At 44.8% G+C, this 560,400-nt stretch overlaps 6 protein-coding genes and 1 long non-coding RNA gene across 15 annotated transcripts; 4 read left to right on the forward strand and 3 right to left on the reverse strand.

Annotated features, from left to right (window-relative positions):
- Nucleotides 1-395: 395 nt before the first annotated feature.
- On the reverse strand, nt 396-183,209 carry VSTM5 (V-set and transmembrane domain containing 5). Of its 4 annotated transcripts, XM_056561475.1 has the most exons (7): nt 182,963-183,209; nt 182,769-182,878; nt 25,965-26,242; nt 23,391-23,452; nt 8,353-8,679; nt 8,130-8,267; nt 396-1,029 (listed from the first exon to the last, which is right to left on the reverse strand). In XM_056561475.1, the coding sequence occupies exons 3-7, from the start codon at nt 26,051-26,053 to the stop codon at nt 995-997; spliced, it is 651 nt and encodes a 216-aa protein (XP_056417450.1). In that variant the 5' UTR covers nt 26,054-26,242; nt 182,769-182,878; nt 182,963-183,209; the 3' UTR covers nt 396-994. The 4 variants fall into 4 exon arrangements, with proteins under 4 accessions (XP_056417450.1, XP_056417451.1, XP_056417453.1 ...); XM_056561476.1 differs by having other exon boundaries at nt 182,769-183,209; XM_056561478.1 differs by lacking the exon at nt 23,391-23,452 and having other exon boundaries at nt 182,963-183,183.
- On the forward strand, nt 85,865-87,246 carry LOC130358338 (uncharacterized). The gene is made up of 2 exons (XM_056561474.1): nt 85,865-86,428; nt 86,515-87,246. The coding sequence occupies exons 1-2, from the start codon at nt 86,304-86,306 to the stop codon at nt 87,113-87,115; spliced, it is 726 nt and encodes a 241-aa protein (XP_056417449.1). The 5' UTR covers nt 85,865-86,303; the 3' UTR covers nt 87,116-87,246.
- A 5,902-nt stretch (nt 183,210-189,111) lies between the features above and the next one.
- On the forward strand, nt 189,112-227,383 carry LOC130358341 (high affinity choline transporter 1-like). Its single transcript, XM_056561480.1, has 8 exons — nt 189,112-189,464; nt 209,654-209,767; nt 215,571-215,726; nt 216,887-217,035; nt 219,123-219,266; nt 222,187-222,340; nt 223,381-223,598; nt 226,120-227,383. The coding sequence occupies exons 1-8, from the start codon at nt 189,287-189,289 to the stop codon at nt 226,618-226,620; spliced, it is 1,614 nt and encodes a 537-aa protein (XP_056417455.1). The 5' UTR covers nt 189,112-189,286; the 3' UTR covers nt 226,621-227,383.
- Nucleotides 227,384-234,987: 7,604 nt separating this feature from the next.
- Nucleotides 234,988-311,522, reverse strand: LOC130357599 (high-affinity choline transporter 1-like). Its single transcript, XM_056560318.1, has 8 exons — nt 311,341-311,522; nt 271,092-271,205; nt 269,708-269,869; nt 269,014-269,162; nt 252,546-252,689; nt 243,279-243,432; nt 242,797-243,014; nt 234,988-235,639 (listed from the first exon to the last, which is right to left on the reverse strand). The coding sequence occupies exons 1-8, from the start codon at nt 311,516-311,518 to the stop codon at nt 235,121-235,123; spliced, it is 1,638 nt and encodes a 545-aa protein (XP_056416293.1). The 5' UTR covers nt 311,519-311,522; the 3' UTR covers nt 234,988-235,120.
- A 6,876-nt stretch (nt 311,523-318,398) lies between these two features.
- On the reverse strand, nt 318,399-393,105 carry LOC130358343 (transmembrane 4 L6 family member 1-like). 4 transcript variants are annotated; one of them, XM_056561483.1, is made up of 6 exons: nt 392,928-393,105; nt 332,972-333,149; nt 330,044-330,109; nt 325,386-325,531; nt 322,669-322,861; nt 318,399-318,665 (listed from the first exon to the last, which is right to left on the reverse strand). In XM_056561483.1, exons 2-6 carry the CDS (start codon nt 333,140-333,142, stop codon nt 318,651-318,653), a joined length of 591 nt encoding a protein of 196 aa, XP_056417458.1. In that variant the 5' UTR covers nt 333,143-333,149; nt 392,928-393,105; the 3' UTR covers nt 318,399-318,650. The 4 variants fall into 4 exon arrangements, with proteins under 4 accessions (XP_056417458.1, XP_056417457.1, XP_056417459.1 ...); XM_056561482.1 differs by lacking the exon at nt 392,928-393,105 and adding an exon at nt 390,791-391,432; XM_056561484.1 differs by lacking the exon at nt 392,928-393,105 and adding an exon at nt 354,636-354,664.
- On the forward strand, nt 321,575-325,524 carry LOC130358344 (uncharacterized). Of its 3 annotated transcripts, none has more exons than XR_008889480.1 (4): nt 321,575-321,664; nt 322,690-322,851; nt 323,556-323,793; nt 325,333-325,524. It is a non-coding gene; the product is annotated as an uncharacterized LOC130358344 (long non-coding RNA). The 3 variants fall into 3 exon arrangements; XR_008889479.1 differs by lacking the exon at nt 321,575-321,664 and adding an exon at nt 322,376-322,503; XR_008889481.1 differs by lacking the exon at nt 321,575-321,664 and adding an exon at nt 322,376-322,503 and having other exon boundaries at nt 323,559-323,793.
- Nucleotides 393,106-429,157: 36,052 nt separating the features above from the next.
- On the forward strand, nt 429,158-541,651 carry HEPHL1 (hephaestin like 1). The gene is made up of 20 exons (XM_056561481.1): nt 429,158-429,527; nt 458,305-458,549; nt 464,577-464,789; nt 471,932-472,108; nt 475,689-475,943; nt 494,635-494,800; nt 495,554-495,693; nt 499,702-499,833; nt 503,290-503,504; nt 504,455-504,605; nt 512,016-512,228; nt 513,971-514,187; nt 520,380-520,519; nt 521,639-521,779; nt 522,832-522,938; nt 528,764-528,986; nt 530,093-530,232; nt 538,317-538,479; nt 540,562-540,588; nt 541,087-541,651. Exons 1-20 carry the CDS (start codon nt 429,358-429,360, stop codon nt 541,287-541,289), a joined length of 3,438 nt encoding a protein of 1,145 aa, XP_056417456.1. The 5' UTR covers nt 429,158-429,357; the 3' UTR covers nt 541,290-541,651.
- Nucleotides 541,652-560,400: the final 18,749 nt, after the last annotated feature.

A 560,400-nucleotide genomic window follows, 5' to 3' on the forward strand; every position in this document is an offset into this window, starting at 1 on the left:
AAATACATTAGGAAAAGTGTGAACATGCTGTAAACGTTACAAACACTACTGTTTATAGGGGTGAGAGCCACAATGAAACCGCAACTACATTCTCATGTATGTGGAATCACCCTATTGGGGGTGGGGATATTCAGTCCTAGTGCCTGGGGCAGTGTGGGCTGTAAATACAGACATGGCTGGGATCTACTCTTGCAATGGGCAGCATATTTGGGAAATGAATGCCTCCATGTAATCAGGAATCCGGGTGACATGTTACATTGAGTGACAGCCAGCACTGGCGGCAACCATCAGTAACAGATACCCATCTAGCTATCTACTTGGCATCTGCCCACTACCTACTGGTAGAACTGGGATTTACACTTGTAGCTTCCAAATACATCAGAGACCAGAGAATGTTTGGTTCACAGTTACATTTATAAAACGTACGTATCTATAAGTGCATTATCACAATTCAGTAGCACATTTCCAAGCATTGATGCCCATTATTCATTGACTCCAACAAAGTAACAACTGAAACATTAGACTGTAAACAAAAGGCTCCATCCAGTGCATATAATACAATATAAATGTACACACAGACCCTGTCATTACCATGCAGAGCTGGAGATTGTGTACCAATAGTACAGCACGTGTTATAACAGGTCACCGAAGAGCGCGGCTTCGCTGTACGGTCATGGAATCTCCACTGACTGGTTGTATCACTGATAAGACTCTGGATAACAATGGTGAAGACCGGTCGCTCTAGTTTACGTTGACTTCTCTCTTGGTAGCAAACTCCAATACATCAGATGTATCGTTCACATTTTAATGACAAATACTGCAGAACAGGCTCAGATGTGCCGCATCCAGTGCGTATAGTCCGTTACCATGCCAGCATTACTGCACAATGATCAATGGCCTCCCCCACACCACCCACCATCACTGGCAAACATGACTGTAGACTGGACAATAGTCTCTGTAATGGCTTGAGGTAGGTGGCCCATGGCGATGTTCCTTAGGCTGAAATTATACGTAGCTCAATCTCTTCTGCTGCAAATAACAAAGGAGAGTTATTATAGCCTATTAAACTGCATAAGGTGTCACCTGGAGGAGAATAAAATTATACAGCACAATATACAGTATATACATTCCTATGCCCACAAACCAGTAGGATTCAAATAACAAAGAAATACTTTGCCCCACACGCTGACCTGAAGAATGGATGCTAAATTTACATCCATTGATTTCCATATTACTCCAATCCGATAATTGAGTAGATAAAGAATTCCCACCTACAGCCACAATCCCCAAGATAGACTTCACACACAGTCATATTATGGCTCTATTTTTTAAAGGGGTGTTTCAGGACTTTGTATTGATGGCCTATCCTCAGGATCTTCGGGTACTGACACCTGGAAGGTCAGCTCTCAGAGAAGTGAATGGGAGCTGAGCTTCAGTAGCACAACATGGCCACCATACAATGAACAGAGCCAATGACTCTACCGAATAGGTAATTGGTGTGGTGGCTGGTGTTGGCACCTCACCAATCCTAAAGATGGGTCTATACATTTTCCTGGCCTATCAATTGCTGATAAGTGGGGGGTGCCGATACCAGGCCCCCCTGCCAATCAGTTTTTCCCCGCACTGCACAGTATATGGGGCTGGAAGTCCTGCACCATTTATTGTATAGTGGTGGTGCTAGGTAACTGCAGCTCAACGCCCATTCACTTGAATAGGAGCTGAGCTGCAGGTACCTGGTGCCATCAGCACCCTACCGGCCAGCGATTCATGGTCTAGTCTGAGAATAGACCACAGATCACATAACAGCACATGACAGAGCATGGTATGCACATAAAAAATCCACAAGACTTTAAAGGGTATCTCTCATTAAAACTAATTTTTGCTATTGCACTCCTTATGGTAAATAAAAAATATTTCTAATATACTTTGTTTAAAAAAAAAAAAAAGAAGTTTTCTATGTTTTATTTGTGCTTAAAAAAGCACAAACACAGGAAGTGCAGCCTGGAGTGCTGAGGGGGGGGGGGGGGTGTCCAACCAACAGCATATGGCAGTTAAATGTGAGAGGAGCTATGATTGGATGAGGCTGGACACACCCCCCTCAGCACTCCAGGCTGCACTTCCTGTGTTTGGGCTTTGGTCCAAAGTCTGTGTATAAGATGGGGGAAAATGTGCTCTTGAGCTTTTTTAAGCACAAATAAAACATAGAAAACTTCATTTTATTTAAACAAAGTATATTAGAAATAGTTTTTTATTTACCATAAGGAGTGCAATAGCAAAAATACATTTTAACCCCTTAACGACGCAGGACGTATATTTACGTCCTGCGCCGGCTCCCGCGATATGAAGCGGGATCGCGCCGCGATCCCGCATCATATCGCGTGGGTCCCGGCGCTAATCAACGGCCGGGACCCGCGGCTAATACCACACATCGCCGATCGCGGCGATGTGCGGTATTAACCCTTTAGAAGCGGCGGTCAAAGCTGACCGCCGCTTCTAAAGTGAAAGTGAAAGTGACCCGGCTGCTCAGTCGGGCTGTTCGGGACCGCGGCGTCCCGAACAGCTGACAGGACACCGGGAGGGCCCCTACCTGCCTCCTCGGTGTCCGATCGGCGAATGACTGCTCCGTGCCTGAGATCCAGGCAGGAGCAGTCAAGCGCCGATAACACTGATCACAGGCGTGTTAATACACGCCAGTGATCAGCATAGGAGATCAGTGTGTGCAGTGTTATAGGTCCCTATGGGAGAGATCAGTGTGTGCAGTGTTATAGGTCCCTATGGGAGAGATCAGTGTGTGCAGTGTTATAGGTCCCTATGGGAGAGATTAGTGTGTGCAGTGTTATAGGTCCCTATGGGAGAGATCAGTGTGTGCAGTGTTATAGGTCCCTATGGGAGAGATCAGTGTGTGCAGTGTTATAGGTCCCTATGGGAGAGATCAGTGTGTGCAGTGTTATAGGTCCCTATGGGAGAGATCAGTGTGTGCAGTGTTATAGGTCCCTATGGGAGAGATCAGTGTGTGCAGTGTTATAGGTCCCTATGGGAGAGATCAGTGTGTGCAGTGTTATAGGTCCCTATGGGAGAGATCAGTGTGTGCAGTGTTATAGGTCCCTATGGGAGAGATCAGTGTATGCAGTGTTATAGGTCCCTATGGGAGAGATCAGTGTGTGCAGTGTTATAGGTCCCTATGGGAGAGATCAGTGTGTGCAGTGTTATAAGTCCCTATGGGAGAGATCAGTGTGTGCAGTGTTATAGGTCCCTATGGGAGAGATCAGTGTGTGCAGTGTTATAGGTCCCTATGGGAGAGATCAGTGTGTGCAGTGTTATAGGTCCCTATGGGAGAGATCAGTGTGTGCAGTGTTATAGCAGTGTTATAGGTCCCTATGGGACCTATAACACTGCAAAAAAAAAAGTAAAAAAAAAAGTGTTAATAAAGGTCATTTAACCCCTTCCCTAATAAAAGTTTGAATCACCCCCCTTTTCCCATAAAAAAAATAAAACAGTGTAAAAAAAATAAAAATAAACATATGTGGTATCGCCGCGTGCGTAAATGTCCGAACTATAAAAATATATCATTAATTAAACCGCACGGTCAATGGTGTATGCGCAAAAAAATTCCAAAGTCAAAAAAAGCAAATTTTTGGTCACTTTTTATACCATTAAAAAATGAATAAAAAGTGATCAAAAAGTCAGATCAAAACAAAAATCATACCGATAAAATCTTCAGATCACGGCGCAAAAAATGAGTCCTCGTACCGCCCTGTACGTGGAAAAATAAAAAAAGTTATAGGGGTCAGAAGATGACATTTTTAAACGTATAAATTTTCCTGCATGTAGTTATGATTTTTTCCAGAAGTGCGACAAAATCAAACCTATATAAGTAGGGTATTATTTTAACCGTATGGACCTACAGAATAATGATAAGGTGTAATTTTTACCGAAATATGCACTGCGTAGAAACGAAAGCCCCCAAAAGTTACAAAATGGCGTTTTTTCTTAGATTTTGTCGCACAATGATTTTTTTTCTGTTTCGTCATGAATTTTTGGGTAAAATGACCGATGTCACTGCAAAGTAGAATTGGTGACGCAAAAAATAAGCCATAATATGGATTTTTAGGTGGAAAATTGAAAAGGTTATGATTTTTAAAAGGTAAGGAGGAAAAAACGAAAGTGCAAAAACGGTAAAAACCCTGAGTCCTTAAGGGGTTAAAGCAATGGGTCACTAGATCCCTTTACAGGGGTATCCCTTTCTCATAAATCTCTAGGGTGTTCCATTACAGTATGATAAATGGGGATAACTCTTCCTAAAGCTGCCGCCCCATGATACTAAATAACCAGGGCAGAAAGGCCTGGGTCCGAGAAGTGAACAATAATCCAATGGCTGAACTCCAACGATCCTGTGTACAGATGGGAGAAAGTTCCAGCAGGTCAATCATCAATCAGTCAATGCAATATTCATTTTTTTTCTTTTAACCCCTTAAGGACTCAGCCCATTTTGGCCTTAAGGACTCAGACAATTTAATTTTTACGTTTTCATTTTTTCCTCCTCGCCTTCTAAAAATCATAACTCTTTTATATTTTCATCCACAGACTATTATGAGGGCTTGTTTTTTGCGCGACCAGTTGTCCTTTGTAATGACATCACTCATTATATCATAAAATGTATGGCGCAACCAAAAAACACTATTTTTGTGGGGAAATTAAAACGAAAAACGCAATTTTGCTAATTTTGGAAGGTTTTGTTTTCACGCCGTACAATTTATGGTAAAAATGACGTGTTCTTTATTCTGAGGGTCAATACGATTAAAATGATACCCATTATTATATACTTTTATATTATTGTTGCGCTTAAAAAAAATCACAAACTTTTAAACCAAATTAGTACGTTTATAATCCCTTTATTTTGATGACCTCTAACTTTTTTATTTTTCCGTATAAGCGGCGGTATGGGGGCTAATTTTTTGCGCCATGATCTGTACTTTTTTTTTATACCACATTTGCATATAAAAAACTTTTAATACATTTTTTATAATTTTTTTTAAATAAAATGTATTAAAAAAGTAGGAATTTTGGACTTTTTTTTTTTTTCGCTCACGCCGTTCACCGTACGGGATCATTAACATTTTATTTTAATAGTTCGGACATTTACGCACGCGGCGATACCAAATATGTCTATAAAAAATGTTTTTCACGCTTTTTGGGGGTAAAATAGGAAAAAACTGACGTTTTACTTTTTTATTGGGGAGGGGACTATTCATAGCAATACCATGATTGCTAATACTGATCTGTTCTATGTATAGGACATAGAACAGATCAGTATTATCGGTCATCTCCTGCTCTGGTCTGCTCGATCACAGACCAGAGCAGGAGACGCCGGGAGCCGCACGGAGGAAGGAGAGGGGACCTCCGTTCGGCGTTCAGAATGATCGGATCCCCGCAGCAGCGCTGCGGGCGATCCGATCGTTCATTTAAATCGCGAACTGCCGCAGATGCCTGGATCTGTATTGATCCCGGCACCTGAGGGGTTAATGGCGGACGCCCGCGAGACCGCGGGCGTCGGCCATTGCCGGCGGGTCCCTGGCTGCGATCAGCAGCCGGGATCAGCCGCGCATGACACGGGCATCGCTCCGATGCCCGCGGTTATGCTTAGGACGTAAATGTACGTCCTGGTGCGTTAAGTACCACCTCACCAGGACGTACATTTATGTCCTGCGTCCTTAAGGGGTTAAATAAATTAGCAAATATTTTTAACATTCTGTTTTTAATTCTGTTCTTATTATGTGGTATTGCGTACAGAATGATGGGGGAAACGTTAATATTTTTTAAAAATTTTAGCACAAGGCCACATCATGGAAAAAAAATGGAATGATCTAAAAACTTTCTGAATGCAATGGATTTGTGTCTATAGTTCTTACGCAGACCACACAAACGCTAACCCCGAGTAGTCTGATTCGGCAGTCATACTCCTATGCATCTCTCCCCTACCCATCATACCCAAAGATGTAAGTTAGAAAGAAGTGGAAGCGAGACAGGACTGTAGATCAGTCTACACGGGATTTGTATGTAATCTGTTACCATGGAGACATTTAGGTTTACATAGGAATTGTGGACACAAAAGGATGATATATTTGTAGGAGACATTAAAAAGATATATACAGTGGTCCCCCAAGTTACAATATTAATTGGTTCTGGGACGACCATTGTATGTTGAAACCGTTGTATGTTGAGACCCTAACTCTATGGAAACCTGGTAATTGGTTCTAAAGATCCAAAATGTCATCCAAAAATAGGAAAAAGGGAGAATTAAAGAAAAATAAGTAGATAAATAATATAGATAAAGCAATATAATATACATATAAAAGTAATAAAGATCTGCTGGGAGCTGTAAATCACTGTCTATGTCAGTGTTTGCCAAGCAGGGAGCCTCCAGCTGTTGCAAAACTACAACTCCCAGCATGCCCGGACAGCCAAAGGCTGTCCGGGCATGCTGGGAGTTGTAGTTTTGCAACAGCTGGGGGCACTCGGCTTGGGAAACCCTGGTCTATGTAGAGGACAGGAGCTTCTTCAGGGTCCTGTACAGTACACGCAATGTCCTAAAAAAGTAACATGGAGCCGCCCCCACCTGGTGTCCAAAGGAGCAGGTAACCCTGGTACAGGTAAAGTGTACAGAACATGTAATACCTCCCTGTACTGTAGGGGGTGCTACCAGACACCAGTCAGTGTATACACTTCAGTAATACAGGTAAAGAGTACAGAAGATGTAATACCTCCCTGTACTGTAGGGGGCGCTACCAGACACCAGTCAGTGCATACACTTCAGTAATACAGGTAAAGAGTACAGAAGATGTAATACCTCCCTGTACTGTAGGGGGCGCTACCAGACACCAGTCAGTGCATACACTTCAGTAATACAGGTGTTTTACCAGTAAATTGCCCATTCTGATTGGTCATTTCTTCCGGCAATTGACACGTTTCACAGATCTGGACTGTCTGTACATTGTATGTTGAGTCTGGTTTCAACTTACAATGGTCCAGAAAAGACCATTGCATGTTGAAACTATTGTATGTTGATGCCATTGTAAGTTGAGGGATCACTGTAGTTCTGCCTAATTTAAAATAAAAGTGATTTCTTCAGGACTTGGGATGGGCCATCAGTATTTTATCTGTGATCAGGGATCCAAATCCCAACACCCCCTACAGTCAGCTGCGTGAAGGGGCCTCTTCCTTGTTTACCCAGACACAGTGTAAACTGGAAGGTTATTACAGTGCCTTGTACTACAGTCCAGTCCTATGGACATGAAGGAGACTACTCTCCAGTGAGTTACAGCATCAGGCTTGGTATTTACCACATCTACAGCACTGTGCCAGGGTAAACAATGGAGAGGTTGTGGCTATTTCAGCTGCCCACCTATCTAATGGGTATCTAAAAATCTAGTAATCCAATGAAGGGGGAAGGGAATAGGCAGTCGCTTAGCGATTCGGGTTGTGTACCTGCATACACAACAATGGAGAGCGTATGGGAAGCAGATATCCCGTCTGCGTCCTTCCTGATATGAACATATATTGTAAACCAAGACTTCAGAGGAGCTCAGGAATTAACTGGCACTGACCAGGATAAGAACAACGGGAGTCCAAGATCGTCGGGATGAATGCTTTATTGACCAAGATGCAACGCATTTTGCTGCGCATGGATCCTGGACTCCCGTTGTTCTTCTCAGCGCCGGTTAATTCCTGAGCTCTTCTGAAGTCTTGGTTTACAACACCTATCTAATAGTAAACACGCAGAAAACCCCAGATCTCCCCGTTGCATGCAGCACCGGAGATACATTAGCGCTATACTCTTGTACTTCTGACACTCCCATAAAGAATGCACAGATTTTGTGCAGACCGATCGCTCCAAGAAGCGGGAAGATTCTGAGGCCTGTTCTGGGGATCGCGGGGGTCCCAGTGGTTGGCCCTCTGGAATCAGACACTAATGTAATATTTATACCAATACATCATCAAAAGCACCACAACCCCCCCCCCCCCCCCCCCCTCAGGCCAAATCTGATTCTGCTGCTTGCAACCCCTACAGCTACTCCATTGATGCCCATGCCAGTGCAGCTATTTATGTAAACATTTGGGTATACAATTACCTCTCCGATGCTGCTTTTTCCTCTGGGCAATGTTAATACATTTGTTGCAGATCCACATAAGGCAGACCAGCACGGCGGATCCCGCAGCTAGAAATGCAATGAACACAGCCACAAAGTAGAACTCTTCATAGCGGATTTCTGAAACGAGAAAGAATCATGAAGAAAACTGCGAACAAAGCTCAACACAAGAAAAAACACCAAGAGAAAAGGAGAGAGTTTCTACCATGAACATTGAGGATTATTGTGCTCTGCTTGGTACTTCCAAAGTCATCACTCACTGTGATCATATAGAAACCAGTGTCTTTCACTTCCACATTCTGGAGCTGTATGGAGCCGTTCTCAAACTTGTGAACCCGACCGGCGTAACTGCTGGAAACATTAACGTAAGAGTTCACCTTCCACTGAATGATACACTGCGACTTCCAGCTCGACATATATTTCCATTGTATCCATGGCGTTCCGTTACTTGCGTAGTCGATGGACAGGAGGACATTTTGGGTCACTGTTGCATTTATTATGGGGTCAGGAACCAGAAGTATAATTCCTTTACCTGGAAAGAAATGAGAAAAAGTTATGTGGACTTATATGCATATTCCCTCTAACAGAGTATGTAAGGTTGGAAAAAAGAAGACAGTCCATCAAGTTCAACCTACAACCTTACTGTGTTGATCCAGAGGAAGGCAAAAAAAAAAAAAAAAAAAAAAGAGGCTTATGCCAAGAGGGAAAACCCTATATCAACGTTCTATCCCCATAAATCTAGAATCCATAACCTGTAATATTATATTTTTTGAGAAACACATCCAGGCCTCTCTTGAAATTGTTTATTGAGTCAGACATCACAACATCCTGTGGCAGAGAGGCCCATAGTCTCACTGCTCTTACAGTAAAGAATCTCCGTCTGTGATGATGGACCATAATGGACATATAAAATTGGGTCATATCCACCCTCTGTTGGTCAATCATACATGTCTCTGCACAAAGAAGGAGAGTTCTCTCCGAGCTGAGACAATGAGGGTGGAGGACTCTATTAGTGACTGGGTGACAGATAAGACAACCCTATCACAGCTAACATGGCTGACAATAGTATCTGGTGGCTACTTCCTTGTCTACAAAATCTACACAGGAGCATGGAGGGGCAAGCTGTGCATAACTAGCTTGCCCCCTGACTGGTGAGCAGTAAGAGGTTAAGAAATATACAGGCAAGGTTTTTAGCCCCCTCCCCCGCCTGTAAAACTTGCAAATGGCTACAGTGGTATGTCCCATGGGTGGGGGGGGAAGGAGTGCACCAATCAGGGGTTTAATAGTTTCCCGGGCTTTCAGAGGCCCTCCCCTGGGTATTTATAGCTGTGGTGCCTCCCTTCCCCCCTCAATCTGCCCAGGACCCGGAGTTTTGTCTGCCGGTTGGTATGTATCTGCCCCTTATATTATGGCCCGGATGGAGCAGGAGGGTGAGGGTTGGCATGCTCGCTTGTGGCTAGCTGGCCTCCCCTCCTGTTGCACCCTGGCGTTAGGTTCGGGAGGCTGGCGGACCTCTCGCCCTCTCACAGTCCCGCTCTCCTTTGCCAACCCCCCCCCCCCCCCGTCCGCCTGTCCTGCCCGTTCCTTTACTCCTCTTCCCTGCCCCGTTCCTTTAATCCCCTTCCCGTACCTTTAATCCTTTTCCTTGCCCGTTCCTCCAATCCACTTCTCTGCCCCTGGCCCGAGCCCCTTTGCCAGGCGTGCTCCTTATGTGCGCGCTTTGCCTCCTTCCCCTTTGCTGTCCCCTCCGTCTGCGGTGGCGGCCCCTGGGTTGCTGCGGCTGTTTTGTATAGCCTTGCGCAAATGGACGTTTATTAACGTCCATTTGCGTGTTCCCAGCTGTAATGCGCGCTCACAAGGCGAGCGCGCATCATAGCCGTCGGGTCCCAGTTGCTATTAGCAACCAGGACCCGTGCTAATGCCGGACATCGCCGATCGGGCAGATGTCCGGCATTACCTTCTTGGATGCGGCGATCAAAGTTGATCGCCGCATCTGAATGTATGTATAGGCGTCCCGGCTGCTCAGTCGGGCTGATTGGGACCATCGCGATTAAATCGCGATGTCCCGATCAGCTGGAACGCAGCAGGAGGGTCACTCACCTGCCTCCTGCGCGTCCGCTCGTGGATTGATTGCTCCAAGCCTGAAATTCAGGCTTGAGCAATCAATCACTGACAACCCAGATCATTGCCATGTTAATACATGGCAAGTGATCTGTGTGTGCAGTGTTATGGCTCCCTATGGAGCTATAGCATTGCGCACAAAAAAAATAAAAAATAAAAAAAAAAATTTAACCCTTGCCATGATAAATGTTTGGATCACTCCTCCCCCCCCCTTTTTCCCCCATACATAAAAACATGAATTAAAATATAAATACATAACTAATAATAATTAAATAAATAAATAAAATAAAAACTGTATTACATCAAGCATGTATATGGTATCGCTGCGTGCGTACATGTCCGTACTATCTAAATATGTCTTCGATTGCAGCATTCCTTCAATGGCGTATGCGCAAAAAAAAAAAAAAAAAAAAAAAAAAAAATTTACTTAATTAATTAATTTAAAAAATAAATAATTAAATAAATAAATAAAAAAAAAAAAAAAAAAAAAAGAAAAATTACAATAAAAAAAAAAAAAAGTACAAACTGTGTAGATTTCAATACACAGGCACATGTGGTATTGCCACGTGCGTCAATGTCCGCACTATCAAGTTATATATCCTCATTTGATCCGCGTGTAAGCGCGAATTAAAAATGTTATATATAAATGCTACAGTCCCATATAGCGTATTTTGGTCGCTTTTCATACCTGTAAAAAAAAAAAATAATAAAAAATAATAATAAATAATATATATATATATATATATATATATATATATATATATATATATATTTATATCGCAACTCTGTTTGACACGACAATTGTATCGCTGTAAACTTCGGATCACGGCGCATGGTTCAGGCAGCCACTGCACCCCAAACCCTCTTGTCCCTCTTCCTGAGTTCTCTGCTGCTGGTTTCCCGGCGCCATTCCGGGCGGCGGCAGAGTACCCGCAACCAGGTGGTCTCCAGCGTGCCTTGTTCAACGCCTGCGGTGGTGAAGTGGTTCCTCCTGTTTTTGTGCCTTCTCCATCTTCTGGACTTAGTGAGTGTGCTGTTGAGGGGGGGCAGGGGGGGCTCTATTTTCGTGCCTGCCCTTGGTGCTTTGGCAGGCCAGTTGTCTTCAACTGGCTAGCTGGGTTGGTTCCCTCTCCTTCCCCGGTTAGTGTGCTTATGGCTGTTCTGGTAGTTTCCACCTTTTGTTCCTGTGTGTTTGGTGGGTTTGGGTCTCGGATATAGGTGTATGTCTATGTTGGTCTCTGGTTGTGAGTTGGGTACGTCTCTTCTTGACGGGGTGCTTTGGTGTGGTATCAATTTCTGCGGTGCACGCTTAGGTGAGTGGTCTTTTGGCCTTACGCTCTGGATGACCGGGTTTTGTGGATTTAGCTCCTGAGGCTTGTTCCTTATCCTGAATCGGTGGCACCCAGTTACGGTTTTGTTTCTTTTGGTTTTCTCCCCCTTTGTTTGGTGTTTCTCTCCGTCACTGGTTGTAGTCCCTCTCCGCTGCTCTGTTTGTCCTAGTGTATTGTCTGATGTTTTCTCCTGTTTTGCTCCCGATCTTTGGTAGGCATGGGACTCCTGTATGTCGTGCTGGGTGCTTTAGCTGATGTGGCGGTGGGTAGGTTTCGCTTTGAGTCTCAGTTTGTCTTTCCTCGTGGTTTCTTTTGTTTGTGGTGGTTTTCCGGAGGGGGATACTCCTGTGCTCTACGCTTGTTGGGGTGTGGTTTGTTGCAGTCTTCCGCATGCCGCGTTGGCGTTGGTCTGCAGTTTTCCTGTGGACGGGGAGTGATTGCGTTTTCTCTGCTTTGGTTTCCTCGGGGCTCGCTAGGTGCCCCTGTTCCGGTCCTTGCTGGTTTACTGTAAGTTCCGCATGGAATATGGTTCTGGGCGGAGTTTTTTCCTGCAGGTTGTCTTTGGCCGCCGAGGGTGTCTGGTATTTGGGCCCCCGCATATGTGCCCCTGGTACGCTTTGGGCTGACATTTCGGTTGGTTGGGGTTTTTTCAAGGGTCATGCGGTGGCCTGGCCTGCTTTCAGTTCCCTGCATGGGGAGCTCGCTTTGTTCTCGGATGTGGCTGGTTTGGTCGGTTGTTGGTGTGGTGTTTGGTTTTCCAGTGGTGCTGTGGGGTGGTTTACCCCTGGGTCTTGGTAGTCAGTGGGTTTCTGCCATGCTTGGGGTTTTGTTTGTGCTTCTCCCTTGGTGTTGGTTGTGGGACTTTGGGTGCTTGCTTCGGCAGCTCATGTTCTAGGCTTGTAACGTTACTGTGTGGGTTGCAAGTCCCCTGCGCTTGGTTGCGTGCTAATTTTGTGATGCTTTTCTTCTTTTCTAGTGTGTGATTTGAGTGATCACGGGGCGTGTTTTTCTTCCTGTGCTCTGTCTGTTGCATCTAGTGCTTCGCTGTTTGGAGTTACAATTTCTTTCAGGGCTATGCTCCCTGGGTCGGTATTGGGTGTTGACGCTTTGTCCTGTTTTCTCTGGCTGTAGTTCCGGAGGGTTGCTTGTGTGGCCGGCCCGTGGGTCATCGGGGAGAGTGGTGTAATTTGTGGTCCGCTTTGGTGGCTCCTGCGACTTGGTCGCACTCACGGTACGGTACTTGCGAGTGGTTGGTGTTGGTGTGGAGGCCGGGATGTCTATCTACAGTCGTGGAGGGTCCCGGAGGTTCTAAAGGGTCTGTGGACAGGGGATAAAAACGAAAAAAAAAAAAACAAAAAAAAAAAAAAACAAAAAAAAAAAAGTAATAAATAAATATTGGTTTCGGTACCTGGAATGCCCTTTGAAGTGACCTTACGAGGCTAATGTTTGATTTCCTGTTTCGTTTTAATAGGATGTGATAACGGAAGTTACCTGCTGTGTCACCTCTCCAAGGAGGTTCGAGATTTGGGCAGTGTTCTCAGTGTATCCAAATATCATTCTGAGTATGTGATGCTGGGATCTTCACCTGTTCATGTGAATCAGCTAAAAATAAAAATAAAATAAAAATAATAAATAATCTAAAAAAATAAATAAATAAAAAGTTGGGTGGCTTTCCCGCTGTGCTGCACGGCACATGGCAGGGGGTGATTTTCTTTCTGCTTTGCGGGTGGTGTATACATAGGGGCTGGGCCCGCGAGTGGGTGGCCTTGCTGTCGGCGACCGGTTTTTCCTATCTGTTTTTGGGTCGCTTAGTGGCGGCTGCAGGTTTTTGGTTGTCGCTTTTGGTGGCTGGGTTTCCGGAGAGGGTAGCGCTGCACGACGGCCGCGGGCGATCTGCATGTTGTGTTGCTATATTCGCCCAGTTTGATGTTTCCCAGGTGTGTTTTTGTTTTGAGAGCGGCTTTCGAGGTGGTGCGAGTGCTGCAGCACCCTTCGGTGTATGGGCGAGTCTGAGAGATGAGTTCACACGGGTTATAAAAAAGAAAATAAAAAAAAAGAAAAAAAAAAAAAAATAAATTAAAAAAATTGGTCTTGGTGGCAGGTACCCGGATTTCCTGGAGAGGAAAAGTGTTGAGCGGATTTCCTGGAGAGGGAAAGTGTTGAGCGGATTTCCTGGAGAGGGAAAGTGTTGAGCGGATTTCCTGGAGAGGAAAAGTGTTGAGCGGATTTCCTGGAGAGGAAAAGCGCTGAGCGGATTTCCTGGAGAGGAAATGTGTTGGGTGTGCTGGGGGGCTGGAGGTGGCCCCAGGTGTTGGCTATCCACTATCTCTTGGGTGGGGGTCGGAGCCCAGTGTAGGGCTAACTGGTCTCCTCCGTGGCGGTAAGAAGACGGTGAAAGCGGGGTCAACCCGGGGTAGACCTCCACACAGGACGGTGTGGCAGCACCTCTCGGGTTGGTAAGAAGCCAATCGGTGTCTTTGTTACAGTTAAATTGTTATTTATATAAGTAATTTTATAAATAAAGCTGTGGCCGATCCCCACCCACGGAAAAGTTAAATTGTTGTTGTGTCAGTTATTATTTAAGTATTTATTGTAGTAAGGGGGAGGGGTAGTTATAGCCTGCTAGGAGCTAATTGGGTCTCAGCAGTCTGGAGGGGCAAGCTGTGCATAACTAGCTTGCCCCCTGACTGGTGAGCAGTAAGAGGTTAAGAAATATACAGGCAAGGTTTTTAGCCCCCTCCCCCGCCTGTAAAACTTGCAAATGGCTACAGTGGTATGTCCCATGGGTGGGGGGGGAAGGAGTGCACCAATCAGGGGTTTAATAGTTTCCCGGGCTTTCAGAGGCCCTCCCCTGGGTATTTATAGCTGTGGTGCCTCCCTTCCCCACTCAATCTGCCCAGGACCCGGAGTTTTGCCCTCCCTCCCTCCCTTTTTGTATCTTTGTTTATTGTAAGTCACAGCTTGGCGGTAAGAAGACGGTGAAAGCGGGGTCAACCCGGGGTAGACCTCCACACAGGACGGTGTGGCAGCACCTCTCGGGTTGGTAAGAAGCCAATCGGTGTCTTTGTTACAGTTAAATTGTTATTTATATAAGTAATTTTATAAATAAAGCTGTGGCCGATCCCCACCCACGGAAAAGTTAAATTGTTGTTGTGTCAGTTATTATTTAATTAATTATTGTAATAAGGGGGAGGGGTAGTTATAGCCTGCTAGGAGCTAATTGTGTCTCAGCAGTCTGCAGGAGCCTGGACGGTTACTGCCGAGATGTATGTTTAGATATCAGGAATATACTGGAACATATTCATCAATGCATTGACACCAATGTTTTGAAATGACTGAACTGAAAAGAGTAATGCTCAGGCTGAAGTACAGGTGAGGGGAGAGCACAGGCGGAGGTCTTGAGAGGATCGGAGATTAGTTGAGGGGCCATAATGGGAGATCAGATCAGAGTTGTATGGAGGGTTGTGGATGGCCGGGTATGTCATGGTTACCAGTTTAAACTAAATTCATTGGGGAACGGGTAGCCAGTGATGGTATTGGCAGAGGGGTTAGGCAGAAGAGTAATGGGACAGGTGAGGTACAACCTGTCATAAGATCTGCTGAGTATTAGCCCTTAGTTGTGGTGCACTGTGGAATATACTACATTCTATCCTAACATTCTCATTGTTTTTTAATACTTCACCATTTTCAAGGTTTCTTCTCGCTGGCAGGGAAAAAGAACATTCTTATTAAGAGAATTAAACCTGTCCAACCTAATAACATCAATCAAATGAGAGTTTGTTACAATTGTACCAAGTCTAGACTATCTTCCAATTTTGTGATCTCATTGGGGGAGATTTATCAAAACCTGTCCAAAGGAAAAGAAGCTGAGTTGCCCATAGCAACCAATCAGATGGCTTATTTCATTTTTAAAAAAAGGCCCCCTCCCATAGACTTGCATTGAGTGGGTGGGGCCTGACATCATGAGGGGGTGGGGCTATGATGTCACGAGGTCCCAGCGCCGGCTCCAGCGTTCAGAACAGTTTGTTCCAAACGCTGAGCAGCGGAGTACCCCTTTAATCATCCAATATGGTAGCCCACAAAGGTTAATGAAACCATGTTGATTCCTCCTACTTTTGGATAACAGATTAGTATTCCAAATAGAGCAATACTGACTGTTATGCTTTTACAGGTAATAATCTTACATCACTTTATGCATAACTAATACTGATTTGTATTTTATCTCTTATCTACCACTAGAATAAAATTAAAAATAAACAGGTGTCAGCGTGTAGTGTAGGTCACAATAAAATCAGTTTTGTTTTTTATTTTAGTTGATGAAAGGATTGGCAACCAATTAAATAGTTGAATTCCCCATAAAATAACAATTCTGGAGCCTATTGGGCATTACCACTGAATTGCAACGTTTGAAAGATCCATAGAGATTGAATGGAGCACTGACCAAGCATGTGCACTGCTACTCTGTTCACAAAATCTTTGACCCCTAAGTGGGCGGAGCCAAGCTTAAATACAAATTGCACACCCTAAATGAGAAGAGAATGTGGTAGGTGACCTACTTGTTACCAATACATGAAGGGCTGTCATTACAATGTTATGTATTCGCTTTAATCTAAAGCACAATTGAAATGAATGAAAAGGGGAAATCCATTGTTTTGGACTTTGTTTTATTTATGAATCTACAGTCAGTAATTGATGTTCTAAAATACGACGCTTCCTGGCAGGAAATTAAAGGAATGCATTATTGAGTGGAGATAGTCCAATACCGCTAAGTGCAAGACGTGCTGAAGTGTAAGTTCAGTTCTGAGGAGTCTAGAAAAGAACTCACCAGGGGATAGAGCTCCTTGACCTTTCTTCAGTTAGGGTGATAGGGGTTATCCTGTGTTTTTTATATTTTTGCATTCTGCCCGGGCTGCCGCAATGAAAATGCCAAACCTTAACTTACCTGCTGCCGCTCCCCCTGGTGTCGCTGGAATCGGTTTCCCACCCTCCAGCCAGGGCCAGCCTGGCCTACCGAGATTCCGGGAAAATTTCTGGTAGCCCGCCCACCCTAATGCGGAAAGTAGCACAGGCTGGCCGCTGCCTGTCCAACTCCAGCAAACAAGGTCCTGACACTGGTATCAGGACCTTGTATGCAGGGGCAGACTGACTGGCCAGTCCATTCGGACATGGTCAGAGGGCCCGGCCGAGTAAAGGGCCTGCCGCCACAACTGCTACTGAGGATCCAGGACACTCATCCCAGATCCCCAGTGCTTTCTGCTGTGTGTGCGGCTCACACACATACAGCAGAAAGCGACCTCTCTGTATGAGCTGCATCGCTGATCGCTGCGTGGGATATAATCAGGTGAGCATCATTTTTTTTAACATCCTGGAAAGGAGAGGGAATGGGGGAGTTTGTTGGGGCTGGAGGGGACGATGACTCTGCTGCCCACACCTACTGTGGGGGGAACTCTGCTGCTTACACCTACTGTGGGGGGAACTCTGCTGCCTACACCTACTGTGGGGGAACTCTGCTGCCTACACCTACTGTGGGGGAACTCTGCTGCCTACACCTACTGTGGGGGAACTCTGCTGCCTACACCTACTGTGGGGGAACTCTGCTGCCCACACCTAATGTGGGGGACCTCTGCTGCCTACCCTACTGTGGGAGGAACTCTGCTGCTTACACCTAATGTGGGGGAACTCTGCTGCCCACACTTAATGTGGGGGAACTCTGCTGCCTAGCTAATGTGGGGGAACTCTGCTGCCTAGCCAATGTGGGGGATTCCTGTCTAGCTAATATGAGGACAAACTACAAAACTAATAGGTAGTTTGTTATATTGGTAAGATATACAATATACATATATATATATATCACATAAACAGATCACACTGTGAACAGGGGGGTACAGGTCAGCGGATGTAGGAAGGAGCGACACGTGTTTCACGCTATTCAGCGCATTGTCTGGCTCTACTTACCTGTCACCACACCTCTCCTTATATACCCGCCCTCTATGCTCAACTGTTTCATAATTGCCTGACGTTCCAGTGTGTCTCCAATGCGCAGACTCCTCCTTATCCCCGGGATCCCAGGTAATCCTCGCACCGCCGCCTCCTCTGATGTCACGCGATCCGACTCATGTTCAGCACCTCAGTGACGCTGGCATAGCCTATCCAGGGACAGGGATTTTCCCCGCCCTGGGTGGGCGTGTCAGCTGTCACATGAGTCGGATCGCGTGACATCAGAGGAGGTGGCGGTGCGAGGATTACCTGGGATCCCGGGGAAAAGGAGAAGTCTGTGCATTGGAGACACACTGGAACGTCAGGCAATTATGAAACAGGCGAGCATAGAGGGCGGGAATTTAAGGAGAGGTGTGGTGACAGGTAAGTAGAGCCAGACGATGCGCTGAATAGCGTGAAACACGTGTCGCTCCTTTCTGCACCGGCTGAACTGTACCCCCCCCGTTCACATGAAATAAAGTACACTTATGAAGAATGAAGATTAGTGAGTGCAATCTGATTCTTTTCTACATTGAAGATTGATTGCCATTTGTTCTGAACGTTCACGGTCAGCACCACCACATTGTGCACATTAGCCTCCCACCTGTATAGCAGATACTCCACGTTGTTGCTACCAAGGGACTTAGAAGCTAAGTAGTGCCAGTTCGCATCTACTACATACATATATATATATATATGCATTAATATTGGATGCGTGTATATGTATAATATATATATATATGTATGTATATATATATATATATATATATATATATATATATATAGCCACATAAAGTGATACTCCTGCACTTGCCGTCCAATGGCTGGCACAATGACGCAGTGCAATAATGCCTCCATGGTATGGTATGCCTCCAGCCCAGGTCTTCTTTCGGCCTCTGGGGATCGACACAAAACACTACACTGAGCTGATTGCAGGCCACAGCGATGTGTTGCCTTGGGCCTACTTGTAAGAAAGGGCACTTGACAGACAGTTGGTTACAATGCGTGTGTCCCACCACCCACTGGTACCCCCAGGGTCCTAGCTTTCCAAACTTTTCATGTTGTTAATACCCTTTTTAGACGTACAGAGTTTGGTGACACACCCCTCACCATACCGCCAATTTGAACATATAACCTTGCGCATCCTACGACCAGTATCCAGAACCAGCATTAGAAATGTGGCTGCTACCCCCCTCTGCAATTTAATTTCCCTCCTTCATCAGCCCCTGTGTCATAGCATTATGGGAAAAGTTTTGATCAGTGGGTGTGCGGGTGCTGATTCTTTCACAATCCCTAATTAAATGGGCCCTGTCAGGATCAAAAACCTTTTATATGTTGTACATCTTCATATTATGCTTTCTAATATACCTAATAGAAAAAAATGATATCCTTTTAAAAGAAATTATGGCTAATAAAAAAGACCACTAGGGGTCCCCATACCATCCAGAACCTAATTCTTTCCGGCTGCATCATCATCTTTGTCCCAGCTGGAGCACAAGCTGGGACAAAGTCCATGAAGTGAGGGCGGGAGTAGCACTCCTTTGTGATCACTCCTGTCCTATCAGACTGCAGCATAAAAACAGAGAGGAGGGGGTTACAGAGCAGCCTGCAGTGATTGGATGAAAAGAGCCAGCACTACACAGAAGACTCAAGGAGGAAATGAATGCATAGGGAATGAGGGCGGGCCCAGTGCTTGCCTCAGACACGCCCCTTCCTGAGCAGTGGATGTCAGAATTAATGGGCAGAAGAACAGAGGGATTTTTGAGTCAAGTACAGAAGCTAGACACATAAAAAAGACATGTAAAGAATCTACACAACCTAGTGAGTAACATATAGAAGCATTATTTCATTTTCTGTAACATGACAGGTACGCTTTAAATTAACTCATTCCTGCTATAACGTAGAAGTAGCAGTAAAAGAAGTATCAGTTCAAATGAGTAAAGGTCTGACTGTAAACCACAGTCCCATACCATGTAGTAATATTCTTTTTTAGCTTGGGATATAGGACAAGAAAACAAAATCTGCTAAATCAACACCAAATAAGTTAAGCTATGTACATGTAAAATTATTATTATTATTTTTTTTTAAATGCAAACTTTATATGTTGAGATAAACTGTAAAACGTTGTAAAGAGATAAGACTTCATGTTTGTCAGTCTTACAATAGACCATGTGTTCCTGGACTGTACAGTTCTTCCTGTAATCCTCCTGTACTGTAAAACAAACACGTAGCCCATCCCAGCCTTATCTGGAGGTGTAGCCGTAGCGGAGTATGAGAAGGATGTGAGGGGCGTGGGCACTTCTCATGGTGAAAGTAATTTCCCACTATCTCCACCCTGGTAGATACACACGAGGTGATCACAGACACAACAGAGCAAGGTTGACTTTATGTTGACATTATTGCAGGAGTTAATATGTACGTGGAGTTAGCATACATGGGTTTATATTCGTAAGTTTTCACTACTAGTGTATGGACTTTGCTTTTTATACTAGAGCAAACAAAAATAAGCTGGCGTTTTCTATTTTCAGCAGCTTATTAGTGGGCTTTGCTCTGTAGGCTGGGACCAGTCAGCAGAGTCATCTCATCATTAGATGGTGGACATGTTAATGACAGCTCATGTGTATTGTTTGAGCCTGAAAAGTAGAATAATAAGGCTGGATGCACACCAAGTTTTAGCTTCTCATCACAGGTATACATTGGCATCCCACCAAGAATGGAGTGCCGACATTTACTGTGTCGGACAGCAGAGGGTGCCATTCATTTCAATGGCCTGAACTGAGTTAGGCTGGGTTCACACTACGTTTTCTCCCATACGGGAGCGCATACGGCAGGGGGGAGCTAAAACCTCGCGCTCCCGTATGTCACCGTATGCGCTCCCGTATGTCATTCATTTCAATGAGCCGACCGGAGTGAAACGTTCGGTCCGGTCGGCTCATTTTTGCGCCGTATGCGCTTTTACAACCGGACCTAAAACCGTGGTTGACCACAGTTTTAGGTCCGGTTGTAAAAGCGCATACGGCGCAAAAATGAGCCGACCGGACCGAACGTTTCACTCCGGTCGGCTCATTGAAATGAATGGCATACGGTGACATACGGGAGCGCGAGCTTTTAGCTCCCCCCTGCCGTATGCGCTCCCGTATGGGAGAAAACGTAGTGTGAACCCAGCCTTACCTATTGAGTCAGTTCTGGCCTTATACAGTAACTTAATAGGACTTATTAGTGCAGGAGACTGTGTTATTGAGTCTCATTACAATAATGTATATTATAGAAAATTATACCCAGCACTCACCAGTGAGGCTTAACCAACGAAGGTTTATTGAATCATGTTGCAGAAATACAGGCAACGCATTTCGGCGTATGCCGAAATGCGTCGCCTGTATTTCTGCAACATGGTTCAATAAACCTTCATTGGTTAAGCATCACTGGTGAGTGCTGGGTATATGCTGACTTTTCTCCACCACCACGGGCACCACCACAAAAGACAGAAGTGCTGACCTACTAACCTTTAAAACTAATGTATACCAGCAGAAAGCACTAAGTGACTGCATTTGAGTTTATCCAGGTATTACTTAAAAAAAACAGCACCACTCCTGTGCTCAGGTTGTGTGTGGTATTGCAGCTCAGCTCCATTAAAGCAAATGTAGCCAAGTTATAATACCAGACACAACCTCAGGATAGGTGTGGTGCTGTTTTAAAAAAAAAAAAAAAAAAAAAAAAAGCTCAGTGTTTCTAATTACTGTTAATGGCACCCACTGCTGGATTCAGAGGGTATGAACATGAAGTTAAGGGGTATGACTAATGTGGTTAGTTAAGCATTTACACCTCATTTTGAAAAACAGTTCCCTCCCACCTGACTATTCAGTAAAAAGCACAAATAGTCAGCCAAATAGTAAAACCCTTTATACTAGGATATCCGCCATTAACCCCCTCAGATGCCGTGATCAATACAGATCACGGCATCTGCAGCATTGCGGACACTAAAATGGCTGATCGGATCGCTTGCAGCGCTGCCGCGGGGATCCGATCATCCAGCGTTGCAGCCGGAGGTCCCCTCACCTACCTCCGCTGCCTTCCATGGGTCTTCTGCTCTCATCTGCGTTCGAGCAGACCAGAGCAGAAGATGACCGATAATACTGATCAGTGCTGTGTCCTATACATAGCACTGAACAGTATTAGCAATCGAATGATTGCTATAAATAGTCCCCTATGGGGACTATTAAAGTGTAAAAATAAAAGTTAAAAAAATGTGAAAAACCCCTCCCCCCAATAAAAACTGAAATTGTCCCATTTTCCCTATTTCACCCCCAAAAAGTGTAAAAAATATTTTATATACATATTTGGTATCACCGCATGCATAAATATCCCAACTATTAAAATAAAATGTTAACGATACCGTATGGTGAACGGCTCCAGAGCTGTACTTACTATTCTGCTGGTGAGGTAACTGTGTACATACATTACATTACTTATCCTGTACTGATCCTGAGTTATATCCTGTATTAAACTCCAGAGCTACAGTCACTATTCTGCTGGTGAGGTCACTGTGTACATACATTACATTACTTATCCTGTACTGATCCTGAGTTATATCCTGTATTCTACTCCAGAGCTACACTCACTATTCTGCTGGTAAATTCACTGTATAGATACATTACATTACTTATCCTGTACTGATCCGGAGTTATATCCTGTAATATACTCCAGAGCTGTACTCACTATTCTGTTGGTGGGGTCACTGTCTACATACATTACATAACTTACCCTGTACTGATCCTGAGTTATATCCTGTAATATACTCCAGAGCTGTACTCACTATTCTGCTGGTAAATTCACTGTATAGATACATTACATAACTTATCCTGTACTGATTCTGAGTTATATCCTGTAATATACTCCAGAGCTGTACTCACTATTCTGCTGGTGAGGTCACTGTGTGCATACATTACATAACTTACCCTGTACTGATCCTGAGTTATATCCTGTAATATACTCCAGAGCTGTACTCACTATTCTGCTGGTGAGGTCACTGTGTACATACATTACATAACTTACCCTGTACTGATCCTGAGTTATATCCTGTATTATACTCCAGAACCACTTTTCAAACTTCTTTTTTTTTTTTGGCCCTTTAAAATCAGGAATACCAAAACAGAGCTGATCGTTTTTTTTTTTTTTTTTTTAAAACAGCGCCACCTCTGTTCTCAGGTTTTGTGTAGTATTGCATCTTAGTTCAAGTTGTAATACTGCACAACACCTGAAGACAGGGTTGATGCTATCCCTGGGTAACCCCTTTGATAGCACCCTTGATACAGACTGTGTGAATATGAGCTTGAGGGAGCAAGACTAATGTTCAGGGGGGTGTGGTTACTTTAACAGTTCCCTCCCACCTGACTATTCAGTGAAATGCACAGATAACCAAATAGTAAAACCTTTATATCTTGGGAACTAGGGGGCGTAAAAAGGAAGTAAATACACCATTGGAATCGGGGGAACCCAGAACTAATGATACTGATATAAAATGATATTAAAAACTACCAGGGGTGGTCTTTAAGCGAGAACATCAGTATATATGTATAATAAGTATATTGTAATACATAATATACAATTTGTAGTATTTTACACCTCACTTAACATAAAAAGGGGCTGCATATCGTCCATTACAATGTAGGTCTCTGCTATTTATGAAGACAGGAGACCATGACAGCATAATGATCCGGCATATTCTGCAGCTCCGTGCAGGCGACCTGTTAGATGAAAAGCATCATCCATTAGAGAGCTCTCAATGGTTTCCCTCAGATGATGGGCTGATACTTACATAGCATTAGGATTTCTAGGCTGAAATTACACAGGGGCAAATGCCTCAAGGAGACGGATGTCCTGATAATAAATCATAGAGGCAACTTTCACATGGACTGATTGGTTGAAGTGATTATTAAAAAATTAAATAACAAAAAAGAAAAATAATATTAATGATAATAATATATATATTATTTATTTATTCAATGTATTTATTTATACTATATAAATAAATACATTTATATATATGTATCTATACATATATATATATACATACACACATATATATATATATATATATATATATATATATAAAATATCTTTTTTATAAACACACAAATATATATATATATAAATGTTGTCTCCATAATTTTACATTCAAATTGCAGCGATCATAGTGATTAGATTGATGCAATAGGACGGTCATATGACTGGATCGACTGTACAGTTGGATCTTAGCAAATAATAATATGCATAAACAGCTTACTATTGCATACTATGCGATACGGCAATATTGCATTTTTAGCGTGAAAATCGGGATTGGCGCCAAAAATACATAAAGCAGTCCTAAATTTTCCATTTCTTTATAGCAGTGTTTCTCAATTAAAGTTGCAAAACTACAACTCCCAGCATGCCCGGACAGCTTTCAGCTGTCCGAGCATGCTGGGAGTTGTAGTTTTGCAACAACTAGGGACGTCCTGGTTGGCAAACCATATGGATGAATCAAAGACATACCACTGAGGGTTGCGCCAATTAACAATCTTAGCCCTACTACATTTAACAAACTCATCTCTGCTACATCATAATGAAAATATTGACATTTTGATAAAGCTGTAGTGTAGATGAACTGGTTGAATGCAGCAGAGCTAAGATTGTTATTTTGGGCAAAATCCTCTCTGACACATCTTTATCAAAATATTAATATTTTGACAAAGAAAGCAGCATAGATGATTTGCTTCGATGTAGCAGTGCTAAGATTGTTAACTGACGCAACCCTCAGTGGCTTGTCTTTGTGTCATCTATATCGTTACATAGGACTGCATAAAAGAGCAAATTGAATGGTGCTGTTCAGGAATGCTGGGAGTTGTAGTTTTGCTATAGCTAGAGGCACCCTGGTTGGAAAACACCGACCTATAGTATGTTTACCTGCAGTCCTATGTAAGCATATAGATGACACAAAGACATGCCACTGAGGGTTGTGGCAGTTAACAATCCTAGCCCTGTTGCATGGAACAAACTTTTCTCTGCTTCATCATCATCATCATCATCATCACAATACCTATATTCTGATAGAGATGTAGCATAGATGAGTTTGTTAGGTGTTACAGGGCTGGCACAACCCCTCAGTGGCATGTCTTTATGTCATCTGTATGGTTACATAGGACTGCAGAGTAGAGTCATTTAAATGGTTTTATATAACGTTTACCTGCAGTCCTATGTAACTGTGTAGATGACCTATAGGACCATCATAGGATGAGGTATAGATGATACATAGGACTGCAGAGTAGAGTCATTTAAATGGTTTTATATTACGTTTACCTGCAGTCCTATGTAACTGTGTAGATGACCTATAGGGCCATCATAGGATGAGGTATAGATGATACATAGGACTGCAGAGTAGAGTCATTTAAAATGGTTTTATATTACGTTTACCTGCAGTCCTATGTAACTGTGTAGATGACCTATAGGACCATCATAGGATGAGGTATAGATGATACATAGGACTGCAGAGTAGAGTCATTTAAAATGGTTTTATATTACGTTTACCTGCAGTCCTATGTAACTGTGTAGATGACCTATAGGACCATCATAGGATGAGGTATAGATGATACATAGGACTGCAGAGTAGAGTCATTTAAAATGGTTTTATATTACGTTTACCTGCAGTCCTATGTAACTGTGTAGATGACCTATAGGACCATCATAGGATGAGGTATAGATGATACATAGGACTGCAGAGTAGAGTCATTTAAATGGTTTTATATTACGTTTACCTGCAGTCCTATGTAACTGTGTAGATGACCTATAGGACCATCATAGGATGAGGTATAGATGATACATAGGACTGCAGAGTAGAGTAATTTAAATGGTTTTATATTACGTTTACCTGCAGTCCTATGTAACTGTGTAGATGACCTATAGGACCATCATAGGATGAGGTATAGATGATACATAGGACTGCAGAGTAGAGTCATTTAAATGGTTTTATATTACGTTTACCTGCAGTCCTATGTAACTGTGTAGATGACCTATAAGACCATCATAGGATGAGATATAGATGATACATAGGACTGCAGAGTAGAGTCATTTAAATGGTTTTATATTACGTTTACCTGCAGTCCTATGTAACTGTGTAGATGACCTATAAGACCATCATAGGATGAGATATAGATGATACATAGGACTGCAGAGTGAATGGATGCAACATGTTGCTGTGTAAACTGCAAGAAAATGCTGGCACTTGTGGTCCCACAATGGCCACTCGCACCGCAGGGCACTGTGCAGCAACATGTGGCCTTCCTCTCTACAATGTATGTACTGCAGGGTATTGCTGGCACTTGTGGTCCCACAGTGACAAGTCATGGGCACTTACTTTGATGGATGTGATGAATGAGACATAGCGTGAAGAACAGCGGGCTCCAGGCTTTGAGATTCTTCATGGGAGAGATGGCGAGGGCACATGTCAGCAGGCTCCTTTGTATCTGGTGTGGCAGTACAGCATGGTGGTGAGGATGGCGGAGACGTTATGGTGTCTTCATAGATGGATGCAGCACCTGCTCTCTGCACTTTACTCCTCACCGCTCCTTATATCTGTTGCTGAGGAGCCGCAGTCGCTCAGACTCTGGTCAGACCAGTTCTCGCAGGCACGTCCTTTAAAAGGAATAGAAACACACACAGCAAATGCAGCGAGCAGCCTGTGTGCAGCACATGCCCAGTTATTGATTTATGGATATGGCTGCACTACAATGACTGTGTCTGTATACAAGAGGCGACAATGCTACTGCCAATATTATGGGCCAAAAAGTGTATGCACCCCCCACACACATACACAACAGTGGTCTAGATTGGGGGGGGTCACTTACTTAGTCTAGCATTTCCCAACCAGGGTGCCTCCAGCTGTTGCAAAACTGCAACTCCCAGCATGCCCAGACAGCCTTTGGCTGTCCGGGCATGCTGGGAGTTGTAGTTTTGCAACAGCTGGAGGCACCCTGGTTGGGAAACACCGACTTGTCTCTTTTTATTCAGATGCCGGAGTCAGTAGCAACCAGACTACCCCCATAATATCTCCTATAAGACCGCTATCTGCGGTGAATCATACCACCGCCTAATACGCTTTTAATGTGGACCGTAATAACAGCTACAGACACTGGGGGAGATTTATCAAAACCTGTCCAGAGGAAAAGTTGCCCAGTTGCCCATAGCAACCAATCAGATCGCTTCTTTCATTTTGAAAAGGCCCTCTGAAAAATGAAAGAAGTGATCTGATTGGTTGCTATGGGCAACTCAGCAACTTTTCCTCTGGACGGGTTTCGATAAATCTCCCCCATTGTGTTTTATTGATTGCATATCATTGCTTGCCAGAGTGTCCCCATAACACGACTTGTTTCTTATTCAGATGACAGTAGCAGCTGCAGGACCCCCACAACAGCACCTATCACATTGCTCTCTGAACCCCACATCGCAGTGAACACCACTTGCTACACTTCTACTGTGAACCATACTAGCTGCAGCCACTCTGCTTTATTGCCTCGTTGACTGAATATCACAGCCTACCAGAGTACCCCCATAACAGCAGCAGCCACAACACCCCAATGGTCTGCCAGAGAACCTGTCACATCATTGTTATAGTGCAATCTGCCAGAGAGTCCCCATAACATAATGAATTGTTCACTTTCTTCTCATTCAGATGAATGCAACTTAAGAACCCCCACAACAGCACCTTTCACGTCGCTCTATAAATCCCCACATAACACACCCTGCTACACTCCCACTGTGAACCATACTAGCTGCAGCCACTCTCCCTTATTGCCTTGCTGATTGGATATCACAGCCTGTCAGAGTACCTCCATAACAACAGCAGCAGCCACAACAACCCAATAGAAAGCCCCAGAATGGCACATGACAGGGGGAGACTGGCAGGCAGAAGAAGGGTTAAAGGGGTCAGAGTAAAGGCAGGGAGTTGTTGGACGAAGGTGGGGGGGGGGGGGGGGAGCTAGGATGTTATAAAAGGCAGAGGGATGGGGGATAGGGACAGTTGGCACGTGGCCACAGAAGAAGAAGTGTTGGTGTGTGGCTGAAGAAGGTTCACCTTTGGAGATGATGTCCCTCAGCTCCATTTTGGACCGGATTCGGGAGGAGGCGCTGCGCCGGGGCCCAGGAAGGTTGGAGGCCCAATTTGCTGCCCTGATGCCGGAGGTTCCACAGTCTGTGGCTGCACAGGCTACCCGGACCAGTGGTCGCGGGATCCAGCTCATTTGTTGGCCAAAACGGCCATTTAGGAGGCATTCCGCCTTTTGCCAGTGCAGCTGGATAGTTTTTTCCTGCTGGGGTGTTCACTGGGGGGGGGGGGGGGGGGGGGCGTTTTTTGTTGATTTGTGTTTGCCCATGGGTTGTTCTATTTTCTGCGCTTATTTGTTACAGTTCAGCACGTCTTTGGAATAGGTGGAGCGGCAGGAGGCGCAGGAGGACTCCGTGTTGCACTACCTGGACGACTTTTTGTTTGTGGGCCCGACGGGGTCTTGAGTTTGTGTGATTTTGTTGCAGGTCATGGAGCAGATGGCGCGCTGGTTCGGGGTTCCGTTGGCCCTGGATAAGACCGAGGGGCCCACCACATCGGTTACATTTTTGGGGATTGTGATCGACACTGTGGCCATGGAGTGTCGGTACCCTGAGGACAAGCTGGCGTAGTTGAGGGATGTGGTGGCGCGCGGTTGTAGGTCAGGGAAGGTTCAGCCCTTGCTGGGCCGTCTTAGTTTTGCTTGCCACATCATGCCTATGGGGAGGATATTTTGCCGGCGCCTGGCGGCTGCTATGGCCTCGCCACGGCCTCGCCATTTTGTGCACCGGTCAGCCGAGGTGAGGGAAGATCTGAGGGTTTGGAGGGATTTTCTGGGGGGTTACAATGGGCGGTCTTTGGTGATGGGGCAGCCGGTTGCTAGTGGGGAGTTGGAGTTGTACATGGATGCGGCTAGTGGGTTTGGTTTTGGGGCCTACTTTCAAGGTCAGTGGTGAGCGGATCGGTGGCCGGAGACTTGGAGGGAGGAGGGTCTGACAAGGAATTTAACTTTGTTGGAATTGTTCCCGATAGTGGTAGCTGTTGAGGTCTGGGGGGTCCCAGCTGGATAATCGCAGGGTTTGTTTCCACTGTGATAATCTGGGTGTGGTTCCGGCTATTAACAGTCAGACGGTGTCTTCGCCGCCAGTGGTGCGGCTGATGTGCCATTTAGTTTTGAAGGGGTTGGAACTTAATGCTCATTTTGTCGCTGCTCATGTGCCGGGGGTTGAGAACTCCATTGCTGATGCCATTTCTCATTTTCAGTGGGGGCGTTTCTGGGAGTTGGCACCAGCCGCGGAGGCTCAGGGGATCCCTTGTCTGGTGAGGTTATGGAGTCTGGTCTAGGGGTGGCTTGGGGCTTGGTTTGCAGGTCTGTGAGCGGGGCGATGTGGGCTACTTACCGGCGGTGGTGGACAGATTGGGAGTCTTTGAATGGGCAGTTGGGAGTGTTGATTTCGTGGGCTGACTGGGAGGCGGCTGTGCTTTTTTATGTGGGGAGGGCTTTTAGTCAAGGGGTCTCCCCGTCCAGCTTTAGCATTTTGGTTCAAGGCCTGGATTTCGGAGCTGGTTGCTCCTAGTCGGTGTGTCACGGGCGGTCTTTTATTTACGGATGTCCGTTTGCAGGAGGGGTTGTTGGTGTGTCTGGTTCATCGGTCCAAGACAGATCAATTGGGGTGGGGTATGGTGGTGCGGTTGGCTCCGTTAGCGAGTTCAGGTATGGGTCCGGTAGCTTGTTATCTTGTTTTCCTGGAGGTGCGCCCGGAAGGGGGTGGGCCTCTGCTGATACATGCGGATGGTATTTTCTTTCACGTTTTCAGTTCATTCAGGTTTTTCGGCGATGTTTGTCGGCTGCAGGGTGTGCGGCGGGGTAATACAGTTCTCATTCCTTCCGCATTGGGGCGGCCACTGAGGCATCGCGGTGGGTTTGCGGCTGGAGGTGATTAGGCACATTGGGAGGTGGGACAGATATCGGATTTACGTTCGGCCGCATTTATTGTGATGTTTGTGCTTTGTTTAGTTTCCTTGTATTGTGTGCTGTTCTCTTTTCATTTTCAGGTGCAGAGCCCTGCCTGGTATGGATCGTTGGTCACTCCTATGTGGCAAGGGGAGGGGTCCGGCCAAATGGTCGCCAGTTGGGGTTGTCCCGCTCGGAGGCGCGGGCTCGGTGGCTGGGAAAAGGGGAGTTGCTGTGGGCAGGCTTGTTGGGGCATTTGCAGCATTATGTAGCTGTTGATCGGGCTCCAGATATGCTGGTGGTGCATTTTGGGGGTAATGACCTCGGGTTTCGGAGGTCCAGGGTTTTAATTGAATTTAAGCTTGCAGGCTTCTTTTCCTGGTCTGATTCTGATTTTGGTCAGATATTGTGGCGAGGAGGAACTGGTGAAGAGTGAGATCAGTGGCTGGTTTGAACCGGGCCCGTGCTAAGGTCAACAAGGTGGTGGGGTGCTTTGTGGCGTGCACTGGGGGCCTAGTAGTCCGGCACCAGGAATTGGAGTCGGGTGATCCTGAGTTTTTGACTCCTGATGGTGGGTGTTCATCTTAACACCATTGAGATGGATTTGTGGATGTTGGGTATTCGTGAGGTGGTGGAAAGGGGTGTGCTGTTGTAGTGGAAAGGGGGGAGGGGTCACACGCTACCATTGTGGAGGTTGCAGGATAGGGACTTGGAGGCACGGGTGGTAATTGTGGCAGTTGGTATGGTGGTCTGAGGTGGGCTGGGGACGGTATTCAGCCCTGGTGGATAGTTTCCTTGTGGGCACAGGGCCACAGGGACTGTTGTGAGTCTCTGGAAATTGGTGCCCTCGGGTCTGGTGATGCACTGCTGCGGTTAATCAGGAGACCCTTGATTATTGTTGGTATTTTCCTGCAATTACATGCAGTGTCCAGTAGATGGCGGACTGCACAGGCAAATGAACCAAGCAGTGACTAAAACTAGGGAAGAAGGAGTTTTGTAGTCATGTGCTAAGGAATCTGCAAGCAGGTTGGACCAGATCCAATGCTGGTAGCAGGATTTTATGTGGGCTCCATCTATTCAATGTGCATCAAGTGAAGGTACCCAACGGCCACTAGGACAAAGACTAGGATGGGCCACAGGTGTGCTTGTGGGTGGGTGAGGCCTATATACGCACTACCTTTGTCTGATTTTTGTGTTAAACTACATCTTACTGTTTATTATGTTATACATGGTTGTTTTTCTTTATGCAATACAAAGTTAGTTTCAAGTTAGCTTTGATTCAGTCTTATTGTTTTCTCAAAGATGTTCCCAATGGGATCCCACATCCATACCCAGGAGGATCCGTTGGGTGGAGGCAATCTGTAGGGAAACCTAGTGTTCCATCTCTCTGCAGCGCCCCCACAGAAGAAATGCAGTATCACTCACCTCTCAATAAAATGAATTGTGTAGTGATCGGATGGGTCTTTCTATGCAATAAGGCTCTTTGTGGCTGTTTTCCCCTCTAATAGATAAAGGTCCTAAGTGAGTTATCGCCCCCTATTAAAGGGGTACTCTGCTGGAAAACATTATTTTTTTTAAATCAACTGGTGCCAGAAAGTTAAACAGAATTTTAAATTCCTTCTATTTAAAAATCGTAATCCTTCCAGTACTTATCAGCTGCTGTATGCTCCACAGGAAGTTCTGTGCTCTTTGCTCACACCTCTGTCCATTTTAGGAACTATTCATATTAGGAGCAAATCTCCATAACAAACCTATCCTGCTCTGGACAGTTCCTAAAATGGACAGAGGTGTCAGCAGAGAGCTCTGTGGTCAGACAGAAAGGAAATTCAAACAGGAAAAAGAACTTCCTGTGGAGCATACAGCATCTGATAAATACTGGAAGGATTAAGATTTTTAAATAGAAGTAATTTACAAATCTGTGTAACTTTCTGCCACCAGTTGATGACATTTTTTTTTTCCAATGGAGTACCCCTTTGACTTGGAATTTCCTAGGGTATTTCAATGGGGTTTTAACCAAAGATCTCTTTAAATATTAAAAGGAACCTGTCATCCCTTTCCTGTTGCCTAAATCAAACTCAATGGGGCGGTCCCTGGTGGATTCTCCCAACCTCATTGCTTTGGATCAGTGGTCTCAAACTGTGGCACTCCAGATGTTGCAAAAGTTCAACTCCCAGCATGCCCGGACAGCCGTTGGCTGTCCGGGCATGCTGGGAGTTGAACTTTTACAACATCTGGAGGGCCACAGTTTTAGACCTCTGGTCTGGATTGATAGATCTCTTCTTGTTTGGGTATAAGGAGCGATCTATCGATCAAGGCCGGCAGGACTGGGAGAATCCGTCGGGGGGGCCACCCTGAAGAATCGCGGTTCAGGCAGCGGGAAAGTGATGACAGGTTCCCTTTAAATAAGCCTTATCTTATATCAAACACAAAAGGGACACTATCTAAGAGTTGTCACCAGCTTCTTATTTCCAGATACAGATATTTTACCGGTGGCCATGGCAGTTCCGGTTTTCTCCATGTAAGATGTAATTATCTCTTTGTGCTTCCTAAACCCAGAGCTTTATAATGTAATAGTTATTGAGTAGGTCTGGTCTAAAAATATATAGATTAATATTAAGTTCAGTAAACATAATAAATAGGAGTAGTAGTCCTCCAAGGTCCACCTGGGCAGGATCAACATCATATGCCTGTTTGGCTTTGACTATTAGAATTAATATAACACTTTACAGAGATTATCCAAACTCTATTATCAGGATACAACATTAATATTAGATCGATGGGGATTTGACTCCTGGCACCCCCCCCCACTGATCCACTGTTTAAAGGGGTACTCCGGTGGAAAACTTTTTATTTTTAAATCAACTGGTGCCAGAAAGTTAAACAGATTTGTAAATTACTTCTATTAAAAAATATTAATCCTTCCAGTACGTATTAGCTGCTGAATACTACAGAGGAAATTATTTTCTTTTTGGGACACAGAGCTCTCTGCTGACATCACGAGCACAGTGCTCTCTGCTGACATCTCTGTCCATTTTAGGAACGGTCCGGAGTAGGAGAAAATCCCCATAGCAAACATATGCTGCTCTGGAAAGTTCCTAAAATGGACAGAGGTGTCAGCAGAGAGCACTGTTCTCGTGATGTCAGCAGAGAGCTCTGTGTTCCAAAAAGAAACTAATTTCCTCTGTAGTATTCAGCAGCTAATAAGTACTGGAAGGATTAAGAGTTTTTTTTTATAGAAATCATTTACAAATCTGTTTAACTTTCTGGCACCAGTTGATTTAAAAAAAAAAAAAAAAAAGAGTTTTCCACCAGAGTACCCCCCTTTAAATGGACACTGACAGAATCAAAAACTTTTCAGTTATTGTACATCTTGGCAAAACATTAATCTTTCTAATATACTTCATAAAAAAAAAAATGTTATCTCCTTTTTATAGAAATCATGGCTTATAAAAAAAAGTCCACTAGGGGTCCCCATACCATCCAGAACATAATCCTGTCCAGCTGCAGTGTTATCATTGTCCCAGTTAAAGCACAGGCTCGGACAAAGTCCAGGAAGGGAGGGTGGGGGATAGCACTCCTCTGTGCTCACTCCTGTCTTATTAGACTCCTGTCTGAAAAAAGAAGGGAGGGGATTACAGAGCAACGTGCAGTGATTGGATGAATAGACCTAGCACAGCACAGCAGACTCAGGGAGGAAGTGAATACATGATGAGTGAAGGCAGGCTCAGTGCTTGCCTCGGACACGCCCTTTCCTGAGCAGTGGATGTCAGAATGAGTGAGCCGTGGAACGGAATGATTTGTGAGTTACAGTTACAGTTAGACACATAAAAGACATGTAAAGCACCTGCATTATTTTTTTCTGTGATATGACAGGTATGCTCTTCAATGTATAACACTTTTACTAGTGGGGGGAAGTGAATGGAACAATGCTGCAGCACTTTAACCACTGCAACTAAAAGTGGACAGTGGTTTTTATATGCATTTTTCATAAGATTCGTTTATTTTATACATTTTTTTAAGTTTTGTTTTTACGGTGATGTAAGAATGCATGCATCCAGAAAGGTAAGGAGCCTTAAAGGGGTACTCCGATGGAAAATATTTATTTTCATATCATACTGGCCACAGAAAGTTAAACAGATTTGTAAATTATATAGAAGAGTTGGAGAGGCTCTTGTCTGACTACCCACCAAATAAACCCGGGCTACCTAATTAGACACTTATACCCAAGGTGTCAGATTGTAGTTTGTCTGTAGAAATATATATATTAGGGCTCAGGGTTTGAGACAACTGGACAGGTTGTGTTTAAAGTAATATTTCAATTTATTGATCGTATATAATGTGACAATTGAATATTAGATAAAATGTAAATAGCAGCAACTGCGTCTCACAGGGCCCTTGTGTAGGCGCAGCACCAACTATTAAGAACTATAGCATATGTATAGTACAGTATATAAAATATAAAAATATACTTGTAAAAAATTATAAAAGATATAAAATAAGAATATAGAGACCACCATAAACATATATATAGAGAGGGATCTGGGTGGGAGAGTCTTAGACCATCCTCTATGGTAAATAATCTCCTCTCATAAAAAAGTCCTGCTCATATAGACCGATTCTGGTATTGTGGTAACCAATGGCAACCATAAGGTTAGTAACCCGTAGCAACCGTTCAGATGAGTCCGGCTATTTAAGCACTTCAACGTTTAAGTAGAAGATAAACTTGATATTTGTAGACAATATTCAACATGAAGAGCTAGTGTGCAGTTACTGTTAATATGCATGCATATTTGTATGATACTTTGTATCTCACCGCTCCCGAACACTGATGCGCTGAACTTCACGGGGATGCTGCGATCTCCTCCTGATGCGCTGTGTAATCCTGCAGTGTATTAGCACTGAGTAGCTGTCTTGGTAAGCGGCAGCATCACCGGAGACTCGGCCGTCTCCCACAGTGGTGATGTTGGTAGATGGTGGGTTGCGGGTGGTGTTGTCGCAGCGGTTCTGCGGATGCGCACGTACATGTGCCGGTGGCGTCCTCGTGGCAGCGAGGCACGGATGTCTCCTTCACCGGGTGTCGGGTGATTGACAGTTTATTGTCCGGTATCGGACTGCTATTGACTTAAGCAGGGCAAATATACTGGTGGTCTCAATAGTTATTGAGGGGACGCTGGACGCGTTTCAGGACTGTCTCAGTCCTTTCTTCAGCAGCAAAGAATAAGTGTATTATAAGTATAAGTATATTGTATTATAAGTGTATTATAAGTATAAGTATACTTATTCTTTGCTGCTGAAGAAAGGACTGAGACAGTCCTGAAACGCGTCCAGCGTCCCCTCAATACCTATTGAGACCATCAGTATATTTGCCCTGCTTAAGTCAATAGCAGTCCGATACCGGACAATAAACTGTCAATCACCCGACACCCGGTGAAGGAGACATCCGCGCCTCGCTGCCACGAGGACGCCACCGGCACATGTACGTGCGCATCCGCAGAACCGCTGCGACAACACCACCTGCAACCCACCATCTACCAACATCACCACTGTGGGAGACGGCCGAGTCTCCGGTGATGCTGCCGCTTACCAAGACAGCTACTCAGTGCTAATACACTGCAGGATTACACAGCGCATCAGGAGGAGATCGCAGCATCCCCGTGAAGTTCAGCGCATCAGTGTTCGGGAGCGGTGAGATACAAAGTATCATACAAATATGCATGCATATTAACAGTAACTGCACACTAGCTCTTCATGTTGAATATTGTCTACAAATATCAAGTTTATCTTCTACTTAAATGTTGAAGTGCTTAAATAGCCGGACTCATCAGAACGGTTGCTACGGGTTACTAACCTTATGGTTGCCATTGGTTACCACAATACCAGAATCGGTCTATATGAGCAGGACTTTTTTTATGAGAGGAGATTATTTACCATAGAGGATGGTCTAAGACTCTCCCACCCAGATCCCTCTCTATATATATGTTTATGGTGGTCTCTATATTCTTATTTTATATATTTTATAATTTTTTACAAGTATATTTTTATATTTTATATACTGTACTATACATATGCTATAGTTCTTAATAGTTGTTGCTGCGCCTACACAAGGGCCCTGTGAGACGCAGTTGCTGCTATTTACATTTTATCTAATATTCAATTGTCACATTATATACAATCAATAAATTGAAATATTACTTTAAACACAACCTGTCCAGTTGTCTCAAACCCTGAGCCCTAATATATATATTTCTACAGATTTGTAAATTACTTCTATTAAAAATATTAACCCTTCCAGTACTTATCAGATGCTATATACTACAGAGGAAGTTGAGTTGTTCTTTTCTGTCTGACCACAGTGCTCTCTGCTAACACCTCTGTCCATGTCAGGAACTGTCCAGAGCAGGAGAGGTTTGCTATGGGGATTTGCTCCTACTCCTAGTTCCTGATATGGACAGAGGTGTCAGCAGAGAGCACTGTGGTCAGATTGGAAAGAACGACACAACTTCCTCTGGAGCATACAGCTGCTGATAAGTACTGGAAGAATTAAGACTTTTAATCTGTATATCTTTCTGGCACCATTTGATTATAATTTTTGTTCCCCCACCATAGTACCCCTTTAACCCAAGCTTGCTATTGTGCGAAATTACAGGTCCCAGCTGGCCCTCTGCATAATATCTGCACATTCCTGGCTGCATGCTGCACATTGACAGTATTCAGTAACCCATAACTGTTGTTGGGAGACTAAAACACTCATTATGTCTCTGTAGAAATGTAAATGTTAACCTGCCTCTTGTTAACGTCTATTCAAAGTCAATGATACAAGGCGGATGAATTTCAATGAAGCCATAAATGTCAGTGATGAGTGCGCAGTCTGTCACCTGTACATCACGTTGTCCTTGTTATCTCTATAAAGCTGTAATTTGAATTGCTCTGTTAATTAGTAATAGCAGCTTCTCTCGTTTGCACTTAATTTCATTGCCTGGTTAGTGGAAATGGAGTTAATAATTTTCGCCAGGAGGCGCGGGGCACAAGAAGATATCCTGAAAGGTCTTATCATTTCTTGATGTTGTCACATGACTGTATCGATGACAACCAGAGCTGAGATTTCTGCACTGCGTGTTGCTTGTCTCAGTCCCTAATTGTTTCACACAAAATGGTCACTGTTCTAAGGCCACAGAACGTCTACACTTTAGTGTTTCTTTCAAATGTTCCTCCATTCTAGTAGTCATACAAATGAAGCCATAGGATAAGGCATGCTTAAAGCATACCTGTCATATCCCACAAAAAAAAAAAAAAAAAAACATTTTATATGTTACTCAGTACCTAATCCTGATCATGTACATATAATGATTACATGTCTAGCACCTATATTTCTCTCACAAATACCTTCTATCTGTTGCTCACTTGGTTTGTCATCCTGTGATTTGGAGGCGGCGTGTCCTCACTCTGCATGACTGCTGGGTCTATTCATCGAATCACTACAGGCTGTTATGTAACCCCCTCTTCCTTGCTGCAGTCTGATAGAACAGGAGTGAGCACAGAGGGGTGCTAGGTAAAAGTTGAGGTACACTTTAACTGTCAAGCCCTTTTTTGGCTATATTTTGGCACATATTTTGGCTTGTAATTCAGAACATATTTTTGACTGTAAACTCATAAAAAGTTGTCTTAAATTGAAATAGGGATTTTTTGAGTAATAGATATTGGTGAAGAGATGCTTCAGCTCCTAAAATATTTGATGCTGGCCCTGCCTGTTGTTGTCACGTTTAAAAAACTGCTTCTGAGACTCTAAGGAGAAATGGCCCCCACTGGTTCCATGACCAAATCAATGCAATGTCAAGCTGTTTGTGTACCTGGAATGAAGATTAGAAAGGTCCAGTTACCATACATTATGCCGTCCTACAACATAATCCTGAAAGTAGGACCGGTGTGATGTTCTCTCGTGAAGGCCTCTTTATGACAGTGGCCATGTGGGCTCCTGACCAACCTCTGACTATCATTGTGGGACAAAAGCAGGACTCATTGCTGAAAAGGATAGATTGGGAGGATGAATGGGATGGGGAGTTTTATCAATGACATTTGTCTTTTCTACCTAGGGCACTAACCCCTTGGAGCAGCCCTATCTATAGTTATCTCCATTTTTTTGGCCAAAAAGTGTGTAAAAATATACAGTTTTAGTCATTTATGCAATGTGTGTGTCTTATCTATTTAGAGAGTCCATATAGAAGAAATTCCCTTAAAGGGGTTGTGCAACGGGAGTTTTTTTTTTTAATTCCCGTTCAGCTTCCTAGACCAAATACCTCAAAGTGTGCCCCAGTACCAGGAAGAAGACAATGGCCTGGCCCCTATATGTCACATTGCCACTTAGTCAGTCACTGGCTGAGACAGGACAAAAAACAGAGATCCCACAGTATATCAACAGAGCATAGATACAAGTGCATAGCAACGATCACAGTGGTATAAAAACGTATCCTGAGAAGACTCCGCCAACACTAATAACAAAGTTTAAAGGGGTATTCTGGCCATAGACATTGTCACGATTCGGCTGGCAGGAGGTGGATCCTCTGTGCCAGAGAGGGATTGGCGTGGACCGTGCTAGTGGACCGGTTCTAAGCTGCTACTGGTTTTCACCAGAGCCCGCCGCAAAGCGGGATGGTCTTGCAGCGGCGGTAGCAACCAGGTCGTATCCACTAGCAACGGCTCAACCTCTCTGACTGCTGAAGATAGGCGCGGTACAAGGGAGTAGACAAGAGCAAGGTCGGACGTAGCAGAAGGTCGGGGCAGGCAGCAAGGATCGTAGTCAGGGGCAACGGCAGGAGGTCTGGAACACAGGCTAGGAACACACTGGGAAACGCTTTCACTGGCACGATGGCAACAAGATCCGGCAAGGAAGGGAAGGGGAAGTGAGGTTATATAGGGAAAAGCACAGGTGAATTCACTAATTAGAACCAGGCGCCAATCAGCGGCACACTGGCCCTTTAAATCGCAGAGACCCGGCGCGCGCGCGCCCTAGGGAGCGGGGCCGCGCGCACCGGGACAAGACCGACGGAGAGCGAGTCAGGTACGGGAGCCGGGATGCGCATCGCGAGCGGGCGCCTGCCGCATAGCGAATCGCATCCCGGCTGGGAGAGGTATCGCAGCGCACCCGGTCAGCAGGTCTGACCGGGGCGCTGCAATTGCGAGAATGTTGCGAGCGCTCCGGGGAGGAGCGGGGACCCGGAGCGCTCGGCGTAACAGACATCTTATTCCCTATCCAAAGGATAGGGGATAAGATGTCTGATCGTGGGGGGCCTGCCGCTGGGACCCCTCTCCATGGAGCACCCACATTCTATGCGGAGCTGGTGCTCCAGTCTCTGAAACCTCTTTGTTTCCGGGACTGAAGATGTGATGTCACCAGGGCCGGACTGGGCATAAAAAGCAGTCCTGGAAATAATTTCATACCAGCCCCACAGCATTGCGGCACTATGGCAGACGCCAGCAGGGCTGCCATCAGAAATTTTGGGGCCCCTTACACAGCTTAAGGCATGGGCCCCTCCACTTGACTCCCCCCCCCCCCCCAAGGGCTTGCCTGCTATTTTCCCAATTATCAATAATAAAAAAAATGTAAACCACAGGACAAGAAAAACAAGAGCCCTTTAGTTCAATGGAGAAAGACGGAGGAAATATTATCACCATGCATATTACCATCATACTGTTACTAACCAAATACTGTATAGTGATGCAAAAAATTGCAAAAAAATTGGTCTGCAGTGGCGCTGCCTTGTAGAGAACGGAATGAAGTTTCAGTCTTATAATTTAAAATCTCATTTATTGAAACATAAACTGAGATGTGGGAATGCAAAACGCGTTTCGAGGGTAAGTTCCCTCTTTCTCAATTGCAAGGAATAATATTATAAGGTACATACAGTCGGGCGCCATTTATATAAGGAAAAAAGGCGCAAAAAACAAAAACTCTGTACTGCCCACAAAGGGGCGTTTTCAATAAAATTCACATTCACTGTTAAAAAATGCATATGATCAGTTTTCTACACATATTATACAAAGACTTATAAAAGAACAATGCAAGTATAAAAAGCATGTGATTGCGTAGAATTATGTTAATATTCTATATATCTGTAGTCTTTTATGAGCGAGCGTTGTATTACAGTGTATAAGTCCAGAAAACAGGGTTGGACTTTGGGATAACCAAGACGAGGCTTGGAGCCGGATGTATACGTCATATCTAGCGCTGGTACGCTGGTTCATTCACAAACCACAGCGACCAATCATCATAGAGCCGCACATGACGTCAAAATAGTTAGTAGCCAATAGAGCACGTTATCGGCTGGGGGAATGTACGTCGTAAAGGTCGCTTCGTATGTGATAAATACGCCGACCAATCGCTATGAAGTGCAGAGCGAGGTGGCCAATCAGAATCACTTGTATTCTGTCAATGGATTGTGCAAGATTCAGATTTCAAAAAACGGCTGCTAAGCCATTCAGATCTTTTGCCGGATTGTTTGGTATTATCTGGTAAGGTGCTCGTATGTGTACGTAGCTACTTTTTGGTATACGCCATTGGTCTGGGCGATTGGCCTATCAGTGACAGGCCGGTATCTGTGTAACTTTTCAATGGTATTTGTGAAGGTCCCCGCTGTGAGTTTCGTAGGTCCAGTGACTGCTCTCTGTCCTGCTCCTGCCGCGGTGACCAATAGGAGTGGATCCCGATATGAACTTGGTCGTGGGACCCGAGGGAAAAAAAGAGAGAGGTTTCTTCTAGCACTGGTAGGTATGTATTTCTTAGATTAAATTGAGTGTTCGATATAATCATTCAAGCCTAGTGGGTTTAAAGTTTTCAGCTTGAAAATCCAGTAGTTCTCCCTCCTGCACAACTGCGTGTAGCGACGATGGCTGGTGGCCGGAATATGTTCTATGGGTAATACAGAGAAATCAGAAAACTTACATTCGTGTCGTAGTGCAGCATGACGAGATACGCTATGTTGTTGATAACCTTTTTTCACATTGGATCGATGGTTATTGAGTCTTGTGCTGAGCATTTGTGTGGTTCTGCCAACATATTGGGTGCCGCAGGTACATTCCAGGAGGTAAATTACATATTCAGTTTTGCAGGTCATTAGAGTTTTAATCTTAAATGTTTCACCAGTGGTTTTGGAGGTGAAGGCTTTGCAGAAAGAAATGTCAGTCCTTTTGGACAAAGGACTGAAGGATGGTATAATCAATAAACAAGAGTATAACTTTATCAAAATATCTGAACCTGATGTCCCCATATTCTATCATCTACCGAAAATACACAAATGCCTCAATAACCCTCCTGGACGTCCAATAATCTCTGGAATCAATTCACTTACATCCAATCTGTCGCAATACATTGATCTCCATCTCCAGAAATATGTCTGCCAATTACCTTCCTACACCCGTGATACTAGTGATTTTATCAACTCCATTATTAATCTGAAATGGGAAGATAATTTCTCCTTCCTTACCATGGACATAATGACACTTTATACTATCATTCAACATGATCAAGGAATCGCTGCAGTGTCGCGATACCTAGACCGCGACAAACAGATGCCCAGCGAACAACAGGAATTTATACTAGCCGCAATAAAATTCATTTTAGAACATAATTTTTTCAGATTCAATGGGACCATTTACAAACAACACTGTGGCACAGCGATGGGCTCTAAATTCGCACCCAGTTTAGCAAACCTGTTTATGGGAGCATTTGAGGAGCAGTATATCTATGAGCACCCCCTGTTCCGGCATTGTATTATTTACAAAAGGTATATCGATGATATATTCATCGTATGGGACAACAATACAACGGATCTTACAGAATTCATCTCCTGTTTAAACAAAAATCCATGCAACGTTCGTTTCACATATACACACTATGCAAATAATGCTGAGTTTCTCGATGTAATTGTCTCACATGACAATCGCGGACACATTAATACGAAAACCTTCTTTAAAGCCGTGGACGGAAATAGTTACCTTAATTTTAAAAGCTGTCATTCAGACAAATGGACCAAGAATATCCCTTTCGGACAGTATAAGAGAATCTGCCGGAACTGTACGACGGACCAAGACTACAAAGAGCAGAGCAAAATCCTGGATAATAGATTTAAGGAAAAAGGCTATCCGAAATCTTTGATCAGAAATAGTAAGCTAAAAGCGAGCCACCTTGGCCAGAAAACCTGCCTTCAACCTAAAACTACGAACCCAACAAATATAACAGAAGATAAAACCTATACATATAACCACTTACTCTACAGACCATCGGAACATTAAACAAATACTACAATCGCACTGGGATATATTACTACTAGATCCCTTCTTAAAAGACATCTTACCAGCACGCCCAAAAATCACCTTCAGAAGGAATCAATCTCTGAAGAACATGCTGGCCCCGAGCAAGCTGAGGAATATAAGGAAACCTACATTAACAACTAGCACTATCACAGGGGCTTTCCGATGCGGGACGGCAAATTGCAAATGTTGTTCCAACATAAAAAATCGATGCAAAGCCTTCACCTCCAAAACCACTGGTGAAACATTTAAGATTAAAACTCTAATGACCTGCAAAACTGAATATGTAATTTACCTCCTGGAATGTACCTGCGGCACCCAATATGTTGGCAGAACCACACAAATGCTCAGCACAAGACTCAATAACCATCCATCCAATGTGAAAAGAGGTTATCAACAACATAGCGTATCTCGTCATGCTGCACTACGACACGAATGTAAGTTTTCTGATTTCTCTGTATTACCCATAGAACATATTCCGGCCACCAGCCATCGTCGCTACACGCAGTTGTGCAGGAGGGAGAACTACTGGATTTTCAAGCTGAAAACTTTAAACCCACTAGGCTTGAATGATTATATCGAACACTCAATTTAATCTAAGAAATACATACCTACCAGTGCTAGAAGAAACCTCTCTCTTTTTTCCCCTCGGGTCCCACGACCAAGTTCATATCGGGATCCACTCCTATTGGTCACCACGGCAGGAGCAGGACAGAGAGCAGTCACTGGACCTACGAAACTCACAGCGGGGACCTTCACAAATACCATTGAAAAGTTACACAGATACCGGCCTGTCACTGATAGGCCAATCGCCCAGACCAATGGCGTATACCAAAAAGTAGCTACGTACACATACGAGCACCTTACCAGATAATACCAAACAATCCGGCAAAAGATCTGAATGGCTTAGCAGCCGTTTTTTGAAATCTGAATCTTGCACAATCCATTGACAGAATACAAGTGATTCTGATTGGCCACCTCGCTCTGCACTTCATAGCGATTGGTCGGCGTATTTATCACATACGAAGCGACCTTTACGACGTACATTCCCCCAGCCGATAACGTGCTCTATTGGCTACTAACTATTTTGACGTCATGTGCGGCTCTATGATGATTGGTCGCTGTGGTTTGTGAATGAACCAGCGTACCAGCGCTAGATATGACGTATACATCCGGCTCCAAGCCTCGTCTTGGTTATCCCAAAGTCCAACCCTGTTTTCTGGACTTATACACTGTAATACAACGCTCGCTCATAAAAGACTACAGATATATAGAATATTAACATAATTCTACGCAATCACATGCTTTTTATACTTGCATTGTTCTTTTATAAGTCTTTGTATAATATGTGTAGAAAACTGATCATATGCATTTTTTAACAGTGAATGTGAATTTTATTGAAAACGCCCCTTTGTGGGCAGTACAGAGTTTTTGTTTTTTGCGCCTTTTTTCCTTATATAAATGGCGCCCGACTGTATGTACCTTATAATATTATTCCTTGCAATTGAGAAAGAGGGAACTTACCCTCGAAACGCGTTTTGCATTCCCACATCTCAGTTTATGTTTCAATAAATGAGATTTTAAATTATAAGACTGAAACTTCATTCCGTTCTCTACACGGCAGCGCCACTGCAGACCAATTTTTTTGCAATTTTTTGCATCACTCCACAAGTTTATTGCCGATCTCTCATCGAGGACCCGGCTGGACCCTGCAGGCTGCAGCCAGAGACCATCTGACCCCATACGGAGGGGAGATATGCACATGTCAAGCTATACCCCAGGTGAGTACCACTAATACTGGGGTTGCGGACCGGGATTATCCCACTGAATTACGCGAGGCGCTATCCTCTCCCTGTCTCTTTTATCTTTTTTCCACACAAATACTGTATACTGAGACCAATATTACCAATAATACCAGTATACAAGGAGTAATATTATCACCATTCATATTGCCATCATACTGTTACTAACCAAATCCTGTATACTGAGACCAATATTACCAATAATACCAGTATACAATGAGGAATAGTACCACTATACATAATACCATCATACTGTTAGTAACCAAATCCTGTATACTTAGACCAGAGGATGGAAGCCCGGGCCAGCAGCAGCCCCCTTAAGGTAGTGAGAGCCAGCAGCAGAAGCCCCCTTTAGGCAGTGATAGCCAGCAGCAGCAGCCCCCTTTAGGTAGTGATAGCCAGCAGCAGCAGCCCCCTTTAGGAAGTGATAGCCAGCAGCAGCAGCAGCCCCCTTTAGGTAGTGATAGCCAGCAGCAGCAGCCCCCTTTAGGCAGTGATAGCCAGCAGCAGCCCCCTTTAGGAAGTGATAGCCAGCAGCAGCAGCCCCCTTTATGTAGTGATAGCCAGCAGCAGCAGCCCCCTTTAGGCAGTGAGAGCCAGCAGCAGCAGCCCCCTTTAGGTAGTGATAGCCAGCAGCAGCAGCCCCCTTTAGGATGTGATAGCCAGCAGCAGCAGCCCCCTTTAGGTAGTGATAGCCAGCAGCAGCAGCCCCCTTTAGGTAGTGATAGCCAGCAACAGCAGCAGCCCCCTTTAGGAAGTGATAGCCAGCAGCAGCTCCCTTTAGGTAGTGATAGCCAGCAGCAGAAGCCCCCTTTAAGTAGTGATAGCCAGCAGCAGCAGCCCCCTTTAGGTAGTGATAGCCAGCAGCAGCCCCCTTTAGGTAGTGATAGCCAGCAGCAGCCCCCTTTAGGTAGTGATAGCCAGCAGCAGCAGCCCCCTTTAGGTAGTGATAGCCAGCAGCAGAAGCCCCCTTTAGGTAGTGATAGCCAGCAGCAGCAGCCCCCTTTAGGTAGTGATAGCCAGCAGCAGCCCCCTTAGGTTGTTATAAGTAGCCCCCTTAGGAAGGAATAGAAGGAAAAAAAACATATTTACCTGGCTCCCGCGCGGTCCATGGCCTCTTCTCTTCTGTCTTCTTCACCAGTCTGTGATCCGGCACATGATGATGATGTCATTCATGTGCCGAAGCGCAGAGGATGGAAGCCCGGGCCAGCAGCAGCCCCCTTTAGGTAGTGATAGCCAGCAGCAGCCCCCTTTAGGCAGTGATAGCCAGCAGCAGCCCCCTTTAGGCAATGATAGCCAGCAGCAGCCCCCTTTAGGTAGTGATAGCCAGCAGCAGCCCCCTTTAGGTAGTGATAGCCAGCAGCAGCCCCCTTTAGGTAGTGATAGCCAGCAGCAGCAGCAGCAGCCCCCTTTAGGTAGTGATAGCCAGAATCAGCAGCCCCCTTTAGGTAGTGATAGCCAGCAGCAGAAGCCCCCTTTATGTAGTGATAGCCAGCAGCAGCAGCCCCCTTTAGATAGTGATAGCAAGCAGCAGCCCCCTTAGGTTGTTATAAGTAGCCCCCTTAGGAAGGAATAGAAGGAAAAAAAACATATTTACCTGGCTCCCGCGCGGTTCATGGCCTCTTCTCTTCTGTCTTCTTCACCAGTCTGTGATCCGGCACATGATGATGACGTCATTCATGTGCCGGAGCGCAGAGGATGGAAGCCCGGGCCAGCAGCAGCCCCCTTTAGGTAGTGAGAGCCAGCAGCAGAAGCCCCCTTTAGGCAGTGATAGCCAGCAGCTGCAGCCCCCTTTAGGTAGTGATAGCCAGCAGCAGCAGCCCCCTTTAGGAAGCGATAGCCAGCAGCAGCAGCAGCCCCCTTTAGGTAGTGATAGCCAGCAGCAGCAGCCCCTTTTAGGCAGTGATAGCCAGCAGCAGCCCCCTTTAGGAAGTGATAGCCAGCAGCAGCAGCAGCCCCCTTTAGGTAGTGATAGCCAGCAGCAGCAGCAGCCCCCTTTAGGCAGTGATAGCCAGCAGCAGCAGCCCCCTTTAGGTAGTGATAGCCAGCAGCAGCAGCCCCCTTTAGGATGTGATAGCCAGCAGCAGCAGCAGCCCCCTTTAGGTAGTGATAGCCAGCAGCAGCAGCCCCCTTTAGGTAGTGATAGCCAGCAACAGCAGCAGCCCCCTTTAGGAAGTGATAGCCAGCAGCAGCCCCCTTTAGGCAGTGATAGCCAGCAGCAGCCCCCTTTAGGCAATGATAGCCAGCAGCAGCCCCCTTTAGGTAGTGATAGCCAGCAACAGCAGCAGCCCCCTTTAGGAAGTGATAGCCAGCAGCAGCCCCCTTTAGGTAGTGATAGCCAGCAGCAGCCCCCTTTAGGTAGTGATAGCCAGCAGCAGCAGCCCGCTTTAGGTAGTGATAGCCAGCAGCAGAAGCCCCCTTTAGGTAGTGATAGCCAGCAGCAGCAGCCCCCTTTAGGTAGTGATAGCCAGCAGCAGCAGCCCCCTTTAGGTAGTGATAGCAAGCAGCAGCCCCCTTAGGTTGTTATAAGTAGCCCCCTTAGGAAGGAATAGAAGGAAAAAAAACATATTTTCCTGGCTCCTGCGCGGTCCATGGCCTCTTCTCTTCTGTCTTCTTCACCAGTCTGTGATCCGGCACATGATGATGACGTCATTCATGTGCCGGAGCACAGAGGATGGAAGCCCGGGCCTCTTATCGGCGTCTGCACAATGTGGGCGGCCCACAAGAGTGATTGACAGGGCGAGGAGCCAATGGCTCTTCGCTCTGTCAATCAGCCGAGCCTGAGCGCCGCATTGAACTATACAGACACGCTTATAGTTCAGTCATAGGCGTGCGCAGTCTATTGCATTAGGGTGTGCACCCTAAAGCACAAACTCACGCCGCACACGCGTGTGTGTGTTTATATAGATATATATATATATATATATATATATATATATATATAAATGTCCAAAAAAATGCAGCACTACTTTACCACAGTAGGCGGGTGCCAGCTCCTCAGACTCGATCACAGCCAATTGATAACTTCAAAAATGGTGCGGCACTCCAAATATCCAAAAAATAACTATTTATTCCACATGTCAAACAGTGCGACGTTTCAGCCCCTCTTGCTTGCATGCACACATACATAAACAGACCTACACTCATATAAATATCAATACAAACAAAATGAAAAACTTTATTAAAACTTTTTGGGGGATTGAAGGCTTTTTTTTTTAGATTGGAGGCTCCATTATACATACACTGTACAGCAATCATACCTCCATTATACATACACTGTACAGCAATCATACCTCCATTATACATAAACTGTACAGCAATCATACATCCATTATACATACACTGTACAACAATCATACCTCCATTATACATACACTGTACAGCAATCATACATTCATTATACATACACTGTACAGCAATCATACATCCATTATACATACACTGTACAGCAATCATACCTCCAATATACATACACTGTACAGCAATCATACATTCATTATACATACACTGTACAGCAATCATACCTCCATTATACATACACTGTACAGCAATCATACATCCATTATACATACACTGTACAGCAATCATACCTCCATTATACATACACTGTACAGCAATCATACATTCATTATACATACACTGTACAGCAATCATACATCCATTATACATACACTGTACAGCAATCATACATTCATTATACATACACTGTACAGCAATCATACATCCATTATACATACACTGTACAGCAATCATACATCCATTATACATACACTGTACAGCAATCATACATCCATTATACATACACTGTACAGCAATCATACATCCATTATACATACACTGTACAGCAATCATACATCCATTATACATACACTGTACAGCAAGCATACATTCATTATACATACACAGTGACTGTACAGCAATCATACATCCATTATACATACACTGTACAGCAATCATACATTCATTATACATACACTGTACAGCAATCATACATCCATTATACATACACTGTGTCTGTACAGCAATCATACATCCATTATACATACACTGTACAGCAATCATACATTCATTATACATACACTGTACAGCAATCATACATCCATTATACATACACTGTACAGCAATCATACATCCATTATACATACACTGTGACTGTACAGCAATCATACATCCATTATACATACACTGTACAGCAATCATACATCCATTATACATACACTGACTGTACAGCAATCATACATCCATTATACATACACTGACTGTACAGCAATCATACCTCCATTATACATACACTGTGACTGTACAGCAATCATACATCCATTATACATACACTGTACAGCAAGCATACATCCATTATACATACACTGTACAGCAAGCATACCTCCATTATACATACACTGTACAGCAATCATACCTCCATTATACATACACTGTACAGCAATCATACCTCCATTATACATACACTGTGACTGTACAGCAATCATACCTCCATTATACATACACTGTACAGCAATCATACCTCCATTATACATACACTGTACAGCAAGCATACCTCCATTATACATACACTGTACAGCAAGCATACCTCCATTATACATACACTGTGACTGTACAGCAATCATACATCCATTATACATACACTGTACAGCAAGCATACCTCCATTATACATAAACTGTACAGCAATCATACATCCATTATACATACACTGTGACTGTGCAGCAATCATACATCCATTATACATACACTGTACAGCAAGCATACCTCCATTATACATACACTGTACAGCAAGCATACCTCCATTATACATACACTGTACAGCAAGCATACCTCCATTATACATACACTGTACAGCAATCATACCTCCATTATACATACACTGTGACTGTACAGCAATCATACATCCATTATACATACACTGTGACTGTACAGCAAGCATACCTCCATTATACATACACTGACTGTACAGCAATCATACATCCATTATACATACACTATACAGCAAGCATACCTCCATTATACATACACTGTACAGCAAGCATACCTCCATTATACATACACTGTACAGCAAGCATACCTCCATTATACATACACTGTACAGCAATCATACCTCCATTATACATACACTGTGACTGTACAGCAATCATACCTCCATTATACATACACTGTGACTGTACAGCAATCATACATCCAATCCATTAATAATGGATTGGATGTATGATTGTTGTACAGTCACAGACACAGTGTATGTATAATGGATGTATGATTGCTGTACAGTGTATGTATAATGGACAGGGCCGTCTTTAATTTTGATTGGACCCTGGGCAAGCAATTTTTTTTTCGGGCCCCCCGGTCCCCCACCCCCATCCCACACACACTCGGGATCAGTACAGGATCAGTAATGTAATGTATGTACACAGTGACCTCACCAGCAGAATAGTGAGTACAGCTCTGGAGTGCTGACCAATTAGTTGCGGGTGTGGTCGTGCTTCAGCTGTGCTGTGTGTCTGCTGTGTCTCCTGAGCTCCAGGGAATTACCATCTGTTCCACCTGGGGCCTGCTTCCTCCTCCCCAGGGAGGGAGTGGGTTTCCAGACATGAGTGAGGGAGGTGAGGCCCAGGCTTCTGCTCCTCGGACTAGGCCGCAGGGGAGCAGTAGAAGCCAGCAAGCGGCCGGAACATCGGAGGATTTGGGGGTGAGGCGTTCCACCAGGAGTCGCAGCAATGCTGCTCCAACTCCCCCCACAGAGGCGAGAAGCTCCAAGGTGGGATCCTCCTTGGGAAAGCTGGGTGCTGCCAGTGGAAAGCTGGGTTCGTCCGGAAGAAGGCAGAGTGCTCACGGAGGTGAAGCCGACCTCAGTGAGGAAGGCTGGGGAGTGCTGAGGACCCGGGAGTCTATTTCCACCTATACCTCCCGGGTAAAAAGTCACCTCCGTGAGTATGAAGACGCCTGTAAGGCCATCAGGAGGCTCCGAGAGGAACTGCGCTGTGCCCGGGCCAGAGCCAAGGTATCTCCTAAACGGAAAAAAACTGAGATCCAGTCAGAGATAAAAAGACTTATGGCTGACATGCAAGTTTTGGAGGAGAGGAGAGCAGCATTACTGGAGAAGAGTGGGCCATTTAAAGAAAAATTGGAAAATGAGGAGCGCTTCAGGGTGACAGAAGAAGAAAAAAATAAAAGGTTGATGGGGCTGCAACCTGAGAGCCAGGTGGATGATGCGGAGGAGATGGAGGAAGAACTACAGCCAGATCTACCTGGTGGCCTGCGGCAACAGCAGCAGGCCCCGTACAGTGGGCCCCCTGCACAGCAGCCAGCAGTATCACCTGCCGACTCAGGGGAGGACAGTGACAGCAGCTACCAGGGAGGGGCGCTAATGGCCCAGATACGTATGCTGGAATCCCCAGTGTGTCCTCAGAACCTGGTGTTTGGAGATGAGCTCCCAAATGAGGCACCTGGGGGTAAGAAGAAAAAGAAGACCAAGCCAAAGCAGCAAGAAGTGGTGAGTTACATCTACACCCCCCTCCCTGTAAATCCTGAGTCGGCCGCAGGGTCAGCTCATTGTGCAAGCCCCGTTACCCAGCCCAGCCCGTGTTCTGTGGTGGACTCGGTGCAAAGGTGCGGGGAGAGTACAGATACTAAAAGGGCGCAGAGCTCCATGCCTGTTTGCAGTAGCAGGGATGGAGCAGAGAAGGCATCGGCCGCAAGGCCGTACAGTGAGGGCGGCTCAGCGGTGGGCAGAGAGGCAGACTCCGGTGCTGTAGTTCGCTCCCCTGTGGGAGAGGGGGGTGACTCAGTGCCGGAGGTAACAAAGGGCATAACAGACACTCCTAAAAGTAAAGAAAAACGTTTATTTTGCATTGGTGCCGCTGATCCCATTGATCAGCGGCGCCATGAGAAGACTGGAGATGATGCTGATGAGGCGGAGGGCACTAATAAGAACAGGGCTGGGGCCTCCTCTAGACCGGGCAAGCATGCTGCCCGGTCCCTTAAAGGGCCAGCGGAGGTTGTCCCAGCCCCAGTGCCCCGTGATGCTGAGGCAAAACAGGGAAAAACATCATCATCATCCTCGTTTCCCGGATTTGCTATTTCTGGTCCAGCCAGTGTGAATGAGAAGGTAAATGGGGGTGCGGGGTGTATGACTGGGGAGCGGATGGAGGTTAATGTTATTGGAGAAGGTGATTTTGCTGTTGCTGTAATTGGGGGTGGTGGTGATGGGACTACAGATGAGGCTATTGGAAACAATGTTGTTGGGGGAAGTGCTAATGTTGTTATTGGGGGTGGTGGATATGTTGTCATTGGCAGTGGTGTAGGTGTAGGGTCTGGTCCGGTTGCCCCCCCAGTGGTGACAGACCATAGGAGTTATGCCAATGTCACTGCTGGGGGAAGTAGAATATTTTCCTCGTCTCCTGACTCTAGGGACGGTTTATTGCAGCGATGTCTCCTGGAGGCTCTGAAAAAGGGGGAAAGGTCGATTAATGTAGAGGGTAGAGCAGTTGATCTGTCCTTCTGGATAGAGAGACACGGTCTCTCTGCCTTCCGAGAGGAAAGAGGGGGCGATACTGTGTGGTCCCTCCCAACAGCCGGGGCAGGTAGTAACCGTAGGAATGTGGTCCGTCTTCGGTGGCAGGGCGAAGATATGTGTCCTTCAAGGACCAAAGTGGTTGAGCTCTTGCTAAAGATGGGCTTCAAGGCAGTCGATATCTTCGCCTTGATACATCCCTACGGTGCTCCTGAATTCGATATCAGTTTTGTTCGGCCAGAGGGGCTTGAGCTTTTCTGGTCGAATTATGAATTGGTAAAGAATGAGCCCGGCTGGCGAGACTTTGCCGTACAGGCATTGTCTCGTCAAAACGAAATAAAAAAAGTGACCGTTTTGACCCGTAACGAATCACTCTCTTGTGTTGACATCATCACCTGGTTAGGACGGTATGGCGAGGTAATGGGGGTCCCGCAGAAGAACAGGGACGAGTTTGGCATCTGGTCAGGAGCCTGGACGTTTTTGGTAAAACTTAAGCGTTCAGGAAATACAGTTACCCATATTCCATCCTCTGCCTTTCTCGGCAGGGATCGTATCCAGATTTTCTACCGGGGTCAGCCGAAGCTCTGTCACAGATGTGGTGACCCCACACACTTCAGTGCAAACTGTACGGTGCAGAAATGTGCCTTGTGTGGGGGTGTAGGCCATCTTGCCGCATCTTGTGCAGAGATTAGGTGTCACCTGTGTGGTGACTTAGGTCACCCATTCAGTCGTTGTCCTCGTTCTTTCGCTAATGCGGTCTTGTCCCCAGCGGGTGAAGATCACGAGCCGGAATCTGCTGGGGAGGGGACTAGCAGGGGTGGAGGAACTGAGGGGTCAGTGAGGATCAGCAAGAGAAAGACACCAGCCCAAATAAGACGTCTTGATAAACGCCAAAGGGATAGGGTGATGGGGAAAGCCCGGGTCACCGGGACGACCTCTCATTCTGTCCCAGAGGCCAACCTTGCTGCTGAGACCCCGAGGGATGGCGAGTTGAATGAGGAGGTCAGGAGGATCCAGAATGAGGAAGGTGCCATCTCCTCAGATAGCGTGGAGGAGGATGATGGGGGATGGCAGAAGGAGACACGAAAGCGGGGTACAAGTAGAAAAAAGGGAGATTTAAGATCTTCTCCCACCCTGGTCCAGGTGCCAAAGGAAGGCAAAACTGACTCCCCTCTGGTTGGCCTTTCCAATCGATTCCGACCCCTCAGGGACATCTCCTCCTCTTCTTCGGAAGGGGAGGATGAGGGGGAGGTGGCAGAGGGGCTTCCAGGGGGCGCCGAGTCCTCTTCCCCTGGGGAGGTTATGTCCTCAGGGGAAGGGACTGGCCTAGAATCCGGAGATGAGGAAAGTAAAACGACGACTGGTGAGATGGACACTTCTATTTCTCTAAAAAGGGTGAAGAGTTCTTCTGATGTGGAGGGTGAGAAGGGGAGTGGGAAAAAGAAAGCTGTTTAACTCAATCACCCTCGATGGCGGCACCCTCTCCGTTGACGCTGGCGTCCATTAATGTCGCCAGCATTAAGTCAGATACAGCTCGTTTTGCTGCCTATGATTTTTTTGCCCATATTAATGCTGATATTTTATTTTTGCAGGAGACCAGGCTAACAGATATGTCATCTATCTACAAGGCTAAAAGAGAGTGGAGGAATGGGCCCTCCTACTGGTCTCTTGGGGCCGAGCCGTATAGCGGAGTGGCGGTCCTTTTTACCGCAGCGGTAGAATGCCGACGGGTTATCGAGTTAGAAATGGGGAGGTGCCTGATCTTAGATGTCCTCATGAGGGGACATGAACTTCGCCTTATTAACATCTACGGCCCACAGTCTAAGTGGGACCGGAAGTGTCTCTTTATGAGGATCAAGCCCTATCTTTTTACAAGTCGGCAGGTGGTCTTTGGAGGGGACTTTAATGCTGTCACGAGGCCCCAAGACAGGGGAGGTGCCAGAGACAAGCTGACTTATGATAGCGTCGCCCTTAATAGCATAGCGAGTGAGGCTCGCCTGGTGGATGTCCACATCCGGCACACCCCAGGCCACGCGGGATTCACCTATCATAGGGGTAGTTGTAGGTCTAGGATAGACAGGTTTTATTTAAAGGAGGAAGCCGTCTCTTCAGCAGTGTCTGTTGTTGAGGTGGAGTTCTCCGATCACTGTTTAATTTTGTTTTCTCTGAATGTCACAGAGACCCCCCGGATGGGCAGAGGCTATTGGAAGTTGAATTCGTCTCTCTTGGAAGAAGCGGAGATAAGACAGTCCTTTGAGGATTTTCTTCAGAGCCAGGTACCATTGCTGGGCCTTTGTAGCAGTAAGTCAGAGTGGTGGGAGATCTTCAAGGAAAGGGTTGCGAGATTCTTCCGCCAGCTCTCGGGCCTCAGAAGCCTAAACAGGTACCGCTTGTACCAGGGCCTGAGGAAGAAACTTGAGAACCTTGTCTCGACTGGAGGTAGTCGTGATGATATCTCCAGAGTGAAGTCCTTGCTGATGAAGTGCCAGTACGATAGGCACGCATCTTTGGTTTTTGAGAGGGATTACGGGAAGTACCGCTCGCCCGACCCTTACAGAAACTGCAAGATGTCAGTGAATAGTAAAGTAGTTTCAGGACTGATTGATAGTACGGGATCCTTGAAAAGGTCCAGATCAGGGATCTTGGAGGTCGTCAGATCCTTCTACTCGCACCTCTTGGGAAGGAAGGATCTAGATCGAGATAAGGTATCAGCTTTCTTGGCTGAAGCCCTCCCTGAACCAGGAGTAGACCCCTCTCTTGACGTTTTGACAGAGATGATCCGGGAAGAGGAAGTCAGGATGGCTATTGATGGGCTTGCCCTCAAGAAGTCACCCGGTCCGGATGGCTTAACATCTGAGTTCTATAAGACCTTTAAGGACACTTTGGTTCCCCTCTTGACCGCGGTTTTTAATGAGTGTCTATCCTCGGGCACTCTGCCAAAGTCAATGAGGAGGTCAGCGCTGATCATCCTGTCAAAGGGTAAAGACCCGTCCCACATTGAGAATTGGCGTCCCATAGCACTTCTCAATGCGGACAGAAAGATTCTGGCAAAAGTGCTGTTTAACCGGTTGGTGGAGTTTGCACCCCGGCTCCTTTCGGGGGCTCAGCATTGCTCTGTTCCGGGCCGCAGTACATTTAGTGCTGTACTCAGTGTCCGGGAGGCTGTGGAGCAGGGTAGGGCTGGCCACTGGAAGGGGTACTTGATGTCCTTGGATCAGGCAAAAGCGTTTGATCGGGTTAACCATGAGTACCTCTGGTCTGTCCTTCTGAGATATGGTCTGCCAGGGGGGTTTGTTGATTGGCTTAAGACCTTGTATGTAGGGGCAGAGAGTTTCCCGCTTGTGAATGGTTGGATTGGCTGCTCTTTTGAGGTTGGGTCTGGTGTCCGTCAGGGTTGTCCTTTGAGCCCTTTGCTGTACGTGTTTGCAATCGATCCTTTCCTTAGAAGAATTGATTGTGGACCGTTGGCGGGGGTGAGAATGGACCTGGTGGTGCCGGATTTGGCTCTGAGGGCGGTAGCGTATGCTGATGATGTCACCGTGTTTGTCTCCTCACAAGAGGAAGGCCAATGGGTGATGTCAGAGGTGGACCGCTACTCGGAGGCATCCGGGTCCAAGATCAATCAGGATAAGTGTGAGAGTCTCTGGCTGGGAGGGGGAGATCCTGATTTTGATCTCCCGGACGCCCTTCCAGAGCCCCAGGAATCCGCAAAAGTCCTCGGCATCGAATTTGGTCAAGGGGATTACCCCAAACAAAACTGGGAAAGCAGGCTTAAGATCGCCGCTCAGAAGGTGGATCAGTGGAAGGGTTGGTCTTTGACCCTCTGGGAAAGGGTTAACCTGATGAAAACTTTCCTGCTCCCTTTGCTGATATATCTGGGCAGTGTATGCATGTTGCCAGAACCTCTTTGGACCCGGGTCTACAGTGTGTTCTTCCAAATGTTATGGGGGAATAGACTGAACCTAGTGAAGAGGGAGGTTACTTACCGTACGAGGAGACTAGGGGGGTTGTGTATGGTCAACCCTGTGGTGTTCTTAGTGAATACCTTTCTTAAGACCAATATAGCAAACCTCTGGTCAGAGAGGGCTCCTCCGTGGGTATCCTCCTGTAGGGGATGGTTTCGGCCTTTCTTCCAGGAATGGGAGACAGGAGGGCAAGTGAAGGATCTTCGCACACCACACGGGCATCTCCCGGCTTATGCTACCCCGGTTCTGAAGGTTATTCGTCGGTGGGGTCTGGGGATGTGGGAGATTAGGACTCTGTCGAGGAAATTCCTTGACAAGAGGGTCCTGTCTTCTCTTTTCCAGAGGCCATTGGCGCTCAAGGATTGCCCAAGTCGGGATCTGGAGGTGGGTTTAGAGCTTTTGAATTCTATCAGGATCCCCTTGAAGTTTTGGGACTTGACTTGGCGCTGCTTCCATGGGAAACTGTGTGTGAGGGACAATCTGAAGTGCAGGAGCTCTGATGACCGGGGATGTCCCCGCGAAGAGTGTGGAGGCATGCTGGAAAGCATGGAGCATTTTCTGCTTCATTGTCCCTTTAACACAGAGGTTTACAACAGGGTGGGCGCTTCCATTGGTTGGCCTCGGCTGGCCAGTCTCTCCTATGCGGAATGGGCCTATGGGGCATTCAGAAATCTTGGAGGCTGGGACCGGTGCACTTTATTCCTAGTCAGCTCAGTGGTCAGGTATTACACGTGGAACGCACGGTGTTTAGTGTCGACGCAGCGTAAAATCCTCCCTGTGGGTGAGGTGGTTAGGAACATTCTCGGTGACCTGGTGAAGGTGCGTTCTCTGGAGTACGAGAGGCTGGGTGCTGGCAGGGCCTCTCGTCTGTGGAGGGGCTCTGCCTTTAAAGTGCCTTAGCCTGTTGTCTCCCCCTGGTGGTGGGCTGATGCTGGCACATTAGTCTTTTTGTTTTGTGCTGTAGATATATGGTGATATAGGGCTTGCAGGCACTGAACTTGAGCTTTAGGGGTTTGTGTGATTGAAAAACCTTATTGTTGTTTGTTGTTTGGTTTGTATAGTTTGCATTATTTTGTATATATTTGTTTTGTTTGTACATTTATGTATATGTGTATATATATATATATATATATATATATATATATATATTGTGTTTTTTTTCTAGGGGTTGTGTTGTGTTGGGGTTCAGTGTTAGGTTGGGTGGTGGGTAGATGGGGGGAGGGGGGTTTCTGTGTGGGACTTTTTATAAAAAAAAAAAAAAAAAAAAAAAAAAAAATCCTGGACTGGTTCATGGACGTCTGTTATCATGTACTGGGGGCATGGGATGCGGGACCAGCTCAGGGCCCAAAAAAAAAAAAAAAAAAAAAAAAAAAAAAAAAACATTGTATATTCTGTTTTTCTGTTTGCGGTGTTTGTTGGTGGTTTGACATATTTATTATTTTGGGTGGGGAAATGCAACCGGACCAGTTTTTAGTTATTATTGTTGTTATTATTATTACTGTTATTATTATTATTACTGTAAGTATTATTATTATTGTAGAGTGTTTAGTAGTTGTTGTTATTATAGCGGTGTGTTTGGTGAGAATGAGGCTGGACCAGAAGATACTTGGTTGGACATTTTTGGACTAATATGGACTCATTTTTGTATATATTATACAGGTGTATGTTGTTTGTATTATTGTTATGGTGATGTTTGTTCTTTTTGTAATGTTTTATATTTTTTAATAAAAGATCTACAGGATATAACTCAGGATCAATACAGGATAAGTAATGTAATGTATGTACACAGTGACCTCACCAGCAGAATAGTGAGTACAGCTCTGGAGAGAAGGTGTGTTCTGCTGAGCTCCAGAGTTTCCCAGAGAAGCAGTGATTTTCTTCCACCCCTCCCCAGGTGTGTGGCAGACACCTGGGTAGGTTTTCCTGCTATGGAGCCCCGGGAAGCTGGGGCTTCATCTTGCACCCGCCGTTCTCGGCTGGCGGGGTGTGCAAAGGAAAATGCAACAGCCAGTAGTCAGGATGGGGTGAGGAGATCCACCAGGGTCCACAGCCATGTGGGGCCCCCTCCCCTGACCTCAGCTGGGAGCTGCAAAGCTTCCAGCAGAAGCTCATCCAGGCAGCGGAGTGGAAAGTCTGCATCTGTTTCCTCAGAACCCCAGCAATGGGGGGTAAAGGGGCCCAGAGAATCCCTGGCCAGCTTTGGGTCCAAAATCCAGGCCAAGATGGCTCAGTATGAACAGCTCGGAAAACAACTAAGAGGCCTCAGAGAGGAGCTGAAGTTTGCAAGCTACCAAGCAAACAATGCAGCAAAGACCAAGAGGGCAGCATTTTCCACCAAGGTGAGAGCTCTGAAGAAACAGGTGGATGAGATTGTGAGGCTGAGATCGGACATTGTGGAGGGAGGTGGTATACTCAGCGAGAGACTTGTCAACAAGGATCGTTTCTCCAGCATGAAGGTCTCAGGACAAGTGAGTAACCAAGATGACTGCCAGAGTGAGGAGGAGGAGATGGAGGGAGGTGAGGAGGGGGATGTGAGTGAGGGGGATATGGATACTGGACCTATGTGTACCACCACTACTGTTACCCCAGACCCCCCACTTACCCTCAGTGAGGACTATGTAAACCCGGCTCAGGTGGCCTTACCTCCCTCCAGTGAGGAGGATGATGATGATGATGACGGCAGTGACTGCAGTGATGGAAGCGGCTTGGCAGATGGGGGTCTCCTGCGGGCAATTGTTATGCAGGAGTCCCCCACCCATCTGGAAAACTTTTCCTTTGGGGATGATTTGGGCCCAGAGGAGAAGGGAAAGAAGAAGAAGAAAGGAAAGGGCAAGAAGAGGAAGAAGACACAAGGAGTTAAGTTTGTCTTTTCTCCCTTCCAGCAGTCTGGGTCGGCTGAAAAGTTGGTTCAGGGTGCTGGGTCCCCCAATCTGCCAGACCCCGTTTCTGTAGTGGAGCGGGGCCAGCATGGGGGATACAGTAGCGCACCCAAAATGGCCGCGGGTGCTATAGAAAAAAAAGGGCGCCCTCCTGTGAGGGGGGAGGGTGTCCAGGCACCGGAAAATGGCGGCAGATTCACCCGTTCGGGGGGCGGTCCCCTGGTTGAAGTGGGCGGTACAGGTCCTGGCACCGCAGGGCACTCTCCTGTGAGGGGGGGGAGTGTCCGGGCGCCGGACCTTGTTGGTTCAGGGGGCGGTCCCCTAGGTGGCGTTGTTGATACTGGTTCTGGCGCCAGGGGGCACTCCGCTATAAAGTGGGAGGTTCCCTGCACATCAGCTGTAGCGGGAGTTAGTCCGGAGGGACAGTCTTTTTGTGAGGGGGCGTGGCCACCCATGTCAGAGGCGGAGCCTGTGTCTGCACCCAAAGACACAGGAAGAAAGAACTATGCAGCACCAATCCTGAAACCGGCAACCCTTAAACATGAAGCAAAAGACCCAGCCAGCCCAGTCTGTAACACTCCAAGGGAGAGTGAACGCAAGAGTGAAAGTGAAAGGAAAAATGTGAATAAAAATGGTAATGTGCAGAATGTGAGTTATGGTGGTGATGAGGGGGGTGCAAGTAGTGTGCAAGAGAGGGGTGCAAGTAGTGTGCAAGAGAGGGGTGCAAGAGGAGTGCAAGAGAGGGGTGCAAGTGTAGTGCAAGAGAGGGGTGCTAGTGAAATACAGGTGAGGAGTGGTAGTGGAATGACAGAGAGAGGTGTTATGGCTGTTAAGAATAAGGGTCCAGGTTTGGCCTCTGGGTCAGTTCCTGGTTCGACTGCCCACCCGGTAGTGGCTGCTTCTCCCAGAAGCTATGCCAGCGTCACTGCCGGGGGATCAGGGGGATCCCCATCTCCGTCTGGCTCTGGGGGTCACTTGCAAGAGCGCCTCCTGGAGGCTCTACGTAGGGGAGACAGGTCAATCCATGTAGAGGGGAGGGGTGAGGTTGACCTGTCTTTTTGGATAGAAAGACATGGCTTAGGCGCCTTCCGAGAACAAAACGGGGAGGTGGTCTGGCCCCTCCCGACATCCGGGCAGGAAAGTGGCCGTAGGAATGTGGTCCGTTTAGTGTGGAGGGGCGAAGATGCGTGTCCGCCTCGGGGTAAGGTGGTTGAGCTCCTCCTCCGGATGGAATTCAGGGCAAGTGACATCTTTGCCCTGATCCACCCCTATGGTACTTCCGAGTTTGACATCAGCTTTGTTCGGCCAGAGGGTCTGGAACTTTTCTGGTCGAATTATGAGGTGGTGAAAAGCGAGCCCGGCTGGCGGGATTTCGCCGTAAAGGCGATATCCCGTCAGAATCTGGCCAAGAAAGTGACCGTTTTGACACGTAACGAGTCACTATCTTGCTATGACATTATGACCTGGCTTAGCCGATATGGGGATGTGACGGACATGCCAAAAAAGAACTATGACGAACATGGGATCTGGTCTGGGGCCTGGACGTTTTCCATCAAACTGAAGCGTTCGGGAAGCACTGTTGCCCACATCTCATCAGCTGCTTTTCTTGGGAGAGACAGAATCCAAGTTTTCTACCAGGGGCAGCCCAAGGTCTGTCACAGGTGTGGCAGCCCCACTCACTTTAGCGCAGGTCTGTGCACTGTGCGGTGGGGTAGGTCATCTTGCCGCATCCTGTAGGCAGATCAGGTGTCATCTTTGTGGTGTCTTAGGACACCCTTTCAGCCGTTGTCCTAGCGCCTTTGCCCGTGCGACGGTCACCTTGGCTGGGGAGAGCAGTAATGTTGCCTCAGCTGGGGAGGGCACGGGTGCGGGTGAAGGTGCAACAGGGTCAGTGAAGAGGAAAAGTCCCGCCAGGCTGAGGCGGGAGGCTAATCGGAGAAGGAGCAGGGAACTGGAGAGTTCCCATGTGGCAGGGGTAGCTTCTGGCCCTGCTCCTGAGGTTAGTCCTGAAACTGCTGAGACCCTGGGGGAGAATGTGCTGGAAGAGGAAATGGGGAGAATCTGTAAAGAAGAGGGCAGCAAGGCCGATCTTTCCGATTCCTCCCACTGTGAAAGTGTGGATGAGGAGGGTGAAGAGAGGCCAAAAAAGAAGGGCAGTAAAGGGAGAAAGAAGAGGTCGGAGCCCTCTAGTCCCCGTGCTGCGGACCAGGTCCCAAGCGGAAGCTTACCTGCCCCCCCTCTGATTGATCTGTCTAACCGGTACTCTGTCCTTGAAGACATCTCCTCTCCCTCCTTGAAGGGGGGGGTCAGGGATGGGGTGCCTGAAGTGGGGGAGCCTCCAGGGGGAACTGGGCCCTGTCCTGATGGGGCAATTTCCGCAGGGGATGGGGCCAAATCGGAGCCAGGCGGAGATGGGGATTATAAAATGGACCAGTCAGAATCAAAAAAACGGTCCAAAGACAAGGAAGCCTCCTCATCTGGGGATGAGGGGGTAAAGAAGAAACAAAAATGAGGGGGTTAGGGCCGTCTATCTCAATCACCCATGATGGTGGCACTCACCCCATTGACACTGGCATCTATTAACTGTGCCAGTATAAAGTCTGATACGGCTAGATTCGCAGCCTTTGATTTTCTCGGCAGTGTTTTTTCTTTTTACAAGAGACCAGGTTGTCAGATCTTGCCTCCCTGATAAAAGCCAGAAGAGAGTGGAGGCGCGGGCCCTTCCCACTGGTCTCTTGCGGCTGAGCCGTATAGTGGGGTGGCGGTCCTTTTTACCGCTCCTGTTGAATGCAGACGGGTTATTGAGTTAGAAATGGGGAGGTGCCTGATCTTAGATGTCCTCATGAAGGGGCAAGAGCTCCGGCTTATTAACATCTACGCTCCACAAACCAAGTGGGGACGAAAAGATCTCTTTATGAGGATTAAGCCCTTTCTTTTTACAAGCCGACAGGTTATCTTTGGAGGGGATTTCAATACTGTCACGAGATCCCAAGATAGGAGAGGCTCCAATGATCGGTTGGCTTATGATAGCATAGCTCTCAATGTCACGATTCGGCTTACGGGTTGTGGATCCGCTGTGTCAGCGAGGGATTGGCGTGGACCGTGCTAGTGGACCGGTTCTAAGAGGCTACTGGTTTTCACCAGAGCCCGCCGCAAAGCGGGATGGTCTTGCTGCGGCAGTAGCAACCAGGTCGTATCCACTAGCAACGGCTCTACCTCGCTGACTGCTGAGAAGGCGTGGGACAGAAGGACTAGGCAGAGGCAAGGTCAGACGTAGCAGAAGGTCGGGGGCAGGCGGCAAGGTTCGTAGTCAGGATGGATAGCAGAAGTTCAGGTAACACAGGCTTTGGACACACTAAACGCTTTCACTGGCACAAGGCAACAAGATCCGGCAAGGGAGTGCAGGGGAAGTGAACAGATATAGTCTGGGAGCAGATGGAAGCCAATTAAGCTAATTGGGCCAGGCACCAATCATTGGTGCACTGGCCCTTTAAGTCTCAGAGAGCTGGCGCGCGCGCGCCCTAGAGAGCGGAGCCGCGCGCGCCAGCACATGACAGCAGGGGACCGGGACGGGTAAGTGACCTGGGATGCGATTCGCGAGCGGGCGCGTCCCGCTGTGCGAATCGCATCCCCGACGGCCATGACAGTGCAGCGCTCCCGGTCAGCGGGACTGACCGGGGAGCTGCAGGGAGAAAGACGCCGTGAGCGCTCCGGGGAGGAGCGGGGACCCGGAGCGCTAGGCGTAACAGTACCCCCCCCCCTTAGGTCTCCCCTTTTTTTTGTCCGGTGACTGCCTCCCCTGGGATGAGGACACCGGGAAAGAATGGATGGTTTCCTCAACGGCAGGCAGTACAGCAGGAGTTGGAATGGGGAGGGAGGGCAGAGGGTGAAGCTTGGCACGGGGCAGGGAGACACAAGGACGGGAGCCAAGAGGAGGCACAGAGGCTTGCCTGACGGGACTGGGAGGGGGGGAGAGGCACTTCCTGTGGCAGGCAGAGTCCCAGTACTTGATCTCCCCGGTGGTCCAATCAAGGGTGGGCGAATGAAGCCGGAGCCATGGCAGACCGAGGAGGACCTCAGAGGTACAGTTGGGGAGAACGAAGAGCTCAATCCTTTCGTGGTGGGGTCCAATACGCATCAGGAGGGGTTCTGTGCGGTAACGCACGGTGCAATCCAGTCTGACTCCATTGACCGCGGAAATGTAGAGCGGCTTGACGAGACGGGTCACCGGGATGCTGAATTTATTCACAAACGACTCCAAAATAAAATTTCCAGAGGCACCAGAGTCCAAGCAGGCCACGGCTGAGAGGAAGGAGTTGGCTGAAGGAGAAATCCGCACGGGCACCGTGAGACGTGGAGAAGCAGACTTAGAGCCAAGAGACGCCACACCCACGTGAGCTGGGTGCGTGCGTGCGTTTCCCAGGCGTGGAGGACGGATAGGGCAATCCACCAAGAAATGCTCGGTACTGGCACAGTACAGACAGAGATTTTCTTCTCTACGGCGATTCCTCTCTTCCTGGGTCAGGCGAGACCGATCCACTTGCATGGCCTCCTCGGCGGGAGGCCCAGGCGTAGACTGCAAAGGATGCTGTGGGAGAGGTGCCCAGAGATCTAAGTCTTTTTCCTGGCGGAGCTCTTGGTGTCGCTCAGAAAAACGCATGTCAATGCGGGTAGCCAAATGGATGAGTTCTTGGAGGTTGGCAGGAATCTCTCGTGCGGCCAGCACATCCTTGATGCGACTGGATAGGCCTTTTTTAAAGGTCGCGCAGAGAGCCTCGTTATTCCATGATAACTCGGAAGCAAGAGTACGAAATTGGATGGCGTACTCGCCCACTGAAGAATTACCCTGGACCAGGTTCAACAGGGCAGTCTCGGCAGAAGAAGCTCGGGCTGGCTCCTCGAAGACACTCCGGACTTCAGCGAAGAAGGACTGGACTGTGGCTGTGGCAGGATCATTGCGGTCCCAGAGCGGTGTGGCCCACGACAAGGCCTTTCCTGAAAGAAGGCTCACTACGAACGCCACCTTAGACCGTTCTGTAGGAAACAAGTCCGACAACATCTCCATATGCAGGGAACACTGAGACAAAAATCCACGGCAGAGTTTAGAGTCCCCATCAAATTTGTCCGGCAGGGACAAGCGGAGGTTAGGAGCGGCCACTCGCTGCGGAGGAGGTGCAGGAGCTGGCGGAGGAGATGGTTGCTGCTGTAGCAGAGGCAGAAGTTGCTGTAACATGGCGGTCAACTGCGACAGCTGCTGTCCTTGTTGGGCAATCTGCTGCGATTGCTGAGCGACCACCGTGGGAAGATCAGCGAGACTTGGCAGCGGCACCTCAGCGGGATCCATGGCCGGATCTACTGTCACGATTCGGCTTACGGGTTGTGGATCCGCTGTGTCAGCGAGGGATTGGCGTGGACCGTGCTAGTGGACCGGTTCTAAGAGGCTACTGGTTTTCACCAGAGCCCGCCGCAAAGCGGGATGGTCTTGCTGCGGCAGTAGCAACCAGGTCGTATCCACTAGCAACGGCTCTACCTCGCTGACTGCTGAGAAGGCGTGGGACAGAAGGACTAGGCAGAGGCAAGGTCAGACGTAGCAGAAGGTCGGGGGCAGGCGGCAAGGTTCGTAGTCAGGATGGATAGCAGAAGTTCAGGTAACACAGGCTTTGGACACACTAAACGCTTTCACTGGCACAAGGCAACAAGATCCGGCAAGGGAGAGCAGGGGAAGTGAACAGATATAGTCTGGGAGCAGATGGAAGCCAATTAAGCTAATTGGGCCAGGCACCAATCATTGGTGCACTGGCCCTTTAAGTCTCAGAGAGCTGGCGCGCGCGCGCCCTAGTGAGCGGAGCCGCGCGCGCCAGCACATGACAGCAGGGGACCGGGACGGGTAAGTGACCTGGGATGCGATTCGCGAGCGGGCGCGTCCCGCTGTGCGAATCGCATCCCCGACGGCCATGACAGTGCAGCGCTCCCGGTCAGCGGGACTGACCGAGGAGCTGCAGGGAGAAAGACGCCGTGAGCGCTCCGGGGAGGAGCGGGGACCCGGAGCGCTAGGCGTAACACTCAATAGTATAGTTAGGGAAGCTCGCCTAGAGGACGCCCACATCCGGAGCCCCTCAGGCCACGCGGGTTTCACCTATCATCGAGGTAGCTGCAGGTCTAGAATAGACAGGTTTTATTTGAAGGAGGAAGCCGTCTCTTCCGCAGTGTCCGTGGTTGAGGTGGAGTTCTCCGATCACTGTATGATTTTGTTTTCCCTGAATGTTTCAGAGACCCCTCGGATGGGTAAAGGTTATTGGAAGCTGAATTCGTCCCTCCTGGAGGAAGCGGAGGTAAGACAGTTCTTTGAGGATTTTCTTCAGAGTCAGGTACCTTTACTGGACCTTTGTAGTAGTAAGTCAGAGTGGTGGGAGATATTCAAGAAGAGGGTTGCGGGGTTCTTCCGCCAGCTCTCGAGCCTCAGATCCCTGAACAGGTATCGCCTGTATCAGGACTGAGGAGGAAACTCGAGCTTCTCATCTCGACTGGAGGTAGCCGAGAGGATATCTCCAGAGTGAAATCCTTGCTGATGATGTGTCAGTACGATAGGCACGCATCTTTGGTTTTTGAGAGGGATTTCGGGAAGTACCGCTCGCCCGACCCTTACAGAAACTGTAAGATGTCAGTGAGTAGTAAAGTCATTTCAGGACTGATTGATAGTACAGGATCTCTGAATCGGTCCAGATCAGGGATCTTGGAGGTCGTCAGATCCTTCTACTCGCATCTCTTGGGAAGGAACGATCTAGATCGAGACGGGATGTCGGCTTTCCTGGCTGAAACCATTCCTGAGCCAGGGGTAGACCCCTCTCTTGATGTTTTGGCAGAAAAAATCAGGGAAGAGGAAGTGAGACTGGCGATTGAGGGGCTTGCCTCCAAGAAGTCACCAGGTCCGGATGGCTTAACATCCGAGTGGTACAGGACCTTTAAGGAGTCTTTAGCTCCCCTCTTGACTGAGGTATTCAATGAGTGTCTCTCCTCGGGCACTCTGCCAAAGTCAATGAGGAGGTCAGCCCTGATTCTTCTCTCAAAGGGTAAAGATCCTAGCCGGATTGAGAATTGGAGGCCCATAGCTCTTCTTAATACGGACAGGAAGCTTCTGGCCAAGATACTGTTTAATCGGCTGGTGAAGTTTGCACCCCGGCTCCTTTCGGGGGCCCAGCACTGCTCTGTTCCAGGCCGAAGCACCTTAAGTGCTGTTCTCGGTGTCCGGGAGGCAGTGGAGCGGAGTAGTGCAGGTCTCTGGAAGGGGTACTTGCTGACCCTGGATCAGGCCAAAGCATTTGATCGGGTGAACCATGAGTACCTCTGGTCCGTCCTTCTGAGATCTGACTTACCGTGTGCTTTTATTAATTGGCTTAAGACCTTATATGCAGGGGCAGAGAGTTTCCCGCTGGTGAACGGGTGGTCTGGCCGCTCTTTTGAGGTGGGGTCCGGAGTCCGTCAGGGTTGTCCTTTGAGCCCGCTTTTATATGTGTTCGCAATTGATCCCTTCGTCCGGAGGGTAGATTGTGGGCCGTTGGCGGAAGTCAGGATGAGTCTGGCGGAGCTGGATGTCGCCCAGAGAGTGGTGGCGTACGCTGATGATGTCACCATTTTCGTGTCCTCGAGAGAGGAGGTCGATGTGGTGATGTTGGAGGTGGAACGCTACTCGGAGGCATCCGGGTCTAAGATCAACCGGGATAAGTGTGAAAGTCTCTGGCTGGGAGGGGGAGATCCCACTTTTGATCTCCCGGACACCCTCCCAGGGCCCCAAGACTCAGCAAAATCTCTGGGCATCACATTCGGCCAGGATTATTATCCCACCAAAAACTGGGACGGTAAGCTACAGGATGCCACTCATAAGGTGGATCAGTGGAAGGGTTGGTCTATGACCCTCAGGGAAAGGGTACACCTGATCAAATCGTACCTGCTCCCCTTGTTTATCTATCTGGGCAGCGTATGTATCTTGCCAGAGGCTTACTACACTAGGATCTACAGCCTGTTTTTCCAACTGTTATGGGGGAACAGGATGAACCTAGTCAAGAGAGAGGTTACGTACCGCACAAGGAGACTAGGGGGTTTATCTATGGTAAACCCTGTGGTGTTCTTAACAAACACCTTCTTGAAAGCCAACATCTCAAACCTCTGGTCAGAGAGGGCTCCTCCGTGGGTACTCTCCTGCAGAGAATGGTTTCGGCCTTTCTTCCAGGAATGGGAGACAGGAGGGCAAGTGAAGGACCTCCGTACGCCTCATGGATATCTTCCGGCTTACGCTACCCCGACTCTGAAGGCGATACATCGGTGGGGTCTGGGAGTGTGGGAGATCAGGACCCAGTCAAGGCAGTTCCTTGACAAACGGGTTCTGTTGACCCACTTCCAGAAGCCTCTGGCGCTCAGGGACTGCCCAGGTCGGGATCTGAGGGTGGGGTTGTATCTTTTAAATATGAAAAGGATCCCCCAGAAGTTTTGGGACTTGGCCTGGCGCTGCTTTCAGGGGAAGCTATATGTGAGGGACAATTTGAAGTGTAGGAGATCTGATGACCGGGGATGTCCCCGAGAAGAGTGCGGGGACATGCTGGAAAGCATGGACCATTTCCTGCTTCATTGCCCCTTTAATATAAGGGTCTACAACCGGGTGGGTCAACTTGCCGGCCTTACCTATCCAGAGTGGGCTTATGGGGCATTCAGGAACCTGGGTGGCCGTGATCGGGGCACTTTATTTTTAGTCAGTTTAGTGGTTAGGTACTACACGTGGAATGCACGGTGTTTAGTGTCTACACAGCGCAAAGTCCTCTCCGAGGTGGAGGTCTGTAGGAACATCACCGGTGACCTCGGGAAGATCAGGTCTTTGGAGTATGGCAGTCTTGGTACCAGTAGGGCTTCTCTCCTATGGAGAGGGTTTTCTTTTGATGTGCCCTAGGTACTAGACCTTTTGGGTAGAGTACCCTTGATTTGGTTAGGGACAGTGATGCAGGGACAGGGTTAGGGTGATAGTAGGGTCAGTTTATCTTTAGGGATAATGGTAGGGTGAGAGGTAGGGTGCAGTTAGGGAAAGAATGTAATTTTTGTATGTATCAGGATTGCCATCCTTCTTCCTGGTGGTGGGCTAATGCATGTGCACCATAGCTTTTTGTTTTGTTTTCAGATGCTATGGTTATGAAGGGCTTACAGGCACCGAACTTGGGCCTAAAGTGGGTTGTATTGTTTGCTTATGTATGTTAAAGCTGGTAATGGTTAAGTTGGTTGGGAGGAGTTCTAGGTTGGGAGGGTATATTTGTGGGTGGTGGTGGTCTTTTCTTTTGGTGGACCTGGCATGGGCGAGTCGTGGACTGGACATTGAGGACTATGAACTGTATGGAAAAAACTCTGACCCATGTACAGGAGGGCGGGTGGTGTGGGTGAAGGGTCAGTTTAGTGTAGAACGTTCTTTTATATTTGTAGGTGAGTTTTCTCTTTATTTATAGGTGTATATAGTTTGTGTATAGTATTGTATATAGTAGTGTATATAGTTAGTTATGTATATAGTATGTATAATGTATGTTATATCATTATAATTGTTTTTTTTTTTTTTTTTTTTATATAGTAGAGATGGCAGTCGAACCAGTTTTGTTTTTGTAGTAATGTTTCTTTAGTATCCCGTTGTGGATTTATTTTCTTTGGTTTATATATGTAGTATGTAGTAAAGATGTGTGTAAGCATGTGTGTATTGTGTTTTCTGTGATATTTTCCCGAGTTTGGGTATTTTGAGTTGAATTTAATTTATTTATTTATTTTTGGTTTCTTGGTTAAATGTAGTTAATAAACATATATATATATATATATATATATATATATATATATATATATATATATATGTGTGTGTGCATGTGTGTGGTATAGTGTTATTATTATTATTAATATTATTATAAAAAAAAAACAAAAAAAACAAACATGGTGTGCAGTGTGAGTGCTTGTTGTGTTTTCTATTTGTAATGTATCATTTTTCCCGAGTTTGGGTGTTTTGAGTTAAAGCGAAATAGTGCTATATTTATGTTTCTTATGAGTGTGTTGTTTGGCTATGAAAGGTGAAGTTGTAATATTTATAGTTCTAGTAGGAAAGCTGGGCTGGCCGGTTAGGCAGGATTTTTGTTCTTTTATTTAAATGTAAAGTTTGGGTTTATGTTATTTCATGTTGTTGTTTTCCGTTATGGCAAAGTTGTGCTGGTTTATGTTTTGTTATTATTTATATTTTTCTAATAAAAGATTTACAGGATATAACTCAGGATCAGTACAGGATAAGTAATGTAATGTATGTACACAGTGACCGCACCAGCAGAATAGTGAGTACAGCTCTGGAGTGCTGACCAATTAGTTGCGGGTGTGGTCGTGCTTCAGCTGTGCTGTGTGTGTCTGCTGTGTCTCCTGAGCTCCAGGGAATTACCATCTGTTCCACCTGGGGCCTGCTTCCTCCTCCCCAGGGAGGGAGTGGGTTTCCAGGCATGAGTGAGGGAGGCGAGGCCCAGGCTTCTGCTCCTCGGAATAGGCCGCAGGGGAGCAGTAGAAGCCAGCAAGCGGCCGGAACATCGGAGGATTTGGGGGTGAGGCGTTCCACCAGGAGTCGCAGCAATGCTGCTCCAACTCCCCCCACAGAGGCGAGAAGCTCCAAGGCTGGATCCACCTCGGGAAAGCTGGGTGCTTCCAGCGGAAAGCTGGGTTCATCAGGAAGAAGGCAGAGTGCTCACGGAGGTGAAGCCGACCTCAGTGAGGAAGGCTGGGGAGTGCTGAGGACCCGGGAGTCTATTTCCACCTATACCTCCCGGGTAAAAAGTCACCTCCGTGAGTATGAAGACGCCTGTAAGGCCATCAGGAGGCTCCGAGAGGAACTGCGCTGTGCCCGTGCCAGGGCTAAGGTAACTCCAAAAAAGAAAAAGACGGAGATCCAGGGGCAGATAAAGACACTAATGTCTGAAATACAAGTTTTGGAGGAGAGGAGAGCCGAATTATTGGAGAAGAGTGGTCCATTTAAAGAGAAACTGGAAAATGAGGAGCGCTTCAGGGTGAAAGAAGAAGATAAAAATAAAAGGTTGATGGGGCTGCAACCTGAGAGCCAGGTGGATGATGTGGAGGAGATGGAGGAAGAACAACAGCCAGATCCACCTGGTGGCCTGCGGCAACAGCAGCAGGCCCCGTACAGTGGGCCCCCTGCACAGCAACCAGCAGTATCACCTGCCGACTCAGGGGAGGACAGTGACAGCAGCTACTAGGGAGGGGCGCTAATGGCCCAGATCCGCATGCTGGAATCCCCAGTGTGTACTCAGAACCTGATGTTTGGAGATGAGCTCCCAAATGAGGCACCTGGGGGTAAGAAGAAAAAGAAGACCAAGCCAAAGCAGCAAGAAGTGGTGAGTTACATCTACACCCCCCTCCCTGTATACCCTGAGTCGGCCGCAGGGTCAGCTCATTGTGCAAGCCCCGTTACCCAGCCCAGCCCGTGTTCTGTGGTGGACTCGGTGCAAAGGTGCGGGGAGAGTACAGATACTAAAAGGGCGCAGAGCTCCATGCCTGTTTGCAGTAGCAGGGATGGAGCAGAGAAGGCATCGGCCGAAAGGCCGTACAGTGAGGGCGGCCCAGCGGTGGGCAGAGAGGCAGACTCCGGTGCTGTAGTTCGCTCCCCTGTGGGAGAGGGGGGTGACTCAGTGCCGGAGGTAGCAAAGGGCATAACGGACACTCCCAAAAGTGAAGAAAAACGTTTGTTTTGTATTGGTGCCGCTGATCCCATTGATCAGCGGCGCCATGAAAAGACTGGAGATGATGCTGATGAGGCGGAGGGCACTAATAAGAACAGGGCTGGGGCCTCCTCTAGACCGGGCAAGCATGCTGCCCGGTCCCTTAAAGGGCCAGCGGAGGTTGTCCCAGCCCTAGTGCCCCGTGATGCTGAGGCCGGATTATCTGTTTCTGGTCCAGCCAGTGTGAATGAGAAGGTAAATGGGGGTACGGGGTGTATGACTGGGGAGCGGATGGAGGTTAATATTATTGGAGAAGGTGATTTTGCTGTTGCTGAAATTAGGGGTGGTGATGGGACTACAGATGATGTTATTGGAAACAATGTTGTTGGGGGAAGTGCTAATGTTGTTATTGGGGGTGGTGGGGATGTTGTCATTAGAAGTGGTGTAGGTGTAGGGTCTGGTCCGGTTGCCCCCCCAGTGGTGACAGATCATAGGAGTTATGCCAATGTCACTGCTGGGGGAAGTAGAATACTTTCCTCGTCTCCTGACTCTAGGGACGGTTTATTGCAGCGACGTCTCCTGGAGGCTCTGAAAAAGGGGGAAAGGTCGATTAATGTAGAGGGTAGAGCAGTTGATCTGTCCTTCTGGATAGAGAGACACGGTCTCTCTGCCTTCCGAGAGGAAAGAGGGGGCGATACTGTGTGGTCCCTCCCAACAGCCGGGGCAGGTAGTAACCGTAGGAATGTGGTCCGTCTTCGGTGGCAGGGCGAAGATATGTGTCCTTCAAGGACCAAAGTGGTTGAGCTCTTGCTAAAGATGGGCTTCAAGGCAGTTGATATCTTTGCCTTGATACATCCCTACGGTGCTCCTGAATTCGATATCAGTTTTGTTCGGCCAGAGGGGCTTGAGCTTTTCTGGTCGAATTATGAATTGGTAAAGAATGAGCCCGGCTGGCGAGACTTTGCCGTACAGGCATTGTCTCGTCAAAACGAAATCAAGAGAGTGACCGTTTTGACCCGTAACGAATCACTCTCTTGTGTTGACATCATCACCTGGTTAGGACGGTATGGCGAGGTAATGGGGGTCCCGCAGAAGAACAGGGACGAGTTTGGCATCTGGTCAGGAGCCTGGACGTTTCTGGTAAAACTTAAACGTTCAGGAAATACAGTTACCCATATTCCATCCTCTGCCTTTCTCGGCAGGGATCGTATCCAGATTTTCTACCGGGGTCAGCCGAAGCTCTGTCACAGATGTGGTGACCCCACACACTTCAGTGCAAACTGTACGGTGCAGAAATGTGCCTTGTGTGGGGGTGTAGGCCATCTTGCCGCATCTTGTGCGGAGATTAGGTGTCACCTGTGTGGTGACTTAGGTCACCCATTCAGTCGTTGTCCTCGTTCTTTCGCTAATGCGGTCTTGTCCCCAGCGGGTGAAGATCACGAGCCGGAATCTGCTGGGGAGGGGACTAGCAGGGGTGGAGGAACTGAGGGGTCAGTGAGGAACAGGAAGAGAAAGACACCAGCCCAACTAAGACGTCTTGATAAACGCCAAAGGGATAGGGTGATGGGGAAAGCCCGGGTTACTGGGACGACCTCTCATTCTGTCCCAGAGGCCAACCTTGCTGCTGAGACCCTGAGGGATGGCGAGCTGAATGAGGAGGTCAGGAGGATCCAGAATGAGGAAGGTGCCATCTCCTCAGATAGCGTGGAGGAGGATGATGTGGGATGGCAGAAGGAGACACGAAAGCGGGGTACAAGTATAAAAAAAAAAGGGAGATTTAAGATCTTCTCCCACCCTGGTCCAGGTGCCAAAGGAAGGCAAAACTGACTCCCCTCTGGTTGGCCTTTCCAATCGATTCCGACCCCTCAGGGACATCTCCTCCTCTTCTTCGGAAGGGGAGGATGAGGGGGATGTGGCAGAGGGGCTTCCAGGGGGCGCCGAGTCCTCTTCCCCTGGGGAGGTTATGTCCTCGGGGGAAGGGACTGGCCTAGAATCCGGAGACGAGGAAAGTAAAACGACGTCTGGTGAGATGGACACTTCCATTTCTCTAAAGAGGGTGAAGAGTTCTTCTGATGTGGAGGGTGAGAAGGGGAGTGGGAAAAAGAAAGCTGTTTAACTCAATCACCCTTGATGGCGGCACCCTCTCCGTTGACGCTGGCGTCCATTAATGTCGCCAGCATTAAGTCAGATACAGCTCGTTTTGCTGCCTATGATTTTTTTGCCCATATTAATGCTGATATTTTATTTTTGCAGGAGACCAGGCTTACAGATATGTCATCTATCTACAAGGCTAAAAGAGAGTGGAGGAATGGGCCCTCCTACTGGTCTCTTGGGGCCGAGCCGTATAGCGGAGTGGCGGTCCTTTTTACCGCAGCGGTAGAATGCCGACGGGTTATCGAGTTAGAAATGGGGAGGTGCCTGATCTTAGATGTCCTCATGAGGGGACAAGAACTTCGCCTTATTAACATCTACGGCCCACAGTCTAAGTGGGACCGGAAGTGCCTCTTTATGAGGATCAAGCCCTATCTTTTTACAAGTCGGCAGGTGGTCTTTGGAGGGGACTTCAATGCTGTCACGAGGCCCCAAGATAGGGGAGGTTCCAGAGACAAGCTGACTTATGATAGCGTCGCCCTTAATAGCATAGCGAGTGAGGCTCGCCTGGTGGATGTCCACATCCGGCACACCCCAGGCCACGCGGGATTCACCTATCATAGGGGTAGTTGTAGGTCTAGGATAGACAGGTTTTATTTAAAGGAGGAAGCCGTCTCTTCAGCAGTGTCTGTTGTTGAGGTGGAGTTCTCCGATCACTGTTTAATTTTGTTTTCTCTGAATGTCACAGAGACCCCCCGGATGGGCAGAGGCTATTGGAAGCTGAATTCGTCTCTCTTGGAAGAAGCGGAGATAAGACAGTCCTTTGAGGATTTTCTTCAGAGCCAGGTACCATTGCTGGGCCTTTGTAACAGTAAGTCAGAGTGGTGGGAGATCTTCAAGGAAAGGGTTGCGAGATTCTTCCGCCAGCTCTCGGGCCTCAGAAGCCTAAACAGGTACCGCTTGTACCAGGGCCTGAGGAAGAAACTTGAGAACCTTGTCTCGACTGGAGGTAGTCATGATGATATCTCCAGAGTGATGTCCTTGCTGATGAAGTGCCAGTACGATAGGCACGCATCTTTGGTTTTTGAGAGGGATTACGGGAAGTACCGCTCGCCCGACCCTTACAGAAACTGCAAGATGTCAGTGAGTAGTAAAGTGGTCTCAGGACTGATTGATAGTACGGGATCCTTGAAGAGGTCCAGATCAGGGATCCTGGAGGTCGTCAGATCCTTCTACTCGCACCTCTTGGGAAGGAAGGATCTAGATCGAGATAAGGTATCAGCTTTCTTGGCTGAAACCATCCCTGAACCAGGAGTAGACCCCTCTCTTGACGTTTTGACAGAGATGATCCGGGAAGAGGAAGTCAGGATGGCTATTGATGGGCTTGCCCTCAAGAAGTCACCCGGTCCGGATGGCTTAACATCTGAGTTCTATAAGACCTTTAAGGACCCTTTGGTTCCCCTCTTGACTGCGGTTTTTAATGAGTGTCTTTCCTCGGGCACTTTGCCAAAGTCAATGAGGAGGTCAGCGCTGATCATCCTGTCAAAGGGTAAAGACCCGTCCCACATTGAGAATTGGCGTCCCATAGCACTTCTCAATGCGGACAGAAAGATTCTGGCAAAAGTGCTGTTTAACCGGCTGGTGGAGTTTGCACCCCGGCTCCTTTCGGGGGCTCAGCATTGCTCTGTTCCGGGCCGCAGTACATTTAGTGCTGTGCTCAGTGTCCGAGAGGCTGTGGAGCAGGGTAGGGCTGGCCACTGGAAGGGGTACTTGCTGTCCTTGGATCAGGCAAAAGCGTTTGATCGGGTTAACCATGAGTACCTCTGGTCTGTCCTTCTGAGATATGGCCTGCCAGGGGGTTTTGTTGATTGGCTTAAGACCTTGTATGTAGGGGCAGAGAGTTTCCCGCTTGTGAATGGTTGGATTGGCCGCTCTTTTGAGGTTGGGTCTGGTGTCCGTCAGGGTTGTCCTTTGAGCCCTTTGCTGTACGTGTTTGCAATCGATCCTTTCCTTAGAAGGATTGATTGTGGACCGTTGGCGGGGGTGAGAATGGACCTGGCGGTGCCGGATTCGGCTCTGAGGGCGGTAGCGTACGCTGATGATATCACCGTGTTTGTCTCCTCACAAGAGGAGGGCAGATGGGTGGTGTCAGAGGTGGACCGCTACTCGGAGGTAGCCGGGTCCAAGATCAATCAGGATAAGTGTGAGAGTCTCTGGCTGGGAGGGGGAGATCCTGATTTTAACCTCCCGGACGCCCTTCCAGAGCCCCAGGAATCCGCAAAAGTCCTCGGCATCGAATTTGGTCACGGGGATTACCCCAAACAAAACTGGGACAGCAGGCTTAAGATCGCCGCTCAGAAGGTGGATCAGTGGAAGGGTTGGTCTTTGATCCTCCGGGAAAGGGTTAACCTGATGAAAACTTTCCTGCTCCCTTTGCTGATATATCTGGGCAGTGTATGCATGTTGCCAGAACCTCTTTGGACCCGGGTCTACAGTGTGTTCTTCCAAATGTTATGGGGGAATAGACTGAACCTAGTGAAGAGGGAGGTTACTTACCGTACAAGGAGACTAGGGGGGTTGTGTATGGTCAACCCCGTGGTATTCCTAGTGAATACCTTTCTTAAGACCAATATAGCAAACCTCTGGTCAGAGAGGGCTCCTCCGTGGGTATCCTCCTGTAGGGGATGGTTTCGGCCTTTCTTCCAGGAATGGGAGACAGGAGGGCAAGTGAAGGATCTTCGCACACCACACGGGCATCTCCCGGCTTACGCTACCCCGGTTCTGAAGGTTATTCGTCGGTGGGGTCTGGGGATGTGGGAGATTAGGACTCTGTCGAGGAAATTCCTTGACAAGAGGGTCCTGTCTTCTCATTTCCAGAGGCCATTGGCGCTCAAGGACTGCCCAAGTCGGGATCTGGAGGTGGGTTTAGAGCTTTTGAATTCTATCAGGATCCCCTTGAAGTTTTGGGACTTGACTTGGCGCTGCTTCCATGGGAAACTGTGTGTGAGGGACAATCTGAAGTGCAGGAGCTCTGATGACCGGGGATGTCCCCGCGAAGAGTGTGGAGGCATGCTGGAAAGCATGGAGCATTTTCTGCTTCATTGTCCCTTTAACACAGAGGTTTATAACAGGGTGGGCGCTTCCATTGGTTGGCCTCGGCTGGCCAGTCTCTCCTATGCGGAATGGGCCTATGGGGCATTCAGAAACCTTGGAGGCTGGGACCGGTGCACTTTATTCCTAGTCAGCTCAGTGGTCAGGTATTACACGTGGAACGCACGGTGTTTAGTGTCGACGCAGCGTAAAATCCTCCCTGTGGGTGAGGTGGTTAGGAACATTCTTGGTGACCTGGTGAAGGTGCGTTCTCTGGAGTACGAGAGGCTGGGTGCTGGCAGGGCCTCTCGTCTGTGGAGGGGCTCTGCCTTTAAAGTGCCTTAGCCTGTCGTCTCCCCCTGGTGGTGGGCTGATGCTGGCACATGAGTCTTTTTGTTTTGTGCTGTAGATATATGGTGATATAGGGCTTGCAGGCACTGAACTTGAGCTTTAGGGGTTTGTGTGATTGAAAAGCCTTATTGTTGTTTGTTGTTTGGTTTGTATAGTTTGTATTATTTTGTATATATTTGTTTTGTTTGTACATTTATGTATATGTGTATATATGTATATATATTGTATTTTTTTTTTCTAGGGGTTGTGTTGTGTTGGGGTTTAGTGTTAGGTTGGGTGGTGGGTAGATGGGGGGAGGGGGGATTCTGTGTGGGACTTTTTATTTAAAAAAATAAATAAGTAAAATCCTGGACTGGTTCATGGACGTCTGTTATCATGTACTGGGGGCATGGGATGCGGGACCAGCTCAGGGCCAAAAAAAAAAAAAAAAAAAAAAAAAAAATTTGTATATTCTGTTTTTCTGTTTGCGGTGTTTGTTGGTGGTTTGACACATATTTATTATTTTGGGTGGTGAAATGCAACCGGACCAGTTTTTAGTTATTATTGTTGTTATTATTATTACTGTAAGTATTATTATTATTGTAGAGTGTTTAGTAGTGGTTGTTATTATAGCGGTGTGTTTGGTGAGAATGAGGCTGGACCAGAAGATACTTGGTTGGACATTTTTGGACTAATATGGACTCATTATTGTATATATTATACAGGTGTATGTTGTTTGTATTATTGTTATGGTGATGTTCGTTCTTTTTGTAATGTTTTATATTTTTTAATAAAAGATCTACAGGATATAACTCAGGATCAGTACAGAATAAGTAATGTATGTACACAGTGACCTCACCAGCAGAATAGTGAGTACAGCTCTTTAGAATAATACAGGATATAACTCAGGATCAGTACAGGATAAGTAATGTAATGTATGTACATAGTGACCTCACCAGCAGAATAGTGAGTACAGCTCTTTAGAATAATACAGGATATAACTCAGGATCAGTACAGGATACGTACGAGGGAGGGGATTATCAGATTATGCAAGTGAGGGGAGGATACCCCCGGCGGTGGGTCCCTTGCTGCGGCCTTGATCCTGGAAGCGGCCGTGTGGGGACTGAGAGGAGCGGGAGACTCTCTCTGCTCCGCTCCTCTCCTCTCTATGAAGCCGCCCGTGACGTTGCACCACACGTCACGTGACCATCTCCCAGACAGCCATTGCGGTACTGGCTGCCTGGGAATGAGTGACGGCGGCGGCGGCGAACATAAAAAGGTAGCGTGCGGCGCAAACCCGCCCCCCCCGCCCACTCCTACTAACATTTTGGCCGGGCCCCTGACGCCTGGCCCACCAGCCTTTATCAGCTTTATGGGGCAAAAGGGGAGAGCTGCTTTTGGGCCCCCAGGAATTACAGGGCCCGGGGCAGCTGCCCCTTTTGCTCCACGGCCACGGTGATTAGGGTGTGCCTGGGCACACCCGGCACACCCTGTGCGCACGCCTATGTACATGGGTGACAGAGGGGTGTAGAGGAGTGTACATGAGTGACAGAGGGGTATAGAGGAGTGTACATGGGTGACAGAGGGGTGTAGAGGAGTGTACATGGGTGATAGATGAGTGTAGAGGAGTGTACATGGGTGACAGAGGGGTAGAGAGGAGTGTACATGGGTGACAGAGGGGTGTAGAGGAGTGTACATGAGTGACAGAGGGGTGTAGAGGAGTGTACATGGGTGATAGATGGGTGTAGAGGAGTATACATGGGTGACAGAGGGGTAGAGAGGAGTGTACATGGGTGACAGAGGGGTATAGAGGAGTGTACATGGGTGACAGAGGGGTGTAGAGGAGTGTACATGGGTGACAGAGGGGTGTAGAGGAGTGTACATGAGTGACAGAGGGGTGTAGAGGAGTGTACATGGGTGACAGAGGGGTATAGAGGAGTGTACATGGGTGACAGAGGGGTGTAGAGGAGTGTACATCGGTGACAGAGGGGTGTAGAGGAGTGTACATGGGTGATAGATGGGTGTAGAGGAGTGTACATGAGTGACAGAGGGGTGTAGAGGAGTGTACATGGGTGACAGAGGGGTATAGAGGAGTGTACATGGGTGACAGAGGGGTGTACATGGGTGACAGGTGTGTAGAGGAGTGTACATGGGTGGCAGAGGGGTACAGAGGAGTGTACATGGGTGACAGATGGGTGTACATGGGTGACAGAGGGTTGTAGAGAAGTGTAAATGGGTGACAGAGGGGTGTAGAGAGGTGTACAAGGGTGATAGATGGGTGTAGAAGAGTGAACATGGGTGACGGGGGCATAGGGGTGACAGAGGGGTGGACAGGGGGTGGACATGGGTGACAGGAGGGTGGAGAGGGGAGACAGGGGGTCAGAGGGGTGGACAAGGGGGTAAAAGAGGGACAGGAGTGACAGAGAGGGGTGGACTGGGGTAACAAAGGGACAGATGGGTGAACAGGAGGGTGGACATGGGTGACAGAGTGGGGGTGGACATGGGTGACGGGGGGTGGACATGGGTGACGGGGGGATTACATGGGTGACGGGGGAGGGATTACATGGGTGACGGGGGAGGGATTACATGGGTGACAGGGAGGGTGGACATGGGTGACAGGGAGGGTGGACATGGGTGACAGGGAGGGTGGACATGGGTGACAGGGGGGGTGGACATGGGTGATAGGGGGGGTGGACATGGGTGACAGGGGGGTGGACATGGGTGACAGGGGGGGTGGACATGGGTGACAGGGGGGGTGGACATGGGTGACAGGGAGGGATTACATGGGTGACAGGGAGGGATTACATGGGTGACAGGGAGGGATTACATGGGTGACAGGGAGGGATTACATGGGTGACTGAGGGGGTGGACATGGGTGACAGGGGGGGATTACATGGGTGACAGGGAGGGATTACATGGGTGACAGGGAGGGATTACATGGGTGACGGGGAGGTGGACATGGGTGACAGGGGGGGTGGACATGGGTGACGGGGGGTGGACATGGGTGACTGGGGGGGTGGACATGGGTGACAGGGAGGGTGGACATGGGTGACAGGGAGGGTGGAAATGGGTGACAGGGGGGGTGGACATGGGTGACAGGGGGGGTGGACATGGGTGACAGGGGGGGTGGACATGGGTGACAGGGGGGGTGGACATGAGTGACAGGGGGGGGTGGACATGGGTGACTGGGGGGTGGACATGGGTGACTTAGGGGTGGACATGGGTGACTGGGGGGGTGCACATGGGTGACTGGGGGGGTGCACATGGGTGACTGGGGGGTGGACATGGGTGACAGGGAGGGTGGACATGGATGACAGGGGGGGATTACATGGGTGACATGGAGGGATTACATGGGTGACAGGGAGGGATTACATGGGTGATAGAGATGGACAGGGAGGTAAACAAGGCAGACATGGCTGACAGGGGGGGGTGGACATGGGTGATAGAGATGGACAGGGAGGTAAACAAGGCAGACATGGCTGACAGGGGGGGTGGACATGAGTGACGGGGTCGGGGGGGGGGGGGGGTAGAGGGTGGACCTGGGTGACGGTGGGGGGATTTAGACAGGGTTGAGATGGTGAACAGAGGGGTGGAAAGGGTACGGTACCTTCAGCAAGCCGGCCCGCACAGCTTGCAGTTCCACAGGAGGCACGGGAGTCCGGTGCTGGTGCAGCTCGTTCCGCCCCAGGGCACCATATCCGGCTCACTGCGCCGCAAGGGAGAGGGGGACGGAGGGGGACACAGGAGACGGAGAGTGAAGGAGGGGGATGCGGGGGACGCAGGGAACAGATGGGGAAGGAGGGGAACACGGGTCACGCGGCAGACGCAGGGGACGGAGGGGAACACAGGAAACGCAGGAGATGCAGGGGGACGCTGTGTGCGCAGTGCGCACGCAGACTTCGCTTCCCCCCTGCGCCGTCAGGCCGGGGCGGGACATTTAAAAAAAAATAATAGTAAAAAATTTAAAAAATCACGGCAAAATCCCGCGGCACCACGGGCAGTGCTGAACGGCACACACGTGTGCCGCGGCACCGCGGTTGGGAATCACTGCTATATACTGACCCCCATATATATGAATGTATACTATATACTGACCACATATATATGAATGTATACTATATACTGACCCCCGTATATATGAATGTATACTATATACTGACCCCCATATATGAATGTATATTATATACTGACCCCCATATATATGAATGTATACTATATGCTGACCCCCATATATATGAATGTATACTATATACTGACCCCCATATATGAATGTATACTATATGCTGACCCCCATATATGAATGTATACTATATGCTGACCACATATATATGAATGTATACTATATGCTGACCCCCATATATATGAATGTATACTATATACTGATCCCATATATATGAATGTATACTATATACTGACCCCCATATATATGAATGTATACTATATACTGACCCCCATATATGAATGTATACTATATACTGACCCCCATATATATGAATGTATACTATATACTGACCCCCATATATATGAATGTATACTATATACTGACCACATATATATGAATGTATACTATATACTGACCCCCGTATATATGAATGTATACTATATACTGACCCCCATATATGAATGTATATTATATACTGACCCCTATATATATGAATGTATACTATATACTGACCACATATATATGAATGTATACTATATACTGACCCCATATATATGAATGTATACTATATACTGACCCCCATATATGAATGTATACTATATACTGACCCCCATATATATGAATGTATACTATATACTGACCCCCATATATATGAATGTATACTTTATACTGACCCCATATATATGAATGTATGCTATATACTGACCCCCATATATATATGAATGCATACTATATACTGACCCCCATATATATGAATGTATAGTTACATAGTTACATAGTTAGTACGGTCGAAAAAAGACATATATCCATCAAGTTCAACCAGGGAATTAAGGGGTAGGGGTGTGGCGCGATATTGGGGAAGGGATGGGATTTTATATTTCTTCATAAGCATTAATGTTATTTTGTTCCATGAATGTATCTAATCCTGTTTTAAAGCTGTTAATTGTTCCTGCTGTGACCAGTTCCTGAGGTAGACCGTTCCATAAATTCACAGTCCTCACGGTAAAGAAGGCGTGTCGCCCCTTGAGACTAAACTTTTTCTTCTCCAGACGGAGGGAGTGCCCCCTCGTCCTTTGGGGGGGTTTAACCTGGAACAGTTTTTCTCCATATTTTTTGTATGGGCCATTAATATACTTATATATGTTTATCATATCCCCCCTTAAACGTCTCTTCTCAAGACTAAACAATTGTAACTCCTTTAATCGCTCCTCATAGCTAAGATGTTCCATGCCCCATATTAGTTTAGTCGCGCGTCTCTGCACCCTTTCCAACTCCGCAGTGTTCCTTTTATGGACAGGTGCCCAAAACTGAACAGCATATTCCAGGTGAGGCCGTACCAATGCTTTATAAAGGGGGAGTATTATGTCCCTGTCCCTTGAGTCCATCCCTCTTTTGATACATGACAATATCCTGCTGGCCTTGGAAGCAGCAGCCTGACATTGTGCTATTCTGTAGTCTGTGATCTACAAGTACACCCAGATCCTTCTCTACCAGTGACTCTGCCAGTTTAATCCCCCCTAAGACATACGATGCATGCAGGTTATTAGTACCCAGATGCATAACTTTACATTTATCCACATTGAACCTCATTTGCCAAGTGGATGCCCAGACACTTAGTCTATCCAAGTCATCTTGTAACTTATGCACATCCTCTATAGACTGTACTGTGCTACAAAGCTTGGTGCCATCTGCAAAGATAGAAACAGAGCTGTTAATACCATCCTCTATATCATTGATAAATAAATTAAACAACAGCGGGCCCAGTACTGAACCTTGGGGTACACCACTAATTACCGGGGACCAATCAGAGTACGAATCATTGACCACCACTCTCTGGGTACGATCCATGAGCCAGTGTTCAATCCAGTTACAAACTAAAATTTCCAAACCCAAAGACCTTAACTTACCTGTCAGACGTCTATGAGGGACAGTATCAAACGCTTTAGCAAAATCCAGAAACACTATATCCACAGCCATTCCTCTATATACAGAGCCCCCCTCTATATACACAGCCCCCCTCTATATACAGAGCCATTCCTCTGTCAAGGCTTCTACTCACCTCTTCATAAAAGCAAATTAGATTGGTTTGACAACTTCTATCCTTAGTAAACCCATGCTGGCTATCACTTATAATACTATTATCCCCTATGTCTTCCTGTATGTAATCCCTTATAAGTCCTTCAAACAATTTACCCACAATGCACGTTAAACTTACCGGTCTATAGTTTCCTGGGGAAGACCTAGAGCCCTTTTTGAAGATTGGCACCACATTCGCCTTGCGCCAGTCCCTTGGCACAATACCAGACACCAGAGAATCTCTAAATATCATGAACAGGGGTACAGATATTACTGAACTTACCTCTCTAAGAACTCTTGGGTGTAGTCCATCCGGTCCTGGGGATTTGCTTACATTTATATCACTTAACTTACCTTGTACCATCTCTACATTAAGCCAGTTCAGTACATTACATGATGTGTTACCAGCACTGACCTGGCCAATGTCAGCTCCTTCTTCCATAGTATATACAGAACTAAAGAACCCATTCAGTAGTTCCGCCTTCTCTTGATCGCCTGTGACAACCTCCCCATTATCATTATTAAGGGGTCCTACATGCTCTGTCCTTGGTTTTTTTGCATTTATATATCTAAAAAAAATATTTAGGATTAGTTTTGCTTTCTTTGGCCACCTGTCTCTCGTTTTGAATTTTTGCTGTTTTTATTACATTTTTACAGATTTTATTAAGCTCCTTGTACTGTTTAAATGTTATCGCTGACCCATCAGATTTGTATTTTTTGAAGGCAATTTTTTTGTTGTTTATTGCTCTTTTAACCTCATGTGTCAGCCATGTAGGATTTAGTTTTAATCGTTTACATTGGTTCCCCTTTGGTATATATTTAGCTGTATAGTTATTTAGTGTTGATTTAAAGATGTCCCATTTACCTTCTGTATCAGTATTTGACAACACCTCCCCCCAGTCTATGTCCTGTAGTGCAGCTCTCAGCCCAGGGAAGTTTGCCTTTTTAAAGTTATATGTTTTTGCTTTCCCCGTCTGTCTTTGTTTTCTACATTTTAAGTCAAAAGTAACTATATTGTGGTCGCTATTACCAAGGTTTTCCCGCACAGTTACATTACCAACCAGCTCTGCGTTGTTGGAAATGATCAGATCCAACAAGGCATCACTTCTTGTTGGGTCCTCCACAAACTGGCCCATAAAATTATCCTGCAATAAATTTAGGAATTGTCGCCCCTTTGTAGTTTTAGCCAACCCCGGACCCCAATCTATATCTGGATAGTTAAAATCTCCCATTATTACCACTGTACCTGCCCGGGCGGCCCTCTCTAGTTGTTTATGCAGCCGACCTTCTATCTCTTCAGTGATATTAGGGGGTCTGTAGATTACACCAAATACTATTTTTTCAGTATTTCCCTCCTTTTGTAATTCTACCCACAGTGATTCCACCTCCTCAGAATCATCACACACTATGGCATCGTTCACACTGACTTTCATACCACTTCTTACATACAGACAGACTCCACCACCTTTTCTGTTCATTCTATCCTTGTGAAACAAGGTAAACCCCTGCAGATTGACAGCCCAGTCATGCGAGGAGTCCAGCCATGTCTCAGTGACCCCAACTATATCAAATATACTGACCACACATATGAATGTATACTATATACTGACCACACATATGAATGTATAAAATATACTGACCACACATATGAATGTATAAAATATACTGACCACACATATGAATGTATACTATATACTGACCACACATATGAATGTATACTATATACTGACCACACATATGAATGTATACTATATACTGACCCCCATATATATGAATGTATACTATATACTGACCCCCATATATATGAATGTATACTATATACTGACGCCCATATATATGAATGTATACTATATACTGACCCCCATATATATGAATGTATACTATATACTGACCCCCATATATATGAATGTATACTATATACTGACCCCCATATATATGAATGTATACTATATACTGACCCCCATATATATGAATGCATACTATATACTGACCACACATATGAATGTATACTATATACTGACCACACATATGAATGTATGCTATATACTGACCACACATATGAATGTATACTATATACTGACCCCCATATATATGAATGTATACTATATACTGACCCCCATATATATGAATGTATACTATATACTGACCCCCATATATATGAATGTATACTATATACTGACCCCCATAAATGAATGTATACTATATATTGACCCCCATATATATGAATGTATACTATATACTGACCCCCATATATATGAATGTATACTATATACTGACCCCCATATATATGAATGTATACTATATACTGACCCCCATATATGAATGTATACTATATACTGACCCCCATATATATGAATGTATACTATATACTGACCCCCATATATATGAATGTATACTATATACTGACCCCATATATGAATGTATACTATATACTGACCACACATATGAATGTATACTATATACTGACCCCCATATATATGAATGTATACTATATACTGACCCCCATATATATGAATGTATACTATATACTGACCCCCATATATGAATGTATACTATATACTGACCACATATATGAATGTATACTATATACTGACCCCCATATATATGAATGTATACTATATACTGGCCCCCATATATATGAATGTATACTATATACTGACCCCCATATATGAATGTATACTATATACTGACCCCCATATATATGAATGTATACTATATACTTACCCCCATATATATGAACGTATACTATATATTGACCACATATATGAATGTTTACTATATACTTAGCAACCAATCAGATCGCTTCTTTCATTTTTGAAAAGGCCTCGGAAAAATGAAAGAAGCAATTTGATTGGTTGCTATGGGCAACTCAGCAGCTTTTCCAGGAAAGTAAAGTTTAACCACAACACTCTAACACTGTCCACCCTGGGACTCGAACCAGTGACGGTCTCCCATCCCACTGTACTGCCGAGACGGTCCTGCTTATCTTACATGCAGTGAGATCCCCATAGACCACAATTAGCCTATTGGTTTTATTGGGCAAAAAATCACAGAGTTGGTGCACTAGTCACAGTTCTCTATACCATTAATGAAGGGAGGGCTCAATATTCGCAAATTTGCGCATATGCGCACAAATTTTCACATATGCGCAAAAAAAGCGAATATTCGTAATTATGAATATATAGTGCTATATTTGCAATATTCGCAAATTCGCGAATATGCTATATTCGCGATTAAAATTTGAATTGCAATATTCGTGAGCAACACTAGTCGCTGCAAATACAGTGAAGGAGTTTAAACATGCATGGGATAGGCATAAGGCTATCCTTCATATAAGATAGGGCCAGGGACTATTGATAGGATTCAGATTATTGGGCAGACTAGATGGGCCAATTGGTTCTTATCTGCCGACACATTCTATGTTTCTATACTGTATGGATATCAGAAAAATGGTTCCAAGCTCTTATTTCTTTATTAAATTCACTACTTTGGGGCAGGAAAGCACGATAATGAAATATGGTTCTTTAACGTTAGCTGAGCACGATGGGGGTTGGGCACTTTGTTTTTTTTTAGGTACTTTTTAGCACTAAAATTGCAGACTATTATGAGAAGGAGGGAAAATGTAGTCCTATTTTTTCTCTCTAAGGGTATGTTCACACTACAGAATTCCCGCGGAATTCCACGGGCGGAATTCCGAGAGCCGAATTCCGCGGTGTGAACTTAACATTAGTGTGAATGGGTTTCCGCGAGACCCGTTCACACTGCGGAATTTCAGCGCCGCTGAAATTGTTCCGCCCAAAGAAAGAACATGTTCATTCTTTGTACGGAAGTCCGCGAGCACTGCATAGCTGTCAATGGTGACGGCTCAGTGCCGCCCGGTCCTACCGCCGCCGCCGGCTGCCAGTCTGAATCTTCGCTCGCTTAATTCAGCGAGCGGAGATTCCATTCACACACTGTAGTGTGAACATACCCTAATGGGTCGTTATAAGGATATTTTTGAGATTTTGGAAGCTGGGATACTCACTACACCCATGCATATCTATATAATTAAGTATGGGAGAAACTTAAAAATTTTTAAAATTACATGGAGATTTGACTTTACTTCATTATGGTCGAATAAAGCACTTAAAGAATTCCTTAAAATTAAAGATTCACTCTTTTGGATGAAAAGGGGCTTATTTATGTAAATCAATTATACGCTTTAGGTCAAATAAAGTCGTTTGAAGAGATAGCCCATAAGTGTGTGGGGGGAAGACAATCAGAAACATTGTTTTTTACAAATAAGTAACACAGATCATAAAGCAATAAAAGGAGAGATTGGAGATTTCAGGGATTCTATATATAAGAAAAGTTTAATTAGACTATTTCCTTATGCGAAGTTGCTGTCTGGGCATGCTGGGAGTTGTGGTTCTGCAGCGGTTGGGGGTTCACAGCTTGAAGACCACTGCTATAGAGGGTGCAAATGTATCTGAGCCCTGGAACTCAAATAATGTGAAATATGAGATGATCAAAATGGAGCCCCTGCACTAATTACTTGGGTTCTGGGGTCTGTAAGGTCCATAGTAAAAACATCAGGTTCTGTCTATAGCAGATACTAAATCATGGCAGCTCAAAGAAACAAGCAGTCATTCTGACATGTCACATGTGATGTCATAGACAGCTGGAGTCCTGACATTCTACTGACAGCCGCCCGAGCCTTCAGTCAGTTCCAGTGCGATTAGTGAGAATAGTGAGATTAGCGTCTTCTTCTTCTACTTGTCTGAAATGGAGCTAAAAGGACTGGGGTTCGTCCCCCTCCTGTTGGCGTTTTGGTGTGCGGCCTGGCTTGCCACCAGCTACATCATGAAGGTCGTCCTCGGCCATGCAGCCTCGCCACTGATGAGCATCAGGTAAGACAAACAAGCATATGATTCTTATTTCATGGGTTGGGAGTGAGGAAATATCCATAATAACATTGGTTTCTTTTCCTTCACAGTGACGTGGGAAATTTCTTTCCCGAAAGCATATTATTCAGAATTGGATTCATAGGGACGTCCATTGGCACTTTGGTACTAACCTTTCTTATTTATAAGTATATGGTTATGCATACTGAAGAGTTCAGGGGTCATCAGGTCCTGATCCAGAGGATCCTGCTGGCCATTGTGTGGGCCTCCTGTTTTTCCACAGCTGTTATGCATGTATTGTCCCCCGAAGAATATCCCAGGATACACTTTGTCAGCACGATAATTTCCATTACATGTGAAGCCTTATACTACCTTGGGCAGTCCATCCAGATGTATAAATTACCAGGAGCAAAAAAAGTCATCCACCATAGTAGATGCACCTGCTGTGGCCTGACTTTTGTCTGTGTAATTTTCTATTTTGGATATGAAACATTAAAGGAATTATTCTATAATGATGAAGACTGGGACGAGATCCGTGAAATCCCCATCATAATCATCGAGTGGGTGATGCTTCTACTGATCCTGATAAACATCGTGACCTATTATTCCACCATGCAGAGGTTATTGTTGACCGTCTCCAGAAACAGCTGCACACTCTCTCTTAGAGTAAAAATTGATGACTTCGGGGTGTAGACCACCACGTGGGCCATCAAGTGGACTTCTGGGAGAGATACTGCACAGGACACGGAAAACATCTAAAGAAGAATAACTGGGGGACTACATATGGTGCCAGTAATTATGACACAATAATATGAGCTGGTGATATTACCTATACAAAAAAAAAATAAAAAAAATAATAAAAAAATATTGGTGTGTGAAGTGTAATACCTAGTTAGAAAAACAGAATCAAATTCATCATTATAACCCCCCTCTGCATTACCCTGTTTATTATTTTTCAAGCAAGCACTTTGTTCTAATTCGTCCACTCTCTGGCGTGCTCCTTGTATAAGGGGTTTGGGATACCCTTTTTGTTTTAAACAATCCTCCAGGTTATCTAGTTGTTGTAGGTATTTTTGTGTGGAAGAACAATTCCTTCGGATTCTTTTCATTTGACCGAATGGAATGTTCTTCTTCCATTATTTAAGATGGCAACTGTTAAAGTCGAGGTATCTGTTTGCATCCACCTCCTTAAAATAGTTGGCAGTATGCGAACAGCCATCCTGAATATAGATATTTAAATCCAGGAACTCACATTTTTTGGGGGACTGATGCAGCGCTGCCTTTGGATATCTCTGGCTCTGCCATAGCGCTTTTTTTGAGGGGGCGTGTCGGCTGCCCCTTCGTCTGGTGGTCAACACTAGTGTTGCTCGCAAATATTCGCAATGCGCGAATTCGCGAATATTCACCAATATAGCACTATATATTCGAAATTATGAATATTGTTTTTTTTTTCACAGTACACATCACAGTGATCATCCCTCTCTGCTTCCAGCTTGTGTGGTGTAAAGAAGGCTCTAATACTGCTGTGTGAGACTGGCGTACAAATTTTCGCATATGGGAAAATTTGCATATGCAAATTTCCGTTTATGCTAATTTTTCACATATGGTAACTTTCGCCAATGCAAATTTTTGTTTATGATAATTTTTGCTTATGCGAAAATATAACGCGAATATTCCAAATATGCAAATTAAGTGAATATATGACGAATATTCGTCCATATATTCGCGAAATATTGCGAATTCGAATATGGCCTATGCCGCTCAACACTAATAATGACCCCACATAAAAATTTACTATATACTTGTCCCCACAAATGAATTTACTGACCCCCATATATATGAATGTATACTATATACTGACCCCCATATATATGAATGTATACTATATACTGACCCCCATATATATGAATGTATAGTATATACTGACCCCCATATATGAATGTATACTATATACTGACCCCATATATATGAATGTATACTATATACTGACCCCCATATATATGAATGTATACTATATACTGACCCCCATATATATGAATGTATACTATATACTGACCCCCATATATATGAATGTATACTATATACTGACCGCCATATATATGAATGTATACTATATACTGACCCCCATATATATGAATGTATACTATATACTGACCCCCATATATATGAATGTATACTATATACTGACCCCCATATGTATGAATGTATACTATATACTGACCCCCATATATATGAATGTATACTATATACTGACCCCATATATATATTAATGTATACTATATACTGACCACACATGAATGTATACTATATACTGATCCCCATATATATGAATGTATACTATATACTGACCCCCATATATATTAATGTATACTATATACTGACCACACATGAATGTATACTATATACTGACCCCCATATATATGAATGTATACTATATACTGACCCCCATATATATGAATGTATACTATATACTGACCCCCATATATATGAATGTATACTGTATACTGACCCCATATATATGAATGTATACTATATACTGACCCCCATATATATGAATGTATACTATATACTGACCCCCATATATATGAATGTATACTATATACTGACCCCCATATATATGAATGTATACTATATACTGACCCCCATATATATGAATGTATACTATATACTGACCACATATATATGAATGTATACTATATACTGACCCCCATATATATTAATGTATACTATATACTGACCACACATGAATGTATACTATATACTGACCCCCATATATATGAATGTATACTATATACTGACCCCCATATATATGAATGTATACTATATACTGACCCCCATATATATGAATGTATACTGTATACTGACCCCATATATATGAATGTATACTATATACTGACCCCCATATATATGAATGTATACTATATACTGACCCCCATATATATGAATGTATACTATATACTGACCACACTTGTGGCACTTGTAGTCCGCTGCAGGCATCCTCCATTGTATGCATTTTTATGCTGGGGATCGCCCCTAGCAACGGACTACAAGGGCAGGATCTGCTCCCCCAGTATAAATGCACAACCGCATTTGGGGTTGAGCACCTCCAGCCATTTGAGACCACGTTTTTTGTTATTTGTTTAAATTTTATATTTGGAGGTGTGTAAACTCCAACATTAATGCGCCTTGAATATCTACAAGGCAGCATTAAGGTAGCACCTGTGAGGCCAGGCACCCATATTAGCCAACTCAGGTGGGGCTTGCAGCTTGCCTCCCTCCTCCCATTGCATGTGTGCTCAGTCACGCTGGAGGGTATCTGGGAGGAAGTTGTGAGTCAACCGAATGCTGCCGTAATTGCCCACTGGCCCCTGTTCTGTTTATCAAGCACAGGTAGGACTAGCGTTAGGTCTCGCACAAATTTGAGAAACCTTGGCGTTGGTGTGCGGGCTCTGGTGTGTCCTTCATATAAGGATACTGTCACGATGCCGGCTGGCAGGTAGTGGATCCTCTGTGCCAGAGAGGGATTGGCGTGGACCGTGCTAGTGGATCGGTTCTAAGCCACTACTGGTTTTCACCAGAGCCCGCCGCAAAGCGGGATGGTCTTGCTGCGGCGGTAGTGACCAGGTCGTATCCACTAGCAACGGCTCACCTCTCTGGCTGCTGAAGATAGGCGCGGTACAAGGGAGTAGGCAGAAGCAAGGTCGGACGTAGCAGAAGGTCGGGGCAGGCAGCAAGGATCGTAGTCAGGGGCAACGGCAGAAGGTCTGGAACACAGGCTAGGAACACACAAGGAACGCTTTCACTGGCACAATGGCAACAAGATCCGGCAAGGGAGTGCAGGGGAAGTGAGGTGATATAGGGAAGTGCACAGGTGAACACACTAATTGTAACCACTGCGCCAATCAGCGGCGCAGTGGCCCTTTAAATCGCAGAGACCCGGCGCGCGCGCGCCCTAGGGAGCGGGGCCGCGCGCGCCGGGACAGAACAGACGGAGAGCGAGTCAGGTACGGGAGCCGGGGTGCGCATCGCGAGCGGGCGCTACCCGCATCGCGAATCGCATCCCGGCTGGCAGCGGAATCGCAGCGCCCCGGGTCAGAGGATGTGACCGGAGCGCTGCAGCGGGGAGAGTGAAGCGAGCGCTCCGGGGAGGAGCGGGGACCCGGAGCGCTCGGCGTAACAGTACCCCCCCCCTTGGGTCTCCCCCTCTTCTTAGAGCCTGAGAACCTGAGGAGCAGACTTTTGTCTAGGATGTTGTCCTCAGGTTCCCAGGATCTCTCTTCAGGACCACAACCCTCCCAGTCCACTAAAAAAAAAGTTTTACCTCTGACCTTTTTGGAAGCTAAGATCTCTTTGACAGAGAAGATGTCCGAGGAGCCGGAAACAGGAGTGGGAGGAACAGATTTGGGAGAAAAACGGTTGAGGATGAGTGGTTTGAGAAGAGAGACGTGAAAGGCATTAGGGATACGAAGAGAAGGAGGAAGAAGAAGTTTATAAGAGACAGGATTAATTTGACACAAAATTTTGAAAGGACCAAGATAGCGTGGTCCCAACTTGTAGCTAGGGACACGGAAGCGGACATATTTAGCGGAGAGCCATACCTTGTCTCCAGGGGAAAAAACGGGAGGAGCTCTTCTTTTCTTATCCGCGAACTTCTTCATGCGTGATGAAGCCTGTAAGAGAGAATCTTGGGTCTCTCTCCATATGATGGAAAGGTCACGAGAAATTTCATCCACAGCGGGCAGACCAGAGGGCAAGGGAGTAGGGAGGGGGGGAAGAGGGTGACGGCCGTACACCACGAAAAATGGGGATTTGGAGGAAGATTCAGAGACCCTGAAGTTATACGAGAATTCGGCCCATGGGAGGAGATCTGCCCAGTCATCCTGGCGGGAGGAAACAAAATGTCGCAAATAATCACCCAAGATCTGGTTAATTCTTTCTACTTGTCCATTGGACTGGGGATGATATGCAGAAGAAAAATTTAATTTAATCTTGAGTTGTTTACAGAGAGCCCTCCAGAATTTAGACACGAATTGGACGCCTCTATCCGAGACAATCTGCGTAGGCAACCCGTGAAGACGAAAAATGTGTACAAAAAATTGTTTAGCCAACTGAGGCGCAGAAGGAAGACCAGGAAGAGGGATGAAATGTGCCATTTTGGAGAATCGATCAACGACCACCCAAATAACAGTGTTGCCACGGGAAGGGGGTAAATCAGTAATAAAATCCATACCAATCAGAGACCAAGGCTGTTCGGGGACAGGCAGAGGATGAAGAAAACCAGCGGGCTTCTGGCGAGGAGTCTTATCCCGGGCACAGATAGTGCAGGCTCGCACAAAGTCCACAACATCCGTCTCCAGAGTCGGCCACCAATAGAAGCGGGAGATGAGTTGCACAGATTTCTTGATGCCCGCATGACCTGCGAGATGGGAGGAGTGACCCCATTTGAGGATTCCGAGGCGTTGGCGTGGAGAAACAAAGGTCTTTCCTGGAGGAGTCTGCCTGATGGAGGCAGGAGAAGTGGAGATCAGGCAGTCAGGTGGAATGATGTGTTGCGGAGAGAGTTCAACTTCTGAGGCATCCGAGGAACGAGAGAGAGCATCGGCCCTAATGTTCTTATCGGCAGGACGAAAGTGAATCTCAAAATTAAATCGGGCAAAGAACAGAGACCACCGGGCCTGGCGAGGATTCAGCCGTTGGGCAGACTGGAGGTAGGAGAGGTTCTTGTGGTCGGTGTAGATAATAACAGGAAAACTTGATCCCTCCAGCAGATGCCTCCATTCCTCAAGTGCTAATTTAATGGCTAGAAGCTCTCGATCCCCGATGGAGTAGTTCCTCTCCGCTGGAGAGAAGGTCCTAGAGAAAAAACCACAAGTGACAGCATGCCCGGAAGAATTTTTTTGTAGAAGAACAGCTCCAGCTCCCACTGAGGAGGCATCAACCTCCAATAGGAAGGGTTTGGAAGGGTCAGGTCTGGAGAGGACGGGAGCCGAAGAAAAGGCAGACTTGAGTCGTTTAAAGGCGTCTTCTGCTTGAGGAGGCCAGGACTTGGGATCAGCATTTTTTTTGGTTAAAGCCACGATAGGAGCCACAATGGTAGAAAAATGTGGAATAAATTGCCTGTAATAATTGGCGAACCCCAAAAAGCGTTGGATAGCACGGAGTCCGGAGGGGCGTGGCCAATCTAAGACGGCAGAGAGTTTGTCTGGATCCATCCGTAGTCCCTGGCCAGAGACCAAATATCCTAGAAAAGGAAGAGATTGGCATTCAAACAGACATTTCTCAATTTTGGCATAGAGTTGATTGTCACGAAGTCTCTGAAGAACCATACGGACATGCTGGCGGTGTTCTTCTAGATTGGCAGAAAAAATTAGGATATCGTCCAGATATACAACAACACAGGAGTATAACAGATCACGAAAAATTTCATTGACAAAGTCTTGGAAGACGGCAGGGGCGTTGCACAGGCCAAAGGGCATGACCAGATACTCAAAGTGTCCATCTCTGGTGTTAAATGCCGTTTTCCACTCATCCCCCTCTCTGATGCGCCTCTTAAGTCCAATTTAGTAAAGATGTGGGCACCTTGGAGGCGATCAAAGAGTTCAGAGATGAGGGGTAAGGGATAGCGGTTCTTAACCGTGATTTTATTAAGACCGCGGTAGTCAATGCAAGGACGTAGGGAGCCATCTTTTTTGGACACAAAGAAAAATCCGGCTCCGGCAGGAGAGGAGGATTTACGGATAAAGCCCTTTTTTAGATTCTCCTGGACGTATTCAGACATGGCAAGAGTCTCTGGGGCAGAGAGAGGATAAATTCTGCCCCGGGGTGGAGTAGTGCCCGGGAGGAGGTCGATAGGACAATCATAAGGCCTGTGAGGAGGTAGAGTCTCAGCTTGTTTTTTGCAGAAAACATCCGCGAAGTCCATATAGGCCTTAGGGAGACCGGTTACTGGAGGAACCACAGAGTTACGGCAAGGGTTACTGGGAACCGGTTTTAGACAGTTCTTGGAACAAGAGGACCCCCAACTCTTGATCTCCCCAGTGGACCAATCCAGGGTTGGGGAATGAAGTTGAAGCCAGGGAAGTCCAAGGAGAATTTCCGAGGTGCAATTGGGAAGGACCAAAAGTTCAATCCTCTCGTGATGAGATCCGATGCTCATAAGAAGGGGCTCCGTGCGGAAACGTATGGTACAGTCCAATCTTTCATTATTTACACAATTGATGTAGAGGGGTCTGGCGAGACTGGTCACCGGGATGTTGAACCTGTTGACGAGAGAGGCCAAAATAAAATTTCCTGCAGATCCAGAGTCCAAGAAGGCCACAGTAGAGAAGGAGAAGGCAGAGGCAGACATCCGCACAGGCACAGTAAGACGTGGAGAAGCAGAGTAGACATCAAGGACTGTCTCACCTTTGTGCGGAGTCAGCGTACGTCTTTCCAGGCGGGGAGGACGGATAGGACAATCCCTCAGGAAGTGTTCGGTACTAGCACAGTACAGGCAGAGGTTCTCCATACGGCGTCGTGTCCTCTCTTGAGGTGTCAGGCGAGACCGGTCGACCTGCATAGCCTCCACGGCGGGAGGCACAGGAAAAGATTGCAGGGGACCAGAGGAGAGAGGAGCCGAGGAGAAGAAACGCCTCGTGCGAACAGAGTCCATATCTTGGCGGAGTTCCTGACGCCTTTCGGAAAAACGCATGTCAATGCGAGTGGCTAGGTGAATAAGTTCATGTAGATTAGCAGGAATTTCTCGTGCGGCCAGAACATCTTTAATGTTGCTGGATAGGCCTTTTTTGAAGGTCGCGCAGAGGGCCTCATTATTCCAGGACAATTCTGAAGCAAGAGTACGGAATTGTACGGCATACTCGCCAACGGAAGAATTACCCTGGACCAGGTTCAACAGGGCAGTCTCAGCAGAAGAGGCTCGGGCAGGTTCCTCAAAGACACTTCGGATTTCCGAGAAGAAGGAGTGTACAGAGGCAGTGACGGGGTCATTGCGGTCCCAGAGCGGTGTGGCCCATGACAGGGCTTTTCCGGACAGAAGGCTGACTACGAAAGCCACCTTAGACCTTTCAGTGGGAAACAGGTCCGACATCATCTCCAGATGCAGGGAACATTGGGAAAGAAAGCCACGGCAGAACTTAGAGTCCCCATTAAATTTATCCGGCAAGGATAGGCGTAGCCCAGGAGCGGCCACTCGCTGCGGAGGAGGTGCAGGAGCTGGCGGAGGAGATGACTGCTGAAGCTGTGGTAGTAACTGTTGTAGCATAACGGTCAGTTGAGACAGCTGTTGGCCTTGTTGCGCTATCTGTTGTGACTGCTGGGCGACCACCGTGGTGAGGTCAGCGACAACTGGCAGAGGAACTTCAGCGGGATCCATGGCCGGATCTACTGTCACGATGCCGGCTGGCAGGTAGTGGATCCTCTGTGCCAGAGAGGGATTGGCGTGGACCGTGCTAGTGGATCGGTTCTAAGCCACTACTGGTTTTCACCAGAGCCCGCCGCAAAGCGGGATGGTCTTGCTGCGGCGGTAGTGACCAGGTCGTATCCACTAGCAACGGCTCACCTCTCTGGCTGCTGAAGATAGGCGCGGTACAAGGGAGTAGGCAGAAGCAAGGTCGGACGTAGCAGAAGGTCGGGGCAGGCAGCAAGGATCGTAGTCAGGGGCAACGGCAGAAGGTCTGGAACACAGGCTAGGAACACACAAGGAACGCTTTCACTGGCACAATGGCAACAAGATCCGGCAAGGGAGTGCAGGGGAAGTGAGGTGATATAGGGAAGTGCACAGGTGAACACACTAATTGGAACCACTGCGCCAATCAGCGGCGCAGTGGCCCTTTAAATCGCAGAGACCCGGCGCGCGCGCGCCCTAGGGAGCGGGGCCGCGCGCGCCGGGACAGAACAGACGGAGAGCGAGTCAGGTACGGGAGCCGGGGTGCGCATCGCGAGCGGGCGCTACCCGCATCGCGAATCGCATCCCGGCTGGCAGCGGAATCGCAGCGCCCCGGGTCAGAGGATGTGACCGGAGCGCTGCAGCGGGGAGAGTGAAGCGAGCGCTCCGGGGAGGAGCGGGGACCCGGAGCGCTCGGCGTAACAGATACACTGGCGAATGTCTCAATTTTAACATCAGTGTTGAGGGATAGCCAATGTATTGTTTACATCTACCACAGTAGTGCACCCATATTCCTGTATTGTATCCCATATATATGAATGTATGCTATATACCAGTGTTTCCCAACCTTTTTCGGGTCGGGGCACACCTTGGAAAAAAAATTTCCACGGGGAACCGCTACCGAGGTTGACGAGCAAGGAAAAAAAAAAAAAAAAGGATAAAACGGTAAAAAACGCAATGCACTATATCTATTTATCAGTGAGTATGTAGTTTAAAGTGCTGCTTTATACAGCAACTCACCAATGACGTCTTCTCTAATTTGCATCGTTGCCTTCTCTTCTCCATCTGATCTGGGCCATCATCACGATTTCTTCCACCCACAATTCTTCACCGTTAAACCTGCAAAACAAACCTATTAGGCGCCAAACTTTTTTTTTTTTTTTTTTTTTTACATGGGTGACAGAGGGGTGTAGAAGAGTGGACATGGGTGACAGAGGGGTGGACATGGGTGACAGAGGGGTGTAGAGGAGTGGAAATGGGTGACATAGGGGTGTAGAGGGGTGGACATGGGTGACAGAGGGGTTTAGAGGGGTGTAGAGGAGTGTACAGAGGGGTGTAGAGAGGGGTGTAGAGAAGCGTACATGGGTGACAGTGGTGTAGAGGAGCGTACATGGGTGACAGGGGTGTAGAGGAGCATACATGGGTGACAGGGGTGTAGAGGAGCATACATGGGTTACAGGGGTGTAGAGGAGCATACATGGGTGACAGGGGTGTAGAGGAGCATACATGGGTGACAGGGGTGTAGAGGAGCATACATGGGTGACAGGGGTGTAGAGGAACATACATGGGTGACAGGGGTGTAGAGGAGCATACATGGGTGACAGGGGTGTAGAGGAGCGTACATGGGTGACAGGGGTGTAGAGGAGTGTACAGAGGGGTTTAGAGGAGTGTACATGAGTGACAGATGGGTGTACATGGGTGACAGAGGGGTGTAGAGGAGTGACAGATGGGTGTACATGGGTGACAGAGGGGTGTAGAGGAGTGTACATGGGTGACAGATGGGTGTACATGGGTGACAGAGGGGTGTAGAGGAGTGTACATGGGTGACAGAGGGGTATAGAGGAGTGTACATGAGTGACAGAGGGGTATAGAGGAGTGTACATGGGTGACAGATGGGTGTACATGGGTGACAGAGGGGTGTAGAGGAGTGTACATGGGTGACAGATGGGTGTACATGGGTGACAGAAGGGTGTAGAGGAGTGTACATGGGTGAAAGAGGGGTGTAGAGGAGTGTACATGGGTGACAGATGGGTGTACATGGGTGACAGAGGGGTGTAGAGGAGTGTACATGAGTGACAGAGGGGTGCAGAAGAGTGTACATGGGTGACAGGGGTGTAGAGGAGTGTACATGGGTGACAGAGGAGTGCAGAAGAGTGTACATGGGTGACAGGGGTGTAGAGGAGTGTATATGGGTGACAGGGGTGTAGAGGAGCATACATGGGTGAAAGGGGTGTAGAGGAATGTACAAAGGGGTGTATAGGAGCATACATGGGTGACAGGGGTGTAGAGGAGTGTACATGGGTGACAGAGGGGTAGAGAGGAGTGTATATGGGTGACAGAGGGGTGTTGAGGAGTGTACATGGGTGACAGAGGAGTGTACATGTGTGATAGATGGGTGTACATGGGTGACAGAGGGGTGTAGAGGAGCGTACATGGGTGACAAAGGTGTGTAGAGAAGTGTACATGGGTGACAGAGGGGTGTAGAGGAGTGTACATGGGTGATAGATGGGTGTAGAGGAGTGTACATGGGTGACAGAGGGGTGTAGAGGAGTGTACATGGGTGATAGATGGGTGTAGAGGAGTGTACATGGGTGACAGAGGGGTAGAGAGGAGTGCATATGGGTGACAGAGGGGTATAGAGGAGTGTACATGGGTGACAGAGGGGTGTAGAGGAGTGTACATGGGTGATAGATGGGTGTAGAGGAGTGAACATGGGTGATAGATGGGTGTAGAGGAGTGTACATGGGTGACAGAGGGGTAGAGAGGAGTGTACATGGGTGACAGAGGGGTGTAGAGGAGTGTACATGGGTGACAGAGGGGTGTAGAGGAGTGTACATGGGTGACAGAGGGGTGTAGAGGAGTGTACATGGGTGACAGAGGGGTGTAGAGGAGTGTACGCATAGGCGTGCGCAGTCTATTGCATTAGGGTGTGCACCCTAAAGCACAAACTCATGCCGCACACGCGTGTGTGTGTTTATATAGATATATATATATATATATATATATATAAATGTCCCAAAAAATACAGCACTACTTTACCACAGTAGGCGGGTGCCAGCTCCTCAGGCTCGATCACAGCCAATTGATAACTTCAAAAATGGTGCGGCACTCCAAATATCCAAAAAATAACTATTTATTCCACATGTCAAACAGTGCGACGTTTCAGCCCCTCTTGCTTGCATGCACACATACATAAACAGACCTACACTCATATAAATATCAATACAAACAAAATGAAAAACTTTATTAAAACTTTTTTGGGGATTGGAGGCTTTTTTTTTAGATTGGAGGCTCCATTATACATACACTGTACAGCAATCATACCTCCATTATACATACACTGTACAGCAATCATACATTCATTATACATACACTGTACAGCAATCATACATTCATCATACATACACTGTACAGCAATCATACATCCATTATACATACACTGTACAGCAATCATACATTCATTATACATACACTGTACAGCAATCATACCTCCATTATACATACACTGTACAGCAATCATACCTCCATTATACATACACTGTACAGCAAGCATACCTCCATTATACATACACTGTACAGCAATCATACCTCCATTATACATACACTGTACAGCAATCATACCTCCATTATACATACACTGTACAGCAATCATACCTCCATTATACATACACTGTACAGCAATCATACATCCATTATACATACACTGTACAGCAATCATACATCCATTATACATACACTGTACAGCAATCATACCTCCATTATACATACACTGTACAGCAATCATACCTCCATTATACATACACTGTACAGCAATCATATATTCAGTATACATACACTGTACAGCAATCATACCTCCATTATACATACACTGTACAGCAATCATACCTCCATTATACATACACTGTACAGCAATCATACATTCATTATACATACACTGTACAGCAATCATACCTCCATTATACATACACTGTACAGCAATCATACCTCCATTATACATACACTGTACAGCAATCATACATTCAGTATACATACAATGTACAGCAATCATACCTCCATTATACATACACTGTACAGCAATCATACATTCATTATACATACACTGTACAGCAATCATACATCCATTATACATACACTGTACAGCAATCATACATTCATTATACATACACTGTACAGCAATTATACATCCATTATACATACACTGTACAGCAAGCATACATTCATTATACATACAGTCTGACTGTACAGCAATCATACATCCATTATACATACACTGTACAGCAATCATACATTCATTATACATACACTGTACAGCAATCATACATCCATTATACATACACTGTGTCTGTACAGCAATTATACATCCATTATACATACACTGTACAGCAATCATACATTCATTATACATACACTGTACAGCAATCATACATCCATTATACATACACTGTACAGCAATCATACCTCCATTATACATACACTGTGACTGTACAGCAATCATACATCCATTATACATACACTGTACAGCAATCATACATCCATTATACATACACTGACTGTACAGCAATCATACATCCATTATACATACACTGTGACTGTACAGCAATCATACATCCATTATACATACACTGTACAGCAAGCGTACATCCATTATACATACACTGTACAGCAAGCGTACCTCCATTATACATACACTGTACACCAATCATACCTCCATTATACATACACTGTGACTGTACAGCAATCATACATCCATTATACATACACTGTGACTGTACAGCAATCATACATCCATCATACACACTGTATACGATACGGTCTGAACATGACCCTATCATTATCCACATATAAAGTTACGTCTAGAAAATTTATTTTTTCTTTATTCAACTGTACAGTGAACTGTAGATTTAGATCATTATTGTTAATATAATGAACAAATTGTTCAAACTGACTGTCTGTACCCTTCCATACCATGAGTAGGTCGTCTATATAACGCCCTACCCATTGTATGCACTCAAGAAAAGGATTATTTTCTGTAAAAATATAATTAATTTCCCAAAATATCATATACAAATTTGCCAACGATGGCGAGTACTTAGCCCCCATCGGAGCTCCCCTGGCCTGAAGGAAAAACTTCTCATCAAACATGAAAAAATTGTGATTTAATAAAAAATCTACTGCCAATACGAGAAATTCCTTCAGGACAGGGGAGTATGTACTGAATTGATCTAAACAAAAAATGAGTGCATCCAATCCTTTATTCCATGGTATGGAAGGGTACAGAGCGACTACATCACATGTCACCCAAGTGTAACTTTTATCCCATTGCATATTTTCTAGCATCATGATTGTGTGCCCCGTGTCTTTTATATACGTTGGGGTGATTTTAGTTAGGGATTGGAGGTGAAAATCCACCCACTCGCCCAACCTTTCCACAAGGGACCCTATACCCGCCACAATAGGTCTTAAAGGTGGGGGGAAGAGTCCCTTGTGGACCTTGGGCAATGAGTGAAACACAGGGACTGTCGGATTTTCTACATACAGGAATTTTTCCAATTTCTCAGTTAAGACACCCATCTCCACCCCCTCTTTCAGTACCTTTTTTAATTTACATTTTATCCATTGTGTCGGATTTTCCTTTAATTTTCTATAGATGCTCACATTTTCCAACATTTCGAGGTTCAATTTGGCATAGAGATCAGCATCGAGAACTATGATATTGCCCCCCTTGTCAGCATTGTACGTCCAATACCATTTTTCTAGATGAAATGAAAAAACTTAATCAAAGAATGAGTGAAAGGGGCTATACAAAAAATTATCTAGACATAGCTAACAAGCGAGCACATGATAGAGATAGGAACACTCTGGTAACAAGTAAAAATAAAAATGAGAATGAGAACAAAAACTCTGTTAAAAAGAAAAAACCCACGTTCGTAACTGCATATAGTGCACAGTTTTCTACTATTAAACAAATTGTAACTAAATACCTACCGGTTCTAGAAGTAGATACAGTATTGAGAGAAGTCATCACGGGTGGTATTAATGTAACCCCTAGAAGAGGCCAAACATTGGGGTCAGTACTTTCACCCAGCTTATTTAGCAGTAAACCCAAGTCTGAACAGGGCAATATAAATTGGCTGAAATATAAAGGAAATGTGGGCTGTGGACACGGCAGATGTATAACATGCAATTATATGGAAAAAACAGACCATTTTACATCTTATACTACTAACATATCATATCCAATATTAAGCTACATAAATTGTAGTACGGAATATGTAGTATATCTTGCAGCCTGCACACAATGCAGACTGCAATATGTTGGATCTACTAGTAACCAATTAAAAGTCCGTGTCCGCAGACATATTTCAGATACCAAGGGTATGAAGGTAGGGGTATCTGCCTTAACCAAACATTTTAGTGAGTCTCATGGAGATAATACTGATACCCTGACCGTCAAAGGCATAGAGAGGGTTAAAAAACACCCAAGAGGGGGAGATCTTAGAAAACACTTGCTAAACAGGGAAACTTTCTGGATGTTTTGTTTGAAAACGATACATCCAGGTGGATTGAATCGGAGATTGGATTTAATCACTGTTTATTAAAATTACTACTTATTGGGTTCACAGTATAAATATAAATATAATTTATTAACCCCCTTTTTTGAAGAATAAATACAAAACTCTTTATTGGAAGAGATTTGTATTATAAAATAGTTTTCATGTATAATAACACATTAACAACAATATGAGGACTAAGATCTCAATACATGTATCTCTATCTTATATATTTTCCCGGTGTGTCTTTTACTTAAAAATATAGTATGTATTAATAAAGTGATGGACTATAATGTGGTTAAAACCCGGAGAAAGTACCAGAGAAAATCCGGACCACATTTTCCAACATATCTGATTTTCATCAGTCACGTGATTGTTCACAAACACTATTTTAATGTGTCTTTAATGTGAAGTCTTTATTCTATGACTAAGCGCATCTAAGCGCGAAACGCGTCAGAAAGACCACTTGTACCTGTTTGTCCTGTGCAACTTCAATAAACAGAAATTATTTTATTCGCATACCAAGTGCTGGACATTCGTTTGTGTTCCATTATACATACACTGTACAGCAATCAAACATCCATTATACATACACTGTGACTGTACAGCAATCATACATCCATTATACATACACTGTGACTGTACAGCAAGCATACCTCCATTATACATACACTGACTGTACAGCAATCATACATCCATTATACATACACTGTACAGCAAGCATACCTCCATTATACATACACTGTGACTGTACAGCAAACATACATCCATTATACATACACTGTACAGCAAGCATACCTCCATTATACATACACTGTGACTGTACAGCAATCATACATCCATTATACATACACTGTACAGCAATCATACATCCATTATACATACACTGTACAGCAAGCATACCTCCATTATACATACACTGTACAGCAATCATACCTCCATTATACATACACTGTACAGCAATCATAACTCCATTATACATACACTGTACAGCAATCATACCTCCATTATACATACACTGTACAGCAAGCATAACTCCATTATACCTACACTATACAGCAAGCATACCTCCATTATACATACACTGTGACTGTACAGCAATCATACATCCATTATACATACACTGTACAGCAAGCATACCTCCATTATACATACACTGTACAGCACTCATACATCCATTATACATACACTGTGACTGTACAGCAATCATACATCCATTATACATACACTGTGACTGTACAGCAAGCATACCTCCATTATACATACACTGACTGTACAGCAATCATACATCCATTATACATACACTGTACAGCAAGCATACCTCCATTATACACACACTGTACAGCAAGCATACCTCCATTATACATACACTGTGACTGTACAGCAATCATACATCCAATCCATTAATAATGGATTGGATGTATGATTGTTGTACAGTCACAGACACAGTGTATGTATAATGGATGTATGATTGCTGTACAGTGTATGTATAATGGACAGGGCCGTCTTTAATTTTGATTGGACCCTGGGCAAGCAATTTTTTTTTGGGCCCCCCCCCGGTCCCCCACCCCCATCCCACACACACTCGGGATACAAGGAGTGTACATGGGTGACAGAGGGGTATAGAGGAGTGTACATGGGTGACAGAGGGGTGTAGAGGAGTGTACATGGGTGACAGAGGGGTATAGAGGAGTGTACATGGGTGACAGAGGGGTGTAGAGGAGTGTACATGGGTGACAGAGGGGTGTAGAGGAGTGTACGCATAGGCGTGCTCAGTCTATTGCATTAGGGTGTGCACCCTAAAGCACAAACTCACGCCGCACACGCGTGTGTGTGTTTATATAGATATATATATATATATATAAATGTCCAAAAAAATGCAGCACTACTTTACCACAGTAGGCGGGTGCCAGCTCCTCAGGCTCGATCACAGCCAATTGATAACTTCAAAAATGGTGCGGCACTCCAAATATCCAAAAAATAACTATTTATTCCACATGTCAAACAGTGCGACGTTTCAGCCCCTCTTGCTTGCATGCACACATACATAAACAGACCTACACTCATATAAATATCAATACAAACAAAATGAAAAACTTTATTAAAACTTTTTTGGGGATTGAAGGCTTTTTTTTTAGATTGGAGGCTCCATTATACATACACTGTACAGCAATCATACCTCCATTATACATACACTGTACAGCAATCATACATTCATTATACATACACTGTACAGCAATCATACATTCATCATACATACACTGTACAGCAATCATACATCCATTATACATACACTGTACAGCAATCATACATTCATTATACATACACTGTACAGCAATCATACCTCCATTATACATACACTGTACAGCAATCATACATTCATTATACATACACTGTACAGCAATCATACATCCATTATACATACACTGTACAGCAAGCATACCTCCATTATACATACACTGTACAGCAATCATACATTCAGTATACATACACTGTACAGCAATCATACATCCATTATACATACACTGTACAGCAAGCATACCTCCATTATACATACAATGTACAGCAAGCATACCTCCATTATACATACACTGTACAGCAATCATACATCCATTATACATACACTGTACAGCAAGCATACCTCCATTATACATACACTGTACAGCAATCATACATTCATTATACATACACTGTACAGCAATCATACATCCATTATACATACACTGTACAGCAATCATACATCCATTATACATACACTGTACAGCAATCATACATCCATTATACATACACTGTACAGCAAGCATACCTCCATTATACATACACTGTACAGCAATCATACATTCATTATACATACACTGTACAGCAATCATACATCCATTATACATACACTGTACAGCAATCATACATTCATTATACATACACTGTACAGCAATCATACATTCATTATACATACACTGTACAGCAATCATACATCCATTATACATACACTGTACAGCAAGCATACCTCCATTATACATACACTGTACAGCAATCATACATTCAGTATACATACACTGTACAGCAATCATACATCCATTATACATACACTGTACAGCAATCATACATTCATTATACATACACTGTACAGCAATCATACATCCATTATACATACACTGTACAGCAATCATACATCCATTATACATACACTGTGACTGTACAGCAATCATACATCCATTATACATACACTGTACAGCAATCATACATCCATTATACATACACTGACTGTACAGCAATCATACATCCATTATACATACACTGTGACTGTACAGCAATCATACATCCATTATACATACACTGTACAGCAAGCGTACATCCATTATACATACACTGTACAGCAAGCGTACCTCCATTATACATACACTGTACAGCAAGCATACCTCCATTATACATACACTGTGACTGTACAGCAATCATACATCCATTATACATACACTGTACAGCAAGCATACATTCATTATACATACACTGTACAGCAATCATACATCCATTATACATACACTGTACAGCAAGCATACCTCTATTATACATACACTGTACAGCAATCATACATTCAGTATACATACACTGTACAGCAATCATACATCCATTATACATACACTGTACAGCAAGCATACCTCCATTATACATACACTGTACAGCAATCATACATTCATTATACATACACTGTACAGCAATCATACCTCCATTATACATACACTGTACAGCAATCATACATTCATTATACATACACTGTACAGCAATCATACATCCATTATACATACACTGTACAGCAAGCATACCTCCATTGTACATACACTGTACAGCAATCATACATTCAGTATACATACACTGTACAGCAATCATACATCCATTATACATACACTGTACAGCAAGCATACCTCCATTATACATACACTGTACAGCAAGCATACCTCCATTATACATACACTGTACAGCAATCATACATTCATTATACATGCACTGTACAGCAATCATACATCCATTATACATACACTGTACAGCAATCATACATTCATTATACATACACTGTACAGCAATCATACATCCATTATACATACACTGTACAGCAAGCATACCTCCATTATACATACACTGTACAGCAATCATACATGCATTATACATACACTGTACAGCAATCATACATCCATTATACATACACTGTACAGTAATCATACATTCATTATACATACACTGTACAGCAATCATATATCCATTATACATACACTGTACAGCAAGCATACGTTCATTATACATACACTGTGACTGTACAGCAATCATACATCCATTATACATACACTGTACAGCAAGCATACGTTCATTATGCATACACTGTGACTGTACAGCAATCATACATCCATTATACATACACTGTACAGCAATGATACATTCATTATACATACACTGTACAGCAATCATACATCCATTATACATACACTGTGTCTGTACAGCAATCATACATCCATTATACATACACTGTACAGCTATCATACATTCATTGTACATACACTGTACAGCAATCATACATCCATTATACATACACTTTACAGCAATCATACATCCATTATACATACACTGTGACTGTACAGCAATCATACATCCATTATACATACACTGTACAGCAATCATACATCCATTATACATACACTGTGACTGTACAGCAAGCATACCTCCATTATACATACACTGACTGTACAGCAATCATACATCCATTATACATACACTGTACAGCTATCATACATTCATTATACATACACTGTACAGCAATCATACATCCATTATACATACACTTTACAGCAATCATACATCCATTATACATACACTGTGACTGTACAGCAATCATACATCAATTATACATACACTGTACAGCAATCATACATCCATTATACATACACTGTACAGCAAGCATACCTCCATTATACATACACTGTACAGCAATCATACCTCCATTATACATACACTGTACAGCAATCATACCTCCATTATACATACACTGTGACTGTACAGCAATAATACATCCATTATACATACACTGTACAGCAAGCATACCTCCATTATACATACACTGTGACTGTACAGCAATCATACATCAATTATACATACACTGTACAGCAATCATACATCCATTATACATACACTGTACAGCAAGCATACCTCCATTATACATACACTGTACAGCAATCATACCTCCATTATACATACACTGTACAGCAATCATACCTCCATTATACATACACTGTACAGCAATCATACCTCCATTATACATACACTGTACAGCAAGCATACCTCCATTATACATACACTGTACAGCAAGCATACCTCTATTATACATACACTGTGACTGTACAGCAATCATACATCCATTATACATACACTGTACAGCAAGCATACCTCCATTATACATACACTGTACAGCAATCAAACATCCATTATACATACACTGTGACTGTACAGCAATCATACATCCATTATACATACACTGTGACTGTACAGCAAGCATACCTCCATTATACATACACTGACTGTACAGCAATCATACATCCATTATACATACACTGTACAGCAAGCATACCTCCATTATACATACACTGTGACTGTACAGCAATCATACATCCATTATACATACACTGTACAGCAAGCATACCTCCATTATACATACACTGTGACTGTACAGCAATCATACATCCATTATACATACACTGTACAGCAATCATACATCCATTATACATACACTGTACAGCAAGCATACCTCCATTATACATACACTGTACAGCAATCATACCTCCATTATACATACACTGTACAGCAATCATACCTCCATTATACATACACTGTACAGCAATCATACCTCCATTATACATACACTGTACAGCAAGCATAACTCCATTATACATACACTATACAGCAAGCATACCTCCATTATACATACACTGTGACTGTACAGCAATCATACATCCATTATACATACACTGTACAGCAAGCATACCTCCATTATACATACACTGTACAGCACTCATACATCCATTATACATACACTGTGACTGTACAGCAATCATACATCCATTATACATACACTGTGACTGTACAGCAAGCATACCTCCATTATACATACACTGACTGTACAGCAATCATACATCCATTATACATACACTGTACAGCAAGCATACCTCCATTATACACACACTGTACAGCAAGCATACCTCCATTATACATACACTGTGACTGTACAGCAATCATACATCCAATCCATTAATAATGGATTGGATGTATGATTGTTGTACAGTCACAGACACAGTGTATGTATAATGGATGTATGATTGCTGTACAGTGTATGTATAATGGACAGGGCCGTCTTTAATTTTGATTGGACCCTGGGCAAGCAATTTTTTTTTGGGCCCCCCCCCGGTCCCCCACCCCCATCCCACACACACTCGGGATACAAGGAGTGTACATGGGTGACAGAGGGGTATAGAGGAGTGTACATGGGTGACAGAGGGGTGTAGAGGAGTGTACATGGGTGACAGAGGGGTATAGAGGAGTGTACATGGGTGACAGAGGGGTGTAGAGGAGTGTACATGGGTGACAGAGGGGTGTAGAGGAGTGTACGCATAGGCGTGCTCAGTCTATTGCCTTAGGGTGTGCACCCTAAAGCACAAACTCACGCCGCACACGCGTGTGTGTGTTTATATAGATATATATATATATATATATATATATATAAATGTCCAAAAAAATGCAGCACTACTTTACCACAGTAGGCGGGTGCCAGCTCCTCAGGCTCGATCACAGCCAATTGATAACTTCAAAAATGGTGCGGCACTCCAAATATCCAAAAAATAACTATTTATTCCACATGTCAAACAGTGCGACGTTTCAGCCCCTCTTGCTTGCATGCACACATACATAAACAGACCTACACTCATATAAATATCAATACAAACAAAATGAAAAACTTTATTAAAACTTTTTTGGGGATTGAAGGCTTTTTTTTTAGATTGGAGGCTCCATTATACATACACTGTACAGCAATCATACCTCCATTATACATACACTGTACAGCAATCATACATTCATTATACATACACTGTACAGCAATCATACATTCATCATACATACACTGTACAGCAATCATACATCCATTATACATACACTGTACAGCAATCATACATTCATTATACATACACTGTACAGCAATCATACCTCCATTATACATACACTGTACAGCAATCATACATTCATTATACATACACTGTACAGCAATCATACATCCATTATACATACACTGTACAGCAAGCATACCTCCATTATACATACACTGTACAGCAATCATACATTCAGTATACATACACTGTACAGCAATCATACATCCATTATACATACACTGTACAGCAAGCATACCTCCATTATACATACAATGTACAGCAAGCATACCTCCATTATACATACACTGTACAGCAATCATACATCCATTATACATACACTGTACAGCAAGCATACCTACATTATACATACACTGTACAGCAATCATACATTCATTATACATACACTGTACAGCAATCATACATCCATTATACATACACTGTACAGCAATCATACATCCATTATACATACACTGTACAGCAAGCATACCTCCATTATACATACACTGTACAGCAATCATACATTCATTATACATACACTGTACAGCAATCATACATCCATTATACATACACTGTACAGCAATCATACATTCATTATACATACACTGTACAGCAATCATAAATACATTATACATACACTGTACAGCAAGCATACCTCCATTATACATACACGGTACAGCAATCATACATTCATTATACATACACTGTACAGCAATCATACCTCCATTATACATACACTGTACAGCAATCATACATCCATTATACATACACTGTACAGCAATCATACATTCATTATACATACACTGTACAGCAATCATACATCCATTATACATACACTGTACAGCAATCATACATTCATTATACATACACTGTACAGCAAGCATACATTCATTATACATACACTGTACAGCAATCATACCTCCATTATACATACACTGTACAGCAATCATACATTCATTATACATACACTGTACAGCAATCATACATCCATTATACATACACTGTACAGCAAGCATACCTCCATTATACATACACTGTACAGCAATCATACATTCAGTATACATACACTGTACAGCAATCATACATCCATTATACATACACTGTACAGCAAGCATACCTCCATTATACATACAATGTACAGCAAGCATACCTCCATTATACATACACTGTACAGCAATCATACATCCATTATACATACACTGTACAGCAAGCATACCTCCGTTATACATACACTGTACAGCAATCATACATTCATTATACATACACTGTACAGCAATCATACATCCATTATACATACACTGTACAGCAATCATACATCCATTATACATACACTGTACAGCAAGCATACCTCCATTATACATACACTGTACAGCAATCATACATTCATTATACATACACTGTACAGCAATCATACATCCATTATACATACACTGTACAGCAATCATACATTCATTATACATACACTGTACAGCAATCATAAATACATTATACATACACTGTACAGCAAGCATACCTCCATTATACATACACTATACAGCAATCATACATTCATTATACATACACTGTACAGCAATCATACCTCCATTATACATACACTGTACAGCAATCATACATCCATTATACATACACTGTACAGCAATCATACATTCATTATACATACACTGTACAGCAATCATACATCCATTATACATACACTGTACAGCAATCATACATCCATTATACATACACTGTACAGCAAGCATACATTCATTATACATACACTGTACAGCAATCATACATCCATTATACATACACTGTACAGCAATCATACATCCATTATACATACACTGTACAACAATCATACCTCCATTATACATACACTGTACAGCAAGCATACCTCCATTATACATACACTGTACAGCAATCATACATCCATTATACATACACTGTACAGCAATCATACATTCATTATACATACACTGTACAGCAATCATACATCCATTATACATACACTGTACAGCAAGCATACCTCCATTATACATACACTGTACAGCAATCATACATTCATTATACATACACTGTACAGCAATCATACATCCATTATACATACACTGTACAGTAATCATACATTCATTATACATACACTGTACAGCAATCATACATTCATTATACATACACTGTACAGCAATCATACATCCATTATACATACACTGTACAGCAAGCATACATCCATTATATATACACTGTACAACAATCATACCTCCATTATACATACACTGTACAGCAAGCATACCTCCATTATACATATACTGTACAGCAATCATACATCCATTATACATACACTGTACAGCAATCATACATCCATTATACATACATTGCACAGCAATCATACATCCATTATACATACACTGTACAACAATCATACATCCATTATACATACACTGTACAGCAAGCATACATTCATTATACATACACAGTGACTGTTGAGCAATCATACATCCATTATACATACACTGTACAGCAATCATACATTCATTATACATACACTGTACAGCAATCATACATCCATTATACCTACACTTCGTCTGTACAGCAATCATACATCCATTATACATACACTGTACAGCAATCATACATTCATTATACATACACTGTACAGCAATCATACATCCATTATACATACACTGTACAGCAATCATACATCCATTATACATACACTGTGACTGTACAGCAATCATACATCCATTATACATACACTGTACAGCAATCATACATCCATTATACATACACTGACTGTACAGCAATCATACATCCATTATACATACACTGTGACTGTACAGCAATCAAACATCCATTATACATACACTGTACAGCAAGCATACCTCCATTATACATACACTGTGACTGTAAAGCAATCATACATCCATTATACATACACTGTACAGCAAGCATACCTCCATTATACATACACTGTGACTGTACAGCAATCATACATCCATTATACATACACTGTACAGCAATCATACATCCATTATACATACACTGTACAGCAAGCATACCTCCATTATACATACACTGTACAGCAATCATACCTCCATTATACATACACTGTACAGCAATCATACCTCCATTATACATACACTGTACAGCAATCATACCTCCATTATACATACACTGTACAGCAAGCATACCTCCATTATACATACACTGTACAACAATCATACCTCCATTATACATACACTGTACAGCAAGCATACCTCCATTATACATACACTGTACAGCAATCATACATCCATTATACATACACTGTACAGCAATCATACATCCATTATACATACATTGCACAGCAATCATACATCCATTATACATACACTGTACAACAATCATACATCCATTATACATACACTGTACAGCAAGCATACATTCATTATACATACACAGTCACTGTAGAGCAATCATACATCCATTATACATACACTGTACAGCAATCATACATTCATTATACATACACTGTACAGCAATCATACATCCATTATACATACACTGTGTCTGTACAGCAATCATACATCCATTATACATACACTGTACAGCAATCATACATTCATTATACATACACTGTACAGCAATCATACATCCATTATACATACACTGTACAGCAATCATACATCCATTATACATACACTGTGACTGTACAGCAATCATACATCCATTATACATACACTGTACAGCAATCATACATCCATTATACATACACTGACTGTACAGCAATCATACATCCATTATATATACACTGTGACTGTACAGCAATCAAACATCCATTATACATACACTGTACAGCAAGCATACCTCCATTATACATACACTGTGACTGTAAAGCAATCATACATCCATTATACATACACTGTACAGCAAGCATACCTCCATTATACATACACTGTGACTGTACAGCAATCATACATCCATTATACATACACTGTACAGCAATCATACATCCATTATACATACACTGTACAGCAAGCATACCTCCATTATACATACACTGTACAGCAATCATACTTCCATTATACATACACTGTACAGCAATCATACCTCCATTATACATACACTGTACAGCAATCATACCTCCATTATACATACACTGTACAGCAAGCATACCTCCATTATACATACACTGTACAGCAAGCATACCTCCATTATACATACACTGTGACTGTACAGCAATCATACATCCATTATACATACACTGTACAGCAAGCATACCTCCATTATACATACACTCTACAGCAATCATACATCCATTATACATACACTGTGACTGTACAGCAATCATACATCCATTATACATACACTGTGACTGTACAGCAATCATACATCCATTATACATACACTGTGACTGTACAGCAATCATACATCCATTATACATACACTGTGACTGTACAGCAAGCATACCTCCATTATACATACACTGACTGTACAGCAATCATACATCCATTATACATACACTGTACAGCAAGCATACCTCCATTATACATACACTGTACAGCAAGCATACCTCCATTATACATACACTGTACAGCAAGCATACCTCCATTATACATACACTGTACAGCAATCATACCTCCATTATACATACACTGTGACTGTACAGCAATCATACATCCAATCCATTAATAATGGATTGGATGTATGATTGTTGTACAGTCACAGACACAGTGTATGTATAATGGATGTATGATTGCTGTACAGTGTATGTATAATGGACAGGGCCGTCTTTAATTTTGATTGGACCCTGGGCAAGCAATTTTTTTTGGGGGCCCCCCGGTCCCCCACCCCCATCCCACACACACTCGGGATCAGTACCGGATCAGTAATGTAATGTATGTACACAGTGACCTCACCAGCAGAATAGTGAGTACAGCTCTGGTGTATAATACAGGATATAACTCAGGATCAATACAGGATAAGTAATGTAATGTATGTACACAGTGACCTCACCAGCAGAATAGTGAGTACAGCTCTGGAGAGAAGGTGTGTTCTGCTGCGCTCCAGAGTTTCCCAGAGAAGCAGTGATTTTCTTCCACCCCTCCCCAGGTGTGTGGCAGACACCTGGGTAGGTTTTCCTGCTATGGAGCCCCGGGAAGCTGGGGCTTCATCTTGCACCCCCCGTTCTAGGCTGGCGGGGTGTGCAAAGGAACATGCAACAGCCAGTAGTCAGGATGGGGTGAGGAGATCCACCAGGGTCCACAGCCATGTGGGGCCCCCTCCCCCGACCTCAGCTGGGAGCTGCAAAGCTTCCAGCAGAAGCTCATCCAGGCAGCGGAGTGGAAAGTCTGCATCTGTTTCCTCAGAACCCCAGCAATGGGGGGTAAAGGGGCCCAGAGAATCCCTGGCCAGCTTTGGGTCCAGAATCCAGGCCAAGATGGCTCAGTATGAACAGCTCGGAAAACAACTAAGAGGCCTCAGAGAGGAGCTGAAGTTTGCAAGCTACCAAGCAAACAATGCAGCAAAGACCAAGAGGGCAGCATTTTCCACCAAGGTGAGAGCTCTGAAGAAACAGGTGGATGAGATTGTGAGGCTGAGATCGGACATTGTGGAGGGAGGTGGTATACTCAGCGAGAAACTTGTGAACAAGGATCGTTTCTCCAGCATGAAGGTCTCAGGACAAGTGAGTAACCAAGATGACTGCCAGAGTGAGGAGGAGGAGATGGAGGGAGGTGAGGAGGGGGATGTGAGTGAGGGGGATATGAATACTGGACCTGTGTGTACCACCACCACTGTTACCCCAGACCCCCCCACTTACCCTCAGTGAGGACTATGTAAACCCGGCTCAGGTGGCCTTACCTCCCTCCAGTGAGGAGGATGATGATGATGATGATGACTAGTGTTGCTCGCGAATATTCGCAATTCGAATTTTATTCGCGAATATCGCATATTCGCGAATTCGCGAATATTCGCGAATATAGCGCTATATATTCGTAATGACGAATATTGTTTTTTTGTTTTTTTTTCACAGTACACATCACATTGATCATCCCTCTCTGCTTCCAGCTTGTGTGGTGTAAGAAGGCTCTAATACTACTGTGTGAGACTGGTGTGCGAATTTTCGCATATGCGAATATTAGCATATGCTAATTTTCGCATATACAAATTTTCGCTTATGCAAATTTTTGTGTATGCACATTTTCACATAGGTTAATTTTCGCACACGCGAATATTCGCATATGCGAAAATATAACGAGAATATTACGAATATGCGAATATTCGCAAATATATGACGAATATTCGTCTATATATTCGCGAATTCGAATATGGCCTATGCCGCTCAACACTAATGATGACGGCAGTGACTGCAGTGATGGCAGCGGCTTGGCAGATGGGGGTCTCCTGCGGGCGATTGTTAAGCAGGAGTCCCCCACCCGTCTGGAAAACTTTTCCTTCGGGGATCATTTTGGCCCAGAGGAGAAGGGAAAGAAGAAGAAAGGAAAGGGCAAGAAGAGGAAGAAGACACAAGGAATTAAGTTTGTCTTTTCTCCCTTCCAGCGGTCTGAGTCGGCTGAAAAGTCGGTTCAGGGTGCTGGGTCCCCCAATCTGCCAGACCCCGTTTCTGTAGTGGAGCGGGGCCAGCATGGGGGATACAGTAGTGCACCCAAAATCGCCGCGGGTGCTATAGAAAAAAAAGGGCACCCTCCTGTGAGGGGGGAGGGTGTCCAGGCACCGGAAAATGGCGGCAGATTCACCCGTTCGGGGGGCGGTCCCCTGGTTAAAGTGGGCGGTACAGGTCCTGGCGCTGCAGGGCACTCTCCTGTGAGGGGGGGGAGTGTCCGGGCGCCGGACCTTGTTGGTTCAGGGGGCGGTCCCCTAGGTGGCGTGGTTGGTACTGGTTCTGGCGCCAGGGGGCACTCCACTATAAAGGGGGAGGTTCCCTGCACATCAGCTGTAGCGGGAGTTAGTCCGGAGGGACAGTCTTTTTGCGAGGGGGCGTGGCCACCCATGTCAGAGGCGGAGCCTGTGTCTGCACCCCAAGACACAGGAAGAAAGAACTATGCAGCACCAATCCTGAAACCGGCAACCCTTAAACATGAAGCAAAAGACCCAGCCAGCCCAGTCTGTAACACACCAAGGGAGAGTGAACGCAAGAGTGAAAGTGAAAGAAAAAATGTGAATAAAAATGGTAATGTGCAGAATGTGAGTTATGGTGGTGTGCATGGGAGGAGTTGTAGTAGCAGTGTGGATGAGGGGGGTGCAAGCGGAGTGCAAGAAAGGGGTGCAAGTAGTGTGCAAGAGAGGGGTGCAAGAGGAGTGCAAGAGAGGGGTGCAAGTGGAGTTCAAGAGAGGGGTGCAAGTGAAATACAGGTGAGGAGCGGTAGTGGAATGGCAGAGAGAGGTGTTATGGCTGATGATTCTGTTAAGAGTAAGGGTCCAGGTTTGGCCTCTGGGTCAGTTCCTGGTTCGACTGCCCCCCCGGTAGTGGCTGCTTCTCCCAGAAGCTATGCCAGCGTCACTGCCGGGGGATCAGGGGGATCCCCATCTCCATCTGGCTCTGGGGGTCACTTGCAACAGCGCCTCCTGGAGGCTCTACGTAGGGGAGACAGGTCAATCCATGTAGAGGGGAGGGGTGAGGTTGACCTGTCTTTTTGGATAGAAAGACATGGCTTAGACGCCTTCCGAGAACAAAACGGGGAGGTGGTCTGGTCCCTCCCGACATCCGGGCAGGAAAGTGGCCGTAGGAATGTGGTCCGTTTAGTGTGGAGGGGCGAAGATGCGTGTCCGCCTCGGGGTAAGGTGGTTGAGCTCCTCCTCCGGATGGAATTCAGGGCAAGTGACATCTTTGCCCTGATCCACCCCTATGGTACTTTCGAGTTTGACATCAGCTTTGTTCGTCCAGAGGGTTTGGAACTTTTCTGGTCGAATTATGAGGTGGTGAAAAAAGAGCCCGGCTGGCGGGATTTCGCCGTAAAGGCGATATCCCGTCAGAATCTGGCCAAGAAAGTGTCCGTTTTGACACGTAACGAGTCACTATCTTGCTATGACATTATGACCTGGCTTAGCCGATATGGGGATGTGACGGACATGCCAAAAAAGAACTATGACGAACATGGGATCTGGTCTGGGGCCTGGACGTTTTCCGTCAAACTGAAGCGTTCAGGGAGCACTGTTGCCCACATCCCATCAGCTGCTTTCCTTGGGAGAGACAGAATCCAAGTTTTCTACCAGGGGCAGCCCAAGGTCTGTCACAGGTGTGGCAGCCCCACCCACTTTAGCGCAGCCTGTACCGTGCAGGTCTGTGCACTGTGCGGTGGGGTAGGTCATCTTGCCGCATCCTGTAGGCAGATCCGGTGTCATCTGTGTGGTGTCTTAGGACACCCTTTCAGCCGTTGTCCTAGCGCCTTTGCCCGTGCGACGGTCACCTTGGCTGGGGAGAGCAGTAATGTTGCCTCAGCTGGGGAGGGCACGAGTGCGGGTGAAGGTGCAACAGGGTCAGTGAAGAGGAAAAGTCCGGCCAAGCTGAGGCGGGAGGCTAATCGGAGAAGGAGCAGGGAACTGGAGAGTTCCCATGTGGCAGGGGTAGCTTCTGACCCTGCTCCAGAGGTTAGTCCTGAAACTGCTGAAACCCTGGGGGAGAATGTGCTGGATGAGGAAATGGGGATAATTTGTAAAGAAGAGGGCAGCAAGGCCAATCTTTCCGATTACTCCCACTGTGAAAGTGTGGATGAGGAGGGTGAAGAGCGGCCAAAAAAGAAGGGCAGTAAAGGGAGAAAGAAGAGGTCGGAGCCCTCTAGTCCCCGTGCTGCAGACCAGGTCCATAGCGGAAGCTTACCTGCCCCCCCTCTCATTGATCTGTCTAACCGGTACTCTGTCCTTGAAGACATCTCCTCCCCCTCCTTGGAGGGGGGGGGGGGGTCAGGGATGGGGTGCCTGAAGTGGGGGAGCCTCCAGGGGGAACTGGGCCCTGTTCTGATGGGGCAATTTCCTCAGGGGATGGGGCCAAATCGGAGCCAGGCGGAGATGGTGATTCTAAAATGGACCAGTCAGAGTCTTAAAAACGGTCCAAAGAGAAGGAAGCCTCCTCATCTGGGGATGAGGGGGTAAAGAAGAAACAAAAATGAGGGGGTTAGGGCCGTCTATCTCAATCACCCATGATGGTGGCACTCACCCCATTGACGCTGGCATCTATTAACTGTGCCAGTATAAAGTCTGATACGGCTAGATTCGCAGCCTTTGATTTTCTCGGCCATGTTGAAGCCGATATTTTGTATCTGCAGGAGACCAGGTTGTCAGATCTTGCCTCTCTGGTAAAAGCCAGGAGAGAGTGGAGGCGTGGCCCTTCCCACTGGTCTCTTGCGGCTGAGCCGTATAGTGGGGTGGTGGTCCTTTTTACCGCTCCTGTTGAATGCAGACGGGTTATTGAGTTAGAAATGGGGAGGTGCCTGATCTTAGATGTCCTCATGAAGGGGCAAGAGCTCCGGCTTATTAACATCTACGCCCCACAAACCAAGTGGGGACGAAAAGATCTCTTTATGAGGATTAAGCCCTTTCTTTTTACAAGCCGACAGGTGATCTTTGGAGGGGATTTCAATACTGTCACGAGATCCCAAGATAGGAGAGGCTCCAATGATCGTTTGGCTTATGATAGCATAGCTCTCAATAGTATAGTTAGGGAAGCTCGCCTAGAGGATGCCCACATCCGGAGCCCCTCAGGCCACGCGGGTTTCACCTATCATCGAGGTAGTTGCAGGTCTAGAATAGACAGGTTTTATTTGAAGGAGGAAGCCGTCTCTTCTGCAGTGTCCGTGGTTGAGGTGGAGTTCTCCGATCACTGTATGATTTTGTTTTCCCTGAATGTTTCAGAGACCCCACGGATGGGTAAAGGTTATTGGAAGCTGAATTCGTCCCTCCTGGAGGAAGCGGAGATAAGACAGTCCTTTGAGGATTTTCTTCAGAGTCAGGTACCTTTACTGGACCTATGTAGTAGTAAGTCAGAGTGGTGGGAGATGTTCAAGAAGCGGGTTGCGGGGTTCTTCCGCCAGCTCTCGAGCCTCAGGTCCCTGAATAGGTATCGCCTGTATCAGGGACTGAGGAGGAAACTCGAGCTTCTCGTCTCGACTGGAGGTAGCCGGGAGGATATCTCCAGAGTGAAGTCCTTGCTGATGAGATGTCAGTACGATAGACACGCATCTTTGGTTTTTGAGAGGGATTTCGGGAAGTACCGCTCGCCCGACCCTTACAGAAACTGTAAGATGTCAGTGAGTAGTAAAGTCATTTCAGGACTGATTGATAGTACAGGATCTCTGAATCGGTCCAGATCAGGGATCTTGGAGGTCGTCAGATCCTTCTACTCGCATCTCTTGGGAAGGAAGGATCTAGATCGAGACGGGATGTCGGCTTTCCTGGCTGAAACCATTCCTGGATCAGGCCAAAGCATTTGATCGGGTGAACCACGAGTACTTCTGGTCCGTCCTCCTGAGATATGGCTTACCGTGTGCTTTTATTAATTGGCTTAAGACCTTATATGCAGGGGCAGAGAGTTTCCCGCTGGTGAACGGGTGGTCTGGCCGCTCTTTTGAGGCGGGGTCCGGAGTCCGTCAGGGTTGTCCTTTGAGCCCGCTTTTATACGTGTTCGCAATTGATCCCTTCGTCCGGAGGGTAGATTGTGGGCCATTGGCGGGAGTCGGGATGAGTCTGGCGGAGCTGGATGTCGCCCAGAGAGTGGTGGCGTACGCTGATGATGTCACCATTTTCGTGTCCTCGAGAGAGGAGGTCGATGTGGTAATGTCGGAGGTGGAACGCTACTCGGAGGCATCCGGGTCTAAGATCAACCGGGATGAGTGTGAAAGTCTCTGGCTGGGAGGGGGAGATCCCACTTTTGATCTCCCGGACACCCTCCCAGGGCCCCAAGACTCAGCAAAAATTCTGGGCATCACATTCGGCCAGGATGATTATCCCACCAAAAACTGGGACGGTAAGCTACACGATGCCACTCATAGGGTGGATCAGTGGAAGGGTTGGTCTATGACCCTCAGGGAAAGGGTACACCTGATCAAATCGTACCTGCTCCCCTTGTTTATCTATCTGGGCAGTGTATGTATCTTGCCAGATGCCTACTACACTAGGATCTACAGCCTGTTTTTCCAACTGTTATGGGGGAACAGGATGAACCTAGTCAAGAGAGAGGTTACATACCGCACAAGGAGACTAGGGGGTTTATCTATGGTAAACCCTGTGGTGTTCTTAACAAACACCTTCTTGAAAGCCAACATCTCAAACCTCTGGTCAGAGAGGGCTCCTCCGTGGGTACTCTCCTGCAGGGAATGGTTTCGGCCTTTCTTCCAGGAATGGGAGACAGGAGGGCAAGTGAAGGACCTCCGTACGCCCCATGGATATCTTCCGGCTTACGCTACCCCGACTCTGAAGGCGATACGTCGGTGGGGTCTTGGAGTGTGGGAGATCAGAACCCAGTCAAGGCAGTTCCTTGACAAACGGGTTCTGTTGACCCACTTCCAGAAGCCTCTGGCGCTCAGGGACTGCCCAGGTCGGGATTTGAGGGTGGGGTTGTATCTCTTAAATATGAAAAGGATCCCCCAGAAGTTTTGGGACTTGGCCTGGCGCTGCTTTCAAGGGAAGCTATATGTGAGGGACAATTTGAAGTGCAGGAGATCTGATGACCGGGGGTGTCCCCGAGAAGAGTGCGGGGACATGCTGGAAAGCATGGACCATTTCCTGCTTCATTGTCCCTTTAATATAAGGGTCTACAACCGGGTGGGTGCTTCCATCGGCTGGAGTCAACTTGCCGGCCTTACCTATCCAGAGTGGGCTTATGGGGCATTCAGGAACCTGGGTGGCCGAGATCGGGGCACTTTGTTTTTAGTCAGCTTAGTGGTTAGGTACTACACGTGGAATGCACGGTGTTTAGTGTCTAGTCAGCGCAAAGTCCTCTCCGAGGTGGAGGTCTGTAGGAACATCACCGGTGACCTCGGGAAGATCAGGTCTTTGGAGTATGGCAGTCTTGGTACCAGTAGGGCTTCTCTCCTATGGAGAGGGTTTTCTTTTGATGTGCCCTAGGTACTAGACCTTTTGGGTAGAGCACCCTTGTTTTTGTTAGGGACAGTGATGCAGGGACAGGGTTAGGGTGATAGTAGGGTCAGTTTATCTTTAGGGATAATGGTAGGGAGAGAGGTAGGGTGCAGTTAGGGAAAGAATATACATTTTGTATGTATCAGGATTGCCATCCTTCTTCCTGGTGGTGGGCTAATGCATGTGCACCCTAGCTTTTTGTTTTCAGATGCTATGGTTATGAAGGGCTTACAGGCACCGAACTTGGGCCTAAAGTGGGTTGTATTGTTTGCTTATGTATGTTAAAGCTGGTAATGGCTAAGTTGGTTGGGAGGAGTTCTAGGTTGGGAGGGTGTATTTGTGGGTGGTGGTGGTCTTTTCTTTTGGTGGACCTGGCATGGGTCAGTTGTGGACTGGACATTGAGGACTATGAACTGTATGGAAAAAACTCTGACCCATGTACAGGAGGGCGGGTGGTGTGGGTGAAGGGTCAGTTTAGTGTAGAATGTTCTTTTATATTTGTAGGTGTGTTTTCTGTTTATTTATAGGTGTATATAGTTTGTGTATTGTATTGTACATAGTAGTGTATATAGTTAGTTATGTATATAGTATGTATAATGTATGTTATATTATTATAAAAAAAAAAATTTTTTTTTTTTTTTAAGTATATAGTATTTATAGTAGAGATAGACATGGCAGTCGAACCAGTTTTGTTTTAGTAGTAATGTTTCTTTAGTATCCCGTTGTGGATTTATTTATTTTTTTTATTTTTTTTTGGTTTATATATGTAGTATGTAGTAAAGATGTGTGTAAGCATGTGTGTATTGTGTTTTCTGTGATATTTTCCCGAGTTTGGGTATTTTGAGTTGAATTTAATTTATTTATTTATTTATTTTTGGTTTCTTGGTTAAATCAAGTTAATATATTGATATATATGTGTGCATGTGTGAGTGTGGTATAGTGTTATTATTATTATTAATATTATTATTTAAAAAAAAAAAAAACATGGTGTGCAGTGTGAGTGCTTGTTGTGTTTTCTATGTATGATTTTTCCCGAGTTTGGGTGTTTTGAGTTAAAGCGAAATAGTGCTATATTTATGTTTCTTATGAGTGTGTTGTTTGGCTATGAAAGGTGTAGTTGTAATATTTCTAGTTCTAGTAGGAAAGCTGGGCTGGCCGGTTAGGCAGGATTTTTGTTCTTTTATTTAAATGTAAAGTTTGGGTTTATGTTATTTCATGTTGTTGTTTTCCGTTATGGCAAAGTTGTGCTGGTTTATGTTTTGTTATGATTTATATTTTTCTAATAAAAGATTTACAGGATATAACTCAGGATCAATACAGGATAAGTAATGTAATGTATGTACACAGTGACCTCACCAGCAGAATAGTGAGTACAGCTCTGGAGAGAAGGTGTGTTCTGCTGAGCTCCAGAGTTTCCCAGAGAAGCAGTGATTTTCTTCCACCCCTCCCCAGGTGTGTGGCAGACACCTGGGTAGGTTTTCCTGCTATGGAGCCCCGGGAAGCTGGGGCTTCATCTTGCACCCCCCGTTCTCGGCTGGCGGGGTGTGCAAAGGAAAATGCAACAGCCAGTAGTCAGGATGGGGTGAGGAGATCCACCAGGGTCCACAGCCATGTGGGGCCCCCTCCCCCGACCTCAGCTGGGAGCTGCAAAGCTTCCAGCAGAAGCTCATCCAGGCAGCGGAGTGGAAAGTCTGCATCTGTTTCCTCAGAACCCCAGCAATGGGGGGTAAAGGGGCCCAGAGAATCCCTGGCCAGCTTTGGGTCCAGAATCCAGGCCAAGATGGCTCAGTATGAACAGCTCGGAAAACAACTAAGAGGCCTCAGAGAGGAGCTGAAGTTTGCAAGCTACCAAGCAAACAATGCAGCAAAGACCAAGAGGGCAGCATTTTCCACCAAGGTGAGAGCTCTGAAGAAACAGGTGGATGAGCTTGTGAGGCTGAGATCGGACATTGTGGAGGGAGGTGGTATACTCAGCGAGAGACTTGTCAACAAGGATCGTTTCTCCAGCATGAAGGTCTCAGGACAAGTGAGTAACCAAGATGACTGCCAGAGTGAGGAGGAGGAGATGGAGGGAGGTGAGGAAGCGGATGTGAGTGAGGGGGATATGGATACTGGACCTGTGTGTACCACCACTACTGTTACCCCAGACCCCCCCACTTACCCTCAGTGAGGACTATGTAAACCCGGCTCAGGTGGCCTTACCTCCCTCCAGTGAGGAGGATGATGATGATGATGACGGCAGTGACTGCAGTGATGGAAGCGGCTTGGCAGATGGGGGTCTCCTGCGGGCAATTGTTATGCAGGAGTCCCCCACCCGTCTGGAAAACTTTTCCTTTGGGGATGATTTGGGCCCAGAGGAGAAGGGAAAGAAGAAGAAAGGAAAGGGCAAGAAGAGGAAGAAGACACAAGGAGTTAAGTTTGTCTTTTCTCCCTTCCAGCAGTCTGGGTCGGCTGAAAAGTCGGTTCAGGGTGCTGGGTCCCCCAATCTGCCAGACCCCGTTTCTGTAGTGGAGCGGGGCCAGCATGGGGGATACAGTAGCGCACCCAAAATGGCCGCGGGTGCTATAGAAAAAAAAGGGCACCCTCCTGTGAGGGGGGAGGGTGTCCAGGCACCGGAAAATGGCGGCAGATTCACCCGTTTGGGGGGCGGTCCCCTGGTTGAAGTGGGCGGTACAAGTCCTGGCACCGGAGGGCACTCTCCTGTGAGGGGGGGGAGTGTCCGGGCGCCGGACCTTGTTGGTTCAGGGGGCGGTCCCCTAGGTGGCGTGGTTGATACTGGTTCTGGCGCCAGGGGGCACTCCGCTATAAAGTGGGAGGTTCCCTGCACATCAGCTGTAGCGGGAGTTAGTCCGGAGGGACAGTCTTTTTGTGAGGGGGCGTGGCCACCCATGTCAGAGGCGGAGCCTGTGTCTGCACCCCAAGACACAGGAAGAAAGAACTATGCAGCACCAATCCTGAAACCGGCAACCCTTAAACATGAAGCAAAAGACCCAGCCAGCCCAGTCTGTAACACACCAAGGGAGAGTGAACGCAAGAGTGAAAGTGAAAGGAAAAATGTGAATAAAAATGGTAATGTGCAGAATGTGAGTTATGGTGGTGTGCATGGGAGGAGTTGTGGTAGCAGTGTTGATGAGGGGGGTGCAAGTAGTGTGCAAGAGAGGGGTGCAAGTAGTGTGCAAGAGAGGGGTGCAAGAGGAGTGCAAGAGAGGGGTGCAAGTGTAGTGCAAGAGAGGGGTGCTAGTGAAATACAGGTGAGGAGTGGTAGTGGAATGACAGAGAGAGGTGTTATGGCTGTTAAGAATAAGGGTCCAGGTTTGGCCTCTGGGTCAGTTCCTGGTTCGACTGCCCCCCCGGTAGTGGCTGCTTCTCCCAGAAGCTATGCCAGCGTCACTGCCGGGGGATCAGGGGGATCCCCATCTCCGTCTGGCTCTGGGGGTCACTTGCAACAGCGCCTCCTGGAGGCTCTACGTAGGGGAGACAGGTCAATCCATGTAGAGGGGAGGGGTGAGGTTGACCTGTCTTTTTGGATAGAAAGACATGGCTTAGGCGCCTTCCGAGAACAAAACGGGGAGGTGGTCTGGTCCCTCCCGACATCCGGGCAGGAAAGTGGCCGTAGGAATGTGGTCCGTTTAGTGTGGAGGGGCGAAGATGCGTGTCCGCCTCGTGGTAAGGTGGTTGAGCTCCTCCTCCGGATGGAATTCAGGGCAAGTGACATCTTTGCCCTGATCCACCCCTATGGTACTTCCGAGTTTGACATCAGCTTTGTTCGGCCAGAGGGTCTGGAACTTTTCTGGTCGAATTATGAGGTGGTGAAAAGCGAGCGCGGCTGGCGGGATTTCGCCGTAAAGGCGATATCCCATCAGAATCTGGCCAAGAAAGTGACCGTTTTGACACGTAACGAGTCACTATCTTGCTATGACATTATGACCTGGCTTAGCCCATATGGGGATGTGACGGACATGCCAATAAAGAACTATGACGAACATGGGATCTGGTCTGGGGCCTGGACGTTTTCCGTCAAACTGAAGCGTTCGGGGAGCGCTGTTGCCCACATCCCATCAGCTGCTTTTCTTGGGAGAGACAGAATCCAAGTTTTCTACCAGGGGCAGCCCAAGGTCTGTCACAGGTGTGGCAGCCCCACTCACTTTAGCGCAGCCTGTACCGTGCAGGTCTGTGCACTGTGCGGTGGGGTAGGTCATCTTGCCGCATCGTGTAGGCAGATCCGGTGTCATCTGTGTGGTGTCTTAGGACACCCTTTCAGCCGTTGTTCTAGCGCCTTTGCCCGTGCGACGGTCACCTTGGCTGGGGAGAGCAGTAATGTTGCCTCAGCTGGGGAGGGCACGGGTGCGGGTGAAGGTGCAACAGGGTCAGTGAAGAGGAAAAGTCCCGCCAGGCTGAGGCGGGAGGCTAATCGGAGAAGGAGCAGGGAACTGGAGAGTTCCCATGTGGCAGGAGTAGCTTCTGGCCCTGCTCCTGAGGTTAGTCCTGAAACTGCTGAGACCCTGGGGGAGAATGTGCTGGAAGAGGAAATGGGGAGAATCTGTAAAGAAGAGGGCAGCAAGGCCGATCTTTCCGATTCCTCCCACTGTGAAAGTGTGGATGAGGAGGGTGAAGAGAGGCCAAAAAAGAAGGGCAGTAAAGGGAGAAAGAAGAGGTCGGAGCCCTCTAGTCCCCGTGCTGCGGACCAGGTCCCAAGCGGAAGCTTACCTGCCCCCTCTCTGATTGATCTGTCTAACTGGTACTCTGTCCTTGAAGACATCTCCTCCCCCTCCTTGAAGGGGGGGGGGGGTCTGGGATGGGGTGCCTGAAGTGGGGGAGCCTCCAGGGGAACTTGGCCCTGTCCTGATGGGGCAATTTCCTCAGGGGATGGGGCCAAATCGGAGCCAGGCGGAGATGGGGATTATAAAATGGACCAGTCAGAATCAAAAAAACGGTCCAAAGACAAGGAAGCCTCCTCTTCCGGGGATGAGGGGGTAAAGAAAAAACAGAAATGAGGGGGTTAGGGCCATCTAACTCAATCACCCATGATGGCGGCACTCACCCCATTGACGCTGGCATCTATTAACTGTGCCAGCATAAAGTCTGATACGGCTAGATTCGCAGCCTTTGATTTTCTCGGCCGTGTAGAAGCCGCCATTTTCTTTTTACAGCAGACCAGGTTGTCAGATCTAGCCTCCCTGGTAAAAGCCAGGAGAGAGTGGAGTCACGGTCCCTCCCACTGGTCTCTTGCGGCTGAGCCGTATAGTGGGGTGGCGGTCCTTTTTACCGCTCCTGTTGAATGCCGACGGGTTATTTAGATGTCCTCATGAAGGGACAAGAGCTCCGGCTCATTAACATCTACGCCCCCACAAACCAAGTGGGGACGAAAAGATCTCTTTATGAGGATTAAGCCCTTTCTTTTTACAAGCCGACAGGTGATCTTTGGAGGGGATTTCAATAATGTCACGAGATCCCAAGATAGGAGAGGTTCCAATGATCGGTTGGCTTATGATAGCTTAGCTCTCAATAGTATAGTTAGGGAAGCTCGCCTAGAGGATGCCCACATGCCGGTGCTCCCTCAGGCCACGCGGGTTTCACCTATCATTCAGGTAGCTGCAGGTCTAGAATAGACAGGTTTTATTTGAAAGGAGGAAGCTGTCTCTTCCGCAGTGTCCGTGGTTGAGGTGGAGTTCTCCGATCACTGTATGATTTTGTTTTCCCTGAATGTTTCAGAGACCCCCCGGATAGGAAAAGGTTCATTGGAAGCTGAATTCGTCCCTCCTGGAGGAAGCGGAGATAAGGACAGTCCTTTGAGGATTTTCTTCAGAGCCAGGTACCTTTACTGGGCCCTATGTAGTAGTAAGTCAGAGTGGTGGGAGATGTTCAAGAAGCGGGTTGCGGGGTTCTTCCAGCCAGCTCTCGAGCCTCAGGTCCCTGAACAGGTACCGCTTGTATCAGGGTCTGAGGAGGAAACTCGAGCTTCTCGTCTCGACTGGAGGTAGCCGAGAGGATATCTCCAGAGTGAAGTCCTTGCTGATGAGGTGTCAGTACGATAGGCACGCATCTTTGGTTTTTGAGAGGGATTTCGGGAAGTACCGCTCACGCCCGACCCTTACAGGAACTGTAAGATGTCAGTGAGTAGTAAAGTCATTTAAGGACTGATTGATAGTACGGGATCTCTGAATCGGTCCAGATCAGGGATCTTGGAGGTCGTCAGATCCTTCTACTCACACCTCTTGGGAAGGAAGGATCTAGATCGAGACAGGATGTCGGCTTTCCTGGCTGAAACCATTCCTGAGCCAGGGGTGGACCCCCCCTCTTGATGTTTTGGCAGAAGAAATCAGGGAAGAGGAAGTGAGACTGGCGATCGAGGGGCTTGCCCCTAAGAAGTCACCAGGTCCGGATGGCTTAAATCCGAATCCGAGTGGTACAGGACCTTTAAGGAGTCTTTAGCTCCCCTCTTGACTGAGGTATTCAATGAGTGTCTCTCCTCGGGCACTCTACCGAAGTCAATGAGGAGGTCAGCCCTGATTCTTCTCTCAAAGGGTAAAGATCCTAGCCGTATTGAGAATTGGAGGCCCATAGCTCTTCTCAATACGGACAGGAAGCTTCTCGCCAAGATACTGTTTAATCGGCTGGTGAAGTTTGCACCCCGGCTCCTTTCGGGGGCTCAGCACTGCTCTGTTCCAGGCCGCAGCACCTTAAGTGCTGTTCTCGGTGTCCAGGAGGCAGTGGAGCTGGAGTAGTGCAGGTCTCTGGAAGGGGTACTTGCTGTCCCTGGATCAGGCCAAAGCATTTGATCGGGTGAACCACGAGTACCTCTGGTCCTTCCTCCTGAGATATGGCTTACCGTGTGCTTTTATTAATTGGCTTAAGACCTTATATGCAGGGGCAGAGAGTTTCCCGCTGGTGAACGGGTGGTCTGGCCGCTCTTTTGAGGTGGGGTACCGGAGTCCGTCAGGGTTGTCCTTTGAGCCCGCTTTTATACGTGTTCGCAATTGATCCCTTCGTCCGGAGGGTAGATTGTGGGCCGTTGGCGGGAGTCAGGATGAGTCTGGCGGAGCTGGATGTCGCCCAGAGAGTGGTGGCGTACGCTGATGATGTCACCATTTTCGTGTCCTCGAGAGAGGAGGTCGATGTGGTGATGTCGGAGGTGGAACGCTACTCGGAGGCATCTGGGTCTAAGATCAACCGGGGATAAGTGTGAAAGGTCTCTGGCTGGGAGGGGGAGATCCCACATTTGATCTCCCGGACACCCTCCCAGGGCCCCAAGACTCAGCAAAAATTCTGGGCATCACATTCGGCCAGGATGATTATCCACCAAAAACTGGGATGGTAAGCTCCAGGGATGCCCACTCATAAGGTGGACCAGTGGAAGGGTTGGTCTATGACCCCTCAGGGAAAGGGTGACACCTGATCAAATCGTACCTGCTCCCCTTGTTTATCTATCTGGGCAGCGTATGTATCTTGCCAGAGGCTTACTACACTAGGATCTACAGCCTGTTTTTCCAACTGTTATGGGGGAACAGGATGAACCTAGTCAAGAGGGAGGTTACGTACCGCACGAGGAGACTAGGGGGGTTTATCTATGGTAAACCCCGTGGTGTTCTTAACGAACACCTTCTTGAAAGCTAACATTTCAAACCTCTGGAAAGAGAGGGCTCCTCCGTGGGTACTCTCCAGCAGGGAATGGTTTCGGCCTTTCTTCCAGGAATGGGAGACAGGAGGGCAAGTGAAGGACCTCCGTACGCCCCATGGGCATCTTCCGGCTGACGCTACCCCGACTCACTGGTGACCTCGGGAAGATCAGGTCTTTGGAGTATGGCAGTCTTGGTACCAGTAGGGCTTCTCTCCTATGGAGAGGGTTTTCTTTTGATGTGCCCTAGGTACTAGGCCTTTTGGGTAGAGTACCCTTGTTTTGGTTAGGGACAGTGATGCAGGGACAGGGTTAGGGTGATAGTAGGGTCAGTTTATTTTTAGGGATAATGGTAGGGTGCAGTTAGGGAAAGAATGTAATTTTTGTATGTATCAGGATTGCCATCCTTCTTCCTGGTGGTGGGCTAATGCATGTGCACCATAGCTTTTTGTTTTGTTTTCAAATGTTAAGGTTATGAAGGGCTTACAGGCACCGAACTTGGGCCTAAAGTGTGTTGTATTGTTTTCTTATGTATGTTAAATCTGGTAATGGTTAAGTTGGTGTTACGCCGAGCGCTCCGGGTCCCCGCTCCTCCCCGGAGCGCTCGCTTCTCTCTCGCTACCGCAGCGCTCCGGGCAGCTCCACTGACCTGGTGCGCTGCGATACCGTCTCCAGCCGGGATGCGATTCGCGATGCGGGTAGCGCCCGCTCGCGATGCGCATCCCGGCTTCCCGTACCTGACTCGCTCTCCGTCTGTCCTGTCCCGGCGCGCGCGGCCCCGCTCCCTAGGGCGCGCGCGCGCCGGGTCTCTGCGATTTAAAGGGCCACTGCGCCGCTGATTGGCGCAGTGGTTCCAATTAGTGTGTTCACCTGTGCACTCCCTATTTATACCTCACTTCCCCTTCACTCCCTCGCCGGATCTTGTTGCCATTGTGCCAGTGAAAGCGTTTCCCTTGTGTGTTCCTAGCCTGTGTTCCAGACCTCCTGCCGTTGCCCCCGACTACGATCCTTGCTGCCTGCCCCGACCTTCTGCTACGTCCGACCTTGCTTCTGTCTACTCCCTTGTACCGCGCCTATCTTCAGCAGTCAGAGAGGTTGAGCCGTTGCTAGTGGATACGACCTGGTCACTTACCGCCGCAGCAAGACCATCCCGCTTTGCGGCGGGCTCTGGTGAAAACCAGTAGTGACTTAGAACCGATCCACTAGCACGGTCCACGCCAATCCCTCTCTGGCACAGAGGATCCACTACCTGCCAGCCGGCATCGTGACAGTAGATCCGGCCATGGATCCCGCTGAAGTTCCTCTGCCAGTTGTCGCCGACCTCACCCCGGTGGTCGCCCAGCAGTCACAACAGATAGCGCAACAAGGCCAACAGCTGTCTCAACTGACCCATGATGCTACAGCAGCTACTACCACAGCTTCAGCAATCATCTCCCTCCGCCAGCTCCTGCACCTCCTCCGCAGCGAGTGGCCGCTTCTGGTCTACGACTATCCTTGCCGGATAAATTTGATGGGGACTCTAAATTCTGCCGTGGCTTTCTTTCCCAATGTTCCCTGCACTTGGAGATGATGTCGGACCAGTTTCCTACTGAAAGGTCTAAGGTGGCTTTCGTAGTCAGCCTTCTGTCTGGAAAAGCTCTGTCATGGGCCACACCGCTCTGGGACCGCAATGACCCCGTCACTGCCTCTATACACTCCTTCTTCTCGGAAATTCGAAGTGTCTTTGAGGAACCTGCCCGAGCCTCTTCTGCTGAGACTGCCCTGTTGAACCTGGTCCAGGGTAATTCTTCCGTTGGCGAGTACGCCGTACAATTCCGTACTCTTGCTTCAGAATTATCCTGGAATAATGAGGCCCTCTGCGCGACCTTTAAAAAAGGCCTATCCAGCAACATTAAAGATGTTCTGGCCGCACGAGAAATCCCTGCTAACCTACATGAACTCATCCATCTTGCCACTCGCATTGACATGCGCTTTTCCGAAAGGCGTCAGGAGCTCCGCCAGGATATGGACTTTGTTCGCACAAGGCGTTTTTTCTCCCCGGCTCCTCTCTCCTCTGGTCCCCTGCAATCCGTTCCTGTGCCTCCCGCCGTGGAGGCTATGCAGGTCGACCGGTCTCGCCTGACACCTCAAGAGAGGACACGACGCCGCATGGAGAATCTCTGCCTGTACTGTGCCAGTACCGAACACTTCCTGAAGGATTGTCCTATCCGTCCTCCCCGCCTGCAAAGACGTACGCTGACTCCGCACAAAAGTGAGACAGTCCTTGATGTCTACTCTGCTTCTCCACGTCTTACTGTGCCTGTGCGGATATCTGCCTCTGCCTTCTCTTTCTCTACTATGGCCTTCTTGGATTCCGGATCTGCAGGAAATTTTATTTTGGCCTCTCTCGTCAACAGGTTCAACATCCCAGTGACCAGTCTCGCCAGATCCCTCTACATCAATTGTGTAAACAATGAAAGATTGGACTGTACCATACGTTTCCGCACGGAGCCCCTTCTAATGTGCATCGGACCTCATCACGAGAAGATTGAATTTTTGGTCCTCCCCAATTGCACTTCCGAAATCCTCCTTGGACTACCCTGGCTTCAACTCCATTCCCCAACCCTGGATTGGTCCACTGGGGAGATCAAGAGTTGGGGGCCCTCTTGTTTCAAGGACTGCCTAAAACCGGTTCCCAGTACCCCTTGCCGTGACTCTGTGGTTCCCCCTGTAACCGGTCTCCCTAAGGCCTATATGGACTTTGCGGATGTTTTTTGCAAAAAACAAGCTGAGACTCTACCTCCTCACAGGCCTTATGATTGTCCTATTGACCTCCTCCCGGGCACTACTCCACCCCGGGGCAGAATCTATCCTCTGTCCGGACTCTTGCTATGTCGGCAGTACATCCAGGAAAATTTAAAAAAAGGCTTTATCCGTAAATCCTCCTCTCCTGCCGGAGCCGGATTTTTCTTTGTGTCCAAAAAAGATGGCTCTCTACATCCTTGCATTGACTACCGCGGTCTTAATAAAATCACGGTAAAGAACCGCTACCCCTACCCCTCATCTCTGAACTCTTTGATCGCCTCCAAGGTGCCCACATCTTTACCAACTGGACTTAAGAGGTGCTTATAATCTCATCCGCATCAGAGAGGGGGATGAATGGAAAACGGCATTTACACTAGAGATGGACACTTTGAGTATCTGGTCATGCCCTTTGGCCTGTGCAACGCCCCTGCCGTCTTCCAAGACTTTGTTAATGAAATTTTTCGTGATCTCTTATACTCCAGGTGTTGTTGTATATCTGGACGATATCCTGATTTTTTCTGCCAATCTAGAGGACACCGCCAGCATGTCCGTATGGTTCTTCAGAGACTTCGTGACAATCAACTTTATGCCAAGATAGAGAAATGTCTGTTTGAATGCCAATTCTCTTCCTTTCCTAGGATACTTGGTCTCTGGCCAGGGACTACAAATGGATCCAGACAAACTCTCTGCCGTCTTAGATTGGCCACGCCCCTCCGGACTCCGTGCTATCCAACGTTTTTTGGGGGTTCGCCAATTATTACAGGCAATTTATTCCACATTTTTCTACCGTTGTGGCCCCTATCGTGGCTTTAACCAAAAAAAATGCCAATCCCAAGTCTTGGCCTCCTCAAGCGGAAGACGCCTTTAAACGGCTCAAGTCTGCCTTTTCTTCCAGCTCCCGTGCTCTCCAGACCTGACCCATCTAAACCCTTCCTATTGGAGGTGATGCCTCCTCTGTAGGAGCTGGAGCGGTCCTTCTACAAAAAAATTCTTCCGGGCAATGCTGTTACTTGTGGTTTTTTTTCTAGGACCTTCTCTCCGGCGGAGAGGAACTACTCCATCGGGGATCGAGAGCTTCTAGCCATTAAATTAGCACTTGAGGAATGGAGGCATCTGCTGGAGGGATTCAAGATTTCCAGATATTATTTACACCGATCACAAGAACCTCTCCTATCTCCAGTCTGCCCAACGGCTGAATCCTCGCCAGGCCCAGGTGGTCTCTGTTCTTTGCCCGATTTAATTTTGAAATTCACTTTCGGCCTGCCGATAAGAACATTAGGGCCGATGCTCTCTCTCGTTCCTCGGATGCCTCGGAAGTTGAACTCTCTCCGCAACACATCATTCCTCCTGACTGCCTGATTTCCACTTCTCCAGCCTCCATCAGGCAAACTCCTCCAGGAAAGACCTTAGTCTCTCTACGCCAACGCCTCGGAATCCTCAAATGGGGTCACTCCTCCCATCTCGCAGGTCATGCAGGCATCAAGAAATCTGTGCAACTCATCTCTCGCTTCTATTGGTGGCCGACTCTGGAGACGGATGTCGTGGACTTTGTGCGAGCCTGCACTGTCTGTGCCCGGGATAAGACTCCTCGCCAGAAGCCCGCTGGTTTTCTTCATCCTCTGCCTGTCCCGAACAGCCTTGGTCTCTGATTGTATGGATTTTATTACAGACCTACCCCCATCCCGTGGCAACACTGTTGTTTGGGTGGTCGTTGATCGATTCTCCAAGATGGCACATTTCATCCCTCTTCCTGGTCTTCCTTCAGCGCCTTCAGTTGGCTAAACAATTTTTTGTACACATTTTTTCGTCTTCAGCGGTTGCCCACACAGATAGTCTCGGATAGAGGCGTCCAATTCGTGTAAAAATTCTGGAGGGCTCTCTGTAAACAATCAAGATTAAATTAAACTTTTCTTCTGCATATTCATCCTCAATCCAATGGACAAGTAGAAAGAATTAACCAGGTCTTGGGTGATTATTTACGACATTTTGTTTCCTCCCGCCAGGATGATTGGGCAGATCTTCTACCATGGGCCGAATTCTCGTATAACTTAGAGTCTCTGAATCTTCCCTCCAAATCCCCATTTTCGTGGTGTACGGCCGTCACCCTCTTCCCCCCCTCCCTACTCCCTTGCCCTCTGGTTTGCCCGCTGTAGATGAAGTGACTCGTGATCTTTCCACCATATGGAAAGAGACCCAAGATTCTCTTTTACAGGCTTCATCTCGCATGAAAAAGTTTGCCGATAAGAAAAGAAGAGCTCCCCCCATTTTTGCTCCCGGAGACAAGGTATGGCTCTCCGCTTAATATGTCCGCTTTGGTGTCCCCAGTTACAAACTGGGTCCACGCTATCTTGGTCCTTTCAAAGTCTTGTGCCAAATTAATCCTGTCTCTTACAAACTTCTTCTTCCTCCTTCTCTCCGTATTCCTAATGCCTTTCATGTCTCTCTTCTTAAACCACTCATCCTCAACCGTTTCTCTCCCAAATTAGTTTCTCCCACTCCTGTCTCCGGTCTTCTGACGTCTTCTCAGTGAAAGAGATACTGGCCTCCAAGACGGTCAGAGGAAAAAGGTTCTTTTTGGTGGATTGGGAGGGCTGTGGACCTGAGAGAGATCCTGGGAACCTGAGGACAACATCCTAGACAAAAGTCTGCTCCTCAGGTTCTCAGGCTCTAAGAAGAGGGGGAGACCCAAGGGGGGGGTACTGTTACGCCGAGCGCTCCGGGTCCCCGCTCCTCCCCGGAGCGCTCGCTTCTCTCTCGCTACCGCAGCGCTCCGGGCAGCTCCACTGACCCGGTGCGCTGCGATACCGTCTCAGCCGGGATGCGATTCGCGATGCGGGTAGCGCCCGCTCGCGATGCGCATCCCGGCTCCCGTACCTGACTCGCTCTCCGTCTGTCCTGTCCCGGCGCGCGCGGCCCCGCTCCCTAGGGCGCGCAGCGCGCGCCGGGTCTCTGCGATTTAAAGGGCCACTGCGCCGCTGATTGGCGCAGTGGTTCCAATTAGTGTGTTCACCTGTGCACTCCCTATTTATACCTCACTTCCCCTTCACTCCCTCGCCGGATCTTGTTGCCATTGTGCCAGTGAAAGCGTTTCCTTGTGTGTTCCTAGCCTGTGTTCCAGACCTCCTGCAGTTGCCCCCGACTACGATCCTTGCTGCCTGCCCCGACCTTCTGCTACGTCCGACCTTGCTTCTGTCTACTCCCTTGTTACCGCGCCCTATCTTCAGCAGTCAGAGAGGTTGAGCCGTTGCTAGTGGATACGACCTGGTCACTACCGCCGCTGCAAGACCATCCCGCTTTGCGGCGGGCTCTGGTGAAAACAGTAGTGACTTAGAACCGATCCACTAGCACGGTCCACGCCAATCCCTCTCTGGCACAGAGGATCCACTACCTGCCCAGCCGGCATCGTGACAGTTGGTTGGGAGGAGTTCTAGGTTGGAGGGTATATTTGTGGGTGGTGGTGGTCTTTTCTTTTGGTGGACCTGGCATGGGTCAATTGTGGACTGGACATTGAGGACTATGAACTGTATGAAAAAAACTCTGACCCATGTACAGTAGGGCGGGTGGTGTGGGTGTGAAGGGGTCAGTTTAGTGTAGAACGTTCTTTTATATTTGTAGGTGTGTTTTCTGTTTATAGGTGTATATAGTTTGTGTATAGTATTGTATATAGTAGTGTATATAGTTAGTTATGTATATAGTATGTATAATGTATGTTATATTATAAAAAAAATTTTTTTTTATTATTATTATTATTTTTATTTATTTATTTATTTATTTATTTTTGAAGTACCGTATATAGTAATTTATAGTAGAGATAGACATGGCAGTCGAACCAGTTTTGTTTTTGTAGTAATGTTTCTTTAGTATCCCGTTGTGGATTTATTTTCTTTGGTTTATATATGTAGTATGTAGTAAAGATGTGTGTAAGCATGTGTGTATTGTGTTTTCTGTGATATTTTCCCGAGTTTGGGTATTTTGAGTTAATTATTTATTTATTTATTTATTTTCCGTTTGGTTTCTGGTTAAATGTAGTTAATATATTGATATATATGTGTGCATGGGTTGTTTAATAGTGTTATTATATTAATGTTATTATAAAAAAAAAAAAAAAAAAAAACATGGTGTGCAGTGTGAGTGCTTGTTGTGTTTTCTATTTGTAATGTATGATTTTTCCCGAGTTTGGGTGTTTTTGAGTTAAAGCGAAATAGTGCTATATTTATGTTTCTTATGAGTGTGTTGTTTGGCTATGCAAGTTTAGTTGTAATATTTCTAGTTCTAGTAGGAAAGCTGGGCTGGCCGGTTAGGCAGGATTTTTGTTCTTTTACTTAAATGTAATGTTTGGGTTTATGTTATTTCATGTATGTTGTTTTCCGTTATGGCAAAGTTGTGCTGGTTTATGTTTTGTTATGATTTATATTTTCTAATAAAGGATTTACAGGATATAACTCAGGATCAGTACAGGATAAGTAATGTATGTACACAGTGACCTCACCAGCAGAATAGTGAGTACAGCTCTTTAGAATAATACCAGGATATAACTCAGGATCAGTACAGGATAAGTAATGTAATGTATGTACATAGTGACCTCACCAGCAGAATAGTGAGTACAGCTCTTTAGAATAATACAGGATATAACTCCGGATCAGTACAGGATACGTACGGGGGAGGGGATTATCAGATTATGCAAGTGAGGGGAGGATACCCCCGGCGGTGGGTCCCTTGCTGCGGCCTTGATCCTGGAAGCGGCCATGTGGGGACTGAGAGGAGCGGGAGACCTCTCTCTGCTCCGCTCCTCTCTATGATGCCGCCCGTGACGTTACACCACACGTCACGTCACGTGACCATCTCCCAGACAGCCATTGCGGGTACTGGCTGCCTGGAATGAGTGACGGCGGCGGCGAACATAAAAAGGTAGCGTGCGGCGCAAACCCGCCCCCCCCGCCCACTCCTACTAACATTTTGGCCGGGCCCCTGACGCCTGGCCCACCAGCCTTTATCAGCTTTATGGGGCAAAAGGGGAGAGCTGCTTTTGGGCCCCCAGGAATTACAGGGCCCGGGGCAGCTGCCCCTTTTGCTCCACGGCCGCGGTGATTAGGGTGTGCCTGGGCACACCCGGCACACCCTGTGCGCACGCCTATGAGTTCAGTGCGTCCTGGGCCGCTGCTGCTGCTGTGTATACAGTGGTCCCCTGCTTCTGTGTTGTGGCATCTGCAGGGGGGTGCAGCGGGGGCCCGGCCCCTTACTGAGTACTGACTGTACCCCCCTAATGGCGGCCCTGCTGCATACAAGGTCCTGATACTAGTATCAGGCCCTTGTATGCAAGTGTGCATGGGCGGCCCGACCGCGCTCCGATCTATAAGAACGGGCCAGGTCGGGGACTGAGCACAGGCCGACCACTGCCGGCCCCAGGGTGAGCGGCCTATCGGGAATTTTCCCGGTATCCGGTAGGCCAGTCCAGCCCTGGATGTCACGCCACGCACCCTTGTGACATCACACCACGGCCGGACATGACGTCACGTCTCAGTCCCGGAAACACTGACATTTCTGAGACTGAAGCAGCAGGCCTGGCATAGAATGCGGGTGTTGCATGGTGATTGCGGAGGTCCCAGCGGCGCCCCCCCCCCCCTGTGGTCAAACATCTTATCCCCTATCCTCTGGATAGTGGATAAGATGTCTATGGCCGGAATAGCCCTTTAACCTTATCTAGGTAGTGTTGACAATGGAAAGAATAAAAACTTGCCTAAGTACAGTAACACCAAATCTGTGGTTTTTTATATTCTACTACTTTTGCACAACAGGGCCATGTTCACACCTTTTTTTTCAGGCTCATTTGAGCTGTAAACAACTGAAAAAAATAGATCAAAAGCAACAGATGGCCAAAAATTTTGAGTGAACAGGAAAATGAAGCATAGCCTAACCACACTTTTTAAAGAAATGTAGGTCAATAAAAATGATACCATTAAAATTGGCCTATTCTGACCCCTGTAAATGTTTTATTTTTCAGTATACAATGATCCTATTTTTTGGTCCTATTTTTGTTTTGATAGGACTTTTTTCTGATTAAAATTTCTATTAGAGGAGGGGCTTAATATAATTATAAAAAAACGTTTTATTTATTTATTTGACACTTTTTGCCAAGTCAATTTTAAGTAACTATTATATGTGGGGGGGGGGGGGGGGGGGGGGGCTATATTTACCAAGTCCTGTCGATTCGTCCGTAGTGACACCCCCTCGGTGTGATTGACGGCCCGTGTTATCGCTTTGCTCGCTAAGCAGATAGAGCACAATGGTAATGTGGGCTGTCAATCATGTCGTGGGGGCATCACTAAGGCCGGAGCAACAGGGCTTGGTAAGTACAGTTCCCCACCCAGGGGACTACTTATGGGGCAAACAGGGGTAACTCCGGCACATGATGATGACGTCATTCATGTGCCGGAGCGCAGAGGATGGAAGCCCGGGCCTCTTATCGGCGTCTGCACAATGTGGGCGTCCCACAAGAGTGATTGACAGGGCGAGGAGCCAATGGCTCTTCGCTCTGTCAATCAGCCGAGCCTGAGCGCCGCATTGAACTATACAGACTCGCTTTTAGTTCAGTGCGTCCTGGGCCGCTGCTGCTGCTGTGTATACAGTGGTCCCCTTGCTTCTGTGCTGTGGCATCTGCAGGGGGGTGCAGCGGGGGGCCCGGGCCCATCACTAAGGCCGGAGCAACAGGGCTTGGTAAGTACAGTTTCCCCACCCAGGGGACTACTTATGGGGCAACAGGGGTAACTCCGGCACATGATGATGACGTCATTCATGTGCCGGAGCGCAGAGGATGGAAGCCCGGGCCTCTTATCGGCGTCTGCACAATGTGGGTGGCCCACAAGAGTGATTGACAGGGCGAGGAGCCAATGGCTCTTCGCTCTGTCAATCAGCCGAGCCTGAGCGCCGCATTGAACTATTACAGACGCGCTTATAGTTCAGTGCGTCCTGGGCCGCTGCCTGCTGCTGTGTATACAGTGGTCCCCTGCTTCTGTGCTGTGGCATCTGCAGGGGGGTGCAGCGGGGGCCCGGGCCCATCACTAAGGCCGGAGCAACAGGGCTTGGTAAGTACAGTTCCCCACCCAGGGGACTACTTATGGGGCAACAGGGGTAACTCCGGCACATGATGATGACGTCCTTCATGTGCCGGAGCGCAGAGGATGGAAGCCCGGGCCTCTTATCGGCGTCTGCACAATGTGGACGGCCCAGCAACAGGCTTGGTAAGTACAGTTCCCCACCCAGGGGACTACTTATGGGGCAACAGGGGTAACTTACAAACTTCATATGCTCACCATCCCCGGGGACAAAAACTTTTGGTAAAAGCCAATGCTTGGTTCCCTTTAGGCCCCAGGGCTGCCATGACAAACCCATTGGCGTCCTGCACTTGCCATCCTAGGAAGAATGTGGAGTAACCTCTTCTTCCATGTAATCACTCAGATGCCACTGTTTGCATTGGCTGTGGCATCTAAGGGGTTGAACGGATGGAATGAGAGTTATTTCCAATCACAGCTGTAAGAGCAGGATGACAATGTGCAACGGATATTTAGTGATCAGTGTCAGGCAGCGGCTGCCAAGGCTAATACAGTTATGGGATGTATCAGGAGAGGATATAGGCTTGTGACAGGGACATAGTTTTGCCGCATTAGTCAGACCACATAAGGAGTATTCTGTCCAATCCTGGGCACCTGTATATAAGAAGGACATTGCTGAACTGGAGAGGGTGCAGAGGAGGGTGACAAACATAATTGATGTTGTGGGAGGATTACAGGACCAATACAGGTTATCACTTGGGGTTATTTAGTTTGGAGAAAAGACGTTTTAGGGCGATCTGATCACAATGTACAAATATATGAATGGACAGTACAGAGATCTTTCTAGTGATCTTTATACCTAGGCCGATAACCATGACAGGGGGGCAGCCTCTACGTCTAGAAGAAAGAAGGTTTCACCATCATCACAGACAGAGATTCTTTACTGTAAGAGCAGTGACACTATAGAACTCTCTGCCACATGATGTTGTGATGTCTGACTCAATAAACAAGTGGATGTTTTTCTAGAGATTAATAAAATTAAAGGTTATGGATACTAGATTTATGGGGATAGAACATTGATCCCGGGATTATTTCTGATGCCATACTGAGGTCGGAGGGAATTTTTCCTCTGTCATGGGGCAATTGGCATCAGCCATATGGGAGGGTTTTTGCCTTCCTCTAGATCAACACAGTAGGGTTATAGGATGAACTTGATGGACTTTTGTCTTTTTTTCAACTTTACAAACTATCTTACTATGTATGACAAGCACATCTCCTGTGCCATCACTGTGACATATATTTAAAGGGGTACTCCGGTGCTTAGACATCTTATCCCCTATCCAAAGGATAGGGGATAAGATGCCTGATCGCGGGAGTCCCGCCGCTAGGGACCTCTGGGATCTTGCACGCGGCACCCGTTTGTAATCAGTCCCCGGAGCGTGTTCGCTCGGGTTCTGATTACCGACGACCACTGGGCCGGCGGCGTGTGACGTCACGCCTCTGCCCCCATGTGACGTCACGCTCCGCCCCTCAATGTAAGTCTATGGGAGGGGGCGTGACAGCTATCACGCCCCCTCCCGTAGGCTAGCACCGGAGAACCCCTTTAAGTCAGTTTGCTGAAATGATTGCCTTTCCTCCATTTAAATGTACACCTTGGGCAGAGAAGAGGTTATAGGCAATATGACAGCAGTTAGAGTTCTTTTAGGACCATCTATAAGCTATCTTTACATGTGATTTACAACCCTCTGTGGGGGACTCTTGAGGTTTCTATTACTTCTCAGTAATGGCCAGAGGCTTAAAGAGATACTCCACTGCCCCAGTGGTCAGAACATTTAGTTACGAATGCTGGGCACGGAATGCGGGGGTCGTGATGTCACGACCATGCCCCTTGTGATGTCACGACCATGCCCCTTGTGATGTCACACAGCTGGCGTGGGGTGTTACACAAGGCCCCCCCTCAATGCAAGTCTAAAGAGGTGGCGTGGGGGCCCCCTCTCATAGACTTGCATTGAGGGGGCGTGATGTGACGTCGTGAGGGGCGTGTCCGTGATGTCACGACCTCCGCTTCCCACGCCCAGCATTCAGAACAAAATCCATAACAGGGCCCTCATCTATAATGCTTAATTTATAGGAATACTCTCCTTATATAAGAAAGAAAGACCTATTGGATCCTTTTGCTCCCCCTATAGTTATACCCCTGAATACAATGCTATTATTGCCATCATGAAAAAATCTATGGAACCCTGACAGACCCCACTTTAAGTTAATAAGTGTGTATTAGACAATTTATTTTAAAGCGTACCTGTTATATCACAGAAATAAGATACAGTATAATACTGATATATGTTACTCACTAGGTCATGCTGATGCTTTACATATCTTTACATGTTTTTTTATGTGTCTAGCTTTTGTATTTGGCTCACAAATCCCTCTGTTCTGCTGCTCACACTCATTCCGAGGCAAGCATTGAGCCCGCCCTCACCTACTATGCATTCAATTCCTTCCTGAGTCTGCTGTGCAGTGCTGGGTCCCTTCATCTAGTCACTGCAGGTTGCTCTGTAACCCCCTCCTCTGCTTTTATGCTGCAGTCTGATAGGACAGGAGTGAGCATAGAGAAGTGCTAGTCCCGCCCTCACTTCTTGGACATTGCAAAGTTTTATCTGTAATCCAAAACAAAGTAACGTTTCGGTCAATTCAGACCATAAGTCTAGGTAGAATAAACGGTCAAGTATATATGATGCAGCGACCAAAGATGTACAACATATAAAAAGTTTTTGATTCTAAAATTGTTCCTGCACGGTGTCATGTTTTTGTATAAAATGAAGCCATTTCACCAATGTGAACAGAGTCCTAGATGCTTTTTTACAAACTAATGCGGCAGATATTCTTAAAGGGGTACCCCGCCCCTAGACCTCTTATCCCCTATCCAAAGAATAGGGGATAAAATGTCTGATTGCAGGGGTCCCGTCGCTGGGGACCCCCGCAATCTTGGCTGCGGCACCCCAGACATCCGGTGCATGGAGTGAACTTTGCTCCGTGCCGGATGACTGCAATGCGGGGCGGAGGCTTGTGGCGTCACTGTCATGACCACGCGTGATGTCACTGCCACGCCCCCTCAATGCAAGTCTATGGGAGGGGGCATGATGGCCGTCACTCCCCCTCCCATAGACTTGCCTTGAGGGGCGTGGCTGTGACATCACAATCCTCTGGTGCTGCACACGATGCTCTAAAGGAACGCCGGGTGCAGCCAGCAGCAGGACCCCCACGATCAGACATCTTATCCCCTATAACCCCTTTAACTGTTTGAACAGCACTCTGTACGAGAGACTGAGTACTGTTCCAAAATTGCTATGTATGAATTATGGTCCCTCCAGTGTTTGGGGACGAACCCACCATAAACTCCTAAAAATTAGCACATTGGAAGGATGGAAAACCATAAGGTACTCAATAAATTGTTGCACATTTACAGATGGAAGGGAGGGGGTGGTGTGTAAGTGGGGACTGTTGTGTTTAAGTGAGAAATGGTGTTTTTGTGGACTCGATCACATCTCGTAAACCTGAGAAATATTTACCTAGAATCTGAAAATACATGGGATGTGTTGAATAATCCAATGAGTCACTGGGAGCGGCAGCCTGTAGCGGAGGAGACGGAGGGATGGTGGGCGGAGGGACGATCATCACATCGCTGTAATGGTGTAACATATACTATACAGTCACAGCCGCGCCATATGCTCTCACTTTCCAGGAAAATTCTTAGAATCCCTGCCGATTCCATAGACCAGCTTCAACTGGGATTAGAATTCTTATTGTAAATTAACCCCTTCTTGACACAGTTAATTTTTTTAGTTTCCATTTTATTTTCCTCTTCACCTTCTAGAATCCTTACCATTCTTATTTTTCTGTGGACGGAGCCATCTATGGGCTTATTTCTTTCCCGAACAGATTGTACCTTTTAATAATACCCTTTGATTGTGGTAAACAATAATAAATACCACATTTTTGTTATGTTTTAACAATAAAAAAAGTTTTATAATTTAGTTTTTTCATATGTATTTGCATTGCCATATATTCCCCTCCCTGTACTGTATTTTACATAGTTTTCCATCTATGGAGATGATAATTTTATTTTTGTATAGTGACCTTAAAGCAGTGGTTCTCAACCTTTTTGGCGACTGTACCCCCAAAGGCTGAAAGTATGTCCGCGGGTACCCCCTCGCACGGAACTTGCGCGCGAGGGGTACCCGCGGACAAAAGGCGTGTTCTTACCTTTATACTAATGCATCCCCCTCCATCTTTATCCCCCTGTGTTATTATTCCTCCTCCATCTTTATCCCCCTGTGTTATTATTCCTCCTCCATCTTTATCCCCTTGTGCTATTATTCCCTCCTTCATCTTTATCCCCTTGTGTTATTATTCCCCCTCCATCTTTATCCCCTTGTGTTATTATTCCTCCTCCTCCATCTTTATCCCCTTGTGATATTATTCCCTCCTCCATCTTTATCCCCTTGTGTTATTATTCCCTCCTCCATCTTTATCCCCTTGTGTTATTATTCCCTCCTCCATCTTTATCCCCTTGTGTTATTATTCCTCCTCCATCTTTATCCCCTTGTGTTATTATTCCTCCTCCATCTTTATCCCCTTGTGTTATTATTCCCCCCTCCATCTTTATCCCCTTGTGTTATTATTCCCCCTCCATCTTTATCCCCTTGTGTTATTATTCCCTCCTCCATCTTTATCCCCTTGTGTTATTATTCCTCCTCCATCTTTATCCCCTTGTGTTATTATTCCTCCTCCATCTTTATCCCCTTGTGTTATTATTCTTCCTCCATCTTTATCCCCTTGTGTTATTATTCCTTCTCCATCTTTATCCCCTTGTTTTATTATTCCTCCTCCATCTTTATCCCCCTGTATCATTATCCCTCCTCCATCTTTATCCCCTTGTGTTATTATTCCTCCTCCATCTTTATCCCCTTGTGTTATTATTCCTCCTCCATCTTTATCCCCTTGTGTCATTATTCCTCCTCCATCTTTATCCCCTTGTGTTATTATTCCTCCTCCATCTTTATCCCCTTGTGTTATTATTCCTCCTCCATCTTTATCCCCTTGTGTTATTATTCATCCTCCATCTTTATCCCCTTGTGTTATTATTCCTCCTCCATCTTTATCCCCTTGTGTCATTATTCCTCCTCCATCTTTATCCCCTTGTGTCATTATTCCTCCTCCATCTTTATCCCATTGTGTTATTATTCCTCCTCCATCTTTATCCCCTTGTGTTATTATTCCTCCTCCATCTTTATCCCCTTGTACTATTATTCCTCCTCCATCTTTATCCCCTTGTGTTATTATCCCTCCTCCATCTTTATCCCCTTGTGTTATTATTCCCCCCCTCCATCTTTATCCCCTTGTGCCATTATTCCTCCTCCATCTTTATCCCCTTGTGCCATTATTCCTCCTCCATCTTTATCCCCTTGTGTTATTATTCCCTCCTCCATCTTTATCCCCTTGTCCCATTATTCCCCCTCCATCTTTATCCCCTTGTGTTATTATTCCTCCTCCATCTTTATCCCCTTGTGTTATTATTCCTCCTCCATCTTTATCCCCCTGTGTTATTATTCCTCCTCCATCTTAATCCCCTTGTGTTATTATTCCTCCTCCATCTTTATCCCCTTGTGTTATTATTCCTCCTCCATCTTTATCCCCTTGTGTTATTATTCCTCCTCCATCTTTATCCCCTTGTGTTATTATTCCTCCTCCATCTTTATCCCCCTGTGTTATTATTCCTCCTCCATCTTTATCCCCTTGTGTTATTATTCCCCCTCAATCTTTATCCCCTTGTGTTATTATTCCTCCTCTTAATCCCCTTGTGCCATTATCATCCAATATGGCAAAAGGGGATAAGATGGAGGAGGAATAATGGGACAAGGGGATAAAGATGGAGGGGGAATAATAACACAAGGGGATAAAAATGGAGGAGGAATAATAACACAAGGGGATAAAGATGGAGGAGGAATAATAACACAAGGGGTTAAAGATGGAGGGGGAATAATAACACAAGGGGATAAAGATGGAGGAGGAATAATAACACAAGGGGATAAAGATGGAGGAGGAATAATAACACAAGGGGATAAAGATGGAGGAGGAGGAATAATAACACAAGGGGATAAAAATGGAGGAGGAATAATAACACAGGGGGATAAAGATGGAGGAGGAATAATAACAACACAAGGAGATAAAGATGGAGGAGGAATAATAACACAAGGGGATAAAGATGGAGGAGGAATAATAACACAAGGGGATAAAGATGGAGGAGGAAAAATAACACAAGGGGATAAAGATGGAGGAGGAGGAATAATAACACAAGGGGATAAAAATGGAGGAGGAATAATAACACAGGGGGATAAAGATGGAGGAGGAATAATAACAACAACACAAGGAGATAAAGATGGAGAAGGAATAATAACACAAGGGGATAAAGATGGAGGAGGGAATAATAACACAAGGGGATAAAGATGGAGGAGGAATAATAACACAAGGGGATAAAGATGGAGGAGGAGGAATAACACAAGGGGATAAAGATGGAGGCAGGAATAATAACACAAGGGGATAAAGATGGAGGAGGAATAATAACACAAGGGGATAAAGATGGAGGGGGAATAATAACACAAGGGGATAAAGATGGAGGAGGAGGAATAATAACACAAGGGGATAAAGATGGAGGAGGAATAATAACACAAGGGGATAAAGATGGAGGAGGAATAATAACACAAGGGGATAAAGATGGAGGAGGAGGAATAATAACACAAGGGGATAAAGATGGAGGAGGAATAATAACACAAGGGGATAAAGATGGAGGAGGAGGAATAATAACACAAGGGGATAAAGATGGAGGAGGAATAATAACACAAGGGGATAAAGATGGAGGAGGAATAATAGCACAAGGGGATAAAGATGGAGGGGGGAATAATAACACAAGGGGATGAAGATGGAGGAGGAATAATAACACAAGGGTATAAAGATGGAGGAGGAGGAATAATAACACAAGGGGATAAAAATGGAGGAGGAATAATAACACAGGGGGATAAAGATGGAGGAGGAATAATAACACAAGGGGATAAAGATGGAGGAGGAATAATAACACAAGGGGATAAAGATGGAGGAGGGAATAATAACACAAGGGGATAAAGATGGAGGAGGAATAATAACACAAGGGGATAAAGATGGAGGAAGAATAATAACACAAGGGGATAAAGATGGAGGCAGGAATAATAACACAAGGGGATAAAGATGGAGGAGGAATAATAACACAAGGGGATAAAGATGGAGGAGGAATAATAACACAAGGAGATAAAGATGGAGGAGGGAATAATAACACAAGGGGATAAAGATGGAGGAGGAATAATAACACAAGGGGATAAAGATGGAGGAAGAATAATAATACAAGGGGATAAAGATGGAGGCAGGAATAATAACACAAGGGGATAAAGATGGAGGAGGAATAATAACACAAGGGGATAAAGATGGAGGAGGAATAATAACACAAGGGGATAAAGATGGAGAAGGAATAATAACACAAGGGGATAAAGATGGAGGAGGAGGAATAATAACACAAGGGGATAAAGATGGAGGAGGAATAATAAGACAAGGGGATAAAGATGGAGGAGGAGGAATAATAACACAAGGGGATAAAGATGGAGGAGGAATAATAACACAAGGGGATAAAGATGGAGGAGGAGGAATAATAACACAAGGGGATAAAGATGGAGGAGGAATAATAGCACAAGGGGATAAAAATGGAGGAGGAATAATAACACAAGGGGATAAAGATGGAGGAGGAATAATAACACAAGGGGATAAAGATGGAGGAGGAATAATAACACAAGGGGATAAAAATGGAGGAGGAATAATAACACAAGGGGATAAAGATGGAGGAGGAATAATAACACAAGGGGATAAAGATGGAGGAGGGAATAATAACACAAGGGGATAAAGATGGAGGAGGAATAATAACACAAGGGGATAAAGATGGAGGAGGAATAATAACACAAGGGGATAAAGATGGAGGAGGAATAATAACACAAGGGGATAAAGATGGAGAAGGAATAATAGCACAAGGGGATAAAGATGGAGGGGGGAATAATAACACAAGGGGATAAAGATGGAGGCGGAATAATAACACAAGGGGATAAAGATGGAGGGGGGAATAATAACACAAGGGGATAAAGATGGAGGCGGAATAATAACACAAGGGGATAAAGATGGAGGGGGGAATAATAACACAAGGGGATAAAGATGGAGGAGGAATAATAACACAAGGGGATAAAGATGGAGGAGGAATAATAACACAAGGGGATAAAGATGGAGGGGGGATAATCAACCCTCCCACCTCCATATTAATCCCCTTGTGTTATTATTCCTCCTCCATCTTTATCCCCTTGTGTTATTGTTCCTCCTCCATCTTTATCCCCTTGTGTTATTATACCTCCTCCATCTTTATCCCCTTGTTTTATTATTCCTCCTCCATCTTTATCCCCTTGTGATATTATTCCCTCCTCCATCTTTATCCCCTTGTGTTATTATACCTCCTCCATCTTTATCCCCTTGTGATATTATTCCCTCCTCCATCTTTATCCCCTTGTGTTATTATTCCCTCCTCCATCTTTATCTCCTTGTGTTATTATTCCTCCTCCATCTTTATCCCCCTGTGTTATTATTCCTCCTCCATCTTTATCTCCTTGTGTTATTATACCTCCTCCATCTTTATCCCCTTGTGTTATTATTCCCTCCTCCATCTTTATCCCCTTGTGTTATTATTCCTCCTCCATCTTTATCCCCTTGTGTTATTATTCCTCCTTCATCTTTATCCCCTTGTGTTATTATTCCTCCATCTTATTCCCCTTGTGTCATTATCCCCCCTCCCTCTGATCCCCTTTTGCCATTTTCCCCCCTCCATCTTAATCCCCTTGTGCCATTATTATCCGATATGGCAAAAGGGGATCATAGGAAGGGGGAATGGCGCAAGGGGATTAAGATGGAAGGGGAGAGCGATAATGGTGGAGGGGGGATGGGGAGTAATAAAGCACCAGGCATTAAGATGGAGGGGGGAGAGGGATAATGGCGGAGGGGGGATAAGGGAGAACTAAAGCACAAGGCATTAAAATGTAATGCCTTGTGCTTTATTACTTCCCCCACCCCCGCCGCCATTATCCCTCTCCCCCTCCATCTTAATGCCTGGTGCTTTATCCCTCTCCCCCCTCCATCTTAATGCCTTGTGCTTTATTACTCCCCATCCCCCCTCCGCCATTATCCCTCTCCCCCCTCCATCTTAATTCCTGGTTCTTTATCCCTCTCCCCCCCTCCATCTTAATGCCTGGTGCTTTATCCCTCTCCCCCCTCCATCTTAATGCCTTGTGCTTTATTACTCCCCATCCCCCCTCCGCCATTATCCCTCTCCCCCCTCCATCTTAATGCCTGGTGCTTTATCCCTCTCCCCCCTCCATCTTAATGCCTTGTGCTTTATTACTCCCCATCCCCCCTCCGCCATTATCCCTCTCCCCCCTCCATCTTAATGCCTTGTGCTTTATCCCTCTCCCCCTCCATCTTAATGCCTTGTGCTCCGTCCAATACACTTCCCCCCCCCACCTCCAATACACTTCCCCCCTACCTCCAATACACTTCGCCACCTCGTCCAATACACTTCCCCCCCCCCCCCTGGCCCACACAGTTGTTAACTTTCTTTTTTACCTGGCCTCCGGCGGGACCCTGTTCGCTGCCGCTTGATGCAGTGCGACCCGTTCGGCGGGACTGCACTGACGTATGACGTCCTCCTGCGTTGTGCGGCAACTCCGCGCAACGTAAGGGGAGGTCACATGTCTCCACGGCAACCAGGCAGCTCACTCACAGTAGCATGGCCGGTATTTGACAGCGCTTTCGCATACCCCCGCTCAACCCGTGGCGCACCCCTTGGGGTACGCGTACCACGGGTTGAGAACCCAGGCCTTAAAGGACATCTGCAGCGAAACACAACTTATCTGATCGCGGGGGGTCTTTTCGCTGGGACCCACCGCGATCTCCTGCACGGGGCCATGGCTCTCCTATGCAGGAGGCGTGTTGTCCGCAGCATGACGTCACAGCCGACACGCCTCCTCCATTTATCTCTATGGGAGAGGTGGGGAGGCAGCATTTGTGCCTCCCCACCTCTCCCATAGAACTGTATGGGGAGGGGGAGTGGAGGGGGGCGTACCGTCAACCTCAGAGGGGTCGATGCTATACGCATTAGCCGCACACATAGAGCGGCAATGCGGGGCCCCGTTTGGGAGATCGCGTGGCGGGGTCCCAGTGGTCGGACCCCCCACGATCGAACACTTATCCCCTATCCTGTGGCTAGGGGATAAATTTTATCTTGCTGCAGATGTCCTCCAAAGGGGTACTCAACTGGTGCCAGAAAGTTAAACAGATTTGTAAATTATTTCTATTTAAAGGAGAAGTCCGATGCTCACAATAAAAAATAAACTAATCCCTAAATGTAGCCCCTGCTCATACCTTTTGATAGAGCCCCCAATCCTGTGATTTGGCCCAGCCGTTCGCTTGCAACGCCGCTCTGAAGTTCCCGGTACTTCCTGGTTCTGGTCACATGTTTTTCAGCCTGAATGACTACATCTCCCACAATGCCCTGGTAGTATGTCTGGTCCTATTCTCCCTCCCTCTCCCTCCCTCTGCTCTTCCCTAGCGATAGGCATTTGCTGAGCTGAGCCTATGGCAGCTCAGCTCAGTGCATAAATGAATAAATTACTTAGGGAGGAGAAGCCGATTCCGGGCTGGGAGGCCGGCACAGCCCGCAGTGACCCATTGGAACGATGAGTCACCGGGCTAAGATGGCGCCGAATCATGAAGAAAACGCGGTCGAGCGTCATCAAAGGACCCAGCTTCTGGCCGGATGGAAAAGCGAGGAGAAGTCCGGAAAGAAGACGATATGGATAACGTGAGTACATTACAATGTAATATAACTTTGCTTCATGCTCCATTTCCCCCATAAAAGGTTTGCGTCGGAGTACTCCTTTAAAAATCTTAATCCTTCCAGTACTTATCAGCTGCTGTATACTCCAGAGGAAGTTGTGTAGTTCTTTCATGTCTGATGCTCTCACCTGACACCTCTGTCCATGCTAGTGCAGCAGAGATTTGCTCTCTGTCCTGACATGGACAGGTGCAGCAGAGAGCACTGTGGTCAGACAGAAAAGAACTACACAACTTCCTCTGGAGCATACAGCATCTGATAAGTACTGGAAAGATTAAGATTTTTAAATAGAAGTAATTTACAAATCTGTATAACTTTCTGTCTCTAGTTGATATGAATTTTTTTTTTTTTATAAAACGTTTTCCACTAGAGTACCCCATTATTTTCTTTTAACCCTTTTGAGGAAATAGCCAATTTTATTTATTATTATTATTATTATTTTATTTATTTATTCATATTATATAGCTCTATTACTTTTCCTCCAACAGAGCTGTATTAAGGCTGAACAATTTTTTTTATCAACGAAACTGTGTTTGGGTTAATTTTTTTGCGCTGTGATTTTGTAGTTTTTATCAGTACAATTTTTGGGTAGATAGGTAATTTTGATCACTTTTTATATAAAAAAAAAGAACATTTGGAATTTGGTGAGACAAAAAAATCTGTAATTCTGCCATTGAGTATTTTCATTTGAATTCGATGTTCACTGTGTGGGTTATATAACAATAACATTTATTGGTCAGAAATGTCCATATGCAATGATACTAAATATTTAGTTTTGCAGCTTTGATTTTTCATTAGAAAAATGAATAAAGTGGGTAATTATAATTTCTATTAGGGGGGGATTTTTTATGTTTAAGAATAGTCCTCATGGAGATTTATATGAGCAAGCATACATACTGTATGTATTGCATTGATCTATTATATCAGGGGTTTCGTTTTGAGGTGAAAAAAAAAAAAAAGTTTTAAGCCCCCAAACTTTTCCCCCCATTTTCAATCAGACTGAATTAAAATATTTCATAATTTATTTATTTTTTACAGCCTTAAAAAGTTCCTGTCACATCCCACAAAAAAGTACCTAATCCTGATCATGTACATAATTATCTACATGTACATAATTTTTTTCAGCTAGCACCTATATTTCTCTCACAAATACCTACTTTCTGTTGCTCACTTGGCCTTTCATCCTGTGCTCTGGAGGAGCGTGTCCTCACTATGACTCATCTATAGAACTTCTGTCTCATATTTGTATTAGGGTCTTTTTACAATAAGTATACATAGTATATATGCTTATGCCACATATGCTGAACATGTCTATAGACGCTATTGGTCCTCCCTGATGCATGCTTTTTGTTTTTGACTGAGCAGATATTTTACTGTGATGTTCCTTTTTTTCCCTTCCTGTATAGAAAAGCAAATTTGTTAAAGGAATCTGTTAGTTCTGTGCCAGGTATGAAGCAGCAGATACCGACAGAGCAGTCACAAGGATTAACCCCATGGTGACCGGTCCACATTAAGTAACTGGCAGCAGAGATGGTTCTTGTGCCTACAGGCCATTAATTAACGTAGTTAGATCTGACAGCTCTGCACCCTGGTACACAGAGCTGCTGTAGGATTAGACTGTCACACTGACAGCTCGTCCCTGTACTGTGTCAGGGAACTGAAAAAATAAAATCACTTCTCTGTTGCTCAAAATACCCCTGAGCACAGCGCTCATATCTGCTTCTGCATCCAAGCACTTGCTGGGGAAGCCCTGACATCAATAATGACATCACAGGAATTCCCTCAGCAGAGGAGCCCAGAGGCATGAACACAAGATGTATCTTCTGCATCTTCTCTGCATGCCTGACTATATACATCTACATTAGCCATTACCTTTACTTAGAAGAACCTCAAGAGGTTCAAACCGTACATGTTATATATATATATATATATATGTTGTATGTTCCTCAACACCTAATCCGGACCATGTACATGTAATTTTGTATGTCTTGGACCTATATTTCTCCCATATTTCTTTTTTTTCTGTTGCTCACTTGGTTTGTAAATCTGTGCTTTAGAGGGGGAGTGTCCTCTCTCTGCATGATTCATCTTCCTCCTCGAGTCTGCTGTGCTGTCCTGGGTCTCTTCATCCAGTCACTGCAGGCTACTCTGTAACCCCCTCCTTCCTGCAGCAGTCTGATAGGATAGAAATGAGCACAGAGGAGTGCTAGTCCCACAGTTGTGGTGGCCCAGTACAGGAGTTGTCATCCTGTACATCTGTCCGTCCTGTGTGGTGGCTACCCTTTCAGTGTTCCCCTGGGTCCACATCCCTCCTTAGGACTCTAAAGTGTTAAATGCTCTCATGTTATATGCTGGTTAATCTTTTGAGGCATTTATCTCTTTAAATATTGTTTCTAAGGCCTCTGTTACCAAGGAAGGTGCAAATGAACAGGTAACTTGTTGGTTACCTTTGGGATTCCTCCAAATTGCTCCCATATATACTAGGGAGGAGCTAGCCTAGTCAGTTCAGTCTTAGATCTATGAGGTACAATCAAGTGAAGACCTGAGAGTTGTCTGGTGTTCCTGAGGGAGACCAAGGCCTAAACACGCAGCCACTGCAGCTACTACCAGTAACCCCTGCAGGTGAAAGTCAAAGCCTGGCGGTAAGCACTAATACAGGGGACAAGTCTAGTAAAGAAAGGCAAGTCTGTCAAGTCACTAAAGTAAACGTAGGTTGCACAATTCAGTCCAAGTCCACTACAAGTCCCAGCCAGCCAACAAGCTCCCTAAAGTTCACTGAGCATCTCCTTGGGCCTGAACTGAGCTGTAAAGACTTTAACATGTGTCTGCCTCAGTAAAATGCTGTTTTTCCGTAACCTTGCATCGGAGTGATTATTTGCCCAGCACCTGGCCCAGGAACCAGCGGCCATACCTTGGGTGGTGTAGAGGATAACCACGCCCTCATGTCACGAACACATAGGGTTAATACCATCTGCCCTAAGGGTTAACAACTTTGGCCCTTCCAACATCCTTAACACACACTCACTTACTAAACTTTGTCCATGCCTGTGGACAAAGATGATGCTGCAGCCATACAGGATCAGGCTCTGGATGGTATGGAGACCCATAGTGGTTTATGAGCCATAATTTCTATAAAAAGGGAGTAGCATTTTCTTATGAATTATATTAGAAAGGTTAATGTTTTGCAAAGATGTGCAACATGTAAAAAGTTTTTGAACCTGACAGTGCCCATTTAAGTAAAGTTCTTTCACAGAATACTACTATGTGCAATGTAAACTCTGTGTATAGTAAGCCATAACTATAGACTAGGGATGAGAGAATCGAATCTGATGAATCTGAATTCGTTACGAATTTCAGCAAAAATTTGATTCGTAACGAATGCGAATTTCGCGAATCGCTTCATTAAACTCCATTTAGTGCAGTCCAGGCTCCAGGGGCCAGGCATCTAAAATGGCGGATTCACATGTGAGGACATGGGGCAAAGAATCCTGGGAAGACGGGAACAAGGGTCGGAGGGATGACCCTGAATCACATGCGATTCACCTCCCAGTCACATCAGCATTCTATTGCAGGGAGGGACATAGAGCAGTGTGTTGCACAGAAAAGCTTTTTTACAGCAGCGATTCACCTCAAGCCCAAATCCAGCCCAGAAGCACTGATAGGGAAGGGAGTGAGATTGAGAGAGAAAGTGCAATTTTGGATGTAGTACACAGCAACTGTGTACTGCAGTACTGGTGTGTACAACAACTGAAAAGCTAATAGTAGCCAGCCAGTTAGGGTGAGCAGAGCACTAAAAGCGTATTTTCCTCTATTAAGTGTAACCTGTGCGTACATCTAAGTGGTGTACCATTTTGTTCCTGTTAAAGTCTTAAGGGCCTAGATACTGTGAAAGCTTAGGCAAAAGTACACACCTGCTGGTGTGGTAGACATATACTGTTTTAAGCGTAGTGGAGCTTATTGTACTAACCTCATATATGCACTAAGAATGTCAGGCAGAGAAGTGCCAGGACGTGCACAAAGGAGTGGCAGAGGCCTAAATTCATCAGGCAGAGGTCGCAGCAGACTAGGGGCCAGTGGCAGCAGGAGTCGCAGAGAGAGGCCTGAGCTCCCGATATCAGCTAGCGGTCGTGTCTCGACCAGCAATCCATCTGCCGTCATCGATTGGTTAACACGGTCATCCACTTCATCACAAGTGACATATATTACCCCCAGTAAACAATCGGTGGGTTCCTCAGACACAACCCTCAGTTGGCATGGTATTGTGCTGAGTATACTGTGGATCATTGTTTTCCAAACAGGGTGTCTCCAGCAGTTGCATAGCCCTTGCATTTTTTCCCCCTCCTGTCTGTAGCACACCTGGGGGAGGGGTTAATTGATTAACTGCTCTCAGGTGTATAAAACTAACTGGGAAACTCTGTGAGCCCTGCTCTGACTGAGTCTAACTGAAGCTGGGTCTGTATTCTAAAGTGTTGTATTATTAAGTGTTACATCTGAGAAGTTTAAAAAGCAGGCGTTGTAAGCAGGACCCACTGTAACTGTACGTATTACACTCCCTTGATAAAAGTAGTTTTTCTTAATAGTTAATAACAGCTGTTTTTCACCAAGGATATGGACAGCAGGATTGGAGGTTTTCTTCAGTGCACATTGTGCCACATGTATACATCTCTGGAGCAGCAGCTTCAGGGTGAATACCGCTGTGACAAATGTGAGCATGTTGCCCACCTGGAAGCTCGTATTAGAGATCTAGAGGAGCAAAATGCAACATTGAGGGCGATTGACAATCTTACAGAGCAAGCAGTTAGTGGGGTAGAAATGGAGGTTGGAGAAACTAGCCAGGAGGCCCAAGTAGGGAGCTGGGTTAATGTAGTTAGAGGGACTGGAAAGGGGGCAAGGAAAAGGAAGGTCACTTCTGCTTCTGATCTCCCAAGTAAAATTGCCAAGTTGGGCGATGATGCGAGGGCCTCAGTATCAGAGATGGCAACCCTAGTGGATACTGGTCTCCCTAACAGCCGGGGGAACAGCTCAACTAGTAGTGTGGGGGATGGTAACACAGGTAGGCCAAGACAGTTAGTTGTGGTAGGGGATTCTATAATCAGGAAGACGGATAGAATAATTTGTCGCCAAGACCACCTCAACAGAATGGTTTACTGTCTCCCTGTGCCAGGGTTCGTCATGTGGTGGAAAGGGTGGACAAATTACTAGGGGGGGCTGGGGATGACCCAGCTGTCGTGGTCCATGTGGGAACCAACGACAGAATACATGGTAGGTGGAGGTCCTTGAAGAATAATTACAAGGAACTAGGTGCCAAGCTGAAGGGAAGGACCTCTAAGGTTGTGTTATCTGGAATACTTCCTGTGCCATGCGCATCGCAGGAAAGACAGCGGGAGCTTAGGGAGTTAAATGCATGGCTTAAGTCGTGGTGTGAGGGGGAAGGGTTTTGGTTTTTAGAGCACTGGGCTGACTTTTCATTGGGGTACAAACTCTATTCTACGGATAATGTGCACCTGAATGGAAGGGGGTCTGCTGTGCTGGGGGAGAGAATCCTGGAAGGGGTGGCTGAGTATTTAAACTAGGTGAGTGGGGGGAGGATAATAAAGCAAAGAAAGCAGACAGTGGGATGGATAGGTTAGAGAGGGGTCAGGACATAATGGTGGGTGGAGAGGAGTCCTGTGGGGGGAGGTTAAGAGCAGTGGAAAAGGAGATTCATGTGTTACAAACCAGCTGTAAAAATAAATGTAGCCCGAAAAATTGTAATCCCAATAATTAAAAAAATTCCATTAGCCCCAATAACTCAATAACTACAATAAGCCCCATTAACTCAAAAAATACCGTTAGCCCCAATAACTTAAATAACAACGTTAGACGCAATAATGCAAAAAATCCCATTAGTCCCAATAACTTAAATAATAACGTTAGACCCAATAACTCAAAAAATCCCATAAGCCCCAATAACTTAAATAGTACAATTAACCCTTATAACTCAAAAAATGACATTAACCCCAATAACTCTGAAAATCCCATTAGTGAGACTATATGTGTAAAACTTAATGGAAATGTAAAGTGTATGTTCACAAATGCCAGAAGCCTAGCAAATAAAATGGGGGAGCTTGAGGCCTTGATACTGGAGGAACATATTGATATAGTTGGGGTCACTGAGACATGGCTGGTGATGTAGTTGGGGTCACTGAGACATGGCTGGACTCCTCGCATGACTGGGCTGTTAATCTGCAGGGGTTTACATTGTTTCGCAAGGATAGAATGAACAGAAAAGGTGGTGGAGTCTGTCTGTATGTAAGAAGTGGTATGAAAGTCAGTGTGAACGATGCCATAGTGTGTGATAATTCTGAGGAGGTGGAATCACTGTGGGTAGAATTACAAAAGGAGGGAAATACTGAAAAAATAATATTTGGTGTAATCTACAGACCCCCTAATAGCACTGAAGAGATAGAAGTTCGGCTTCATAAACAAATAGAGAGGGCCGCCCGGGCAGGTACAGTGGTAATAATGGGAGATTTTAACTATCCAGATATAGATTGGGGTCCGGGGTTGGCTAAAACTACAAAGGGGCGACAATTCCTAAATTTATTGCAGGATAATTTTATGGGCCAGTTTGTGGAGGACCCAACAAGAAGTGATGCCTTGTTGGATCTGATCATTTCCAACAACGCAGAGCTGGTTGGTAATGTAACTGTGCGGGAAAACCTTGGTAATAGCGACCACAATATAGTTACTTTTGACTTAAAATGTAGAATACAAAGACAGACGGGGAAGGCAAAAACATATAACTTTAACCCCTTAAGGACCAAGGACGTACCGGTACGTCCTTGGTCCTGCTCTCCTGATATAACGCGGGGTTACACAGTAACCCCGCGTCATATCACGGCTGGCCCGGCGTCATAGTGAAGCTGGGACCCGTCTTTAATAGCACGCTATTAACCCTTTAGCCGCTCGCTCAGAACTGAGCCGCGCGGCTAAAAGTGAAAGTGGCCGGCTAGCTCAGTCGGGCTGTTCAGGATAGCCGCGGCTAATCGTGGCATCCCGAACAGCTGACAGGACAGCGGGAGGGCCTCTTCCTGCCTCCTCGCTGTCCGATCGCCGAATGACTGCTCAGTGCCTGAGATCCAGGCCTGAGCAGTCATGCGGCAGAATCGTTGATCACTGGTTTCTTATGAGAAACCAGTGATCAATGATGAAGATCAGTGTGTGCAGTGTTATAGGTCCCTATGGGACCTATAACACTGCAAAAAAAAAGTGAAAAAAAAGTGAATAAAGATCATTTAACTCCTCCCCTATTAAAAGTTTGAATCACCCCCCTTTTCCAATAAAAAAAAAAACACAGTGTAAATAAAAATAAAACTAAACATATATGGCATCACCGCGTGCGGAAATGTCCGAATTATAAAAATATATAATTAATTAAACCGCTCGGTCAATGGCGTACGTGCAAAAAAATTCCAAAGTCCAAAATAGTGCATTTTTGGTCACTTTTTATATCATTTAAAAATGAATAAAAAGCGATCAATAAGTCCTATCAATGCAAAAATGGTAGCGTTAAAAACTTCAGATCACGGCGCAAAAAATTAGTCCTCATACCTCCCCATACACGGAAAAAAAAAAAGTTATAGGGGTCAGAAGATGACAATTTTAAACGTATTAATTTTCCTGCATGTAGTTATGATTTTTTTCCAGAAGTCCGACAAAATCAAACCTATATAAGTAGGGTATCATTTTAATCGTATGGACCTACAGAATAAATATCAGATGTCATTTTTACCGAAAAATTTACTACGTAGAAACGGAAGCCCCCAAAAGTTACAAAACAGGGTTTTTTTTTTATTTTGTCGCACAATGATTATTTTTCCCGTTTCACCGTAGATTTTTGGGCAAAATGACTGATGTCATTACAAAGTAGAATTGGTGGCGCAAAAAATAAGCCATCATATGGATTTTTAGGTGCAAAATTGAAAGAGTTATGATTTTTTAAAGGAAAGGAGCAAAAAACGAAAATGCAAAAACGGAAAAACACCCGATCCTTAAGGGGTTAAAAAGGCAAATTTGTCTGGGCTGAGAGCTGCACTACAGGACATAGACTGGGGGGAGGTGTTCTCAAATACTGATACAGAAGGTAAATGGGACATCTTTAAATCAACTCTAAATAACTATACAGCTAAATATATACCAAAGGGGAACCAATGTAAACGATTAAAACTAAATCCTACATGGCTGACAAATGAGGTTAAAAGAGCAATAAACAACAAAAAAAATAGCCTTCAAAAAATTCAAATCTGATGGGTCAGCTATAACATTTAAACAGTACAAGGAGCTTAATAAAATCTGTAAAAATGTAATAAAAACAGCAAAAATTCAAAATGAGAGACAGGTGGCCAAAGAAAGCAAAACTAATTCTAAATATTTTTTTAGATATATAAATACAAAAAAACCAAGGACAGAGCATGTAGGACCCCTTAATAATGATAATGGGGAGGTTGTCACAGGCGATCAAGAGAAGGCGGAGCTACTGAATGGGTTCTTTAGTTCTGTATATACTATGGAAGAAGGAGCTGACATTGGCCAAGTCAGTGCTGGTAACACATCATGTACAGGTCAGTGCTGGTAAGACATCATGTAATGTACTGAACTGGCTTAATGTAGAGATGGTACAAGGTAAGTTAAGTAAATGTAAGCAAATCTCCAGGGCCGGATGGACTACACCCAAGAGTTCTTAGAGAGGTAAGTTCAGTAATATCTGTACCCTTGTTCATGATAATTAGAGATTCTCTGGTGTCTGGTATTGTGCCAAGGGACTGGCGCAAGACGAATGTGGTACCAATCTTCAAGAAGGGCTCTAGGTCTTCGCCAGGCAATTATAGACCGGTAAGTCTAACGTGCATTGTGGGTAAATTGTTTGAAGGACTTACATACAGGAATACATAGGGGATACATGTATTATAAGTGATAGCCAGCATGGGTTTACTAAGGATAGAAGTTGTCAAACCAATCTAATTTGCTTTTCTGAAGAGGTGAGTAGAAGCCTTGACAGAGGAATGGCTGTGGATATAGTGTTTCTGGATTTTGCCAAAGCATTTGATACTGTCCCTCATAGACGTCTGACAGGTAAGTTCAGGTCTTTGGGTTTGGAAACTTTAGTTTGTAACTGGATTGAACACTGGCTCATGGATTGTACCCAGAGAGTGGTGGTCAATGATTCGTACTCTGATTGGTCCCTGGTTATTAGTGGTGTACCCCAAGGTTCAGTACTGGGCCCGCTGCTGTTTAATTTATTTATCAATGATATAGAGGATGGAATTAACAGCTGTGCTTCTATCTTTGCAGATGACAGCAAGCTTTGTAGCACGGTACAGCCTATAGAGGATGTGCATAAGTTACAAGATGACTTGGATAGACTAAGTGTCTGGGCATCCACTTGGCAAATGAGGTTCAATGTGGATAAATGTAAAGTTATGCATCTGGGTACTAAGAACCTGCATGCGTCGTATGTCTTAGGGGGGATTAAACTGGCAGAGTCACTGGTAGAGAAGGATCTGGGTGTACTTGTAGATCACAGACTACAGAATAGCACAATGTCAGGCTGCTGCTTCCAAAGCCGGCAGGATATTGTCATATATAAAAAGAGGCATGGACTCAAGGGACAGGGACATAATACTCCCCCTTTATAAAGCATTGGTACGGCCTCACCTGGAATATGCTGTTCAGTTTTGGTCGCCTGTTCATAAAAGGAACACTGCGGAGTTGGAAAGGGTGCAGAGACGCGCGACTAAACTAATATGGGGGCATGAAACATCTTAGCTATGAGGAGCGATTAAAGGAGTTACAATTGTTTAGTCTTGAGAAGAGACGTTTAAGGGGGGATATGATAATATATAAGTATATAAATGGCCCATACAAAAAATATGGAGAAAAAATGTTCCATGTTAAACCCCCCCAAAGGACGAGGGGGCACTCCCTCCGTCTGGAGAAGAAAAGGTTTAGTCTAAAGGGGCGACACGCCTTCTTTACCGTGAGGACTGTGAATTTATGGAACGGTCTACCTCAGGAACTGGTCACAGCAGAAACAATTAACAGCTTTAAAACAGGGTTAGATACATTCCTGGAACAAAATAACATTAATGCTTATGCAGAATTATAAAACTACATCCCTTTCCCTTATCCCCTTACACCCTTCCCTTCAATTCCCTGGTTGGACTTGATGGACGTATGTCTTTTTTCAACCATACTAACTATGTAACTATATGTAACTATGGCCCGGAAGCAATCCCTGTCCTCCCATTACCTCTGTCCTATGCTGGTATCTTATGCTGTGGGTTCAGCTACACTATTTAGTGAGGCAGATCTAGAGGACAGTCAGCAGCTACTGCCCAGCCAAGAAGTGGAGGAGACATCCGCCGCTTCTTCTGCTAGGTGGGCAAGTAGTGATGAGGAGAGTGGCATGGGAAGTGGTGTCGCGAGCGTTCAGGCTCCTGAAGCAGACACTGTTGAGGAACCTGAGGAGGACATCAGTGACGTGCAGACACAACTCGATGATGATGAAGCCGATCGCATTTGGGAGCCGGGTGCAAAAGGGGATTCCTCATCATCAGGAGAAGAGGGTTGCAGGTTGCTCATGGGACAGCAGCTTAGCCAGCAAGATGGTAGCATGGTTGGCAGTCAGCATGGTGGCAGAAGTGGAAAGTCTGGAGCCAAACGTTCCCAGGGTAGACCACCTGCTTTGCGGCAGCCTACCTTCCCGGGAGGTAGTGGAACAGGGGTTCCTGGAGTCGGCGGCAGTAGCAGTCAGTTAGTGCGGACTGTTAGTGAAAAAATCAGTTACTCGGCGGTGTGGCAGTTTTTCATCAAGCATCCGGAGGAGGTTAACCTTACCACATGCAAGATGTGTTGGCAAAAGCTGAAGTGTGGCCAGGGTCCCAATGTTGGCCCCACAGCCCTGCTTCAACATAAGCAGCATCACCATAAAGTGGCCCGGGAGAACCGTGGCTCCGATGTGGTTGTCCAGCTTGCTGCATCACCCAGTGGTACACCGCTCACTGTTTCAGCCAGACAAGGCTCTACCACCTCAGATGAAGGTAGCTGTGTGTCATACCCATCTTCTGTCTATCCAGATACTCCTGCTCCTCCTACTTCGAGTCAGTCATTCAGCCAGCAATCCATCAGCAAAGCCATGTCCAAGAGACCACAGTATGCGCCCACTCATCCAACGGTGCAGAAGCTGAATGTGCTTCTGTCCAAGTTGCTGGTGCTGCAGTCCCTCCCTTTTTTTCAAGTGGTGGACTCTGCACCTTTCAGAGAACTAATGGCTTGTGACGAGCTGAGGTGGAGAGTCCCAAGCCATCATTTCTTTGTGAAGAAGGCAGTACCAGCCCTGCACAATTTTGTGGAAGAGAAGGTGGACCAGTCCTTGAGCCTGTCGGTGTGTACCAAAGTGCATGGCAGCGCCGACGTGTGGAGCTGTAACTACGGTCAGGTACATTACATGTCCATTACGGCCTACTGGGTAAATGTGGTTCCTGCACAGCCACAAGAGCAACTTGGACAGGTCACGCCGCTTCCGCCTCCATGCTCTCAGACTGTTGGTCCTGTGACAGTGTGCGACTACGCCTCCTCATCCTCCACAGTGTTCTTGTTACGCCGAGCGCTCCGGGTCCCCGCTCCTCCCCGGAGCGCTCGCAACATCCTCGCTACTGCAGCGCCCCGGTCAGATCTACTGACCGGGTGCGCTGCGATACCGCCCCCAGCCGGGATGCGATTCGCGATGCGGGTGGCGCCCGCTCGCGATGCGCACCCCGGCTCCCGTACCTGACTCGCTCTCCGTCGGTCCTGTCCCGGCGCGCGCGGCCCCGCTCCCTAGGGCGCGCGCTCGCCGGGTCTCTGCGATTTAAAGGGCCACTGCGCCGCTGATTGGCGCAGTGGGTCTAATCAGTGTGTTCACCTGTGCACTCCCTATGTATACCTCACTTCCCCTGCACTCCCTCGCCGGATCTTGTTGCCATCGTGCCAGTGAAAGCGTTCCCTTGTGTGTTCCTAGCCTGTGTTCCAGACCTCCCGCCGTTGCCCCTGACTACGATCCTTGCTGCCTGCCCCGACCTTCTGCTACGTCCGACCTTGCTCTTGTCTACTCCCTTGTACCGCGTCTATCTTCAGCAGTCAGAGAGGTTGAGCCGTTGCTAGTGGATACGACCTGGTTACTACCGCCGCTGCAAGACCATCCCGCTTTGCGGCGGGCTCTGGTGAAAACCAGTAGTAACTTAGAACCGGTCCACTAGCACGGTCCACGCCAATCCCTCTCTGGCACAGAGGATCCACCTCCTGCCAGCCGAATCGTGACAGTTCTCAGTCTCAACTGCACAGACAAGTCTCAGTGCCCCTCCAGCATACCATGTGTTCAGGGCACTGCAGTGTCACGCTGTTCTTCACATGGTTTGCCTTGGCGAACGGAGTCACAAAAGTCATTCATCAAGAAATCGAATCATGGCTTACTCCACGAAAACTGGAAATGGGAACCATGGTGATCGACAACAGGAAGAACATCTTGCCTGCACTGCGTCAAGGAAGCCTGAGACATGTGCCCTGCATGGCACACATGTTCATTCTGGTTGTCAAACAATTCCTGAAGTGTTCCCCCCATCTGCAAGACATCCTAACAATGGGAAGGAAACTTTGCATGCACTTCAGCCACTCTTACACCGCAAAGCACACCATCCTTGAGCTGCAGCGTCAGAAAGGTTTCCCCCAACAAAGTCTGATTTGCAACATTTCCACACGTTGGAATTCCACCCTCCATATGTTGGACCGATTATAGGAACAGAGAAAAGCCATCACCGATTTCTTGATGATCCTAGCGGATAGGGTTACTCCCTTGTGTAACTTCAATGTGAACCAGTGAACCAGTGGCAGCTCATACGTGACACCTGCCGTTTGCTTATGCCCTTTGAGGAAGCCACATTATTAGTCAGTCGCCAGGATTACGGGATGAACAACGTCATTCCACTGCTTCATTTACTACAACACATGATGGAAACAATGGCTTCTCAGGGCACTGGAGACGTGGCGCCTACATCTCACGGCCAGATGAGCCTTGTGGGGGATGAACTGGAGGAGGGGGAGGGGCACAGTGGAGCACAGTTTAGGTTTAGCGAGATGGGTGGTTTTTCTAGTCATCTGACAGGAGAGGAGGAGCAGGAGCACCTAGAGGAGCTAGAGGGTTATAAGGAAGGCGAGACAGAGAACTCAGACACACCGTGGCAGTATGCAGTGGAGACAGGGAGTCCCTGCGAGTCACTTGCACAAATGGCACGATGCATGCTCACTTGCTTGCATAGTGACCACTGAATTGTCACCATTCCACAGCGGGATGACTTCTGGCTCTCCACCTTACTGGACCCTCACTACAGACACAAAATGGGGACCATTTTAACACCCACTGAGAGGGAAGACAAACTGACCTACTACAGAGACATCCTACGTAGTCAGTTGGCCGATGCCTATCTGCGCCATTGTCCATCCTCTCGCAGGTCTGACTTGGGGGGCCCTCTGCGCTCACCTTCCACTGCCATGTCTGCTGGGGAGGGGTGTCAGGAGCAGTACCAGCTCCATCAGCAGCAGCCTGAGTCTACAGTCGCTGATGAATAGCTGTCTTCACCCACATAGTGAAGCAACTCATCAGCAGCAGGTAGACCTGGAGCAGGACCTGAACCAGCAGGTGGTGACATACCTTGACATGACCATGCAACACACCTTGAAGATCCACTGGACTCCTTGGCAGCCAAACTTGATTTGTGGCTGCAACTAGCAGAATTTGCCCTGGAAAAGCTGTCCTCCCCGGCCAGAAGTGTGCCATCAGAGCGGGTGTTTTGTGCGGCGGAGGCCATAGTAACCCCAAGGAGAACTCATCTGTCCACGAAAAATGTGGAGAGACTGACCTTTGTGAAGATAAACCAGGCATGGATAAGCCAGGATTTCCTCCCACCAATGCCTGATGCATGAGAGTAGATTGACCATGGTGCAACACCAACACTTCACAAATATGGATGATGCAAAATAAGGTGCTGCTCCCCAGTTACACACATTCCTCGGCATCAGAACAAGTAAGTATTGAGGATATACATTAGCTAAAGCTTAACTTTTTTTTAGGATAAAATATATGTGCCCAAAATTCTTTTGAAATCAAACAAAAGGAAAGGTGTGCAAAAAACACCATGTGCCACCTACTTCACCAAGTATTGATGTGATGCAACGACCTCTAAAAGTTGGAAGGGAACAACGTATGGTCCATTGTAACCGGTGGGGGTAAAACTTCCCCTGTAAGGCCCTACGCTCGCCCTATTAATTCCCTTCTTGGCAAGTGTTACTCGCCCTAAAAGGGGTGACCCCACACAGGAACCTCTCCCTATTTCCACCTACAAACACTGCCATTTCCCAGGGTTTTTAGGTGGAAATTGGGAGTTTCCTTTGTGGGGCCGCCCTTTTTAGGGTGAGTAACACTTGCCAAGAACGGAATTAATAGGGCAAGAGTAGGGCCTTACAGGAGAAGTTTTTTTCCCCACCTGCTACAATTGACAATATGTTGTTCCTTTCCATCTTTTCGAGAAAGCGCAGGAGATTGGCGACGGGACCCGGCTGTTCATCACAGACGGAGTCCCGCCACAGCGCTGGTCCTGGCAGCATTAACCCCCTAGATGTTGTGATCAATCCTGATCACGGCATTTATGGTGTTGACAGGGGGAGCGCTCTCCCCCTGTTCACCGATGGCGGCGCAGCGATACAATCGCCGGTCGCCGTTGGTTGCTTAGATCATGACCTCCTGTATGCCTGCTACGGAAGCCTGTGAGATCCAGCCACAGGCTGGATCGCACAGGCTGTAGTGTGTGCAGCTGATCGGGTCATACTGTGCTGCAGTACAAATGTATTGCAGCATAGTATAACCTGTGAAAAGTGTAAACAAATGTAATACAAAGTTCTTCAATAAAAGTATGAAGTATAAAAAATAAATAAAAAAATGCCCCTTTCCCAATAAAAGCCCTGTATTATCACCAAAAAAGATCAAAAACACAAATCATATACATAATAGGTATTTCCACGTCCGTAATGACTTGTACTATAAAAATATAATGTAAATTATCCCGCAAGGTGAACGCCGTAAAAAAAAACATTAAAAAAGTGCAAAATTCGCCTATTTTGTTACAAATAGCGGAAAAAAAGATCAAAGGGTAGCACGTAGCACAAAAATGATACCAATAAAAAGTACAGCTCATCTCACAAAAAATAAGCTCTTACTCAATGGTATCAGACGAAAAATAAAAAAGTTACGTCTGTTGGAAAATGAATGGCAGAAGAAGAATTTTGCTCAGAAAAGGAAAAAGAACATAGAAAGCCATATAAAAGGGGTATCGCCATAATCGTACTGACCCACAGAAGAAATTTAACATCACTTTTACAGCACAGTGTACACCATAAATTTTTTTTTAAATGCCAGAAATGTTCCAGTTTTTCACAATATTTTGAAGTTTTTCACAAAAAATGCTGCATGTGCCAACAAAAATGCACCACTTATATAAAGTACAATATGTCACGAAAAAACTATCTCAGAATCGCTCTGCTCAGAAAAAGCGTTCTAAAGTTATTACCATTTAAAGAGATAACAACAAAAAAAGAAGGGATGACATTCAGCTCACCACCGTGGGACAATAATGGCTGATTGAAGTTCTTGTAGTAGTAGGAGAGCAGGGCAGGCAAACAGCGGGCCGGGTCCCGGGATTCAACTTGACAAAAGGAAGGCAAAAAAAGCAGGGGCCTCCAGCTGCTCCAAAAATTGAAAAACTTGAAAAATTAAAACTTCACATTTAATTCAACTTGTTAAAAACAGAGGCTATCCATAGTAAATAAAATGGTACAGGAAACCGTCGGTTTCCTGTACCATTTTATTTACTATGGATAGCCTCTGTTTTTAACAAGTTGAATTAAATGTGAAGTTTTAATTTTTCAAGTTTTTCAATTTTTGGAGCAGCTGGAGGCCCATGTTTTTTTGCCTTCCTTTTGTCATTTAAAGAGATGCATGTCAAATAAAAAAAAAAAGAGCCTGGTCATTGAGGTAAAAAATGGGTCCGTCCTTAAGGGGTTAACCTCTTAAGGACCAAGGACGTACCGCGTCATAGCGGGTCGGGCCCGCCCTCTAACAATGGCCGGGACCCGTGGCTAATAGCGTGCAGCAATGATCACGGTGCCGCGTGCTATTAACCCTTTAGAGTGAAAGTAAATCACTGCCGGTTAGCTCAGGGGGCTGTTCGGGATGTCCACGCGAAATCGTGGCATCCCGAACAGCTCTGGGACACGAGGAGGGTCTCCTACCTTGCCTCCTGGTGTCCAATCGCCGAATGACTGCTCAGTGCCTGAGATCCAGGCATGAGCAGTCAAGCGGCAGAATCATTGATCACTGGTTCCCTATGAGAAACCAGTGATCAATGTAAAAGATCAGTGTGTGCAGTGTTATAGGTCCCTATGGGAGCTATAACACTGCAAAAAAAAAGTGAATAAAGATCATTTTACACCTCCCCTAATAAAAGTTTGAATCATATAAACATATATGGTATCGCCGCGTGCGGAAATGGCCGAATTATAAAAATATATAATTAATTAAACCGCACACACAATGATGTATGCGCAAAAAAATTCCAAAGTCCAAAATAGTGTATTTTTGGTCACTTTTTATATCATGAAAAAATGAATAAAAAGCGATCAACAAGTCCGATCAATACAAAAATTGTACCGCTAAAAAGATGACAATTTTAGTTATGATTTTTTTTAGAAGTACTACAAAATCAAAACTATAAAAGTAGGGTATCATTTTAATCGTATGGACCTACAGAATAAATAGAATGTGTCCTTTTTACCGAAAAATGTACTGCGTAGAAACAGAAGCCCCCAAAAGTTACAAAATGGCGTTTTTTTTCCAATTTTGTCTCACAATGATTTTTTTTTCCCGTTTCGCCGTAGATTTTTGGGTAAAATGACTGAAGTCATTACAAATTAGAGTTGGTGGCGCAAAAAATAAGCCATCATATGGATTTTTAGGTGCAAAATTTAAAGAGTTATGATTTTTTAAAGGTAAGGAGGAAAAAATGAAAGTGCAAAATGGAAAAAACCCTGGTCCTTAAGGGGTTATAAAGGGCGGCCCCACACAGGAACCTCTCCCTATTTCCACCTAAAAACCCTGGGAAATGGCAGTGCTTGTAGGGGGAAATAGGGAGAGGTTCTTGTGTGGGGCCGCCCTTTTTAGGGCGAGTAACACTTGCCAAGAAGGGAATTAATAATGTGAAAGTAGGGCCTTACAGGGAAAGTTTTTACCCCACCAGTTACAATGGACCATACGTTGTTCCCTTCCACCTTTTAGAGGTCGTTGCATCACATCAATACTTGGTGGTGTAGGTGGCACATGGTGTTTTTTTTGCACATCTTTCCTTTTGTTTGATTTCAAAAAAATTTTGGGTACATATATTTTATCCTAAGAATATTATTAAGAGTTAAGTTTTACGTAATGCATATCCTCAATACTTACTTGTGCACACCACACTAACACTTTTGCAAAAGAGACTGCTTTCTTCTGCCTACCTGCCTCAGCTACTATTCTGATCCTGCCACCCGCCTGATGCCACACATCTGATGCCAAATTCTCCTTTCTTCACCCACCTTCGTCACCAGGTACTGGTATTGCCACCCACCGCCCCACTATGTTACCGGGTCACTTTCAGGACTCCTGATGATGCCACCTCCAGGCTGTCTCATACTGCCACCATATGTTCTCCTCATGCTGATGCCAGCTGCAGGCTTTCTCATTCTGCCATCATATGTTCTCCTCATGCTACTGCCACCTCCAAACTGTCTCATTCTGCAACTATATGGTCTCCTCATGCTTCCACCACCTTCAGGCTGTGTTATTCAGCCACTATATGGTCTCCTCATGCTGCTGCCAACTCCAGGCTGTGCCATTCAGCCACTAAATGGTCTCCTCATACTGATGCCACCTCCAGGTTCTGTCATTGTGCCGCACTGCGACAGTGATTCTAATAGCGACGCCTCTAATCTTCTAATCTGCATGTCATACTGAATAACAGTTTTATTTCACTAACTCAGCACACACCCTATGTGTGTTACAGCTAGGCAAAGTGTTCTACAATGTTCTATATGGGTTATTGAGGCTTTCGGTAGGCCAGAAATAGCCGTTTTCAAAAATTCGCTCATTTCTACTATAGACCATTATGTATTGGTCCAAAGTGTTTTGGCCATTGGTTAGGTGGACAGTATATCACAATGTTGCTGTTTTGTAGTAGTTTTTAATGGACTAAATAAAGTTGCTATTTTATGAAAGACGAACACCAGAGACACTTCCTAGCATAGGACACCATGTGGTAGCTTGGGGGGGGGGGGTGTAGGGTATGAGGAGTGTAGCTGTGCAGGTAATAAAGGGTGCTTGTTAACCCTTGCTATTCATGACACCAGGGTGAGGGCTCCTCAATAAAACTTTTCCTACCACCGCCCTTCCCAGGAACGATAGGGAGGTAGATGATACTGAGTTTAAGTAGATAGTAATAATGGATTGTCCACAACCAGAAAGCTTCTGTAAACAGCGTTAACTTTACTGAAGATTTTCTGTATACTTCAACAACATAACAGTCTCTCATCAATACAGCTTCCTTTTGGAGATTGACAATGGTTGGGACTTTAGCTTTAAGAGTCCCTAGACTATTGCACTGCTCCACTGGATTTGGAGAATTAGTTGCGATCCAGTAGTCAAGCTAGTATTAGAAGGAATTAGTATAAGACTCACAATTTTTGGTTCTGCTGAGGCCGTAGGTTTTGAGGCCTAGCGTGTCGTTGAAAGTTGCGTAGCACACCGTCCTGTTAGTACGGCATCCTCGAGAGCAGCAACCCAAGAGAGCAATAATTGGACGCAGCTCCCTTATATGGGCAGGGGCTGGACTAAAGCTAATTGGTCCATACTGATGTCAATCACCATTACAGAGAATGCTGGGTAACACGTGACTCAAGGACCTCCTAAGGTCCTGCAACATACTATAGAGGGTACTAGCTTGGTCACATGACCGAAGGTCCTGCGACGCTGAACAAGGTAAGTACCATACATTCCTATATAATATAGATAGAATTACTAATATATACATTTATTAATATACAGGTTAAACTTAAGGAGAGGCGACTAGGGGCTGTCCCACCTGAGGAACCCTACCTGAACGTAGTTACTCTGACTTTGGGGACCTCTACACTAGGTACTGGATGCAATACGGTACCGGGACACCACAACCATATCCAGCAGATCGTTTTCTTCTATGTGCTGTTGAAGTAGTGAATACCCCCAAAGTGAATGGGTGAGCATGGTTCATCTCTTTCTCTTTTGCAAATATGGTATGGTACTTGGTATGGAGCTGGCAGATTCCCTTTATTGTGTAACCTTTTTCATCATTGGTCTGCTGGTGGTGGTTTCTTCTTGAATAATAGACCTCTGACTGTTTTTGTGTTTTGTTAACATTTGACCTGATCAAAAGTTGTTTTTTGGTGGCGCTCGATGGACTCTTGTCTTTTTTTTCAACCTTACAAACTATGTTACTTTGTTATTATGTAGGTGCCCAGGGCTCATTGATACCAGCCCATCTAAACAGATGTCACGAAAGAGCTGCTATAGAGCAAAATGTCTGAAAAAGAACCTGTTGACTTTAACAGAAATGTGGAGGAACACACAAGGCATCACACTTTACACTGTATAGGGCTGCAGACCATTTGGAAAGCCAATGCTGATCCCTGTTCATCACTGAACATGTCTACTATTGGCGCATAAGCATTAAAAAAAAAAACAATAATAAAAAAAAAAAACAATAAAACATTAAAAGCCCCCACATCACAACAGGAGTTAAACATCTTGGTGCTGCCATCTACCATACCACAGGTCTTGTGGAGTCCACGTTTTGATGTGTTACAGCTATTTTGGAAGCATGAGAAGTACCTACACAATATTAAAGGGGTACTCTGGTACTCCAGCATTATGAACATTTTGTTCAGAGCGCTCGGAGCCGGAGGCTGGGAGTGTGATGTCATAGACATGCCCCCTCGTGACGTCATGCCACATCCCCTCCATTCATGTCTATGGGAGGGGGCGTGTTGGCTGACACGCCCCCTCCCATAGACATGAATGGAGGGGGCGTGGTGTGACGCCATGAGGGGGCATGGCCGTGACATCATATCCACTGCTGCAGGAACCTGGCATATGTTTAGAACGCCGGGTGCTGTGGGAGATAGCGGGGGGGGGGGGGGGGCAGAAGAGGGAACCCTGCAATCAGGCATCTTATCCCCTTAGAATCAGACATTTTATCCCCTTTGGATAGGGGATAAAATTTCTACCAGCGGAGTACCCCTTTAAGAAAGTGGGTTTAATGTTATGGATAATCGATGGATAAAAACCAATTTCAATAGTGTAAAAAGGTAAGTGACAACTGCTCTGAGGATGTTTCTGGCTCACAAATGTGGTTGCCAATTCCAAGCCCATTGGCCAGTCTATAGCACAAACTAAGCTGAATATCTGATTACTTTAATACTGTCCCCTGTAGACATGAATATGGATATGAATGGGAAAAGAGATCGCACTAAAACTCTACATTAATACAAATTTTACAGCAGTGGCGGATCCAGGGGGGGGGGGGGGGGCAATGGGGCAATTACCCCCCCGAGATTGCTGCCCCTCCCGATACTATGTTAGTGATGAGCGGGAGCTGTGGGGACACCATTCTCTGCAGGACACCATTCTCTGCAGGACACCATTCTCTGCAGGACACCATTCTCTGCAGGCTGTGCGGGCTGCCTGTCAGTGCTGAGGATGCTCCGGTCTCAGCATCATTCAGTCTGCAGCCATTACACTGTGCAGGGGCTGGGAAGAGATAAGCTCCTCCCCCTCTCACTCCTCTGTATTTCCTGCAGGCCGGGCTCAGCTTACTGCCCTCCACCACAGCCCCGGACACCCACCCAATGCCTCCAGACCCCCCCTGCCCACCCTGATGCTGCCCTTCATGGTAAGTAACTTTGGAGGAGGAGGGGGGGGGGGGGTCAGGCTCGGGAGACAGGTAAAGGGGAACTCTTATCAGTGTTTCCCAGCAGAGGCCTCTAACTATAGTAAAACTACAACTCCCAGCTCGTATTTGGCTTTGAGGGCATACTGGGAGGTGTAGTTTTAGAACAGCTGGAGGCACCCTGGTTGGGGAACACTGATCTATCTGTCTTTCTATCTCCTATCTATCTCTCATATCTATCTATCTATCTCATATCTATCTATCTATCTATCTCATATCTATATATCATCTATCTATCTATCTATCTATTATCTATCTATCTCATATCAATCTATATATTATCTATCTATCTATCTATCTATCTCATATCAATCTATATATCATCTATCTATCTATCTCATATCTATCTATCTCCTATCTATCTATCTATCTATCTCATTTCTATCTATCTATCTCATATCTATCTATCTATCTATCTATCTCATATCTATCTATCTATCTATCTATCTATCTATCTATCTATCTCATATCTATCTATCTATCTATCTATCTCATATCTATCTATCTATCTATCTATCTATCTATCATCTATCTATCTATCTCATATATCTATCTATCTATCTCATATCTATCTTTCTATCTATCCCACTGCTGCCAGCATCTATTTTTCATTTACTTACAGCCTATTTAGATGCCGAAACAGAGGATAAGTTATAGATTGTGGGGGATCCGAGCACTAGGACCCCCTACAATCTCCTGAACAGGGCCCCTGCAGTCTGCTGGAAGGGGGTGCTGAACCCTGCACGGAGCTTCCTGCGGGGGACATTGAAATGGCCACTTCCGGCAGACTGACAGGGCCCCGTTATGTGCCCCTCACTTATAATGCCCCCCTGTCATGTGCCCCTCACTTATAATGCCCCCCTGTCATGTGCCCCTCACTTATAATGCCCCCTGTCATGTGCCCCTCACTTATAATGCCCCCCTGTCATGTGCCGTTAACAAATAATGTGCTCTGATTTATAATGCCCTCCTTTTATGTGCCCCTTACTTAAAATGCCCCCTGGGGGTGCAGGACAGGGGGCATTATATGTGAGGGGAACATAACGGGGCATTATAAGTCGAAGCACATTATATATTAGCGGCCCAAGACAGGGGGGCATTATAAGTGAGGGGCACATGACAGGGGGGCATTATAAGTGAGGGGCACATGACAGGGGGGCATTATAAGTGAGCGGCCCAAGACAGGGGGGCATTATAAGTGAGGGGCACATGACAGGGGGGCATTATAAGTGAGGGGCACATGACAGGAGGGCATTATAAGTGAGGGGCACATGACAGGGGGGCATTATAAGTGAGGGGCACATGACAGGGGGGCATTATAAGTGAGGGGCACATGACAGGGGGGCTCCTCACATATAATGCCCCCCTGTCATGTGCCCCTCACATTTAATGCCCCTGTCATGAGCCCCTTACTTAAAATGCCCCCCGAGGGTGCAGGACAGGGGGCATTATAAGTTAGGGGCACATAACAGGGTGCATTAAATGTGCGGGGCACATGACAGGGGGCATTATAAGTTAGGGGCACATAACAGGGGGCACTAAATGTGAGGGGCACATGACAGGGGGCATTAAATGTGAGGGGCACATGACAGGGGGGCATTATAAGTGAGAGGCACATAACAAGCCCTCACTTATAATGCCCCCCTGTCTTGGGCCCCTCACTTATAATGCCCCCCTGTCTTGGGCCCCTCACTTTTAATGCCCCCCTGTCTTGGGCCGCTAACATATAATGTACTTCAACTTATAATGCCCCCTGTTATGTGCCCCTTAGTTATAATGCACCCTGAAGGGGCAGGACAGGGGGCATTATATGTGAGGGGAACATTACAGGGGCATTATATGTGAGGGGCACATGATAGGGGGCATTATAAGTGAGGAACCCCCTGCCATGTGCCCCTCACATATAATGCCCCCCTGTCATGTGCCCCTAACATATAATGTGCCCTGTCTTATAATGCCCCCCTGTTATGTTCCCCTCACTTATAATGCCCCCTGTGGGAGCAGGATTGGGGGGCATTATATGTGAGGGGAACATTGCAGGGGCATTATATGTGAGGGGCACAGCACAGGGGGCATTATTATTATGAGGGGGAACAGGACAGGTCATAGTTATATGTGGGGGCACAGGATGGGGCATTACTACTATATATGAGGGGCACAGAGTATAAGGAACTTCTGGGGGTAGTACGGTTTTCATAAGCCACAATACATCACGGTATTGTATTCAGAAAGATATTTAGAGGGTACAGTGTGTGGCAGTATTATATTCTGAGGGTACAGTGTGTGGGCAGTATTATATTCAGGGGTACAGTGTGTGGCAGTATTATATTCTGGGGTACAGTGTGTGGCAGTAGTATATTCTGAGGGTACAGTGTGTGGCATTATTATATTCTGAGGGTACAGTGTGTGGCAGTATTATATTCTGAGGTTACAGTGTGTGGCAGTATTATATTCATTGGGTACAGTGTGTGGCAGTATTATTCAGTGGGTACAGTGTGTGACAGTATTATATTCATTGGGTACAGTGTGTGGGCAGTATTATATTCAGTGGGTACAGTGTGTGGCAGTATTATATTCAGTTGGTACAGTGTGTGGCAGTATTATATTCAGTGGGTACAGTGTGTGGCAGTATTATATTCAGAGGGTACAGTGTGTGGCAGTATTATATTCAGTGGGTACAATGTGTGGATGTATTATATTCAATTGGTACAGTGTGTGGCAGTATTATATTCATTGGGTACAGTGTGTGGCAGTATTGTATTCAAAGGGTACAGTGTGTGGCATTATTATATTCTGAGGGTACAGTGTGTGGCAGTATTATATTCTGAGGTTACAGTGTGTGGCAGTATTATATTCATTGGGTACAGTGTGTGGCAGTATTATTCAGTGGGTACAGTGTGTAGCAGTATTATATTCATTGGGTACAGTGTGTGGGCAGTATTATATTCAGTGGGTACAGTGTGTGGCAGTATTATATTCAGTTGGTACAGTGTGTGGCAGTATTATATTCAGAGGGTACGGTGTGTGGCAGTATTATATTCAGTGGGTACAGTGTGTGGCAGTATTATATTCAGTGGGTACAGTGTGTGGCAGTATTATATTCAGAGGGTACAGTGTGTGGCAGTATTATATTCAGTGGGTACAATGTGTGGATGTATTATATTCAGTTGGTACAGTGTGTGGCAGTATTATATTCATTGGGTACAATGTGTGGCAGTATTGTATTCAAAGGGTAAAGTGAGTTGTAGTATATTCGGAGGGTACAGTGTGTCAGAATTATATTCAAAGGATATGGTGTTTGGCAGTATTATAATAATACTTTTTTCATATAGAGGATCAGAATCCGCTGACACAGTGAGGAGCCGTCTGGGCATCAAGTTCTTCAGCAAGAACATTTAGCTGGACCAGGCGGTATGTACCATCTGAATTAGATAAGGAAAGACTATAGAGAAGACGTCACCTATAGTCACTGATATCATTGTGTATTGTCCTGACTGTCCCATCAGAGCTGTAGTCAGTAATGATGGGTGAAACAACAACTCCCAGCATCTCCTCACCACTACTTAGGTCATACAGGGAGCTGTAGTTTTAAATGGTAAAAACTTCTTTAGCGCTTTCCCATTCTGTGGCAATTGGTATATTTGATTATTATACTGGATACATTTAATAATATTGTAAGTTCTTTAAGCAACACCTTATTTTATGTCCGCCAATGCAAAATTCTCTAATAGTGCCCCTCCCGAGACTAGACTCTGGATCCGCCCCTGTTTTACAGTCAGAGTAGGCAGGGAAGATGACATTTTCCCTAACTCTAATATTGACTCGCAAGCTGTAATGAAGTCAGTCTGCTGAACAAATAAACACTACCATATGGAGGACTCCTGCTGCAGCTGACTTATCTTAACACTAGTGTTCCCACCAGGACTGCAGGTGCATGGAATCCCCTTAGGCCATGAAGAAGGAAAATAATAATAAAAACAATGATCCTGCAATGCCACAAGGTCAAAGGGCCGGAAAGTCAAAACACAAGAAACATTTTTGTGACAAAGAGAAATGGTACAGTGCAATTGTTTGGTTTGTCAAATTGTTCTTGTTAGGATCTGTTATATAAATAACCTATACTTATTCTGACAGTTCTTATTTGCAGCATAAAGGGATACTCTGCTCCTAGACATCTTATCATCCATCCAAAGGATAGGGGATAAGATGTCTAATCGCGGGGGGTGGGGGTGAGGGTTGGGAATGTGGTGTTGGGGTTGGTGGGCCTGGCCAATGGGACCCCCGCGATCTTCTGGCCGGCACTGCCCCTTTCTAAACACGTCCACTCCCATAGACATGAATGGAGGGGGGAGGGTGGCGTGACGTCACCGCCACGCCCGCCCGAAGCCAGTGTTCTGAACATAATGTTCAGAATGCCAGTGTCTATGCTAGTATAAGATGGCTAGGGGCGGAGTACCCCTTTAAGCTTGCAACCACCACCAATATTATTAAAGGGGCTGTCCCATTAAGATAAATAGGTCTAGACTAATGCATTTTGTGGAATTAAGCATACTTTCAAGGTAAAAGCATTTCTGAAATATATTTGTGGCACTCCAGATGGTGTTGCCAGGGTCTGCTGGTCCTTATAGTCCCATGCTCGGTAGGAGACTTGGTTCGCAGTGGCAAAAGTAGAATGTAGACCCTAAATATGTCTCTGAGGAAAGACCACAAAACTTGTAAAGAGGGGCTGCACTGCAGATGTTACATTCTTATCCCTTGGTGGTTCATGTGCAGTAAATAACCAAGATCCCCGGATTCAAGCAGTTGCCACAGAATGGGTAACTTTACTAAAACAGAGTAACTTCATACATCGAGTAGAGGCACACAGCTTGAACAGTTCCATCAAGTGGTACCTGTGGGGGCAGATGGGAGCTGGTATTAATAGAAGTTCCTGTGTAAAGTCAGTGAGGTCAGATGAGTTAGTTCATGAGATGGAAGATTCCCCTGAGAGGACATGAAGAAACACTGTAGGTTGGCTCTCTGTAGCAGAAGAAAAGTCTGGCCAGATGGGACATCCACCACAGACAGCTAAGGGCCCCTTTAAACTGGTTATCCCCTAAGACTAGGAGTAAACTGAACAAGCTGGTACAAAGGATAACCTGAGCAAGTCAACATGGTAGCCAGCCAGGCTTGGTTCCACACTATCCTGGGTAAACCTTGACAACTACCTTCAGATTTTCGAATAGCCGAACTTGAAACATGTGATTATGGAGAAACTGGGTAACTATAGGGGTTAAAAAAGTTACTTAGTAAAGCTGGTTGAGTAAAAGGAAAACCTGCCATCCACTGTCCACTTCGTCTCCCAGTACCACCCCCCCCCCCCCCCCCCCCCCCCAGACAGAGATCCTGTGCCATCTTGTACTGGCCCTGTTCTGACGTCATATTGATGAGCCATGCCTCCTTTCTGCAAATCAAGCTACCCGCTCTCTATCATAGCTCATCAAGCCATGCCCCTTGTCATATCATAACGACAAGCTATGTAGATTTAAGAGGACAAAGCAGAGAGAAAATAGAACAGTGGACAGAGGAGGATGATGAGTATCAACTCCTTTTTATCATCTGCATGAATGTGGCACAATACAGAAATAACTTTTACTAATCTACATACACTTTACAGTAGTAATTCCAGTTATACTTCATCAGACCCTACAAAACCCTTGTAGTGCTTATTTGTATTAACCCCCTATTCCCCTTACTAATGTGCCTGCTTTGCTTATCTAACCTGCTGCCCTTTCAACTACCTTATGGAATCCACTTAGATGGGTCGCACATGCTCAGTTAAATCCAAGCCTCCTGGTCTGTCCTGGAAGTATTGGCAGTGTATGTAAGGCTACATTCCCACTGCGATTTGGGCATACGGCTGCCGGATCTGGCGGGGAAATTTAAAAATCACCGTCGCCGCATCTTATTCATTTGAGTGAGCCAAACAGAGTCAGATGGTTACTCCAGTTGGCTCATTTTGGACCATATCTGGTTTTATTGCCGGACTGAAAAGTGTGGTCTGCAGTGGTGGTAGTGGTTGTAGTTTTTAGTTTGCCAATTAAATTGATACGATTAAAAAATGAGCCGACCTGAGTCATCATTCATACAAATGAATGGGATGCAATGCAAGTCCGGCTGGGATATGGCAATGGACGATTTTTTAATTTCCCTTTCGGCAGCCATTTGCCCAAATCAAATTAGTAATGCACCCGAAGCAGAAAATATTTGTGGAAAAGTGTGCGCACAGCCACATGATCATAGTAGAGAGGAAACAAGGAAGTTATCAGATCCATGGGGAAACAGTACATTATTTTACCTACTTCTTTGCACTTTATGCATTATGTAGTACACATCAAATTTTACCAACTTTGCTCAGCAGGAAGACAATATTAACTTTAAGGAATATCTCTCATGAGTGGCTGTAGGATGACGTAGGTAGTGGTGTCCTCAACTGGTCCCGCTGCGTTTTATTGCACAAAAAATAAACCTACATTTGAGTACAAGATGTGGTGAGTGCCTCTTGTTTTTTTCTTATTACAAGCAGATTATGTATGGCACTGTTATTTGGTTGCTGCATATTGGTATTTCACAGTTGCCAACATTTGAAAATGTTTTTTAGAAACACTGTCTTTGACAGAGCATGGTAGGGATCGATGTCCAACCAAGTCACCAGTGTGACTGGAACTCACAGTGAGACACTGCATTATTATTGCAGTGTATGCTGGTGGCTAGACTTAAAGGGATTTCAGGAATGTTTTTTATTTGACTATGCTACAGGGTCTGTAAAGTTGGTGTAGTTCATAATGTAGTGTCTGTACCTGTGTTTGATGGTGGTTTCACAATTCTTATGTGATCTTTGGAACAATATTTATTTTTACCAGCATACAAAATGAGTGTTGTGTCAGGCTTTCCCAGGTTGCAGTGCAGCCCGAGACATAACATCACTAGTTAGGTGTTGAAAGAAAGCCTGTCTGTGCTTCAATGGGTGCAGCGACCGCAGGGTGGGAGGGAGAAAAGTGACCTCAAACATACAAACAAGGGATCCTGTGACTTGCAGAAAGCAGCAGTGTTTTGGTGGAATCACAACACAAACATTTAGCTCCAAGACAAGCACAAATCCTTCCTGAGCACATCCATTAATTTCTAGGAATGAAAATACTGAAGTCACCTTATGGTGGGTAACCCCTTTAACAGCATTATCATTTAGACAAGTGTATAGAAATGTTATTTGACTAATGTCTGGCATGGGCACCATCGTATATGACATTGTATACAGGAGGGTGCCAACAGAAGGTACTGTACATTTTTTTTTTATTTTTTTTTTACTTTTGTATGTTACCTTTATTTTCTCGAGTAAGGCATATCTATTAGGAGTGGGATGTAGGATGACGTAGGAAGAGCTTTTATGTTTATTTTTGGCCCTATGTAAAGCCCAGTATGATCCTGTGGTTATTTAATGGCAATGGCATTCCCCATCTATAACCCGAGCACTGACGGAGCAGAGCCAAGAAGTCAATTAGAAATCAGCCGACTCCCTGAGGAGCCGCTACCATTTGTGTAACAGGGATTAACATATTGAAGTCGATGGCTGTGTTCTCAGTAGGAGACTGTGCAAGAATGCATAAAACATCAATCATATTCATTAAAGGTAATTGCTTCCAAAGGAGGCCCGATCAGAAATATGAGTTGCTTTTAAGTTCAACCAAGAATATTTTTTTGTTGTTGTTTATTTGTTGAGAATGGAATAAAACATGCAAACTTGGCCATTTTAGTTTAGGTTACAGATGCAAACATTCAGGTTATTGGAGGATCAGAAAAACATGACTGCTTTCTTCTTAAAAAAAAAAAAATAGCGCCGCACCTGTTCACAGCTTAGACTTAGTCAATCAGAGGTCAGGTACAAGATGTGAACAGGTGTGGTGTCATTTGTAATGGAAACATATGGTGAGCCATGGCTGAGGGGGCCCAAACTGAACTTTTTCGTCAGGGCCTATGAGCCTTTTAGTTACGCCATTGGTGTCGTCTTTCATTAAAGGTTATGTGGTTATTTACCTGTAGTCCAATAAGAGATTACAGGGGTATTTATTAAGATTTTGTGTAACATTTCAGACTATACTATTAAATTGTGGTAGTGAGGGTCCACTATGCAGGGGTGTAATAGTCTCCTTGTCACCCAAACCCATAGCAGGATTACAAGTAGTACAAAGGGCCAAGTGATGGGTGGTTTATATCTCTTTACTTAGGCTATAATAGGCTTTTTATTACACCGTTACTTAGATATTATGGAGCTCTGTTATTTGTGCATTGTGGAGTTATTATTTTGTGCACTATATGAGCAGGGCCAGTAGTAGGGAGGGGAAAATGGATGATTACCAAGGGCCTTCATCACCATGGGGATCCCCTACAGGCAGGTTCATTCCTGTGTCAGGCATTGACACAAAGCAGGCACTCTAATTCATAAACTGCACTGATAAGGCCAGTCGTGCAAGTGTGGGAGGAGTGGTAATAGGGACAATACTGCTGCCAGTGTGGGAGGAGTGGTAATAGGGACAATACTGCTACCAGTGTGGGAGGAGTGGTAATAGGGACAATACTGCTGCCAGTGTGGGAGGAGTGGTAATAAGGACAATACTGCTACCAGTGTGGGAGGAGTGGTAATAGGGACAATACTGCTACCAGTGTGGGAGGAGTGGTAATAGGGACAATACTGCTGCTAGTGTGGGAGGAGTGGTAATAAGGACAATACTGCTACCAGTGTGGGAGGAGTGGTAATAGGGACAATACTGCTACCAGTGTGGGAGGAGTGGTAATAGGGACAATACTGCTGCTAGTGTGGGAGGAGTGGTAATAAGGACAATACTGCTACCAGTGTGGGAGGAGTGGTAATAAGGACAATACTGCTACCAGTGTGGTAGGGGTGGTAATAAGGACAATACTGCTACCAGTGTGGGAGGAGTGGTAATAAGGACAATACTGCTACCAGTGTGGGAGGAGTGGTAATAAGGACAATACTGCTACCAGTGTGGTAGGGGTGGAAATAGGGACAGTACTGCTGCTAGTGTTAAAGAGGTGGAATAGGGGACAGTACTGCTGCCAGCATGTAAGGGGTGGAAATAGGGACAGTACTGCTTCCAGTGTGTAAAGGGTGGAAATAGGGACAGTACTGGTGCTAGTGTGGGAGGGGTGGAAATAGGGACAGTACTGGTGCTAGTGTTGGAGGGGTGGAAATAGGGACAGTACTGCTGCCAGTGGGGGAGTAGTGGGAAGGGGGTCAGTACTGCTATTTTTTGCTGCACTGTGGTATATAGTTGGGGCCATTAGGGAGTATTGGTGGTATTTGACTGGCACTGATGGGCGTAATTTGGGAAATGCGTATAAACACCCTGGTATAGTATGGTTTAGTACGGCATTCATTATTTGGGGCCCTGCCGTTAATTTTGCCTAGAGCCACACTTAGTGTAAAGCCAGCTTTGTGTACAGGGTATTATTTGTACACCGCATTGATGACTATTGTACTTTTGTTTTTAAAGTTTTCATACATTATAGCTGTATAATATTCATCTTTCACCTGTTACATTAGTTACATAAGAAGGAAATGTTTTGTCCAATGACCAATGACTGAATAAAATATTTACAGGATGAAAACTCAGGACCTAATATTATTCAGTTTGTACCCTTGCTCTTACAGACTTGGTATCGTGCCCCTGGTGTTCTTTTAATTCTGCCTCAGAACATCACCTAATGGATGTGTCCAGATGTCCAATGTCAATCCAGTTTTTATCAGAATACCTAATACTTGGGACAGATAGAAAAACGTTGTTAATAACTAATACATGTCATACTATCAGGTTGTTATGCAGTCCATCCCTAGCAACCAGTCTGTCTCAGATTTTTTAGGGCAGAATATTAAAGTGTCAAAATCAAACTTTCAGCTTCTGCAGAGGAGGCTCAGGACAGGAAAGAAGGTGTCTGATACTCTGTGGATTATGGGCCGGACGTCACCGTGCACAGGGGAGCGTTCCCTGTGCACCAAGCAGGTAATTTCCATAAAAATAAGAACATGGATTGCAGCATAACAGAGGCTCGAAACAGGGACTACATGACACTCCTGTACCAACAGGTAAGTGCTGATGCTACTGATAACAAATTCCCTTTAAATAGTACCTGTCATATCCCACAAAAAATTTTACTCAGTACCTAATCCTGATCATGTAATTATAAACTTTATATGTCTAGCACCTATATTTCTTTCACAAATACCTTCTGTATAACCTCACTTGGTTTTTCTTTCTGTGCTTTGGAGGGGGCGTGGCTTCACTCTGCATGACTCATCTTCCTCCCTGAGTCTGCTGTGCTATGCTGTATCTCTTCATCCAATCGCTGCAAGATGCTCTGTAACCTCCTCCTCTCTATTTTCATGCTGCAGTCTGATAGAACAGGAGTGAACTTAGAAGAGAGCTAGTCCTGCCCTCACTTACTGGATTTTGTCCCAGTCTCTGCTTTAGATGATGCTGAGGCCGGACAGGATTGTGTTCTGGGTGTTATTGGGACCCCTAGTGGTGTTTTTTTTTTATAAGCCATAATTTCTATGTAAAGGAAATAAACATTTTTTATGTATATTAAAAAGGTAAATTTTTTTGCCAAGATGTACAACATATAAAACGTTTTTGAATCTGCCTTCTCTTTATGGATCTACAAGCTTCCTGAGGGAGTTTTCAAAGCTGTTATACTATTATTTTTGTCTGCCAGGCATATTTTGCCTTGGTTATCAGTTGCATTATTATCTACTTATGTCTGTGTTTAGGATCGATCTTGTGCATTTATGAGGGTTCATTTAGCAGCACTGTGGATTCGTATTGGTATAGTCATCTCTTTTATTATATCTAAGACATATGTGGCTGCAAATTTGTAGGTGAAGGAATGTATTGAGTAAACAGCCTGTATAACAGTGTTTATTGCTGTCTCCCCTCATAATAACTCTACACACAGCCAGTAATGTCTAAACCTTGGCAACAAAAGTGAGTACACCCTTAAGGGGAAATGTCCAAATTGGGCCCAAAGAGTCAATATTTTGTGTGGCCATTATTTTCCAGCACTGCCTTAAGCCTCTTGGGCATTGAACAACTATTTGCCTAAACCCCACAGTTGGGTATTGGAGAGTGTCTGTCATCCTATGGGTCAGAAGTGTCTGCCATGAGCCAATTTCTCCAGAAACCGCTTGGGAGAAACTTGGGCCTGTGAGTACATTTATCTGTCTAGAGAGCAGGAGAGAGAACCAGGGACCCCCATACAACAAACCAGCCTAACTTACAGTGTTTCCTTGCTCTGGCCCCATAATAAACAACAAAAAACGTGGTCTCAAATGGCTGGAGGTGCTCAACCCTAATGCAGTTGTGCTTTTATACTGGGGGAGCAGATCCTGCCCTTGTAGTCCGTTGCTGGGGGCAATCCCCAGCATAAAAATGCATACAATGGAGGATGCCTGAAGCGGACTACAAGTGCCACAATAGAATCCTACACCAAATAAACGGTGTGGATGTGTAACAATAAGAATAATACAATACAGGAATATGGGTGCACTACTAACTCCAAAATTAATGCGCCTTGAATATCTTCAAGGCAGCATTAAGGTAGCACCTGTGATTCTATGCACCCTGTTAGCCATCTCAGGTGGGGCTTGCAACTTGCCTCCATCCTCCCATTGCATGTGTGCTCAGTCACGCTGGAGGGTATCTGGGAGGAAGTTGTGAGTCGACCGAATGCTGCCGTAATTGCCCACTGGCCCCTGTTTTGCTTATCACGCACAGGTAGGATTAGCGTAGGTCCCGCGCCATTTTGAGAAACCTTGGCGTTGGTGTATGGGCTCTGGTATGTCCTTCATATAAGGATACACCGGCGAATGTCTCAATTTTAACATCAGTGTTGAGGGATAGCCAATATCATTGTATACATCTACCACAGTAGTGCATCCATATTCCTTCATCTGGCCTCATAATCCATGAAATGTGACTGTTCACCAAAATCTGGACTGTCTACTGTGCTTATAAATTTTGTGAATCCTGTTGCCTTTATTCAAGAAGTAAAGAAGCATAGATTGCCTTCTTTTCAAGTTATCTTGTGTCTATTATTCCTCCTGCACCATCTACACTTCCCTTTACTCTTCAGTGGACCTGCTAAAGCCCTATAGGATCAACGAAAACATACAGAAACCCTTTCAGCCTGTGGCAAGGCTGTGGCACCATAACGTCGAACGAAACCCACAGGTTTCCTTCACTACTAAGTAACGTTCTACCTGGCCTGTCCAGCTGGGGTGTTTACTCCAATATGGTCCCACCATATTATGACTGTTGTCAAGTCTGCAAGTCCTATAGGCTCCACAGCCATATGCACATGGGTTTTTTCCCCTAGAAGCAATGCTGATGTAGTCTGATGGCTCATGCCACAAAACCAGTAAAACTCTGTATACCACTGACATATCTACGAGGATCCGAGTACAGGTCTGTACCAAATGGGAACATATCACATGCGTAAGCCCTAGTATCTTTTTCCAACATACTTTGACTTACCTTCTTGAAGCAATCCCTTGTCCTCCCCCTTTCTTCATTTACTCCTATCTTCATTGCCGGCCAGGAGAACCAACAATCTGTCCAATGGACTTGGATCCCCGGTTTTATTACTGCAAAAAAAGACATGCCGACATCTTCTTGGTTGCCATGGGTAACCATGCTCTGTTTTTCTTCACCATTCTCCATAAACTAACCTTAATGTAACAGTTTTCTATCTCCGCAGCTTCATTTTTCATCACATTGTGTAACAGTGGTTTTTTTTGTTCAGTATGGCAGGAGGCCAGGCCAGCATTGTGTGGCCTGTTTCATGATTTCCCAAATGCAATGTGGATGTGATTTTCTACAATACGGTCTGACAAAGAATTCTTGTGCTTTTTGTTCGCCTGTTGCGAGGCTCGGCAGTCTGCAAAAAGTAAAAAAAGTCCCTCTTAATGGCTGGCAGCATTCTATATTTATAGATACTTCACGCATTATACCGATGAAGAGGATAATCCATCTACCCTGGTATCTACTACAGCGGGACAGACGGGGTCTGTAGATCATGCCATGTTTTTGGATTTTTTTTGGAAGTTGTGAAACTGCTTCTTTGTTACCATTCTCCGGGGTAATTACCATTCTGGGCATGTATCATGTAGCGGAGCCCAACTTCCTTGTCACAGTAAATTGTTGTAAATGAATACGGTTTCATCCTTTATTTGTGTAGTAAAGTAAGATGGAGTTTGTGATCTGAGAATGTTAAGTTCATTCACGGGATGCAGTTTTAAAAGGATACTTCAGGCAAAACTAAAACTGTCTTATGCCAAGGTGAAGCATGACACAAACCTACAAAGAACAATAAAGAAGTACTCCTTTATCATTCACTGTCTAATTAGACTGTATACTATATATATAATAAAATGGACAACCCCTTTAACTCAATTTGACAGGACAGTTGTGAGTAGAATTATAAAGAACCTTGTAAGCGTAGTGACCTAAAGCCATGGGCCAAGTGGTATGGGGAGGACACTAGCAAGGACTGGTCTATACACTATTCAAACGATACATGGTAGATGGGAAATATGGCACAAGTATACCCCAATAGAGAGGTACAACTCATAAAACAGTTGCAAAAGACTTCCTCAACAACTCAACTTGTAGGGCTGCTGTCCTTACACTACACTTTCTTCGCGTAGACCGGTACTCCAAGTAGGAAGGTCATTTGTCATGTCCAGGGTAGGGAGCAGTGCAGATCTGAGCTTGTCCCAAACCATTGTCTGTACCTACTTGGATTTTCTGCTTCCAAACAATCCGCCCCAACTGGATGATGGGCCCTACACTGGACTTAGTGTACATGGCATCAGGAAAGTCAGACAGGTCAGGTCAGCAACAAATGGACAGATAAGTCAAACAGGGGTCAAAACTGTCACAGGGATCGAAGGGGGTGCTGCAACTGGGTCAGGTAAGTACCTTCAAGGCAGTGTATTCCTTGTGGCGGAAAATTCCCCGTCTTTCACCATCTCCGGACCATGATTGCCACCGCTACTGCTGATGCACTAACATCTGAAGCTACTGAGTCTCCCTGATGAACCACTTTTAGGGGAAACACATTGAAAAAAGTCAATGTTATTGGGCATTTGGAGGAATTCATCAGTCTCTGCACCAGCACAGTGAAAAAAATGTTAATTTCTTTTTGCACAGGCTCCCACTTTGCACAAAATATTTTGCACAAAATCAACTTGCACAAGACATTTCGTGCAATTTGCGCATTTCCCCCCTTTATCTTTTTACTATAGATTGATAGGTTAGGGGTAGATTCCAGTGGTACAGGGTACAGGGTTGGCCTTCTTAGGGTGAGTGCCCTAGTTACCTACCACTAGATAAGGATCAGTATTGTAACCATGTGATTTAGGGAGAGAATTGGTGCCACTGCCCTTTGTGCTTGCGGCAAGGTTACATCATGTTAGGAATCACAGCAGGTGGACAGCAGGTGGTGGATTCTCTGGGCCTGTGTGGATGAAGACTTGAGCCGTGCCAGGTAGCGGAGTCTAAGGTGCCACTGGTTTTCACCAGAGCCCACCACAAAGCAGGATGGTCTTGCTGTGTCAGGTGCCACCCAGGTCACTACCCCTGGCACGACTCGTCCACACAGGTAGCTGGGGGGGGTGACGTGGCACTGACATCGACTGGCAGAACGTGGCTGGCAGGATGTGGCAGGATGGCAGAAGTACAGGGCTGAAACACAAGTGCAGGATAGGGTGGAACTAGGAACACATACACAGACTCTGGGAAACAGGACTTCACTAAGGCAAGACAACCAAAGATCAGGCTCAGGGAACAGGGAGGAGGAGATACTTATGGACAAGGGACAGGTGCAGACACTTTAATAAATTGGTACTGGCCTTTAAGAAACAGAGCTTCGGCGAGAACGCGCCCTGGGGGGCGAAGGCACGCACGCCGGAGCTGCAGGGGCACCAGGAAGCAAAGACACAAGAAGGTGAGTGACGGGCTGAGACTCGCATGCGGGTATTTCTCATACTGCTGAGAAACTGTTACATTGTATATATACCGTATTTATCGGTGTAGAACACGCACTTTTTAGGCTAAAATTTTTAGCCTAAAGTCTGTGTGCGTGTTATACCCCGATATACCCCCAGGAAAGGCAGGGGGAGAGAGGCCGTCGCTGCCCGCTTCTCTCCCCCTGCCTTTCCTGGGGTCTAGAGCGCTGCTGTCGGCCCTTTTCACCCCCTGGTTATCGGCGCCGCTGCCCGTTCTGTCCCCCTGACTATCGGTGCAGGCGCCGATAGCCAGGGAGAGAGAAGCGGCGCCGACAGCCAGGGGGAGAGAAGGGGCAGCGGCACCCATTGCCGGCGCCGCTGCCCCTTTGCCTCCCCCCATCCCTGGTGGCATAATTACCTGAGTCGGGTCCGCGCTGCTCCAGGCCTCCGTCGTGCGTCCCCGGCGTCGTTGCTATGCGCTGAACGGCACGGCGCATGACGTCAGAGCGCCGCGCCGTGCATAGCAACGACGCTGGGGACGCACGACGGAGGCCTGGAGCAGCGCGGACCCGACTCAGGTAATTATGCCACCGGGGATGGGGGGAGGCAAAGGGGCAGCGGCGCCGGCAATGGGTGCCGCTGCCCCTTCTCTCCCCCTGGCTGTCGGCGCCGCTTCTCTCCCCCTGGCTATCGGCCGATAGTCAGGGGGACAGAACGGGCAGCGGCGCCGATAACCAGGGGGTGAAAAGGGCCGACAGCAGCGCTCTAGACCCCAGGAAAGGCAGGGGGAGAGAAGCGGGCAGCGACGGCCTCTCTCCCCCTGCCTTTCCTGGGGGTATATCGGGGTATACACGCGCACACACGCACCCTCATTTTATCATGGATATTTGGGTAAAAAACTTTTTTTACCCAAATATCCTTGGTAAAATGAGGGTGCGTGTTATAGGCCGGTGCGTGGTATACCCCGATAAATACGGTATTATGTCTGTGGGGTATTATTTTAACAGATATTATTAAGAGTTAAGTTTTAAGTGTATATAGTGTAACGTCTTTTAATGGTTTTTGCATCTGTGGGACAAGGTAGAACAGGCTGTTCATTGACCTCCATATAGTGTGTGGCAACTGCGCGGAGCAACCTTGTCCTCCTGCAGAACAACTTCATCATCTAGTAAAGGCCCAAGGAGTCCAATGCCCTACTTGATGGGGGTCTCTAATAAAGTGTCCATTCAGTGGATACTACACATTAATACTTTTGTGGCCCTTTGTTTTACAACTGTATTTACTATTTTGGTTCTCTTTCCTCCTGTCTAGTCCAGTGTCTAAGACTCCTAGAATATGGACATAGATATAAAGTGTCATATGTCAAGGATGCATAAGAAAGCTGTGGTCAAAGACCTGGTCCGCCATTTTTATAAGCACCAGGTTACAAGTCTGTCTTTAGCCTGATTTCTTTATTGGCATACCTCTTGTTTTCCAGGGTGTTTAGTTGATAGACTATCCTTAAATACATGGGGCTTGATCACGGTACCAAACACAGCTCCTTATGTGTTGTAGATCCTAAAGTCACACATCACAGTAGAACCATTTTTATGGACCCCTCATAACAAACTGGATGGAAAATGCCTTATAGGGTGTTTATTGTATTAAGGCAACCCATATACCGTCTATATGGACTGCCTAAGACAGATTGGTGGTATCCTCATTTCTGTTTTCTAACCTATACTATCAATACTCGTAGCAAACAAAGCAAGTAGGAATCAGCCCAAGAGTCTTGGGAAGGTGTGACGGGGCAAACAAACCCCCAAAAAACATATTTGTAATAGGGAAACCTCTCATCTATGTCTGTCTTTAAATGCACATGTATGGGTATAGATGTTCTGTAGCAAATGCCCAAGAAAGCATAATATAGAGTGGGGCAAAAAAAAAGTATTTAGTCAGCCACCAATTGTGCAAGTTCTCCCACTTAAAAATATGATAGGCCTGTCATTTTCATCATAGGTATACCTCAACTATCAAAGACATAATGAGAAAAAGAAAATCCATAAAATCACATTGTCTGATTTTTAAAGAATTTCTTTGCAAATTATGGTGGAAAATAAGTATTTTTGTCAATAACAAATGTTCATCTCAATACTTTGTTATATACCCTTTGATGGCAATGACAGAGGTCAATCATTTTCTGTAAGTCTTTACAAGGTTTTCACACATTGTTGCTGGTATTTTGGCCCATTCCTCCATGCAGATCTCCTCTAGAGCAGTGATGTTTTGGGGCTGTCGCTGGGCAACGCGGACTTTCAACTCCCTCCGAAGGTTTTCTTGGGGGTTGAGATCTGGAGACTGGCTAGGCCACTCCAGGACCTTGAAATGCTTCTTACGAAGCCACTCCTTCATTGCCCAGGTGGTGTGTTTGGGATCATTGTCATGCTGAAAGACCCTTCCACATTCCATCTTCAATGCCCTTGCTGATGGAAGGAGGTTTTCATTCAAAATCTCCCGATACATGGCCCCATTAATTCTTTCCTTTACAATGATCAGTCGTCCTGGTCCTGGTCACTTTGCAGAAAAACAGCCCTAAAGCATGAATTTTCAACCCCCATGCTTCACAGTAGGTATGGGGTTCTTTGGATGCAACTCAGCATTTTTTCTCCTCCAAACACAACGAGTTGAGTTTTTACCAAAAAGTTCTACTTTGGTTTCATCTGACCATATGACATTCTTCCAATTCTCTTCTGAATCATCCAAATTCTCTCTAGCAAACTTCAGACGGGCCCAGACATGTACTGGCTTAAACAGGGGACACATCTGGCACTGCATGGTTTGAGTCCCTGGCGGCGTAGTGTGTTACAGATAGTAGTCTGTTACTTTGGTCCCAGCTCTCTGCAGGTCCTTCACTTGGTCCCCCTGTTTGCTTCTGGGATTTTTGCTCCCCATTCTTGAGAGCATTTTGATACCACACGGTGAGATCTTGCGTGGAGCCCCAGATTGAGGGAGATTATCAGTGGTCTTGTATGTCTTCCATTTTCTAATAATTGCTCCCACAATTGATTTGTTTACACCGAGCTGCTTGCCTATTGCAGATTCAGTCTTCCCCGGCTGGTGCAGTTCTACAATTTTGTTTCTGGTGTCCTTCAACAGCTCTTTGGTCTTGGCCATAGTGGAGTTTGGAGTGTGACTGTTTGAGGTTGTGGACAGGTGTCTTTTATACTGATAACAAGTTCAAACAGGTGCCATTAATACAGGTAACGAGTGGAGGACAGAGGAGACTTTTAAAGAAGAAGTTACAGGTCTGTGAGAGCCAGAAATCTTGCTTATTTGTAGGTGACCAAATACTTATTTCCACCATAATTTACAAATAAATTATTAAAAAATCAGGCAATGTGATTTTATGGATTTTTTTTCTCATGATGTCTCTCATAGTTGAGGTATACCTATGATGAAAATGACAGGCCTCTCTCATCTTTTTAAGTGGGAGAACTTGCACAATTGGTGGCTGACTAAATACTTTTTTGCCCCACTTTAAATGATCATACAGTATAAACCTCTTCAGTAATACTTACATTCTAGCGACCAAACAGCCTAGCTCTGGAACTTTCAAACTTCCCAAAGCCCAATGGTAGGGAATCATTGCATTAGTGCATTAGTACTTAATATTGTGTAAGAGCAGAGTGAATGCAACTAAGATGAAACAAAAAGAAGAGACAAATACAAAGGGAACGTACAAGCTCCTTTCTTCTTCGTCCACATCTGAATGAAGCTCCTGGGCTTTCGGCCAAATACCACCCTCCTACCAGTTGTTGTTGGAGGGACTAGAAAAGTTTTTGTTTCTTTTTTTTCTCCTTTTTTTTTTTTTTTACACAAATACAGAAAGTCTATGAGATGAGCTGCCCCAGCATTACTACGACATATGGTGACCCAGTATATAGATCAGTCAGCTGTGAGGGGAGAACCTTCAAAGCATTTCATACCCTAGGAACCTTCGGAGAACCTACTATGCTCCACTCTGTCTGTCCACTTTAGAAAGTTGTGGGAACACTTCTAAGGAAGATGGCGCTGAATGTTCCCGGCTTGATAGCTGTGATCATTTTCTACGCCATGACTCTACTGACCGGCCTTTGGGCTGCCTGGAAAGCCAAGAGAAGCGAGCGGAACAAGAGGCAAACTGAGGTAGCCATTGTCGGGGGAAGGAACCTGAATATATTTGTTGGGCTATTCACCACTACTGGTAAGCTTATCTATGGCATCAACAACACAATATGGAGAAAATTATGTAATTTTTATATAAATTTTTCTTTTTTCCCCAAATAATTCACTAGTTTTGCTTTATTGCATGGATGCTTAATTTTGACCATAAGCAAAAAAGCAAATCAGCTAGTCTCTCTGATGTCTAGCCACAGAATAAAGATAGGATTAGGATATAGATGGAATATCACCCCCCCCCCCCCCCCCCACACACACACACACACAACACATTTGTATATAGTTTTAAAGTATATTTAAAGGGAGACCTGTTAGGTTACCTTTATCCTTTGGGGGGAGGGGGCAGCTGAAGGTGCTGAGCCGCTTTAATTTATCTACAGTTTCTCAAGTTGTTCATTTTCATTAAGAAACTATTGTCCGTTCTTTATTTTTTTTACATTATTATTGCAGTTTCCCGGTTGAATTGATGAATTAATAAAATCTCATCAGTTCCGCGGTTTGTCCCTTAAAATAGTCAATTAATCAGGAAGTTCAGGATGTTTTCAGTAAAGAGGAAAGGATTATGTTGGTTGTTATATCAGCATAAGAGATAAGTACAAGAAGAAAATGAATTTGAAAAAATATCAATTGAAAGACGGACAGGTAGATTATAGATAGATAAATATGAGATAGATAGATATGAGAAAGATAGATATGAGATAGATATGAGATAGATAGATATGAGATAGATAGATGTGAGATAGATAGATGTGAGATAGATATGAGATAGATAGATATGAGATAGATAGATGTGAGATAGATAGATATGAGATAGATAGATAGATAGATATGAGATAGATAGATATGAGATAGATAGATATGAGATAGATAGATGTGAAATAGATAGATGTGAGATAAATAGATATGAGATGGATAGATATGAGATAGATAGATATGAGATAGATAGATAGATATGAGATAGACAGATATGAGATAGAAATGAGATAGATAGATGTGAGAGATAGATGTGAGATAAATAGATATGAGATAGATAGATATGAGATAGATAGATAGATATGAGATAGATAGATATGATATAGATAGATGTGAGAGATAGATGTGAGATAAATAGATATGAGATGGATAGATATGAGATAGATATGAGATAGATAGATAGATAGATAGATATGAGATAGATAGATATGAGATAGATAGATATGAGATAGATAGATATGAGATAGATAGATATGATATATATATATATAGATAGATAGATATGAAATAGATAGATAGATAGATATGAGAATGATAGATAGATAGATAGATATGAGATAGATATGAGATAGATAGATAGATAGATAGATATGAGATAGATAGATAGATATGAGATAGATATTAGATATATATATAGATAGATAGATAGATATGAGAATGATAGATAGATAGATATAAGATAGATAGATATGAGATAGATAGATAGATATGAGATAGATAGATAGATAGATAGATATGAGATAGTTAGATAAGTGCTGCATTCACCTTTTAGATACTAAGCAGATCACATTTAATGCTGCATTAAAATAATCCTTAGATCCATGACAATTATATGTAGATTGTATGTAAGTTATATGTAGGTTGTATGTAGGCTGTATATATGTTGTATGTAGCTTGTATGTTGGCTGTACATAAGTTGTATGTAGGTTGTATCTAGGCTGTATGAAGATTGCATGTTGACTGTATGTAGGCTGTATGTAGGCTGTATGTAGGCTGTATGTAGGTTGTATGTAGGCTGTATGTAGGTTGTATGAAGGGTGTATGTAGGCTGTATGTAGGTTGTATGAATGGTGTATGTAGGCTGTATGTAGGTTGTATGTAGGCTGTATGTAGGTTGTATGTAGGCTGTATGTAGGCTGTGTGTAGGTTGTACGTAGGTTGTCTGTAGGCTGTATGTAGGTTTTATGTAGGCTGTATGTAGGCAGTATATAGGTTGCACGTAGGTTGTATGTAGGCTGTATTTAGGCTGTGTGTAGGTTGTACGTAGGTTGTATGTAGGCTGTACGTAGGTTGTATGTAGGCTGTATGTAGGTTGCATGAAGGGTGTATGTAGACTGTATGTAGGCTGTATGCAGGTTGTATGTAGGTTGTATGTAGGCTGTATGAAGGGTGTATGTAGTCTGTATGTAAGTTGTATTTAGGCTGTATGTAGGTTGAATGTAGTTGTATGTAGGCTTTATGTAGTCTGTATGTAGGTTGAATGTAGTTGTATGTAGGCTGTATGTAGTCTTTATGTAGGTTGAATGTAGTTGTATGTAGGCTGTATTTAGTCTGTATGTAGGTTGAATGTAGTTGTATGTAGGCTGTATGTAGGCTGTATGCAGGTTGAATGTAGTTGTATGTAGGCTGTATATAGGCTATATGTAGGCTGTATGAAGATTGCATGTTGACTGTATGTAGGTTGTATGTAGGCTGTATGTAGGTTGTATGAAGGGTGTATGTAGGCTGTATGTAGGTTGTATGAATGGTGTATGCAGGCTGTATGTAGGTTGTATGTAGGCTGTATATAGGTTGTATGTAGGTTGTATGTAGGCTGTATGTAGGTTGTATGTAGGCTGTATGTAGGCTGTGTGTAGGTTGTACGTAGGTTGTCCGTAGGCTGTATGTAGGTTGTATGTAGGCTGTATGTAGGCTGTATATAGGTTGCACGTAGGTTGTATGTAGGCTATATGTAGGCTGTATGTAGGCTGTGTGTAGGTTGTACGTAGGTTGTATGTAGGCTGTACGTAGGTTGTATGTAGGATGTATGGAGGTTGCATGAAGGGTGTATGTAGACTGTATGTAGGCTGTATGTAGGTTGCATAAAAGGTGTATGTAGGTTGTATGTAGGCTGTATGTAGGTTGTATGTAGGCTGTATGAAGGCTTTATATAGGCTGTGTGTAGGTTGTATGTAGGCTGTATGAAGGGTGTATGTAGTCTGTATGTATATTGAATGTAGTTGTATGTAGGCTGTATGTAGTCTTTATGTAGGTTGAATGTAGTTGTATGTAGGCTGTATGTAGTCTGTATGTAGGTTGAATGTAGTTGTATGTAGGCTGTATGTAGGCTGTATGCAGGTTGAATGTAGTTGTATGTAGGCTATATGTAGGCTGTATGAAGGGTGTATGTAGGCTGTATGTAGGTTGTATTTAGGCTGTATATAGGCTGTATGTAGGTTGTATGTAGTCTGTATGTAGGTTGAATGTAGTTGTATGTAGGCTGTATGTAGTCTGTATGTAGGTTGAATGTAGTTGTATGTAGGCTGTATATAGGTTGTATTTAGGCTGTATATAGGCTGTATGTAGGTTGTATGTAGTCTGTATGTAGGTTGAATGTAGTTGTATGTAGGCTGTATGTAGGTTGTATGTAATTGTATGTAGGCTGTATGTAGGTTGTATGTAGGCTGTATCTAGGTTGTATGTAGTAGTGATGAGCAGGGGCCATATTCAAATTCGCGATATTTTGTGAATATATGGACAAATATTCGTCCTATGTTCGCAAAATTCTCATATTCTCTATGTTCGTTCTCTTTTTTTTTCCATGCAAAAATTCGTAATGAAATTCGCATAGTGCACATGCGCAATTATATCTTTCACCTAAAAAGAAGGGAGAGATCAGTGTCCTGTCTGGAAGTGTCGATATTCGCATAAATATTTGCATACATTTGCATAAAAAACTAATATTGATCATTACAAATATATCATTATCATGTCGATATTCGCGGTAAAAATTCACATTTTGGATATTCACCCTCAAGACTAGTATGTTGTTTGTATGTAGGCTGTATGTCGGTTGTATTTAGGCTGTGTGTAGGCTGTATGTAGGTTGTATGTAGGTTGTATGAAGGGTGTATGTAGGCTGTATGTAAGTTGCATGTAGGCTGTATATAGGGTGTATGTAGGTTGTACATAGGTTGTATGTAGGGTGTATGTAGGTTATGTATAGGCTGTATGTAGGCTGTATGTAGGGTGTAGGAAGGATGTATGTAGGTTGTATGTAGGCTGTATGTAAGCTGTATGTAGGTTGTATGAAGGGTGTATGTAGGCTGTATGTAGGTTGTATATAGGCTGTATATAGGTTCTATGTAGTTGTATGTAGGCTATATTGAGGTTGTATGAAGTAGTGATGAGCGGCAGGGGCCATATTTGAATTCGTGAAATTTCGTGAATATATGGACAAAATTTACATATTCTCTATGTTCGTTCTCTTTTTTTATTCATGCAAAAATTCGTAATGAAATTTGCATAGTGCGCATGCACAATTATATCTTTCACCTAAAAAGAAGGGAGGGATCAGTGTTCAGTCTGGAAGTGCCGAATAAATATAATATTTATATTTACGTAAATATTTGCATAAATTCACATAAAAAAGCGAATATTGGTCATTACAAATATATCACTATATTTAAAATATTCGCGAAATCGCGAGGTGCCGATATTCGCTGTAAAAATTTGCAATTTTGAACATTCACGCTCATGACTAGTATGTAGGTTGTATGTAGGTTGTATGTAGGCTGTGTATAGGCTGTATGTAGGTTGTATGTAGGTTGTATGTAGGCTGTATGTAGGTTGTGTGAAGGTGTATGTAGGCTGTATGTATGTTGTATGTAGGCTGTATGTAGGTTGCATGTAGGCTGTATGTAGGCTATATGTAGGTTGTATGTAGGTTGTATGTAGGTTGTATGTAGGCTATATGTAGGTTGTATGTACGCTGTATGTAGTTTGTATGTAGGCTGTATGTAGGCTGTATGTAGGTTGTATGTAGGCTGTATTTAGGCTGTATGTAGGTTGTATGTAGGATGTATGTAGATTGTATGTAGGCTGTATGTAGGCTGTATGTAGGCTATATGTATGTTGTATGTTGGCTGTATGTAGGTTGTATGAAGGATGTATGTAGGCTGTATGTAGGTTGTATGAAGGGTGTATGTAGGCTGTATGTAGGGTGTATGTAGGCTGTATGTAGGCTGTATGTAGGTTTTATGTAGGATGTATGTAGGCTGTATGTAGGCTGTATGTAGGCTATATGTATGTTGTATGTTGGCTGTATGTAGGTTGTATGAAGGATGTATGTAGGCTGTATGTAGGTTGTATGAAGGGTGTATGTAGGCTGTATGTAGGGTGTATGTAGGCTGTATGTAGGCTGTATGTAGGTTTTATGTAGGATGTATGTAGGCTGTATGTAGGTTGTATGTTGGCTGCATGTATGTTGTGTTTGTGTGTGTATATATATATATATATATATATATGTATTGGATGTAGGCTGTATGAAGGTTGTATGAAGATTGTATATAGGTTGTATGTAGGCTGTATGTAGGTTGTATGTAGGCTGTATGTAGGTGGTCTGTAGGTTGTATGTAGTTGTATGTAGGCTTTATGTAGATTGTGTGTAGACTGTATGTATGTTGTATGTAGTTGGATGTAGGCTGTATGCAGGTTGTATGTAGGCTGTATGTAGGTTGTATGTAGGCTGTACGTAGGTTGTATGTAGGCTGTATGTAGGTTGTACGGAAGTTGTATGTAGGCTGTATGTAGGTTGTACGTAGGTTGTATGTAGGCGGTATGTAGGTTGCATGTAGGTTGTATGTAGGCTGTTTGTAGGTTGTATGTAGGTTGTACGTAGGTTGTATGTAGGCAGTATGTAGGTTGCATGTAGGTTGTATGTAGGTTGTATGTAGGCTGTATGTAGGTTGTATGTAGATTGCATGTATATTATATGTAGGCTTTGTGTAAGTTGTATGTAGGTTGTATGTAGGTTGTATATACGCGGTATGTAGGCTGTATGTAGGTTGTATATAGGCTGTATGTAGGTTGTATGTAGGTTGTATATAGGTTGTATGTAGATTGTATGTATGTTGTATGTAGGCTGTATGTAGGTTGTATGTAGGCTGTATGTAGGTTGTATGTAGGTTGTATGTAGGCTGTATGTAGGTTGTATGTAGGTTGTATGTAGGCTGTATGTAGGTTGTATGTAGGCTGTATGTACATTTGCTTAATGTAAAAGACCTATTGCAGATTTCATTTCTCTTGATTTATTTTGTAGGCAGCTTCTTTCCATCCCCTGCAGTATATGTGATACACCTCCCCCAATACACCAGAGGAAACAGAAAGGTGATGTTTTCCATCTTTTCAGCCTCATAAGCCAATCCCCCATAAGCGCTTGGAGTGATCTACCTACTGTGCAGCCTAGAACTGAACAGATTCCACATTCTGTGCTGATTCATCCATAATCAATCTTTATTGTAGTTGGAGATTTTTTTGTTTTTTTCTGATACAAAGCGCCAAATCCCCCCCGTAGGTATAGATGTAAAGAACATGGACACCTGTGAAAAGCTATTTTTTTTTCTTATTCTTACTTTGTATAATTCAAAGAACATTTGCCCCACAAGTCTTTTTAAGAAAATTTAACATACTTTTGCTTGTACAACCATTTTTTTAGCTATTTTTTTTTCTTATTCTTACTTTGTATAATTCAAAGAACATTTGCCCCACAAGTCTTTTTAAGAAAATTTAACATACTTTTGCTTGTACAACCATTTTTTCTACATAACACTGTTTCCCAAGCAGTGTGCCTCCAGCTGTTGCAAAACTACAACTCCCAGCATGCCTGGACAGCCGAAGGCTGTCCAGGCATGCTGGGAGTTGTAGTTTTGCAACAGCTGGAGGCACACTGCTTGGAAAACACTGCTATATTTCTCTAGCAGATTGTTTTTTATCTGCTTTTCTCGTCCTTTCAGCTTTTCTCCTCGGTTCTTTCCCTCTATCTTAAAGGAGTACTCCAGCCAAAACTAAATTAGGTAAGTAGCTGATCGTGAGGGGGACACCAATGGGACCCCCTGTGATCTCTGGAATAGGACACGCTCTCAGTGAGAAGCGCGTGCTGCAGACCGCAACACACTCCATTCATTTCTATGGGAGCACCGAGGAGACCCGAGTACAGCACTCGGGTATCTCTGTCACTCCCATATAAATGAATGGACACTTGCTCCTCACTGAGAGAGCCGGGGTCCCGTTCCAGAGATCGTGGGGGACCCAGTGGCCGCCTTTCTACCCCGAGTTCAGCTCCTTTTCCCCTATCTTGTCCATTGGGGATAAGTTTGTTTTGGCTGGAGTTCTCCTTTAACTCGTCTGTGAGCTCTCAGTACTGTTGTCTAATGCTGTGAGGAAAGTTATTCATTTAGGAAACAATAGAAGATTAAGGGGGGATTCATCAAAACCTGTGCTGAGGAAAAGTTGACCAATTGCCTATACAGTTGTGTGGTACCAAGGGTGGTGTAGCGAAATACCTTATCAATTCGTGATGCCAGGGCACCGTTAGCCTACACATGGTCCGAGGTTGGAGAAAGATTCTCCTGGGCCAGACACGGGGAGTAAAGAAACACACCGACATCAGGTTACGGATAACTGTTTTTACTGAGCAGGTGCAGATGGTATTACACAAACAGTCTGGTGCAGAGTGGAGAAGATGCAGTGTAACCCCTTGGAAGCCCTGTTACCTTGCTGGGACTTATAGTGCTTTCACTAAATAGATTGATACTGACTTGAGAGAGGATTGAAGATTGATCTTGGTAGGTAGGGTTCTGTCAAAGTTTTGTAGCTTTCTCCGCCAGGGCATGAACTTCCATTCTTGCAGAATAACCGGATAAGATAGATTTGATCTGGGCCTTCCCTTAAAACTTCTCCCCACACCTCACACAGGAACTGGGGTAACTCCTCCCCCCCCACTACACTATATGGCCATTAATGTAGGGGTTCCCATTGACAGGCAGGATCACATGGGTCCACACTGCTCCTCTCTTAAAGGTACAATAACACATATAAATAACATACATAGAAATAGCATATAACATGATAATTATAAAAATATATTAACTTTCAGCAAACTGCTAAGACATAATAGAAACAATAATCAGTCTTTCAGTGGGCCCAACACCTGGGCTGCAGGACCGGCTGAGGAAGTCCGAAGCCATAACACAGCCTTTGGTGCTGGGGTACCACAATTGCACCCAATCAGATTGCTTCTTTTGTTTTTTAGAGAGCCCTTTGAAAAAAAAAAAGCAATCTGATTGGTTGCTATGACCAACTGGTCAACTTTTCCTCTAGACAGGTTTTGATAAATCTTCCCCTTAGTGTTTACTGATACATTAACCTTTTTCTGACATTTAACATATAGGTGCGTCAAACATCAGGTGGGAAAGTATGGAGTGGCCTCAGGAGCTGCTTTATACGGTGTTATCTACAGCTGACACCCACTGTCTGTGGCTGGCATCTGTGGCTGGCAGTCTGATGATGGTGGCTTTAACTCCTTAGATGCCACGGTCAAAAGCAACTGTGCCATGTAGCTAGTTATCTGGCAGGTGCAGCTCCTGTCCTTTTGCCAATGGGTACCCTGACAATGCAATTGGTGCAGATCGATTGTGTGATAAGGTGGCAAAGAAAGGGTGTATTTCCTTTGCTCACCCTGAAGAATATCTCACCTGCTTCTTAAGTAATGAGGCAGCAGGGAAGGGAGGTGTATATAAGATGGAGACTCAGTCTGATCCGTGCTCTCCCTGGGAAACAGCATGTTGCTGTATGGGGAGACACTCGGACCCCGTTGAGGAAGCACACAGCTGGAATCTGTGAGTGGTCCAAGAAGTGGTGTGAACTGTAACAGGTTGCAGGAGTCACATGTTTAACTGGCTGAGGGTAGCTCACCAGTTAGTAGTCAGGGCATGCTGATATGTGTAGTCAGTGACCAGACGGTCTAGGATTTTATTTTGTTCCTGCGTTATGTTTGTTTTTCCCCTGCAATCTGTCTAAATAAAGCTGGCAAGGTGCCAGGCTTGCATGAATAACCGTTGTCTGCGGGTTTATTGAATGGAAACGTGTCCCGTGGCAGTGTCCAGGACAATCCTGGAGCTATCCCCAAGGAGGAATCCTTACATTTTGGTGGAGGATGCGGGCACGCCATTGCTAAGGGCAACCTGTTGCCAAGGGCAACCAACTGGCGAGTTAGATTGCAAGTCGGATGAGCCCAGCAGAGGAGTTCAAGCACAGGATAGTGTCTGTGGAGGAGCGTTGCTAGGGGCAACAGATCGAGATTTTTTTTTCTGGAAAAAGGACATCGGCAGGCCGTTGCTGGGGGCAACCGGTGGTCGCCAGGATGAAGCCGAGGTCCCGTAAGTTGTTGGTGGGCGGAATACCACTGTGGGTGGACTTAGATTGTTGCCAGACTGTATCTCGGATTATACCGGAAATAATTCTCTTTATAAAGTCCCACCCGGAGCCCGGTAAGACTGTTCAAATTACCTTTGATACATGTTTTGGGGCAGTAAGCCATATGATGGAGGTATGTGCGGAACTTACAGTTGAAATTGTACTGTGCAGAGACTTTCCGTATTTCTGGCAGCTGTAGGATGCCGAAAGTGCACCTGAGAGTTCGCACACAAAGGTTCCGGAAGTAGTGAGGACTGGGGTCTCTACTGGACTGTGTGAATGGTGCTGTATATTGTGAACCCATGCAGGCTGATAATGTTTTTCTTGAATTACTTATGTTAATGTGTTCTGATGTAAAGAGTACTGTTGCCACCTCTCGCAGGACAAAAGAAAACCTGTGTGAGCTGGAAATAGAAGGTAAAAAGATGGTGGTTTTCTTAGATCCAAAATGTATAATAAGTCTGGTAAAGACCAGCTGCAGAAAGCCAGACCCTGCTGTAGTGTCTATACAAGCCGGTATTTGGGGTTATAAAACAGTTAATGTGTGTATTTCTACTCCCTATGGTACCATAAGTCACAAGGTTGCAATAGAGCCTACCTTAGAGTATGAAGTAGTGCTGGGGAAGGATTTTCCGTTTTTTCAGTAGTTGTGGGAAGATAGTCAGGTGACTAGAGCAGGAACACCTGATAGGCTCACAACACTTGGTTTTCACCACATAGCAGGGGACAGTAACTTAGCAGAGGATGAGGACGGGGAGTGTCAGCAGACCCTAGGTATATGTCAGGTGGGAGTGTTCCAGACCACTAGGGGAGCTGAAGAACAGTCCACGAGTCAAGTTAAAGTGGTGACTGGAATAGAAGCTACGGAGATGGCTGCGGAAAAAACAAAATTCTGGAAGAGAGTACCAGTGGAGCTGGGGGCTGCGCTTACAGACAGATTCCTAAGTGAAGGAGATGTGGCGCCTGGACCAGAGAGGGGTTGTAACCAGGAAGGTCGAACCACTGGACCAGATATTGTTGCAGACCCAGGAGCCCTAGTCGTTTTTGCCAGGCCGTGGAGAGACTGTGACAAGACAAAAGAAAAGTCTGCCAAGGAGCCGAGAGACAGTTCAGAGGAACTGTTCGGGAATCACCCTGACTCGCTGGTGCCAAGAGCCATTGAAGCTGTTGCTAGGGGCAACAAACTTACCGCCTAGGGATTGCCGGTCCGACAGGAGTGTTTAGCAAGAGTCTCCAGAGTTGCCAACGTGGTGGTAGAGGAAGAGTGCCAGGTGTCAGTGGCACCTGTTGTTGATGATAATGAGGCACAAGTTGCCGCAACCCCAAAAAAGGGAGAGACTTCGTCTAGAGATGGAGAATAGCTGGGTTGAGTGTCTGACAGAGGACCAGAGGATGTCTCAAGGTCTAACAGGGAGTGTGAGGAGACCGCTTTCAGTAAAAGGTCTCGGAAAAGACGAGCTGGCCTTGGGAAAAAACTGGAGCAGATCCAGAATCTGGAAGAATCCCTGCAGATGGTTTCTGTGAAGTTGAGGGAGAAAGAAAAAGAGGTACATCGCTTGACAGAGGAGAGGGACAAATCACTTGCTGACTTTAAGAAAGAGCAAGAAGCGAGGTTTCAGCTGGAAAAAGTCATGGAGCACCACAGAAGGGAGTTTGTTGTTACGCCGAGCGCTCCGGGTCCCCGCTCCTCCCCGGAGTGCTCGCAGCGTCCTCTCATTCGCAGCGCCCCAGTCGGACCTGCTGACCGGGCGCGCTGCGATATTACTCCCAGCCAGGATGCGATTCGCGACGCGGGACCCGGCTCCCGTACCTGACCCGTTCCCCGTCTGTGTTGTCCCGGCGCGCGCGGCCCCGCTCCTTAGGGCGCGCGCGCGCCGGGTCTCTACGATTTAAAGGACCACTGCGCCACTGATTGGCGCAGCAGGCCTAATCAGTATCCTCACCTGTGCACTCCCTACTTATACCTCACTTCCCCTGCACTCCCTCGCCGGATCTTGTTGCCATTGTGCCAGTGAAAGCGTTTCCTTGTGTGCTCCTAGCCTGTGTTCCAGACCTCCTGCCGTTGCCCCTGACTACGATCCTTGCTGCCTGCCCTGACCTTCTGCTACGTCCGACCTTGCTCTTGCCTACTCCCTTGTACCGTGCTTATCTCAGCAGTCAGAGTGGTTGAGCCGTTGCCAGTGGATACGGCCTGGTTGCTACCGCCGCTGCAAGACCATCCCGCTTTGCGGCGGGCTCTGGTGAATACCAGTAGCAACTTAGAACCGGTCCACCGACGCGGTCCACGTCAATCCCTCTCTGGCACAGAGGATCCACCTCCTGCCAGCCGAACCGTGACAGTAGATCCGGCCATGGATCCCGCTGAGGTCCCGATGCCAGTTGTCGCCGACCTCACCATGGTGGTCGCCCAGCAGTTGCAACAGATAGCGCAACAAGGCCACCAGCTGTCTCAACTGACCGTGATGCTACAGCAGCTACTACCACAGCTTCAGCAATCCTCTCCTCCGCCAGCTCCTGCACCTCCTCCGCAGCGAGTGGCCGCTTCCAGCCTCCGACTATCCTTGCCGGATAAATTTGATGGGGACTCTAAGTTTTGCCGTGGTTTTCTTTCGCAATGTTCCCTGCATTTGGAGATGATGTCGGACCAGTTTCCAACTGAAAGGTCTAAGGTGGCTTTCGTAGTCAGCCTTCTGTCTGGGAAAGCCCTGTCATGGGCCACACCGCTCTGGGACCGCAATGATCCTGTCACTGCCTTGGTACACTCCTTCTTCACGGAGATTCGAAGTGTCTTTGAAGAACCTGCCCGAGCCTCTTCTGCCGAGACTGCCCTGTTGAACCTGGTCCAGGGTAATTCTTCTGTACTCTGGCCTCCGAATTATCCTGGAATAACGAGGCCCTCTGCGCGACCTTTAAAAAAGGCCTATCCAGTAACATTAAAGATGTGCGGGCCGCACGAGAAATTCCTGCTAACCTGCATGAACTTATTCATCTTGCCACCCGCATTGACATGTGTTTTTCCGAAAGGCGTCAGGAGCTCCACCAGGATATGGACTTTGTTTGCACGAGGCGGTTTCTCTCCCCGGCTCCTCTCTCCTTTGGCCCTCTGCAATCCGTTCCTGTGCCTCCCGCCGTGGTGGCTATGCAAGTTGACCGGTCTCGCTTGACACCTCAAGAGAGGACACGACGCCGCATGGAGAACCTTTGCCTGTACTGTGCCGGTACCGAACATTTCTTGAAGGATTGTCCTATCCGTCCTCCTCGCCAGGAAAGACGCACGCTGACTCCGCACAAAGGTGAGACAGCTCTTGATGTGAACTCTGCCTCTCCACGTCTTACTGTGCCTGTGCGGATATCTTCTTCTACCTTCTCCTTCTCTGCTATGGCCTTCTTGGATTCCGGATCTGCAGGAAATTTTATTTCGGCCTCTCTCATCAACAGGTTCAACATCCCGGTGACCAGTCTCGCCAGACCCCTCTACATCAACTCTGTTAACAATGAAAGATTGGACTGTACCGTGCGTTACCGCACGGAACCTCTCTTAATGTGCATCGGACCCCATCACGAAAAAATTTAATTTTTGGTCCTCTCTAACTGCACTTCAGAGATTCTTCTTGGATTACCGTGGCTTCAACGCCATTCCCCAACCCTTGATTGGACCACAGGGGAAATCAAGAACTGGGGTACTTCTTGCCACAAGGACTGTCTTAAACCGGCTCCCAGTACTCACAGTCGAGACCCTGTTGTTCCCCCGGTATCTGGTCTTCCTAAGGCCTATATGGACTATGCTGATGTTTTTTGCAAGAAACAAGCAGAGACTTTGCCTCCTCACAGGCCTTATGACTGTCCTATTGACCTCCTCCCGGGTACTACTCCACCCCTGGGCAGAATCTATCCTCTGTCTGCTCCATAAACCCAAGCCATGTCGGAATACATCCAGGAGAACTTAAAAAAGGGGTTTATCCGCAAGTCCTCCTCTCCTGCCGGAGCTGGATTTTTTTTTGTCTCCAAAAAAGATGGCTCCCTACGCCCTTGTATTGATTACCGCGGACTTAATAAAGTCACGGTAAAAAAATGCTACCCCCTACCTCTTATCTCGGAACTCTTTGACCGCCTACAAGGCGCCCACATCTTTACCATGCTGGACTTAAGAGGTGCTTATAATCTCAACCGCATCAGGAAGGGGGACGAATGGAAGACTGCATTTAACACCAGAGATGGACACTTTGAGTATCTGGTCATGCCCTTTGGCCTTTGCAACGCCCCTGCCGTCTTCCAAGACTTTGTAAATTAAATTTTTCGTGATCTTCTATATACCTGTGTTGTGGTTTACCTGGACGATATTCTGATTTTTTCTGCCAACTTGGAAGAACACCGCCAACATGTCTGCATGGTTCTTCAGAGACTTCGGGACAATCAACTTTATGCCAAAATGGAAAAATGTCTCTTTGAATGTCAGTCTCTTCCTTTCCTAGGATACTTAGTCTCTGGCCAGGGACTACAAATGGACCCAGATAAACTATCTGCCGTATTAGATTGGCCACGCCCCTCCGGTCTCCGTGCTATCCAACGTTTTTTGGGGTTCGCCAATTATTACAGACAATTTATTCCACACTTTTCCACTATTGTGGCTCCTATCGTGGCTCTAACCAAAAAAAATGCCAATCCTAAGTCCTGGTCTCCTCAAGCGGAAGACGCATTTAAACATCTCAAGTCTGCCCTTTCTTCTGCTCCCGTACTCTCCAGACCTGACCCATCTAAACCCTTCTTATTGGAGGTAGACGCCTCCTCAGTGGGAGCTGGAGCAGTTCTTCTACAAAGAAATTCTTCCGGGCATGCTGTTACTTGTTGTTTTTTTACTAGGACCTTCTCTCCGGCGGAGAAAAACTACTCCATTGGTGATCGAGAATTACTGGCCATAAAATTGGCGCTTGAGGAATGGAGGCACCTGCTGGAGGGATCCAAATATCCAGTTATTATATACACTGATCACAAGAATCTCTCTTATCTCCAGTCTGCCCAACGACTGAACCCCCGCCAGGCTAGGTGGTCGTTGTTCTTTGCCCGTTTTAACTTTGAAATCCATTTTCGCCCTGCTGACAAGAACGTTAGGGCTGATGCTCTCTCTCGTTCATCGGATGCCTCTGAAGTGGAAACCTCTCCGCAACACATCATTCCTCCGGACTGTCTGATCTCCACTTCTCCAGCTTCTATCAGACAAACTCCTCCAGGGAAGACCTTCGTTTCTCCACGCCAGCGCCTCGGGATTCTCAAGTGGGGACACTCCTCCCACCTCGCAGGCCATGCGGGCATCAAAAAATCCTTTCAACTCATCTCTCGATTTTATTGGTGGCCAACTCTGGAGACTGATGTTGTTGATTTCGTGCGGGCCTGTACTGTCTGTGCCCGGGATAAGACTCCTCGCCAGAAGCCTGCTGGTCTCCTTCATCCTCTGCCTGTTCCTGAACAACCTTGGTCACAGATTGGTATGAACTTTATTACTGACCTGCCCTTATCCCGTGGCAACACAGTTGTTTGGGTGGTCGTTGATCGATTTTCCAAGATGGCACATTTTATCCCTCTTCCAGGCCTTCCTTCTGCGCCTCAGTTGGCAAAACAATTTTTTACACACATTTTTTCGCCTTCACGGGTTGCCTTCGCATATCGTCTCGGATAGAGGCGTCCAATTTGTGTCTAAATTCTGGAGGGCCCTCTGTAAGCAGCTCAAGATCAAATTAAACTTCTCCTCTTCTTATCATCCCCAATCCAATGGGCAAGTAGAAAGAATTAATCAGGTCCTGGGGGACTATTTACGACATTTTGTTTCCTCCCGCCAGGATGACTGGGCAGATCTTCTACCATGGGCCGAATTCTCATACAACTTCAGAGTCTCCGAATCTTCTGCTAAATCCCCATTCTTCGTGGTGTACGGCCGTCACCCTCTTCCTCCCCTCCCCACTCCCATGCCCTCTGGTTTGCCCGCTGTTGATGAAGTGACTCGAGATCTTTCCACCATATGGAAAGAAACCCAAAATTCTCTTTTACAGGCTTCATCCCGGATGAAAAAATTTGCTGATAAAAAAAGAAGAACTCCCCCCATTTTTGCTCCTGGAGACAAGGTATGGCTCTCCGCTAAGTATGTCCGCTTTCGTGTCCCCAGTTATAAACTGGGACCACGCTATCTTGGTCCTTTCAAAATCTTGTGCCAGATCAACCCTGTCTCTTACAAACTCCTTCTTCCTCCTTCTCTCCGTATTCTCAATGCCTTCCATGTCTCTCTCCTTAAACCACTCATCCTTAACCGCTTCTCTCCCAAAGTTGTTTCCCCCACTCCTGTTTTCGGTTCGTCTGACGTCTTCTCGGTGAAGGAGATTCTAGCGTCCAAGACAGTCAGAGGTAAAAAATTCTTCTTGGTTGATTGGGAGAATTGTGGCCCAGAGGAGAGATCTTGGGAACCTGAGGAAAACATCCTAGACAAAAGTCTTGTCCTCAGGTTCTCAGGCTCCAAGAAGAGGGGGAGACCCAAGGGGGGGGGTACTGTTACGCCGAGCGCTCCGGGTCCCCGCTCCTCCCCGGAACACTCGCAGCCTCCTCTCATTCGCAGCGCCCCGGTCAGACCTGCTGACCGGGCGCGCTGCGATATTACTCCCAGCCAGGATGCGATTCGCAACGCGGGACGCGCCCGCTCGCGATGCGCATCCCGGCTCCCGTACCTGACCCGTTCCCCGTCTGTGTTGTCCCGGCGCGCGCGGCCCCGCTCCTTAGGGCACGCACGCGCCGGGTCTCTACGATTTAAAGGACCACTGCGCCACTGATTGGCGCAGCAGGCCTAATCAGTATCCTCACCTGTGCACTCCCTACTTATACCTCACTTCCCCTGCACCCCCTCGCCGGATCTTGTTGCCATTGTGCCAGTGAAAGCGTTTCCTTGTGTGTTCCTAGCCTGTGTTCCAGACCTCCTGCCGTTGCCCCTGACTACGATCCTTGCTGCCTGCCCTGACCTTCTGCTACGTCAGACCTTGCTCTTGCCTACTCCCTTGTACCGCGCTTATCTCAGCAGTCAGAGAGGTTGAGCCGTTGCCGGTGGATACGACCTGGTTGCTACCGCCGCTGCAAGACCATCCCGCTTTGCGGCGGGCTCTGGTGAATACCAGTAGCAACTTAGAACCGGTCCACTGACACGGTCCACGCCAATCCCTCTCTGGCACAGAGGATCCACCTCCTGCCAGCCGAACCGTGACATTTGTGGCTCTGCAGGATGAACTGTCCCGCTCCCAGGGTCTTGTGACCAGCAAGGAGAGTGAAGTGCAGAGTCTGGCTTAGCGGATGTCATTCCAGGAAGAAGACGTGAGTCTTCTACATGGTGCATATCAGGCTCTGCGGAGTGATCACAAGGCTAGGCTGATAGCCATGGAAAAAAATTTAAAAAGAGAATAATGAAATGAAGATAGAAGTTGGTGATCTTGCCAGCAATCTGGAGAGTGTCTCTAAAGCTAAGAGACAACTTGAGGAGGAAGTCAAGGCGAAGAATGCCCTTGCACATGCTCTCCAATCTGCTCGTCATGACAACGACTTGCTCCGTGAGCAGCATGAGGAGGCCCTGGAACAAGTTGAGACTCTGCAATATGAAAACAAGAATTTGCAACAGGAGATCTCAGATCTATCTAAACAGATTGGTGAGAGTGGAAAATCTATCAATCAGTTAGAGAAGACCAAGAAACAGTTGCTGGACAGTTTGAAGATGATCTCTGCAAAGCTCAAGAGTGAGAAGCTGAAATATATAAAGCTGGAAGATGACATGAAGATCTTAAAAGATAGCCTGGAAGCACAGAACGAAACGTGCAGAAGGTCCCACCTAGCTGCCTTGGTTTTACTGGGAGCGCAACTCTACGAGCAGGTGGCTGTGCTGGTGGACAATGAACAACATTGAGGAAACAATTGCTATCTTCGGAAGATACTGTCAGGGACTTGACAGAGTTACTTGACAGTGAGAGGATGAAGTCCGCTAAGCTCCAGTGTAAGCAGCAAAAATGTGAGTAAAAGGAATAGGACCAGGAAGTTCTAAAAGAGAGCAAAGACCAAGCTATGGCGGAATTGGCTCAAGAAAGGCTTCTGGGGCAGAAGTTACGGGATACAGGGATGCTTTCTCTGAAGCCCGGTAAAAAGTCCTCTAATGCTAAGATTGAGGTGAAGCCCTGTAAGAAGTCCTCTGAAGCTAGGACTGAGCTGAAACCTGGTGTGAAATCCTCTGAAGTGGAGACTAAGGAGAAGTCAGGCAGGAAATCCTCTGAACCTGAGCAGACCAAAAATTCTGAAGGTAATGCTGAGGCAGAGAAATCCTCTGAAGCAGAAGCTAAACCAGAGTCAACCTCAAAAGCTATGAGTAAATAGAATGGCACAACTGAAGCTACAGGTGAAGAGAAGAGTAAGCCTAAAGAAGTTGCAGAGAAGAGCCAAACAGTAGTAGAAGCTGATTCTACACAAGAATCTGAAGGAGCCAAAGACTCTGAAGCCAAACCTGAGGAAGCTGTTGCCCCTGAAGAGAAAGCTGGAAGGGATGAGGTGAAACCATGTGAGAAATCCACTGAAGTCAAAACTGTGGTGAAACCAGGTGGGAAGTCCTCTAAAGTTGAAACTGAGATGGACCCATATCGGAGGTCCTCTGAAGCTACAGAGAACAAGACAATGGTTGGTGAAGCCACTGAGGCCGAAAGATTCTCTAAAGCAGAGGCAGAGGTCTGGCAAGCCAGAAGAAGACAAAGGTTAGAAGCATCGGTCCTCTCTGTCCTTAATTTCAAGAACCCTGCCCACACCAGGGTGAAGAACCTGGTACTGGAGAGGTGTGACCGAGAGACTTGTAATTGGCGGCTGGTAGAAGTCCGGAAGAAAGAAGTCAAGGACTTCAGAGACTGTGGGACAAAAGTTGCCCAAGAGAAAGGAAAGGCAGATTGTTTCTGCCTTTCAAATACATGTGCTCCTTCCCGGTGGTCTGAGCAAAGAGGGGGGATATGTGATAAGATGGCAAGGAAAGGGTGTATTTCCTTTGCTCACCCTGAAGAATATCTCACCTGCTTCTTAAGTAATGAGGCAGCAGGGAAGGGAGTGAGTAACAGGTTGCAGGAGTCACATGTTTAACTGGCTGAGGGTAGCTCACCAGATCGTAGTCAAGGCATGCTGATATGTGTAGTCAGTGACCAGACGGTCTAGGATTTTATTTTGTTCCTGCGTTATGTTTGTTTTCCCCCTGCAACCTGTCTAAATAAAGCTGGCGAGGTGCCAGGCTTGCATGAATAACCATTGTCTGCGGGTTTATTGAGTGGAAACGTGTCCCGTGGCAGTGTCCAGGACGATCCCGAAGCTAATCCCCAAGAAGGAATCCTTACAATTGTCATTGCAGCCTAAGGCCTTCTAAAGACCTCAGTGGCTGCCTTGTCAGATCTGCTAGTACACAGCAAACTAAGATAAAAAGGGGATGCAAATAAGTGTACCTAGAGACACTATGGTGAAATGCACATCCTAAAAAATAATAATAAGGTATATCCAAAAATGTATGCAAATAGATGTGCTAGTACAGACTGACAGAATCTAGCTGTGCTAGCAAGCAGAGTGCCAATTAAATGGTTCACTGCAATACAGTAGGATTGCAGTGTACTGTATAATCAATCAAATAATCACTTATACAAGTTCCCTAGGGGGACTAGAAAAGGGTAAAAAATATAAAGAAGTTAAAAATGTTTAAAAACATGAAACAAATCCCTCTAATTGAAATTCTAATTACCCCTTTGTAAATAAATAGATGTATATTGAGAAAAAAATACATTTGAATGTTTGAACCATCTAAGCCAAAATGGTACTAATAAAAGCTAAAGGTCAGTAGACAGGAGAAAAATTATAGTGATATGGTGGTCACGATAATGTGATTTAAAAAAAAGTTTTTTTCTTAATTTCACTTTAATTTTAGATTTTAGTAGAAAAATAAAATAAAAACCATATAAATTTGGTATCCTTGTAATTGCATTGATCCACAGAAAAACCGATAACTTGTCATTTTTACTGTAATGTAAACTTAGGAAAAATGATTACCCCCACTTAACTGTGCAATAGTGTTTTGTTTCTTTCAATTTTAACCCCCTTATTTTTTTTTTCTGGTTTAACCATTTTATGGTTAAAATTAAGAGTGACAATAAAACGGACAACTTAAAGGAGATCTGCAGCCATAGACACTTATTCTGATCCTGCGCTGGGGTCAGGCTGTCAGCAGCCTCCGGAGTGGCGCGGGACTTCTCTGGCAGGCTGCGTGTTGAAATGATGTCATCAAGCGGCCTGCAACGTAATATACACTCCTGTACATAAACTGTGTATGCTATTTGCGTAATGTACGTACAGGAGCCGGAAAATTCTTTAGCCTGTACTTACATTATGTACACAATTTGCGTACTGTACGTCCAGAAGCAGGAGACCGCTTCTGTTTACTCAGCTGTCTTCTGCTTCCGCTGCCAGCAGGGCACGGGCCCCTTACTGGTGTACTGGCTGTACCCCTGATGGCGGCTCTGGCGATCAGACACTTATCTCCTATCCTGCAGATAGGGGATAAGTGTCTAGAGCTGCAGTACTCCTTTAAATTAAAAAGCCCTCATATGAATTGATGTCAATGGAAAAAGAAAACTGTGACAAGATATACCAGCAAATAAATGAGCACAGCATTATGGAACTTAAAAGGACATGTGAATATATGGTGGAGAATTCATAAAAAAAAAATATGCAAAAACAAATAGCAGTGCATTGTGGGAGCTGAGATGACAGTTACACAGTAATCAGATCAGACGACATCTGACAGCGAGGTGGAACTAAACGGTTGTCTGTTTCCAAGGGCAACCAGTTGAATTTTGAAAACACATAACAATAACCATGATTTAAACTCAAATTTAAAGAAGAGTTGAATTTACCATTTCATTGTATGTGACAGAAATGACAACAGCACAAATGCTTCTCTCTTTTCTGTTTGCACAGCCACATGGGTTGGAGGAGCCTATATTAATGGGACGGCAGAAATCGTTTACCTTCCAACAAAAGGACTGGCATGGGTTCATGCGCCATTAGGATTTGCAGCAACATTCATCATTGGTAAGTGGATTGCCAAGTGCTTTTCCTTATGTTCAGACTGAGTCTACTACCAGTTGGGCTGTTTTTTTTTTATTTATTTTTTTTAAACTGCATTTAGCATTGTGCCTTTAACCCTTTAATGATGTGTTGTTGTCTTTTTGGCGTTAACGACACAGCAAATTTTCCTTTTTTTAAAAATCAACTGGTGAAATTTTTTTTTTAAAGATTTGTAAATTACTTCTATTAAAAAAATCTTAATCCTTTCAGTACTTATTAGCTGCTGTATACTCAATTAATTTTGATTAATTGATTGATTCTTGATCAATTTTTTTTAATAGAAGCAATTTACAAATCTCAAAAAAGGTGCAGCTCACAACAAAAGGACCGAGGTAATTAAAGCTATAGCCGGACCCCACCGGCGTCAAAGGAAAGATAAAGTCAAAATAATAGCTTATACCTCAAGGGCCTCACCATCCAAGGTGCATAATGATTTGAGTGGAAATAAATGTAATTACAACAGCGTCAATATAAAAAATGTAATTAGATATAAAATAAGTTAATAACATTACACATAAACTGGCACTTTATAGAATAATCCCACTGGGCCCTAGTGGGATATCAAATAATATATTATGAAAAGCTAAAAAAATTGGAATATGGTCCGATAATCCGGTATAGTGGATACAGTCCATTAGTCCGGTAACTATATGAAAGTCCCGTTAGATGGCAAAAATATTTGCACTTGATAGAAATAATGCAGAGTCAATCTCCAGATAGATAAACAAATGATTAGGATGGTATTTCTCACCGCTTATGTCCGCCTGGTACTCGCTATTGTAAGCTGATGGCTTGCGGGTGTTGTGTCCTCTACCGTATGTCCTCAGATGGTTAATCGCGGTGTGTCACACATATTTCTACTGAGGAAGGGGTCGGAGGACTACAATTCCCAGCATCCCGAAACGCGTTTAGTTCACTGGCACTGTTTACATTGCTACCATCAGTGTCCGCATCTAATCCTGAAAGTCCCGGCATCAGAGGAGTTAATCCAGCTCCATCCCGCCCTGCCTGGCGGCACCTATCTCCAACTACCTCCCGCAGTCCAGGTCTCCATGTGGGACGCCGCTCCCGGGCTCACTGTCGCTCCTGTGCTCACTGCCACTCTTGCCGGAGTGTCAGTATCTCACCATCCAGAAGCAGCCAGAGAGCGGCTACCACCTGCGTTACGGAACATCGCGTCACGCCCCCTGCCATCGGGGTTGCGAGTGCAGCGTGAGACCGCGATTAACCATCTGAGGACATACGGTAGAGGACACAACACCCGCAAGCCATCAGCTTACAATAGCGAGTACCAGGTGGACATAAGCGGTGAGAAATACCATCCTAATCACTTGTTTATACCATCTATCTGGAGATTGACTCTGCATTATTTCTATCAAGTGCATATATTTTTGCCATCTAACGGGACTTTCATATAGCTACCGGACTAACAGACTGTATCCATTATACCGGATTATCGGACCATATTCCGATTTTTTTTTAAGCTTTTTCATAATATATTATTTGATATCCCACTAGGGCCCAGTGGGATTATTCTATAAAGTGCCAGTTTATGTGTAATGTTATTAACTTATTTTATATCTAATTAAATTTTTTATATTGACGCTCATGTAATTACATTTACCGTATTTATCGGGGTATACCACACACCGGCCTATAACACGCACCCTCATTTTACCAAGGATATTTGGGTAAAAAAAGTTTTTTACCCAAATATCCATGAAAAAATGAGGGTGCGTGTGTGCGCGTGTATACCCCGATATACCCCCAGGAAAGGCAGGGGGAGAGAGGCCGTCGCTGCCCGCTTCTCTCCCCCTGCCTTTCCTGGGGTCTAGAGCACTGCTGTCGGCCCTTTTCACCCCCTGGTTATCGGCGCCGCTGCCCGTTCTGTCCCCCTGACTATCGGCGCCGATAGCCAGGGGGAGAGAAGCGGCGCTGACAGCCAGGGGGAGAGAAGGGGCAGCGGCACCCATTGGCGGCGCCGCTGCCCCGTTGCCTCCCCCCATCCCCGGTGACATCATTACCTGAGTCCGGTCCGCGCTGCTCCAGGCCTCCGTCGTGCGTCCCCAGCGTCGTTGCTATGCACGGCGCGGCGCTCTGACGTCATGCGCCGCGCCGTTCAGCGCATAGCAATGACGCCGGGGACGCACGACGGAGGCCTGGAGCAGCGCGGACCGGACTCAGGTAATTATGCCACCGGGGATGGGGGAGGCAACGGGGCAGGGGGGAGGCAACGGGGCAGCGGCGCCGGCAATGGGTGCCGCTGCCCCTTCTCTCCCCCTGGCTGTCGGCGCTGCTTCTCTCCCCCTGGCAATCGGCGCCGGCACCGATAGTCAGGGGGACAGAACGGGCAGCGGCGCCGATAACCAGGGGGTAAAAGGGCCGACAGCAGCGCTCTAGACCCCCAGGAAAGGCAGGGGGAGAGAAGCGGGCAGCGACGGCCTCTCTCCCCCTGCCTTTCCTGGGGGTATATCGGGGTATAACACGCACACAGACTTTAGGCTAAAAATTTTAGCCTAAAAAGTGCGTGTTATACGCCGATAAATACGGGTTCCACTCAAATCATTATGCACCTTGGATGGTGAGGTGAGGTATAAGCAATTTTTTTGACTTTATCAATTTACAAATCTGTTTAAGTTTCTGGCACCAGTTGATTTAAAAAAAATGTTTTCCACGGGGGGACCCTTTTAAAATAAAAAGTAAGTTTGTTAATTTTAGGAAGCTTTGTTTCTACATTAAAATGACACGTTATATTTATACTGTATGTCAATACAATTACCCAGTTTTATAGGTTTTGTTTTATTTTACTACTTTAAAAATAAATTATAACTTTTTGTAAGAAAATAAGTATGCTGAAAATTTTCATCTTTTAACCCCATTAATGTTCACTTTTTTCTGTATACAGGACTGTATGAGGGCTCATATTTTGCGCCATGATCTGTTGTATTTATTGGTATCATTTTTGTTTAGATGGGACTTTTTGACCACTTTTTATAATTTTTTTTTTTTGTATATAAAATGACCAAAGCTCATCAATTTTATAATATATAGATATGATACCACATATGTTTATTTACATTATTTTATTTGAAAAATGGGAAAAGGGGGTGATTCAAACTTTTATTAGGGAGAGGGGCTTTTTCCCATTTATTAAATTTGAAAAAAAAATGTTTTCACTATTTTTAGTTCCCATAGGGGACCAATATATGCAATCTTATGACTGCCTACACAGTGCCATAGGCATAGCATCAACTAGTGTTATCGGCGCTCCACTTATACAGGCTGCTGAGGCTGCCTGTATACTTGAAGTGACTTTCAGACAGTACAGAGGAGGGCAAGTGACCTCTGCCTGTCATTCCAGCTAATTGGGACTCTGCAACTTCCCCGCGGTGGTGCCAGTCAGCCCCCGAACCCACTGGCACCAGGAATTTTACACTTTAGATGCTGGGATCAACTTTGATTGCAGCATCTTTAGAGTTAATGCCAGACATCAGCTGCCCAGCACTAGCAGCCATTTTTCACTGTCTCTGAAGTGAGCGCAGCTCCTGCTATGGTAATGAGAAATTATATAAATGCACTTCATTCCATGTTAAAATGTTCCCGCCTATGATGTAACTATATATCATATGGCGGGAACGAGTTAATATAAGCACCAGGATAAGTCCCATTTCATGCCCTAAAGAAAGATCTCTGTACTGTCCATTCACATATTTGTATATAGTTATCAGATCGCCCCTAAGATGTCTTTTCTCCAAACTAAATAACCCCAAGTGATAACCTGTCTTGGTCCTATAATCCTCCCATACCATCAATTATCCTTGTCGCCTTCCTCTGCACCCTCTCCAGTTCAGCCATGTACTTATTATATACAGGTGCCTAAAATTGGACACAATAATCCATATGTGGTCTGACTGATGATTTATACAGAGGTTAAACTATGTCCCTGTCCCGAGCCTCTATGCCTCTCTATACATCCCATGACTTTGTTAGCCTTGGCAGCCGCTGCCTGGCACTGATTGCTTAAGTTTAGTTAACCGTCCACCAGTACCTCCAAGTTCTTTTCGGTAGAAGTTTAACCTAATGTCTTATTATTTATCACATAATTGTACATTTTGTTTTTACGGCCCATATGCATAACTTTACATTTATCTACATTAAACTTAAAAAGGGTACCTTTCATCAAAAAAACTTTTGATATATTATAGATTAATATATGCAGAATAACTTTCCAATTGCATGTTATTAAAAAATATGCTTCTTTCTATTTAATTTTCCACTTTGAAAAAATGACCACTAGGGGTCTCCCTACCAGTCCTTTTTTATAGATTTCAGACTCATGCAGGAGTCCTAAATCTCACACTGCAGCTGGAACACAGACAAGTGAGCAGTGAGCAGTGTTGAGCTTTTCTGTGTCCCGGCTGCAGTCTGAGCTTTAGGACTCCTGCATGAGTCTGAAATCTATAAAGAAGGACTGGTAGGGAGACCCCTAGTGGTCATTTTTTCAAAGTGGAAAATTAAATAGAAAGAAGCATATTTTTTTAATAACATGCTATTGGAAAGTTATTCTGCATACATTAATCTCTAATATATAAAAACTTTTTTTGATGAAAGGTACCCTTTAAGTCATGGAAATAAATGTACTATGATGTAGAGCTTATGCTGGTATTGTGCTATGCTGGAGCCAATCTAAACAAGCAGAGCTGCAGCATAATGTATAGTGGACGGACAGAACAGCAGACTCAACCATGGGACATGAAATGGGATATGCCATAAAGGTCGCAAATGTGAGTTTCCCCTTAATAGTAGCACTTCGAGTGTTATTCCTGTATTGTGTTATGAGGGCATTGTGTGGCTAAAAAATGACCACTAGGGGTCCTGGCCGCAAGCCCTTTTTTTTTTTATAGATTTCAGACTAATGCTGGAGTCCTAAATCTCAGACTGCAGCAGGGACACAGACAAGCTCAGCACTGCTCCCTGCCTGTCAATCAGACAGGCAGGAGCCAGCACTGTGCTCACAGCACAGCAGAGCATACTCCGGACTCTGCCTTACTGCATGCTCTCCTTCATTTTACTATCTGAGCTCTGATCTTTCTTCTCTCTGCACAGGCAGTTGTAAACAGAGAGGAGAAGATTTAGAACTGCAGGCTGCTGTGTTCATAGCCTCAATGCTGGGCCACGCCCCATTCCTCCCTCACGCTAGGATGGCTCAATGAGCAGTCAAGAAGACAATAAATCAGGTAGAAAAGAGGGGATTTTAAATGAAAAGAAACACAGGGGGATTAGGGAGAGTTTAGATCATGATAGATACTCTTTAATTTTCCATGTCTGTGCCCAAGCCTCTAGCTTCCCCAGATCCCTCTGTAATATCATGTTATCATCCTGTGTAGTGATCACCTTACCCAATTTAATTTCATCTGAAAATATGAAAATTCTACTCTGTAATCTCTCTACAAGGTCATTAATAAACACATTGAAAAGAAGCAGACCCAGTACTGCCCCCTGTGGTCCCCACTAGTAAATGCTACCCAACCATTGATCCTCACCCTCTGCTTCCTATCACTGAGCCAGTTTTATCCCATTTACATATATCCTCCCCCAGTCACAGCATCCTCATTTTATGTACTAACTTTGTGTGGCACAGCATCAAATGTCTTAGAAAAGTCCAGATACATATATAACATCCACAGCTTCACCCCTGTCCAATCTATACCTGATAGATTAGTCTGACAGGATCTATCCCGCATAAACCCATGTTGATGTTTTCCAGGTGCCCTTTTCTTTGTCAAGCCAATGAGGTCTAAAAATTATGTGACGATGATGGATCCTCTACAAGAATCCTTTGGAGATACAATGGGGAGCATTCTGTTTATTCCACCATTACTGGGAGACATTTTTTGGTTTGCATCAATTCTGGCTTCTTTGGGTAAGACTTAATTACAAACTTGGTAAATAAATAAAGTCATATATTGAGAATTTTACCCATCCATGTAATAGTTTATCCATTAGTGGTCAAGTCTAAATGAATCATACCAGAATCTTAAAGGATATTGATGGCTCATTCTGAGGATGTTAATTAAAAAATCCTGAAAACCCCTATAAACCCCTTTTCTCTAACATTAGGTAAAAATAATAAATATACTGTGGAAGCATTTAGCATTGCTTACCTGTCTGCCCCAGTTCTTACATCACCCAAAAAACATTTTTTGTGGGTCTGTAATTCTCTACCTTACCAAGTGCTCTCACTACTGGTTACGCAGTTGCTCAGAACTACAATTTCCAGAATACATTGCTTTGCCTCAGCTCTTCGTCACAGCCCCCCACAGCACTTCTGTCAGCTCCCCTCCCAGAGCTGCTGCAGAACCTTGCATAACACAACAGAACAGTCTGCAGAACCTTCTGCATGCATTCCCTGTCTGTTACTCTGCCACAAGGCAGTATGCTGAAAACACACTTCATTCTCACTAAATGTCCCAATAAAGATATGTATATAAATGTGTATATGACAAGGAGATGGTGATGTAGGCTATAGGAGCTGGTCAGAGGTGATGACATCACTCAGGGGGTGGGGCTTTAGCTGAAAGATAAGATCCAGCCACACCTCCTGAGACAGCAGAGGATGATGTGTTGTCTAGGGTGAGAGGGAGGAAACAGGGAGCTTCTAAGATAACACCACAGTTACAATGACAGGACTACACAACTTCCTGTCAGGAGTAAATCCGGCAAAAAGATACTGAAGCAAGAACAATTTGTGATAGCACAGTTATATGTCTTGGGTTAATAGTTTTATTTTTTTCTGATACCGGATTACCTCTTTAAAGGTATGAGATTACTCATTTAGTTGATTTTAGTTCATTTTACCACCACAGATGGCTGAGCTAACCCAATCTCGGACTCACCCCAAACTCTGTCATTACTGTGTCTTGAGCAGTTAGGTATAATAAGTTGAAACTCAATGTAATAGTCCCCACACCTACCATGTTCCATTAATAATCCTAGTTATTACATGTGGAGAGTGCAACAGGGACCAGGAAGTACTGCTATCTGTGAACTCATTTATCTAACCAATCCTATGTTCTCTTATAGGAGCCACAGTCAGAGTTATTCTAGATGTCAAAGGATACATATCTATAATAATATCGGCTTGTACGGTCATTCTGTATACTTTGCTTGGTGGACTCTATTCCGTGGCGTATACAGACGTCATCCAGATGCTCTTTATGCTAGTCAGTCTGGTGAGTGATACGTAAGAAGGATAACTAGCCCAACGTGGGGTACTGGGATATCAATTGTTATGGCTGACTATCCAGTCTATAGTACAGTGGTCATTGGGTCAGATTGGGACAATTTTGAGTTGTTTTTAGGTCCCCAACTCTTTTCAGAATTTTTTTTCTGATAAAAAGCTCCAAATTCCTTACACTCTTAGGCTCTGTTCACAAGGTGGAATTTCTGAGTGGAATTCTGCTGGAATAGTCTATTTTTTCTGCGGATTCCACTTGGAAATGCATTTCCATCTATGAGACAGGGTGTTTCCGAGTGGTCCTAGCACCAGCTGAAACATTCAAATGTGCTGAATGTCTGTCTGTGTTTTCAGAGTGTGAATATGGCCTTAAAGGGGTACTCCGCTGCTCAGCATTTGGAACAAACTGTTCCGAATGCTGGCGCCGGCGCCGGGAGCTCGTTATATCATAGCCCCGCCCCCTCATGACATCACATCCCCATCCCCTCAATGCAAGTCTATGGATTGGACAGCTGTCACACCCCCTCCCATAGGGGGTGCCAGGAGCTTGTGATGCCATAGCCCCGTCCCCTCATGATGTCACATCCCACCCGCTCAATGCAAGTCTATGGGAGGGGGCCTGACGGCTGTCACACCCCCTCCCATAGACTTGCATTGAGGGGGCGGGGCTATAACATCACGAGCTCCCGGCTCCAGCGTTTGGAACAGTTTGGGCTCATTCATACTCCTGTTAGGCTATGTTCACATGGCGGAATTTCCAACATGAAATAAGGTTCACACCTACCTGACAATTCTTGAAAAATGACAGAAAATGTGAAATTCCTTATATGGGGTACAGTGTTGGAATCAGGGCAACAGAGGTTGCAACACATCCATAGAGTCAAATGATAAATTCTGTCCACTTGCAGCCACTTTCAGAAAACAACTTACAGGGGTATTCCAGGGAATTTTTTTTTTTATAGGTAATTGTGCTTGTGTTGCTGTTAAACAGAAGATAAACATATACTTACTTTCCTCTCTCCCCCACTGCTGCTGTTCTGAATGATCACCATCCCACTGTGCAGCACTATCAGTTCAGCTTGTGGAATACCTCGCCCAGCCAATCAGTGGCTGAGGTGGGACATCAATCTCTCTACTGATTGGTTAACAGGCAATTGAATGGGCCAACCCTGACCCCAGAAATGCTGGGGCTCTGTTAGAATGGTGGCAGTGGAGGCAATGAGCAAGGTAAGTATATGATTTTTCTATTTGACTGCCAGTTTAGCATAATTACCTATGAAATCTTTCCCCAGAATACCTCTTTAAGAGCTTACAGCATGCTTTTTTAAATTTGTGTGTTCAATGTGTAAGTTGTTTGCAAATCTTAAAATTCAAATCTCATATAGAGTGGTGACCCTGGGCTTTGGCCCATGGCCCGAAGTTATTATACATCAGACATATTCTCCTTTTGGTCATACAAAAAAATGTTAATAGCAGAAAAAGTTTTTAGCCTAAAATATAATAATATTAATTGTCCTGAATATTCACTTAAGCTGCGAGCTTCCCTCACCCATCCCAGTCCTGGCCTTTGTGAGAACTAATATGGCTGCATTTCCTGTTCAAGAGTATATCCAGCTCACCCCTAGTGAGTGACCCAGCCCGGACTAGGCTGTACGATAAGTAGCAAAGAAGGGATTGTCCAACGCAGCGAAAGCTCGAATGCAAAATTTTCTTTATTCCGACACAGCAGCACAGGTAAAATGAACAGCAGTGACGCGTTTCGACCGCCTAGGCGATCTTAGTCCTACTAGCCAGTAGGACTAAGATCGCCTAGGCGGTCGAAACATGTCACTGCTGTTAATTTTACCTGTGCTGCCATGTCAGAATAAAGAAAATTTTGCATTCGAGCTTTCGCTGCGCTGGACAATCCCTCCTTTACTGCATTTCCTGTTGTCACCTTTTCAATAGAAAGGTGATAGAACTGTTGAGAGGCCTTTTTTGATGTTCTTTTGAGCAATGATAAACATGGTGCTGTTCCTTGTTGTTTTTAACTTTTCGTAAATATTAAATGAATACTAATCATTTGTCTTATTTTAAACGTAGTGGATTTGTGTACCATTTGCTCTTCTAAATTCTGCATCTGAAAACATTGCTTACACAGCAGTGCACGAACTCTACCAAGGGCCGTGGATTGGTAATATACAACCAAAGTACATTGCAAGATGGTTGGATGATTTCGCTTTTCTGGTAAGTTCCCTTCATGTTGAATAGAGTCCGGCACAATATCATGAGGCTTCTATTTACCAGTATTTATTCTCTCTATTTTTATTATTCCATCTTTCAAATGATACACTTAGTATTGAGTTTAATGTATAGTGAGCTCCCCCTAGTGATGGCTACAGACAAGAGTTTTATAATTTAAAGGGGTTATCCAGGAAAAAACTTTTTTTTTATATATCAACTGGCTCCACAAAGTTAAACAGATTTGTAAATTACTTCTATTAAAAAATCTTAATCCTTTCAGTACTTATGAGCTTCTGAAGTTTAGGTTGTTCTTTTCTGTCTAAGTAATCTCTGATGACACGTATCTCGGGAACCGCCCAGTTTAGAAGAGGTTTGCTATGGGAATTTGCTTCTAAACTGGGCGTTTTCCGAGACACTTTATGGAACCAGTTGATATATAAAAAAAAGTTTTTTCCTGGAATACCCCTTTAAAAGAACGGCGCACCAACTTTCCCTGCGCACGGAGCAGAGGTTTAACATGCCCCATCCAAACATTTTCTATGAGAGTGCCGGAGATACATGAGTACAGTGTATGTTAAGCGCTCCCATAGAGAATATATGTAGTGGACATGCCGACCCTGCGCAAGGGGGTGTGGACAGCGTTTCTTTGATCGGATTCCCAACGGTCGAACCCATGCGATCAGACACTTATCCCCATCCTGTGGATAGGGATTAAGTTATCAAATACTGGAATACCCCTTTAATGTTTTAATGTACAGTAGTGTCATATTGGCATTGGTTAATAGCTGTGCCATATACCTCAGCAAGTGTGCACCATGTTGGGTAATACAGCACTTACTTCTTCAATAAAGAGGTTGTCCTACAGGCAAGGACCAGGGTGAAATAATGACAATAAAATAAACTATACTCACCCATAAATTTGCCACTGTTTCAGTGCCACTGTTTGTGTATGTGAAGCTGTACATACAGGAAGTGACAGCTGAAGTCAGAGATGTAAGGGACGTCATGGTGGCACTTCTGGCTGGGAAAACCGGAGCAGAAGCAAATTTAAGACCGAACAGGGTTGGGCCGGGACTGTTATGTAGCCCTGGAACTTGATAGCACATAGGCCTGATGCTGCACCACAGTGGCAGTATGGATAAATGGGGCAGTAGTTTGTCCTGGAAAAAACAGCAACACCCACTTATCAACCCCCCCCCCCCCCCCACTCCTCTCTATCTGTTCTAGTGGATGGGGTCCTGGTTACATAAAGGACATTATGGGGAATCTGTCCACTCCCAATCCTGGAATAAGCTGCCTACAGTTTGGTAAAAGTGTTACAGAAATAAACAAAATGGTCATTGAAGTGTCAAAGAGGTAGTGTCAGGTCCTGAAAGCTGGCACACCTCGCGGGCTGGCACGCCTCCTCACTCCCCCTCTCCTGAATGACCTTCCTTGATGACCGTCAGGGCTCGGCGCCGGAGCCTTTTCATGACATCTCCAGTGTACAATGAATAAAATTGTAGGGCACACACGTGGTGAGTTTCCCTGCTCTAGGCACATGTGCTAGACTCCATGATAGGGTTTAATGCTGGAACTGAGCCCTGACTGTCCAACAAGGCGGGTAAGATGAGGGGGAATAAGGAGGCGTGCCAGCCCACAACACTAGGAACTTGACAACTTGGCACCACCTCTTTGACACTTAACTGAACATAAAAACCTTTCGCAAGCATAGGCAGCACCTATACCAAACTGTAGATATCTTATTTAGGGATCGAGCGGTTACAGATTCCCTTTAAGTTCAATATAAGATTTATTAGGGAATTATACATCATGCTCCCTTTAAATATCTATAGTGGAGAGTTGCTGCACAAACCAGTTTCTACTCTGAAGGACTTGACCAATCATTGTGTATCATTGAAGCCCCAATGTAATACTATATTTATCCTGCAAAGGAGCTGTAGTAGCTTCTATGCCAAGTACTGCTGATCAATTAGTGATGAGCAGCAGGGGTCATATTCGAATTCACGATATTTCGCGAATATATTGACGAATAGTCGTCCTATGTTTGCAAAATTTGCATATTTGCCATGTTCGTTCTCTTTTATTTTTCCATGCGAAAATTCGTAATGAAATTCGCATAGTGCGCATACGCAATTATCCAGTCTGGAAGTGCCAATATTCACATAAATATTTGCATAAAATCGCATAAAATAAAGAATATTCATCATTACAAATATATATCACCATATGCTAAATATTCGAAAAATCTCGAGAGTGCCAATATTCGTGGTAAAAATTTGCATCTCGAATATTCGCGCTCAACACAACTTATGAGGGGGTCCAGCAGGTGAATATCTTGGGACAAACCTGGTTGTACAACCCTTTTAAAGGGGCACTCCACTCGAAAACATTTTCTTTTAAATCAACTGGTGCCTGAAAGTTAAACAGATTGCAAATTACTTCTATAAAAAAAAATCCCAATCCTTCCAGTACTTTTCAGCTGCTGTATAATACACAGGAAGTTCTTTTCTTTTGGAATTTCCTTTTCGCCTGACCACATGTCTTCTGTGCTGACACCTCTGTCCACGTCAGGATCTGTCCAGAGCTGTAGAGGTTTGCTATGGGGATTTGCTCCTGCTCTGGTCAGTTCCTGACATGGACCAAGGTGTCAGCAGAGAGCACTTGTGGTCAGGCAGAAAGGAAATTCAAAAAGAAAAGAACTTCCTGTGTATTATATAGCAGCTGATAAGTACTGGAAGGATTGGGATTTTTTAATAGAAGTACAATTTAATAGATTTACAAATCTGTTTAACTTTCTTTCACCAGTTGATTTAAAAGAAAATGTTTTCCAGTGGAGTACCCCTTTAATGAGCTTGATCAACAAGTCTATTAGAGTCACCTTTGTACCTATATCTGTAGATTATTAGTGCTTCTATTTCAGAGTCTGGGAGGCATTGCATGGCAGACTTACTTTCAGAGAGTCCTTGCTTCATCATCTTCCAAGCAAGCGATGGTGACTTCCTATGTCTCTGGAGTGCTCTGTGCCATCATGGGTATTCCATCTATTCTCATTGGGGCTGTGGCGGTCTCCACTGGTATGTACACGAGTTACGTTCACCTTTCTGTGTATGGTACTATTATAAGAGGGCATTGTGTGGCTAACACTGTTATAGCGAGACTGAAGGGCCGTACAGGCCCTTCAGTCTCGCTATAACAGTGTTAGCCACACAATGCCCTCATAACACAATACAGGAATAACACTCGAAGTGCTACTATTAAGGGGAAAGTCACATTTGCGACCTTTATGGCATATCCCATTTCATGTCCCATGGTTGAGTCTGCTGTTCTGCCCGTCCACTATACATTATGCTGCAGCTCTGCTTGTTTAGATTGGCTCCAGCATAGCACAATACCAGCATAAGCTCTACATCATAGTACATTTATTTCCATGACTTAAAGGGTACCTTTCATCAAAAAAACTTTTTTATATATTAGAGATTAATGTATGCAGAATAACTTTCCAATAGCATGTTATTAAAAAATATGCTTCTTTCTATTTAATTTTCCACTTTGAAAAAATGACCACTAGGGGTCTCCCTACCAGTCCTTCTTTATAGATTTCAGACTCATGCAGGAGTCCTAAAGCTCAGACTGCAGCCGGGACACAGACAAGCTCAACACTGCTCCCTGGCAGTGAGCAGTGTTGAGCTTGTCTGTGTTCCAGCTGCAGTGTGAGATGTAGGACTCCTGCATGAGTCTGAAATCTATAAAAAAGGACTGGTAGGGAGACCCCTAGTGGTCATTTTTTCAAAGTGGAAAATTAAATAGAAAGAAGCATATTTTTTAATAACATGCTATTGGAAAGTTATTCTGCATACATTAATCTCTAATATATAAAAAGTTTTTTTTGATGAAAGGTACCCTTTAATCATGGATGAGCCCAAGATCTATAAAACATATATGATTTATTTCCGATTAAGTTGTGTATATTTACTTCTATCCACACTGAAGATGCCTATAATAGACTAAATATAATAAAAAGTGTCATACCCCTTACATTTTTTAACCTTATTAATACAATGGCAGCGTTCCATATTATGATACAGCCATCTGCCAATTGCTGTATTTCTTTCAGACTGGAACCAGACTAGCTATGGCTTGCCAACACCCTACGAGAGAGATGAGGCCAATATGATTCTTCCGCTTGTTCTCCAGTACTTATGTCCAACCTATGTGTCAGTCGCCGGGCTGGGAGCCATAGCTGCGGCTGTTATGTCCTCTGCGGACTCTTCGCTTCTGTCAGCCAGCTCTATGTTTGCCTACAATATCTACAAGAAGATGCTAAGGAAAACAGTGAGTGCCAGCCTGATGGTCACATAGAATATGGCAGGAATCTGTAATTTTGAGTTTGTAATATTCCTGAATTGATGATCTCTTGAACTGTGGCTCCGACTGTATAGTCTCAAAAAGGTTAAAGGGGTATTCCGGCCAAATTGCGGGGGGGGGGGGCGCCGTTGGGTCTCCCCTGCGATCTCCATGGAGCCCCTGCAGCGTCCCCAGTCTTGGAACTGGAGACGTGATATTATGCCACGCCCCATCTTGACGTTACACCACGCTCCCTTCATTCATGTCTATAGAAGGGGTCATGACGGCCGTCACCCCCCCCCTCCCATAGACATGAATAAAGGGGGTGTGGCGTGACCTCAGACATCTCATCCCCTATCCTTTGGGTAGGGGATAAGATATATTTGGCCGGAATACCCCTTTAACATCAGGATATCTGTAAGATCATGGGCAGTGGCTTACCCACAATAGAGACAGGGAAAACGTCTGCCATGCGGCCTGTGGTATCAGTGAAAAGATTTCAATTGGCCCTGCAGCTACAAGCAATTCCGGGACCATCAGACTTGTGTAGAACAGATGTGTCACATGCAGCATAGAATAATGCAGCCCTGAGCTCACCCAAAACCCCTTTTCCTGCCTACTTGTGTATCCGCCCTTTACAGCGGATCCACAACTGGGCGCCGGTCAATCCGATGGACTAAAGTGCGTTGGCGACACAAGTAAAAATAATATACAGAACTATACAGAGGTTTGGGGAGGAGGTCAGACAGGAAACCAGGATAACATATAACAGCAGGGATGCAAAGTAGTAAGAAACAAGTTATCTGGAGATATAGCAGCCGGTAAATTGCGTATTGGCTAACACCAATATATGGCAAGTATGAGAGAAATGACAAAACCGGATACCAAGAGATATAGTGGCAGTATTACCAAGGATGAAGATGGGTGAACAAATAACTGGAGTCAGGATTCTATACAGATCAGGATACACAGGCTCTGAATCACACAAGACTAAACTTAGTAAAGGGGAAAAGCAAGAAGCAATGCATCAGGACCTATACTGTAGCAAAGTACAAAACACAAACAGGCCTAAATACAAGTTAAGAAACAAGTTCCAGTTACAGATACAAACTAGACAGAAGAAAACCGACCATGAGTACAGACAGATTACAAGACAGTAAGACTAGGCTAAAAACTATATAAACGTGTCAGAATAACAAAGCCATAGTTAAAACAAAGTACCAAGTCTGAACGGAAACCAATAGGACTAAATCCAGAAGAAAGCTTAAAATCAACCTGGGAATCAAATACCCCTCCTTAGCTGCTGATTGACCCGGGCCTGTAACTCCTCACTGACTATTGTGCAGCATCCAAACTTGGCCTGGTGCGCTCGTTACAGAATGATCTTTATTCATATGTACAGAAAATTGTTAGTTACGCATTTTGGGATACTAGTCCCCTTTATCAGATCAGATGATTTTCAGTACCTATGAATAAAGATTATCTGTTCTACATACATTTTAGACTACACCAACATGTATCCGCCAACAAGGAGAACATACAAACTCTATGGAGATATTTCTCCTGGTCAGAATCAAACCTAAACTCAAATGTTTGCAAGAAAACAGTTCTAAACAATGAGCCGCCATGCTGAAACACCAGGAATACTACAATATGATTATCAACCCTTTTTTCACCCTAGACCACTAGATATACTGTCCTGCTTCCAGAAATATTACTCGAGCACTATCTATAGCCTTCCTATGGAAACATATGTGATGCAGTTCACGTAGAAGGTTTGGAAAAGTGTTTATAATTAAGGAAGTGGTGGGAGGTATTTAGCACTCACTACTACTGTCAACACCAACATGCTTGGGCACTCCTTCTGTACATTGATAAAAACATATTGGCCAAATGGTCAGAGTTACTCAAACACTGGCCTGTATGTTAAGATGAATGTAGATACATATTAGCTGTTGGTTGTATAGGCATGATGGGAATTGTAGTTTTGAGACATCTGAAGGTCAATAGTTTGGAGACCACTGGTCTAGACTAAATTCTGTAAAAAAAAAAAAAGGATAATTTATAGCAAGAACGTGCCACCCACTATGGTGTCCTGGGACAGAAGGTCCTGGTTTTTGTTTCTCCCTCCATATCCTGACCTAGTTCCTTGGCCAACAAGCAATGATTTTGATAACCCACTCAGCTGACGAAAGAACATTTGCTTGTTACACAGGATGATGTCGGCTTGTTCTGCCAATAATGGCCCAGTGTAAACGTGCACTTGGTAAATCTCTGACTTAACTAATTCTAATTAGGACAAGGTTTGCCCACCTATATTTTCCAGAAGAGGAGGGCAGATTTGGGACTAGCTCCTGCATTCATTGGCTAGGAGACTTAAATATGATTAAACTCTTCTTCTAAGCTCTGCTGCCTCTATAGTATATATGCCATTGGCTCTGAGAGCATGCTCACTACAGATTTTAATAATTTTTAATGAAACATAAGGGTTTATTTCTTTTATTTGCAGGCTTCAGAAAGAGAAGTCTTATGGGTCATGCGCCTCTCCATGGTCATACTGGGCTCTGCAGGTACAGGACTGGCATTTCTATCCAACTCTGTGTATGACTTGTGGTTCCTGAGCGGGGAGCTTGTATACGCTCTACTATTCCCACAACTTTGCTGTGCCCTCTTCATCCCCGGCACCAACGTCTATGGCTCAGTAGCTGGATTTTTCTTGGGTTTCCTTTTAAGACTCCTTGGGGGAGAAAATACCTTAAAAATTCCTCCGGCTCTTCATTACCCCGGATGCATCCTTGTTGATGATACCTATGTGCAGTTATTTCCCTTTAAGACATTCACTATGCTGGTCAGTCTGATCACCATCATCGTCACGTCATATCTGGCGCAGGTTCTGTTCATGAAAAAGATTTTGCCGATCCGGTGGGATTTGTGCAATGCGTTTCGAAAGGATCCAAATCACCTCAGTGAACACGAACTAGAGGAGCGGGTGGGACTGCAGACCACATGAGACCAAGAGAACTTTTCAGAAGAGGACAATTGTCCATGTATTTTTCCAAAAATAATTGTATGCAATAATAATAATACTACAATGTAAATAAGTGCAGAGTGATAATATTTTATATAGACCGTGTGGTGGTAAAATGCTAATGAGAAAAATTGCTTTACCTAAAATTATGTAGATACAAAGATTTTATTTTGGAGGTGGTGACTTCTCACCATAAATGAAAGATGAAAGGCTCAGACATGCTTGGTGCAGCTTGTTTAGTTGCTTCTAATTTACAATCCTTGTCAGTGCTGTAATATGCTCTTTATGTACTGTACTCCTGGTGAGCTTGTGGTGAGCTCATGCAGCCAATCAGAAAATACAGAGCTGCAGTTCAATGATTGGAAGAGATACAGCAGCAGTCTGTGGCCCTGTTCACACAATGTTTTGTTGGTTGAGAGAGAGGACCTGTGGTCAACCCCATACATAAGATTTGAGTGAACTGATCACACCCCTTTTTACATTTTCTTGATACGCCCTTCTGTTCCTGAGATGAGGGTTTGTAGTTTGTCTGACATTTCAGGGAATCAGATGGGCGTGAACTTAATTTTAAAAAAGTGGGAGTGGCTATCATGTGATGGGCGGGGTTATACAGTCAGAGGTGTGGATGCTGCACATTGAGGGAGCTTGGATACCTAATATACACTCTCTGGGGGAGATTTATGAAAACCTGTCCAGCGGAAAAGTTGCTGAGTTGTCCATAGCAACCAATCAGATCGCTTCTTTCATTTTTCAGAGGCCTTGTTAAAAATGAAAGAAGCGATCTGATTGGTTGCTATGAAAGAAGCGATCTGATTGGTTGCTATGGGCAACTCAGCAACTTTTCCTCTGGACAGGTTTTGATAAATCTTCCCCTCTGAGTGTATAATCCCAACATGAGTCAGATGGGCGTTAACAAAATTTTTATAATGGGAGGGAATAATAAGCTATGGGCGGGATCATACAGTGTGCAACATCTGACTATATATTCCCATCATGAGTCAGATGGGCGTGGACATCATTTTAATAATGGGAGGGGCTGTCAGGTGAAGGGTGGGGTTATATAGTCAGGAGATGTGTATTAGGTGTATACACCCCTCAATGTACCACATACCCACCCCTTGACTGTATAATCCTGTATCAAGACACTGTAAAAAGGTGGGTGATCAGCATGACCTAAGATATTTAATGGTAATGTAATCCCATGTTTTGGGTTGGCCACAGGACCACCTTAAAGGGGTACTCCACTCCTCAGCGTTCTGAGCAAAATGTTCCGAATGCTTTGAGCCGGCGCCGGGAGCTCGTGACGTCATAGCCCCGCCCCACATGACGTCACGCCCCACCCCCTCAATGCACGTCTATGGGAGGGGGCGTGACAGCCGTCACGCCCCCTCCCATAGACGTGCATTGAGGGGGTGGGTCGTGACGTCATGTGGGGCAGGGCTATGACGTCACGAGCTCCCAGTGCCGACTCTAAGCATTCGGATCATTTTGTTCCAAACTCTGAGCAGCGGAATACCCCTTTAAGATTTGATGCTATGTTCAATCATTTAGTTAGATTGCATAATTCGCAGGACTTGTTTCCTAACTTTACTCTTTCTATACAGAAGCCGCTTTGTCACCAGACCACATGGTTGACTCTTTTTTTTACGATGACATCGGCTTGAAACTTCTTTTTCCCTATGGAGCAGTCAATGCCATGATTTGGCTTGTGAGGGGGGATGTAATGGAGAATGTTCAAATGTATAAGCTGCTAAATGTAATCGTATAAAGATATGTTCACATACAACTATGCACATGTGTAAAGAGACATTATTACATGTTACCCCACCCCCACCCACCCCCCAAAAAAATGACAATGTATGTAATAAAAACCACCAAAATGTTAAACCCATACCCAGATACTCATACACTGCTTGGCTTACTGATTCATTCGGCGCTGGCCACATTCAGAATATCCAGACTGGTTTTGTCTGGCCGGAAATACCGAAGTGTGAATCCGGCCTTAGGCCGACTCAGAGATTGCGGGGACCCCCCGATCAGACATGTTACCCCCTATTCTTTTGCATAGGGGATAACATATCTAGAGGCAGATTACCCCTTTAAGGCTCTTTAAAGGGGCCAAGCATTGACCTGCAGGGACGTTATCTCCAACAGGTGGCCCCAGAAAGCAAGCTCTCTTCCTTCTGAATTTAGACTACTTTTAAGATATATTTTTTTTTCCAGTGGAGCAGTGTATGGTCTCCATAGATTTCACATGCCTCATGGAGCTCTACTCAATGAGAAACTTAACCCTTTCAGTCTGAATGCCACAATGATTTTTCGTATCATGCAATTGTATGTTACACATGCTATTTTATGGTCCTGTTGGAAATTCAAGTTTGTGAGGACTTAATAGGTGCAGTTACTATTGCAGTCTCCTCATGTAGTTTGACAGGAGCTGCAGAGCAACATGTGTTCTTCTATCTCTGGCCAGGACTAGACTGAAGAGGAAAAGGTTCCACCTCTAATCCAAGGCTAGGGGGATGGATAAGTGAAAACTCATGCAGCTACTGGCTAGGAGCTCGTACATGTGACTAGATTCTGCTCTCTTTACATTTTGCAAATGCAATGCAAGACAATTTTCAGCACAACTTTAACCCTTTACATGCTGTTAGATTCTGTGTTTACATGTTATACCAGAAAATACAAGAAAATGCATATGCAATGTACAAAATACTGTTATAGGCCTTAAAAGGGGATAAGATCCCTGGGTTGGCCACTGGGACCTTCTGTGATCTCCATGTCGGCACCCAGGCGTTCTGAACATTTAGTTCAGAACACTGACTTCAGGTGCCCGTGGTCGTGATGTCACGCCACGCCCTCTCCATTCATGTCTATGGGAGGGAGCATGTCGCTCAACCACAGCCATCACGTCCCCTCCCATAGACCTGAATGGAGGGGGCGTGACGGCTGTGGTCACCCATAATCTGGCACAGAGCAGACTTTGCTCCATGCAACAGGTTACTGGGGTGTTACGTTGGAGATCGCGGGGGTCTCAGTAGCCGAACCCTTCGTGATCAGACATCTAGGGGCAAAGTATGCCTTTAAGCACTTACAACACACATTTTACTGTCCCGCAAACCTTATGATACCTCCCCTGTGTACCGTATTTATCGGGGTATACCACACACCGGGCTATAACACGCACCCTCATTTTACCAAGGATATTTGGGTAAAAAAAGTTTTTTACCCAAATATCCATGGTAAAATGAGGGTGCGTGTGTGCGCGTGTATACCCCGATACACCCCCAGGAAAGGCAGGGGGAGAGAGGCCGTCACTGCCCGCTTCTCTCCCCCTGCCTTTCCTAGGGTCTAGAGCCCTGCTGCCGGCCCTTCTCTCCCCCTGGCTATCGGCGCCGCTGCCCGTTCTGTCCCCCTGACTATCGGTACCGGCGCCCCATTGCCGGCGCCGATAGCCAGGGGGAGAGAAGGGGCAGCGGCACCCATTGCCGGCGCCGCTGCCCCGTTGCCTCCCCCCATCCCCGGCGCCGGCAATGGGTGCCGCTGCCCCTTCTCTCCCCCTGGCTATCGGCGCCGCAGTGGGGCGCCGGTACCGATAGTCAGGGGGACAGAACGGGCAGCGGCGCCGATAGCCAGGGGGTGAGAAGGGCCGGCAGCAGGGCTCTAGACCCCAGGGAAGGCAGGGGGAGAGAAGCGGGCAGCGACGGCCTCTCTCCCCCTGCCTTTCCTGGGGCGGTATCGGCGTATAACACGCACATAGACTTTAGGCTAAAAATTTTAGCCTAAAAAGTGCGTGTTATACGCCGATAAATACGGTAATTTAGTGTAGAAGCTGGTAAAATTCCCCCTTTTATCTAATCTCAGTTGTCCGTTTCACAATTGTGCAGAAATTCAAATACCCTTTTGTTGTAGAATTGGCTAGTGCACAGAGAAAATAGGGGGATTCTGACTGCACAAGTATTTTTCACTAATGTTACTATGGAACTCAAAGTTAGGCAACAACAACAATAAATAACTAAATAAATATATACAGTATAGTATAAAAACTTATTTTACAGTACCTTGTATAAAAAGTTTTTGCAAAGTTTTTTTAATGGTTTTAGTAAGAAGCTCCACATTTATTCCATATAGAAATATGTGCATTCTAGATGCAGATTTTTTTTATATATCGTTTTTACTTATTTTTGACGCTTTTTTCATGGTTGTTCCACACACAACTTTTCGAGGCAGTTTTTCATTCAGTCTTATAAGTTATAGGGGTGCGCCGCCCCTAGAAATCTTATTCCTCTTCCAAAGGATAGGGGATAAGATGTCTGATCACCGGGGTCCCGCCGCTGGGAACCCCTGAGTCACGCCCCCTCCCATAGACTTGCGTTGAGGGGGCGGGGCTGTGATGTCACGATCCTCCAGCCCCTGCATTGCCAGTCATCTGGCATGGAGCGAAGCACCAGATGACATAGGTGCTGCAGGAGAGATTACGGGGGTTCCCAGCGGCGGGACCCCAACAATCAGACATCTTATCTCCTATCCTTTGGACAGGGGATAAGATGTCTAGGGGCAGAGTACCCCTTTAAATTCAAAAGTGGATCTTCCTGGGAAGAAATGTATACAATGCATTCAGAACGTCTACCAACTTTTTTGTGGTTTTCACGTTTTGTGATGTTGTTCCTTATGCTAATATATATATATATATATATATATATATATATATATATATATATATATATATTCCCTATCAACCTGCAGTCAATGCCCTATAATGAGAATGTCAAAATAGAATTCAAGAAATTTTAGCAAACTTATTAAAAAACATTTTTTTTCCATCAACGTAAGTATTCAGACCCTTTTCTATGACACTTGAAATATAGCTGTGGCTCCTCCCATTTCTCTACACCTTGATTGGAGTCACCTTTGGTAAATTCGTCTGATCGGACAGGATGTGGGAAGACACAGCCCTGTATATATAAGGTCTCATGGCTAACAATGCATATCAGAGTGTTACACCAAACTAACTTATCAGGGGAGCAAGGTCTTGATAAGAGAGAAGACCAAGTACCCAATGGTCACTCTGTCTGAGCTCCAAAGATTCTGTGTACAGATGGGAGAAACTTCCAGAAGGTCAACCATCACTGCAGCCTCCACCAATCTGGGCTCTATGGAAAATTGGCCAGAAAGAAGCCTCTCCTCGGTAAATTACACATGATAGCCACCAGAAGTTTGCAGAAAAAAAAGCACATAAAGGACTCTTAGACTGTGAGAAACAAGATTCACCATGTAGCACCCGGTGTTCTGGAGGAACTGCCCATCACCTGCAAATAACATCCTTACAGTGAAGCAAAGTGGGGGCAACATCAAGTCTGGAGGAAACCAGGTACTGCCCATCACCTGCCCAATACCATCCCTACAGTGATCATGGTGGGGGCAGCATCATGTCTGGAGGAAACCAGGCACTGCCCATCACCTGCCCAATATCATCCCTACAGTGATCATGGTGGGGGCAGCATCATGTCTGGATGAAACCAGGCACTGCCCATAACCTGCCCAATACCATCCCTACAGTGATCATGGTGGGGGCAGCATCATGTCTGGAGGAAACCAGGCACTGCCCATCACCTGCCCAATACCATCCCTACAGTGATCATGGTGGGGGCAGCATCATATCTGGAGGAAACCAGGCACTGCCCATCACCTGCCCAATACCATCCCTACAGTGATCATGGTGGGGGCAGCGAAATGTCTGGATAAAACCAGGCACTGCCCATCACCTACCTGATACCTTCCCTACAGTGATCATAGTGGGGACTGCATCATGTCTGGAAACCGGCACTGTCCATCACCTGCCCTATACTATCCCTACAGTGATCATGGTGGGGACAGCATCATGTCTGGAAACCGGGCACTGCCTATCATCTGCCCAATACCATCCCTACAGTGATCATGGTGGGGGCAGCATCATGATGTGGGGGAAACCAGGCACTGCCCATCACCTGCCAAATACCATCCCTACAGTGAAGCATGGTGGGGGCAGCATCATGGCTGGAGGAAACCAGGCTCTGGCCATCACCTGCCCAATACCATCCCTACAGTGAAGTATGGTGGGGCAGCATCATGTCTGGAGGAAATCAGGCACTGGCCATCACCTGCCCAATACCATCCCTACAGTGATCATGGTGGGGGCAGCATCATGCCTGGAGGAAACCAGGCACTGCCCATCACCTGCCCAATACCATCCCTACAGTGATCATGGTGGGGGCAGCGTAATGTCTGGATGAAACCAGGCACTGCCCATCACCTACCTGATACCTTCCCTACAGTGATCATAGTGAGGACTGCATCATGTCTGGAAACCGACACTGTCCATCACCTGCCCTATACTATCCCTACAGTGATCATGGTGGGGACAGCATCATGTCTGGAAACCGGGCACTGCCTATCATCTGCCCAATACCATCCATACAGTGATCATGGTGGGGGCAGCATCATGATGTGGGGGAAACCAGGCACTGCCCATCACCTGCCAAATACCATCCCTACAGTGAAGCATGGTGGGGGCAGCATCATGACTGGAGGAAACCAGACTCTGGCCATCACCTGCCCAATACCATCCCTACAGTGAAGTATGGTGGGGCAGCATCATGTCTGGAGGAAATCAGGCACTGGCCATCACCTGCCCAATACCATTCCTACAGTGAAGTATGGTGGGGGCAGCATCATGGCTGGAGGAAACCAGGCCCTGGCCATCACCTGCCCAATACCATCCCTACAGTGAAGTATGGTGGGGGGCAGCATCATGCTGTGGCGGTGTATTTCAGCAGCTGGAACATTGAGACTGGTCACTTTGATGGAAAACTAAATGTAGCAAAGTACAGAGATATTCTTAATGCAAACCTGATCCACAGCGCTCTGGACCTCAGTCTAGGCTAACGGTTTACCTTCCTACAAGACAATGACCATAAGCACACAGCCAAGACAACACAGGAGCCGCTTAGGGACAACTCTGTGAATGTCTTTGAGAGGCCCAGCCCGATCCCTGACTTCAACCCAATGGAACATCTCTGGAGAGAACTGAAAATGGCTTCCACCGACACTGTCAATCTGACAGAACTTGAAAGGATCTGCAGAGAAAATTCCCAAATGCAGTAAACCTTGTTGTCTCATCCCTAAGAGGACTGGAGGCTGTAATCTTTGCCAAAAGGGCTTAAATTATTCCTGAGTAAAGGGTCTGAATACCGTATTTATCGGGGTATACCACGCACCGGCCTATAACACGCACCCTCATTTTACCAAGGATATTTGGGTAAAAAAAGTTTTTTACCCAAATATCCATGATAAAATGAGGGTGCGTGTGTGCGCGTGTATACCCCGATATACCCCCAGGAAAGGCAGGGGGAGAGAGGCCGTCGCTGCCCGCTTCTCTCCCCCTGCCTTTCCTGGGGTCTAGAGCGCTGCTGTCGGCCCTTTTCACCCCCTGGTTATCGGCGCCGCTGCCCGTTCTGTCCCCCTGACTATCGGTGCCGGCGCCGATAGCCAGGGGGAGAGAAGCGGCGCCGACAGCCAGGGGGAGAGAAGGGGCAGCGGCACCCATTGCCGGCGCCGCTGCCCCGTTGCCTCCCCCCATCCCCGGTGGCATAATTACCTGAGTCGGGTCCGCGCTGCTCCAGGCCTCTGTCGTGCGTCCCCGGCGTCATTGCTATGCGCTGAACGGCGCGGCGCATGACGTCAGAGCGCCGCGCCGTTCAGCGCATAGCAATGACGCCGGGGACGCACGACGGAGGCCTGGAGCAGCGCGGACCCGACTCAGGTAATTATGCCACCGGGGATGGGGGGAGGCAACGGGGCAGCGGCGCCGGCAATGGGTGCCGCTGCCCCTTCTCTCCCCCTGGCTGTCGGCGCCGCTTCTCTCTCCCTGGCTATCGGCGCCGGCACCGATAGTCAGGGGGACAGAACGGGCAGCGGCGCCGATAACCAGGGGGTGAAAAGGGCCGACAGCAGCGCTCTAGACCCCAGGAAAGGCAGGGGGAGAGAAGCGGGCAGCGACGGCCTCTCTCCCCCTGCCTTTCCTGGGGGTGTATCGGCGTATAACACGCACACAGACTTTAGGCTAAAAATTTTAGCCTAAAAAGTGCGTGTTATACGCCGATAAATACGGTACTTATGTCTATGCAATGCTATTGTCATATTTGTCATTATGGGTTATTGAGTGTAGATTGATGGGGGAAAACAACATAAAAATGTGAAAAATTTAAAAAGGTCTGAAGACTTTCTGAATGTAGGTCCTTCTTTTGGCTTTGGCTCAACAAACTGAATGAAAAAACTGCCACAAAAAGCATTTTTGGTGCAGATTTTTTAAATCCCATTGACTCCAATGGGATAAACCATATCAAAAACTGAAGCACTGTCCTGGATTAAGAACCAAATATTCAGGTAACTTTCATATTTGAGATGTTTGTATTTCTGTATTGAGAGTAGAACATTTTTCCACCTATTTACACTCATTGTTGCTTCTGTCCTGGAGAGGAAAAGTCTCCAGTTCTTCCCTTGTCGAACGGGTCACGTCTTCTGCTTTTCTCACATTGCAGACATCCCACTGTTTTGGCAGTAGAGATTTCTTAAACAAGAATTCTGAGACATAAGATACAAGTATCTGTGTACCTAAGGCTACAAGCATAGTGAAGGTCTTAAATGGGAAAAGTTGAATGTAGGCCCCATTGATAAGTGTGCACCAGGGATAGTGGATGATGGGTGGAATGTTTATGGAGTGAACACCTCCCAGTATTCTCAATATGAGGCCCACCAGAAATCCAGCTGCCGAACCATAAGTGTTCATTCTTGGGACAAACAGTACACAGCAGAGTTGTGGGAAAACTACAGCATAGACCATCTCCCCACACATGAACCACAGGTCATAGATGGAGTTAGACAGGAAAGCCATCCCAGCAGCTGTGCTTCCCAGCACTATGGTGGAAACCCTCATAGCCACCATCACCTCCTTCTCCGAAGCCTGGAAACAAGAAAACATGAACTACATTAGGAAATACATCAACTTGCCCGAAGACTACTGTAATAGTATGTGTTATAGGTCTATTTCATTCCCTCAACCATTAAGCCTATTTCTCTTTGGGTCTGAATGGTAGATATCAGTGCCGGGCTGTCCGCCTGCCTCTACACAATAAAAAAAAAAGAATGATAATTTTGTGGCTCCGGCCACTCTGCCCACACGACGCCCCTCCTCTGGCCACGCAGGATTGTCGCTTGCAAGCCCCTGTCGTGTCCCTACCTGCGGCGCCAGAGGGATAAGAAATACAGGCCGGCAACTCCTATTGAGAGATATACTGCAGCAGAGTTGGCACACCCTTGCAGTGAGCAGCGCTGTCTTCGATCCCGCTACATTCCCGGCACCCGGCTAGTGGCAGGCATCGGTGCTGATCTCCAGGAGGGTGAGTAAGGGCAGGGTGGGGGTGGGGAGGCGGGGGTGCCGGCGGCGGGAGGTTGGTATGTATGATAGAAATGTTTATGTATGAAAGATGTGTGTATGAATGATCAATGTGTGCATAATAGGTGTGCATATGTATGATATATGTGTTTATGAAAGATGTGTGTATGTATGATATCTGTTTGTATGATATATGAATGTATAATAGGTGTGCATATGTATGATATATGTGTTTATGTATGATGCATGTATGCATGATAGATGTATGTATGATAGATGTATGTATGATAGGTGTGTGTATGATAGATGTGTGTATGTCTTCGACCCCTCTTCATCCCCGGCACCTGGCTAGCAGCAGGCAGCAATTCTCATCTACAGGAGGGTGAGTAAACTGGGGGGGGGGGGGGGGGGTTTATGATAGAAGTGTGTATGTATGATAGATGAATGCATGATAGATGTATCTATGATAGATGAACGGATTATATATGTACAGTATGTATGATAGATGTGCTTATGATATATCTATGTATAATAGATTGTATGTATGATAAATGTGTGTATGATAGATGTGTGTATGTATGATAGATATATGTATCATACAAGAATCCATCATACATATATGGAATCTATCATAAATACAGACATATATCATGCATACACATTATACATACACCAGTCATATACGCATCTATCATACATACACTGTACATCAGACCCACGTCCATCATATATACATATATGAGGAGATTTATCAAAACCTATGCAGAGGAATAGTTAACCAGTTTCCCACAGCAACCAATCAGATTGCTTCTTTCATTTTACAGAGGCCGTTTAAAAAAAAAAAGGGATCTGATTGGTTGCTATGTGCGACTTGTCAACTTTTCCTCTGCAGAGGTTTTGATAAATCTCCCTCACACTGTATTTCAATGCGGAGGGGTGGGGGTTGGGGGGGGGGTATAGGAGACAATTGGTTACAGGTTGGCCTAGGGCAGCACATAACAAAAATACACCACTGATGGGTTGGAAATTATTCAGTTCGATTGGTGGTCTCCAATCTATTGCTCTCCAGCTGTTGCAAAACTACAACTCCTATGATATTCTGACAGCCTTCTGGAGAAGTGGTCTTGGGGAGGGGGCAGAGGAGTTGGGAGAGGCCTTAGGGGTCTGGGGGAAGGGGACAGAGAAGCCTGGGGAAAACCTAGGGGTCTGGGGGGGGAGCAGAGGAGTCTGGAGGAAGACTAAGTGGTCTAGGGCAGTGGTGGGCAACCTTTTTTTTCAACTGAGCCAAATCTCGCCAAAACCACAATTGAAATTTATTTTGAGAGCCACATTTTTAAAACCGAAAATACATAGGATGGTACACTGTTTTTAGTTTCAATAAGTTGTTGTTATATGTGGGGGCACATGACAGGGGGGGGGGTCCTGTCATTTGCCCCCACATATAGTGCCCCGCTGCCATGTGCCCCTCATATATAATGCCCCCCTGACATGTGCCCCTTATATATAATACCCCATGTCCTGTGCCCCTCACAATATAATGCCCACTTGACATGTGCCCCTCACTTATAATGCCCCCTGTCATGTGCCCCCACATATAATTCCCCCTGACATGTGCCCCTCACATATAATGCCCCCCTGACATGGGCCCCTTATATATAATACCCCATGTCCTGTGCCCCTCACAATATAATGCCCCCCTGACATGTGCCCCTCACTTATAATGCCCCCTGTCATGTGCCCCCACATATAATGCCCCCTGACATGTGCCCCTCACATATACCGTATATGCCGGCGTATAAGACGACCCCCAACTTTCACAGTTAAAATATAGAGTTTGGGATATACTCGCAGTATAAGTCTACCCCTCCTACCGTGATGTACGGTACCTTGTAGTCCCCCCCCCCCATTAGGTAGGCAGTATAGTTCCCCCCACATTAGGTAGGCAGCATGTTCCCCCACAATAGTAGGCAGCTCCCCCACATTAGGTCAGAAGTTCCCCCACAATAGGTCAGCAGCTCCCCCACATTAGGTCATCAGCTCCCCCACATTAGGTCAGCAGCTCCCCCACAATAGTAGGCAGCTCCCGCCACAATAGTAGGCAGCTCCCCCCCACAATAGTTGGCAGTATAGTTCCCCCACAATGGTAGGCAGCTCCCCCCCACAATAGTTGTCAGTATAGTTCCCCCACAATAGTTGGCAGTATAGTTCCCCCACAATAGTTGGCAGTATAGTTCCCCCACAATAGTTGGCAGTATAGTTCCCCCACAATAGTTGGCAGTATAGTCCCCCCACAATGGTAGGCAGCTCCCCCCCCCCCACAGACATACAGCTTCAAGCCATATACAGTGTATGGCTGGAGGCTGTATGTCTGTGTACTGCCCCCCACAGTGTTCCGGTCACCGCTCCTCCGGCCCAGGGTCACCATCTACTGCTATGGCCTATGGACCATAGCAGTAGGTGCCGTGACCGGAGGAGCGGTGACCGGAACACTGAAGATGACATGCCACCGGTCACTTACCAGGCTCCGGCCGGCGCGCGTCTTCCTCCGGTCCTCCTGGTACTCCTGCACCTCAATGGTTGTATGCACGGGACATCACTGCGTACAACCATAGAGAGGTGGAGGATTGCAGGAAGACCGCAGGAGGACCGGAGGAGGATGCGCGGTGGCCGGGGAATGGTAAGTGACCGGCGGACATCCTTATGTCCCGAAAAGATTTTTCAGGACACAGGGATGTCCGGCATAGGAAAACCTATGATTATCTGCCCGGGCCGGCTCCCGTGTGCGGCTGCAGGCGGGGGCCGGCCAGAGCAGGTAAAAACTAATACTGTATACTAAAAACCAGGGGGCCTCCAGCTGTTGTGAAACTACAACTACCAGCATGCCCGGACAGCCTTTGCCGGTCCGGGCATGCTGGGAGTTGTAGTTTCACAACAGCTGGAGGCACCCTGGTTTTTAGTATACAGCAGTGGTCGGCACTATGCGGATGCTGCTGCTCTGCATACAAGGGCCTGATACTAGTATCAGGCCCTTGTATGTTACCAGTGTGCATGGGCGGCCGCCACGGCCCGACCGCACTGCAAGAGCCGCATTAAAGTGTGTGAAGAGCCGCATGTGGCTCGCGAGCCGCAGCTTGCCGACCACTGGTCTAGGGAGGTGTAATAGAGGAGGTGGGAGGAAGACTTAGGAGTCTGAGGGACAGAGAAGCCTGGAGGAGGAAGACAGAGGGGTCTGGAGGAGTATGGGATTCAGCTGAAGGGAAAAGAAACAGTGTGTAGCAGTATTTTTTTTTACGGGCACAGTGTATGGCAGGGTTATATTCAGAGAGTAGAGTGTGGGGTTATATTTAGGTGGCACAGTTTATGGCATTATTATATTCAGGAGGAATAGTATGTCAGGGGTTATATTCAGGGGGCACAGTGTTTGGCATTATTATATTTAGGGGCACAGTGTGTGGCAGTATTGTATTCAGGGGCACAGTGTCTGGCAGGGTTATAATGATTATTGTCTTCACACTGAGGATCAGGATCTACTGACAAAGTGAGGAGCCAATGATGTCTGGGCGTCAGACTCTGCAGAGAAGATATAGCTGGAAGATGTCCTGGTGTCTGGACCAGATGGAGAAGAAAATGAAAAGGACAACAGAGAAGACATCACTCAGGTAACTGATATTGTGCAGTCTGTCTGAATTTCCCATCACTGATGTAGTCACTTGTACTTGTCACTTGTGGTCTGCAGGGATGTGGGGGACAATGTACCCCAATTAGTAGCTCTTTAGCTGTTACAAAACGACAACTCCCATCGTGCCTGAGGGTCTCTAAGCATGATGGGAGTTGTACCTTTGCAACAGCTGAAAAGCCATGTGAAACCAAGGTGATTGGTGGGGGTCCCAGCAGTCGGACTCCCACCAGAAAATGGTCTGCTTAGTCTAAAATGCCAGGGCCTATTTTTGGTCCCAGTCATAGTTACATAGTTACATAGTTACATAGTCAGTACGGTCGAAAAAAGACATATGTCCATCAAGTTCAACCAGGGAATTAAGGGGTAGGGGTGTGGCGCGATATTGGGGAAGGGATGAGATTTTATATTTCTTCATAAGCATTAATGTTATTTTGTTCCAGGAATGTATCTAATCCTGTTTTAAAGCTGTTAATTGTTCCTGCTGTGACCAGTTCCTGAGGTAGACCGTTCCATAAATTCACAGTCCTCACGGTAAAGAAGGCGTGTCGCCCCTTGAGACTAAACTTTTTCTTCTCCAGACGGAGGGAGTGCCCCCTCGTCCTTTGGGGGGGTTTAACCTGGAACAGTTTTTCTCCATATTTTTTGTATGGGCCATTAATATACTTATATACGTTTATCATATCCCCCCTTAAACGTCTCTTCTCAAGACTAAACAATTGTAACTCCTTTAATCGCTCCTCATAGCTAAGATGTTCCATGCCCCATATTAGTTTAGTCGCGCGTCTCTGCACCCTTTCCAACTCCGCAGTGTCCCTCCTATGGACAGGTGCCCAAAACTGAACAGCATATTCCAGGTGAGGCCGTACCAATGCTTTATAAAGGGGGAGTATTATGTCCCTGTCCCTTGAGTCCATGCCTCTTTTGATACATGACAATATCCTGCCGGCTTTGGAAGCAGCAGCCTGACATTGTGCTATTCTGTAGTCTGTGATCTACAAGTACACCCAGATCCTTCTCTACCAGTGACTCTGCCAGTTTAATCCCCCCTAAGACATACGACGCATGCAGGTTATTAGTACCCAGATGCATAACTTTACATTTATCCACATTGAACCTCATTTGCCAAGTGGATGCCCAGACACTTAGTCTATCCAAGTCATCTTGTAACTTATGCACATCCTTTATAGACTGTACTGTGATATCCGGCCCTGGTAGATGCACTCTTCTAGCACTTAAACTATCAACCCATACCCTAGCATAAGTGAGATTAAATAGGTTCATATAAGAGTACGGTCACATATATGACTCTTGCTGTTATATTGCTTACCACTGTATTTTAAAATATCACCTTCAAGAATCCACAGATTACCTTAAAGGGGTACTCCAATGAAAACCTTTTTTCTTTTATATCAACTGGTGGCAGAAAGTTAAACATATTTGTAAATTACTTCTATTAAAAAATCTTAATCCTTCCCGTACTTATTAGCTGCTGAATACTACAGAGGAAATTCTTTTCTTTTTGGAATGCTCTCTGATGACATCAAGAGCACAGTTCTCTCTGCTGACATTATTATAATTATAATAACGCTTTATTCTTTGTTGTCCTTGGTGGGATTTGAACCCAAGTCCCCAGCACTGCAAGGCAGCAGTGCTGACCACTGAGCCACCATGCTGCCTTTAGCAAACATCTGCTATGCATGGCTGCTAAAACGGACAGAGATGTCAGCAGAGAGCACTGTGCTTGTGATGTCATCAGTGTTCTCTGCAAGAAAGGAATTTCCTCTGTAGCATTCAGCAGCTAATAAGTACTGGAAGGATTAAGATTTTTTAATAGAAGTAAATTACAAATATGTTTAACTTTCTGCCACCAGTTGATTTAAAAGAAAAAAGGTTATCACCGGAGTACCCCTTTAAATTACATTGTTAGAACATTGTACTGTTTGAAATGTTATTCAGACTGGTTTAAAGGTTTATCCGATGTTTTGCAAGTACTCATATCCTGCTTGGGCAGAGATATAAATAGATGAAAAAACCCTTACCTAGCCCTGATACCCTGTGGATCCTCTTCAGCTCTGTCTTGTCTCCTGATCTTCAGTCTTCTTCCTGCTTTCTCAGTTGGTGCAGAACCTTCCTGCTCAGCCAATCACTAGCTGAAACGGGACACTACTGCGACCAGTGATTGGTTGACTGGACAGGTCCTGCTCCGAGCGTTCATCTCAAGGGGGATAAGGGCCCCAGCAGGATATACATTTTTGCAAAACATAACCATTTTAAAGTCTATTTGTTTCCATGGGGATAAGCAGTGTCACATGTATGTTTTGACATATTTTCTGTTTATATTTTTTGTGCTGCTTTCCAAAGAATGAACATTGCACTGAAAATTCAAACTCCACAACTTGCATTCTGAATTTTGCACAAGTTTTTTTCCCCCTGCTACACATGTACAGTATGGGGGGTTTGCAAACTCAATCCACCTGTATCATATGGTAAATTGATGCAAACTTTAATGCAGACTGTGCCAAATCCACAACAAAAATGATTACTGCAAGACGGTTCCCCTATTATAATACATCACTGCAAGGCTGTTCCCCCATCATAATACATCACTGTAAGACTGTTTCCCTATCTTAATACATCACTGCAAGATTGTTTCCCTATCTTAATACATCACTGCAAGACTGTTCCCCTATCTTAAAACATCACTGCAAGACTATTCCTTCATCATAATACATCACTGCAAGACTGTTCTCCTATCATAATATATCACTACAAGATGGTCCCCCTCATGGCATAACACCAGCCTAATCATAGTGATCCCTGCCTTCATGTCCATGCTGTAAGCATATGGTTGTACAGGTCACTGCCTCCTGCTGGATCAGCCCTCTTTTCTCCTGCTGCTGTTCTCTTGATCTGATTGGTTGTATGGTATTCTGCCTCCGCCCCTTTTAAACAGAATATATAGAAGAGTACCGTGCACAGTGACTATAAGCTAATTGTGAGCTGGTGACAACAGAAACATGGAAAACATTCTGAAATACTAACTAACCATTTTACGGAGAATCTTTTTATAGATATTATATCCAAACATGGAGCTGGATGACAACAGAGCAGAGTCTGCCGAAGACATGACAGCTGCTGCCACTGCTCCCAAACCAGCGACAGACACGTACAGAGGACATAGGTGTTGCAGGACGATGGGTAGGATCATACTCGCTTCTCCTCTATCATATGGGGTTGGCAACCCATAGCTTGTCTGGTTCCAGTCTACAAAAAAGAACAAAGGGTTAACTGGCTGAAATAATATAATACCGAAGAGAAGCTCTGGGGTCAGGAGTGGTAGGACCACCAGGACCTTCGGAGTGCAACAACACAAAAGAGTGTCCCTGTAGATGTAGGCCGGGGCCCTTTGACATTGAGTTACCAGTCTCAGCCACTGGGTTGACCACCAATGCAGTCCATAGATTAAAAAGCTATAGTGGAGGCCACATGGTTATAATATTGAAGAAGGATGTTGTTGTTAACTTTTACCTGTAGAGGCCGCTACAGCTCCAACTAGCACAGACGGGATTGCCAACACCACACATCCCACCGCACCAAGAGCAGATGTTACCTTTGCTTGAGTTGTAGTAGAAGCAGATAAGACTCTCTGGAAATATATCTGCCATGCAATACTGCCGAGACCCTAAAGAATAAAATAAGAATACACATGAATATATTTCCCACAACTAATGGAGTCCACCTAGATTTCCTGGCAAATATAGTCCAAGTGAAAAAGCCATTGAGTGCATAGACGATGCATGTAACAGTGCTAAATAATGTCCAAATAAAAGAGCAATGGAGGGTGGATATAACATTGCCAAATGTCCAAATAAGAGAGCCATAAAGATAGCATATAACAGTGCAGAATAGTGTCCAAATAAGAGAGGAATAGAGAGTGGATAAAACAGTGCCAAATGTCCAAATAACAGAGCCATAAAGATAGCATATTACAGTGCCAAATAGTGTCTAAATAACAGAACCGCAGAGGAGGCATGTTATGGTAAATAGAGCCATAGAGAGTGCATATAACAGTGCCAAATAGAGTCCAAATAACAGAGGAATAGAGGGTGCATATACCAGTGCCAAATAATATCCAAATAACTGAGGAATAGCAAGTGCATATAACAGTGCCAAATAAAATTCAAATAACAGAGCAATAGAGGGTGCATATAACAGTGCCGAATAATATCCAAATACATGAGGAATAGAGAGTGCATATAACATTGGCACGTAACATATAAATAACAGAGCAATACAGGGTACATATAACAGTGCCAAATAGTGTCCAAATAACAGAGGAATAGAGAGTGCATATACCAGTGCCAAATAATATCCAAATAACAGAGGAATAGAGGGTGCATATAACAGTGTCAAATAACATATAAATAACAGAGCAATACAGGGTACATATAACAGTGCCAAATAGTGTCCAAATAACAGATGAATAGAGGGTGCATAAAACAGTGCCAAATAATATCCAAATACATGAGGAATAGAGAGTGCATATAACATTGGCAGGTAACATATAAATAACAGAGCAATACAGGGTACATATAACAGTGCCAAATAATGTCAAAATAACAGAAGAATAGAGGGTGCATATAACAGTGCCAAATAATATCCAAATAACAGAGGAATAGAGGGTGCATATACCAGTGCCAAATAATATCCAAATAACTGAGGAATAGCAAGTGCATATAACAGTGCCAAATAAAATTCAAATAACAGAGCAATAGAGGGTGCATATAACAGTGCCGAATAATATCCAAATACATGAGGAATAGAGAGTGCATATAACATTGGCACGTAACATATAAATAACAGAGCAATACAGGGTACATATAACAGTGCCAAATAGTGTCCAAATAACAGAGGAATAGAGGGTGCATATACCAGTGCCAAATAATATCCAAATAACAGAGGAATAGTCAGTGCATATAACAGTGCCAAATAATATCCAAATAACAGAGGAATAGAGGGTGCATATAACAGTGCCAAAAAATATCCAAATAACAGAGAAATAGAGCATGCATATAACAGTGCCAAATAACATATAAATAACAGAGCAATACAGGGTACATATAACAGTGCCAAATAGTGTCCAAATAACAGATGAATAGAGGGTGCATAAAACAGTGCCAAATAATATCCAAATACATGAGGAATAGAGAGTGCATATAACAGTGTCAGGTAACATATAAATAACAGAGCAATACAGGGTTCATATAACAGTGCCAAATAATGTCAAAATAACAGAAGAATAGAGGGTGCATATAACAGTGCCAAATAATATCCAAATAACAGAGAAATGGTGAGTGCACGTAACAGTGCCAAATAATATCCAAATAACAGAGGAATAGAAGGTGCATATAACAGTGCTAAATAATATCCAAATAACAGAGGAATAGAGGGTGCATATAACAGTGCCAAATAATATCCAAATAATAGAGGAATAGAGAATGCATATAGCAGTGTCAAATAATATATAAATAACAGAGGAATAGAGAATGCATATAACAGTGTCAAATAATATATAAATAACAGAGGAATAGAGAATGCATATAACAGTGTCAAATAAAATATAAAAAACAGAAATATAGGGTACATATAACAGTGCCAAATATTGTCAAAATAACAAAGCAATATAGTAGCATATAACAGTGCCAAATATTATCCAAATTACAGATTAATAGAGGGTGCAAATAACAGTGCTAAATAATGTCCAAATAATGGTTACAAATAACAGAGGAATAGAGAATGCATATAACAGTGCCAAATAGCATATAAATAACAGAGCAATACAGGGTTCATATAACAGTGCCAAATAATATCTAAATAAAAGAGGAATAGTCAGTGCATATAACAGTGCCAAATAATATCCAAATAACAGAGGAATAGTGAGTGCATATAACAGCACCAAATAATATCCAAATAACAGAGGAATAGAGGATACATATAACAGTGCCAAATAATATCCATATAACAGAGCAATACAGGGTACATATAACAGTGCCAAATAATGTCAAAATAACAGAAGAATAGAGGGTGCATATAACAGTGCCAAATAATATCCAAATAACAGAAAAATAGAGAATGCATATAACAGTGCCAAATAACATATAAATAACAGAGCATTACAGTGTACATATAACAGTGCCAAATAATGTCAAAATAACAGAAGAATAGAGGGTGCATATAACAGTGCCAAATAATATCCAAATAACAGAAAAATAGAGAATGCATATAACAGTGCCAAATAACATATAAATAACAGAGCAATACAGGGTACATATAACAGTGCCAAATAATATCCAAATAACAGAGGAATAGTCAGTGCATATAAGAGTGCCAAATGATACCAAATAACTATAACGCCGAGCGCTCCGGGTCCCGCTGCTTCCCTGGAGCGCTCGCAGCGTTACTCTGCCTGCAGCGCTCCGGCCGGCGCTGCTGACCGAGAGCGCTGCTACCCTGTCACCGGAGGGGATGCGATCCGCTGGACGAGACGTGCCAGCTCACGGATCGCATCCCATGTCTCTTCTCACCTGCTCCGTCCTTCCTCTGTCCCAGCCCGGCGCGCGCGGCCCCGCTCTCTAGGGCGTGCGCGCGCCGGCTCTCTGAAATTTAAAGGGCCAGTGCACCACTAATTGGTGCCTGGCCCAATCTAGTCCAATTGCTGTTTTCCCTATAAAACATCACTTCCCCTTCCTGTCCCTGCCGGATCTTGTTGCCTGGTGCCTAGTGAAAGCGTTCCAGTGTGTCCTTGCCTGTGTTTCCAGAATCTCTGCTGTTGCCCCTGACTACAAACCTTGCCGCCTGCCCTGACCTTTCTGCTACGTTTGACCTTGCCTTGCCTTGTCCTTTTGTACCACGCCATCTCAGCCGCCAGAGAGGTTGAGTCGCTACCGGGTGGAACGACCTGGGGGTTACCTGCCGCAGCAAGTCCATCCCGCTTTGCTGCGGGCTCTGGTGAATACCAGTAACCCCTTAGACTCCATTCCCCTGGTACGGCCCACGCCATCACCTCTCTGGTACAGAGGATCCACTCCCAGTGTCCCCACCCTCCGCCAACCTGGATCCTGACAGTAACAGAGGAATAGTGAGTGCATATAACAGTGCCAAATAATATACAAATAACAGAGGAATAGAGGATACATATAACAGTGCCAAATAATATCCATATAACAGAGCAATACAGGGTACGTATAACAGTGCCAAATAATATCCAAATAACAGAGGAATAGAGGGTGCACATAAGAATGCCAAATAATATCCAAATAACAGAGGAATAGAGAATGCATATAACAGTGCCAAATAACATAAATAACAGAGCAATACAGGGTACATATAACAGTGCCAAATAATATCCAAATAACAGAGGAATAGTGAGTGCATATAACAGTGCAAAAAAATATCCAAATAAATGAAGAATAGAGGGTGCATATAACAGTGCCAAATAATATCCAAATAAATGAAGAATAGAGGGTGCATATAACAGTGCCGAGTAATATCCAAATAACAGAAAAATAGAGGGTGCATATAACAGTGCATAATAATATCCAAATAACAGAGGAATAGAGAATGTGCATAACAGTGCCAAATTATATCCAAATAACAGAAGAATAGAGAGTGCATATAACAGTGCCAAATAACATATAAATAACAGAGCAATACAGGGTACATATAACAGTGACAAATAATGTCAAAATAACAGAGAAATAGTCAGTGCTTATAAGAGTGCCAAATAATACCAAATAACAGAGGAACAGTGAGTGCATATAACAGTGCCAAATAATATCCAAATAACTGAGGAATAGAGGATACATATAACAGTGCCAAATAATATCCATATAACAGAGCAATACAGGGTACGTATAACAGTGCCAAATAATATCCAAATAACAGAGGAATAGAGGGTGCACATAAGAATGCCAAATAATATCCAAATAACAGAGGAATAGAGAATGCATATAACAGTGCCAAATAACATAAATAACAGAGCAATACAGGGTACATATAACAGTGCCAAATAATATCCAAATAACAGAGGAATAGTGAGTGCATATAACAGTGCAAAAAAATATCCAAATAAATGAAGAATAGAGGGTGCATATAACAGTGCCAAATAATATCCAAATAAATGAAGAATAGAGGGTGCATATAACAGTGCCGAGTAATATCCAAATAACAGAAAAATAGAGGGTGCATATAACAGTGCATAATAATATCCAAATAACAGAGGAATAGAGAATGTGCATAACAGTGCCAAATTATATCCAAATAACAGAAGAATAGAGAGTGCATATAACAGTGCCAAATAACATATAAATAACAGAGCAATACAGGGTACATATAACAGTGACAAATAATGTCAAAATAACAGAGAAATAGTCAGTGCTTATAAGAGTGCCAAATAATACCAAATAACAGAGGAACAGTGAGTGCATATAACAGTGCCAAATAATATCCAAATAACTGAGGAATAGAGGATACATATAACAGTGCCAAATAATATCCATATAACAGAGCAATACAGGGTACGTATAACAGTGCCAAATAATATCCAAATAACAGAGGAATAGAGGGTGCACATAAGAATGCCAAATAATATCCAAATAACAGAGGAATAGAGAATGCATATAATAGTGCCAAATAACATAAATAACAGAGCAATACAGGGTACATATAACAGTGCCAAATAATATCCAAATAACAGAGGAATAGTGAGTGCATATAACAGTGCAAAAAAATATCCAAATGACAGAGGAATAGTGAGTGCATATAACAGTGCAAAAAAATATCCAAATGACAGAGGAATACAGGGTACATATAACAGTGCCAAATAATATCCAAATAAATGAAGAATAGAGGGTGCATATAACAGTGCCGGGTAATATCCAAATAACAGAAAAATAGAGGGTGCATATAACAGTGCATAATAATATCCAAATAACAGAGGAATAGAGAATGTACATAACAGTGCCAAATTATATCCAAATAACAGAAGAATAGAGAGTGCATATAACAGTGCCAAATAACATATAAAGAACAGAGCAATACAGGGTACATATAACAGTGACAAATAATGTCAAAATAACAGAGAAATAGTCAGTGCTTATAAGAGTGCCAAATAATACCAAATAACAGAGGAACAGTGAGTGCATATAACAGTGCCAAATAATATCCAAATAACTGAGGAATAGAGGGTGCATATAACAGTGCCAAATAATATCCAAATAACTGAGGAATAGCAAGTGCATATAATAGTGCCAAATAATATCCAAATAACAGAGGAATAGAGAATGCATATAACAGTGCCAAATAATATCCAAATAACAGAGGAATAGAGAATGCATATAACAGTGTCAAACAATATATAAATAACAGCAATATAGGGTACATATAACAGGGCCAAATATTGTCAAAATAACATAGCAATATAGTAGCATATAACAGTGCCAAATATTATCCAAATTACAAATTAATAGAGGGTGCAAATAACAGTGCTAAATAATGTCCAAATAATGGTTACAAGCACTGGGGCAGAATTACTGTTGCAAATGCTCCATTACATTGGGGTAAAATATCTGTATCTATACCACAGCAGTACACCGGGAGATGTGTTTAAATGATTCCTTAATATATTCTGTGCAGGCCCGGTTCTGCCATTAGGCAAACCAAGCGTTCGCTTGAGGGCGCAAGGACTCCGCAGCCGACGGGGAGTGCTTTAAGTGGTCCGGAAGGCGGCGGTACTCAGTACCGCCACTTCAACAAATGCCTATTGACAGTACCAGCACTTTTAGCGTACCGGAACGCTAATTAGCACTTTTTTTTTTAAATTTCCCGCCCCGGCCTGCGCGCCTGTGACTCACGGCGCGCAGGGAAGTATCTGTGTGCTTTGCTGTGCGTGCGCACACAGCGTCCCCCTGTATATCCCTTCGTCTCCTCTACACCCCTCTGCCACCCATGTACACTCCTCTACACCTCTCTGTCATCCATGTACACTCCTCTACACCCCTCTGCCACCCATGTACACTCCTCTACACCCCTCTGTCACCCATGTACACTCCTCTACACCCCTCTGTCACCCATGTACACTCCTCTACACCCCTCTGCCACCCATGTACACTCCTCCACACCCCTCTGTCACGCATGTCCTTTACACCCCTCTGTCACCCATGTACACTTCTCTACACCCCTGTCACCCATGTACACTCCTCTACACCCCTCTGCCACCCATGTACACTCCTCTACACCCCTCTGACACCCATGTACACTCCTCTACACCCCTCTGTCACGCATGTACACTCCTCTACACCCCTCTGTCACCCATGCACACTCCTCTACACCCCTGTCACCCATGTACACTCCTCTACACCCCTCTGCCACCCATGTACACTCCTCTACACCTCTCTGTCACCCATGTACATTCCTCTACACCCCTCTGCCACCCATGTACACTCCTCTACACCCCTCTGTCACCCATGTACACTCCTCTACACCCCTTTGTCACCCATGTACACTCCTCTACACCCCTCTGTCACCCATGTACACTCCTTACACCCCTGTCACCCATGTACACTCCTCTACACTCCTCTGCCACCCATGTACACTCCTCTACACCCCTCTGTCACCCATGTACACTCCTCTACACTCCTCTGTCACCCATGTACACTCCTCTACACCCCTCTGTCACCCATGTACACTCCTCTACACCCCTCTGTCACCCATGTACACTCCTCTACACCCCTCTGTCACCCATGTACACTCCTCTACACCCCTCTGTCACCCATGTACACTCCTCTACACCCCTCTGTCACCCATGTACACTCCTCTACACTCCTCTGTCACCCATGTACACTCCTCTACACCCCTCTGTCACCCATGTACACTCCTCTACACCCCTCTGTCACCCATGTACACTCCTTTACACCTCTCTGTCACCCATGTACACTCCTCTACACCCCTCTGTCACCCATGTACACTCCTCTACACTCCTCTGTCACCCATGTACACTCCTCTACACCCCTCTGTCACCCATGTACACTCCTCTACACCCCTCTGTCACCCATGTACACTCCTCTACACCCCTCTGTCACCCATGTACACTCCTCTACACCCCTCTGTCACCCATGTACACTCCTCTACACCCCTCTGTCACCCATGTACACTCCTCTACACTCCTCTGTCACCCATGTACACTCCTCTACACCCCTCTGTCACCCATGTACACTCCTCTACACCCCTCTGTCACCCATGTACACTCCTTTACACCTCTCTGTCACCCATGTACACTCCTCTACACCCCTCTGTCACCCATGTACACTCCTCTACACCCCTCTGTCACCCATGTACACTCCTCTGCACCCCTCTGTCACCCATGTACACTCCTCTACACCCCTCTGTCACCCATGTACACTTTTGTACACCCCTTTACACCTATACACCCCTGTATTCCTCTCCACTAAAAGGGGAATCTGAAGACTGATGCTGATAAAGTGCTGAGCCTAATTGATTTGTTTTGCAGGTTTAATGGTGAAGAATTGTGGCTGGAAGAAACTGTGATGATGGCCCGGACCAGATAGAGAAGAGAACGGCACTGATTAGAGAAGACGTCATTTGTGAGTTGCTGCATAAAGCAGCACTGTAAACTACACACCCACAGATAAATAGATATTGGAGGAGATTTATCAAAACCTGTCCAGAGGAAAAGTTGCCCACTTGCCCATAGCAACCAATCAGATCACTTCTTTCATTTTTAACAAGGCCTCTGAAAAATGAAAGAAGTGATCTGATTGGTTGCTGTGGGCAACTCAGAAACTTTTCCTCCTGACAGATTTTGATAAATCTCCCCCGTTGTGCATTGCCTAATCCTTTTTTTTTTTTCTTGTCAACTTCGGTAGGGGTGCCCGGTGAAAATTTTTTTTTCCCGCGGTGTGCCTCGAACCGAAAGTATACAGATATCACTGTGTTATCTGTGGTGTTACATAGGACTGAACTACAGGTCACATCTGCTACATTATCTGTACTCAGAGAGTTATCATTGTGTTATATGTGGTGTTACATAGGACTGCAGGTCACATCTACTACATTATCTGTACTCATAGTTATCACTGTGTTATCTGTGGTGTTACATAGGAAATAATTTAAAGAAACATATATGCAAGGGAGGTGGGGGCGCAGGATGGACTGCAGGTTTGGGGGGGGGGGGGCACCAAAATGGAGCTTCGCTTGTGTAGGCAGAAATCCTTGCACCGGCCCTGATTCTGTGGTATACCTATAGACTTCCATTGTGTATAAGACCTGTTTTTGTCCCTTGTACGTTTGTGTACAATTTTTTTGTGAAATAGAAAACTTCTGCATGCACTACTTTTCTGTTTCACAAAAAAAAACCCTATGCTGTGGTATACATTTTTTCCCCATAGAAGTAAATAAGTGACGCATGGTGTGGTTCTGTATGGTACTGTGTGGTATATGCCTTTTTTGTTTAGTTTTTTTTGCTTGTTTTACAGCTTTTACATAGCTCAACTTATTAACAAAAAAATGTATATGCTTAAAAGTTATGTAAACAATTACAAACGTATACTACAAACAAAAAAACGTGTACCAAAAAAAGTATGCAATTTGAGCCAAATTGTTTTTGTTTGTGGTGGTATACCACACAGGCGGTCAAGAACATCACTGAGTAGTAGTTTGTTCTTAAAAAGGTTTCTCTGTTTTCATGTGCACTAAAGGAATTTGAGAGACTAAACTTACCAGATACAAAACATCATCTATCCATATTCCTATATATTGTATATCGATTTTTCCCAGCCAGGGCTCCTGAAATACTTCTTGAACAGCTGTGTCAGCAATATTTACAGAAGCAGAGTTCAGAAGTGCAAATGGTATACAAATCCACTGTAGATTGGAACATACAAGATAAAGACAAACAAATATGTTAAATGCAAACCAATGAACAAAATATAACTATACTGCCGACCTACATACCGGAATATAACTACTATTATACTACCTCCTATGTACAAGAATATAACTACTATAAAACTACTCCGATATGCAGGAATATAACTACTTTAATACTGCCTCCTATATACAAGAATATAACTACTATAATACTGCTCCTATATACAAGAATATAACTACTATAATACTGCTCCTATATACAAGAATATAACTACTATAATACTGCCTCCTATATACAAGAATATAACTACTATAATACTGCTCCTATATACAATAATATAACTACTATAATACTGCTCCTATATACAAGAATATAACTACTATAATACTGCTCCTATATACAAGAATATAACTACTATAATACTGCTCCTACATACAAGAATATAACTACTATAATACTGCTCCTATATACAAGAATATAACTACTATAATACTGCTCCTATATACAAGAATATAACTACTATAATACTGCCTCCTATATACAAGAATATAACTACTATAATACTGCTCCTATATACAATTATATAACTACTACAATACTGCTCCTATATACAAGAATATAACTACTATAATACTGCTCCTACATACAAGAATATAACTACTATAATACTGCTCCTATATACAAGAATATAACTACTATAATACTGCTCCTATATAAAAGAATATAACTACTATAATACTGCCTCCTATATACAAGAATATAACTACTATAATACTGCTCCTACATACAAGAATATAACTACTATAATACTGCTCCTATATACAAGAATATAACTACTATAATACTGCTTCCTATATACAAGAATATAACTACTATAATACTGCTCCTACATACAAGAATATAACTACTATAATACTAATCCTATGTACTAGAATATAACTACTATAATACTGCTCCTACATACAAGAATATAACTACTATAATACTAATCCTATGTACTAGAATATAACTACTATAATACTGTTCCTATATACAAGAATATAACTACTATAATACTGCTCCCTATATACAAGAATATAACTACTATAATACTGCTCCTATATACAAGAATATAACTACTATAATACTGCTCATATATACAAGAATATAACTACTATAATACTGCTCCTACATACAACAATTATAACTACTATAATACTGCTCCTATGTACAAGAATATAACTACTATAATACTGCTCCCTATATACAAGAATATAACTACTATAATACTGCTCCCTATATACAAGAATATAGCTACTATAATACTGCTCCTATATACAAGAATATAACTACTATAATACTGCTCATATATACAAGAATATAACTACTATAATACTGTTCCTATATACAAGAATATAACTACTATAATACTGCTCCCTATATACAAGAATATAACTACTATAATACTGCTCCTATATACAAGAATATAACTACTATAATACTGCTCCTATATACAAGAACATAACTATTATAATACTACTCCTATATACAAGAATATAACTACTATAATACTGCTCCCTATATACAAGAATATAACTACTATAATACTGCTCCTATATACAAGAATATAACTACTATAATACTGCTCCTATATACAAGAACATAACTATTATAATAGTACTCCTATGTACTATGTCTATGTAAGAATAGAACTATTATGGGGGAGATTTATCTTTATTAAAACCTGTGTAGAGAAAAAGTTCACCCGTTGCTATAGGTGACAGTATGGTGACATCAGCTGACAGTTGTTGACATTCATCCAGAACAGTTGTTCATAAAAATAAAAAATTTAAATGTAAAATTTCGTTTGCACAGCCCACTGTTCCAAAGATCTTTCAAACGCCAGTGGGGTGTAAATGCTCACTGCACCCCTTATTACATTCCGTGAGGGGTATAGTTTCCAAAATGGGGTCACATGTGTCACGATTTGGCTGGCTGGAGGTGGATCCTCTGTGCCAGAGAGGGATTGGCGTGGACCGTGTCGGTGGACCGGTTCTAAGTTGCTACTGGTATTCACCAGAGCCCGCCGCAAAGCGGGATGGTCTTGCAGCGGCGGTAGCAACCAGGTCGTATCCACCGGCAACGGCTCAACCTCTCTGACTGCTGAGATAAGCGCGGTACAAGGGAGTAGACAAGAGCAAGGTCGGACGTAGCAGAAGGTCAGGGCAGGCAGCAAGGATCGTAGTCAGGGGCAACGGCAGGAGGTCTGGAACACAGGCTAGGAACACACAAGGAAACGCTTTCACTGGCACAATGGCAACAAGATCCGGCGAGGGAGTGCAGGGGAAGTGAGGTATAAATAGGGAGTGCACAAGTGAGGATACTGATCAGGCCTGCTGCGCCAATCAGTGGCGCAGTGGCCCTTTAAATCGCAGAGACCTGGCGCGCGCGCGCCCTAAGGAGCGGGGCCGCGCGCGCCGGGACAACACAGACGGGGAACAGGTCAGGTACGGGTGCCGAGATGCGCATCGCGAGCGGGCGCGTCCCGCATTGCGAATCGCATCCCGGCTGGGAGCAATATCGCAGCGCACCCGGTCAGCAGGTCTGACCGGGGCGCTGTGAATAAGAGAACGCTGCGAGCGCTCCGGGGAGGAGCGGGGACCCGGAGCGCTCGGCGTAACAGTACCCCCCCCCCCTTGGGTCTCCCCCTCTTCTTGGAGCCTGAGAACCTGAGGATAAGACTTTTGTCCAGAATGTTGTCCTCAGGTTCCCAAGATCTCTCCTCTGGGCCGCAGTTCTCCCAGCCAACCAAAAATAATCTTTTACCTCTGACCGTCTTGGATGCTAGAATCTCCTTCACCGAAAAGACGTCAGATGATCCGGAAACTGGAGTGGGAGAAACAACTTTGGGAGAGAAGCGGTTAAGGATGAGTGGTTTAAGGAGAGAGACATGGAAGGCATTGGGAATACGGAGAGAAGGAGGAAGAAGGAGTTTGTAAGAGACAGGGTTGATCTGGCACTTGATTTTGAAAGGACCAAGATAACATGGTCCCAGTTTATAACTGGGGACACGAAAGCGGACATACTTAGCGGAGAGCCATACCTTGTCTCCAGGAGCGAAAATGGGGGGAATTCTTCTTTTTTTATCAGCAAATTTTTTCATCCGGGATGAAGCCTGTAAAAGAGAATTTTGGGTTTCTTTCCATATGGTGGAAAGGTCTCGAGTCACTTCATCAACAGCGGGCAAACCAGAGGGCATGGGAGTGGGGAGGGGAGGAAGAGGGTGACGGCCGTACACCACGAAGAATGGGGATTTAGCAGAGGATTCGGAGACTCTGAAATTGTACGAGAATTCGGCCCATGGTAGAAGATCTGCCCAGTCATCCTGGCGGGAGGAAACAAAATGTTGCAAATAGTCACCCAGGACCTGATTAATTCTTTCTACTTGCCCATTGGATTGGGGATGATAAGAAGAAGAGAAGTTTAATTTGATCTTGAGCTGCTTACAGAGGGCCCTCCAGAATTTAGACACAAATTGAACGCCTCTATCCGAGACGATATGCGTGGGCAACCCGTGAAGGCGAAAAATGTGTATAAAAAATTGCTTCGCCAACTGAGGCGCCAAAGGAAGGCCTGGAAGAGGGATAAAATGTGCCATCTTGGAGAATCGATCAACGACCACCCGAACAACTGTGTTGCCATGGGATAAAGGCAAGTCAGTAATAAAGTCCATACCAATCTGTGACCAAGGTTGTTCAGGAACAGGCAGAGGATGAAGGAGACCAGCAGGCTTCTGGCGAGGGGTCTTATCCCGGGCACAGACAGTACAAGCCCGCACGAAATCAACAACATCAGTCTCCAGAGTAGGCCACCAATAAAATCGAGAGATGAGTTGGATGGATTTTTGATGCCAGCATGGCCTGCGAGGTGGGAGGAGTGTCCCCACTTGAGAATCCTGAGGCGCTGGCGTGGAGAAATGAAGGTCTTCCCTGGAGGAGTTTGTCTGATGGAAGCTGGAGAAGTGGAGATCAGACAGTCCGGAGGAATGATGTGTTGCGGGGAGGCTTCCACTTCAGAGGCATCTGAAGAACGAGAGAGGGCATCGGCCCTAATGTTCTTGTCAGCAGGGCGAAAATGAATTTCAAAGTTAAAACGGGCAAAGAACAACGACCACCTAGCCTGGCAAGGGTTCAGCCGTTGGGCAGACTGGAGATAAGAGAGATTCTTGTGGTCAGTGTATATAATAACTGGATATTTGGATCCCTCCAGCAGGTGCCTCCATTCCTCAAGCGAAAATTTTATGGCCAGTAATTCTCGATCACCAATGGAGTAGTTTTTCTCCGCCGGAGAGAAGGTCCTAGAAAAAAAACCACAAGTAACAGCATGCCCGGAAGAATTTTTTTTGTAGAAGAACTGCTCCAGCTCCCACGGAGGAGGCGTCTACCTCCAATAAGAAGGGTTTAGATGGGTCAGGTCTGGAGAGTACGGGAGCAGAAGAAAAGGCAGACTTGAGATGTTTAAATGCGTCTTCCGCTTGAGGAGACCAGGACTTAGGATTGGCGTTTTTCTTGGTTAGAGCCACGATAGGAGCCACAATAGTGGAAAAGTGTGGAATAAATTGTCTGTAATAATTGGCGAACCCCAAAAAACGTTGGATAGCACGGAGTCCGGAGGGGCGTGGCCAATCCAATACGGCAGATAGTTTATCTGGGTCCATTTGTAGTCCCTGGCCAGAGACTAAGTAACCTAGGAAAGGAAGAGACTGACATTCAAAGAGACATTTTTCCATTTTGGCATATAATTGATTGTCCCGAAGTCTCTGAAGAACCATGCGGACACGCTGGCGGTGTTCTTCTAGGTTAGCAGAAAAAATCAGAATATCGTCCAGGTAAACCACAACACAGGTATATAGAAGATCACGAAAAATTTCATTTACAAAGTCTTGGAAGACGGCAGGGGCATTGCAAAGGCCAAAGGGCATAACCAGATATTCAAAGTGTCCATCTCTGGTGTTAAATGCTTTTTTGGAAACAAAAAAAAAATCCAGCTCCGGCAAGAGAGGAGGACTTGCGAATAAACCCCTTTTTTAAGTTCTCCTGGATGTACTCCGACATGGCTTGAGTTTCCGGAGCAGACAGAGGATAGATTCTGCCCCGGGGTGGAGTAGTACCCGGGAGGAGGTCAATAGGACAGTCATAAGGCCTGTGAGGAGGCAAAGTCTCTGCTTGTTTTTTGCAAAAAAACATCAGCATAATCCAGATAGGCCTTGGGAAGACCAGATACCGGGGGAACCACAGGGTCTTGACTGTGAGTACTGGGAGCTGGTTTAAAACAGTCCTTGTGGCAAGAAGTACCCCAGTTCTTGATTTCCCCTGTGGTCCAATCAAGGGTTGGGGAATGGCGTTGAAGCCATGGTAATCCAAGAAGAATTTCTGAAGTGCAGTTAGAGAGGACCAAAAATTCAATTTTTTCGTGATGGGGTCCGATGCACATTAAGAGAGGTTCCGTGCGGTAACGCACGGTACAGTCCAATCTTTCATTATTAACAGAGTTGATGTAGAGGGGTCTGGCGAGACTGGTCACCGGGATGTTGAACCTGTTGATGAGAGAGGCCAAAATAAAATTTCCTGCAGATCCGGAATCCAAGAAGGCCATAGCAGAGAAGGAGAAGGTAGAAGATGACATCCGCACAGGCACAGTAAGACGTGGAGAAGCAGAGTTCACATCAAGAGCTGTCTCACTTTTGTGCGGAGTCAGCGTACGTCTTTCCTGGCGAGGAGGACGGATAGGACAATCCTTCAAGAAATGTTCGGTACCGGCACAGTACGGGCAAAGGTTCTCCATGCGGCGTCGTGTCCTCTCTTGAGGTGTCAAGCGAGACCGGTCAACTTGCATAGCCTCCACGGCAGAAGGCACAGGAACGGATTGCAGAGGACCAGAGGAGAGAGGAGCCAGGGAGAGAAACCGCCTTGTGCGAACAAAGTCAATATCCTGGCGGAGCTCCTGACGCCTTTCGGAAAAACGCATGTCAATGCGGGTGGCAAGATGAATAAGTTCATGCAGGTTAGCAGGAATTTCTCGTGCGGCCAGCACATCTTTAATGTTACTGGATAGGCCTTTTTTAAAGGTCGCGCAGAGGGCCTCGTTATTCCAGGATAATTCGGAGGCAAGAGTACGGAATTGGATGGCGTACTCGCCAACAGAAGAATTACCCTGGACCAGGTTCAGCAGGGCAGTCTCGGCAGAAGAGGCTCGGGCAGGTTCCTCAAAGACACTTCGAATCTCCGTGAAGAAGGAGTGTACAGAGGCAGTGATAGGATCATTGCGGTCCCAGAGCGGTGTGGCCCATGACAGGGCTTTCCCAGACAGAAGGCTGACTACGAAAGCCACCTTTGACCTTTCAGTTGGAAACTGGTCTGATATCATCTCCAAATGCAGGGAACATTGCGAAAGAAAACCACGGCAAAACTTAGAATCCCCATCAAATTTATCCGGCAAAGATAATCGGAGGCTGGATGCGGCCACTCGCTGCGGAGGAGGTGCAAGAGCTGGCGGAGGAGATGATTGCTGAAGCTGTGGTAGTAGCTGCTGTAGCATCACGGTCAGTTGAGACAGCTGGTGGCCTTGTTGCGCTATCTGTTGCGACTGCTGGGCGACAACTGTGGTGAGGTCGGCGACAACTGGCAGCGGGACCTCAGCGGGATCCATGGCCGGATCTACTGTCACGATTCGGCTGGCTGGAGGCGGATCCTCTGTGCCAGAGAGGGATTGGCGTGGACCGTGTCGGTGGACCAGTTCTAAGTTGCTACTGGTATTCACCAGTGCCCGCCGCAAAGCGGGATGGTCTTGCAGCGGCGGTAGCAACCAGGTCGTATCCACCGGCAACGGCTCAATCTCTCTGACTGCTGAGATAAGCGCGGTACAAGGGAGTAGACAAGAGCAAGGTCGGACGTAGCAGAAGGTCAGGGCAGGCAGCAAGGATCGTAGTCAGGGGCAACGGCAGGAGGTCTGGAACACAGGCTAGGAACACACAAGGAAACGCTTTCACTGGCACAATGGCAACAAGATCCGGCGAGGGAGTGCAGGGGAAGTGAGGTATAAATAGGGAGTGCACAGGTGAGGATACTGATTAGGCCTGCTGCGCCAATCAGTGGCGCAGTGGCCCTTTAAATCGCAGAGACCCGGCGCGTGCGCGCCCCAAGGAGCGGGGCCGCGCGCACCGGGACAACATAGACGGGGAACGGGTCAGGTACGGGAGCCGAGATGCGCATCGCGAGCGGGCGCGTCCCGCATCGCGAATCGCATCCTGGCTGGGAGCAATATCGCAGCGCACCCGGTCAGCAGGTCTGACCAGGGCGCTGTGAATAAGAGAACGCTGCGAGCGCTCCAGGGATGAGCGGGGACCCGGAGCGCTCGGCGTAACATGTGGGCGGGGGGCACTGTTCTGGCACCATGGGGGCTTTGTAAATGCACATGGCCACTGACTTCTATTTCAACCAAATTCTCTTTCCAAAAGCTCAATGGCGCTCCTTCTCTTCTGAGCATTGTAGTTCACCCGCAGAGCACTTTACATCCACATAAGGGGTATTTCCATACTCAGAAGAAATGGTGCTACAAATTTTTTTTTTTTTTGGGGGGGGCTTCCCCTCCTATTGCTCCTTGTGAAAAGGAAACATTTAAGGTAACAACTGCATTTTAGTGAAATAAATCAAATTTTTCATTTTCATGTCCAACTTTAGCGAAAATTCATCAAACACATGTGAGGTGTAAAGGCTCACTGTACCCCTTGTTATGTTGCCCGCAGAGCACTTTACATCCACATATGGGGTATTTCTTTACTTGAGAGAAATTAGGTTACAAATATTGTGAGGCTTTTTCACCTTTTGAAAAAAATTGGGCTACAATAACATATTAGTGCAAAGAAATTGGAGAATTAGATTTTTCTCCCTCCTTCATCCTGCTGCTATTCCTGTGAAACACCTAAAGGGTTAACAAACTTTCTGAATGTCATTTTGAATACTTTGAGGGGTGCAGTTTTCACAATGGGGTCCATTATGGGGGATTTCTAACATAAAGACCCTCAAATTCACTTCAAAACTGAACTGGTCCCTGAAAAATTCAGATTTTGAAATTTTCTTGAAAAATTGGAAATTACCTGCTATACTTTGAAGCCCTCTAATGTCTTCAAAAAGTAAAAACATGTCAACTTTATGAAGCAAACATAAAGTAGACATATTGTATGTGTGGATCAATATATAATTTATTTGGCAAGTTCATTTTCCTTACAAGCAGAGAGTTTCAAAGTTAGAAAAATGCAACATTTTTACATTTTTCCAAAAATTTTGGATTTTTTCACCATGACATGATGCTAGTATCGACAAAAATGTATCTCTAACATAAAATGAATATGTCACGAGAAAACTATATCGGAATCAAATTTAAAAGTAAAAGCATCCCAGAGTTATTGATGCATAAAGTAACAGCGGTCAGATTCGCAAAAAATGCTCTGGTCTTTAAGGTCAAAATGGGCTTCGCCCTTAAGGGGTAAATGTTGTGTCCCCTCAATATAACACAAAACAGAGCTATTTATTTGTAAACCTTGGCAACAAAAGTGAATACACCCCTAAATGAAAATGTCAAAAATTGGGCCCAAAGTGTCAATATTTTGTGTGGCCACCATTATTTTCCTTATGCCTCTTGGGCACAGAGTTCATCAGAGATTCACAGGGTGTCTCTGGAGTCCTCTTCTCTATGATGACATAATGGGGCTGGTGGGTGTTATAGACCCTGTGTTCCCCCTCCTTCCGGTTGAGGATGCCCCACAGATGATCAATATGGTTAGGTCTGGACACATGCTTGGCTAGTCCATCACCTTTATCCTCAGCTTCTTTGCCAAAGCAGTGGTGGTCTTGGAGGTGTTGGGGGTTGTTATCATGTGTGAATACTGCCCCACAGACCAGTTTCTGAAGGGGGGGGGGGTCATTCTGTGCTTCAGTATGTCACAGTACATGGGGGCCTTCATGGTTCCCTCAATGAACTGTATCTCCCCAGTGCCAGCAGCACTCATGCAGCCCCGGACCATGACACTACACCACCATCATGCCTGACTGTAGACAGAACACATTTGTCTTTGTCCTCCTCACCTGGTTGCCACCACACAGGCTTGACACCATCTAAACAAAGAAAGTATATCTTGGTCTATTTCGACCACAGGACATGGTTCCAGTAATCCATGTCCTTAGTCTGCTTGTCTTCAGCAAACTGTTTGCCGGCCTTCTTGTGTAACATCTTTAGAAGAGATAAGAAAGCAAGAATGGATGTCCAGTGCAGCTCCCTTAAAACGTAGCTTTTATTGCATATTCATCCACAGGTACATAGACAGCGTAGACAGGTGACACGTTTCGGTTCAACAAGGAACCTTAGTCATACAAAGAACAAAGTGCATAATGAATCTTTATATAGGGAGAGCGGGGACAAAAGCTCCACCTCCATTCCCAGAGAGATAGTTAACGCCCACTCTCTCCAGGTCTCCATCAACAGGTGTAATCCAGGAAAGATTCAAACATCCTCTAACAAACATGGGTAAAGAATAAATGTATACATAAAAATAGATATAAAAACAATTCAGACAACATCGATTATCCAGCATGTATATATTCCTCTGATGGCCACCAACAGAGAAACAATGCAAACTCAAACCTAAGACTATCATTGTAGCATTTATTATGTATTCATAAAAAGAAAAAAGGGACAAACGCATAGATATCGCTACATAGTGTGAACTGATACTGAAAGAACCATGGCTGTGGGTGTGTGGATATTCACCCACCCATACTGATGTAAGCACAGACGCTCTGTCGGAACGGGAGGAACATAATGAAAAAAAGTGAAAAGCATAGAAATAAAATGACCTGTTCCGCATACTCATGCAGAAGTTAACCTCCCGTTCACACAGAGCGATAATGTGCGTACATATAGAGGAAATATACACATGCAAGAATCTAGTAATATAGCCTTCATTTCATTATATTCTATATATTTTGGCTATTAGCGGAAGCTATAAAATATCATTTGTAAGAGTGTTCAAATACAGTTACAAAAAACAAAACCAAAAAAAGGGGGGAAGACCCAAGAAGAAGGATGTGCACGGCAAATGTAAAATATCATAAATATCAAATGTTAATAATGTAATATCGTGTCCATCCTCTTGTTCAAGCCTCCTGGTACTCTGCTACCCAATTTAAGAATCCAATATGAACTCACAGAGTTGTCCTGCAATTTACCCCACAGGAAATTTAATCTAACAAGAAGAGAGAGGGATGCATTAAATGAAATAGCGGACATGGAGGATATTGTAGTCCGCCAAGCGGACAAGGGACGGGCGGCTGTTATTCTTGACAAGGGTCTGTAGTGCAAACTGAATCTTGCCATGCTGCAGGATTTGGAGACTTACAGACCCTTGCCAAGTGACCCTACTAATGTTTTTAAAAAGCAACTAATTCTCCTTGTGGACTCTGGTGTAGCGAATGGCATCCTGACGAACAAACAGGCTGAATTTTTGATTGTTGATAATCCCATCATTCCAGTATTCCATTCGTTGCCCAAAGTCCAGAAAGAGATTTTTACTCCCCCCTATGCTGTCAATAGTCGCAGGCATTGCGTCTTTAAAGAGGCACTGTCATTGTTAAAAACTTTTCATATATTGCAGGACTCATTATAATATGACATTTCACAAAATACACCTGTTAAAAAATTTTTTAATTACCACCTGAAATTCAAGCTCAAAATAGCCGCCACTAGGGGTCGCCTGTCTTTTAGCCAAACAGACTAGTCTAGATTTTACAGCATACTGGATACCGGCCGTAAAGCATTCCGGTATCCAGTATAGGAGATTTCTATTGTGTATGCAAAACTACAGATAAAGGATGTGTGGACATGCTGGGAGCTTTAGTTTTACAACAGCTGGAGGCAACACTGCTCTAACACAATTATTTACAAACACTGCAGCTTCAGTTGTTACTAAACTACAACTCCCAGCATGCTGAAATAGTCAAAGCTTTCTCGGACTCCTGAATGACAAAGAAGTTGATCAGACATTCAGGAGTCTGTGAAAGATGAAAGACACACATAGTGACAGCTATGCTGATTAGCATCCAGCTTTACTAGGAGAAGATAAACAGATAGAACATGTATTCATAAAAATGCTGTACTTTCATCTAAAAAATTCTTGCACTAATTTTATAAAGATCTATTCTTATATTTATACATTTTATCCTGTGATGAATTCACCATAATGTCTTCTGATTACTGCAGGCAAGCTCAAAGTATCTTCCTCTCACATGACACAGAATAAAACCAGAGAGGAAAGGGTTACAGAGTAGAGAGTACTGATTGGCTGACCGCACAGGCTTGCTCCTGTGAGGGAGACAGACTGACACGCCCCCTCCAGCCTGCACAATGAAAAAGTAACTCACCAGCAGATAAATGCTTATATCTCTGGATATATAGGTCCGAGACACAAAAAAAATTATATGCACATGATCAGGATTGGGTCCTCAGTAACATATCACTTTCTTTCTTTTTTTTTTGCACTATGACAGGTACGCTTTAAATGAAAGGATGTGTTCATGGGTGGACGCCACTCTTCAACCTCTTATTGTCCAAATGCCGGGATATATAAAGGATACAGGTCATGCATTGTACATGCTGCATGATATTTCCTGGCATAGGGGACTAACTTGGGTGACAGCAGACGTCACATCGCTATATTCCGTTATACCACATCATCTTGCACTGCGAGCAATGTCCTGAGACATACACCAGATACTCACAGAATCTTCAAGAATATATTATTTTGGCAGTGGGTTTTTTGCTACACCATAATTTTTTCATGTTTAATAACCATTTTTTTCTCCAGATCACTGGAGCTTCGATGGGGGCGACTCTCTTTGCCCCCACCAATCCTTTTGTCACATCAATTTTTTGGTATGGTCGCTACTTAGACGACCTCCTATTTATATGGGGGTCTGATGTGGCATCCAGAATTTACAGCATATCTCAATGAAAATCCACGCAATATAAGATTTACTGTGTCTCATGAGGCCAATACAGTGTCTTTTTTGGATCTATGCCTGCGGGGTGACACGGAGAGGCAAACAATGATTACATGCACTTATAGAAAAAACAGGCAGTGAATTGTGTCTTACATGCCTCTTCATGCCACCCACCTCATGTGGCAAAAAATCTCCCTATTGGTGAGATGATCACCGATTTTGATCCGACTTTGTTCGTGAAGCCAATCAGATCGGACAACATCTACATGCACGAGGATATTTTAAGTGGAGCATAGAAAGAGGAAAGAAATTGCATTGTGTAGAGACCGTAATACACTAATTAACTTCAAATCAACTAAAAGTAATAACAAGTAACATTCCACATCTGCACACATTATTTTCCCTACTCAATACAGCCATAAATTCAAAAACATCTGCGATATCCTACATAAATATATGCCACTAATCACTAGTGATCCGGCCTTTCGGGAGGTTTTTTTCTCAGGGCTATAAATGTATCTCTAGAAAGGCCCCAACAATTGGACAGAGAATTTCGCCAAGTCTGTTTTCTGACCGGCTTGGTCAGAATAAACCGACTTGGCTAAAGCATATAGGATCATACAAATGTGGACATATCAAGTGCATTTCTTGCAGGCTCATGTCTAATTCATCTACTGTCACTTCCACATCCAATGATACTTCCTTCCAGATTAAACAATACATAAACTGCAAAACATCGAAGGTGATTTATGTATTTACGTGTCGAGAATGTGAAGTGCAGTATGTCGGTTGTACATCGAACGCATTGAAGGTTCGGGTTAGAAAACATTTATCCGACATTCCGCACTTCAATTCACGACATACCACTATGGTATCCAGACACTGTGCGGAGAGACATGCGGGGAGCAGTGCCTCTCTTATTGTACAGGGGCTTGAGAGAATTAATATACCGACTAGAGGATTGGACATTAGAAAGAAACTATTGGACCAATAAAATATATTGGATTCTTAAATTGGGGAGAAGAGTACCAGGAGGCTTGAACAAGAGGATGGACACGATAGTACATTATTAACATTTGATATTTATGATATTTTACATTTGCCGTCTACATCCTTCTTCTTGGGTCTTCCCCCTTTTCTGTTTTTGTTTTTTGTAACTGTATTTGAACACTCTTACAAATGATATTTTATAGCTTCCGCTAATAGCCAAAATATATAGAATATAATGAATTGAAGGCTATATTACTAGATTCTTGCATGTGTATATTTCCTCTATATGTACGCACATTATCGCTCTGTGTGAACGGGATTTTAACTTCTGCATGAGTATGGGGAACAGGTCATTTTATTTCTATGCTTTTCACTTTTTTCATTATGTTCCTCCTGTTCCGACAGAGCGTCTGTGCTTACATCAGTATGGGTGGGTGAATATCCACACACCCACACCCATGGTTCTTTCAGTATCAGTTCACACTATGTAGCGATATCTATGCGTTTGTCCCTTTTTTCTTTTTATGAATACATAATAAATGCTACAATGATAGCCATAGGTTTGAGTTTGTATTGTTTCTCTGTTGGTGGCCATCAGAGGAATATATACATCCTTGATAATCGATGTTGTCTGAATTGTTTTATATCTATTTTTATGTATACATTTATTCTTTACCCATGCTTGTTAAAGGATGTTTGAATCTTGTAAGTCCCCGCTGTGCAGGGTTAATTCTAGGAGTTGATCACTCCTGGATTACACCTGTTGACGGAGACCTGTAGAGAGTGGGCATTAACTATCCTTCTGGGAATAGAGGTGGAGTTTTTCTCCCCGCTCTCCCTATATAAAGATTAATTATGCACTTTGTTCTTTGTATGACTAAGGTTCCTTGTTGAACCGAAATGTGTCTACACTGTCTATGTACCTTTGGATGAATATGCAATAAAAGCTAAGTTTTAAGGGAGCTGGGCTGGACATCCATTCTTGCTTTCTTATCTACTCTATGGTGTAGTCCACACCGGTCCAGGCGCACAGAGACACGGAGGGGAGCTGGACTCTTTGTATGCTACTTCATCTTTAGAAGAGGCTTCCTTCTGGGATGACGCCCACACAGAACAATTTGATGCAGTGTGCGGTGTATTCTCTGGGCACTAACAAGTTGATCCACCACCCCTTCCACCTCTGCAGCTATACTGGCAGCACTCATACATCTATTTCCCAAAGACAACCTCTGGATATGACACTGAGCATATGCACTCAACTTCTTTGGTCAACCATGGTGAGGCCTGTTCTAAGTGGAACCTGTCCTGTAAAACATCTCTATGGTCTTGCCCACCGTGCTGCAGCTAAGTTTCAGGGTCTTGTCTTTTCTGATCCTAAGAAAGTTATTTCCCCTGAAATGCCATGTTAAACTTGCAGTGGCCAGTATTAGAAAGGGTGAGAGCTATAACACCCAATTTAAGACATCTGCTTCCCAATTACACCTGAGACTTTGTTACACTAATTGGGTCCAATTTGGACATTTCCCTTTAGGGGTGTACTCACTTTTTTTTGCCAAGGTTTAGACATTTATGGCTGTGTGTTGTGAGTTATATTGAGGGGACACAACATTAAACACTGTTATACAGGCTGTCAGCTCACTACTTTACATAGTAGCAGGGGGTCATTTCTTCAGTGTTGTCACATGAAAAAATGTAATGTGAGTGATGGACTCACCTATGGGAGGTACTATATGTAATGTGAGGGGTGGACTAACTTATGGGAGATACTGTATATAATGTGAGGGGTGGACTCACTTATGGAAGATACTATATGTAATGTGAGGGGAGGACTCACTTATGTGAGATACTGTATATAATGTGAGGGGTGGACTCACCTATGGGAGATACTGTATATGTAATGTGAGGGGTGGACTCACTTATGGGAGATACTGTATATAATGTGAGGGGTGGACTCACTTATGTGAGATACTGTATATAATGTAAGGGGTGGACTCACTTATGGGAGATACTGTATATAATGTGAGGGGTGGACTCACTTATGGGAGATACTGTATATATAATGTGAGGGGTGGACTCACTTATGGGAGATACTGTATATGTAATGTGAGGGGTGGACTCACTTATGGGAGATCCTGTATATAATGTGAGTGGTGGACTCACTTATGGGAGATACTGTATATATAATGTGAGGGGTGAACTCACTTATGGGAGATACTGTATATAATGTGAGGGGTGGACTCACTTATGTGAGATACTGTATATAATGTAAGGGGTGGACTCACCTATGGGAGATACTGTATATAATGTGAGGGGTGGACTCACTTATGGGAGATACTGTATATATAATGTGAGGGGTGGACTCACTTATGGGATATACTGTATATATAATGTGAGGGGTGGACTCACTTATGGGAGATACTGTATATATAATGTGAGGGGTGGACTCACTTATGGGATATACTGTATATATAATGTGAGGGGTGGACTCCCTTATGGGATATACTGTATATATAATGTGAGGGGTGGAGTCACTTATGGGATATACTGTATATATAATGTGAGGGGTGGACTCACTTATGGGAGATACTGTATATATAATGTGAGGGGTGGACTCACTTATGGGAGATACTGTATATATAATGTGAGGGGTGGACTCACTTATGGGATATACTGTATATATAATGTGAGGGGTGGAGTCACTTATGAGAGATACTGTATATATAATGTGAGGGGTGGACTCACTTATGGGAGATACTGTATATATAATGTGAGGGGTGGACTCACGTATGGGAGATACTGTATATAATGTGAGGGGTGGAGTCACTTATGGGAGATACTGTATATAATGTGAGGGGTGGACTCACTTATGGGAGATACTGTATATATAATGTGAGGGGTGGAATCACTTATGGGAGATACTGTATATATAATGTGAGGGGTGGACTCACTTATGGGAGATACTGTATATAATGTGAGGGGTGGACTCACTTATGGGATATACTGTATATATAATGTGAGGGGTGGACTCACTTATGGGATATACTGTATATATAATGTGAGGGGTGGACTAACTTATGTGAGATACTGTATATATAATGTGAGGGGTGGACTCACTTATGGGATATACTGTATATATAATGTGAGGGGTGGACTCACATATAGGAGATACTGTATATATAATGTGAGGGGTGGACTCACTTATGGGATATACTGTGCTGCTCCTGCTTATAATACAATGTTACCACTAACAATGCTGTTCCCTATAGACAAAAAGTATTCAATAGGAGGCACTTACCAATCCAAGGACCATAAAGACAAGCTGTATGACATCCGTGTAGGCCACAGAGTACAGGCCTCCGAACAATGTGTATGTGATGACAATACAAGCTGATATCAGGATTGACAGGTAATTGTGAATATCCATTATGACACTGACTGCAGAGGCTGTAATAGTGAAGAACAAATCTATATGACATAAAAGGAAGCAATGTAATAGTCATTGTTATCACTACATCTAGTCTCAGTAGATCAGTCAGTCAGTAGGCCTGTTTATTGTGGATAAAAATATACAGTATATACTATAACTATGATAATAAAACCCCTTCAAACTATAAAAGTTGAAGTTTCTAACAAACACATCGGCTCATGTACAGTATATGGAAACTAAAGTCATGAAACCCTAACAATTCCATTTTTAGCTTAAAGAGGTACTCCGCTGCTCAGCATTTGGAACAAAATGTTCCGAATGCTTAGAGCCGGCACGGGAGCTTGTGACGTCATAACCCCACCCCCCTCATGACCTCACGTCCCACCTCCTCAATGCAAGTCTCTGGGAGGGGGCGTGACGCCCCCTCCCATAGACTTACATTGAGGGGGTGGGACGTGACATCATGAGAGGGCAGGGCTATGATGTCACAAGCTCCCGGCACCGGCTCTTAGCATTCGGAACATTTTGTTCCAAACGCTGAGCAGCAGAGTACCCCTTTAACACTTAACTAGAGATGCCAGGATGGCAGCAAACCAGCAAACATCTGCAATGAGGGCTGGAATGAAGAGGAGACACGTCATGGAGTTCCCATAGGCTTCCTGAAGAGGGTCCATCATGGTCAAGTACTTCTTTGATCTCATCGGGGTTACAAAGAAGATGGCACCTAGAAGTAGCAACAGCAATTTAGTATAGTAACCATGTCTGATTCTAATACATGGTAAAGTGTAAACATGTTCTTATTGGTACAATAAAGTTTGAAAAAAAAAAACCTGTATAATTTTTTAAGAGTAACCATTTGGGCTTCTACTGCTGCTATTGAGACCACTGAACTGCTATTTTCTCATTCTTTCCATTTCAGAGGCAGGGACCAGAGGTGAGCTGTTTGGAAGCAGTGCACACATATTTTCTTCCTCCCTAACTTTTTTTTAGCTCACCATAGCACAATGTCAAATACCCCTCTCTGCTATAAATTGACACAGTGCTGGTGAAAGTGCACTGAACATGCTCGCACTGCGCAGGGCCGATGACTTCCACAGTACACTATACTACTATAGATAACATGTGGAGGGAAAAGGGGTTACTTATGCACTGGCTCTTCAAGGTGCTATGAGCAGAAAGGAACTTAACAACAGCTGTAAAGCAAGGAATGAGTTACACTAAGCACTGCTTCTCTTGAGATGAGAGGGAAGTCTTGATTTATCTTGCATGGACAGTACAGAACCTTTGGACATTAACAGATGGAGGTACAAAGCCTTTCTCTCTCTCTCCTTTCTCCAGCAGAGAGCATATGCTATGCCCCACTTCCTGTAATTTGTCCTGATCAAGATGTTACTAGAGACAGAATTCCCCTAACAGGCAGTGAACAGCAGATTGCAGAGAAGGGAGAAACTTAGACACCAACACTTTAGAGCTGTTTTTTCGGGGGTAGAGTGCCTTTAAATGATTTCACATAGGCTATCACACAGAGGGACGTTTCTCGAGAATTAGAGAAAGGGGTCTGCTGGTTTTCACAAACAGCACCAAGCTTGTCCGTGGGGTATGTCTGGTATGGTGGGGGACCTTTTATAAGATTTATATGGCCTGATAGGGCACATGGAGAGAAGCCTCTCCTTTTTGACTCATTGTATTTATATATATATATATATATATATATATATATATATTTTATTTATTTTTTTGCTTATTTGTTAGATTCCTTTTGTGACTTTTAGAAATGAACAGTATTAGTATACTGTACATTATAAAGATGCTCTGGATAAAATGCTCTTTAACACAACAACGAGAAAAAAGGAGCTATTTCAAATTTGACAATTCTTCCAGACAAAATGAAGAAGAAGAAGAAAAGCTTTGAGCATAATATGAAGGATGGAATTGTTTCCTCTTACCTATTATTAATCCCATGGCAAATCCCACAGGAGCCTGAAGCCATGCCAACCCTCGTCCAGGAAGGTAGACAACCTCTGCAGAGCCATTGATATAGGCGCCACCAACCCAAGTAGCTAAATAAGAAAGACATATGATTAAATTGGTTTGGAGATGAATAGAACTTGGTTATTAGTAAGTATATTTATAATAAACTTCACTTAAGATACATTTACTTCAAACTTGGCTTGAAAACATCTCATCCTTAGGTGTCACAAATTTGGCCCTCTCCTGTATCTCTTCACACCTCACCAATTGCACATTCAGTCTCTACTACTTACATACCACCTCCCAACCTCACACTCTCACTGTTGGAGTCCCCCCCCCCCCCCCCCGGTTCTGGGGCCTCTACTCTTTGCTTTCTATGCTTGTACCCTAGGATAAATCATAGAATCCTATGGCTTCAAGTGCCACTTCTATGCCAATGACACTCAAGTCTACCTCAATGGTCCAGAAGTCACCTTGTTTCTACTCAGGGTCCCAGAGTATCTGTAATCTCTATCTTCTTTTCTTTCCTCCCGCTTTCTGAAACTTAACATGGAGAAAACTGAATTCCCTAACTTTCCCCCATCTGGCATCTTGCTCCCCTCCCCCTGATCTAACACTCACAGTCAATGGCTCCACTCGCTCCCCAGTTCCACAAGTCTGCTGCCTTGGGGTCACCACCTTCTGCCGCCTTCACTTAAACAACATTTCTCGAATTCGCTCCTTCCTCAACTCTCAGTCAACTAAACTACTGGTACATACCATCATCATCTCTCCCTTGGACTACTGCAACATCCTCCTCTGTGGCCTTCCATAAAATACTATCGCTCCCTCTAACAATCCTCCTTAACCCCTTAATGATGCCGGACGTAAATGTACGTCCTGGTGAGGTGGTACTTAACGCATAACCGCGAGCATCGGAGCGATGCCTGGATCATGCGCGGCAGGTCCCGGCTACTGATCGCAGCCAGGGACCCGCCGGTAATGGCGGACATCCGTGATCCCGCGGATGTCCGCCATTAACCCCACAGATGTCATGATCAATACAGATCACGGCATCTGCAGCATCGCGGTCACTAAAATGGAGGATCGCCCGCAGCGCTGCTGCGGCAATCCGATCATCCAGCACAGCAGATGGAGGTCCCCTCACCTGCCTCCGCTGACTTCCATGGGTCTTCTGCTCTGATCTGCCTTCCCGCAGACCAGAGCAGAAGATAGCCGATAACACTGATCAGTGCTATGTCCTATACATTGCACTGAACAGTATTAGCAATCAAATTATTGCTATAAATAGTCCCCTATTAAAGTGTCAAAGTAAAAGTAAAAAAATAAAGTAAAAAAAAAGTGAAAAACCCCCTTCCCCCAATAAAAACGTAAATCGTCCCATGTTCCCGATTTCACCCCCAAAAAGTGTTAAAAAAATATTTTATATACATATTTGGTATCGCCATGTGCATAAATATCTGAACTATTAAAATAAAATGCTAATGATATTGTACGGTGAACGGCCTGAACGTAAAAAAAAAAAAAAGTCCAAAATAGCTGCTTTTTCATAACATTTTATTCCAAAAAAATGTAATAAAAAATGTATTGAAAGTTTTATATAAGCAAATATGGTAGCAATAAAAAGTAAAGATCACTGCATAAGAAATGAGCCCTCATACCACCGCTTATACAGAAAAATGAAAAAGTTATAGGTCTTCAAAATAGGGGGATCTTAAACGCAAAATAGTTAAATGTATGTAAGGAGTCTCAGGCCATACATGTGCCCCTAATAATCACTAAACCTCTCGGCAATAGATAATAGGAAAGAACTAATGTCCAATCTTGGACAGAGGTGCCTTGTTAAAACATAGCTTTTACTAGAAATGATTAAAAATAGATGAAAAAACAAATAATAGTGCACAAAAGTGGTAGAAATCAAAAAAATAATATCTGTTATATAGCAGTAAATACAGCCGTGTGTTCACACAGATGGTATATGATAAATAAATATGCTCCTACTTGTCATCACAGTGGAGTATTGATTTAATAGAGTATACCATACTCCACTGACTATTCAAATACAGTGCTCGCTAATCACAAACACGTCCTACTAAGTCCTTATTCCCAACGCGTTTCCATGCGGGCAATCGATGCAAATTGTTATTCCCCGCACTTCATCAGGGGAAATAGAATATAGCATAAAAATATTGGAGCAATAACCAAGAAATTATAAAATTAGAAGGAGGGGCCCATCATCATATCAACAAGGTATATAGTCGCATATGGATACATCAATGGGCAGATTAAATCACCCTCAAAGAAACTGATCCCCAAGTAAAACTTATCTATCCAGCCATCTGATATAGTAACCCCATGCTTCTGGGTAAAACAGACGGACTGCTGGATAGGTAGGAGAGACCCAGGGGAACCGAATACGTGTCGGCGAACAAAGCAATAAGCTGTCCCTGCAGTGGCAGGGGGTCCCGGAACGGTGTCCAGGTTGTGAGCGTGTTAGGTGAACACGCCGGTGTCGCACTAATTTGGTTAAAAAGTTTGCGATTTTCTTTAAGCGCAACAGTAATAGAAAAGTATGTTATCATGGGTATCATTTTAATCGTATTGACCCAAAGAATAAAGAACACGTCATTTTAACTGTAAATTGTACGGCGTGAAAACGAAACCTTCCAAAATTAGCAAAATTGCGTTTTTTGTTTTAATTTCTCCACACAAATAGTATTTTTTTGGTTGTGCCATACATTTTATGGTAAAGTGAGTGATGGCATTACAACGGACAACTGGTCGCGCAAAAAACAAGCCCTCGTGATAGTCTGTGGATGAAAATATAAAACAGTTATGATTTTTTGAAGGCGAGGAGGAAAAAACTAAAACGTAAAAATAAAATTGTCTGAGTCCTTAAGGCCCAAATGGGCTGAGTCCTTAACCCCTTAAGGACGCAGCCCTTTTTCCCCTTAAGGACTGAGCCCTTTTTCGCAATTCTGACCACCGTTGCTTTACGAATTAAATAAGCGAAAACGCTTTTACCGAATATTCTGATTTTGAGATTGTTTTTTCGTGAATCAAAAACGTAAGAATAAGTATAAGTGGTCCTACGTAAACCACTAAATTTAGAAAATAAAATTGTTTTTTCGTGACATATTCTACTTTATTTTGGTGGTAAATTTTCTCCGTTACTTGCATCCTTTTTTGGTGAAAAATCCCAAAATTTCATGAAAATTGTGAAAATTTAGCATTTTTCTAACTTTGAAGCTCTCTAATTGTAAGGAAAATGGATATTCCCAATAAATGTTATTTTTATTCACAAATACAATATGTCCACTTTATGTTGGCATCATAAAATGGACATATTTTTGCTATTTGAAAAAATTAGAGGGCTTCAAAGTAGAGCAGCAATTTTCAAAAATGTCATGAAAATTGCTAAATCTGAAGGGACAGATGTTACAGAACTACAACTCCCAGCATGCCTGGGCAGTCCAGGCATGCTGAGAGTTGTAGTTTGGCAAAATCTGGAGGGCTACCGTTTGAGCACCACTGTAACAGTGGTCCCCAAACTGTGACCCTCCAAATGTTGCAAAACTACAACTCCCAGCATGCCCAGACAGCGTTAAGGGGTTAAGGATATCAGATAAAGAGCAACCGGATTGGAATAATTTAGTGGACATAGCTCCCCTAGTAGAATGTGCATTAAAAATGGATACATCTATGCCAGCCAAGGACATGGATTGTTTGATCCATCTGGCAAGAGTAGGAGATGAGACTGGTAAGTGAGGTTTGCAGTATGAAATTAGGAGTGAAGACGTTCGAGATCTAAGGGAGGAAGTTTTCTGTTCATACGATTGTAAACAACGTACCACACATAACTTGTCTTTATGTGGAAAAGAAGGATAGAAAACTGAACATAGATCAGTTTTTGTACGTCTGAAAATGTTGAATTTAACACCGTTGGGAATGTATTGACGATGAGAGATATCAAGAGCTTTGACATCAGAGACTCTCTTAATAGAAATTAGACATAAAAGAGAGGTAAGTTTAAAGGAGAGAAGTTTTAAAGGTAAATAATCATTATCCTCCCAAGAGGAGAAAAGGTCTAGAAGGGCATTAACATCCCAGGTAGAGGTATATTTGAGGAGAGGAGGTCTTTTGAGACGAATACCTCTCAAAAGTTTACATATAAGAGGATTTTTTTCCCACAGGGATGGAATCAGTGGGTAAATGGTCAAAGGAGATAGTCGATCAGTAAAGATTAATAGTACGGTATGCTTTGCCACAATCAAGTGAGAAAGAAAGAAAATTGATGGCATGAACTAAAGGGGCACGGAAGGGATCCAAATCCCTTTGTGAGTACCAATGAACCCAAAGTCCTCAGGCCGATCTATAAGCCGTTTTGGTACCTGGAGCCCCGGCCTCTGATAGGATGCACTTAGTTGAGTGAGGAAATTCTGAGTCATATAAGGATGACCTGAAATTTTCCAAGCCATCAGAGTAAGTAGATTTGATTGGATCAGGGGATAAGGATTCCCTAAAGGATCTAAGAGAATTTGAAGGTGTGAAGGAAGAACCCTCGAAATGTCGATTAACACCCCTAGAAGTTGAGGGAACCACGTTTGCATTGGCCACCATGAGGTGATGGGAACTAGAGTGGATTTGTTCATCAGGACATGTAATAGAACTCTGGATATCAGAGAAAATGGGGGAAAGGCATAAAGTGTTTCCATGGGCCAGGTCTGGCGGAAGGCATCCACGCCTGAAGATTCCGGATCTGGACGTCAACTGAAGTAACAATGGATTTGATTGTTCAGTCGAGAAGTGAATAAGTCTAGACATATGTCACGATTCGGCTGGCTGGAGGTGGATCCTCTGTGCCAGAGAGGGATTGGCGTGGACCGTGTTGGTGGACCGGTTCTAAGTTGCTACTGGTATTCACCAAAGCCCGCCGCAAAGCGGGATGGTCTTGCAGCGGCGGTAGCAACCAGGTCGTATCCACCAGCAACGGCTCAACCTCTCTGACTGCTGAAGATAGGCGCGGTACAAGGGAGTAGACAAGAGCAAGGTCGGACGTAGCAGAAGGTCAGGGCAGGCAGCAAGGATCGTAGTCAGGGGCAACGGCAGGAGGTCTGGAACACAGGCTAGGAACACACAAGGAAACGCTTTCACTGGCACAATGGCAACAAGATCCGGCGAGGGAGTGCAGGGGAAGTGAGGTATAAGTAGGGAGTGCACAGGTGAGAATACTGATTAGGCCTGCTGCGCCAATCAGTGGCGCAGCGGCCCTTTAAATGGCAGAGACCCGGCGCGCGCGCGCCCTAAGGAGCGGGGCCGCGCGCGCCGGGACAACACAGACGGGGAACGGGTCAGGTACGGGAGCCGAAATGCGCATTGCGAGCGGGCGCATCCCGCATCGCGAATCGCATCCCGGCTGGGAGTAATATCGCAGCGCACCCGGTCAGCAGGTCTGACCGGGGCGCTGCGAATGAGAGAACGCTGCGAGCGCTCCGGGGAGGAGCGGGGACCCGGAGCGCTCGGCGTAACAGTACCCCCCCCTTGGGTCTCCCCCTCTTTTTGGAGCCTGAGAACCTGAGGATAAGACTTTTGTCCAGGATGTTGTCCTCAGGTTCCCAGGATCTCTCCTCAGGGCCGCAATTCTCCCAGTCGACCAAGAAGAATCTTTTACCTCTGACCGTCTTGGATGCTAGAATCTCCTTCACAGAAAAGACGTCAGAAGATCCGGAAACTGGAGTGGGAGAAACAACTTTGGGAGAGAAGCGGTTAAGGATGAGTGGTTTAAGGAGAGAGACATGGAAGGCATTGGGAATACGGAGAGAAGGAGGAAGAAGGAGTTTGTAAGAGACAGGGTTGATCTGGCACTTGATTTTGAAAGGACCAAGATAGCGTTGTCCCAGTTTATAACTGGGGACACGAAAGCGGACATATTTAGCGGAGAGCCATACCTTGTCTCCGGGAGCAAAAATGGGGGGAGTTCTTCTTTTTTTATCAGCAAATCTTTTCATCCGGGATGAAGCCTGTAAAAGAGAATTTTGGGTCTCTTTCCATATGGTGAAAAGATCACGAGTCACTTCATCCACAGCAAACCAGAGGGCAAGGGAGTAGGGAGGGGAGGAAGAGGGTGACGGCCGTACACCACGAAAAATGGGGATTTAGCAGAAGATTCGGAGACTCTGAAGTTGTATGAGAATTCGGCCCATGGTAGAAGATCTGCCCAGTCATCCTGGCGGGAGGAAACAAAATGCCGTAAATAGTCACCCAGGACCTGATTAACTCTTTCTACTTGCCCATTGGATTGGGGATGATAAGAAGAAGAGAAGTTTAATTTGATCTTGAGCTGTTTACAGAGGGCCCTCCAGAATTTAGACACGAATTGGACGCCTCTATCTGAGACGATATGCGTGGGCAAACCGTGAAGGCGAAAAATGTGTACAAAAAATTGCTTTGCCAACTGAGGCGCTGAAGGAAGACCAGGAAGAGGAATAAAATGTGCCATCTTGGAAAATCGATCAACGACCACCCAAACAACTGTGTTGCCACGGGATGAGGGCAAGTCCGTAATAAAGTCCATACCAATCTGTGACCAAGGCTGTTCAGGAACAGGCAGAGGATGAAGGAGACCAGCAGGCTTCTGGCGAGGAGTCTTATCCCGGGCACAGACAGTACAGGCCCGCACGAAATCAATAACATCAGTCTCCAGAGTCGGCCACCAATAAAATCGAGAGATGAGTTGCAAGGATTTTTTGATGCCCACATGGCCTGCGAGGTGGGAGGAGTGTCCCCATTTGAGAATCCCGAGACGCTGGCGTGGAGAAACGAAGGTCTTCCCTGGAGGAGTTTGCCTGATGGAAGCTGGAGAAGTGGAGATCAGACAGTTCGGAGGAATGATGTGTTGCGGAGAGACCTCTACTTCAGAGGCATCAGAAGAACGAGAGAGGGCATCGGCCCTAATGTTCTTGTCAGCAGGGCGAAAATGGATTTCAAAGTTAAAACGGGCAAAGAACAATGACCACCTAGCCTGGCGAGGGTTCAGTCGTTGGGCAGACTGGAGATAGGAGAGATTCTTGTGATCAGTGTATATGATAACTGGAAATTTTGATCCCTCCAGCAGGTGCCTCCATTCCTCAAGCGCCAATTTAATGGCCAGTAGTTCTCGATCCCCGATGGAGTAGTTCCTCTCCGCCGGAGAGAAGGTCCTAGAAAAAAAACCACAAGTAACAGCATGCCCGGAAGAATTTTTTTGTAGAAGGACAGCTCCAGCTCCCACTGAGGAGGCATCTACCTCCAATAGGAAGGGTTTAGATGGGTCAGGTCTGGAGAGCACGGGAGCGGAAGAAAAGGCAGACTTGAGATGTTTAAATGCGTCTTCCGCTTGGGGGGACCAGGACTTGGGATTGGCATTTTTTTTGGTTAAAGCCACGATAGGAGCCACAATAGTGGAAAAGTGTGGAATAAACTGTCTGTAATAATTGGCGAACCCCAAAAAACGTTGGATACCACGGAGTCCGGAGGGGCGTGGCCAATCTAAGACGGCAGAGAGTTTATCTGGGTCCATTTGTAGTCCCTGGCCAGAGACCAAGTATCCTAGGAAAGGAAGAGATTGACATTCAAAGAGACATTTCTCCATTTTGGCATAAAGTTGATTGTCACGAAGTCTCTGAAGAACCATGCGGACATGCTGGCGGTGTTCTTCTAAGTTGGCAGAAAAAATCAGAATATCGTCCAGATAAACCACAACACAGGAATATAGGAGATCACGAAAAATTTCATTAACAAAGTCTTGGAAGACGGCAGGGGTGTTGCATAGGCCAAAGGGCATGACCAGATACTCAAAGTGTCCATCTCTGGTGTTAAATGCGGTCTTCCATTCGTCCCCCTCCCTGATGCGGATGAGATTATAAGCACCTCTTAACTCCAGTTTGGTAAAGATGTGGACACCTTGTAAGCGATCAAAGAGTTCCGAGATAAGAGGTAAGGGGTAGCGTTTTTTTACCATGATTTTATTAAGTCCGCGGTAATCAATACAAGGACGTAGGGAGCCATCTTTTTTGGACACAAAAAAAAATCCAGCTCCGGCAGGAGAGGAGGACTTGCGGATAAACCCCTTTTTTAAATTCTCCTGGATGTACTCCGACATGGCAAGAGTCTCTGGAGCAGACAGAGGATAGATTCTGCCCCGGGGTGGGGTAGTACCCGGGAGGAGGTCAATAGGACAGTCATAAGGCCTGTGAGGAGGCAAAGTCTCAGCTTGCTTTTTGCAAAAAACTTCAGAATAGTCCATATAAGCCTTAGGAAGACCGGATACAGGGGGAACCACAGGGTCACGGCAAGGAGTACTGGGAACCGATTTAAGACAGTCCTTGTGACAAGAAGTACCCCAGTTCTTGATTTCTCCTGTGGACCAATCAAGGGTTGGGGAATGGCGTTGAAGCCACGGTAATCCAAGAAGAATTTCAGAAGTGCAGTTGGAGAGGACCAAAAATTCTACTTTTTCGTGATGAGGTCCGATGCACATTAGGAGAGGTTCCGTGCGGTAACGCACGGTACAGTCCAATCTTTCATTGTTAACAGAATTGATGTAGAGGGGTCTGGCGAGACTGGTCACCGGGATGTTGAACCTGTTGATGAGAGAGGCCAAAATAAAATTTCCTGCAGATCCGGAATCCAAGAAGGCCATAGCAGAGAAGGAGAAGGTAGAGGAAGATATCCGCACAGGCACAGTAAGGCGTGGAGAAGCAGAGTAGACATCAAGAACTGTCTCATCTTTGTGCGGAGTCAGCATACGTCTTTCCAGGCGGGACAATAGGACAATCTTTCAAGAAGTGTTCGGTACCGGCACAGTACAGGCATAGGTTCTCCATGCGGCGTCGTGTCCTCTCTTGAGGTGTCAAGCGAGACCGGTCAACTTGCATAGCCTCCACGGCGGGAGGCACAGGAACGGATTGCAGAGGACCAGAGGAGAGAGGAGCCGGGGAGAGAAACCGCCTCGTGCGAACAAAGTCCATATCCTGGCGGAGCTCCTGACGCCTTTCGGAAAAACGCATGTCAATGCGGGTGGCAAGATGAATAAGTTCGTGCAGGTTAGCAGGAATTTCTCGTGCGGCCAGCACATCTTTAATGTTGCTGGATAGGCCTTTTTTAAAGGTCGCGCAGAGGGCCTCATTATTCCAGGATAATTCGGAGGCAAGAGTACGGAATTGGATGGCGTACTCGCCAACAGAAGAATTACCCTGGACCAAGTTCAGCAGGGCAGTCTCAGCAGAAGAGGCTCGGGCAGGTTCCTCAAAGACACTTCGGATCTCCGTGAAGAAGGAGTGTACAGAGGCAGTGACAGGGTCATTGCGGTCCCAGAGCGGTGTGGCCCATGACAGAGCTTTCCCAGACAGAAGGCTGACTACGAAAGCCACCTTAGACCTTTCAGTTGGAAACTGGTCCGACATCATCTCCAAGTGCAGGGAACATTGCGAAAGAAAGCCACGGCAAAACTTAGAGTCCCCATCAAATTTATCCGGCAAGGATAATCGTAAGCCGGAAGCGGCCACTCGCTGCGGAGGAGGTGCAGGAGCTGGCGGAGGAGATTGTTGCTGGAGCTGTGGTAATAGCTGCTGTAGCATCACGGTCAGTTGAGACAGCTGGTGACCTTGTTGCGCTATCTGTTGCGACTGCTGGGCGACCACCGTGGTGAGGTCGGCGACAACTGGCAGTGGGACTTCAGCGGGATCCATGGCCAGATCTACTGTCACGATTCGGCTGGCTGGAGGTGGATCCTCTGTGCCACCGTGGACCGTGTTGGTGGACCGGTTCTAAGTTGCTACTGGTATTCACCAGAGCCCGCCGCAAAGCGGGATGGTCTTGCAGCGGCGGTAGCAACCAGGTCGTATCCACCAGCAACGGCTCAACCTCTCTGACTGCTGAAGATAGGCGCGGTACAAGGGAGTAGACAAGAGCAAGGTCGGACGTAGCAGAAGGTCAGGGCAGGCAGCAAGGATCGTAGTCAGGGGCAACGGCAGCAATGGCAACAAGATCCGGCGAGGGAGTGCAGGGGAAGTGAGGTATAAGTAGGGAGTGCACAGGTGAGAATACTGATTAGGCCTGCTGCGCCAATCAGTGGCGCAGCGGCCCTTTAAATGGCAGAGACCCGTCACGCGCGCGCCCTAAGGAGCGGGGCCGCGCGCGCCGGGACAACACAGACGGGGAACGGGTCAGGTACGGGAGCCGAGATGCGCATCACGAGCGGGCGTATCCCGCATCGCGAATCGCATCCCGGCTGGGAGTAATATCGCAGCGCACCCGGTCAGCAGGTCTGACCGGGGCGCTGCGAATGAGAGAACGCTGCGAGCGCTCCGGGGAGGAGCGGGGACCCGGAGCGCTCGGCGTAACAACATAGGGGACCCTATAGAAAATCTATCTGCTGAAATATAACAGGATCCAATTTCCAATCGCTGGAATCTGTGAGAAAACGGGAATTCCAATCCGCGACCTCGTTGGGTAAGCCCGGAAGATATTCCGCCTTCAGAAGAATGTCTTTCTCCAGGCAAAGGTGCCATAGATCTTTTGTAATATAGGCTAAGATTTTTGATTTTGTACCGCCTAAACGGTTGATGTGTTGAACTGTTGAAATATTGTCCATCCGAAAAAGGACACAGCAGTGGGAACAGTGTTTCATAAAAACTCTTCAGAGCAAAAAATTCCGCTAACAGTTCCAGGCAATTTATGTGTAGATTGGATTCTAAAGGAGACTATTTTCCTCCTGTGGAAAGGTGACTGCAACAAGCTCCCCATCTGATAAGACTTGCATCGGATTCTATCGAGAAGTCTGATTTTGGATAGAAATTGTTTTTCCATTCCAGGATTGAATGTGATGAAGCCACCATAGAAGTTCCTCTTTGGCCTCTGACGAAATCCGAATTTCGTCAGAATAGGTTAAACCTTCTCTCAAATGTTTGGTTTTTAGTCGTTGAAGGGCCCTGTAGTGGAGGGGAGCAGGGAAGATGGCTTGTATGGAAGCCGAGAGAAGACCAACAATTCGAGCTATGGATCGTAGGGAAATCAATTCTTTCCTGAGAATTGAGCGAATCTCTTTGCGTATTAATTTTAGTTTTTTGAGAGGAACACTTAAGACGGCTGAGCGGGTGTTTCCCATGAAACCTAAAAATTCCAGTTCCTTGGATGGAGATAGGACAGATTTCTCCTGATTGATTAAAAATCCCAAATCTTGAAGATGTGAAAGAGTCCATTGAGTGTGGAGATGAATAAGATGAAGGGAAGACGCCATGATTAAGATGTCGTCCATGTAAAAGATTAACCAAACACCTCTGGCGCATAAAGCTGCTACCACTGGTTTCAGAAGCTTCGTGAAACACCATGGGCTGATGAAAGGCTGAATGGAAGGCTTGTTAACTGCCAAAGTTGATTTTGCCAACGAAACTGAAGATAAGGTTGAGAAGAATGGTGAATAGGAACTGAAAGATAGGCATATTTCAAGTCTATTTTCACTAGCCAATCCTCTTGTAAGAGTAAGTCTTTTAAAAGATGGATACAAGAAAAAGAGGTGGTCGGCACTGTAGGGTGCTCGTGGATAAAGTAATATATAGAAAATGAAGAAATCCCGGCACTAGTGGATGAATGAAGAAAATCTTGTCTTTTTATTTATGCATACGGCAAATATACACCAACGCAGCACGCGTTTCGGCTTATGCCTTTATCAACTGCATATCAAAACTGAACAAAAGGACTTATATACACGTCAGAGGTACCTAATTAATACGTCATTAGTAACCATGACAATCTAATAAACAAAAACAACAATACACGTGGTTGTCTTGCAGCAGGAAAACAAAGGTATATCTGAACTTCAGGTTGGTCTCTGAAAATGGAAAGATATAAAATAAAAATAAAAATTTATGTTAATTATATAAAAGGTTTTTTTACAACAAAAAATTATAACAACTGGTTAATCTCATATTCGCGATTCAAACCCCTAGTTTCTAAGGTATGAATCCAGAAGGCTTCCTTTTTTAATAATAATTTTTTTGTATCACCTCCTCGTCTCGGGGGGAAACACCTGGTCAATTACCTGATAACGTAGTTGAGAAATGTTATGACCTTTATTCTTAAAATGATACGGTATGGGGAACTTACAACGAATGGAGGATTTATGTCGGTTAATGTGGTCTCCTATATGCTGGGAAGTCTCTCCAACGTATAGGAGACCGGAAGGACACTTGATAAGGTAAACCACATTTTTCGATTGACATGTAAAACCCGTAAACCGACAGATAGGAATAGTTTATTACATTTCAGCAGTGCACATCCTCTAAGTATTGGAGGGGCAAGCTGTGCATAACTAGCTTGCCCCCTGACTGGTGAGCAGTAAGAGGTTAAGAAATATACAGGCAAGGTTTTTAGCCCCCTCCCCCGCCTGTAAAACTTGCAAATGGCTACAGTGGTATGTCCCATGGGTGGGGGGGGAAGGAGTGCACCAATCAGGGGTTTAATAGTTTCCCAGGCTTTCAGAGGCCCTCCCCTGGGTATTTATAGCTGTGGTGCCTCCCTTCCCCCCTCAATCTGCCCAGGACCCGGAGTTTTGTCTGCTGGTTGGTATGTTACTGCCCCTTATTTATGGCCCGGATGGAGCAGGAGGGTGAGGGCTGGCATGCTCGCTTGTGGCTAGCTGGCCTCCCCTCCTGTTGCGCCGGTGTTGGGTTCGGGAGGCTGGCGGACCTCTCCTCAGTCCCGCTCTCCTTTCCCCTGTAGTCCCTGTGCAGCCTGTCCCACCCGCTCCTTTTGCCCTCTTCCCTGCCCCGAGCCCTCTCCCCTGCCTGTACCTTCATCCCTCTCCCCAGGCATGCTCCTTATGAGCATGCTCTGGTTTCCTTCTTGTCCCCTTCCCCTGTTGTCCCCTCCGTCTCTAGAGGGGGCGGCCCCTGGGTGACTGCTGCTGGCTTAACCCCCCCTTTTTTCCTGCGCAAATGGACGTTTATTAACGTCCATTTGCGTGTCCCCAGCTGTAATGCGCGCTCCTAAGGCGAGCGCGCATCATAGCCGCTGGGTCCCAGTTGCTATTAGCAACCAGGACCCGTGCTAATGCCGGACATCGCCGATCGGGCAGATGTCCGGCATTACCTTTTTGGATGCGGCGATCAAAGTTGATCGCCGCATCTGAATGTATGTATAGGCGTCCCGGCTGCTCAGTCGGGCTGATCGGGACCATCGCGATTAAATCGCGATGTCCCGATCAGCTGGAACGCAGCAGGAGGGTCACTCACCTGCCTCCTGCGCGTCCGCTCGTGGATTGATTGCTCCAAGCCTGAAATTCAGGCTTGAGCAATCAATCACTGACAACCCAGATCATTGCCATGTTAATACATGGCAAGTGATCTGTGTGTGCAGTGTTATGGCTCCCTATGGAGCTATAGCATTGCGCACAAAAAAAAAAAAAAAAAAAAAAAAAAAAAAATTTAACCCTTGCCATGATAAATGTTTGGATCACTCCTCCCCCCCCCCCTTTTTCCCCCATACATAAAAACATGAATTAAAATATAAATACATAACTGATAATAATTAAATAAATAAATAAAATAAAAACTGTATTACATCTAGCATGTATATGGTATCGCTGCGTGCGTACATGTCCGTACTATCTAAATATGTCTTCGATTGCAGCATTCCTTCAATGGCGTATGCGCAAAAAAAATAAATAAATAAATAAATAAATAAATAAATAAAAATTTACTTAATTAATTAATTTAAAAAATAAATAATGAATTAATAAAAGTAAAAAAAAAAATAAAAAATAAAAAATAAAAAAAGAAAAAAATAAAAGAAAAATTACAATAAAAAAAAAAAAAAAAAAAAAAAAAAAAGGACGAACTGTGTAGATTTCAATACACAGGCACATGTGGTATTGCCACGTGCGTCAATGTCCGCACTATCAAGTTATATATCCTCATTTGATCCGCGTGTAAGCGCGAATTGAAAATTAAATATATAAATTTTACTAGTCCCATATAGCGTATTTTGGTCGCTTTTCATACCTATAAAAAAATAAAAATAAAAAAAAATAAAAAATAATAATAAATAAAATATATATATATATATATATATATATATATATATATATGTTTATATCGCAACTCTGTTTGACACGATAATTGTATCGCTGTAAACTTCGGATCACGGCGCATGGTTCAGGCAGCCACTGCACCCCAAACCCTCTCCGCTGCTGTCCCTCTTCCTGAGTTCTCTGCTGCTGGTTTCCCGGCGCCATTCCCGGCGGCGGCAGAGTACCCGCAACCAGGTGGTCTCCAGCGTGCCTTGTTCAACGCCTGCGGTGGTAAAGTGGTTCGTCCTGCTTTTGTGCCTTCTCCATCTTCTGGACTTAGTGAGTGTGCTGTTGCGGGGGGGCAGGGGGGGCTCTATTTTCGTGCCTGCCCTTGGGGCTTTGGCAGGCCAGTTGTCTTCAACTGGCTAGCTGGGTTGGTTCCCTCTCCTTCCCCGGTTAGTGTGCTTATGGCTGTTCTGGTAGTTTCCACCTTTTGTTCCTGTGGGTTTGTTGGGTTTGGGTCTCGGATATAGGTGTATGTCTATGTTGGTCTCTGGTTGTGAGTTGGGTACGTCTTTTCTTGACGGGGTGCTTTGGTGTGGTATCAATTTCTGCGGTGCACGCTTAGGTGAGTGGTCTTTTGGCCTTACGCTCTGGATGACCGGGTTTTGTGGATTTAGCTCCTGAGGCTTGTTCCTTATTTTGAATCGGTGGCACCCAGTTACGGTTTTGTTTCTTTTGGTTTTCTCCCCCTTTGTTTGGTGTTTCTCTCCGTCACTAGTTGTAGTCCCTCTCCGCTGCTCTGTTTGTCCTAGTGTATTGTCTGATGTTTTCTCCTGTTTTGCTCCCGATCTTTGGTAGGCATGGGACTCCTGTATGTCGTGCTGGGTGCTTTAGCTGATGTGGCGGTGGGTAGGTTTCGCTTTGAGTCTCAGTTTGTCTTTCCTCGTGGTTTCTTTTGTTTGTGGTGGTTTTCCGGAGGGGGATACTCCTGTGCTCTACGCTTGTTGGGGTGTGGTTTGTTGCGGTCTTCCGCATGCCGCGTTGGCGTTGGTCTGCAGTTTTCCTGTGGACGGGGAGTGGTTGCGTTTTCTCTGCTTTGGTTTCCTCGGGGCTCGCTAGGTGCCCCTGTTCCGGTCCTTGCTGGTTTACTGTAAGTTCCGCATGGAATATGGTTCTGGGCGGAGTTGTTTCCTGCAGGTTGTCTTTGGCCGCCGAGGGTGTCTGGTATTTGGGCCCCCCGCATATGTGCCCCTGGTACGCTTTGGGCTGACATTTCGGTTGGTTGGGGTTTTTTCAAGGGTCATGCGGTGGCCTGGCCTGCTTTCAGTTCCCTGCACGGGGAGCTCGCTTTGTTCTCGGATGTGGCTGGTTTGGTCGGTTGTTGGTGTGGTGTTTGGTTTTCCAGTGGTGCTGTGGGGTGGTTTACCCCTGGGTCTTGGTAGTCAGTGGGTTTCTGCCATGCTTGGGGTTTTGTTTGTGCTTCTCCCTTGGTGTTGGTTGTGGGACTTTGGGTGCTTGCTTCGGCAGCTCATGTTCTAGGCTTGTAACGTTACTGTGTGGGTTGCAAGTCCCCTGCGCTTGGTTGCGCGCTAATTTTGTGATGCTTTTCTTCTTTTCTAGTGTGTGATTTGAGTGATCACGGGGCGTGTTTTTCTTCCTGTGCTCTGTCTGTTGCATCTAGTGCTTCGCTGTTTGGAGTTACAATTTCTTTCAGGGCTATGCTCCCTGGGTCGGTATTGGGTGTTGACGCTTTGTCCTGTTTTCTCTGGCTGTAGTTCCGGAGGGTTGCTTGTGTGGCCGGCCCGTGGGTCATCGGGGAGAGTGGTGTAATTTGTGGTCCGCTTTGGTGGCTCCTGCGACTTGGTCGCACTCACGGTACGGTACTTGCGAGTGGTTGGTGTTGGTGTGGAGGCCGGGATGTCTATCTACAGTCGTGGGGGGTCCCGGAGGTTCTAAAGGGTCTGTGGACAGGGGATAAAAACATTAAAAAAAAAAAAAAAAAAAAAAAAGTAATAAATAAATATTGGTTTCGGTACCTGGAATGCCCTTTGCAGTGACCTTACGAGGCTAATGTTTGATTTCCTGTTTCGTTTTAATAGGATGTGATAACGGAAGTTATCTGCTGTGTCACCTCTCCAAGGAGGTTCGAGATTTGGGCAGTGTTCTCAGTGTATCCAAATAACATTCTGAGTATGTGATGTGGGATCTTCACCTGTTCATGTGAATCAGCTAAAAATAAAAATAAAATAAAAATAATAAATAATCTAAAAAAATAAATAAATAAAATGTTGGGTGGCTTTCCCGCTGTGCTGCACGGCACATGGCAGGGGGTGATTTTCTTTCTGCTTTGCGGGTGGTGTATACATAGGGGCTGGGCCCGCGAGTGGGTGGCCTTGCTGTCGGCGACCGGTTTTTCCTATCTGTTTTTGGGTCGCTTAGTGGCGGCTGCAGGTTTTTTGGTTGTCGCTTTTGCGTTGTTTTTCTGATCCGAGTTTTTGCGCTAGCTTTTTTCAGGGCTATGTGGATGGGGCACTTTTTCTTTCTCCTCGTCTCCTTCCATGGGACTTGGGTGTCTGTGTTTTTGGGTGCCTATTTTGTGCGTTTCATGGTAAAAGTTTAAAAAAATAAAATGAAAAATAAAACTAATAAAGGCCCGTCGGTCCGAGACTGTTTAGGCGATCCGTGACACGCAGCTCGTGCTCCATGAGGGTCCGCGAATTACTGTTTTGTGAGTTCTGGATTTGCTCTCTTTTTGTATCGGGGCCGGCGGAGGTGGCTGGGTTTCCGGAGAGGGTAGCGCTGCACGACGGCCGCGGGCGATCTGCATGTTGTGTTGCTATATTCGCCCAGTTTGATGTTTCCCAGGTGTGTTTTTGTTTTGAGAGCGGCTTTCGAGGTGGTGCGAGTGCTGCAGCACCCTTCGGTGTATGGGCGAGTCTGAGAGATGAGTTCACACGGGTTATAAAAAAAAAAAAAAAAATAAAAAAAAAAAAAATAAAATAAATAAATAAATAAATAAATAAATAAATTTAAAAAATTGGTCCTGGTGGCAGGTACCCGGATTTCCTGGAGAGGAAAAGTGTTGAGCGGATTTCCTGGAGAGGAAAAGTGTTGAGCGGATTTCCTGGAGAGGAAAAGTGTTGAGCGGATTTCCTGGAGAGGAAAAGTGTTGAGCGGATTTCCTGGAGAGGAAAAGCGCTGAGCGGATTTCCTGGAGAGGAAATGTGTTGGGTGTGCTGGGGGGCTGGAGGTGGCCCCAGGTGTTGGCTATCCACTATCTCTTGGGTGGGGGTCGGAGCCCAGTGTAGGGCTAACTGGTCTCCTCCGTGGCGGTAAGAAGACGGTGAAAGCGGGGTCAACCCGGGGTAGACCTCCACACAGGACGGTGTGGCAGCACCTCTCGGGTTGGTAAGAAGCCAATCGGTGTCTTTGTTACAGTTAAATTGTTATTTATATAAGTAATTTTATAAATAAAGCTGTGGCCGATCCCCACCCACGGAAAAGTTAAATTGTTGTTGTGTCAGTTATTATTTAAGTATTTATTGTAGTAAGGGGGAGGGGTAGTTATAGCCTTCTAGGAGCTAATTGTGTCTCAGCAGTCTGGAGGGGCAAGCTGTGCATAACTAGCTTGCCCCCTGACTGGTGAGCAGTAAGAGGTTAAGAAATATACAGGCAAGGTTTTTAGCCCCCTCCCCCGCCTGTAAAACTTGCAAATGGCTACAGTGGTATGTCCCATGGGTGGGGGGGGAAGGAGTGCACCAATCAGGGGTTTAATAGTTTCCCGGGCTTTCAGAGGCCCTCCCCTGGGTATTTATAGCTGTGGTGCCTCCCTTCCCCCCTCAATCTGCCCAGGACCCGGAGTTTTGCCCTCCCTCCCTCCCTTTTTGTATCTTTGTTTATTGTAAGTCACAGCTTGGCGGTAAGAAGACGGTGAAAGCGGGGTCAACCCGGGGTAGACCTCCACACAGGACGGTGTGGCAGCACCTCTCGGGTTGGTAAGAAGCCAATCGGTGTCTTTGTTACAGTTAAATTGTTATTTATATAAGTAATTTTATAAATAAAGCTGTGGCCGATCCCCACCCACGGAAAAGTTAAATTGTTGTTGTGTCAGTTATTATTTAAGTATTTATTGTAGTAAGGGGGAGGGGTAGTTATAGCCTGCTAGGAGCTAATTGTGTCTCAGCAGTCTAAGAAATACTCGGGGTTACCCAGAACGGTTTCTTAAAACACCCCTCCAGACAAGAAGTCTGAGTGAGAAGAAATCTCGTATACCCTTTGTCAGAATGTATCATCCCTTGAGTTATAAAGTGGATGACATTGTTCGTCGTCATTGGTTTATTTTGGGACAAGTATGTCCACAGGTTGCGGAATTTCAGGATTTACCGTTAATCTGTAATAAAGGTCTGCCCAATTTAAGAGATAATTTAGTGAGGGCTGATTTAGGCTCTAATAAGAAGACACGTCAAGCACTATTGAGTACTAAAAAATGTGGAACATTCCCTTGTTTAAGCTGTTCTCAATGTACTAACATCATTATTCGGGGTGATCAAATTACACACCCCCATACAGGGAGATCCATTCCGATCAGAGGGTATTTTACATGTCAATCGAAAATTGTGGTTTACCTTATCAAGTGTCCTTCCGGTCTCCTATACGTTGGAGAGACTTCCCAGCATATAGGAGACTGCATTAACAGTAGTGTTGCTCACGAATATTCGCAATTCGAATATTATTCGCGAATATTGCATATTCGCGAATTCGCGAATTTCGCGAATATAGCGCTATATATTCGTAATTACGAATATTCGTTTTTTTTTTTTTTTTTTTTTTTTCAAAGTACACATCACAGTGATTACCCCTCTCTGCTTCCAGCTTGTGTGGTGTAAAGAAGGCTGTAATACTACTGTGTGAGACTGGCGTGCGGAAATTCGCATATGCGAAAATTAGCATATGCGAATGTTCGCATATGATAATCTTGTATATGCTAATATTCACATATGTTAATTTTCGCATACACGAATATTCGCATATGCGAAAATAAAACGAGAATATAACGAATATGCGAATATTCGCGAATATATGACGCTGTGCAGAGGAGCCGCAGGATACGTCACTCGTCACATCCCACAAGACCCGACGCATCACCTGAGCCTGCCGAGCGCGGCCAGGTAAGGAAATATGAAAAATAGAAAAAGGAGGAAGAGGTGGGGAGCAATGATGGGGGGAATGATTGGCAGGGGGGGAATGATGACGGGGGGGGGGGGGGGGGTTAAGATGAGCAGGGGGGGTTATGATGAGCAGGGGGGGTTAATGATGAGCAGGGGGGGTTAATGATGAGCAGGGGGGGGTTAAGATGAGCAGGGGGGGTTATGATGAGCAGGGGGGTTATGATGAGCAGGGGGGGTTAATGATGAGCAGGGGGGGTTAATGATGAGCAGGGGGGGTTATGATGAGCAGGGGGGGTTATGATGAGCAGGGGGGGTTAATGATGAGCGGGGGGGTTAATGATGAGCAGGGGGGGTAATGACTAGCAGGGGGGGTTAATGATGAGCAGGGGGGTTAATTTTGAGCAGGGGGGGAATGATGAGCAGGGGGGGAGAATGATGAGCGGGGGGGGGGGGAGAATGATGAGCAGGGGAAAACATGGGAAAGGAGACGGGGGGGTTAAATATGGCACAGGGGCTGATAAAAGGGGGAGGAAGGAGGGGGGGGGACTGAGGATCAAGGGGAATCAAAGTTGGGGGGATGATGAGGCATATAGTTCAGAGCTATAGTCATTTATTTTACATTTATTTTTTCCCCCTCAAATTTTACTGTGAAAATGAGGGTGTGTGTTATATGCAGATAAATACTGTAATCCCCTCCCCCCTCACATTCAGCAGGACATCCCTTGTGTCTTTTCGGTACACAAGGATGTCCCGGTTACCTTTTTGTGGCCCCGCAATAACTTTAAAAACGCAGGGAGGTAGCGCACGCAGGGACATCACTGATGTCCCGTGCGTGCGCCCATACGAGCGGAGCAACGAGGATGCACGCATGGTAAGTTACCTGCACATCATCTTCAGTGCTCCGACCACCGCTCCTCCGGTCCCGGGACCTACTGCTATGGCCCCTAGGCCATTGCAGTAGATCATGACCCCGGACCAGAGGAGCGGTGGCCGGAGCACTGAAGTGGGGCAGTAAACAGACATACAGTCTCCAGCCATACACTGTATATAACTGAAGGCTGTATGTCTGTGGGGGACACTGCCAACGTAATGTGGGAGGACTACAACCTAATGCGGGGGAACTGCAACCTACTGTGGGGGAACTACAACCTAATGTGGGAGAACTGGGGGTGGGGTTGGTGGAGAAAAGTGTAGTGGAGAAGGACCAGGAGGGCATGGGGGGCTGAAGTTAGGTTGTTTTGGGGGTGGGGTGGGTGGTGAGGTAAGGTAAGTGTGGGTTTGGTAAAGGGGGCAGAGGAGTGTGAAGGGGACTGAGGGGGGGGGGGGGGTAGGGGGTGCAGAAAAGGGGAATAGTGGAGAAGGACCAGGAGTGTTGAAGGTTGGGGACTTAAAGGGGTACTCCACTCCTAGACATCTTATCCCCTATGCTTTGGATAGGGGATAAGATGTCTAGGGGTGGAGTACCCCTTTAAGGACCAGGTGGAGTACCCCTTTAAGGACCATCATAATGAAGTGCTCCGTCTTCCAGGCAGTCTTAATCTGGCCCTGTGGATGGGATAGGGAAAGTAGAGGAATTGTCAGATGGTTGTGTTGGGCCTCGTTGAGGTAATCTGTAATTATTGTTGCGGCCGGGAAAGCGGGCCCTTCCTCGCCCGGCCTTGCTAAAATAATTTTTTAATTGCGGTTTAGCCTTGTTTTGAAATATCTTTTATAAAGTCCTCTCCAAGCAAAAAGCCATCAGTGGGTGATGGAGATTTATAAGAGGCTAGATGGGTTAAATGTGAATCCATTTTCATTAAAATGGTGCAACGCCTCTCTGCACAAAGTGCTGCATTGGCGTTGCCAAATAGGCACATAGCACGCTGAGTCCATCCTTTGAGTTTGTCAACATCCACTGGAGTGCCAGTAGAGATGGATAATTCTGCTAGATCCAAAATTTTTGTAATCGGGCCCAAAATATCAAGAAATTTATCCTCACATACACAAAAGGATCTATCCAAAAATTTTTTAGGGTTTTTACCCGTTTTAAGAAGGTATCTGACAAGGATTCGATATATATCAGGTGTCATAGCAGCATTAAAGGGTAAATATGGCCTTGGGCATTCTGCCCATAAATTATTTCGTGCTGCTTTATCCATAGATTTAAGAATCCATAAATTAACATAATTGAGGACTTGAGTTTGAGGGATCCATTCACCTGACCTAGGATGTTTGATATTTGACGGGTCGAAATAAGGGACCCCACTGCCATCCAAAATGACCTCTGAAGATTTTACAGTATCAGGAATGTCAATATCATCTTTATCAGAAATGTTCTGGTGAAGATCCATCTCTTGGTCAGAGTCCTCCGAATCTAGGGTAGAATATTCGCTGGAGGATTCATGATAAGAGTTTGGTTTGACTCTTTTTAAAGCTCTGTTAACCCGTTTCTTGTTCGCCTCACAGGTGGAGGGTCTGGCATGCATAGTATCGGCACCAGTCAAAGTGCTACTATCATGAGAGTAGCTTTCATATGATTATGGGGTTTTTCTAGATTTCTCAGAGCTGTGGTCGGTATTAATTAAATGCCTGTTTTTAGCCGTATGCTTACGACCTTTGAAAGATTCATCTGTTTCTTCCGCTGACCAAAATCTTTCAGAATGGGGAGAAGGATTTAGGTCTCTGTTATATTGAGGTCTCTGAGTATTAGATTGATTCATGGCAGTAGCCACGGTCATGGCAATGGATTCTTGCATGGTCAGCATTGCTGACTGGACCGCAGATTGTACAGAATCATTAACCAATATATAGATTTGTACATTAGTAATAAAGTCAGGGGGGGGGGAGATTTATCATTATGTGTCTATTGTAGACACAAATCTACCGCTTTACACTGCTTGTCTAATTTACACTCGTGCTCAAGATTTACAAAAGTTTTGCACGTCCTTTGATAAATTTTGTGCAAATATAGAAACGCCCCCCTCCCTCTACCGTGCACTCCTCCTCTACCTCACACTTTACAGAGCTGGGGCATTTTCCCGCTGCTCACATAGCTAGAAGTGCCAGAGCAGCAGTGTATGCCGAACAAAACTCTGCACAATAGTAAAATCATAAATCTTACACAGAAGGGGAGATTCTCAAAGGATTTTGCACAAAAAAAAAATAAAAGTATTGCGCGAAAAGTATCGGCCACATTTTCAAAGAGCTTTGTACCGCGGTTTGCACTGTTCACGTCAGTTTGGTAAAAGCTGGCGTGTCCACGTATATATTGTCTGCTTTACATGATATTTTCGAGGGGTGGGAGTCCAGTTTACATCAAAAATTTCACACCAGCTTTTTGATGTGTAGGAATCACAAAAATGTTTGTAGTTTTATTGTTTTTGTTTTCTTCTAATTTTAGATACGTGAATGCGGAGGATTCAGTGGATTGTGATGATGAACAGCGTTATTTTAAATGTCAATAAAAGGGTTAACGAGGGCTTTGGGGGAGTGTTTTAATAAAAAAATTCAATGTGTTATGTTTTATATAATTGAATTATCAGGCTTAGTAGTGGAAGCCGTCTTGTAGACAGAATCCATTACTATGCCAGGGCTTAGCATTAGCCCCAAAATCAACTTGCACTAACCCCCAATTATTGCTCCCTGGTACCCACCGCCTCAGGGGTGTCGGGAAGAGCCGGTACCAACAGGTCCGGAGCGTCAAAAGTGACGCTCCTGGACCTAGGTGGTAACAGGCTGGCGTTATTTAGGCTGGGGAGGGCCAGTATCAATGGTCCTCGCCCACACTGGTAACGTCAGGCTGTTGCTGCTTGGTTGGTGTCTGTCTGATAATGAAAAAATGGGGGAACCACACACGTTTTTTGTATTTAATTTTTTTTAAATAATAATAAAAAAACGCATAGGGTTCCTCCTATTTTCAGTATCAGCCAGATACCAACCAAGCAGCAACAGTCTGACATTACAAGGGTGGGCGAGGACCATTGTTACTGGCCCTCCCCAGCCTAAATAACACCAGCCTATTACCGTCAAGGCCCAGGAGCGCCATTTTTGACACTCTGGGTCTGTTGGTACCGGCTCTTCCCGGCACCCCCGTGGCGGTGGGTACTGGGTTAATAATTAGAGGTTAGCGTTAGCTGATTTTGGGGCTAACGCTAAGCCATGGCATAGTAATGGATTTCGTCTATAAGACAGCTTCCACTACTAAACCTGAAAATTAAATTATAAAAAACACAACACATTGAAAAAAAATGTTTTATTTAAAAAGAAAACACTCCCCCACAGCCCTCGTTAACCATTTTATTGAAATAAAAAAAACGCTGTTCATTGTCGCAGTTCGCCGAATCTGACGAAGTCCTCCACATTCACATATCTGAAATGAGAAGAAAAGAAAAACAAAAAATATGGGTTAGTATATTTTTTGCGCTCTCCCCTGGAGAGAGCACACATAATGCAGAGTGTTCATAAACAGGGAGCCTCCAATTGTTGCTAAACTACAACTCCCATCATGGGGGCTGTAGTTAAGCAACAGCTGGAGTCTCCATGTTTGGGAACACACTGCCAGAAAGGCTCAGTTCCCATTATGCAAAATGCATAATGAGAACAGAGTCAGGCCTGGACTGTGTAGCTCGATCTGTCCCTCTGCCCTTGAATTACTACTCCCATCATGGGACAGAGTCTGTCCCATGATGGGAATAGTTCAAGTGGCGCAGCGCTGAGGGATGGCACTTGCACATCCCCCGGCTGTGGGACTTTTAGGACCACTACTTGCATCATGGACAGAGTCCATCCATGATGGGAGTTATAGTCCAGGGGCTGAGGTGCAGATCGCACTGGATCATTCTCCAGAGACCCGCTGCGATCCACATTTATTAACTGTAAAAGCCGGCGGCACATGCGGCTACATTGCACTGGCCACCGGCTCCTGTATACACCGCTCATAATTCATAATCGCCGCCGTCGGGAGACAGGAGCTCTGATTGGTGAATAGCTATTCACCAATCAGAGCTTCCATCTCCCGGCGGAGGTGATTATGAATTATGAGAGATGTATACAGGAGCCTGGAGACGGCGGCAAGCGCAGTGTAGTCGCATGTACTGCCGGCTTGTTAACTTAATAAATGCTGATCGCAGTGGGTCGCTGGAGGATGACCCAATGCGATCTGCACCTCAGTCCTTTGACTATAACTCCCATCATGGACGTAGTCTGTCCATGATGGGAGTAGTAGTCCTAAAAGTCCCGAAGCTGGGGGATGGGCAAGTACCATCCCTCAGTGCTGCGGTACTACAACAGACTCTGCCCATGATAGGAGTTATAGTCCAGGGGCTGAGGTGCAGATCGCAGTAGATTATTCTCCAGAGACCCGCTGCGATCTGCATTTATTAATTGTAAAAGCCGGCGGCACATGTGGCAACACTGTGCTGCCTGCTCCTGTATACATTGTCACATTTCATAATCCCCGTGTGGGAGACGGGAGCTCTAATTGGTGAATAGCTTTGCACCAATCAGAGCTCCTGACTCCCGGCGGTGGCGATTAGGAATTATGAGCGGTGTATACAGGAGTCGGCGGGCAGCGCAGTGTAGCCGTATGTGCTGCCGGCTTTTAAAAAAATGCAGATCGCAGCGGGTCCCTGGAGAATGACTCAGTGCGTTCTGCACCTCAGCTCCTGGACTACAACTCCCATCAGAAGATCATGGGCAGAGTCTGTCCATGATGGGAGTAGTAGTCCTAACTGTCCCAAAATAGTTAATATAATTCTCAGATGCTTTAGAACACTTTGGTACGTGTCCTCCGAAGTGGTGTATATTTGCGCAAGAAAAGTGCATTTGCACTTTTTTTTTGGCGTAAAAACAAAACAAAACACGCAGTTAATAAATTTGATTCTACAGTAGAAAGTGCTCTATGGTAAACTGAACCGTACACATGGCACAGATTTTGCGCAAAAAAACCCCCGCAAAAAACAACTCTTGCGCAAAAAAAAGACCTATATACAATAATAAAATCCCCCCCAGTGTCCTTATCTGTTTTGTCTTGTGAAGACATCCTGACTAAATATGTATAATTGAATATATGAAAAGAAGAGGTGGGTAAATATATTAAATACAAAGATTATGTATATGAGGTAAATTGAATAATGTATAAGAAGAGGAGGAATAGGATAAGGGTGGGATAGAAAAAGAATATATAAATATATGAGGAACAGTAAGTAATATTAGGATGCTTTATTGTAGGAATCTGAGAAAAAATACCTAAGAATGTCAGTAGGTGGCGCTATAGACCAAGTAATGAAGGTGAGTAGCACTGAATTACTGATATACAGGAAGCCGGAAGCTTTGTTTGGGAGAAAAGGCAATGAGGAAATATAGTATTAACAGAGAAAAACGCAGATATAGATGAAATGAGGGGAATATAAGTATAAAAGGGAAATAGTAGAAGGAAAAAGAGAGAATTATTAAATAAATAAACAATGGGGATGGAACATCTTGGAAGTGGATAAAAATATGGTGAAAATATGAAGCAATAAAGAATCAAGATAATGAAATAAATAAGAAGCAATTAGAATGAATTGTATATATAAGAAATGTATGAAGAAAAGAGAAAACAATTCAGTAAAATAAGAAAAATGTATAAAATGATGAATGAAATATGTACCAATAAATGATGTACCATTAAAAAATAATCAAGAAAACATAAACAAATACATTTTTTTTTAAAGAAGTAAATAAAATAAAATAAAGTTAATTAATATAAAGAGAACAATAAAATTATGGAGACAAAATTAATGAAGTACTTATCTTTTGAGAGCAGCAAAAAAAGAGGGATGACCAATAGCAACATCCCCTTATGTTATCTATAGCCTACTCTGATTGTCCGTTACTATTATCTAGCATGTTAGGCTGTGACACGCAAGTTTTTTCTCTGTTATATATCTGTTAACCATTTGTGTGCTGCTATCTAGTGAAAGAAAGAGTGCAATGCAATAATGTGAAGTCTCCGGTTTTATAATAAAAGCACAGAAGAATGGTGAGTGAGACCACCGTTCACACAGGTACAGACACTATATTATGGACTACACTAACTTGACTGCCTCTGTAACATAGTCAAATAAAAAAAAAATTCCTGGAATACCCCTTTAACTCTTCTGCCCATCAAATGCACCTCTCCCCTTGCCGTCTGTGCTCTCCCCTTGTCTGCACCTTACACAACCATCTGCAACATTTCTCCTGTGCGTCCCCCATACACTGAACTCACTACCCCGACCGGTCTGGCTCTCACCCACTATGTAGATGTTCAATAGCAACCTGAATACCCATCTCTCCAAGAAATACTATGATCTATAATAACCCTGCTGCCACTGCACTGGGAACTACTTCCCTAACTTCTCATAGATGACCAGCTGTCCCTCTTATCTACTGTTTCCCTTCCATTACACTGATTGCTGGCACTGTTCAATGCATTGCCATAGCATTGCATTGATCAGTGTTATCTGCACTTGATTGCTCAAGCCTGGATCTCAATCAAACGCCGATCGGATAGCGTGGAGCCAGGTAGAGAGCCTCCCGCTGTCCTCTCATCTAAAGGGCGAATACCGGACATCAGCCTTATCGGCGATGTCCGGTATTAGCCGCGGGTCCCAGTTGCAGATAGCAACTGGGACCTCGCAGATATGAAGTGCACTCAGCTTCTGAGCACGCTTGAGAGATCGGGAGCTGTCCACGGAAGTAAATATACGCCGGTGGTCGTTAAGGGGTTAAACAAGGTAATTTCCCAGTGACCTCCTGAAATGCTGCTATGAAGGAAGGTTTGGGTTACCCCTGGAATCAATTACCTCCAAATTGAGATGAGGAAATGTAAATGGAGACGTGAATGGCCCTGTTTATTATGTTTATTTATACTGTAAAATATATTGTAATCTGCGCTGCATTTTGGATCAATTATATCGAAACTCAAGAGTCTCAAAGAAAAGGAATAACAAGACCAGGGAACGTGGTTTGTTTTACGCCATGGAATGATGCCACCCTCAACATCTTTATAAGGGGTTATTGGGCTAAAAATGTTACGAATGGCATTGGTATAAGAGAAAATTACTAGGTGGCATTTGCCTAAAGCTGGCCATACACATTGGATAAAACATTCATAAAAGGCTTATTTCAGCAGGATTGCCTGACTCTGTTGAGTGTGTGGGTGTCTACCGGACCTCTCCCATGAAAGAGCCCATTGTTCCTGCTGTCCCAGAGGTCTTTGGCTACTGCTTATTCCCCATTGCCTACTGAAACAAACATGGAGTTAGTACAAATCTGTAGTAGATAAAGTAAAGGGCACTCACGGTTCATTGTTCTGTGCAGATTTCTTTATTTTCAAGTGCTTAGGACATAGGCGGGATGCCAGAGCAGTGTCTGGTTTGAGCCATGGTTACAGCCGTATTGCGCCCTGTCTCTGGCGCTTCATCAGACCACGCCCACCCTCAGGTGTGTGGCCAGCTAAATACCATTTGGCCTCTGACGCCTCAGGGTGGGGGCGTTAACATATTCTTTACAACCAAACAAAAACGTGAAGGTTAAAATCAATATAATACAAAAATTATCGTATTAAAGGCATTAGACTATAAACGAGTGCAAATACTATCTATTTTATGTACCTTATAGGGAAGCATGCACGAGTGGATTAAGGCGTTCCTATACAAAAACGCTCATATCTAGGCGGTCGTTCAGACCGAGTCTGCCTTGAGCGTCTGTTTTTAGTATCCACTTGGCTTCTCTTTGTAGAAGTGTTCTCCGCCAATCCATTCCTTCCTCTTGTGCAACCTTCTCCAAACCGTAAAAAGATAAATCGGCTGTTGAACCTCCATGTATTTAATTCATGTGAGCAATGAATCTGGGGGAGCCTTTTCCTCTTATTACCGAAGAAACATGCTCTCTAAACCGAGTATGAAAGGCTCTGATTGTACATCCAATATAGAATCTCTTGCAGGTACATACTATGGCGTACACTATATGATTACATCTACAACACATTACATCCTTAAAATTGTGTGATATTCCACCAATATTGATATCTTTATCTGTGCAGATGTAATTGCACCATTTGCAAGAACCACAACGATATTTACCTGGATTTAGAGTTTTACCTAACCAGTTCTCTTTTCTCTTAGATTTGGATTTACTCGAAACAAGGTGATCCCTAACGGTTGTAGTTTTTTTGAAAGTTATAAGTGGAAAATTTTCTGTATACTCTTTTAGGTCATTATCATTTTGTAGTAGAAACCAGATTTTTTGATTGTTTCAGCCATTGGGCTATATTGGAAAGAAGAGCAAAGTCTTGGACTCTCAAAATCTCCATCTTGCATACAAGATGGTGATTCTCTCTTATTTTTGTATTTTACTTTTGTTTTTTTACCCCTCAAGAGCTCGATTCTACTCTTACTTTTAGCTCGATCCAAGGCTTTATTTAATATATCGTTAGAGTAACTTCTTAATCTAATACGATTTTTAAGCTCATTTGCTTGCGTAAAAAAGTCTTCTTCTCTACTGTTTATTTTTCTCAAACGAAGAAACTGCCCATACGGAATTGCGGTCTTTACATGGTCCGGATGGTAGCTATCATGGTGCAGCAATGCATTGCACGCTGTTGGTTTACGATAGCCCTGTGTTATGATTTCATTGTCTTTTATTGTGACTAAAATGTCCAGAAACTCCAGTTCATGTGGACCTATCTTGTAAGTAAATTTCAAATTCATGTTGTTCTCTCTGTTTAAGGTAGTAACAAATTCCGTGAATGATGCCTCAGTGTCTGTCCAGACCATGAAGACATCATCCACAAATAACAGTAACAGGCAATGTACTTAAGGTTGGGGTTCTTATCCGTGAATATATATTTCTTCTCAAAGATTGCCACATAGAGGTTGGCAAGGGTACATGTGACAGGTGTACCCATTGCCACTCCTCCTATTTGGGCATACCACTCTTCCCCAAAAACAAATGCATTGCCGTTAACACGAATTCAAGTGCGTCACATATGAACTGGATGTATTCTGGGCTCTTGTCAGACAACACCAGACATTCTTTTATGGATTCGATTGCCCCTCCTGCGGGATACTGGTAAAAAAGACTTTCAATATCGATTGACACGAGTATACAGTTTTCTGGCCAACTTAAGCCTTCTAAAGTAAGAATTAATTTGTATCTTTGACTAAAGCCGGTACCTCCGCAAGGAGGGGGTGTAGAATCCAATCCAAAAACTTGGACAAAGGTTCTGTAAGTGACCCCACCCCGGAAACAACAGGTCTCCCGGGTGGGGACACAAGTGTCTTGTGCACTTTAGGTAAAAAATACCAATTTGGTATTTTAGGTTGCAGGGGCAATAATTTTTCTGTGGTTCTCTTAGATAGTATGTTTTTTTTCAACGTAACATCTTAACAAGGATCTGAGTCAACTAGTAAGTTTAGGTATTGGATTAGAGCTCAGTGAACGGTAGAATCTAGAATCGTTTAATTGCCTCTTTGCTTCTGATACATAATATTCTCGGCTCATCAGGACCACATTGCACCCTTTGTCCGACTTTTTGATGATAATGTCTCATCTTAAGTTTTTCAAGGGCAGCTTTCTCCTGTGTAGTCAGATTAAAGGGGGCAATGGGGTACTTAAGAGCTTTTATTTCTTCCAATACTCGTCGGGAAAATAGATCAATACTGCTGCCGGGATTCACTGGGGGGCAGAAATGAGATTTTATTCCCCCAGTGAATTCCAGAAATAGAATCATACACCACATTTGAGGGTATATTGTTCTCGGACAATAGGTCTACAAGGGAATCCAAGCTTCTAATTCTGTCTGAGGGGCTGATTGTAGTATTGAAAAACCTAATGGTCCGATACTGACCGGTATTTCCCCTTCAGTGCGTATGGAAGACCCAGACCTATTGTGAAAGAATTTCTTCAAATTTACTTTTCGCAATGACCGATGCAAATCTATTTCAAATGACACGGGATCAAACTGGTCAGTTATGCAAAAATTAAGTCCTTTAGAGAGGACTGAGATGGTTGGTTCTTCCAGGACATGATCGGAGAGGTTAATCACTGCTAAAGTCTCAGGTTCTTTTACTTCCTCCATGAGACGGTTTTCCTTTTTGTTCCTGTATTTTCATCCCCGACCTCTCCTTGTCCTTCTTTTCCCAAAGGGGCTGGTGTTGAGGTTCCAGGTTTTCCTTTTTGGAAGTGCTGTGATTTTTCTTTCCTTCTTTCTTTTTTCTTTTTCTTTTTCTCAGATTCGCTAGATTCTGACTCGGTCGTCCAAAAGTCACTCTTTTTCCACTTGTTCTTAAATTTCCTTTGACGTTTCATAAAGGTAGCAAAGGAAAAAACATTGCCAGAATCAAAATCTAGCTTATCCCGTAGGAACTTGTCCCTTTTAGTATCTTTAATAATTGATTGTTGAGATGTAAGTTTTTTTTCTAATCTTTTCATGAAGGTGGCATATTGGGGATCCGGAAGCCTTACTCTCAGTTCGGTTTTTGCTTTAAGGAGTTCTTGTGTAATAACTTCATATTACTTTTCGGTTCTTTTTATAACCAGTTGTAACATATTAAGGGAATAGTCCAGGTGTACTCTTGACCATTCAGCTAAGAACTCCTTATCATCTGTGAACTGAGAAGGCTCCTTGTAATTCCGGAGTCCCCTTGGTACTCGTCCACACTCTGCATATGATATTAGCGATTTCAGAGTCCAAAAAAAGCATGTTTCTTTTTCAGATAGATTGTTCACTTTATGCTCATGATTCTTTGCACTCATTATCTGTAATGCATCCTTGCTGTTACATACGGTAAAGAAGATATCTGCATCATATCACATATCATGTCCCGCATTTAAAGCACTTTCCGTGTCTTCCATGCTTCTACCATTGGAGTCATCAATGTCCATTTTCAAAGGATTATACGCTGAACGCCCCCCTAGATATGAACGTTTTTGCATAGGAACGCCTTAATCCACTCTTGCATGCTTCCCTATAAGGTACATAAAATAGATAGTATTTGCACTCGTTTATAGTCTAATGCCTTTAATACGATAAGAAGAGGTTTTTGCAATTTTTGTATTATATTGATTTTAACCTTCACGTTTTTGTTTGGTTGTAAAGAATATGTTAACGCCCCCACCCTGAGGTGTCAGAGGCCAAATGGTATTTACCTGGCCACACACTTGAGGGTGGGCGTGGTCTGATGAAGCGCCAGAGACAGGGCGCGATACGGCTGTAACCATGGCTCAAACCTGACACTGCTCTGGCTGCCCGCCTATGTCCTAAGCACTTGAAAATAAAGAAATCTGCACAGAACAACGAACCGTGAGTGCCTTTCACTTTATCTACTACAGATTTGTATTTGCTTACCTCTAACGAAAAGAGCACCACAGTACTTGTGCAGTGTATCCATGACACCTCACTGATACCACCTGCTTATACTAATCAGCAGTCTGCATAGCGCTCCATAAGTGCGTGTCAGTGCCGATCCTACCTGCTACTTTGTATACGAAACATGGAGTTAGGTGAGATACCTGTAGGCACAACGACCATTTAGCCAACAGCTATTCCCCACATATGTCCCGCACACGGCCCATGAGCCACATCTGGCCGCTGCCTGTTTCCTGTACTTGCCTGGCCCCCTCCCCAAAGCACTACCTGCATCCTCTACTTCCGCTTGAGGCAGAGGAAGTAAAGGCACTGTGGATGTAGAGTACTTAGAAGAGGAGTAGATTTATCCATTCAGACCTCGCAGGCCTGTGTTTTTTTAACCAGTAGTGGTATTTGGGAAGTCCCAACTACTGCCATGCTAAGCTGCCCACATGGTGTCATGCTAAGCTGCCCACATTATGCCAGTGCAGAACCCTGTGATGTAGAACTGGCGGACTATCTGATGTGTATACTGGCTTTCTGAGTCTGCCCCGAAGGCAGGTGTCAAGAGAAGGATGAGACATGTTTATACATATATATATATATATATATATATATATATATATATATATATATAATAAGAATAACACACAGGATAAATGTCAGTCCTCTGCTCCCGGGCTGTAGTCATAGGCCTCAGTCTTCACTATTCCACAGGACGGTTCTGTTCCGTGTCCAGTGTCTTGGTCCTCAGGCTGACGTTAATGTCATTTCTGGAAATCTTTAAAGAGGTACTCCGGGGAACTAAATCCATAGCCCATTCCCTCTCACCAACCTATGCATTTGTCTAAATATCATTCATTAGCTATATACAACAGTTTTCCTCTTTCAGCTGTCACTTACATGCAGGAAGTGTGAGAAAAATTCATTTTTTAGATCCACGTTGTCTCCTCAGTGAGAGCAGCCCCTCCCATCAAGACAACATCACCTGATTTCTGTCTGATTTCTGATTGGGCTAGAGCTCTGACTGTACAGCCACACCTCCCCTCCCTGTGTGAGGAGCTTGTGAGAGAAAAGCAGTGAAGATTCTTAGTCGCAACTGAGCACATACCGTAGCTGCTGTTTTTCTTTTGAATATGCTGCCATTCAGAACACAGAAAAATTCATAGCAGGAGGTGGCCCGGATATATCAAACTGTGTGAGAGAAAAAGTGGAGAGATTTCCCCATATGCAGCCAATCACAGCTCAGCTTTCACTTTACCTCAGCTTGTTAGCTGGTTGCTGTGGGAAAATCCCTCCACTTTTTCTCTCACACAGTTTGATAAATCTTTGAGTAATCTTTTTCAACAAATATATAAATCATCATTGTATTTGATGATATATATACCTAATAGATAAATGTGCAGTATAGGGATTTGGGTCTCTATAAGTGAGAGATTGGTTTCCATCCCAACATACGCTGCTATATGGAGTATTAGTGATTTTTCTGCACATTTACCCTATGTAAAAATTGGCATGTAATGCAATGAAAGGCTAAATATGTATATGGTTTAGTAACCAGCATTCCTCTTCCTTCATGCACTTTATAGTATTGGATTGTTCCAATAAAAGACCCAATCATGCACAATATATGTTTTATAGAGATATAAATAAAGGTATTGTTTTATTGGTCAAATAGGGGTTAAGCTCTTTTTTTTCTTTGGTATACAGGTTTCCCTTCCCTTGTAGATGGTAAGCTCTTATGGGCAGAGCCCTTTCTCCCTCTATATCAGTCTGCATTTTACTCTGTACCATAATTACATACCTTGAGTCATGTATTTTGACCCTTATCATATGTAAAGAGCCCTGAAACCAAGGGCACTATAAATAATAATAATAATATTAATAATCATTATAATAATAATAATACAAAAATTATGATTTTTAACCTGTTGGGGATGGAGGGCATACATGTACGCCCTCGCGTCCTTGTACTCAAGGATGGAGGGCGTAGCTGTATGCCAGTGGGAATTTTGGTCCCCGCTGCGCCGGGCAGGACCGGACCGGGATGACTGCTGATATCTATCAGCAGGCATCCCATGACAATGCCTAGGGGGGTCCTGAGATCCCCCCATGTCTGCGATCAATTCAGACTGGCCATTTGCGGCGATTCCGGGCTAATCGGGTCACTGGTGACCTGATCGCCCAGAAAAGAACAGTGATTGGAGCTGTCACAGACAGGCTGACCGACCAATTGCAGTTGGGGGCTGGAGGATTACAGTTAATTTCCCCCGCTCTGCCCACCGATCGAAGTTTGGGCAGAGTGGCGGAGAAACAAGTGTAGGGAGGGGTGAGAGAATCGGCTTACCGGAGCGTGGGCGGCATCGGCATTGGAGCAGTGGCGGCATTGGAGCAGTGGCGGCGGGAGAGACCATCGGACGGCAGCGGAGACATCAGAAGGAGTGCAGCTGGAAAATTCGGCGGAGGAGGGTGCAGTGAAGATCGCCAGTAAGTGATCTTCACTGTGGCCTTCTAAAAGTTGCAAAACTACAACTCCCAGTATGCCCAGACAGCCAAAGGCATGTTGGGTGTTGTAGTTTTGCAACCTGTGGTCCTCCAGATGTTGCAAAACTACAACTTTCAGCATGTACTGACTGTCTGGGCATGCTGGGAGTTGTAGTTTTTCAACATCTGAAGTGGCACAGTTTGGAGACCACTATACAGTGGTCTCCAAACTGTAGCCCTCCAGATGTTGCAAAACTACAAATCTCAGCCTGCCCAGACAGTCAGGGATGCTGGGCGTGTAGTTCTGCAATATCTGGCCCTTCAGATGTTGCAGAACTACAACTCCCAGCATGCCTGGACTTTCTAGGCATGCTTGGAGTTGTGGTTTTGTAACATCTGGAGGGGCTACAGTTTGGAGACCACTACTTAGCAGTCTCAAAACTGTTCTTCCCCAGTTGTTGCATAACTACAACTCCTAGCATGCCTTTGGGCTGTCAGTGCATGCTGTGAGTTGTAGTTTTGCAACAGCTGGAGGCACACTGGGCTACAGTCTGTTTCCTAACTGAGTGGTTCCCCATCAGTGTGCCTACAGCTGTTGCAAAACTACAACTCCCAGCATGCACGGTCTGTCAGTGCATTCTGGGAGTTGTAATTTTGCAAAAGCTGAAGGTGCTGGGGCACCCTCCTAAGTGAATGCACAGGGTACAGTCACACAGGCGGGGGGTTTACAGTGAGTTTCCTTTGGCAAATTTTCTGCTGCAGCTCAAACTCCCAGCGGAAAACTCAATGTGAACCCCCGCCCGTGTGACTGTACCCTAAAAACACTACACTAACACAAAATAAAAAGTAAAACACTACACATACATATACCCGCTACACAGTTACCCCGCCCCCCCAATAAAAATGAAAAACGTCTCATACGCCACTTTTTCTAAAACGGAGCCTCCAGCTGTTGCAAAACAACAATTTCCAGTATTGCCGGACAGCCATTGACTGTCCTGGCAGGCTGAAAGTTTTGCAAAAGCTGGAGGCACCCTGTTTGGGAAACACTGCCGTAGGGTTTTGGTGGAGACAAGCCCCATCCTTGTATCCGAGTCCGCCCCTATTGCAAAGTCCTAATGTAGTCCTCAAATGCGCATGGCGCTCTCTCACTTCGGAGCCCTGTCGTGTTTCATGGCAACAGTTTAGGGCAAAATATGGGGTATTTCCGTACACAGGAGAAATTGTTACATATTTTGGGGGGATTTTTCACCTTTCAACCCTTATGAAATGGAAAAGTTAGGGGCTACACCAGCTTGTTAGTGTAAAAAAAAAAAAAAATTTACACTAACATGCTGGGGTTGCCCCATACTTTTCATTTTCACAAGAGGTAAAACGAGAAAAAGACCCCCAAAATTTGTAATGCAATTTCTCCTGAGAACGAAAATACCCCATATGTGGACAAAAAATGCTCTGTGGACGCACAAGGCTCAGAAGTGAGAGAGCACCATGTACATTTGAGGCCTAAATTGGTGATTTGCACAGGGGTGGCTGATTACAGCAGTTCTGACATGAATGCAAAAAAAAAAAAAAAAAAACACCCACGTGTGACCCCATTTTGGAAACTACACCCCTCATGTAATGTATTAAGGGGTACAGTGAGCATTTACGCCCCACAAGTGTCTGACAGATTTTTGGAACAGTGGTCCGTGAAAACATTTTTCATTTTCACAGCCCACTGTTCCAAAAATCTGTCAAACACCAGTGGGGTGTAAATGTTCACTGCACCCCTCATTACATTCTGTGAGGGGTGTAGTTTCAAAAATAGGGTCACATGTATGGAAGTCCACTGTTCTGGCACCACGAGGGGCTTTGTAAACGCACATGGCCCCTGACTTCTATTCCAACCAAATTATCTCACCAAACGCTCAATGGCACTCCTCTTCTGAGCATTGTAGTTTGCCCGCAGAGCACTTTACATCCACATATGGGGTATTTCCATACTCAGAAGAAATGGGGCTACAAATATTTTGGGGCTTTTCTCCTGTTACCCCTTGTAAAAATAAAAAAATTGAGGTAACACCAACATTTTATTGAACATTTTTATTTTTTTACTTTTATGTCCCATTTTAACGAAAGTTCGTCAATCACCTGTGGGGTGTTAAAGGACAACTGTAGTGGTCAAAAATCCCTGCCCAAATGTTCCCCAAACAAAAGTTATACAATTCAGTCAATTAGTCCTATTTACCTATATGCAGCCGTTTCTGAGATATTAGAGTTGCCAGCATAGCCCAGTAGTCCTGCGTCCGTCCCCTATTCATTACATTGCAGCCGCCATCTTGGGGACGGAGATCTCTTCCTCCCAGCAGTGTTTGTGCTCCCCCCCTAGCCTCTGTCAGCTCCTCCCTGCTTATGCATATGCATGAGCGGGTGCTTTCTGAGGCAGCCATAGGCTCATCCTCAGAAACGCCCCTATCTGTAAGATTCAAGCAGGGGGAGAATGAGGACGTCCACAGCTCCTCCCCCCTCCCCTGCTCTGTCTACATAGGACCTCACTTATCACCGGGAGGATTCAAGTTATCATGGGGGAAACACAGAGCAAACCACTGAGCAGGGAGGGGGGAGGACGTGTGTGTGTGGAGGAGACATATTACACTGCACGGGCTGGTGGTGTATAGACTACAAGGAATAAATAGCATACACGAGATGATTCTGTGTGTGAGGGGGGGACTACTGAATGACACATGCTGGGAGTTGTAGTCCCTGTTATGTGTGTGTGTATGCCAGTGTTTCCCAACCAGGGAATGCTGGGAGTAGTAGTTTTGCAACATCTGGAGGCACCCTGGTTGGGAAACACTGGTGTATGAACTACAACTCCCAGGAGACTACAGAGATACAATAGAGGTGTTGGTGAACTACAACTCCCAGGAGACTACAGAGATACAATAGAGGTGTTGGTGAACTACAACCCCCAGGAGACTACAGAGATACAATATAGGTGTTGGTGAACTACAACTCACAGGAGACTACAGAGATACAATATAGGTGTTGGTGAACTACAACTCCCAGCCAGGAGACTACAGAGATACAATAGAGGTGTTGGTGAACTACAACACCCAGGAGACTACAGAGATACAATAGAGGTGTTGGTGAACTACAACTCCCAGGAGACTACAGAGATACAATAGAGGTGTTTGTGAACTACAACTCCCAGGAGTCTCCTGATACAGTAGAGGTGTTGGTGAACTACAACTCCCAGGAGACTACAGAGATACAATAGAGGTGTTGGTGAACTACAACTCCCAGGAGTCTCCTGATACAGTAGAGGTGTTGGTGAACTACAACTCCTTTATACACTCAAACAGCAGAAAGCTGACACGGCATGCTTGGATGTATAGTCTTACAACAGCTGGAGTCACCTCTGCAACTCCAAGCATGCACATACAGCAGAAAGCTGACAGGGCATGCTGGGATTTGTAGTCTTGCAACAGCTGGAGGCACCACTGGAATTCCCAGCATGCCCGAACAGCATATAAAATAACTGGGCATGCTTGGAGTTGTAGTTGTGAAAAAGATGGAGGGACCAATATCAGGACAGTTTTATAGACAAACAATTATGTTTTTTACCATTTTTCCTTTCACTCTCCAGTGCCCACACTACAGTGAGCACGGAGGCAGCTGCTTCATCACTGGACAGGAGCAGCATGGGGAGGGGGAGATGAGCAGAAGGGGAGGGTGTATGCATAGGGAAGGGAGATGTGGGCGTTACAATATAATAATTTGCTCGGGGGGGATAGAACAGGGGGAGGGCAGCAGCTTACAGGAAGTAAGCACAAGGCATGATGGGAGATGTAGTTTTTCTTTCACTTGTCCTCAGTAATTCATGTGCTGATAACGGGAGAACGACTGGGCCAATTTTGATGGGGGAGACATCGTTGGAAAGGTCTTTCAAAGACCTATTAAATGAGGTAAAAAAAGTTTTTTTGCCCAGCACTGCAGATGTCCTTTAAGGCTCACTTTAACCCTTGTTACTTTACTTGAAGGGTGTAGTTTCCAAAATAATTTTTTACTGTTCTGGCACCATAGGGGCTTTCTAAATGCGACATGCCCCCAAAAACCATTTCAGCAAAATTCGCTCTTCAAAAGCCAAATGTCGCTCCTTCCCTTCTGAGCCCTCTAGTGCACCCGTAGATCCCTTTACATCCACATATGAGGTATTTCCTTACTCGAGAGAAATGGGGTTACAAATTTTGGGGGGCATTTTCTCCTTGTGAAAATGAAAAGTTTGGGGTAACACCAGCATCTTAGTGTTAAAAATCTCATTTTTCATTTTCACGTTCCACTTTAACGGAAGTTCTCAATCACCTGTGGGGTATAACAACTCAATTTACCCCTTGTTATGTTCCTTGAGGGTTGTACTTTCCAAAATAGTATGCCATGTGTTTTTTTTTTTTTTTACTGTTCTGACATCATGGGGGCTTCCTAAATGCAACATGCCCCCAAAAACCATTTCAGCAAAACTCGCTCTCCAAAATGCCATTGTCGCTCCTTCCCTTCTGAGCCCGCTAGTGCACCCACAGAACACTTGACATACACATATGAGGTATTTCCTTACTCGAGAGAAAATAAATTACAAATTATGGGTGGTATTTTTACCTTTTACCCCTTGTAAAAATGAAAACAATGGGGCTACAATAACATGTTAGTGTAAAAAAATGGAGATTTTGATTTTTCTCCTCCATTTTTCTGCTTTCCCTGTGAAACACCTAAAGGGTTAAAAAAAAACTTTCTGAATGTCATTTTAAATACTTTGACGGGTGCAGTTTTCATAATGGGGTCCATCATAGGGGATTTCACATAAAGACCCTCAAATTCACTTCTAAACTGAACTGGTCCCTGAAAAATTCTGATTTTGAAATATACGTGAAAAATTGGAAAACTGCTGCTATACTTTGAAGCCCAAGTAAAAACATGTCAACTTTATGATGCAAACATAAAGATAACATATTGTATATGTGAATCAATATGTAATTTATTTGACATGTCCCTTTTTCTTACAAGCAGAGGGCTTCAAAGTTAGAAAAATGCTAAATTTTCAAATGATGAAGTAGAAATGATGTAGTATCGAAAATTTTTTACCACTAACATGAAGTAGAACAGGTCACAACAAAACAATCTCGGAATCAAATTTATTAGTAAAAGCATCCCAGAGTTATTAATGCATAAAGTGATAGAGGTCAGATTTGAAAAAAATGCTCCCGTTCTTGGGGTCATAATGGGCTCTGTCCCCAAGGGGTTAACATATATCCTGTTGTAATTTTTTTTTTTTTTTTTTTATAAAGGTCACACCCCAAAATCTTTCCATACTAATTCTTTTAAATGGAAGTAGTATATATGACCAATCATGTCAACCTAAGGCTAGGTTTCCACACATGTTTTTTGTGGCCAAAGTCAGTGGATCCAGTAGGAAGAAAATGTATAAAAGTTCTTCCTCTATATTTGCCATTCCTTTTGAATACACTTCTGGCTTTGGCTCAAAAACTGCAGTGACAGTTTTCCAAAAAATGCCAGAAAAAACCTGTGTGGAAACCTAGCCATAGGATGAATTCTGCCTGCAGAGTGGGGTGTGTATGCAGGTTCTCAGAGCATTCTATGCCACCCTGGAATGGCAGAGCTGGCATGGATCAGTGTTCTCCACAAGACCTGCCAACTGGAATGTGGTGAGACTTGTTCTCTTTCACACTATGATAGGAAAAGCTAGGTGGCATTTTTTCAATCTAGTACGAAGGTAGGTTCTAGGGTTCTAGGCTTAGACATTGGCAACCTGACTAGATTAAAGGGGTACTCCACCGAAAAACATCTCATCCCCTATCCAAGGCAGGCAGGCAGTGGCTGCGTCTGGAACAGGGAAGCTTGAAGCTCCCGTGTTCGTGACATTACACCACTCCCCCTCCATTCATGTCTATGGGAGGGGGTGTGACAGGTACGTAGTAGCCAGTCATCCGGCACGGAGCTGAGTACACTCCGTGCATGGATCACTAGTGTTGCGGGGGTCCCCAGTGGAAGGAACCCAGCGATCAGACATCTTATCCCCTATGCAGATAGGGGATAAAATGCTTTTTGGCAGAGTACCCCTTTAAGAAGACTTTATCTAAGCAGTTAGCTGCTGATCCCATGGCCCATAGACATACCTGTAGTAGTAAATAACCCAACGACCATATTGACCTTCCTTCCTCCGACAATGGCAACTTCCATACGATTCCCATTTTTCTGCAACTTCTTAGATTTTCTTGAAGCCCATACTCCAATCCCCAGGGTCAGGGCATAGAAGAGAAGAATCGACAGCAGAGCTGGGATGTTCAGAGCCATCGCAAATCAGGAGCCGGGAATAGAAGGACAGGAAGATTTTATGGAGAAGTGTCTTGTGACCAGACATGTGGCTCATCCTCCTCCTTATCTAACATCTTGGTCTGTTACACCTCCTTAAAAGAAATTGTTTACAGATCATTTAGCCCTTTGGCCGCCTTCACACTTTTTGTTTTATGCACTGATTTGTTTGGCTTGTAAAAAAATGTCAAAATATTTTGCAGCTTTCTTTATATGGTCTATGGCAGGAGTCTGCAACCTTTAAGACAAAAAGAGCCACTTGGACCCGTTTCCGAAGAAAAAAAAAATTGGGAGCCGCAAAACCATTGCGACATTTAAAACAAATATAACACTGCATATATTGTTTCTTACCTTAATGCTATATATATAGGATCGTGCAGTCAGCTGTCAATCTGAAGAAAAAAAGGACTTTCACTTAACAATGTAAAATATATTTTTGCTGGGGTGGGCTTTTTTTGGGGGCCAGGCCTGGGGTGGGCTTTTTTTTGGGGCCAGGCCTGGGGTGGGCTTTTTTTGGGTCCAGGCCTGGGGTGGGCTTTTTTGGGGGCCCAGGCCTGGGGTGGGCTTTTTTTGGGGCCCAGGCCTGGGGTGGGCTTTTTTTGGGCCCAGGCCTGGGGTGGGCTTTTTTTGGGCCCAGGCCTGGGGTGGGCTTTTTTTGGGGTGGGCTGGGGAGAGGGGGGTTAATGCACTGGGGAGAGGGGGGTTAATGCTGCAGCGGGGTGAGGGGTTAACGCTACCGCTGCCATGGGGTGAGGGGTAACTTAAGCGGTGAGCGTTAACCTCTCACTCCACGGCAGCGATAACGGTGCCGCTGCCATGGGGTGAGGGGTTAAGTTACCCCTCACCCCATGGCAGCGGTAGCGTTAACCTCTCACCCCGCGGCAGCGATAATGCTGCCATGGGGTGAAAGGTTAAGTTACCCCTCACCCCATGGCAACGGTAGCATTAACCCCTCACCCCGCGGCAGCATTAACGCTGCCGCGGGGTGAGGGGTTAACGCCCCGCTGTCAAATGAGTAATGTACTTTACATGCTCACCAGCTCCCCGCGTGGCGTCTTCCTCTCCCGGCGGTGCTCCTCGACTGAGGCGCAGGCCGGCGACGTCACTGTCATGTGACGTTTCATTGTCACATGACAGTGAGGATCCGTGTGGCCCCAGAAGAAGAGACTCAACTCCGATGGCACCAGGGCAAGTAAGTAAACCGACAACACCGTGACGGCGGCTCATGGGCTCAGATCATTCCGGGACACTGCATTGTCCCGGAATGAGGGTGACCGGGACCCGGGACAGTCTCGCGGAGCCGCAGCAAAGGAGTAAAAGAGCCGCATGCGGCTCCGGTTGCCGACCCCTGGTATGGAGAAGCCTATAGAAAAACTAAAAAAAAAAATCATCATATATCGACCATGTGATACAATTTGTGCAAATTAAACGGGTCATGAAGTAGAAGGGGAAGGCTTGATAAAAGGTTTGCAAATTATAACTTCACCTCCCCTCCCTCATAGTTTGTTGTGCATTTTACATTTCACTACTAAACATGTGATTGCAGCATTTAACAAAAAAAACAAAGGGTCAGAAAACTGCTATAATAAAAAAGGGCCATGTTTTCCTAAGGGTATGTTCACACTGCATTTTTCATAGCATATTTTAGCGACATAAAATAATCCTGACGTATTGTAAATGACAGTATTATTTTTAGTAACAACCTTTCTTTTTCTTATTTAGCATGTGCATTTTTCATTAAAAAATAAATAAAAATGTTATCAAAGACAAGTGCCGAGAATGTGGGAGGTTTGGGGGGGGGGGGGGGGGGGGGAGTAATATTTTTGTAAAAAAATAAAATTCAGTTTGTTTTTTTTTGGCCTGGTAAGGGCGGTTGGGGAAGGGGGGGGGGGGGTTTAGGATGTTGATACGATATGTTTGCTGGTTTTGTCTGCATTTTGTACTTAAAGGGGGATTCCAGAGAGGATTTAGACAGAAAAGAACAACCTTAAATTCAGAAGCTCATAAGTACTGAAAGGATCAAGATTTTTAATAGAAGTAATTTACAAATCTGTTTAACTTTCTGGAGCCAGTTGATATATATAAAAAAAACTTTTTTCCTGGAATACCCCTTTAATGAATGTTGTGCTTTGTGAATTCTATGTTTTGTATTAAAAGAAAATGAAAATATAAAAAAAAGGGCCCTCCAGGGAACTGAACAGTTGTAGACAACTGCGGAAAATGACTGGCTGAACAGGCCGCTACTTGTGCACACCCCGGAAGGTGAGGCCGGAGCATGTAGAGGACTGGTAAGTAGATGGGGCCCCCTACAGGAGATCATGGGGGGGTTGAAGGTGGTTGAAGGAGCACTTCTTCTTCATGCTTGGATGCAGAAACTTTATAAGGATTATCCTGCTCAGGGACAATGGCCTTGCTGTATAACATATAGAAGAGAAGAAGAGCGCTTTTTAATGCAGTATTACCCACATAACACTAGAAAGTTATAAGGAAAAGAATGATCGTCCTTCTGCCGCCGTCCTGCTCTCAGGTTAGCAGACACAAACTTTTCCTCCCAGGAATAGCAGGACGGAGTAGGCGCTGAAGAAGGTTGGTAAGTAGATCGAAACACTTTTTTTTTTTTAACCAGAATGCAAGGTGTTTTGCAGCTCACAGTTGCTTCCTCAGGCCATGATACATGACGAAGCAGCTGAGAGCTGCAAAATGTGTTGGATTCAGCGTCTACTCTAACCTGCCATTCCCGGCAGGTAAAGTTTGTGTGTCTGCTGTATGACTCCTTCACACTGAGGAATTTACAGAAGTTCAAGGTTCCAGAACTACTAAAAGAATGAACATGTTTGGCAGAATTCTGTGCAGACTGCATTGTTGTCAATAGTGACGGCGCCGGGTGGACATTCCGTGTGTGGCAGATGTTAGGGCTGCTCCGACATGCACCGTCTCCATTGACAGCAATGCATGTCTGAGCGGAGTCCAATGAGAGAATGAACATGAATTTGGATTTAAAGGGGTAGTCCACTGGCCAGCGTTCGTAGCTAAATGTTCCGAACGCTGTTTTTGCGCTGCGGGGGTCGGCCACGCCCCCTCAATGCAAGTCTATGGGAGGGGGCTGACAGCCGTCAGCCCCCTTCCATAGACTTGCATTGAGAGGCATGGCCATGATGTCACGGGGGGCGTGGCTGACCCCCGCAGCGCATAAACAGCGTTCGGAACATTTAGTTCTGAACGCTGGTCAGTGGAGTACGCCTTTAAGTGGTAGAATTTTCTATCCGCACAAAGTCTGCCATGTGCAGGGTGCCGCAGAATTCCACTGATAACAATAGGAGGCTGCTTGGATGAGAATTTCTGCGTAGAATTTTTCCACTGGTATCCGCTCTGAAATTCCAACATGTGAATGTGCCCTAAAAGTCTTGAGTCCCTGCAAAGTGACTGTGTATATGTGTCTCTGCAAGGCCAACTTGGTCTGCTATGTCCTCCCTTATGGAAAGACCCTGCCGGCCTGCGGTGTACCCATCATGTGTCCCTTACTTCTTAGCGTCTGCAGTCACATGACATAACGATTTCTTGGATTTCATCAGGCCCGATCCCTTGTTTCTGTGTAGGATTATGGATGCCAAACGTGTCTGCTACCGATATCTCTTATTCCTACTGAAAGAACCATGTACACTCCATTTATAAGGAAGCCAGGGAGATAGCTTTTGGCCAAACACTTGTTAGTTACCAAAATAAAATCTAATGTCTTTGGACAGATGTCATCTACATTAGAACAATCCCATCAGATGGGAATAGAGTAGATAACCTACAGGGAACACGTTCTATCTGGACTGACATCATTATTACAGCTTCTCATCTTAGACATAGAAGATAACAGATAGGAAGACAATGATGTTGTTTAGTGTAACAGATATAAGAACAATTGTCCACAGATACAGGAGATAAGCAATGACAATGGCCCAGATTTACTTAACAGAAAGTCAACACTTTTTGTAGTCTTTTTTGTTTGCTTTCTTTTTTTTCTTCTTCTTTTTTTAGCATATTCCGAATTTTCTGAACATGAAAACGTAACAATCTTAGTATATTTGGGCCAATGTCCCTGGAACGGGTCAATGTCTTCAGAGAACAGCTGTTTACTGTGACAGATTTAAGAACAATTGTCCATAGATAGTCAATGATTGTCAGCTAACCACTTGTTCTATACACAAACAAGGTTGTATATATGAACCAGTCTATGTTGGACACCCTCAATGTTTCCTTGGGGGGAAAAATAATCACATTTAGAAGAACTGCCAGGTTTTCCCCTTTGAGGTCATATGACAATACTGTGACCATCATGCGTCCATAGGACAATGTGTAGACCTAGACCAGCCCAAATACAGAATTCTATAGATAAAATGTGTGAGAAATGCAGACAATGAATGGGCATGATAGGGGATGGATGGCTGCGTTGACTAACTATAGTAGATTACTATGATGCTGTCGGTTCAGGTCTGTAGAACTGTAGTGGGACCAGGTCTGGGGACCCTAATATAGCGCAAAAATGCTTGTGTAAAACCAGCCTTACTAGTATGAAGGTAGGAAACATCTTGACACTTTTGTCAAGGAAATGTATTTATTGCTATGGAGTAGAAACCATATTGGAACAGGAAGCAACAAGAAACCATTACAATTGGAGCTTGCGATATATGTTCGGGGTAGGTATATATCCGCAAATTCCAACTTAATATATAAAGTTGTTATTCAAACATATGGTTAAACCTGATGCTTTGAGGGGGCAGTATACAACATACTTGCATGTGTGGTGGCCCAGTACAGCACCTCCATCTGCTACCGATCAGAGTGTAGTCGGGTGGCTGAGACAATAGAAGGTTTACTGGATGTATAAGGTGTCTTTAAAGGGGTTATCCACCAAGATTTTAGTACTTACCTGCCAGATAGTAATGGACATGCTTAGGAAGGATCTGAGCTTGTCTTGGAGTTAAAAAGTGAAATTCCATATGGCCGGAAGAAGGACTTGCTAAGTGCGAAACGGAGCTTGTTGCCTTTGTACCCCCCGCTCCCTCCCTCTCCCTTTGTTTACTTATGAGTATGTTTATGCTGCAATAAAAGCAAGAAGATGGACTATGGTGAGTGCCCGGCTTTTCTTTTCTTCATATGAATTTCACTGCTACATATTACTTATAGCCAGAGCACCGCCACTATCTATTTGCAAGAACCACTTTAGCCCGGGGATCGGTTTTCCTATATTGCCGCAGTGCCGTAGGTGCATTTCTATTGCTTAGAGACTTGGAGTTAAAAGGCTATGTTCTGAGTACACCATAATGCTGTGGCTATCTTTTTGTGAACTGGCTATTTCCTACAAGTCCCATAATTCCTTGTTTGTGCGTATGAGGACCTTTTTCTTCCTCCCACACATCGGTCACCCCACCCATTGCAGCATAGTTGTGCTCCCTTTGACCAGTGTTTTCTAACCAGGGTGACTCCAGCTGTTGCAAACCTACAATTCCATGCAGAATGATCTCCCTCCCTCCCAGCAATCGCTCCACCCATTGAAGCAAAGACAGGCTCCCTATGAACACTTGACTACTGAGGTAATGTCTCGGGGCACACTGCAACCTGGGAAAACCTGAGACGAAATTTTGTATGCTGTTAAAAATAAACGTTGGGCCAAAAATCACAGAAGAATTGCGAGACCACCATCAAACACAGGTACAAACTCTATATTATGAACTACACTAACTTTACAGCCCCTGTAGCATAGTAAAATAAAATAAATCCGGGAATACCACTTTAAGTATTGTATAGTCATTCAAAGTGTATTTTTGCATTGTATGCATATTTTCTGTCTTTCGCCACAAGTTTAAAACATACACTGAGGTTTACAGTGTGCAGAGGGTTAATGGTTTTACATTACCATGTATTTTATGTACAGCTGAATGATTGATTTGGTCACATGTAGACTCCTGGCCAATTGCTGGAGGAGCTAGTCCCAATAGTCCCAAGTCTGCTCTCCTCTCCTGAGGTAAAGAGATGGACCTAACCTTGTTTAAGTTAGTTCAATTAGGACTTTGCCTTGGACCCTCAGCCCTTCTATTTCTAAGAAGACCAAAGTTTAGTGAGCCTAGATAATCCTAATGTCAGGCATACCTCTTCCTATTGGCCACAAGTCATCTGCTAAAGAGTTGCTGTTCCTAGGTTCAGTCTCACTGCAAGGATACGGGGGGGGGGGGGGGTAAGTTTTATCAAAACCTGTGCAGAGGAAGTATGGTGCAGTTGCCCAAAGCAACCAATCAAATTGCTTTAAAAAAATAAAATCTGAGTTCTTTTTAAAAAGGAAATAAGGTCCTAATTGGTTGCTATGGGCAACTGCACAACTTTCTCTACACAGATTTTGATATTTTTCCCCTCTGTCTTCAGTCTTAGCCTCCAAAAGGCAAAAGGGGAGAATAGTTTCAAGAAAGGATAGCTCTGAACAAGGGCCTTTCTGAATTTCACTGGATTTTATGTTGGCTTCTGGTCAGACCAGTGCCAACCTGCCAAGTCAGGGAGGACTATCCTGGATACACTTCTCTGAGTGTCGTGCCAAAGATTGCCACAAAAAATTAGAGTAAAGTGGAGTCTTCATATTGCATTACACCACAGGTTAGTACCTGTGAGGATCCCTGTACAGCAGTGTCTGTAAATTGGACTTTAGAACCTGTAAGCTAGAAATCATGCTGGGAGTTGTAGTTTTGCACCAGCTGAAGGCACACTGCTTGGGAAACACTAGCTTAGACTGACACAGTGTAGACAACAAGAATCTTTCAGTCCATTGACAGCAAAAAGAGAAATTGGAGTAATGAAAACTGGAGTTCAGAATGGTTATTCATCATAAATGTATCACTTTATTTACATAAGACCGGACACAATCCCTTTGGTGATAAGTCAGTACATACCTGCAGGATAACCACAGGTAACACATCATGATATCACAATGAGATTACCTATATGACAACAGCTTCTCTACTGCATTCACTGATCCAGCTCTGCTACATTTCTACCATGTTCTCTTCATTAGTGACTGGAGTTTTTCTGGGTCTGCACATCTCCCGTTTTTATTGCTGCTTCCGGTGTATCTTCATATTCACGCTGCAGTAGCCTGAAACATAAGAGAACGTATAGATGACTGTAAGGTATGAGGCTAATGATAATATAAATATGTGTGATGTATAGAGGTAGTGTAGGTATACATATGTTTGATATATAGAGGTAGTAATAGTATAGATATGTGTGATGTATAGAGGCAGTGATAGTATAGATATGTGTGATGTATAGAGGTAACGATAGTATAGATATGTGGGATGTAGACAGACAGGAGAATACAGCAGCACACTACTAGCACAAATATACAGATGAAACATGAAATGCTATATTGCTACAATGCAAAAAATGAAAAAAATGTAGGTACTTTGTTCACCATTTGGCCAAATAGTTTGGTCCATCCCACCACGATAAGGTGACCTCATTGGGACGGACACTGTGAATATGCCTCTGTGCAATCAGTTATCAGGCTTGTAAGGTCTGGAACATCCAGCACCTTGTAAGATGGGTGAGGTGTAGGAGCCAACATGGAGGTAGCCACTCCCCCACATGTATAACACAAACAAACGTGGTGGGATGGTCCAAATGATTTGGCCAAATGGTGAGCAAAGTTCCTAAATTTCTTCATTTTTTGCATTGTAGCAATATAGCATTTCCTGTTTCATCTGTATCTTTGTGCTAACAGTGTGCTGCTGTATTCTCCCATTTGTGTATATTCAGCCTAGCAGCGTGCACCTGTATGCCAGGTCCATGCAGTAGTTTGGTATCAGTATGTGCTGGCCAACTTATCTTTGTTTATGTATGATGTATAGAGGTAATAGTATAGATATGTGTGATGTAGAGAGAAAGTATAGATATGTGTGATGTAGAGAGTTAGTATAGATATTTGTGATGTATACAGGTAGTGATAGTATAGATATGTATTGTAGGGAACAGCTCACATGGTGGGGTCGGCAATGACAGTATTCACACAGGCAGTAGGTTTCAAACATCCAAGAGGAAGTTTATTTGAATGATTTTCAGCACAAAGCACAGTGCAAACAAAACAACAAAACCTAAGCCTATCCGGCGCTAACTAACCATCAGGATACCTCACTATCCTACTATGGGCCTAATGTCCCCCCCATGCAAACTCACAAAGTGTCCATAGAATAAAGGTCAGACCTGGTGGGTTTCAGCTGCCGTCCTGTTTGTGTCTGTTTCTCCTCTGTCTCTCCAGTATTCAGCAGCAACCAACCTCACCTCACCTGAGGACACCTTGAAATAGGGAAACCCATAGTGGAGTAGGGGTGTGGACTGGAGCACTCCCACATCCAATCTGTCCTCCAGTCCAGGAAATCCAGCACATGAAGTTTAAACAAAAGAGCCGTAGCAGACTATGTTCTGCTAAAGCAGCATGTAACCTTCTGGATTTCCTTTATCGTGCCTGGCTGAGAAAAGCAGGCGAAATATACACCCCATCCACTGCTTTCCCGTACACTTTACCCCCCCCCCCCCCCCCCTCTTCTTCAGAGGGTCTGGGGATTTATAGTGAACATACAGGACAATGCATCCGCATTCCCTTGTAATTTTCCAGGTCTATGTTCCATTTTAAAACAGAAATTTTGTAAGGAAAGAAACCATCTGGTCACGCTTGGATTTCTCTATTTTGTTTCATCCAGGCCAGAGGAGCATGGTCTGTCACCAACACAAATTCTCTACCCAGCAGATAATATTTCAGGGACTCCAATGCCCACTTGATGACAAGACACTCTCTTTCCACTATGGCAGAATTTTTCTCTGCTGGGGTCAGTTTCCTACTCAGGGACATTACTGGGTGTTCTTCCCCATTTCCCACTTGTGACCGGACGGCTCCCAAACCTGTATCAGACGCATCCGTATGGACCAGAAACTGTTTACTGGAATCTGGGGAAACAAGCACTGGCTGTTCACGAAGGGCAGACTTTATGCTCTGAAAAGCCTTTTCTGCCTCTGGGGTCCACTTCACCATTACTGACTTACCGTCCTTTGTTAAGTCTGTCAATGGTGAAGCAATTGAGGCAAAGTTGGGCACAAACCGATGGTATTACCCGGTTATGCCAAGGAAGGCCCTCACCTGTTTCTTTGTTGAATGCCTGGGCCAGTTCCATATTGCTTCAATCTTATTGATCTTGGGTTTAACCAGCCCTCTACCAATAATATAACCAAGGTATTTTGCTTCCTCTGGACCCACTGCACATTTCTCAGGGTCTATGGTTAAGCCTTCATCACTGATGGCGTCTAACACAGCCCGTTACCTTACAGAGGTGACTTTTCCAGTCAGATGAAAACATGACCACATCGTCCAGGTAAGCAGCAGCATAATCACGATGTGGTCTCAAGATTAGATCCATCAGCCTCTAAAATGTAGCAGGGGCCCCATGTAACCCAAATGGCATCACAACATACTGAAACAGGCCTTCTGGAGTGGAGAATGCCGTCTTCTCTTTAGCCTCCTCAGATAACGGTATCTGCCAATAACCCTTTGTAAGGTCAAGTGTTGTGATTTACCTTGCCCTCTCAAGCCTCTCAATAAGTTGATCTACCCGGGGCATGAGGTATGTATTGAATTTTGAGATCTCATTTAATTTTCTTGTGAAATAGAGGGGGAGGTGAAGAAAAGACTGTTGTGGTGGCCCAGTGCGGGAGGTGTTACCCCAAACCCTTGCTGCCCTGTCAGGCAGCCTCCCTGCAGTGTCCCCTGGGCCCCCTTACACCCGTCCCCTCATATACATGTGTTTTGCCATTTTTTATGGTGTAAAGTGTGTAAAGAAGTGTTATTCCTTTAAGAAATGTTCCCATGTGATCTTCAGTTGTCATGTGAGTTATCATGTGATTGTTACCCAGGAGGTATCAGTGACCAGGTGACCTAGGGGTGACCAATGGGACCCCACCAGAGCCTCCCCCATATAAGCCCTGGGTGGAGCCTATGCTCTCTCTTACTCTTTGCTGAGGTCCAGTCTAGTCGAGCCTAAGTGTGTGTCCAGAGTCATAGGAGGCCTCAAGTCCTGTCTGCAGCCACCAGATACAAACCTGCAAGTAAGTCACAGTCACAGCATTGTCAGTCACAAGTCAGTCACAGTCATTATTTGTCAAGTCAATGTGGCCTGCATTAAATTGACCTCATCTACTAAAAGCCCCAGCAAGCCCTTATGGTCTCTGAGTCACTGGTCACCTCCTTGGGCCCTGGCTGAACTGTATAGACTTTTCCACCTGTCTAATATCAGTAAAGCTACCGTTGTCCGTAACTTGGCGTCAGAGTTATTATTGCCCCCGTGCCTAGCCCAGGATCCAGCGTTATACCTTCGGGTGGTATTGAGGATAAACCACGCCCTGGCATCACAAATACAAGGGGTTAATGCCATCTGCCCCTAGGGTAATTCCATCTGCCCTTTACAGCACACCCCATACCACAACTTTTGGCGTCACGAACAGGATACTGGTGTGCGCCTTATGCTACAAGTCCTCCCCCAGTCTGAACTGTGTCCCGTATTGTCAGAAAATCGCATGCCGATGTGAATAAAATTTGTGCCAGAAAGTGTACGGGACTTTACCAGTGAAATGTTTTTTTACCCGAGGCGCTTGTGAAATAGAGGGGGAGGTGAAGAAGGTGATGTTGGTGGGGGCGGAAGAAGAGGACGCACCGCTGAGTTACTTCCGTCCCATAGAGGAAGGTAGTGCAGATATTGGGGGAGATTTATCAAAACCTGTGCAGAGGAAAAGTTGCCCAGTTGCCCATAGCAACCAATCAGATCGCTTCTTTCATTTTGCAGAGGCCTTGTTAAAAATGAAAGTATTGATCTGATTGGTTGCTATGGGCAACTCAGCAACTTTTCCTCTGCACAGATTTTGATAAATCCCCCCCATTGATCATATGGGTATGTATGATATATAGATCTATTAACTGTTTGGTAATGTGGGTGATGACGGTAAAGGTATATGTCAGGTGGGACAGTGATTATTGGGCATGTGTGTTATACAGGGGGTGATGACGGTATTGGTATGAGTGATTTCAGAACTAAATCTCCTGGAAGTCGACTTACGCTGACTCTTCTTTTCTTCAGGCACGTGCCACAGATCACCCCGATGGCACCATTGATGACCTGAATAAGGCACAGGACCGCTTCGATGGCGCCGATTGCCAGGAGGATGGAGAATAAGACGACGTTCCACAGCACCACATTCTCAGGTGCTTTACACGTGCTCCAGGTCTCGTGGTGAAAGAGGTAATTCTCCCTGCAGTCAGAGAAATGGCGCGTATAGAATACATAGGTCATATAGCGGAATCACTACACGGAGGAGCCAATTATCAGGCAGCTACATATGAAACAGTAAAGCAGCGCCATCTGGTGGCAGAGAGCAAATACTATAAATATATAACACATAAAGCCTAGAAAAGTGGTCACCAAACTGTGAACCTCCAGCTGTTGCAAAACTACAACTCCCAGCATGCCCGGACAGCCGTTGGCTGTCCGGCCATGCTGGGAGTTGTAGTTTTGCAACAGCAGTAGGTTCACAGTTTGGAGACCACAGACTTAGAGGAAAACTCTAAACTGTTAGTTGTGTAATATAAAATATTAATTCTTTGTAATATAAATTCGCCCTTTATTGCTTGTTGTCGCTTATTCATTGTATACCCAATTTTGGGATTTTGGGGGTTATAGAGAAGGATATGTTGTTCTGCATCGCCCTCTCTTGGCCAAGGAAGGGAATTGTTACAAAGACCGTCTCTAGCTCTCTCTGAAGGACCTGTCCTGTACTGCATTACTCATTGATTTGAATAGGCAATGTGTAATACATCATTTCACCTGTGGGGGCGCTGTAGGAAAATGAAAGACTTACTGCCAAGTCTCCCTCCAGATCACAGCTAATTGTTAAGGGTCACAGCAGGAAGACACTTTTGGGGGAGATTTATTATTTGTCCTTTCAGCAGGTACGTTCCTGCGATGAGACCTACCAATTCGTCCTGCATATTCCCCGTGCTGCTGAAAGCGACGCAGGAGATCAGCCGAGTGACCTGGCTGTCAAATCAGATTGCGCTGTTCTTGGCAGTATTGACCCCATCTGCATTATTAACCTTGTCCCTCCCATCATCGACCCAGTAACGTGATCGTTGGGTCCCCATGGAAGCCATGGCAACAGGAAGCCAGCTGATGGCCTCTTTTCTGGTGAGAACAGAAGCTTGTGAGGTCCAGTCATAAGCTAGGTCTCACAGGTGAATTGCCAATGTATCACTGTGTTAAAATGAGATTTGGCACCAAGGGTGTTGCTAGGGGAGGGCTAACAGGGCTCTAGCTCCGGGTCTCAGGCCCATAGCCATGGGTCTCTGGCTACTGCTGTTTTTTTTTTTTTTTTTTTTTTATTGCCACCGCTGCTTTAAGAGAGTGTGGTTAGGGGGCATGGCTGGGCTATGGGCTCTAGCTCTGGGTCTTTTAGAGACCTAGAAATGCCCCTGTTTGGCACCTTTTGAAGCATTTGCATTGCTGTCTATAGAGAGGGTACATTTCCGAGCGGTCCTAGCACCGACTGATGAGTCAGTGCCTGCCACGGACATCTGGCTGGATATTCCACATAAATGAACAGGACCTAAATGACAAAGCTGAGAGTACTCACCAGACAACCACTGCTCACCATACACTCAGGGCTGGTGCAAGGATTTTTGATACCTAGGCAAAAGCAAATTTTTGCGCCCCCTGACTCCACCCATGTAATTACTGGGGTGACACACTGTAACAAACCTCCTCCCCATGTAATCACCTTACTACTGGGGTGACACACTGTAACAAACCTCCTCCTCATGTAATTACCTTACTACTGGGGTGACACACTGTAACAAACCTCCTCCTCATGTAATCACCTTACTACCGGGATGACAAACTGTAACAAACCTCCTCCTCATGTAATCACCTTACTACTGGGGTGACACACTGTAACAAACCTCCTCCTCATGTAATCACCTTACTACTGGGATGACACACTGCAACAAACCCCCTCCTCATGTAATCTCCTTACTACTGGGGTGACACACTGTAACAAACCTCCTCCTCATGTAATCACCTTACTACTGGGGTGACACACTGTAACAAACCTCCTCATCATGTAATCTCCTTACTACTGGGGTGACACACTGTAACAAACCTCCTCATCATGTAATCTCTTTACTACTGGAGTGACACACTGTACCAAACCTCCTCCTCATGTAATCTCCTTACTACTGGAGTGACACACATCAGAGGGGGGTTATGGTGCTACTGGCTGAGCTGGTTGAGCAAGTGGTTCACATAGTGGCTGTCTAACTTTTTTGTGGCGGCAGAGTGGCACCCCCACCAAGAGAGCGCTCTAGGCAGCTGCCTATTTTGCCTATGGGCAGAACCGGCCCTGATCATACACTAAGTTGCACCCAGACCCTGATGCCTGAGGGGCCCCAAAGACCCTTCCGCCTCATAAAAAGAAACCAGTCCTATAAACGGCTAATGGTCAGTAGGGCTCCTGTTACTGATTTTGTACAAGGACCCAGGAGAATGCAGTTACGCCTCTGCTTGGAATTTTAAGAACTAGAGTTTAAGAACTTGGCTGGGTTGACGTTGGGTGATCGAGGCCACAGTGGATGTAGCCTATGTAGCCTAATTTCATCATGTGTGTGAATTACTTTATGAAAAGATGGCTGCCACTTCCTGTAACAACTGTTTCTGGAAACCCATATATAGGTGCGTGTACAGTTTATGTAACCTCCAGCTACTGTAAGGAAAAGGGGACTTACTCTTCTGTATCATTCCGGAAGGGGTAGATGTATTCGCCATCTCCTGTGTCACACAGAGGTCCACGAACCAAACCCATGGCAGAGATGACCACGCAGTACGCTCCTCCGATGGTGCCCAGTGCAGACAGGATGACAGTCAGCAACATCTAGTGAATGGTGACCCACAAATACCGTTATGAATGATTCTCATAAAGACATTAGAAACATGCTCATAATCCTTGGTAGGGGTCTTGCACGTTGTAGTCTTGCCAGGAATGGCCTCATACTATTCCTGGGACAGTGATCCATGATTAATGAGGCATTGACTTGGGTGGCAGCCATGTCAAGCCTTGGTCCCAACATTGGGGGGCCAGGTAGACCATTGTGATAAATATGCTCATGGGCATCATATAATAAACTGGATTTACCTCAAGAATTCACAGTAGGGTTTCCCTGGACAATACCAGACCTTGGGAATCTAATAGTTGACAAGCCAATGAATACCTAGATATTGTTACTCTAGTGCCGGTGAAGTGAAAAAAACTGTGACCCGTAGCCGAATGTGACCTGAGCTCAGCGCTCTCAGCCCTTCCCAGAGCTGATTGCTGTTAGGGGTTAGGATTAGGGTTAGAGGTTAAGATTAGGGATAGGAGTAAGGATTAAGGATTAGGAATAGGGTTAGAGGTTAGGATTGGGGTTAGAGGTTAGGATTAGGGTTGGGGGTTAGGATTAGGGTTAGAGGTTAGGATTAGGGTTAGGGGTTAGGATTAGGGTTAGAGGTTAGGATTAGGGTTAGGATTAGGGTTAGAGGTTAGGATTAGGGTTAGAGGTTAGGATTAGGGTTAGGGGTTAGGATTAGGGTTAGAGGTTAGGATTAGGGATAGGAGTAAGGATTAAGGATTAGGAATAGGGTTAGAGGTTAGGATTGGGGTTAGAGGTTAGGATTAGGGTTGGGGGTTAGGATTAGGGTTAGGGGTTAGGATTAGGGTTAGGGGTTAGGATTAGGGTTAGGATTAGGGTTAGAGGTTAGGATTAGGGTTAGGGGTTAGGATTAGGGTTAGAGGTTAGGATTAGGGTTAGGGGTTAGGATTAGGGTTAGAGGTTAGGATTAGGGTTAGAGGTTAGGATTAGGGTTAGGATTAGGGTTAGGGTTAGAGGTTAGGATTAGGGTTAGGGGTTAGGGTTAGAGGTTTGGATTAGGGTTAGGAGTTAGGATTGGGGTTAGAGGTTAGGATTAGGGTTAGGGGTTAGGATTGGGGTTAGAGGTTAGGATTAGGGTTAGAGGTTAGGATTAGGGTTAGGATTAGGGTTAGGGGGTTGGGATTAGGGTTTAGGATTAGGATTAGGGGTTAGGATTAGGAGTTAGGATTAGAGGTTAGGATTAGGGTTACGATTAGGGTTACGATTAGGGGTTAGGTTTATGATTAGGGGTAAGGGTTAGGATTAGGGTTTGGGGTAAGGGCAGTGTTTCCCAACCAGGGTGCCTCCAGTTGTTGCAAAACTACAACTCCCAGCATGCCTGCACAGCCTTTGGGTGTCCGGGCATTCTGGGAGTTGTAGTTTTGCAACAGATGGAGGCACACTTGTTGGGAATCACGGGGTTAGGGTTAGGATTTGTTGTAAGGGTTAGGATTAGGGGTTAAGATTTGGGGTATGGGTTAGGGTTTGGATTAAGGATAGGGGTTAGGATTAGAGGTTAGGTTTAGGGATAGGGGTTAGGGTTAGAGGTTAGGATTAGAGGTTAGGGATAGGGGTTAGGGATAGGGGTTAGGGATAGGGGTTAGGATTAGGGATAGTGGTTAGGATTAGAGGTTTGGGGTTAGGATTAGGGATAGGGGTTAGGATTAGTGATTTGGGTTAGGATTAGGGAGTGAGAGGGAGCCGGCTGTAAAGCAGAAAAGTGTGTCCCTGTGCATAGGGTAACATTCTGCTACAGGGACACAGTTTTCTTCATTACCCCGGGATGTGGGCGGCATCTTGTTGTCTGCCCTGCTTTGGAGTGGAAGGGGTTATCAATACTCACTCCTAGCACTTTTTGTGAATGTGGGTGATGCATCTGGATAGACACATCCAGGACATGCAGAGCTGCATAAGTTAAATGGGCCTAATAGATACTCTAAAACAGTGGTCCCCAATCCAGTCCTCAAGGCTCAGCAACATTCCAGGTCCTTCCAGTTACACCATTGGGATAGAACATGGGAGAACTCAAATCCTGGACTGACAGTGGGTCCTGCGGACTGGGTGGGGGACCTCTGGTCTACAGAATACTTTTCTTACTATTAGTGCTGTTCCATTTTTATTGGCAGCTCCACAATCAGGGTTGGTGCAAGGTTTTTCACCACCCCAGGCATAAGCTAATTTTGCCACCCCCTTGACTCCACCCATTGGCCTGCCCTTTAACACGCCCCACCCTACTACTGGGATGATACACTGTAACAAGCCCACTCCTCTTGTAATTAGCTTACTACTGGGGTGACACACTGTAACAAACCTCCTCCCCATGTAATCTCCTTACTACTGGGGTGACACACTATAACAAACCTTCTCCTCATGTAATCTCCTTACTACTGGGGTGACACACTGTAACAAACCTCCTCCTCATGTAATCACCTTACTACTGGGGTGACACACTGTAACAAACCTCCTCCTCATGTAATCACCTTACTACTGGGGTGACACACTGTAACAAACCTCCTCCTCATATAATCTCCTTACTACTGGGGTGACACACTGTACCAAACCTCCTCCTCATGTAATCTCCTTACTACTGGGGTTACACACTGTAACAAACCTCCTCCTCATGTAATCTCCTTACTACTGGGGTGACACACTGTAACAAACCTCCTCCTCATATAATCTCCTTACTACTGGGGTGTCACACTGTACCAAACCTCCTCCTCATGTAATCACCTTACTACTGGGGTGACACACTGTAACAAACCTCCTCCTCATGTAATCACCTTACTACTGGGGTGACACACTGTAACAAACCTCCTCCTCATATAATCTCCTTACTGCTGGGGTGACACACTGTAACAAACCTCCTCCTCATGTAATCTCCTTACTACTGGGGTTACACACTGTAACAAACCTCCTCCTCATGTAATCTCCTTACTACTGGGGTGACACACTGTAACAAATCTTCTCCTCATGTAATCTTCTTACTACTTGGGTGACACACTGTAACAAACCTCCTCCTCATGCTGCTGGCTGAGTGAGTGGATTTGATGTTGGTTGTCTTACTTTCTTGTGGCAGGTATCAAGAGGACTAGAACGAGCCCCAACATATTAAGGGAGAACTCCAGCCAAAATTAACTTATAAAGAGAAATTCTAAAACTAGGGGTGCAGCTCACTTCACCTATCTTATTACTGAGGTCCAGCTAAACCAATAGCCAAAGGAGAATGAGAATTCCTAAATATGCAAAAAAAAACAAAAAACTCTAAGTAATAAAATATGTAGTATGATATAATAGAAAATATAATGTAAATATATCATATATTTATTAAAATTAAATAGATAAAAATAGCAATAAGAACATGCATTTACCACTGTGTGTTCTTATTGCTATTATTATCTTTTTCATTTTAATAAACATATTATATATTTTGATTATATTTTCTATTATATCATATTGCATATTTTATTACTTAGAGGTTCACTTTTTGCATATTTACAAATTAAAGGGGGACTCCAGTGGAAAACTTTTTTTATTTTTATTTTTATTTTTTTTTATAAACTGGTGCCAGAAAGTTAAACAGATTTGTAAATTACTTCTCTTAAAAAAATCTTAATCCTTCCAGTACTTATTAGCTGCTGAATACTACAGAGGAAATTCTTTTTTTTTGGAACACAGAGCTCTCTGCTGACATCATGAGCACAGTGCTCTCTGCTGACATCTCTGCCCATTTTAGGTACTGCCTAGAACAGCATATGTTTGCTATGGGGATTTTCTCCTACTCTGGACAGTTCTTACAATGGACAGAGATGTCAGCAGAGAGCACTGTGCTTGTGATGTCAGCAGAGAGCTCTGTGTTCCAAAAAGAAAATAATTCCCTCTGTAGCAGTCAGCAGCTAATAAGTACTGGAAGGATTAAGATTATTAAGTAGAAGTAATTTACAAATCTGTTTAACTTTCTGGCACCAGTTGATAAAAAAAAAAAAAAAAACGTTTTCCACCGGAGTACCCCTTTAAGTTATCCCTTATCCACAAGATAGGGAACAGGTAGCGATCTCTGGAACGGGACCCCGGAAGACTGCACGCGCTCCATTCATTTTTATGGAAGTGCCGGAGATGACCGAGTGCTGTACTCTGGTTTCTTTGGCGCTCCCATAGAAATGAATTGAGCGCGTGCCGTCAACCACACACCCTCCTCAAACAGGTCCCATTCTGGAGATTGCGAGGGGGGGTCCACCCATGATTAGCTATTTATCCACTATCCTGTGGATAAGGGTTAAATTCATTTTGGCTGGAGTTCTCCTTTAAAAACAGAATCGCAGCAACAAACAGTCCATCAGTAACAAGTTCAGTGCTCTCCAAACAGCAGACCTCCAGCTGTTGCAAAACTACAACTCCCAGCATGCCCGAACAGCCATTGGCTGTCCGGGCATGCTGGGAGTTGTATTTTTGCAACAGCTGGAGGTCCGCAGTTTGGAGACCACTGAATTATTATTCCTTACCCCGCATCTGTTCGCACAGCATCCATCTCCACCTGCTCCAAGCATCATAAATGCTGGTAGGAAAGCCTGCAGAACAATAGAGAAACATGACTGTAGACTAAGATCTTGGGCCACGTTCACATTGGTGTCGCACTTCGCTATTCGAGTTCCTTCGCCAAGCCGGGCCAGAAGGATGGGAGTTTAGCGGAGAAAAAAATAGTGCAAGCACTATTTTTTTCTCTGCTAAAATCCTGTAAAATTACCGGGTCACCAACGGACCCCATGCAAGTGAATGGGATCCATCATGACCCGGTAGTAACCGTTTGCATCCGACCCCAAAAAGAAAAAAAAAGAGCCGTTTGAACCCTTAACGGGTCGATGCAAACGGACGTGTGAACCTAGCCTTATGGTGCTTTTACACAATTCGAACAAGAACATCCATGTGTCATGTGGCCAATTATCAGGCGGCAAAAATAGGGAATGTTATATTGCAAATTGCTGCAGTTTTATGATACTTTTTTGTCGATTGCACTAAGTTTTTCTATAAGACAACTAGCCATGTTGCACAAAGATGTTTCCTTTTGTCATGTATTAAAACACCTTAAAGGGGTTATCCAGGAAAAAACTTATATATATATATATATATATATATATATATATATATATATATATATATCAACTGGCTCCAGAAAGTTAAATATATTTGTAAATTACTTCTATTAAAAAACCCTAATCCTTTCAGTACTTATGAGCTTCTGAAGTTGAGTTGTTCTATTCGGTCTAAGTGCTCTCTTATGACACACGTCTCGGGAACCGCACAGTTTAGAAGCAAATGCCCATAGCAAACCTCTTCTAAACTGGGCGTTTCCTGAGACATGTGTCATCAGAGAGCACTTAGACAGAAAAGAACAACCTTAACTTCAGAAGCTCATAAGTACTGAAATGATTAAGAATTTTTAATAGAAGTAATTTACAAATCTGTTTAACTTTCTGGAGTCAGTTGATATTTATAAAAAAGTTTTTTTCCTGGATAACGCCTTTAAGTATTTTCAAATCAACTGGTGCCAAAAAGTTCTACAGATTTGTAAATTACTTTTATATAAAAATCTTAATCCTTCCAGTACTTATCAGCTGCTGTATGCTCAATAGGAAGTTGTATTTCTTTCCAGTCTGATCACAGTGCTCTTTGCTGCCACCTCTGTCCATGTCAGGAACTGTCCAGGATTGCTCTGGGGATTTGCTCCTACTCTGGACAGTTCCTGACACAAACTGAGGTGTCAGCAGAGAACACAGTGGTCAGACAGAAAAGAACTACACAACTTCCTTTGGAGCATGCAGCAGCTGATAAGTACTGGAAAGACTAAGATGTTTATATAGCAGAATTTTAACATTTTTATATAGAAGAAAATACTCGTGTTTTTTTCTCTGATAGATCTCTGAGGAACCAAGAAAAACGAAAATGCAATGTTGTGTATTGCAAGAATATTTTTGAACCTATTTTACAGCCAAGTGTCCTGGACACTTCTTAAAGGGGTTATCAAGGAATAGAAAAATAGAGCTAATTTGTTTCAAAAATGGCTCCCCGTCTGTCTCCAGGTTGTGTGTGGTATTACAACTTGGCTCCATTCGCTTCAATGGAACTGAGCAGCAGGACCACACCCAATCTGGAGACAGACAGGGAACATATTTTAAAAGAAATAAGCTGTTTTTCTATTCCTGGATAACCCCTTTAAAGTGTATCTGTCATCACCAAAAACTTTTTTTTATATAATGTAGATACCATTCTATGTATATTTGTAATATACATTGGTTAAAAAAATGCTGTCCCTGCAGCTATTGTCTGTGTGTCTCTATGAGGAGTCCAAATACAGGAAGTGAGGGCAGGAGAAGCAGGGCTCTGTGCAGACTCCTGGCTTGTCAATCATCCCGATGTATGACCCAGGAGCATGTTGTAGAGCCTCAGTGCACACTGTCCTGCTTTATCTTAGTGCACAGAGCCCTGCTTGTCCTCCGTCACTTCCTGTATTCGGACTCCTCATAGAGACACACAGGTAATAGCTGCAGGGACAAAAATCTACAATTTTTTTTAACCAATGTATATTACAAATATACATATAATGGTATCATCTACATAATATAAAAAGTTTTTGTTGACGACAGGTACACTTTAATGTCCGGAGCTGAAGGTACAATGAAAGAGTCACATGACTTGTAATAAAAACCACAGGGGGATAAAACACTAAATAAAAAACGCCAATACTAAAACACACTGGGAGATATATTTTAATGTGAAATCGCCTTTTTGGTTGTGTAAATTGTGAAAAATTGTATATAAAAGTGGCGTGCGTTAACAGCGCCACATTTTCAACACTTTTGCGCCTAATTTCCACCATGTTAGTGCCATGCTTGACGCTTTAGTAAAAAAGGGTTGTGGCCTAAAATATGGTGCAAACTTTGCTACATAATCAAGGTTTATGCACCAATTTTAGGTACATAAAACTGTTGCCATTTATACCATGCTGGAGGTGGTGTAAATACGCCAAATGTTTAAAAAAGTGACATGCACGGCAGTGGTGTAGAATACAAGCTCTTTTGAATATTTCCCCCGCTATGAAAAAAAAAAAAAAAGTTGTGTCTATTCTTGTCCTAATTTGTGTGAAACTTAAATGGGTCATCTATTGATACAAATAATTCTATTCACTTGCCCAAATCACCACTGATGCCGTTCCCTATTGATCGCCGCTTCCTGCTTCCCATCTTGACATGCCCACAGAGCCACACACTGATTGGCTGAGCGGGCATTCCTGCGTGTTGAGAATGGGACCAAGATGTGGGGATCAGCAGGGACCTGGTGAGCACTGGAACAGCAGTGGTGGGGAGTAAGGAGTTACATGGACGCTATAGTACAATACTACTTTTTAATACCATTAATATGTCATATACACTCACCAATAATCCAGCCCCAACGATTCCATGGAAAAACCAGACAAAATCTGTAATCTGTTCCACTTCTAGAATTTGACCATTTGGGAAGTACAGGAGAAGATTTGCAACGATAGCGCAGGTACCCAATGGGAATAAGGCTTTCCCAATAATCTTTGCACATTTCCCCGTGCACATGGTTGGGCTGCAATGACAAACATTTATATAGTGAGAAAGGTTACAGATGTCATGGTGATATTGAGAACATTAGCCATTGTATTAAACTGGATTCAGATCTGCATATAGTCTGCTGCTTAAAGGGGTTGTCTAGCATAGTAAAATAGGATAGATCAGGAAATATTAGTAAATTTAAGTGACATCTGTGAATATAACCACATTAATACTGCTTCATATGTACAAGGATATAACTACTATAATACTGCCCCTATATACGAGAATATAACTACTATAATACTGTCTCCTATGTACAAGAATATAACTACTATAATACTGCTCCTATGTACAAGAATATAACTACTATAATACTGCTCCTATGTACAAGAATATAATTACTATAATACTGCTCCTTTATACAAGAATGTAACTACTATTATACTGCTCCTATATACAAGAATATAACTACTATAATACTGCTCCTATGTACAAGAATATAATTACTATAATACTGCTCCTATATACAAGAATATAACTACTATATTACTGCTCCTATATACAAGAATATAACTACTATAATACTGCCCCCTATATACAAGAATATAACTACTATAATACTGCTCCTATATACAAGAATATAACTACTATAATACTGCTCCTATATACAAGAATATAACTACTATAATACTGTTCCTATATACAAGAATATAACTACTATGATACTACCTCCTATATACAAGAATATAACTACTATATCACTACTCCTATATACAAGAATATAACTACTATAATACTGCTCCTATATACAAGAATATAACTACTATAATACTGCTCCTATGTACAAGAATATAACTACTATAGCACTACTCCTTCATACAAGAATATAACTACTATAATACTGCCTCCTATATACAAGAATATCACTACTATAATACTGCCTCCTATATACAAGAATATAACTACTATAATACTGCTCCTATATACAAGAATATAACTACTATAATACTGCTCCTATGTACAAGAATATAACTACTATAGCACTACTCCTTCATACAAGAATATAACTACTATAATACTGCTCCTATATACAAGAATATCACTACTATAATACTGCCTCCTATATACAAGAATATAACTACTATAATACTGCCTCCTATATACAAGAATATAACTACTATAATACTGCTCCTATATACAAGAATATAACTACTATAATACTGCTCCTATATACAAGAATATAACTACTATAATACTGTTCCTATATACAAGAATATAACTACTATGATACTACCTCCTATATACAAGAATATAACTACTATATCACTACTCCTATATACAAGAATATAACTACTATAATACTGCTCCTATATACAAGAATATAACTACTATAATACTGCTCCTGTCACGATGCCGGCTGGCAGGTAGTGGATCCTCTGTGCCAGAGAGGGATTGGCGTGGACCGTGCTAGTGGATCGGTTCTAAGTCACTACTGGTTTTCACCAGAGCCCGCCGCAAAGCGGGATGGTCTTGCTGCGGCGGTAGTGACCAGGTCGTATCCACTAGCAACGGCTCAACCTCTCTGACTGCTGAAGATAGGCGCGGTACAAGGGAGTAGACAGAAGCAAGGTCGGACGTAGCAGAAGGTCGGGGCAGGCAGCAAGGATCGTAGTCGGGGGCAACGGCAGGAGGTCTGGAACACAGGCTAGGAACACACAAGGAAACGCTTTCACTGGCACAATGGCAACAAGATCCGGCGAGGGAGTGAAGGGGAAGTGAGGTATAAATAGGGAGTGCACAGGTGAACACACTAATTGGAACCACTGCGCCAATCAGCGGCGCAGTGGCCCTTTAAATCGCGCGCGCCGGGACAGGACAGACGGAGAGCGAGTCAGGTACGGGAGCCGGGATGCGCATCGCGAGCGGGCGCTACCCGCATCGCGAATCGCATCCCGGCTGGAGACGGTATCGCAGCGCACCGGGTCAGTGGAGCTGCCCGGAGCGCTGCGGTAGCGAGAGAGAAGCGAGCGCTCCGGGGAGGAGCGGGGACCCGGAGCGCTCGGCGTAACAGTACCCCCCCCCTTGGGTCTCCCCCTCTTCTTAGAGCCTGAGAACCTGAGGAGCAGACTTTTGTCTAGGATGTTGTCCTCAGGTTCCCAGGATTAGTGTTGCTCGCGAATATTCGCAATTCGAATATTATTCGCGAATATCGCATATTCGCGAATTCGCGAATTTCGCAAATATAGCGCTATATATTCGTAATTACGAATATTCGTTTTTTTTTCTTCACAGTACACATCACAGTGATCACCCCTCTCTGCTTCCAGCTTGTGTGGTGTAAAGAAGGCTGTAATACTACTGTGTGAGACTGGCATGCGAAAATTCGCATATGCGAAAATTAGCATATGCTAATTTTCGCATATACGAATTTTCGCATATGTTAATTTTGTATATGCTAATTTTCACATGTTAATTTTCGCATACGCGAATGTTCGCATATGCGAAAATAAAACGGGAATATAACGAATATGCGAATATTCGCGAATATATGGCGAATATTCGTCCATATATTCGCGAATATTCGCGAATTCGAATATGGCCTATGCCGCTCAACACTACCCAGGATCTCTCTTCAGGTCCACAGCCCTCCCAATCCACCAAAAAGAACCTTTTTCCTCTGACCGTCTTGGAGGCCAGTATCTCTTTCACTGAGAAGACGTCAGAAGAACCGGAGACAGGAGTGGGAGAAACTAATTTGGGAGAGAAACGGTTGATGATGAGTGGTTTAAGAAGAGAGACATGAAAGGCATTAGGAATACGGAGAGAAGGAGGAAGAAGAAGTTTGTAAGAGGCAGGATTAATTTGGCACAAGACTTTGAAAGGACCAAGATAGCGTGGACCCAGTTTGTAACTGGGGACACGAAAGCGGACATATTTAGCGGAGAGCCATACCTTGTCTCCGGGAGCAAAAATGGGGGGAGCTCTTCTTTTCTTATCGGCAAACTTTTTCATGCGAGATGAAGCCTGTAAAAGAGAATCTTGGGTCTCTTTCCATATGGTGGAAAGATCACGAGTCACTTCATCTACAGCGGGCAAACCAGAGGGCAAGGGAGTAGGGAGGGGGGGAAGAGGGTGACGGCCGTACACCACGAAAAATGGGGATTTGGAGGAAGATTCAGAGACTCTAAAGTTATACGAGAATTCGGCCCATGGTAGAAGATCTGCCCAATCATCCTGGCGGGAGGAAACAAAATGTCGTAAATAATCACCCAAGACCTGGTTAATTCTTTCTACTTGTCCATTGGATTGAGGATGATATGCAGAAGAAAAGTTTAATTTAATCTTGAGTTGTTTACAGAGAGCCCTCCAGAATTTTGACACGAATTGGACGCCTCTATCCGAGACTATCTGTGTGGGCAACCCGTGAAGACGAAAAATGTGTACAAAAAATTGTTTAGCCAACTGAGGCGCTGAAGGAAGACCAGGAAGAGGGATGAAATGTGCCATCTTGGAGAATCGATCAACGACCACCCAAACAACAGTGTTGCCACGGGATGGGGGTAGGTCTGTAATAAAATCCATACCAATCAGAGACCAAGGCTGTTCGGGGACAGGCAGAGGATGAAGAAAACCAGCGGGCTTCTGGCGAGGAGTCTTATCCCGGGCACAGACAGTGCAGGCTCGCACAAAGTCCACGACATCCGTCTCCAGAGTCGGCCACCAATAGAAGCGAGAGATGAGTTGCACAGATTTCTTGATGCCTGCATGACCTGCGAGATGGGAGGAGTGACCCCATTTGAGGATTCCGAGGCGTTGGCGTGGAGAGACGAAGGTCTTTCCTGGAGGAGTTTGCCTGATGGAGGCTGGAGAAGTGGAAATCAGGCAGTCAGGAGGAATGATGTGTTGCGGAGAGAGTTCAACTTCCGAGGCATCCGAGGAACGAGAGAGAGCATCGGCCCTAATGTTCTTATCGGCAGGCCGAAAGTGAATTTCAAAATTAAATCGGGCAAAGAACAGAGACCACCTGGCCTGGCGAGGATTCAGCCGTTGGGCAGACTGGAGATAGGAGAGGTTCTTGTGATCGGTGTAAATAATAACTGGAAATCTTGATCCCTCCAGCAGATGCCTCCATTCCTCAAGTGCTAATTTAATGGCTAGAAGCTCTCGATCCCCGATGGAGTAGTTCCTCTCCGCCGGAGAGAAGGTCCTAGAAAAAAAACCACAAGTAACAGCAAGCCCAGAAGAATTTTTTTGTAGAAGGACCGCTCCAGCTCCTACAGAGGAGGCATCAACCTCCAATAGGAAGGGTTTAGATGGGTCAGGTCTGGAGAGCACGGGAGCCGAAGAAAAGGCAGACTTGAGCCGTTTAAAGGCGTCTTCCGCTTGAGGAGGCCAAGACTTGGGATTGGCATTTTTTTGGGTTAAAGCCACGATAGGGGCCACAACGGTAGAAAAATGTGGAATAAATTGCCTGTAATAATTGGCGAACCCCAAAAAACGTTGGATAGCACGGAGTCCGGAGGGGCGTGGCCAATCTAAGACGGCAGAGAGTTTGTCTGGATCCATTTGTAGTCCCTGGCCAGAGACCAAGTATCCTAGGAAAGGAAGAGATTGGCATTCAAACAGACATTTCTCTATCTTGGCATAAAGTTGATTGTCACGAAGTCTCTGAAGAACCATACGGACATGCTGGCGGTGTTCTTCTAGATTGGCAGAAAAAATCAGGATATCGTCCAGATATACAACAACACAGGAGTATAAGAGATCACGAAAAATTTCATTAACAAAGTCTTGGAAGACGGCAGGGGCGTTGCACAGGCCAAAGGGCATGACCAGATACTCAAAGTGTCCATCTCTAGTGTTAAATGCCGTTTTCCATTCATCCCCCTCTCTGATGCGGATGAGATTATAAGCACCTCTTAAGTCCAGTTTGGTAAAGATGTGGGCACCTTGGAGGCGATCAAAGAGTTCAGAGATGAGGGGTAGGGGGTAGCGGTTCTTTACCGTGATTTTATTAAGACCGCGGTAGTCAATGCAAGGACGTAGAGAGCCATCTTTTTTGGACACAAAGAAAAATCCGGCTCCGGCAGGAGAGGAGGATTTACGGATAAAGCCTTTTTTTAAATTTTCCTGGATGTACTCCGACATAGCAAGAGTCTCTGGGGCGGACAGAGGATAGATTCTGCCCCGGGGTGGAGTAGTGCCCGGGAGGAGGTCAATAGGACAATCATAAGGCCTATGAGGAGGTAGAGTCTCAGCTTGTTTTTTGCAAAAAACATCCGCAAAGTCCATATAGGCCTTAGGGAGACCGGTTACAGGGGGAACCACAGAGTCACGGCAAGGGGTACTGGGAACCGGTTTTAGGCAGTCCTTGAAACAAGAGGGCCCCCAACTCTTGATCTCCCCAGTGGACCAATCCAGGGTTGGGGAATGGAGTTGAAGCCAGGGTAGTCCAAGGAGGATTTCGGAAGTGCAATTGGGGAGGACCAAAAATTCAATCTTCTCGTGATGAGGTCCGATGCACATTAGAAGGGGCTCCGTGCGGAAACGTATGGTACAGTCCAATCTTTCATTGTTTACACAATTGATGTAGAGGGGTCTGGCGAGACTGGTCACTGGGATGTTGAACCTGTTGACGAGAGAGGCCAAAATAAAATTTCCTGCAGATCCGGAATCCAAGAAGGCCATAGTAGAGAAGGAGAAGGCAGAGGCAGATATCCGCACAGGCACAGTAAGACGTGGAGAAGCAGAGTAGACATCAAGGACTGTCTCACCTTTGTGCGGAGTCAGCGTACGTCTTTCCAGGCGGGGAGGACGGATAGGACAATCCTTCAGGAAGTGTTCGGTACTGGCACAGTACAGGCAGAGATTCTCCATGCGGCGTCGTGTCCTCTCTTGAGGTGTCAGGCGAGACCGGTCGACCTGCATAGCCTCCACGGCGGGAGGCACAGGAACGGATTGCAGGGGACCAGAGGAGAGAGGAGCCGGGGAGAAAAAACGCCTTGTGCGAACAAAGTCCATATCCTGGCGGAGCTCCTGACGCCTTTCGGAAAAACGCATGTCAATGCGAGTGGTAAGATGGATGAGTTCATGTAGGTTAGCAGGGATTTCTCGTGCGGCCAGAACATCTTTAATGTTGCTGGATAGGCCTTTTTTAAAGGTCGTGCAGAGGGCCTCATTATTCCAGGATAATTCTGAAGCAAGAGTACGGAATTGTACGGCGTACTCGCCAACGGAAGAATTACCCTGGACCAGGTTCAACAGGGCAGTCTCAGCAGAAGAGGCTCGGGCAGGTTCCTCAAAGACACTTCGAATTTCCGAGAAGAAGGAGTGTATAGAGGCAGTGATGGGGTCATTGCGGTCCCAGAGCGGTGTGGCCCATGACAGAGCTTTTCCAGACAGAAGGCTGACTACGAAAGCCACCTTAGACCTTTCAGTAGGAAACTGGTCCGACATCATCTCCAAGTGCAGGGAACATTGGGAAAGAAAGCCACGGCAGAATTTAGAGTCCCCATCAAATTTATCCGGCAAGGATAGTCGTAGACCAGAAGCGGCCACTCGCTGCGGAGGAGGTGCAGGAGCTGGCGGAGGAGATGATTGCTGAAGCTGTGGTAGTAGCTGCTGTAGCATCACGGTCAGTTGAGACAGCTGTTGGCCTTGTTGCGCTATCTGTTGTGACTGCTGGGCGACCACCGTGGTGAGGTCGGCGACAACTGGCAGAGGAACTTCAGCGGGATCCATGGCCGGATCTACTGTCACGATGCCGGCTGGCAGGTAGTGGATCCTCTGTGCCAGAGAGGGATTGGCGTGGACCGTGCTAGTGGATCGGTTCTAAGTCACTACTGGTTTTCACCAGAGCCCGCCGCAAAGCGGAATGGTCTTGCTGCGGCGGTAGTGACCAGGTCGTATCCACTAGCAACGGCTCAACCTCTCTGACTGCTGAAGATAGGCGCGGTACAAGGGAGTAGACAGAAGCAAGGTCGGACGTAGCAGAAGGTCGGGGCAGGCAGCAAGGATCGTAGTCGGGGGCAACGGCAGGAGGTCTGGAACACAGGCTAGGAACACACAAGGAAACGCTTTCACTGGCACAATGGCAACAAGATCCGGCGAGGGAGTGAAGGGGAAGTGAGGTATAAATAGGGAGTGCACAGGTGAACACACTAATTGGAACCACTGCGCCAATCAGCGGCGCAGTGGCCCTTTAAACCGCAGAGACCCGGCGCGCGCGCGCCCTAGGGAGCGGGGCCGCGCGCGCCGGGACAGGACAGACGGAGAGCGAGTCAGGTACGGGAGCCGGGATGCGCATCGCGAGCGGGCGCTACCCGCATCGCGAATCGCATCCCGGCTGGAGACGGTATCGCAGCGCACCGGGTCAGTGGAGCTGCCCGGAGCGCTGCGGTAGCGAGAGAGAAGCGAGCGCTCCGGGGAGGAGCGGGGACCCGGAGCGCTCGGCGTAACAGCTCCTATGTACAAGAATATAACTACTATAGCACTACTCCTTCATACAAGAATATAACTACTATAATACTGCCTCCTATATACAAGAATATCACTACTATAATACTGCCTCCTATATACAAGAATATAACTACTATAATACTGCTCCTATATACAAGAATATAACTACTATAATACTGCTCCTATGTACAAGAATATAACTACTATAGCACTACTCCTTCATACAAGAATATAACTACTATAATACTGCTCCTATATACAAGAATATCACTACTATAATACTGCCTCCTAGCTGAGAGGTTGTGTGTGTGTAGCTCTCCTGATGTCTGGAGAAAGCCCAGGGAGGGGCCACCCTGGGTGGGGAAGCTCCCCAAGCAAGGCCCAGGCTTCTCGGCCTATTCTGGGAATTAATCCCCATACACCACAATCCATGGATGAAAATCCTAAAGTTTCTCTGGATGTAAGAAATGTTCAGAATGTTGTCAGTTCTGGTGCAGCAAGAAGCACAGATGAGAAGAAAGCTGTGGAAGTGAGGAAAGAAACTTCATCAAGTAAGGTAATGGCTGCAGGTACAATCCACCCCTCCTGCAGTCAGACAGAGGAGAACATCCCTGGAGAAGCAGACCATGCAGGAGAATCTGCAGCAGCCTGTCCTGATACGTTCTGACCGCACACGATACGGGAGCGGGAGCAGCGCAAAAGTTACAAGCACGCCAGATGAGACCAGAGGGAGTACACCAGGAAGGCTTCAGGGGGCCACAAGTGCGGTCACTGGGAAGAACCAGGGGCCCAGTCCCCAGTCTGGAGATTGTGACCCTGCAGCAGTGACCACAGCAACACCGAGACAGATCCCACCTCAGAAGCAGAGTCCTGTGAGTACCCCACCAGCGCGGCCCCCCAATACTCAGCGGGCACCTGAACTGTGTTTGGCCGAGCAGATCCCAGCTCTGGTAAAGAGACTTGAGACTTTAAAAAAGACAAAGTTACAGCTGCAGAAACAGATAGACTGTATATACAAGCTAAAGGCAGCAAACCCCAATAACCAGGCTGTACATGATAAGAAGCTGAGCTCCCTCGCTGTGCAGCTCGCTGACACTGTGCAGGACATGGAGGACGTATTGGACCAGATGGGACCAGTCGCTGAGACCTTCAGAAATCAGCAGCGATTTGAGGGATATAAGGAAAGACCAGCGCCAAAGTCATCTACTGCTTCACCTAAGTCTTCAGCCTCACCAGGGGACACCCAGCAGTCCTGTACAAGACAAGAGGACATCCAGCAGTCCTGTGCAAGACCACTCCTCAGACCAGCCAGCTTCCCTTTTGAGAAAGGAAATTTGTACAGACAAGCAGAAGCAAGCGTCCAGCAACATCAGAGACCTGCAGAGACTCCTCCAGAGGTACCACAAGTCCCAGCAGTCAGCACGGTGAAGCAGGACTATGGACTCCTACCAGAAGGTAACTCTGTAACCGTTGTGCAGTCACCACAAGCCCCTGGGGGCAGTAGAGAGCAGCAGGACTGTGGACTCTTACCTGAAGGCAGCAGTGCAGCAGAGAGTTCACAGGACATGGCTCTGCAGGGCTTGCTGGGCTCTGTAGTGCAGGATCATACTGCCAGTGACTGCAATGATATGAATGTATGTGATATTACTGATAATGTGTCTGCAGAGGGGGGTGCTTCACAGTCTGTGTGGGATCTGGGGTCATCTCTGGGGTCAGGTCCACCATTGTTTCAGCCTCCAGAGGCTTGTGACCCCCAGAGTATAGAGGTTGATGGTGGGGAGGGGGCTGTACAGTCTGATGCACAACACTTCCCCCCTTTAGTCACACAAGTGTCAGACCCCCCTAGTACGGCTGGTCAGCAGCCATCACAGCGCCCCCAAGTACAGCAGGAGGGTAGAAGTAGTGGCGCTTCCTCTGGTAATGCCTGGAGCCGCGGGTCACCATTCATGTCCAATGTGAATTATACAGGTCAGGCTTTCAAGAGGAGGAACGTGGTCAGGTTCAGACATAGAGGGGCCAAGGAGGAGCTGCCTGACAGGAGGTTTGTGGTCCGTGAACTTCTGTGCCACCAAATGGGCTTCCTGCCATCTAACATCCTGGCAGTGATAAACCTTCCTGACAGGCAGGGCTATGACGTCAGCTTCAAACTCATGTCTGACCTGGACCGCTTCTGGGCCCATGTCACCCGGGTGAGAGATGCTGATGGCTGGAATAAGTTCAGCTTTGTCCCCATCTCCAGACCAGACACAGCAAACGTCACCATTATATTCTGGAACGAGTCTGTCCCCCCCCAGGATATTGTTGTGTGGTTAAAGAGACACTGTGACCTAATGTCAGACCTGACTAAGACCAGGGATGAGGACGGCATATGGACGGGAGGGTGGAAGGTCCTGGTGAAGTTACGGCAGATAAACAACATAACCCAACATCTGCCCAATTCTTTCTTCATTGGCCGGGAGAAAGGGGTTTGTTTCTATGCAGGTCAGCCCAGAAAATGTTTCAAGTGTGGGAAGACCGGTCATATCGCGAGTGTGTGCACCCTAGTGAAGTGTAATTTATGTGGGGGGATCGGCCATGTCAGCGCCACCTGCCAGAATATCCGCTGCAACCTCTGTGGTAAGACCGGTCACTCCCACAGGGACTGTCCTGACGCCTGGCATAACATCTGTAAGGACTTCCCTGATGAGGACCTGCTGGAGGGGGCAGAGGACCTGGAGGAGGAGACGTTGGTGTCAGGGTCAGCAGTGACACAACCCGAGCCTCAGCATAACATGGGTGACACTAGAGGTGACGATATGGGTGACAATATTGGTGACACTAGTGGTGACAATATGGGTGACAATATTGGTGACACAGTGCCCGACCAGTCCCAGCCAGGAGCCACTGAGGGGAACAGGGAGGTCACTGAGCAGGTTGTGGCCATGTCTTCTTCTGCCCCAGCATCAATAAATCCGCAGAAGAGACGGAAGAAAGACAAAACCAGCCGTAAGCCTGAGGAGGGATGGACCACTGTCCAAAAACCTTCCAAAAAGAAAGTAGACCCCGGGTCAGGTGTCATGACCATCACAAATAGGTACAGTGTGTTGTCAGAGTCAGACGTTGAGGAAGAGATGGAGAGGGAGCTAAAGAGAGTGATAGATGAATTTAATGAAGACCAAGAGGGTGATCCCCCCACAAAAAAGAGACCCCCACGAGCAAAACGTCTGTCCGAATCGGACATGGAAACAGGTGGTCAGCAGGAGGGCTCGGACTCAGATCTGTGATGATGGGGGTGACATCTCTGCTTCTTCTGCTTTCCTTTGTTATGATGGCCGACTTTACCCTTAAAGTGTTCTCCAGTAATGTGAACAGTGTCAGAGTGAGGAGGACCAGACATGTCGTATATGACCATCTAAAGTCTATTGATGCTGACATCATCTTCTTACAGGAGACACGTTTAAATACTCAAGGACTGTTACGTGAGGCAGAGCGTGAATGGCAGTCTGGTCCATCCTTTTGGTCACTGGCTGTGGAACCAAGTGCCGGGGTCTCTATCCTGTTTACCACCAATGATGTAACTGTACATAGGCTGACAGAGGTATTGATGGGAAGGTGCCTAATGCTAGAAGTTACTATTCGGGGTAGAAGGCTCCGACTCATTAATATCTATGGTTCACAGACAGTGACTGAAAGGGTTAACCTTTATAATGAAGTGAAGCCATATCTCTTCACGTCTGTCCCCGTCATCTTGGCTGGAGATTTTAATGCCTCCAGAACATCTAGTGACAGAACATCTAATAGACCTCTAACACGAGACTCCAAGGTCTTAAACAACATCATTCTACAGGCCGGGTTGTCAGATGTGTTTGTGCAGGGTGGTCGGAAACCAAAATTTACCTATTTCTGTGGTGGAAGAAGTAGTCGCATAGATTTAGCTCTGGTTAGTCCCACAGAGACCATTGGTGAGAAGGATGAGAAGATCGTCCCTTATTCTGACCATCTGGCCTTATATTTTTGTCTGGGTGTCACACAGGGTCCTGAGACAGGTAGAGGGTTGTGGAGACTGAATTCCAGTCTATTAGAGGATCCTTCTGTGCAGAGACAGGTTCACTCTCTTATACAGGGTCAACTAGAGAGGGTGGACTTCTATGATGATATGGCCGACTGGTGGGAGGATGTCAAGGATGAGATCAGAACCCTCTTAAAGAGACTGTCAGTTATAAAGGGGAAGAGTAAGTATGGCCAGTATCTCAAGCTGCGGAAAGAATTGGAGTCACTATATTCGGCGGGTGGGGACCAACAAAGGATAGACCGGCTGAAATCTGAGATAAGGCAGTATCAGTACAGCAGGTATACCTCCCTGGTTCTTGAAAGGGATTATGGGTCCTTAGGGTCTCCTGATCCCTTTGAGAATTGCCGGGAGCGGGTGGCAAATAAATCTGTCACCGGTCTCACTGACTCCCAGGGTGTTTTGCAGGAATCTCGGGAGGGTATCCTGGGGGTGGTGAGATCGTACTATGCTGACTTGTTTCAGAGGAAGGTTTTGGATAGAGACAAGATGACCCAATTCTTGGAGACAACTCCGCTCCCTGATACTAATGATTTGGACTTTTCTCCTTTGACAGCAGAATTGACGGTGGCGGAGGTCAAAGAGGCCATTGATAAGTTACATCTGAAGAAGGCACCAGGTCCGGATGGGATAACAGCAGAATTCTATAAGACATTCAGAGACCTCTTGGCCCCAATCCTCGTGGATGTTTATACAAATTGTCTAGAAAGTCACCTGATGCCTCCATCCATGAGAGTGTCCTCGCTGATTCTGCTGTCGAAAGGTAAAGAGCCGAGTGACATCAAGAACTGGAGGCCAATTGCCCTCTTGAATGTCGACAGGAAGATTCTGGCAAAAATCCTGTTTTCTAGGTTAGTTTGTCTGTCCCCGGCACTGTTGGCAGGCTGTCAGTATGGCACAGTAAAAGGGCGGAACATCTCTGGGGCAGTGATCTCCATAAGGGAGATGTTTGAGAGATGTAAAGCCCTGAGGTGTGGGAGATATGTTGTGAGTCTTGACCAGGCTAAAGCCTTTGACAGAGTAGATCATGAGTATCTATGGGCCACTTTGTCAAAGTACGGTATTCCGGGACAATTCATCGATTGGCTGAAGACTTTGTATTGTGAGGCCGAGAGCTTTCCTCTGATCAATGGTTGGCAGGGTGACACCTTCAGGGTTGAGGCGGGGGTGAGACAAGGTTGCCCACTGAGCCCGCTGCTGTATGTATTTGCATTAGACCCGTTTCTGAGGTCACTGCAGGAGTGTGGTTTTCAGGGGGTGCCGGTCCCCCACTGCCTACCCCTGAGTGTTGTTGCCTACGCGGATGATGTGACTGTAGTGATATCTGAGCCTCGTGAGGTGGAGATGTTGTCTGCGGCCATCAGAAGTTACTCGGAGGCCTCAGGGTCTCTGGTCAACCTTGAGAAGAGTCAAGCTCTCTGGGTATCAGATACTGATCCAGATTTTGATCTGACCCAATTTGTGAGAGCCTCCTCCTATATTAAAATCCTAGGGGTCAAATTCGGGAGGGACGATAACGCCAAACTAAATTGGGAAGAGAAGTTGGAAGCCGGAAATGCAAAGGTTCAGCGATGGAAGAACTGGAGGCTGACCTATAGAGAAAGGGTTAAAATGTTGAAGACTTACCTGGTCCCCGTCTTTTTGTATGTCTCTGTTGTTTTTCCTTTGCCAGAATCTTTCTCTGCTCGGCTCTTTAGCCTGTTCTTCCAAATGTTCTGGGGGAACAGGTTGAACCTGATAAAAAGATGGGTCACCTACCTACAGAGGAGAGAGGGTGGGTTGGATATGCTGAATCCAAGGGTGTTCTTTGACTCCATGTTTCTAAAAGTTAATTTTGGTTGCCTGGACTCAAACAACAGCTCCCTGTGGGCGAATAGTATCAGGGACTGGATATTGCCTTTTGCAGAGTCTTGGGTGCGAGGCGGCAGTCTCAAGAGGGGGAGATGGACGCGTGACTACCTCCCCCCGTACCTGGAATACGGGCTCAGATGTCTGAAGAGATGGCGCATTGAGAAGTCCTATATAGAGAGTAAGCCAAGGAAGGATCTATACGTAAGGGTTTGTAGGGCTTTCTTCTGTTCTCCACTTGCCTTGAGGGATTGTGTGACCAGCACTTTACAAGAAAGTCTAAAGTTCCTCAATGGGAAACAACTCCCCGCAAAATTCTTTGACATAGCTTGGCTGTCGCTCCATGGGAGGCTCTTTGTCAGGGGTAACCTGAAATATCTAAGTGTCTCAGATAGGAACTGTCCTCTGGGTTGTCAGCAGGAGGAGACTATGGAGCATTTCATATCTGACTGCAGGGCCGGGAGGAGGATATGGGAAGAAGTGTCCAGTAAGCTGAACATCCCATTACTGCAGAACCTGACGTATCCTGACATCATATATGCTGTACCATCCAGTAACAGGACTGTAGACAGGGGGACAATGTACATAATTATAACAATCATTAAATATTACCATTGGCACATGAGAACTAGAGTGTCCATACACAATGAGCCATTCCATCACAACACAGCAGTAAGACAGATCATGTCCGAGCTCCAGTGGGTAAAGTCATTAGAGATACGAAGGAATCAAAATAATGGGAAATTATGGAGGAATGTCTCTTTGGTTTAACACAGATGATGTCATGTTATTTTATTACATTTTTTGTGTTTTTCCTTTTCCAGCAAATGTGGACTTTCTAAGTTTAATATTACTCTGTACATACTCTAGTTGAGTAGTCATTGTGTGTACAATGCTTGTTATTTTTGTTTTGCATTGTAAGAATTTATGTTAATTGTAATTTTGTTTGTTTTCACAATAAAAATTGCCTCCTATATACAAGAATATAACTACTATAATACTGCCTCCTATATACAAGAATATCACTACTATAATACTGCCTCCTATATACAAGAATATAACTACTTTCTTCTACGACATTCGGCAGCACAGAAGGGATATTCCCGGCCTCTTTTATTCCCAGTAGGACCGCCCACCTACAAAAAACTCAAACGAAGATTAACCAACTGGCAACAGACATACCTCATAAGTAGCCAACACACCTGCACGCAATTGTGTTTTTTTCTGTCCTCTTTTCTTCCTGGTAAGCGGTGTTTCCACACCCTGTTTTTCTGCCCACCTGTAATACCTTTCTTTTTCTTTTCTTTTTCCTTAGGTTCTGTAAAGAATGGTTTTTAATTAACACCAGTGTCCCAGCAGTTTGTCTGAGGGCCAATGTGGGAAACCCTGGCCTACCTGGTGTCCTGCCATCCTTACTGGCCCATGTGGGTGACCCGGGTGAGGGTAAGAGGCCTGGTGGCTAAGGCAGAGATGTTATGCCCCCTTCTTTAGATCCAGGATGTTGGGGAGAGCCTGGGGTGCTTTCCCCCGTATAGGCTTCATAACAGGAGGTGTTGGTGCGCTGCTGGGTGTGCGGTCCCCCCTTCGTGCAGCTGGTGCCGGGAGTTGCGAGTGTTCCCTCCCCCTTCGTCCCCCCTGCGGTCCGGTAAGTATACCTTTTTTTCTCCTGCAGCCCGCCTGGATGTCCTTCTGCGGCCGCGCCGTGGATCGTAATGACAGCGCGCGTGCGCAGGAGCTGGGTCGCGCCGGAAGTGACGAGTTTCCCGGCGTGACCGGAAGTCGGGCTGTACGGAGTCGGCGGGGAGGAAGGACATTTAAACAGGCAAGAAGCCGGCGTTCGGTCTCCTGGAACGGAGGCAGCCGGACTTCTTGCCTGTAAAGGTAAGTGTGCACACTGTTACCAATGACGATGTTCTGATGCACACTGTCACCAATGATTTATTTTATGGCACACTGTCACCAATGATGACTGAGGCACACTGGCACCAATGATGATATTAAGCTCTCTGACACCTATGTTTTGTAGGTGCTCACACCTATGAGTTGTGCCCTCTGACACCAATGATGATCAGGGGCACACTGACACCAATTATGGTTAGGTGCACACTGGCACCAATGCTTATCGCACCATTTAACTGCTGGACACTATTATTTTAGCCTGTACTTACACTGAAGTAACCTGACTGCACTAATCTTTGGTTAGGACATCAGTATGATCTGTGTACACTGATTTGATGCCTGTTTTTGGGTACTCTAGCACTGTCTATGTGAATTAACCCCTTAGAGGTCAGGCTGCAGAGTCTATGTTTTGCTGTACAGAAGGTTTTTAGCCCTAGTAGAGCGTACTTCTTGTGAGGGGGTCTGTCTTGGACGTTGACGTGGTGTTTGGCTTACTCCCTCTGTCTGTATTCCTTCCAGATGTCGAGCCTTTCTACCCCTAGGAAAAGGAAGTCAAAGTCTAAACACAGACTCTGCGTCTCCTGCGAGCAACCGTTGCCTGAGGATCAGAGGGGTGATCTGTGTAGTACCTGCAAGCATCATTTAAGGAAGAAGCCCGCTGGACACAAGTCTCTATGCGTGAGTTGCCTTCAACCTTTACCCCCTAATGCCAGTTCTACTGTGTGTAAGAAGTGTTCTGAGCCTCAGGAGACTGCCGACTTCCTTCAGGAGGCGAAAGGTTTTTTCTCTTGGTTCAAGGAGAGTTTCGGCTCCACCTCTGAGCAGGCCGCTAAGAAATGTAAGCTAAAAGAGAAGAGGCAGTTAGTTGTTAAATCCCCTTCACCGCCTATCACTACTGACACCTCCAGTGGTTCAGAGTCGGATTCAGAGGAAGTCGTTTCTGAAGACTACTATCTCTTCAGGAAAGAGTTTGCTGATAAACTAGTGATTGCAGTGAAGGACATTGTTGAATCATCTAAGGAGAAGGTGGCAGCTCAGGATAAGAATAGTCTTTATTATTTTCCAAAGAAGGTGTCCAATGTTTTTGCAGCTCATCCGGTGTTAAAGACAGTGATGGAAAAGGAGTGGAAGAAGCCGGAACACAGGTTAGAATTGGGGTCCAGGTTTCGTTCAGTTTACAAGCTGGATCCAAATGATTCAGAGAAGTGGGAGAACCCAGCCTTATCCGCAGTACCAGTTGCTCGGGCCTTAAGAGTCTGGCTCAGTCAGTTGAGCAGGGACATAGAAGAAGGAGTTCCCAGAAGGGAGCTACTGGAGGAGGTCGCCACCCTGAAGGTAGCAGCGGAATTTTCCTGTGATTTCCCGCTAGATATAACCAGAGTCTGCTCTAAGAATCTTGCAGTTTTAAATTCTGCCAGAAGAATTGTTTTTCTTAAGCCTTGGCCGGGTGAGACCTCTTCAAAGATTAATTTTTGTGCCCTTCCCTTCGAGCCGGGTTTCCTGATAGGCTCCCAGTTAGAGGATATTTTAGCTCCAGGCAAGGAGACGAAGGAGTTAAAATTTCCTTTCTCAGAAAAGAAGAAGTCCTTTCGTCCCTTCAGGGTCAGGAGGTCTTTTTATAAGAGAAGATCCTTTCAGGACAGAAGATCCACTCGTCGTTTCCAGAACAGCAACAAAAGAGGGAAGCAGACGCAGTCCAAACAACCCAGGTCAGAGTTCTGACGCCAGGCTCCGGGATACCGTAGGAGGCAGGCTGCTGAGACATCAAGCAGCCTGGCAGAAGATTACAACAGACAGCTGGGTCTTAGAAATTATCTCTATAGGTTACAGCCTAAATTTCCTGGAGTGTCCTCCAGAAAAGTTTCTCTTGAACAAGAGCGATGGGGTTATGCAGTCTCTCCTACAGGAATTCTTGATGAAGGATGCCCTGGAGCCAGTTCCGGTGAACCAACTAGGCCAGGGGGTGTACTCCCCGATCTTTCCTGTCCCAAAGCCAGGCGGCAGATGGAGGCTCATAATCGACTTGCGATACCTAAATCGATTTTTAAAAAGAGAAAAGTTCCGCATGGACAACATAAAATCCGCCACCACTTTACTCCAGAAGGACGACTGGATGATTACCTTAGATCTCATGGACGCCTATTTACATGTCCCGATAAACCTCGAGTCAAGAAAATACCTCAGACTCTCAGTCGTCCATCATGGAAAGGTGGAACATTTTCAATTCCGCGCTTTACCCTTCGGCCTGTCTTCATCCCCAAGAGTATTCACGAAGGTAGCAGTAGTCATTGTAGCAGCCCTAAGACTACAGGGAGTCCAGATCGTGCCTTATTTAGACGATTGGCTGCTCGTTGCAACGTCTCAAGATCTTCTACTACATCATCTGCAGAGGACTCTGAATCTCCTCCAAGAGTGCGGTTTTCTTCTCAACAAAGAAAAATCAGACCTCGTGCCTGCAAGACGGAAGAAATTCCTAGGTCTGATTTTGGATTCGTCCGCCGAGAGAGTCCTCCTGACAGTGGACAAACAGATGAAGATTATACAATCTGTCACAGATCTGATTCAGACGCCGGTGATGCAGATAAGAACAGCGATGAAAGTTTTAGGACTGATGACTGCTGCCATAGAGGCAGTACCATGGGCCAAGGCCCACATGAGAGAACTCCAGACAGAGATCTTGCAGGAATGGGATCGTCGTCCAGAAAACCTTTCAGCCCCGCTGTGTCTCTCACCTCACACACGATCAACTCTTCACTGGTGGTTAGACAAGGAGAATTTGTCACGAGGCAACTGCTTCAGACTACAAGATCAGTCTATAATTACAACAGACGCCTCAAAGTTCGGCTGGGGAGCGCATTACAACGGTCAGTGGATCCAAAAATCCTGGTCTCCAAGAGAAAGACTGTTCTCCTCAAACCTGAGGGAGCTAAGAGCAAGAAGATTAGCAGTGATGCATTTTACTCCCCTTGTCAAGGACACTCCAGTGCTGGTCCAGTCGGACAACTCAGTCTCAGTACATTACTTGCGGAAACAAGGTGGAACAAGGTCTCAGGCTCTGCAAAACGAGTGCAGCATGCTCATGAACTGGGCCGAACACCATCTCGCCTCGCTCTCGGCGATCCACATAAAAGGGGAGCTGAACTACCAGGCAGATTTCCTGAGCAGGTACACCTTGAACCCCAACGAGTGGGAGCTGAACCCGAAGTACTTCTCCCAAATCATTCTGAGGTGGGGATGTCCCCAATGGGACCTCATGGCTACCCGACAGAACAGGAAGTTGATGAAGTTCTGTTCCTTGTACAAGATAGATCAACCAGATCATCTGGATGCTCTGACCATGAGCTGGAGGGGGCTTCATGTATATCTGTTTCCTCCAATCCCTCTCATGAGCCATGTCTTGAACAAGATCATCCTGGACAGACCGACAGTACTACTTATAGCCCCGTTCTGGCCTCGCAGGGATTGGTTCCCGCTTCTGCTTCGACTGTCAGAAGGCAATTTCTGGAAGTTCCCTCTACACGAAGATCTACTTCTCCAGAGAGGTTTTTTCCATCAACATCTAGAGCGCTTACATCTGACTGTGTGGAGTTTGAAAGGAGAAAATTTAGAGACAGCGGCCTGTCTGAAGAAGTCATAGACACTCTTCTATCAGCTCGCAAGCCATCTACTAACCAGCTATACTCCAGAGTATGGAGAAGATTTTTATCATGGAAGGGTGAGAAAGGGGACCCAGAGATCTCGCTTCCATTGGTGCTGCAATTCTTGCAGGACGGCTATTTGAAAGGTTTGAAGCCCAATACACTCAGAGTTTTATGTAACAGCTATTAACTCTTTTACAGATGGTCGATTTGCCAACCAACCCTTGATCTCCAGATTCTTTAAAGCTCTAAAGAACCTTAGACCGACTGTCAAGACTCCAATTGCCACTTGGGACTTGCCACTAGTCCTGAAGAGTCTCACAGGGGCACCCTTCGACCCGATCGCTGAAGCGGATATCAAGTGGGTCTCTTGCAAAGCCTTGTTCTTGGTGGCAGTCACGTCTGCTAAACGTCTTGGAGAATTACAGACCCTGTCTTCCAAGTCTCCCTACATCAAGTTCACACAGAGTGGAGTTCTGCTCAGGACTGTTCCCTCCTTTGTTCCCAAGGTCGCTTCAGAAGTCAACGTCAACAGAGAAGTTTTTTTGCCAAATTTTTGTCCCCCTGAAGATGAAGATAATCTTCAATCTCTAGATGTGAATAACACTCTGTTAAACTATCTCTCCAGAGTAGAAGGGTTCCGTAGGGACGAAAATTTATTTGTACAGTTTGGAGGACCAAGAAAGGGGTGTAAAGCGGCAAAGGATACACTGGCAAGATGGATAAAATCCACAATCATAGAAGCTTACAGGTTGGAGAATTTAGAGCCGCCTTTTCCTTTGAAAGCCCATTCAACTCATGCTACGGCGACTTCGTGGGCTGAGAGAGCGCAAGTGCCGCTGAATGACATCTGCAACGCTGCTTCGTGGTCAACTTCATCCACATTTATCAAGCATTATCGGCTCGACATCCAGGCACAGAGTCCAGCCTTCAGTTTGGGGGTTTTGTCTGCTGCATTACAAGATTGAACCCCCCCTTTTTGTTGTTGTTAGCTGCTAGCGAGCATCCCTTCTGTGCTGCCAAATGGCGTAGAAGAAAGTGAAAATTGTATACTTACCTTAATTTTGCTTTCTTCAAGACAGAGGCAGCACATATAACCCTCCCAATAAATTTAATTTGTGCAACCAGAAAAGAGTCTAGTCATTTACACAATTGCGTGCAGGTGTGTTGGCTACTTATGAGGTATGTCTGTTGCCAGTTGGTTAATCTTCGTTTGAGTTTTTTGTAGGTGGGCGGTCCTACTGGGAATAAAAGAGGCCGGGAATATCCCTTCTGTGCTGCCTTCTGTCTTGAAGAAAGCAAAATTACGGTAAGTATACAATTTTCACTATAATATTGCTCCTATCTACAAGAATATAACTTCTATAATACTGCTCCTATGTACAATATAACTACTATAATACTGCTCCTATATACAAGAATGTAACTACTATAATACTGCTCCTATATACAAGAATATAACTACTATAATACTGCTCCTATATACAAGAATATAACTACTATAATACTGCCTCCTATATACAAGAATATCACTACTATAATACTTCTCCTTTATACAAGAATATAACTGCTATAAATGTACAACACAAATAGAGAAACATGGCCGCACATCCACTAATTGTATTTTAATCTACTTGCTTCTCAGCATAATTGAAAAAACGAACAGGTTGTTAGTATACATTTTGATCAAAAAGTGCAAGCCCACTATACAGTACTACAGTATAATACTGTTCCTAGTGGAGTAGAAAACATAAGATGAACTATTATTTCATTATTCTAATTATTGTGAGTTTGTTTTTATTAAAGGGGTTATCCAGGGAATTTTATATATATATATATATATATATATATATATATATATATATATATATATATCAACTGGCTCCAGAAAGTTAAACAGATTTGTAAATTACTTCTATAAAAAAACTTAATCCTTTCAGTACTTATGAGCTTCTGTAGTTTAGGTTGTTCTTTTCTGTCTAAGTAATCTCTGATGACACGTGTATCGGGAACCGCCCAGTTTAGAAGAGGTTTGCTATGGGAATTTGCTTCTAAACTGGGCGGTTCCCGAGACACATGTCATCAGAGAGCACTTAGACAGAAAAGAACAACCATAACTTCAGAAGCTCATAAGTACTGAAGGGATTAAGATTTTTTTAATAGAAGTAATTTACAAATCTGTTTAACTTTCTGGAGCCAGTTGATATATATATAAAAAAGTTTTTTCCTGGAATACCCCTTTAAGTTTTGAAGAAATGAAACATTCTAAAAGTGAGGACATTCCTGATCTCAGAGCCCAGATGGCAGACACGTGTTTTGCATTATAGAAATGTTTTTTCAGCTTACCTGATTTAAATTTCTTTATTGATTTTTCATTTAGTAACACCATAATACATACAATATAACAAGACACAAGCAAAACAAACAAAACAAATCAGCACGCACCTAACTACATTCACTGTTTTTTCAGCTTGTCGGTTTCAGCTCTTCCACATGTTCTGATCATTTATGTGACGGAGAATAATGAACTGTGTTTACCTTACATGATTGGACAGTGAATGTTGGAAATGTTTTTGTGGTCTTATAAATAAATAATATCTTTTTTTTTTATAATAATATATTTTATTACCTATATTATAAAATAATCTTGAAATGTTGCAGTTTTCATTCTAACCACTAGGCTTAAACCCAAGATGAGACTTTCTGTCCTGTACAGATCATTTCCCAGCAATTTCTTTCTTCTCAGCACAGACAGGTGTACTGTGAAAGGTGACACCAGTAAAAAGATACACACAATAGCTGCTGTTCATAGATCAGCCTCCCCCTCCCTGTAGAATGACCTCTGGAAAAGTCACAGAGAATGCTCAGTATCGTTTCCAAATCATCTGAATGGGATAGGTCCTGTCCATTGTTGTCTATGGTTCCTGCTGGAAGACATGTCATTAAATGCTGCTAAAACAGCTCAGGCAAGATGGCAGCCCCCGTATAATAGTACAAAAAAAGTGAAATTAACAAAATTACAACATGAAAATAGAAACTGATAAAAAAAAGAGTATCTTTCAGTATTGGACTCTCTATGGGTGATACAGTCTCTTTAAAGGGGTGTTCCAACTCTAGACATCTTATCTCCTATCTAAAGGATAGGGGATAAGATGTCTGATGGCAGGGGCCCAGCTGCTGGAACCCCCCCACGATCTTCGTGTAGCACCTGCATTCTGAAAGTCATTTTCAGAACGCTGGGTTAGGGCAGCCGTGGTCATGTCATGGCACCATGCCCCCTCATAACATCATGCCACGCTCCCTCCATTCATGTCTATGGGAGGGGGTGTGATGGCCGTCAGGCCCCCTCCCATAGATATGAATGGAGGGGGAGTGTCGTGATGTCGTGAGGGGGGCATAGCCTGATCACGGCTCTTCATGGCTGCCCAAACCCAGCATTCTGAACATAATGTTCAGAACGCCGGGTGTCTGCACAGAGATCGTGGAGGGTCCCAGTGGCCGGACCCCTGCAATCAGACATCTTATCCCCTATCCTTTGGATAGGAGATAAGATAATCAACGGAGTACCTCATTAAGAAGTTAAGTATGTATTTTTCCTACTACAGTGGTATCTCAAGTTACAATATTAATTGGTTCTGGGACGACCATTGTATGTTGAAACCATTGTATGTTGAGACCATAACGCTATGGAAACCTGGTAATTGGTAAAGGCACCAAAATGTCATCCAAAAATAGGAAAAAGTGAGAATTAAAGAAAAATAAGTAGATTACTAATATAGATAAAGCAAATCCTTACATATAAAAGTAATAAAGATCTGCTGGGAGCTGTAAATCACTGTCTATGTCAGGGTTTCCCAAGCAGGGAGCCTCCAGCTGTTGCAAAACTACAACTCCCAGCATGCCCGGACAGCCAAAGGCTGTCCGGGCATGCTGGGAGTTGTAGTTTTGCAACAGCTGGGGCACCCTGCTTGGGAAGCACTGGTCTATGTAGAGGACAGGAGCTTCTTTGGGGTCCTGTACAGAACATGCAATGTCCTAAAAAAAAGTAACATGGAGCCGCCCTCACCTGGTGTCCAAAGGAGCAGCTAACCCTGGCCCAAAGAGTAGTACAGAACATGTAATACCACCCTGTACTGTAGGGGGCGCTACCAGACACCAGTCAGTGCATACACTTCAGTAATACAGGGGTTTTACCAGTGAATGCCCATTCTGATTGGTCAGTTCATTGACAAGTTTCACAGATCTGGACTGTCTGCACATTGTATGTTGAGTCTGGTTTCAAGTTACAATGGTCCAGAAAAGACCATTGTATGTTGACACTATTGTATGTTGAGGCCATTGTAATTTGAGGGATCACTGTACACCTACCACAAATGTAAAAAAGGTTTTTATCTCGAAAACCCACATTACATATTACGTGGTCTCCACTGCTATTTGAAATTCTCTTTTTTAGCCATTTTTGTTTACAGACAATTACTACCATTTTGTTTTCTAAATTAAAAAAACAAGAAAAAAATCGCTCTGTTTTAGGGTATGTTCACAATCGGAATCCATGTGGAATTCTAGAGAATGGGATTCTGCTGCTGCAAAATTTCCACCCCAAATGTTTAGTCAAATGTTTTCCATGCCGACATTCCACACATTTTCCGTCATGTGAAACTGGCCTTATAGGTGGTGTCAATATGCCCTAATAGGGTGAAACCCCTTTAATAAAAACTAAATTGGGGGCATCCTATATGTCTAGAGGAAAGAAGGTTTCACCATCATCACAGAACTTGCATGTAGCCCATAGGTCAAAAGAAGACAAGCTCACAGTTTTGTCTACTAATGCTCGCAGTTTAGGGAATAAGATCAATGAACTTGGCTCAATAATGACACCTGAGAATGTACAGTAGATTTAGTGGCTGTTACTGAGACATGGTTCAGTGAAAGTAATGACTGGGATGTATCAATACCACTCTATATAGGAAAGACCCTGGTGGCCCTGTAGGTGAAAGATAGCATAAAATCTAACCTAATTCAAGTTAGTGAGATGAACTTAGAGTCAGTTTGGGTTACATTGCAGTTTGGTAATCAGACAGTAACTCGTGAAGGTGTGATTTATAGACCTCCTGGCCAAGTAAAGCAAATAGATGTTCTAATTGAGGAAATAGCTAAAATGACATTGAAAGGGGAAGTTATCATTATGGGAGACTTTAATCTTTCTGATGTGAACTGGAAAACCAAAATAGCTAGTTCTGCCAGGAGTACAGGTATTATAAATTCCCTATTGGGATTATCACTACAACAAGTGGTTAAAGAGCCAACCCAGAAGGAGGCCATTTTAGAGTTAGTATTCACAAAAGGGGATCCGGTATCTCACATAACTGTAGGTGAAAGCTTGGGACCTACTGATCACCAGTCCCTATCAGACTGGAACAGTCTCAATGGAGTCGAGGAGAAATGGGACTACTTAAAAGTTGCACTATTAAAGGCAACGGATAGTTGTGTTAGGCTTTTTAGTAAAAGCAAAAAAAAAAAGAAAGAGACCACTGTGTTACTCTGATGAAGTGGCCAAAATTATAAAAATCTAAAAGCTAGCATTCAGTAATTATAAAAAAAAACCACAAAGCAATGATGGGAAAATCTATAAGATTAGGCAGAAAGAGGCAAAGCAAGTTATATGAGCTTCTTAAGCGCAGGCAGAAGAAAAATTAGCTCAGTCTGTGAAGAAAGGATATAAGACATTCTTCAGATATATAAATGAAAAAAAGAAATTAAAACAATGAAAAACTAAGTTAAAAACAGAGGAAGGAAGGTATGTAGAAGAGAATAAAGGGCTAGCTGACTGCCTCAAAAAATATTTCTGTTCAGTTTTTACGGAAGAAAATGAAGGAAAAGGACCTCAGTTATAGAGAAAGATTAATAAATCATTTGATGCATTTGTCTTTACAGGGGAAGAGGTTCTACGTTTGTTATCTAAGGTGAAGACAAAAAGTCACAGGGGCCTGATGAGATATACCCAAAATTATTAAAAGAGCTTAGCGGTGAACTAGCAAAACCGTTAACAGATTTATTTAACCAATCACTGGTAACACGAGTCGTCCCGGAAGATTGGGAATTAGCAAATGTTGTCCCTATTCATAAGAAAGGTGGGAGAGAGGAATCAGGCAAATATAAGCTAGTAAGCCTGACATCAATATTGGGGAAATTAATGGAAATCCTACTAAAGGATAGGATTGTGGAACATCTAAAATCCCATGGATTCCAAGATAAAAAATAACATGGCTTTACTTCAGGGAGATCATGTCAAACAAATCTTATAGATTTTTTTTGACTGGGTGACTAAAATAATAGATGGGGAGGGGCAGTTGACATTGCATATCTAGATTTTAGTAAGGCTTTTGACACTGTCCCATATAGAAAACGTATCAATAAACTATAGTCATTGAGCTTGGACTCCAATATTGTTGAGTGGATTAGGCAGTGGCTGAGGGACAGACAAAAGAGGGTTGTAGTCAATGGAGAATATTCAGAGCAAGGTCTTGTCACCAGTGGGGACCTCAGGGATTTGTACTGGGACCCATTTTGTTTAATATCTTTATCAGTGATATTGCCGAAGGTCTCGATGGTAAGGTCTTGGTCTGTTTGCTGATGACTCAAAGATTAGTAACATGGTTGATGTTCCTGGAGGGATCCGCCAAATGTAAAAGGATTTAGGTAAACTAAAGGAATGGTCAGAACTCTGGCAACTAAATTTTAATGTGGATAAGTGCAAGATAATGCACCAGGGGCTTAAAAACCCTTGGGCAGTATGTAGAATATGTGATACAGTCCTGACCTCAGTATCTGAGGAAAGTAATTTAGGGTTCATTATTTCAGAAGACTTAAAAATAAGCAGACAATGTCAAAGAGCAACAGAAAATGCTAGCAGGATGCTTGGGTGTATAGGGAGAGGTATAAGCAGTAGAGAGGGAAGTGCTCATGGGTGTATAGGGAGAGGTATTAGCAGTAGATAGGGAAGTGCTCATGGGTGTATAGGGAGAGGGATTAACAGTAGAGAGGGAAGTGTTCATGCTGCTGTACAGAGCACTGGAGTCCGTATCTTCAGAAGGATATAGCTATTTTGGAGAGAGTTCAGAGAAGATACTAAACTAGTACATGGACTACAGGATAAAACTTACCAAAAAAGGTTAAAGGACCTTAACATGTATAGAAGTGTGGTGTCCCATGGTTTTGGACTGTCTCGGGCAGCTGGGCAGCACAAGGCGTTGAGCCCACTAAAGTTCTGTTGTTGGATTAATTATGTATGTACTGTAATATCAGAGTAATATATTTTCCTGAATTCATTTCATTATTGTTATATGTACTGTATATACTAGGGACGTGCACAGACATTTTGGGGGGAGGGCTCAAGTAGAAAAAAAGGGCACTTGGGGTAATGGACCTCTGGCAGTCACTTCAGCTGAATGGAGTCCCAATCAGTAAGGGCATTATAGGGTAAGTATGTTAAAAGGACAGGGGCACAAGCCTCCTTTTGAATCTATGCGTGCACGTCCTTGGTATATACTGTATGTTTTATATGTTATTGTAGCCTCTTTGTTCCTTTTACTGTTGGCACTGAGCCAAGTGCGGATCCGAGCACCACAGTGTGGAAGAAGATCTCCCAATCTTCTAAGGTGAGAGACAATTTGTCCTCAGGTGAACGCAGAGCCCTGAAGGAGCTCTCATCAAACAACGACATAATTATAAAAATTTTGGATACTGTTACGTATAAAAAAATGTATGTCGACCAAGTCTGTGAAATGCCATCTGATCATGCAGTTTACGCCTCATTAGACTCAGTTCCAACTCCGAAATTTCAGCCTGAACTAGTTCAATTATTAATAGAAGGTATAGCAGTGGGCATTATATCTGAGAGATACAGAGATTTTCTGTTTGTGGAAGAACCCATCATTCCAGTATTATGTCTTGCCAAAAACACAAAAGGGCATCAACGGGAGATTCATTGATGACCTCCTCCTAATTTTGGAGGGGGGAGAATCTCCCGTACCACTGTTTCTTGAATATATTAATGGAAATCCATATAACTTAAAATTCACATACCAAATGGACACAACAAACATGGTATTTTTGGATTTAGCATTGAAGGGCAAACATGGGGAATTATATTTGTAGCTACCTGTCACAAACCCATTTCAGGGAATACAGTGTTAAGGGCAAACAGTAATCATCCTCCCCACACAGTACGTGCCATCCCAGTGGGGGAACTTACACGTTTAAGGGTGCGTTCCCACAGGGCGTATACGCAGCGCATTTGACGCTGCGCAAAATTTACGGCAGCAGCAGGAAATACGCTGCGTATTCCTTGCTCACTATACACACAGGGCTTTCCGGCGGCAGCCCTATGTGTGCAGTGAGTTTTGGATGCGGGGCCGTGTGCAGGCGTGTCTGTGACGTGCGGCTCCGCCTCCAAAACTCACTGCACACATAGGGCTGCCGCCGGAAAGCCCTGTGTGTATAGTGAGCAAGGAATACGCAGCGTATTTCCTGCTGCTGCCGTAAATTTTGCGCAGCGTCAAATACGCTGCGTATACGCCCTGTGGGAACGCACCCTAAAAAAGGAATTGCTCCGATCCAATTGTGTACAATTCCCAAGCCGATGATCTAACTAAAAGACTGAAAGAAAGGGGTTACTCCTCACACATTTTAGCAAGAGCTGAAAGGGTAGTGTCCAAGAAAGATTGGAGCAACCTCATTCATCCTACCATGAAAACCAAAACATTCATTGAGAAACCCACCTTAGCTCTCACGTACTCCCCACATTTCAATCAAATCAAAAATGTAGTATTAAAACATTTGCACTTTCTCCGACAGGATAATATCCTGTCTAGGATTTAGCAAAAGGGTTGTCATGTAGTTTCAAAAAGAGCCCTCTCATTGGGTAATCATTTATCCCCAAGCGTAGTGAACACATCACATTCTCATCCTACAAATTGGATGTCTCAAAAATGTTTTTTTAAATGTGGGCACAAAGTTTGCCGCACATTTAATTATGTAAAACCTACTTGTGAGTTTGAAAATGCTGAAGGCACAAAAAAATATTGTATTAAGGAGTACATGAGTTGTAATTACCACAATGTGGTGTACATTATTGAGTATACCCAGTGCAATCTCAAGCATGTTGGCTATACCACTCGTGCCTTACAGCACATAAATGATATTGACAATACCAATGAATGAAGTAAGTCAGCGGCGTCCCAGCATTTTCAAACAATTCATAACGGTAATGTTTTCGTTTTTAGAATATATGGAATTGAACATTTAAACATTGGTGTACGTAAGGGTGCATCAGGAGGAAGTTGGCCGACAGGGAAAAATATTGGCAGTTCACTTTCATGCGCCTTTCAGCATGAATGTCCGGAGAGAACTACTATTCCATTACTAAAATAATTCTCTACTTTTTGTATTTTGGTTTCATGCTTATTTCGGTTTGATAAGTATTGCCGCAAGTATTGTTATACTAAATCATTGCTATGCATGCAAGTTTGTGAACAATGGGGGAGATGTATCAATGTTGTTGTTGGTAGACGTTTTTTGTAGATCATTTTGTTTGGTCTAAATTTGGAGCAAGCCCCATGATAAATTTCGTGCAATGGTCTAAATCTCCACAAAGTTCTATTTGTAGACCTGTTCTACACCTCAAAGGAATAGTGGTGTTTCCTGGACGCTGGGCTTTTGTTCTATTGTTTTTCAGGATTCCACTGAGGTTTTTTTTTTGTCCACCAGCAAAAACGCCTGAAAAACGGTCCCAGCTTTTCCTGCATTTTGGTAATTTTTCTTGGGGGAGATTTATCAAAAACTGTACAGAGGAAGAGTAGTGCAGTTGCCCATGGCAACCAATCAGATTGCTTCTTTACAAAAATGAAAGGAGCAATCTGATAGGTTGCTATGGGCAACTGCACCGCTCTTCCTCTACATAGGTTTTGATTAATCTCCCCCCTTGTGTTTTTTCTTGCATTTTTGCTGGTGTGCGGAAACAAACATTTTTGTACCCTGTGTGCATTTTTTTCACTGCAGGTACTACTCCATGGGTCGGATGCAGAGCGCCCGCCCCACGGAGTGTAAGGAGGTAAGGAGTGATGTATAGCATATACATATACAGGGTGCAGAGCATCACTACTTACCTCCGCCCACTGTATAGTATACAGGGGGCATAGTGTATCCATGTATACTATACAGGAGCCCAGCAAGGAAAGAGTTAACCCACACTGCAGTTCTGAGTTAAATCTTTGTGCGCTCTCCTGTATATACCGCCATCTATAGATGACTGTATATACAGGATACAGTAGGCAGACAAGAACAATTGGAGGCTCCCTGTTACACACTGCAGTATGGGCGCACTCACCAGGTGAGATCACAAATGATGTCCTAACCTTTTTTTTTCTCATTTCAGATACGTGAATGGGGAGGACTACGTCAGATTCAGTGTATTGCGATGATGACCAGCTTTTTTTTTATGTCAATAAAAGGTTTAATGAGGGCTGTGTGGGGAGTGTTTTTTTTTTTTAAATACATTTTTTTTTCAATGCCGGGCTTAGCGTTAGCCACAAAAACAGCTAGCGCTAACCCCAATTATTACCCCGTTACCCACCGCCACAGGGTTGCCGGGAAGAGCCAGTACCAACAGGCCTGGAGTGTCAAAAATAGCGCTCCTGGCTGGGGTTATTTAGGTTGGGGAGAGCCAGTAACAATGGTCCTCGCCCACCCTGGTAACGTCAGGCTGTTGCTGATTGGTTGGTATCTGACTGACACTGAAAATATGGGGAACCACACACTTTTTTTTATTACAAAAAAAAACAACACATAGGCTTCCCCATATTTTCAGTGTCAATCAGACACCAACCAATCGGCAACAGCCTGACATTACCAGGATGGGCGAGGACCATTGTTACTGGCCCTCCCCAGCCTAAATAACCCCAGCCTGTTACCGCCTAGGCCAAGGAGCGCTATTTTTGATGCTCCGGGCCTGTTGGTAACGGCTCTTCCCGGCACCCCTGTGGCGGTTAGTACCGGGGTAATAATTGGGGGTTAGCGCTAGCTGTTTTCGGGGCTAACGCTAAGCCCAGCTTAGTAATAGATTCCGTCTACAAGACGGCTTCCACTACTAAGCCTGAAATTTCAATTATAAAAAACACAACACATGAAATAAAAAATGGATTTAAAAAAACACTCCCCCACAGCCCTCGTTAACCCTTTCATTGACATAAAAAAAATGCTAGTCATCGTCACACTCCACCGAATCTCAGGTAGTCCTCTGCATTCACTTATCTGAAATGACATTTTTGGCGCTCTCCCCTGGGTAGAGCGCACATAATGCAGTGTGTTCCTAAAGAGGGAGCCTCCAATTGTTGCTAAACTACAACTCCCATCATGGGGGCTGTAGGTAAACAACAGCTGGAGTCTCCCTGTTTGGGAACACACTGCCAAAAAGGCTCTGTTCCCATTATGCAAAACGCATAATGAGAACAGAGTGTCACGATTCGGCTACGGGTTGTGGATCCGCTGTGTCAGCGAGGGATTGGCGTGGACCGTGCTAGTGGACCGGTTCTAAGAGGCTACTGGTTTTCACCAGAGCCCGCCGCAAAGCGGGATGGTCTTGCTGCGGCAGTAGCAACCAGGTCGTATCCACTAGCAACGGCTCAACCTCGCTGACTGCTGAGAAGGCGAGGGACAGAAGGACTAGGCAGAGGCAAGGTCAGACGTAGCAGAAGGTCGGGGGCAGGCGGCAAGGTTCGTAGTCAGGATGGATAGCAGAAGTTCAGGTACACAGGCTTTGGACACACTAAACGCTTTCACTGGCACAAGGCAACAAGATCCGGCAAGGGAGTGCAAGGGAGGAGATCAGATATAGCCAGGGAGCAGATGGAAGCCAATTAAGCTAATTGGGCCAGGCACCAATCATTGGTGCACTGGCCCTTTAAGTCTCAGAGAGCTGGCGCGCGCGCGCCCTAGAGAGCGGAGCCGCGCGCGCCAGCACAAGACAGCAGGGGACCGGGACGGGTAAGTGACCTGGGATGCGATTCGCGAGCGGGCGCGTCCCGCTGTGCGAATCGCATCCCCGACGGCCATGACAGTGCAGCGCTCCCGGTCAGCGGGACTGACCGGGGCGCTGCAGGGAGAAAGACGCCGTGAGCGCTCCGGGGAGGAGCGGGGACCCGGAGCGCTAGGCGTAACAGTACCCCCCCCTTAGGTCTCCCCTTTTTTTTGTCCGGTAACTGCCTCCCCTGGGATGAGGACACCGGGAAAGAATGGAGGGTTTCCTCAACGGCAGGCAGTACAGCAGGAGTTGGAATGGGGAGGGAGGGCAGAGGGTGAAGCTTGGCACGGGGCAGGGTGACACAAGGACGGGAGCCATGAGGAGGCACAGAGGCTTGCCTGACGGGACTGGGAGGGGGGGAGAGGCACTTCCTAAGGCAGGCAGAGTCCCAGTTCTTGATCTCCCCGGTGGTCCAATCAAGGGTGGGAGAATGAAGCCGGAGCCATGGCAGACCGAGGAGGACCTCAGAGGTACAGTTGGGGAGAACGAAGAGCTCAATCCTTTCGTGGTGGGGTCCAATACACATCAGGAGGGGTTCAGTGCGGTAACGCACGGTGCAATCCAGTCTGACTCCATTGACCGCGGAAATGTAGAGCGGCTTGACGAGACGGGTCACCGGGATGCTGAATTTATTCACAAACGACTCCAAAATAAAATTACCAGAGGCACCAGAGTCCAAGCAGGCCACGGCTGAGAGGGAGGAGTTGGCTGAAGGAGAAATCCGCACGGGCACCGTGAGACGTGGAGAAGCAGACTTGGAACCAAGAGACGCCACACCCACGTGAGCTGGGTGCGTGCGTGCGTTTCCCAGACGTGGAGGACGGATAGGGCAATCCACCAAGAAATGCTCGGTACTGGCACAGTAAAGACAGAGATTTTCTTCCCTACGGCGATTCCTCTCTTCATGGGTCAGGCGAGACCTATCCACTTGCATGGCCTCCTCGGCGGGAGGCCCAGGCGTAGATTGCAACGGATACTGTGGGAGAGGTGCCCAGAGATCTAAGTCTTTTTCCGGCGGAGCTCTTGGTGTCGCTCAGAAAAACGCATGTCAATGCGGGTAGCCAAATGGATGAGTTCTTGCAGGTTGGCAGGAATCTCTCGTGCGGCCAGCACATCCTTGATGCGACTGGATAGGCCTTTTTTAAAGGTCGCGCAGAGAGCCTCGTTATTCCATGATAACTCGGAAGCAAGAGTACGAAATTGGATGGCGTACTCGCCCACTGAAGAATTACCCTGGACCAGGTTCAACAGGGCAGTCTCGGCAGAAGAACTCGGGCTGGCTCCTCGAAGACACTCCGGACTTCAGCGAAAAAGGACTGGACTGAGGCTGTGGCAGGATCATTGCGGTCCCAGAGCGGTGTGGCCCAAGACAAGGCCTTTCCTGAAAGAAGGCTTACTACAAACGCCACCTTAGACCGTTCTGTAGGAAACAAGTCCGACAACATCTCCATATGCAGGGAACACTGAGACAAAAATCCACGGCAGAGTTTAGAGTCCCCATCAAATTTGTCCGGCAGGGACAAGCGGAGGCTAGGAGCGGCCACTCGCTGCGGAGGAGGTGCAGGAGCTGGCGGAGGAGATGGTTGCTGCTGTAGCAGAGGCAGAAGTTGCTGTAACATGGCAGTCAACTGCGACAGCTGCTGTCCTTGCTGGGCAATCTGCTGCGATTGCTGAGCGACCGCCGTGGGAAGATCAGCGAGACTTGGCAGCGGCACCTCAGCGGGATCCATGGCCGGATCTACTGTCACGATTCGGCTACGGGTTGTGGATCCGCTGTGTCAGCGAGGGATTGGCGTGGACCGTGCTAGTGGACCGGTTCTAAGAGGCTACTGGTTTTCACCAGAGCCCGCCGCAAAGCGGGATGGTCTTGCTGCGGCAGTAGCAACCAGGTCGTATCCACTAGCAACGGCTCAACCTCGCTGACTGCTGAGAAGGCGAGGGACAGAAGGACTAGGCAGAGGCAAGGTCAGACGTAGCAGAAGGTCGGGGGCAGGCGGCAAGGTTCGTAGTCAGGATGGATAGCAGAAGTTCAGGTACACAGGCTTTGGACACACTAAACGCTTTCACTGGCACAAGGCAACAAGATCCGGCAAGGGAGTGCAAGGGAGGAGATCAGATATAGCCAGGGAGCAGATGGAAGCCAATTAAGCTAATTGGGCCAGGCACCAATCATTGGTGCACTGGCCCTTTAAGTCTCAGAGAGCTGGCGCGCGCGCGCCCTAGAGAGCGGAGCCGCGCGCGCCAGCACAAGACAGCAGGGGACCGGGACGGGTAAGTGACCTGGGATGCGATTCGCGAGCGGGCGCGTCCCGCTGTGCGAATCGCATCCCCGACGGCCATGGCAGTGCAGCGCTCCCGGTCAGCGGGACTGACCGGGGCGCTGCAGGGAGAAAGACGCCGTGAGCGCTCCGGGGAGGAGCGGGGACCCGGAGCGCTAGGCGTAACACAGAGCCATACTTACCACCCTGGCTTCAGGCCTGGACTGTGAAGCTCCGCCCCCTAATGATGTCATCACTAGGGGGCAGGGGCGGAGAAGTTGCAAGGGGTCTCAAGAGTGAGACCCCTGAGATCCGTCAGTCTGCCCTTGGACTACTACTCCCATCATGGGAAATTTTGTGTCCCATGATGGGAGTAGTTGTAGTACCGCAGTGCTGAGGGATGGCTCTTACACATCCCCCAGCTGCGAAACTGTATTGTGACTGTTAGGACTACTACTCCCATCATGGACAGACTCTGTCCATGATGGGAGTTGTAGTCCTCGGGCTGAAGGACAGATCGCAGCAGGTCATTCTCCAGAGACCCGCTGCGATCTGCATTTATTAACTTAAAAAGCCAGCGGCAACACTGCACTCCCCTCCCCCCTCCTCCTGTATACAGATGTCACGATTCATAATCCCCGCCACCGGGAGGGGGGAGCTCTGATTGGTGGAAAGCTATTCACCACTATACACCAATTACAGCTCCTGTCTTCTGGTGGGGATTATGAATTGTGACAGGTCTATACAGGGGAGCGAGTGGAGCCGCTTCTACAGTACTGTATATAATTGTTATGTGTATTGTACCCCCCCCCCCCCCAGACTAATACTGACCCCTTCTATAGTGAGCGCTCGGACCGCTGTGTGATTGACAGGTCCCCAGCGCAAGTGTCCGGCCCCACTGACCTTTATATGTTGTAAATCTTTATGATACACACTGCCCGTCCTCCTCTTCATTCTTCTGATACCGGAGACGAGCGGCTTCTGTATCATAGTCTATAGACAGAGCGCCCCCTCCCTGCTTCCACACTGCACGGGGCTGGGGCCAGACAACGGCAGGGGGCGCTCTGACTATAGTGAAAGCAGAAGCCGCTCGTCTCCGGTATCAGAAGAATGAAGAGGAGGACGGGCAGTGTGTATCATAAAGAGTTATAACATATAAAGGTCAGTGGGGCCGGACACTTGCGCTGGGGACCTGTCAATCACACAGCGGTCCGAGCGCTCACTATAGAAGTGGTCAGTATTAGTCTGGGGGGGGGGGGGGGGTACAGTACACATAACAATTATATACTGTAGAAGCGGCTCCACTCGCTCCCCTGTATAGACCTGTCACAATTCATAATCCCCGCCAGAAGACAGGAGCTCTGATTGGCTAATAGTGGTGAATAGCTTTCCACCAATCAGAGCTCCCCTCTCCCAGAGGCGGGGATTATGAATAGTGACATCTGCATACGGGAGCCGGCGGCAGCGCAGTGGAGCCGCATGTACCGCCGGCTTTTTAAGTTAATAAATGCAGATCGCAGCGGGTCTCTGGAGAATGACCTGCTGCGATCTGTCCTTCAGTCCCAGGACTACAACTCCCATCATGGACAGAGTCTGTCCATGATGGGAGTAGTAGTCCTAACAGTCACAATAGAGTCCCGCAGACAGGGGATGTGCGTCTCTCAGCGCTGTGGTACTACAACTACTCCCATTATGGGACAGATTCTGTCCCATGATGGGAGTAGTTGTAGTACTGCAGTGCTGAGAGACGGCTCCTGCATCCCCCACCTGCATCTTCCACCGTCTGCCATTTTCTACGAGTCCTTGCTAGCACTCTTAGGTTTAGACTACTTTTCTTGCAAAAAAGCGCAATTGCGCAAAAAAAACCATCTACTTTTTTTTGGCGCAATTGATAAATACCAGTCCACTGGATTAGTTGGTGTACGGTAGACCAAACTGGTGACAACTTTAGAAAACTGTCCACCAATAAAAACGCAGCTCTATGCAAAAAAAGCGCAATTGCGCAAAATTTGTAGACGTGAAAAATGGTCTAAATGCAATGATACATGTCCCCCAATGTGTTTTAGAATAGTGATAAGCGGCATAGGCCATATTCGAATTTGCGATATTTCGCGAATATATGGATGAATATTCGTCATATATTCGCGAAATTCGCATATTCGTTATATTCTTTTTTTTTCTATGCGCATTTGCAACATTTTATGCGCATATATGAAAATTGATGCACATATGCGAATGTTTGCATCCCTTTAATGGTATAGGGAACTAATGGGCTAATGCATTAACTCTGTGATTTTTTTGCCCATTGAAACAAATAGGCACATTGTGGTCTATCGGGATCTGATGATATGTAAGACTGTAAGATAAGCAGGAGGGTCTTGGCAGTACAGTGGATGGGAGACTGTCCGGTTCGAGTCCCGGGTGGGATGGGGTGTGTTGTGGTTAAACTTTACTTTCCAGGAAAAGCTGCTGAGTTGCCCATAACAACCAATCAGATCTCTTCTTTAATTTTTCACAAGGCTTCTGCAAAATGAAAGAAGCAATCTGATTGGTTGCTATGGGCAACTCAGAAACTTTTCCTCTGCACAGGTTTTGATAAATCTCCCTCTATGGGGGAGATTCATCAAAACCAGTGTATAGGAAGAGTGGTGAAGTTACCCATAGCAACCAATCAGATTGCTTCTTTCATTTTTAACAAGTCCTTGGAAAAATGAAAGGAGCAATCTGATTGGTTGCTATGGGCAACTGGGCAACCTTTATTCTGCACAGGTATTGATAAATATCCCATTATGTTCCTTAACCTCCCATTCATTCATTCATTCATTCATACCCAGCCTTACACATTACATCCAGTTTCAATTAACACCAATACCCATATTTGGTACCCCATTAACCTAGTTCCCATGGTTCAAACACTCAGTTAATTGCCAATTGACCTAGTTCCCACCGTTCAAAGACTTAATTACCAATTGACCTACAATTGTCAATCACAAGTAAAAAAGTTAAACCACAACACTGTGTCCCACCCCGGGACGCGAACCACCGGGCAGTCTCCCATCCACTGTACTGCCGAGACCCTCCTGCTTATCTTATAGTCTTACATACCCTGAGATCTCCATAGACGACAATGGGCCTATTGGTTTCAACAGGCAAAAAATCGAAGAGTTAATGCACTAGTCAGCCCATTAGTTCCCTATACCATTAAAGAAGGGAGGGCTCAATATTCGCGAATATGCGCATATGCGAAGAGCAGAGAGGGATGATCAGTGATCACTGTGATGTGTACTGTGAACAAAAAAAAGTGAATATTCGTAATTGCGAATATATAGTGCTATATTCGTGAATTCACGATATTCGCGATTAAAATTCGAATTGCGAATATTCACGAGCAACACTATTTTAGAACTTCTTTTAAACAGTTGTTTTATTGTACAATACCCTTTCCATTGTAAACATGATTGTCTCTCAGGAGGAGGATTTCCGAAGGTGGGAATATGCAAATATTGTTATTGGTCCCCATTCGCTTCAGTTAACATGAAATCCCTACCTGACAGAATCATGATGTCACCGATGAATAGCGCGCATGCGCTTGAATCGCGTTTGATGCTGAAGTGAATGTTTTTTTACCTGTGTGTTTTGCCACAAATTCCAATAAAGCTGCCCGTTTGTTTGACGTGCTGGATCGCTGCCTCTTTGTTCCTGTTAATGTTTTATATGTTATTGTGCCTTTAAGGGTGTTACCCATGAGACCCTGCAGTGAACCCCATGTGACTCTGCCTGCCAATGAGACCCCAAATGTCGACCCTGTATAGTGAGGTGCAGGGGAGGAGTTAGCCAGTCTCTAGTTTAGTGGTTAGTGAGCAACAGCTTGGCTCAGGTGTGCTGTGGGTCGTGTGCTCTGAGGAGAGGCCTACTTATACTCTGATCTCTCAACTGGTCATACTGCAATGATTGCTCACAACGAGGAAATTCATGCCTCTGCTGAACAGTCTTCAGTACCTTGGCAGGACTCTAGCGACCAGGATTTATTCTACAGTCTCAAGTCAGTATAATTCTGTCCGGTGAAAGCACCACAAGTCTCAGCAAGGCAACAGGGCTACCAAGGGGTTACGCTGTACTCTCACACCAAGGCTAGCTGCATGCGTAATAACATCTGCACCAGCTCAGTAAACACAATTATCCGTAACCTGATGTCTGTAGGTTCATTTACCCGTGTCTGGCCCAGGAGAAGCTGTCCCAAACCTTGGACCGTGTATAGGATAATGGTCCCCTGGCGTCACAAAGTGATCAGGTATTCTTACTAAAACCCTGTGGACACCACAGAATAAAGACGAGACAGAGGGGATATGATAGAAACTTAATGGTAATGATAATGGGGCTTGATTTCTGCCAAATTTGTGCAGAATATATGTGGATTTCCGCATGTATTCAATCTTTTTAACTGTGCTGTGGAATCATGCAAACAGCATCCAGACTCCGGAGCACAAATTCTGCATCAATTCCACAAATGGGGAAAAGATGCAGAATTTTACAAAAACAAATGCGGACGCGGAATTGATGTGGATTTGCTGCTGTGGGAACGCGGTCTTAGGCTGGTTTCACACGGCAGAATTTCTTCACTGAATTCTGCATGAATTTATAGCCAATACACTTCAATGGTATTCCGCTGTCCCATTCACACAGCAGAATTTCCGCTGCAGGGATTTTATTGAAGTGAATTGGCTATAAATTCATGCAGAATATTTATGCAGAATTCAGTACACAAATTCTGCCGTGTGATCCCGGCAGTAGTAAAGATTTCATGAGAGAACGATTTAGGAGCAGTGATTCCTGGCAGTCTCAAAATGAGTCAACAATGTGGCCAGGTGGAAGGGAAAGCAAGCCGAATGCTGCATAGCTAGAGGTACAATCACTAGGAAGAGGAGGATCATGATTCCACTGTAATAGAGCTCTAGTGAGACCATACATGGTATTCTGTGTGCAGTTCTGGAGGTCTTACCAACAAAACTCATAAAATAGTACGGGTCCAAATTTGGACTACAAAAATTGTGGAAGGTCTTAAACAAGAACTCCTGTTTATAAAAATGTATCCCCTATCCTGAGGATGGCGGATAAGTGTCAGATCGTGAGGGGTCCGACAACTGGGACCCCCACAGTCTTCCAAACGGAGCCCTAGCTCTCCTCCTGAATGGGGCATGTCGACCAAAGCTACGGCCATCATGCCCCCTCCATACAGCTCTATGGGAGAACTGGAGCGATGCACTCAGCAGCTTTCTATAGAGCTGAATGGAGGAGGCATGTCAGACACAGCTTCGTGCTGTGAGCGGCAACGCTCTTTTCATGCAGAGAGCGGGGGCACAGTGCGGGAGATTGAGGGGGGGTCCCAGCAGTCCGACCCCCTGCGATCTGACACCTATCCCCTCTCCATAGGGTAGGAGATAAGTTTTTTTTATAAATGGGAGCTCCCCTTTAAGCATAACACATATCAGGAAAGACTTCAAGAGCTAAATCTGTAGTCTGAGGAAAGAAGGGAAAGGGGGGATATGATCAACACCCTTACATATGTACAGTGAATACCAGAAGCAGGGGGCACAATCTGAGGTTAGTTAGAGGGGGTCAAAAGCAATGTGAGGAGCAACCACGCAATACATCATTTCCATGGAAAGTATTGCGTCACCACGATTTAACCGAAACTTTATTGATTTGTGTATTTGCTAAGCAAACTATGAAATAACCGTTCATACTGTACATGTGCTTCAAGTCAACATATGGTAGGAACCAATGAAGCAGAAAGGTGGACGCTTCAGATTTTTCCCAGAATTTGCAAACACATTTTTTCAGACATGTCGTGACAGGACTCCATTGGGCTTTGTTTGGGGCTGCTAACATGGAAACATGGAGAAGAAGCATCTGCTATAATGTATAACTCATCATATAATCAATACAAATCCAAAGGGCAACTCTACAAAAAATATAGGAATCCTATGGTATGAACTGAGCAGGAGCTAAACTGATCTCCATACTATGAGTGTCTAGTAATGACATGAAGATCTGTAACAGGTTTGGAAATGGAAAGCTAGAAAAATAGTCAGAACTCTGGGACCTCCCATTTAATGTAAATAAGTGCAAGATAATGTACCTGGAGTGTAAACACCCATAGGAAGAATATAGAATATGTGATACAGTCCTAACCTCAGTATCTAAGAAAGGGATTATTTCAGGGAACAGGTAATGTAATAAAGCAACAGGAAATGCTAGCAGAATGCTTGGGTGTATAGGGAGAGTTATTGGCAGTAGAGAGGGAAGTGCTCATGGGTGTATAGGAAGAGGTATTAGCAGTAGAGAGGGAAGTACTAATGGGTGTATAGGAAGAGGTATTAGCAGTAGAGAGGGAAGTACTAATGGGTGTATAGGAAGAGTTATTAGCAGTATAGAGGGAAGTACTCATGGGTTGTATAGGGAGATAGGGAGAGCTGTTAGCAGTAGAGAGGGAAGTGCTGATGTGTGTATAGGGAGGGGTATTAGCAGTAGAGAGGGTAGTGCTCAAGGGTATATAGAAAGAGGTATTAGCAGTAGAAAAAGGTAAGTTCTCATGGGTATATAGAAAGAGGTATTAGCAGTAGAAAAAGGTAAGTTCTCATGGGTGTATAGGGAGAGGTATTAGCAGTAGAGAGGGAAGTGCTTCTGGGTGTATAGGGAAAGAAGAAGTGGTTGATGCAAATACAGTGAAGGAGTTTAAACATGAATGGGATAAGCATAAGGCTATCTTTCATATCTGATAGGGCCAAAGACTATTGATAGGATTCAGATTATTGGGCAGACTAGATGGGCCAAATGGTTCTTATCTGCAGACACATTCTATGTGTCTCTGGAGTCCAGAGGAGGTCTAAAGTCTGTCAAGCAGCCACAAGTCTACAAGTCCACTACCCCCAGGTCCAAGTCAGAGCTGGTAAGCTACAAACAGGGTATAGTCAGTCAAGTCAAAGTCAACCTGTCTCCAGTCAGCGTGGCCTGCATCAGCATTGTCCCAGTCCACTACAAGTCCCAGCAAGCCCTAAGGTCTTTGAAGTCACTGGTCACCTCCCTGGGCCTGGCCAAGCTGTATAGACTATTCCACCTGTCTAACTCAGTACAGCTACCGTTGTTCCATAACTTGGCGTCGGAGTCATTATTGCCCAGCCGTATACCTTCGGGTGGTATTGACCTGGTGTCACGAATAGGTCACAAAGGGGTTAATACCATCTGCCCTGCATTACACCCTCTAGCACACACAGTATAATATATATATATATATATATATATATATAAATTGCAGTGTTATTCAGTCACGGTATGTGTTATTGCAGTGTTAGTCACGGTATGGCGGTATTGTTGTGTTCTGGTATACCGTTGTTATTCAGTCACGGTATAGGGGTATCGTTCTGTTCTGGTATGGTGTTGTTATTCAGTCATTGTTTGGCGGTATTGTTGTGTTCTGGTATAGCGTTGTTATTCAGTCACGGTATGGGGATATCGTTCTGTTCTGGTATAGCGTTGTTATTCAGTCATTGTTTGGCGGTATTGTTGTGTTCTGGTATGCCGTTGTTATTCAGTCACAGTATGGGGGTATTGTTCTGTTCTGGTATGGTGTTGTTATTCAGTCATGGTATGGCGGTATTGTTGTGTTCTGGTATAGCGTTGTTATTCAGTGAAGGTATGGGGGTATTGTTCTGTTCTTGTATGGTGTTGTTATTCAGTTATTGTATGGCATTGTTATTCAGTCACGGTATGGCAGTATTGTTCTGTTCTGGCAGGCATTTTTTTCAGTCACTATATGGACATATTGTTCAATTCTGGTATGGCGGTGTTGTTCTGTTATGGTGTTTTTATTCAGTCATGGTATGGTGGTATTGTTCCGTTCTGGTATATTGTTATTCAGTCACTGTATGGCAGTATTCTTCTGTTATGGTAGGTATTTTTATTCAGTCACGATATGGGGGTATTGTTCTGTTCTGGTATGGCATTGTTATTCAATCACGGTATGGCCGTATTGTTGTTATGGTGTTTTTATTCTGTATAGCGGCATTGTTCTGTTTTCGTATGGCAGTGTTATTCAGTCATTGATGGTAATATCGTTCACAAACAAGTGGGAGAACCCAGCCTAAAGCCACGTTTACAGAAAATTAGGTTTTGCCTAGGGTGGCAAAAATCCTTGCACCAGCTCTGCCCTCACACGACACACACGTGAGCAGTGACGTACCTCCGCACAGACCTGCGCAGGAGGACGACGTCACTTGTCAAGCCACTGCCAGAAAGGAGAAGCGCTGTGCAGGCCAGGTAGGTGTGTTTATGTGTGTGTATCTGTGTGTGTGTGTCTGTGGGTTGAGGAAAGGTGGGGTGGGGGGGGGGGGGGGGGTCTATGCTACCTAATGTGGGGAAACTGCTACCTAATGTGGGGAATCTATGCTACCTAATGTGGGGAAACTGCTACCTAATGTGGGGAATCTATGCTATCTAATGTGGGGAATCGATGCTTCCTAATGTGGGGAAACTGCTACCTAATGTGGGGAATCTATGCTACCTAATGTGGGGAAACTGCTACCTAATGTGGGGAATCTATTCTACCTAATGTGGGGAAACTGCTACCTAATGTGGGGAAACTATGCTACCTAATGTGGGGGGCCTGAATGAGCTGCGGCATATGGGGGACTTAATAAATAATTGTCAACTGATATGGGTGGGGGTCCTCCTGAGCAACTGATATGGGTGGGGGCCCTCCTGAGCAAGTGACATATGGGGGTCCACCTCAGTAAGTGACATATGAAGGGGTGGGGTGGTTCCTGAACAATTGGCATATGGGGGGGGGGGGAAGCACATTCTTTGCACAGGGGCCCTCTGCTGTCTCTGCCCCTGTCACAAACAACCTGAGGGAGGACCAGTATGGTTGTAGAAGAAAGCAGCTATGTTCCTCTAAGTCTGCATAATCCCAGTTTCAAACTTGCTACACACAAATAGTGTTGCTCGCGAATATTCGCAAATTCGAATTTTATTCGCGAATATCACATATTCGCGAATTCGCGAATATAGCGCTATATATTCGTAATTACGAATATTCATATTTTTTTTTCACAGTACACATCACAGTGATCATCCCTCTCTGCTTCCAGCTTATGTGGTGTAAGAAGGCTCTAATACTACTGTGTGAGACTGGCGCGCGAATTTTCGCATATACGAAAATTTACATATACTTATTTTCGCATATGCGAATTTACGCTAATGCTAATCTTTGTGTATGCAAATTTTCGCATATGCGAATATTAGCATATACGAAAATAAAATGAGAATATTCCAAATATGCGAATATTCGCGAATATGACGAATATTCGTCCATACATTCGCGAATATTCGCGAATTCGAATATGGCCTATGCCGCTCAACACTACACACAAATAGGTAGGTAGATATAACATGGTGTTATCTCCAATATCGATCAAAATATGGATAGTCTTCTAGATTAAGCCCCTAGAAAAGGTTATCATTCCATTATATTAATAATACAGCTATATGTATGAGGGTGTGGTGAGACTTCTCCTCCAACTAAACCCTATTCTAGTTCATGATATATGTAAACCTCCTTAAACCATTGATGGTTCTAAAAGGCCAATATACATAGAATATAAGTGAATTGAAAGTCTATCACAGAGAAATCTGATCTAGATCAAAGCTGGTCCCCTTCGGTTAAGGTCACACATAGCGCATCCACAGCGCATTTGACGCTGCGGATGCGCTACTGACCACCCCTAGAGTCAACGTCCTACTTTGCCCACATGACCTGGTTTGTCTTCTTGTAGCAGCAATACGCCACTGCGAGCAGACACAGTCTGAGCTGCAAGTCACGCACCCGCGGCGTACTCACAGACATCGCAGACAACAGAGGTAGCAAACGCAATGTTTCGAGTACATCTCGCAGCTCAATCTGTGCCTGCTCATAGTGGCTGGTAGCGGCGTATTGCTGGTATGAACAGACAAACCAGGACACACGGGCAAAGTAGGAGGCTGACTCTGGGGGCGGTCAGTAGCGCATCTGTAGCATCAAACTAGATGCCTATATGGTGGAAAGTCCTCATTCCGGAGTCCGCAGAAAAAATAGACATGTCTATTCTTTCTGCGAAGTCCGCACGGAAATGCATGTTCTGCCGGTGCTTCACTGTCTGGGGAATGTCCGCAGACATTAACCCATGTAAACATCAGTGGCGGGTCAAGGGGGGGCATTGGGACAATTGCCCCTCCCCCCAGATTAATTTCCCCCATAACTATTAAGGACATCCCGGTGTCCTGAAAGATCTTTTTGGGACACAAGGACGCCACTGTTAACTCTCTGCGGCCCGTGTTAACTTTAAAAACACAGGGGATGCTGAAAGGTAGCGCATGCTGGGACGCCACTGAGGTCCTGAGCGTCGCCCATAGGAACGGAGGGGGGGAGCAGGAGGACGCGCGCTGGCCAGCATGGTAAGTTACCAGCGGCACGTCAGCTTTGGTGCTCCGAACACCACTCCTCCGGTACCGGGACCTATAGGCCATAGCAGTAGATTGTGACCTCGGACCGGAGGAGCGGTGGACGGAGATCTGAAGTGGGGCAGAACATAGGCATACAGCCTCCAGCCATACACTGTATATGGCTGAAGGCTGTATGTCTGTGGGGGGCACTGCCAACCTAATGTGGGGGAACTATACTGCCAACCTAATGTGGGGGAACTATACTGCCAATCTAATCTGGGGGAACATACTGCCAACCTAATGTGGGGGATACTATACCGCCAACCTAATGGGGGGGGGGGAACTATGCTGCCAACCTAATGTGGGGGAACATACTGCCAACCTAATGTGGGGGAATTATGCTGCCAAAGTGGGGGAACTATACTGCCAACCTAATGTGGGGGAACTATACTGCCAACCTAATGTGGGGGAACTATACTGCCTACCCAATGTGGGGGGAACTATACTGCCTACCCAATGTGGGGGGAACTATACTGCCAACCTAATGTGGGGGAACTATACTGCCAAACTAATGTGGGGGAACTGTGCTGCCAACCTAATGTGGGGGGAACTTTGCTGCCTACCTAATGTTGGGGGAACTGTGCTTCCAACTTAATGTGGGGGGAACTATTTAAAGGGGTAGTCCACTGCCCCAGTGTTCAGAACATTTTGTTCCGAATGTTGGGTGCGGGCTGCAGGGGTCGACACGACCCCTCCCATAGACTTGCATTGAGGGGGTGTGGTGTGATGTCAAGAGGGGCGTGGGCATGACATCACACTACGCCTCCTCAATGTAAGTCTATTGGAGGGGTCGGGTCGACCACCACACGATACTCTGATTGTGCCCCTCCCGAGACTAGACTCTGGACACGCCCCTGGTAAACAAAGCCTTAGAGAGCAGAAAGTCAGTCCAGTCCAGAAAGTCAATCCTCTCATGTGGAGAGGGTGTGTCCCTCCCTAGTAGTGGTGGGAGGTGATTGGTGTTTTGTTGGAGAGGGCGTGTCCCTCCCTTGTAGTGGTGGGAGGTGATTGGTGTGTTTTTGGAGGGTTGCGTGTCCCTCCTTGTGGTGGTGGGCGGTGATTGGTGTGTCTGCTCATGCAGCCTTATCTATGAGTCATCTCTTGTCCATGACTTATGGACAAGCCTGAGGCTGCTGCAGGACTGGTTGGTGTCCCAATAGGTATGAGGACCCCTAGTGGTAGGATTTTCAGGAGCCATTTCCTTTATTAAATATTCAAAGTTTTTAAAACAAAGATATTACAAAATGTCTTTAATTTTCATCATTAACATGATATTAAAAGTTTTTAGATCTGACAGTGTCCATTTAAGGCAATTTACTATACAATGTATCCAGACCAGGGTTACATAGAAGCCTCAATAAGCCTCATATCATCAATGATGGATGGGATTGTTTTTTTTTTAAAACAAATTTTATTGAATTTTCATTGTTATAAACAAACATCACACATTGATAGTTAAGTGCGGAATATCGTCGAATAGGAGCCATAAGAACATTCAATAAATTACAAAACCAGAAACTGTAAACTCCACACAGCTAATGGATAACCCAAGTGGACATGCGCGGCAGTATCACAATATTCATTCGCCTCGCTCTAATTAGGCGTGCCACGTTCGTAGTATGTTAGAAGTCAAGGTCAAGAGGTAAGTCGTAATGGACCCAGTGAATCACTCAAAACCCCAAGACAGTACCAGTCTGTCGAGCTAAAGGGCTTAACTATGTCCTCGATTTCAGCTGATGTGTAGTGTGTAACAATAAAATCTTGCCATTTGGCGAAATATTTTGCCGTGTTTGTGTTCATGTGTCGTTTAGTATCAAGCCTATCTATCCCACATAACAATTTAAGTTGCGATATGACCATGGTGATGGTGGGAACAGAAGGGGAGAGCCAGGCTGCGAAGATACACCTAAGTGCCACTAAGAGGACAATGTGAACTAGTTGGGGTGTTTTGGTGGGGCCTTGGTCGGTCAAGTCAGGTGGTCTAAACTGATGAAACAATAGGGCTCTTGGTGTATGTGGTAGTGACATTTCCCATTTCTCTCTGATGTATGATATAATCATTTGCCAATATCTTTCTGTATGGGGGCACGTCCAAACTCCATGCCACATATTCGTCAAAGGGGTAGCACATTTAGGGCAGGCCGTGATACGATCGGGGAAATCCGGGGAAGGCAGTATGTTAAACCCATATAAGGCTTTGTGAGCCATTTTGTAGTAGGTTTCACGCCATCTCTCATTGATAATGCATTTACGGATGATATTCCACCCATTCAAGATACATTCCGAAATATCGTCTCCTGGTACCCATGAGGTCCACGCTGAAAAAATAGAAGAGGGTGTAAATTTCAGTAGTACTTTCCTAAGGGATGTGTATATCATAGAGATGGACAATTTACAGGGTTCCGAACCAATAAGATAGTCTAGTTCGTTCTTTGTGGCCTCTTTGGACAGGTTACGCAATCGACTAAAGAAGAAGGAGCATATCTGTTGCATAGGGAATGCATGAGACGGGGGAAGGTTGTGTAGGGAGAGCAGTGTGGATGGTCGGAGCCATCGTTTCTGAGTAACGTCCATAAAGTGCTTGGCCGTCGTGAGGCCCTTGTCCGACCAAAGGCCAAGCACCTCAGGAGGAAGTCTTGGGGGAAACTCTGGATGTTTCGCCAGTGGTAGATGTTTGGATAAGAGGTAAGGCAGTCCATATAACTTCCTGACCTCCTTCCAAGATGCCACCGTATCCCTCAGTAGTACAGAGCGTTTCACTATGGAGGGGAGTTTAGAGTATGTAGTATGTAAGAGGACTGCTAGGTTCCATGGAGCCGCCAATTCACTCTCTAGACCGTAAAGAGCATGATAAGAGGATCCATGTATCCAGTCATTAACAAATCGAAAAAGACATGATAGATTGTATCCTCTTACATTGGGAAAATTCAGTCCCCCATCAGACCCATTGAGCATCAATTTGTTTAGTGCGATTCTGGGCCTCTTCCCCGCCCAGATAAATTTGGTGAATGCTGAGTTTAAGCCTTTCACGTCAGTATGTTTTAACAGAAGTGGTAGGGTTTGCAGGGGGTATAGGAGACGCGCAAAGCTGACCATTTTAATGAGTGCACATCTCCCCATAAAGTTCAGGGGGAGTTTTTCCCATTTACGTAATTCAGCTTTAATCTTGGAGAAGAGGGGAGTATAGTTTAAACTATATATGGTGTCGGGCGTTCTCCCTATTTTGATACCCAGGTAGGTGATGGAGGAGTCAGCAATGCGGACTCCCATACCTGATATCTCTGGAAGCCACTGGTGACGGAAAGGACCTAGGGGTAAAAGTTCCGATTTAGACACATTTATTTTGTAACCCGAGAACGCCCCAAATGCTCTCAGATGTTCAAGAATGCATCCTAGGGAAGCAGTCGGGCCATCAAGGAACAATAAAATATCATCTGCGAACATTGTCAATTTTACTTCATTCTTCCCCACCTTAATGCCAGGATAAATATTTTCAGACAGTAGGGAGAGCGCCAGGGGTTCTAACGCTAAATTAAAGAGTAGGGGAGAGAGTGGGCAACCCTGTCTGGTGCCCTTGAAGAGAGGGAAGGGCGTGGATAGGATACCAGGTGTGTGTATTCTAGCCTTGGGGGTTGCATAAATCCCAGAAATGTAATTCCTAAATGACCCTTGAATACCAATCGCATCCAGCACCAGTCCCAGCCAATCCCATTTTACATTATCGAATGCTTTTTCGGCATCCAAAGTGAGCAAGGCAGGAGCTTCACCCCTTTGGGGCTGATGTTGTAGGCGATCTAGAACCGCCATAACCGTTCTCAAATTCATGGTAGCTGATCTGTTCCTAATAAAGCCCACTTGATGGGAACCGATTAAGGCTGGCATGAATCGAGAAAGACGGTCAGCTAAAATTTTTGATAGAATCTTGATGTCTTGGTTAATTAGAGATATCGGACGATAGGAACCTGGGTCAGTTAGGTCCTTACCCGGTTTAGGCAAAACTTTTATGTGTGCAAGAGAGGCTTCTGTGGGTAATGATCCCGTAGACATGAATACCTGAAACATATCCCTTAAGACTGGGGCAATCTGCTCCGATAGGGCTTTATAAAATTCGCCTGAATACCCGTCTGGGCCCGGGGCCTTCCCGTTATGGAGATGACCGATAACTCCCTGTATTTCCTCCACCGACACCGATGCATTAAGAATCTCCCTCTGTTCTTCCGTCAGTGTGGGAAGTTGGACCCGTTTCAAGAAGGCCTCACCCGCCGAAAGGTCAGAGGGAGAGTTTTCATAAAGCGAGCTATAGTAGGAGGACAGCAATTTGTTAATGGAGTGAGGGTTTTTGTGCGTGACTCCCGAGGAGTCTTTAAGTGCTGTTATGTGAGGGGTAGGTATCTTTCCCCTAGCTATACGGGCCAGTAGACGTCCCGATTTGTTACCGTGTCTAAAGAGATCTACCTCAAAGTGGGACCTCCCTAGGCGTTCCCTTCTATCCCACCATAATTCAAAATTGGCTCTAGCCGATTTCCATTCCTCCCGGTTCTGAATAGTAGGGTGGGCTACGAAGGTGGCATAGACATCCCTTAGTCGAGCACTGGCTTCATTCAGATTTTTCAGAGAGGTGCGTTTTAGGTGGGCCACGTGTGCCATCAATTTTCCCCTTAATACTGCCTTCCCCGATTCCCAGAACAGAGTTGGGTCTGAGCGGTGTTCCCCATTATATACGGTATATTCTAACCACCAACCCCTAAGTAATTCGAGAAAGGTATCATCCTTGGCCAGCAGTGAGGGGTAACGCCAAAGAATATCTGTCCCTTTGGGGTAGGAGGGCAGGAGCCGCAGACAGAGAGGGGTATGGTGTGACAACGCCAGTTCTCCAATGTCTACTGAGCTAACTTTATAGTAAAGTTCCGGAGATGTCAGTAGATAGTCTATACGAGACCAGGAAGAGTGGGCATTGGAGAAATGGGTGAATTCCCTATCATCCGGGTGAGACATTCTCCACACATCTAGCAGTCCCAATTGGTCTAAGAAAGGGGGCAATACACAGTCTCTGCTACGTATGGGGATTGCTTGAGATGTCGGGCCCTTTCTGTCCACTAGGGGGTCGAGGACTGTGTTAAAGTCGCCCCCCACTATTTTGTTCGTCGTGTTATCGTCATGAATTCTGTCTGCTAGAGCGTGAAAAAAGGACTTATTTTCCCCATTGGGACCGTATATGTTATAAATGCTAAAGATCTCTCCATTGTGGTCAAGTCGTAAGTGTGAGACCCTGCCTTCATCATCAGTGTCGTGTGATATAAGATCAAAAGCAAAAGATTTGTGGATCAAAGTGACCACTCCTGCTTTCCCATCCTGGGCCTGAGAACCAAACACCTGCCCCACCCATTGCTGCTGTAACCTAAAAAAATCTGAGTCAGCTAGGTGGGTTTCTTGGAGGAGGACAATGTCCGGGTGGAATCGCTTCAAATATCGTATAAAAAGTCTTCGTTTTTGGGGGGAGCGAAGACCCTTGACATTCCACGATATTATGTTAGGCATGGTAAATCAAGACAATCCAGACAATCCCTCATAGAGGGCTGTACAGATAATATATGTGTAAATAGATATGAAAGGGCACAGCAGCAATGGGGGCATACCAAACATGACCCTGAATAAGCAATACCGTGTAAAGTTTCTATAAGGCAGGATAGGTGCCCGATAATAAACTGGGCAGTAGTTTTCACTAGAGGTTCCAAGCTGTGGGAAAGAACAAACAAAACAAAAACAGTATACAAGCAAATAACAGTTAACCATCCTGTAGAATATCCTAGAAAGTGTTGCTAATTTAGCAAAACCTTCCTTTTGGATAATGGACTTCCTTTTTTCGGCCGACATAGGCATCAAAGTAATATCACACCTTTCTGGACGCCCATGCTCCCCCCCCTCCCCCCGACCCCCTCTAAGATGGTCAAGTCCCTCAGTCAGGTAGGTGAAAGGCCAACCCTGCCGTGCGGCCGTGCAACATTACAGCACCAAAGCCGGGTTGGAATATGGCAACATTGAAAACCTTCCGTATAACAACGCCATATAGGCGAGGAAGATAAAAACAAAGAGAAAACCTGGACGTCCGGTTCATCATTCCCGTAGTCCCAGCAGAAGGCTCAAAGAGAAGAAGGTGAAGTCATCATGAACAAGGAACAAGGAACAGCTGTGTTCAGTCAGGTGAAGATCGCCTGTCGCTGTCATAGCCACGGCCTGGAGAGCGATGACGTCTACGTCGGTGTCTTTGGCTTGCAGAGAATTGCGAATCTCTAGGTGCTGAGCGGGAACGATGATTCCTCCTCGGTGATCTCGAACGACGAGTGGGTGTCCGGGCTGGTGGACCGGAAGATGACGTGGAGGAAGAGGACAGCAGCTGGTCTATTGATGAAGACGCTTCCTCTGGAGTCTTGAAAGTGGTGGTAGAGCCGTCAGGATGGAACACCCTCAGGGTGGCTGGATACTGAAGTTGTAATCTATATTTCGCCTGAAATAGCTTAGTGCAAACAGTGCTGAAGGCCCTCCTTCGTTTCGCCACTTCTACCGAGAAGTCCTCAAAAATCAACAGGCGCATTCCATGAATTTCCAGGGGTTGTGTCAGACGGCGGTACGCCCTCAAAATGTCAACTTTGTCGTTGTAATCCAGTAGTCGAAGAATGACTTGACGGGGGCGGGCCTCCGGAGTGGAAGATGGTCGGTTAGGCTGGGGGTGTGAAGATGGGCCAATTCTGTGGGCTCGTTCCACCCTGCAGGGATGAGACAGGCCAAGCGACTTAGGAAGATCTCGCTCGCAAAAGCGTTGCAGGTCAAGAGGTGCTACTGTCTCCTTAACCCCCACTATACGTAAATTATTACGCCTAGAGCGGTTTTCTAGGTCTTCCATTTTCTCGCCAATGCGGATCATCTCCAATTCCATGCCATGTAGGCGTTTAGCTGCAGCCGTGTCGGTATCCTCCAATTGGGAGGTTCTGTGCTCCAATTCTGACAGGCGGCCAGTATGTTCCTGTACTTCCAGTTTCAGGTTTTGGAGAGTTGCTTTTAGGACCTCCTCCACTATATTTCGTACAGTTGGGGTAATACGCAACGCCATTTCATTCGCCAGGTGCTGGTAGTCTATGGAAAAGGCCGGCCCTGAGGAAAGTTGAGGGGTTGCAATAGTAGTCCCGGGGGGTGAGGGGCCCACGGTGGCAGTGTGTGGTCCCAAGTGTGGGTCAGCTGGCAGGCTGACTTCCATAGCGGTTACCTCAGAGCTTAACTGCCTCTCCGTTTGTGGTGGCCGTGATGTCACCCCCGATGCGGCCTCCGCCATCACTGCAGAGTCGGGCTGCGCCAATTCTGGGACTGCAGGTGGTGTCTGTTTTTGAGAACCGCCATGCGGTGTCGCCCCGTCAGTCCCCGGTGTCCCCACGCGGGTATCATTCATTGGTGGCAGTGTGGGGACTCCCGCAGCGGGTCGCAGCTTCTGTCCCGCCGTCGCCGCCATGACAGGTGCGTTTTGTGGCGTGTGTTGGGGAGGCGCGGGCTGTGATGTACCGGAGGAGCCGCCACGTTGGAGGTACCTGTCCATCCCCTCGGACTGGCTGAGGTGTCGGGCGGTGATCGGGGACTTCTGAAGCCCGTTAGTGCAGCGGTACTTAGCTGATAGGAGTCGGGGGTGGAGGAGCACACGCGTTCGCCGTCTACATCAGGCCGCGCCGGAACCGGAAGTCCTGGATGGGATTGTTTATGCAGTTGAGGACGGAACAGTTTCCATTGCGTTGTGCTCTGTAAATCTACCGATCCCTCACAACGATCAGTTTAGAGAAAAGCTGTCCACGATGATGGAGGATATTTACATGTCTGGATTGAACATTCCACTAAAACAGCGGCCTCAAACTGTGGCCCTCCAGATGTTGCATGCTGGAAGTTGAAGTTTTGCAACATCTGGAGGGCCACAGTTTGAGACCACTCATCTAAAACATCTCATAAGTAAAGCGGATCTGTTAGCTGTGTAAGGGCTGCACGTTACAGCCACAGTTTTTTTTAAATGATTTATTAGTTTTTTTTTACTTAAAAATGAATTAATTAAGCATATGCCCAAAATATGGTGTGTTGGGTATTTTTTGCGCGTGATCTGTACTTTTATCCATACTAGTTGGTTGCAGATCAGACTTTATGATTGACTCTTTTTATTGATTTTTTTCTGGGATGTGATGTGACCAAAAAAAAAATGCAGATGCGGAATTATTATTATTTTTTTTATTGCTCCTGCTGCTGCTGCTGCTAGCCGTAATTCGGACAATTGCTCACGCAGCAATACCAAATATGTTTAGTTTTTTTATTTTGTAAGTGGGGGGTGGGGGATTAAAATGGTTTTACGTTTATATTTAAAAAAAAAAAATTCTGTATTATTTTTTTTTGTCTCCCTAAAGGACTTGTATGAGCAACCATTACCGTATTTTTCGCCGTATAAGACGCACTTTTTCTTCCCCAAAACTGGGGGGGAAAGTTAGTGCATCTTATTAGGCGAATACACACCTATCGCGGCGGTCCCTGAGGCCATCAACAGCCGGGACCCACGGCTAATACAGGACATCACCGTTCGCGGTGATGCCCTATATTAACCCTTCAGACGCGGCGATCAAAGCTGACCACCGCGTCTGAAGGGAAAGTGACACTAACCCGGCTGTTCCGAACAGCTTACAGGACACCGGGAGGGACCTTACCTGCCTCCTCGGTGTCTGCTCCGTGCCGGGATCCCCTGCATGGCCGGCGCTCTCCTTCCTCATCATCACGTCTTCGCGCTCCGGAGCGATGGAGACACCCCGGGGACGTGGCGACAGCGATGGAGGGCGAAATCCAGGGCAGCGGTGACGGGTCCGGAGCGGCGGGGACACGTGAGTACTACCTCCTATACCAGTGGTCTTTAACCTGTGGACATCCAGATGTTGCAAAACTACAACTCCCAGCATGCTGGGAGTTGTAGTTTTGCAACATCTGAAGGTCCGCAGGTTGAAGATCACCGTCCTATACTTTACATTGTATTTGGTTCAGAATCTTTATTTTGTAGATTTTTATCCTATAAAATTAGATGCATCTTATATGCCGGAGCGTCTTATCTTATATGATGAAAAATACGGTAAATTGTTCATACAGGTCAATGCAGGAGATATAGATGAAGAGGCAGTTACGAGGCCTGCTAACGCAATGTGGGAAGGTGATTTGCACCACTAATGAAAGGTAAAATGGCCATTTAGATGTCGCAGCCTCTAAAGCAGTGATGGCGAACCTTTTTGAGCCCGAGCGCCCAAACCGTAATGCACGCCAACTTTTTTTCCCCTCAAAATGCCAGCACAGCAATTCAATCAGAATACTGAGGTGTAAATTTTGAAAAAACAACTTACACAATACGCAACTTATGCAACAACATACAGTTGCCATAACTAATTACCGTATTTTTCACCCTATAGGACGCACCGGCATATAAGACGCACCTAATTTTAACCCCTTAAGGACCGGGGGTTTTCCATTTTTGCATTTTCGTTTTTTGCTCCTTGCCTTTAAAAAATCGTAACTCTTTCAATTTTGCACCTAATAATCCATATGATGGCTTATTTTTTGCACCACCAATTCTACTTTGTAATGACATCAGTCATTTTGCCCAAAAATCTACAGTGAAACGGAAAAAAAATCATTGTGCGACAAAATTGATAAAAAAACGCCGTTTTGTAATTTTGGGGGCTTCCGTTTCTACGTAGTACATTTTTCGGTAAAAATGACACCTTATCTTTATTCTATAGGTCCATACGACTAAAATGATCCCCTACTTATATAGGTTTGATTTTGTCGGACTTCTGGAAAAAATCATAACTACATGCAGGAAAATTAATACGTTTAAAATTGTCATCTTCTGACCCCTATAACTTTTTTATTTTTCTGTGTATGGGGCGGTATGAGGGCTCATTTTTTGCGCAGTGATCTGAAGTTTTTAACGGTACCATTTTTGCATTGATAAGACTTATTGATCGCTTTTTATTCATTTTTAAATGATATAAAAAGTGACCAAAAATACACTATTTTGGACTTTGGAATTTTTTTCCGCGCACGCCATTGACCGAGCGGTTTAATTAATGATATATTTTTATAATTCGGACATTTCCGCACGCGGTGATACCATATATGTTTATTTTTATTTACACTGTGTTTTTTTTTTATTGGAAAAGGGGGGTGATTCAAACTTTTAATAGGGGAGGAGTTAAATGATCTTTATTCACTTTTTTTTTCACTTTTTTTTGCAGTGTTATAGGTCCCATAGGGACCTATAACACTGCACACACTGATCTTCATCATTGATCACTGGTTTCTCATAAGAAACCAGTGATCAACGATTCTGCCGCATGACTGCTCAGGCCTGGATCTCAGGCACTGAGCAGTCATTCGGCGATCGGACAGCGAGGAGGCAGGTAGGGGCCCTCCCGCTGTCCTGTAAGCTGTTCGGGATGCCGCGATTAGCCACGGCTATCCCGAACAGCCCGACTGAGCTAGTTGGCAACTTTCACTTTTAGCCGCGCGGCTCAGCTCTGAGCGAGCGGCTAAAGGGTTAATAGCGCGCGGCGCCGCGATCGGCGCTGCGCGCTATTAGAGGTGGGTCCCGGCTTTACTATGACGCCGGGCCCGCCGTGATATGACGCGGGGTTACTGTGTAACCCCGCGTTATATCAGGAGAGCAGGACCAAGGACGTACCGGTAACCCCTTAAGGGGTTAAAGGTGCAAAATCTAGGAAAAAAAGATTCTGAACCCAACAGTGGTCTTGAACCTGCGGACCTCCAGATGTTGCAAAACTACAACTCCCAGCATGCCCGGACAGCCGTTGGCTGACCACTGGTACAGTAGGTAATATTCACATGTCCCCGCCGCTCCGGACCCGTCATCGCTGCCCTGGATGTCGCTCCATCGCTGTCGCCGCGTCCCCGGGGTGTCCCCGACACTCCGGACGTCTTCTTCCCCGGGATCCACGCTCTCCGTCGCCGTCATCACGTCGCTACGCACGCCGCTCCTATTGGATGATGGGACCGCGTGCGCGACGACGTGATGACGTCGAAGGAAAGCGCCGGCCATGCAGGGGATCCCGGCACAGAGCAGACACCGAGGAGGCAGGTAAGGTCCCTCCCGGTGTCCTGTAAGCTGTTCGGGACGCTGCGATTTCACCGCAGCGGTCCCGAACAGCCCGACTGAGCCGGGTTAGTGTTATTTTCGCTTCAGACGCGGCGGTCAGCTTTGATCTCCGCGTCTGAAGGGTTAATACAGGGCATCACCGCGATCGGTGATGTCCTCTATTAGCCGCGGGTCCCGGCCGTTGATGGCCGCAGGGACCGACCCGATAGGTGTGTATTCGCTGTGTAAGACGCACCAACTTCCCCCCCCCCCAGTTTTGGGGAAGAAAAAGTGCGTCTTATACGGTGAAAAATACGGTAACATATTTTGTTTTAAAAGAAGAACACAACAACAGAGTGTGGTAATAAGTGATGTACTCCTCAGTTAGTGTTGCTCGTGAATATTCGCAATGCAAATTTTATTCTCGAATATCGCGAATACAGCACTATATATTCATAATTACGAATATTCGTTTTAAAAAATATTATTTTTTTTTTTTCACAGTACACATCACAGTGATCATCCCTCTCTGCTTCCAGCTTGTGTGTTGTAAAGAAGGCTCTAATACTACTGTGTGAGACTGGCGTATGAATTTTCGCATATGCTAATTTTCACATATGCAAATTTTCGTTCATGCTAATTTTTGTATAAGCTAATTTTCGCATATGCACATTTTCGCATATGCGAAAATAAAACGCGAATATTACGAATATTCTAATTTTGAGAATATATGACGAATATTCGTCCATATATTCGCGAAATATCGCAAATTCGAATATGGCCTATGCCGCTCAACACTCAGTCTGCTGCATATCATTATTCAGTATATGTATCGAAATATTATAGGTAATAGTCCCCTATAGGGCCAAAAAAATTGTAAATAACATTAAAAAGAAATGTTGATAAATGTGAATTAACTCCTTTTCTAATAAAATTTTAAATCACACCCATTCTTTTTTTAAAAATAAATGATGTAAACGAAAAAAAAAGAAACATAAACATATGTGGTATCACTGCGTGCTGAAGTGTCAGAACTATTATAATATCATGTTAATAACAGTGCCCGGTCAATGGCATAAACATAACAAAATACCAAAGGCCAGAATACAGATTTTTGGTCAGTTTACATATCAGAAAAATAAAGTAAAAAGGGATCAAAAAGTCCCATAAAAACAAAAATGGTACCGATAAAAACTACAGATCACGGCACAAAAAAAGACCCTCATTTTATACTGTGCAAATCAATGTACTGTGTATAAATAACTGAACACAGCTTAAAATCTGCAGTGTGTACACTACGGGGATCATCTACTATTGCGCTTTTCTTTAAATTTTGGTTAAAAAATAAGCATTGCAAAATGTATTTATATTTATTAACATTGTGCTATTTTATTCCAACCAATTCATCACTTTTTTGCCCATTTTCCAAAATGTGGATGTGGTTGTACACGCCGAGTCGTTGATGATGATGATTTTCACCCTGTTTTTGGTGCTTTTTCAGATTGTGATTGTTATAATCTTTGGCGCACTTTGGCGCATTTCTGATGTGCCAAAGTTTAAAGACGTGTGGAGCCCTATTCATGCATAGAAAACAAAAATGGTAAAAAGCGGGAGGGAAAAAAGGGGCAATCCTAGAACATGAGGCCCTACATGCGAACACATTCTAAGGCTATGTTCACATGGTGGAAATTCTGCTTTTCCACTCAAATTCGGCGCAGGAGAGCAGAATGCGGATTTTCTGCAGACTTGCGGAATTTCGAAACACAGATTCTGATCAAATTCTGAGTAACTTCAACGGGGCTCTGAGCAGATTTCTGTAATATTACTGTTCTTGTAATTTTGTGGAATGAAGAATTTCCATAGCGGAAATTCCTCTGTGTGAATGGACAGAGAAATCCCACTGAACTGAACGTGCAGTAAATTTGGACAGAATTCGGCACAGAAATTCCGCCATGTGAACATAGCCTTATGCTGATTTACACAGCATAAAATCTGCAGCATCAATTTAGCAGCATAAGATTGGGAGCGTATATGCTACGTCTTAATGTACCCTTAGGCGGAAATCACACGGCAGAATTTCCGCACATCCGCACCAATTCCGCATTCATTTGGGTGGTTTCTGGCTTGTGCAGATTTTGTGCGGAATTTGGGTGAATGGTAGTGCGGAATCCCATAGAAGTCTAATGGGCTTTCATTTGAGGTAGAATCTACATGTGGGATCTGTGCGGAATTCAGCATGCGGAAATTCTGCCGTGTGAGAAGGTACATTCACACAGGCGGATAACCTGCAGAATTTCCGCAGCAGATTTTGCTACCGTTGACTTAAATCGTTCAGCAGAAAATCCGCAATAGAGGCAGATTTGCAGATTTTCCTTCGGACCCATGGAAGTCATTGGTAGCAAAATCCACTGCGGATTTTCTGCCGCAAATACTCTGCAGAAATTCTGCAGGTAATCCACATCCAATTACACATGGTCCCAAAAAGGAGCAAAATCAGTCACTTGGACATAGGTGGAGGCTTTGTGCATAAGGGGACTGGTCAATGGACACCTCATTGACCAGAAAGCTGTCTGGGCATGCTGGGAGTTGCATTTTGCAACAGCTGGAGGCACCCTGGTAGGGAAACACTGCTGTTACAGCTTGTATTTCACATTAGTACAGTAATTTGTATTCCTAACAGGCTTGCTACTAAATTCTATTAGAGAACTACTATTCTATCATTATATATCTTACATAATCAACATATTACACTGCCATACCTGGTAACCTGGACGCTGCCGGAGAACGAAGCGAGATGACTTTCACCAAAAGGAGTAGTATGATAGTATGACTCTGCTACCAGGTACACAGAAAGCAAAGCAGGTTTAGGCAAACATTGATGATCTGCCTGAGAAGAATTTGGAAGGACCCTGAACTCCCCCGGCAGGTTGCAGGTTTGACAAATAAGCGAGTATTGATTTTCTTCGCGGTGAATGTAGCAGTGTTCTCCCGGTTAGTGTTCCTCGTCTGTATCGATCAACCGCGATGATGTCATTTATTTTTATGAATAAGCGCAAGATTCCCCGAACAAATACAGGTTTAAAACGGGAGGTAAGTAAAGATATACTACAGATAGTCATATAGTATATAGCTATATTCTAGGATTTATTTATTTATATTCATTTATTTATTTTTTATATATTTAGGGTGTATTCACACGTACAGTATCCTGCGCATATTTGAGGCGCAGGATTTGAAGCTGCAGATTTTATGTGGCAGATTTTAATGTAAACTAAATGACTGAGCACGGCATCGAATCGCAGGATACTGTAAGTGTGAATACAACCTAAAGAAGAAAAAAAAACTATAAATCCTAGAATAAATGTATTAAAGTAAATAGAGTTGAGCGAACTTAGAGTAAATTGGCTGCTAGCGAACCTCGCGGCTCGGCCCTTGATTACTTTAGTCTGCATAAATTAATTCAGCTTTCCAAGGGCTCTGGTTGCCTGGAAAAGTCTGGGATGACAGTCTTAGGTCTCCTAGGACTGTATCCACCTTTTCCAGGCAACTGGAGCCCTTGGAAAGCTGAACTAATTTATGCAGACTAAAGTAATCAAGGGCCGAGCCGCGAGGTTCGCTACCAGCCAATTTACTGTAAGTTCGCTCAACTCTGAAAGTAAACAACACTATGGGGAAGATTTATCAAAAGCTGTCCAGAGGAAAAGTTACTGAGTTGCCCATAGCAACCAATCAGATCGCTTCTTTCACTTTCAGAGGCCTTTTCAAAAATGAAAGTAGCGATCTGATTGGTTGCTACGGGCAACTCAGCAACTTTTCATCAGCACAGGTTTTTATAGATCTCCCCCTATATTTTTCCGGCTTTGTTGACACGGCGGAATCTTTGCAGAATGTTTGACCGGAAAACACGGGCGGACATTCCGCAAATAGCATGTTCCGCCGGCGCTGGGACATTTCCCAGTGGATTCCGCAGAAAGAGTTGACATGACAATTGTGATTGGGATTTTCGCGGCAGGTCTTTCTGCCGTGTGCACGGTGCAGCAGAATGCCATTTAAAGCAATGGGACTCTGCTGCAACTAAATTTCCGAGTTGCATTTTGCTGCCAGGTTTCGTTAGGAAAATTCCAATGCGTGAACATGGATTTAGTAGTCAACTAGGCAGGCGATGGCTCAGGTAATTCTGGGATATAATACAAAAAGTATTACTGAGCATGGGGTAGGATATAGAGAATGATGCTTAGGTATATGAATGGGTACAAATACGATTGTGGTGAGCCACGGGGGTGCGATGTGAGGTGTTTGGGGCAGATGTTGTAGCCCAGGGGCAGAAGGCATTAACCCCTAAATGTTCGTGACGCCAGGGCATGGTTTACCTATGTAACCACCCGGAGGTAGCTCTACTAGTCCTAGTTAGGCAGGGCAAATAAAAGTCCAAGGCCAGGTTAGGGTTAAAGGGGTACTCTGCCCCTAGACATCTTATCCCTTATCCAAAGGAGAGGGGATAAGATGTCAGATCGCCGGGGTCCCGCTGCTGGGGACCCCCGGGATCGCTGCTGCAGCACCCCGCTATCATTACTGCGCAGAGCGAGATCGCTCTGCACGTAATGACGGGCAATACAGGGGCCGGAGCATCGTTATGTCACGGCTCCGCCCCTTTGGATAGGGGATAAGATGCCAGGGGCGGAGTACCCCTTTAACCGTAGCTTTACTGAGGTAGACAGATGGTACAGTCTTTACAGCTAGGCCAGAATCCCAGAGAGGTGACCAGTAACACGGAGGGGACCTTACAGCTTGCTGGGACTTGCAGTGACTTGGACAGACTTTAGGACAGCCACGCTGACTATAATAGACTTGACTTGACTAAAGATAGTGACAGCAGACAGAGATGACTTGACTTACTGACATGTGGCTGTCAGTTAGGCTTGAGGCCTCCAGATGTGCAGGACACTGTCTCTGAGACGTCTGGGCTGAACTGGACCTCAGGATCTAAGAGCAATGAATGATCAAAGAGGCAGATTGCAGCTCTTCCCTTCCTTATAAAGGGGGCTGTGCAAGGAGCCCATAGGTCAATCTGCAGGTCACCTGGTTAGCTGGTGCTCTCTGGATAATGTGAATTAAACATGTGACCACATTATCATGTGACTAACTCAAAGATCCTCAAAGGTCCTTCATACATAATACATATAACACTATGGGGGAGACACTGCAGGAGAGCCCCTAGGACACAGAGGGGCTCAACCTGACGGGGCTTAAGTACTGTACGGGACTATATCCTGTACTGGGACATCACGCGATGCAGAGTTACAATATCTTCACGCTGCTTTATCGACATTGATGTTCTTCCATAAATTTGATTTATTCATTGAGTTACACAGGAAACTTAGTAATTCCCCCATTAAACTGAACTGAACTTCCCCAATGCACAGAAAAGAAGTTTTAGGAATGGGATTTTTTTGTAATCTCAATGGGTGCGTCAGAGCGGCTCGATATCTAGGACATAAAACTTTTTGAGAAGCCACAGAATATCCTATTGCTGGCATCTGTATGACATTGTTTCCTTAGTGATATCATTTTTTGTAAGATGCAGCAGTGCAAGCCCCATGTGAAAACCATGTTCGTGCCATTTCGTATAGGATGATATACAGTGCCTTGCATAAGTATCCACCCCCACTTTAGACTTTTACCATTTTATCAACACAACATGCATAGTTACTTTAAATACCTTTAGGGTAGGGTCACACAGAGCGCATCCGCAACGTATTTCAATCTGCGGATGCGCCCGTTGCCGGTAGTCAGAGTAACTGCAGAGCATGCTCCCAGCTGCGGCCGGGTCGGCCGCAGCTGGGAGCATACTCTGCAGTTACTTTGACTACTGGCAACGGGCCAATCTGCAGATTGAAATACCCTACGGTTGCGCTGTGTGTGACCCTATGCTTAAAGGTTCTTTTACGCGTGCATTTTGCTGCAGATTTTCTGCAGCTGATTTTGCTGCCCCAACAATACTCAAGTGTAAAAAAGAAAGCCGCAGCACCATCATGCATTCAAGTGTATCAGCCGCAAGGAGATTTATTCTTCACCAAGTGATACTACTTGTCCATGCTGCCTTTGTCAAGGTAATTCCGGTGCTTTGCAGGGGCTCTCAGCTCCAAGTGTACCCAGGAGATCTCTGGCTACACTACACTGACTACATAAAACACCCCCGTTGACTCTCTCAGGGGTGAGAAGGACTTGAGCAAGGACCTCTCAACTTCAAGGGCTTTTCCAATGTATGTTTGGCCATACATTTTCAATAACTGGCGGCCGAATGAACATACACATGAACCTCCTGCACAGTTGAATGTTCATGTTTCTTCTATGAACAGGGGAGGAGTAAGCCAAAGCCAGACAGCTCTGGTGCTGGCTTATCCCTCCAAAAGATTCAGTGGCAAAAATCCAGCCCACCCAACTCTTCTCTCCATCATCATCCTCTGTCAGGGGAGAGTTGGCAGGTTGCATTTTATGGTATACTATAGGATGAAACCGTCGGCACCTTATGTATGGGCACCTTAAAGGGATACTCTGCTGAAAAAATCTTATCTCCTATCCAAAGGATAGGGGATAAGATGTCTCATTGCAGGGGTCCCACCGCAGGGGACCCCCGCGATCTCCGCTGCAGCACCCCTGTCATTCGGTGCACAGAGCGAACTTCACTCTGTGCCCGATGACTTTCGAACATGGCCGACACTCCCCCTCCATTCAGGTTTATGGGAGGAGGTGTGATGGCTACGTACTAGCCGTCACGCCCCCTCCCATAGAAATGAATGGAGGGGGAGTGGCATGATGTCACAAACGCGGCAGCTCCAAGCCCCCGCAATTAAACATCTTATCCCCTATCTATCTATTACAAATAAACTGGTGCCAGAAAGTCAAACAGATTTGTAAATGACTTCTATTAAAAAATCCTAATCCTTCCAGTACTCAACAGCTGCTCTATGCTCCAGAGGAAGTTGAGTTGTTCTTTTCTGTCTGACCAAAGTGCTCTCTGTTGACACCTCTGTCCATGTCAGGAACTGTCCAGAGAAGAAGACGTTTGCTATGGGGATTTGCTCCTACTCTGGACAGTTCCTGACATGGACAGAGGTTTTAATAGAGAGCACTGTGGTCGGACAGAAAAGAGCAACTCAACTTCTTCTGTAGTATACAGCAGCTGATAAGTACTGGAAGGGTTAAGATTTTGATAGAGAAGTAATTTACAAATCTGTTTAACTTTCTGAAGCCAGTTGATATGAAAAATATTGTTTTCCACTGGAGTACCGCTTTAAGGAGCAGGTCACAGAGCTTCCATGCACCTTAAGCTTCCATCAGGGTTGTATTTCCACCTTGCTCTACTACTCCAACCTCCGCTGGCTTTTCCTTAAAGGGAAAACGTTTAAAAAAGGGAAAACATTTAAAAAAAAAATCAACTGGTGCCAGAAAGTTAAACTGAATTGTAAATTACTTCTATTAAAAAATCTTAATCCTTCCAGTACTTTTTAGGGGCTGTATACTAAACAGAAATCCTAAAAAGAAATGCATTTCCTCTGAAGTCATGACCACAGTGCTCTCTGCTGACCTCTGGTGTCCATTTTAGGAACTGTCCAGAGCAGCATATGTTTGCTATGGGGATTTTCTCCTGCTCTGGACAGTTCCAAAAATGGACAACAGAGGTCAGCAGAGAGCACTGTGGTCATGACATCAGAGGAAATGCATTTCTTTTTTGGATTTCACTTTAGTATACAGCCCCTAAAAAGTACTGGAAGGATTAAGATTTTTTAATAGAAGTGATTTACAAATCTGTTTAACTTTCTGGCACCAGTTGATTAAAAAAAAAAAAAAAAAAAAGTTTTCCACGGGAGTACCCCTTTAACTCTTTATCCCATTTCTCCCACCCAGCCTACTCCCACAGCACTCCTGCCAGTTCCCCGCTCAGAGCTGCTGCAGAACATTCTGTAACACAGCAGAACAGTCTGCAGTATCTGTACGCATTTCCTGTCTGCTCCTCTGTCAGCAAAAGGCAGCACTGTATAAAAACACCACTTTTTTATCTAAATATCCCAATATAGATATAGTATATATGTGTACAAGACAAGGAGATGATGATATAGGTGACTGGTCCGAGGTGATGACATCACTCAGGGGGGTAGGGCTAGAGCTCAGAAACAACAGACAATGAGAGAACTATACAACTTCCGGTTAGGGGTGAATCAAGAAAAAGTATGCTATAGCCGGTACCCTTTGTGATAACACAATTATAGATCTTGGGGTGATAGTTTTATTTGCATACAATTTTATGATATTGGAATATCCATTTAAAAATTAAATAAACAAATAGAAATGAAATGTGATATCCTCAAATCTCTTTAAGTTACCTTCAGAAGCAAAATGGGGATTAAGCAGCTGCTCATGTTCATCTCACTCCTAAAAAGAAAATGCATTGAATTGATACAGACCTCTAGGTATATATATATATATATATATATATATATATATATATATACATATATATATATATATATATATATGTGTGTGTGTGTGTGTGTGTAATTGTTGAAATGCAAATAGCCAGATAAATAAAGGTGGGGATATAAATATACCGTATTTATCGGTGTATAACACACATTTTTTAGGCAAAAATTTTTAGCCTAAAGTCTACCTGCGTGTTATACGCCGATAAGCCGCTGCAGTTCAATGATTTAAAGCGGGCGCTTTAAATCAATGAACTGCAGCGGCTTTGCAGGTGCAGAGACCGCCAGCGCTGCCGGCTTCTCTGCCCCTGCCGGCCCTTCTCTCCCCCATTGCCGGTGCCAATAGCCAGGGGGAGAGAAGCGGCGCCGTCAATGGGGGAGTGGCGCCGACAGCCAGGGGGAGAGAAGGGGCAGCGGCACCCATTGCCGGCGCCGCTGCCTCCCCCCATCCCCGGTTGCATAATTACCTGTTGCCGGGGTCGGGTCCGCGCTGCTTCAGGCCTCCGGTGTGGGTCCCATGCGTCGATGCTATGCACTGCACGGCGCGGCACAAAGGCATCACTCCTCATTGGGCCGCGCCATGCAGTGCATAGCAAGGACGCATGGGACGCACACCGGAGGCCTGAAGCAGCGCGGACCCGACCCCGGCAACAGGTAATTATGCAACCGGGGATGGGGGGGGGGGTAGGCACCAGCAATGGGTGCCGCTGCCCCTTCTCTCCCCCTGTCTGTCGGCGCCGCTTCTCTCCCCCTGGCTATCGGCGCCGGCAATGGGGCGCCAGCACCGATAGTCAGGGGGAGAGAACGGGCAGCGGCGCCGATAGCCAGGGGGAGAGAAGCGTCAGCAGCAGGGCTCTAAACCCCAGGAAAGGCAGGGGGAGAGAAGCGGGCAGTGACGGCCTCTCTCCTGCTGCCTTTCCTGGGGATGTATCGGGGTATACACGCGCACACACGCACCCTCATTTTACCATGGATATTTGGGTAAAAAACTATTTTTTACCCAAATATCCTTGGTAAAATGAGGGTGCGTGTTATAGGCCGGTGCGTGGTATACCCCGATAAATACGGTAAGTTAGTTAATAATCAATGTGGATAGTAAATATAATTTTACCTAATAAATACCATTATACTATCTATACAACTAGCCTACAATTATATTTACTATCCACATTGATTATTAACTAACTTATATTTATATCCCCACCTTTATTTATCTGGCTATTTGCATTTCAACACTTACACACACACACACACATATATATATATATATATATATATATATATATATATAAACCTAGAGGTCTGTATCAATTCAATGCATTATCTTTTCATCTCTTTTGACACGTGGGGTTACGTGTAACACAGAAACCTCGGTATATATTGTACGTAGTGTGAGCCCCCGACCCTCTTTTCTATTCATCTCACTCCTACCAGACCTGGACGTTGTGATGTCATATTTTGTATGTAACTTCTTTTGTAATAATTTTGTGTTGATCTCCCCCCTGCTGTTACTAACTACACAACCACAGTACAGACCAAAGGTTTGGACACACCTTCTCATTCAAAGAGTTTTCTTTATTTTCATGACTATGAAAATTGTAGATTCACACTGAAGGCATCAAAACTATGAATTAACACATGAGGAATTATAGAAATAACAAAAAAGTGTGAAACAACTGAAAATATGTCATATTCTAGGTGGAAAGTGTCCCCAAGTGCAGTCACAAAAACCATCAAGAGCTACAAAGAAACTGGCTGACATGCGGAAAGGACGACCAAGAGTCACCTCTGCTGCGGAGGATAAGTTCATCCGAGTCACCAGAAATCTCAGAAACACCAGCCTTAACAGCAGATCAGATTGGAGACCAGGTCAATGCCACTCAGAGTTCTAGAGCAGACACATCTCTAGAACAACTGTGAAGAGGAGACTGTGTGAGGCCTTCATGGTAGAATATCTGCTAGGAAACCACTGCTAAGGACAGGCAACAAGCAGAAGAGACTTATTTGGGCTAAAGAACACAAGGAATGGACATTAGACCAGTGGAAATCTGTGCTTTGGGGATTTGCTCCTACTCTGGACAGTTCCTGACATGGACAGAGGTTTTAATAGAGAGCACTGTGGTCGGACAGAAAAGAGCAACTCAACTTCTTCTGTAGTATACAGCAGCTGATAAGTACTGGAAGGGTTAAGATTTTGATAGAGAAGTAATTTACAAATCTGTTTAACTTTCTGAAGCCAGTTGATATGAAAAATATTGTTTTCCACTGGAGTACCGCTTTAAGGAGCAGGTCACAGAGCTTCCATGCACCTTAAGCTTCCATCAGGGTTGTATTTCCACCTTGCTCTACTACTCCAACCTCCGCTGGCTTTTCCTTAAAGGGAAAATGTTTAAAAAAGGGAAAACATTTAAAAAAAAAATCAACTGGTGCCAGAAAGTTAAACTGAATTGTAAATTACTTCTATTAAAAAATCTTAATCCTTCCAGTACTTTTTAGGGGCTGTATACTAAACAGAAATCCTAAAAAGAAATGCATTTCCTCTGAAGTCATGACCACAGTGCTCTCTGCTGACCTCTGCTGTCCATTTTAGGAACTGTCCAGAGCAGCATATGTTTGCTATGGGGATTTTCTCCTGCTCTGGACAGTTCCAAAAATGGACAGCAGAGGTCAGCAGAGAGCACTGTGGTCATGACATCAGAGGAAATGCATTTCTTTTTTGGATTTCACTTTAGTATACAACCCCTAAAAAGTACTGGAAGGATTAAGATTTTTTAATAGAAGTGATTTACAAATCTGTTTAACTTTCTGGCACCAGTTGATTTAAAAAAAAATAAAAATAAAAGTTTTCCACGGGAGTACCCCTTTAACTCTTTATCCCATTTCTCCCACCCAGCCTACTCCCACAGCACTCCTGCCAGTTCCCCGCTCAGAGCTGCTGCAGAACATTCTGTAACACAGCAGAACAGTCTGCAGTATCTGTACGCATTTCCTGTCTGCTCCTCTGTCAGCAAAAGGCAGCACTGTATAAAAACACCACTTTTTTATCTAAATATCCCAATATAGATATAGTATATATGTGTACAAGACAAGGAGATGATGATATAGGTGACTGGTCCGAGGTGATGACATCACTCAGGGGGGTAGGGCTAGAGCTCAGAAACAACAGACAATGAGAGAACTATACAACTTCCGGTTAGGGGTGAATCAAGAAAAAGTATGCTATAGCCGGTACCCTCTGTGATAACACAATTATAGATCTTGGGGTGATAGTTTTATTTGCATACAATTTTATGATATTGGAATATCCATTTAAAAATTAAATAAACAAATAGAAATGAAATGTGATATCCTCAAATCTCTTTAAGTTACCTTCAGAAGCAAAATGGGGATTAAGCAGCTGCTCATGTTCATCTCACTCCTAAAAAGAAAATGCATTGAATTGATACAGACCTCTAGGTATATATATATATATATATATATATATATATATACATATATATATATATATATATATATATATATATATGTGTGTGTGTGTGTGTAATTGTTGAAATGCAAATAGCCAGATAAATAAAGGTGGGGATATAAATATACCGTATTTATCGGCGTATAACACACATTTTTTAGGCAAAAATTTTTAGCCTAAAGTCTACCTGCGTGTTATACGCCGATAAGCCGCTGCAGTTCAATGATTTAAAGCGGGCGCTTTAAATCAATGAACTGCAGCGGCTTTGCAGGTGCAGAGACCGCCAGCGCTGCCGGCTTCTCTGCCCCTGCCGGCCCTTCTCTCCCCCATTGCCGGTGCCAATAGCCAGGGGGAGAGAAGCGGCGCCGTCAATGGGGGAGCGGCGCCGACAGCCAGGGGGAGAGAAGGGGCAGCGGCACCCATTGCCGGCGCCGCTGCCTCCCCCCATCCCCGGTTGCATAATTACCTGTTGCCGGGGTCGGGTCCGCGCTGCTTCAGGCCTCCGGTGTGGGTCCCATGCGTCGATGCTATGCGCTGCACGGCGCGGCACAAAGGCATCACTCCTCATTGGGCCGCGCCATGCAGTGCATAGCAAGGACGCATGGGACGCACACCGGAGGCCTGAAGCAGCGCGGACCCGACCCCGGCAACAGGTAATTATGCAACCGGGGATGGGGGGGGGGGGGGGGTAGGCACCAGCAATGGGTGCCGCTGCCCCTTCTCTCCCCCTGTCTGTCGGCGCCGCTTCTCTCCCCCTGGCTATCGGCGCCGGCAATGGGGCGCCAGCACCGATAGTCAGGGGGAGAGAACGGGCAGCGGCGCCGATAGCCAGGGGGAGAGAAGCGTCAGCAGCAGGGCTCTAAACCCCAGGAAAGGCAGGGGAAGAGAAGCGGGCAGTGACGGCCTCTCTCCTGCTGCCTTTCCTGGGGATGTATCGGGGTATACACGCGCACACACGCACCCTCATTTTACCATGGATATTTGGGTAAAAAACTATTTTTTACCCAAATATCCTTGGTAAAATGAGGGTGCATGTTATAGGCCGGTGCGTGGTATACCCTGATAAATACGGTAAGTTAGTTAATAATCAATGTGGATAGTAAATATAATTTTACCTAATAAATACCATTATACTATCTATACAACTAGCCTACAATTATATTTACTATCCACATTGATTATTAACTAACTTATATTTATATCCCCACCTTTATTTATCTGGCTATTTGCATTTCAACACTTACACACACACACACACATATATATATATATATATATATATATATATATATATATATATATATATAAACCTAGAGGTCTGTATCAATTCAATGCATTATCTTTTCATCTCTTTTGACACGTGGGGTTACGTGTAACACAGAAACCTCGGTATATATTGTACGTAGTGTGAGCCCCCGACCCTCTTTTCTATTCATCTCACTCCTACCAGACCTGGACGTTGTGATGTCATATTTTGTATGTAACTTCTTTTGTAATAATTTTGTGTTGATCTCCCCCCTGCTGTTACTAACTACACAACCACAGTACAGACCAAAGGTTTGGACACCTTCTCATTCAAAGAGTTTTCTTTATTTTCATGACTATGAAAATTGTAGATTCACACTGAGGGCATCAAAACTATGAATTAACACATGAGGAATTATAGAAATAACAAAAAAGTGTGAAACAACTGAAAATATGTCATATTCTAGGTGGAAAGTGTCCCCAAGTGCAGTCACAAAAACCATCAAGAGCTACAAAGAAACTGGCTGACATGCGGAAAGGACGACCAAGAGTCACCTCTGCTGCGGAGGATAAGTTCATCCGAGTCACCAGAAATCTCAGAAACACCAGCCTTAACAGCAGCTCAGATTGGAGACCAGGTCAGTGCCACACAGAGTTCTAGCAGCAGACACATCTCTAGAACAACTGTGAAGAGGAGACTGTGTGAATCAGGCCTTCATGGTAGAATATCTGCTAGGAAACCACTGCTAAGGACAGGCAACAAGCAGAAGAGACTTGTTTGGGCTAAAGAACACAAGGAATGGACATTACACCAGTGGAAATCTGTACTTTGGTCTGATGAGTCCAAATTTGAGATCTTTGGTTCCAACCACCGTGTCTTTGTGCGACGCAGAAAAGGTGAATGGATGGACTCTACATGCCTGGTTCCCACTGTGAAGCATGGAGGAGGAGGTGTGATGGTGTGGAGGAGGAGGTGTGATGGTGTGGGGGAGGAGGTGTGATGGTGTGGGGGTGCTTTGCTGGTGGCACTGTTGGGGATTTATTCAAAATTGAAGGCATACTGAACCAGCATGGCTACCACAGCATCTTGCAGCGGCATGCTTTCCATCCGGTTTGCGTTTAGTTGGACGATCATTTATTTTTCAACAGGACAATGACCCCAAACACCTCCAGGCTGTGTAAGGGCTATTTGACCAAGAAGGAGAGTGATGGGTGGGCTGTGCCAGATGACCTGGCCTCCACAGTCACCGGACCTGAACCCAATCGAGATGGTTTGGGGTGAGCTGGACCGCAGAGTGAAGGCAAAAAGGGCCAACAAGTGCTAAGCATCTCTGGGAACTCCTTCAAGACTGTTGGAAGACCATTTCAGGTGACTACCTCCTGAAGCTCATCAAGAGAATGAGTGTGCACAGCAGTAATCACAGCAAAAGGTGGCTTTTTTGTTATATATATAATTCCACATGTGTTAATTCATAATTTTGTTGCCTTCAGTGTGAATCTACAATTTACATAGTCATGAAAATAAAGAAAACTCTGAATGAGAAGGTGTGTCCAAACTTTTGGTCTGTACTGTATATGAATCCAATCTTGACATGATACTTGGACCCCTCTGTGATATGCAGAGTTTCCCAACCAGGGTGCCTCCAGCTGTTGCAAAACTACAACTCCCAGCATGCCGGACAGCCAGTTTTGCAACAGCTGTAGTTTAGCAACAGCTGGAGGCACCCTAGTTGGGAAACACTGACCTAAAGGCACTTTCCTAGTTTGGTTCCATCTGTTTTATAATTCTAATCCTACACTAATCTACAGACAGAGGGAATCAGGCTATACACAGGGTTTGTTTGTAGACATAAATACTTCTGCACGGTTGCTGTATATACAAAATGTTAGAAAAACCTTAAAGGGGTGCTCCGGTGAAAAACATTTTTTTTTCAAATCATCTGGTACCAGAAAGTTATACAGATTTGTAAATAACGTCTATTAAAAAATCTTAACCCTTCCAGTACTTATCAGCTGCTGTATGCTCCATAGGAAGTTGTGTAGTTCTTTAGAGTCTGACCACAGAGCTCTCTGCTGACACCTCTGTCCATGTGAGAAACTGTCCAGAACAGGATAGGTTTACTACAGGGTTTGCTCCTTTTCTAGACAGTTCCTGACACATACAGAGGTGGCAGCAGAGAGCACTGTGGTCAGACAGAAAAGAAAAACACAGCTTCCTGTGGAGCATACAGCAGCTGATAAGCATCATTCAGCAGGCATCCCGGCACATTGTCGAGTGGGGGCCTGGGACCCCCCCATGTCAGCGACTGCCTCACATCGCCGGTCAATTCAGACCGGCGATCTGCGGTGATTCCGGGTCATACGAGTCTCCGGTGACCCGGAGAATAAGGGGGATCGGGGGGTCCAAGACACCCACAATCCCCCTGAAGGGATAGGACTGAGGTGGCAGGGGCGCCACCCTTCCTATCCCTGCTATTGGTCGGTCACAAACCAATAGCAGATCGGGGGGGGGGTTAAAGTTCCGTTCCCCCGTTCTGCCCACCCACAGTAGTCCGGGCAGAACGGGGAAACTGACGGGGACTGGTGCCGGAGGTCAATTATCATCGGCGGCGGCAGCTGGTGTAGACTACGGAAGCCAGTAAGTTGCCTAGCAACATCTGGAGGTCTACAGTGGTCTCTAAACTGTAGCCCTTCAGATGTTGCAAAACTACAACTTCCAGCATGCCCAGACAGCTGTTTGCTGTTTGGGCATGCTGGGATTTGTAGTTTTGCAACAGCTGGAGGGCTACAGTTTGGAGATCACTGTGCAGTGGTCTCTAAAATGTGGCCCTCTAGATCTTGCAAAACTACAACTCCCAGCATGCCCACACAGCAGTTTGTTGTCTGGCCATGCTGGGATTTCTAGTTTTGCAACATCTGGTGGGCCACAGTTTGGAGATCACTGTGCGGTGGTTTCTAAACCGTGGCCCTCTAAATCTTGCAAAACTACAACTCCCAGCATTTCCGGACAGCCACTCACTGTCCAGGCATGCTGGGAGTTTAGCAACAGCTGGAGGGACCCTGTTTGGGAATCACTGGCATAGAATACCCCTATGTCCACCCCTATGCAATCCCTAATTTAGTCCTCAAATGAGCATGGCGCTCTCTCACTTCGGAGCCCTGTCGTATTTCAAGGTAACAGTTTAAGGCCACATATGGGGTATTTCCGTACTCTGGCGAAATTTTTTTGGGGGGGCTTTTTCTCCTTTTACCCCTTAAGAAAAGGAAAAGTTGGGGTCTACATCAGCCTGTTAGTGTAAAAAAATAAAACATTTTACACTAACATGCTGGTGTTGACCCATACTTTTTATTATTAAGAGGTAAAAGGAAAAAAAGACCCCCAAAATTTGTAACACAATTTCTCCTGAGTATCGAAATACCCCATATGTGGGCATAAAATGCTCTGCGGGCGCACAACAAGGCTCAGGAGTGAGAGCGCACTATGTACATTTGAGGCCTAAATTGGTGATTTTCACAGGGGTGGCTGATTTTACAGCGGTTCTGACATAAACGCAAAAAAAATTAATACCCACATGTGACCCCATTTTGGAAACTACACCCCTCACGGAACGTAACAAGGAGTATAGTGAGCCTTAACACCCCACAGGTGTTTGACGAATTTTCATTAAAGTTGGATGGGAAAATGAAAAAAAAAATGTTTATTTAACTAAAATGCTGGTGTTACCCTAAATTTTTCATTTTCACAAGAGAAAAATGGAAAAAAAAGCCTCCCAAAATTTGTAACCCCATTTCTTCTGAGTAAGAACATACCCCATATGTGGATGTAAAGTGCTCTGCGGGCGAACTACAATGCTCAGAAGAGAAGGAGTGCCATTGGTCTTTTGGAGAGAAAATTTGACTGGAATTGAAGGCCATGTGTGTTTACAAAGCCCCCATAGTGCCAAAACAATGGACCCCCCGCCACCTGTGACCCCATTTTGGAAACTACACCCCTCATGTAATAAGGGGTACAGTGAGCATTTACGCCCCACAGGTGTCTGACAGATTTTTAGAACAGTGGTCCATGAAAATGAAAAATGTAATTTTTAATTTGTACAGCCAACTGTTACAAAGATCTGTCAAAAACTAGTGGAGTGTAAATACTCACTGCACCCCTTATTAAATTCTGTGAGGGGTGTAGTTTCCAAAATGGTGTCACATGTGGGGGGTCCAATGTTCTAGTACCATAGGGGGGCTTCCTAAATGTAACATGCCCCCTAAAAACCATTTGAGCAAAAGCCAAATGTGACTCCTTCTCTTCTGAGCATTGTAGTTCACCCGCAGTGCACTTGACGTTCACACATGGGGTATTTCCATACTCAGAAGAGATGGGGTTACAAATTTTTGGGGGTATTTTCTCCTATTACCCCTTATAAAAATGTAAAATTTGGGGGGAAAAATGCATTTTTGTGAAAATTAATTTTTTCATTCACACATCCGACTTGTTGTCAAACACCTGTGGGGTGTTAAGGATCACTGTACCCCTTGTTACAGTCCTTGAGGGGTGTAGTTTCCATAATAGTGTGCCATGTGGTTTTTATCGCTGTTATGGCACCATAGGGGCTTCCTAAATGCGACATGCCCCCCCCCAAAAAAAAAATAATAATTTCAGCAAAATTTGCTTCCAAAAGCCAAATGTGACTCCTCTCCTGAGCATTGTAGTGCGCCCGCAGTGCACTTGACGTCCACACATGGGGTATTTCCATACTCAAAAGAAATGGGGTTACAAATTTCAGGGGGCATTTTCTCCTATAACCCCTTGTAAAATTGTAACATTTTGGGGAAAAAACTGCATTTTAGTGAAAAAAAAATTCATTTACACATTCGACTTTAACAAAAAGTTGTCAAACACCTGTGGGGGTGTTAAGGCTCACTGTACCCCTTGTTATGTTCCTTGAGGGGTGTAGTTTCCAAAATAGTATGCCATGTGTTTTTTTTTTTTTTTTGCTGTTTTGGCACCATAGGGGCTTCTTAAATGCGAAATGCCCTCCAAAAACCATTTCAGCAAAATTTGCTTTCCAAAAGCCAAATGTGACTCCTCTTCTGAGCATTGTAGTTCGCCCGCAGTGTACTTGACGTCCACACATGGGGTATTTCCATACTCAGAAGAAATGGGGTTACAAATTTTGGGGGGGCATTTTCTCCTATTACACCTTGTAAAAATGTGAAATTTGGGGGAAAAATTGCATTTTAGTGAAAAAATTTTAATTTTCATTTACACATCCAACTTTAATGAAAAGTCATCAAATACCTGTGGGGTGTTGAGGCTCACTGATCCCCTTGTTACATTCCTTGAGGGGTGTAGTTTCCAAAATAGTATGCCATGTGTCTTTCTTTTTTTTTTTGCTGTTCTGGCACCATGGGAGGCTTTCTAAATGCGACATTCCCCCCAAAAACCATTTCAGCAAAATTCACTCTCCAAAATCTCATTGTCGCTCCTTCCCTTCTGAGCCCTCTAGTGCATACACGGAGCACTTTACATCCACATATGAGGTATTTCCTTACTCGAGATAAATTGGGTTACAAATTTTGGGCGATTTCTCTCCTTTTACTTCTTTAAAATTAAAAAAATGGCTCTGCAAGAACATGCAAGTGTAAAAAATTAAGATTTAGAATTTTCTCCTTCAGACTGTTGAGACCCAATTAGCTCCGAGCAGGCTATAACTACCCCTCCCCCTTATTACAATAATTAATTAAATAATAACTGACACAACAACAATTTAACTTTTCCGTGGGTGGGAATCGGCCACAGCTTTATTTATAAAATTACTTATATAAATAACAATTTAACTGTAACAAAGACACCGATTGGCTTCTTACCAACCCGAGAGGTGCTGCCACACTGTCCTGTGTGGAGGTCTACCCCGGGTTGACCCCGCTTTCACCGTCTTCTTACCGCCAAGCTGTGACTTACTATAAACAGAGATACAAAAAGGGAGGGAGGGAGGGCAAAACTCCGGGTCCTGGGCAGATTGAGGGGGGAAGGGAGGCACCACAGCTATAAATACCCAGGGGAGGGCCTCTGAAAGCCCGGGAAACTATTAAACCCCTGATTGGTGCACTCCTTCCCCCCTACCCATGGGACATACCACTGTAGCCACTGGCAAGTTTTACAGGCGGGGGAGGGGGCTAAAAAACCTTGCCTGTATATTTCTTAACCCCTTAACTGCTCACCAGTCAGGGGGCAAGCTAGTTATGCACAGCTTGCCCCTCCACTTTGCTACTATTCCTGTGAAACACCTAAAGGGTTAATAAACTTTCTGAATTTCATTTTGAATACTTTTAGGGGTTCAGTTTTTATAAGGGGGTAATTTATGGGGTATTTCTAACATGAGAGACCCTCAAATCCGGTCCCGGAAAAATTCAGATTTAGAAATTTTCGTGAAAAATTTGAAAATTGCTGCTGAACTTTGAAGCCCTCCAATATCTTCCAAAAGTAAAAACATGTCAACTTTATGATGCAAACATAAAGCAGACATATTGTATATGTGAATCAATATATAATTTATTTGGAATATTCATTTTCCTTACAAGCAGAGTTTCAAAAATGCAAAATTTTCAAAATGTTCATGAAATTTGGGGATTTTTCACCAAGAAAGGATGCAAGTAACGACGAAAATTTACCACTATGTTAAAAAAGAATATGTCACAAAAAAACTGTCTTGGAATCAGAATAAACGGTAAAAGCATCCCAGAGTTATTAATGCATAAAGTGACAGTGGTCAGAATTGCAAAAAAGGGCTCAGTCCTTTAGGGGTTAAAGGAGTAGTTCAGTCCTGAAAAACGTATCCCCTATTCTAAGGATAGGGGATAAGTTTCAGAACGCGGGGGGTCTGATGGCTGGGGCCCCCTGCGACCTCAGGAAGTGGAGGCTGACACGCCCCCTCAATACAGCGCTATGGCAGAGCCGAAGATTGCCGAAGGCAGCGCTCCGGCTCTGCCACAGAGTTATATTAAGGTGGTGTGTCAGCCGCCACTACGTGTGGTGGTCAACTCGCACCCTTACCTGTATGGGAGATCATGTGTGTGTGTGGGGGGGGGGGATGGAGTCCCAGTGGTCGGACCCCCGCAATCTGAAACTTATCCCCTATCCTTAAGATAGGGGGTACATTTTTCAAGACTGGACCACTCCTTTAAAGCTTTGACATTTTTTTTTAAGGGTGGGAGAAGTGTTAGAATTAGTTAGAGAACATAGCCTGAGTTAGTTTAGAAAAGTTTATTTGTTGTCAGGTACTTTTTAAATGCGACCTGCAGGGCATCAGTTTTAAAAAGTATAATTCTAAATTTTTGAAATTGAGGATTAGCTGGGCTAAAGAGATTAGGAGATCAGATTACATTGGTTTGTTAGAAAAAAAATCTCTGTCAAGTGCCTGGAATGTCACACTGACCTGTCATCTGGAAAGAGAGAACTAATGCAATACTGCCAGTGACCTGCAGGTGGAGACATATCACCTCTTTGCGAACTAGTTATTTCTTGACTAAGGGATGGTCTAGCTGCTGCTGTTATACACCCCTTGAACACTCCCTTCCCAATAAAACACTGACACATTACTGGTGTATAAACGGCCACAGCAGCCCAATTTATTAAACAACATCATATATAACATAAACTTCCTGCTATCAAACAATAAGGGGGAAGACCCGAAGGCACCTCGCACATTCTCCACTTCCTCCATCACCTGTAATGGGACCTCCTACTTATTACCACTGGCCGTATGTCACCGGACCCCGGGGCACCGTTTTCAGAGTCCCTACCCCTCCCTGGGGCCCAATCCCGCAGGGGAATATCCAAGCTGGGTACCCTCACCCAGCTGACCACTCCTTGCATCCAGCATATACCTGCAAATGTGCCTCCAAGCCTTCCCCCTACTCCCGCTGCCATGACATCAGAGCAAATAACAGGGCGGGTGGGTGGGAACGACGTCTTCTCTGGCTCCTTTCCCACCGTTATGACACCCCTCCCCTATCCTCTTTCCTTTAATACCCCTTCGCTATCGCCACTCCCCTAGCCCTCCGCCCTGACCCCTTCAAATTACCCATGCTGCGCAGACACCCTTGTCATGCGCCCCTCCCCTCCAATACTTTCCAGGGCTTTCTTGAGACGCTCTCTCATGTCAAACGCAGAAGACAATGAAACAGAATCTGCTCAATGTTCTTTGCTAAAATTGTGCATTATCTATAGCGGATCACATTGTGATCATTGTGATGTGTTAAGAATAAACAGTTTTCTGTGATATCACCAGCCTTCATCAGGTTCAAAACTTCTGGGCGGACATTCTGCAAACAGCAGGGGCCGGGAGAACATGTCGGCACTAGGACCGCTCGGAAGTGTGCCGTCTCGAATGCATTTCCGAGCAGATTTCAGAGAAAGAACTGACTTGACAATCATTTTGACAGAGGCAGGAATCAGAATTCCTATGCCCGAATGTTTCCGCTTCAGAAATTCCGCCATTTGCACGGTGCAGCAGAATCTGATTGAAAACAATGTGACTTCGCTGCAACAGAATTTCCAAGCTGAATTTTTCTGCTGGATTCAGCCTGGAAATTCTGCTGTGTGAATGAGACCTTACTGTTTTTGTAGCTCCCATAGATATAAATGGAAAGAGCACAAACTCAGCCACCTCTTTATTCCTTCACTACTTCAATATGGGCCACTAAGTGGTTAAATAAGATATAGACAATGACTCTTCAGCATGTTTCCAATGAGGCTTCCCCAAACAGGGTGCCACCAGATGGTGTAAAACTATAACTCCCAGCATGCCTTTGGCTGTCCGGGCATGCTGGGAGTTGTAGTTTTGAAACAGCTGGAGGCACCCTGGTTGGGAAACACTGCTTTATGGTAAGGATTCACTGCTACGTGGGTTAGGATTAGTGCAATTTGCCTGCATCTTTCTATCATGCAACTTTGTTACAGTTGCAATTTGGCTTAAAATGTATATATATATTTTTTAAATAACCAAATGGCAGAGAAGTCATAAGTAGCTTGCTTGGTTGCAGTTGCGTGGAACCTGCATTTTGGTCAAAGCTGACATAGATGTGTTCGACTTGCAACAAAAAATCTGGTATTTCCGGGCATGCTGGAAGTTGTAGTTTTGCAATATCTGGAGGGCCATAGTTTGGAGACTGCTGTTCCATAGCTATACCCCAAGTTATACAGATACTACACTCCAAGTTATACAGATACAGGATTAGGGCTGATAATAAAGGGGTACTCTGCCCCTAGACATCTTATCCCCTATCCAAAGGATAGATAAGATGTCTGACCGCGGCGGTCCTGCCGCTGGAGACCCCCGGGATCTCGGCTCCTGATCCCCAGAGCAAACTTCGCTCCGTGCTGGATGATTTGCGATGCGGGGTGGAGGTTCGTAACGTCACAGTCACGCCCCGCTTGTGATGTCACAGCCATGCCCCCCTCAATGCAAGTCTATGGGAGGGGGCGTGAGGACCATCACGCCCCCTCCCATAGACTTGCATTGAGGGGGCGTGGCTGTGATGTCATGAGCCTCCGGCGCTTCACCCAACGCTCTGGACGAATGCCGGGTGCAGCAGGGAGATCCCGCCGCTGGGGACCCCCATGATCAGACATCTTATCCCTCTCCTTTGGATAGGGGATAAGATGTCTAGGGGCAGAGTACCCCTTTAATGTCTATGGGAGGGGGCATGGCAGCTGTTGTCGCTCTGGCACGGAGTGGAGTTCGCTCTGTGCAGCGGATCTCTGGGGTGTCGGGCCAGAGATCAGACATCTTATATAAGATAGGGAACATATAGGGATATGGGGGGAGATTTATCAAAACCTGTCCAGAGGAAAAGTTGCTGAGTTGCCCATAGCAACCAATCAGATCGCTTCTTTCATTTTTGAAAAGGCTTCTGAAAAATGAAAGAAGCGATCTGATTGGTTGCTATGGGCAACTCAGCAACGCTTCCTCTGGACAGGTTTTGATAATTCTCCCTCATGATGTCTGGGGGCAGAGTGCTCCTTAACCTGTTAAGGACATAGGACGTTCTCTAATGTCCCCACTACTTGGGCTTTAATGCCCAAGGACGTTAGAGAACGTCCTGTTGTATTTTCGATCTCTGCCGCTCGCCGGGCAGAGATCGGAACTGGATGCCTGCTGAAATCCTTCAGCAGGCATTCTGGAGGGGCAAGCTGTGCATAACTAGCTTGCCCCCTGACTGGTGAGCAGTAAGAGGTTAAGAAATATACAGGCAAGGTTTTTAGCCCCCTCCCCCGCCTGTAAAACTTGCAAATGGCTACAGTGGTATGTCCCATGGGTGGGGGGGGGAAGGAGTGCACCAATCAGGGGTTTAATAGTTTCCCGGGCTTTCAGAGGCCCTCCCCTGGGTATTTATAGCTGTGGTGCCTCCCTTCCCCCCTCAATCTGCCCAGGACCCGGAGTTTTGTCTGCCGGTTGGTATGTATCTGCCCCTTATATTATGGCCCGGATGGAGCAGTAGGGTGAGGGTTGGCATGCTCACTTGTGGCTGAGCTGGCCTCCCCTCCTGTTGCACCCTGGCGTTAGGTTCGGGAGGCTGGCGGACCTCTCGCCCTCTCACAGTCCCGCCCTCCTTTGACCCCCCCCCCACCCCCCGTCCGCCCGTCCTGCCCGTTCCTTTAATCCTCTTCCCTGCCCCGTTCCTTTAATCCCCTTCCCGTACCTTTAATCCTTTTCCCTGCCCGTTCCTCCAATCCACTTCTCTGCCCCTGGCCCGAGCCCCTTTGCCAGGCGTGCTCCTTATGTGCGCGCTTTGCCTCCTTCCCCGTTGCTGTCCCCTCCGTCTGCGGTGGCGGCCCCCTGGGTTGCTGCGGCTGTTTTGTATAGCCTTGCGCAAATGGACGTTTATTAACGTCCATTTGCGTGTTCCCAGCTATAATGCGCGCTCACAAGGCGAGCGCGCATCATAGCCGTCGGGTCCCAGTTGCTATTAGCAACCAGGACCCGTGCTAATGCCGGACATCGCCGATCGGGCAGATGTCCGGCATTACCTTTTTGGATGCGGCGATCAAAGTTGATCGCCGCATCTGAATGTATGTATAGGCGTCCCGGCTGCTCAGTCGGGCTGATCGGGACCATCGCGATTAAATCGCGATGTCCCGATCAGCTGGAACGCAGCAGGAGGGTCACTCACCTGCCTCCTGCGCGTCCGCTCGTGGATTGATTGCTCCAAGCCTGAAATTCAGGCTTGAGCAATCAATCACTGACAACCCAGATCATTGCCATGTTAATACATGGCAAGTGATCTGTGTGTGCAGTGTTGTGGCTCCCTATGGAGCTATAGCATTGCGCACAAAAAAAAAAAAAAAAATAAAAAATGTTACCCTTGCCATGATAAATGTTTGGATCACTCCTCCCCCCCCCCCCCCTTTTTCCCCCATACATAAAAACATGAATTAAAATATAGATAAATAACTAATAATAATTAAATAAATAAATAAAATAAAAACTGTATTACATCAAGCATGTATATGGTATCGCTGCGTGCGTACATGTCCGTACTATCTAAATATGTCTTCGATTGCTGCATTCCTTCAATGGCGTATGCGCAAAAAAAAAAAAAAAAAAAAAATGTGATTAATTAATTAATTTAAAAAAAAAATAAATAAATAAAAATAAAATAAAAAAAAAATAAAAAAAATACAAAAAAAAAAATAAATAAAATAAAAATAAAAAAAGAAAAATTACAATAAAATAAAAAAGTACAAACTGTGTAGATTTCTATACACAGGCACATGTGGTATTGCCACGTGCGTCAATGTCCGCACTATCAAGTTATATATCCTCATTTGATCCGCGTGTAAGCGCGAATTAAAAATTAAATATATAAATTCTACAGTCCCATATAGCGTATTTTGGTCGCTTTTCATACCTATAAAAAAATGAAAAATAAAAATAAATAAATAAAATATATATATATATATATATATATATATATGTATTTATATCGCAACTCTGTTTGACACGACAATTGTATCGCTGTAAACTTCGGATCACGGCGCATGGTTCAGGCAGCCACTGCACCCCAAACCCTCCATCACCTCTCCGCTCCGATTTCCCGAAAAACCACCACTGCGGCCGCTGCTGTCCCTCTTCCTGAGTTCTCTGCTGCTGGTTTCCCGGCGCCATTCCGGGCGGCGGCAGAGTACCCGCAACCAGGTGGTCTCCAGCGTGCCTTGTTCAACGCCTGCGGTGGTGAAGTGGTTCCTCCTGCTTTTGTGCCTTCTCCATCTTCTGGACTTAGTGAGTGTGCTGTTGCGGGGGGGGCAGGGGGGGGCTCTATTTTCGTGCCTGCCCTTGGTGCTTTGGCAGGCCAGTTGTCTTCAACTGGCTAGCTGGGTTGGTTCCCACTCCTTCCCCGGTTAGTGTGCTTATGGCTGTTCTGGTAGTTTCCACCTTTTGTTCCTGTGGGTTTGTTGGGTTTGGGTCTCGGATATAGGTGTATGTCTATGTTGGTCTCTGGTTGTGAGTTGGGTACGTCTCTTCTTGACGGGGTGCTTTGGTGTGGTATCAATTTCTGCGGTGCACGCTTAGGTGAGTGGTCTTTTGGCCTTACGCTCTGGATGACCGGGTTTTGTGGATTTAGCTCCTGAGGCTTGTTCCTTATTTTGAATCGGTGGCACCCAGTTACGGTTTTGTTTCTTTTGGTTTTCTCCCCCTTTGTTTGGTGTTTCTCTCCGTCACTAGTTGTAGTCCCTCTCCGCTGCTCTGTTTGTCCTAGTGTATTGTCTGATGTTTTCTCCTGTTTTGCTCCCGATCTTTGGTAGGCATGGGACTCCTGTATGTCGTGCTGGGTGCTTTAGCTGATGTGGCGGTGGGTAGGTTTCGCTTTGAGTCTCAGTTTGTCTTTCCTCGTGGGTTCTTTTGTTTGTGGTGGTTTTCCGGAGGGGGATTCTCCTGTGCTCTACGCTTGTTGGGGTGTGGTTTGTTGCAGTCTTCCGCATGCCGCGTTGGCGTTGGTCTGCAGTTTTCCTGTGGACGGGGAGTGATTGCGTTTTCTCTGCTTTGGTTTCCTCGGGGCTCGCTAGGTGCCCCTGTTCCGGTCCTTGCTGGTTTACTGTAAGTTCCGCATGGAATATGGTTCTGGGCGGAGTTTTTTCCTGCAGGTTGTCTTTGGCCGCCGAGGGTGTCTGGTATTTGGGCCCCCGCATATGTGCCCCTGGTACACTTTGGGCTGACATTTCGGTTGGTTGGGGTTTTTTCAAGGGTCATGCGGTGGCCTGGCCTGCTTTCAGTTCCCTGCACGGGGAGCTCGCTTTGTTCTCGGATGTGGCTGGTTTGGTCGGTTGTTGGTGTGGTGTTTGGTTTTCCAGTGGTGCTGTGGGGTGGTTTACCCCTGGGTCTTGGTAGTCAGTGGGTTTCTGCCATGCTTGGGGTTTTGTTTGTGCTTCTCCCTTGGTGTTGGTTGTGGGACTTTGGGTGCTTGCTTCGGCAGCTCATGTTCTAGGCTTGTAACGTTACTGTGTGGGTTGCAAGTCCCCTGCGCTTGGTTGCGCGCTAATTTTGTGATGCTTTTCTTCTTTTCTAGTGTGTGATTTGAGTGATCACGGGGCGTGTTTTCTTCCTGTGCTCTGTCTGTTGCATCTAGTGCTTCGCTGTTTGGAGTTACAATTTCTTTCAGGGCTATGCTCCCTGGGTCGGTATTGGGTGTTGACGCTTTGTCCTGTTTTCTCTGGCTGTAGTTCCGGAGGGTTGCTTGTGTGGCCGGCCCGTGGGTCATCGGGGAGAGTGGTGTAATTTGTGGTCCGCTTTGGTGGCTCCTGCGACTTGGTCGCACTCACGGTACGGTACTTGCGTGTGGTTGGTGTTGGTGTGGAGGCCGGGATGTCTATCTACAGTCGTGGAGGGTCCCGGAGGTTCTAAAGGGTCTGTGGACAGGGGATAAAAACATAAAGAAAAAAAAAAAAAAGTAATAAATAAATATTGGTTTCGGTACCTGGAATGCCCTTTGAAGTGACCTTACGAGGCTAATGTTTGATTTCCTGTTTCGTTTTAATAGGATGTGATAACGGAAGTTATCTGCTGTGTCACCTCTCCAAGGAGGTTCGAGATTTGGGCAGTGTTCTCAGTGTATCCAAATAACATTCTGAGTATGTGATGTGGGATCTTCACCTCTTCATGTGAATCAGCTTTAAAAAAAAAAAAAAAAAAAAAAAAAAATTAATAAATAAGTAAAAATAATAAATAATTTAAAAAAATAAATAAATAAAAAGTTGGGTGGCTTTCCCGCTGTGCTGCACGGCACATGGCAGGGGGTGATTTTCTTTCTGCTTTGCGGGTGGTGTATACCTAGGGGCTGGGCCCGCGAGTGGGTGGCCTTGCTGTCGGCGACCGGTTTTTCCTATCTGTTTTTGGGTCGCTTAGTGGCGGCTGCAGGTTTTTGGTTGTCGCTTTTGCGTAATTTTTTCTAATCCGAGTTTTTGCGCTAGCTTTTTTCAGGGCTATGTGGATGGGGCACTTTTTCTTTCTCCTCGTCTCCTTCCATGGGACTTGGGTGTCTGTGTTTTTGGGTGCCTATTTTGTGCGTTTCATGGTAAAAGTTTAAAAAAATAAAATAAAAAATAAAACTAATAAAGGCCCGTCGGTCCGAGACTGTTTAGGTGATCCGGGACACGCAGCTCGTGCTCCATGAGGGTCCGCGAATGACTGTTTTGTGAGTTCTGGATTTGCTCTCTTTTTGTATCGGGGCCGGCGGAGGTGGCTGGGTTTCCGGAGAGGGTAGCGCTGCACGACGGCCGCGGGCGATCTGCATGTTGTGTTGCTATATTCGCCCAGTTTGATGTTTCCCATGTGTGTTTTTGTTTTGAGAGCGGCTTTCAAGGTGGTGCGAGTGCTGCAGCACTCTTCGGTGTATGGGCGAGTCTGAGAGATGAGTTCACACGGGTTATAAAAAAATAAAAAAAAAAATAAATAAATAAATAAATTTAAAAAATTGGTCCTGGTGGCAGGTACCCGGATTTCCTGGAGAGGAAAAGTGTTGAGCGGATTTCCTGGAGAGGAAAAGTGTTGAGCGGATTTCCTGGAGAGGAAAAGTGTTGAGCGGATTTCCTGGAGAGGAAAAGCGCTGAGCGGATTTCCTGGAGAGGAAATGTGTTGGGTGTGCTGGGGGGCTGGAGGTGGCCCCAGGTGTTGGCTATCCACTATCTCTTGGGTGGGGGTCGGAGCCCAGTGTAGGGCTAACTGGTCTCCTCCGTGGCGGTAAGAAGACGGTGAAAGCGGGGTCAACCCGGGGTAGACCTCCACACAGGACAGTGTGGCAGCACCTCTCGGGTTGGTAAGAAGCCAATCGGTGTCTTTGTTACAGTTAAATTGTTATTTATATAAGTAATTTTATAAATAAAGCTGTGGCCGATCCCCACCCACGGAAAAGTTAAATTGTTGTTGTGTCAGTTATTATTTAAGTATTTATTGTAGTAAGGGGGAGGGGTAGTTATAGCCTGCTAGGAGCTAATTGTGTCTCAGCAGTCTGGAGGGGCAAGCTGTGCATAACTAGCTTGCCCCCTGACTGGTGAGCAGTAAGAGGTTAAGAAATATACAGGCAAGGTTTTTAGCCCCCTCCCCCGCCTGTAAAACTTGCAAATGGCTACAGTGGTATGTCCCATGGGTGGGGGGGGGAAGGAGTGCACCAATCAGGGGTTTAATAGTTTCCCGGGCTTTCAGAGGCCCTCCCCTGGGTATTTATAGCTGTGGTGCCTCCCTTCCCCCCTCAATCTGCCCAGGACCCGGAGTTTTGCCCTCCCTCCCTCCCTTTTTGTATCTCTGTTTATTGTAAGTCACAGCTTGGCGGTAAGAAGACGGTGAAAGCGGGGTCAACCCGGGGTAGACCTCCACACAGGACAGTGTGGCAGCACCTCTCGGGTTGGTAAGAAGCCAATCGGTGTCTTTGTTACAGTTAAATTGTTATTTATATAAGTAATTTTATAAATAAAGCTGTGGCCGATCCCCACCCACGGAAAAGTTAAATTGTTGTTGTGTCAGTTATTATTTAAGTATTTATTGTAGTAAGGGGGAGGGGTAGTTATAGCCTGCTAGGAGCTAATTGTGTCTCAGCAGTCAGGGCAAACGCCGAGGGGGGCCCTTGCGATCTGCGGCGATACCGGGCTGATCGGGTCTCTGGGACCCAACCGCCCGGTAATTTCGCATGATCCCGGCTGTCACAGACATCCAGGACCATGCTAACGTATAGGAGCGAGGTGGCAAGCCGGCCACCTCCTCCGATCCCCTGCGATCCGTCGGTTAACTAACCGACCAATCGCAAGGGGGGGGGGGTGGTTACTTCCTCCCGTCCTGCCCGGCCCCTTGAAGTCCGGAGAGGACGGGAGGAAGACCGGAGGACGCGGCGGGGGACGGGGGAGTGCTGGGGACCGGCCCCGGTACTTACCTCGTCCCTGAAGACCCGGATCCCGGCGATGAAGACGGCGGCGGCGGCGACAGGTGAGTAGATCTTCAGCCGCGGTCGGGCCCTTTACAGCAATGCACATCGCCGTAAAGCGACATGCATTGCTGTAATGGGACCCTGTAAACTACAACTCCCAGCATGCCCAGACAGCCCTTGGCATCTGGGCATGCTGGGAGTTGCAGTTTTGCAACATCTGGAGGTCCACAGTTTGGAGACCACTGTGCCCTTCCAGATGTTGCAAAACTACACATCCTCAGCATGCCCTTACTGTCCAGGCATGCTGGGAGTTGTAGTTCTGTAACATCTGGCCCTTCAGATGTTGCAGAACTACAACTCCCAGCATGCCTGGACAGTTTTGGCATACTGGGAGTTGTAGTTTTGCAACATCTGGAAGGGCACAGATTGGGAACCACTGTATTAGTGGTCTGCAAACTGTAGTCCTCCAGATGTTGCAAAACTACAACTCCCAGCATGCTGGGAGTTGTAGTTCGGCAACATCTGGCTCTAAAGATGTTGCCGAACTACTACTCCCAGCATGCCTGAGAATGCTGGGAGTTGTGGTTTTGCAACAACTGGAGGCACACTGGTTGGGAAACATTGTCTGTTTCCTAACTCAGTGTTTCCCAACCGTGTGCCTCCAGCTGTTGCAAAACTATAACTACCAGCATGCACTGATAAACTGTGCATGCTGGGAGTTGTAGTTTTGTAACAGCTGGAGGTCCCCCCCTTGTGAATATACAGGGTACATTCACATGGGCAGGGGGCTTACAGTGAGTATCAGGCTGCAAGTTTGCGATGCAGCAAATTTTGCGCGGCAGCTCAAACTCGCAGCAAGAACTCGCTGTAATCCCCCGCCCGTGTGACTGTACCCTAAAAACACTACACTACACTAACACAAAATAAAATAAAAAGTAAAAAACACTACATATACACATACCCCTACACAGCCCCCCCTCCCCTCCCAATAAAAATGAAAAACGTCCGGTACGCCACTGTTTCCAAAATGGAGCCTCCAGCTGTTGCAAAGCAACAACTCCCAGTATTGCCGGACAGCCATTGACTGTCTAAGCATGCTGGGAGTTTTGCATCAGCTGGAGGCACCCTGTTTGGGAATCACTGGCGTTGAATACCCCTATGTCCACCCCTATGCAAATCCCTAATTCAGGCCTCAAATGCGCATGGCGCTCTTACTTCAGAGTCCTGTCGTATTTCAAGGCAACAGTTTAGGGTCACATATGGGGTATCGCCGTACTCGGGAGAAATTGTGTTACAAATTTTGGGGGGCTTTTTCTCCTTTAACCCCTTATGAAAAGGTGAAGTTGGGGTCTACAACAGCATGTTAGTGTAAAAAAATAAATTTTTTACACTAACACGCTGGTGTTGCCCTATACTGTTCATTTTGACAAGAGGTAAAAGGGAAAAAAGCCCCCCAAAATTTGTAATGAAATTTCTCCTGACTACGGAGATACCCCATAAGTGGGCGCAAAGTTCTCTGGGGGCGCACAACAAGGCCCAGAAGGGAGAGTGCACCATGTACATTTGAGGTGATTTGCACAGGGGTGGCTGATTGTTACAGCGGTTTTGACAAACGCAAAAAAAAAAAAAAAAAAAACACATGTGACCCCATTTCGGAAACTACACCCCTCACGGAATGTAATGAGGGGTGCAGTGGGAATTTACACCCCACTGGTGTCTGACAGATCTTTGGAACAGTGGGCTGTGCAAATTAAAAATTTTGTACAGCCTACTGTTCCAAAGTTCTGACAGACACCAGGGGGGGGGGTAAATGCTCACTGTACTCCTTGTTACGTTCCTCAAGGGGTCTAGTTTCCAAAATGGTATGCCATGTGGGGGTTATTTTTCTGTCCTGGCACCATAGGGGCTTTCTAAATGCGACATGCCCCCCAAGCAAAATTTGCTCTCCAAAAGCCAAATATGACTCCTTCTCTTCTGAGCATTGTAGTTCTCCCGTAGTGCACTTCAGGTCCACTTATGGGGTACCTTCATACTCAGAAGAGATGGGGTTACAAATTTTGGGGGGTATTTTCTGCTATTAACCCTTGCAAAAATGTGAAATTTGGGGGGAAACACACATTTTACTGAAAAAAAAATAATTTTTTTTTTACATATGCAAAAGTCGTGAAACACCTGTGGGGTATTAAGGTTCACTTTACCCCTTGTTACGTTCCCCAAGGGGTCTAGTTTCCAAAATGGTATGCCATGTGGGAATTTTTTGCTGTTCTGGTACCATAGGGGCTTCCTAAATGCAACATGCCCCCCAAAAACCATTTCAGAAAAACGTACTCTCCAAAATTCCCTTGTCGCTCCTTCCCTTCTGAGCCCTCTACTGCGCCCGCCGAACACTTTTCATGGACATATGAGGTATGTGCTTATTCGAGAGAAATTGGGCTACAAAGATAAGTATACATTTTCTCTTTTTACTCCTTGTAAAAATTCAAAAATTGGGTCTACAAGAACATGATAGTGTAAAAAATGAAGATGGTGAATTTTGAATACTTTGGAGGGTGCAATTTTTATAATGGGGTCATTTGTGGGGTATTTCTAATATGAAGACCCTTCAAATCCACTTCAAACCTGAACTGGTCCCTGAAAAATAGTGAGTTTGAAAATTTTGTGAAAAATTGGAAAATTGCTGCTGAACTTTGAAGCCCTCTGGTGTCTTCCAAAAGTAAAAACACGTCAATTTTATGATGCAAACATAAAGTAGACATATTGTATTTGTGAATACATTTTTTTTTTATTTGGAATATCCATTTTCCTTACAAGCAGAGAGCTTCAAAGTTAGAAAAATGCAAAATTTTCAATTTTTTCAGCAAATTTTGACATTTTTCACTAAGAAACGATGCAAGTATCGACAAAATTTTACCAATAACATAAAGTAGAATATGTCATGAAAAAACAATCTCGGAATCAGAATGATAGGTAAAAGCATTCCAGAGTTATTAATGTTTAAAGTGACAGTGGTCAGATGTTCAAGAAACGCTCCGGTCCTAAGGTGTAAAATGGCCTGGTCCTTAAGGGGTTAAAGTCGTTGTCCCAGGTGAAGGAAAGTCTCTGTGCCGTCTGGATTCCTTCCTCGTTCCTCATTCTTGAACTCTCTCCATGTAATGGACACTTGGCTGCTTGTGACTGAAAGCTAAGGTCACCACAGTCCTGTATTCAGAGCTGGTCTATCGGGAAATCCCCACATGTTCCCCGGGTTTACACACACCGAGCCCTCACTCTAGAGACGCCAAGCAAAACACCGCTGCACGGATGGTAATCCTGGCAGTCATGCCCGGCTGGAGCTGTGCCGTGAAATAAACAGCCTTCGGCTGTCCGGGCATGCTGGGAGTTGTAGTTTTGCAACATCTGGAGGTCCGCAGGTTGGAGACCACTGTTATAGAGCGTTGTCTACATTGGACATAGCAGTATCCGACTCTCTCTACAAGGTTGCAGCCTCTTACAAGAATGTTCCCATTCACTGACAGCAATAAAGTATAGTTGGTGGTTGTAGACTATTTTATTTATACTATTATTATACTTTTAGTTTATACAGTGATTGGGTATCTCCATCTGGACATGTATGGGATATGTCATAATTGTCTGATGGATTTGGGTTCCTCATATGGAAATGGGACCTGCACTGATCATATGAACGAGGGATACCCCCCCCCCCCCCCCACCCCCCCCCGCCGCCAACTGAGGTAGTTGGGAAGCTGAAAACTGTCAAATGGGCTATGTTACAAAAGAGAATCTTGTGGTGCTATGCTGTTTACACAGCTCTTATTGAAATTATACAGGGCTTCCAAAATCTGCGGTTTCCCGACCGCAGGCAAAAACGTGGTCGACCACGTTTTTGGCTGCGGTTGGGAAACCGCATACGGCCGAAAACTAAGCCGACCGGAGGCTGCGGTTCACTCCGGTCGGCTCATAGACTAGCATTAAATACGGTTCCCGAATACGGCAGAGTGCGGGCGCCGCGATTAAGCCCCGCCCCTCTCCTCCAAACCGTATACGGGAACCGTATTTAAGAAAACGTGGTGTGAACCCAGCCTTAGACACGTTTGACCCTCTGCAGATGCCATAAATGTCCCTGATGTAAAGTCCCCTTTGGAGCCTATTTACACACAACGGAATCATAAATGCAGATCCGCAGTTGTAAAATACGCAATTGTGGATTATGTGAAGCAGTCAAAAGTGCATAGGAATTGCCTTGTAAAATTTGCAGTTGCGGATTGGCACTTGCAGGTTTTTACAACTTCAAATCTGTTGTGGATCCTGTGTAGGTATAAGGTAATGTGTCAACAAGTTTTCTTTTTTTTTTTCCAGTTTGGAACTAAATACTGAATACAAATTATTATTATTTTTTTTATCTGTTGCTATTTTCTGATTGATTGTATGTTCTGTTTAATTTTTTGTGCTGTACAGTGACCCCCCCCCCCGACCTACAATGGCCCAGACATACGATAATTTCAACATGCGAGGGCCCCTCAGAGGCCATCGCATGTTGAAGGCAGCATCAACATACGATGCTTTTGTATGTCGGGACCATCGCATAAACGGCTATCCGGCAGCGCAGACTGCTTCACCTGCCACCAGATAGCCGTTTACGGTGCCCCCGTGTGGTCCGCTGACGATCACTTACCTGTCCTCGGGGCTCCGGCGCGTCCTCTTCGGGATCCCCTGCATCGTCGGCGCTCTCCATCGTCATCACGTCGCTGCGCACGCCGTCCCGTCATCCAATAGGAGCGGCGTACGTAGCGACGTCGGGGACACCCCAGGGACGCGGCGACAGAGATGGACGGCGACATCCAGGGCAGCGGTGACGAGCGGTGACGGTCCGGAGCGGCGGGGACAGGTGAGTACAACTTCCTATATCAGTGGTCTTCAACCTGCGGACCTCCAGATGTTGCAAAACTACAACTCCCAGCATGCCCGGACAGCCAACGGCTGTCCGGGCATGCTGGGTGTTGTAGTTTTGCAAAATCTGGAGGTCCGCAGGTTGGAGACCACTGTCCTATACTTTACATTGCACGGATCCCTCAACATACGATGGTTTCAACAAACGATGGTTCGTTTGGAACTGATTACCATCGTATGTTGAGGGACCACTGTATTATTAGGGCTGCCATCCTGCAGCTTCTTTTGGGTACTTTCCCACGTATCGCTCATGCGGCGCAAGATCATCTACAGCAGCGGGAAATACGCTGCGTATTCTTGGATGATCATACACACAATGCTAGCTGGCGGCATTTTCAGTGAAGATTTTATTGGAGGCGCTACCAGACACCAGTCAGTGCATGCACTTCAGTAATACAGGTAAAGAGTACAGAACATGTAATACCTTCCTGTACTGTAGGGGGCGCTACCAGACACCAGTCAGTGCATGCACTTCAGTAATACAGGTAAAGAGTACAGAACATGTAATGCCTCCCTGTACTGTAAGGGGCGCTACCAGACACCAGTCAGTGCATGCACTTCAGTAATACAGGTGTTTTACCAGTGAATGCCCATTCTGATTGGTCGGTTCTTCCGGCCATTGACACGTTTCACAGATCTGGAATGTCCGTAGAATTGTATGTTGAGTCTCGTTTCAACTTACAATGGTCCAGAATAGACCATTGTATGTTGAAACTATTGGATGTTGAGGCCATTGTAAGTTGAGGGATCACTGTATAGGGTCATTAAAAAGGGGGAGGTTGTTTATCACAGGAAAATCTTATTGATTTTATTGGGGGGGGGGGGGGTAAATTGCATCAAATCTTTAGTCCAGGCAGTTTTATTCATCTCCCTTCTTATTATTTGTTCCTCTAATGCATCAAAAATGTAAAAAGAAGGAAGCAACTTTGTACTCACTTCACTGGACTAGCTTTAAAAAAAAAAAAAAAAAAAAAAAAAAACTAACATTTTTAAAATTTGGATAAAATTTTTTTTTTTTGGACTGTACATTTGATATACAGTTCTCTAGGCCTTGTTTAGCAAAACTGTTAGACTGGTTCGGTTTCCCATAGCAACTGATCGGAGCTAAGCTTTAATTTGATCACTATTTTGGCCTGATTTTTGTTAAAATGTCTAACAGTATGACTATGCATGTTGCCCATAGTAACCAATAATTTTTTTTTAAGTGCTCTTAACCCTTTCATGACGCAGCCAATTTTAATTTTTGCGTTTCTGCTTTTTTCTCTTCAACTTTAAAGGGGTACTCCGGCGCTAAGACATCTTATCCCCTTTCCAAAGGATAGGGGATAAAATGCCTGATCGCTGGGGGGTCATGCAGCTGGGGGCCCCCGTGATCTCCCCCCCCCCCCCCCCCGTTAGAATCAGCCCCCGGAGCGTGCTCTAGGCTTGCATTGAGGGGGCGGAGCCGTGACATCACTATGCTCCGTCCCTGTGATCGCTAGTAATCAGACCCGCTCCGGGGGCTGATTCTAACGGGGTGCTGCGTGGAAGATCACGGGGGTCCCCAGCGGCGCCCCCCCCCCCCCCCCCCCCCCCCCCCCCCCGCGATCAAGCATCTTATCCCCTATCCTTTGGATAGGGGATAAGATGTCTTAGCGCCGGAGTGCCCCTTTAAGGCTACGATCACACATACAGGATCCTGCACAGATTTGATGCGCAGGATTTGTAGCTGCTATGCTCAGTCATTTAGTTTACATTGAAATCTGCAGCAGAAAATCCTGCGCATCAAATCTGCGCACATGTGAACGTACCCTAAAGTGTCAGAAGTCTTTTCATTTTCCATCCACAGACCCATATGAGGCTTGTTTTACACTGGACCAATGTTATTTTGTAATGAAGCTGTTAAGGATGATTCTGATGATTCTGATTGCTCATTAATATATTGAAATACACATACATATTGCTAATAAATCAAATGCTGCAGAAAAACATTATAACCCTTATCCAATAGACCAGCTTATGGGTGCATTCACCCGCTATTATTAGCAGCGTGTTTACGCTGCGGGAAACCTGCTCCAAGTTACGCTACCATTGATTTGAATGGGTCCACAGAGAGTACGCAATAGTGTCAGATTTGCGGACTGTCCGCGAACCCATTTAAATCAATGGTAGCGTAACTCGCACAGGTTTTTCTGCAGGGTGAAACCCACTGCTAGCTACTAGCGTGTGAACGCACCCTATGGAAGTAACTGGAGACTGTGCCTGTGGTCAGAACTGTGCCTGATACAACAACAAAGCCGAAGGAAAGAGGAAGAAGTCGAAGTAAACAAGTTGAAGAAAAAGAAGTTAATATCGATGCCAATTAGAGATGAGCGAACTTACAGTAAATTCGATTCGTCACAAACTTCTCGGCTCGGCAGTTGATGACTTTTCTTGCATAAATTAGTTCAGCTTTCCGGTGCTCCGGTGGGCTGGAAAAGGTGGACACAGTCCTAGGAGACTCTTTTCTAGGACTGTTTCCACCTTTTCCAGCCCACCGGAGCACCTGAAGGCTGAACTAATTTACGCAGGAAAAGTCAGCAACTGCCGAGCCGAGAAGTTCGTGACGAATCAAATTTACTGTAAGTTCGCTCATCTCTAATGCCAATGAAAATATTAGGAAAGAATGCACATGACATATGCATAATAAGATGCTTCGCCTTATATGAACATATATACTTGTTTAACCAATCAAAATATAACACAATGATTTTCCTCTGATAAACAACCTCCCCCTTTTTAATGACCCTATACAGTGATCCCTCAACTTACAATGGCCTCAACATACAATAGTTTCAACATACAATGGTCTATTCTGGACCATTGTAAGTTGAAACGAGACTCAACATACAATTCTACGGACATTCCAGATCTGTGAAACGTGTCAATGGCCGGAAGAACCGACCAATCAGAATGGGCATTCACTGGTAAAACACCTGTATTACTGAAGTGCATGCACCGACTGGTGTCTGGTAGCGCCCCCTACAGTACAGGGAGGTATTACATGTTCTGTACTCTTTACCTGTATTACTGAAGTGCATGCATTGACTGGTGTCTGGTAGCGCCCCCTACAGTACAGGAAGGTATTACATGTTCTGTACTCTTTATCTGTATTACTGAAGTGCATGCACCGACTGGTGTCTGGTAGCGCCCCCTACAGTACAGGGAGGTATTACATGTTCTGTACTCTTTACCTGTATTACTGAAGTGCATGCACTGACTGGTGTCTGGTAGCGCCCCCTACAGTACAGGGAGGTATTGCATGTTCTGTACTCTTTATCTGTATTACTGAAGTGCATGCACTGACTGGTGTCTGGTAGCGCCCCCTACAGTACAGGGAGGTATTACATGTTCTGTACTCTTTACCTGTACCAGGGTTAGCTGTTTCTTTGCACACCAGGTGAGAGTGACTCAATGTTACTTTTTTAGGACATTTCGTGTACTGTACAGGACCCCGAAGAAGCTCCTGTCCTCTACATAGACCAGTGTTTTTCCAAGCAGGGTACCCCCAGCTGTTGCAAAACTACAACTCCCAGCATGCCCGGACAGCCTTTGGCTGTTCGGGCATGCTGGGAGTTGTAGTTTTGCAACAGCTGGAGGCTCCCTGCTTGGGAAACACTGACATAGACAGTAATTTACAGCTCCCAGCAGATATTTCTTAATTTTATATGTAAGGATTTGCTTTATCTGTATTGGTTATCTACTTATTTTTCTTTAATCCTCACTTTTTCCTATTTTTGGATGACATTTTGGGGCTTCAGAACCAATTACCAGGTTTCCATAGAGTTCTGGTCTCAACATACAATGGTTTCAACATACAATGGTCGTCCTGGAACCAATTAATATTGTAACTTGAGGGACCACTGTATAACAGTTGTTTTCCCCATATAAAACGGGCTCCTTGATCAGCGTGTGCTCCCAGCTCTGCTGAGAAGGACTTTATACCAAACTTTTGTCTGGTGTTCATTAGTGTTGAGCGGCATAGGCCATATTCGAATTCGCGAATATTCGCGAATATATGGACGAATATTCGTCATATATTCGCGAATATTCGCATATTCGTAATATTCTCGTTTTATTTTCGCATATGCAAAAATTCGCGAATGCGAAAATTAACATACGCGAAAATTAGCATATGCAAAATTCGCATAAGGGACAATTCGCATATGCGAAAATTTGCATATGCAAATTTTCGCATATACCAAAATTCGCACAGCAGTCTTACACAGTAGTATTAGAGCCTTCTTTACACCACAAAAGCTGGAAGCAGAGAGGGATGATCACTGTGATGTGTACTGTGAAAAAAAAAAAAAAAAAAAGAATATTCGTAATTACGAATATATAGTGCTATATTCGCGAATATTCGCGAATATTCGCGAATTCGCGAATATGCGATATTCGGGAATAAAATTCGCATTGGGAATATTCGTGAGCAACACTAGTGTTCATTCCTTGTGTCGACACTCAGCATATATTAATTTGGACAGCAGCAGTCACTCATCATTTCTACAGGCCTAACCAGAGCCGACCTGCGAGGAGACACTCCTACATTAACAAATTTCACTACAAAATTTATAGCAAAACAAAAATGAATCATCAGTAGGGTGAAAAACTCAATTTAGCAACTTTTGGGAGGTTTTGTTACTATGCAGCGCATGTTAAGGTAAAAATGACATTATCTCTATTCTGTAGGTCAAGACGATTACAACCATATCCAGTTTATTCAGGTTTTCTTTTTGTGGTGACTAGAGATGAGCGAACTTACAGTAAATTCGATTCGTCACAAACTTCTCGGCTCGGCAGTTGATGCCTTATCCTGCATAAATGAGTTCAGCTTTCAGGTGCTCCCGTGGGCTGGAAAAGGTGGATACAGTCCTAGGAGACTCTTTCCTAGGACTGTATCCACCTTTTCCAGCCCACGGGAGCACCTGAAGGCTGAACTAATTTATGCAGGATAAGTCATCAACTGCCGAGCTGAGAAGTTTGTGACGAATCGAATTTACTGTAAGTTCGCTCATCTCTAGTGGTGACTATAGTGAACTAGTGGGATTCGGTACTAAAGGGGTACTGCGCTGCTCAGCGTTTGGAGCAAACTATATAGTAGTATATACTATAGGTCAGTGTTTCCCAACCAGGGGTGCCTCCAGCTGTTGCAAAACTACAACTCCCAGCATGTTGGACTATATAGTAGTATATAGTATAGGTCAGCGTTTCCCAACCAGGAGCGCCTCTAGCTGTTGCAAAACTACAACTCCCAGCATGTTGGACTATATAATACTATATAGTATAGGTCAGCGTTTCCCAACCAGGAGTGCCTCCAGATGCTGAAAAACTACAACTCCCAGCATGCCCGGACAGCCAACGGCTGTCCGGGCATGCTGGGAGCTGTAGTTTTGCAACAGCTGGAGGTGCTCTGGGTGGGAAACACTGGTATAGTATATGGTGTAACATTCTGCGAGTTGGAGGATTGGTTGGATAAATACCAACCACTGCATTCCCGGTATTTCTAATATAAAAATACCGGCGGGGTGGTCAAAATACCGGCTATACCGGTAACATACCGGCCAGATGGCAACCCTATTTATGACGCTTTCAGATTGTTAAAGGCATACTCTTTTTTTTTTTTTAAATCAACTGATGCCTGAAAGTTAAACAGATTTGTAAATTACTTCTATTAGAAAATCTTAATCCTTCCAGTACTTATTAGCGGCTGTATACTACAGAGGAAGTTTTTGTCTTTTTTGGATTTCTTTTCTTTTCTGTCACGACCACAATGCTCTCTGCTGACACCTCTGTCCATTTTAAGGAACCGTCCAGAGCAGCATGGGGATTTTCTCCTGACATGGACAGAGGTGCCAGCAGAGAACACTGTGGTCGTGACAGAAAAGAAATCCAAAAAGAAAAGAATTTCCTCTGTAGTATACAGCCGCTAATATGTACTGGAAGGATTAAGATTTTTTAATAGAAGTCATTTAGAAATTTGTTTAAAGGGTACCTCTCATCAAAAAAAAAAACTTTTGATATATTATAGATTAATGTATGCAGAATAACTTCACAATTGCATGTTATTAAAAAAAAAAAAATGCTTCTTTCTATTTCATTTTCCACTTTGAAGAAATGACCACTAGGGGTCTCCCTACCAGTCCTAGCAGTAAGCATTTCAGACTCATGCTGGAGTCCTAAACACTACGAGCTGCCAGTCTGCTTTGTTCCCAAAGGAGAACACTCAGAGCTGCCAACCTGCTTTGTTCACAGCCTGTTTGGCTGTGAACAAAGCAGGCTGGCAGCTCTGAGTGTTTAGGACTCCAGCATGAGTCAGAAATGCTCGCTGACAGGACTGATCGGGAAAAATACAATAGAAAGAAGCATATTTTTCATTAACATGCTATTGGAAAGTTATTCAACATTCATTCATCTAAAATATATCAAAAGTTTATTTGATGAGAGGTACCCTTTAACTTTCTGGCATCGGTTGATTTAAAAATATATATATACGGTATATATTTCCACCGGAGTACCCCTTTAAGATTTTTTCGGACGCTGGTGCTGCATTGTGTCTGCTTTTACCCTACACATAGCTGCGGCTCATCTTTCTCTTGTGACTATTGCCACTTCTACTAATCTTCCTCGCACAATTTCTCAAGTGTCCAGACCCGGCCTCTGGCTGGCAGGAGGAGTGTCCTGTGTTATTAAGAGTCTCCTCTCCGAGCAGGCAAAGCTGGAAGCCTTTCATTCCGTCTGGCTGCTGCTGACAGACACACAAATGCCTTCTCTGTACTGTGCGACCATTGAAACTCTGCTGCTCCTCAGCTCTTTGTCTGGACTGGGGCTTTCGCTTACAAGAACCTATTATATAGGCATTGTGGAGGAACCCTGGGACTATGCACCAAGTGGGCAAAATCTGATCACCGGAGTCAATATATCTGATGACGGGTAAGTGCATGGCGACTATTTCTTGTTATATATATATATATATATATATATATATAGTCACCTATCCATTTCTATCGAATACGTATTGAGTCACACTGATTCCATTGTCTTAGAAGGATTCTACGTCTGCAGCGACCAGGGTTGCGCCGTGCTGCAACTTCTGCTGCGACGTGCCCGGTGCATTATGATGCCAGCTTGGTCTTTGCAGGCGCACGGTGAAGCGACGTCACAGGACGGTGTGTACTGTGTCCATGTTCTGCTGAATGTCAATTATGCAATCTCTGCAGAGGTGACACACAGCCAGGATTTAACCCGTTGCGATTCCTGATCCTTCCTACTAATAGCATCTTCAGCGCACTTCATGAGGTCACCGGCGAATGTATAAGTCATGAGTTTATTGTAACACAATCTAAGGACATACTTTATTACGTGATTCATAGATTAAGAGGGCGTTTCGAATGGTGTAATCGCAGCCCTATCACTTACAATACGTTGGTGGTATGCAGGGCAGACAGGGGGCGTTATAGAGCGAAAAAGTCCTGAATTATTGGACCACTAGTGGGGCAGCTCCGATGCAGACTTTGGATGGAGAACAGGAGTCTTAAAGGGGTTGTCTGGTTTAGAACATACATTTTCATTTAAAAAAATATTTTAATATCTTGTAGAGCAGTGTTTCCCATCCAGGGTGCCTCCAGCTGTTGCAAAACTACAAGACCCAGCATGCCCAAACAGCTGTCTGGGCATGCTGTGAGTTGTATTTTTGCAACATCTGGAGGACTACAGTTTAGAGACCACTGTATAGTGGTCTCTAAGCTGTAGCCCTCCAGATGTTACAAAAATACAACTCCTAGCATGTTTAGAGACCAAACTGTAGCCCTCCAGATGTTGCTAGGCAACTCACCGGCTTCCGTAGTCTGCACCAGGGAGCCAGCCGCACATCATCGCAGCTGCTGATCACCGCCGATGGTAAGTGACCTCTGGTCACAGGACAGTTCCCCCCGTTCTGCCCGGAATACAGTGGGTGGGCAGAACGGGGGAACCGAACTTTAACCCCCCGTCGCTTCTCACCGGCCAATAGCAGGGATAGGAGGGGTGGCATGTCTGGGCATGCTGGGTTTTGTAGTTTTTGCAATAGCTGGAGGCACCCTGGTTGGGAAACACTGTTGTAAAGACAAACCAAAACTTTTGATCAGTCGGGTATAAGTATTCTGACCCAGATCAATCAAGAGAATGTGGTGTGGCACGGGGGTGCGATGAGGTATATGGGGCAGATGTTCGTGACGCCAGGGCGTGGTTTTCCTAAGTAACCACCCGAAGGTAGCTCCGCTATCTCTTGGTTAGGCAGGGTAATAATAGTCCAAGATCAGGTTAGGGTTAACGGTAGCTTTACTGAGGTAGACAGATGGTACAGTCTTTACAGCTAGGCCAGGATGCCAGAGAGGTGACCAGTAACACGGAGGGGACCTTGCAGCTTGCTGGGACTGGCAGTGACTTTGACAGACTTTAGGACAGCCACGCTGACTATGATAGACTTGACTTGACTGAAGATAGTGACAGCAGACAGAGATGACTTGACTTACTGACTTGTGGCTGTAATTTAGGCTTGAGACCTCCAGGTGTGCTGGACACCGGCTCTGAGTAGTCTGGACTGGACTTGAGCTCAGGATCTAAGAGCAATGAATGGTCAAAAAGAGAGAGATTGTAGTATCTCCCCTATTATAAAGGGGGGGGGGGGGCTGAGCAAGGAGCCCATAGGTCAAGCTGCAGGTCACCTGGTTAGCTGGTGCTCCCTGGGTAACAAACATGTGAATTGAACATGTGACAACATTATCATGTGACTAACTCAAAGGTCCTCAAAGGTTCTTTATATCTAATACATATAACACAATGGGGGAGACGCTGCAGGAGAGCCCCTAGGGCACAGAGGGACTCAACCTGACAGGACCTAAGTACTGTACAGGACTATATCCCATACTGGGACATCACAAGAACAACCAGGGAGAAGTCTTCACTTAGTGTGTTCTCTCCGACTCAGTGTCATGTGACATGGACAGACTTACAATGTAAGTCTATGGGGCCATTTAGGTTTCATAGACATAGAGTGGGGAGAGGAGCATGGAGCTGCCCAATCGTTCTCATCATCGGTCACAGTCTAACTCCCCGACCGATAAAAACTTTTGATGTGTCTCTAGAGTTTTTTAAAGCCACAGGTACACTTTAATAGAGGCTGGTCTTCCGTTTAGGATTGTCATCCATTAGCGGGATCCATTAGTGCATACAAAGATCATTTCTCTTTCTGGAGGACCCAGCAAGACACAGAAAGCCAATTGATATCAATGGCAACTGTGCAATACCTCATTTCACCTGAGGTGGGGCTGTAGGGAGATTGGGGGAGATTTATCAAAAGCTGTGCAGAGGAAAAGTTGCTGAGTTGCCCATAGCAACCAATCAGAGCGCTTCTTTCATTTTGCAGAAACCTTGTTAAAAATTAAAGAAGCGATCTGATAGGTTGCTATGGGCAACTCAGCAACTTTTCCTCTGAACTCCCCCCATTGAACTGACTGCAGTGGATAGCTAAGAGTCCTTGACCTGTGATCAGCCTTTTGTTTGGGGACCCTTTACACTAAAAGTAAATGTTCAAAGTGGACATTTCCTTTAAATGGAGATGTTTGTCCTTTACTTTTACCATAATTTGATATAAATAAAAGTCTGGGACTTAGTACTGCATCATTCTTGCCCTTTACCCGGTGGAAGTTTAGTTACCAGTAATCTCAGACAATCTTGTTGCTAAGAAAGCAGGTAAGGTTGGCAGGCATACAGTATGGACATGCTATACCCATGTCAGCCTGAGGTATTAAAGGGGTGCTATACTGCCATGTAGACCGGAATCAAGACGTGGTGTTAACATCCTACCAACTCCTATGTAAGGATGCTCTCAGATAAAGTAATATGTACAAGTATGTCTAGCCCACTTTATGGAGCAATTCCATCCTCTATGATCTACCCTTCTTTTAAGTTTTTTTGGGGGACTTTTGGTCACATCGCCACATAATGGGGCCTAAATATTAAATTGCTGGTGATCTGACCACCTGAATAGGCCGCTGCGTTCCTGCAAGTGCAACATCATTTTCATTGTTTCTACAAACATAGCCCGAAGCATAGAGTTGTGGTTGTGCCTGGTTCTGCGGCTCATCCAACTGCAGAAACGAAGCACGACAGTAGTATGACCGCAGGAACAACCTTCCTTGGTGGGCAGAGGTTTAACAGCTGTCACGCCCCCTCCCACAGGCTTGCATTGAGGGGGCGGAGTGTGACGGGCGGAGCCGTGATGTCACAATGCTCTGGCCCCGTGATCGCTAGCGAACATGCTCCGGGGACTGATTGTAACAGGGTGCTGTGTGCAAGATCACGGGGGTCCCCAGCGCCGGGACCCCCACCATCAGGCATATTAACCCTTATCCTTTGGATAGGGGATAAGATGTCTTAGCGCCAGAGTACCCCTTTAAAGGGGTACTACGGTGGAAAACATTTTTTTTTTAGGTCTTTATAAGTCAACTGGTGCCAGAAAGTTAAACAGATTTGTAAATTACTTCTATTAAAAAATCTTAATCCTTCCAGTACTTTTTAGCAGCTGTATGCTACCGAGGAAATCCTGTTCTTTTTGAATTTCTTTTTTGTCTTATCCACAGTGCTCTCTGCTGACACCACTGTCCGTGTCAGGAACTGTCCAGAGCAGCATAGGTTTGCTATGGGGATTTTCTCCTGCTCTGGACAGTTCCTGATATGGACATCAGGTGTCAGCAGAGAGCACTGTGGACAAGACAAAAAAGAAATTCAAAAAGAACAGAATTTCCTCTGTAGCATACAGCTGCTAATAAGTACAGGAAGGGTAAAGATTTTTTTAATAGAAGTAATTTACAAATCTGTTTAACTTGCTGGCACCAGTTCATTAAAAAAGAATAAAAATAAATAAAGTTTTCCGCCGGAGTACCCCTTGAAACTATTTTTTTTTTTTTTTTTTGCTTTTTTTTATTTTATTTATTATTAAGGAATTCCAGGTAATATTTCTGGTCTTTACTGTTTAACTTAGTCAGGGTAGAATGCCAACCACAAGTGTGATGGGGAAACTGGCACTGCTGTGGGGGACCTTGGAACTAGGCCAAAATTTATCTTACTCAGGTTGTATTGACTTTACTGAAACTTAATTCCCCAGTTGGCTGTTATATTTGGCTGAATGACGAGTCGGATTAGTCGGCCATTAGTGGATTAACAATTATCAGTTCGGTTTAGGAGGATGTTATTCTCTAGTGGAGTACAGTGAGAACCTGCTGAACATAACTACAGTAGGTGGCTTATATAGACCGTGATCATATATTGTTGTATTGTCCCTCCATATGTGCTCCATGTCACTTACAAAGAGCATTTGTCCCTAAAATGAAGCAGTAATAAGTGTATAAGTGTATGTTCACATGGGGAGGATATGCTGTGTGTTTACATGCAGAAATGCTGCATATGGTCCTCTGCAGAAAACCCACAGCATTTCCGTCCTATGTGGCCTGAACCCAAAATACACTGGATTACACGTCGCAGGTATTGACAGTAAACAATAGTAGAAATAATATTTAAAGCTTTCCAGGTGGTTATAGGAGTGGAGTGTAAAAGAGGAACTTCATAATTTCTTCCATGGTGGTCTAGGGTGTAAGTGGGGCTTAAAGGGATACTCCGGTGGGGAGAAAAAAAAATGTTTTTAGTAAATAACTTCAATTAAAAAAATGTTTGTCTTTCCAGTACTTATTAGCAGCTGTATGCTACAGAGGAAATTCTGTTCTTTTTGAATTTCTTTTTTTGTCTTGTCCACAGTGCTCTCTGCTGACACCTGATGCCCGTATCAGGAACTGTCCAGAGCAGGAGAAAATCCCCATAGCAAACCTATGCTGCTCTAAACAGTTCCCGATACGGGCATCAGGTGTCAGCAGAGAGCACTGTGGACAAGACAAAAAATAAATTAGAAAAGAAAAGAGTTTCCTCTGTAGCATACAGCTGCTAAAAAGTACTGGAAGGGTAAAGATTTTTTAATAGAAGTCATTTCCAAATCTGTTTAACTTTCTGGCACCAGTTGATTTAAAAATTAAAAAAAAAGTGAAAGTTGCAGTTTGGCCTTCCTAGTGGTTGCCACAATAAAGATCACTTTGCTTTCACTTTCATTTCTTTCTGGGGGAAATTTTGTCCCTCAAACAGGGATCAGAAGTTGATCATCCACCGATCAGCTTGTTAGTCCCTATCCTGTGTTTAGGGAATAACTTCTTCAGATGGGAATACCCCTTTAATATATAATGGTCTGTGATTTATTAAAGGTGTGTATATTTTATTTGCTGGTGGTCTAGGCTGAGGCGTAACTTGTAACTTCTGGGCCTCAATGCTAAATCTTTAATGTCTACCATGTGCTGTTTATAATACTGGTATTTTCCTATGGAGCAGAGTTGTCTTTAGGGCCCCTTTGGGCACCAGGGCCCACGGAAACTGCTACCTTTGCATCCCCTATAGCTAATGTAGGGTAAAATAGGGGTTAATAACTGGTGGTCACCAAGGGGCCTCCTTGATAGATATCTTGTTATGTGTCACCACTGGAAGTGCAAGTACTGTCTACAGCAGTTTCCCAACCAGGGTGCCTCCAGCTGTTGCAAAACTACAACTCCCAGCATGCCCGGACAGCCAATGGCTGTCCGGGCATGCTGGGAGTTGCAGTTTTGCAACAGCTGGAGGCAACCTGGTTGGAAAACACTGGTCTACAGTATTGTCTCGTACTACTGTGGTATGGGGATGTGAGATGCAGGGCAGATGGAATTACCCTAGGGGCAGATGGCATTAACCCCTTGTATTCGTGACGCCAGGGCATAGTGTATCCTCGATACCACCCGAAGGTATAGCGCTGTATCCTGGGCTAGGCACAGGGGCAATAATGACAACGCCAAGTTACGAACAATGGTAGCTTTACTGAGTGACAGATGGTGCAGTCTATACAGTGTAGCCTGGCCTACGGAGGTGACCAGTGACTTCAGAGACCTTAAGGGCTTGCTGGGACTTGTAGTAGAACGGGACAATTTAGTGCAGGCCACGCTGACTTGACAGATGACTTTGACTTGACTGACTTGTGACTGACAATGCTGTGACTTTAGATTACTTGTAGACTTGTAGCTTGTGGCTGCAGACTGGACTTGAGGCCTTCTATGACTCCAGACACACTCTTAGACTCGACTGCACTGGACCTCAGCTTAGGCTGGGTTCACACCACGTTTTGTAACTACGGTTCCCGTATACGGCTGGGAGGAGGGGGGCGGGGCTTAATTGCGGCACCCGAACTCAGCTGTATTCGGGAACCGTATTTAATGCATGTTTAAAAGCCAACCGGAGTGAACCGCAGCCTCCGGTCGGCTTCATTTTCGGCCGTATGCGGTTTCCTGACTGTAGGCAAAAACGCGGTCGACCACGTTTTTGCCTCCGGTAAGCTCATAGACATGCATTAAATATGGTTACCGAATACGGCTGAGTGCAGGCACCGCGATTAAGCCCCCCCCCTCCTCCCAGCAGTATACAGGAACCTTAGTTACAAAATGTGGTGTGAACCCAGCCTTAGCAGAAAGAGAGAGAGAAGCGACTCTTCCCAGGGCTTTTATTGGGGAGACTCTGGTGGGATCCCATTGGTCACCCTTAACCCCTTAAGGACTGAGGGTTTTTCCGTTTTTGCATATTCGTTTTTTCCTCCTTACCTTTAAAAAATCATAACCCTTTAAATTTTGCACCTAAAAATCCATATGATGACTTATTTTTTGCGCCACCAATTCTACTTTGTAATGACGTCAGTCATTTTACCCATAAATCTACGGTGAAACGGAAAAAAAAAATCATTGTGAGACAAAATTGAAAAAAAAAAAAATAAAGTTTGTAAGTTTTGGGGGCTTCCATTTCTACACTGTACATTTTCGGTAAAAATGACACCTTATCTTTATTCTGTCTGTCCATAAAATTATAATGATACCCTACTTATATAGGTTTGATTTTGTCGGACTTCAGGAAAAAATCATAACTACATGCAAGAAAATGTATGCGTTTAAAATTGTCATCTGACCCCTATAACTTTTTTATTTTTCCGTGTATGGGGCGGTATGAGGGCTAATTTTTTGCGACGTGATCTGAAGTTTTCAGCGGTACCATTTTTGCATTGATAGGACTTATTGATCCACTATTATATGTATATTGATACACTATTTTGGACTTTGGAATTTTTTTGCGCGCACGCCATTGACCGTGTGGTTTAATTAATGATATATTTTTATAATTCAGACATTTCCACACGCGGCGATACCATGCCGGTTAGCTCAGTGGTCTGTTCGGGATAGCCGCAGCGAAATCGTGGCATCCCGAACAGCTTACAGGACAGCCGGAGGGTCCCTACCTGCCTCCTCGCTGTCCGATCGCCAAATGACTGCTCAGTGCCTGAGATCCAGGCATGCGCAGTCAAGCGGCAGAATCATCGATCACTGGTTTCCTATGAGAAACCAGTGATCAATGTACAAGATCAGTGTGTGCAGTGTTATAGGTCCCTATGGGAGAGATCAGTGTGTGCAGTGTTATAGGTCCCTATGGGAGAGATCAGTGTGGGCAGTGTTATAGGTCCCTATGGGAGAGATCAGTGTGTGCAGTATTATAGGTCCCTATGGGAGAGATCAGTGTGTGCAGTGTTATAGGTCCCTATGAGAGCAATAACACTGCAAAAAAAAAAAGTGAATAAAGATCATTTAACACCTCCCCTAATAAAAGTTTGAATCACCCCCCTTTTCCCATAAAGAAAAACAATGTAAATAAAAATGAAAATAAACATATATGGTTTTACTTTAACTTTATACGCTGCATGCAACTTTAAACGCCGCGTCTAAAGGGTTAATAGCGCACGGCACCGCGATCAATGCCGCGCGCTATTAGCCACGGGTCCCGGCCGCTGTAAGAGGCCGGGCCTGACGTGCTATGACACGGGGCGACGTCGTCATGGGTCCTTAAGAGGTTAATGGGGTACTCCGGTGGAAAACATTTCTTTTTTTTTTTTTTTATCAACTGGTTCCAGAAAGTTAAACAGATTTGTAAATTACTTCTATTAAAAATCTTTACCCTTCCAGTACTTTTTAGCAGCTGTATGCTACAGAGGAAATTATTTTCTTTTTTAATTTCTTTTTTGTCTTATCCACAGTGCTCTCTGCTGACACCTGATGTCCATATCAGGAACTGTCCAGAGCAGGAGAAAATCCCCATTGCAAACCTATGTTGCTCTGGACAGTTCCTGACATGGACAGTGGTGTCAGCAGAGAGCAGTGTGCACAAGACAAAAAAGAAATTCAGAAAGAAAAAGAATTTCCTCTGTAGCATACCGCCTCTAAAAAGTACTGGAAGGGTAAAGATTTTTAACCCCTTAAGGACCGGGGTTTTTTCCGTTTTTGCATTTTCGTTTTTTGCTCCTTGCCTTTAAAAAATCATAACTCTTTAAATTTTGCACCTAAAAATCCATATGATGGCTTATTTTTTGTGCCACCAATTCTACTTTGTAATGACGTCAGTCATTTTGCCCAAAAATCTACGGTGAAACGGAAAAAAAAATCATTGTGCGACAAAATTGAAAAAAAAAACGCCGTTTTGTAACTTTTGGGGGCTTCCGTTTCTACATAATACATTTTTCGGTAAAAATGACATCTGATATTTATTCTGTAGGTCCATACGATTAAAATGATACCCTACTTATATAGGTTTGATTTTGTCAGACTTCTGGAAAAAATCATAACTACATGCAGGAAAATTAATATGTTTAAAATTGTCATCTTCTGACCCCTATAACTTTTTTATTTTTCCATGTATGGGGCGGTATGAGGGCTCATTTTTTGCGCCGTGATCTGAAGTTTTTAACGGTATCATTTTTGCATTGATAGGACTTATTGATAGGACTTTTTATTCATTTTTAAATGATATAAAAAGTGACCAAAAATGCACTATTTTGGACTTTGGAATTTTTTTGCACGCACGCCATTGACCAAGCGGTTTAATTAATGATATATTTTTATAATTCGGACATTTCCGCACGCGGTGATACCATATATGTTTATTTTTATTTACACTTTTTTTTTTTTTTTTATTGGAAAAGGGGGGTGATTCAAACTTTTAATAGGGGAGGAGTTAAATGATCTTTATTCACTTTTTTTGCAGTGTTATAGCTCCCATAGGGACCTATAACACTGCACACACTGATCTTCTATGTTGATCACTGGTTTCTCATAGGAAACCAGTGATCGACGATTCTGCCGCATGACTGCTCATGCCTGGATCTCAGGCACTGAGCAGTCATTCGGCGATCGGACAGCGAGGAGGCAGGTAGGGGCCCTCCCGCTGTCTTGTAAGCTGTTCGGGATGCCGCGATTTCGCTGCGGCTATCCCGAACAGCCCGAATGAGCTAGCCGGCAACTTTTGCTTTTAGCCGCGCGGCTCAGCTCTGAGCGCGCGGCTAAAGGGTTAATAGCGCACGGCGCCGCGATCGGCACTGCACGCTATTAGAGGCGGGTCCCGGCTTCACTATGACGCCGGGCCCGCCGTGATATGACGCGGGGTTACTATGTAACCCCGCGTTATATCAGGAGAGCAGGACCAAGGACGTACCGGTACGTCCTTGGTCCTTAAGGGGTTAAATAGAAGTCATTTACAAATCTGTTTAACTTTCTGGAGCCAGTTGATTTAAAAAAAAATAAAAAAAGTTTTCCACCAGAGTACCCCTTTGAGTCACCTGGTCACTGATACCTCCTGGGTAACAATCACATGATAACTCACATGACAACTGAAGAATCACATGGGAACATTTCTTAAAGTTATAACACTTCTTTACACACTTTACAGCATAATAAATGGCAATGTGATAGCCTGGGGGATGTAGGGTATGGGGAGTGTAGCTGTGTGGTGACTAAAGGGTGTTTGTTAACCCTTGCTATTCGTGACGCCAGGGTGAGGGCTCCTCAGTAATGCTTGTCCTACCGCCACCCTTCCCAAGAGCGATAGGGAGGTAGATAATAATGGAATGTCAACAACCGGAGAGTTTTCTAAAATAGGTGTAACTTTTACTGAAGATTTTCTGCAAGCTTCATAACCGGAACAGTCTCTATACATACAACTGCTTTCTTGGAGATTGACAAAGGTTGGGACTTTAGCAATTTAGAGTCTTTTAGGTAATATGCGCTGTTCCACTGGATTTAGGGGAATTAGTTGCGGTCCAGTAGTCACGCTAGCTTTAGCTGGGATTAGTTTAGAACTCACGGTTTTAGTTCAGCTGAGGCCGGTAGGTTTTCAGCCCTAGCTTGTCTTTGAAAGCTGCGCAGATCTGTCCTGTTAGTCTGGCATCCACGAGAGCAGCAACCCAAGAGAGCGATAATTGGACGCAGCTTCCTTATATGGGCAGGGGCTGGACTAGTGCTAATTGGTCCATACTTGTGTCAATCACCATTACAAAGGATCATGGGTAACATGTGACCCAAGGACCTCCAAAGGTCCTCTAACATACCATAGAGGATATTAACATGGTCACATGACCTAAGGTCCTGCGACGCTAAACAAGGTAAGTATACTATACATTATATTAAATATATACTGTTACTAAATATATACATATATCAACATTATAGAATTAGAGTAGAAGAGCGGCGACTAGGGGCTGCCCCACCTGGGTGACCCTACCTGAGCATAGTTACTCTGACTTTGGGGACCTCTACACTAGGTACGGTATGCAATACGATACCGGGACACCACAGCAAAACATATGTACATGAGGGGACGGATGTAAGGGGGGCCCAGGGGACACCTCAGGGAGGCTACCTGACAGGGCAGCACGGGGCGGGGTAATAACTCTGTACTGTGCCACCGCACTAAATCTATGGTATATAAGGGGGTTAATAGAGAATTAGAGAGCAATTTTGCCAAATGTTCTGATTTTGGTAGGGCCAGCCAACTATCTTCTGTGTATGTGGGTCTCCCGACTCTCCCTGATAAGTGAAAGAAGGATCGAGCATGTAGAATTTTAATAATTTTACTCAATTGTTGACATTACTTGCTCATGTTCTGGTCTTAATTGATTCTAATCTGAAATTTATGTCATAAATAGATGATTTATTACAGTTTTGACACCTAAAAAGATGCCACATTTGGCATGTTCTACTTTTCCACATGGTCAACCATTTGCTGGTAAATTTTTCACTCTATGCTGAACATTTATGGGGCAGATTTATTTAAAACTGTGCAAAGGAAAAGTTGCTGAGTTGTCCATAGCAACCAATTAGATCATTTCTTTCATTTTTCAGAGGCCTTTTTAAAAAGGAAAGAAGTGATCTGATTGGTCGCTATGGGCAACTGGGCAACTTTTCCTCTGGACAGGTTTTGATAAATCTCCCCCATGGCGTCTGCTCAGGTCAGGACTATGCAGTAATGCACAAGTTTTGCTTGTTTTGTGGCCCCTGACAGTAACAGTTGTGCAGACATAGATAGACTCACTATGTAAGTCCTATCGTCCCACAACAACAACAAAAAAATGTGAAAAACTATGTATGGCAGGGCACTACCTACATACCTTCAATTACATTTTTTAAACAAATATAGTACAAATATAGTACTACGTGCTACATATCATGTAAGATACACAACATTTTATGGTCTATTTACTGAAAATGTACATTAAAGCTACAGTACACCCCATATAGGTTATATAATATATGGGAAACAATGCTACCACATCTGCTTCATGTTAACATTCACTCCTTGACTTTGAGACATCTGGATCATTTCTATGAGTGTAAGATTAAGTAACACATGTGTTTTGGGCTGGGCAAGGCTCTCAGGGGGGTTAAGACGACACAATGCTTAACCCTTTAATAACCGCTGTCATACAAGTTCTTTCCTATATCTACAATAACCTACATTATCTATTGTCATTCTATTTTACTCACTATAAAAGGGGTCCTAGTTATATCTTTCCTATTGGGCACCCAACTTTATGAGAAGCATAAATAATGCAGCTAGGAAGGGACTGTGCGGCGCCCTTTGTATGTTGCAGCCGTATGATCAGTCATTGAATCTAATGGGCTGATTGTGCCCCTTCAAAGGAAGCTGGGCAGTCTGGCAGGAGTGGGACGGCCTTTTACTAGCAGACTGAGATGGTCCATTGGCCAAACCGAATAGGATCTGAGTAAGTGGTCCAAATTGGACCCAAGGTATCACCCCATGCTTTATTTTACCCATATGGTTTATTTCATCTGGCTATGATTTTTTGATTCGCCAAGGTTTTCTGAGCTTTTCTAATCTAGAAATCACTGTTCTGTTATTTTAAGTTCCCTGATGAACCCCAATATCCAGTTTAGGGGGAAAACAGTTCGGACACATGTATTTTGCTAATAGGAACTGTGGAGGCACAAGTATTTCTCATTAAGAATGATGTACAATGTGGCATAATTGATCAGTATTCTCCTTGATGTGTCTTGTTTGGGGGTATCTTCTGATACGCTGTGTGGCACCCCTTTTTTTTCTTTTTCGTCTAGTCTTTTATCACTCTGCTTTGATGATTACATATGCACATTTGTTTTTTGAAGACAGGTTCTGGGTACTGTATATAAACTTTTTAAGAATATCTAATAAATGTTAAGCTTTAAAATTTTGGGACTATAATTCCATGATAATAAATGTTCTTGTTCAGATGATCCAGCCTGCTGTACATCCTTTCTATGACTTGTGGCCTCTGTTTACTGTACTAAACAACAATTTACCCAAGACCAAGTAATGGGATCTGTCACTTGTGAGACCAGACTGTAGGCTTGGACAGAATGCTGTTTGTTTTCCCCTTACATCCTGAAGACAAGTTATTTCCAGACTGCTGGACACACACATCTATCAGGAACAATATTGTGTTCTTGTGAACCGCAGGGAAACTGGAATTTCCCACTCGAGTAAGACATGTGGTGGCTTTGACAAAAAGTGTGTTCAAGGGCTTGGTCAAGGACTGTGGAAGCCCCTGGACAAAACATGGTGGGCATTAGAGGGGAAATTTAGTAATAAATATGACTATCCCAATGTGACATAAGAAAGAATCTGAAGTTCAGGCAAAAAACAAAGCCCCAAAATAAATACAGAGCGAGCCCATGCCAAACACTCTACAAAAGGTCATACCATCTTAGACAAATGCAGATGCCAACCAAAAGCCCTAAATACAGACCCAAGGTCAGCCTTCATAAATAAATACAGTCCCACAACCAGACCTACTAAATTTATTAAGACATCAGACCAGACCTTTACCCTGAACTGTCCTGGATCCTGCAGGACAGTCCCATATTTGGGTCATTGTAACGCTGTCCCGGGTGGTCTCCTGCATGTCCTGATATTAGGCTGTGTTCATTCTCTGTGACAAAGACCCCCCCCCCCCCAAACAATTACAGCCCCTAAAACAGACCCATACACTAATATAGACCCTGCTCAGACCCCCTTAAGAGCTATTGACTTAGGTAGGGATGAGCGAATTGAATCTGACAAATCCAAATTTGTTACGAATTTCAGGAAAAATTTGCTTCACAACGAAAGCAATTATTGCCACGATTCAATTGCACGAATCGCTTCACTAACTCCATTTAGTGCGGTCCAGGCTCCAGGGCATCAAAGATGGCAGCTTCACATTTCAGGACATGGGTCAAGGAACGCTGGAAAGGCAGGAACATGGGTAGGTGGGATGACCCTGAATCACATGCAGCAGCAGCCAGCCACCCCTGTGATGTCACAGCCCAATATAATCGGCAGCCATCTTGCGGCCAGTCACATGAGCGTTTTATTGCAGAGAGAGAGAGAGGGGAACAGAGAACAGTGTGTGTTGCACAGAAAAGTATTTTTACAGCAGCAATTCAGCTCAAGCCCAAATCCAGCCTAGAAGCACTGATATGGAAAGGAGAGAGATTAAGAGAGAAAGTGCAATTTTGGGTGTAGTACACAGTGGCTTTGTGCTGCAGCACTGGTGTGTAAAACAACTGAAAAGATAATAGTAGCCAGCCAGTAAGGGTGAGCAGAGCACTAAAAGCCATAATCCGTACCTAATACAGGTTGCGTAGCGGAGCGTATTATCCTTGATTATGTGTAACCTGTGCGTACATAGGTGGTATACCATTTTTTTCTGTTAAAGTCTTAAGGGCCTAGTTACTGTGAAAGGCCAGGCAAAAGTACACAGCTGCTGGTGTTGGTTGTAGACAAATACTGTTTTAAGCGTAGTGGAACGCATTGTACTCCCCTCATAAGTGCATGCCACGTACATACATCTAAGTGGTGTACCATTTTGTTCCTGTTAAAGTCTTAAGGGCCTAGTTACTGTGAAAGGCCAGCCAAAAGTACACACCTGCTGGTGTTGTAGACAAATACTGTTTTAAGCATAATGGAGCGCATTGAACTCCCCTCATATACGCACTAAGTATGTCAGGCAGAGGAGTGCCAGGACGTGCACAGATGAATGGCAGAGGCCTAAATTCATCAGGCATAGGCAAAGGTTGCAGCAGACTAGGGGCGAGTGGCCGCAGGAGTCGCACCAAGAGGCCTGAGCTCCTGGTATCAGCTAGCGGTCGTGTCTCGACCAGCAACCCATCTGCCCTTATCGATTGGTTAACATGGTCATCCACTTCATCACAAGTGACATCTGATACCCCCAGTCAACAGTTGGTGGCTTCCTCAGACACAACCCTCAGTTGGCATGGCCGGGGAGCAGTCCCTGTTCTCCCATTGCCTCTGTCCTATGCTGTTCCCTCCCCTACAGAAGTATCTTATGCTGTGGGTTCAGCTCCATTATTTAGTGAGGATGATCTAATAGAGGACAGTCAGCAGCTACTGCCCAGCCAAGAAGGAGGAGACATCCGCCACATCCTCCACCAACACTTCACAAATATGGATAGTGCAAAACATATTTAAGATGCTGTTCCCCAGTTACAGACATTCCTCCGCATCAGACCACAAGTAAGTATTTAGGATATGCATTAGCTAAAACTTAACTTTTCTTAAGATAAAATCTATGGACCCCAATTTTTTTATATGTAAGAAAAGGAAAGGTGTGCAAAAAACACCATGTGTCACCTACACCACCAAGTATTGATGTGATGCAAAGACCTATAAAAGGTGGAAGGGAACAACGTATGGTCCATTGTAAAAACTTCCCATGTAAGGCCCTACTCTCGCATTATCAATTCCCTTCTTGGCAAGTGTTACTCATCCTAAAAGGGGCATCCCCACACAGGAACCTCTCCCTATTTCCTCCTACAAACACTGTCATTTTCCAGGGTTTTTAAGTGTAAATAGAGAGAATTTACTGTGTGGGGCCTCCCTTTTTTGGGCAAGTAAGACTTGCCAAGAAGGGAATTAATAGGGCGAGAGTAGGGCCTTACGGGGGAAGATTTTACCCCCACCTGCTACAAAGGACAATATGTTGTTCCCTTCCACCTTTTTGGGGAAAGTGTTACTCGTCTTAAAAAGAGCGGCCCCACACAGGAACCAATCCCTATTTCCACATAAAAACCCTGGGAAATGGCAGCGTTTGTAGGTGGAAATAGGGAGAGGTTCCTGTGTGGGGCCGCCATTTTTAGGGTGAGTAACACTTGCCAAGAAGGGAATTAATAATGCGATAGTAGGGCCTTACAGGGGAAGTTTTTACCCCCACCGGTTACAATGGACCATTCGTTGTGCCCTTCCACCTTTTAGAGGTTTTTGAATCACATCAATACTTGGTGGTGTAGTTGGCACATAGGCCCACATTTATCATTGTAGTGTAAGTGAAGCATTTTTTTTACACCTTTTTTGTGTGCTGGTAATGTGTAGGAACACAAAATGTATTAAATGGTCAAAGAGCATATGATAAATTTTGTACAGGTCACATTGTCTGAAATTTCTCTCTTCACATACACCAAAAAGCTACACCATGTCTGGGCTGGTGTAGTTTTAGAGACTTTTCAGTGGCTCTGCGCCTTTTTTTCTCCTTTTCACAAAAAGGCGCAGTTGATAAAACCCTTCCATATCATGTCTATTGCCAAAATCAGTGAATTGCAACTCAAAATCAGCAGAAATGTGTAAACAAAAAGGGACAAAAAAAGGCGCAAAAAAACGCTGCTTGCTCCTTTTTTGCCCCTTTTTTAGACACAAAAAACAGTCTAAAGACAATGATAAATGTCGGCCATAGTGTTTTCTGCACAACTTTCCTTTACGCCCCCGTGTGCGCTTTGATTTGTAGTTTATATCGGTACCATTTTAGTTTTGATTGGACTTTTCAATTGCTTTTTAGATATTTTTTATGGTATTTGAAGTGAATAAAAATGTGCAAATCTGGTTAGTGCACTATTACGACTTTTAGTGCCACGCTAAGCCTAAAACCGGCCCTGCTGACAGGTATACCTACCTGTAATTCATCACTTACCTGCACCAATCACGCTAGTCAGTAGTCTAAACTGACTCCTACTGGAGCTGGGCAGTATGACATTTGTACACAGCTCCCGATGCGCAATCTATTTGTTATTTTCTCTTGTATGGTCTGCGCATGGGTCCGGACCTGATGATGTGCACAGCCTTGCCTGTGCTAACACTTAGTGTGTTTCTCTTACTTTCTTCTTACTGCGCAGGTCCCGATGTGCGATAGTATGTGGGCAAAATCTTAGTTTACTCCTTTTTGAGTGGGGGAGGGGCAGGATGAAAACTCTTCCATTGTAGGAAATTATTTGTAGATGTCTTCTTTCTGTGTATCTTTGTTTGGATGCCCCCACCAAGTTAAGTATCTCCAAGTGAATTTCAAAAGTAAAAAACATCCCAATCTGATTAGTTTTTAGTGTCTTAACAAAGTCTTTAAATAATTCTCTAAAAAATCAAACAACCCTAAAAAATAATGTGTTCTGTGTATTGCACCATGGTGGCAGAAAAAACAAGTGTCTTCCCATCACCCGAGAAATAAATTCGCAAAATTAGGTGCACAAATTGTACCCATTGCGGTGCCTCTTTTTGTAAGTAAAATTGCACATCTAAAGTGAAATAATTATGTGTCAAAAGAAATCTAAGAAGTGAAATTACAAAATCATTGTGTTTTTTTTTTTAAAATATGTCCCTTTAGTTTATATGAAGTGTCTGACCGCTTCTACACCAAGCTCGTGCTGTATGTTAGTATAGAGAGCCTCTACATCGAGGCTTGCTATTAAGATGTGAGGTGAAAAGTGAATCTCCTGGAGTCTGGTGAGGGGATCTTTCATATCTTAATGATAGGTAAGGTAGGTACAAATGGGGCCATGATTTGATCTACGTATTGGCTAATTCCCTGGATAAGGTTGTCATTCCCTGATACGATAGGGACTGGATGGCATTTTTTATGTATCTTGGGGATCGCATAGAAAGTGGTTATTGTTGATTTTGGATTATGGAGGCATCTAGTCTTCTTCTGTAATCAAATTTTCACTTCTTGCCTCATCTAGTATTGCCTTCAATTCTGCTACAAAACTTGTGGTTGGATTTTTTCCAAATTTCATATAGGTTTGTTTGTCTTCTAATAGTCTCATGACCATCTTCCGGTAATCTACTGTATCCATTATCACGACATTGCCCCCCTTATCGGAGGGCTTTATTGTGATTTTAGAATTTGCCTGCAAAACTTCCAGTGCTTTGGTTTCTTTATAAGTAAGATTCATTGCATGTTTTTTTTTCTTTAAGTTGTGTAAGATTTTTGCTAACCATTTTGACAAAAGTATCTATATTGTTGAACTGACCTAGATGTGGTGTTGTTTTTGATTTTGGCTTCAAGTTAGTAAATGGAGGAGTCAGCAGTCTGATGGCTGTGTCTCCCTCTTCTCCCCCTGGAGATCCATAAGTACTTGTTACTCTCTTTGAGATTACTGCTTGATTTAAATGATTAAAGGGGTACTCCACCCCTAGACATCTTATCCCCTATCCAAAGGATAGGGGATAAGATGTCTGATCACGGGGGTCCCGCCGATGGGGACCCCCGCAACATAGCACGCAGCACCCACCTGTATCTGGATTTACCTTCTCGGCTTTCCTATAAAAATTATAGAAGAACTAACCTGCTCTGCTGTAGATACAATAATCAGATAAATGATGATATAACATGAGCTACAAGGCCGGCAAAAAGAACCATGATAATAGTGGCAAGAGAGAGCAAGTCTGGTATGTCAGTATCGTAAAAGTTTATAAAAGTATGAAAAAATAAAACATGAAAATAAAAAGAATAGCAACATGGATAATAAATAAATAAATAAAAGACCTGGTTCACCTCATTTATCTATCCTAACCTATCAGAAAAAACTTTATAAAAAAATAACAAATATACTACTGTACTACTGCACCAGTAAAATATAAAATATACAACTGAATATTAATAATGCTAAATATGGACAAAATAAATATATGTGTCAGGGTACTATATATATCATCATCTTGGAGTAAAATAAACAAAGATTTCGCACAGAAACATGCGCTGTGTGGGGCACATATATAACATGCGCTGTGCGGGGGACATATATAACATGCGCTGTGCGTGGGACATATATAACATGCGCTGTGGGGGGACATATACAGTATAACATGCGCTGTGCGGGGGACATATATAACATGCGCTGTGCGGGGGACATATATAACATGCGCTGTGCGTGGGACATATATAACATGCGCTGTGGGGGGACATATACAGTATAACATGCGCTGTGCGGGGGACATATATAACATGCGCTGTGCGGGGGACATATATAACATGCGCTGTGCGGGGGACATATATAACATGCGCTGTGCGGGGGACATATATAACATGCACTGTGCGGGGGACATATATAACATGCGCTGTGCGGGGGACATATATAACATGCGCTGTGTGGGGGACATATATTATGCGCTGTGCGGGGAACATACACAGTATAACATGCGCTGTGCGGGGAACATATACAGTATAACATGCGCTGTGCGGGGGACATATACAGTATAACATGCGCTGTGCGGGGGACATATACAGCATAACATGCGCTGTGCGGGGGACATATACAGTATAACATGCTCTGTGCAGGGGACATATACAGTATAACATGCGCTGTGCGGGGGACATATACAGCATAACATGCGCTGTGCGGGGGACATATACAGTATAACATGCGCTGTGTGGGGGACACATACAGTATAACATGCACTGTGCGGGGGACATATATAACATGCGCTGTGCGGGGGACATATATAACATGCGCTGTGCGGGGGACATATATAACATGCGCTGTGGGGGGACATATACAGTATAACATGCGCTGTGCGGGGGACATATATAAGATGCGCTGTGCGGGGGACATATGTAACATGCGCTGTGCGGGGGACATATATAACATGCGCTGTACGGTGGACATATATAACATGCGCTGTGTTGGGGACATATATAACATGCGCTGTGCGGGGGACATATATAACATGCGCGGTGCTGGGGACATATATAACATGCACTGTGCGGGGGACATATATAACATGCGCTGTGCGGGGGACATATATAACATACGCTGTGCGGGGGGCATATTTAACATGCGCTGTGCGGGGAGCATATATAACATGCGCTGTGGGGGGGACATATATAACATGCGCTGTGCGGGGGCATATATAACATGCGCTGTACGGGGGACATATATAACATGCGCTGTGCGGGGGGCATATATAACATGCGCTGTGCGGGGGACATATATAACATGCACTGTGCGGGGGACATATATAACATGCTTTGTGCGGGGGACATATATAGCATGCACTGTGCGGGGGACATATATAACATGCACTGTGCGGGGGACATATATAACATGCGCTGTGCGGGGGGCATATATAACATGCGCTGTGCGGGGGACATATATAACATGCGCTGTGCGGGGGACATATATAACATGCGCTGTACGGGGGACATATATAACATGCGCTGTGCGGGGGGGGCATATATAACATGTGCTGTGCGGGGGACATATATAACATGCGCTGTGTTGGGGACATATATAACATGCACTGTGTTGGGGACATATATAACATGCACTGTGCGGGGGACATATATAACATGCGCTGTGCGGGGGACATATATAACATGCGCTGTACGGGGGACATATATAACATGCGCTGTGCGGGGGGGGCATATATAACATGTGCTGTGCGGGGAGCATATATAACATGCGCTGTGCGGGGGGGCATATATAACATGTGCTGTGCGGGGGACATATATAACATGCGCTGTGTTTGGGACATATATAACATGCGCTGTGTTGGGGACATATATAACATGCGCTGTGCGGGGGACATATATAACATGCGCTGTGCGGGGGACATATATAACATGCGCTGTGCGGGGGACATATATAACATGCGCTGTACGGGGGACATATATAACATGCGCTGTGTGGGGGACATATATAACATGCGCTGTGCGGGGGCATATATAACATGCGCTGTACGGGTGACATATATAACATGCGCTGTGCGGGGGGCATATATAACATGCACTGTGCGGGGGACATATATAACATGCACTGTGCGGGGGACATATATAACATGCGCTGTGCGGGGGACATATATAACATGCACTGTGCGGGGGACATATATAACATGCGCTGTGTGGGGGGCATATATAACATGCGCTGTGCGGGGGACATATATAACATGCGCTGTGCGGGGGACATATATAACATGCGCTGTACGGGGGACATATATAACATGCGCTGTGCGGGGGGGGCATATATAACATGTGCTGTGCGGGGGACATATATAACATGCGCTGTGTTGGGGACATATATAACATGCGCTGTGTTGGGGACATATATAACATGCGCTGTGCGGGGGACATATATAACATGCGCTGTGCGGGGGACATATATAACATGCGCTGTACGGGGGACATATATAACATGCGCTGTGCGGGGGGGGCATATATAACATGTGCTGTGCGGGGGACATATATAACATGCGCTGTGTTGGGGACATATATAACATGCACTGTGCGGGGGGACATATATAACATGCACTGTGCGGGGGACATATATAACATGCGCTGTGCGGGGGACATATATAACATGCGCTGTGCGGGGGGCATATATAACATGCGCTGTGCGGGGGGCATATATAACATGCGCTGTGCGGGGGACATATATAACATGCGCTGTGCGGGGGGGGCATATATAACATGTGCTGTGTTGGGGACATATATAACATGTGCTGTGTTGGGGACATATATAACATGCGCTGTGTTGGGGACATATATAACATGCGCTGTGCGGTGGACATATATAACATGCGCTGTGCGGGGGACATATATAACATGCGCTGTGCGGGGGACATATATAACATGCGCTGTGCGGGGGGCATATATAGCATGCGCTGTGCGGGGGGCATATATAACATGCGCTGTGCGGGGGACATATATAACATGCGCTGTGCGGGGGGGGCATATATAACATGTGCTGTGTTGGGGGCATATATAACATGTGCTGTGTTGGGGACATATATAACATGCGCTGTGTTGGGGACATATATAACATGCGCTGTGCGGTGGACATATATAACATGCGCTGTGCGGGGGACATATATAAAATGCGCTGTGTTGGGGACATATATAACATGCGCTGTGTTGGGGACATATATAACATGCGCTGTGCGGGGGACATATATAACATGCGCTGTGCGGGGGACATATATATCATGCGCTGTGCGGGGGACATATATGACATGCGCTGTGCGGGGGGGGGGGCATATATAACATGTGCTGTGTTGGGGGCATATATAACATGCGCTGTGCGGGGGACATATATAACATGCGCTGTGCGGGGGACATATATATCATGCACTGTGCGGGGGACATATATATCATGCACTGTGCGGGGGACATATATAACATGCGCTGTGCGGGGGACATATATAACATGCGCTGTGTGGGGGACATATATAACATGCGCTGTGCGGGGGACATATATAACATGCGCTGTGTGGGGGACATATATAACATGCGCTGTGCGGGGGGCATATATAACATGCGCTGTGCGGGGGACATATATAACATGCGCTGTGCGGGGGACATATATAACATGCGCTGTGTGGGGGACATATATAACATGCGCTGTGCGGGGGACATATATAACGTGCGCTGTGTGGCGGACATATATAACATGCGCTGTGCGGGGGACATATATAACGTGCACTGTGCGGGTTACATATATAACATGCGCTGTGCGGGGGACATATATAACATGTGCTGTGCGGGGGACATATATAACATGCGCTGTGTGGGGGACATATGTAACATGCGCTGTGCGGGGGACATATATAACATGCGCTGTGCGGGGGGACATATATAACATGCGCTGTGCGGGGGACATATATAACGTGCGCTGTGCGGGGGACATATAAAAAATTTACTATGCGACACAATTTCCAACCCGTGGGACACAATTTTTTTCCCATGCGACACATTAGTAAATCAGGGAGAAAAATACAAGGAGTAAATGAAGAAAGACTCAGAGATAAACCCGACACTCTTAGTAAATGAGGGCCAATATTTTAGTTTAGTCCATATTAGTTGTTTAAGTTTACGGAGTTGATCTATAACCGGCCCTGTCCATATGTTTTAATATCGCACATGGAAAGGCATTACTGGGAATCTGGGATATTACAACCCTTTTTAATGCCTTATGATAACCGGGTCCGTTGGCTTGAAACCTTTGCTCGCTGACTGGGACCATTTCATATCTGAATGGTTTGGATGATATTGCTGGGAAATTTTCAGTGGAAATTTTTCAATGCATTTAGCATCCGTGATGTCAGCTCCACAGAAGCATATCACAATTACCTGTACTTTCATAGTTATTGACAGGCCATTGGGTCATTTTGTGCTCATAAATGTCATTGATCTCTATAGAGCATGGGTAATACATACATGGAATGGGAGTATGTGTAGTAAAAGAGTGGCAGAAAAGTATATACGTGTATATTATCCTGCATCATAGAGCTGTAGAGGTTTCCCATAATAGGATTCTGCTTGGCTCTCCTCACAGGGTGGGGTAAGTGGTGTACGGATTCCTGGAAAATTCTATGAGATGTTCTATGAATCTATACGTTGCGCAACAGGCTTTCTGATGAATGCAGAACAGAAACAAAGGGTTACAACTGAAGGCATCTGCCACTTCCTTTTAGCAATTGGTGCGTTCTTAGCACCCGAACCCACCCACCAAAACTTCTGATGTTAATGCCTTTACCATCCCAAACCACTTCATGATAATAAACATATACTTTATATTATTATAAGTACTAACCACTAAGTCACCTTAGACTTCCAGGGACATTAACCCATAACAACACTAGGCTGTCATGTATAATGTATACCATTATTAACCCCTTTGTGGAATATGGTACAGGCCAGGAGCTTATTGCGGGGTGCCATTGGGTTGTCATGATAGGCCGGGCCTAGTAAAGGCCTCTAGGCCTGCCATGATTTTCACTCTATAATAGGGGTACTTAAGCTTCACTTAAAGGGGTACTCCGCTGCTCAGCGTTTGAAACAAACTGTTCCGAACGCTGTAGTTTGTGCTGGGAGCTCTTGAAGTCGTAGCCCCGCCCCCTCATGACATCACACCCCACCCCCTCAATGCTAGTCTATGGGAGGGGGCGTGACAGCTGTCACGCCCCCTCCCATAGACTTGCGTTGAGGGGGCGGGGTGTGACTTCATGAGGGGGCTATGACATCACGAGCTCCCGGCTCCAGCGTTCGGAACAGTTTGTTCCAAACGCTGAGCAGTGGAGTACCCCTTTAAATGACAGTACATAGCCATACAATCGCATTGCAAACCCCCTATAATAGTAAAATGTTTAAAAAAAATATTAAAATCCACCATATAAAAAATTCTACTCACCCACTTTTTTTCATTTTCAACCAAACAATCTAAACTACAAAATAAAATGCACATAATCTGTATCGCCGCCTGCGGAAATGTCCTGACTAATAAAACAATGTTATTTGTCCTGCAGGGTTAATGTTGTTAGAGATAATTTTATTTTTACTTATTCCAAAAAACATAGACTAACAAGCAATCAAAAAGTCATCTAACCCAAAGTGCTATAGATAAATACTACAGTTCACCCTGCATCACCCAGCTCCATAGACAGAAAAAAGTCAAACTTACAGGGGTCAGAGTAGGAAATGCAAAACAATTATTATTTTTTTATTGGAAAAAAATAAGAAAGATGTAGTAAAGCATCACAAAAACTGGATGAATTTGGTGTAACTGTGATCATGAAGTTAACAAGTCAATTTTAACAAGGTAACACCGTAAAATGAACTTCCCCAAAAATGGCAGGACTGCATTTTTTACTGTTTTACCCAGAAATATATATATACACCGAGGACAAGCAGTGCTCTGTAGACCGAGGACAAGCAGGGCTCTGTACACCGAGGACAAGCAGGGCTCTGTACACCGAGGACAGGCAGGGTTCTGTACACCGAGGGCAAACAGGGCTCTGTACACCCAGGACAAGCGGGGCTCTGTACACTGAGGACAAGCAGGGCTCTGCGCACTGAGGACAAGCAGGGCTCTGCGCACTGAGGACATGCAGGGTTCTGCACACTGAGGAAAAGCAGGGTTCTGTACACCGAGGGCAAGCAGGGCTCTGTACGCCGAGGGCAAGCAGGGCTCTGTACACTGAGGACAAGCAGGGGTCTGTGCACTGAGGACAAGCAGGGCTCTGTACACCGAGGACAAGCGGGGCTCTGTACACCGAGGACAAGCGGGGCTCTGTACACCGAGGACAAGCGGGGCTCTGTACATCGAGGACAAGCGGGGCTCTGTACACCCAGGACAAGCAGGGCTCTGTAGACCGAGGACTAGCAGGGCTCTGTACACCGAGGACAAGCAGGGCTCTGCGCACTGAGGACAAGCAGGGTTCTGCACACCGAGGGCAAGCAGGGTCTGTACACTGAGGACAAGCAGGGGTCTGTACACCGAGGACAAGCGGGGCTCTGTACACCGAGGACAAGCAGGGCTCTGTGCACTGAGGATAAGTAGGACTGTGAGCTCTATGACAGGCTTCCAGCTCACAGAGCAGGATGATTGACAAGCCAGGAGCCTGCACAGAGCCCTGCTTGTCCCACCCTCACTTCCTGTATTTGGTCTACTTACAGAGACACACAGTTCAACTATAGGCTAACATCATTTGTTTACTCAAAAATATACACATTTTTTAACCAATGTATATTACAAATATACATATAATGGTATTATCTACATTATAGAAAGAGTTTAATTAGCTTTAATTAGTTAATAGCTTTCAGAATGCAAGGATAATCATAATAATAAATTTAAAAAATAGCTGTGTTTACAAAGGGTTAAAAGAAATAAAATCAACTTTTGCTTCTCAATCACTATGTTCTATCCCCACTAGATTGGGGCTTCAAGCTCTACACTAGTCTTACCGTATACAGCTCATTTCCTGGAACAGTTTAATGAATGAGAAAAGGAAAGAGAAAACCTGGAACTCATTGCAAAAATCTAAATAGAAATTATCTGTAATGATGGGACAGAAGCTGCAATAAATGATAAGAAATTGCAGAGGAAAAAGATTATGGAGAGATATAGATGTGGGCTGCCTGGATCTGTCTATTCTGCAGGAAACTCTAAGAAGTATATATACTTCTGCAACCATATATCTATATATATAAAACTCAACGTGTGTATGTGTGTATGTATGTATGTATGTGTGTATGTATGTATGTGTATATGTGTGTGTATGTATGTATGTATATATGTATGTATGTGTGTATGTGTGTATGTGTGTATGTATGTATGTATGTATGTATGTGTGTATGTATATATGTGTGTATGTATGTGTGTATGTATGTATGTATGTGTGCATGTGCGTATGTGTGTGTGTATGTATGTATGTGTGTATGTATATATGTGTGTCTGTATGTGTGTATGTATGTATGTGTGTATGTATGTATGTATGTGTGTGTGTATGTATGTATGTGTGTATGTGTGCATGTGCGTATGTGTGTGTGTATGTATGTATGTGTGTATGTATATATGTGTGTATGTATGTGTGTATGTATGTATGTGTGTATGTATGTATGTATGTGTGTGTGTATATGTGTGTGTATGTATATATGTATGTATGTATGTGTGTATGTATGTATGTGTGTATGTATGTGTGTGTGTGTATGTATGTATGTATGTGTGTATGTTTGTATGTATGTATGTGTGTGTGTATGTATGTATGTGTGTATGTATGTATGTGTGTATGTATGTGTGTATGTATGTGTGTGTGTATGTGTGTATGTATGTATGTGTGTATGTTCCAGCATCACGTCCAAACGGCTAAAGATATTAACATGAAACTTGATCACATGTTACTTATATGTCAACAACAAACATGGGATAGGTGATTTGTGATTTAACCCTTACTCACCCCCATTTGCCAGGGGCGGGGTTTATGTTTAAAGTCCCATACAAGTCAATGGGAAATATATGTTACTGCATAACTTCCAAACGGCTTGAGATATTTCGATAATACTTGGTCACATGTTACTTATATGTCCACTTAAAATATAGGATAGTTAACTTAACCCTTAACTACCCCCATTTGTGAGGGTCGGGGTTTTTGTTTAAAGTCCCATGCAAATCAATGGGAAATGTATGTTCCCACATAACTTCCGTACGGCTGGAGATATTTCAATAACTGGTACACATATTACTGGTCGGGATAGGAGGTCGACATAGGAGGACGGGATAGGAGGTCTGGATAGGAGGTCGACATAGGAGGTCGACATAGGAGGTCGACATAGGAGGTCGGGATAGGAGGTCGGGATAGGAGGTCGAGGTAGGAGGACGCGATAGGAGGACGGTATAGGAGGACGGTATAGGAGGACGGTATAGGAGGACGGGATAGGAGGTCGAGATAGGAGGACGGGATAGGAGGTGGAGATAGGAGGTCGAGATAGGAGGACGGGATAGGAGGTCGGGATAGGAGGTTGGGATAGGAGGTCGGATAGGAGGATGGAATAGGACGACGGGATAGAAGGACTGGATAGGAGGACAGGATAGGAGGACGGGATAGGAGGACGGGAAAGGAGGACAGTAAAGGAGGACGTGAAAGGAGGACGTGAAAGGAGGACGGGAAAGGAGGATGGGAAAGGAGGACGGGCTATGAGGATGGGACAAGAGGTGGGGATAGGAGGACGGGATATGAGGACGGGCTATGAGGATGGGATAAGAGGTCGGGATATGAGGACAAGATGTGAGGATGGCATATGAGGTCGAGACAGGATGACGGGATAGGAGGTCGGGATAGGAGGTCGGGATATGACAGCAATATGAAGGACAGGATGTGAAGTCAAAAGCTTCCTCCTTTGTTTATTTTCCTCCCCAACAAGGATTAGGAAGGAAAAACCGGGCAACGCCGGGTACTCAGCAAGTCTAAAATAAAATCAAGATTATAAATCATTGTGTTAAAAAATATCATGCTGTTTTAGGCAGCTCTTGTGCAGATTTATGTGTCTCCATGGTTACAGACTACAAACACCTTGTAGTCTGATTCATTAGTTATACTTTATTCTGTCGTCTCCTTCTTGCTACTGCTGAATATGAGACTAAGGAAAGGGGATAACACATGACTGCTGGATTATTTCCTGCTCGCCTAGCCATGTTATGCAATTTTTAACCAATTTTTCGGTGATCTGTAAAGTAAATAAAGAGGTTGTCTGGTTTACAAAAACAGCTCAGTTACAGTTATATAAAACACCTTTTAGGGAATTCTGTGTTAAAGGTAACATGTCATCAGACAAGTTTCTATGTTTTATGTTGTTGTTGTTTTTTGTTATATTCCATGTTATCATTAAAGCGGAGATATCCTGTTCTGTACAGATCACTTCCTAACAGTGTCCTCATTATCATCACAGACAGTATTGCAGTGCAAGGTGACATATATATATATATATATATATATATATATATATATATATACACATATATATATTTATATATTAGAGGTACACACAATAGCTGCTGCTTACAGATCAGCATGTCCCTCCTTTTGAATGACCTCTGAAAAGGTCCCAGAGAATGCCCAGCAATGTTTACAATTCATGTGAATGGGACAGCTCCTGTCTATTGTTTTCTATGTCCATGGTTCCTGCTGTCAAGCCTATTAAATGGTGTTAAAAACTGCTCAAACAAGATGGCAGCCCCCATAATAATGTGCAAAAAGTTATCAATAAAAAATTTACAATCAGAAAATAGAAAAAGATTAACACTAGTAGTTGGGTGAAAAGTAGACCTCAGATACGTCATGTATGAAGTAAAGAGCTCAGTTATTCTCGTAGACCGGCTATTAGTCTACGAGCCCTTTCTTCTTCACATTCTTCAGATTGTCTTTTTGCACATTTTTTAACTATTTGTTCGCGGTATTGCTTATCCATTGGAGGCATTGTTCCCCTCTGTAACTGGCCAATAACTTCCTGACATTGTCTGTATTATAATCACAACACAATTAATTTAATAAAGTATTATTAAATAAATTATTTCGATCAAGTCAGTAGTTTTAATGTTATTCTTTACAGCTATTTATATTGTGCATACTATTATTTTGTACCTTAATCTCAATAATTCATAATTTTAGAGTTAATTTATGATGTTTACTGTATCATTTCTTATTTTACCAGACATTCGTCAATATTTCTGGAAACCGGCAAAGACAGAATCGGACGAGTTTATAAGAAGGCTATATACAAACAGTTTACTGATGACCGGTACATAGAGGAGGTCACCAAACCTGCCTGGCTGGGATTCCTTGGCCCTATTATCAAGGCAGAAGTTGAAGACACCATCCTCGTACACCTGAAGAATTTTGCTTCCCGACCATATACACTTCATCCACATGGGGTCTTCTATGAAAAGGATTCAGAAGGTAAATGTGTTTGTCATCAATTGTCACAGTAGTGGAGTACCAGTACAATGGTTGGACAATATCTGGACCATATACAGGAACATCCTATTGTATGTATTTTCTAAAATGTATCCAAATAAAAAAAATCCATGTGTCCTTCATCAGTCTGTACTCAATTCCCCATAATGAGAACATAAAAACAGAAAACTTTTTAAAAGGAAAAACTAAAATGTTTCATGAACATAAGTATTCAGACCCTTTACTATGAAATTGAAATTTAGCTCAGGGGGCCTCCCATTTCTCTCCATAATCTTCTCACAGCTGACAATACATCAGAGCAAAAAACAAGCCATGAGGTGGACAAAAGTGCCTGTAGAGCTCAGAGACAGGATTGTGTGGAGGCACAGATATGGAAAAGGGGACAAAACCATTTCTGCTGCACTGGAAGTTCACAAGAGCACAGAGGCCACGATAATTCTAAAATGGAAGAAGTTTGGAACAGACTCCACCAAACTAAGTTATCGGGGGAAAAGGACTTTGTTAAGAGAGATGACCAAAACCATCCCTACAGTGAAGTACGATGGGGGCAACATCATGTCACCTGCCCAATACCATCCCTACAGTGATCATGGTGGGGGTAGCATGATGTCTGGAGGAAACCAGGCACTGCCCATCACCTGCCCAATACCATCCCTACAGTGATCATGGTGGGGGCAACATCATATCTGGAGGAAACCAGGCACTGCCCATCACCTGCCCAATACCATCCCTACAGTGATCATGGTGGGGGCAGCATCATGTCTGGAGGAAACCAGGCACTGCCCATCACCTGCCCAATACCATCCCTACAGTGATCATGGTGGGGGTAGCATGATGTCTGGAGGAAACCAGGCACTGCCTATCACCTGCCCAATACCATCCCTACAGTGATCACAATGGGGGCAGCATCATGTCTAGAGGAAACCTAATGGTCACTCCGGCTAAGCTCCAAAAATTCTGTGTGGAGATGGGAGAAACTTTCAGAAGGACAACCATTACTGCAACGTTCCATAAATCTGGGCTTTATGGCAGAGAGACCAGAAATATGCCTTTCCTTAGTAAAAGACACATCAAAGCCTTCTGGAGTTTGCAAAAAAAAAAAAAAAAAAAAGGACTCTCAGACTGTGAGGAGCTATATCCTCTGGTCTGATGAAACCAAGATTTAAGTTGTTGGTCTCAATTCTAAGCCTTTTTATGTCATGAGGAAACAATCTCCTGCTTAATACCATCCCTACAGTGATCATGGTGGGGGTAGCATGATGTGTGGAGGAAACCAGGCACTGCCCATCACCTGCCCAATACCATCCCTACAGTGAAGTACGATGGGGGCAGCATCATGTCTAGAGGAAACCAGACACTGCCCATCACCTGCCCAATACCATCCCTACAGTGATTATGGTGGTGGCAGCATCATGTCTGGAGGAAACCAGGCACTGCCTATCACCTGCCCAATACCATCGCTACAGTGATCATGGTGGGTGCAGCATCATGTCTGATGGAAGCCAGGCACTGCCCATCACCTGCCCAATACCATCCCTACAGTGATCATGATGGGGGCAGCATCATGTCTGGAGGAAACCAGGCACTGCCCATCACCTGCCCAATACCATCCCTACAGTGATTATGGTGGGAGCAGCATCATGTCTGGAGGAAACCAGGCACTGCCCATCACCTTCCCAATATCATCCCTACAGTGATTATGGTGGTGGCAGCATCATGTCTGGAGGAAACGAGGCACTGCCTATCACCTGCCCAATACCATCGCTACAGTGATCATGGTGGGTGCAGCATCATGTCTGGAGGAAACCAGGAACTGCTCATCACCTGCCCAATACCATCCCTACAGTGAAGTACGATGGGGGCAACATCATGTCTGGAGGAAACGAGGCACTGCCCATCACCTGCCCAATACCATCCCTACAGTGATCATGGTGGGTGCAGCATCATGTCTGGAGGAAACCAGGAACTGCCCATCACCTGCCCAATACCATCCCTACAGTGAAGTACGATGGGGGCAACATCATGTCTGGAGGAAACGAGGCACTGCCCATCACCTGCCCAATACCATCCCTACAGTGATCATGGTGGGGGCAGCATCATGTCTGGAGGAAACCAGGCACTGCCCATCACCTGCCCAATACCATCCCTACAGTGATCATGGTGGGGGCAGCATCATGTCTGATGGAAGCCAGGCACTGCCCATCACCTGCCCAATACCATCCCTACAGTGATCATGATGGGGGCAGCATCATGTCTGGAGGAAACCAGGCACTGCCCATCACCTGCCCAATACCATCCCTACAGTGAAGTACGGTGGGGCAGCATCATGTCCGGAGGAAACCAGGCACTGCCCATCACCTGCCCAATACCATCCCTACAGTGAAGTACTATGGGGGCAGCATCATGTCTGGAGGAAACCAGGCACTGCCCATTACCTGCCCAATACCATCCCTACAGTGAAGCATGGTGGGGGCATCATGTCTGGAGGAAACCAGGCACTGCCCATCATCTGCCCCAATACCATCCCTACAGTGATCATGGTGGGGGCAGCATCATGTCTGGAGGAAACCAGGCACTGCCCATCACCTGCCCAATACCATCCCTACAGTGATCATGGTGGGGGCAGCATCATGCTGTGCTGGAATTTCTTAGCTACTAGGACAGGAAGACTGGTCAGGGTTGAGGGAAAGCAGAGCAAAGTACAGAAATATTCCTAATGAAAACCTAACCAAGTGTGCTCTGGACCTTAGACTGGGCCAAAGGTTCACCTTACAATAAGACAATGACCCTAAGCACACAGACAAGACAACACAGGAGTGACAGGGGACAACTCTGTTAATGTCTTTGAGTGGCCCAGCCAGAGCCCTGACTTGAACCTAACTAAACATCTCTGGAGAGACCTGAAAATGACTTCCACTGACAGTCCCCATCCAACCTGACAGAGCTTGAGATGATCTGCTGAAAAGAATGGCAGGAAATCCCCAAATCAAAGTGTGTAAAGACTGGAGGCTGCATAGGGTCTGAATACTTATGCTTATTTTTCTTTTCCAATAAATTAGATTTTTAAGATTCTGTTTTTACGTTGTCATTATGGGGTATTGAGTGCAGAATGACGGGGAAACTTATTTTTTTTTTTTAATTATTGTAGCACAAGGCCGCGACATAACAAAATGTGAAAAAAGTGTCTAAAGACTTGCATTATTTTTAGCTATGGCTACAGAGTTAGAGCAACTGGATCATTGATTGTTCATCTAAAAGAGAAATATTTGATGGTGTGGTGGCCCAGTATGGGAGGTGTTACCCCGTACCCTTGCTGCCCTGTCAGGCAGCCTCCAGCAGTGTCCCCTGCCCATCCCCCCCCCCCCGCATCTGTTTATTGTAATTGTAGATAATCCCTATGTTCTATATGTAAGAGTGTTATATCTTTAAAGGGGTTAACCACCATAAGGCGATTTTAGTAATGGTCATGCTTAGGAAGGATCTGTGTTTGTCTTGGGGCTAAATGGCTATGTTATGTGATTACCATAACACTGTGGCTAACTTTTTGTGAACTGGTATTTCCTGTTTCCGTTTTCTTTTTTTGACTACAAATCCCATAATTCCATTTTCCTCCCTCCCACACATCAGGCACCCCACCCATTGAAACATAAATGAGCTGCATCCTTTCAAAAGACCTGTGGTTCTCAATCAGGGTGCCTACAGCTGTTGCATTAGTTGCAGATTGATCTCTCTCCCACCAAGTGATCGCTCCACCCATTGAAGCAGACAGGCTCCCTGTCATCAGCTGACTAGTGATGTCAGGTCTCGGCCGCATTGCAACCTGGGAAAAATCTGAGACAACAGTCATTTTGTATGCTGTTTAAAATAAATATTGGGGTGAAAATCACATAAGAATTGTGAGAAAACCATCACACACAGGTACAGACACTATATTATGATCTACACTAACTTTACAGCCCCTGTAACATAGTCAATAAAAAAAAATCCTGGAATACCCCTTTAAGACTGTTTTCCAGGTGATTTGTCATGTGATTGTTATCCTGGAGGTGTCAGTGACCTAGGGATGACCAATGGGACCCCACCAGAGCCTCCCCCATATAAGCCCTGGGTGGAGTCTCTGCTCTCTCTTAGTCTTTGCTGAGGTCCAGTCAAGTCGAGCCTAAGTGTGTGTCCAGATTCATAGGAGGCCTCAAGTCCAGTCTGCAGCCACAAGCTACAAACCTGCAAGTAACCACAGTCACAGTCCTGTCAGTCACAAGTCAGTCAAGTCAAAGTCATCTGTCTAGTCAACGTGGCCTGCACTAAATTGTCCACCTCTACTACAAGTCCCATTAAGCTCTTAAGGTCTCTGAAGTCCCTGGTCAACTACATGGGCCTGGCTTAACTGTATAGACTATTCTACCTGTCTAACCTCAATAAAGCTACTGTTGTCCGTAACTTGGCGTCGGAGTCATTATTGACCAAGTGCCTAACCCAGGATCCAGCGGGATACCTTTGGGTGGTATTGAGGATAAACCACGCCCTGGTGTCACGAATACAAGGGTTTAACCCATCTGCCCCTAGGGTAATTCCATCTGCCCTTTGCATCACACCCCATGCCACAATGGCTTATACTGGAGATGGATCTTTGATGGTCCATGTTGGAGAGGGATCTTAGATAGTCGATATTGGAGATGCATTATAGATGGTCTAGTGTGGGTCTCTGTAGAACGGTGCTATGCATGAACTGTTCTTTACCTCAAGAAAGCAATTTAGTTTGAATTTACTTGTGAGAAAGATTATATGACATCATGTTCTATCGCGTTTTGTGCTTTTAACCCTTAAATTATCTTACCTAGTAAATTCTTTAGTTTTTAAGAGTACAGATTAACTATGCTGGTCATAGCTATATAGTAACAGCTGTAAAAAAAATTGAACCAAAATGGATGACTTTCCCTTTGATGGTCCGTGTTGGAGATGGATTATAGATGGTCTATATTAGGAATGCTACCTTGATTACCCATATTAGATATAGATCTTTGATGGTTTATAATGGAGGTATATCATTGATGGTACATGTTGGAGATGGATCACTGATGGTTTATATTGAAGATGGATAAGTGATGGTCCATACTGTAGATGGATCTTTGATAGTCCATGTTGGAGATAGAATCGGAGAGCCATGGAGTATGCACATGCCCCATGATGACATGGCTGTCCTGGCCATCGTCCAAATGTAGGTGATATATTTGGTGTCTATATTCTGTTAATAAAGCAGAGGGTTCTTTACAATGTACTGATGGCTTGGGTAAAAGCTATGAGGATTCTGGTTTAGGGCGAAAATGTTTTCCCTATGGCTGATCCTTAAAGGGGTATTCCGGGCAAAAACATTTTATCCCCTATCCAAAGAATAGGGGATAAGATGTCTGATACCGGGTGGGAGGGGCCCGACGCTGGGGGCTGTGTCTCCAGTTTCGGAAACCTCCGGGTTACCGGGACTGGGGACGTGAAGTTACGCCACGCCCCCCTCCATTCATGTCTATGGGAGGGGGCGTGACGGCCGTCACGCCCCCTCCCAGAGACATGAATGGAGGGGGCGTGACGTCATGTCCCCAGTCCCGGAAACCCGGAGGTTTCCAAAACTGGAGACACAGGCCCCACATAGAATGCGGGTGCTGCAGGGAGATCGCTGGGGGTCCCAGTGGCGGGCCCCTCGCGATCAGACATCTTATCCCCAATCCTTTGGATAGAGGATAAAATGTTTTTGCCCAGAATACCCCTTTGATATACCAGCATGTTTTTCCAAAGATAATCCCTTGCTTTAAAGAAAACTTCTGCTGAAATGAATGGTTAAATGTTGATCTAGTCTAAAGAAAATTTCCTTGTTTTGGGTTGAAAGGGAAGACCTAGCTTCCTTTGGGTGATCATCGTATCATTTCTTAGACATTTTTAAATTTTTTGAGCAAAATTATGTATACATCCCAAAAAAAAAAAAACAGGAATAATTTTCTTACATGCTTTATGTTGTAGGAGCTTTATATCCAGATGGAACCAGCAAATCTGACAAACGTGATGATGCCGTCCCTCCTGGCGGACGTCACACCTACACCTGGATTGTAAAACAGGAATATGCACCGACCCCTGAAGACCCCAACTGTCTTACCTGGATCTATCACGCCCATATTGATGCCCCTAGAGATATAGCTAGTGGATTGATAGGGGCCCTGCTGACTTGTAAGAAAGGTAAATACTATAGATCCCAGGTATGGTGGGAAATGTTATGCATAGCAGAAGTGCTTCACATGTTTTATATAACCAACAGAGAAAATGGCAGTCAATGAGTGACATAGAAATAAACTATTCTAGGTAGGAATTGAAGTTATGTTTCTACTTGACCCTCTCTGTTTTAAAGGGGTACTCCGTTAGAAAACAAATATTTTCAAATCCACTGGTGCCAGAAAGTTATGCAGGTTTGTAAATGACGTCTATATTAAAATTTTAATCCTTACAGTACTTATCAGCTACTGTATACTACACAGGAAGTTGTATAGTCCTTTCCAGTCTAACCAGAGTGCTGTCAGGAACTGTCCAAACCTCTTCTGCTCTGAACAGTTCCTCACATGGACAGAGGTGGCAGCAGAGAGCACTATGGTCAGATTAGAAAGAACTACACAACTTCCTCTGGAGCATACAGCATCTAATATGTACTGGAAGGATTAAGATTTTTAAATAAAATTAATTTACAAATCTGTTTAACTTTCTTGCACAAGTTGATTTGAAAACATTTTTTCCCTCCAGAGTACCCCTTTAAGCTAGTGCTCGGTAGAGCCATGCCAGTAGGCAGTAATACCTGGGCACAATTAAAGCCTGTGGCCGATGCAATATAGTAAAATCTAAAATAAAGAGAGGGCCAAATGGGGTGTTGCCTTATGGCTATATCTACCTTGGAGCCTCCCCCTTCTAGCTCTCTACAGTAAGCTTGAAAAGGTTTACAGTTGCCTTTGAATGCAGAGGTCCACAACCCAGTCCTTAAATGGGCACTCTTATTAAAAAAAATTGCTATTGCACTCCTTATGATAAATAAAAAATCTTTCTAATGTACTTTGTTTAAAAAAAAATTAGTTTTCTATGCTTTATTTGTGTTTAAAAAAGCTGCTACTAGGTGTCTCCCTACTTGTCCAGAGCACATTTCCTTCCATCTTTTGCACATACTTTGGACTCCTGCTGGCCTGGCAGAAGTCCAAACACAAGAAATGCAGTCTGGGGTTCTGAGGGGGAATGTGTGCAGCCTTATCCAATCATAGCTAATCTCACGCTGAATTGCTCTGGGCTGTATGTGGCAGAGTGAGGGAGGAAGTTCTCTCCTGTATGGCTTCAGATGATGTCACACCTGCTGGGGAACGCCCCTTCCCAGTCTGTGAATCTGACTGAGCAGAAAATACAGAGCAATATCAAGGTAGAAAACTAAAAAATAATAAAAATAAAGGCAGGGGGTGGTTTATCATGTTGGGGGCAGTGAACTGGGAGAATTATAAAATGTATCAAGTTAATGTGAGGTACTCTTTAAGGCCAGCAACAGTCCAGGATTTACATTTTCCCCTGTTCAATTCCAATAGAGTAACTGGAAAAAACCTGAAATGTGGGTAGGTCTTGAGGACTGCATTGCTCTAATACAGATTAGGTGATACCAACCTCTGACTTTGGGTATACATGCCGTCTAATCTATTACATAATAAGCAGTGATTGTGTGGTGGCCCAGTACAGGAGTTGCACCCCTGTACCCTTGCTGCCCTGTCAGCCAGACTCGATTCAGTGACCCCTGGGCCCCTTTTTTTTGTCTGTATCAACTAAATAGTTAACTACTAGTGTTGGGCGCGAATATTCGAAATGCAAATTTTTATTGTGAATATCGCAACTTTGCGATTTCGTGAATATTTAGAATATAGTGATATATATTCGTAATGACGAATATTCTTTTTTTTTTTTTTTTTTGTGAATATGCGAATGTATGCGAATATGCAAATATTCACGAATATAGGCACCTCCAGTCAGAGGACACTGATCCCTCCCTTCTTTTAGCTGAAAGATATAATCGCACATGTGCACAATGCGATTTCATTACAAATTTTTGCAGGGGAAGAAAAAAAGTAACATAGCGAATATGCAAATTTCGCAAACATAGGATGAATATTCATCCATATATTCATGAAATATCACAAATTCGAATATGGCCCCTGCCGCTCATCACTATTAATTTCACTATTAATTACCACCTGTATTATCTATTGTAATGAATATGATTTGTCATATACCTTTAACCACTTAGGGGCCAAGGGCGTACAGGTATGCCCTCGCTCCCTGGTACTTAAGGACCCAGGGCGTACCTGTACCGGACCGGGATGCCTGCTGAAATCATTCAGCAGGCATCCCGTGAAAATGCCCCGAGGGGGTCCTTAATTCAGTCTGGCGATCTGCAGTGATTCCGGGTCATACGGGTTTCTGGTGACCCGGTGACCTGGAAAATAAGTGGGATCGGGACTGTCCAAGACACCCACGATCCCCCTGAAGGGATAGGAGTGAGGTGGCAAGGGTGCCACCCCTCCTATCCCTGCTATTGGCCGGTGAGAAGCGACGGGGTGTTAAAGTTCGGTTCCCCCGTTCTGCCCACCCACTGTATTCCGGGCAGAACGGGGGGAACTGTCCTGTGACCAGAGGTCACTTACCATCGGCGGTGATCAGCAGCTGCGATGATGTGCGGCTGGCTCCCTGGTGCAGACTACGGAAGCCGGTGAGTTGCCTAGCAACATCTGGAGGGCTACAGTTTGGTCTCTAAACATGCTGGGATTTGTATTTTTGTAACATCTGGAGGGCTACAGCTTAGAGACCACTATACAGTGGTCTCTAAACTGTAGTCCTCCAGATGTTGCAAAAATACAACTCACAGCATGCCCAGACAGCTTTTTGGGCATGCTGGGATTTGTAGTTTTGCAACAGCTGGAGGGCTATAGTTTGGAGATCACTGTGCAGTGGTCTCTAAACTGTGGCCCTCTAGATCTTACAAAACTATAACTCCCAGCATGCCCACACAGCAGTTTGCTGTGTGGGCATGCTGGGAGTTGTAGCTTTGCAACACCTGGAGGGCCACAGTTTGGAGATCACTGTGCGGTGGTTTATAAACCGTGGCCCTCTAAATCTTGCTATGCTGGGAGTTGTAGTTGTGTACCTCCAGCTGTTGTATAACTACATCTCCCAGCATGCTCTTCGCCAATCAGTACATGCTGGGAGTTGTAGTTTTGCAACAGCTGGAGGCACACTGTTTGGAAAATTAGATTACAGAACTTAACTGAAGGTTTTCCAACCAGTGTGCCTCCAGTTGTTTCAAAAGTACAACTCCCAGCATGCACAGTCTGTCAGTTGTAGTTTTGCAACAGCTGGAGGTTTGCCCCCCATGTGAATGTACAGGGTACATTCACACGGGCGGGTTTACAGTGAGTTTCCTGCTTGAAGTTTGAGCTGCAGCAAATTTTCCGATGCAGCGCAAACTCCTAGCGGGAAACCCACTGTAAACCCCCGCCAGTGCGAATGTACCCTAAAAACACTACACTACACTAACACAAAACAAAGGATAAAACACTACATATACACCCCCTTACACTGCCCCCCCCCCCCAAATAAAAATGACTGGCGCACTACAATGCTCAGAAGAGAAGGAGGGCCATTGGGCTTTTGGAGAGAAAATTTGTCCGGAAATGAAGGCCACGTGTGTTAACAAATCCCCCATAGTGCCAGAACAATGGACCCCCCCCCCACACACACATGTGACCCCATTTTGGAAACTGCACCCCTCACAGAATTTAATAAGGGGTGCAGTGACCATTTATGCCCCACAGGTGTCTGACAGATTTTTTGGAACAGTGGTCAGTGAAAATGAAACATTTAATATTTCTTTTGCTCAGCCCACTGTTCCAAAGATCTGTCAAACGCCAGTGGGGTGTAAACGCTCACTGTACCCCTTATTAAATTCTGTGAAGGGTATAGTTTCCACATGTGGGGGGGTCCACTGTTCTGGCATCATGGGGGACTTTGTAAACGCACATGGCCCCCTGACTTCTGTTCCAACCAAATTCTCTCTCCAAAAGCTCAATGGCGGTCCTTCTCTTCTGAGCATTGTAGTGCGCCAGCAGAGCAATTGACATCCACACATGGGGTATTTTCATACTCCTATTATTCCTTGTAAAAATTGATGAAAAACAAGCATTTTGGTGCAAAAACCTTTTTTTTTCATTTACACATCTGACTTTAACGAAAAGACATCAAACACCTGTGGGATGTCAAGGCTCACTGTACCCCTTGTTACGTTCTTTGAGGTGTGTAGTTTTCAAAATAGTATGCCATGCATTTTTTTTTTTTATGCTGTTCTGGCACCATAGGGGCTTCTTAAATGCGACATACCCCCCAAAAACCATTTCAGCAAAATTTGCTTTCCAAAAGCCAAATGTGACTCCTTCTCTTCTGAGCATTGTAGTGCGCCCGTAGTGCACTTGACGTTCACGCATGGGGTATTTCCATACTCAGAAGAGATGGGGTTACAAATTTTGGGGGACATTTCCTCCTATTACCCCTTGTAAAAATTAAAAATTTGGGGAAAAAACAGCATTTTAGTGAAAAAAACAAAATAATTAATTTATACATCCGGCTTTAACGAAAAGTCGTCAAACACCTGTGGGGTGTCAAGGCTTTCTGGACCCCTTGTTATATGAAGACCCCTCAAATCCACTTCAAAGCTGAACTGATACCTGAAAAATTCTGATTTTGAAAATGTTGTGAAAAACTGGAAAATTGCTGCTGAACTTTGAAGCCCTCTGATGTCTTCCAAAAGTAAAAACATGTCAACTTTATGATGCAAACATAAAGTAGACATATTGTATATGTGAATCAATATGTAATGTATTTGAAATGTCCATTTTCCTTATAAGCAGAGAGTTTCAAAGTTAAAAATATGCAAAATTTTTAAAATTTTCATAACATTTTTGAGTTTTTCACCAAGAACTGATGCAAGTATCGACAAAAATTGCATTAGGGTGCCTACAGCTGTTGCATTAGTTCATATTGATCTCTCTCCCACCAAGCAATCGCTCCACCCATTGAAGCAGACAGACTCCCTGTCATCAGCTGACTAGTGATGTCAGGTCTCGGCCGCATTGCAACCTGGGAAAAAATCTGAGACAACAGTCATTTTGTATGCTGTTAAAAATAAATATTTGGGCGAAAATCACATAAGAATTGTGAGAAAACCATCACACACAGGTTCAGACACTATATTATGAAGTACACTAACTTTACAGCCCCTGTAGCATAGTCAAATAAAAAAAAAATCCTGGAATGCCCATTTAAGACTGTTACTTACACCCGTCTAACTCAGTAAAGCTGCCGTTGCTCTGTAACTTGGCGTCAGAGTCATTATTTGCCCGGTGCCTAGCCCAGGATCCAACGGTATACCTTAAGTGGAGAAGAAGCGTCACGAACATAAGGGGTCAATGCCATCTGCCCCTAGGGTAATTCCATCTGCCCTCATCACATCCTCACCACAACTTTATAGAAGAGCGCATATTGTAAGTAGTGTGAAACTCCTTTCTTAGGACTCAGTTAAGGTTTACAGGATATGCCATAAATGTCTGAGGTGGAAATACTCCTTTAAATTAGGTCCCAACAGGTCTACATTTGCTCAGGTTTGCTTATTTTTTTTCTTAAATCTTAAAGAAAAACAAAAAAAAAAAAAAAAACATCAAGGAACTAATTTACTTGACTAAACCGTTGTTTTAATATCTAAAAAATGTATGTGCCCCCATATGGTGAATGACTGGGCACATTGCCCAGTGTGGGTCTCTGTAGAACGGTGGTATGCATGAACTCTTCAACTGACTTGTGAGAAAGATTATGTTCTATTACACGTTATGCATTTAACCCTAAACTTGTCTGACATAGTAAGTAGTTAGGTTGTTAAGAGCACAGATTAACTATGCTGCCCATAGATAAAGTAAAAGCTGAAAAATAAAAAAGAAATGAACCAAAAATCGTGACCTTTGACCTCTTAAATACTAAATTCATGTGGGGAAATTGCAGGAGCATACTTTGCAAGACTAATGCTCAGTTATATCCTAAGTCACTTTTAAAGGGAAAGTGTTTTTATGTTTTAACTTTTTCTAGTAAACATATTTTTACATTTAAAATTGTTATTCTTCTGTTGGTTACATCTTTATTTTACAATAATACAGAATTTTAGCAGGTTTTTATTCTGGTCACTGGGGAAATTTATCAAAACCTGTGCAGAGGGAAAGTTGCCCAGTTGCCCATAGCAACCAATCAGATCACCTCTTTTATTTTTAATAAGGCCCCTGTAAAAAGAAAGAAGCAATCTGATTGGTTGCTATGAGCAACTCAGCAACTTTTCCTCTGGACAGGTTTTGATAAATCTTCCCCACTGAGCTTAAAAATAAGCTGTACTGTGGCGAAAACTGTTCAGCAGTTAGGATTACAGTGAAAAGTTATACCAGTATATAGGTAAGACAGCATCAGGCCATTCACAATAGGTGTTGGTCACAGCTCCCCTTCTCCCCCTCCCTGCACAATGACCTTGCACAGGTCACAGAGCATGCAGAGAAAACTCTACCATAGAAATCATCATATTTAGTGTCTATTCACACGTACAGTATTCTGTGCAGATTTGATACGCAGGATTTGAAGCTGCGTTCAGTCTTTTAGTTTACATTGAAATCTGCAGCAGAAAATCCTGCGCATCAAATCTGCGCAGAATACTGTACGTGTGAATAGACCATTAAACACCTGTTTCCTTGTGGTTAGTGGTGCAGTCAGGATAAAGCCAACTCTGAGATGATAGAAGCCCTCCAAGGCCTGTCAACTATTGCTCTTCCATCTTATACCCATAACCTATACCCTTTTTTCCTCACCTACTCCCAATTAATATGGAGGTCAGTTCTTAAGTAAAGACATCATCCAAACTGAACAACTTTAAATCTATGAAAAAAAGTGTTAAAAGCAGATGCCAGATATATCAGGTACCATGTTTCATAGACATTAGGTTATAGAACAACAGTATTTGCCATCCTATATCTAGGAAGTCAGAGGTGTAGCTTGTAGCATATGGGCCCCGATGCAAAATCTGCAACAGGGCCCCATATGCCAATTCAAATACTTGGTTTCTTATGTGCTTTGGGGCCCCCTTATGCACCAGAGCCCCAGTGCGACTGCTACCTCTTCTACCTTTAGATAGTACATATTATTGTATGTTCTTCTCATGCGGTGGGCTTTGGCTTCATTCAGGATTCAGTGAACCTAGTTGTTATTTTTGTGTCACCATTCTGCAGGCACGTTGGACAGTTCCTTGAACCGGGTAGACGTTGACAGAGACTTTGTACTGATGTTCTACGTCATTGATGAAAATATCAGCTGGTACCTGGAGGAGAACATTCAAACGTATTGCTCTGAGCCTGACGCGGTAGATGTGGAGGATGAAGACTTTCAGGAAAGCAACAAGATGCACGGTGAGTGTTCCCCAAAATGTCTCAACAAGAACAAACATGACTTGGGGTCAGTAGATCCTATGCTGAGCAAAACCACCACCACCACCACCACTTAGTCATAAGCAACATGTATTATAACTTAGCCACATAACATATAAAATACTCCCTACATAGCTAAAATGAAGGGTCCTTGGAAGTCCACACTTTGACACCATTTGATAAACCTCAAGACTACTCCTGTATGGCGCAGGGGAAAACCCTTCCAGGTGACACTGCCCACAGGAATTATGCACTGGGCTTAACTCATGCCCACCAATCACCATTACAGGTAAGATCAGGTCTGCAAGACATTGAACTTAAAACATTTAGATAACCTTTTATCTATCGACATCCAAGGACTTTTTTCTCCTTCCGCTATTGTGACTAGAGATGAGCGAATTTTTTAAAAAATTCAATTCGGACGATTTGCCGAATTTTCAAAAAAAATTTGGTTAGCTCCAAATTTATTCGCAACGAATCTGTATTAAAAATGGCTATTTCTGGACTATAGAGAGCCTCAATAGGGGTGAAGGACACTTTGCCTTGCTGTAACACGCATAGGGTGTGTGCTGGGTTAGTGAAATAATACTGTTATTCAGTATGACATGCAGATTAGAGGCGTCACTATTAGAATCACTGTCACAGAGCGGCATAATGACAGAGCCTGGTGGTGGCGGCAGCATGAGGAAACCATATAGTGGCTGAATGACCCAGCCTGGAGGTGCCAACAGCCTGACGGGACCATAGGGCCTCACAATTAAAAGATTAAAGATATTTTTGAACATTGAAATTGAAGATTCATTTAAATTGAAGATTTCAAATTGGTGAACCTAAAAAGTTTTATTTATTGTGGCAGCAGCATGAGAAGACAACATGGTGGTACAGGGACACAGCCTGGAGGTGGCTGAAGCATGAGGAGACCATATAGTGGCTGAATGACACAGTCTGTAGTTGGCGACAGCATGAGGAGAACAAATAGTGGCTGAATGACACAGCCTGGAGTTAGAAGCAGCCAGAGCAGACCATATAGTGATTGAATGACACAGCCTTGAGTTGGCGGCAGCATGAGGAGACCATATAGTGGCTGAATGACACAGCCTGGAGGTGGCAGAAGCATGAGGAGACCATATAGTTACAGAATGAGACAGCCTGGAGGTCGCAGCAGCATGAGGAGAACATATGGTGGCAGAATGTCTTGCAGATGGGGGGGGGAACACTTCAGGAACCTCTTGACAATTAGATTGAACACGTGTACCATGCAGAGCGCATGACTCAGGCTTCCTTGTTGCAGTGCAGACAAGATGTTCTTCCCGTTGTCGGTCACCATGGTTCCCATTTCCAATTTTCGTGGAGTAAGCTATGATTTAATTTCTTGATGAATGACTTTTAGTAGTTCCTCCTCTGTGTGACTCTGTTCGCCAAGACAAACCATGTGAAGAACAGTGTGACACCGCCATGTCCTGCACACATGGTATACTGGAGGGGCACTGAGACTTGTCCGTGCCGTGAAGGCTGAGGACACGGTGGAGGATGAGGAGGTGGAGTCGCATACTGTCACAGGACCAAGGGCCTTAGAGCGTGGAGAAGGAAGCTGCGTGACCTGTCCAAGTTGCTGTTGTGGCTGTGCAGGAACCACATTCACCCAGTGAGCTGTAAAGGACATGTATTGTCCCTGACCGTAGTTACAGCTCCACATGTTGGCGCTGCTGTGCACTTTGGTACACAACGACAGGCTCAAGGACTGATCCACCTTCTGTTCCAAAAAATTGTGTCTCTTGGACATGGCTTCGCTGATGGATTGCTGGCGGAATGATTGACTTGAAGTAGGAGGAGCAGAAGCATCTGGAGCGACAGAATATGGGACTGATACACAGCTCCCTTCAACTAAGGTGGTGGAGCCTTGGCTGGCTGAAACAGGGAGCAGTGTGCCACTGGGTGATGCAGCAGGCTGGACCACCACATTGGAGCCAATGCCGCTTTATGGTGACGCTGCATATGTTGACTCAGGGACCCTGGCCCCGCTTCACCTTCTGCTGACACATCTTGCATGTGGCCAGGTTAATATCCTCTGGATGTTAGACCTCTTCCACTCCTCTGTGCATGTCCTGGCACTTCTCTGCCTGACATGCTTAGTGCGTATATGAGGGGAGTACAATACGCTCCACTACGCTTAAAACTTTTACTGTACTTTTGGCTGGCCTTTCACAGTATCTAGGCCCTTAAGACTTTAACAGGAACAAAATGGTACACCACTTAGATGTATGTATGTGGTATGCACTTATGAGGGGAGGACAATGGGCTCCAGTACGCTTAAAACAGTATTTTTTTACAACACCAGCAGGTGTGTACTTTTGCTTGACCTTTCACGGTATCTAGGCCCTTAAGACTTTAACAGGAACAAAATGTTATACCACATAGATGTGCATATGTGGTATGCACTTATGAGGGGAGGACAATGCGTTCCAATACGCTTAAAACAGTATTTGTCTACAACACCAGCAGGTGTGTACTTTTGGCTGGCCTTTCACAGTATCTAGGCCCTTAAGACTTTAACAGGAACAAAATTGTACACCACTTAGATGTACGCACAGGTTACACTTAATGGAGGATAATATGCTTTAAGTGCTCTGCACACCCTAACTGGCCGGCGACTATAAGCTTTTCAGCTGTTGTACACACCAGTGCTGCATCAGTCACTGTGTACTACACTAAAAATTGCATCTCTCTCAATCTCACTCCCTTCCCTATCAGTGCTTCTAGGCTGGATTTGGGCTTGAGGTGAATCGCTGTTGTAAAAATGCTTTTCTGTACAACACACTGCTCCCTGTCCCTCTCTGCAATAGAACGCTGATGTGACTGGGAGGTGAATCACTGCTGTAAAAATGCTTTTCTGTGCAAAACACACTGCTCTCTGTCCCTCTCTCTCTGTAATAAAATGCTGATGTGGCTGGCCGGAAGATGGCTGCCGATTATGTAGGGCTGTGACATCACAGGGGTGGCTGGCTGCTAATAGGCTGCATGCTGCATGTGATTTAGGGTTATCCTGCCGACCCTTATCCCCGCCTTCCCAGGATTCCTTGCCCCATGTCCTCACATTTGGTTCCGCCATTTTGGATGCCCGACCCCTGGAGCCTGGACCGCACTAAATGGAGTTTAATAAAGTGATTCGCACTCGTTACAAATCAAATTTTTCCTGAAATTTGTAATGAATTCGGATTCGTTAGATTCAATTTACTCATCCCTAATTGTTATGTGTAGAGCGCCCAGACCCTCACAGTGCCCATTTAACATATTTCACCAGGTCTCATAGTAGCTGTCACTCCTCTCCTTAGGGAAAGTGGAACATATAGGAATTATACCTATATAAAGGTAGTTGTGTGTGTGTGGGGGGGGGGGGGAGAGCCTTTCCGGGCATGGCAATGGGAAATCATGAATTGCCAATTTTCCATTGGTACAACACTTGTAGCACAACTGCATTTGTATTGGGTACGTGATTAGGTAGCTTCATATATCACTGAGCTGCCAGCGTTTGATCTCATGATATATCTCGCCTTATTTTCAGGTCTCAATGGCTTCCTTTTCGGGAACCTTCCGGCTATGGACATGTGTCTCGGAGAGTCTGTGTCCTGGCATTTATTTGGAATGGGTAATGAAGTGGATATCCACTCTGCATTCTTCTATGGTCACACAGTCACCAACCAAGGACACAGAACAGACGTCGTCAACCTGTTCCCCGCGACATTCGTCACAGTGGAAATGACACCGTCAACGCCCGGATCGTGGATGTTGAGCTGTCAAGTCAATGACCATATTCAAGGTAAACAATGGGTTAATGGATTTTGCAGGCATGTAACTAGTCATGAGTCACATAACTACTGCAGCTCTGATAAAGTAGTACAAAGATGTAGCGATGTAATAAAGCGTTCATAGCTAACTCCATAGTTGTATTCATCAATGTATTCCTATGCATCGGTTATAGACCATAATGTTGTTATTCTGATATTAGAATAAAGGGGGAAATTTGTCAAAACTTGTGTTGAGAAAAAGTTGACCAGTTGCCCATAACAACCAATCAGATTTCTTCTTTCATCTTTTAAGAGGCCTGTGAAAAATGAAAGAAGCGATCTGATTGGTTACTATGGGCAACTGGTCAACTTTTCCTCTTCACAGGTTTTTATAAATCTCCCCCAATATTCTTGTCGTCTGGAAAACTGAAATGTCTCAAGACCAAAAAGAAAAATCTAAATTCTCTTAGAGGCTAGGTTTCCACACAGGTTTTATTCTGACGTCTTTTGGAAAACTGCCAGTGCAGTTTTTGAGCCAAAATGAGAAGTGTATTTATAAGGAATGGGAAATATAAAGGAAGGACGTATACTTCTCTTTTGAACTTAAAGGGGTACTCTGGTGGAAAACTTTTCTTTTTTATTAACTGGTGCCAGAAAGTACTTATTAGCTGCTGAATACTTCCAGTACTAATTAGCTGCTGAATACTGCAGAGGAAGTTATTTTCTTTTTGGAACGCAGTGCTCTCTGCTGACATCTCTGTCCAATCTAGGAACTGTCCAGAGGAGCATATGTTTGCTATGGGGATTTTTTCCTACTCTGGACCGTTATTATAATGAACAGAGATGTCAGCAGAGAGCACTGTGCTCTTGATGTCAGCAGATAACTCTGTGTTCCAAATAGAAAATAATTTCCTCTGTACAGAGTGGGCCATTTCTATGGATACACCTTAATAAAATGGGAATGGTTGGTGATATTAACTTCCTGTTTGTGGCACATTAGTATATGTGAGGGGGGAAACTTTTCAAGATGGGTGGTGACCATGGTGGCCATTTTGAAGTCGGCCATTTTGAATCCAACTTTTGTTTTTTCAATAGGAAGAGGGTCATGTGACACATCAAACTTATTGGGAATTTCACAAGAAAAACAATGATGCGCTTGGTTTTAACGTAACTTTATTCTTTCAAGTTTCTGACCACTTATAAAATGTGTTCAATGTGCTGCCCATTGTGTTGGATTGTCAATGCAACCCTCTTCTCCCACTCTTCACACACTGATAGCAACACCGCAGGAGAAATGCAAGCACAGGCTTCCAGTATCCGTATACACTGCTATATACTACTATATACACCGCAGGAGAAATGCTAGCACAGGCTTCCAGTATCCGTATACACTGCTATATACTACTATATACACCGCAGGAGAAATGCTAGCACAGGCTTCCAGTATCTGTATACACTGCTATATACTACTATATACACCGCAGGAGAAATGCTAGCACAGGCTTCCAGTATCCGTATACACTGCTATATACTACTATATACACCGCAGGAGAAATGCTAGCACAGGCTTCCAGTATCCGTATACACTGCTATATACTACTATATACACCGCAGGAGAAATGCTAGCACAGGCTTCCAGTATCCGTATACACTGCTATATACTACTATATACACCGCAGGAGAAATGCTAGCACAGGCTTCCAGTATCCGTATACACTGCTATATACTACTATATACACCACAGGAGAAATGCTAGCACAGGCTTCCAGTATCTGTATACACTGCTATATACTACTATATACACCGCAGGAGAAATGCTGGCACAGGCTTCCAGTATCCGTATACACTGCTATATACTACTATATACACCGCAGGAGAAATGCTAGCACAGGCTTCCAGTATCCGTATACACTGCTATATACTACTATATACACCGCAGGAGAAATGCTAGCACAGGCTTCCAGTATCCGTAGTTTCAGGTGCTGCACATCTCGTATCTTCACAGCATAGACTATTGCCTTCAGATGACCCCAAAGATAAAAGTCTAAGGGGGTCAGATCGGGAGACCTTGGGGGCCATTCAATTGTACCAATCCACTTTCCAGGAAACTGTTCATCTAGGAATGCTCGGACCTGACACCCATAATGTGGTGGTCACCATCTTGCTGGAAAAACTCAGGGAACGTGCCAGCTTCAGTGCATAAAGAGGGAAACACATCATCATGTAGCAATTTCACATATCCAGTGGCCTTGAGGTTTCCATTGATGAAGAATGGCCCCACTATCTTTGTACCCAATATACCGCACCATACCATCAATTTTTGTGTTCCAACAGTCTTGGAGGGATCTATCCAATGTGGGTTAGTGTCAGACCAATAATGGTGGTTTTGTTTGTTAACTTCACCATTCACATAAAAGTTTCCTCATCACTGAACAAAATCTTCTGCGTAAACTGAGGGTCCTGTTCCAATTTTTGTTTTGCCCATTCTGCAAATTCAGTGCGCCGATCTGGGTCATCCTCGTTGAGATGCTGCAGTAGCTGGAGTTTCAGGCACCACTTAGTATAGACACCATTCGAGTTTGGTTAAAACATAACTTTTACTAATATCAGTAAAAAGTGATAATAAGGGGTACACACATGAATTGGGGGCATGAGGAAAAAAGGGGTACAGGTGAAGCCCTATTCTTAAAGTCCCTAATAAATTCTACTCCTAATATAAGTGTGGAAATAGAAAGAAAGCAATATATAAGGGGGTAGTACAATACAATCTTAAAATTGTGGTAGGTCTCTTTTACCTACGCGTTTCGCCCTCCTTAATGATGGGGGGACTCATCAGGGATAAGAGAACCACAAACACAAATAATATAAATGGGTGTACCTAATAGAACAGACGCGATAAAGTAATCAATATTATGATAGAGGGTAAGAGAAGTAAGCAGGCGTCTCAAAAAGGAAGTCTGTGTCAGTCTTAGTCAGAGGTCTGTCATAGAAATATGGTAACAGTTGCACAATAAATAGTACAGATACAGTAATGATACACATCCGCTGCAAAAATTGATGGCTTCAGAGGGTATTCTACAGATAGTAGCCTGTATTGTACATATAAAAGATGACAGCCGCACCAAGATTAGATATTGCACAAAGACTGACAGATATATTATTCAAGTAACCACATATACGATCACAGATTCCTGGACAATAAGCCGGAATGAGATGATAAAATTAGATATGTGGCACATCCAGTGGAGACAGATGTATGTTAGTCTAGGGCGCTGAAAAAAATGTATATGGTAGGGAAAGCTACACCTGATGATGGTGGTAGAATTGTGCCCTTTGGCGGTATGATATCCCACACTGATGATGCTGCCGTGTATGAATCTGGATGTGCCACGAGGACGCCGCAGGCATAAAGTTTCCCCCCTCACATATACTAATGTGCCACAAACAGGAAGTTAATATCACCAACCATTCCCATTTTATTAAGGTGTATCCATATAAATTGCCCACTCTGTAGTTTTCAGCAGCTAATAAGTACTGGAAGGATTAAGATTTTAAGTCTGTTTAACTTTCTGGCACCAGTTGATTTAAAAAAAAAAAAAAGTTTTTCACCGGAGTACCCCTTTAATCCACTTCTGGCTTTGGCTCAAAAACTGCAGTGGCAGATATAACAAATAAAAAAACTAGCGAAAATCTGTCAAATGCTATATCCTAATAAGGTGGTTATTAAAGATGTACTCCGCCTCTAAGCATCTTATTCCCTATCCAAAGAATATGGGATAAGATGTCTTATCGCGAGGGTCCCGAAGCTGGGGCCCCCTTGATCTTCGTGCAGCACCCAGCATTCTAAACAGTATGTTTAGAACGTTGGGTTCCCACGGCGGGGGTTGTGACGTCATGTCATGCCCCTCGTGATGTCACACCATGCCCCCTCCCTTCATGTCTATGGGCGGGGGCGTGATGGGGCCTGGCATGACGTCACGACCATGGCCACCCAAACCTCTGAAAATAACATTCAAAACACCGCGTGCTGCACGGAGATCGATGGGGGGCCCAGCGGCGGGACCCCCGGGATCAGAAATCTTATCCCCTATCCTTTGAGTAGGGGATAGGATGTCTAGGGGTGGAGTACCCCTTTAAAATTTCTCAAATGTTATTGTACATGTAATGTCCATTTATTTGTTTTTGTATTTTTCTGTTTAGGTGTGTATTCACACACTAGTATGTTCAGAGCAGTTTGCAATTTTACCTAGATAGAAAATAGTTAATGCTCTGAATGAATGAAAACTCGGGTGTGGTTATTTAATCAGAGTTCTCCTGCATTCGGGTGCTTGTTATTGTGTGCAATACACTTTCAAGTCTGCTTGAGCATTTACCTTGTATTTATCTGCGTTTTAGCCATGGTTTAATAGTCTTGTTCTTTGTAGATTTTAGTCTGTTACATTTGTTGGTTTTAGGATTAGTTTGTCCATTCTGCTTAGTCTGTGTTCCCACTGTGTCTGAATCTTGTTTGTTACCTGTGCTCTGTATGTGATATTCCTGTTTAGCAATAGATCTCTTTTACCTTTGTGGAGGGGACTCTGGGGGTGTTGTTTATTCCCTTTGTCTACCAAAGGTCTTCTGCGGGATTGAGCCAATTTCTGTTTGTTCATGGAGTCAATTCTGACTCATCCGTTTCCTTGTCTTGTGTCCAGTGTGAAAGGTGTCCTATATTTATATCCTGTTTGGTTGATCTGATCTTTGTCCTTTGTACTTGTACCTGTTTGTGAACAGTGTTCTATGTTACCTGTTCAGTTTAGTGTTTTGGCTCTCAGTTCTTCCGCTATCCCCTTCATTTCCTGGATTCTGCTGTATACTCCTATCATGCCAAGTCTTGTTCATTTTATCATGTCTGCCGTTTATCTGATATCCGGTTTATGAACTGTTTGTTAATTCACTATATTCTGCTCTGTTTGTGAGTTTATATTCTGCCCTGTTAGTATGTGTATTCTGTCTGGTATATCTGGTTGTCTAGTAGTTTTCTGTTTCTGTTGTGGTCTGTGACCGACTATGTATATTATGTGTTTTTACGCCACTGCACTTTAGCGCAGGATGGGACCGACGGCCAATTTTCGATCCATTGTTTAGGATGGATGGGCAAGTAGGCAGGGAGAGTCTTTTTAGGGTCAATTTAGGGCTCACTCTCCCTGTCCCCTGGTCGGTCCTTGATAGTACACATTCCATTGTGCCCCTAGTGTAAAAGGATTTTCCCCAATGCTAGGAACAAATGGATGGGAATTCCCTGTGGATGAATCCCTCCAGCTCTTGTTGACCCTCCTAGAATTTCTCTAATTCCAATAGTAACACCAATAGGGAGAACTTTCTATACCTCATTTATGGATTGAACCTGATAATAATACTGTATGCCATGAGCTCCAGAGCTTCCTCTAAATCCACAAATTTTGCCAGTTCTGGCAGTGGTTGGGAACATATACACCAGATATGGTCTGCACTAGATGAGCATCATTCCTAGTCCGTATAGAGTTGACTATGTGGTCATCTTTCTGGTTCAGCAGATTTTATTAGGAGTGTTAAACTACAAGTTAATACAATAAACATAAAACAAGCAATGAGTCCAAGGTAAAGTAAGTAATTCATACAAATATGTAAAATGCACAATATCTCAAAGAAATACAGTAATATTAGATAATAAAATATGTTAGGTAAGTAAAGTAGGCATTCAAAGACCATACAGTGGTACAATAAGGTGTATTCGCATCCGAGTATCAGTTCCATGTATCTGAATGGGGTGGCTTAGGCGGCAGGACATGGATTTCTGCCATCAGCTGTCTGGGCATGCTGGGAGTTGTAGTTTTGCAACAGCTGGAGGCACCCAGGTTGGGAAACACTGATGTACATGATGGGTCCTCAACAGCACCAGATTTATTAAGAGGCACATATCATACACAATTTAACTGATATAACTTACGCCAATCTAAGATAACTCAAGCTAATTTCTGGTATAAATGATAATAAATCTTTGGGAGGCCATGCTAAGCCCGCTAAAAGTGGTGCAAGCTGCAAATTTTCCCCCAAAATTGGGAATTTGCTATGCTAGAAATAATGGCATACGATCTTTATAAATCCCCCTATGTGTCCTCAATATTGGACTCCCCTTTATTACCTTGAAATTCCTTCTATTTGAGGATGGGTTCTATGTGGCGACTGTTACCGCAAAGGGGGTCACATGCGCAAGGATAACGTAAGTGAATGGGGTCATGTTATGATCTGCCGGTGACAGTTTACACGACCGAACAATGGATTTCTGGTAACGGCCACATGGGGCCGGCTCCACCTATAGGCAAAACAGGCAGCCGCCTAGAGCACACTGTCTCCAGGTCCTGATAGTAACCACTCCCCCCAGTAGTAATGTGATTATATGAGGAGGAGGTTAGTTTATGTTAAAGGGATATTCCGGGCAAAAACATCTTATCCCCTATGGAAAGAATAAGGGATAAGATGTCCGATCGCGGGGGGCCCGCCGCTGGGACCCCTGGATCTCCCTGCAGCAGCCCGCATTCTATGCATAGCTGCGCCAGGCTTCCGAGTCAGGGACGTGACGCCACGCCCCCTCCATTCATGTCTATGGGAGGGGGCGTTGCGGCCGTTATTCCCCCTCCCATAGACATGAAGGAGGGGGCGTGGTGTGACGTCATGTCCCCGTCTCGGAAGCCCGGCGGTTTCCGAAACTTCAGACGCAGCTACGCATAGAATGCGTGCTGATACAGGGAGATCACAGGGGGTCCCAGCGGCAGGCCCCCTGCGATCAGACATCTTATCCCCTATCCTTTCCATAGGGGATAAGATGTTTTTGCCCGGAATACCCCTTTAATGTATCACCCCTGTAATGTTGAGCGTAAATATTTGAAATGCAGATTTTTTATCGTGAATATCAGCACGGTTTCACGTATATTTAGAATATAGTATATATATATATATATTCGGAATGACGAATATTCGTTTTTTTTCTCTTTCACAGTACACATCACAACAATAATGTGTACTGTGTAAAAAAAAAAAGTGATCATCCCTCCCTGCTTCCAGCTTGCGGTCCAAAGAAGGCTCCAATACTATTTACTGTGTGAGTCAGTGGGGAGCGCGGATATTTCATATATGTGAATATGTAAATATTAGCTAATATTGGCACTTCCAAAGGACACTGATCCCTCCCTTCTTTTAGCTTGTGGGCCAATGAGAAGGATGCAAATACAGTTGTCAGAGGTTAGCAACATCCCTAGCAACCAATAGGAATGTTTCCCACCCCTTCACTATATAATCGCGCATGCGCACTATAGGAATTTCATTACGATTTTTACATGAAAAAAAAAATGAACGAACATAGTGAATATGAGAATTTCGCAAACATAGGACGAATATTTGTTCCATATATTCGCGAAATATCGCTAATTCGAATATGGCCCCTGCCGCTCATCACTACACCCCTGTAGTAAGGTGGGGCATGTAAAAGGGCAGGGCGGCAGAATTAGCTTTTGCTTAGGGTGGCAAAAATCCTTGCACCTGTCCTGCATGTAGGTGGCTTTGTTAGTTGCTATGCAGTCCGATTTGTTAGCCTTAGCCTGAACCAGACACCACCTTTCAGTCCTTTAAAGCAGAGGTCCCAACCCAGTCCTCAAGGCTCCAACAACCGTCCAGGATTAGAATATTTCCCTGTTCTATTCCTACAGACTGGGAGGATTGGTTGACGATCACTGCTCTACAGTGTTATATACCAAAAAAAAGACTCATTAAGCAGCACCACAAATTCATCTCCTCATTTCTATAACACATTGTAGCGGGAGAGCCGGGCCTCTATGTAAACCTCAAGCGGAGGTGCCGGATGATCAGAACGGTGAAAGACATATCATGCATCTTCATAAAGAGGAAAATAGGCATCCACACTCACCGCTACTATGGTTGGCATGCTTCACATCTAGAAGCTCTGGCCAGAGACCTCTGAGCGCCCCATGCCTACCTGGTCTGTTGCACCACACTTGAATGGGCACTGTCAGATACAATAACTTTTGATATGTTATAAAGCATGCAAAAACAATATGTTTTGCAATTACTTACATCAGAAAATTTTCAATATTTCATACTGAAAAAGGCAGTCAAAAAAGTGGCATCTTAGGGTCCCCTGCCTCCTGGGACACATACCAGTCCTGCAGTGTCCAGTGGTCATTGACACGTCATGGACACCATGAGTGATTGACAGGGCTGCAGGCAGACCCAGAACTGCTGTGCTTGCTCCCGGCCCTCTGTGAGTCAGAGCAGAGTAAGGGAGGGGGAGGAGTCATCACAGTGAGGAGAAGAGAGGAACACGCCCCATGCCTCTGCATGGACAGGAACCTCACTGAGAAATGATGGCAAGTAAATAAAGGTAATTCTGAATGAAATATAGGTCACAGACACATACAAATTAGATGTACATGATCAGGATTAGGTTCTGAGCAACATATAACAGTTTTTTTTTAGGGGGAGGGGGTTTGACAGGTACGCTTTAAGTACAAAACTAGTTCTCATCTCCCTTAGGGTCTTTGTCTTGCACTATTGGCCGATAGTAAGGTCCTCTATAGATACGCAGCATGGTAATTCCAGCCGGGCAGAACCTATAAAAAATATTTCTTTATTGGTACGTCTGTCTTTACTGACATTAATCATAGACCATGTTCACGTGGACCGCAAGTCAACTTAAAAAAGAAAATCAAATCAGTCAGATGACACAAGATGTCATTGTTGCTATGTACGACCTGGCCTTAACCAGACACCACCTTTCAGTCCTGTAGAGCAGAGGTCCCCAGCCCAGTCCTCAAGGCCACCAACAGTCCAGGATTTAGATTTTTTGCTGTTCTATTCCAAAGGAGTAAATGGAAAAAAAAAAAAAAAGGGGTGAGCCTTGATGGTTGGATTGGGGGCCGCTGTTCTACAGTGTTGCACCTTTGCCAGGATTGTGACCAGAGTCTTTACACTTTTTCTTTCTTTCAGTCAGTGAAAGTAGTGATAATAAACGGTTGTGGAGTCTTGACCTGAAATTGTATACTTTTCTATACTCATAAAGGAATAAATCCGCTGATAGCGGCAGTGATGGAATTTACTGCAGGTTACTGCCTGATGTGTCGAATAGTTCTCATGTGGAAAATTCAGGGGCAGGAATCAATACTAATAATAATACTGATATCAGCAAAAACCATAAAATTATACAACGGAAACTGCTTACTATAGTGGGTATCCAGTCATATATGGGGCCACAGGTTCAATGAATTTAATGTGTATTAGTTATTATAGGTAAACATTTTAGTTTGCCATTTTTTTCATTTCAAAATAGTTGTAGTAGTAGAGGCTAGTACTGTACCTATAGGAGGTGATGAGGCAGTAGTTTCAACGAGACCTAAGTACACAAGTCTGTACTACTGTATATGGTTGATCATGACTAGAGATGAGCAAAATTTACAAAACAGGTTTGGTTTGCGGTGTGTAACCAGACAAAACCTGTAATGCAATAACCCTCAAAACTTGGGTATAACACTGCCTAAGAGCTCTGTATAACACTGCTAGGGTAACCTTATGGGTTCATTGGTTGTGTATGTCTTGGCCTGGTAGTAGCAGCAGCAAGCATGCTGGTGTGGCAGTAGTACTAGTCATCTGACAACAGGCTGTGGTGGACTACTGGTAGTTGTAGCCAGCGGACAGCAGGCAGTGGTAGACTAGTGATACTGGTAGATAGTGGACAGCAGGCAGTGGTGGACTACTGGTAGCTGTAGCCAGCGGACAGCAGGCAGTGGTAGACTAGTGGTATTGGTAGATAGTGGACAGCAGGCAGTGGTGGACTACTGATAGTGGTAACCTGTGGACAGCAGGGGTGGGGGACTACTGATAGTGGTAACCTGTGGACAGCAGGGGTGGGGGACTACTGATAGTGGTAACCTGTGGACAGCAGGGGTGGTGGACTACTGATAGTGGTAACCTGTGGACAGCAGGGGTGGTGGACTAGTGATAGTTGTAGAAGCATGTGACAATTCACTCTGCCAAGCAAGGAGTGCAGGTGCAGTGGCAAAGACAGAGTGCTGTGTATTGTCACATGCTCCTCCATAGTCAGCCATTTAAGGATTGAGGAGCTGTGCTGCCAGAACACAGGAACTGGGGATCATATAGGGCGAAGCTGGTATACAGAACAGGGCCAAAGTGAAGCATCGGGATATTAGTGAGTAAGTTATTATAACTATTACTACAGTTTGCTATAAACTTCATAAAAGGTTGCCATCCCCTTTAAAACAGTGGATAACGCAGAATGAGCAGAAACAGACTCACAGTAAATAAATACATCTGACTCTTCTCTAGACTGAATGTAAAGTCCCTTAATCTTAAATCCCTCACTTAAGACAAAAACATACTTTAGATCAAAGACACTCACATACTTCTGGACTCCCTATCCTAGTTCAGTCTTTAACCCATTATGACCCTAAGGATGGGAGCATTTTTTTCAAATTTGACCTCTATCACTTTATACATACATAACTCTGGGATGCTTTTACTTATAAATTTGATTCTGAGATAGTTTTTTTTCGTGACATATTCTACTTTATGTTAGTGGTAAATTTTTGTTGATACTTGCATCATTTCTTGGTGAAAAATGCAAAAATTTCAGGAACAATTAGAAAATTTAGCATTTTTCTAACTTTGAAGCTCTCTGTAAGAAAAAGGCACATGTCAAATAAATTACACATTGATTCACATATACAATATGTCTACTTTATGTTGGCATCGTAAAGTCAACACGTTTTTACTTTTTGAAGACATCAGAGGGCTTCAAAGTATAGCAGCAATTTTCCTCCAAAAATTTCAAAATCAGAATTTTTCAGGGACCAGTTAAGTTTTGAAGTGAATATGAGGGTCTTTATGTTGGAAATCCCCTATAATGGACCCCAATATGAAAACTGCACCAATCAAAGTATTCAGTAATTTTTTTACACTAACATGTTATTGTAGCCCCATTTTTTTTCATTTTTACAAGGGGGAAAAAAGTTAAAAAGCCCCCCCAAAACTTTTTTTTTTCTCTCGAGTAAGGAAATAACCCATATGTGGATGTAAAATGCTCTGTGGGTGCACTAGAGGGCTCAGAAGGGAAGGAGTGACAATTGCATTTTGGAGAATGAATTTTGCTGAAATGGTTTTTGGGGGCATGTCGCATTTAGGAAGCCCCCATGATGCCAGAACAGTAAAAAAAAAAAAAAAAAAAACATAGCATGCTATTTTGGAAACTACACCCCTCAAGGAAAGTAACAAGGGGTAAATTGATTGTTTATACCTCATAGGTGATTGACAAATTGTTGTTAAAATGTGACGTAAAAATCTAAAATAAAACAATTTTCAATAAAATGTTTCATTTTCCCAAGGGGTAATGGGAAAAAAAAGCCCCAAAAAATTTGTAACACCATTTCTTCTGAGTATGGAAATACCCCATGTGTGGATATAAAGTGCACTGCGGGCGAACTACAATGCTCAGAAGAGAAGTAACGCTATTGGGCTTTAGGAGAGAGAAGTTGGTTGGAATAGAAGTCGGGGGCCATGTGCGATTACAAAGCCCTCCATGATGCCAGAACAGTGGACCCCCCACATGTGACCCCATTTTGAAAACTACACCCCTCACGGAATGTAATAAGGGGTGCAGTGAGCATTTACACCCCACTGGCGTTTGACAGATCTTTGGAACAGTGGGCTGTGCAAATGAAAAATAAAATTTTTCATTTTTACGGACGACTGTTCAAAAAATCTGTCAGACACCTGTGGGGTGTAAATGCTCACCGCACCCCTTGTTACATTTGAGGGGTCTAGTTTCCAAAATGGGGTCACATGGACTTTGTAAACACACATTACCTTCAATTCCAGTCTAATTCTCTCTCTAAAAGCCCAATGGCACCCCTTCTATTCTGAGCATTGTAGTTTGCCCTCAGAGCACTTTACATCCACAAATGGGGTATAACATTTTGAAATGGGGTTACAAATTTTGGGGAGTTTTTTTTCCTAGTACCCCTTGTGAAAATTAAAAAATTGGGGTAATGCCAGCGTTTCAGGAAAAAAAACACATTTTTGATTTTCACGTCCAACTTTAAAAAAAATTCGTCAAAGACCTGTGAGGTGTTAAAGGGGTACTCCGCCCCTAGACATCTTATCCCCTATCCAAAGGATAGGGGATAAGATGACAGATCACCGGGGTCCTGTTGCTGGGGATGCCCGGGATCTCGGCTGCGGCACCCCGCTAACATTACTGCACAGAGCAGACTCGCTCCATGCGTAATGACGGGTATTACAGGGGCCAGAGCATCATTACATCACGGCTCCGCCCCCTTGTGACATAACGGCCCACCCCCTCAATATAACTCCTCTATGGGAGGGGGCGTGGCGGCCTGCCCCCTTAATGCAAAATATGGGAGGGGGCGTGATGGCCGCCTTTGGATAGGGGATAAGATGTCTAGGGGCGGACTACCCCTTTAAGGCTCACTATACCCCTTGATACATTCCGTGAGGGGTGTAGTTTCCAAAATGGGGTCACATGTGGGTGTTTTTTTTTTTTTTTGCATTCATGTCGGAACCGCTGTAAAATCATCCACCCCTGTGCAAATCACCAATTTAGGCCTCAAATGTACATAGTGCTCTCTCACTTCTGAGCCTTGTTGTGGGTCCACAAAGCATTTTACGTCCACATATGGGGTATTTCCGTACTCAGGAGAAATTGCGTTACAAATTTGGGGGGTCTTTTTTTCCTTTTACCTCTTGTGAAAATGAAAAGTATGGGGCAACACCAGCATGTTAGTGTAAAAATTTTAGTTTTTTTACACTAACATGCTGGTGTAGCCCCTAACTTTTCCTTTTCATAAGGGGTAAAAGGAGAAAAATCGCCCCAAAATTTGTAATGCAATTTTTTCATCTGTGGCCCTAAACTATTTCCTTGAAATATGACAGGGCTCTGAAGTGAGAGAGTGCCATGCGCGTTTGAGGCCTAAATTAGGGATTTGCAATAGGGTACAAGGATGGGGCTCTCCACCAAAACCCTACAGCAGTGTTTCCCAAACAGGGTTCCTCCAGCTGTTGCAAAACTCCCAGCCTGTCAGGACAGTCAATGGCTGTCCCACAATAGTGGGAGTTGTTGTTTTGCAACAGCTGGAGGCTCTGTTTAGGAAACACTGCCTTTTGAGACTTTTTCATTTTTATTGGGGGGGGGGGATGTGTAAGGATGTGTATATGTAGTGTTTTACTTTTTATTTTGTGTTAATGTAGTGTAGTGTTTTTAGGGTGCATTCACACGGGCGGGGGTTCACAGTGAGTTTTCCGCTGGGAGTTTGAGCTGCGGCGGCAAATTTGCGGCAGCTCAAACTTGTAGAAGGAAACCCACTGTAAACCCCTGCCCGTGTGAATGTACCCTGTACATTCACATGGGAGGGGGGGGGAGGCACCCCAAACCTTCAGCTATTGCAAAACTACAACTTCCAGAATGCATTGACAGACCGTACATGCTTGGAGTTGTAGTTTTGCAACAGCTGTAGGCACACAGTTGGGGAACCACTGAGTTAAGAAACAGACTCTGGGTCAGTGATTCCAACCCGTGTGCCTCCAGCTGTTGCAAAACTTCAACTCCCAGCATGTGCGGTCTGTCAGTGCATTCTGGGAATTGTAGTTTTGCAACAGCTGAAGGCACACGGGTTGGAATCACTGAGTTAGGAAATAGACTCTAGCTTCGTGTTTCCCAACCAGTGTGGCTACAGCTGTTGCAAAACTACAACTCCCAGCATGCACTGACAGCCAAAAGGCATGCTAGGAGTTGTAGTTATACAACAACTGGGGAAGAACAGTTTGGAGACCGCTAAGTAGTACCAGGACCTGTACGCCCTCCGTCCCCAACAGGTTAACCTATTCACTCTCTTTAATGTATATGTATGTGGGCAGGAATACGTTAATGTAAAGTGACATGTATTTATGTCATGAAGCGTTAACAGTCTTTTGACCTTAAAGTTAAGATGACTGGTGTCGAGGGGGGGGGGGGGTGGTGTTTTGGGGGAGGCTGCAGTGTAATAGCAGGGTCCAGATCAGCTGAGGTGGAGGCTGGTAGGTCGGCTATCTAAGAAAACAGTCAGCCTGTATAAGGAGGGAGCCGATAACACTGATCAATGCTATGCTATAGCACAACATTAAATAGTGTTTACAGTTAAAAGATAACATGTAATAGTCTCCTATGGGCACTACAAATAATTAAAAAAAATGTTGTAATAAATGTGAATAGGCCCCTGCCCTAACAAAAGTTTAAATCACCCCCTTTTTTAATCTTTCAAATAAAATAATGTAGTCCCTGTCATCAAACCATATTTTCTAAACTAACTCAGATTATATTCCCTAACTACTCTAAACACCCCTCCTGTCCTTAAAATAAAATTGTGTGAGCTCCCGGCAGGAGAAAGTGGGCGTTCCCCAGCAGGGGCGACATCACTGAAGCCTTCGAGTGAGCTGTGCCTCGCCATCCCCCACACACACTTCCTGATTTGGTCTTCTGCCAGGCCAGGAGGAGACCAAACTAACTGTTTGACTTGTGCAGGGAACAGAACAGAGCCACCTAGTGGCCGTTTTTTCAATCACATTAAAATCATAAAGGTTGAGAATTAGTTATGACAGACTGGGGGGACAAGCCTTAAGCTGTCCCTAATAACACTCTCCCTGCCTACTTGCCCATCTGCCCTAAATTGGGTCTGTAGGAGAAACATTGAAAGAGTTATGGCTATTAGAAGGCAAGGAGGAAAAAAATAGACATACAAAGAAAATTGTCCTGTGATTAAATGGTTAAAGGTGTATTCTGCTGGGAACTCCCATGATCTCTGTGCAGCACCCACATGAACAGAGGGGGCGGGGCATGACATCACGAGGGGACGTGGCATGACGTCATATCTCCAGTCCCGGAAACACAGAGGTTTCCGAGACTGGAGCAGCAGCCCCTCATAGAGTGCGGGTGCCCCCCGCGATCAGACATCTTATCCCCCATGCTTTGGATAGGGAATAAGATGTATTTGGCTGGAATACACCTTTAAATTATTCCCACTGTAATTCCTCTGTTTGCAAATAGATCTTAAAATTTTGTGCAACGTTGGCAGAACTGATATGATAGCCCTTATCACGTTTCATGACACAGCAGGGACACTATGACGGTATGTTTTATAGATAGTATAGTAGTTAGTCTCGGTATAAAGTGCACATGTATTGAGCGGAGAACAATGGTCACAGCCCGGAGCCATAAACAAGTGTCAGGTCCAGTAAACTTATTACTCAGCAAGAAATGACAGATGTCTAGTTTTCTTTATCTATGTGTAGAAGCCGGGAGAGATTCTATTTCTATGGGGTAACCCCTGACCTGTAATTCTCAATGGAATGTGCGCAACGTAGCAATAGTCTTGTTGGACTTGACAGCGGCTTAAAGGAAAATTTCACCCACATATTGCAGTAGTTATCTGTATTCTAGGGTCATTAATAATATGGATTAGTCATTTATACACAGTGAATGGGAATTTCACCAACTTTATTTTCCTTTATATTATATAGACATAGATAATATTTCATAAGAATGTACATTAAAGGGGTTGTCCAGCAAAAAAAAAAAACAAGGATGGGGTATAAGTATCTGGTCCCAGGGGGTCTGACCACTTGGACCTCATGCGATCTTGGGAACTCTGACATCTCCAGCACTCCCATAGAAATGAATAGAGCCTGAGCCAGGGCCCCGTTCTGAAGATCGAGGGGGGTGGTGGGTTTGGGGTGGGGCCCAGTGATCAGACTCCCTATGATCAGATTTTTATCTGGACACCCCCTTGAAAGGAGTAGTCCATTTTAAGAAAATGTATCCCTTATCCTGTGTGTCTGAGCGTGGGGGTCCAACTGCTGGGACCCCTCACGATCTCCTGCTCAACGTCCCAGCTATCCCCATGAATAAAGCTGTATCGACCACACATTCCTGTATCTCCGGCTCTGCCATAGTGATGCATTGAGGGGGCGTGTTGGCCACCGCTTCGTGCTGTGGTCAACACACCTTCATTCATGGGGAGAGTCGGACAGGGGATTGCGGAGGCCCCTCAGTCAGACCCCCGCGATCAGATACTTATCCCCTATCCTGCGGATAGGAGATAAGTTTCCATAAACTGGACTACTTCTTTAAGTATACAACCCAGTGATTTAATTGAGAAGTGTGTAATGCTTCATCTCTCCTGTGGTGGCGCTGCAGAAAACACTTACTATCTAGCTCCCCTGAAGATTACAGCTAATTTCTAGGGGTTCAAGCCCAGGGAAGGTGGGGAGGGTAGACCCTGTAATTGGCTTTCTGCCTCGTGGCCATTGTAACATGAAGGGTTTCTATAGGGCGCACAACCCCTTTACAAATAATGTAGAATTACTGTTCAATGGAGAGTGATCAGATTACATATAATTTCTGGAATTTAGGGAGGTAAAGTTTTCAAGTATGAGCTATTACTGTATATTCCTGAAATTATATAAACCATAAACTAACAGATCGTATATATAGTATGCCTGTATGCACGCATCCTGTGGCATTTTTCTACAGAAATCTACATAGGGAAAATATGTAAAAAGTGATAAAACACAGTGGCCTGGATAATAGTGCATAAGATTATATACAGTATACGTGTGTATAAATATATATATATAGGTATATATCTATATACGGTTATATATTGTGTAAGAGTGGGTTCAAGTTGCTCATAAAGTAGTACTGAGGCATCAGGATTATTAAAGGCTTTTGTGATGGTGGCTGAGAATCTGATGTCTAAGGGTGCGTTCACACTACGGAATCTCCGCTCGCTGAATTCCGCGAGCGGAGATTCCGCCTGGTGGCCGCTGTCGAAGATGCTTCGGCGCTAGGGCCAGGGGGCACTGAGCCGTCACCATTGACAGGTATGCAGTGCTCGCGGAATCCGCGCAAAGAATGAACATGTTCTTTCTTTGCGCGGAAAAATTTCAGCGGTGGAATTGTCCGCCGTGGAAATTCCGCAGTGTGAACTCCGTAGTGTGAACATGGCCTTAGAGTGCACAGGAGATATCACGGAGAAGAGCACAGAAGGAAATCTTGGGGGGGATCGGAAATTACGCGAGGGGAGGTATTAGGAGATCTGGTCCTAAATGTATAGAGGGGACAGGTTGTAGACATGAGTTTAACCTGTATAACTTGTCATTTTGCATATCACATTTCTACTTCTGCATGCACTTTGGTTTTAAGGATATCCAAGGGTCAATAAATTGCTCTACTGCCACCACTGATCGATTGTATTTGTAAAGGATGCATGAAACATTGGTCACTAGATTCTCCTCAGCTAGTTTCTATATATAAATTACTAGAGGTTCTCAGGGAGGAGTCTCCCGAGTCCAACCATTTCTCCCCAGAGGGCTGGAACCAGTTAGTCTGGCCCTAGCCAGAGAAGTGTGAACATGTAGTCAGACTAGGTCACGTGAGTAGAACAAGAATTAGGTCTAGTCAGTAACCAGTTTCCAACTAATGCTCCTCCAAGCAAGTAAACAAAAAAAAGACTTTGCCAGTGAACCTACATCCAGTTCCAGCTGCTAGAGTCTAACCTGAGTCAGATCTGGGTCCGTCCTAGTGATCACGGTACTGTGTGGTGTTGCAGGAGGTTTCATCCTAAGCCTGTCTCCAGTCCACGCTGAGAGGACATTTATCTCTAAAATCCTGTTCCTGCTCCAAGAGGAAGAATTATCTAGTTAGAAGAGAAAACAGCTGGGCAAGGACTCTTCTGCAATAACTCAACTCTTTGTGGGCCTCCAGCTGGAGGTAGTGTGTGGTCTGCACAATATGTTTCCCTTTAGTGTACACCCTACAAATGGATTATTACCCTCAGATGTCCTGGGCTATTTCACCCAATCTCCTTGTGGGCATCACAGACAGTGTTGTATTTCATTGTTATTACTCTAACTGAGGTTGCTGTACAGTGGGTAGTGAAGGGGGGGGGGGGGGGGTCAGCATTCATGAAGTCAACAGACCCTTTCAAACTGTGTTTTCCCATCATTCTGCCTCCAATACAAACAAAGAATGTTTGTAAAAAGTGAAACTCTATTGTCCAAATGATGTGCAAAAACTTGAACTTTTATTCCAAAAACGACACACAATATGACATGGCAGAGCAGGAAGCGACACGTTTCACGTGCAACTCACCCTTACTAACTTGTAAAGAAAAACCTATAATCTTGTAGTGACATAATTATTCATACCCTTTACTCAGGACTTAGGTGAAGCCCCTTTGGCAGTGATTCCACCCTCCAGTCTTCTTGGGAATGAGGCCACAAGGTTCACACACCTGGATTTGGGGATTTTCTGCCATTCTTCTCTGCAGATTCTCTCAAGCTCTGTCAGGTTGGCTGGGGACCATTTTCGGGTCTATTCAGAGATGATCTATTCTATTTGGGCTCTGGCTGGGCCACTCATGGAGGTCTCACAGAGTTCTCATGGTCTGAGATTTCTTTAGATGCTTTTTTGCAAACTTATTAGGCTTATTTATTTTGAAGCATAAAGTAGCATTTCTAGGTCTACCAGTAATATATCTTTAAAATGCATGCCCAACCTATTATTTTTTTTTTTATCTAAATAGGTCTAAAATGTAATGCTGATCAATTTATTAATATATATTTCTACAGCTGGAATGATGGGGCTGTACAATGTTGGGACCTGTGGGCGCCATCCTGCAGCTTTGACACCTGGTTATGTGAGAAAATATTTTATTGCTGCTGACAAAGTCCTATGGAATTACGCACCAAATAATTACAACCGATTTACACATAAGCCTCTAGATGATCCAGACAGGTAAGGGGATTCATTCTGCTTACCAAGGATCTAATAATCAGATGCATTCTTTTATATAAAGTTTGTGTTAATATTTGAGATTTTATCCCTTTTTATCATTGAAGCATTACTGTGATTTAAATAAACTTTTGGCACTTAGCACAGACTCATTGAAATTCATGGGTTCCATAGGCGTATAATGGAGCCCATGAATAATGAGCACTGATCCAGGGATTGAAGAGCACAGCTGCACGCTTCACCTGGCTGTATCTAATGACACCAACTGATCTAATTTGACATGTAACACATTTTTGTCTCGAAAATCAAAAGTTTATTTAAATGACATTAAAATATACAGTATAGTTACATAGTTAGTATGGTTGAAAAAAGACATACGTCCATCAAGTTCAACCAACCAGGAACTTGAACTATATATTGATAATAAAAAAAATAGAATGATGATAAAAATGTTCTTTGAAGGTGAATATTTTACTTACTACCTCACCTGACCACATGGTGTGCTGTTCACAATAAACATGTCTATGAGTACATAAAGCACTCTTGTTTATGTACAAAAAAAACGAATTTACTGGAGCACCACCTGCTGGTAGAAAGATTGAACTGCTAGTTTTGTGTGATTTTTTTTTTTTAACCCTTTAGGATGACAAATTGATCTTCCTTTTTATCTATTTTAACAGGCACAAGTCATTTTGGTCAGTGGTCTGTCTCACTTATATACAAAACAGTCATAATTTAACATTTTTTGTATTACAGCCCGTCTGCTCCTTATTTTATGAAGGGCAGTGACAGGATCGGAGGTTCTTATTGGAAGGTGCATTACACAGAATGTACAGATGAATCATTTAGTAATAAGAAGTCTCAATCTAAAGCTGAAAAACATCTTGGTATACTAGGTATGAACAGCAGGATTATTTGTACCGTACTTATTTTTTACTTTTATTGTATATTTTTATCAATCCGATCAAGTTAATGTTCATCCTATTTTGTTATTAAAAATGGTCCAAACTCTGTACTGAATAATTCCTATCTATATTTATACAAATAAAAAATCTAATTGTTCAATTTGTTTCCTAGCTCCCCCTACTGGTGACTGTGGGCAGCCAGAATTTTGTAGAATAATTTAGGGCTCTTAAATATAAATATATGTTATTAAAGTTATGTTGGACTTATAAACAACATTGAAGCAGATTTACTGTTCAATGTGCAACACAATTGTGGCTTAAAAAGTACTTGTCTTTCAAAAGATTTTTTTAAACTTGGACAGTTTTGTTAGTTTAACCCCCCCCCCAGGCTGGTGAAAAGGTGATTATAGTGCCATCACTGCTGTTGTTGAGCTCCTGAGAGTCCCCTCTGGGGTGAACTATTTCTAATTATTTCCATTTTAGAGAGTAGGACCAGAGCTGGGCTGTTTGCTAGCAGGACTCACTCCTAGACTTCCTTTCCCTTACTTCTATGTCAAATCACAAGACAGCACCTTTTTTTTCTCTTATGCCATGGCATAGTGCTGGTAAAAGTGCAATTGGCTGAATAGGCTGACACTGTGTTGTCGGATGATTTACACCACAGTACCATAGGTTGCATGTGGAGGGGAGAATGGTTTACTGATGCACTGGCATTGCAAGGTACTATATGAACATAATGAAAAGAAACAGCAGCACAAGATAGAGGTTATACAAAGCCTTCAACTACTGCTGCTGAGATAAAAGGAAAATCTTGATTTACCCTTCAGGGACAGTGTAGAACCTCTGGAGGACAGGGAAGGGTTCACAGATTGCAGGTACACGGTCCAAGCTCTCAATCCCCTTCTTTCCTGCACATAGAAGTAGTTATGCCCTGCCTCCACTTCCTGCCTCTCTGTTACTAGAGACAGACAGAGCCTAACAACAGATAGTGAACAGCAATTTGCCAAGAAGTAAGACACCTAATAGCCAAGACCTTTGAGATTTTTTTTTTTTTTTTAGAAGGGAGTGGGGGGGGGGGGGGGGGGGGGTTAAGAATTTACTTTTGGTGAATGAAGGAATTTACTAGTATGTTATGGATCACATAGATAATGATTATGAAAGAAAAAACAGAAAAGAACCGATGTGCATCTGAGCGCAATTATCCTTTTAAAGTATAAGGAAAAAGTGTGGAAAGAGGTTTGCTCACCTGATGGTGTTGTACTTTGAGCACAACACCATGGAAGACTTGATACCACTGGCCGTGGTGTATAGGAGGAGTGCAGCCGGCACCGGTCCCGTTCTCAGCTGGCAGAGGACGGTCTTGGGAAATAGTAGATCGGGGAGAGGAATTCTCCCAAAAGATTAAGTGTCTTTTGTGGCGCTCTCCTCTGGGAGGTAAGCGTCTGAATTGGGGCAGTAAACCGACAAAAACGGACTTAAAAATAAGAAATATTTATCTAAGAGCATGCAGGTGAAACAACGTGTTTCGAAGGGCGGGACCCCCTCTTCGTCAGGCTTTCTTATGGATCACATAGACAATCACATGGAGGGAAGGTGTTATGAAATACCATTTTTTTTTATATATGCACTTTTTAAAGGGTTGTGGCTTCATTACACAGTATAGGTCTTGACATGAAAATGAAACAGTTAATAATCTGAAGTATAGAAATTGTTAGAAAAATAAGTTAAATTCATGAAGACCAAGGAGTTGGTTCTAATTGGAAATTTTCATATCCTTGGTGATGGAAAATTTGGATTTTATTAAAGACAAGATGTGAGTATTATGCTTTTTAACTTCTTTTACTGAACTCAGCAGCAAATAAGTAATGTAAATATCACAAATAAAACTTTTACATATAAAATGCAACCAAACATGCTGCACCAATACAACAACCAATCACAGCATAGGATAGGTTAAATAGGTAACTGCCGCCCTGGTATCTTCCTTCTTCTTTTCGGTGAAGAACAGATGGTCACCATAACTTGAATGAATAAAAACACATACAGGAACGAGGAAAAACATTAATGAAGAGTAGAAGAAAACCTTCATCAAACATCAACTGTCAATAGGCTGTTAAAAGGGTCCTGAAGACGACAGCATAACTGGGCTGTGAAAACAAAAAGAAATAGAAGTATTATAGGGATGGGTCCAATGGGAGGGATAATACTCACGTCATGTCTTTAATAAAATCCAAATTTCCGTCACCAAGGATAGAAAAATTTCCAATTCTAAGACAAGACGCTCCTATTATGCTAGTTTAAAGCTATGTATGTAAATAAAACAATAAACAATATATACAATTAATTGAATCACAATAGTATCATAGAGACACGAGACTCTGGTTTAAAATAGAAGGTCTTAAATGTAGAATCAGAAGGCTGTTACAGAGCTGGATGTGGATCCTCTAACCTGTGTGGCTGATGACTGAGGACCGAGCGGAGTCTAAAGTCTTCAACAGAGCCCGCCACAAGGCAGGATGAGCTTGCTTCGGCAGGATGAGCTTGCTGCGGCCAGGTCGCTACCCCCAACACGGCTGGACCAAACAGGTAGCTGGGTAAGGTGAGGTACTGAAGGCAGGAACATAGTCAAACATAGCAGAAAATCGGTCCACAACAACCCAGATGACCGTATTGCCGCCAGAAGAAGGAAGGTCAGTAATAAAGTCCTTTGCTATGTCAGTCCAGGGCAGATCAGGAACTGGAAAAGGATGTAGTAGACCAGCAGGCTTGGCATGAGGGGTCTTGTCCCGTGCACAGACTGAACAGGAACAAACTAAGTCAATGACATCTTGTTTTAGAGTTTGCCACCAATACTGTCGGGAGATCAGTTGCAAGGACTTACGAATACCGGCATGACCGGCCAACAGAGAGGAATGACCCATTTCAAGACTCGGAGTCTTAGGCGGGGAGTAATGTAGGGCTTCTCAGGAGGCAGGTGCTGAAGACTTGCTGGTGCTGCTGAAATGGGACGATTAGGAGGTAAAATATGTTGAGGGTGAGATTCTTGGTCTTGTACTTCAGAAGATCTAGATTCTTCTCTGCTGGACGGAAGTGATTAAAAAAGTCAAATCTGGAGAAGAACAGAGACCAGCGAGCCTGTCGAGGGTTGAGACGATGGGCAGTCTGTAGATATAGCAAGTTTTTGTGGTCAGTATAAATAGTAAGCGGATGTACAGAGACCTCCAAGAGATGACGCCATTCTTCCAAGGACAACTTAATAGCCAAGAGCTCGTGATCTCCAATTGTATAATTTCTCTCCGCAGGAGAGAAAGTCTTAGAGAAGAAACTGCAGGTTACAGTTCTTCCTTTGGATGATTTTTGCGTCAAAACAACACCTGCACCAACTGAAGAAGCATCCACCTCCAAAATACATGGCTTACCTGGATCTGGTCTTGACAACACAGGAGCAGAAGCGAAGGCGGATTTTAAATGTTTGAACGCTTCTTCGCCCTCAGGAGTCCAGACCTTCGGATTTGCAACCATGGGAGCAACCAACGATGGGGGCAACCAAGGTGGAGTAGTGAGGAATAAATTGCCGATAATAATTGGCAAAGCCGAGGAAGCGCTAAATTGCTTTCAAGCCAGAAGGTTGAGGAAAATCCAGTACAGCAGAAAACTTGTTAGGATCCATTTGTAGACCTTGACTGGTAACAATATGCCCCAGAAACGGAAGGCTGGTCTTTTCAAAAGTACACTTCTCAAGTTTTGTATAGAGATGAAAGTCTCGGAGGCGGAGACCCTGACTGATTAAAGCTAAACTTTTTTTTTTTTTTTTAAGTATTTTTTATTTACTACATACTTTATGAATGTGGGTACAAACAGCCGGGCATATACTGTATTGGAAAAAAAATTTAATGTTTGGAAAAAGAAAGTTATGGTACAAAGTGTGCAAAGTCCGCTCAATAAATTCTTGGTCTACAGTATTACCAACTAATTGATGTTTTTGTATGTTTTCTTTAGGTCCAGTCATCAAAGCTGAAGTGGGTGATACCATTGAGATTGTGTTTTCCAATAAAGCTGACAGGAACTACAGCATGATGCCTCATGGACTGTCGTTTGGCAAAGACTCAGAGGGTGCACCCTATGTAGATGGTATGTAACCTCAGTTGTCCATTTTAGACTGTCCATATATATGTTGGGGAAACTTCCCAATGTAGTTCTCTACTTCCAACGCCTAGACAGCTCTGACATATGTCATTCTGTAGGCCAGTGTTTCCCAATCAGGATGTCCACAGCTGTTGCAAAACTACAACTCCCAGTATGCTCGGACAGCCTTTCCCTGTCTGGGCATGGTGGAAGTTGTAGTTTTGCAACAGCTGGAGGCACCCTGGTTAGGAAACAATGGTGTAGACACACATTGGCATACTATGAAAGAAACAGAAAAGGGACCAGTTCACCAGTCCTTGGTCTTTAAAGGGGTATTCCAGGAATTAAAAACAGGCCTTTTTTCTTTCAAAGACAGCTCCCTCTTTGTCTCCAGTTTGGGTATGGTTCTGCAGTTCAGCTCCATTGAAGTGAATGGAGCCAAGTTATAATACCAAACTCAAAGTGGAGACAAGGAGGGCGCTCTCTTTGAAAGAAAAAAGGACTGTTTTTTGATTCCTGGAATACCCCTTTAACAGCTTCACCCACGGATCTCACCACCACTCAGTGTCACACTGTAGAATGATCCAGCGCTGGTGCATTGAAAGTAGGTCTTTATGCAAATACTATTAAAATCAGAGCGTACAAACCTCAATGACAGGAGACACCCCAGCAAAACCTGACATGTTTCTGGTGCTATACTGCACCCTTCATCGTGGCTTTAGTAAAAATACCTCACAAAAGACGTTTTTCCAGGTATCCACTGGGTAAGGGAACGCCTCTTAAAGAAAACATGTTATAAGAAAACCCACTAGGTGTATGTGTACCATTGTTAAAAACAGCATTGAAAACTATAAAATAGTGGGCCCTCAAGTTACAATATGAATTGGTTCCAGAGCGACCATTGTATGTTGAAACCATAACTCTATGGAAACCTGGTAACCAAAATGTCATCCAAAAATAGGAAAACGTTAGGATTAAAGAAAAATAAGTGTCACGTCTGGGCAGGGAAAGAGTGCAGCCCTGAACTCACCCAAAGCCTCTGTCCCTGCCTACTTACGTACCCGCCTTAGGAATCGGGTCAGTAACCATGGTGCCAGTCCCTTCCTATATAAGTGATGGCCTTAACAGTCATCACAATAAACTACAAAAAACAGACACAGGTCGGGAACAGTCCGGAGGCACACAAACTAACAGAAATAATACTGATCAAACAATAAAGTCAAAGTCAACAGGAAATGTCGAGGTATCAAGACGCAAATATAGTAGAGAAGTCAGAAAGCCAAGCAGAGATCAAATAACAAATATCAGGAATCACAGGGAACGCAATGCTAGTTACTGGAAACAAACTCTTTCACAGGCAAAGCCTGGATGTGAAAGGCTTCTTTAAATACACCTGTGTATCTGCAGGACTCGGATGCACTTCAGTAATACAGAGATTTGACAGGGAAATGTCCATTCTGCTTGCTCAGTCTTTCCAGCCATTGACACGTTTCACCAGTCTGGACTGTCTGTAGCAGTGTATGGTCCAGAAGAGACCATATTGTAACCTGTGAAGTTGAGGTCCCACTGTAGAAGAATGCCATAGTGTAAGTTGACATAATAAAACTTTCATAATTGACTATTCATAAAAAAAAAACAAAAAAACATTTGTTTCTATAAGGGTCCCCGTCAGTGTCCCCTGTCAAAAGTTTAGATGGGTCGGGATGAGGAGAACAAGGGGGGGAGAAGCGCATGTTTGCACACTTTCCTCCCCGGTTCTAGGGTCCTGTCCCAGAGATATTCCAGATGGAGATTCTGTCTGCAGTTGGCGCTGCTGAAATCCGCCGACACAAGAACTGTGCGTATATGCACCATCACCATTGGCGGCAATGTAGTCTAGGCCTAATTCCGCCAAAAAATAAGCATGTTGATTCTTTTGGCAGGTCGAAATTTCAACCATGGAAATTCCACAGTGTGAATGGTCCAGTAGAATCCTATTGAAAACAATGGAACTCTGCTGCAAGCAAAATTAAGCAGCAGCGTGGATGGGCCCTTATTGATCTTCATTATGCAATCCCATTATAAGGCCATGTTCACATTTTGGAATGTCCGCATGGAAAATCTCCATGCAGACATTCTGGAGACTGCGGGCGCTGGCATAACATGTTATGCCAGGGCTAGGACCGCACAGGAATGGATGGCTATGCATTCCGTGCGGAGTCGCAGAAAGAATGGACAGGTTAATTTTTTTCTGCGGACACAGGGTTCGGAATTTCCGGAAATTCTGGATGTGTGCACAGCACAGCAGAATCCCATTAAATACTACTGGACTCTGCTGCTCCAGAATGTTTGGCAGAATTTCAACGCAAAATTCCGTCCGGAAATTCCGTACATGTGAATATTGCCTAAGTCTTTTGGCCGTCATGTGCAGAAGGATATAGATTGCCGGAAATTAGGCTGTCAGTGCATACAATGTTAAAATAAGGCAGTAATTCCAATGTTAGTGTGGTGGCCCAGTACAGAAGTGGCCCTTCTGTATACTATTGGTCCTATCAGGTGGACTCAGTCCAAGGCCCCTGGCCTCCACACTCCTCAGGACTCTCACCATCTCTTATATTGTACAAAGAGTTAATGTATTATATTCATGTTAGTGTGCCTTTAAGTGTTGTTGCTAAGTCTGTGTAACCAGGGAAGGTGCCCGTGACCAGGTGATTGTTGGTGACCTATGGGAGTCCTCCAAAATTGCTCCCTTATATACTAGGGAGGAGCTAGCCTAGTGAGTTCTATGCATGCTGAGGAGCAGTACAGCGCAGACCTGAGAGTGTCTGGTGTCCTGAGGGAGACCTAGGCCTAACCACGCAGCCACGCTTCCATCATCAGTGAACTCCCTTCAGGTGAAAGTCAAAGCCTGGTAAGCAAATACAGGGGAGAAGTCTAGTCAGCATAGTCAAGTCTGTCAAGTCTAAAGTCAGCGTGGGACTGCATAATTGAGTCCAAGTACACTACAAGTCCCAGCGAGCCAACAAGCCTTCTGAAGTTCACTGGTCATCTCCTTGGGCCTAACTGAGCTGTAAAGACTATAACACCTGTCAGCCTCAGTAAAGCTGCCGTTGTTCCGTAACCTTGCATCGAAGTGATTATTTTCCCAGCAGCCATACCTCAGGCGGTGTAGAGGATAACCATATCACGAATATTAAGGGTTAATAACATCTGCCCTAAGGGTAATAACATCTGCCCTTCATCACACCCTCACCACATTAGACTTACTGCAGTTCTTTTTAGACAATGTGTGCACTATAGAATACTTTTCCATAGACTTTAATAGAATACATTATTAATAATAATACCTATTTTACTGCCTTTTTTTTTTACAATGTGTGAACCCAGCATTAGGCTTTATTTAAATAAAATGTAGAAACTTTAATAAAGACCAAACATCCATTGTAATCTTATTTATATATTATCATTGTGTTTTTATGGAAGGAGGTGCCGTGAAGTCTGGAGCTCATGTAGCGCCGGGAGACACGTTCACATACACCTGGAACGTCCTAGAGAAGGATGGACCTACAGACAGTGACCCCGATTGTTTGACATACCTGTACTACTCCGCAGCTGACCCAGTGAAGGACACAAATTCTGGACTGGTGGGTCCCCTGCTGGTCTGCAAAAAAGGGTCACTAAGGTCCAACAACACACAGGTATAGTATATGGTTGTTGGTTGTCAAGGGGCTCTATACTGCTTTGAGGGTCCCATGCTTGTTGCCTAGGGGGTTCTATACTGACCTGAAGGTCTAGTGCTTATTGTCTATATGGGTATACACTGATATGAGGGTCCCAGGCTCATTGTCTACCAGGCTATGTGCGGCTCTGCTCATTGTCTAGGGGCTATATACTAGTCTTAAGGGAGGATCCTAAGCTTGTAGTCTGTTGGGCTATATACTGCTCATAGGATCCCATGCTTGTTGCCTAGGGGACTATATGCTCTGAGGGTCCAATGCTTGTTGCTTATGGGGGCTATACACTGCTAGGAGGGTCTAATACTTGTTGTCTAGGGGGTGCTATATACTGCTATACTGCTCTGAGGATCCCATGCTCATTGCCTAGGGGGCTATATACTGCTCTATGGGTCCCATGCTTATTGCCTAGGGGCTACATACTACTCTGATGGTCCTGTGCTTGTAGCTTAGGGGGTTATATACTGCTCTGAGGATCTCATGCTCAATGCCAAGAGGTTATATACTGCTCTGAGGGTCCCATGCTTGTTGCTTAGGGGGCTATGTACTATTCTGAGGGTCCCATTCTCATTACATAGGGGGCTATGTACTGTTCTGAGGGTCCCATTCACATTACCTAGGGGCTATGTACTGCTCTGAGGGTCCCATTCACATTACCTAGGGGCTATGTACTGCTCTGAGGGTTACCATACTCATTGCTTAGGGGGCTGTATACTGCTCTAAAGGTCCTATAGTTGTTGCCAAGGGGCTATATACTGCTCTGAGGGTCCCCTTCACATTGCCTAGGGGGCTAGGGGGAATTTTTGGTGGTGGGTACAGGTCCTCTTTGAGGTTTGTCACCCACCTCTCCCATATTTGGATTACCATATTCCCACCACCTTTGGTCTTGATAATTCTGATGTTACATTTTTCAGGTCCAGATAGAAAATGAGTTCTTCTTACTATTTACCGTCTTTGATGAAAATTTAAGCTGGTATCTGGAGGAAAATATTGAAGCAGCTTCTCTGGATTTATCTGTGGTCGATGTAGAAGACGCCGATTTTCAGGAATCCAACAAAATGTTTGGTAACGTTTACTGGAGACATTCATAGACCATAGAAAATGTTTATAACCTTGTGAGGCCCCATTCATATCATGTTTATGGGCTGCGCTGTAGGATTATTAACCCCTTAAATGGGCACTGTCACCAACTTTATTTTTTGATATGTTGTAGTACTTATGTACTACAACATATCTCTAATATACTTTTATTATTATTTTTTTTTTCATTAAAAAGGTTTAATTTACATATAAAAACCGGCCACTGAAAAAGGACGGATTTTGGAGTGGCAATCAGTCCTTTTTCAGTTAGGCTGCACTCGCTCCCTGCCTGTCAGTCAGACAGGCGGGAGCGAGCGCATTGGCTCCCCGGCCACTGGCTGGGAGGCCACTCCTCCCGCACATCACCGCCGCCGCCTCGTTGCGGCCGCTTTCCCTGCACGCCCGCTGCCGGACTCTGCAGTAACTGCAAGTGTAATGAGGGAACGGGGTATGCGGGGCGGGGGGGGGGATATTGGGGGGGGGCAGTGAACGGCCTAGTGCCATAGCGGGGGTGGGGGTGGGGGGGGGGGGAAACGGTCTAGGAAGAGAAAAAAATAGGATGGTGGGAGCTACCCTTTAAAGACTGAGCCCTTTTTCACAATTCTGATCACTGTCACTTTGAGCGTTAACAACTCTAAAACGCTTTTACCGAATATTCTGATTCTCAGTTCTGACTAATGGCAGGGGATAGGAGGAGATCGCAGCTCTGCAAGCTCACTCCTATCCCTTAGGCTGATCGGGGCTGTCACTGACAACTCTGATCATCCCTATTTTCCGGGTGATCGGGGTGCCTGCTGAATGATTTCAGCAGGCATCCCGATCGGGTCCCCAACCGGCTAGCGGCGGGGTCCGGAATTCCCACGGGCGTATCCATACGCCCTGTGTCCTTAAGGACTCGGGATGCAGGGCGTATGGATACGCCCTACGTCCTTAACAGGTTAAGTATAGCCGAAGGGGCCATAATCCTAATGTGCTTAGGGTTTTATAACAAGTGTCGCTTTGCTACTATGTTTTAATGGATAAAATGACGTAACCTTTATTGGACTCCATGTGGACATGATGACATCCCATAGTTCCTCTATATGGACATGACGACATCACATAGTTCCTCCATATGGACATGATGACATCACACAGTTCCTCTATATGGACATGATGACATCACACAGTTCCTCCATATGGACAATAATGACATCACACAGTTCCTCTATATGGACATGATGACATCACACAGTTCCTCCATATGGACATGATGACATCACACAGTTCCTCCATATGGACATGATGACATCACACAGTTCCTCCATATGGACATAATGACATCACACAGTTCCTCCATATGGACATGATGACATCACACAGTTCCTCTATATGAATATGATGACATCACACAGTTCCTTCATATGGACATGATGACATCACACAGTTCCTCCATATAGACATGATGACATCACACAGTTCCTCCATATAGACATGATGACATCACACAGTTCCTCCATATGGACATAATGACATCACACAGTTCCTCCATATGGACATGATGACATCACAGAGTTCCTCCATATGGACATGATGACATCACACAGTTCCTCCATATGGACATGATGACATCACACAGTTCCTCCATATGGACATGATGACATCACACAGTTCCTCCATATGGACATGACGACATCATATAGTTCCTCTATATGGACATGATGACATCACACAGTTCCTCCATATGGACATGATGACATCACACAGTTCCTCCATATGGACATGATGACATCACACAGCTCCTCCATATGGACATGATGAAATCACACAGTTCCTCCATATGGACATGATGACATCACACAGTTCCTCCATACGGACATGATGACATCACATACTTCCTCCATATGGACATGATGACATCACACAGTTCCTCCATATGGACATGATGACATCACACAGTTCCTCCATATGGACATGATGACATCACACAGTTCCTTCATATGGACATGATGACATCACACAGTTCCACCATATAGACATGATGACATCACACAGTTCCTCTATATGGACATGATGACATCACACAGTTCCTCCATATGGACATGATGACATCACACAGTTCCTTCATATGGACATGATGACATCACACAGTTCCACCATATAGACATGATGACATCACATAGTTCCTCCATATGGACATGATGACATCACACAGTTCCTCCATATGGACATGATGACATCACACAGCTCCTCCATATGGACATGATGAAATCACACAGTTCCTCCATATGGACATGATGACATCACACAGTTCCTCCATACGGACATGATGACATCACATACTTCCTCCATATGGACATGATGTCACACACTTCCTCCATATGGACATGATGACATCACACACTTCCTCCATATGGACATGATGACATCACATACTTCCTCCATATGGACATGATGACATCACGCAGTTCCTCCATATGGACATGATGACATCACACAGTTCCTCCATATGGACATGATCACATCACTCAGTTCCTCCATATGGACATGATGACATCACGCAGTTCCTCCATATGGACATGATGACATCACACAGTTCCTCCATATGGACATGATCACATCACACAGTTCCCTCATATACACATGATGACATCACACAGTTCCTCCATATGGACATGATGACATCACACAGTTCCTCCATATGGACATGATGACATCACACAGTTCCTCTATAAGGACATGATGACATCGCACAGTTCCTCCATATGGACATGATGACATCACACAGTTCCTCCATATGGACATGATGACATCACACAGTTCCTCTATATGGACATGATGACATCACACAGTTCCTCCATATGGACAATAATGACATCACACAGTTCCTCTATATGGACATGATGACATCACACAGTTCCTCCATATGGACATGATGACATCACACAGTTCCTCCATATGGACATGATGACATCACACAGTTCCTCCATATGGACATAATGACATCACACAGTTCCTCCATATGGACATGATGACATCACACAGTTCCTCTATATGAATATGATGACATCACACAGTTCCTTCATATGGACATGATGACATCACACAGTTCCTCCATATAGACATGATGACATCACACAGTTCCTCCATATAGACATGATGACATCACACAGTTCCTCCATATGGACATAATGACATCACACAGTTCCTCCATATGGACATGATGACATCACAGAGTTCCTCCATATGGACATGATGACATCACACAGTTCCTCCATATGGACATGATGACATCACACAGTTCCTCCATATGGACATGATGACATCACACAGTTCCTCCATATGGACATGACGACATCATATAGTTCCTCTATATGGACATGATGACATCACACAGTTCCTCCATATGGACATGATGACATCACACAGTTCCTCCATATGGACATGATGACATCACACAGCTCCTCCATATGGACATGATGAAATCACACAGTTCCTCCATATGGACATGATGACATCACACAGTTCCTCCATACGGACATGATGACATCACATACTTCCTCCATATGGACATGATGACATCACACAGTTCCTCCATATGGACATGATGACATCACACAGTTCCTCCATATGGACATGATGACATCACACAGTTCCTTCATATGGACATGATGACATCACACAGTTCCACCATATAGACATGATGACATCACACAGTTCCTCTATATGGACATGATGACATCACACAGTTCCTCCATATGGACATGATGACATCACACAGTTCCTTCATATGGACATGATGACATCACACAGTTCCACCATATAGACATGATGACATCACATAGTTCCTCCATATGGACATGATGACATCACACAGTTCCTCCATATGGACATGATGACATCACACAGCTCCTCCATATGGACATGATGAAATCACACAGTTCCTCCATATGGACATGATGACATCACACAGTTCCTCCATACGGACATGATGACATCACATACTTCCTCCATATGGACATGATGTCACACACTTCCTCCATATGGACATGATGACATCACACACTTCCTCCATATGGACATGATGACATCACATACTTCCTCCATATGGACATGATGACATCACGCAGTTCCTCCATATGGACATGATGACATCACACAGTTCCTCCATATGGACATGATCACATCACTCAGTTCCTCCATATGGACATGATGACATCACGCAGTTCCTCCATATGGACATGATGACATCACACAGTTCCTCCATATGGACATGATCACATCACACAGTTCCCTCATATACACATGATGACATCACACAGTTCCTCCATATGGACATGATGACATCACACAGTTCCTCCATATGGACATGATGACATCACACAGTTCCTCTATAAGGACATGATGACATCGCACAGTTCCTCCATATGGACATGATGACATCACACAGTTCCTCCATATGGACATGATGACATCACACAGTTCCTCCATATGGACATGATGACATCACACAGTTCCTTCATATGGACATAATGACATCACACAGTTCCACCATATAGACATGATGACATCACACAGTTCCTCTATATGGACATGATGACATCACACAGTTCCTCTATATGGACATGACATCACACAGTTCCTTCATATGGACATGATGACATCACACAGTTCCACCATATAGACATGATGACATCACACAGTTCCTCTATATGGACATGATGACATCACACAGTTCCTCTATATGGACATGATGACATAATACAGTCCCTCTATATGGACATGATGACATCACACAGTTCCACCATATAGACATGATGACATCACACAGTTCCTCTATATGGACATGATGACATAATACAGTCCCTCTATATGGACATGATGACATCACACAGTTCCTTCATATGGACATGATGACATCACACAGTTCCACCATATAGACATGATGACATCACACAGTTCCTCTATATGGACATGATGACATAATACAGTCCCTCTATATGGACATGATGACATCACACAGTTCCTTCATATGGACATGATGACATCACACAGTTCCACCATATAGACATGATGACATCACACAGTTCCTCCATATGGACATGATGACATCACACAGTTCCACCATATAGACATGATGACATCACACAGTTCCTCTATATGGACATGATGACATCACACAGTTCCTCTATATGGACATGATGACATCACGCAGTTCCTCCATGTGGACATGATGACATCACACAGTTCCTCTATAAAGACATGATGACATCACAAAGTTCCTCTATAAAGAGATGATGACATCACACAGTTGCTGTAGATTTGTCGGATCCATGATGAGAATCTCCGATTCCACCACATCCCATTCATTGGATGAGATCTGGTGACTGTGGAGGCCATTGGAGTCATGTGACCTCATTGTCTTGTATGAGATTATGTCATGTGATCTCACTGTCCTGTATGAGATGATGTCATGTGATCTCACTGTCCTGTATGAGATGATGTCATGTGACCTCATTGTCATGTATGAGATGATGTCATGTGACCTCATTGTCCTGTATGAGATGATGTCATGTGACATGGGGCATTATCCTGCTGGAAGTATCATCAAAAGATTCAGGGGACACTGTGGTCATAAAGGGATGGACATGGTCAGTAACAATACTCAGGTAGACTGTGGTGTTTATACCATGATCAATTGGTACTAAGGGGCCCAAAGTGTGATAAGAAAATGTCCAGAAATGGATGTGCCCGAAATCCCAGTAGATCAGCAGTTTCTAAAATACTCAGACCAGCCAGTCTGGCACCAACAACCATGCCACATTCAAAGGCCCTTAAATTCTCTTTCTTCCCTATTCTGATGCTCGGTTTGAGCTCCAGCAAGTTGTCTTGACCATATCTACATGCCTAAATGCATTGAGTTGCTGCCATGTAACTGAATGATCGGAGAGTTGTTTTAACAAGCAACTGAACAGGTGGTGTACCTAATAAAGTGGCCAATGAGTGTATACAGGTTACCCAAGGGTAAAAAAAGGCACTAGGCATATGAATACCAGTAATTTTATTTTTAGGACCACTGGATGGCGGTTTTACACATTACCAATCCAACTGTATAGTTAGAACCTCACTGACTGAGCGTATAGGACACATACATATTGGCCACTACTTCACAAGATTAATGTGGATTCTACCGCCACCTGCTTCTATATTAAGAATTGCACATGGCACACCAGTTACATATATTTTGCCACAGCATAGTACACACACAGTACAACCATGAGGTTTACAATTTAACTTTACCATCTGGCGTCCACATAACAATTTTAATAAGCAACCAAAGAACCTATCAGTATGATTGTGGAATCTTATTCACCAAAATAAGCGAAAGCATAAAATACTAACTCTACTCTGCTTTTGTGCATTAAATGTCACCCAAAATGCACCTACAACAACCACAGCCGCAGCGCCCACAGGGTTTCCCAACCAGGGGGCCTCCAGCTGTTGCAAAACTACAACTCCCAGAATTCCCGAGCTCTTATTGTCTAGCAATGAACACCCATAGTCTACAGACCAGTGTTTCCCAACCAGAGTGTCTCCAGCTGTTGCAAAACTACAACTCCCAGCATGCCCAGACTATCATATTATCAGGCGATGAATACCTATAGTCCATAGACCAGCTTTCCCAAACAGAGTGTCTACAGCTGTTGCAGAACTACAACTCCCAGCATGCCCGGATCATCATATTGTCAGGAAATGAATACCCATAGACTGTAGATCAGTGTTTCCCAACCAGGGTGCCTCCAGCTGTTGCAAAACTACAACTCCCAGAATTCCCGGGCTATCTTATTGTCTAGCAATGAATACCTATAGTCTACAGACCAGCTTTTCCCAACCAGGGTGCCTCCAGCTGTTGCAAAACTACAACTCCCAGAATTCCCGGGCTATCTTATTGTCTAGCAATGAATACCTATAGTCTACAGACCAGCTTTTCCCAACCAGGGTGCCTCCAGCTGTTGCAAAACTACAACTCCCAGAATTCCCGGGCTATCTTATTGTCTAGCAATGAATACCTATAGTCTACAGACCAGTGTTTCCCAACCAGGGTGTCTCCAGCTTTTGCAAAACTACAACTCCCAGCATGCCCAGACTATCATTTTGTCAGACAATGAATACCCATATACTTTAGACCAGTGTTTCCCAACCAGGGTGCCTCCAGCTGTCGCAAAACTACAACTCCCAGCATGCCCGGACAGCCGAAGGCTGGGAGTTGTAGTTTTTGCAACAGCAGGAGGCACCCTGGTTGGGAAACACTAGCCCACAGAATAGACCACTTCTAGCAGGTTACCTTTCCACTGATACATTGTAACAAACTATCAGAATTTGAGAGCTGACCATATCTTTTCTTTTCCTCCACAGCTATCAATGGCTATGTATTTGGGGACTTACCTGGTCTTGAAATGTGTCGGGGAGACAACGTATCGTGGCATCTTCTAGGTCTGGGCACAGAGGTTGACATACATGGGATTTACTTTCAAGGGAATACTCTTAACCTTGGCGGAATGACCAGGGACACTGTAAATCTCTTCCCTCACACAACAGTCACTGCGTACATGCAGCCAGATCAGGCAGGTAAGTATCTAGGGGAACAGTGAGTATGCTATGAAAGTATGATTGGGGGGTCGGAAACACAGGACCCATGCACAAAGTGACAGTAGGACTAACACTAAAACCAAACCTTTTGGGTAGGGTCACACGTAGCGAAGCGGGTTTCCCGCAGCTGAAATTCTACTTGCGGATTTTCTGCTGCGGAAGTCAATGGGTTCCACTTGCAGATATTCTACATAAGTAAAATATACAGAAGTCAATGGGTTTCACTTGCAGATATCTTGCAAAAGTCAATGGGTTTCACTTGCAGATTTTCTGCAGAAAAAGTCAATCGGTTTGTGGAAATCCCGCTTGCAGAATTACGCAGCAGAAAATCCGCAGTATGGGTATATAGAGTGAAAGAAGGACCACCGCATAAACCAAACCTTCATGGTAGGCTCACGCGTAGCACATGCTGCTGCAGAAGTCAATGGGTTCTTCTTGCGGGTTTACTGCTGCAAAATCAATGGGTTCCTCCTGCAGATTTTCTGCTCTGGAAGTCAATGGGTTCCGCTTGTGAATTTTTTGCTGTGGAATTCCGCTTGCTGGATTATGGAGCAGAAAATCTGCAAAACAAAATTTTAGCTGCAGGGAACCTGCTGCGAACGTGCTACGTGTAACATCACCCTTAAAAAGGTATTCCAAAAACACTCACTGTATATAGTCCTGGCACCGTATGGAATCGCTGTCATTTAAAACAACCTTTGACATGTCGCCCAGGCATGTGAAAATTTGTGATCGCATAGGATCTCAGATCCGCTCTGGTCGCTCGTTAAGTTTGCAGCATCGTGCATCTCTCTTCCTGGCTGTCAGTCAAATCTGACCTTTTCTCTGCATAAGTCTATGGAGAAAAAAAGGTCGGATCTGCCAGCCGCTGGGGGAGTGAAGCTCAATGCCGCACACGTTACAGCTGAACATCTACTGCTCTATTCCGTGCTGGCCTAAGATTTAAAAAAAGACCAGTCCACTGTAACCCAATATTACATCTTAATGAAACCATTAAAAGGAAGATGTAGGCTTAGAACAACACTTTATTTCTCAACTTCCTGTTAATGTGACATCAAAACAATGGAAAATGAAAGTTAAAGGCATCTTCCAGCATTTTAAATATTCGATAGGTTGCTGGGGCTGTAAAAAAAGAAGGATAATTACCTTCCCCTGGTCCTCCGCAGGCCCTGCTGCACCTCTCATTTCCCCTGCATCCGGTCCCTTGATGCTGGGCTCTATTCTGTATACTATTCTCTATACCAGTGGTCTTCAACCTGCGGACCTCCAAATGTTGCAAAACTACAACTCCCAGCATGTCCGGACAGCCAACAGCTGTCCGGGCATGCTGGGGGTTGTAGTTTTGCACCATCTGGAGGTCCGCAGGTTGAAGACCACTGCTCTATACTATTCTCTTTTGTCTGAAGCAGACATAAGACAGGAGCAGCAGAGGACCGAAAGCAGATGAAAAGGACACTGCGGCAGGAGCTGCAGGGGACCAGGGGTAGGTAAGTATCATATGTTTTTTCTTTTTTTTTTCTACAGGTCCAGTAACATATCAATTGTGTTAAAACCTCTAACTGCTATTAGGCATGATATTTTTGGCTTTGCGTATTTTAGGCTTTGGTAGCATGGATGGTAACTGTGACTCGTTGTTTTAGCGAGTTTGTGGCTCACTTTATTGATTCTATAGCAATGTGAATTATTTTTGAGTCGTAAAGTTCCTTGCCAATCTTCTGCAGGAATATTTGAAGTTGGCTGTCACACAATAAATCACTATATGGGGGGAATGAAACACACGTATACAGTCCAGGCCTGTGACCAGTCGATGGCTGATGATCACCATTATGGCGCTATGAGGACTTACTTTATTGCTGCGGAGGAAGTGGAGTGGGATTACTCCCCTGATAGATCATGGGAACTTGAAAAGCACAACATCACAGAACATGAACATGAGAGGTATGTTACATATGCAACAATATATGTATGTATGTATGTATATATGTATGTATATATGTATGTATATATGTATGTTTTGTCATAATTTAGGATCTTTAGTCTTCGCAGTGACATGTTTATATGATTATCTCAGTTTATCTTGTTTGTCATCTTCTTTCCTCCATTCTTTTTGTTGTGTATCTTCCACTCCATATCATCCAGCTTATTGTTGGTGTTCTCTTCCATCTTGGTATTGAATATCCTCTTCTCTACATCTATTTTGTGGTTGGTGTTCCTTGTCTCCCTATCCATCTTGATGTTGGTCGTCCTCTTTTCTCCATCTATTTAGTTTTTTGGTCATTCTCTGTTCTCCATCCATCCTGATTATCCTCCTCTCACGATCCATTTTGTTTGTTGTCTTCTCTCCATCCATCTTGTTGTTGTTGATGGTCCTCTGCTTTCCATTTATTTTTCTATTGGTCATTCTCTTCGCACCATCCATCTTCTTGGTCATCCTGTTTTCTACATTAATACTTTTCTCTCCATTCATTTTCTTATTGGTTATCTTCGTCTCACCACCCATTTTGGCCGTCTTCTCCTCTCCATCCATCTTGTTATTGATGGTCCTCTTCTCTCCATTCATTTTCTTTTCGGTCATCCTCTTTGCACCATCCATCTTCTTGGTCATCCTATTTTCTACATTTATGCTTTTCTCACCGTCCTTTTTGTTGTTGGTCATCTTCTTCTCTCTAGCCATCTTGATGGTTGTCCTCTTTATATCCATCCATCTTGATGGTTGTCATCTTTTCACTATCCATCTTGATGGTTGTCCTCTTTATATCCATCCATCTTGATGGTTGACATCTTTTCACTATCCATCTTGTTGGTTGTCCTCTTTATATCCATCCATCTTGATGCTTGTCATCTTCTCTCTATCCATCTTGATGGTTGTCCTCTTTATATCCATCCATCTTGATGGTTGACATCTTTTCACTATCCATCTTGTTGGTTGTCCTCTTGTCACTATCCACCTTATATTTACTTGTCCTTTTCTCTCAGTCGATTTTGTTCATCCTCTTTCTCCATCCGTTTATAGTTATCCTCTTCTCACTATCCCCCTTGATGTTGGCTATCCTCTTCCATTCTTTTTGTTGTCTTTTGTCCTCTTGTCACCCTCTATCTTGCTGGTCTTCCTCTTCTCCCCATCTATCTCACTGGTGTTCCTCTTTTCTTTCTATCCATATTGTTGCTGGTGGTTCTTTTCTCTTTACCCATATTGCTGTTGATCCAATAAAAAGCTGCAGTTCATATGAAAAAGATGCGGGGGAAAAGAACAAGGCTGTGTAGTATTTTGGGGCCAAAACAATGGGGAAGATTTATCAAAACCTGTGGAGAGGCAAAGTTGCCCAGTTGCCCATAGCAACCAATTAGATTGTTTCTTAACAAGGCCTTTGAAAACTAAAAGAAGCCATCTGATTGGTTGCTATGGGTGACTGGTCAACTTTGCCTCTCCACAAATTTAGATAAATCTCCCCCACTTTGTAGAAAATTGGTACAGTACTGTGTTGTGGTGGCCAAGTATGTTGCCCCGTGCTCCTGCTGTCCTATCAGGCAGCTTCCTTCAGTGTCCCCAAGGCCCCCTGCACTTGTTTCCCCATTGTAAATATGTTTTACCATGTAAACTGTTTATAAAATGTAATGTTGCTTTAACCCATTAAGGACCAAGCGTTTTTCTGTTTTTGCACTTTCATTTTTTCCTCCTTACCTTTTAAAAATCATAACCCTTTCAATTTTGCACCTAAAAATCCATATGATGGCTTATTTTTTGCATCACAAACTCTACTTTGTATTAACATCAGTCATTTTACCCAAAAATCTATGGTGAAACTGGAAAAAAAATCATTGTGCGACAAAATTGAAGAAAAAACACCATTTTGTAAATTTTGGGGGATTCCGTTTCTACACAGTACATTTTTTGGTAAAAATGACACGTTATCTTTATTCTGTAAGTTCATACGATTAAAATGATACCCTACTTATATAGGCTTGATTTTGTCCTACTTTTGGAATAAATCATAACTAAATGCACGGAAATTAATACATTTTAAATTTTCATCTTCTGACCCCTATAACTTTTTTATTTTTCTGCATACAGGGCAGTATGAGGGCTTATTTTTTGCACCATGATCTTTTAATCTGTACCATTTTTGTTTTGATCTGACTTTTTAATCACTTTTTATTCCTTTTCTTAAGGTATAAAAAGTGAGCATACGCCATTGACGTGCGGTTTAATTTATTATATATTTTTATAGTTCGGATATTTATGCATGTGGGGATACCACATATGTTTATTTTTATTATGTTTATAAAAAAAAAATTTATATTGAATTTGGGAAAAGGGGGGTGATTTAAATGTTTAATAAGGAAAGGGTTAATGTGTGTGCTTTTAAACTTTTTTTTTCCTTTTACTTTTAGTCCCCTTAGGGGACTTTTAGGAGGGATCATTAGATTCCTCATACAGATCAATGTGGTTCCATAGAACCATATTGATCTGTGTGCTCAGGCTTTATCATTCAGAGCACAGGAGCCAGCATGGAAGGAGAGGTAAGCACTCAGGTTACCTCCACAGTGGATCGACACGATCTTGCTGCGGGAGGGCGATATACCCCACTGGACCACCAGGGACAGGATAAAGGCACCTTTAGATGTCGCTGTCAACTTTGACAGCAGAGATCTAAAGGGTTAATAGCTGCCCGCGGCGATCGCCGCATGTCGGCTATTAACTCCGGCCCCCAGCTACAGGAATCAGCTGCGGGCCGGACGGTATGATGCAGGCTCGAGTCGGGAGCCCGCGACATATCCCGTTAACAGCCATTGGACGAGTAAAGACATCCATGGTCGTTATCGGGTTAAGAGTTAAACCATGTGATATGTCATGTGATTGTTACCCAGGAGGTACCAGTGACCAGGTGATCCCAAGAGTGACCTATGGGCTTCCTGCTAGACTCCCCCATATAAGCCCTGGGTGGAGCTTCTCTCTCTTTGATCTCTGCTCTTCTGCTGAGGTCCAGTGCAGTCTTGTCTAGTGTGTGTGTCCAGAGTGTTGGAGACCTCAAAGTCCAGTCCTGCAGCCACCATCAAGTCAAGTAAGATAAAGTCACAGCTTTATGAGTCAAGTCAAGTCAGTCCCTGTCATCTGTCAAGTCAACGTGGTCTGCATTCAATTGTCCAGTCCTACTACAAGTCCCAGAAAGCCCTTAACCCCTTAACGACGCAGGACGTATATTTACGTCCTGCGCCGGCTCCCGCGATATGAAGCGGGATCGCGCCGCGATCCCGCATCATATCGCGTGGGTCTCGGTGCTAATCAACGGCCGGGACCCGCGGCTAATACCACACATCACCGATCGCGGCGATGTGCGGTATTAACCCTTTAGAAGCGGCGGTCAAAGCTGACCGCCGCTTCTAAAGTGAAACTGAAAGTATCCCGGCTGCTCAGTCGGGCTGTTCGGGACCGCCGCGGTGAAATCGCGGCGTCCCGAACAGCTGATCGGACACCGGGAGGGCTCTTACCTGCCTCCTCGGTGTCCGATCGACGAATGACTGCTCCGTGCCTGAGATCCAGACAGGAGCAGTCAAGCGCCGATAATGCTGATCGCAGGCTTGTTAATACACGCCTGTGATCAGGATGAGAGATCAGTGTGTGCAGTGTTATAGGTCCCTATGGGACCTAGAACACTGCAAAAAAAAAGGAAAAACAAAAGTGTTAATAAAGGTCATTTAACCCCTTCCCTAATAAAAGTTTGAATCACCCCCCTTTTCCCATAAAAAAAATAAAACAGTGTAAAAAAAAAAATAAATAAACATATGTGGTATCGCCGCGTGCGTAAATGTCCGAACTATAAAAATATATCATTAATTAAGCCGCATTAAAAAATGAATAAAAAGTGATCAAAAAGTCAGATCAAAACAAATATCCTACCAATAAAAACTTCAGATCACGGCGCAAAAAATGAGTCTGCATACCGCCCTGTACGTGGAAAAATAAAAAAGTTATAGGGGTCAGAAGATTACATTTTTAAACGTATAAATTTTCCTGCATGTAGTTATGATTTTTTCCAGAAGTGCGACAAAATCAAACCTATATAAGTAGGGTATCATTTTAACCGTATGGACCTACAGAATAATGATAAGGTGTAATTTTTACCGAAATATGCACTGCGTAGAAACGGAAGCCCCCAAAAGTTACAAAATGGCATTTTTTTTTCGATTTTGTCGCACAATCATTTTTTTTTCCGTTTCGCCGTGCATTTTTGGGTAAAATGACTAATGTCACTGCAAAGTAGAATTGGCGACGCAAAAAATAAGCCATAATATGGATTTTTAGGTGGAAAATTGAAAGGGTTATGATTTTTAAAAGGTAAGGAGGAAAAAACGAAAGTGCAAAAACGGAAAAACCCTGAGTCCTTAAGGGGTTAAGGTCTCTGCGTCACTGGTCACCTCCTTGGGCCCTGGCTGAACTGTATAGACTTTACCAACTGTCTACCCTCAGTAAAGCTACCGTTGTCCGTAACTTGGTGTCGGAGTCTTTATTGCCCCCGTGCCTAGCCCAGGATCCAGCGGTATACCTTTGGGTGGTTTTAGGCTAAACAACGCCCTGGCGTCACGAATACAAGGGGTTAATGCCATCTACCCCTAGGGTAACAACATCTGCCCTCATCACACCCCGCTACCACAGTGTGCTTTCACCTGGGCACAACTTTATGAGGCACCTATTGGTCCTTATACCAGTAGAGAGAGTTGTCAGGTCTCATCGTGAATAGTAGAACGCTATCCAAATGGTTCCTAGCTTGCCTTGTAAAGAAATAGATAATGGAAAAAATGTCAGAGGGGTATAGACACATAGAAACATTAAAGACATCGACATTAAAGGAAAACTGTCACCAGTTCACCCACACTATAACCTGATACACCTGGTTAGGCTGCATTCACACCACGTTTTGCACATACGGGTGCTGGATCCGGTGGGGGGGGGCAAACCGGGCGCTCCCGTACCCCAGCCGGATCAGCCCGTGACTCCATTATTTACTTTAATGAGCCGACCGGAGTCAAACGGTGACTCCGGTCGGCTCAGTTTTGACCCGTATCCGGTTTTGGACCGGACCTAAAACCATAGTATACTACGGTTTTAGGTCCGGTCAGGAAACCGCATACGGGTCAAAACTGAGCCGACCGGAGTCACCGTTTGACTCCGGTCGGCTCATTAAAGTAAATGGAGTCACGCAGTAAATGGAGTAAATGGAGGCACGGGAGCGCCCGGTTTGCCCCTCTCCCGCCGGATCGGCACCCGTATGTACAAAACGTGATGTGAATGCAGCCTTATAGTGCTGGTGAACAGGAGACCGATGCGGGGTCTGGGACTGCTATACCTACCTGCAGTCCGGAGCCCTGATTCCCCAACAATCCAACTCTCCCAGCGCTGACTTGTGCTTTGAGGCGGGCCCGCCAGCTGGATTTAAATATTCATAAGCGCTGGTCACGTAAGCGCTCCTGCCTACTGAGCGCTCACGTGACCGGCGCAAATGAATATTTAAATCTAGCAGGTGGGCCCGCCTCAAAGCGCAAGTCAGCGCTGGGAGAGGGGGACCTTCGGGGGATCAGTGCTCCGGATTGCAGGTAGGTATAGTAGTCAGAGACCCCGCAGAGGTCTCCTGTTCACTCGCACTATAACCCGGTGTATCGGTTATAGTGCGGGTGAACTGGTGACCGTTTTCCTTTAAAGAGGTTTTCAAGAATTCCAAAAACATAGCTGCTTTCTTCCAGAAACGGTGGCACTTTTGTACTTGCAGTTGTTTGTCTTTGGTATTGCATCCCATTTCCATTAAGAGAATGGAGCAGAGTAATACCGGAGACAACCTGAAGACAACTGTGGCGCTGTTTCTGGAAGTGGATGTTTTTCTAATCCTTGATGACCCTTTTAAACACTAAAACGTATAAGTCAAGTGCGGATATATCAGAGTAATAATAAATAATACAATTTAGGCAGCAATAGCCTCCAGGCTCATCATGTTATGGACGCCCTGTGGGTGCACATGTGGTGGAGAGCGGAGAATACATGATTATAGTGTTTTCTATCTGTATTAGTGAAATAAATGTTTATTTGTTATATCATTGACAATCTATTACATTATGTCACGTCTTCTTTGCTTGTAGCCCAGGCCACATATTTGTTAGTTCTGGTGAAGACCGCATAGGATCTACATACAAGAAGGTGGTTTACAGGGAATACACAGATGGACACTTCACAGAACTGAAGAAAAGATCTGCAGAGGAGGAACATCTGGAAATCCTGGGTACAACAAAAAATCTCTTAAAGGGGTACTCCGCTGCTCAACGTTTGGAAAAAACTGTTCTGAACGCTGGAGCTGGCGCCGGAAGATCGTGATGTCATAGCCCTGCCCCCTCATAACATCAAGCCCTGCCCCCTCAATGTAAGTCTATGGGAGGGGGCGTGACAGCGTCACGCCCCCTCCCATAGACTTGCATTGAGGGGGCGGGGTGTGACATCATGAGGGGGCAGGGCTATGACATCACAAGCTCCAGGCACCAGCTCCAGCCCTTTAAAGGGGTACTCCAGTGTAAAACTTTAATTTTTTTTTAATCAACTGGTGCCAGAAAGTTAAACAGATTTGTAAGTTACTTCTATTAAAAAAAATCTTAATCCTTCCAGTACTTATTAGCTGCTGAATACTACAGAGGAATTTTTTTCTTCTTTTTGGAACACAGAGCTCTCTGCCGACATCACGAGCACAGTGCTCTCTGCTGACATCTCTGTCCATTTTCAGAACTGTCCAGAGTAGGAGAAAATCCCCATTGCAAACATATGCTGCTCTGGACAGTTCCTAAAATGGACAGAGATGTCAGCAGAGAGCACTGTGTTCCAAAAAGAAAATAATTTCCTCTGTAGTATTCAGCAGCTAATAAGTACTGGAAGGATTAAGATTTTTTTTATAGAAGTCATTTACAAATCTGTTTAACTTTCTGGCACCAGTTGATTTAAAAAAAAAAAAAAAAAAAAAAAGTTTTCTACCGGAGTACCCCTTTAGGGTCTATTCACACGTACAGTATGTTTGTTAAAGGAGACGCTGTCACGCCCCCTCCCATAGACTTGCATTGAGGGGGTGGGGTGTGACATCATGAGGGGGCGGGGCTATGACATCACAAGCTCCCGGGGCCAACTCCAGCCTTCAGAACACTTTGTTCCAAACACTCAGCAGTGGAGTACCCCTTTAAGGAAAACAGAAAATGTCAGCCTATTGTGTTTGCTCTTTTTTAATTAAATTGATAGTTACTTTAAAATACAAAGTCTATTTTCTTCTATGTAAAAATTTTAATAAAATGTTTATAAAAAAAATCCTGATTTGTATAATATGTCACTTTCTGATGATACATTCAGTGTATTCTTCTTTTAGGCCCATTCATAAGAGCAGAGGTTGGGGACAGCATACTTATCGTATTTAAGAATAAAGCCTCGCGGCCGTACTCCATCTACGCGCATGGTGTTCAGGTGGTTAATCTTTATGGTGGCAATGAGATCCAAGGTACACGACCAGGTGAGTTAAAGCCCCCCCTTCCTTTTTCTTTTATGGAGAAATATGGATAATTGGGACCCATTATAATATAAGATCCTCTGGTACTAGTCCTCTATTCCTTCCTTTTCTAAAGCTTGCTGTGCATTAAGAATTTAAAGGGGTACTCCGAAGGGAAACATTTTTTTTCAAATCAACTGGTACCATAACGTTATACAGATCTGTAAATTACTTCTATATACAAATCTTAATCCTTACAGTACTTATCAGCTGCTGTATGCTCCAGAGGAAGTTGTGTAGTTCTTTCCAGTCTGACCACAATGCTCTCTGCTGACACCTCTGTCCATGTCAGGAACTGTCCGGAGGTTTGTTTTGCTATGGGGATTTACTCCTCCTCTGGACAGTTCCTGACATGGACAGAGGTGTCAGCAGAGAGCACTGTGGGCATTCTGAGCTGCTGCTAAGGCTGTGTTCACACGTTGCGGCCAATTAGTAGTACCGTGACTAATTACCACATGCTTTTTTGCCAAAAGTGACTGAAAATCGCTGTAAAAAGGACTCATAATTCTTGTTATGAAGTAATTAGTTGAGGTACCATTAATTAGCTGCAACGTGTGAACACAGCCTAAGCAAAAAGCAAAGCCCAAATTAATCATTAGGATAAATAATGAGGAGGACTAATGTGGGATTTAGGCTGTGTCCACACGCTGTGTCGCAGTGCCACTGAGTTTTTGCTGTGAATGACCAAAATCGCAGTAAAAATTGTACAGGGGGAGATTATCAAAACCTGTGTGGAGGAAAAATTGCTGAGTTGCCCATAGCAACCAATCAGATTGCTGCTTTCACTTTTCAAAGGCCTTTTCTGAAATGAAAGAAGCGATCTGATTGGTTGCTATGGGCAACTGGTGAGATTTTTCTCTGGACAAGTTCTGATAAATCTCCATGTATGTGTTTGTACCGTGATCTGTGCAATCTTTACCGCAATTGCGGCGACGCAGTAATGCAACGTGTAAACCCAGCCTTAGGACGTCTTTCACCTATTTAAGCCTTTTTTTTTATTTTTTATTTCCGCTCAGGGGGAACAAGCACTTACCAATGGAATGTTCCGGAAAGATCAGGACCAGGGAGTAATGATCCAGATTGCTTAACCTGGGGCTACTATTCTAAAGAAGACTTTGTAAAGGTGACCATACAAAGTTTATAATAGGAATTTTTTTTCTGACTTTTGTAGCTGCTCATTGACATTTCTGTAACTTTAAAGGGGTACTCCATTGGAAAACATTTATTTTGTAATCAACTGGGGCCAGAAAATTAAACAAATTTGTAAATTACTTCTATTAAAAAATCATAATCCTTCCAGTACTTATCAGCTGCTGTTATGACCCACAGGGGGGAATTTCCTTTCTGACTGACCACAGAGCTCTCTGCTGACACCTCTGCCCATGTCAGGAAATGTCCAGAGCAGGAACAAATCCCCATAGAAAACCTCTCTTGCTCTGGACAGTTCCTGACATGGACAGAGGTGTCATCAGAGAGCACTATGGTCGGGCAGAAAGGAAATTCAAAAAGAAAAGAACTTCCTGTGGATCATAACAGCAGCTTATAAGTACTGGAAGGATTAAGATTTTTTAATAGAAGTAATTTACAAATCTGTGTAACTTTCTGGCACCAGTTGATAAAATAAAAAATGTTTTCAAGTAGAGTACCCCTTTAACCCCTTCCTGACCCATGACGTACATGTATGTCATGTATTATATTGGCCGCCACTAAAAGTGCAGTGCTGTGCCCGGTAAGTTGGTGGCTATCACTGATAGCCAGCCATCTTGCCTCGGGACCTAGGGGGGGGTTCGTCCTCCCCCCCTCTCCTCACAGCGATCGCTCCTAACAGCTAGTCAAATCTGACTAGCTGATGGCAGCGTTTCGCACATAAAAATCCTAAGCAGCGTGGTGCGTGTGTCCTGATCACGGGGATCGGGACACACACTGCTCTGCTAGGAGACCCAAGTGTCCCCCTTCCCCCGGTGTCCCTTCCCCTGGTGTCCCTTACCTGTCCGGAGCTACCGTCTCTGTGCCCGACGGCATGCTTTACTTTCACTTTCGTTTTCTCAATTATTATTATTTTTTTTTAAGTTGTACAACAGCTCCCCCTAGTGTCCAAAACTTGGTACTGCATGTTTTCGGCACTAGACACTAAGGGGAGCTATTATAGAGAAGTAAAAAAAAAAAAATGTAAATAAAATAAATAATTTTTTAAAAATAAATATATACATATACGTACACGTTTTGATCAAAAAGTGCGCAAAGAGCCTACATTTTTGACCAATGTGTGCTGCTGCAATCCTCTTTTTTGTATACTATACACACACACATATATATATATATATATATATATATATATATATACTTATATATGTGTGCGTATATATATATATATATATATATACTTATATATGTGTGCGTATATATACTTATATATGTGTGCGTATATATATATATATATATATATATATATATATATATACACACACACACACACACACACACACACATATATTCAAAATGTTATTGTTCCCCAAAAAAATTGATTTTTAACTTTTGTAGAAAATTAGAAAAAATGCTCATAATAACATAAGCCTTCTAATGTCGTAAAAAAGTAAAGGAATGTTTAACAAATGATACCAGCATAAAGTAGACATGTTGTGGATGTGAACTCATAACTACATTTTTTTGGCATGACTATTTCTCTTACAAGTAGAGAGTTTAAAACATAGAGAAATGAAAAATTTTTACATTTTTCACAATATTTTAGAGGTTTTCACAAAAATCGCTTCATGTATCAACAAAAATTCACCCCTAATATAAAGTACAATATGTCTCGAAAAAACAATCTCTGAATCACTTTGCCTGGCAAAAGTAGTTCAAAGTTATTACCACTTAAAGAGACACGGACTGGGTCATGAAGGCCAAAACTAGCTGGGTCATGAAGGGGTTAAGGGTCATTTAAGAGATTACTGACAGCTGCCCTCTTTATCAAAGGAGTCATACAGGAATAGAAAAACAGAATTGATTTCTTAACAAAAATAAATAAAAATAGCACCACACTTGTCCTCAGGCTGAGTGTGGTATTGCAGCTTAGTTTTATTAAAGTGAATACAGCCAAGCTGTAGTATAACACACAACCTGGGGACAGAGGTGTTCATGTTTTTGGAAGAAAATAACTTTTCTTCCTGGATAACTCCGAGCCTGTGATCCAGGTGACCCCAAAGTTTAGGGTACCCGGAGTTCCCTGCCACATCACTGAAGTTGTACCCAGTCCTTGTAGCTGCCAATCACCCTAATAATTGATGATGGAGTTAAAGAGGTACTCGGCCCGAGACATCTTATTCCCTATTCGAAGAATCGTGGATGGTCCCAGCAGCCGGACACCCCCCCCCCCTCCCCCCCACGATCTCTGGCCTGGCACCCCGAGGTGCTGAACATTTCTGTTTAGAACTCCGGCCTCGGGCAGCGATGGTCGTGACGTCACGGCTCACCCCCTTCATTCATGTCTATGGGGGGAGGGGGTGACGGCTGTGGTCAGACAACTTTTCCCCTATCCTTCAGACTCCCCGTGATCAGACATCTTGTCCCCTAACCTTTGGATAGGGGATAAGATGTCTATGGGTGTTGTCCCCCTTTAAAGGGGTACTCCGCCCCTAGACATCTTATCCCCTATCCAAAGGATAGGGGATAAGATGTCAGATTGCCGCGGTGCCGCTGCTGGAGAGCCCCAGGATCCCCGCTGCGGCACCGCGCTATCATTACATCACAGAGCGAATTCGCTCTGCACGTAATGACGCGCAATACAGGGGCCGGAGCATCGTTACGTCACGGCTCCGCCCCTCGTGGCGTCACGGCCCGCATCTTGCAATACAAGTCTATGGGAGGGGGCGCGGTGGTCGTCACGCCCCCTGCCATAGACTTGCATTAAGGGGACGGGCCGTGATGTCATGAGGGGCGGAGCCATGACATCACGCGGCTCTGTCCCCTGTATCCCCCGTCATTACGCACAGAGCGAACTCGCTCTGTGCTGTAATGATAGCGCAGTGCCACAGCGGGGATCCCGGGGCTCTACAGCAGCGGCACCGCGGCGATCTGACATCTTATCCCCTATACTTTGGATAGGGGATAAGATGTCTAGGGGTGGAGTACCCCTTTAAAAAGTGAAGTTAGGCTGAACATGAACTTTTGCCCCAGCCAGGGGCAATTCTCCTGCCCCTTGCAGCTTAAAATGAACCATTAAAGGGGTACTCCAGTGGAAAAAATTTTTTTTTTAAGTTAACTGGTGCCAGAAAGTTAAACAGATTTGTAAATGACTTCTATTAAAAAATCTTTACCCTTCCAGTACCTTTTAGCAGCTGTATGCTACAGAGGAAATTCTTTTCCTTTTGAATTTCTTTTTTGTCTTGTCCACAGTGCTCCCTGCTGACACCTGATGCCCATATCAGGAACTGTGCAGAGCAGGAGAAAATCCCCATAGGAAACCTATGCTGCTCTGGACAGTTCCTGACACAGACAGAGGTGCATACAGGTGCTAAAAAGTACTGGAAGGGTAAAGATTTTTTTATAGAAGTAATTTACAAATCTGTTTAACTTTCTGGCACCAGTTCATTAAAAAAAAAAAAGTTTTCCACCGGAGTACCCCTTTAAAAATGGGAAAAAAATTTAAAAAGACAGCAATTACTAAAGACAAAAGGTGCAGACACTACACAGGGGCTAGGATTACTTGATTGTCTATTAATATTCATTTGCTTTCAGTTTGCAAATCACTAGTCAGTAGTGTTGAGCGTCATAGGCCATATTCGAATTCGCGAATATGCGCGAATATATGGACGAATATTCGTCATATATTTGCGAATATTCGCGTTTTTTTTTCCGCATATGCAAATATTCGCGTATGCGAAAATTAACATGCGCGAAATTTGCATATACGAAAACCTGCACAAGCAAATATTCGCATATGCGAAAATTTGCGCACCAGTCTCACACAGCAGTATTAGAGCCTTCTTTACACCACACAAGCTGGAAGCAGAGAGGGATGATCACTGTGATGTGTACTGTGAAAAAAAACAAAAAAAACGAATATTCGTAATTACGAATATATAGTGCTATATTCGCGAATATTCGCGAATATGCGATATTCGCGAATAAAATTCGTATTGCGAATATTCGTGAGCAACACTACTAGTCAGACCACACATGGAATTCTATTCTGACTCAGATTGTTGTAATAGCGATCCATCCCTTGTAAGACCTCTATGTCTGGCCTGTACACTGCGGACAATCCTTCTCAGATAGCTGAACTCACCAATACTGTTTTCATCCACACGCTGGTTTATTCTGTACATCAAACAACAGGAATACAGCAGAATGAATGGATCTAAGTACAGTGACCCCCCGACCTACGATGGCCCCGACATACGATCATTTCAACATACGATGGTCTCTCAGAGGCAGCATCAACATACGATGCTTTTGTATGTCGGGGCCATCGCATAAACGACTATCCGGCAGTGTAGACTGCTTCAGCTGCCCCCGGATAGCCGTTTACGGTGCCCCGTGACCTCCGGTGACGATCACTTACCTGTCCTGGGGGCTCCAGAGCGTCCTCTTCGGGATCCCCTGAATCGTCAGCGCTCTCCATCGTCGTCATCACCTTGCTGCGCACGCCGTCCCGTCATCCAATAGGAGCGGCGTGCATAGTGACGTGATGCCGGGGAAGCAGAGGCCTTGCCGGAGCGTCGGGGACACCTCGGGGACGCGGCGACAGCGATGGATGGCGACATCCAGGGCAGCGGTGACGGTCCAGAGTGGCGGGGACAGGTGAGTACAACTTCCTCTAACAGTGGTCTACAACCTGCGGACCTCCAGATGTTGCAAAACTACAACACCCAGCATGCCCGGACAGCCAACGGCTGTCCGGGCATGCTGGGTGTTGTAGTTTTGCAACATCTGGAGGTCCGCAGGTTGTAGACCACTGTCCTATACTTTACATTGCACGGATCCCTCAACATACGATGGGTTCAACAAATGATGGTCCGTTTGGAATGGATTACCATCGTATGTTGAGGGACCACTGTATTATGCGATCAAAAGATGATGCTTTCCTTAGCTTAGCAAGCAGAATACATGAGTCCCTGTTACATGTGGCAGATGCAGGCAGCCATGACACAGGAAGTGATGCACTAAGCAGGGGCGTGGTTACATACAAAGGAAATGAGTCATGGCTTTCAGGAGAGAGAAACAGGAGCATTACCAAAAAAGGCCACAAGGTGGCAGCAAATAACTAACCATAGAAAAATCCGTAGGAATCCATAAGAATAAACTATGTAAATTCCATCTACAATAATGAGAATATTAACTGTAACAGCACAAATACTGTGTACAGTACCGGGCACCAGTACTGTACAAGAAAGATATAGTGGAGCTGGAGAGGGTTCAAAGACAGGCAACCAGGGTAATAAAGGGAATGGGAGGACTACAGTACCCAGAACATGCGCGCACACACTACATCCACAAATATTAACTGTACAGACAGAAGGACTTAAAGGGGTACTCTGCTGCTCAGCGTTTGGAACAAACTGTTCCGAATGCTGGAGCCGGCGCCGGGAGCTCCTGATGTCATAGCCCCGCCCCCTTATGACGTCATGCCCGCTCCCTCAATGCAAGTCTATGGGAGGGGACCTGATGGCTGCCACACCCCCTCCCATAGAGTTGCATTGAGGGGGCGGGGCACTCCCGGTGCCGGCTCCAGCGTTCGTTTGTTCCAAACGCTGAGCAGCGGAGTACCCCTTTAAGTTTGCTGCCAGCACCATCTGAGGAGAGATTCTCAAGTTGCCTCATGGTACCCCATATATCCATAGTAACCCCCCAACATGGTAATCCATATATCTTTAGCTATGTCTTCTGAATCGCTCAATTACTTTTTTTTTTTTTCTTTTTCAACAATTGTCTTGATTCGTTGTGCAGGATATGTACAGTGGCCTTGTTGGACCACTACTGACTTGTCGGAAAGGTGTACTGGACAACAAAGGCGTGAGGAAGGATGTGGCCCGGGAATTTGCTTTGCTTTTCTTTGTATTTGATGAAAACCTCTCATGGTATTTGGATGACAACATTAGGAGTTATGCTCACAAAGACCCTGCTGCTATCAATATGACGGAGGAATTTGAAGAAAGTAACAAAATCCATGGTAGGTGGGTCTTCACCTTCGAACAATTGTGTTATAGTTTACATCACAAATTTGTAAATTTTTCAAATATATATATATATATATATATATATATATATATACACACACACACAACACTTATCATTTATTCTGCTGGAGGGGTCACTATTCTGCTGGTGAGGTCACTGTGTACATACATTACATTACTTATCCTGTACTGATCCTGAGTTATATTCCTTTTATACTCCAGAGCTGTACTCACTATTCTGCTGGTGGGGTCACTGTGTACATACATTACATTACTTATCCTGTACTGATCCTGAGTTATATTCCTTTTATACTCCAGAGCTGTACTCACTATTCTGCTGGTGGGGTCACTGTGTACATACATTACATTACTTATCCTGTACTGATCCTGAGTTATATCCTGTATTATACTCCGGAGCTGTACTCACTATTCTGCTGGTGAGGTTACTGTGTACATACATTACATTACTTATCCTGTACTGATCCTGAGTTATATCCTGTATTATACTCCAGAGCTGTACTCACTATTCTGCTGGTGAGGTCACTGTGTACATACATTACATTACTTATCCTGTACTGATCCTGAGTTATATCCAGTATTATACTCCAGAGCTGTACTCACTATTCTGCTGGTGGGGTCACTGTATACATACATTACATTACTTATCCTGTACTGATCCCGAGTTATATCCTGTATTATACCCCAGAGCTGTACTCACTATTCTGCTGGTGAGGTTACTGTGTACATACATTACATTACTTATCCTGTACTGATCCCGAGTTATATCCAGTATTATACTCCAGAGCTGTACTCACTATTCTGCTGGTGGGGTCACTGTGTACATACATTACATTACTTATCCTGTACTGATCCTGAGTTATATCCTGTATTATACTCCAGAGCTGTACTCACTATTCTGCTGGTGGGGTCACTGTGTACATACATTACATTACTTATCCTGTACTGATCCTGAGTTATATCCTGTATTATACTCCAGAGCTGTACTCACTATTCTGCTGGTTTTCTTGCTTACACCTGGTTTGGAGTCTGCACAGAGAATACAATATTTTTCACTATACATGCATTTGTGGTTTTCCAGCTATAAATGGAAAAATCTATGGAAACCTCCATGGCCTGACCATGACCGAAGGTGAAAAGACCAACTGGTATCTTCTAGGAATGGGGAATGAAGTTGACATGCATACAGTCCACTTCCATGCTCAGAGCTTCCTCTATAAGGTGAGTGCACTCTCACTGATACATGTACACACTCCTGGTGATCACCATGTACACACTTACTAAATCTTCCTAAAGATTTGGGTGTCATGACCTATGTTAACAAATGTTCTGATACAAGACAGTAATGGAGAAAACTCTGATCATGATGATTAACCCTTTGTGCACGCTTTGCCAGCACCAGCATCATAATTACTGGGGCTGACACTGTTATGTAACAGCCCAGAGGCCCTAAAGAAAAAGTTTATACAAAAACAATAAAAAATAAAATAGACACCTTTTTTTATTTTTTATTTTCCAAATGTGATTAAAGGGATTGTCCAACATAAGGTGACTTTAGTACTTACCTGCCAGACGGTAATGGACATTGTTAGGAAGGTTCTGAGTCAACCATAATGCTGTAGCTATCTTTTTTTGAACTGGCTATTTCCTGTTGGAGTTCCCTCCCTCAAACTACACATCCCAAAATTCCTTTTTTGTAAGTGTGAGGTTATTTTTATTCATCCTACACATCAGCCACCCCACCCATTGAAAGACACATGTGCTCCCTTCTATGCAATAGACCAGTGTTTTCTAACCAGGGTGCCTCCAGCTGTTGCAAGCCTACAATTCACTGCAGAATGAACACCTTCCCACCCAGCGGTCGCTCCACCCATTGAAGCACAGACAGGCTCCCTCTGAACACCTGACTAGTGATGTAATGTCTCGGGCCGCATTGCAACCTAGGAAAACTTGAGACCACAGTAATTTTGTATGCTCTTAAAAATAAGCCTTGGGGCAAAAATCTAAGAAGAATTGTGAGACCACCATGAAACACAGGTACAGACACTATATTATGAACTACACTAACTTTACAGCCCCTGTAGCATAATCAAATAAAATAAAAAATCCTGGAATTCCACTTTAATATGGATTAAATAAAACCTTTGACAAGTCAAGAAGACATGTCAAATATTTTGCTCAGCTGGGGTCCCCTTACTGAGACTCTTACAGATCGCGAGATATAGGTAGGAGAAGTGTGCAGCTGTGCGCTTCGCTCCTTGGCTTTTCCCTCAATCCAATGAGAGTCCCCCTCCTGCAACAATTGGGATAAAGCAGCGAGCTGTGGAGTGAAGTGCACAGCTGCAGGATTCTCCAAGCTATATCTAGTGATCGGTTAGGGTCTCAGCACAAAGACCCCAACTGATCAAATTTTTGACATGTCTGTGGAACATGTGAAAAGTCATGTTAAATCACAGTAACGCTTAAAACGGGTATTCCGATTTGCATAATACCCATAGTGCAGTGTGCTATTTGTCACAAATAACAAACAAAAGCTTACTCTGCAGTATTTCCATTGCATGTAGCCATACCGTCCACACAAAGGACCCAAAGATACTATAGTGACAAAACATCACATGTTTCACTTCTCAAGGCAGCTTCATTAGACATGTGTATTTTCTGGCACATTTAAAGGGGTACTCCATTGATAGATGTCTTATCCCCTATACAAAGGATTGGGGATAAGATGCCTAATCACTGGGACCCCCCACGATCTCCGTGCAGACACCCGGCATTCTGTACATTATGTTCAGAACGCTGGGTTAGGGCGGTTGTGGTTGTGACATCACGCCACGCCCCTTCGTGATGTCACACCATGCTCCCTGCATTCATGTTTATGGGAGGGGGCATGACTGCCGTCACGCCACCTCCCATAGACATGAATGCAGAGGGCGTGGCGTGGTGTGATGTAACAAGGGGGCGTGGTGTGATGTCACGACCACAGTGGCCGGAACCCTGTGATCCTTTGGATAGGGGATAAGATGTCTAGCAACGGAGTACCCCTTTAACTTATGTCCCCCAAGTGTGAGCACTCCTGCTTTCTGATAAACCATGCCCATAGAGTGTCTAAAAACCATTAAAAGTGTCACGTAAGCCAGTTATTGTCTTTTTGGACAAAAACTATTTTATTTATCCCCCTCAGCATCAAAATTTACAAAAATTTGTGGCGATTTGCAGATGTCCCTGTTCTGTCCCTGTCTTTTTCATCCTGTGTTGATACATTCGTACAAAGAAAGCCCTCCTACTGTACGGGAAAAACATTTCATATCTATCTGTTTCCTCTGTATCTATACCATGTCATTTTGGGCCTTTATTTTCCAAGTGCTTGGTGTTTTAGTGACATATAATTCCTGGTGAGTTCCCTAACCTGCGTATGAACATTATCTGACACGGTTCATGTTTATGAGTGAATAAAGGTCACAGTCTCTCTTTTTTTTTTTTTTCCTTTTAACCTGTTTTACCAGTTGGTACTGAATAGACATGCAAAGAATGTATGTGTTACGCCTAGCGCTCCGGGTCCCCGCTCCTCCCCGGAGCGCTCACGGCGTCTTTCTCCCTGCAGCGCCCCGGTCAGTCCCGCTGACCGGGAGCGCTGCACTGTTCTGGCCGTTGGGGATGCGATTCGCACAGCGGGACGCGCCCGCTCGCGAATCGCATCCCAGGTCACTTACCCGTCCCGGTCCCCTGCTGTCATGTGCTGGCGCGCGCGGCTCCGCTCTCTAGGGCGCGCGCGCGCCAGCTCTCTGAGACTTAAAGGGCCAGTGCACCAATGATTGGTGCCTGGCCCAATTAGCTTAATTGGCTCCCACCTGCTCCCTGCCTTTATCTAGTCTCCTCCCTTGCACTCCCTTGCCGGATCTTGTTGCCTTGTGCCAGTGAAAGCGTTTAGTGTGTCCAAAGCCTGTGTACCTGAACTTCTGCTACCCATCCTGACTACGAACCTTGCCGCCTGCCCCCGACCTTCTGCTACGTCTGACCTTGCTTCTGCCTACTCCCTTGTACCGCGCCTATCTTCAGCAGCCAGAGAGGTGAGCCGTTGCTAGTGGATACGACCTGGTCACTACCGCCGCAGCAAGACCATCCCGCTTTGCGGCGGGCTCTGGTGAAAACCAGTAGTGGCTTAGAACCGGTCCACTAGCACGGTCCACGCCAATCCCTCTCTGGCACAGAGGATCCACTACCTGGAAGCCGAATCGTGACAGTAGATCCGGCCATGGATCCCGCTGAGGTGCCGCTGCCAAGTCTCGCTGATCTTCCCACGGTGGTCGCTCAGCAATCGCAGCAGATTGCCCAACAAGGACAGCAGCTGTCGCAGTTGACCGCCATGTTACAGCAAATTCTGCCTCTGCTACAGCAGCAACCATCTCCTCCGCCAGCTCCTGCACCTCCTCCGCAGCGAGTGGCCGCTCCTAACCTCCGCTTGTCCCTGCCGGACAAATTTGATGGGGACTCCAGACTCTGCCGTGGATTTTTGTCTCAGTGTTCCCTGCATATGGAGATGTTGTCAGACTTGTTTCCTACAGAACGGTCTAAGGTGGCGTTCGTAGTAAGCCTTCTTTCAGGAAAGGCCTTGTCTTGGGCCACACCGCTCTGGGACCGCAATGATCCTGCCACAGCCACAGTCCAGTCCTTCTTTGCTGAAGTCCGAAGTGTCTTTGAGGAACCTGCCCGAGCCTCTTCTGCTGAGACTGCCTTGCTGAACCTGGTCCAGGGTAATTCTTCCGTTGGCGAGTACGCCATACAATTCCGTACTTTTGCTTCTGAACTATCCTGGAATAATGAGGCTCTCTGCGCGACCTTTAAAAAAGGCCTATCCAGTCGCATCAAGGATGTGCTGGCCGCACGAGAGATTCCTGCCAACCTCCAAGAACTCATCCATTTGGCTACCCGCATTGACATGCGTTTTTCTGAGCGACACCAAGAGCTCCGCCAGGAAAAAGACTTAGATCTCTGGGCACCTCTCCCACAGCATCCTTTGCAGTCTTCGCCTGGGCCTCCCGCCGAGGAGGCCATGCAAGTGGATCGGTCTCGCCTGACCCAGGAAGAGAGGAATCGCCGTAGAGAAGAAAATCTCTGTCTGTACTGTGCCAGTACTGAGCATTTCTTGGTGGATTGCCCTATCCGTCCTCCACGCCTGGGAAACGCACGCACGCACCCAGCTCACGTGGGTGTGGCATCTTTTGCTTCTAAGTCTTCTTCTCCACGTCTCACGGTGCCCGTGCGGATTTCCCCTACAGCCAACTCCTCCATCTCAGCCGTGGCCTGCTTGGACTCTGGTGCCTCCGGGAATTTTATGTTGGAGTCCTTTGTTAATAGATTCAGCATCCCGGTGACCCGTCTCGTCAAACCGCTCTACATTTCCGCGGTCAACGGAGCCAGATTGGACTGCACCGTGCGTTACCGCACAGAACCCCTCCTGATGTCTATCGGACCCCACCACGAAAGGATTGAGTTCTTCATTCTCCCCAACTGTACCTCTGAGGTCCTCCTCGGTCTGCCTTGGCTCCGGCTTCATTCCCCCACCATTGATTGGACCACCGGGGAGATCAGGAACTGGGACTCTGCCTGCCACAGGAAGTGCCTCTTCCCCCCTCCCAGTCCCATCAGGCAAGCCTCTGTGCCTCCCCATGGCCCCCGTCCTGGTGTCACACTGCCCCGTGCCAGGCCTCGCCCTCTGCCCTCCCTCCCCATTCCCACTCCTGCTGTACTGCCTGCCGTTGAGGAAACCCTCCATTCTTTCCCGGTGTCCTCATCCCAGGGGAGGCAGTTACCGGACAAAGAGAAGGGGAGACCTAAGGGGGGGGGTACTGTTACGCCTAGCGCTCCGGGTCCCCGCTCCTCCCCGGAGCGCTCACGGCGTCTTTCTCCCTGCAGCGCCCCGGTCAGTCCCGCTGACCGGGAGCGCTGCACTGTTCTGGCCGTTGGGGATGCGATTCGCACAGCGGGACGCGCCCGCTCGCGAATCGCATCCCAGGTCACTTACCCGTCCCGGTCCCCTGCTGTCATGTGCTGGCGCGCGCGGCTCCGCTCTCTAGGGCGCGCGCGCGCCAGCTCTCTGAGACTTAAAGGGCCAGTGCACCAATGATTGGTGCCTGGCCCAATTAGCTTAATTGGCTCCCACCTGCTCCCTGCCTTTATCTAGTCTCCTCCCTTGCACTCCCTTGCCGGATCTTGTTGCCTTGTGCCAGTGAAAGCGTTTAGTGTGTCCAAAGCCTGTGTACCTGAACTTCTGCTACCCATCCTGACTACGAACCTTGCCGCCTGCCCCCGACCTTCTGCTACGTCTGACCTTGCTTCTGCCTACTCCCTTGTACCGCGCCTATCTTCAGCAGCCAGAGAGGTGAGCCGTTGCTAGTGGATACGACCTGGTCACTACCGCCGCAGCAAGACCATCCCGCTTTGCGGCGGGCTCTGGTGAAAACCAGTAGTGGCTTAGAACCGGTCCACTAGCACGGTCCACGCCAATCCCTCTCTGGCACAGAGGATCCACTACCTGGAAGCCGAATCGTGACAGTATGAAATGCCTGGAATATTGTAGCCTGCGGTAAGGACCATCCGACACAAGCTTCTCAAGGTTATATTCTTAACTTTGCCTTACAGAGGACCCATAATATTGTATTAGGAAACAATTCAGGGGCAACATTATTTTAACTTCATTGCGAATGGCACAATATGAGGTTTATGGTGTGAAAGAAAACTGCTCCACTAATGACAGCCATCTTGCTTATATATTTAAAGAGTACCTGTCATGATCTTGTTAAATTTTATAATCCCCCCATCATGATAAACCCCAGCAGGCGTGACATCATCTGAAGCCATACAGGGGAGACCTTCCTCCCTCACTCTGCTACACAGCCCAGAGCAGTTCACTGTGAGATGGGCTGTGATTGGCTAAGGCTGCACCCCCCCCCCCCCCCCCCAGCACTACAGACTGCATTTCCTGACTTCTGCCAGGCCATCAGGAGTCCAAAGTCTGTGCAAGAGATAGAGGGAAATGTGCTCTGGACAAGTAGGGAGACACCTAGTGGCAGCTTTTTTAAACACAAATAAAACATAGTAAACTTCATTTTTTTTTTAAATAAAGTATAATGGTTCCTCAAATTACAATATTATTTGGTTCCAGGATGACCATTGTATGTTGAGACCATAACCTTTGAGAAACCTGATAATTGGTTCTGAAGTCCTAAATGTCATTTAACCTTTTCATGACCCAGTGATTTTCTGTTTTTGCACTTTCATTTTTTCCTTCTTACCTTTAAAAAATCATAACTCTTTCAATTTTGCACCTAAAAATCCATATGATGGCTTATTTTTTGCACCAACAATTCTACTTTGTAATGACATCAGTCATTTTACCCCAAAAACTACAGCGAAACAAAAAAAATTCATTGTGCAACAAAATTTAAGAAAAAACACAATTTTGTAACTTTTGGGGGCATCCGTTTCTACGCAGTACATTTTTCGGTAAAATTACACTTTCTCTTTATTCTGTAGGTCCATACGGTTAAAATGATACCCTACTTATATAGGTTTGATTTTGTCGTACTTCTGGAAAAAATCATAACTACATGCAGGAAAATGTTAACGTTTAAAATTGTCCTCTTCTGACCCCTATAACTTTTTTTTTTTTTCGTATGGGGAGGTATGGAGCTAATTTTTTGCGTCTTGATTTGAAGTTTTTTTCGGTAGAATTTTTGTAATTATCGGACTTTTTGATCACTTTTTATAAATTTTTTCATGATATAAAAAGTCACCATAAATACGCTATTTTGGGATCTTTAATTTTTTTGCGTGTACGCCATTGAACGTGCGATTTAATCAACTATATATTTTTATAATTCAGACATTTCCGCACGCGGCGATACCACATATGTTTATTTTTATTTACACAGTTTTTTTTTTTTATGGGAAAAGGGGGGTGATTCAAACTTTTATTAGGGAAGGGGTTAAATGATCTTTATTCACTTTTTTTTCCAGTATGGAGGCAGGTAGGGACCCTCCGGCTGTCATGTAAGTTGTTCGGGATGCCGTGTTTTCGCCGCTGCGATCCCGAACAGCTCCCTGAGCTAACCGGAATTAATTTACTTTCACTTTAGACGCGGCGTTCAACTTTGAACGCTGCATCTAAAGGGTTAATAGCTCGCGGCACCGCGATCACTGCCGCGCTATTAGCCACGGGTCCCAGCCATTGCTAGGTGCCGGGCCCGACCCGCTATGACGTGGGGCCATGCCGTTGCCCAACGTTATAGAATGGGAGCCGACCCATGACGTACATGTATGTCATGGGTCGGGAAAGGGTTAAATATAGGTAAAAGTGAGGATTAAAGTAACATGAGAACATAGCTAATACAGATGAAGCAAGATCTTTACAAGTAAGAAAGATCTGCTGGGAGCTGTAAATCCTAAAAAAGTAACATGGAGCCGCCCCCACCTGGTGTCCAAAGGAGCAGCTAACCCTGGCACAGGTAAAGAGTACAGAACATGTAATACATCCCTGTACTGTAGGGGGCACTACCAGACACCAGTCAGTGCATGCACTTCAGTAATACAGGGGTTTTACCAGTGAATGTCCATTCTGATTGGTCAGATCTTCCAGCCATTGACACGTTTCGCAGATCTGGACTGTCCGTACATTGAATGTTGAGTCTGGTTTCAAATTACAATGGTCCAGAAAAGACCATTGTATGTTGAAAATATTGTAACCTGAGGCCATTGTAAATTGAGGGATTATTTACCGTAAGGAGTGCAATAGCAAAAATGAATTTTAATGACAGTGCCCACAGACTGTGGACACTATTGCACTGAGCTTTGTTTAATTGTTGATTTGTTTTCTGAAACCAAATGAAGCAACTTTCTACGTAATCTTCATTAGAAATTTCCTACCATTTAGCTGCCAGTCAGAGGAAGATAAGATAAACCTGTCAGACAGACTTTCTGCCCCCTCAGCGTTAGGCTATGTTCACACGGTGGAAAGTCTGCATGGAATATTTCAGTAACAGCACCTCACCAAGTGTAACACCAGGTCCAAGAATTCCTAATATCCGTGAGATGACTTTAGACTTTGTCCGAGGGACTACTACCCTCAGCTGCTCTGAACTACTCAACCTCAACTACTCAACAATTCTGTTTGCCTAATACAGTACATGTGCGTGTATCTAACATAGATATTTTGTGATCCCCACAGAGTACAGAGACTGAGGGGACTGAATATGTTTTTTTTTTTACAATTTGTGTTAGATAAATATCATATATGATTTACATTTCAGAGGGATAAGACCCACCGGGCCGATGTGTTTGACCTTTTTCCTGGGACGTTTCAGACGATAGAACTGGTTGCTGGTAACCCCGGGACCTGGTTGCTGCACTGTCATGTCTCAGATCACATTCATGCTGGGATGGAAACAACCTTTACTGTTAAAAAGCAATCAGGTGAGAATTATGGGGTATTGCAGAGGGGTCATTGTATCTACCCTGGGCACAGTGTAACCTGCTCTGCCCCTTCATTATACTGATTGGTCTTTATGGCCTTTGGGTGCATTCAGGCACCAGTGACTGCAACACACTGCACCCCTGGTACAATGCATTTGGAAAGTCTTCAGACCCCTTCACTTTTTTCACATTTTGTGGCCTTGTGCTAAAATAAAATTTAAAAAATCTAATTCACTCCCCACCCCCTATCATTCTGCACTCAGTATCCCAAAAATGTAAAAACTGAATTTTAGAATTTTTTTTGCAAATATATGAAAAAGTTAAAATTGCTATGACATTGAAATTTATCTCTGGCTCCTCCCATTTTTCTCAATCATCTCCGAGATGTTTCTCCACCTTGAGTGGAGTCAACTATCGTAAATTCGGCTAATTGAACAGGATTTGGAAAGACACATCCCTTTATGTATAAGGTGTTACAGCAGATGAAAAAACAAGTCATGAGGCAGAAAGAACTGCCTGTAGAGCTCAGAGACAGGATTGTATGTAGGCACAGATCTGGAGAATGGTACATAAAATGTATGTTGCACTGAAAATTCAGAGAGCACAGTGGTCTCCATAATTCTTACAACCAGGACTCTTCCATAAGTTGGCTGCCCCAAAAACTAAGTAATGGGTAAAGAAGGGCCTTGGTAAGAAAGATGACCAAGAACCCAATGGTCAGTGTGGCTGAGCTTCAAAGATCCTGTGACCTTCTGGAAGTTTCTTCCATCTGCACAACCATCACTGCAGTCTTCACCAATCCTGGATTTATGGCAGAGTGGCCATAAAGGATCAAAGTACAGAGATATTCTTATTGAAAACCTGATCCAGATTGCTCTGGACCCCAACTGGGCCAAAGGTTCACCTTCCACATAAACATAAATTGTCTGGGTTTTACCCAAAACAACCAATTACAGATCAGCTTTCAAGTTACCGGACCACATTAAAGGAAAACGGTCATCTGTTCACCCACACTAAACCCAATACACGGGGTTATAGTGTGGGTGAACAGGAGACCGATAAGGGGTTAATGAGTTAAATACACTCAGTTAGGGCAGCGCTCACATGAACCACGACAATGAATATTTATATTAAGCCGGCGGGCCTGCCTACAGCGCACAGTTCAATTAAGATAGATGCCGATCTTCGGAGGGACAGATCTCCGGAATGCAGGTATATTAAACCCATTAACCCCTCATTGGACTCCTGTTCACCCACACTATAAACCGGTGTATTAGGTTTATTGTGGGTGAACTGATTTCCTTTAAGATATGAAAACAGAGCTCTGGTTGGTTGCTACGACAGTTTGGGTTTTATTGGCCGATTGATGAATCTGATCCTATGCCCCTAAGCACACAGTCAAGACAACACAGGGGCGGCTTAGGGACAACATTGTGAATGTCGTAAAGTGGCCCAACCAGAGCCCTGACTTGAACATCTCTGGCGAGACCTGAAAATGGTTTCAAACGATGGTCCCCATCTAACCTGACAAAGCTTGAGAGGATCAGCTGAGAAGAGTCCCCAAATCCTTGTGGTTTAATCCCCAAGAAGACTGGAGGCTGTAACCACTGCCAAAGAGACTTCAACAAGTACTAAGTTAAGGGTCTGAAAAGTAAAGGGTCTGAAAAGTAAAGGGTCTGAATACTTATGTTATTGCAAGATTTTAGTTTTTTTCTTTTCAATAAATTAGTAAAGCTTTCTAACATTGCTTTGACATTCTCGTTATGGGGTATTAGGTGCAGAAATATGGGGGGAGGGGGGGGCATTGATTTTTTTTTTTTATTGTTCCACAAGGCAACAACATAACAAAATGCGGAAAAAGTAAAAGGGTCTGAAAACTTTCCGAATGCGCTCTAGCTATTTCTGTGGGGGAGATACATGGGGTAGTAAGTACCCCTCAACAAAAACAAAACAAGGCTCCTCTGCTCTGCCGGTTCACAATACATCTCTGCCCAACACTTGACTCTAGTTGAGAAAATCAGAGTTTTGGTAAAACTCGTATGAACTCCATACTACTTACCATCTGTCTTTTTTAATTTTCAGATCGAGGAGAAGACCCTGTTCTACTAGGTAAGAGTCCTTTAAAGGGGTACTCCGCCCCTAGACATCTTATCCCCTATCCAAAGGATAGGGAATAAGATGTCTGATTGCGGGGCTCCCCAGTGATCTCCCTGCAGCACCCGGCATTCGTTTAGAACATCGGGTGTAGTGTCTGAAGCTCGCGATGTCACGGTCACGCCCCACGTGTGACGTCACAGCCACGCCCCCTCAATGCAAGTCTCCCATAGACTTGCATTGAGGGGGAGTGGCAGTGACGTCACGAGCGGGGCGTGACCGTGACATCACAAGCCTCCGCCCCGCATTGCCAGTCATCCGGCACGGAGCGAAGTTCACTCCGTGTACCGGATGTCTGGGGTGCTGCCGCCGAGATTGCGGGGGTCCCCAGTGGCGGGACAACCCGCGATCAGACTTTGGATAGGGGCAGAGTAATCCTTTAAACGAAACAAAAAAGTGACCCAAAAGTTCCCTTGTCTCCACATTTTTGTTGATCACTTACTTTCCTTGCAGATTCTGGAGGGCAAAATGGAGTGACATTTCTGGGAAGAGTCCTTACGGTCGGCCAGGCACATGCTGCCCTGCTCTCTCTGTTGGGAATTGGCGTGGTTCTGCTAGTAGTTCTGGTGGTGGTGCTGTCCATTCTAAGCTCTCAAAAGAACAAAATGCACTATAGCACAATAAACAATGGTTCCATCCCAATGAACATGATATGAGAAGGCCCCTTTGGGCATGGCAACTCTGGTACCTCAAGCAGTGCCTTGGGATAGTGTGTGCATTTGCACTTTATTGTTTTTTGTTTACAAGCACAATATCTTTTACACTGGAGATGTTTGGATCCATTGGGCGTTGGCAAGGATGAAAAGGATGGATTACCAAAGGAGAAGGCCAGAAGGTCTCCATGAGATGACACGAAGACAAGTAGAAGAGGAAACATTTTTTTGCCTATATTATCATTAGTATCTGAACTATATTGTTTTAAGAGATTGCTTATGGAGGAGTCATTTTGACATCCTGATTTTAAAAGTGTCTGAATATAACTGCACTGTATAAAAGGGACGTTAGAAAACATGACAAATATTTTAGGATGGTGTATTTTTGTACGGTAACTACATATAGCAATGCTGCTTTAGCTTACTGTAAAGAACTTTTGTCCGCAACCAGATCTAGTACCTACAGATGGTGCTGTTTATCGCACACGCATTCTAAAGAACCTTAGTTTGTAACTCAAGAAAACTACCCCAAGGTAGCCAAACCGGTGATATCCACCTGTAGATTGCTGTTTTGGGTTTCTTCAATTACATTTCTTAGATGCAACTCAGGGGTTTACTGGTTCTCACTGAAGATATCTAGTGCTGCATAGAGTATGGAGATTTGCATTCGGGCAATGCTGCCGGGGAAATAAAGTATGCAAATTAGCTCTCCCCAATAAAAAAAACACTCCCTTTGACTCTCCAGTGCCACCTATAGGTAGCTACTTTGTAAGTCCATGTCTAATCCATAAAGCATACCCGTCAGATCCCACAAAAAATAAATCCTGACCATGTTTATGCCTCTATCACCTATATTTTCTATACAAATACCTATTTTCATAAGCTCACAGTGTTAGAAATCCTCTCAGGGGAAATAGGCATGTCCCTCTCTTGTGGTGGTGGGAGGTAATTGGTGTGTAGTAGGAGGGGGACGTTTCTCTCCCTTGTGGTGGTGGGAGGTGATTGATGTGTGGTGGGAGGGGGCACTTCCCTCCCTTGTGGTGGTGGGAGTTGATTGGTGTGTGGTGGGAGGGGGCACTTCCCTCCCTTGTGGTGGTGGGAGGTGATTAGTGTGTGGTGGGAGAGGGCGTTTCCCTCCTTGTGGTGATGGGAGGTGATTAGTGTGTGGTGGGAGAGGGCGTGTCCCTCCTTGTGGTGATGGTAGGTGATTGGTGTGTCTGCTCATGCAGCCTTGTCTATAAGTCATCTTTTGCCGATGACTCATGGACAAACCTGATGCTTCTGCAGGACTGGAAAGTGTCCCAGTAGGTGTGGGGACCCCTAGTGGTAGGATTTTCTGGAGCCGTTTGCCTTTATTAAATATTAATTTGGCGTTTTTTGCCTTTGAGTGGAAATTGCCGCTTTGACTTGTAATGTAGTATGTGTGTGTTTTTCACTTTTTTTTCTTTTTTTGTATAATTCTTTAGGTAATACTACAACTCCCAGAATGGAAAATACTGTTCCATGATGGGAGTAGTAGTTCCGGTACTAATAGACGGATCGCCATAATATAGCAGAGATGTGGAGCGGCTCTATACATCTCTGCTCTGTACTCCGGGCCGGCCAGTGATGTGAATAGAAATTTACATCACTCATTCATGATTGGCCGGATGGTGGCAGCCAATCCCTGGTCTCAGCGGGAAATATGAATGGTGAGTGGCCGTCCAGAGTACAGAGCAGAGATGCGAGCACAGGAGAAAGCCGCTCCGCATCTCAGGGATGAAGGATGATTGCAGCAGGTGTCTGTCCTAAACTGCAGGTACTATTTCTCCCAACATGGAGCAAACTCTGCTCCATGCTGGGAGCTGTAGTACCTGCATTAATAGTTAGATCGCAGTGAGTGTCAATCCTGACACCTGCTGTGATCCTCCTGTATAATGTATAGATGGGGCCGGCCACTCTTCTACGGTCCCCTGAACTGACGTATATATACAAATATTCATATTTCCCACAGAGTTGTGATTGGCTGGAACCATCCAACCAATCACAACTCTCTGCGGGAAATATGAATAGGTGTATATATATAAACGTCAGTGCAGGGGACCATAGAAGAGTGGCCGGCCCCATCTATACATTATACAGGAGAATGGGAATGGGTGTCAGAAGTACAGGTACTACTACTCCCATCATGGAGCAGTGTGTTCCATGCTGTAAGTAGTAGTACTACCAGAAAAAATGTAAAAAACTAAAATAAAAGTAAAACACACAAACACACACTACATTTTTATTATTGTCGGCTACATTTTTTGTGCCCTGCCTGTCCACATAAATTGAAAAAAACTTGGCCTAACCCACTGCCTCAGCCGGTATGGCTGACTATCTAACGGTGTATGCCTTGCCTTCTGACTCTTCATTGACAGATGATGTCGGTGGGGAGACGGGTCGGTCATGTTGGATTTTCACCACCTAACTTTATTGTTCTGAGAAGGATAAGCCGGCACCACAGCTGTCTGGCTGTAGCTTACCCCTCCCTTCCACATTTGGCGGAATGTTCATGTATATGGGAAGGTTGGTAGAGATAACTGTTGGCCGATCATTATTGAAAATATATGCCCACCTTTACCGGTCCTCATTCACCCAGAAAACACAATCCCTTTACAATATGGCCCATAAATACATCTGTGCACTGACCTCGCAATTGCACCCCATGCAGGACCTCTCTTCCATGTCTCTTCTCTCTCTTCCTGCTCTATACTTCTCCTGTGCTGCTCCCCTCTCCTGGAATTCACAACCACAAAATATCAGACACTGTCCTAGTATCCAAGACTTCACATAGAACCTAAAACCACCTGTTCAGACAAGTTCCTACACTTAAATGCCCCCATATTACTTTAGATTGTAAGTTTGACCAGGACTTTATCCTTCTGTATCTGTTACAATCATGTCTGTGTGGTGCGCCATGGGGTGTGATGTGAGGTGTAAGGGGGCAAATGTTATGGCCCCAGGGATAGATGGTATTAACCCCTTCTTGTCATGACGCCAGGGCGGGGTTTGGCCTTATAACCACCCAAAGGTAGTACCGCTAATCCTAGGTTAGGCAGGCGCAATAAAGAGTCCAAGGCCAGGTTAAGGGGGTACTCCGGTGAAAACATTTTTTCTTTTAAATCAACTGGTGGCAGAAAGTTAAACATTTTTGTAAATTACTTCTATAAAAAAAATCTTAATCCTTCCTGTACTTATTATCTGCTGAATACTACAGAGGAAATTCTTTTCTTTTTGGAATGCTTTCTGATGACCTCACGAGCACAGTTCTCTCTGCTGACGTTATTATAATAATAATAACGCTTTATTTATTGTTGTCCTTAGTGGGATTTGAACCCAAGTCCCCAGCACTGCAAGGCAGCAGTGCTAACCACTGAGCCACTATGCTGCCCTTAGCATACATCTGCTATGCATGGTTCCTAAAATGGACAGAGATGTCAGCAGAGAGCACTGTGTTCGTGATGTTATCAGTGTTCCAAAAAGAAAGGAATTTCCTCTGTAGCATTCAGCAGCTAATAAGTACTGGGAGGATTAAGATTTTTTTAATAGAAGTAATTTACAAATATGTTTAACTTTCTGCCACCAGTTGATTTAAAAGAAAAAAGGATTTCACCGGAGTACCCCTTTAAGGGTAACGGTAGCTTTACTGAGGGTAGACAGATGGTACATCTATGCAGTACAGCCAATATCCCAGAGAGGTGGCCAGTGACAGGCTTGCTGGGACTTGCAGTGACTTGACAGACTATAATGCAGCCCCGGTGACTATAGATGACTTGACTTGAGATGGTGACAGACAATTGAGATGACTTACTCCGGACCGACTGGTGGCTGCAGTAATTTAGGCTTGAGACCTCCAATGGCCGGACACAGACACTGAACACTTGACTGGACCTCAGCAGAAGTAGCAATGAGCTAAGAGAGAGATTACAGCCCCTCCCCATATTATATAGGGGGCTGTGCAAGGAGCCCATAGGTCACTTGGGAGGTCACCTGGTCACTGGGGTTCTCTGGGTAACAATCATGTGGTACAGATTTAAAGGTATATTACACTTATAACACATAACTACATATAACCTGTAAATACTATAGTATTGATGTATTCATCCCCTTCTTGTCGTTTAGTAAGGAGCCAAGGAAGATGATGGTGCTTTATCAACATGCAATAAAAATTACTTTCATTTCATATTGTTATATGAAATTATCTTCTATATATAAGATAATGTCCACAGTTTGGTATATTGGTAGCAATAAATACTGTATACATATATAACCACAATTTTGTGCACATACCATTTTCTCGGCATGAACGCAAACTTTCTATCACAGGATATCGATATTCTCCCCAAACTATGATTTGGTGATTGTCATGGTTTTGGTCAGCCATGTCTGGTGTGAGGTACCCACATGGAACGGTACATTTCATGGCATGTATGTGCTTTGTATATAGGGGAAAATCAGCTAGTTGCTATAATATATATGTGGTGAGGGTGTGATGAAGGGCAGATGTTATTACCCTTGGGGCAGATGGCTTTAACCCCTTGTATTTGTGACACTGGGGCGTGGTTAACCTCTGCACCACCCAAGGTATGGCCGCTGGATCCTGAGCTAGGCGCAGGTCAAATAATGACTCTGATGCCAAGTTACGGAACAACGGCAGCTTTACTGAGTCAGACAGATGGAATAGACTTTACAGCTCAGTTAGGCCCAATGACCAGTGACTTCTGAGACTTGAGGGCTCACTGGGACTTGTAGTGAACTTGGACAGAATGCTGCAGACCCACGATGAATTTAGACAGACTTGACTGACTTGACTAGGACTGAGTAGACTTCACCCCTTGTGTAGCTTACCAGGCTTTGATGTTCACCTGTGGGGCACTTGGTTAGTGGAAGCGTGGCTGCGTGACTAGGCCTTGGGTCTCCTCAGGACACCAGACACTCTTGGATCTTGACTGTTCCTCAGCATGAACTCAAGAGCACTAGTTAGCTCCTCCCTGGGTTTATATGGGAGCAATTTGGAGGGGTCCTATAGGTCACCACACAAGTCATCTGGTCCCTGACACCTTCCCTGGTTAGATAACTTGGTAACAACATTTAAAGGCATATGAACATTGTAAACACAATCTCATACATAACACAAGGTACAGGAGTGCAACTGGGCCACGACTTATGATATATAGGCTATTAGCTTTGGCAAAGGGAGGAAAATAATGGCAGGATGAGGCATGTGACAGGACCAGAAGACTGGATCAAGGTGGAGACAACTGGTGAGAGTGAATTTAGATGACAGAATGCTGCTTGAGGTTGGTTAGGGTGGAGACGGACAGCATGATATTGGCAAGACAAGGTGGATGATGGAAGGACATTGCTTAAAGAGGTACTCCGCTGCTCAGTGTTTGGAACAAACTGTTCCGAACGCTGGAGTCGGCGCCGGGAGCTCGTTGCATCATAGCCCCGCCCCTCATGACATTATAGCACCGCCCCTCATGACATCACACCCCGTCCCCTCAATGCAAGTCTATGGGAGGGGGCGTGATGGATGCCACGCCCCCTCCCATAGACTTGCATTGAGGGGGTGGGGTGTGACGTCATGAGGGGGCGGGGCTATGACATCACGAGCTCCAGCGTTCAGAACTGTTTGTTCCAAATGCTGAGCAGCGGAGTAACCCTTTAAAACTGGCTAGGGAACAGACAGATGGTGCATGATGCAGTGCTACAGGGGAACGAGATGGCCGAATGATGCATGAGGCTTTGGGGGTGGAATAAGATGTCAGGATGATGGGTAGCAGAGAGATGATAGGATATTCCATGAAGCATTAGTAGGGTGGAATTAGGAGGCGGGATGCTGGATGTCGCAGAAATGGATCTGAGTCAGATTAAAGAATCTTGTGAGAAGTTCAACTAGTCAGATGGTTGGACAAGGTGGATTCTGCTGGTAGGGCAGTGCATGAGGCGGGACAAGATGGAATCAGATGATAAGACACGGCATGAGGCTGGTCCAGGCAATGTCAGATATCATGATGCTTAGGCCAGTTGTCTCTTTCCTGGTTTGTCCCTGCATTGTAACCAAATTATTTAAAATAAAACTTTTATTCGAAATGTAATAAAAACCCTGCATCTAAATCATCAATGTGAATACCCTTAAATATGATATAATACAACAGGCCAAACAAGTCCAACGGAGACATGAAAAACATAAGGAATTAGGAAAAGCAATTTCCCTTGGTGAGTAGAGAAAAATGTGTCTCTTGTCGTGTTTCTGGCAAGTTTGTTTTTTGTTGCAGGCAACCAACTTCAGACTTGAAATAAGATCCTTGGTGCCTAAGGGATATGACCCCCCCCCCAGCATAAATGCACCACTGCATTTGGGGTTGAGCATTTCCTGTCATTTGAAACCACGTTTTTTTTCTTGTTGATCAAATCGTGTACTTGGAGGTGTATAAACTCCAAATCTAATGCGCCTTAATCACTATTATAGGCAGAATTTTGGTGCATCTGTTAGGCCGGCAACATATCAGCCAACTTAGGTGGGGCTAATAGCCTTCCTCTCTCCTCCCATTGTATGTGCCACACTGGAGTGAACTGGGAACAAGCTGTGAGTCGGACCTAATCCCGCTGTAATTGCCCTCTGGCCCCTGGTATTGCCCATACGGCACAGGTAGGTTTAGTGTTAGGTCCCGTGCCACTTGAGAAACCTTGGCGTTGGTGTGCGGGCTCAGGTATGATCTTCATATATGTACAGTACTTAGGCCCTGTCAGGTTGAGCTCCTCATTGTCCTAGGGGCTCTCCTGCAGCGTCTCCCCCATAGTAGTAAGTCTGATGTTATGTATAGTAGGGATCGACCGATTATCGGTTTGGCCGATATTGTCGGCCGATAATCACGATTTTGGGCATTATCGGTATCGGCAATTACCTTGCCGATAAGCCGATAATGCCCCGCCCCCACCGCACCGTGACCGCCCCCGACCAGCCGCACCCCCCACCGCACCGCCCCGGCCCCATTGCCTCCCCCATCCCCGGTTTTATAATTACCTGTTCCCGGGGCCCACGCTACTTCTGGCTCCTGCTGCATCCTGTGTTACGCTGTGCGCAATGATGAGTGACGTGCGTGCCGTGACGTCACCGTCATTGCACACAGTGACAGCTCAGGAGGACGCCACCGGAGCCAGGTGTAGAGTGGACCCTGGGCCCCGGGGACAGTTAATTATAAAACCGGGGATGGGGGAGGCAATGGGGCCGGGGCGGTGCGGTGGGGGGGGGGGGTGCGGCGCGGCTGTAGGGGGCACGGCGCGGTGCGGCGGTGGGGGGAGCGGTGGCGGTGATAGGACTCAGGACCCCCGGACAGGCAGGGGGAGAGAAGCGGGTGGTGGCGGCGGCGGCCTATGGCACCGCAAAAGCCACTGCAGTGCATTTATTTAAAGCGCCCGCTTTAAATCAATGATCTGCAGCGGTGTCGCTGGGGGATAAATAGCCGATAACTTATACCGGAATATCGGTATAAGTTATCGGCTATCGGCCCTAAACTCCACCGATTATCGGTATCGGCCCTAAAAAAACGATATCGGTCGATCCCTAATGTATAGTGTTGTAAATATAGTGCATAATGTTATGCATATGTATATAAAGTATAAAGGACCTAAGGGAGCCATTACAATCTCTCTCTTACACCATCTCTCCTGCTGAGGAACAGCGAAGCACAGACATCACAGATCCTGTGTCCAGTCCACCTGGAGGCCATGAAGCCTTAACACCAGCCACATTGTCAGTAAGTCAACTCATCTATGTCCGCTGTCTCTACCAAAGTCAAGTCACTAGTCAAGTGAATTATAGTCAGAGTGGATGTACTGGAGTCTGACCCAAAAGTACTGCAAGTCCCAGCAAGCTGCAAGGCCCTTTCCGTGTTACTGGTCGACTCTCTGTGATTCTGGCCTAGCTGTAAAGACTTTAACAACTGTCTAACTTCAGTAAAGCTACCGTTAACCCTTACCTGGTCTTGGACTATTATTGCCCTGCCTAACATTGGGATAGCGGTACTTCGGGTTGTTACCAGAAAAAAACACTCTGGCGTCACGAACATTAGGGGTTAATAACACCTTGCCCCTGGGCTATCCATCTGCCCCATCCACCTACACCCTTCACACCCCGTGGTCTAACCACAACTTTGGCGTCACCACAGAAATACTGGCTAATGTCTCAATTTTACCATCATTTTGAGGGTTAGTCATATGTTACTGTTTACATCTACCACAGTAGTGCACCTAAATGTATGTATTGTGCCTAAGTAAGTTTGATTACAGTGTTACTTTTAAGTGAACTCCAGTCTCAGATGATAACATAAATTAGTTGACATTGGCTCTGCCAAAATACTGCCAATATACTACCACTGAGTAGGTAGCCAAATTTGAGGTGTTCTCATATGATTTGGTCAGGGACCTTGCCTCTTGGTACCCCAAGGTCTATTGTAAAGTAATTATACTACCATAATGTCTCCTGATGAATCTAAAATCTTAAAAATAGGGGAAACATTTTAGTATTTACCTGCCAGACAGTAATGGACATGCTTAGGAAGGATCTTTGGGCTAAATGGACTAAATGTTGTGAGATTACCATAACACTGTGGCTTTCTTTTTGTGAACTGGATATTTCCTGTTGGAGTTTTCTCTTTTTCTACAAATTCCATAATTCCACTTTTCTCCCTCCCACACATCAGCCACCCCACCCATTGAACCACAAACGAGCTGAATTCCATGCAAAAGCCAAGTGCTTTCTAATCAGGGTGTCTCCATCTGTTGCAAATTCCCTGTGCTCACTCCACCCATTGAAGCAGAACAGGCTCCCTGTCATCACCTGACTAGTGATGTAATGTCTCGGCCGCATTGCATCCTGGGAATACCTGAGACAGGAGTCATTTTGTATGCTGTTAAAAATGAACATCCAGAGCAAAGGTCACATAAGAATACGAGACCAGCGATAAGAGACACTATATTATGAACTACACTAACTTTACAGCCCCTGTAGCAGAGTCAAATGAAAAATGTCATGGAATACCCCTTTAAGGGCTAACTAGTGGCTTAGATTGGTGAACGCGCCAAGATTTGAGGTTGTCATTTTTAGTACAATTACTCTTCCTTTCAGCAGGGATAATGTAGGGAAATAACAGGGACAGAACCAATGTGAAACAATTTACTTTGCCTGAAGTTCCCCAAAAAGGATAACACCGTGACCTAGATTACCCGTGTTACCAAGGATCTTACGGGAAGTAAGGGCTAAAATTCACTAAAAAGCACAATTACTCAAGTTTTGATTTTTACTTATTGTAAGTGGCAAATTGCTCTTTTTAATTCTTTATGCTGCATTTGTTGCATTCAATGTATATAGTCGCCATTCGCCAACATTGCAGAATCTGTGAAAAGCGATGGCCTTACTCACCAAGAAGATGACGCCATCTCTATTGGCCATGTAGCAGCTCTATGGGGTTCTCTCTATATTGTGTACATCATGCTTGTCCAACATTGCAACACATTTTTAATGCCTGTACGCTACCTACTATGTGCACTGTATTTTAGCACTGCATTATACTAGAGAATATTTCAACGATACATTTTTAGAATGCGAAATATACTTTAACCCCTTAAGGACTCAGCGTTTTTCCGTTTTTGCATTTTCAATTTTTCCTCATCACCTTCTAAAAATCATGCCGCTTTCAATTTTGCACATAAAATTCCATATGATGGCTTATTTTTTGCGCCACCAATTCTACTTTGCAGTGACATTAGTCATTTTACCAAAAAATCCACGGCAAAACAGAAAAAAAAGTCATTGTGCGACAAAATTGAAGAAAAAATTTCATTTTGTAAATTTTGGGGGCTTCCGTTTCTACGCAGTGCATTTTTTGGGTCAAAATGACACCTGATCTTTATTCTGTAGGTCCAGACGGTTAAAATGATCCCCTACTTATATCGGTTTGTCGCACTTCTGAAAAAAAATCATAACTACGTGCAGGAAAATTTATACGTTTAAAATTGTCATATTCTGACCCCTGTAACTTTTTTACTTTTCCGCGTATGGGCCAGTATGAGGGCTCATTTTTTGCGCTGTGTTCTGAAGTTTTTATCGGTACCATTTTTGTGCTGATCGGACTTTTTGATCACTTTTTATTCATTTTTTTATGATATAAAAAGTGACCAAAAATACGCTATTTTGGACTTTGGAATTTTTTTGCGCGTACGCCATTGACCGTACGGTTTAATTAATGATATATTTTTATAGTTCGGACATTTACGCACGTGGCGATACCACATATGTTCATTTTTATTTTTATTTACACTGTTTTTTTTTTTTTTTATGGGAAAAGGTCGGTGATTCAAACTTTTATTAGGGAAGGGGTTAAATGACCTTTGCTAACTTTTTTTTTTTTCTCTTTTTATTTGCAGTGTTATAGCTCCCATAGGGACCTATAACACTGCACACACTGATCTCCTATGCTGATCCCTGCAAAGCCATAGCTTAGCATGGATCAGCGAGATAGGGGCTTGATTGTTCATGCCTGTAGCTCAGGCTTGGAGCAATCAGTCGATGATCGGACGCCGCGGAGAGAGGTAAGGAGACCTCCGCCTACGTCCCAGCTGATCGGAACATCGCAATTTTATCGCGATGTCCCGATCAGCCCGACTGAGCTGCCGGGAAGCGTTTACTTTTGTTTTCAGACATGGCGGTCAACTTTGATCGGCGCGTCTGAAGGGTTAACAGCGCACAGCACAACGTTCGGTGCTGCACGCTGTTAGCCCAGAGTCCCGGCTATCGTTAGCAGCCGGGACCGACCCGGTGTGATGCAGGGTCACGGCGTGACCCCGTTTTTCCCACTGGGACCGGGCTCAGGGCGTACAGGTACGCCCTAAGTCCTTAAGAGGTTAAAGGGGTACTCCGGTGGAAAACTTTTTTTTTTTTTTTTTTTTAATCAACTGGTGCCAGAAAGTTTAACAGATTAGTAAATGACTTCAATTAAAAAATCTTAATGCTTCCAGTACTTATTAGCTGCTGAATACTACAGAGGAAATTCTTTTCTTTTTGGAACACAGAGCTCTCTGCTGACATCACGAGCACAGTGCTCTCTGCTGACATCTCTGTCCATTTTAGGAACTGTCCAGAGCAGCATATGTTTGCTATGGGGATTTTCTCCTACTCTGGACACTTCTTAAAATGGACAGAGATGTCAGCAGAGAGCACTGTGGTCGTGATGTCAGCAGAGAGAATTCAGCAGCTAATAATTACTGGAAGGATTAAGATTTTTTAATAGAAGTAAGTTACAAATCTGTTTAACTTTCTGGCACAAGTTGATAAAAAAAAAAAAAAAGTTTTCCACCGAAGTAGCCCTTTAAATTGAGGTGAATTTCATGATATTTTTATTATATGCTTTTGTTCATTCATAGGGTGTTTTTGTATTGTACAGTATATTGTATTGTGCACAGTATATACGGTATATATATATATATATATATATATATATATATATATATATATAATACTTAGTGACAATAATAAGTAATATTGTGTTACAATGTATATGGCGGAGACACGATATAATGAATGTGGTGCACTGTTCTTTACCCTGTCAATATTACTCATGTGATAGGGAACTAAACTCTGTATATATAAGAATCTCGCTGGGACAGACATTATTTAAACACATGTTATCCAGACGACCTCACAATCAGGCGGTTTTAATTTTAATGCATAATTGGAAGATGATATGAACTAAACAAATAATATTGTAAATTGTTTTTCTTCCAAAACCATGTCCTGAATCAGCCTTATTTGTGTCTTATGTTAAAGGGGTGCTCCGCCCCTGGACATCTTATCCCCTGCCCAAAGGATAGGGGATAAGATGTCTGATTGTGGGGGGGGGGCCGCAGCTGGGAACCCCGCAATCTCTGTGCAGCACCAAGCGTTCGTTTAGAATGCTGTGTGTCGGCGGTGTGGGTTGTGATGTCATGACCATGCCCCTTGTATGTCACACCACGCCCCCTCAATGCAAGTCTATAGGAGGGGGCGTGGTTACCACGCCCCCTCCTATAGACTTGCATTGAGGGGCCGTGGTGTGACATCACAAGGGGCATGGTCATGACATCACGACCCACACCGCCGACACCCAGCATGGTAAACTAAAATGTTCCGAACGATGGGGCAGCGGAGTCCTCCTTTATACCAAGGGTCGAAAACATTTTTTTTTTTTATGATCTGGTGCCAGTAAATTTAAACAGATTTGCAAATGAGCAGAAATAGAAAGTTAAATGTCCGGCACAGCTGCTGACAACCACTAGGACCAGGATCTAGGGATGGATTGGAGTGGTCCCCGAAGCTATGGTGGTGCTCTGACTTGGAAGACGTGTCACATATAAGATACAAGAAGATGAAAAAAGATGAAAAAAGTCGGCAAACTCACCAGTGCTTCTTTCTCAGGGTTGCTTCTTTATTGTATACTCACATATAAAACATTGTGCAGAGGGGCAGAAAGGATGACAGGGGGGGGGTATGTTCTGGCAATGAAGAAGCTCGAATACCGAGTGAAACAGATTCTGCCGCCTGACAGTGAATACCCCCCACTGTCATCCTCTCTCCCCCTCTGTACAATGTTTTATATGTGAGTATACAATAAAGAAGCAACCCTGAGAAAGAAGCACTGGTAAGTTTTCAGACTTTTTTCATCTTCTTCTTGTATCTTAGATTTGTAAATCACTTCTATTAAAAAAAATCTTTACCCTTCCTGTACTTTTTAGCAGCTGTATACTACAGAGGAAATTCTGTTCTTTTTTCATTTCTTTTTATATATATATATATATATATATATATATATATATATATATATATCTCAACTGGCTCCAGAAAGTTAAACAGATTTGTAAATTACTTCTATTAAAAAATCTTAATCTTTCAGTACTTATGAGCTTCTGAAGTTAAAGTTGTTCTTTTCTGTCCAAGTGCTCTCTGATGACACCTGTCTCGGGAACCGCCCAGTTTAGAAGAGGTTTGCTATGGGGATTTGCTTCTAAACTGGGTGGTTCCCGAGATACGTGTCATCAGAGAGCACTTAGACAGAAAATAACAACCTTAACTTCAGAAGCTCATAAGTACTGAAAGGATTAAGATTTTTTTTAATAGAAGTAATTTACAAATCTGTTTAACTTTCTGGAGCCAGTTGATACATAAAAAAAAGTTTTCTTCCTGGATAACCTCTTTAAGCTCTCATGTTCCTTATTCCTGGCTTCACCGCTAGATGATAGCAGCCATGATGCTAGGAGAATGGAATCTAATCACTCAGGCCACTGATTGACTACAGCAGTCATGTGACGGCCACTTGTCAGGAGTTGCTTGGGTGCCAAACATGGGGATCATTGCTGGATAGGATCAGTGAGTAACCAATGCTTTGTTGTTTTAAAAAAAAAATGCAAAAAATTGGATAACTCAGTTAAGCCAGTGGAGGCAAAAGCATACTTCGAACTGTTCCTTAAAGGAGTACTGCATTCTTTGACACCCAGCACTAAGACATCTTATACCCTATCCAAAGGATAGGGGATATGATGTCTGATCGCGGGGGTCCCACCACTGGGGACCCCCGCAATCTAGCATGCCGCACCCACCTGTGAGTACTGTAGGAAGCGCTGGAGGCTCCAAGTCTTCTGCCTCCCAACCACGGGGAGTATAGTGACATCACGACTCCGCCCCCGTGTGACATCACGCCCTCTCCCATAGACTTGAGGGGGAGGAGCGTGAGTGGCGGGGCATGAGGTCACATGGGGGCGGAGTTGTGATGTCACTATACTCCATTCACCATGGTCGGGAGGCATAAGACTTGGAGTCTCCAACGCTTCCTACAGTGCTAACAGGTGGGTGCTGCATGCTAGATTGTGGGGGTCCCCAGCGACGGGACCATCGCGATCAGCCATCTTATCCTCTATCCTTTGGATAAGGGATAAGATGTTTTAGTGCCGGAGTACCCCTTTAAGGAAGGATATCTATATCTATATATAGGGGATAGACAGGGAGCAGGTAAAGTATTACGTTTCCTCATTCCCTGGCGTTCCATTTCTGTCTCATTGTTGTCTTGGAAGTATAGGGGGGAGTGGGTACCGCGTTGTAATCAATGACCACAAGATGTTGCCAATGTTGGGCCAACGTCCTGTGCCCATTGGTCACCGCATTTGGTATTCAATGATCACAATACAGTACACACAACTCCCCCCTCGGAGGTATAGCTAGACAGTGGGGCGAATGTGGAGTGTCAGAGAACAGGGAAAAAGCAATACCAGGGCCAAAGACGTCAAGAATGTGGATCACCTTACCTTCCGTCTCAATAACAATTTATCCACTTTTTTATGTCACTTAGAGCCAGAGCGATCACTATTGGTCTTCCCTACCTGGCTAACCCTTTCCCATTCTGGCTGGAGCCTCCATTCCTCCCTTTTTAAAATCGATGAAAAGGTTGACAAAGTAAAAATGAAACCAAAAGGCAAAGGCAGAATCCCCTGATTTCCTCTTAAATAAGAAATTATATAAATTCATAGCATATATATATATATATATATATATATATATATATAGAGAGAGAGAGAGAGAGAGAGAGAGATAGATATATAGATATATATATATATATAGAGAGAGAGAGAGAGAGAGAGAGAGAGAGAGAGAGAGAGAGAGAGAGAGAGAGAGTCACAATGGTTCCTAAAAAAAAACACAAGGTCTTGTACAGCTACTTCAATAAAAAAAAAAAGTAAAAACCATGGGGGGAGATTTATCAAAACCTGTGCAGAGGAAGACTTGCCCAGTTGCTTCTCTCATTTTTATGAAGTTCTGTGAAAAATGAAAGAAGCGATCTGATTGGTTGCTATGGGCAACTGGGCAAGTTTTCCTCCGCACAGGTTTTGATAAATCTCCCCCCATATGACTGACGGAATGCAGGGGTGGAAAAGCTAAAAAAAATCTCTGTCCCAAAGGCCAATACTGACCCAGGCACTTAGCAGTTTATTGGGGTTAGAAGGGATGGGCTTTAATGAAGATAACCGGCTCACGTGGCGCTGACCGGCCAGGACACGATATGGAGGATGAAAGTGGACTTTAATAACCAAGATGCAACGCGTTTCGCTGCGCATGCGCAGCGAAACGCGTTGCATCTTGGTTATTAAAGTCCACTTTCATCCTCCATATCGTGTCCTGGCCGGTCAGCGCCGCGTGAGCCGGTTATCTTCATTGAAGCCCATCCCTTCTCATCCCTTGATACTATTCCCCGGAGCGCAGCAGACGACCTACCACCTTTTGTGCTTCTTTCCTTGTTGTGTATGAATCTACACAACCACCCAGGGTGAACAGTCCTTCTCTCACACCGGGTATTATCAGTATTACCCTATGGAGCGCTTGTTCTTTTACTTCTTAGCAGTTAATGACAGATGAATACGTTGCCCCCTCTCAGGCCTCCTCTGATACTTAGAAGTGTTTAGGAAGTTGGGAAACATTATAGCAATCCGCTATATTGAGGACTGGAAATCCCTCATATTCTAGCAGTAATATAAGAAGGTTAAAGGGGCACTCCAGTGGGAAAAAAAAAAATTAAATTTTTTTTTTAAATCAACTGTTGCCAGAAAGTTAAACAGATTTGTAAATTACTTCTATTAAAAAATCTCAATCCTTCTAGAACTTATTAGCTATTGAATACTACAAAGGAAATTCTTTTTTTTTTTTTGGAACACAGAGCTCTCTGCTGACATCACGAGCACAGTGCTCTCTGCTGACATCTCTGTCCATTTTAGGAACTGTCCAGAGCAGCATATGTTTGCTATGGGGATTTTCTCCTACTCTGGACAGTTCCTAAAATGGAAAGAGGTGTCAGCAGAGAGCACTGTGCTTGTGATGTCAGCAGAGAGCTCTGTGTTTCAAAAAGAAAAGAATTTCCTTTGTAGTATTCAATAGCTACCAAGTACTAAAAGGATTAAGATTTTTTTTTAAATAGAATTTACAAATCTGTTTAACTTTCTGGCACCAGTTGATTTAAAAAAAAAAAAAAAAAAAGGTTTCCACCGGAGTACCCCTTTAACGCTTCCAATTTCAAAGGACTCAGCGAAGCAAAAATCCATGTGCCCTCCGTCAAAAAACAACCCCATTCAGATAACCGGAAGACATTTTCAGTTGCAGAAATATCTGCAAAAATATCTGCCGCATGTGAATACTGAATTGTAAAAACACGAAACTACAGAGCACAATTGCGCACACTAAATGGCATCACTTAGTGCCAGTCAGGAACATGGAGAACAGCGAGGTCCCTTTACTATAAGTTGTTTCACAAAGACTCAGCAGATCCACAAGTTCCCACAAAACAGTCCTGAAATTCTTCAAAGAGTTTTGGTAGAACATACTGATCCTCAACACGACACATAGGAGATTCCTGCTCTGCCGATCGCTGACTAAGACTAGGTTTCCACTTGTGTTTTTTTTTTTTTACACTTAAAAAAACCTCAGCAAAAACACCAGAAAAACTGCCACAGGTTTTTTGGCAGTTTTTCGGGCATTTTTTCTGCCGTTTTTGCCTTTGAGTGGAAGTTGCATGTTTGGCCCCTTTGGCGTTTTTTTTTTCTAAATTTGTTGGGTACCAAAAAAAAATAAATAAGATGCAGTAGGGATACATTTTTTATAGCAAAATTTTTGTAAATTTTTAATAAAGTGTGTGTGTTTCACTTTTTTCCCCCTCAATTTTTAATTCTTTTTAGGTAGTGCTACTTCTCCCAGCATGGATCAGACTGTTCCATGCTGGGAGTAGTAGTACCTGTACTAATAGACGTATCGCCCCGGATGTCACTCCTGACAACTGATGCGATTGTCCATAATATAGCAGAGATGTGGAGCGGCTCTATACAGCGCTCACATCTCTGCTCTATACTCCGGCCAGTGATGTGAATAGAACATCACTCATTCGTATTTTCTGCCCAAAGTGGGGATTGGCCGGATGGTTGCAGCCAATCACAGCTCTGAGGGAAATATGAATGAGTGATGTTCTATTCACATCACTTGCCGGAGTATAGTGCAGAGATGTGAGCGCTGTATAGAGCCGCTCCATCTCTGCAATAGATAGGACGATCACATCAGGTGTCAGTAGTGATACCCACTGTGATCTCTCCTTAACTGCAGGTACTACTACTCCTAACATGGAGCACACTCTGCTCCATGCTGGGAGCTGTAGTACCTGCATTAATAGACAGATCACAGTGAGTATCACTCCTGACACCTGCTGTGATCCTCCTGTATAATGTATAGATGCGGCCGGCTGCTCTTCTATGGTCCCTGCACTGCCGTATATATACACATATTCTTATTTCACACAGAGTTGTGATTGGCTGGAACCATCTGGCCAATCATAGCTCTCTGGAAGAAATATGAATATGTGTATATATACGGCAGTGCAGGGGACCATAGAAGAGCGGCCGCCGCATCTATACATTATACAGAAGGATCACAACGGACCCAGGGCTATCTGTCTATTAGTACAAGTACTACTTCTCCCATCATGGAACAGTATGTTCCATGCTGGGAGTAGTAGTACTACCTAAAAAAATTAAAAAAATTAATAAAAAAAAAAGTGAAAAACACACACACTACATTTTTATTATTGTCGGCTAAATTTTTAGTGCCCTGCCGCACACATTGCTTACTTTTTAAAAATTTATAAAAATGTTGTTATAAAAAAGATAAATTTTGTGAAATACAATTTTTTCCATCACTACTGTATCTTTTTTACTATTATTATTTTTTTAATGGTACCCTACGAAGTTTTAATAAAAAAGGTATCTCCATGACTTTTTTGGTCCAAAAAAGAATAAAAAACGCTGACATAAACGCCAAAGTAAAAACCCACATGGTGTTTTTCTTGGCGTTTTTTCACTCCCATAGAGTGTTTTTTCAATCCCATTTTCCTTAAAAAATGCCAAAGTCTCAACAAGAGGTCGTTTTTGAAAAACTGCCAAGGAGCCAAAAATTGCTGGAAAAACGCCAAAAGGATTAAAAAAAAAAAAGCCAAACTGAAAAACGCCAAGTGGATATGGCATTTTGCAGTTAACTTGCAGCTAACACCTGGCCACAGGGTTTTTGCCACAAAAAAAAACAAGTGGAAACCTAGCCTAATTGTGGTCACTGCTGTGGCCAGTATTTGCTCTGCTCCTGCAGGGGAAACTTAGTATAATATGGGGGCCATTCTGATTTGCCATCTAGATCGGGAGTCGCTTCTATCGGGAAGCTCTGCTTTCTGATCCATGAAGGAGAAGACCTCTATGATGTCCATATTCCCTAATAGGAGTAATGGATAGTTGATGTACTCATTAGCCAACATTGACACCAATTACAGTGTTCTCTTACATGCATAATGCCAGCAGTGTGCCCCCTGCCCCCTAAAATATGTCAGCGAAGTTCCCCAGTTCCATGTCCCAGTTACTGCAAAGTAAAGTTATTGGGTAGCTAAAGAGTCTTTTCAGTCTCTCTATTATGATTTTCATATGAACACTGTACATTGTTTCTGCATAGACTGAAGTATTATGGATGTGGTTAACATTCAGGGTAAACATTTTTACTCATTACTGCCACCATTGGTGGATTGCCTTTGTAAAGGATGAATGGAACATTGGTCACATGACTCACCTCAATCAGTTTCTGTGTAGAAACTCCTAGAAAGGCTAAGGGAGTCGTTCACACGTTCAACCCTCTCTCCCCAGAGGGCTGAACCCATAAAAACAGTTTAGTCTGGCTCAGGACAGAGTAGTGTGAGGAAGTCTCCTAGCTCTGCTTCCGTTGGCTAGGCCAAATAGTTTATTCATAGTGTGGCTTTAGCCAGTGAATTGTCGACATCTAGTCAGAGTTTATCCTGCTTGGCCAGGTCAGGAAAGCTTAAGCCTAGTTAACAACCTGTTCCAGCTCAAGCCTTCTGCAAGCTATATAACTAAGCCTTGTCTGTACCAGAACCAAGAACCAAGTTAGACTCTTCTAGTCTGGGGCAGGTCTGGCTTCAGATTGTGGTGACATAGTTTGTAAGGTTGAAAAAAAGACAAGAGTCCATTGAGTGAT

Source organism: Hyla sarda, chromosome 2 (assembly GCF_029499605.1).
Source record: "Hyla sarda isolate aHylSar1 chromosome 2, aHylSar1.hap1, whole genome shotgun sequence".
In the NCBI taxonomy this organism is placed as follows: Eukaryota; Metazoa; Chordata; class Amphibia; order Anura; family Hylidae; genus Hyla; species Hyla sarda.

Bases quoted from the DNA above. Each gene is read 5' to 3' on its own strand.
- LOC130358341 (XM_056561480.1), top strand. From the start codon at position 189,287: ATGGCGCTGAATGTTCCCGGCTTGATAGCTGTGATCATTTTCTACGCC. The intron at 219,267-222,186 runs GTAAGTTCCCTT...CTTCTATTTCAG, and splicing joins TGGATGATTTCGCTTTTCTG to AGTCTGGGAGGCATTGCATG. The intron at 222,341-223,380 runs GTATGTACACGA...TATTTCTTTCAG, and splicing joins GGCTGTGGCGGTCTCCACTG to ACTGGAACCAGACTAGCTAT.
- LOC130358338 (XM_056561474.1), top strand. From the start codon at position 86,304: ATGGAGCTAAAAGGACTGGGGTTCGTCCCCCTCCTGTTGGCGTTTTGG. The intron at 86,429-86,514 runs GTAAGACAAACA...TTTCCTTCACAG, and splicing joins TCGCCACTGATGAGCATCAG to TGACGTGGGAAATTTCTTTC.
- HEPHL1 (XM_056561481.1), top strand. From the start codon at position 429,358: ATGCCTTCTCTGTACTGTGCGACCATTGAAACTCTGCTGCTCCTCAGC. The intron at 475,944-494,634 runs GTAAACAATGGG...ATATTTCTACAG, and splicing joins AGTCAATGACCATATTCAAG to CTGGAATGATGGGGCTGTAC. The intron at 494,801-495,553 runs GTAAGGGGATTC...TTTGTATTACAG, and splicing joins CCTCTAGATGATCCAGACAG to CCCGTCTGCTCCTTATTTTA.
- LOC130358343 (XM_056561483.1), bottom strand. From the start codon at position 333,142: ATGTGCACGGGGAAATGTGCAAAGATTATTGGGAAAGCCTTATTCCCA. The intron at 330,110-332,971 runs GTGAGTGTATAT...ATTGTTCTGCAG, and splicing joins TCGTTGGGGCTGGATTATTG to GCTTTCCTACCAGCATTTAT. The intron at 325,532-330,043 runs GTAAGGAATAAT...ACCATTCACTAG, and splicing joins GCTGTGCGAACAGATGCGGG to ATGTTGCTGACTGTCATCCT.
- VSTM5 (XM_056561475.1), bottom strand. From the start codon at position 26,053: ATGTGCCCTCGCCATCTCTCCCATGAAGAATCTCAAAGCCTGGAGCCC. The intron at 8,268-8,352 runs GTAGAAACTCTC...TTCTCGTTTCAG, and splicing joins AATAATCCTCAATGTTCATG to AAATCCGCTATGAAGAGTTC. The intron at 1,030-8,129 runs GTAATTGTATAC...TGTTATTTGCAG, and splicing joins GAAAAAGCAGCATCGGAGAG to CAGAAGAGATTGAGCTACGT.
- LOC130357599 (XM_056560318.1), bottom strand. From the start codon at position 311,518: ATGGCTCTGAACATCCCAGCTCTGCTGTCGATTCTTCTCTTCTATGCC. The intron at 243,015-243,278 runs GTAAAAGTTAAC...TCTTTTTTGTAG, and splicing joins AGCTGTAGCGGCCTCTACAG to ACTGGAACCAGACAAGCTAT. The intron at 235,640-242,796 runs GTTAGTTAGTAT...TCTTGTTTCCAG, and splicing joins AAAAGATTCTCCGTAAAATG to GCTTCGGAGAAGGAGGTGAT.